The sequence below is a fragment of the Panthera pardus genome, unplaced genomic scaffold, assembly GCF_024362965.1.
Source record: "Panthera pardus isolate Hobbes unplaced genomic scaffold, ASM2436296v1 HiC_scaffold_16, whole genome shotgun sequence".
In the NCBI taxonomy this organism is placed as follows: Eukaryota; Metazoa; Chordata; class Mammalia; order Carnivora; family Felidae; genus Panthera; species Panthera pardus.
Window position 1 is genome coordinate 80,817,089 of NW_026526721.1, and position 571,045 is coordinate 81,388,133.

Below are 571,045 nucleotides of genomic sequence, written 5' to 3' on the forward strand. Positions count from 1 at the left end.
GTAAAATGAAACAAATAAACCTAACTCTATATTGAATGAACAGGATAAACACAGAACTATGAATTATTTCAAATGGGTTTAAAACTCTATTTTGTGTGTTCTTGGTGGGATATACCTTACAAAAAACTGAAAAAAATCTTAAACTGTTTTTGGTAATCATAATGCTTGTGTTAGCGTCAGTACTGTTATCCTAAGACTGGTGTGTGTGTATGCGGGATAAAGCAAAAAAGTGATTATGTTGGTATTCCAGTGTGAGAAAAAAAGGAGAACTGGATTCAGATAGATGAGGTTAAGCCAAAATCCTACGGTCCTGGGACGCCTGGGTGGCTCAGTCGGTTAAGCATCCGACTTCAGCTCAGGTCATGATCTCACAGTCTGTGAGTTCGAGCCCCGCATTGGGCTTTGTGCTGACAGCTCAGAGCCTGGAGCCTGCTTCAGATTCTGTGTCTCCCTCTCTCTGACCCTCCCCCCGTTCATGCTCTGTTTCTCTCTGTCTCAAAAATAAATAAACATTAAAAAGAAATAAAAGAAAAGAAAAGCAAGGGAGGGTATGTTAAAATGACCTAGGAACCAATTTTAAGAGGCATCCATTGCCCCCATATGGGACATTTGCTCAGTTGCCCAAATGTCCACAAGAATAATAAATTGGAGGCAGGGGGTGGGGAATGCCTGGCTGGCTCAGTTGGTAGAGCATGTGACTTGTGATCTCAGGGTTGTGAGCTCAAGCCTGCTTAAAAAAAAAAAAAAAGAAAGAAGGGGCACCTGGGTGGCTCAGTTGGTTAAGCATCCAACTTTGGCTCAGGTCATGATCTCACAGTTCATGAGTTCAAGCTCTGCGTTGTTCTTTCTGTTGTCAGCACAGAGCCCACTTTAGATCTTCTGTCCTTCCCCTGCTTGCGCAAATGCACTCTCTCAAAAACAAACATTAAAAAAAAAAGAATGGAATTATTTGAAATACTTCAAATATGTTCATGAGTTTGTAATGATCCTTTAAAAAACAACAACAAAACTTATTAGTCACCTTTGGAAGATGCTAGGGAATCAAAATATTCTTTTGAAATCTTGTATTTTATCTTGTTTTTTCCTGTACAAACTGTACCTGAGGGTAAACAAACAGTTGAAGAGAAATTTCTCTTTATATAAATATGGCAGATAATAAGTGAAGAATGAGATGGGGCACCTGGGTGGTTCAGGAGGTTGGGCATCTGACTTCGGCTCAGGTCATGATTTCACAGCCCGTGAGTTCGAGCGTCGTGTCAGGCTCTGTGCTGACAGCTCAGAGCTTGGAGCTTGCTTTGGATTCTGTGTCTCCCTCTCTCTCTCTGCCCCTCCCCTGCTCATGCTCTGTCTCTGTCTCAAAAATAAATAAAAACATTAAAAAAAATAAGTGAAGAATGAGATAACATTGCCATTTCGCAAATAATAATGAAATGATGGGTCTTGGTATTGATTGTCAGTGATTACTAGTATCACATAAAGAGATGACGAGACATTATATACCTCCTGATAGAAAAATACACCTATTTATATCTTGCCTCCCACCCCCAAAACTGAACCTCAATCTGATGAAGCCTGCAGATCTAATTACCAATTTACAGGAAATAAATTGGACAGAGGACCATGGTAAGCAATACTACAGGGACACAATCAGCAAAATCCAAAATCCAGACTATGGAAAACTCTGCAGGATAAGTGAATTGCTAGGAAAAAAAGAAAAGAAACAAAGGAGAGCTATTGGATAGGGTTCAATCAGGAAAGAACCACTTTCGGTGATATAAAGGATTTATTATAAGACTTATACCCAACATAATTGGGAACTAGTTGGGTAAGCAGTCAGTGTCAATCAGTTACCCCTGCATCTGGTGCTGGGCCTGAAGTCAGGGAGGCTGACAGGAGGAGCAAGAACAAGCTGGGAACCCTATCTGTCTCTCATTAGAACCTGTGTTGGTCTCTCACCAACGTTAAGCTTCCAACTTTGATGATGTGGATGATCTACAGAAACACTAGTGTAATTCTTAATAGAGCTGCACATAATGCTGGACCATTAACAATTATGTTCACCAGTTAAACTTGAACGTGCCTCTATTTTTCACTTCATCATTTTTTACTATTAAACAATAAATTTTATTCTTTAAATAATCAATTTTAAAGCATTTGGTACAAGTTCAGTTAAAATGCTACAATCATTACAAACTCAATATATTGCATTGATAATAATGCCTTTTCTGAAAAACACAAAGTTCTTATCTAAAATCCATTAGAAAGTATCAATAATTCTGCCAACAGCAAATAAAATCATACTAAACTTTGCTTCAAACTTAGCTGCAACTATACAACATTAACCCTTCCATTCTGATAGTCAAATTTATCACAATATACCAGGGAACAAAAGATCAAATGACCCAGTGCTAATGAGCTCATGAATTCATCACATCCCTCTCTCTAACCCCATTCATTGCAATTGGTGCAATATGGCATTTTTGCTAAGCAACCTTATGATGAAACTCTAGTGTTTTCTTTAAAAAAATGTTTTTTAAATGTTCTGGTTTTTCTGAGAGAGATAGAGTGTGAGCAGGTGAGGAGCAGAGAGAGAGAGAGAGAGACAGACAGACAGACAGAGTGCAGGTCGGGGAGGGGCAGAGAGAGAGGGAGACACAGAATCAGAAGCAGGCTCCAGGCTCTGAGCTGTCAGCACAGAGCCCGATACAGGGCTTGAACTCCTGAACCACGAGATCATGACCTGAGCTGAAGTCAGATGCTTAACTGACTGAACCACCCAGGCACCCCTGATGTTTTCTATTCCATTATGTTATAATATATTATATTTAATTTAAAAATAAAAAAGCTGGTCAAGAGCTACTAACTTGATTTCATGACCTACTAATGGACTGTGCCCTTGGCTGGGTTATATCTACAATATTAAAATTCCCCTTCTGTTAATGTTTAAATTCACTTAACTCTTTTGAGTCTCTGTATCTTTATTTTTATTCTCCACGTATGTGCTTTTTGATTTCCACTGTTCTTACTGTGATCTTTACAAGTCAGGGATATGATAGAAATTCTGAATGTGGGTGATTTTGTAAGTCATGCCATGGTTTCTTTCTGCCTTCAAACAGAAAAGTCAAACTTACTATACAATAACTCAGTTTTCTTAGATTTCTTCTTATCCAACATCGCAAGGACAGGTCTTAAAGTCACTCTTATCATAGGTTCCTAAAAGTTATTTCTCAGTTTCTATTTGCAACTCACAAAATTCTATCTTTTTAAAAAAATTTTAAACACCTGACAAAGAGGTATCTTGAAAAGGAATGAATGGATATTTTTCTGATTATTCTATTGCTATGTGACAGATCACCCCACACTTGATGGTGTAAAACTGTAATCATTTTATTATGCACAGCATTCTGTGGGTAAGTAATCCAGGGAGGGCACAGCAGAATGGGCTTATCTCTTCTCCACATGTCTGGGGCCTCATTGAGACTAATGGTTTCTTCACTCATATGTCTGGTGGCCTACCTGGGATGCCTTGAGGCTGGGCTCTGTGGAGTCTGTCGACTGGAGCTCTTACTGTGGCCTCTCCCTCTAATGTGGGTTTGTTTTGCATCTTTTCGTATACATGCCCTGAGATTTAGGTTTCTGGGTTGGTGTGGATTCATCACTTACTTGTTCAGTGATATCTATTCAGATTTGTATTACTTTGCTTGATGTCTTTGGCTCATTTATTCACCCCCAAAATATTATGGGTCTGGTTGTTTCAGGCACAGTGCTGAGCACACAGATGCAGAGCTTAGACACAGCTTTTCCTTCAAGCACAAATGCACTTTAATGAATGAGCATAGACTCCAATATCAGGCAAACTGCACCTAGAATCACAGCTTCATCACTAACTAGTTGGAACCTTGCTTGAAAAATTACATAGGCCCTTGTCCTCTTTTTCCTCCTGAGGATTACTCGTTTAACTAAGACAGTGCCTGGAACTTGGTGGAAACTTAATATGTTTATTCCCTTTAAAAAAAAGAACTCAGTGGAAAATTACTAATTATATCCACACATTCACAACAGCATGAAAGGGTTAATATAAAGGTGTATATATAAGATAATCTGTGTACAGGAAAGCGCCACCTAGCTTAGGCTGACATCTTGAGAAATTTCCCATAGAATAGTAATTCCCATCTGGTGTGGGTCGGAGGAAGGAGTATGGAAGCTGATGGGGAATCTTTGCATTGAAGGGCAAAGGCTCAAAAAAATGCATTCAATATTAACATTATTTGATAAATGAGGAAGTGAAAAAGTATGGTTCTGACAAGACAGACTACATAAATACAAAATCACTCCAGATGATAGATATTCAGATGTAGAGGATATATTCTGCATATCAGCAATTCTCAAAGAGGAATAATCAGAGTCTCAGGGGAAGGCTGGTATGAAATGCAGACATACATACACATACATATATCAGCTAAGGGTATGGTTTAAATTTTTTTTTAACGTTTATTTATTTTTGAGAGAGAGAGAGAGAGAGCACATGAGCAGGGCTCCACCCAGGCTCCCCAAGGGTATGTTTTTTTTAAAGATTAAGAAACTTCAGTAAAAAACATAGTGACTAAGCCTTGAATAGCGAGTAGGAATTAGCTGGGTGGAAAAGAGAAGAAAAGAAAATTCAGGGTAATAGGACCAGCCTTCACAAGTGGTCTGGGGTGTGACAGAGCTGGGCTAGTGGGAGGACTGCAGGTGGTGTTACATGGCTGTGAGTGAGGGGTAGATGAGCATAGAAAGGTCGGCAGAGACCAAATCTTGAATCACTCGTATGCTCTACTGAGGGAATACTGAAGGCAGTTGGGAGTCACTGAAGGATTCAGAGGGAGAAAGTAACAAAGGCAGATTTGCTTTTCTAATAGTACCCATAAATTTCCTTCTGCAGTCATGATTTCTTCTTTGAGCTCTCAGAAAGTAGTAAGTACAAGTTTATTGACCCCAGCCTTATTCTTAGCTGGGAATGCTGCTTCTGCCCTGGTAGATGTCCTCTTTTTTGTGCTTTCTCTTTCTGTCAGAGATTTCAATCCTTATGGATTGCACAGGTGGGCACAGACAGGTGTGCTGTTTTGAAGCGGATCTAACTAAATTGCTACTTTGAACTGTCACCATTTTGGTTTTTATTGTCTATTTTTAAAAAATTTTTGTTGAGTTTATCTAGGAAGTTTCCAGTGCCGAGTTTACTGGGAGATAGCAGGAGGAGGTGAAAAACATAGTAGGCTTATAGTTCAAGTACCTTGCCCTGCATGACTTTGAGTAAGTCACAACCTCTCTGAGCTTCAGTTTCTTCACTTGAAACATAGAATAATCATCTTGTAAAACTGGGGTGGGGATTGGAGACAATGTTCACCAAGTGCCTGAATCATAGGTGTTCAATGACAGTAACTTTTGCAGATGTTGTCAGTGCCCGCTCCCTGCCCTTAGCACTCATTGTTCCCATATAACCAACAGCTACTCACTTCAAGCACCTGTGACTGCCTGCAGGCTTTCTCTAGCCACAGAAGTGCGATCAGCCCTAGCTTGGGGTAGGCTACAAATGCCAAGGAATTAATGCCCCCAGAAGCAGCCCTTTCAACCAATGGGAGTCTTTAGATTAAAACTCCTTCTTTCTTGTTCTCTGAGTGAAACAAAGCGAAGCCAATTCTACATATTGTCCCAGAGGTCTCCAATGGATTGTTAGTCAATAGTCACCAGTCATACTTCTCATTAAAGAGCACTGTACTGGCTTCTTTCCCTTCCCAGTCTCACTTCTCTATGCCCTACCAGTGATCACCTCCCAAATATATTACTTGCACTCAAATCCTTGTCGCATGGTCTGCTTCTGGGGAAGCCAGCTGAGGACAATAACTATTGCTCATTCATTCAATAGTTATTTTAGTACAGACAATGTGTCAGGCACTGTTTTTTTTACTACTACTCCATCCTCCTGTACAACCTTACATCTGGGATTTCTGGTTTCTTACATTAAAAAAATTATATTATTAAAAAACTAAAGGAAAAATGTAAGGAAAAATCTTCTCCATAATCTCAGCAACTTAACACAAAAGCTACTTCTATGTCTTCCTATTCCCTTCTATTCTTTATCCATGCATGCACATATTTCACAGTTGCAGTTGTAGGTACAATCCAGTATTCCGTGGTTTTTTTTTTCCACTTAGTTTCCTACCATGTTCATTTTCCCTAGCCTTTACAATTAGCACTTTAAGGCCTGTGTTATATTCTATTACCCTACTGTAGGACATTGGGATGGTTAATTTTATGTGTCAACTTGACTGAGCCATGGAATACCCAGGTAATATTTGGTCAAACATTATTCTGAATGTTAATGTGCTTAGATGAGATTAACATTTCAATTGATACAATAAGTAAAGCAGACTGCCCTTTCTAGTGTGGGTGGGCCTCATCTAATCTGTTGAAGGACTGATAGAAAAAGGCTGACTGTACCCTAAGTAAGAAAATTCTGTCTGTCCACTTTTGAATTAGGACATCAGCTTTTTATTTCCTTAGACTCAAACTAAAATCAGTTCTTCCTGAGTCTCCAGCATGTCAAGTCACTGTGCAGATCTTAGGACTTAGGCCAGTCTCCATAACTGCATGAGCCAATTCCTTATAATAAATCTTTTTATACACATATACACACTATTGGCTTTGTTTCTCTGGAAAATCCTAATACAGACATGCAGGTTGTTTTTTATTTATTCCAATTATGGCTAGCACTACACATAAAATCTTTACATTCACAATCTACTTGTTTTTAATTTTATTTATTTTTATTTTTTTAAATGTTTATTTTTGAGAGAGACAGAGCATGAGTGGGGGAGGGGCAGAGAGCGAGGGAGACACAGAATCCAAAGCAGGCTCCAGGCTCTGAGAGCCTGACACAGGGCTCGAACTCATGAACCATGAGATCATGACCTGAGTCAAAGTCAGACACTTAACTGACTGAGCCACCCAGGTGCCTCAAGTCTTATTTATCTTAAAATAGCAGTACATGAACACTGTACAAATTGAAAATATTTTCCTTCCTCCACAATGAACTCACTATTACAAATTTCTTGTACATCCTTCAGGAAGTAGACTATACCTGTATCACACAACTGACAGTATGCTACTCATATCATCCTGTGCTTTTTCTATTCAATGATTCAACTTGGTTATCTTTCATGCCAACATGCACTGCCTCAGTGCTTCTGACAGGCTTGTTCCCTCAGCTCCCCTTGCTGCTATTTTTTGTGACAGTACCTCCTCAGCATAGGGACTCCCTCTTAGGCAGAAAAATCACTATCCACCTTCTCTACTAATTCATTTAATCACTCTTTTAGTCACTTGACAAATGTTTACTGAATATTTACTATGAGCTGAGCACTTTGCAGGCCATGGCACAGAATGGTGAGCAGAAGAGGCCATACATATCCCTGCCCTTGTGAAGTTCAGTTTAGGGACACAGAATAATGAGCCAGAAATTTCAGAGAATCCAGGTGAGTGAAGTGATGAAGGGTGTGTGTGTGTGTGTGTGTGTGTGTGTGTGTGTGCGTGTGCGTGTGTGTGTGTGTGTGTGTGTGTGGCGGGGGGTGGGGGGGGTGGGGGGGGGTGGCAATGGATGACACAGAAAGGAAAACCTGGCCCAGAAGGGCTTTCTGAAATAAGTGTCACCTTGCTGAGGCCTGAAGAATGAAGAGTAAGCCAAGGGAAAGGACTGTGGGAAAGATGTCCCTTGCAGGAGATGATAAGAGAGGAAGAAGACAGGAGACGGAGAATGGGGGGAAGTAGAGACAACTTAATATGGGGAATGCTTAGTGGGCCAGAGAGATGAGGCCAGAAAAGTTGGCAGGAGCCAGGCCATGGAAGCCTCATGGACTTTGTCCTAGAGGCACTGAAGGGTCTGCTTTTTGTTAATTCCTTCAGTTTGATGTTTTCTGTCCTTTAAATATTTAAATACTTTTAACCTATTAATTTTTTCACTACATACTCTGCATTATTGTTCAGTGCTGTTCTAGGGTTTACAGTAGGCATCCTTAACATATGCAGCTTAATTTAGAGTTTATATTGTATCCCTTTATGTAAAAGGAAGAACCTTAAAACTACATGGGTCCATTTACTTACCCACTCCCATCATCCTTTAGGCAACACTTGCCATTTGTATTGTTTCTGTGTACCTTATAAATCCCACAAAATTGTTAAATTTTGTATTAAACAGTCTTATCTTTAAACAATTAAAAGGGAGAAAATAGTCTTCTATATTTATCTAGATATTTACCATTTTTATGTTTTTCATTCCTTCCTAAAGATGAATGTTCTTCATTCCTTCCTTCCATCTTAGGATCATTTCCCTTTTGTCTGAAAACTTCATTTAGCATTTCTTATTGGAGAGCCCCAGTAAAAAAATTAACTGATTTTTAATGTGCAAAAAGTATCTTTTAATTTGCATTGTTGAAAGATATTTTTGCTGGGAATATAATTCTGGGTTGACAATATTCTCTAGCATTTAAAAAATGTTGTTACTGTGAGCAATTATACATCAACAAATTGGATAACCAAAAAGAAATGGATAAATTCCTAGACACATACAATCTTCCAAAAGTGAATCAGAAAGAAAGAAAATCTCAACAGACCAATTAATAGTAATGAAACTGAATCAGTAATCAAAAAATCCCCAACAAACAAAAGTCCAGGACCAGAGAGATTCATAGATGAATTCTACCAAACATTTAAAGAAGAGATAATATCTATTCTCCTCAAAGGATTCCAAAAAATAGAAGATGAAAGAAAGCTCCCAAATACATTCTATGAGGCTAGCATTACCCTGATACCAAAACCAGTCAAAGACACTACAAATAAAGGAAACTACAGGCCAGTATCCCTGATGAACATACAAACAAAAATACTCAAAAAAATATCAGCAAATCACATTCAACAATACATTAAAAAGATCATTCACCACAATCAAGTGGGATTTATCCCTGGGGTGCAAGTATGATTCAACATTCATAAATCATTCACTGTGATGATATACCACCTAACAAAATGAAAGGTTAAAATCATATGATCATCTCAACGGATGCAGAAAAAGCATTTGACAACATTCAACATCTGTTTATGACAAAACCTCTCAACAAAGTGAGTATACAGGGAACATACCTCACCATAATAAAGGGCATATATAACAAGCCCACAGCTAACATCTACTCAATGGTGGAAAACTGAAAACTCTTTCTGTAAGATCAGGAACAAAACAAGGATGTCCATTCTCACCATTTTCATTCAAGATAGTACTGGAGGTCGTAGCCACAGCAATTAGGCAAGAAAAAGAAATAAAAGTCATCTAAATTGGCAAGGAAGAAGTAAAATTTCCTATTTGCAGACGACATAATTCTATATATAGAAAACCCTAAAGATCCCACCCAAAACTGTTAGAATAAGTGGATTCAGCAAAGTTGCAGAATATAAAATCAATATACAAAAATACATTTCACTTCTATCAGAAAGAGAATTTTAAAAATCTGAATTACAGCTGGATCAAAAAGAATAAAATATCCAGAAATAAATATAATGAATAGGTGAAAACTGAAAAAATACATATCTATATTTCAGCATACTGAAAACTATAAGACACTGAAGAAAGAAATTGAAGACACAAATAAATGGAAAGATATTATGTGCTCATGGATTACAAGAACATTGTTAAAATGTACATAATATCCAAAGCAATTCCAATGGTACTTTTCACAAAAATAGAACAAACAATCCTAAAGTTTATAGGGGACAAAAAAGACCAAGAATAGCCATGGCAATCTTAAGAAAGAAGAACATAACTTGAATCATCACATTCAAATTATATTTCAAATTATATTACAACTCTGTAGTAATCAAAACAGTATGGTATTGGCATAAAAACAGACACATATATCAGTGGAACAGAAGAGACTCAGATCTATACATATATGATCAATTAATTTATCACAAAGGCACCAAGAATATACAATGGGGAAAGGATAGTCTTCTCAGTAAAAGGTGTTGGAAAACCTGGACAGCCACATGCAAAACAGTGAAACTGAACCCTTATTTTACATCATATTCAAAAATCAACTAAAATGGATTAATTACACATAACACCTGAAAACACAAAACTAGAAGAAAACATGGGGGTAAACTCCTTAACAATGGTCTTGGTGATGATTTTTACAATTTGACACTAAAAGCAAATGCAACAAAGCAAAAAATAAACAAGTGGGACTATATCAAATTGAAAAGCTTCTGTAAAGATCAACAAAATGAAAGACAACCTACAGAATAGGAGAAACCATTTGCAAATCATATCTTTGATAAGGGGTCACTATCCAAAATATAGTTAAAAACTCATACAACTCAATAACAACTGCTGTACAACAAAAGATATGGAGACCATGCAGAGAACAGGCAAAAGTGATGAAAGCATGGTAAGGAAGGGAACTTCCCCCACCCCATCATGCTACGAACTGCAGAGGGGAGGGAGAGTATAGGGAGAACATGAGCAGATTCATCTGCCCTGGGGCATGGAAGAAAAGATGCAGTTTATTATTTATTATTTTATTTTATTTTGGAGAGAGAAAAAGTATGTGAGTGGGGAGAGGGGTGGAGGGAGAGAGAGCTAGAATCTCAAGCAGGCTCCGCACTGAGCGTAGAGCCCAACGTAGGGCTCGATACCACGACCCTGGGATTATGACCTGAGCAGAAATTGAGTTGGTTGCTCAACTGGCTGACACCCCCTAGTTGCCCTTTTAAACTGCCGCTGTTCTGGGATGCCTGGGTGGCTCATTCTGTTGAATGTCTGACTCTTGATTTCAGCTCAGGTCATGATCCCAGTGTTGTGGGATCAAGCCCCATGTTTGACCCCGTGTTGAATGTTGAGCCTGCTTGCGATTCTCTCCCTCTCTCTCTCTCTCTCTCTCTCCTCTGCTCCTCTCCCCCACTCATGCTGTCTCCCTCAAATTAAAAAAAAAAAGGCAACTAGAATATAAAGGAAGCCCTAGAACCCTGTAAAACAGCAAGGAAGCTGCTGGAACTCTCTCCAGGTCAGAGGTGCTGGTGAATGCCACAGTTTAGGCTCCCCCTCCACCATGATAGCACAGATGGAGAACTGTGCAGGTGCCATAGCATGCCTGTTGCCTCAGTGAGCACTGGGCCTATAGTTCACACCAGCCCTGGATGCTCTGGGGCACAGAAAAAAAAAAAAAAGCTGTGGGGAAAAAAAAAACTGGAATATAAAAGATCCAGCTCTGGGGCGCCTGGGTGGCTCAGTCGGTTAAGCGTACGACTTCAGCTCAGGTCACAATCTCATGGTCCGTGAGTTCGAGCCCCGCGTCGGGCTCTGGGCTGATGGCTCAGAGCCTGGAGCCTGCTTCCGATTCTGTGTCTCCCTCTCTCTCTGCCCCTCCCCCGTTCATGCTCTGTCTCTCTCTGTCTCAAAAATAAATAAACGTTAAAAAAAAAAAATAAATAAATAATAAAAGATCCAGCCCTAGAACCCTGCGAAGTGATGGGAAAGCTGCTGGAACTCTCTCAGGGTCAGAAGGGATGGCTAATGCCACAGTTGTGTTCCTTTTCCACTTAGATAGTATGGACAGGAGCAGGGTCCAGGTATCCCAGCCAGCATCTCATCTCAGCGAGTCCTGGGTCCCTGGCCAAAACTAGCCCCAGCCATCCCACTGAGGCCACCCCAGCATACAGCACACTGGGATACCTCCTGTTAGCTTTCACTACCGCCATCGTGACACAATGACACAGGCACAAATCACTTCAGAACACTCTAGGCCCATACAACTTTGACTTCAGATGGCTTGCTAGGGCACCCCTGGCACAGAGTGCTCTGAAAACCCTGGCTGATTCCTGCCTAGGCTCCAACTACCCCACCAGGGCACCCTTTGTGCAGAGAGTCCTGGGAAGCCCTCACTTGTATCTACTTCAGCTTCAGCTGTCCTCCCAGGGCATCCTCTGTATAGAGCACCCTGGGACCTCCTGGCCTATGTCCCACTTTGACTCTAGCCACCCCATCAGGGAACCCCCCCCACCACACACACACATGGAGAGCCTCAGGACACCCTGGCTTGCCCCCATTTTAGCTTTAGCTGTCCTGCCAGAGTAACCTTTGCATAGAGAGCCAAGGGACTGCACCAGCCCACACCTACTTCAGCCTTAGCTGTCCTGCTAGGGTGCCCTCTGTAGGGAGAACCTCAGGACCTCCTGACTTGCACCACTTCAGCTTCAGCTGTCCTGCCAAGGTACCCTCTGCACAGAGAGCCCTGGGACTGTCCCAGCCTATATCCACATCAGCTCTGGCCTTCCCACTAGGGCAGCCTCAGCATGGAGCACCCAAAGACTCCAGACAGACAGCTAGAATCACCAGGCATACATAGTCTACAGAGGGGACGACCATACTTCAAATTTAGGAGAAAGAGCTATTCCTTCAAGTTTAGGAAAAGCAGCTATTCTGCCTAATTCATAGAAACAAACATAAGAAAATCAAGCAAAATGAGACACTTTCCTTCAAGTTAGGAAAAGCAGCTATTCTACCTAATTCATAGAAACAAACAGAAAGTCAAGCAAAATGATACAGAGGAATATGCTCCAAACAAAAGAGCAAGACAAAAACCTCAGAAAAATAACTAAATAAAACAGAGAAAAGTAATATGTCTGAATAAAGAGTTTAAAGTAATAATCATAAAGATGCTCACTGAACTATAGAGAAGAGTGGAAGAGCTCAGTGAGAACGTCAACAAAGAGAGAGAAAACATAAAAAAGAACCTATCAGGGTTGAAGAATACAATAATTGAAATGAAAAACCCACTAGAAGGAATCAACAGTACATTAGCGATACAGAAGAATGGACCAGAGATCTGAAAGATAGGGTAATGGAAAGCATCCACATTGAACAATAAAAGAAGAAATAACTTTAAACAATTATCTGTCAGACAACATCAAATGAACAAATATTTGCACTATAGGGGTCTCACAAGGAGGCGGGGGGAGCAGAAAACTTATTTAAAGAAATAATAGTTAACAAGTTCCCTAACCTGAGGAAGGAAATAGTAATCCTTGTTCAAGAAGCAAAGAGAATTGCAAACAAGATAAACCCAAAGATGTTAACACCATAACACATAATGATTAAAATATCAAAGGTTAAGGATAAAGAGAATTTTAAAGATAGTAAAAGAGAAGAAGTTACATACAAGGGAAACCCCATAAGGCTATCAGCTAATTTTTCAGCAGAAACTTGATAGGCCAAAAGGGAATGGCATGATATATTCAAAGTACTGAAAGAAAAAAAAATCTACAACCAAAAATACTCTACTTGGCAGAGTCATCATTCAGAATTGAAGGATAGATAAAGAGTTTTCCAGACAAACAAATTTAAAGAAGCTCATCACCACTAATAAGAAGCGTTCTTTCAGTGGAAAAGAAAAGGCCATAATTAGAAATAAAGAAGTCGTGAACAAAAAGATGTAAAATATGACGACATATAAGTAAGACATGGTGGACAGGGGAGTAAAAAAGCAGTTCTTTCAGAATGTGTTAAAACTTAAGTGACCACCAACATAATATAGACTGCTATATACTTAAAATGTTATATATGGATCTCATGGCAACCACAAGCCCAAAACCTACCACAGATACACACAAGATAAGGAGAAAGAAAAGCAAGCATAATACTACAGAAAGCCATCAATCACAAGGAAAGAGAGCAAGAAGGAACAAAGAACTATAAAAACAAACAGAAAGTAACAAAATGGCAATAAGTACATTCCTATCAATAATTACTTTAAATATAAATGGTCTAAATGCTCTAATCAAAAGACATGGGGGTGGTGGAATGGATTAAAAAAACAATAATCTATATGCTTCCTACAAGAGACTCATTTCAGAGGTCACAGCTGTGAGCCCTCCTCTGCTTGTGCTACCCCCACCACTATTGCTGGGAGGTCTGAGTGCCTGAGCTGCAAACCATGGCCTACTGCTGGCAGGAAGGGAAGGATCTAATTATATTTGTGACCAAAGAAGACCATGAAACTCCAGCAAAGCAGAGCTGGTGGCTGATGACCCCAATGATCCGTATGAAGAGCATGGATTGATCCTGCCAAATGGAGACATTAATTGGAACTGCCCATGTCTTCGGGGAATGGCCAGTGGCCCCTATGAGGAACAGTTCAAGTCAGCCTTTTCCTGCTTCTACCATAGCACAGAGGATGTCAAGGGGTCAGACTGTGTAGACCAGTTCTGGGTCATGCAGGAATGTATGCAGAAATACCTGACCTCTATTCCCAGGAGGATGAGGAGGAGGTGGAGGAGGAAGAGGAAAAGTCAGCAGAACGTTTAGAAGAGACAGCTCCCACTGAGGCCACTGCAACCAAAGAAGAGGAGGGGTCAAACTAATAAAAGGACATAAGGCACTGGGCTCCAGTCCTTCTGCCTAGGAGTGATATGAACCTTTTGCAAAATGCCTTTTGGTCATTCTCTGAGAAACTGTCCTTCCCTCTGTTGTTCTGTGCATTATAATGTACAAAATAACTTATTTTGATGATCTTGATGGTCTTGGTCTTTTGACATATACACTGGAAAAACATGTATGTGTGTCTCACATAAACCTATCAGCAAATGTAGCTGTCACTTTTGAATTCTTTTCTCAGATTATCCTGAATTTTGTCACTTTGAAATAATGTGCTATGATCAGCACATTATCTGGGAGTATCTTGTGAGTGAGCTGATTTATTCTTACTGATTATATTAGATTTCATACCCCTTTAGGAAGTGAAATAGAAACAAGAACATCTTTCTTTAAAAATGCTGGAGTGGGGCCATTCCTAATACAAGAGGCCAAATGATCAGATACTTCTTTCTCGAAAACCATCCTGACCTTGAATATATGAGGGAATACTATATTTCATTTCTGATGCATTTTGGTTTCCATTTTTACCTCGACTCCCAGTGTTTTCTGTGTTTGGAAACTGGAGCTTTGGACCCTCTGATTCACAATCCCTTCCTAGGTGAAAAGAAAGGCTATTTTTGTCTTCGTTGTTATTCCAAAAGCCCTAGTTTGGGGACTGTGTTCACAATGGCTCTGTGTCAGCCTGCTGGGAAACAATGTTCTTGAGAGGTGGGGACCTAATTGTTACCAAAATAACAGCCAAGAGAAGAAACAATGTGAATTAAGTAGTCAATTAAAAGGAAAACATGAAAAAAAAAAAAAAGAAAAGAGAGAGAGATACTCACTTCAGATGTGAAGACACCTATAGACCGAAAGTGAAGAATAAAAAAAGATACTCCATGTAAATGGAAGCAAAAAAAGAGCCAGGTAGCAATACTACATCTGACAAAATAGACTTTAAAACAAAGACTGTATCAAGAGACAAAGAATGTCATTACATAATAATGGGATCAATCCAACAAGAGAATACAATTGTAAATATCTATGCACCCAAAAGGGGAACACCTAAATACATAAAGCAAACATTAATAAACATAAAGGGAGAAACTGATGCTAATACACTAATAATAGGGAAGTTTAACATCCCACCTACATCAATGAATAGGTCATACAGGCAGAAAATGAAGAAACAGTATCTTTGAACAACACATTAGACCAGATGGACTTTATAGATATACACAGAACATTCCATCCAAAAACAACAGAATGCACATTCTTTTCGAGTGCACATAAAACATTCTCCAGGATAGATAACATTAGGCCACAAAACAAGTCTCAGTAAATTTAAGAAGACTGAAATTATATCATGAATCTTTCCCAACCACAACAATATGAAATTAGAAATCAATCATAGGAAAAAAAATTTAAAAACACAAACATGTGATGGCTAACCAGCATGCTACTAAACAACTAATGGGTAAATGAAGAATCAGAAGGAAATTTTAAAAATTCATGGAGACAAATGAGAATGAGAATGAAAACACAGTGGTCCAAAATCTTTGAAACACTGTGAAAGTTGTTCTAAGAGAGAAATTTATGGTGATAAAGGCCTACTCCAAGAGACAAGAAAAATCTCAGATAAACACTCCAACTTTACACCTAAAGGAACTAGAAAAAAAATGAACAAAATCCATGGTTAGTAGAAGGGGAGAAAAAGATTAGAGCAGAAATAAATGAAAGAGAGACTAACAAAATAGAAAAGATCAATGAAACCAAGAGCCAGTTCTTTGAAAAGGTAAACAAAATGAATACACTTTTAGCCAGATTTATCAAGAAAAAAAAGAGGGAAGACCCAAATAAATAAAATCATAAATGAACAAGAAGACATAATAACCAACACTACAGAAATACAAAGGACTATAAGAGACCGCTATGAAAAACAATATGCCAACAAACTGGGCAACCTAGAAAAAAATGGACAAATTCCTAGAAACATACAATTCTTCCAAAACTGAATCAAAAAGAAAGAGAAAATCTGAACAGACCAATTACTAGTAATGAAATTGAATCAGTAATAAAAACATTCCCAACAAACAAAAGTCCAGGACCAGATGGATTCACAGATGAATTCCAGCAAACATTTAAAGAAAAGCTAATATCTATTCTCCTCAAAGGATTCCAAAAAATAGATGAAAGAAAGCTCCCAAAATACATTCTATGAGGCTAGCATTACCCTGATACCGAAACCAAAGACATTACAATAAAAGGAAACTACAGGCCAATATCCCTATGAATATAGATATAAGAATCTTCAACAAAGTATTAGCAAATCACATTCAACAATACATGAAAAGGATAATTTACCATGATCAAGTAGGATTTATTTCAGAGATGCAAGGATGGTTCAATATTTACAGATCAATGAATATGATACATTGCATCAATAAAATGAAAAATAAAAATCATATGACCATCTCAATAGATGAAGAAAAAGCACTAGACACAATTCAACATCTGCATGATAAAAACTCTCAACAAAGTGGGTTTAGATGGAACATATCTCAACATAATAAAGGCCACAACTAATATCATACTCAGTGGTGAAAAACTGAGAGTTTTTCTTCTAAGATCAGGAAGAAGGCAAAGGTGTTGACTTTCCCAACTTTTATTTAATATAGTACTAGAAGTCCTAGCCACAGCAATCAGACAAGAAACAAAATGCATCCAAATTGTAAAGAAAAAGTAAAACTGTCCCTATTTGCAAATGACATGATATATGTTGAAAACCCTTAGACCACACACACACACACACACACAACCTATTAGAATAAATGAATTCAGTAAAGTTGCAGGATAAAAAATATCAAAATCAGTTGCATTTCTATACACTACTAATGAAGTAGCAGAAAGGAAAATTAAAAAAACAATCTCACTTAAAATTGTACTGAAAAGAATAAAATCTGTAGGAAAAACCTTAACTGAGGAGGTGAAAACTCTGAAAACTCTAAGATACTGATGAAAGAAACTGAAGACAACAATAAGAAATGGAAAGATATTCCATGCTCATGGACTGGAAGAATATTGTTAATAAGTTGGAGGTATCACATTCCCAGATGTCAAGATATACTACAAAGCTGTAGTAATCAAAACAGTACAGTGCTGACACAAAAAGAGAGACACAGATCAATAGAACAAAACAGCACAGAAATAAACCCATGCTTGTGTGATCAATTAACCTATGTCACAGGAGGCAAGAATGAAAAAGACAGTGCGGGAATGGGCAAAATGGGTGAAGGGGAGTGGGATATATAGGCTTCCAGTTATGGAATAAGTCATGGGGATAAAAGGTAAAACATAAGTAATATAGTCAATGATATTATAATAGTGTTGTATGGTGACAGATGAAAGCTACACTTGCGGTGAGTATAGCATAATGTATAGACTACTTGAATCAATATGCTGTATACCTGAAACTGATGTAACATTGTGTATCAACTATACTTCAATAAAAAAGTAAAAGTTCCAAAACTAAATAAAAAAACAGGCAGAGGACCAAATAAAATCACTAATGAAAGAAGAGAAATAAGGGTGCTTGGGTGACTCAGTCGGTTGGGTGTCCAGCTTTGGCACAGGTCATGATCTCACGGTTTGTAGGTTCAAGCCCCGTGTCAGGCTCTGTGCTAACAGCTAAAAGCCTGGATCCTGCTTCAGATTCTGTGACTCCTCTCTCTGCCCCTCCCCAGTTTGCGCTGTCTCTATCTCTCAAAAATAAATAAAAATGTTAAAAAAAAAAGAGGAGAAATAACAACTAATAACACAGACAATTACAGCAGAATGTTATGAAAACCTACATGCCAGCAATTGGACAACTTAGAAGAAATGGATAAATTTCTGGAAACCTATAACTTACCAAAACTAAAGCAGGAAGAAATAGAACATTTGAACAGACTAATTATCAGCAATGAAACTGAATTAGTAATCAAAAAACTTCCCAACAGACAAAAGTCCAGGATAAAACAGCCACACAGATAAATTCTACAACATTTAAAGAAGAGTAAATACCTACTTTTCTCAAACTATTCCAAAACATAGAAGAAGGAAAGCTTCTAAATTCATTGTATGAGGCCAGTATCACCCTGATACCAAAACCAGAGTAAAACTACAAAAAAAGAACTACAGGGCAAGATTTCTCATGAATATAGATGCAAAAATCCTCAACAAAATATCAGCAATATGAATCTAACAATATGTTAAAAAAAGAATTTACCATGATCAAGTGGGACTTTATTCCTGGAGATGTAAGAGTGGTTCAACATTTGCAAAACAATCAAGGTAACACATCACATCAGTAAGAGAAAGGATAAAAGCCATATGATCACTTCAATAGATGCAGAAAAAGCATTCAACAAAGTACAACATCCATTCATGATAAAAACTCTCAACAAAGTAGGTTTAGAGGGAACATACTCAAGATAATAAAGTCGTTATGTGAAAAACACACAGCCAACATCATACTCAAAAACTGAGAGCTTATCCCCTAATGTTTGGAGCAAGAGAAAGATGTCCACTCTCACCACTTTTATTCAACACAGTACTGGAAGTCCTAGCCACAACAATTAGACAACACAAAGAAATAAAAAGGCATCCAGACTGGTAAGGAAGAAGTAAAATTCTATTTGCAGATGACATAATACCATATATAGAAAATCCTAAATACTCTACCAAAAAACTATTGGAACTGATAAATGAATTCACTAAAGTCACAGGATACAAAATCTATATACAGAAATCTGTTGCGTTCCTATATACTAATAATGAAGCAGCAGAAAGTGAAATTAAGAAAACAATCACAGGAGTGCTCAGTGGCTCAGTCAGTTGAGCCTCCGACTTTGGCTTAGGTCATGATCTCGTGGTTGACCAGTTTGAGCCCTGCATCGGGCTCTGTGCTGACAGCTCAGAGCCTGAAGCCAGCTTCGGATTCTGTGTCTCCCTCTCTCTCTGCCCCTCCCCCGCTCATGCTCTGTCTCTCTCTGTCTCAAAAATAAATAAACATTAAAAAAATTTTTTTAAAAAAGGAAAACAGTCACATTTACAATTGCACCCAAAACAATAAAATATCTAGGAATAAACTCAACCAAAGAGGTAAAAGACTCGTACCCTGAAAACTATAAAACATGGATGAAAGAAATTCAAGACAATACAAATAAATGCTCATGGGTTGAAAGAACAAATATTGTTAAAATGTCGATACTATCCTGGGCACCTGGCTAACTCAGTGGAGTATGCAAGCAACTCTTGATCTCAGAGTTTTAAGTTCAAGCCCCACATTGGCTGTAGAGATCACTTCAAAATACAATCTTTAAAAATAAAATAAAATGTCTATATTACCCAAAGCAATCTACAGATTTAATGCAATCGCTATAAAAATACCAACATCATTTTTCATAGAACCAGAACAATCCTAAAATTTGTATGGAACCACAAAGGACCTCAAATAGCCAAAGCAATCTTGAAAAAAAAAAACAAAACAAAAAAGGAGGTACCACAATTTCAGACTTCAAGTTATATTACAAAGCAGTACTTAAAACAGTATGGTACTGGCACAAAAATCCACACATAGATCAATGGAATAGGATAGAAAGCCCAGAAATAAACCCATAATTATATGGTCAATTAGTCTTCGACAAAGGAGAAATGAATATACCATGGGATAAAGACAGTCTCTTGAACAAATCATATTGAGAAAACTGGACAGCTACATGCAAAAGAATGAAACTGAACCACTTTCTTTCACAATACACAAAAATAACCCCAAAATAGATTAAAGACCTAAATGTGAGACCTGAAACCATAAAAACCTTTCAAGAGAGCACAAACAATAATTTCTTTGACATTGGCCATAGCAACATTTTTTCTAAATATGTCTCCTGAGGCAAGGGAAATAAAAGCAAAAATAAACTATTGGGTCTACATCAAAATAAAGTTTCTGTACAATGAAGAAAACAAATGAGCAAAGGAAAAAAACCCAGAAAGACAAAGCAAGAAACAGACTCTTAACTGTAGAGAACAAACTGATAGTTACTAGATGGGAAATGGGTGGTGGGATGGCCGAAATATGTGGTAGGGATTAAAGAGTACACTTACTATGATGGGGAAAAATAAAAGAGGAACTGAATAGACATTTTTCCAAAGAAGACATTAAATGGCCAACAGGTACATGAAAAGGTGCTCAGTATCACTAATCATGAGGGAAATGTAAATCAAAACCACAATGAGATATATCACACCTGTTATAATGACTGTTATCAAAAAAAAAAAAAAACAAGAAATAACAAGTGTTGACAAGGATATGGAGAAAAGGTAACCCTTGAGTACTATCGGTGGGGCTGTAAATTGGTGCACGTATTATGGAAAACAGTATGGAGGCCCTTCAAAAAATTAAAAATAGAGCTACCATATGATCTAGCAATTCCACTACTGGGTTTTTATGTAAAGTAAAAGAAAACACTATCTCAAAATGTATCTACACCCCTATGCTCACTGCAGCATTATTTACAATAACCAAAATATGGAAGTAACCTATGTCCATTGATGGATACAAAAAACGTGATGTCTATATCTATATCTATGCGTGTGTATAAAAAAGAAGGAAATCTTGCTGTTTGCTATAACATGGATAGACCTTAAGGGCATTATGCTAAGTGAAATGAGTCAGACAGAGTAAGAAAATTACTGCATGATCTCACTCTTACGTGGAATTAAAAACAAAAAAACCCACAAGCTCACAGATGCAAAGAATATTGGTGGTTGCCAGAGGCAGAGGGTGGAAGGTGGGCAAAAGGGTGAGTGATCAAAAGGTACAAAAAAAAATGTTTTACTGTCTCCATGTTTTCACTAAAAGTCAGCAGTTAACTGAAGCATTGTTCCTCTGCATGCAATGTTTTCATGATTTTTCCCTTTATCATTTTTCAGCAGTTTGCCTATAGTGTTTGTAAGCATGGTTTCTTTATATTTCCCCTGCCTGGATTTCACTGACTTTAATTGGTAAATTCTACCTCTTACCAAATACAGGAAAATGTTATCTATTATTTACTAAAGTTTTTTTTTTCTTAACCTCACTCTGACTTTCCTTTGATAACACATATCCTGAATTTTTTATATTGTCCCACAAGTCTTGCAGGCTTTTTCTTTCTTTTTCCACCTTTTTTCTCTGTTATTCAGATTGCATTATTTCAAGTTCACTGGATCTTTCCTCTGCCATCCAAAACCTGCTGCTAAATTCAGCCAGTTAATTTTTCATTTCAGATATTGTGTGCTTCAGTTTTAGAATTTCCACTTAGTACTTTTTTTTATAGTTTGGATGCATCTCCTTATGTTTTCCTTCATCAGGAGCACATTTTTTCTTTACTCCTTTGAACATGGTTATAACAACTTTTTGTTGTTGTTATAGTAACTTTTAAATCTTTATCTGCTAATTTCAGCATTTGAGTCCTCTCACCATTGGTCTCTGCTGATTATCTTTTCTTTTGAGAATGGGTCACATTTTCCTGTATCTGCAAATATATCTTGGATCTCGTAAATGCTATGTTGTAGAAATTCCAGATTTTGCTATACTTCTCCAAAGGATTTTTTAATCAACTAGCAGTTTTCTTGGACTTAAGCTGTAAACTCTACCTTTTGGAAGGCAGCTCAAATGTCAATTCAGTTCTTCTTAAACTCAAGTATCTCCAAGGCATATGTGGTTCAGGGGTCAACCAGAGATTTGGATAGCTTATACACAGAATTTAGGGGCTTCTCTCCATGACTCTCCCCTTTCTGAGATTCTACCTTCCCCTTTCCAGTACCTGGGATTTCCCTGAACTTTGTCCTGTGATGCTTTAGATCAGAAAGACAGAAAGAGTTCTGTTTTAGTCAGATCAGACAGAGCTGACTGTGGCTTGTCTTTAGGCAAAAAGCTCCAAAAGTGGGTAATTTTCTACGACATTCTTTCTCTGAGTATTTCCAGAATCTGCTTCCTTTTGATTACTCTCCAATATCCTCAGGTTTTGTGCTTTTGTATTTTGTCCAATTTATAGTAGTGTGTGGGAAGACTGAGTCTGCCAGAAGCCACTAAGCCAAAAAACCAATGGTGTACTCTCGTTTTGAATCATATGCTTAGGATATATTTTCAGGATGGGGCGCCTGGGTGGCTCAGTTGGTTAAGTGTCCAACTTTGGCTCAGGTCATGATCTCACACCTCATGGGTTTGAGCACTGCGTCAGGCTCTGTGCTGACAGCTCAGAGCCTGGAGCCTGCTTTGGATTCTGTGTCTCCTTCTCTGCCCTTCCTCCACTCACGGTCCTTCTCTCTCTCTCTCTCTCAAAAATAAAAAAAAAAAAAATTAAAAAAATTTTTAAGTGATATATTTTCAGGAGTGGGATTTGCAAAAAAAAGGTATAAAATCTTATGTTTTATAATTTGCTTACTCATAGATATTTCTTATTAAATAATACTAAACATTTAGAGAAACTCTTAGATTTATTTTGTTTTCATTGAAATGTTTAAAAAAATGTGAATAGGGACCATAAATGTGGGACGAGTGATTAGACTTAAAGATTCACAGACTGAATCACAGTTCTCTAAAACTCACATAAGATGCCCACAGTGACTTGGTTTCAGGATCTTCCAACTCCAACCTCAAAGGCTACTGAACCTAGAACCTTATATCCTTCAGATTCATACACTTGCTGTGGCCTCATGAGCAGTATGTATTTCCATGACCTAAAAGAAAAGGACTTCCTGATGAACTCTGGAAACCAGCTTATTTCTTCTCTTTTTCTTACTGTTCATCCTTACTCTGGGCCTGGCCCACAACAACTGGCTTTCCCTACCCTAGAACTTGAGAGATTTGAGGTTTGTGCTCCTTTTCTCTCGAATGCCATGCATTTCTATGTGAATTTTTCCCTCCTCACTGGAAACTAGCTCTCATACCAAGTAATGAAGCAGTCTGCATTAAATAAAAGGCCTTGCTATCCCTTTCCCAGATGGTAAGAACTTGTAGACCTTACATTTGTATGACCAAATTTGGACTTGTATTGCCATATCAAGAGATTCAGTTTTATTGCTTAATACGAACATCTTTATGATTCACATCTGCCATAATAATTCTATATAAAATATAACAATCCATAGCTAACTTAAAGCTATAATCATTTATTTTTTACTAAGTATCTTCAAGGGCACCTGGGTGGCTCAGTCAGTTAAGCGTCCGATTTCAGCTCAGGCCATGATTTCATGGTTTGTCAGTTTGAGCCCTGCATCGGGTCTGCTGTCAGCACAGATCCCACTTTGAATCCTGTCTCCCTCTTTCTCTGCCTCTTCCTCGCTGTCTCTCTCAAAAATAAATATTTAAAAAAATATTAAAAAACAAAACTGTGTACCTTCAGACTAGCTGGGATTTAAGCTTTATGCTGCAGCCTGAGTCTATGTTTGCTCCATGTATTTCTCACTCCCTTTAGATCAGAGGTTGCTTGATTGTTCTCATGGCAAAAGGCAGGAGTACAAGAAATAAGGCTCAAATGTGCTAGTCCATTTGAAGCCTTCCTTTGCATTACTTCATCCTTAACCCCCTGGCCAAAGCAAGTCACTTGGTCAAGCCTCATATCAAAATACATAGAATCCATTCTATCCATCATGAGGCCACAACAAGGGTATGAATGTAAAACACTCTTACAGGGCAGTGAGTAATTGGGACTAATAATTCAATCTACCACACTTATGGTATCACAGTTGTATTTATTTTCCACATTTTAAAAATGTTTATTTTGAGATAGAGGGAGATTGAGAATCCTGAGCAGACTCCATGCAGTTGGCACAGAGCCCATGCTCACCAACTGTGAGATGACTACCTGAGCCAAGAGCAAAAGTCAGAGGCTTAATTGACTGAGCTACCCAGGCACCCCTTCCACGTGGTTTTTAATTTTTTTTAAGTTTATTTATTTTGAGAGAGAGAGGAGGGGAGTGGGGCAGAGAAAGAGGGAAAGAGAATCCCAAGAAGGCTCCACGCTGTCAGCGCTGAGCTGGATGCAAGGCTCGACACCACAAACTGTGAGATCATGACCTGAGCTGAAATCAAGAGTTGGATGCTTAACCGACTGAGCCATCCAGGTGCCCCTCCACATGGTTTTTTAATTTAAGGAACATTCAGCAGATGTTAGAGCATGGACTTTATAGTCAGGTAGACTTGGGTTTGAATCTTTACTCCAGCATTTTGCTACCGATGAGAACTTGGGCAAATACCCTCACTTCTCTGAACCATGATTCTATTAATTTAAACCCTATAAATATTTTGGCATGTTTATTTTTTCTATGCATATATTAATTTCCCCCACAAATATGTAATAATACAATATATTTAAAAATTTTTTAACTTCAAAATAGCATTTCCCCAGACAGTAAAAATGTTGGGAAAAAACGATTTTTTCTTCTGCTCTGCTCCCCAATTCTTATCAGAGTTAAGGTCCTAGTGGTGAGGGTGGGGGTGTGTCTCAGGCTGTGCTCATGACAGAATTATATGGAAACCTCCATAAAAATATGGACTCTGAAGGCCCCCAGACTTGCAAAGACAGAACTCCTGGAACTGGGCTTCAGTTCCCCACTCCCACCTTTAGGATGGTCTGATTTTCATAGTCAGTGGAGGAAATTAAATTCCTAAAGGGACCCAAGCCACTCTTTTCCTTCCTGAAAATCCTGGATACTCTGAATGGTTATCCACATATTTTAAACTGCCTGCCAGGTTCATGGAAAAGCATAGTTTTTAACTGCCGCATAATTTTTATCATATGGATGTAAATTTATTTTCCTTTTGCTGGGCATTTGGGTTGCTTCCAATCTGTCCCTATCTCAAGTGAATTATGTTGCAATAAACATATTATACATAATTCTTTGACCATATTTCTGATTATTTCCAGTGGAAAGATTCCTAGAAGTGTGATCACTGAACCAAAGGGTATAAACATTTTGAAGGCTCTTGTTAAGCACTATTTTGCCAAACTGCTTGACAAAAAGGTTATACCAATTCACTCTTCACACTAGCATAATCTTTACATAGTGTTGTTAGTGCTTTAAGATGGAACTCTAAAGGGATTATTTTCACTTAGGGTGAGAATGTGAAACTGTCACAGAACAGAATCAAATGTGGCACATTTAAATATAAATTTCTTTTAACAACTGAAGTTGGAAGCAATAAAATCTGTGGATATAAAAATCTGAATGACAAATGGAAGAGAGGAGTAGGAAATAAACCAGAACCTCTGTCAATACACTTCTAAGAAAAAGAGGAAAAGAAACAAAACAACAAAATGAGGTCCAGCTAGAAAATAACTTCAGGACAACAGAGGGGGCTCAGAAACATGCTGAAGAGGAAAATGATGTAACGGGAAAACACCTTATGTTCTAATCAAATTACTGGTACACAGAGGTGACCAGAGGAATTCACACTGATGTGAGAAGACGGAAAACACTGAAGATGAAGCCGGTAGTAGTATTTGGAGCGCAGCCTGCAGATTCCACATCATTAGGGCAATCCAAAGGTTCGCTGGGCTCTGCTCATGTCTAGATCAGGTGGGCCGGGGCCCCACTGTGCCCACCCAAGGTCCACAGCCCCACCAAGCCTTCTGCTGATTCACAAAGGTATATATTTTGGAGGGCCCCTCTCCTCCCAGCTCTGGTTCTTCTGAGACCATCTCTGTTCTCCAACATGTCCATATGGTTCCCTGCTCCTCTTTCAGCAAGCTGCCACTCTCACAGAACATTAGTGTGTTTAAGTTTATGAAGACATGGAGGGTTTGGGGGAAGGGTCACGCTGCCCATTATGCCACAAAGCACTTAAAATGACATTTCAGGCTGTCTGGTTCATAAACGTCCTTTTGATCATTCCCTACTGGTTTCTCCCTAGCTTTTACTGCATGCAGGGCCCTTATTCCCACACTATCCAACTCCTCCCCTCTCTTCATTCTCCCATCCTGTAGGGAGCACCTTCTCCTCACCCTGACCCCCAAGAAAAATTAATTTCCTGCTTCTGTAAGTGCAGCCTTCTGGCCCTTTTTGGTTGCCTGAGCCCTAGCCAGCCCTTACGCCCTAGGGGCTTATCATGGTATTTCCTGAAACTAAGACAGCTACTTTCCCAAGAATTCTGCTAATAGATCTTACCGCTGAAGGACACTCCCAGAAGATGATTAGAGTCAGCACTCTGCCTTCTGCAGGTAACTGAGACTCAGATTAAATGAACTGTCCCAAATTCCTAAGAGTGAAGTGGTGAGGACTAGACTCCAGGTTTTCTGTTTCTAAAGCTGTGTCTTTTCCATGTCAAATTTATGTTTATCACGTGACGGTGGCCACTGTTTGGCTTCTGAGTTTAGTAAGTGTACTCTAAGAGCTTTAATCTCTCATCAAAAGCATCATCCCTGCCATCAATCTTTGTGCCTTTTGTTTCTGGCAGGAGTAACTGAGTTGGACAATTCAAAATTCTTTACTGCTGGATTCAAAAAGTCTGACAACTGCTAAGTTGAATACGATCATAAAGCTTGTAGATACAGTAATCATCCACTTGTACCTCAACCTCTTCCCTTCTCTCTGAAAAGCCAGCCAGACCAGATGAAAAGCTTAGAGTTGGGCATAATGCTAGTTTTGAAATTTAATCATATTTCCCGCTGACTTCCATTATCAATTTGATGATGCCTTATCACAGAAAAAAATGTTTTGCGTGTAAGAAAAACAATACTTAAGACTACAGTAAGATTTAATAAACTATTCTTTTAAAAAACAATCAAAGAGAACCACAATGCATAGTCAGTGGACTGAACCAAAAGCAAATCGATATTTTATAAAGTTGCAGAAACCCTCCTTCCTCTGACTGGAGCGCAGTGAAAAGATGCTCACTGGTGTCTTGACTGACTTTTACATTTAGTCTTTCAGTCTAGGGCGAGCCCAGGATACATTTCCTTAGAGGCAGGGGTTAGAGATTTGTTTATTGCACTGACCTGGTGAGGGCTGCTAATAGGTCTATGTTAGGTGTTCTTTTTAATTTAGCAACAACCATAAAAAAAATTGCCTATAAGCAGCTGCATGTGTGTTATTTAAAACTGTCCATATAAGCAATATTAAACTTCTGACAAAAACAACAATTTTCATTTTGGCATAGTACTTAGCTATTCTTTTTGCTGGTATTAGCTAATCAGATCATCTGCTCCTGAAGATCACTTCTGGGGTGATTGCTAAAAATGTCTTTCATATAAAGAAGGACTTTTTTTTTTTTTTAAGTTACCCAGGAGGGTATATATCCAATTTGTCTAAAATGGGAAAAAGTTTCAAAATAAATGTTTAAAACTTGAGTTACCTGGGATATAAAAATAGATACCTCCCGGGGCGCCTGGGTAGCTCAGTCGGTTAAGCATCCGACTTCGGCTCAGGTCATGATCTCACGGTCCGTGAGTTCGAGCCCCGCGTCGGGCTCTGTGCTGACAGCTCAGAGCCTGGAGGCTGTTTCAGATTCTGTGTCTCCCTCTCTCTCTGACCCTCTCCCGTTCATACTCTGTCTCTCTCTGTCTCAAAAATAAATAAACATTAAAAAAAATAAAAAAAAAATAGATACCTCCCATTAAAACTAGAATTTAGGGGCACCTGGGTAGCTCAGGTCATGATCCCTAGAGTCGTGAGATCGCACTCTGCATCAGGTGCAAAGCCTGCTTGGGATTCCCTCTCTCCCTCTCTGTCTCTCCCTCTCCCCTGCTTGTGCTCTCTCTCTCTCTCTGTCTCAAAATAGATAAACTTAAAAAAAAAAAACAAAACTAGAGGGGTGCCTGGGTGTCTCAGTCAGTTAAGCATCTGACTTCGGCTCAGGTCATGATCTCACACTTGGTGAGTTCAAGCCAGCTTCGGCTTCTCTGTGGTCAGCACAGAGCCCGCTTGGGATTCTCTCTCTCTCCCTCTCTCTCTCTCTCTCTCTCTCTCTCTGTCCCTCCCTGCACATGCACATACATGTACTCTTCCCCTCTCACTCTCAAAAATATAGAAACATTTTAAAAAATTAAAAAAAAAACCTAGAATTTAGTCTACCCATTCTAATATCAATGGTCATTGGGTTTTAATATTTAGAAAAGAAAATCTCAAAAACCAATTATGAAACATGGTATGGAGGATTATTCAGTTGAATACAGTAATACATCCAGCCATGCTTCCTCCTTCCTCTTCTTAGAAACACTGAGAACCAGAGATAATTTCCCTGGCTTTGAACAAAATTATACCAGACAGTACCATATTGTGTCTTCTCTATCAACATTACCAGAAAATGCCAACAATGCTGGACTTCTAGAAATTTTGTTTAGGTTTATTCTATTTTTTTTTTTTTTTTAGAGAGAGTAAGCAAGCGAGGGGGGAGAGAGAAAGAATCCCAAGCAGTTTTCATGCTCAGCATGGAGCCTAACTCAGGGCTTGATCCCACGACCGTGGGATCATGACCTGACCCAAAATCAAGAGCTGGATGCTCAACCGACTGAGCCACCCAGGCGCCCCGCTTATGTTTATATTTAAAAAAATTTTTAACACTTATTTCTTTATTTTTGGGAGTCAGAGAGAGACAGCAGGAGCAGGGTAGGGGCAGAGAGAGAGGAAGACACAGAATCTGAAGCAGGTTCCAGGCTCTGAGCTATCAGCACAGAGCCCAATGCAGGGGTCAAACCCACGAACTGTGAGATCATGACCTGAGCCGAAGTCAGATGCTTAACTGACTGAGCCGATCAGGCGCCCCTGCTTAGGTTTATTTTAAAGTCATGTATAAGTCCAATACTTCATTTGGGCAAAACTGCTAATTAACAACTGTGGTTTGGGGACAAGTCTATTTCTTCCTTTGACATGTTCCCCTGTTTCCAACCCCCTTTCTTTTTAGGTGTATTTGTTAGAGAAAAAGCTAAAATTAAATCTATATTCACAAAAATTGCTGAGCACCGTCTCTAACCTGGCACAGATGTTCCAAAAACACACAATATAAATTGTAAGTGTCCGGTGAGGAGGGCCATAGCCAAGAGGGTTATGAATAATGGCAACCAATCCTATTGCCATAGGTTACCTGCTGGTTTTGTTTAGTTCAAGTTCTTGCCTTTCTAGGTCTAATGGCCATCCCTTGTCCCAGATCTGACTCACAGATAGTCTCATTTCACCCTGCTGAAGCCAGATCACAGTAAGAATCAGGTTCAGTTCTAGGCATCACAGAATTGCATATGCAATGGTGGGTGATAGAGTGAAGAACAGACCCTCATTCATGTGGGGGAAATTGAAGGATGGGGTATTTGAAAGAACTGGAGGCTATGATGACTGATAACACTACAAGGCCTGGAGGAAGCTGTTCTTTGTAGCTCCACAAAGAACAATGCCTTGCCTCACCTCCCTAAGTCTCGGATTCTTCCTTTCTAACATAAGCCAGTGGGCTGGAAGATCTTGCTCTAAATGGCTTTGAGTCTATAATTGGCTGGGAAACTGATTTCAGCCCAACTCAAGGAAAATCTTTCTTCCAATCAACCAATCTTCCAGTAACAGGCAGCTCCAGGACATGGTGTGCTTCTAGTTCGTATGGGCCGAGTTGGGACACTCATCTATCAGAAAGCCTATGTCAGGATCTCCTGCATCCTCTGGGAAGATGGACTAGGTTACTGTTAAAATCCTTGGGACACCTGGGTGGCTCAGTCGGTTGAGCGGCCGACTTCGGCTCAGGTCATGATCTCGCGGTCCGTGAGTTCGAGTCCCGCGTCGGGCTCTGTGCTGGCAGCTCAGAAGCCTGGAGCCTGTTTCGGATTCTGTGTCTCCCTCTCTCTGACCCTCCCCCATTCATGCTCTGTCTCTCTCTGTCTCAAATAAACGTTAAAAAAAAAATTAAAAAAAAAAAATAAAATAAAATCCTTTCCAACTTTGTCTAGAAACTTTTCCTGTTTCAAATAGTTGCCAGGAGAGAAACTCCCATTGTAGTGATGCTAAGGTGCTCAAAGTCAAGAACGTCAGGAGGAAGAGGGAAAGCAAAACAGTCTGTGTAGTAAGACCGCAATATCCTCATCTGAGTGACAGGCCTGGTGCCAGACACTTGATAAATAGTAGTTCCATAGGTAGGTATTGTTCTCCTTTTACAAAATGGAATTGAGGCTCAGAGAGGCTACACAACTTTATTAAGGTCACACAGCTAGTAAGTGGAAGTTAGGGAATTCAATTCTAGGTCTACTGACTTTAAATTCAGCACTTTCCACAATGTTTCCCTATCTCGAAGGAGCAGTGTACAGTGGGAGGAGGCAGAGAACATAGAGAAGGCGTAGAATACCAAGGAGGCCAAATGCAGTATAAATAAGAAACCATGAACTACAGACTAAACTTCCATGGCCTGTAGGCAGGGAGAGGGTGTTTACTTACATGCTGAGTTTGAAAGGCCACTGTACCAATAATGAACATCCAATTATAAAACAAGAGGCTCCTGGTGTTTCTGCTGACATGACTGTTTTGGACTGAATGTTTGTCTCCCTTCCAGAAAATCTGCCAGATTCCCTCACTGGGACTATCCCCAATCTCTTCAGGCATTTACCATTTTTCTACCTTTATTATCATTACTTGACTCATGTTCCTTTAGACCATAGATTCATTGACTAAAGTTGCTTTGTTTTTTGTTATTTTATCATTTTATTATATGCTGTACATCTATACACTTAAATGCATTATACCACTGCTCGGATAGCTTCCATGTGCCCCTCCAAATCCACTCCTCACACTTCCTTGCCCTATTATGTGCTGGAAGCTGCCTCTTACAAATGGCACTAATGGGATCCCTTGCACTCTGCCTTCTGCTTTGGTTCAGCCATTAGGGGGCACAGGCAGGAGTAGGAGAAGAGTAAGACGATACTTATTCCCTCAGCTTCCAACTTGTCAAGCTGCAGTGAGCAGTGACCATGTTCTACGCAAGTCTGAGGTTTCTACTAGGTAGTCTGCCTCTCCTGCAAATCTCTTGATTCCACCAAATTGTCCCTCCCTCCCATCATGCTTGAGGCTAACCTTCCAGTTGCTGCTTGAGCAGGGCAGTTTTACTGGCCCTTGTTTATACCACCTAACCCCACCCAACACTTATAAATAGTGCTTTATCAGATTTTCAATCACTTGAGAGTGTCATGTTTCTTACCAGGATCCTAACTAACACATGTACCAAAAGTCTCAGGAAGGAAGGAAGGAAGGAAGGAAGGAAGGAAGGAAGGAAGGAAAAGAGAAAGGACTCTCACTCTCATAGTTCTTACCTTTGGTAATTATCTATGTATTTGGAACTAATTTGCTTATGTCCTTCCTTGATTTATCAATTTTGGCCATTATCTATCTATTAGATGGATTTCCCATTGAGGTCAATGACACTTAACCCTTCCACATCTCCCTCTTTACAACACAGTTAGAAAGCAAGGTCTTTTGTTAGATGAGACTGGTGAATGAAAAGACAGCTTCTGTTCTTAGATAGGATGATTCAACATCAAAAAGACGTCTGTTATCCTTAAGTTAATTTATAACGCAATGCAATCTCAAAAAATACCAACTTTTTATGGAGCTTGACAAGCTAGCACTAAACTTCAAATAGAAAAAGAAACATGCAGGGGTGGGCTGGCTGGCTCAGTTGGGCACGTGACTGTTAATCTTAGGGTTGTGAGTTCAAGCCCTACATTGGGCACGGAGCCTACTTAAAATAAAAAGTAATAATTACAAAAAAAAAGAAAAAAGAAAAACATGCATGCAAAAGTAGCAGGAATATACTTAAAAACATTTTTTTATTTAAAAATTTTTTTTAATGTTTACTTATTTTTGAGAGAGAGAGCAAGCGAGCAGGGGAGGGGCGGAGAGAGAAGGGGACACAGAATCTGAAGCAGGCTCCAGACTCCAGAGCTGTCGGCACAAGGCCTGACGTGGGGCTCAAACTCATGAACCACGAGATCATGACCTAAGCCAGAGTTGGGCGCTCAACTGACTGAGCCACCCAGGCGCCCCAGGAAAATAGTTTTAAAAAGAAAAACAAATGAACAAAAGAACAAAACAAAAGAAAAAGCCACAAGGAGGATTAGGTACACTGGACATGAAAACGTACTATAATGCCTTTCTAACTAAACAGTGTGGTATGGGCAAATGAACAGACCAGTAGAAAAGAAGATCCAGACAAAGAACCAAGTATCTATGAAACTCTAGTATGTGATAAAGTTGGCATCTAAGAATACCCAGCTAAAAGGAATACCCAGCTAAAAGGGTTTTTTAATACATAGTACTGGAATAGCTAGTTAGTTATTTGGAAAAAAGGGTAAACTTAGATCCATACCTTATACCATACACAAGAACAAATTCTAAATGGATCTGAATATACAAATGAAGCCGCATAAATTTTATTTTAAAAAACGAGTGAATTCCTCTTAACCTGGGTGTAGAAGAAAATTCTGTAACTATAACTCAAAATCAAATGGAATGAAAGAAAAGATTGATAGACTCCATAAAAGCAAAAAATTGTACATGGCAAAAAACACCATCAACAAAGTCAAAGAATCTGGGAGAAAATATTACAACATGTATCACAGATAAAGGGCTGCCATTTCTCACATTTAAGGAACTCATAAAAATTGAGGAGAGGGGCACCTGGGTGGCTCAGTTAAACATCTGACTCTTGATTGCAGCTCAGGTCATGATCTCCCTGTTTGTGGGATTGAGCCCTGAATCAGGCTCTGCGTTGACAGTGCAGAGTCTGCTTGGGATTCTCTCTCTGTCCCTACCCCACTGGCTCTCTCTCTTTCTCTCAAAAATAAAATAAACATTAAATTAAAAAAAAAAAGAAAAAAATTGAGGAGAAACATAGATCAAAACCTAACAGAAGAATGGACAAAAGACATGAACAGAAAATATGCCCCCAAAAAGGAAATAAAGGTGATTCTTAAAACATATGAAAAGAAGTTCCTTCTCACTCATAATAAGAGAAATACAAATTAAAACTACACTGAGATACCATTTCTCACCTATTAGACTGGCAAAAATTAAAACGTATAATCACACACCTTGTTGGCAGGCTGTAGGGGAGTGGGCACTTTTATACACTGCTGATGAGAATGCATATTGGTATAACCTTTATAGAGGGGAATTTTCACAACATATGTTTAAAACACTCATATGCATATCATTTTTTGACCTAGTAATCCCACTAAGAATTTACCCTGAAGATAAACATCCAACAACACAAAAATGTAAAGGTTATTATTCATAGCATCAATGTTTGTAAAATTAAAAAATACTGGAAACCACTGACATGCACATATATATGGCATACAAGTACTAAGCAGGTATTAAATAAAAAAGAACGAGAAAGATCTCTATGAACTCATATGGAGTGACTTCCAGGATAAATTAAGTGAAGAAATCAAAGTGCAAACCAGTATCTGCAGTACGCGATCTTTTTTATGGGAAAAAAAGGGAATAAAATAACCATACATGCGTATGTTCATTTGTGCAAAAAAAACCACAGGAAAGACAATCCAGAGGTATTAAGATTGGTTCTTCTCAAGAAACAAGACTCTTAACTATAGAGATCTGATGGTTACCAGTAGGGGGTGGGTGAAGGGTTAAATAGGTGATGGGGGATTAAGGAGTGCACTTGTTATGCGGAGCACCAGATGATATACAGAATTGAGTCACTATATTGTATACCCGAAACTAAAATTTTTTAAATATTAAAAAAAAAAAAAAGACTGGTTACTGTCAGGGGCTGGGTAGGAATGGGTTGGGTAGAATAGACGTAATGAAAATCATCTAATTATACCTTCTGTGTTGTGGAACCATGTTAATGTTTTATATACTCAAAGCAACAACAAAGAAAAAAAGAAAAAGAAAATTAACAATGATGGGGAGGGCAACTAAAATGTGCAAAACAAATGAACCAACCAAATTTCAAATGAATAAAATAGCCTACGCTGAAGGGGGAAATAAAACACAAGTAACTTCTGAACACTATAATTGGACTGTATACTCTCAGACTAAACACAAAAGAATTCTAAACTAATATTAGATAACAGGAAATCAGTTAATAGACTTTCTTTTTTCATGAAGGCATTGGTTAGCAATTCCATGTATTTAAGGATGAAGCAAGTAAGTAAATATATTGTGGATAACGGGAGCCAGTTTTCTCATCGTTGAGAGTTACAAATATGAAGCGGGAGAGAACAGAATGAACCTTATAGTGTTTCACTAGAATCAGAAGTATCAATATGAACACATGATTTTTAAAATAGCAATAAATTGGTCAGTATAGACAGGCATACATAGATCTGCATGTGTGTATATTTACATAATCTATCTCTTAGACTTTTTGGTTGAGAGGGTCTAGAATCAACAATATTCCAGAAGCAATGAGCATATCCAACATGCAGATCTTTGTTTCTAAATACTGTTCACTGCTAAAGAAGCACCAGGGCTCCCCAGGTAAATAGCTGATTATACAGGACTGAGGCAGAGAAAGTACAAACTGGGAACAAAGTCAGAAGTTTACACGAGTCAGCTTGAAGGGGTTCTTACTAGCTAAAAGCAGGACAATCTGAGAATACTTAACGACAGTAAAAGTTTATAACACTTTGAATAACATATGAATCCATACTGATGTATTAAATGGGGGACAAGGGAAACCTCTTCCTTTCAGTAGAAAGCCAACTAATACAAAAGGAATGATGAAATTAGCATCACCATTTGGCAACCATAATAATAATTTGTCTAGGCAAGAATCAATAATAGATACTAAAACTAGTGGTTGAAATTATGAGGAATAACAGAGTACCTCCCCAAGAGTAACTTTATAATAGAGAAACCTGGTGCACACCACTGTCAGCAAATGAGCAAAATTTTATCACCAAAGTTAGTAATGGGACAGATCAGTGTCCTAAGCCTACTGATACAACGTACAATAATCACTTCTGTGGTATTCCTGCAAGGAAATCTAGAACTAAAATCTAACCATGAGGAAACATCAGACAAACCCAAATTGAGGGGCATTACAAATAAGTAAGCTTTTTTAAAATCAGTAATGTGAAAGTCTTGAAAAACAAAGGACTAAGGAACTGTCCAGATGAAGGAAATAGACAAAAGAGTGAAATGTAACAAATGATTTGGAATTTTCTTTTCTTCTAACAAATATGATTGGCACAATTGGTGAAGTCTGAATAAGGTTTGTAGATTAGATAATAGTATTGTTTATTTCTTGTTTGTTTTTAACAATTATAATGGGGTTATGTAAAGACTGCTTTTTTAAAGCAGATATAAACTGAAGTATTTAAGCATAAAGGGACATTCTGTCTGCAGTTTACTCTCAAATGTTTCAGAGAAAAGGATAAAACAAATGTGATAAAATGTTGACATCTGGGCAATCTGGGTAAACGGTACATAGGACATCTCTGTACTATTTTTGCCACCTTCCTGCAAGTCCAACATTACATATATACGTTATGTATGCTTATAAATTTACATATGTGTATACATAAACATATCAAGTTTTTATATATGTTTAAACTAAAACAACTTTTGGTTTTTAAAAAATGTAGATTCCTGGGCCCCATCTCTGAAATTTTGGGTTCAGGAGTTCTAGTGGTAGGTGTTGGGAATCTGTATGTCTAAAGTTTTTCTAGTGGTTATGATGTTTAATCTGGTTTAAGAATCATCCCCTGCCAGACAGTAATAAAAATTTTACTACTGAAGAGGTAAAAAAGAGCACCCATTTATCTGCCATCCAGCTTTCAAAACAAAAACAAAACCCAGTCACAATGGAAATTCCATGTATACCTTGCCATCTACTCATTTTTTTTCCCTCCTAGAGGTAATCATCCCAAATTTGAAGTTTGTCATTCCTATGCATGTTTTCATACATTTATACCATATAAATATGTTCATATCAGCAATAGAATTGTTTTGCATGTTTTCAGACTTTATAAGTGGTTCATAACAAACACTTCTTCCTACAATATAACTTTTCATTCAGCAAGATATATTTTGGTATTTAACATTGATACAGGTAGTCTATTACATTGATTTCATCCAGAAGAGAGGGAAAAACTAAGGATTCCAGAAAAAATGAACATGCACATTCTTTGATCTGATGTAAAATATTCAATTTATGACTATACCACAATTTAAAAAAAATCCATTTTCTTGATGACGGATCTGGGTTCCATTTCTTCATTAATCCTCATGCAAAAATGAACCTCGTATATATTTGTGCACATGTAGAATTTCTTTAGAGGAGAAATTGATAGGTCAAAGGGGGTGCATGTTTATTCATTTTCTCTGGAGTCATCAGTTTTTTCCCCCTTTTTTGGATCATGCATGGTTGTCCACAGCAATAGGAGAGAAGGCAGTGTCTACGGGCACAGATGCAGGTATGTGGGCTGATAAATTTGTTGAAGCGTTCTCATTGCTTCTATTTTCTTGGTGAAACAGAGAGCAAGGTTATCAGTTGAGACCTAGGGTGGATGAAGAGCAATTGGAGGGTAGAGGATGTGGAGAGAGGTGAGATACATAAAGGTGATCTAGGAGAATAGGAGATTGCCAGGGAGTGCTATGGGCCTAGGTCTTCGGTCCTACTATTGACAAACTGTTCTTCAGAGGAATTATACCAACGTACACTCTTACCAGCAGTGGATGGAAGTTTCTGATGCTGTACATCTTCACCAATCCCTGTATTCAGAATTTCATAATTTTTGCCAAGTTAATGTTTGTGAATAGTTTTAATTTCCTCAATTTCTCAAGAGTTGAGCTTATTGTCCATTTGTTTCATTTTCTGTGAATTAGTTAATTCATGTTTTTCCCATTTTTCTAACAGTTGTCTTTTTCTAATTTGTAGGTTCTCTTTATGCAGTTTGGATAATATACCAGTGTTTACATTATGACTATACAAATATTTTCACTGTTGAGCCTATGACCATTGCTCCTTTCTTCTATGACTATGTGTTTTTCCTAGAGTTAATGATTTCCTTTTCCATCTGCCTAGTTTTCCATATACCTATGATTTTTTCCCCAAATGCTCCAACATGCTTGGCATCCTATTAGAAACAATTACTATGTGTTCATACAGAAGTTCCATCTTTTCGTTCCTTGAGGTCCTCTCTTACTTAGCCGCCTATCCTCTTGTTCCAATCTGTGTTGGTTGCTCTTTGGAAAACTGCATTGGTGGCATTCTGGATCTTCTATTCATCATCTCCTGGGTTGGATTCCAGATTTCCCAAACCTCGTATCTTCTTCTTCCATGGTTTGGCTGGCACTTATTCTCTGGTAGCTTCCCTCAAAATGAGGATATATCTGAATCCTTGAATGTCTTTTTTTCCCAAGTAAACTCTATGCCCAGGGTGGGGTCAAACTCAGGACCCCAAGATCAACAGTTGCATGCTCTTCCAACTGAGCCAGCCAGGTGACCGGCTCTGATCTTTTTTGCTGTGCTTTCAATAAACCCTCTCAATCTGAAGAACTAGGTCTTTAATTCTGGAAACTGTTTTTGTTGTTGTTGTTTTGGTGGGAGGCATTATTTTCTGTTCTCTTTTTCTCAAAGTTGTTTCTGAGTCAACATTTGAATCTGATTTTAGGTGTGGAGCAGATGCTTTATTATGTCTCTATGTTTTTGCATTTGTTATTCCTTCTGCCCAGCATGCAGACTCCTTCTCCTGTCCTAGCAAATCCCTGCTTATCTTTCAAAACCCATTTCTGATATCAGTTCTTCCATGACGATCCCCTCCCTGACCCTAGACTGAATGAGATGATCTTTCCTCTATGCTCAAAGTCTTTTATGGCATCTCTAATGCCATTCTATAAAGTGTTTATATATCTGCCTCTGCCCCTTTCCCCCCACCCCCCACTGATCCTAAATGCTTTGATAGGACAATGTTTATCCATTTCTGTATCCTCAGTGCCTAACAGTGTGTAATGGCATGAATAAATGAATGGATTCAATGAGGGGAGAAAAGTGAACATTTCCTCCCACTACATGGTAAGCATTGCACAAGATAGGTACAATCTCATATGCCTTCATTTAATCCTTTGAGCAAATCTCGAAGGATGTATAAGCAAATTGCTTATACAATAAATATTACCTGAACTTCTATTATGTGCAAGGTTTGATACTGGCCAAAGGATGAAAAAAAAAAAAACAAGAAAATTTCATTTCTCTAGAAATTCACCATATAGAAGACTTCTTTTTCCTCACATAATTTTTAAAAATTGACAATTCACATACCAAAAATTCACATTTAAAACACACACTTCAATGGCTTTTAGTATATTCACAACGTCATGCAACGATCACCACTAGACAAGATATTTCTTATCTGTATGAAGTGCTGTGTGTATTCTGGGGTCAAGTCAAGGGAGGAGGCAGTCTACCAGGGGAACAAACATTCCAGAGAAAGGAGATGTGCAAAGAAGTAGAGCCGAGACAGCCCAGTATTTGAAAAAAATATGAAAAATACAGAGAAGCTGGAGTTTATGTTAAAGTAGTAGGTTAGACTATTTTACAAATGAGGAATCTGAAACTCAGAGAGGTGAATTAACTCAAATAAGGTCAAACAATTTTTCTTCTACTAACTCAAGAAAAGCTGCTAAAAGACCTTACCCTACCACTACATCATTCCCAATGAGCAAACAGGTGCTAATGCCACCAAATACTGAATTGGCTCCAAATATTGCTTTCCCCCCAGCCTTCTGGCAAGCAGGCTTCATTTTCCCACCCAACTCTGTGCATTACCTAGCACCATTGGCCGTTCAGACCACCATCATTAGTTGAGCAAAAACATTTCTGGTGTGTTTTTGTAGATTCAGAAGGTTAAGGTGACCACAGTGATGCTATCAGAAGGTGCTCTGTCGATAGACAGAAATATTTTGGTCATGAAAGTCCAAGGGGTGCCTGGCTGGCTCAGCAGGTGGAACATGTGACTCCTGATCTCGGGGTTGTGAGTTCGAGCTCCATGTTGGGTGAAGAGATCATCAAAAAAAAAAACTTTAAAAAGTCCAAAAGGAAGACTTAACACTTCACAGACTCTGTTTAGCTAAAATATGCTTTCCAGTCCTGTTTCAATCTCTCTGTATGACCAGGAAGAAATTTTACTTTTCTGGACCTCAGTTCTCCTACCTGCAGAGTGACATTAGGAAATCTTGTCCCAGCTACCCCACTGCAAGCTTGCCCAAAGGAATCACTGAAAAAACACAAGGATCTGTACTGCCTTCAACATTCTTGAGGAAAAGGTTAATATGCCTAATATAAAAATGTCTCCAAATTTTTGACCTCAGTTAAACATTCATAAAAATCTTGGCTTATTAGGCTTAAATTCAGTCTAGACTCATCTCCATTTCAACTCTCTAGGAGGGGATAAGTTAGGGAAACTCAGGAGAAAACAGGAGAAAATAAAGTTTTGTCAGGCAGGGGCAATGACTTCTGGATTTCTGGTTTTCCAAGTTGAGGCTGTCCTGTTCTCTACCATGTGAAAGAGCAACCCTCATTCTAGGATATGAAACTGTGGGTGCTACAAATCAGAGGGATGGTGGAAACATGTCCTCCTTACAAAATGCTGGCATGACAGAAGACACAAAGTACAGCAGTGAACAGTTACTTCTCAGAAACAATTTTCAAAGTGACCAGGTGAAACATGCTAAGAGAGTTCACCAGAAGCCACCTTGGCTAAGAATCTTTAGATGCTTGCTGCCCGCTACAGAATCCATGCTAAAACGTTTGTGGTTTTGCAGTAGGACCAAGGAATTGATATGCCTGAAAAAATTACACAAAAAGCTTTACTAACCTTTCAGAGAAGAGCAAGATTAAGTACCCCTGCCACTCTCATTTCTCTTAGAAGATGCAAATTTGAATTACTGGAAATAAATACCAATTAGGGGCATCTGTGTAAATAATCTGAAGATCATTACCTCTTGGTCTGCATAGGTTTATATACACACAGTTTTCATTTATGATTCTCCAGTACATTTTGGTAGGAAAGCATCTACACTCAGTTTATCCCACTCCAGGAGCAGTAAAATCCAATCCTTTTTTAGAGAGAGGAAATTTGAGAATATTTGAGAGCAAAGCCAGAATTCAAATAACTGCAATATCTAGGTAAAAATGTATCCATTCTTTCTCCTCTGGACAACGAATTATTTAAGGAGATCTCCCTCTCCAAAAGAAAATATTTTAAAGCTCATCAGCTCCTAAGAAAAGCATTAAATGTGTTGCCACTGTCTCAACACCCTACTCAATTATCTTTCATATGGACTTCAAAACAGCCCTTCAAGATTTGGTTGTTTTCTTCTCTTTTCTTTCTTTCTTCCTTCCTTCCTACTGATGAAGAAACTTAGGCTCACAGATGCTGGAACGTTCTAAGCCACACAGCTGGGGGCAGAAAGGAGGAAGGTCTGAGTTCTAAGCCTATAGGCCTTCCACCTGCCAGGGCGTCCCAAACAAGAATTACCTGGGAGTACTTAAGGAAAATACAAACTCCAGGCTCACAGTCAGTCTTCAAAGAAAGGGGCCTGGAAACATGCTTTTAAAAAGACAAACAAACAAACAAAACAAACAAACAAGCCGTGCTCCCTCCTACCCCTTGGTTAATAGAAAAGCTTAGGAAAGACAGTACATCACGACCCAGCCAAGAGATCTGAAGCTGTTCCATTTTCATCAAGAGACCCCCAACGTCCCCAAGAACTCTTATTTCTCTCGTCAAGCCATCACCCCCACTAAAGCCCCCACAAGTCCAGATCTTGGAATCATCTTCTGCCCTTTCTTCACAACTGAAACCTGCCAATTTTCTTCTTCCCTGCAGAATTTTATTTCCTGGCTGGGACTAGGCTCTAACCACCAGACTTCCAGCCGGGCCCAGGAACTCCCAACCGCCTCCAGCCCTTCTGGCTCCTTCCCTAGCCCCTCGGCTCGGGCTGCTATCAACGCAACCCTGCCTCTTCCGTCGGTCACGTTGTTTCCTCCGCTTGGAAGGACCTCTTTCCTCTCCGGGCCCTTCCCAGCGGTTGGGGAACTCCTACACAGCCCAAGCGCCTCCGCTTCCAGCCACCCTCGCCTCCCACCACCCCTGCTCTGGGACCGAACCCGGCCTCGAAATCCAGCAGCAAGCGTCCATCCTCCTGGCCGCAGACCCTGCCCCCTCCCCGCTGGCCTCCCCACCCGCCACCTGGCTTCGCAGCGGCCGTTCGGGAAGCCCTCGGCACTTCCCAGAATAGAGAGCAGCTGCCAACGTCAGGCTGCCGCCCGCCGCGGGGTTCCGGGCGCACGGGGTGCGGGCGGAGGGGACGTGACTACGCTCTGGCCTTCCGTCTCCCCCAACGGGCCGGGAAACTGAGGCCCAGGGCTGGCGGCAACTTCTCCAGTGTGCACAGTCCCGGGCCCCAGGCGTCCCGACCCCCGTCCGCGATCCCTCGACCACACGCGCCGCCCGGTCGCCCCGGAGAGCCGGGCGAGGAGCGGGTCTCCGAGCGAGCGCTCCGCCCGGGACCGCGCAGGGCGCCAGACGCGGCCAACTCGCCGCGAAAGTTGTTGTCTCCCAGCCTGCCCTCGCCTCTCACCTCCGAGACACACCTTCCCGCGGGCCCTGGCAGCCGCACTCTCACATCCGGTCCACCTTGCGCACACCCCTCTCCACGCTCTCTCACGGCCCCTCTCCCTCCCACGCCTGCAGCGGGCGGCCGCTCCCCCGCGCCCCCTCGTGCACTCCCACCCGCGGCCGGGGCGCGCCTTCCCCGCCCCGCCGCACGCCTGGCCTCCGCGCCGCGCCCGCCCGGGCTTCTGGAGCCCGGGAGCCCCAGCCCCGGGCCGCGACCCGCTTCCGCCCGCCCGGCGGGCGGCAGAAGCCAGGGTAGCCGCGCGGGGGGCGAGGGGCTCGGCTGCGCGGGGCGGGGAGGGGGCGCTCGCTCGCTCACTCTCGGCTGCGCACACGCCCGTACAAACTCTCACACAGACACACGCGGGGTGCGCTGCCGCCGCCCGCCGCTGCTCCTCCTCCCGCCACCGCCTTGAGAGGGAGAGAGAGGGAGGCAGAGAGAGCGCTTTGTCCGCGCGCCGCCGCCCGGCCCGGGACTCTGCCCCGAGGAGGCAGCCGCGCCGAGTCCCCGCCTCCGCCTCTGCCCCCGGGCGGGCCGGGCCGGCCGCGGTGGGGGGAGCCAGGCTGAGGGTGGGGGTGGGTGGCGGGCGGGCGGAGGGCGGGGAGGGGGGGCGGAGGAGGAGGAGGAGAGACGAGGGCAGCGGAGGAGGCGAGGAGCGCCGGGTACCGGGCCGGGGGAGCCGCGGGCTCTCGGGGAAGAGACGGATGATGAACAAGCTTTACATCGGGAACCTGAGCCCCGCCGTCACCGCCGACGACCTCCGGCAGCTCTTCGGGGACAGGAAGCTGCCCCTGGCGGGACAGGTCCTGCTCAAGTCCGGCTACGCCTTCGTGGACTACCCCGACCAGAACTGGGCCATCCGCGCCATCGAGACCCTCTCGGGTGAGCAGTCGCCGCTGCCCCCTCCCCCCGCCTCGCCCAGCTCAGGCCGGGACGGCGCCCGGAGGGAGGCCGAGCCGGCGGGCGGCGCCCGGCGGGGGCTCCCGCGCCCGCACACTCACTTCCACGCACCAGACCCTCAACTCTCGCCGCCGGCCCGCTCCCGGGACGGCCCGCTCCCCTCCCCCCACCGCTCCGGATTCCCCCCTTGCCCTCCCAGCCGCAGCCCTGGGGCGACCCCCGTGCGGCTCCGAGGGTGCCTGGGGCTCGCTCGCTCTCTGGGGGCACCCCTCCTTCCCTATGCTCCCGGGCTGCTCTCCAGAGTTTCCCCACCCCCATCTTCAGAGAACCCCCGTTCCCTCTCTTCCCTGACCTTCGCGTCACCCCCTTTGTCAGGGACCCCCTTCCAATCCTGCATCTCTTTCTCTCTTGACCGGACCTTACCCCTATCCTTGCCTCGTGCCCGGGACCTCTCGCCCTCTGGCGTCCCCTGAGCCGCACTCTCCTTTGGAGCCCCCTCCCCACCTCGCCTCGCGGTCCCCCACTTTCGGCACCCCCTCGGCGCCACCCCGATGATCCCCTCCAAGGTTTCGGGACTCCCCCAACCCCAATCCCTGCACGACGGCACATCTCTCTCGGTCCTCTCCCGAACCTTAGTCCCCTCTCGCTCGTCTCTCAAGCGCTCCTATTTTTCTCTGAATTTTTTGTCCGATTTTATTGAGAAGAACTCGGGGCTGGGGGCTTTCCGCCGCCTGTCCCCCCGCCTCCCGCTCGGCCAGAAGCACCTTTTTACGAGGTGCCCTGTCTCAACTCGGTGGGGGCCCGGGCTGAGAACCGGGAAAGAGGCGACCGGGGGGCCCGCGAGAGCGCTGGAGCCCAGACGGGAGACGGAGAGCGACACACACACACTCGCGCGCGCGCGCACTCACCAACTCTCCCTCTCGCACACGCACCGCTCGGAGCCGCGCTCGCCCCAAGGCCGGGAGCCTGTGCCCCCCGAGCCCCGGCCCGGCGGAAGACCCTTCCCCACGGGTGCGCGGGGTGGGGGCGGGGCGGCGGCGAGGCCAAGGTGACACCCTGGAGCCGGCCGGGACTGGGCTCTCGCAGCTGCGGCCCCGGGGTGGGGGGAGGTGGGTGGGGGGCTTCGGTGCGTCTTCTCCGGGCCACCGGGTGGAGAAGTCAGGGAGGGGAGCGCAGCGGAGCCCTCGGGGCCCGGGTTAGCGGAATGGAGAGGTGGGGGCCGGGAGAGGAGCGGGGCCGCGCCAGCCCTGCAGCTTGAGTTTCAAATGAGCTCATCCTTTCAAATTGGCGCCGCTCTTTATTAAATTTGTTTTTCCGGTAATGCCACCCACAGCTATACCTGGGGTCGGATCCGGGCTCGCGCCCTTCCCACCTCGTCCCGAGACACGGGGCGCCCACCTTGCTTCCCACTGGCAACCAAGTTTGCCCAGCTCGAGCCCGGTAGGAGACCCCTTGAGGGCGCCCGAAGGCGGAGCCCGAGCGTGGAGTTCTGTGCGTGCCCCTCCTAGACCCCCGCCGGTTTGATCTAAGGAAGGTTCTGAGTGCTTTAATTTCTGTTTTAAAGGTAAAGTGGAATTGCATGGGAAAATCATGGAAGTTGATTACTCAGTCTCTAAAAAGCTCAGGTAAATATATTTTGCTTAGTTATTTTGTGATAGGGCTTAACGTATAAATACCACAGTACACTCAGTTTTTTTAAAATGTGCTTTTATAGTTAAAAAACTGCTTTTGTTTGTTTTGTTGGTGGAGATAACGCAGTTTAGAAAGTTAGATTTTTTACTTTCATTATATAAGGTGTTTACTGTACTTGGAAAATATCTGGTGCCTTATTGGGGGGTGGGGGGTGGCGAACTCTAGCTGTGTGAAATTCGCTGGGACCGTTAAACTTGTTTATCAAAACTTGCCTCCCACCCCTCACTCCCACCCCTACCCCCAGCACAGTGGCTACAAATGCTTGTCAAGACTTCCTGTGAGATGTTAAGAGTAAATATTTACTTTGTCAACTAAATTGCTTAACTAAACTTCGCGATTAATTAGTTTTCTTTTTTAGATAGCTTAATGTTGAATAATAAAATAATTCAGTAAGAGGTCAGTATTTTGCATAGCACTGTAAAGAAGTGGGTTGTTTGGAATGGGTGGCAGTTAAAAAGCCAGACTTTTTTAGTCCCTGAGACTACTGAATATTGCTTCTGAGCGTTTTGTTGTTGTTGTTGTTGTTGTTGTTGCTTTTGAGATATGTTTGAAGCTAAACAAGTATCTCTATGAGTTCTGTAGCTACATTTAAGGGCACTGTTGTTAATGAAGGAGTAAAGAATTTTGTGGAAGTTGGATTTCTCCACAGTGATTTGCCTGCAAGAGAAATATCTCTGTGAGGAGAGAATGAGGGAGAACATCTTTGTTTAAAGCTTATTGTGGACTTTAAATTGGGCCCCTTTATTACTCATTCTAGATTTTTTTTTTTTTCTTCTCCCATGTGTTGTAACTTAGTTTATATCCCGTTCACATACATTTCTTCACCATTAGTCATTAAGTAGCTGGATTGAAAACTCTTAAGTCTTTGATTTGCCACCTTTACATTTTCTGATACTCAATAGTGCAACCACTTACTTGATTTTTGCCAGGATTGAATAGATTCTAAAACAAACCATAATAATTTTATAAATACTTAGATGTTTTGTTGAAGAGGTTTTAAAGAACTGTGGGCTCATTTTCAGATACTTTTATTTTAACTAAGCAACAGAATATCTTCTTTGCAAATGATTGTGGCGTATCAGAAAGCTTATGCCTTTAAAAAAAGGCAAAAGTTATGATTTGCAGTTTCAAATGAAATATAAAGCTAGTTTTTCTCTCTAGGAACAGATGTAATGTGTAGCTGATTGGTTTTTCAGTTAACTCTTCTAAATTTGTATACTTCTATATATATATGTGTGTGTACTTTTTTTTACCTGAGAAATCCAAGTTGAAGCTTTCTGATGTATTAAGTATTTATTAAGAAATTTAAATCACTCATCTTTTACAACACTTGAAAATTTGATGAAAATATTGAACAAGGTTTGAAAGAACCACCTAAAACATTTGAAGGGCTATTATTCTATAAATGCCTAATTCTATTGGCTGTATAGCTGTTCTGAGTCCTTTTTTGGGTTATAATTAATAAAAAAAATCACTAGAATTTTAACTTTGGTGAGTTGGTGTCTCATTTCATGTTATGAAGTGCATTATCTCATGTTGCAATGTAAGTAAAATACTAATTTAAAGTTACTAACATCTCCTAAGACTTCTCACAAGTATACTTCTTCTAAACTTTTTCTTTCAAAATGCAGGAGTTATTTGCTGTTAGCCAGAGTGTCATTTAACTAATTTTGTTGTGTTTATGTAAGAGTTCAGAATTAAAAGCATGTCCCCAATTTTTAGTATTAGTTAAATAAAGAACAAACTAGGACTTAAACAGCCTTATTAGTACAAGATTTCTTTGAACATGTGGGCAATATAAAATACCTAGGAGGTAGATTAAAATGCGCTGTGTATGATTCACTACACTGAGGACGTCTGACATACCAAATGTATGCATAAGCTGCTGTTTTAGAGGGTTGCATCATTTCTGATTGGATGGCTTTACTCTTTTTTTTTCCCCCTTTACTTTATTGGTTTAAAATGCAGGAATTAGTTACTTGTTCTGCAGGCTAAGGGAGAGATGTCTAATGACTGGTGTTGTGTACTGAGCTCAGACCCCTGGGATGAAGCAGCTGTATGTTCTCATGTACAGGGCACTACCACGGTGCTGGCTTTCAAAAAGCAGGGTACTGTGACATTTGAAACCAAAGCTTTTATGTTATATGGTGACTATTTTGGTGTTCCTTTGTTGCATTTCCATGAAATTTAACAAGTTAGAAGCAAATTTGTCAGCGTTAAGTCAGTTCTATATGTGGTTTTTGTGTTAGTTGAAGTGAAAATGTGAAGAAAACAATTCATCCTCATTGCTTGCTTACTTAAAAATCATTCAACAACTGAGTGCTCATTTTCTTTATATTGTTCTGATTTCTTTCTGCTCTCAGGAATGAGTTTTAATATTTACATTCCAAATAGACTTTTTAAAGCTAATGATAATTTGGGAGGAGATGTTTTTATCTTAAGTTATGAAATTATTGGCATGCCATTTGCTTACCAATTGGGTCTTTTGTTAAATGTCATTCTAGCATCATTTTATATGTGCTATTATAGTAGACAGACTATATAACCATTATATTCTCAGGGTCATCAGAAGTAGAAGACTCTTGTTTTTTTTTTCTTTTTGGCACATGTGTTTCATTCTTATTAGATGCAAATTATTTTAATGTAAATCATAGACACACCACCTATTTTTTACTTTCTAAGTTGGTTTCAGGCTCTGCTGAATAAAAATCTTTGGATCTTTTTTCTCTATTCATATTTCTTGGTAGTGTATATGAATCAAAGATTGCTTAAAGAGGAAGAAACTGGAAATTGGTTTAAAAATCTGTTAAAAGTTGTGGGAAATGCCTTGACAGAAATTTCATTTTTCATGTTGACTTTTTAGTTGGAAAAAAATATATATGTACATGTCTGTATATGTACCTACACACTTGCACACGCATACACACACACACACACACGTGCACCCACATCACATATATTGTTTGGAGCTAGAACGTACGCTAACCTGAATGTGCTTTGTAACTAAAGTTGAATGATTCTGTGAGAAACAAAACTTTCAAAAATGTGATTTCTGCCCACTGCTAGGAAGTAACCAAGTGGTGTAGACATGCTTTCACTGAGATGGTGTGAATACTATGAGATAGTGTAGGAAAAAGCTATGAATTTGTCTTTCATGAGTTAAAAATCAGTAATTGTGTTGTCTCCAATGCAAATGAATTCAGTCTCCTATAGGAATGTTAAAGAAAACAGTATCTCAATTGTATTTTGCTTGTATGTACTACATTGTGTATAGTTGAATTAAATACCAAAAAGAAAAAAAAAAACAAAACAAAAACAAAAAAAACCCATCCAACCTCAATCCCTTCCTGCAACAAAGGCTTTTGCTGCATCAATTTTTAATTTTGAAAAGATTTTTTTTAGGTTAAAATTATATGGTAGGCTTCTATTTAAAGAATTTGTTGAATTAAAAATTGATGCCTGAATTTAATTAAATAGATTCCATGTGTGGATATAATGTATATTAATATAAAATACATGTCAAACTGTAAGATAACTTTAATTTGGCTTTGAGTTGGACATTACATTTCCCATTTTAAAAAAAGCTAATAATTTTTTCATATGGTTCTAGGCTATGCCATAAACAATTACACATTTTTGTAACCTTTAAGAGATAAGTATTAGAATTAAAATAGAAGCAATAAAAAAAACAGTTGATAATTCAGGTGGTAGTGTAGGTTTAAAATTCAAGCTTACAAATATTAAAAAACTGGTCATTTGATGTTTTTACCTTATTTAGTTAAATATTAAAAGCCACTGAAATCTACAAATCAAAATAGTTTTTATGTACTGCTTGATTTTCCAATTTGTCAAATTCATCTCCATTTTAAATTTGTATTGTAGCAATCTATGAAAGTTTTAAATGGCTACATAAACATTAATTCTAAAAGGTGATTTGGTGATATGTGATGCATTTGTCAAATTGTTTTTTAAAATAATATTTCCTTGTAATTATGGCTGGGTATAAGATGACCAGTAAGGGATGGTCTCAAAGTTTTATTTTTTATTATTTCAACCTGAGATTACATAAAGATGAGAGAAGATTAGTAATATTTGTGTAGCACCTTTTATACGTAATGATATAATGTATTTTCTTTAAGAAGAGTTTTTATAAAGGACATTAGGCAGTTTGGAACTAATTGCATATCAAAATCAACATTTCACTATTTTGAGTAAATGTTTTTATTTTATGGAGGTTGATCCAGTTTTTCAAGTGGGGGGGTATGTAAATGATGTTGAAATGTGCATAAAAGGATAGGAATTTGGGCACATTTATTAAAAGTCAAAACTATGAAACTCAGATTTCTACAGGAACTATTTACACATATTTGATACTTCTCAGCTTTCTAAATATTTGCTGTCTATCGCTGAATCACTCTTCCAAGTCTTCTAATGGAATTCTCAAAAGTAGATGAGCAATTGGTCAGTTGTGAGAGGATATTATTTGAGCTAAGTGTGTCATCTCTGTGATTCAGTGGGGTGTGTGCACATGGGTGTCTGTGTGCGTGTGTGCTTTGTGGGGGACACTAGTTTCAGACAGATGGTATCAGGAGGGAAGAGAAGGAAATCTTTAACTGAGCAACGATTGCTCTGGATTTCAGTCTTGACAGGGCAAATGAAAATTGCTAGGTGTTTGAACTTTGTGACAAAGGGAATCAGTATTTGCTTTGAGTGATGCATGACTCTTATAGGTGCTTAACCTTGTGGAAGCCAGGGCTCAGGTACCTGTGTGGCTTCTTCAGTGAGCTTGCTGCTGGGAGGACCATCCAATGCACAATCTATTCTTCCTTTCTTTTGCTTGGATATCCCTTCTCACTAGTAGAGTTAGTTAGCTCAGTGACTCTGTGAAGGCTCTGATGATCTATAAGCCATTTTTATAAATGCTAGAAAATTAAAGATTTGAGTATGCATTTTCACTTAGGAATTCTATACTGTGGAAGACAGTAGATTATTTTACATAACAAGTACTCTGACGGAATCAATTTCATTAGAAGCATAGTATTAGACTGGTTTCTTTGGAGACTTAAAAAAGTTGAACTATAGGTTTCAAAATATATTTTTAAAAATTCCACTTAGATGCCACCAACGTGTCTTCATTGTTCTTTTCTGCGTTGAAGAACAGAGTAGTGTGACTTGGCTGAGCCAGTTTTTTAAACCAGTTTCCTAAATCTTTTAGTCAAAAGCATCATGTCTCAAAAGTTATGATTGACTTCTTAATTTGAAGGATGGGATAGTTCTGTTGAACAAAACATGCCCGAATAGTTTATTAGTCAAAGTTTATCCTTTTTACACTGAAATTCAAGTCCAATTACTTTGGGTAGTCATTCAAAACACTATCACTGAAGAAAAACATAGTAGCAAATAAACAACAAACACCTACTAGTAAAGATAACAGTGCTTCCTCCCAGTTATTATCATTAAAATATTTTAAAAAATCTTTTACTTTATAATTTAACTTCATGCTTACAAAGTTATAATTTTCATTTGGTGGCATGGACTCTATGGGTTCTATTTTGGGCAGCAAAATTGCAGAGTGCTCAAAGCATTATTTTTAAGGTTTTTCTTTTCCTGTTTTGATCATGTACTTTGGTCTTTCCATAAAATAGTGAAGAAAAATTATTTTCTTTTATAGAAAAATTCAGATTCTGTTGTGATTTGGCTTCTAAAGATGAGGGAGAATATAGTAATTATTTCTTTAATTTGGTGTAAAGTTTGGTGGCATATGGAGGTAAAGATTAAGTAGACCAGAGAAAATGGATGCTTTTGCACTCATAGCAGGCAGTCAAATCTAAAAGCTAACCCAGCTAACCCATCATTTAATAGATACATGTCTCCTTCCCAAGCCTCTATTTCTCACTGCATAATAAGGTTGCATTTTTGAGATACATTTTGTTCATTTATTCCTGGATTTCCTTGCTATTTATCTGTTCTATACTTTATTCTGAAGATGTGAACATTAGTTAGAATTGTTTACTCTCAAGAACATTTCATAAAAGAGGTGTTTTAATAAGTCCAATAAATGAAAAGAGTTCTGATGCATATTTTAGACTTTCTGATATTTACCTATATCATAAGAAATGTTGTTACCTAATGACCAGGAAAATATGCATAGGACCATTGCAGTGAGAATAGTATTTTCAGTTTTTCTCATTATCATATAATTAATGTGTGCCTTAGGGGGAAGCTTCGATTTTTAATTTTTGTTTTAAATGTGCTCAGAAAGGTGGTTTCATGATTCCATGCGTTGATATGTGAATAATGCTATTGTTATCTCAGAGAGATACACATATTTTTTATGGGCCTGCATCTTATATTCATATAATACTGATGATGTCCCAGGCTCTTCACATTATTTCATTTATTCCAAATAATTATGGGAAGAAGATGGGACAATTAATATCATCCCCTTTTTCAGATGAGGAAACTTAGTTTCAGAGAAATTTAATAATTTGCTTGAGGACACATACCCATTAAATAGTAAAGCTAGGGCTAGATCCTAGTCTTCTGATCCTCAGTCCACAGTGCTGAGACTTTTTTTTCTTCACTTGTTTAAATTAAAAAAGTCAATCTAAGTGTTGTATGGCTCAAAAGGTGCCATTCAAGAGTAATGGAAATAACTGAAAATAGATTTGTTTGTGAATGACCCTTTGCAACAATCTTACTCTTACATCATTCTAAATGATCTGTACTTTGTTATTTTTTTTAGGAAAAAAATAATTAGAACAGTCAATTTAAACATTAACAGCAGCATTACCTCCTTTTATCACCATGTTTGCCCATAGACAGAAATGGGGTTGGATTTTACTGTTGTTGTTACATTGCTTTTTTCAGTGGCTGCATTCCTTGTGTTAAGAAATAGAACACTGCCAGGGAAGATGTATCTCTCGACATCTTGAGCTGCACGCATTAGGCAGTGAGCTGTAGCCCTGGTTAAGACTAGAAGCCATGTGGAAAAGGAAAGTCTAGCTCAGGGAATTGCTTGGGTGGGTTTTTCCCAGGTTTTAACCAACCCATTGCTGGAGATCAGGACTGTGTTCTGGTTTGTTTTCCTGGTAACTGTCAGATCTTTCCCTAGATTTGGTGTTTCTCTGCTTCAGTTTCTGTACAGAATCTGGCCTTTGGCTTCTCCGTGGGGATGGAATGAGTATTAGTAGGACAGCATCCATGAGGTTTTCAGAGTTCCTCATTAATGACATAATCACTCAAAAACATATACTAAATAAGCATGTTAGGTACAGTCCATTTCCCCTTAATTGTAAACTTTTCCTGTATTTATCCTCTTGTTTCCTTTAACTGTTTTGTGCTATCATATTTATATGGTGGTGGAGGGAGGAAGGCATGATCAAGAAAACAATAGGTGAAAAGATTATTTTCAACCCCCCCCCCCATTTCTTTAAGTTAGTATAGTCTGGTGTAGGGTGTTGCATGTTCTGTGCACTTCTGACTTGGAAAATGGGCGAAGGAAGGTAACTAGTAGTTAAAAAGCAGCTCGAAGGGTGGGTGATGTGTATTGAGGAGGGCACCTTTTGGGATGAGCACTAGGTGTTGTATGGAAACCAATCTGACAATAAATTTCATATATTGAAAAAAATAAAATAAAATAAAAAGCAGCTCTTGTCTTAGGTGCTACACCAGGCCTTCTGTGTATCTTATTTTATCCTCACCACAGCCGGGGAAGATCTGTACCTCATCCCTTTTACAGATAGGGCTGTGAAGCTTCTGACTCAAAAGCAGCCCCTCCTTTCACCTGACAAAACCTGCTTGCTTCAAAGAAGCAGTGGCCCTATTACCTTTCCTGCCTCCTAATTGGAACATAGTAACAGCACTACTCCTCCAGCAGGAGCTGTGATAATGTTTGCATAGGTCACAGGGTAACTTTTTTCCCAATGCAGAACAAAAAAATCTACATGTATACAACAGATATGCTGAGGAAGATAAGAGGCTGAAGTCCACTATATATTTAATTTAATATAATTGAGAAACAACTGAAAGTGTTAGTCATAATTGGAGGGCACTTTCTGAAGTAGTCTTACTGTAGGGGCATTAGTAATTATAAAAGATAGATGTTTTAAAAAATCATTGTGGCTGAAAATGAAGTGTAAAAAAAACCAAGACATAATGTGTATGCATTGTGGGGAGAGGTCTGTATTCATGCCTTTGGCTTAAGTATATTTTCTTAAATCCTGAAAAATACAGCCTTTTTTGTCTAGGACCTAGAATGTTGCACAAAGTTTGGCATGCTTTCATTTTTATCTGTACATAAAAATGGCTTAGAGAAGGAAAATGGGGGATTCTCACAAATTCCTTTTCATAAGATGATTCATCTTATTAACATTAGAAAATTTTAAACCTTTTTGACACATGAAAACAGTGAAAGCACAAGGAGTAGGAAGATCTATATGTTCTTTTTGATACAATACTGAAACCTACTATACAGTACATTGGTGACTTTGTTTTAGGTAAACAAGGTGGAAGTTACAATCATACTGTCAATGAAATAGATATGCAAGAGTTGTGCATCTAGATATAGATGTTATTTTTTTGATAACATAACTTTATGAACTTAATTATAATTAAAAATAAAAATAATGACTTTTCTCAGTCAAGAACCTCTAATAGAGCTTAAAATGTTATCAGAGAAGACCTTTCTATTAACTTGCTACCTCTTCTCTTTACTCTTTCTTTGCCTTCAAAAAGCACACCAAAAAAAAAAAAAAAAAAAAAAAAAGTAACTGAACGGGGATTCTGTGGACAGGTTAACCTCAAGCCAATTCACAAAATAGAAGATACTTTGAAAAAGCTCATGTGAGGACAGGCTGTAACTAACTGTGTTATATGGAGACCTTTTACTTGAGTCCCTCCTGATCTTTGTGATTTTAACAATGCATATTTGAGAAATGAATGTTTTCCTTGTCATTGTGTGGATAAGATTTTGGAGTAAAATGTGCATCTTTGAGAGAGTAGGAGATAGAAGATTAGACAGTTTAACACTGAAAAAAAAATGCACTTTAACCTCTTCAGTTAGAAAGAAAGAAAGGAGGAGGGAGGAAAGGAAGGAGGACAGGAGATAGGCAGCCATAGGAACACAGGTGACTGAGTGGACAGTGTCATGTAGCTTGTTCATTCTCTAATTCCAGAGCATGGGGAAAGACTGGTACTCACTGATAGTGTGTACAAGACAGTAAGTGATTCCAGCGGTGACAGCAGGACTGGAAATCTCATGCAATTTGTTCTTTTCTTTGACATTTAAAAACTCTAGGAGTATGTGGCTGGCTTGCCCCACAAAAGGTTTTGCATTTCTTTCTATGAGGCCCTGTACTGGCCACTTCCTCTCTCTCTCTCATTCTCCTTCCTCTTTGCATTTCTGTGAGGATGGCTGGGCAGGGCTGGAAGGTGCTTGGTTTGTAGGCCTGCCTCCAGCTGAGTGCCCCCTAGGTGGCTGGGTTTGGGGAAGCCAGGAAGGCATGTGTGCGCTTGCTCAATGTGTTGGAATGTATGGGTTCTGTGGCATATGCTTACCCGGAAAGTGCAGCAGGCAGGCAGGCAGACAGACAGACAGACAGGCGCACACACACACACACACACACACACACACCACACACACACACACACACACACACACACACCCCACACACACCCCACACACACCCCACACACACATTCCTCAGTGGTAGTGGGGGTCAAATGTTGGCTTTTTGTGAGGAGTTGAAAGTTTGGGAAGGAATTTCCCAGTGTTGAAAGTTTGGGCTACTTTCCCGCCCCACTAAAGTGCGATTGTATTTATTCTTTGTAAAGGGAAAACATCTTGGGGTGCCTGGGTGGCTCAATTGGTTGGGCGTCCAACTTCGGCTCAGATTGTGATCTCGTGGTTTGTGGGTTTGAACCCCGCATGGAGCTCTGCACTAACAGCTCAGAGCCTGGAGCCTGCTTTGGATTCTGTGTCTCCCTCTCTGCCCCTTCCCCGCTCACACTGTGTATCTCTCTCTCTCTCTCTCTCTCTCTCTCTCAAATAAATAAACATTAAAAAAAATAAAGGGAAACCTTTTTTGTTGTTTTTTATTTTTTGAATACTGTTGAAGGATAGAAAAAAAATTTGTGGATGCATAAATAATCTGGCCCTTCTCCTAGATCTAGCTGTACTCTTTCCTCCTTTCTCTTCATACTAATAGTAATGTCTTTGAATAAAGGACACTGAATTTTTAAAATAAGCTTTTGAAAACTTTGAGTTGTGCTGCTGCTAAAGATGATAAAATCAAGGATCTTTAGAAACCAAGTTTTAAGCTCAGAAACGTAGGATTTAGTCTCCCTCTGAAGGAGTAGATACTCCTCAACCGAAATACTAGTTGGTGAATATTATTTTTATTTGTTTGCCCTTAATATTTTTTTTTAAAATTTTTTAACGTTTATTTATTTTTGAGACAGAGGGAGACAGAGCATGAACAGGGGAGGGTCAGAGAGAGGGAGACACAGAATCCGAAACAGGCTCCAGGCTCTGAGCTGTCAGCACAGAGCCTGACGCGGGGCTCGAACTCACGGACCGCGAGATCATGACCTGAGCCGAAGTCAGCCGCTTAACCGACTGAGCCACCCAGGCGCCCCTGCCCCTTAATATTTTTAAAAACTTACATTCGTTTTTTTATTCACAAAAAGTTTGAGATGACAGAAGTGCTGGTTACTCAATTATTTTAAATAAAGGAGGTAGGGATTTAATTTTATGAAGTAGGTAAGTAAACCAACATTTTGTTTTAAGGGTTCTAAAAGATTGGGAACAGGTGGTTTGTTCTAATATAATTCTTTTTACATCTTAGGAGATTTGCCAGGGAAGAGTTAGCTCTTTGGCTCATTGATTTTTGTATTAATGGTTTGCTGTGCATGTCTGTTTCAATAATGATTTCAAAACAACAATTTTGATATTGAAAATTTGTGGCTTTAGTTCAAATGTAATGATTATGGTGAAGATGTTAACACTACAGCCTTAAAAATTTCCAAGCCAAAGTGCTTTTATTCCTTATGGCAGTACTTTTAACAGTATGTTCCACAAAGCCTTAGGATTCTGAGGAGATGTCAAATTTATGGGAAGGAAGGAGTGGACAATGTACCTGGGAGACCCTGGCTTCTTAACTACTTTCAATCAGAACACAGCTACATTCATTGCTGTTTTATATATTGGAGTTCAGTCTAGAATTGGGTTCAGAAAATGGATTTGCCACTTTGAGAAATAGTTTGAAAGTTATCTGTCATATAGTATATAATTTTGGGCCTTGAATCCATTCCTTGTTCAGGCATTCCCGAAGATCCAAAGCTCTTTCTTGAGGAAAGTTTAGACCCTACCTTTGCTACTTCTGAATCTACTTTCTGTGGAATGGCCTGTCACTTTTGCTTTAGTAACAAATGTTTGTTTTGCCAACTGCATGCCAGACTACTAAATCTTTGGATTTTTCTATAATCAATAGCATAGAATGTTTGCCTGTCAGGAACTTTCTAGGGAACTCCTTGGCCAGTGGTTGCACTCCGGTTCTCAACAGAGCCATTAGCGTCAACTGACTTTGTTGAGTGATGGGTCTAGTAACATGGGATCCACTCACTCATCAACAACAAGTTTTTGCTTCAGGAGGTCCAAGCAGGTTGGCCCACCTGCCTCTTCTTCAAGCAGAGCATCCCTACGTGATATGGTATCAAGCAAGGTATATGGTGTGGTTCTAGGTATGAAGCAGTGATCTTCAAAATATTTTCGACTGGTGTGAATGGACTCCTAAGAAGTCAGAAAGGACATAAACCATTATACTCTAATACATCCTTGCACAGTATCAGTTCTGCATGCATGAGTCTTGTTCAAAAACAGGATGTTACTTCAAACAATATATATTATTCTCTCAGTGATTTCTTAACCTGTGATCAAGGACTCTTGGGGGCAGTCCTTAAAGTCCTTGGACTTTGCTTTCTGTGTTATTTAAAGAGCCTCTTAGATGGTTTTCATGCTGAGAGAGAGAGAGAGAGAGAGTGAGTGTGAGAGAGAGACAGACAGACAGACATGCACATGGAGGCTTTCCCCTCTGAGCTCTGCTCTTTGCCCTGTACTCCATTGTTCCAGCTTCCTGAAAACTGGTCTTCGAAGATTGCTGATGTCACATCATATATCCAAGTTTTGTTGTAAGACTGTTACAAGAAACCACCATATATTTACCGGGATCCACACTCAAATACTGGCAGGTGATATAAGGGGTAGTGAGGGGAGGGGTTTCTATGAAGTACAGGATGGCTATCTCTTCAGTGGGCTTCAGCCAGCTACTACCATGTGGAAATGTAAGGCCAGTGTTCTCAAACCTGGTTTTTCAAAAGAAGCTGGAAGTCAGAGTTCTTATGTTAAATATTGGCAACAATTCAAACATTTTTGTAGATACTGTGAGGGTCAAAAAGATGATAACTTGTGGGTTGAAGCTGGCCCATGGCTTGCTGGTTTGCAGTCTCTGCCCATGAAAATCTGCAGCTTCTGTAAAATACTGTTGAAGACTCTCTCCATTATGTTTAGTATCTCCTACCCTTAAGGCTTGTCTGGGAGTGAGAGGGAAAAGTTCTTCTCTTCATAAACTGGTTAAACTTGTATGTCTTATCTAATGATGATGATAGCTCTTTGGGAGCTCATTTGCAGCAACCATCCTTAGTCTAGTTAGTTTTCTGGAATAATTTTTTTCCATTATAAAGTACCTTATACTTTTGGGGCGCCTGGGTGGCTCAGTCGGTTAAGCGTCTGACTTTGGCTCAGGTCATGATCTCACGGTCCGTGAGTTTGAGCCCCGCATCGGGCTCTGTGCTGACCGCTCAGAGCCTGGAGCCTGTTTCAGATTCTGTGTCTCCCTCTCTCTCTGACCCTCCCCCGTTCATGCTCTGTCTCTCTCTGTCTCAAAAATAAATGTTAAAAAAATTTTTTTAAATAAAAAAATAAAGTACCTTATACTTTTAATTTTATGTAATAATTTATTGTGTTTCTGTTATATTAAATCATCTGAAATCCTTTTTTTTTTTTTAATGTTCATTTTTGAGAGAAAGAGAGAGACAGCACTAGCAGGGGAGGGGCAGAGAGAGAGGGAGACACAGAATCCGAAGCAGGCTTCAGGCTCCGAGCTGTCAGTAGGTCACAGGGCTCGAACCCACGAACCGTGAGATCACGACCTGAGCCGAAGTCAGGCGCTCAACCAACTGAACCACTCAGGCACCCCTGAAATCCTTTTGTAAATTTAGAATGTATGTATGCTGAATATGTGACAATCTTAGTTTAATGTATATGCTATTTCATGATGCCTGTTCATGAGAAAAAATTAGTCCCTGTTTTCCTATAATTGGAGGAACATATTTCCACATAAGTTTCAATTATACACTCTCCAGTTAAACACTGGGCCAACTATAGGTAATGTTTTAAACCACTTTCTAAGAAAATATGATTCTCATATGTCTGGCAAACATTTTTTTAAGTAAGAACTTGAGTTCTGCCTCCAAGTGAACATCTAGGATAAGGCAGGTAGTTTTAAAGCATAGAGTGTACTTGGCAGGAAAATTCAGTGGTGAAAAGTAGGGCTTTTAAATATTTTGAAAAATGTTTTGGTTACTCTTGCACTTTCTTGTATTTAAGTTGACAAAATTGAAAGCCATATAGATGCTGCTTCTAGGTCCGGGGTGCAGTAAATACTCATTAAGGCCAAAGTAAATGAAAACTACCAGTTACCTAAGGGACCTTACCAAAAAAAGCCAAAAAACAGACAAAACCACCACAAAACAAAACTGCTAGGACAGTTGGATTAGCATTTTAAAAATGTGTCTTTTTATTCTAAAACTTACATGAATGAAATAGCTCATTAGCAGTCACTATAATGGTGAGGTAAGTATATGTCTTGGAGAATGTGAGTTCTCAGTTCATCTATGGTAAGGCACAATAGAGTGACATGTAGGTGTCTGGGAATTCAGGATTTCATTTGGCTTCCTTCATTTGTAAAGGATCGAATGGTCATCGGTTCCATTAAAATAGCCAACTCTGTTTTTTGGACTGGTCTTTTGAACCTTACCATTTTGAAGTTCCATGAGATCTTGCTCTTGTCTTATTTTTTAATTCCACTGCTGCAGCTTGAATGCCTTGAAAAGTGGAATGAGCTGCTCATTAAATATCTTTCAAGTTTTAAAAATTAAAGCCATAATGTATCATTAATAATTTGCTTTTATTTCTTCTTTTTATTTTCAAATTGAGGGCAGGGAGAAATAGCAGTTCAAAGTTTTTACTCTTGTGAATGGGTTTTTCAGTCTTTGTACTGAATCTTTGGCTTAAGTGGAATGAAATCTTCATGGGCATTTTACGTACAAAGGCCCTTTAAAACATGAGGTATGTGGGGAGCCTGGGTGGCTCAGTTGGTTGAGCGTCTGACTTTGGCTCAGGTCATGATCTCACGGTCCGTGAGTTCGAGCCCCGCATCGGGCTCTGTGCTGACAGCTTGGAGCCTGGAGCCTGCTTCGGATTCTGTGTCTCCCTCTCTCTCTGACCCTCCCCCGTTCATGCTCTGTCTCTCTCTGTCTCAAAAATAAATAAACACTAAAAAAATAATTTAAAAAAAAAACCCAAAACATGAGGTATGCTGCAAAGAACAGTTGTACAGGGCTGCAAAATGAGTATTGGAAAGCAGAACTTTAGATTTGGTGTAACCAGAATAAGTTTTGCAAATCAGTCTTTTTAAAAAAATTAAGGGTGGGTTGATCTTAGTATTAGACTCAATGTGATTACACAAAAATACAACTTCCTCTCTAGGTATTTCTTTCTCCAACCCAAATTACATTAAAAATCTGCTGGGAGGGGTGCCTGGTGGCTCAGTCGGTTAAGTGTCTGACTGTTGATCTCGGCTTGGGTCTGGATCTTGGAGTCGTGAGTTCAAGCCCCGTGTTGGGTGTGAAACCTACTTAAAAAAAAAAATAATAGAAGAAAAATCTATGTATATTTTTTAAGAAACAAAAACAAACCAAAACACAGAAATAGCAGTCCTCTTATTTCAAGATAGTAGGAAGATACAAGCAAGTTAAGTTGTGTTTTTATGTAGTAACTCAAAGATGATCAAGTTAAGCAGACAGTATCTGAAGTTGTTGTGGGAAAAAATAGACAAGTGCAAAAAATGGCAGAATTTACCAATGGCTGAGATAATTCACCCAAGGAAATGAATGATCTTAAATGTTAATTGCAAAACAAGATACTGTCAGCTGTTCTGTATTAGTAATCTATTGATGCATACAGATTACCCCAAAACTTAGCAATTTAAAGCAGCAAACATTTATTCTCTCTCACATTTTCTGAGGGTCAGGAATATGGCAGCAGTTTAGCTGGGTGGTTCTAGCTCAGCATCCTTCATGAGGTTGCCATCAAGCCCGCTCATGTGGTTGTTGAAAGGCCTCAGTTTCTCTGTGGCTGTTGGCTAGAGCTTTCAGCTCTTCACAACACGGGCCTCTCCTGAGGTCTGCTCACAGCATGGCAGCAAGAGTAACCCAAGAGAGCTGACCCCACACTGCCTTGTACCACCTAATCAGTGAGTTGCACATCAGCACTTCTGCCTTATTTTGTTTGTCAGACATGAGACACTAGTCTACCCCATGCTCAGTGGGAAGGAGTTACTCAAAAAGAGAATACCAAGAGGTGGGAATCATTGGGGGGAGCATCTAGGATTTAACTAAGTCAATCAGGAAAAGTCAACAAATCAAAGAGAGACTTGCTTAGTCTGGGGCGTATACTGAGGAGAATAATCTTCTATTAATACTCAGCCCCTTTTGGAATAAAATGAATTCCTTATAAAACACCAGTAATAACAATTGTGGATTACTGAATCCTTTTATAATTCTTATTTAATTTTTCTCAACACCTTCTAGGGTGAGGAAGACACTACTGTCCTTATTTCGCAGATTAGGGAACTGAGGCCCAGACTGTTCACATTACTTAGACGGGATCGTATATTTAACATTCAACCCGAAGTGTCCCCCCCCCCCCACCTTTTTGACTCTTTCTTTTCTCTCCTCTAAAGAGTGAGTTACTTTCTCTTTTATAAAACGCAACTTAATTTTTTCCTTTCAGATTCATCTGAAAGAGCTGAGTTTTTAAATGTTTAATTGAAAAGTTGAAAACCCTGTTCTTGTATCAATAAAGATGTTAGCTGCTTTTCTGCCAGCAGTAAAATAGCCTTTTTGCTATTTTTGTAATGGGTGAGGTCTGATTTCTCCAAAATTGTGCCATACTGTGGTTAGCCATAGTCTACAAGAGGAAAATATATTTACCCTTCTTTAAAATCATTGGTTTTCTAAGAAATATGCTATTTACCACACCAAATCTGAGTAAATCTTTCTGAGACAAAATGCAATGGTCACTTTGATACCAGACAAGGCCAATTCTCTCCCCCACTAAAAATGCAGAACATCAGGCCTTCAGATCTTTGGTATCTACCTTTATTATACATTTATCTCTTGAGGAAATTTGATAGTGTTTTTGGTGTTAGTCATATCCATGTTGGTGCTGAAGGGTTCACTCTGTAGCAGTGTCTTGCTAAACTCATGCAATCCTATCAACATTGCCTGTAGAATGTCCTATGACTTCAGTCAAATATAGTATTTTAATAGGCCCATCTTTAAATTTTCATTGAATCTTGGTGCTTACTTTACTTGCATTGCGTATTCCCATAACCCATTTAACCTTTTCTCCTAAAGGTCCTGATAACATGATAGTGTGGAGTGAGGAGTTATTTTGGTTCTTTCCTTCTGAATTTGTGTAGACCGAGGTTTATGGAGTGTTAGGGTCCTTTAGGAGTTACTGCTCTCTAGGAAAGATAGATACTTTTTATGTTGTTAAAAAAAAAAAACCTTTGGGGTAAATACTGAATTTTTTACACACTGTATATTCTAGTTAAACAAAGTTTATTCTGAGTTATCCTTTTTGAGAGAGGATTGCCCCTGAGTGGGTTCTTGACCCCTCCTTAGTTTAAAATCTTGATGTATTTTTTTTTCACAAAACAATCAAATGATTACATTAAAAAATTTTTTTTCTCCAGAGATTTTAGAGAGACCCCCCCCCCCAACTGCTTCAGTGGAAGGACCAAGTTTAAGATTTATTTCAGATTTTTGTCATCTTCAAGAGTTAGGAGTTTAAAGGTGAGCATGAACAATTCTGGGAGCTCAGAGGACCAATGTGATATGTAACTCTACACCTTTTTTATTATTTCTGTAATGTTTAAATGCCAGTAGATATTTGCCCAAAGAAGTGTATTTTTTCTTATTCTTCCTCAGTGACTTATCCTCTTGTTATAATCCTAGCCTGGGGAAGAGGGAGGAGGGAAACAGTCAGAAGCCATCTAGTGGGCTGAAGTGCCTCAGATGACCTGCTTGGATCTCATATAATCTCAGTTATTCCTCCTCAAATTGCCTCTCCAGTTGGTTTGTTTTCCAAGTCTTAGAAAAGCAGAATTGCAGGTAAAAGAGAATATTTCCTGCTTGGTCACGTGATGGAGCCTGGTTCCTCACAGAGCCATGTGGGTGTCTCTACCTGCAAAACACCTCAACATAAGAGCTGTCCATATAGTTCCAGTTAGGACATCATTCCTCTGAATGTCCCTGGGTATGTGTAGTGGCCCTTGTGTATGGTTGTGTGTTTTTTGGAGACTTACATGTCCTGGTTTTTCAAAAGTGCTTCTGGGCTAATTCAGTTGTTATCTGACCCTCAGACATTCACTATTGTGTCTAACAGCCTAGGGACCACATAATGTAGAATGAATGTTGTTGGGCATTTTTCATCATCAGATGCATCGGGTCCTCTCTGAAAACAGAAGTATCAATTTTTCTGAATTTGGTTGATGCTGTTCAATTCTCAACCTGAGTTTATGGTTTGAATTAAATACATTGAAGCTTCATTGATGCAGGTTAGGGAAGATCAGTGATAATTCATCAAATGTCTGAATGGGCAGATTTTTTTAAAATTTATATTATCTTCAATTAAGTATTGCAACCTGTGTAACAAAATTTTGCTAAAGAGCAGTCCTATCAGACCTTTTTATTGGATATAAAAAATGATTTCTATTCATCATATCAGTTATATGTAAATACTTCTGAAATGTATTTAAATAGCTTATACTCTTGAGTACTTTAAATTTCCCTCTTATGATCTTGTTTGTATTGATTCTTTGGTTGAATAAGCACCCCTTCCCCTCTTTTTAAGAAAAAGGTAGAGGGGCGCCTGGGTGGCGCAGTCGGTTAAGCGTCCGACTTCAACCAGGTCACGATCTCGCGGTCCGTGAGTTCGAGCCCCGCGTCAGGCTCTGGGCTGCTGGCTCGGAGCCTGGAGCCTGTTTCCGATTCTGTGTCTCCTTCTCTCTCTCTGCCCCTCCCCCGTTCATGCTCCGTCTCTCTCTGTCCCAAAAATAAATAAAAAAAAAACGTTGAAAAAAAAAATTTAAAAAAAAAAAAAGAAAAAGGTAGAGTAGATTCCAGTTTTGTGCTATAACAATTAGAATTCATGACATTTCACTCTTCAGTGGGTTATAATATAATCTCAGTTTTTTGTAGGTTTCCAGTGCCCTTGAGATGCAAACAATTTAATATCTGAGTATTATCCTGTCCTAGAAGAATTTAGGATGATGCCTTTGTAATTTTCGCATGACAAAAAGCGGTTAAAAAAATCCATCCATTCAGAAGAGAGTTCAATTCAAATCATGGCAGTCCTGTGTCACTTAATTGCCAGAAAATGAAGGTAATTTTGATCAGAGTAATTACACCTTAATAAAATGGAAATACCTCTTTCAGTACTTTTATTTGGTTAATATTCATCAAGAGGAATCTAATAACCCAATAGAACTTTAATTTGGGGGCTGTTGTGATATTAAAAAAAAATTTAACATTCATTTTTGAGAGAGACAGAGTGAGTCGGGGAGGGGCAGAGAGCGAGGGAGACACAGAATCTGAAGCAGGCTCCGGGCTCTGAGCTGTCAGTGCAGAGCCTGATGTGGGGCTGGAACCCACAAACATTGAGATCATGACCTGAGCTAAAGTCGGACGCTTAACTGAGTCACCCAGGCGCCCCTAATTTGGAGGCTGTTTAAAGTATCCAATAGAACTTTAGTTTGGGGGCTATTTTATTCTTTTTAATTTTTTTTTAAATTTATTTTGAGAGAGAGTGTGCACACACACATTCAAGCTGGAGGAGGGGCAGAGAGCGAGAGAGGGAGGAAGGGAGGGAGGGGGGTGGAGAATCCCAGGCAGGCTCCTCAGTTTTAGCACAGAGCCAGAACGGGGCAGTGGGGAGGGTGAGGGTGAGGGGGTGCTGGCTGGATCCCATGAACTGAACTGTGAGATGATGACCTGAGCCAAAATCAAGAGTTGGATGGAGCCTAATCGACTGAGCCACCCAGGTGCCCCTGGGGGCTGTATTAATATTTGATCATTTGACATTTGATTCTGTACTACCTTTACAGGTAAAATTTAAATACATTTTAGTTTTGAAGGAAATACTGTGGGTAACTTCTAAGATTGAGCCTAGCAAGCTACATTTTTAGAGATAGGATGATAACCTTCAATATCCAGCTGTTAAGTAGAAGAGGCTGCCTGGGAGTTGTGTTCTAGTGGGAGGTATAGAGCCTGTGGTCTCCTAACCCCTACTACATCAACACTCCAAAGGGTACTTCCGGTGTTTAACTTCTACATTCATTTCAGTTCTTCTAGCAACGAAAAAGTGTTTGTGGGTGTTTTCATCTTGAGAAAAGCTTTTACTTCTGGATTATTTTCTCTGTCAGGGGTCTTTAGAGACCTAAGCTTTGTTGATAGTGCTTCAATCTTGCTGGTGGTTAAGAGTTCCATACCTAGTTGGTGATGTTGCATTTGGTTTTGAAATTCACTGCCTGCCAGCTCTCAATACCTCAGGTGAATGTCACATAATGTCCCAATAATTTAAAAAATGTTTTTGAAACTCAGTAAGGAATTCAAGTTATTTCAACTCAGAAGAGCATTACTTGAGCACCTACTGTGTGTTTAGCCAGAGTGCAGGGCACAGTATATAGGATGCAGAAGAAGCCAGCCCTCAGTCTCCACATTAATGAGCTAGGTTTGGAGGAGTCTTACTCTTTCCAAACTCACAGAAGCAAACCACGAGGAAACTGCTGCTTTTCGCCCTTACTGTCCCTGTACCAGCTTAACGGGTTACCATATTTCTGGTTAGTCAAGAATACTTCTCAGATGTCTGTGGTGTGTTAAGTTTGGAAGAGAGCAAGACTCTCAACCTGAAATTGAACCTACCCCCACCTTCCCCACCCCACCTGTATGCATCCCTGGGTGCGTTAGGTTTCCCTTTCAGATTACATTTTTTCATCACTTACTCCCAGGTATTCATCCACACTTATGTGTGAGGCATTATGTGTTAGGCAATTATTGTTGTAAAAAGTACAAAGGTAGATAAACCATAGAATCTGCCTTCAGGCTGGTAGTAAAATTAGCCTGTAGTTCCTGATCACACCTCTAATGCCCAGGGACAAAGTCCAGGTGCACCCTCGTGGGGCAGGAAGTACACTGCACTGCTATTGTTAAATTTGTTTGGGCAGTGGAAAACTGGCAACTGGGCGATCCCCTTGAAGATACAGGTGTAAGGTCCTCTCCTGTGTAAAGATCCCCCAGCTCCTTCTGAAATGTTCCTCTCAGGTTCTCACTATTTCCTCAGCCGTCACCAGCCTGACAGTGTAGTTATCTGTGTGCACAGCAGGCCTGTCTGATAGTCTCCTCACTGCTCTAGGAAATAATGATTTACTCACGGTGTGTGCCCAGCCATCACATAGCTGGTGCTTGCTAATGGTAGAAGTGAATTGTCCGATTTTTATCCTGGTTTAACTTTAGTAACTCAAATGCTTAGGGAATGGTACATTCTGATAAACTAAGTCATCTGTGGTAACTGATGATTAAGCAGAAAATCCTTTCTTTGGCTTGCACTGTTGAAAGCCTTTCTAAAATCTTAGATCTCACCGTATGGAGGAGTGGTCTAATATATTAATCATCAAATTAATTTAGAATAAAATTAATTTAGAATATTGTTCAGCTAGAGAAACTTTAAGGCAGTCCTTTTGTGTGGTCTTTTGACCATCAGTATCACCTGGAACTTGGTAGAAATGCAGATTTTCCACCATAGCCCAGGCCTCCTGAATCAGAAATTCCTAGGTGGGTCCAATAATCTGTGTTTTAACAAGGCCTTTACGTGATTCTGATACACTGAGTTTAAGAGCCACTGGTATAGGTCAATTGTTCTGAATCCTGGATTCGTATTGTAACTACTTGGGGAGCTTTATTTGAAAAATGAAGTCCCTGAATTCATCTCCAGAAATTCTGATTTATTTGGCCTGGATAGGCCTAACATACCTATTTTTTAAGTGCCCCCAGGTGATTCTGATGTCCAGCTAGAGTTGAGAACCAGTGATGTAGGGGTGGAACAGAAATTTGGAACTTACTCCACATTATCCTCTGCAGCTCTCTTAAAAAATAAATCCGGGGCACCTGGCTGGCTCAGTTGGAGGAGCATGTGACTCTTGATCTTGGGGTTGTGAGTTCGAGCCCCACACTGGGTGTAGAAATTACTAAAAAATAATAATAATAAACTTAAAAAATAAATCAAAATAATTCTTCTTTCACCTAAAGAAAAATTTACATTTATATTTTGCTTATCAGGGTCTCATTGAACAAGCAGTCCCTATTTTTCATGTCACTGCCTTAATAAAAAAGCAAGTGTTTTTATGCCAGTGGTATTTTCCCACAGGAATAATGTCATATTTGGGTGTTAACTTCCTGATCAAGGCCTTGGCATCAAATAAATCATAGATGGGACCAATAATATATCATAAAATCAATGATACAATAATTATAAACCTCTATGGTCATTTAAAATCATAATATTATGCTCCACGTCCAATAAAATCATCATAAATGTGGTGTGCAACCTAGGATTGCCCCAGATGTCTCAGGGCCATAGAAAAATGCATGTGGTTGTGGTAAACACAGTTTCCTGAATCTATTATGTAATAAATATTTATTAACACTATTTGTATGTACTCTTAGAATTTGGAGAGGAAAGATTCACATAGGCTAGGTCTCTAAAAATGTCCAAGGAAGTCTTGGATGGATGCCTTTTCTACCAGTAGACTGATCAGGAGTAAGCTTGAGGGTAGATAAAAATACTGGGGTCCAATCACCGTCTGCTGTTGGTGGAGGTAGTTAATGTGGGTGTTTCTATCCCTGAAAAGCTCTTCTTTTTTTTTTTTTTTTTTTTTTAAATTTTTTTTTCAACGTTTTTTATTTATTTTTGGGACAGAGAGAGACAGAGCATGAACGGGGGAGGGGCAGAGAGAGAGGGAGACACAGAATCGGAAACAGGCTCCAGGCTCTGAGCCAGCAGCCCAGAGCCTGACGCGGGGCTCGAACTCACGGACCGCGAGATCGTGACCTGGCTGAAGTCGGACGCTTAACCGACTGCGCCACCCAGGCGCCCCCCTGAAAAGCTCTTCTTAACGAAAGGGCTGATCTAAGATTTCTCCTCTTGGCCTTAGTTCCTTCAAAGTTCTGCCTCTCAGCCAAAATAAAGGTAAGAGAAGAAATGATGTGATCAGTACACTTGACATTTGACTGAAAAGCCGTAAGTTGTTAAATTGTTAAGGCCTGCTTTTTGAGGGAGAGACTTCAGATATTCTCTTCAGGGTGGTCCAGTTGGCATAGCGAGGTGAGAGTATGGGGGAATGGTGTGGTGGAAGGATCCCTGGACTTGGGGCCTGAACACCCAGTTCAATCTGGCTGCGCTCCTTAGCACCTGTGTGACTTTTTTTTTTTTTTTTAACATTTGTTTTTGAGAGACAGGGAGGGGGAGGGGAGAGGAAGAGAGAGAGGGAGACATAGAATCTGAAGCAGGCTCGAAGCTGCGTCAGCACAGAGCCCAACATAGGGCTCAAACTCAAACCGCGAGATCATGGCCTGAGCTGAAGTCGGATGCCCAACCGACTGAGTCACCAGGTGCCCCTTGTGTGGCTCTTGATAGAACACCTCTCTGAGCCTCTCTCTTTTTTCCTGTAATGTGAGCAAGAACACACCTTACTCCCAGAATTGTAAGGATTGAATAGGTTAATATAAGTAATTGTACCCAGCAAGGGAAGCTTTCCATAAAAGTTACTTTAAGTAGTTGAAATATTGACTGGGGAAATAGATGAGGAATTCTGTCTGTATCATGCCGCTCTTGACCCTGGAGTAGAAAGCCTGCTTCCTGATGGGTACTCAAGCAGATAGAGTTCTGGGAAGCTAGGGAAAACAAGGTGCAAATCCTTCCTGAGAAAGACAATAATAACGTCCATAGCTTGGGTCTTGGAAAGGCCCAGGAATGCCTGGAGTTTGAGTGTGTTGTCATACTTGTAGCCAGGTCTGCATGTTGACTCTGAGCGCATTGTCAGTTAGGGATCTTGGTGACTGTCTGTTGCTCAGTAACTAAAGTGTTGTTTGGACCAAACTGTTGTTTCAAACTTTTCATGGCAGGTATTCCCTGTTGATTCTGAGCTCAGTGGTGTGCATTGATATCAACTACTATAAAATAACCACAAATTCATAGTGACTTAAATGAATCCACAGTGACTCAGTATACAGGTACTACGTTCTAGAAAATTCTAAAGCAATTATCCAATGTACTGCTAGGGAAGATTATTGCCTGTTATATTAGTCTCAATGATTTTTTTTCTAGCTCAAGTGTTCTCCTTGCCCTTGGACTCTTGTTTCAAGAATACATTAAGTTTTTTAACTAGAAACAGTTCTTTAATTTTTAATATGCTGCTTATTCAAACAGAAGTAAAGGAAAGTAAAAAATGATGAAGGAACATAGTACTTCTCCAAGGTTTTCCATAGATTCCTGGAACCCAAAGAATCCATAGACCTTAGGGATTACCTAGACCGCTCTCTCCTCCTACTGTCTCTCCTTAATGCCCAGAGAGGTAAAAAAAAAAAATGTTACATTGGACATTAATACAAAGTCATTCTCCTCATTGTCATTGCGATGCTTTTTCTTCTACCTCACACAGCCTTTAAATGAGTTCTCACAAAATTTGTTTTTTTTTTTTAATGAATATAATTTATTGTAAAATTGGCTTACATACAACACCCAGTGCTCATCCCAACAAGTGCCCTCCTCAATGTCCATCACCCATCTTCCCTCTCCCCCACCCTCCCATCCACCCTTAGTTTGTTGTCTGTAGTAGTCTCTTGTGGTTTGCCTCCTTCCCTCTCTGTTTGTATCCATTTTTTTCCCTTCCCTTCCTCCATGGTCTTCTGTTCAGTTTCTCAAAATCCACATATGAGTGAAAACATGTGGTATGTGTCCTTTGACTGACTTATTTCACTCAGCATAATGCCTTCCAGCTCCATCTACATTGCTGCAAATGGCATGATTTCATTCTTTCTCATTGCCAAGTAGTATTCCATTGAATATGTAAACCACATCTTCTTTATCCATTCATCAGTTGATGGACATTTAGGCTCTTTCCATAATTTGGCTATTATTGAAAGCACTGCTATAAACATTGGGGTACACATGCCCCTATGCATCATCACAGAATGGGAAAAATTTGTTTTTAAGTAAAGCTAAGTTCAGGAACAAAACAGTATTTTTCATTTTCTTGAAGAATTCATCAACCAAGATGATTTAGTTTTTTTTGTTTCCTTTGAGATACATTTCAGAATAGCACTGGTATACCATACGATCCAGCAATTCCGTTTCTGGGTATTTACCCAAAATAATTAAAAGCAAGAACTTGAACAGTTGTTTGTATACCTATGTTAATAGCAGCATTATTCACAATAGCCAAAATGTGAGAGCAGCTTATATTGACAGGGGCGCCTGGGTGGCTCAGTTGGTTGAGCATCTGACTCTTGATTTCTGCTCAGGTCATGATCACAGGGTCATGGGATCAAGCCCTGTGTCAGGCTGAGAGTGGAGCCTGCTTAAGATTCTCTCTCTCTCTTTCTCTCCCTTCCTCCCTCCCTCCCTTTCTCTCCTTCTGCCCCCTCTCCAGCTTGCTTTATCTCTCTCTCTTAAAAAACAAAAAAAGTCCATTGACAGATGAATGGATAAACAAGATGTGGTATATACATGCAATGGAACATTTTTCAGCCTTAAAGAGGAAAGAAATTCTGACACATGCTATAACATAATTGAACCTTGAAGATATTATGCTAGGTGAAATAAGCCAGACACAAAAAATAAAATACTGTATGATTCCACTTGTGAGGTGCCCAGCGTATTCATGTTCAGGGAGACAAAGGAGAATGGTAGTTGCCAGGAGCTGGGGGAAAGGGGAGAATGGGGAGTTACTATTTAGTAGGTACAGAGTTTCAGTTGAGGAAGATGAAAAATTCCTGTAGATGGATGGTGGTCATGGATACACCAGACTACCACTGTATTTAATACTGTTGAACTATACATACTTAAAAATGGTTTACAGAGCGTCTGGTGGGCTCAATCAAAAGAACATTTGACTCTTGATCTTGGGGTCATGAGTTCAAGCCCCACATGGGGTATAGAGATTACTTCAGTTGTTTTTTTTTAAATGGTGTAAATGGTAAATTTTATGTTCTGTATATTTTGTCACAATAAAAAAATGTTGGGGGAGAAAAAGAGGTGATCTTCCAAATAAAGTCAAGACTCTGAAAGACTTAAAAAAAAAAAAAAAAAACACAAGGAAGGGAACTAACTGGCTGAATGAGATGATAAAGTCTGGTGGAAGGAATGCTGGTCTAGGCTCTAATTCTGGTTCTGTCTTTAACCAGCTCTGTGACCTACCCATTTGGCCATTACTTTTGTCACTTTGTCATCAAAAGTGAGGTTGTCGGCTAGGTCACGTCCAACCTTCCTGCCTGCTCTAGAATTCTGTGAGTCTATAAGTCCTTTGCAAAGAAATACTTTTTTAGGAACAACTACTCGTGTGAAGGTTAGGAGCCAGACACATCTGTGAAATGAGGGCAGCTCAGTTCTCTAGGATTTGTTCTGACCAACCCTTGACTCAGGTATGTTTGAAAATATAGTAATCTTTGTAATCTGTCCTTCCTGCCACGCTGCTCGGAGGCAGGACCAAAACTCCAGAGTTGTCAGATTCTAGAGCTGTATTTTAATGTACCTGCTTTGATACCAGGCCCAGAGAAAGGACTGTTTCTCCCAGTGTTTTTGGCAGAGTGTGGCATCAGAAATCAGTTTCTGGGGGCACCTGGGTGGCTCAGTTGGTTAAGTGTCTGACTTCAGCTCAGGGCATGATCTCATGGTTCATGGGTTCGAGCCCCACATCGAGCTCTGCGCTGACAGTGCAGAGCCTGCTTTGGGTACCCTGTCCCCGCCCCCCTCTGCCCCTCACCTGAGCGTGCTCTCGTTTTCTCGCTCTCTCCCCAAAATAAATAAACATTAAAAAAAAATAGTTTCTGCCTTCAAAGATAGAGCTATTCCTCCTAAGTTGTCTTTATTTTCACTAATTGATGGAAAAGGGTTCTCTCTTACCTGGGCTAGTGTATCAGTTATGTAAAAGTTGTTTCTTTAGGCTTTGGAGCATATAGTTTTGTATGAAGTTAATTCTTCCTCTTAGGTTTCACGCAGACTTGTGTTAGCAGAGCTTTGCTTTTATTAACCATACACAAGCTGATTGGCAGGCTGAAGCTTACCTTTAGCACACTGTGAGTGCCATGTGTGGGCAGCATGTGGATATGTTGGGTGAGAAGAGGTACAGACAGCCTGGCGTGAAAAATAGAGGCCATTGACTGTGCTGGTTGTTTATATGGATTATCTCCCATCTCTCGATAGCACTGTGAGCCATGGTGGCAACTTTATTCCTCAGAAGAGAAGATAGAGAGGTTCAGGAGGATTGCCACTCTCCCAAGGCCACCAGCAAGAAAGGTGACAGACCTTAGATCTGAACTTCTGTCTGATTGCAAAGCCTGTGTAGTCTTTCTGCTATATGACACTTTCTAATATAGGAAGACATGTAGCCATGCTATTTGATAATGTAGAACTGAAAGATTATTCCAATTCAAGAAGGCAGTAATAGAATCACTAACTAGTTTCTGTTTTTAATTTTTATCCCCATAAGGCTGAGATCTGAATAATCTGTGACTGGTGAGCCATGTTTGTGATAGCTGTGACAAAAAGCAGAACTATTCTTCCATGCCCTTGTATCTTAGGACAATAGAATATTCTATTCCTCTATAGAGTGGAGGAGCAAGTGCTGTAGGCTGCTTAGGAGAGGGTCTCAGGTGGTTCAGAGCTATCCTAGGAGTCTAATGCTGGTAGTTCTTCATAAGTCTATTTATGGTGTCTTTTAGGAATGCTTATGGTGTGACCAGATACTCTTCTCATTTTTTTGCACCTGTGTATTTCTAAGTAATAGTGACTCTTATTCCATCTATTTTTAACTTCTCCTCTAACAGTGCAATTTATTATAGCATAGGACTTGGAATTTATCTTCCCTTCCTATTCCACTCATTAGTCATTCATATAGACTCTAACAAGTCAAGAGAAATAGAAAGAATGCTATTTGATATTACTAGTTGAGGTTGTGTCCCCTTTGTGTGTTCCTCCATCCCCCACCCCCCAGTATTTTTTCTTAAGGCTAATGTGGTATCTGACAAATAATTTGTGTTCCATGGATGAATTTGATGAATAGGTGAAGGAGCTTGCAGTTTTATAGAGAATCACTGTTTACGTCTTTGATAACACCTATGCTAAATGAATGTATATGTAATCTCTGTCTCTGTCTTTGTCTCTCTCTCTCTTTACTTTTGGTATTGGGGGAAAAGGGCAGATACCCAATTCCAGAATTAGTTAGACTTCTATTCTGTAAATCTGTGTTTGGAGTGGTCATAATTTGATGGTGTTTGAAACCAATAAAATAACGAGCTGCTTTTTAACAGGATTCGCTATGATTTGATGAGTGATTTGTCTATGATCATGCATTCAAGCTGTTGGCAATAATAGTAATATCTTTACTAAAATGGAATTCAGTATGAGAAGATGAATCTGAGTTTAATGAAGTTCAAACTTAAAGGTATAGCCACTCCCATCTTCAAATACTCAAATAGTCCATATATATAGAAATATCACACCCACCCCCATCTTTCCTTCTCATATTTTCCCACCGTAGGAGACCCCCATTGTCAAAGATGCCCTTTGTTTCTGGAGCAAAGCTTCAGAGGAGGAGAGAAGAGAAATTGGGAATTTTGAGGGCCTGTTCCTGGAACTATATAGCCTCCCTGTTAAAAATTTTTTTAGAACATATTTCTCTGTAGAAGCAGTATTATGGGAATAATTGGTTATATGATACTGTGAGCTCTTAATGGCTACTTAGGATACTTAGGTGGGTTTACAAATCACCATTCTATTAAGTTTTCCATGCCCTTCTCTCCCTCTTCCCACTTTTACAGTCCTACCTAGGATGAACCTCCTGGTGAGCTGCTAGGTCCTATGAAAGCTGGGCCTCCAGCTGATGTCAGCCCATTCTGATGTGCACATTAGGCGTAGGGGCTCTGTCATCTTTATCTGTGTGTCTCTAGCTCCTAATTTGGTGCCTGGCACAGAGGACATGCTACCCAATGCTTGCTGAATTAGGTTAAATTTAAGGAAGAAAAACATTTACATTCTCTATTTTCATCCTCATCAGTTTCTCAAGAACTTTCTTATCTAGAACTTGTCAGCACGAGAAGTAGAATATGGAGTGGGTTTATTCACTGATCCCTTTATTTACTTACTCAGCAAACCTTTATTGGTCATCAGGCACTACTAGGCTCTAAAAACATGGCAGTGGACCAGTATGGTTCTATTGCCTGCTCTCTTGGAGCTTATAGTTTGGTGGCGGGAAAGAAGTGCCATCATCAAGAAGGCATTCACTGGGTCGGGTGGGACCGTTACTGGAAATACATAAAATGGCTATTTAAAAAATACAGGGACTGGCTTTGAATTAGCCTGTGTGTCTGATGGCAAAATGTCTTTTCTTCTTTTTTTTTTAATGTTTATTTTTGAGAGAGAGAGAGAGGTGGAGAGGCAGAGAGGCAGAGAGAGGGAGACACAGAATCTGAAGTAGGCTCCGGACTCTGAGCTGTCAGCAGAGTCTGACACAGGCTTGAACTCACGAACCGCTAGATTGTGACCTGAGCTGAAGTCGGATGCTTAACCGACTGAGACACCCAGTCTCCCCACTTTTCTTTTTTTAAGTTTATTTATTCATTTTTGAGAGAGACATAGCACAAGAAGGGGAGAGGCAAAGAGATAGTGAAAGAGAGAGAATCCCAAGCAGGCTTCATGCTGCCAGTGCAGAGCCTGATGAAGGGCTTGAGCTCACGAAGCTGTGAGATCATGACCTGAGCCGAAACCAAGAGTCATACGCTTAACTGACTGAACCACCCAGATGCCCCCAAAATCTCTTTTCTTAAATATCAGTGATGAAAAAGTGACTTTTACAATTATTTAGAATTGTCCTTAAAAATAAACTAATGAAAGATGTGATGTGGGCAGTCTGTTTTTACATTTTGTTTGGTTACAGAGTAATGCCCATTTACTTTCTTTTTAAATAAAGTCTTAAAGTCGTAATCTGCAATATTAAAAAATAAACTTTTTCAAATATTCTGCTAGTAAATTATTAATTCTTTGAGTTTTCTATTAAGGCAAGCTATCAGTTTTCCTTGCGCCTGGTGACTAATTCAGTTGCTTATTATTTCTATTCATAGTTCCCCAATCTTAGGTAAAACTGAGAGGATTTAATGTGAATAGCTTCATCAGTTTCATACAGGTAAAAAAAAATCATGAAAAAGAAAGTTAAGAAAATCATAATATAAAACCAGCAAGATAAAGGGTGATTAGGCTGGTGCCTGGGTTCAAAGAAAGTGAAATTTTTTCTTGATATTCTCTCTGTGATGCAAGATTTCTTTCCATAGACTAGTAAATTTACATGAGCTGTTTGAGGAGATTACATTCTTACAGTTCCCTTAAAGCTCTTTATTACGTACAGCCTGAAGCCCAGTCACTTCTTCACACTTGTTTCTGTGAGTAAATGCTTTATTAAATGTAAAGGGACTTTCAAGATAAAAATAATTCTGTTTGTGGATTTTTGGGGAGCTTCTTTCTAAGACAAATGTGGGTAAACAGTACCTCCTGTCAAATCGGCCTATGTAAGGGATTCAAGCACACCTGGTAGCAAAGAGGTTTAACCTAGTTTCTCAGATAAAAACTTGAGGCGGAGGAAGGATGAGGAACCATCCAGGTGAGCTGAAGAGCTGTCACCTTGAGCCCACTTTCCCTGTGATGGAGAACTTTATCCTCAGGTCAGTTAGCCTCCTCAGCCCATCTATTAAGGTTCTTGGTCGCAAGGAACAGAAACTCACCTCATCTAGCTTAAGCAAAAGGGAGGATTTTTTTGCTTACTTAGCCACCTTGCAAAATGAGCTGGGATGACATAGGTCTTAAGGACCTTCAGAATGAGGGACTTGAACACAGCTGTAGGTCTCTGTTTGGCTCCTTCCCTCTTTGTTACCACCTTTTGTCTCTGCCTATCTGTTAGTGTCATCATTTTTCTCTTACCTCAGATGGGCTTTCTTTACATGGAAGGTGGTGCCACATTCAGTGTCAGCCTGTGGATGTTTTAAAGCCTGTGATCTGGGAGAAAACAGCTTGTGTTCTCTACAGTTTAAGTTTGAAAAATCTCAGTGAAGAATTCTGATTGGCCTGGCCTAGGTCATGTGCCTGTGACAGTTTGTACAGCCAAAGGGATGAGATATATGATAGGCTTGGCTTGTATCCCACACCCAGGGAGGTCACACAGACATTGCCCTGAGGGAATTGTTAAAAACAGCCAGAGCAGTTTCTTGCTTTTTTAGTCCATATAGGACCTAGTTCAAACAACTAGTTAAGATTCTTTCTCTAATTCATTGAAAATCATTTAAAGTATTTTGCTGTTGTTGTTTTTGTCAGATTATGGACTTTACACCCAACTAACCTGTGGTTCCTCTTTGATTTTACTCTGTTTTTTCACAAGAGCACAGACTAGCACTCTGTGCTGTAGTGTGTTCTTGAGAATTATGGTTGATTTGACTAAATGAATACCACCGGAGTAAGTAGTAAAACCTTGGTTTGCGAGCATAATTTATTCCAGAAATGTGCTTGTAATCCAAAGCACTCATATATCAAAGCGCATTTCAAGAACCATTGGCTCAGTTGTGATCATGTGGCATTCAGCATCTCATACCACTCTTATTGCAACACATCGCTCATTTATCAAGTTGAAATTTATTAGAAATGTTTACTCATCTTGTGGAACATATGCAGAACAACTTACTTGCAATCCAAGGTTTTACCGTATATGGAGGCATAGAATCATAAAACTTGAGTGGTGAAAGAGATACTAGATTCCATCTGCCTTTAATAGTTTCACATATATTATGGGGTCTCCAAAACACAAAAGACCCAGAGATAAGAGAGGGTGGGTACTTACAAATGTAGGCCCTATTCTGGGAACTGAGGATAGTGATATGAAACAGATAAATGTCCTTGCCCTCGTGACAGTAAATTTTTTCTTTCAATATTTTATTTATTTTTGAGAGAGAAAGAGACAGAGTACAAGTGGGGTGGGCAGAGAGAGAGAGAGGGGGAGACACAGAATCAGAAGTAGGCTCCAGGCTCCTAGCTGTCAGCACAGAGCCCGACATGGGGCTCAAACCCACAAACTGCGAGATCATGACCTGATCTGAAGCTGGATGCTTAACCGGCTGAGCCCCCCAGGCAGCCCCCAGGCGCCGCCCCCCCCCTTATATTTACCTAAAGAAAAATATTTATGTATTTATTTTTTTTTACCTTAAGAAAAATCTTGACAGGCTAACTAAGGATGCCAAATTTCTTTGATATTTGGCTGAAATCATACCAGGTTAGAACTTCTCTTTTAAGAGTGGGCTGACCCAAGGGCGCCTTGGTGGCTCAGTCGGTTAAGCTTCCGATTCTTGGTTTTGGCTGAAGTCATGATCTCAGTGTTGTGAGTTCGAGCCCTGCATCAGGCTCTGTGCTGGTGACGTGGAGCCTGCTTGAAATTCTGTCTCTCCCTCTCTCTGCCAATCCCCCACTCACACTGTCTCTCTCTCTCTCTCTCTCTCTCTCTCTCAAATAAAATAAACCTTAAAAAAAAGAATGGGCCGACCCAGGAACAGAACTGAAGCTCTGATTGTCAATATGTATCTTTGAATAATTGTTTAAGAAGCCAAACAAATTATTAGAGAATGATGTTTGTTTAGCAGATAAAATCTTTTGAGGTATGGTGTCTGTTGGAGAAAATAAATAAAAAGAGGTCTTGGTGGTGAGAATGACTAAGAGCTCAGTCTTTGAAACTGACAGACTAGGACTCCAATCTGAGCGCTCTGCTTGCTGATTTGGTAATTCAGGCAAGTTGCTAAATCTCTTCTAGCCTCACATTCCTCAGCTGTAAAATGAAGATATCTGTTTCTTTATGGCTTCTTGGTGAGTGTTAAGTGAAAGTTAAACAGTTACTTTTTTTTAATATTTTTTTTTATTGTGGTAAAATGCACATAGTATAAAATTTACAGTTTTAACCGTTTTTAACTATACAGTTCAGTGGCATTAAGTACATTCATATTATTATGCAACCATCACCACCATCTATCTCCAGAATTCTTTCATCCTGCAAAACTGAAACTCTATACCCATTAAACACTAACTCCTCATTCCCCTCTCCACTCAGCCCTGGCAACCACCATTCTACAAATAGTTACTTTTTTATAAATGGTAAGATCTCAAGAAATGTTAGCTGTTATCCCTCTAGATCAGGAGTCAGCAAACTCCAGCCCACAGGCCAAGTTTGGCCAGCAGCCTGTTTTGGTAGGGTCCTTGAGCTAAGAAAGGTTTTTTATATTTCTAAAGGGTTGTAAAAACAAAGCAAAAACAAAATAAGAAGAATATGCCACAGAGTATGTAGCCCACAAAACCTAAAATATTTACTATCTGGTCCTTTATAGGACAGAAGCTGTTCTAGATTTAATGTATGTATATATTTTATCATGGGGTTCTTTATGAATCTGATTAAAAATGAGTGTGTATGTGTACATACTCTTCCACGTATCTTATGGGGGTTATATGAACCTTTACCCTAGACCATGAATTCTTAGTGGGGCCATGTTGCCCCAAGGGAATGAAATTGGTTCTTGAAGGATAAGAAATGTTAGATATTATAAGGATTTGCGGCCTTCCAAAGAACCACAGTATGTAAACAGATATATAGTGTACCTCTGGTATTAAAATTTCTTGGGGAGAGGGGCTGGGGTGATTAGAACAAATGTCTAGTTAGGTGGTTAGGCTTGTTAGGGGAGTGATAATGATAAAAAGTTTTAGAAACACTGCCCAAGACTGAATTCTGGAAAGAAAGACATGCATCTCTTTTAGTCTCTGAATATACCAGCATTTAACAGCAGATCTAGAATATTTTCTTTGATCTGTTAAATTCGTTGTAGCATAGTTGAGTGAATGAAGCCTCTGATCTAGCTCAGTGATCCTTTCTGTCTAGAAGTTGCTTTCATAGCAAACTGTATAGCACTAGAAATTAAGTTCTTTTTAACCTTAAATAAGTTAGTGAAATGATTAATCTTTCTGATATAACAGATGGTTCTTGCTTACTAGAATAGCATTTTTATTCTTATTTTTTCTTAGACTTGTTTTTTACGCAATAAAATGAGTGTAGGTGTAAAGACCTCTAACCTTATATCTCTCTGTAACAGTTATATCAACTCTAAGTTGAAAAGAAAACACAGATATATCATTATTTTACCTGAAAAAATTAAGTCGGACTTAGAATATACAGATTTTGATAGCAGGCCACTGAAATGTCAGGAACTTAAGTGATCCTGATCTTGCCTCACAGGCAAAGACTGTCTTAGGTATCTCTGTATCCCGAGAGCCTAGGACATGGCAGGTGATTGGTGAGTGTGTTTCTGGTACTGACTATCCTGGTGATATTTCTGTACGTGCTTCATGGTATCCTGGGGTTGTTTCTACCAGCAGGTTACATTCCTGTAGATACAGTTCTACCTGTCTCACTTGGGTCCCCAGGACCAGTTGGTCTTTCCGCCTCTGTCAATAGAGTTTGAGGATGATGAACAGCAGGGCATTGTTCAAACAGCAGTCATTGCACAGAGAAAGTTTTGATGGTATAACAAATGCTAATGTAGTAGTGCCCAGCTCTGTGGTTGACTGAAGAGTGTGGTGTGGTGAATGGTACCGAAAAAGGCAGAGCCAAGGCTTCATGCCCCGTCTGGGTTGGGAGCTGGAAGTGGTGTCTGGAGAGGGGGACCTTCCATTCCAGCCTGAGTCTCTGAGGGAACAGCCTACAAGACCCAACAGGCCATTACTCAAATAGCTCTACTAATGTTTCCCTTGGGAATCAGGAGCTATCTACCAAGAAGACCTTTATGAACATAAAACTTGTCTCCTGGTACATATTCTTTTTAACATTTCTATGTGTCTACCATATATGTATCTGCTTTCATATAAAAATATCAAAAAACATTATAAAACTTCATAGGGAATTAATATTCCAGAAGAATTAACATTCATTCATATCCTGAGCCCACTATTTAATGAATCCCTGGGAAGACTTACATTATAGATGGAGAAGCATAGTTAGGCTATTGATTGGGCATTAGCCACTTGGGCCAGTCAGATCTTGGAAGTTGAAGTGTTGTCACATAAAATTATAAAAACCAAGAACTAGCTGCAGAGGCAGTGGCCTATGGTTAGAATGACAAAGTGATAGCCCTCTTTGGGTCTCCTTGGTTTATGTCCCAGAGTTTGTAATCAACTGCTGGAGTGGAGTCTCTGGGAACCCTTTGTCCTGCTCTCAAAGATGAGAACTCTGGTGACCGTGGCAGTCCCAGTGGCCCTGGGGCTCCCCGTCACCTGAAGTCCTTCTGCACCTCTGCAGAGCTCCATGCAGCCCCAAGGGGCCCACCACTATTCTTGCTGAGGGCCAGGGTGGAATTAGGCCTTCTCAGAGTAGAGGCAACAATCTCTTTTCAGTAAGAGTCCAAATGTTCAGACACCTATATATGTGAGGGGCACACTTACTTGTATTACTGTTCATGGGTCCGTTGTTGGTTTGCAAGTATTTCACATGTCTCAAATTTGAATCAAATGTATGATAACCTCCAATCTTACAATTATCCTTTTCTATAAACCTTAAATGGCCTAGTTTCACTATGACATTTTAGTGGAATTAAACTTGAACTAAAAATTATGTAATTAATTACAACTACTAATTGAATCTAGCCTGTAACTTGATAACACAAGGCCCCCAGCTGACAGGTGGTTAATCCCTACTGCATAACTTCTTCATATGTGTTCCTTAAGATAGGATTTAAAACAAGACTTTTGGTAAAAATCTCAAGTGAGTGTTATTTGGTGACCAGGCTGGAAAACCAGTGACTTCCACCTCCCAAGCCCTCAGCCTGAGGTCCTGGTCTACCTTCATGGAGACTTCCCTCTATGAAAGTCTCGCAACCCATGAGGCTTGCACGTTTACATATTCTAGTTACTGTGTGGACACAGTTAGTCATGGAGCTATTTTCAGACAAGATCAGTGTAGCCGTGCCCATTCATTTACATTCTGAGCTTCTGGGGATGGACTGAAATTACTAGGAATAACCGTTGTTTGATGACTACCTTGTAAGTGCCATGGTGTAGTGAAAAGGCTTCTTTCTCAAAATGAGTGTGTAATAATATAATTTTCAATATAAATGAATGTGAACTTTTAAAACATGCTACATTGGAGGGGCGCCTGGATGGCTCAGTCAGTTGACCGTCCGACTTAGGCTCAGGTCATGATCTCATGGTTTGTGGGTTTGAGCCCTGCATCAGGTTCTGTGCTGACAGTTCAGAGCCTGGAACCTGCTTCAGAGTCTATGTCTCCCTCTCTCCCTGCCCCTCCCCCAATCACACTCTGTCTCTCTGTCTCAAAAATAAACAAATATTAAAAAATTTTTTTCAACATGCTACATTGAATAAAGCCATGGTCAAAAGATGAATGCCAAGCAGAGATGGTGTGCAAAACTTATTTCCAGACTATCTGAAGCAAACATATGGTGCCACTGGTCTAGTTGAGTGTCACTGTGGTGGAGAGGAAAGGCGGTAGGTTTTGGAGTCAAATAGACCAACGTTGGAAATTAGCTGTGTTCCTAAGCAGGTTGGTCTTCAACCAGTTTTTACTCATTCAAAAGAAAGAGGGGGAAGGCTAATAATTCTCTACATCATCAAAAAGTTCCTGGCACATGAAGTTCCTGGCACATAGAGGGTGTTTTTAGCAGTCTTCTCTGTTGGGGCGATCTCTTTCACTCTTCTCTCCCCAAAAGAAGAAGGAATGACTTGTCTTACTCTACTGAGTCAGGGTTTAAATTTAGTAAGATCCCAGAGTCAGTACATATATGTTTTAAATGGTTATGTGAAATGTGCCTAATATTTGAAATGAGCCGTACATGATTCATGTTTTTAGCAATCTATATATTCTGCCCAATTCTAAAAAAAATTTTTTTATAAGACAGTTAATTCATTTCTTAGTCACACTATGAACTCCCAGGACCTTATCCCACGAATGCAGTCCTGGTTAGAGCTCTTCATAGAGCCTTGAATGTTTCAAACCCACTAACCTCATTTTGTACATTTCCCAAAAGCAAGCACACACACACACACACACACACGCACGCACGCACGCACATACATACATACATGCAATTTATGATCCAACTTTTGGGAACAATGTTAAAACAAACAAACAAAATTCTTAGAAAGTTGTGAGGTGCCTAAAATAGTTTGATTTTTAAATGGTTTAGGAACTTTTCCCATAAGACATGGTGCTTGCTGCTATAAATAGAGGCATGCATGTGTGTCCAGAGTATTCTCTGTAGTCCCAGTGCTTAAGAGGATCAAGAAGTCAGTTGTATTATCTTGATATCCAAAGTCCATTGTGAGCTTTTAACCCTGTTAACTCTAAACTTAAAAAAAAAAATTATTTTAACTTCACAAAACCTCCCAATTGAGAACATTTCACATGAGAAGTTTTCAGATATCTTGTCACTTTCCTTTTTTTTTAATTAATTTATTTATTTTGAAAAAGAGAGCATGCAGGGGAGGGGCAGAGAGAGAGAGAGAGAGAGAGAGGGAATGAATGAATCCCAAGCAGGCTCCACACTGTCAGCACAGAGCCTGATGTGGGGCTCCAACCCATGAACCATGAGTTCATGGCCTGAACTGAAAACAAGAGTTGGCTGCTTAACTGACTGAGCCACCAAGGCACCCCCTTTCCTTTATTAAGGGCAAAACAACTAGTCCCCTACCCCCTTCACCATTTGCATCGCCACTAGGATTTTCTAATGGGCTTTGATAATTGTTAAAGCTGGGAGTTGGGTACATGGTAGCTACCTACTTTCATATTTTTTTCTATATAAATTAGAGCAGATGCATTTTTAATAACTCAGACTAGCCAGAATTCACCTTTTTTTTTTTTTTTTAAATCTATGACTGGAGTAAGGTGGTGGTATTATTTTCTTCAGTCTCCTTGGGTTGTTCAAGGTAAGGTATTGGAAAAGAAAAGAAACTAAAAATAATTAGGTATGAGATCCCTAAAGTGTACATACTATTTTAAGATTTCTCCAATATCAGTTCTCTAATAAGCTGAGAGTTTCCAGTCTGAAGCTACCTAAAAACTTCTGGAAAATGTGGGTAAGAACCATATTTAAGTATGGCAAGATGACCACTGTAGTGTAATTGAAGGGCAGAGGACTTGGAATCACACGTGAGAGCCAAGGCCTGGCTTTGCCACTTACTAGCTAAAGGGTCCTTGGGCATACCACCCAACCTTTCTAAGCCTGTTTCTTCAGCTATAAATTGAAGACAGTATGTGTTCTACCCCTTAGGAGTTTCTTTTTAGCTATTACTATTATACAGAGGCTGGTGAGTTACCCATTTATCTAATGTGCACCATCATCTGTTGAACCTAGAAACTGGGAATATGTAGCAATAAAAGCAATCACATAGGTAATTTATTCTCAGGTAGCTCATAGACAAATGAAGGGAATACAAAAATACACAGAAAAACAAATACCACTTTTGAAGATATTTTTAAATAGTGCAAAATATGCCCAGTACCAGCTGAATGCATGTATTGAAGAAAACAAACAAAAATGGTCCACCATATATGCAAACAAAACTAATTTCTAAATATCTTCAGTTTGTCAAAGGTCTTTAAACTTCCTATCCATCTATAGCCTTACCTTGATCATATTTTCTCTAGATAAACTCACTTGGTGTAAGAAGCTGTATAGCTACTTAAAAAATATTGTCCTACAAGAGGTACATGAATGCATTCTCCTTTCCACAGAAGAGCAAATAGATGCCCCTTCAACTCCCCATCCCTACTCTTAGTCCCCTTCATCCCTTCCCAAGTATAATCACTCTTTCCTTTTGGTATCTGCCCTTCCATACCTTTTCTCTTTCTTTACACATGCATATATGTATCCAGAGAAAATACATAGTGAAGCATCTGTTTTTCTTTTGTTTTAAACAAGTGTTGTTACACTAAGTGGAACATCCTGCAACTTGCTTTTTTCACCCAACAACATGTCCAGGAGAACTTTCCATGATCTGGCTCATTCATTTTAACCTCTCTGTGTCCTCTTCTGTACTGGTTTGTTTCACCATTTGTCTACTGATGGACAGTTAGGTTGTTTCCAGATCCAGACCATGCTGTCTACACATGTTTGTAATATCCTATTGAAGCATCTATGTAAATTCTTCATGTGTTCTTTAGGGTAGGTATCGAGAAGTAGAATTGCTGTGTTATAAGCTATATACTCTAAACTTTGACTAGTTAATGGCAAATGGCCCTTCCAAGTAAAATGAACACTATTTTTCACACTTCAGTTTTTGGCCCACCTCCTCTGAGCCACTTAAATAGTGAAAGATTTGCAGAGTATAGTGATGGTGGTCTAGAGTAGAGCAGCGCTTTTTAAATTTAATATGCAGACTGATTACCTGGGGGTTTTGTTACAATTCAGATTATGATGTAGTTTGAAAAGGGGCCCACGATGCTTCATGACTTAAAAGCTCTCAGGGAACACAGACACTGCCGATCAGGGACCACACTTGGAGTAGCAGGAATTTAGAGAATAGATCTCACTCCAGCTTGTTTCTCTGTATTGCCGAAAGTTACAGTTTTTATGGGCGTGTATGTCTGTGCCTTGACATGTGGACACGAGCTGTGTCCAGAGGAGGCTCTGTTTTGTCAGAGTATTTAAGCTCTGGCCCTAGAGGTCTAGATCTTAAAGCCCTGTGAACATGTATAGTAAAATGTTGACGGTTGTTGAAACTGGGTGATGGGTACATATAGGTTCCTTGTACTGTTGTCTGTACTTTTGTGCAGAGCATTTTGTAGAGATGTTCATAATATAAACTTTAAAACAAAAGAAAGATCCTTTGAAAACTGAGTTGCTCCTAAGAATTTTCAGCTTGGTACATGCTGTTATGCTTTTCCTAGATTTCCTCTGGTAGATGATGTGAAAGTATTTTATGTTAAAAATAAGTGCAAAAAGAACTTTGTTCTGTATCTACCTACCTTAGCAGCTGCAGTCAGATTCCCCCTTCACTATTCAGAGAGGATGCCTTCCTCATTCAGAGAGGATGCCGCGAAATATGACGGATACCACGATCACAGCATGGTAGTGTGTGCGTGTGATAGCATGATAGCTCTGGAGGTACTTTGAGAGCCTCAGGGGTCAGAATGTGCATGTGCTAGTTGACTGGTGGTTATTTGGAACACTATTGGCAGGATTCTGAGGTCTTCTCAGGATTCAGCAGGGAAAAAAAAAACTCTTATGATTCATTATTAGCAACGTCTGTCAGGTGTGCTGGATTAGAGAATGATAACACAAAGGCTGTCTGTGGTTGGTTGACTGTAACTCAGTGAAAGCACTTGTTTTATAGTTGAGAAAACAAGACTCAAAGAATTTCATTGATCTGCTGTGGGTTCGCGGTTAGCGGAAGAACTAAGCCTCCGGATTCCTAGTCCGGTTTCTTCCCGCCGTTCCATTTTGATAATGGAGATCCAGTTAATGCTGAAGGGAACTTGCATATTGAAGCCGTTCGGTAGAGTAGAAGGAGCCGTTTGTCTTTTAACTGGGTGATCTTGGGCAAATGGCTTAATCGTAAGGAAGAGTATAGTCTGATCTTACAGAGGTAATTGCTTTCTTTTTACTTGAACAGCTAGGAAGCTCAGAGCCGAACTTGCACCTTTGCAGTAGCCACTCTCTAGTCCCCCTTGGCCTGCATAATTGTATTCTAATCCTCTTTTCTCTTCCAGCCGGCCTCTGCCTTCATTTCCTAATCTGATTCCATATTTTGTAGCTCTGATGTATTTGTTTCATTTTTATTTCTGTTTTATTGTATGTCTTTACCATAAGCTGCCTCAAATATTTGTGAAACAGATGGTATATGAATAAAGAACATTGGAATGTTTGAAAGAGTTGTTATTGACAAGACTGATGGGGATGAAAATAGTGTCCTAGTTTCGAGAAAATGTTGGTGTCTGGGGTATCCGCTCTTTTTTACTCCCTGGTCCTTAATGGACCCATCTTGCTCACTTCCACCCCCTTTCTCTCACTGTGGCTTTGCACCCCGAGCAGTGATGGCTTCATCTCCACCCTCACCTGAATTTACAGATACACGTCCATATTTCTGACTTCCCTCTTACCAGATGGCTCCATCTGAATATCCCACAGGTACCTCAGCTCAGCATGTTCCAAATGAAGCCCTCATCTCCAAAAACGAAGCATCCTTTCCCCAAAACGCCCTGTGCCTGGATTCCAGTGGCACCACCATCCACCTCGTTGCTACAGTCAGTGACCTGTGCTCACTTTTTACTTTTTACATTCTATAATCCACTACATCTAATCAGCATCTAAGACCTGCGACTTTCACTTCTGCACAGTTTTGGGGCCTATTCGCTCTTCTCCATCCTTTCTGTAAGACCCTTTGGGGTTTTCATTATTATAGTAATGAACACTCAGTCTCCTTCCTGTTTTGTTCCCCCATTCCAGCCCATCCTATGTCCTGAAGTCAAAGGTCTGCATTTCTCTTCAGGCTGAGGTTCAAGTTACTTAGGCCTTTCATACACTTGGCTTTGCTAAGCTTATTAGTCTTATGTTTTGCTGTTCCCCAGTCTTGCCCAGAATGACCTTCTCTTTCCTTGTCCTTTGATGCACTCCAGTCTGCCTTTTTAGACTTGGCTCATCTCTCTTTCTCGGACTTCTTCAAGCTTCTTGCTTCTCAAGATCCTGTACACATCTCTATTGTAGATCTTACTGCTCTGCGACACATTCTGGCATTTGATTGGATGCTGTTTGAGGGTCTGGATTGTGGCTTTTGAGTCTGTACCTCTTGTGTTTAGCACTGTATGGATGACACATATGGTAAGTGCTCATTAAAATGTTTGCTGAATGAAGGCATTACATTCTTGGAACTCTTTTAGGAAACAACACTAGTAATAGTAGTCACATCAACAGCTATTACTACCATTATTTATTGAGCTCTTACATGCCAGATACTCTTCCAAACGCACAATCCTTTGTGGTTAGAAATTAAGCTAGCCTTATTTTACAAATAAGGAAACTGAGACACAGAGTTAAGTAACTTGTCAGAGTTTACCCAGACATAAGTGGTGGAGTCAAGATTTGAACCTAGGTTCCCTCTTGACTGTCACATATGTTGTCTATGAGACCTTATCTGTGAGAAGGCAGGACTTCACCCAGTAGTTACTTTTTGAAGTCACTTCTATCAGTGTGTGATTTTGCTGTATAGGAAAACAAGAGGATATTGGAAACCTAGTGAATGTCACTGATGCCATGTGAGCCCTATATAACAGGCTCTTTGCTTCACTCCCTTCTATTCCGGACTCTTCACTCTCCTCAGCTGTGTGGATTGGAATAAGGCTGCTGCCACAATTCTTTGCTTTTCTAGAAAGCACACGTTCTGGAGCTCCTCCAGAAAACTGTGTTCAGCACTGTATTAAGGAGAGGTGGAGAGTGGCAGGCTGCCCTCACCCCAGCGTATCAAAAGAGATTTGTTTCTCCCCTTAATCATCAAAGTCAGGACTTCCTGGAAGGGAGGGCCAGAAGTGAGAAGTCTGAGATAGTGAATGGAGCTGGACGAGTATTTGCCTTTGTCAGATCACTTACGCAAGTGTGCTCGACACGTTACAAGTATGACAAAGGGCTTCCAGAGCACTTGTTTTTTAGAGTACTCAGACTGCAAGGAATTACGATTGAGCTGATGCATTGCCATGATATGAAAAAAAATTATTTAAGCCTAAGGAGTTACATTAAGAAATTAAAACAAGAAAGAGAATGTGGCATGAAAATGAAATGATAAAAGGAATTGTAAGAAATTGTAGGGATAAGGCCAGTTGCTCATTTATCCATTTGTGATGATGTTTCTTTCTGCTGTATAAATAAGCCCCTCTTTGATTTCGCGGACTTGGTTTTTATGTTGGGAATTTAAACTTACCTAAAGTCTGTTGTTGTTGTTGTTGTTGTTGTTGTTTTTAACTAATTGATTTTAGATGTTAAACACTACATTTTAAAACTATATATTTGGAAAATTTTCTACTTAAAATCTTAACCTTTTTCTTCATTATGTTTCCGTTTGAATGTGTAATCTGGACTTGAACTTTATATAGGAGCAATTTATGTTTCTTTAGCACTTCTGCTTTTTAAATTACTTACAAATCTAATAGATCATTTTATCTTAGCCAGACATTTAAGTTGTTTTTTTTTTTAATGTTTGTTTATTTTTGAGACAGAGAGAGACAGAGCATGAACGGGGGAGGATCAGAGAGAGGGAGACACAGAATCTGAAACAGGCTCCAGGCTCTGAGCTGTCAGCACAGAGCCCGACGTGGGGCTTGAACTCACGGACCGCGAGATCATGACCTGAGCCAAAGTCGGCCGCTCAACCGACTGAGCCACCCAGGCACCCCCATTTAAGTTTTATAGTCTGGGTGTTATCATAGTGATTGTTCCTTCTTAATGATATACAGAAATGGGACTGATCTGTTTTACTAATCAGCACACAGAGCAGTTAAATGGCTCAGTTATAGGAGCGGGTCAGTATCTAGGAGGTGTAAAGATTTGGCCAGCTGTCTTTTTGCAGTTTGCATGCTCCCCACCTCAGTGAAGGGATTTACAGGTGTATTGACCGGTTTGGCCTACCGGGTGGCAATCACATGATTCGCAGTTTTTGAGAATCTGATTGAAACTGTAACAGAGTCAGCAGGGCTCCCCCAAGCACCTCCTTGTTCCCTGGCTGATATTATTTAAATTCTGGAAGTTGTGAAGCAGGAACAAGGTCTTCTGCCCATTTGTTAATAGATGGCCTGGCCAGTGACATTATTGAGAGCAGGCATTTGGAAGGATAAAAGAGAAGGAAAGAAAGGGAAATGTAGGGATTATCTTATTGTGATGATAATTGTGATGATAATAGTACAGTGCACTGTATACAACAGACGTAGTACTAAAGTACTTATCCTTAAAGGGAAGAGGAGAATCTTTCACAGAATCACAGGGAACAGATACTTGCAAAAGGGTGAATTTGAAATCTTTCAGATACCGTGTGCAAGCATGGTAAAGACCAAACTCTGCAGGGGCTGGGCCTTCTTCCTTCCACAAATGGAATGTATACACTGAATAAAACTTACTAATGGGGAAAACTAAGGCTCACAATATTCGTTATTTAGCAAACATTTTTGAGTATCTCCTATTGGACAGGCATTGTGTGGGCACTTGTGATATAACTTGTGAATGAACAAAACATAAAAATCTCTACCCTTGAAGAGCAAACATTTTAGGGAAGTAGAAAATAAATACATAAAATCTATGACTTAGAACCTTTTGGTTCTGTGGTAGAAACAGAATTAAGCTGGTTTAAGCAAAATGAATTGCTGCAGGGATGTTTCTGATAAGCCATCTTTGGGACAGAGGTCTACTCCAGATCAATCAGATATGGACCCAGAGACAGGGTTCCAGGACATAAACATAGCCTCTAAGAGCCCATTCCTGAGATGAAGAGGCAGTTCTTGAGAGTGTGGGGAGCAGTACACTACTGAGAGGCTCAAAAATGTGTCTGTTAGAGGCTTTCTATTTTTCCAGTTCTGTTGCTTTCTTTCATTACCAAGGATGAGTCTTGCAATGCAAATAAGCTGATAGGATTTGAAATGTACTGTCTTAAAAACTCCCAAGTTTGTGGGGCGCTTGGGTGGCCTAGTCAGTCAAGTGTCTGACTCTTGATTTGGGCTTAAGTCATGATCTCATGGCTGTGAGATCAAGCCCCGTGTCGGGCCCCATGTTGTCCCCCACCCCTCACCCCCACACTGAGCGTGGAGCCTGCTTAAGATTCTGTCTTGCCCTCTGCCCCTCCCTTGCTCGCTCGCGCTCTCTCTCTCTAAAAAAAAAAAAAAGGCTTAAAAACTCCCGAGTTCAAGACTGCTTACTAAAGCTGTAGGTAAATAGGGAAAACAAGAACATAGGAAGCAGAGAAAAGGATTGAAATTGCTGAGAAGAGAACCTAAGTTATCTGGAAGGTTTTGCAAAGTTTACCTCCTTGAGCAAATGTTTTAGTAGTTTTGGGTAGTAGTCTTTCTAACATGAATTTCTCACTTTCCTACTTCTTAATAATGAACATATTTTAACTGTAATACATTGATTACTAAGGTTCTTTTCAAGTTTTGTAGACCTGTTTTTCCCTATTCTAAATGGTCTCAGACTTCTTGCTTTTTAATTTCTGCAGCTGTTCCTTGGGTTTTGAAATGTCTTTCCACCATGTCATTTGCTACCAGTCCTTCTCAGTTGCTCTGTGACTGCCTATGGGAGTTCCTTCTCTCCTCCCATAATGTATAGTTGCTGCTAATTAAGCCACTTCCCACTTGGGTGTCACAGGTGCTGTGGCAAATGCAGTAGACCTCAGGGTGAGTCTTGAGAGTCCGCTAACTCGCCAGGATATGCAAACAAACCATTTAAGCTTCTCAGAGTCTTCTCTTCCTAATTTATGATGTTGGAATACAGGTACTTTCTCTATAGGATCGTAACCAAAGGAGCAAATGAAATATTTGCCAAAGTACTGTTAAATGTGTTAAAAAAAAAAAAAATCTACAAATAGAAGCTACTGCTACTGCTGTCACCAATATGATGGTCTCTGTTCTCTGGTTTTGCTTATCCTGCCACATCCCATTTCCCCGAGAGAACTAGAGAGTTTCTGGTAAATCACTAGACGTGTTCCCTAGGTTTGTCCAGTCATACTTGACCAGTCCTGAATCCTACTCTGTGGTTGTATTCCTGCAGACCAAAGATGTAGACTTCATTTTCTGATGTCAATTATACACCCACCCACCACATCCCTTCTTATGAGACATGGGTTTTCTTGGCATTTGAGCTGAAGAGGGAGACAGTCTTCCTATTCTACTTATTGAGGGATGTGGAGAAGGGAGTTGTTTCTCTTCCGGGGGTAGCTGGACTTTGCCTGGTTTGTGTGGGCCTCTAGTCTACAACAGCTGAATTGTGGAAAAAAAATATATAGTGGCTGCTGCTATAGGCAGTTACCACTTTGTTAGAGATAAAATATGAAAAGATGGTTCATTCATCCTTATTTTGTGGTTTTTGCCTAATAGATAGTAAGCATGGCAGAGACATAGTCCTCTTGGTTCATGTGGTTTTGTGACTGAGATGAAATCATTTCTAATCTTTGAGGCTGTGGTTTGTCTGTAAAATGGACTTGAGAGCAAATCAAGGAATGGCCTTAAAACTGAATACCCTTGTTTGATCATGGCTTTACCATTTAAGAGTTACAGGTTCTTAGTAATGTTTGCCATGTCTCCATAACTTTGTTTTTGTGGCTTCAACCTTTTAAAGATACTTATTGATCTCTCAAAAGCCTCAAAGTGAAAGTGTGATGCTCCACCACTAGAGGGCAGTGCTGCCTTAGTCACATGATCTCAACCTGCAAATAGCTGAATTTGAAGCTCCTCCCTTGAGTCTTCCACTTAAAATTTCTATTAGTTCTTTATATATGTTAAATATATATAATAAATACAAAATACAATAAATGTACAGAATACAATAAATAACTGTATGTAAGTAATATGAAATGATCTTTTTTTTTAAGTTTATGTATTTGTTTTGAGAAAGACAGCATGAGCGGTGGAGAGGCAGAGAGAGAAGGAGAGAGAGAATCCCAAGCAGCCTCCATGAGGTCAGTGTGCAGAGCCTAATGTGGGACTTGAACTCACAAAACCGTGAGATTATGACCTGAGCCAAAATCAAGAGTTGGATACTTAATCAGCTGAGCCACCCAGGTGCCCCAATATGAAATGATCTTTTAAAAAATACTTAACTTTAAAAAATAAATATTTAGCATATAGCTCTTTGTCATGGTCTTCACCAACTTGACCTGAATCCTAGAGTAAACCACCTGTCCCATAGTTTTGTGGTTTATCGTCAGCCTTTAGAGGAGCTTAGGATCATAGCACCTCTAACTACATTATCTACATCACCTAGGTTTCTTCTCCCTGCTTCATTTATGGAGATGCGCTGTGTCTGGACTAGGATGCTTACATTAATGGAGATATTCTTGGGAAAGTTTTCAACTTTCCTTGTTCCTTTTTATGCAGAAGTTAAAGAGCTGAATAAACATTTATATAGTGCCCTAATGCTACTAAGAATATAGAAGCACCTTTTTCTCTTTTCCCTGCATCATAAGGAGGTCCTTTCTCTATCACCTGATTGGAAAGATGAAGTGTAGCCCCTCTTTGTGTTTTTCTCAAGTCAGAGTGTATTGTTTTCTTTTTCATAGACTGACAAAGGTATCATAAGAACTGAGGATCTGGGGCGCCTGGGTGGCTCAGTCGGTTAAGCGTCCAACTTCGGCTCAGGTCATGATCTCACAGTCCGTGAGTTTGAGCCCCGCATCAGGCTCTGTGCTGACAGCTCAGAGCCTGGAGCCTGCTTCAGATTCTGTGTCTCCCTCTCTCTCTGACCCTCCCCCGTTCCTGCTCTGTCTCTCTCTGTCTCAAAAATAAACAAACATTAAAAAAAATTAAAAAAAAAAAGAAGAACTGAGGATCTGACATTTGCCCACATTTCATATTGTCTTTTTTAAGATAAATTTCTAGAAGTGGAATTAATGAGTCAAAAATCATAAGTATTAGGACACCTGCTAATTATTGCTAAATTGCTTTCCAAAAAGGTTGTACTGATATATATCCCTCCAGCAATCTATGAACGTATTTTTTCATTGTACCACACTCCAGAATTGGGTTCCTCTTTCTACAGCCTTCTTTTAAAAAATATTTTAAAACTGTAAACATTTGTTTCTATAAACATTCAAATACTGGTGATCAGTATTTCCAAAAATGTATTACTAAGTTAATGAGAAATTAAAAAATTGTTCAGTGGTCCAATAAATTTTTTAAATGTTGCATACTTGCTCATTTTTGAAGATTTATGAAGCACACATGCATGTTAAGGCTCTGAGAAGTCATGTAGTAAAGAAATCTATTTAACTCGGTGTTTCCCAATATTATTTATCTAATTACAGAGTCTTCTTTTAAGAATAACATCTGATAATATCTTATGAAAACAGGATTGTATTTTGGAAAGTGGTGATAGCTCTTCCTGAGGCATTTAGGAACCATTATCGTATTATAAGGATTTCTTCTCAAGTTGTATTCATCTCTGATCTTCATTCTGGAGAACAGAACCCAGAGCAGCTTGATCAAGTAGAAGATAATTTATTAAGATATATAGATAGAGCACGAGATGGTTGGGCTGACTGAAGAAACAGACTCTGGGTTGAGCTACCAGGAATTCCACAGAACTGGCCGGCCAGGGGAGCTGCTGCCTTTGCTACCATCAGGAAGCTTCCGCCAGAGCTGTCTCTGCCAAGATGGGAAACCACTGAGTCCACATTTGTGTGTCTCTGCTCAAGCAAAAAGAGGGGTTGGGGGTGTGGTGTTTGGGATCCTATTTTAGGGAGGAGGGATTTTACGCTATGGTGAACTATCAAATATGGAGAGAATGTTTAAAAGACTTTTGGCAGCCGCTGTTGGAAGACATCCAAGAGGACTAGTTGTGTAATGTGAACACCTCTGGATGTAGGTCAGAAAATTGGAGTCTAACTCTAGCCACTTAGCAGCAAAATGACCTTGGGCAAATCCATTTCAAACCTGTGTGTTCTCATCTCTTCCGAGGGGATAATAATTTCTGCCTATCCAACTTAGTCTTGGAGTAAAGGTAAAATAAGAGTAACAAGTGTGAATGTACCTGGAAAAACTATAAAGTATGAAATAAGTGAAAGGTATTTTTTCACACCCCAGATATGTCTCTGGACCAGGGGTTGGCAAACTTTTTATGTAAAGGGCCAGATAGTCTTTGCAGGCCATATAGTCTCTTTCTTACCTACTTAGCTTTACAAAAGGAGCCGTAGACAATATGTAAGTGAATGAGTGTGGCTGTGTTCCAATAAAATGTTATTTATGGACACTGAAATTTGAATTTCATGTAATTTTCACTTGTTGTGGAATAGTATTCTTCCTTTGATTTCTTTCACCCATTTTTAAAAAGTGAAAAACATTCTTAGATTGCAGACTGTACAAAAACAGGTGGCTTGGTGGCCTATGGTCCATACTTTGCTGACTCCTGTTTCAGAACATCATACTGAAAATACTTTAAAACGTAGAGTTATTTTGCCTTATTGTAGTTAGCAGATAAATTTGTGGCTTTTTCTGATATCGTCTAAACAAAGAGTGTGCTGTCTTCATTGCTGTCTAGATTGGACTTGATAGTAGCTGCCTCTTTGATAGTAGAATTAAGTTAATTTAGTTGGCATGTATGGAGACGGGGGTACATTGAGGTGAGAATATTCTGTGCAAGTTGAGTTTCCTACCCAGCCATTAAGTTCTTAGGACCTCCACATTTTCTCTCTTATCTTTTTCTGTGCCTTTGTTTTGGGAAAGGGATGAGCAATCAGGTACTTGTTTTAGGGAAAATGCTAAAGTCACATTTGGTGCCATTCCCTTTCCATGCCCACAGTTCATGCCCCCATTCCTTCTTCTAGAATGTTCTGTATTTGGAGAAGAAGTTTTCCCCCAAAGTCTTATTTTATTAGTCTTTGTAGTCTCATTATCCTTATTGGAAAACCAGAACCAGAATGTTTCCCTCCGTGGTCCTTAAGTCCTAAAGAAGTTCCTTCAGTCAACAGAAGCCCACGATCAGTTTTAAATAAATCAACTAAGGTAAAAAAAAAAAAAAAAAAAAGCAATCCTGTAGAGCAGTTTTGGTGGCATGCTTCTGAACTAGCTTGGTTTAGAGTTTGTCACCTAAGTACTTCTCTGTGCTTCCTTTCATTTAAATGTACCTTTTTCAGTTTTTCTCTTTTCCTTCTAGGTGGAGGCAGAGAGTTGAGGGTGGTGTAGCTATATTGAAATCTAGAAGTGGAAAGCAGAGACATGGGGGTGGCAGTGAAGGTGGGGGGTGGGGAGACGTGGGAGCAAGAAGGGAAAGGGGCAGTCGGAGATTAAGATGGGGGGAAGACGTGCTTGCCTTCCTGGTTGTACTGCCACTTGGTGAAGCATGGGAGGGTAGAGGCTACCTTTGGAGAAGGGCAGTGCATCTTATGAGTATATGTGTGTTCATATGAGCTTCACTTTCTTAGCTGCTGCCATATAGACTAACTGTGGGATTCACTGATTCAAAGAAACTATATTTAATTTTGCTTTGCCTGTATCCCTTTTATTTGGGCTTTACTAAATATAGCTGGATGGAAGGGAGGGAAGGAGAAAACAGTGTGTAGAGCAGAAGTTAAAACACGCCAGAGCTTTGGCAGCTTTGGGACAGAAAAATAAAACTTTAAACCTGCTTTCTATTTTGAGGCCATCACAAGATGTTTTGTGCTTACGTTCATTCCTAAGTCATAAACAGGGGTAGGAGGGGCTGGGGGATTAAGTAAGTTATCTCTTGAAAAATATTAATTTGAAATTGAGTTAAAATTAGCAAAGGGAAGAAAGGGGAGGAATAAAACATTGGACTCAGCCTATTTGGAAGCAAAATAATAAACACCTCATGGGGGTAGAAGAGGCATGCAAATTTCCTTCCAGTCTTTGGCCTCTGCTCCTGCACAGAGCCCCATTGTCTCTGAGTAGGGGGCAAGACTGAGTGCTGGGAGAGCTGACTTGGCAAGTAAGGCCTGTCAGTGAATTTTGACACAGGTCAACCTCTTCTCCTTAAGGCTGGGATCTTAGAGTCAATATGATTTCCGATTAATAGGCACTAGCTCTCATACCATGAACCAGTTCATTGTAATATAATTATCACATACTAGATGTGGTAATTGCCTATTTTTAGGCATTTCTGTACTGGGAATCCTGCGTGGTGAGGATGGTCTCTAGCAAAGCATTCTCTAGTCCTATGAAACAAGGCCCCTTCTGGAGAGGAGACTTCCCTTCCTAGAAACCTACTGGTGCTTTGCAGATAAGTCTTTCCACTCTTGCCAGGGCCTTTCAGCTTTGCTGAAGGTAGGAGTGCTTACATAGGCTTTGGTTTTGGGTTTCCCCTTCAGGTGCCACTTGCCCCTTAGGATATATTTGTGGGTCTGCCCTAAGTAGCCAACGCTCTCCTTACTTGCACAGGTGCAGAAACATAAGCAGGAGAAGCTGTGAACGAAACATGTATGCGAAAGCCTCAGCCAGCTACCTCCAGACCCAGAGAGTCTACTTTGTACTTAGACCGTCTTGTAGTTGACCTTCCTAAAGCATAGCCCTAGTGATGTCACACTCCTGCTCAAAAAATCTTCCGTAACTATACACTAGAGAAAAGGCTGGAAGGGAATGTGCCAAACACATTAATAATGGCTTTCTGCTTGTGATGAGCTTCTTGTGATAACTTTTATTTACTTTATGATTTTTAGTCTTTTCCAGTTATTTTCACAAAAAAATATATAATAGTGTTTTTTGGGAAAACAATTTTGTGATGATTAAAAAGCACCATTTAAAAACCTTTAGTGGCTCCCAGTTGCTGATCATAAAACTCCCCACCCAGCATTGAAGGCCTTTGCAATACTGCTCCAGTCTGTCCAACGTTTCCTCCTCCTCTCTTGGTCCCACCTTCCAGGTTACAGTAAAACAGAGCTACTCATGTTGCCAAGTACATTTGGTGCCTTGTCTTTGCTTGTGTTCCTCCCTACGTGTCAATTTTCCATTCTTCAAACTGATTTCAACTTCTTTAGAGAGTATTTTTATCATGTGCTCCTTGTAAAAGACTTGGAAATAGAAAAATACACTTGATCTTGGCCAAGAGGCCGAGAAGTGATGGAAATAGAAATATACAAATAACAAAATCCTTAATCCCACTTCCTACAGATGCACTCTGTTAACATTTTGATATATGTCTTTGAGAAATATTTTTGAGCTCTGTAGCTAAGAGTGGTCTAGCACCTCTTAGATGTCTGCTACAGACTTCATGTGCCAACTTGTGCTGTTATTCTTACCTGTCTTACATCCATTCAGGATTTGAAGTTCCTTGACTGTAAGTATAGCTACAGGAGTGATTTTTCATCTTTACAACCTCCACAGGCTTTGAGCACAGTGATTTTCACATAATAAACAGTCTCAAATCATCTAATAAATCATATGAGAGTGATATCACAAGCATGTAGGTTCAGCACAAGGCGTGGTAACAAACACAGACAAAATGGTTACATTATGAATATGATGCTGAATATATTCATAAATAGTCACAGGAAAAATACAAAAACCATAATATTGGAGGTGTATCTGGAATTGTTAAATGACTAGGGTCCTACTGAGTTAGGACCATTTGGGTACATTGCATGAAGGAGATTCATCTTTGAAGGAAGGAAACACTTACTTGAGGCATCTGTATAGACCATTGACTCTCAACCCTGGCCCACATTGGAATCATTGGGGAGTTTTTTTAAAATATCCGTGCCTAGGCTGAATCCCGGGCTATTCAGTTAGAGTCTTGGGTGGTGGAGGAGGGGGCTTAGCTGTTTGAGAAAGCTGTCCAGGTGATTCTAGTGTGCATCAGTGATTGAGAAGCACAGTCAAGGCAGAGAAATCTTCCTTCAAAAAAAAAAAGTAAACGTCTTGCTGTGACATTGTTAGAGAAACGAGGAGGTGGTCATCTTGACGATGGGAGAGCTCTGGTGTTGGTAAGAAGAGCTGGTGCAGATCATTCTGTGCTCTGTGTACTTGAAAGCATTTGGATAAAATTCATCTGTTAGCTTTTATTAAGATAATAGCCTTGGGGTGCCTAGGTGGCTCATTTGGGTAAGTGTCCAACTCTTGATTTCGGCTCAAATCATGGTCTCACGGTTTGTGGGTTGAAGCCCCATGTTGGGCTCTGTGCTGGCAGCGTGGAGCCACCTTGGGATTCTCTGTCTCTCTGTCAAAAATAAATAAACTAAAAAAAATACATAATAGCCTTTATGCATTTCATTTTACCCAGACTTCCCCCTCACCTTCCAAATGCTGCTTTGTTCTAAAGCATTAACTGAAATAGAATACAGCTCATCCAAGTTATGTTATCATGTTTACCTCTATTATATCAGAGGTTCTTCCAAGGATTTGGCCCCTATTCAAAAACTATCAAAATCATGTTTACTCTCAGTTATGATTTTTCCCACTTTTGTGTCTTTTTTTTCACATATTAAAACCTAACACTGCCTGCCCCCCAATAAAATAAAACAAGAGACCGCCAAGTGAATTTTTCTTCAAGCTTTTCTAAAACCACAAAGCATGGTGGAATACCTACTGCAGTTTATCACGGGGAAAAGGAGACCTCAGTCCCTTGCTCCAGCTGTCAAGTAGCCACACACCCTAGAATAACACTTTCCACTGTGTGCCCCCTTGGATTTAATAGAGGAAATGTTATTTTCCTGAGTTGTACTTTCATGTTCTGAAACATGTTTGCCTGTTGTCATACAGTAGTGTTTAAATCCAAACCAAAGTGATTTTGTTGCAATGGAAATATTTCAATTAATGTTTATAGTTGGAACATATAAACAAAACTTGAGTTGAAATTAGTTGATTAATCATTGCATTCCTGGGTGCGGGGAGAGTTTTGTTGAACTCTATCAAGGGAGGGATTACTGTGTTCTGTCTGTGAGGTCCTTCCATGAAACTTTTCCTTGGGAAAGCCTGGGTTTTAGTGCTGCGTGGTACAGGATATTTTTCTTTTGGCAAAAGCAGAACAACCAATACCACTAAGTAAAATATGCCAGCACTTGGAACAGGGATGAATACGTCACACCTCTATCAGTAAAGGTGCAGTTCTTACCCTGAAATTCACACACACACATCCTTCCCAGTAAATGCAGGAGTCAGTTATTGAGACACCAGCTCAGCGGCCCAGAGTGATACCTGCCATGTCTCCTTCCTTCTTTTTCTTTATGTCCTCTGACCATCACCTCGGTCATGTTTAGTTCTTTAAACCATTGAATCACCCAACTTTTCCTTCACAGATTCTTGCCGTATGCATACACCTCTTCTTTGCGAGTACAGGAATAAACTGAACATATTCTCACTCAAGTCACCTTTTATGCATTCATCCTAGGACCATATTTTTGGGAATGCCAGCCTAAGTATGCATCATCAAAAGGAAATAATTACGGCCATACAGGAGAAATTTTCCTAGGCTTTTAAGGTATGGTAGGATAGTACCAAAATGTCTGGAGAAAAATTTTATGCATTCAAATCTTGTTCCAAAAAAGTATTAAACATAAATACAGAAATTCTTGAAATATAAGCAAAAAAACAAATGAAGAAAACAAAAGGAAAATTAAGGTAGTATACTCAAGTGAAGACAGAGGGAGAGTTTGGTCCGAGAAATGTATATGACAACATGCTACATGGTTATAAAAGTTGGGCCGCAAATTCAACTCTGAACTTTCTAATAGGAAAGCAAAAAGAAATGGCTGATTTTTCGCTCCCAAACTAGGGGGGAGGGGGAGCCCCTTACTGGGCCATCTTGCTGCCATGACGAATGTCAGGTACCCCAAATACCCTCCAAGGATGACGGTTCCTGCCTTGGTTGGGGGATGGGTGAGCAAACACCTAAACAATTTTAAAATAGTGTGAGAGTAAAGTAAGAATCTCCAGAAAAGGCAAAATCCACAGAGACAGAAAGCAGATTGGTAGTTTCCAGGGGCTAGAGAAGGGAGAGTGGGGCATGACTGCAGATGGGTACTGGGGTTTCTTTTGGGGGGCAGTGAAAGTGTTCTAAAGTTAGATAGTGGTAATGTTGCATAACCTAGTGGGTGCACTAAAAATCCCTTTAAATGGATGAATTTTATGGTATGTGAATTATATCTTTTTAAAAAAAAATTTTTTTTTAACGTTTATTTATTTTTGAGACAGAGAGAGACAGAGCATGAACGGGGGAGGGGCAGAGAGAGGGAGACACAGAATCAGAAGCAGGCTCCAGGCTCTGAGCTATCAGCACAGAGCCCGACGCGGGGATCGAACTCACGGACCATGAGATCGTGACCTGAGCTGAAGTCGGACGCTCAACCGACTGAGCCACCCAGGCGCCCCTAAATTATATCTTAGTAAAGCTATTATTTTTAAAAAGTTGAACATTGCAATTATAAAAGTAAAATAACAGGAGGAAAATCAGCTCATGAGTCCAAGATTCACATCTTCTACAAGATGCACACTTCTAAGGGACAGTGTCACTGCTTTAAGGAGGTTTGGGTCTATTGGGTAGAAATTAGACTGTGCCGCATCTCTAAATTTCTTTCCATTGTGAACATTCAGTGTTTGACTAACTGTAAACTTTAAGTTTATTTATTCTGAGAGAGAAAGAACAAGCGGGGGAGGGCCAGAGAGAGAAGGGGAGACAGGATCCGAAGTGGGCTCTGTGCTGACAGCAGAGAGCCTGATGCAGGGCTTGAACTCATGAACCATGAAATTATGACCCAAGCCGAAGTCAGACACTTAACTGACTGAGCCACTTTTGACTAAACTGTAAAAAAAAAAAAAAAAAACTATTAGGTTAGGAGACAATTGGGACATATTTGAACACTGGTGACATACTTAATAATATAAAGGGATTATATACTCTTCATTGTTAGTACATGATAATGGCATGGTGGTGAGTTGTTAAAAGTCTTCGAGAGATGCATACTGAAGTATTTCTAAATAGATGCTGGGATATCAGGGTTCAGCTTGAAAATGATCCTGTGGACAGAGTATAGATGAAACAAGGTTGGTCATATATTGATAACTGTCCAGGCTGGGTCCTTTATGCTATCTCTCAACTTGTGTGTGAGTTTGAAAATTTTCACAGTAAAATGTTGAGACCGATTTTATCATTCTCTGTGAAATACAGAAAAATCTAACAACATAGCCGGGTTTCTTGCTCATGAGAAATTATGCTGTTTGCAGCACCTGCCTCATTTGCTGATTTATGGGTGACTTCTGAGAGATTGGAAGCCTGGGTGCTGGCTCTAGGTCACACATGGAAGTAACCATGAAATTCTAGTAAGGTCATCCACAGCTTTTTCAACCTTCCCTGTGCTTCTCAGATAGTGCTGCATGGGCTGTGGAAGGAATAGTTGCTGCTCTTCAGAAAGGCAGAGGGGAACACTTGTATCTCTTAAGGGTTGTTTTTCTCTTTAGGTTTCCTTGACTCCCTTTTCTCCCTGCTTTTCTGTGGAATTTGAGTGCTAACGTACTCAAATTTAATATCTTCTTGGGAGGGGAGTTAAGAGAATAGCATTTATCTTTGACCTCCTCTATGAACTTGAAACCCATGCAACTAAAACCATGCCCACACCCCTAAGACTGGAAAAAACAGGGTCATGTTGACAGTGGCACATGATTGCAAGTGAATGCCAGCTTCTCTTGTAGTAATTTTTTCAGGTACTTTTTGTTCTCAGGAGAGATTGAAGCTGGCCATTTACATTTCCTTCTGTGATTCTAAAGATTGGAATTGTTAGAGAAACATTTATTACATTGATATCCCAGGTGTTACATTAGACTGGGTGTACAGGGTTCTGTACATGTACTGAAACTCGTTTTTATGTTCCACAAACATTTGTCTACTGTATGCTAGGTGTGTCCTCTTTACAGTGGCTTCCATGGGAGCTGAATTCTTATACTGGTTTTGGATTCCCTCATTAGCTTCTCTAAAGAACCAGCTTTGGGTTTGGGAACAACACTGGCTTTCTGGTAGTTTACAAGCTATATTTAACTAAAGGTAAAATAAATGGAAGTGCTTTGAAGTACAGGCAAGTGTTCTACCACTGACCTGTATTCCCCAAAGCGGTTTGAATTGTTGAAGGTGCCAAGCGACTGTCATGTCACCGTAGTTGGAGATGAGTGTTTTGCTTCATAATAGTTAGGGATAATATCGCTTGTGATGTCATTGAAACGTCTGAATCTCTACATGACTTGGACTTGAATGACAGAGTTCCAAGGCCTAAGATAGTTTTATATCTGTCCATCTTAGTTCTCTAAGCCAGGTTTTCCCTCGAGCTTGTCTTGTTGGCAGTGCTAATTGGCAGCAATGCTAATGAAGCGCAGTCCCCGGCACTGTGAACACCTCTGCTGCTTGCTATTCTTCTCCTCCAACTGTAGCAACAACTTCCCATCTCCTGAATGGATACCTGTGCCAAGTTCTTTGCATGCACTACCTCATTTAATCCTCAAAGCAGCCTTGTGAGGTTGGTGGCCCTCTCCTTGTTTTCCAGAAAGGGAAGTCAAAGCTAAGCAAGGTCAGATGTCTTTCCACACCACTGGTTAGTGTTACATCTAGGAATCAACCCAGGTTTTCTTACTTTTAAAGTCCATACTCTGTTCTATAAAGTGAGTTCCCTCCTCTTGGTGTTTGGTAAATATTTGCTGAATTGATTCGTATTCTGGATGTTGGACAGAGCTTTTGCATATCTCCTAAATTTATATGAGATGAAATGGTTAGGAGTCTATAAGAAATATTGAAGGCATTACATGAATGCCGGGAATCTCTGACCAAACCCATGCCTAGACATACGAAGGCCAACCCACCATACTGTCTTCTGTTGCCATTCAGAAGTGTGCCTTCTGCTGCTGCATCAGGGTTTCACAAAGTGGTCTCAGTGCCTAAGGCAAACTACTCACATTTTCTGTGGGAAGGAAAATTATTGTTCTTGGGGGAGGTGGCCAGTTAGCCTAGTTGGTTTTGGAGCATCGTGTTACTGAAGGTTTGTCTCTTCAGATATGAGCCAGTTAGCTTGGATGCATAAATAGCTTCTGTCACAGGCAGGTCAGGGTGTGTGTGGGTGAATAGATTGGCTCTATAAGCGCTAATCAAAAATCAATCAACGAACATTTACTGACCATTTGCCACATGCCTGGCACTATGCTAGGAGTGCTGAAGGATTAAGGAAAAAAAATGTGTGAGATACAGCCTCTCAAAGGTTTACACCCAATTGGTGCAAATGTGACTCACACAGAGAGAAAAATATGAACACGGGAACCATATCTGTGTGGTTTTTTTCATCTTCTCATACTCAGCAACCAGCTTAGTGCCTGGCACATCATTAGAATGTGATATTTTTTAAATGAAAGTGCAGAGGAGAAAGATTAGTAGCTTTTTTGATGGCTTTGTAGAAGTTGGATTTTAGCTGGACATTTAAATATGGATACAATTTAAGGAAGAGGAGAGGGGTGGGAAAGTGGGAAGGATATTCTAATTCCAGGAGACATTGTCAACGAGTACTCTGGAAAAACAGGAGTGCATGTACAAATGTGCCCAGAAAGAGAAGATACCAGTTTTGCTGGGCCAGAGATATCACTGGAACCCTGGAGTATCTTTAGTATTGGATGAAGACATTCAGATTTTATTCTGTAGCTATCTGAATTTCTGATCAGTGGAAAGATATGATCAAAACTGATGGCCACGGATGGAATGGACTGATGGGTGGGGAGGCCAGTTAAGAAGCTACAGTTACATTTAGGTGTTTGGGTAATAAAGACCTGAACTAGGATATTGACAGAAGAAGCTGAAAGAAAGAGACAGATGGAAGAGTTATTGTGAAGAGAGAAGAAACAGTGCTTGGTGAGTAGTGACTGGCTATGTGAGTCTAGAGAAGGCTAGGAAGAAGAATAATCAGAGATGGTCCAGTGATGCTGAACCAGGGATCTTGGGAGAAGGGCGATGGTACTGTTTTATTAAGTGTAACATGGAAATCAGAAGAGGGAGGTGGGTTTGAGGAAATAAAGTTTTAAATTCAAGGCACTGGGACACATTTGCTTAGTAGTAGGAGAGGATAGCTGTGCCCTGCTGGTGTCTTTGGACTGGGCAGTTGCCTTATCTAGGCATGGCAGGATGGCAGATCCGTGGGTCCCCCAGGGATGACTTGTTACCAGAAGTGATAAATTATTTATAAATAAGGGATATTTGAAGTGATTCTATTAGATAATAGATATAATGTTTTTTGCATCTTTCCTAGTAATATTGGTCCTCCCAAAATGGGAAGGAAGACGTATGCTTTGAAGCAATTAGTGAGAAATGAGACTTGGAGGGGTTGGGTGGAGGGGGCAAAAGGCCCCTGTCAAGCATAGTGCATCCCTGTAGGTGCTTGAAGTGATATCCGTTGTGGATGTGGAGGCCATGCCTGTACGTGCTTCCTGAGAAGAATGTTGTGTTGCAATGATGATTCCTGTGCTCAGGATCATCGAGTTTTATGAGAGTGTTTTTGATAGGTACAGCATAAACAGGAAGAGTTGGATTTTTCTTCACATGGAGTCTTTGATTCTTTAACAACATCAATTAATTAAAATGTGTAGTGTTAAGACTTCGATTTGTCTCTCCCCAACCACTCTGCATTATCCCTGTAGTGAATACAGAACTGAAGCATAGTAAATAACTTTCATAAGTCTTCATTCTTTCTCTTTTTTATTAAAAAAATGTTTTAAATGCTCTTCTTCTCGGGGTGCCTGGGTGGCTCAATCAGTTCAGCATCTGACTCTTGGCTTCAGCTCAGGTCGTGATCTCGTAGTTCATGAGTTCAAGCCCTGTGTCGGGCTCCGCGCAGAGCCTGCTTGGGGTTCTCTCTCTCCCCCTTTCTCTCTGCCCCTCCCCCACTCACGCTTGTTCCCCTCTCTCTCTCAAAATAAACAAACTTAAAACAAAAATGCTCTTATTCTCTTTAGACCCTGAGGGATGTATGTAAAGTATATTCTGATTTAATTTCATTGACAAAATGAAATTTCTCATTAAAACAAAAGTGAGGAAAAAAATGTTCCACCTCCATTGGAGTATAAGTTTGTGATTACCTGCTCTCCAATATTAGAATATATAGAAACAAATAGAAGTGTTCTTAATGAATTCACGTTTTCCTCTGATTTAAGAACGTCAGTCCACAAGTTCATTAGTTAATAATTTTTTTAGCTTTATCAATCCAACAGTTCTATTCTTTTTAATTTTTTTTAATGTTTGTTTATTTTTGAGAGAGAGAGACAGAGTGTGAGTGGGGGAGGAGCAGAGAGAGAGGGAGACGCAGAATCCGAAGCAGGCTCCAGGCTCTGAACTGTCAGCACAGAGCCTGACTCCAGGCTCTAACTCATGAACCGCGAGATCATGACCTGAGCCGAAGTTGGACGCTTACCAACTGAACCATCCAGGTACCCCCCAACAGTTCTATTCTTACACATGGCTCAGTGATGGAGAGCAAGAAGAGTAAATACAATATTTATTCTGCTGGGTCCTAAATGTACAGAGCAGCATATGTGAGAGAAAAGGTTCCAAAGGGTTAAATAGGTTGTTGCCAAACCATGCCATGAAATCCTTTGCAGCCATTAAAATTAATGGTGTAGAAGAATATTTAAGGACCTGTACAATATACTACGTGGAAAAGATTGCAGAACAGAAATTGTATGATCCCATTTTCTTTTTTTTTTTTTTAATTTTTTTTTTCAACGTTTTTTATTTATTTTTGGGACAGAGAGAGACAGAGCATGAACGGGGGAGGGGCAGAGAGAGAGGGAGACACAGAATCGGAAACAGGCTCCAGGCTCCGAGCCATCAGCCCAGAGCCTGACGCGGGGCTCGAACTCACGGACCGCGAGATCGTGACCTGGCTGAAGTCGGTCGCTTAACCGACTGCGCCACCCAGGCGCCCCTTATCCCATTTTCATAAACACGTACACAACTGTAATAATTAACAGTGGTTATCTTGTGATAGAATCACTAGTGGTCTTAATTTTCTAATTTCTGTATTTATCACTTTTCTAATAAAAATGTTACAAAACTGAAACATTTTTTAAAAGTATGGAATGTGAGGGGCGCCTGGGTGGCGCAGTCGGTTAAGCGTCCGACATCAGCCAGGTCACGATCTCACGGTCCGTGAGTTCGAGCCCCGCGTCAGGCTCTGGGCTGATGGCTCGGAGCCTGGAGCCTGTTTCCGATTCTGTGTCTCCCTCTCTCTCTGCCCCTCCCCCGTTCATGCTCTGTCTCTCTCTGTCCCAAAAAAAAAAAAAAAAAAAAAAAAAAAGTATGGAATGTGCACTGAATTACATAAATTTCAAAGGAAATGGCATGCTTTCAGGTGGTGTGATGGTTTGCTTATCTTCGGATGACTGAATTAATAATGGCCCACACCCTTCTTCCCTTTTTTCAGAAAGATGATGTTTTGAACAGTGTTGACAGAATATAGGATGCCTGGAAGAGTTAGGGCAAGTAGCCCAGGGAGAGATCTCATACATTAGCATATATAGAGGGTCTGGATTGGAGCAGAGGTACAAGGATGGCAGGAGGACAGGAGATCCAAGGGGACTGGTAATGATGTTTTCTCAGGAGATGCTCTTTCCCATCTTGGCATCTTGTTGCAGTCTGGGTAGGTGGGAGTCGTCAGCGGAGGAAGAGATCCTGGATTACAAATGTGAAAATTCCTAGAAATCTTCAGCAAGGAGTAGGCATGATAGCATCAACCCTTACTGAGTTTTCTACGAGTTAGACCTTGGGCTAAGAGCTGTGGATATACAGTTGACCCTTGAACAACATGGGTTTGAATTGCATGGGTCCACTTATGCAGTTTTTTTGTACTACGGTATTGTAAACATATTTTCTTTATGATTTTTAACATTTTCTTTTCTTGGCTTACTTTATTATAAGAATACAGTATAGAACTCATATACAAAATATGTATTAACTAACTGTTTATGTTATCAGTAAGGTTTCCAGTCAACAGTAGGCTATTACTAGTCAAGTTTTTGGGGAGTCAAAAGTTGTACCTGAATTTCTGACTGCATGTGGTGGCGGGGCAGGGGGGTCAGCGTGCCTAATCCCTGCATTGGTAAAACGTCAGCTGTGTTATTATTTCATTGAATTTTCACAACTATACCGTGATTTATAGGTATTATTATGAGTTGCATTTTACAGATGAGGAAACAGTGGCTCAGAGATGAAATACCTTACCCAAGGGCTCACCATTTGATAAGAAAAAGAGTCAAGATTTGAATTCAAGTCCATCTCACTCTAAGAATTTATAGGGGACGAGATGCATGTTGTTCCAGGTGAGATGATTCCTAGGCTGAGGGAATTGCTCTCTTTTGCTTTGGAAGGTCTCACAGTCATCCAGAGAGGTTTATAATACATAGATTAAAGATCAACAGATAATAAATTCTCAGTGTCAGAGTGTGGGCCTATGTGGGCATTTCCTGGAGGATCCTTCACCTTTCAGCTTTCCAGTGCTGTTGAGGGAATGTTCCCCACAGAAAAGTGTCCTCTCATGTTTATACACCCCATGGAGCGTAGAAGCCAGGATAGTGATTCTGAAAGTGTGGTCCCCTCACCATCAACTGGGAATTTTGTTGGAAATGCAGGTTTTAGGCCTCACCCCAGATCTGTTGTACCAGAAACTCTGGAGCTAGGTCCTGCAACATGTATGTTAAGTCCTCCAAGAGATTCTGATGCAGGCTGGTTTGAGACAATTGAGCTAGGATATAGCCCCACTTTTAAAGAGTTTATAGTCACATATTAAATCAGCGAGAGGGATAAAAGCCAAAATGCCAGTGTGGTTTTGGTGTACTTTTAATTTTTGTTGAAGATGTGTACATGCCTGATTTATCTCAGGAACAGGCTCTTTTCTCCCTGAGCCAAGCTAATTCATGTTCTTGGCTTGGTGTCAGGGACCCTTTTAACACACCGCAACTTTGCTAATTGTAATAATGCCTTTGTCTTTCAGTGAGAGATCATATCCTGGCTAATTCCAAGTCCGATTATAAGCCCTAATTCCGCCCCCCCCCCCCCCCAGCCTCTCCACACTGGTTAATGAAAGAACTTGAACTTTTCTCTCAGAATTACCCAGAGGAAGAAGTGATGGTCATAAAACAACAACAGCAACAGCAACACCTTGCATTCCAGAATATTATTAGTTTCCAGAGTTTTTAAATATGTACCTGGAAGGAAGTGGCATGGGAGTTACCATAGAGATTCCAGGATAGATGGTCACAAAGACTTCATGAGGAAGAGGCCAGTCTCCATTCAGAAAAGCAATTCGCCTGTTCATTTCATTGTTTACACTTCCTGTATCAACCTTAGTTACTTGTTTGCACTATGGACTCCAGCATAAATTATAATCATTAGTGTCTAATCAGTTGATTATATGTCCTGATATCTCTGAGTTGAATCTTCAAATGAAGACCCCCACTTCTTGTTTTTTTTTTTTTTTTTTTTTTTTTTTTTTTTTTTTTCCCGCTCTTGAGATGTTAAGGCCAGGAGTCTAATAAATAAACTACAAGGTAATTATATCATTTATAGCACAGCCTTGGCATGTACATGTTTAGGTTAAATTACCATTTTCAATACAACCAAGCAGGAAAAGGGAGAAATTCTTGAATTACTCTACATATTTTTAAATAATTTGGATGGCTGGTGAGAGGTAAAAGCACCTTATGGAATTTGTGAGGTTATCAATGACTTTGGTGTTCCTTGTGTCAACAACTTGGGGAACAGGTTTCTCAAAATGTGATTTATCAGACTGATTTTTAAATTGTGTGGGGATAGCCAGACCTGCTGGAACAGGGTTGCCAGACATGAGGCTGTGTGGGTAGGCTTAGGTGGGGTGACAGTTGGTATATTCTAAACCAAGACTTGGGGAATTCAGCCTCTAATAATTGTTACATAATATGCTCTACCGCTTCCTACTGCTGGCCTAGAATTTGCTGGTTGGGAATTTTTAGAAATAAAACAAATTCTACAACTTGGAAGAGAGCTTCTGTATAACCTATTGCTGGGGGCAGGGGGATTGATATTTGAAATTGTTGCCATTTGACTTTCCACCATAGTAACGGCCACAGGCTTTGTGGTGTATTTTTCTGTTTGCTAGTTGCTGCTTCTGGTGTTAAGGCACAAGGTACTTATTTACTGACACACTGAGCACAGGTAGGCAGTACATCACATATCTGATGGTGTGTCCATTATGCCAATCCATTAGTCCTTCCTTTGACTTTTTTGCTGGTGCTGAGGGAAAGCTGAATAGGACTGCTTAAAAAAGTGATAGGAAGGAAACTTTTATAATTTATGTTTATGATACTCTCAACCTGTTAAAGAAACTAGTTGTCCATATGTATTTTTTTAACGTTTATTTATTATTGAGAGACAGAGACAGAGCATGAGCATGGGAGGGCCCGAGAGAGGAGGAGACACAGAATCCAAAGCAGGCTCCAGGCTCTGAGCTGTCAGCACAGAGTCCAGCGTGGGTCTTGAACTCACAAACTGTGAGGTCGTGACCTGAGCTGAAGTCGGACGCTTAACCGACTGAGCCACCCAGGCACCCCTATATGTATTTTTTTACTGTTTATTTTGAGAGAGAGGGTGTGCATGCGGGGGAGGGGTAGAGAGAGAGGGAGAGAGAGAATCCCAAGCAGGCTCCATGCTGTCAGCGCAGAGACCCACACAGGGCTCATTCCCACAAGCCATGAGATCATGACCTGTGCTGAAATCAAGAGATGCTTAACTGGGGCGCCTGGGTGGCGCAGTCGGTTAAGCGTCCGACTTCAGCCAGGTCACGATCTCGCGGTCCGTGAGTTCGAGCCCCGCGTCAGGCTCTGGGCTGATGGCTCGGAGCCTGGAGCCTGTTTCCGATTCTGTGTCTCCCTCTCTCTCTGCCCCTCCCCCGTTCATGCTCTGTCTCTCTCTGTCCCAAAAATAAATTAAAAATGTTGAAAAAAAAATTAAAAAAAAAAAAAAGAGATGCTTAACTGACTGAGCCACCCAGGTGCCCCAGTCCATATGTATTTTTTTAAATCCTGTAAGAACAGAGCACCTAGACCATAAATACCGAAGACCATCTCCAAGCCCAGGGATGGTGTCTGTACCAAAACATAAGGATAGTAAAAAGAAGTGATTTCACAGTATTACTAGCTTTCAGAGCCTTTAAACATGTTAACATCTTAAAATCAAAATTTCTTCAGAGCAGTAAAAGTGTACTTGTTTATACTTTGTATGTCTGAAGCTACAAATAAGCAGATAATTAATGTTGAAAGCATAAGAATCCTAGAAAATTAAAATGTAGTAATTTCATTGGTACTTGCTAGATAATTGATAATTCCATGGGTAAATTGTCCTTAACTGCTAGTGACTTGAAAATGATTTATTTTGGAGTTTTCTGTGTCTCTGACTTATTTCTGTGTTTTACCTGGTTTTGCTTTTGTTTTTTATTTTGCTTTGTGCTCAATCACCCTTCCGAAAGAAGGCAGGTCCAGGATGAAAAAGAGCCCACACTCAACTTTAGCACAGCCACCTTTGGGTACCCAGATCTTTACAGATCAACTTTTCAACTTGAAGCATCAAAGAGATCCTTTTTTTGTCCTGCTTCCAGACATTAGGGCATTTTCTCTTCTCCCATAAAATATTTTGGGTAATTTCTATAGGAATCTTTAGCTCTAGAATCTATCATTTAAATTTTTTTTTAATGCTTATTTGTTTTCAAGACAGAGGGAGACAGAGCACGAGTGGGGCAGGGGCAGAGAGAGAGAGGGAGACACAGAATCTGAAACAGGCTCCAGGCTCTGAGCTGTCAGCACAGAGCCCAGTGCGGGGCTCGAACCCATGAACTGTGAGATCATGACCTGAGCTGAGGTCGGATGCTTAACCGACTGAGCCAGCCAGGTGCCCCTCTAGAAATTACCATTTAAGTGGAAATCTAAAGCTGGGCGCCTGGGTGGCTCTGTGGGTTAAGCGTTGACTTCGGCTCAGGTCTGATCTCACTGTTCGTGGGTTCAAGCCCTGCATCGGGCTCTGTGCTGACTGCTAAGAGCCTGGAGCCTGCTTTGGATTCTATGTCTCCCTCCCTCTCTGACACTCTGCTGCTCATATTCTGTGTGTCTCTCTCTCAGAAATAAATAAACATTAAAAAAAATTTAATGGAAATCTAAATAATAGCTATATTATTATATTATATCTATAAATAGCTATCGTGCATAACGTGGTATATGTTCTTATTAGCTTTATCCCCACTTCTGTTCCACTCCTATATAGTCTTCCTCCTAGAGGCTCACAAAGCGTATAAATCCAATGATGCTTCATACCCATGTGAGACCTGCCTTTTTTGATCCAGAAGGGAGACATTCAGTTTAAGCTAGGGGTCCAGTGCTGGAAAGACTAGTAAGGCTAGGAAAGCTTTTGAATTATATCCTACCCTGGCTGGCCTCCCCAGTGCTGCTCAGGAAGATAATTAATCACCATCAAGTAGATCAATACTATTGTTACCGGGGGGATGCAGAGTTGCCCGCATGAGAAGCAGCTCCATGGCAGAGCAGTACCTGCCACTGAAAGCCCCTGCCCTTCGAATGCTGACGTTTGGAACCAGGATATTTTATGTCCACAGTTACTATGAACAGTCAGGTACACCTGGCCCTAGTAGCTCTGAAAGATGGCTTTCTGTACCATCGAATGCCCCCCACTAACTCCGGATGTCCCCAGGCAAAATGTGTCATGCCACATACACTGTCTTTTATATTCTATGGAAAACAGGCTTTGTTTCAGAATGGGACGAGCTTAGTATTGACTCAGGGGCAGAAAGGGGTGGCTTTCCCAGCAAACCATAGCTGAACATTTTGATGTTTTCAGGTAGGTTTTGGAATCACTGTCTCTGGGGTCCTTAGATGATAGAGTAGATTCTCTAAAGTCTGGAGTGGTTTAGCTGTGGTACCACCTGAAGGAAGGTCATCTTCCCAGACCTAGGTTCTTGGCTCTTCAGTTAGCAAGGAGTGTAAAGGAACGGACATGGCCTTGCCAAAAAGAGAACTTTCAGACCACCCACCAAACCAGAGGTAGGCTAGGACTTTTTTTGTATGTACAGCCTTCCACAGCTCATGATTTTTATTGCCACCCAGTGGCATTTGCAGTATAAAATGGTGCCAGTGATATTTCAACCTGTTAGGAAACAGCTAAACTGTGTATTGCAACCAGAGCTATTTGTTTGGTCAGCTACTCCAGGCTCTCATTTTTGTGGCCAGTGTTTTGTTTATGAGTGTCCTCTCCTCTATGGTTTCCGGCTTCAGCGACCAGGGGTGGGAGTTGTGGGGGTTCGGGGGAGAGGACAGACAGAAGATGGTTGGGCTCATTTCATTTCCTGAATCATGTTAGGCGTTCTTGCATTTCTTGGTTCCATCTTGGCTGGGCAGCATTTCCCACTAGTTTGTCAGACCAGCTTTCCCAGCCACCTCCGGGGGCGGGAAGGAAACCCACACCTTGCTCTGTGTCACCAGTTAACAGGCAGAGTTTTGTTCAGTAAATATTTATAGAACCTCCCTACTAACCTCGAACCCTGCGAACCTTGTACCTTTGAAAAGTTTATTCTCCCTCCCCGGCCTCCCAAGTAACTGTTTGGACCTGGGCAGTACATCTCAGAAGGACAGTGATAGTGCCCTTTATCTCAGGCTGGGCACCACAGAAACACATCCTTCCTGATCTTAACCCTGAACTTGGTGTACTGTGCCCTTTTTTTTAGGGTGAGAGAGCATTCATGGGAAAGGGGCAGGGGTAGATTGTCTCTCACGATTTCCCCCTTTGATTTGTCAAGTTAAAACCTGTGTGATCAAAGGAAGTGCAGAGCAGTGTATGGAAAGGAATAAGCCTACAAAAACCCAGTGAACTACAGGCTGTCCTGGCCCCGTACATAGCAACAATAAGATTACCAACCTCCAAGAGCTGTTAACTTGTCCGTGAGAGAGAAAGAAATTAGATACAACCTGAATATCCAACAATAGGGAATTGGTTAATAAACTAGATTTTATCTTTAAGAAATACCACATTGAATCTTCAATGCTGTATAAAAATGTGATATGTGGGAGAGAAATGGAAAGCATGATTCCAGTTTTATAAAAACAAAGAAGGGAAAGCATCAAGTTGTTAATAGTTTCCTTTGGGAATATGAGAGATTTTTAACCTTCTTTTCCGATTTCCTGCAGTGAACATTTGTTACCTTTTGTTCTTTTTGTTGCAGACTTGTATGCAAAAGTACATAAAACACATAGATGATGTTTAATGAATGAGTCTAAAGTGAATACCTGTGTAACCACTACCCAGGTCAAGAATGTTAAAAACGGCATTACTTTTATCATTGGAATACTGATAATAAAAATTTTATTAAAAATTACATTTCTGGAGGCCCTCACATGGCTATGGGAGGAATAAAATAAGACTGTATGTGAAAGTGCTTATGCTTATTAAGTCCTAAAACATCCATCACACATAAGCAGTCATCTCTCTCCTCTGAGGTGCCAAATAGGACAGGTGCACATGAGCAATAAGTCATTGCTGAAGTCTAAGGCTGCTTGTGTCATACAGAGATTTACACTGAAAATGTATCAGTGATACCACTTGTCCTTATCTGCGTGTTTCTTCCCTCACAGGGAAGTTCTGCTGCACAGTCTTGGACACCAGGAGAGGTATTTGTGATGGACTGGATGTAAAAACCTTTTCCCTTCATTTTAGACTGGATACCCTTGGTTTTCTTTTGATTCTTTGGGTGATTGCATATGGTGGAAGAAGGGTGTGTGTGTGTGTATTAGTTGATTTCACCAAAGTCAGAATTCCAAGCAGTATTTTTTTTTTTTTTTGCTTTATTGAATTATCTAGTCTCTCACCTCTTGATTTGAAGTTTGATTGGAAACAGGCAATGAAATCGCTCATAATTTAATCCCTTCATCTGTTATTGTTGTCAAGACTGCTCTGCAATTTGTTGGGCCACGTGCAGAATGAAAATAGGAGGACCTTTTTTCAAAAACATGGGAAAAGTGTTGTTAAAGGTACTAAAATATAAAGCTTTTCCCTTTCTTCCATGGTCTCTTTCTTGACTTGTCATAGTGTATTTTATTTGCTATTCAATGTCATTCTACATAAGAGAATTTTATGGGGTGCCTGGGTGGCTCAGTTGGTTATGCGTCCGACTCTGGTTCAGGTCATGATCTCATGGTTTGTGGGTTCGAGCCCTGTGTTGGGCTCTGTGCTGTCAGCTCAGAGCCTGAAGCCTGCTTAGGATTCTGTGTCTCCCTCTCTCTCTGTTCCTCCCCTGCTCACATTCTGTCTCTCTGTCTCCCAAAAATGAATAAACCTTAAAAAAAATTTAAAGAGAAATTAAAAATTTTTAATTATTATGAATTTTAGTGTTTACCTTTATTTAATACGATGCCAATTTATTTTATTTTTATTACGTTTTAAATTTTAATTCCAGTGTAGTTAACATACAGTTATATTACTTTCAGTTGTACAATATAGTGATTCAACAATTCTGTGCAATACTCAGTGTTCATCATGATTAAGTATAGTCTTAATCCCCTCCACCTATTTCCCCCATCCTCCACCCTACCCCCCTCTGGTAGCCATCTGTTTGTTCTCTATAGTTCAGTGTCTGTTTTTTGGATTATCTCTTTTCCCCCCTTTGTTCATTTGTTTCTTAAATCCCACATATGAGTTTAAAATGCAAATCTGAGCATTTAATTCATATGCAGAATCACCAAAATTATAAAATTTTTATTTCATAGCTCATACATAGCTCTTACTAGAACAGTGGAAATACTGCACCAAACTAACTTGGCTGTTTTTATTTCACTTAATATGTGCATGTTCTAGCAACACTACCTTTGGCTTACTGATAAAGGAGTGCCCTATGTTTTCCTTTCTTTTACATCAAACATCATTTTCAGTGTAAGGGGTAGCTAATGTGGGAAAGTAAAATGAGTGAAAAAGGATATTATAGGGTTCCTTGGTCATTCATGTTTCTTAGGATGGTATTGCCTTCTTTCCACCTTCAAAACAAGCTCTGGTGCCAATGGAAAGCATGCTTTCTTAGGTCTGCACCTCCACTTACTCAGTCATAGACATTGCATGCTTACCTTGAACTTGCTCTGAGTCTGGCTGAAATTGTACATGTGGTGGGTCCACTAGAATGCTGTGTTCATAGGACGTCATGAGTGCTGTATGCAAATGGAATGACAAGGTATGGCAATATGCAACATTGCATGTATCTCCTCTGCTTGCACACCTGCTTCTGTTGGACTTCACTTACAAAGCCCAGATTCAAAGACAAAATTATTAAGAATTCCTGTGTAGTACCAGGAGAGCATTAAACCAAGCACAGGCCCTTTAGAGTTCAGGGCCCTGAGTGACTGTACAGGTCGCCATGCCCAGGAAGCTGGCCCTGACTATTGTTATTTTTGTAATCCTAATGACTGGTTCTTGTTTCACCCTTCCCATGGTTTTCTATTCTGGGTTTTGAGTCCTCCTTATCTGTGATCCTGTTGGGCCCAGAATTCTGTTCGTGGTGAATTCTAGGTTTTTTGACAAAGATAAATAGCAGTTACTCGTAGTACAAGGTACACTTGCTGTTAATACCAGTTCATTTTTCATTATGTGTTTATCAGTCAGACACATTAGCCCAGGGATTCTGAATAGGAAAGAAAGAAAGCTGTGTATAAAAGGTCAAGCTCTTAGAATTTAACAAGTTTAATAATAATCAACATTTATAACTAGCAGCTTCAAAATTATACTTTTGCTGGTAGCAGGGTATTCTCCCCGTGTTACTGTTGGGTTTATAAAATCGTTGGTGGACTGGTAAGATGTTTGCAAACCAGTAACTTTCTGAGCTTATCTCTGAGACGTTTTTGGAGTATTTTGCCCCTGTACCTTGGATAGAAGATTCCTCAGAAAATATTCAAAAATTCTTTACATTTGTAACTAATCTTGATAGTCTGTTGAGTAAGTGGAGGCCACAAGCCTGGTTGTTAAGAGCACAAATTCTAGGGGCGCCTGGGTGGCTCAGTCAGTTGAGCGTCTGACTCCTGCTCAGGTGATGATCTCATGGCTCTCGAGTTTGAGCCCCACGTTGGGCTCTGAGCTGTCAGCACTGTAAGAATCTGGAGCCTGCTTTGGATTCCTTGTCTCCCTCTTTCTCTGCCTCTCCCCAACTCGTGCTCGCTCTCTCTCTCTCTCTCTCTCTCTCTCTCTTTCTCACAAAAATGAATAAACGTTAAAAAATTTTAAAAAGCAAGCACAAATTCTGGTTGGACAGACCCTAGTTCACATCCTGGCTCTACCTCTTATGAGGTATATAACTTTGGGCAGGTCACCTATGGTTCTGAGTGTGGGTCCCTCACTTATGAAGAGGCAATAATAGAGTAGCTTAGGTCAAAGGATTTTGCTTGATAATATACAGAAAATGGGTTAGTTTGATATTTGACACAGAATGGGCATTCACTTCTGACTATTATGCTTAGTAGTATATACTGGAAAAAAAAAAGACTACAAATGACTGTAAAGTTAGAAGGCGAATAATATAATTATTTTCAGATTAACATATGGTCTGGTTTTGTCAGAAACCCAGCAGGTAGACATGAAGCACAAAGGAGGAAATGGTATTGTCTGTATGAAACAGAGTGTTTGAGAACAGAAGTTGTGAACTGTTCGTTTCAGTATCCTCAGCCCAGCACAGTGTCTAGCACATAGTAGGTGCTTAATTAAATGATGAATGAATAAATAGGTAAATATTTTATTTTTCACCTTGTATGACATCTGTCCTTCTAAATTTACAAATAAACCAAGAGATAGATATACTTTGGTTTTCTGTGTGTTTTTTGCGTTTTGATGACAGAAAAAAAAAAGAAAAAACACAAAACCTGGTGGCATCTTTACTTTTAATAAAGACAGGATAACTGATAATTTCCCATATCTGAATACAGGTTTGATCTCTGAATCCTGGGCTCAGTGGCAGATGGTCTGAGCCTCCACTAGGATCTGGGCTGCACTGTGGGCCTGGACAGAAACTGAAGCTCCATGTGGTTGCTTACCTGGGCTCTGGAGTCAGCCTTCCCTAGAGCTCCCGGGCCGGGCCAGAGAAGCTGTCCCCATCATGCATGCAGCGTCAGAGATGTTAAGTGTGTGCTCCCAGCCAAGCCCAGCTGCATTCCGGCAGGTGGTGGTGATTCCTAGGGAGACAGGAGAAAGCCAGGCTGTCATTTAGATTGAGGGAAGGTCTGTTTGCCTTTTGATAACAAAGCCTTTAGGAAGATAGTTGAGCCATAGGGTGCAATTTGAAGGACTTAAATTTAAATGAAAATAATTGACAAAGTAATTCAAAAGCCATGTTCTAATAATTTATAGACCAGAGAGGCCCTTTTGTATGTGATTTTCTGCCAATTCTATTTAAATCCTCTGCACTTTAAACATCAGAGGATTAGTGACCTGGAGAGGTGTTTTCAGCTTTGAAAATTATGGAATAAGTGAGAGGCTTTTGACTTAGTACAGTTGCAGTTGCCCCTCAACCCCAGTTTACAAATGTGCTACAGAAATTCATGTTCTGCAAAAGTATGTTTTTCAGAACAGTTAAATCTCAGACACGGGTATTTATATTTGCCACTAATGACATGTGAAAACATATAAAAGGGTAGCTTTTACGGATATTTTTATTATTTGAAAGTGATATGATGCCAAAATAGATTTTTATATTATTTCTGAACTGGGTTTTGTGTAGATCCAATTGACACATTTTTTTAGGAGTAGAAGGGAGCTTTTAATCTCGTTTATATTCCCTCCTACCTTATTGAGAAAACTATTTTTGTTGTTGTTGTTTAAATTCCAGTTAACACAGTGTTATATTAGTTTCAGGTGTACAATGTAGTGATTCACCACTTCCATACATCACCCTGTGCTCATCCCAAGTGCCCTCCTTAATCCCCATCACCTATTTAACCTCTCCCCTCCCCTCCAGTAACCATCAGTTCTCTGTAATCAACAGTGTGTTTTTTGCTCTCTTTCTCTCTTTCTCATTTTTTCCCTTTGCTTGTTTGTTTTTTTTGAATGAGGAAACTAAGGGTCATTAAGGATTAAATATCCTCTTAAAGCTTGACAATCTAATTTTTAAAGATTATATTCAACAAAATGACTTCCTATTCATTTTTTGTGCAACAGTGTTCTCTGTGAAGGAAGCAGGAGAAATCTTGCACCCTTAGTTGGTGAATGAAGTACCAGGAAGATTTGCTGATTGCTTTTCCATGGACAGAAATGCAACTGCAAATGATAGAGATGAATGATAACAATAGAACTACCCATGAGTCTTGAATCTGGGTTGCTAAGACTTTATGTAATAAAACATATTCATGGGGAGAATTATAGCAGCTGCACAAACCGGCAACTGGTTCCTGTGCCTGGATTACTCTCCTTTTTCCTTCCTTTTCTGGTCATGACCTGCTCACCCTTCAAAATGCAACTCGGATGTCACCACTTCCTTGAAGCCTCCCTGACTGCTCTGGGCCGCTTCTTTGCGTTGCTTTTGTACATTAGATGTACTTCTCAAGGAAGGAGCACTTTCCACAGTGTTCTCCCATTATTGGTGTTTATCTTTTGTATTGGATTTATGAGCCCTATGAGGGCAGAGTAACCTTTGTGGTCTAACCCCCAGTATATTGCCTGGAAAGTAATAAGCACTCAAAGCTTCTGTTGAACATTCAACTACCAGAAGGCAACACCGAAATAGGTACCAGGTGGGAATATTTTGTGTTGGTAGAAATGAATTTATTTTAGATTTTCTCCTGTTTTTATTTATGATTTCTAAAAGCAATCCATTAGATGAGAAAAAAAGATAATACTCAACATGGGCAATAGCGTAGTAAGAGATACTCATACATTGATGATGAGGGTATAAATTGGCACACTCCCTTTCTGGGAAACTATTTGGAAATTTGAGGCTTAAATATGGGCATAACCTTTGACCTAGTAATTCTGTTTCATACAATTTGATTCTAAAATAATAAGTCAATCCAGTGTTTTAAAGCATAATCAAAGGAACAACAGTTATATGTCAGTTATACCTCAATAAAGAAAATTATTTTTAAAGTCCAGCAGCAACAGCTTTCTGATATTATGTGATCCACTGCACGTATGTAGTGAGTTCCTAAGAACTTGAGGTGATGATGATTAACTTCTTAAAGTCCTTCTTTTATGTTCACCGTATCATCCAGCCCATTGCCTTGCATATAGTAGAGTTGAATAAATACTTTTAGTGAGTAAATAAATAATTCCATACATTGAAATAAAAAGCGTCAAAGCCTTAGAATAATGTAACCATTACTCCTGACACCGCCACTGGGTTTAATAACCATTAATTGACACACTTGTTTCCAATCTTATTTTTCTTTGTTTCTTTGTTTTTTTCTTTGTTTACAGTGATACAACTAATACGTGCACATTCTTCACACATAGTGCTGTATAGTCTGCAGAATGATTTTGTATTTTATCTTTTCGTAAGCAAGTCAGAAGTATCACCCCCATTTTATAGAAGGGACAAATGAGGTTTAGAGCTGAGCCAGGATTAGAACTATCACTTCTGACTCCTGGCTCAGTATTCTTTTTACTATAGGAGTCTTTGGGAAACTCTTAGCAAACTGGGAGTACCTAGAATGTTTATTAAGGGAGGGTGTGCATCAGTTCCAGAAAGATGTTGACAGATTAGAAGGAATTTAAAGAGGAGCCAACACTGCTGGAAGGAAGGACATAGGAGAGATGAAAGGAGCTAAATATGTATAGCTTGGCCAAAGGATGATTAAAGGGGATATGATAACAGTCCCTAAGAATGTGAAGGATGTAAACATCATGGAAAGAGAAAAATGTATTTAGAACCAATCAAAGCAGTGTATAGAAAGAAATAAAAGTTAATGCTAAACATCAAGAAAAGCTGTTTCATGGAGAGACTTGCTAGCTGGTAAATTGGAATCCCAAGAGAAGTATCAGAAGCCCCATATATAGGAGGCATTTACGACTGAGCTTTCCTGCCTACATTTGGGGAGGGCTTTCTAGTTCTAATTTTGATGACTGAGATCATGGCCCTTCCTAGAATGGATTTGCCACCCAGTTTCTGATTGCACAGTTTTGCATATCAGGGTCAAAAGAAAGAGTCTTGTTACACTCTTGTAGAAGCCAAACTCAGGCACGTCCCCAGCGTCATGCAGTCCAACCTTGCTGACTGTCCATGAAGCCTAAATTGAAACCCTAAGAGTGTAGCTGTTTTAACTCTGCCATCAGAAGTTGAGTGATTTCCTCCCTCCATGGTGCCCCCTGCTGGGCATTTCGGGTTGTGTGCAAGAGGAACCTCCTTACTAGAAAATGAACAGCCACATTGGGGAAGCAAGTAGAAACCTTCTGAGAGAGCCTGGGAGGCACTGCAGTCCTTCTCCTTTGAACGCAGTAAGACACTAACATTGCATGGGTAGGGAGTGATCTTGCACATATTGTGTGTGTGAAGTCATGTCCCCAGGAGAGGCACCAGAACCCATGGGGACATGAAATAAAATCTGAGGCTGAAGCTGTAAAAGGTATTCACCATTCAGGGGCGCCTGGGTGGTGCAGTTGGTTAAGCGTCCGACTTCAGCTCAGGTCATGATCTCATAGTTTGTGAGGTTGAGCCCCATGTTGGGCTCACTGCTGGCAGCACAGAGCCTGCTTCAGATCCTGTTCCTCTCTCTCTCTCTGACCCCACCCCTCACTCTCTCTGTCTCTCTCTCAAAAATAAATACATATTAAAAAAAATTTTTTTAAAGACATTCACCATTCATTGGGATGTAGCCACAGAATTATCTCTACCCACAGGAGTCATGCGAGAGAGATGTCTAAACTAAACAAGAATTTAGAGGACACTCTTAAAAGGAGGAGAGTGATATTTAGAATGGGAAAAGATCAGAGGTCTGTGGGGGGCCCTTGGAAGGAGCTGGAAGGGACTGAGACCTGCAAGAGTGGGCCACCCTACCTCTGAGTCCACCTGAGGCTGGGCTCAGTGCCATCTTAGACCAAAAGATCAAAAGGTGCCAATGTAGCTTCAAGCTCCTGGTGCAGGAGCACCCAGCCTTAGTGGTGTGGTGAATTTGATCTAGAAAATTGAATAGGACTGAGAATGGCAATCTGGAGTCTCTTTGGGGCCTGTAACAATAACACTAAGAAAACGTCCTGTGAGGGAGGGAAGATTCTTAGAAATCAGACCCAGCAACCTGGCCAGGCAGAACTGATTTAGGACTGGAGTTAACAAGCGTATGCTTGTTGTTGGTAAACTACCCTTTTCTTCTGCCCTTGCAGCCTTCTTCAATGCTACTATTCCTTCCCGTTTATTCACTCACTTAAACTCAGTCAGCCCCACTTCACAGCCAGCGAGGAACTCAAGGGTGAGGATCAGGGGGACACTGGGTAGTGGCAGAGCTGTGAGTATAAGCCAGGTCTTTAGGTTTCTAGGGCAAGGAGCTTCCCCTCTGCTGCATAAAGCTTATTATCTCCTCCCAGGGGAACTCTGTCATTTAGTTTTTCTTTCCTGAGGACTTGGCATCAAATCAGCCACAGATAAGACAAACAGTGTCATAAGCAAGGTAGGAAAGCTATATACTCCTTAGCAATTTATATTTATACTCTGAATCCTTTAAGATAGAATTTGCTGTGCACATAGGTTATTAAGGAATTTCAATATATTTTCACATGTACACATTGTCATAAAATGCAGTTCTGTGACATAAAGCACATTAAGTTGTTTTCTTGAGCAGTCACTGCGGTTCAGAATTCTGTCTGTCCTTTTAGAATAAGGACTGCCTTTTGTGGCTTGAGAGCTTGCTGTGTGCTCTTTCATGGATGGGTGGTATTAGGGTCTTCACTGTACCCTGTGAGGGAGGAGCAGCTCCTCTCTCCATTCTGCAGCGGGAGACTGAGATATGCTGGAGTTGAGTGATTGGCCAAGGTCACAGGGTAAGTGGCAAAATCCGGATCTGAACTCAGCCATCTGGCTGCCAAGACCTTAACCATTGTACTGTGCTGTCTCTCACAAGAGAAGGCCTTTGGAGTTACGTTTTAGCCTGAATCTCCTAAGATCTGTCCAAGAAATCTGAGTTTTGAGTTAACTTCCCTGTCCTAAGCAACACTTAACATTATTCTAGTTCACGTTAATGCTGCCATAGAACACTGTAGACAAGTGTCAGCACACTTGTCACCTCATTGGAAACCCATAAAAGTAATTGCCAGGTGTTAACACACACTTAAAAAACAAAACAAAACAAAAAAAACACCTTTAACACTGCAAAGGCGAGCATAGTCTCCTAGATCTACCCAGTGTATAATTCTTTGCTGAAAGTAAATGGAAGGGATGGGTAGAGGCACTGAACCATTGAGGTATGGGTTTTGATTATGCTCTTAAAGGGAAAGGAAAATACATATAGGATTTGGAAATCAGAAGACATTAATTTGAATTTGGACTCTCTTGTTACTCTGTCTTTACCCCTGGGCCAGTCACTTTACCTCTGAGTGTGTTTCCTCATCTTTAAAATAAGATTGGTAATTTTCACCCTACCCACCCTCACAGAGTTATTGTTAGAATTACGTGAGATAATATATGCAAAAAGGGTTTAACCTGCATAACTGTGCAGATACTCATTATCTTGAGGCTCAGAAGTCCGGGAGAAGAGGTGCTTGAGCAGAGGTGGGAATTTAAGTTTCTCTTGGCTACTGTGTTAATAAGGAAGTGTGCACCCTCTTGTGGTGAAGTGTGGGGTGAAGGGAACCTTCTGAAAAATACTGGAATATTGCTATTGGAGTCTTTAAAATTTGTCACCAGAAATCCTTTCCCAGTAACGAATATACACACTCTTTCTAAACAGATCCTTCAATTTCAGTGTGAATAAATTGGTTTGTCTTTACTCAGTTTTGTTTGCAAGTGAGAGATAACTACATTTTTTTCTCCAATCAGAATAAATGTTAGGTTTTCCTCCATTTCTTTCCTGTTCCATTCATAGAGTCTTGCTGGTTTTTTTTTTTTAATTTTCCTAGACTACTATATTTTATTTTGGTTTCCATTGTCTGTTTGCATTTACTTTTTTTTTTTTTTGCTCTGATTTATTATCTGTTACATTTTTAGTGTATAGTTAGAGTATATTATGCCTGCTTGTGCTAACAAGGGCCTCTGGCACCCACCGTATAGTAGATACTCAATAAATGGTCTTGAAGGGATACTGACAATCTTCTTAAGCTTTTCCTCAGTTCCTTTCCCTTTTTTACCTGTGGGTATCCCATTTTCCTTGACATCAGTTTTCTTGGAATATACAGAGATAAATTAAGAAGTGTGGCATTGCACTCACTCACCATTATTTTTCTCCGTTCCCTTGCTAGTAAAATGAGGGTGTGAGAATAGGTGATTTCCAAGGTTCATATTCTGTAGGAGTAAGGAAATAAGATGACATTCCTTGGCAGGACCTACGGAGGTTGTGAATGTCTTATTGTGCTTGTCAGCTTTATTATATCCTCCCTCGGTTCCGAGGCAAAAAAAAAGGGAGGGGGCATCAGAACAAGGTATAGTGAGTGGAAGGAAGGGAAGGGGTGGGTTGAGCAACAAGATAAGAGAACATTGTGTGTTGGGGTGGGGGTGGGGATTAACAGGACAGTAGCAGCATTCCAGAAAGAAGCTGTAACATCCTGAGCTATGTGAAAATTTTTCATAACTTATGCACATTGTATTGTCTGTGATGCTCACTGGGGATTATCTGACTCAACATCCTTTATTCCCACACATTGCTTACATTAAATTTAGGGGAAAAAAATCTTTCTCTAATTGACTTATAAAGAGCCTGATCATGTAGCAGTTCAGACTACAGCAATGCTTTTTAATTGGCTTTATATGCTCTTCATTTTACTAAAAATTTCTTCTTCAAACCTGATTCTTTGAAAGCATTTCATTGGTTTTAGAGGACTTAGTACGCAGGTATCGCAGATAGAGGCCAGTGTCCTTACAGGGAGGGACCTTGTAGTGTGGGGAGGGCGCAGGGGAAGCCTGCCTTGAATTTGGTCTCCGTTTTACAATTTCAAGATTCATCCCAATCTAATAAAAGACTTGATAGTCAAAGTGTCAGTTGAGTGACATGCTGAGAAGCACTGTAGCCCTGCACTGTTACTCTTGGCTAGCCGATAGTCTCTCCCCCTGGAGAGGTCAGGTTGCCGCTACAAGATTGCTTGGTGCATGGTGGGCAGTTAATTAGTTTCATTAATTGAACAGATCTTTTTTGAGTTTCACTCTGTGTGCCCAGTACTGAGCAAAATGCTGGATTTAAGACAAAATCCTACCTTTCAAGGCCTTATACTTCCAACAGTGAGCCACATAAGCAAATATTATAGCCACGTATGCTTGGTGCTGCAGAAAAGGGACGTACATGGTGCTTGGAGGCAGAAGGAAGAGATGAGCATGTACTGTGCCAGAAGTCTCCTTCAAGGAGAGTAAGAGTTTCTCAGAACAAGACAGAGAATGTGTACTCTCTGGGAATTGCAAAGAGTTGAGAATGATCTTTAACACTTACTGTCATTAAGCCATAAAACCTGATGAGAAATGGAGCCCTTGAAACTTACTAGCTGAGAAATCTGTGAAATGCATGGTGGCTAGTTAATGTATGCTCTCACCTGGAAAATGATGCAGCTGTACCATCTGCTCTTTGGGCTTCTCTTCTAGGTTCCATGCTGTACAGCAGCAGTTTTCAAACTTCTGGTGTCTGGACTTTATGCTCCCACAAATTATTGAGGACTCCAAAGAACTTTTGATATTCACCATATGTGAAGTTAAAACTAAGAAAGTTTGAAGATATGTATTAATTCACTTAAAAACAATAGGGGGCGCCTGGGTGGTGCAATCGGTTAAGCGTCTGACGCTTCATTTCGGCTCAGGTCATGATCTCACAGTTTGTGAGTTTGAGTCCTGCGTCAGACTCTGCCTTGACGCTGACGGTGTGGAACCCGCTTGGGATTCTCTCCTTCTCTTTCTGCCCCTCCCCCGCTCTTTCTCAAAATAAATAAAAATGAACTTAAAAAAAATAACAATAGTAAAACAATTACATGTTAATATAAATAATGCTTTCTTAAAAATAGCTATATTTTATAAGGCCAGAAAATTGAGAATATTGGCTTTGCTTTTGCAAATCTCCTTAATGCCTTGCCTAAGAGAAGGCATATACATTTGCATATCTGCTTCTGCCTTCAGTCTGATATATTATTTTGGTTGAAATACATGAAGAAATCTGGGCTCATCCAGATATACAGTTGGAAAGAGTCTTTCAAAAGCCTTTTCAGATAATTGTGGATATTCTTCTTTGATACTACATCAAAAGTTGATTTTTTCTTCAAGGTTAGTTGCCATAGAGTATCTGAAACCATACCAATGAACTTTAATATTCTGTTACATTAGAATCTTTTACTAATGCAGAAATTTGTAATATCATACCTTAGTTGGTTAGAAAATATTGGTTCACTGGGTTATTCAGATCTTCCACATGTTGACGTGTTATATTTTACAATATCAAAAACTCACAGTCGTTGGTATCATGACCAATCTTATCTCCGAAGTCTTTTTTCTATTATTTTTTTAATGTGTATTTATTTTTGAGAGAGAGAGAGAGAGAGACAGAGATAGTGTGCAAGCAGGGGAGGGGCAGAGAGAGAGGGAGACACAGGATCCAAAGCAGGCTCCAGGCTCCGAGCTGTCAGCATGGGAGCCTAATGGGGGGCCCAAACTCATGAACAATGAGATCATGACCCAAGCCAAAGTCGGATGCCCAACCGACTGACCCACCCAGCTGCCCCAGATTCTTTAAATGTTGGTAAGCTGCAAGCTCATGATGGTAAAATACAATTTTCCCCAAATCCCGCTTTTTGCTGGAAAGGTCATATTCTCATCATTAGCAGCATGAATACTGTCAGTTGTCTTCTGTGAAGTAGCAGTTCCCCTTCATTTATTTTCAAGAGCATGTCAGGTACCCAGTTCTGAATAGTTTTCAATTCTGAATAGCTGTGGCTGCCTGTGAGGCGTGTTTTGTTTTGTTTTGTTTTGTTTTGTTTTGTTTTGTTTTGTTTTGTTTTGTTTTTTCAGATAGAAATGGTATTCCGTGAAGAAAGTGGCTATTGCAGCTCACAGGTCAGTCACACAAGTTCTTTTCCTTGAGACACCATCTTACTTCAGTCTGCAAAAGCGCTTTATGTGTCCTTTCCATTTGAGCACGCAATATTTTGGAAGACCAGTGCTCCAGGGTCAGGATTTTTAAAAATTAGTAATTTTTGACCAGCGGATCAAGGGCTCTCTTAGGGAATACAGAACAGTGAGAATGCAATGGCTGTTGGTACATTTTGGTGCCATTGCCTTTATTCATGCTAAAGTTTCAGCAGGTGTACCTATGAATGCTTTTGCACCATATGTGCAAATGCCAACACAGTGAAAAAGGCAACATTTTGGTATTATTAGGAAAATAGTTTTAGCCTTTTGCAACTGCTGAGTCTCAGGGATCCCAAAGGTCTGCAAATCACACGTCAAGAACTATGTGGGGGTAGTGGTTAAGAGCATGAGGTCTAGATTGCCTGTGCTTAATGCCTTTCTGCTACTGATTAGCTGTGTGACTTTGGGAGGATATTGAACCTCTGTGTGGCTGTTTCCTCTCTGTAAAATGGGTGTAATAATAGTACCTACCTCATTAAATCAGTTAATCAGCTTAATAGTTAACCCATCAGTAGGTAATGATAAAACTTTATTACCTAGTTGATTGATTATCTAAGGAAATGCTGAGTTGCCCAGAAACTGCCTCTTATGTTAGTCTTCCACAATGCTGGAGATGTCCACCATTATAATTAGTTTTTGGTACCCTTATGGTGGTAAAATACTATTAACTGAGTTAAAACCCACATCCTAGTGAGGATAATGTATCAGCTAACAATTTAGCAGGGGGTTGGTTTATCTAATTAACTCAACACTCTTGCCAACGGAGTCAAGACTGAGGGAATGGAGAAGAACAGTGCTTGATGAAGGGATGGGGATGAGAAAATCCACCCCCAGGAGCAGTGAGGGGTCCATTGGACACCTAGCTCTCTGGGGAGGGGATGAATGCCTCCCATTCATTGGGATTGGTCCTGATCACGTCTTTGTCCTTCGTGAGTTGCACACATAGTTCAGGCATATGTAATGTAAATGCCCCTCCCTGTGCATTCTCCAGTTCCGTCCAAGACACAATCATCTCTGGGCGGTACAATAAACTCATTAGTTCAGACCTGACTAATGTTGAACTTGTGACTATTGGGAGGTAGGTGGTGCAATGCACAGAAAAGAACATGAGCTTTGCAATGAGGCATGTCAGGACTCAAATCCTGGCCCTCTTGTAAACTAGCTGTATGGCCTTGGGCAAGGGGTGAACCTTTCTAGGCCTCGGTTTTATCTCTGTGAAATGGGGCTGCCATTACCACCAGAGGGGGTTGCAAATATTAAATGAGATAGCTGATGGTAGGTATTCAGTAAATGCCTATGACCTTCTCCATGCCATCTTCATTTATCTCCAGCTCCACCACTGGTAATTTATATTAAGGCTCTAACTACTGGTCAGTGTCATCATTGCTTTTTTCACTTTTATTAAGAAATTGAGTTTTTGGAAAAAGGTTGATACTGTCCTGGAAGGATTATAATGTGGCTTCTTCTCCAGGGATTTCCAGTAAATATTTCACAAAACCATGAGCTGTCTTCTTCACTGTTTCTGGGGACCCCGGAGGTGCTCTGATCCAGAACCCCTTGGCTCCAAGGGTCTGCCCTTTTGTTCACCAGCTCAGCCTGGAAGTAGCCCCGTTATTGTTGAGTTCATCCCAGCCACTTTCATGCTAGCTGCCCAAAGTGAAGAAGCAGAAGGAAGCCATGTGTGGGACAGCTGGCACACAGCCACCTCTCCAAAGTCCGTCCCCAGCCGCCTGTTCCCTCCTGATTGCCACCCACACTGATTCTTCCCCAGTGCCTTGTCTCTCTGGCTGTTCTTAGAATCCTCATTGTTCCTGGAATGTCTTTTATTGTTTCTAGACTCTGGGTGGCTGCACCTTTTTTTCCATATCACCCTTGGTGAGTTTCAGAAAACCTTATGGTCATTAACGAATCTATTTTCACCGCCTCCCCAGAAACAAGCCTCTTCCGTGTTACAGATCAAAGAACCTATTACTGACACAAAAGGAATCTAGCCAACTGGCCTTCCCCGCCACGGGAGGCAGGCCCCATTCTAATCTTGCCTTGGCTTTTGACTTGCTGTGTGGCCTTTGTTTCCTCATCCAATGATAATATCTACCTCACAGGAATGTTGTGGAGTTCAACAAATCCTAAGAACTGTTCCTCTTCAAGGCTGAAAGATCAGTATCTCATCTACTACAATGCCAGAGAACTCAAAGCACTTCGTAGGAGTCTAATCTGTCCCTTATCTTGGTAAGGTAGATTAGTGGCAGGTGTTGTGCCCACTTTGTACCCTTACAGACATGCCTTTCACCATCCAAACTCACAGGAAATTGTCTATCTGAATGGATACTAAAGACTGAGGTACTAAGCAGGCTTTGTGCCATTTCACTCTTCTGTTTGTATGTCTGATTCCACTTTAGGTCAGGGGTGGAGATGGTCTCCATTGACCGTGGTCCTTTCCTGGTCTCCTTTTTGGTTTCAGTCCCTTTTTCTCAATACTTTATCTCTTTGACCTCTTGGCAGCATTTGGCACTAATAATGATCACTTTTTCCAAAACTTGTTTGTGATGTTATACCCTCAGGATTCTGCCTCTGTGACTTACCAAACCTGGTCCCTCTCACCTGTTGTTCGTCTAAGTAAAGGCTGAGGTTAAAACCTTTCCTCAGCATAATCTCAGAGGTAGTCTCATCCATTTGCAAGGTTTTAACCAAAACCAGTGTTCCACTTCTAGTCTTAATTTTTTTCTTGCTTGACACTTGTTAGATTATCTGTATATCATGCAGATTCAATATGTTTAGAATGGAATTTACTTTCTTCTACCCACCAGAAAAAAAAAAATAAGTCCCTCTTCTGGACGAACTTAATTCTGTCATGGCCTCCACCATTAATTCAAACATTGGAGTCATTTACGCTCTCTTTTTCTCAGCCCCCACATCTAACCTGTCCCCTGTAAACATCCTCCCCACCCCAGTGTTCAGGCTTGCATCATATAAAACATGCCATATTGTATCACTGGTTCCCTACTGGGTCCCTCTACCACCATTGCCAGTCCACTGCATTCAGGTTAGCCATCTGGTGAAAAGTACTTTCAGACCTTTCTATTGCCTTAAAGCAATTGTAATGATTAACTGTTGCTATGTAACAAACCCAAACTAAGTGGCATAAAACAGCCACCATTTTTTTAGACTCAGAAATTGTCTGGGTCAGGAATTTGAAAAGGACACGGCGGGTTGGCTTGTCTTTGCTCTATGATGTCTGGGCCCTCTGGTGGGAAGATTCAGAGGCTGGGGTGTGACTTGACATCTGAGGGTTTACTTACTCACATGTTGGGCGATTTGATGCTGGCTGTTGGCTGGGTCCTCAGCTGGAGCTGTCATCCAGAACACTGGTCTCTCCATGTGGTTGCTTGTGCTTCCTCACAGCATGGTGACTGGGTTCCAAGAGCAAACATTGATAAGAGAGGCAGGATACAATCTAGCTTCAGAAGCCATATACTGTCACTTTTGCTGTGGTCACAGGCCTGCTGGATTCAAGGGAGGGAACATAGAACGCCATCTTTCAATGGAAGAAGTATTCAAGTCACATCGTAAGAACATGTGGATGGTTTTGTTGCTGTCGTCGTGGAAAATACAATCTGCCTTTAAGTTAAGACTGCCGAATTAATGGGAATGCTTTTAATTATGGCCCAGCTTACCTTTTAAACAGAACACGAGAGTTTCTACCACACATGAGCACTTCTCATGTGCCACGCACTGTGTTGAATGCACTGTGTGCATTCTCACCTAATCTAACAATTCTGAAAGTCTAGATGAGAGAACTGAGGTTAAAGAAGCTTTGTCAAGGGTCATCCAATTAGTACATAGCTGGGTAGGGTTTGAATGTAGAACCTTTGACTCCAGTCAACCTCCACGGTGTCTCCACTTATCAGGCAAAAAGCCCAAGTACAGAAAGAGATGGGGAAAATGATAGCCGTTATAAAAGCTTACTAGGAATTAGTTTTAATTTAGACACTGACCTCCCCACTTGGCCAGTTGTAGTCCTGCAAGGTTCTCAACTCAAGGGAAGGAAGACTCTTGTTGGCTGATAGTTCAGGCCAGCTTAGTCCCTGGACTGCACTGGCCCCTGTGGATGGGAGCCCAGGGAATGATCTCAGTGACTGTCTCTGTGTCTGCCCTTTCAGGCCTCAGCCAAACTGTTCCACTCATGTGCTCTCTGGGAAGCTTGCTTTCTCTTCTGTTCTCTCCCATCTGTTCATTCCTTCCTGGTCCCGGTGCCCATTTAGGCCTCCCTGCCCCTACCGTGTGTTCACTTTGACCTCATCCTCATTGCAGCCCCATTGAGAATTAGAGATTTGTCTCTGCAAGGTTTGGCTTCTCACTGGATTTGGCTCCTCTGGCTTCCCTCGGTTTGCCCAGCCTGAACCTGCTTTCCTGGGGTTTACTCTCAACCTTGCTCCTGCTGTTTTCCCTGCAGGATAAATGTCCTTTGCTCCCCTCCCCACTTTTTTTTTTTTTTTTTTTTTTTTTTTACCTGGATGATGCCTACTCTTTCTTCAAGGTTCAGCTCAGGTTTCTACTCCTCTCACTCATGGCTGGTTGTGGCCACTCCTCAGAGCTCCCAGAGTTTCCTGTACATTCTTGTAGAATGGTTTCCCCTCCATTCTGTACTTACCTGTTGTTTCGTTCCATGTGACCCTTACTAGCTTGGGAGTTCCAGCAGGGAAGAAACTGCCATTCATCTTGGAGCCCTCAGTGCCTGTTAAGAGTTGAGCGTATCAGAGACACTCAAATCCTCCTGGGGTGGTTGGTGCCGTGCCTGGAACACCAGCGCTTGCTCGTGTCTGTTAATGGATTGACTGAGGGGGGTGCTACCGACAGAGGTATTGGGGTGGGAAGAAGCTTCAAGGATCTTGAGACTCAGAAGATGTGGCTTCTTATCTACAAAACTGTTGTGTGTCTTTGGACAGATCACTTCTCTGGGATGCAGTCTTTGAGATGAAAGGGTTTCCTCTAAGGACCTTCCCAGCCTTAATACTCTATGAAGATAACTTTATCTGATAAGCTTTTGACTATCTATACAGTACCATGGAGCTAAGTAGTGAGTTCTAAGTATTGGAAATACGATCCAATATCATTATTTCCTAAGGATAGGATTTAGTTACTTGCACAATTTTGTTTTTTTTTTAATTTTTTAAAAATGGTTGTTTATTTTTGAGAGAGAGAGAGAGAGAGTGTACACGAGTGGGGGAGGGGCAGGAAGAGAGGAAGACACAGAATCTGAAGTAGGCTCCAGGCTCTGAACTGTCAGCACAGAGCCCGACACGGGGCTTGAACCCACAGACAGTGAGATCATGACCTGAACTGAAGTCGGATATTTAACTGACTGAGCCACCCGGGCACCCCACTTGCACAATTTTGATTGTGCCCTTGGTGGGGGACTGTGGCTGACTGGATTTGATAGAATCATAAACACATCCACAGTCCATAAACCCTTTTCCTTTCCCACATAAACCTCAATGGATCCTAAATCTCATAACTTACAAGTCTCCATTGAGTTTTATTGTCTTCTCTCCAGGTTAGCCAGTAAGAAACATTTAGCAATTTTTAACTCTTAATTATCAAAGCAAGACAAAAGGACATACCCTTTGGAAAAAAGACAAAAACAGTGTTTTTATGGCTAACAGTTTTATAATGAAGTCTTGTCTTGAAAGCATGCCAACATAGTAGGTTCTTATGACTCAATTATGTACATATATAAGATGTACATAATTCTGTGTACATTACTATCCATTTACTGTATGATTACGGTATGTGTGTATGCACGTGTATTGTGTGCATGTGTGTGTTGGGTGCACACGTACAGTCGATCCTTTAACAATGCAGTTTGATCTGCACAGGCCTACTTAAATGCTTACATGCACATTTTTTGTATTGTAAATGTACTTTCTCTTCCTTGAGATTTTCTTAGTATTTTTTCCCTATCTTAATTTATTATAAGACTATGGTATATAATACATAGAACATACAAAGTATGTGTTAATCAGCTGCTTATGTTGTCCTTAAGGCTTCCAACCAACAGTAGGCTATTAGTAGTTACAATTTTGGTGGGCCAAAAATTATGTGCAGGTTTTTGACTGTGTGAGGTGGAGGGTCAACACCCTTAATCCATGCGGTGTTCAGGGGTCAGCTGAATTTACACAATTACACAGCATCAGGCCTGAATTCTCCACCCACCAGCCCTGATGTAAAGAGGCCACAGAATTTTCCAGTGAGCTTACATGTGAGTACAGCTGAGGGTCATTTCCTGGAGCTTCTTGTAGAGCCTCCATCATACTGATCATTCTTAGCTTGATTATCCCAGTCTGGATCTCACAAGCCTCTTACTTTACTTTTCTGTCTCCACCCTCCCACTATATCACCTGTTTCCAAGCTCACTCTCCCTCCTCCAGAAAGCACAGAATTGGCATAAAATTGAAAACTTAATAAATCTGTCAGGGTTGCCCCTCATTAGAGTTTCATTTCACAGTTGAAGTGTGAAGGAAGGCAAATACTGTATGAGGTTCTTGTTACAATCCCTTCTTCAGTTTTTGAAAATAACCCACGAAGCTGAATTACTCTTATCTTGTATCTTGCTCCTGTGGCATGTCTTGACAGTGATTTCCTCTTCTTGTGCCTCAGTTTCGCCCCCTACAGAATGGGGATAAACAAACACCGCCACCTGGAAGTTCCTAAGGGCCGCCAAGGAGGCTGGTTAGTGGTGAGTGAGTGGTTGGTAAATAGAAGGCATTATCTGCCACCCAGAAGAAAAGTGCCTCACAGACAGACCCAAAGGCTGCCCTGACTTGCCAGAGGAGCATTCTTTGTAAGCAGGAAGAGTCCGGAAGGAAGCTAACTTGGTGAATTTTCCCCAGGGTCTGTTGGTCCTGATGACAGGGAACTCACAAGGTGGGTGTTCCTGTCTTTTCAGATGAAGGTGAAGGGAGTGGTGGTCAGAACGGGAGGAGGAACACAGGTACCTGAGAGACATACTTGAGGTTTTGACTGATAAACAGCATTTTATTAGTCTGAAGGAAACCAGTGTGAAGTACAGTTTTTGGAGGAAGAATTGATTTCCAATAAAATCTATAGTTCATTTGCTGAGATGAGCAGGTAACAAAATTCAAAGTTTTAACCATAAAAATAAAATGAAGAGACAGGAAAAAAAAACCCACCTGGAAGAAGAAGAGAGTATGAACCTATCCTTTCACATGTGATTTTACCTGGTTAAAATTTACACACTAACTTTTTGTTATTTCGAATAAGATCCTTGGAGTGTTTTGCTCTATTGACAGTACTTAGGAAGTGGCACTTGAGAATGCTTTGTGACATCTACCCACTTAACATATGCGCGCGCGCGCGCGCGCACACACACACACACACACACACACACACACACACACACACACAGCTTCTAGGTGTCCTCAATGAACTTTCTTTTCTTTAACCAGGCTACCCATGGAGTACTCTGCCAGGTCTGTATTAACTGCACTTGGATGTGGCCTGTTTGTAGCCCACCTTCTCACTCTAGAGGTACTCCCTTTTTGGTTTCAGAATTTGTTTCTGATCGTGCAGAGCATGTTCCCAGCCCTGCCACATAGTCCAGCATGAGCGGTTCTGTAGCTCTGAGCCTGTTTCCTTATCTGAAGAGTGAAGTTATTCTGAGATTTGGAAGCAAGCTTCTTCATAAACCTTTGGAGAATGTGCCCTGAAAGATTTCAGGCTCAACAACTGTGGGTGAAGTAGCTTCAGCAGCATGACCTCATGCCCTGTGTCCTCTCACGTCATCTAGGTAAGAGCTGACGTAGGCAACGTGCTGAGTGTCTTGCTGGTTTGCTGGAGAAGGCTCGCTCTGCTCAGCGGAGTTAGGTGCATCCCTGTCCAGCTTCCACTTGGTGATGTCATGTTAGTGGCTTTAAATTAGCAGTGCTAAGAGTATTTACACCACGGAAAATGGCGGAACTACAAATTGCTGCCCTTCCCACCGGGTTTATGTGTCAGTCAGTGGCCCTTGGGTCCAGTACAGTTTGCCTCTCTCATTTGAAGTCGTCTTTGACAAGGCCCACTTATTTGCAATCCATCCTTTACTCCCCAGTCAACATTCCTGGTCACTTCAGAGTCATCACTGTCTTGTTTCTGTTTCACTCCTAGAAATGTCCATGCAAATGAGATGAGGCACATGAAAGAAGAGGTGGCCTTGGTGTCTTGAGCCTGTGGTGGCAGCAGATTCCCACACTCCAGTGATAGACATCGTCATTCTAGCAAACCCAGTCCATTTTGGGTTTTACATTATTGTTACCCAAAGATAGGTGGTATTTCCCCGTCTTGTTGAGCTTTGTCATGCCCCACTATCTGCCTCACAAATAACTGGAATTGCAGATTACTGCCCAGCTCAAATGCCTGCAATGATCTCCCATAGCCTTCTGTATTAGTGCAACGCCTCACCCAATAAGATAAGGCCTCTGCAGTTGTCCCAGCCTAGTGTTCATCTGTCTCCTCATTGGGTGTACCCATTGGCCCTTGCTTAAATGCAATCTATTATTTCTTCTCCGTACCCAACCTCACGTGTGACCATCACAATCCTATCTTGGTTCATGCAGAATATCACCTGGCAAGGCATGACTGGGGGCCTGGTTTCCCAAGGATGGGGCTCCTTTAAGCTGCAAATGGCAGCAACTTGGGAAGGTCTGGGAAGCCCAGAATAGCCCATAACAAAGGAAGTTCTTGACACCAAAAGATGCAAAACCATTATCTCTGGTGTTACCTTGCCCCTTGTTCATCTTTCTTGCTTCTCAGGTTTCGATCATGGCTTTGCTCTTCCCCTCTTCCTGCTTCAGTTTTCCATTTAGATTTCTTACCTATCTACCAGTTCCGGGGCGGGAGGGGGGGGCAGTTTCTGACTTAATTTCTGGCAGAGTTATTGCTTTGGCCCTTGAACTACACTCAGCATTCTTCCTTGGCTCTAATATACAACACCTGGCCTCCTGGGTGCAAGGGTCAGTTTTTTTGTTTGGTTTTGGGTTTTTTTTTTTTGGTAAAGAGCTAGGTAGTAAATGTATTGGGCTTTGTGGCACATGGTCTCCATCACAACTACTCAGTGCTGCCATCGTAGTGGCAATATATGTGTAAACAGCATGTTTACAAGGCATACAGAAATGGGAGTTTCAGTAAAACTTTATTTACAAAAATAGGCTTTGAGCTAGGTGTAGCTTGCCAGCCATAACTTTCTGGCCTTACTCTAGTCAAACACTTGTTAATATCCACTTCTTACACTTGTTCATGTAACTGTTTGCCAGCCTGGATACATGATGTTCGTTCCTGTAGCCCATGCAAGGGATCATGTCCAGGACATGTCAGCTGGGAATCCTGCAGCCTCGGACTTGAGAGTTCTAGAGAACATTACTTGTCTCATTTAATCTACTCGCGAAGGAGTACTAATTCAGAACTGGTGAGAAGCCAGAGTACTTCAGTACTACCGAAATGAAAGTACTGGTGACTTGGACATCAGATCTATGTTCAGATTCCTGGCTTGTATTCTGAGGCCTAGTGTGACGTAGAGTAACATTTCCCAAATTTCAGCCATCAATGTTTTCTGCTATATCTCCACCACCTGCATATTAACTAGTTTATTTTCCTTTAAAAGTGATCCCCCCCCTTTAAAAACCTTAACGTAGGGGTACCTGGCTAAGCTCAGGGGTACCTGGCTGGTTCAGTCTGTAGAACATGTGACTGTTGATATTGGGGTCATGAGTTCAAACCCCACATTGGGTGTAGAGCTTACTTAAACAAAAAGCTTAAGGTAAGTTTACTTTTAAAAGAAACTTTATATTATTTATCTAAATGGAAAATCAGCCCCATTTGCAATAAATAAAAAGTAACCATAAAAAATAAAATACACTGTGAATAAAAGTGTAGCTACAAGAAATCTAGCTACTGTTACTTGTTGAAAGGTTCTGAACCTGACATCATCTGCTTTTTTAAAGAGAGAGGAGCATTAGTATTGGAGAGGTATTAAAAACCGTCCAGCTGCAGCCTCAGACTTTTTCCTTGATGTACAGAGAAATATTAGAAAATAAGGCAAATGTGATATGTTGTTTTTTATTGCTGGATCTGCTCACCTCCTGCAGTTACTGCGTGGAACCATTGGTCTCATGTTCTACCTAAAAATACTACCAGAATGAAAGGACTAATGACTTGGGCATCAGATCTATGTTCAGACTCCTGGCTTCACCTTGGATTCCCCAAGTGCAAAGTGAAAGCAGTTAATACTTATTTCACCTTCATGCATGCAGCAGATAGGAGCCACATAATGACAGGGCCAGGCTGAGCAGCAGTGTGGGGCTCTTTTAGGCACCTCACTTAGTGTTCATAGGATACCCACCACAATGCCAGTCCCTCCCATGGGCACTGTTGTCCTTGGAACCCTGTGACTTCAAAATGTCTTGTGCAGTTCTTACGGTTTCATCTGTGAAATTTCTATAATCGGCCCCATCACATCACAGCTGAGGGACCTTGGGCAAGTTACTTTCATTCCCTGCCAGCACGCTGGCCTGTGTGAGAATTAAACAAGACGGCTGTGGGGCACCTGGGTGGCTTGGATAAGTGTCCGACTCTTGATTTCAGCTCAGGTCACAATCTCACTGTTGGTGAGTTTGAGCCGCACGTCAGGCTGTGCTGCACTGGTTTTATCCTTGGTGGTACCTTGGATGATAGGTTTTGGTGTCCGGTCTCTTCCTCGCCTCCTGGACTGCGTTCCTGGAAGGCAGAGAGTAGGACAGGAGTCTTTCGTCTACATCACCACCCCTTTGCATTTACAGCCTGTGCACACCTGTCAGTGAAGGGAATGGGAAATGTAATTCCTGTTCATTTTGACTTCCTTCTCTACCTCCCGAGGCCGGAGCCTTGGCCTTACAAACTCTAATGGATCTCAGTAGCCCGTGTGGAAAATACTAGTATGGTAGACGAAGCTATGCCCATTGGTGCAGGCCTGGGATGAAACTGTGTCTGCTTGTCCTCTGCTGGCTGCGGGTGCTGGAGGATTTGTATGTGTCACCTCCCGCAGTCCCATTCTGCACCATTGGCCCTTAAGCCAGTTAATTCTCTGCCATTTCAAAGCTCACTCCCCACCTCCTGTGATCCTGCTGATTCACAGTCTTTCCTTTAGAACTTTTGTTTGTTACAGATGTTTTTACAAGTTCTTAGCCATGGGGTTCTTTTCTTCTAGCTTTACAAACCATTTTTCTTGGCTCACAGATTAAAGTCTGTCTATCTGTGTCATTGAATGAAGATTTCTAAGACTTCTCTGAGTCTTATTCTCAGGATAAACCACTCACAGCATAGAAATTCTTCCTTCAAAGGTTTTCTTCTCTTTTCTTTTCTTTTCTTTCCTTTTCTTTTCTTTTCTTTTCTCTTGCCTGGACGACTTAGTTCTAGTAGATTTCTATGGGAGGAAGAGACATCTGTGTGTTCTTGAGGGAAGACAGCAGGCAGGACTGGAGAATTCTTGACACAGAGGAGGTTCGTAGAAGAGGCCATCTGGCCCCAAGAAATTAAGTAGCCTGCCATAGTCGTATATCTGGGTGGTGACCCCATGCTCAACAGTCCCGGTGCCTCACCACTCTGCCTGTGACCTCCCAATAAACTGGGGTCTAAAGGCATCAGGAAATGAGCTTTCTATCAGAGCTCTCTATCCATCAGAGTGCTGCAAGGAACGTGGCCAGAGATGGAGTGGCCTCTTCACATTCAAATGACCTGTCCTGCCCAACGTGGGTTGAATTGAGAGGTCCAATTATGTGGGTTTACAGGGCAGCTCCTTCTGATACCTGTTCATTTGTTTATAGTCATCCCTTGAGGATGGAAAGTGCTGGGTAATGAGGTGTGGAAATCACAGGGAGCAGAGTCTGGCTGGGCAGAAAAGATGTAAACAGCGGGTGGAGATAAATGCAACAAAGAAGGCAGAGCTAAGGGCTGGGAGCACTGACCTTGCCAGGATAGGCAGCCTCCCCCCAGTTAAGGTAAAATTTTAATGCTGGCACCTACTGTTAACCAGATGATACCTGGAAATGAAGAACGTCCCCTGCCCTCATTCTGATGATCAGCCAACTCCGATGGGGTTGGTTTCCCCATGTACCAGCCTGGCCCTGAGTAAATACCTCCGTAACCAGATCAGGGAGCTCAAGACAGCCAAGGGTGTGCTCCCTGGTGCTGCTCCTCTACACCCTCCCTGAAAGAAGGTAGGAGCTGAATCCCCTATGAGGATAGGTTGGTGACATGGATATGGTGGCCAGCCCAGCAGTCCTGGCATCTAAGGAGGGCTGCAAAGTAAGCCAGCCTACTCTCCAGAGTTCGGTTCTGTGTGCTGTTAGCAGAGGCGTTAAGGAGAGACCTCTGAGTTTTGTTTTGTTTCTGTTGAATATAGAAGGAGGAAGATAAAGGAAAAGAGGCATATCCATTTTCAGCACCCAGCATATTTTAAGATTGCACTACAGACCAAACGTAGATCAGTGTTTGTTAGATAGCTGCTGAAGAAAATATCAATTAACCCAAAACACGGGGCACCTGGATGGCTCAGGCAGTTGAGCATCCAACTTCAGCTCAGGTCACGACGTCATTCATGGTTTGTGGGTTTGAGCCCATTGTCAGGCTCTGTGCTGACAGCTAGGGGCCTAGAGCCTTCTTTGGGTTTTGTTTCTCCATCTCTCTCTGTCCTTCCCCCGGTTGCATCCTCTCTCTCTCTCTCTCTCAAAACAAAATAAACATTTAAAAAAATATTTTAAAAAATCCAAAAATATGTTGGGAAGAGGAATCCTTATTGGGATAAGTAAATAGTCTTCTAAGGGCATTACTTTGATGGAGGCATTATTTATGTGGATTAAAAAAAAAAAGTGCTAGTGCATTTGTTTAAAAAAATCAATTGTAGGGGCACCTGGGTGGCTCAGTCAGTGGAGCGTCCGGCTTCAGCTCAGGTCATTACCACCTGGTTCATGAGTTCAAGCCCCGCATCAGGCTCTGTGCTGACAGCTCAGAGCCTGGAACCTGCTTCTGATCCTCTCTCTCTCTCTCTCTCTTTCTCTCTCTCTCTCTCTCTCTCTCTCTCTCTCTCTCTCTCTGCCCCTCCCCAGCTCATACTCTGTCTCTTTCTCAAAAATAAATATTAAAAAAAATTTTTTAATCATGTTATTTAATCCTACCTTTCACTAGCCTAAAACATAAAACAGTCTTACTATTTTTAATAGATTTATCTATTGTAATCTCAATAGGTATGGTAAATACCTGCTAGGAACAGAGAAGTGTATTATAATGGTAGCTGGTGGCACTTCATTTGTTGGTTAAATATGCCTGGCAGCCCCATGTCAAGGAGAAGTGAGGAAGGGTCAGCAGATTTCCCCAGTGGTGGTGTGCACACGGCCGCAAGAAAGGGTATAATTAATGCTCATACCCAGATTTTCAGAGCCTCAAGGCTCTTTTCTCTGAGGAAGGAAACCAGCAAGAAGAAAGAAAGCAACAGCTTCTGAAAAGAAAGTTAATGCTGATGGCTGTGTTTATGTGTCTCCAGTGTTTCACCCTGGTGGTCACCAATCCTGCAAAGGGCCTGATGTTTCTTTTCTGGGTCTTGGTGGAAGGTTTATCATTTTCTTGTTTCAACTCAGGAAATAGTTCCTGCCAGCATCTCTAGCCTGCTCTCTTGACCTTCCTTGGAAGCATTCTTTGCTCCTCTCAAACAATGTGACCTGGCCACCGTGCCTATGTATACCTCATTGCCTTGACTAGGAAGGCGTTTCTGGACCTTTCTCTACTTGTGACCTTGCTTCTAGACCCCTTTACACTCCCAACCCTTACCTTTGTTCACGTGGCCCACTCTGTCTCCTACTGCTCAGGACTTGGCTGAGGTGCCTCTGGGGGCCCTTGCTGGGTTCCCCTCCTGCCTGTCTGAGCACCCTGGCACCCTCCAGCATTACGCAGGCCTGTCTTGTAGCAGCGTGGCTGAGAGCGCACTGGCTTCTTGAGTGGCGGTCTTCCCAACCAGACTGTTGGTGCTTCATGGTAGAGGACTGGCTCTTCATCGGTCTGATGTCTAGCATAAATGCTCAGCAAGTATTTGTCAGGTAACTGAAATGAGTGGGGTTACTCAAATCCAGAAGTCACCTTCTAGAATCCTGAAGTAAAGGAAGAATTCTATCAAGTTCCCCAGTGAAGTGAGGGAGGTTCTTCAACATACAAAGAACGATCGACCTCATAAGTAATTAAAATGCAGGTAAGATAGTACTTTTCATCTCTGAATAGGCAGAAATAAAAAAAAATGATAAATGTGTTTTCACATATGTGAAGAAACATCACTGCATTTGTATTTTAACATTATGTGACCCAGTAATTCTACTCCCAGGGGCTCATCTTCCAAGATACAGTCACACATGTGCAAGATTAGTAGCTGGCCAGATAGATACTAATGACAGAGTTTAGGTTTTTGTTTTTGTTTATTTGTTTTGAAATAGAAGAATAGAAACATTATATGTCCGTCAGGAGACCAGTTAATTATGGTACTTTCATAAAATTGACTATTCTACAGTCATCAAAAAAGAATAATACAATTTTATGTGTTTTAGTATGAAACAGTCTCCAAGTGAAAAAAAGTGTATACAGAGCACTAACATTTTTATTTTGGGGAAAAAAGAATATATACATATCTGTTTACATATAGAATATTCTGGAATTATTTTTTAAAAATTGGTATCAAGAACCAGAGGGTGGAAGAATAGGTACAGAAGGGAGAATTGTTCTACTATACCCTTGGGTATCTGCTGAACTTTGTGCGTAGAATATCTTCCTTCCTTCCGTCCTTCTTTCTCCCTCCCTCTCTCTCTGTCTCTCTGTCTCTGTCTCTCTCTACTATTTTAGAGGGGGAGAGAGAGAGTGCAAGCCAGGGAGAGGGGCAGAGGGAGACAGAATCTTAAGCAGGTTCCATATTCAGCTTGGAGCCCAACACAGGGCTTGATCCCACAACCTGGGGTCATGACCTGAGCTGAAATCAAGAGTCAGGCACTCAACTGACTCAGCCACCAGGCACCCCTGTAGTATTTGTTTCTAAAAAGTACATTTGTTTTGAAAGAAACCTGTTGAGCAGTAGGTGTAAGTGTTCAGATTTGCTGAAATCTGCAGAATCGCTTTAAAAGTCACCGGGAAGAACTCTGTAATACAAACACTTTTCCTCCTGATGTTCCCGCACACCCTCCCACCCTCTAGCCCCTGCCTTTGAAGTCTCTCTTACTTACCTGTTTCCTAGTCCCTTGTTCTAGAAGAACCTTGGACCATTCTCTACTGGTGTCTGCATTAAATCAAGCTGAACATGGCTGCTTTTCCAATAAATGTGCAATGCCTTAAGTTTCTCTCACCTGCTGTTAAAGCATGTTGCTTTAAAAATATGAATGTGGGGGGCGCCTGGGTGGCTCTATTGGTTAAGGTTTCAAATCCTAGTTTTGGCTCATGGTTCCATGAGTTCGAGCCCCGAATGCAGCTCCATGCTGATAGCACGGAGCCTGCTTGGGATCCTCTGTCTCCCTCTCTGTCTGCCCCTCTTTCCCTCTCAAAATAAATAAACAAACTTGAAAAAATTAAAATATGAATGTGGGCTCTTCAGAACTATTTAGATCAAAGTTGAAATAACAAGTAGAGTATCACTACTATACTAATTAACCGACATCTGAATTATGGGCCAGAACTCTGTTTCTGTGTAGTGGAAATACAGGCTTTGATCTGGTGGTTTTGACATCAGTGGAATTCCTTGGAAGCAATTATAGTCTCCTCATTCACAGTCCCATGCCAAGACCAACATACACCTATAGGAAATGGGCAAGCTCCTACTTAGCTGTGCGATACCCTCCATTCCTAGTAAATATCATGAACTAACATCACACATTCAAAATCCAGATACCAGAGATTGTGCAAGAGTAATGCTGACAGTAGTGAAAGTGTGAACATAACACTTCTGTAATAAGGTAGAAAAGGGAATAAATGGGGTAAATTGTGGCTGTTGGAGTAGGCTATGATACAAGTACTGTCAAAACCCCTCCTTTGGGATCGCAAGCCATCCAGTTATAAAACACTGTGGACTCTGGGGACACCTGGGTGGCTTAGTCGGTTGAGCCTGCCAACTCCTGATTTCAGCTCAGGTCACGATCCCAGGATCGTGGGACTGAGCCCCTCATCAGGCTGTGCGCTGACAAACAAATAAATAAATAAAATGACATACTATAGACTCTGTCATCTAACTTATTTATTGATTTGTTAAAAATTGTGATGGCAAACAGGGGTGCCTGGGTGGCTCAGTCGGTTAAGCATCCAACTTCGGCTCAGGTCATGATCTCACAGTTCATGAGTTTGAGTCCCGCGTTGGGCTCTGTGCTGACAGCTCAGAGCCTGGAGCCTCCTTCAGATTCTGTGTTTCCCTCTCTTTCTGCCCCTCCCACTCATGCTCTGTCTCTCTCTCTCTCTCTCAAAAATAAAAAAAAACATTAAAAAAAGTTTTTTTTAAATGTGGCCCAAACAAAATGCAAGCTTTGCTGAATTGTTTGGTTTGTGGGTTTTTTTTCCCCATTTCCATTTGTAGCTTAGATTCATGAGATATCTCTTCTGTTTCTTACCTTTTCTTTGTGACAGTTTTGTTTTGCTGCTAAAACGGAGTGAATTTTAGTTTGGAAAAGCATTTGGTCTATTATCTTGTCTAACTGTCTCATGTCTGAGGCATTAACCAGAGAGGTTAAAGGACTGGTCCAACATCTGTCTGATAATGTGTCGGAAAGGGAGCGGGATTCAAACTCAGCTGGGTGCACCTTCCACTCTGCTTCTCTCTTGTGCTGCAATAATGGCAGTCTCTGGTAACAGAATGTTTTATTAGGGATGGGGAGAATGATTGAGTTAGAAAATCCAGGGAACATATTTAAATTTATATTTTTTTCTCAAATCATTATTTCCCTAAGAAATCAGGTCCTTTTGCTTCTAGACATTACTATATAAAGTGTTTGCATTTCCACAAGTTTCTAAGGAATTCTACAAGTTTTGTATTTTCTACCCAGGAACAAAATTGCTCTCACCAAAACACAATAATCAGGGTGCTCTTAGTTTGCCAGTTGTACTCCTCAGCTTCTAAAATTATCCTGAAATGGACTTTTTAGCCTGACTTCTAAGGTGACTCTGTGTAACTTCAGTAGCTTCTGTCCTGGCTCACTGCTAGTGACATAGTTGTGACTCACCAGATGAAGTCAGATTCATTGACATTTCCTAGGAAAACCAGCTCTCCTGGGCACATCAGAACCAAAGCTGGGAATGAGAGAATGTTGGAGGCTGTTGTGCATCTCTCACAATAGCCCTACTGCCCACTTCATAGTGTGCACGCAGTTCACGGAATGCTTTTTCATAATTCCTAGGGGTGGGGCAAGGGACACATTAAGAGGGGAGGGCAGTTGCTCATCACAACACTAAGGAGACTGGGACTCTGTGAACAGCGGAGGGGAGGGCACTCACTTATCTCTCTTCCCTACTCCAGTCCTGTTGCTGAGGACCTGACCCCAGGCAAAGGAAGAAGCAGGGTCCTGGGGTTGGGGGGCAATGCTGGGCTGCATCCAGGGAAGGGGAAAGAAATGGGGAAAGGAATTTGAAGCTGTGGTCACAGGACCTCCTATGGCCACCTTCCGAGCCAGGTAGGTTGTTCACCTTTATTCAAGTCAGGTGTTGAAGCCTCTGTGCCACTTCCCACTGATGGATCCTGCTGGGGCCCACCCAGCCAATGGTGCTGGCTTAAGAGGAAGTGATGAAAAGTCAGGAACCAACCGAGACAGATGCTCTGTTTACAGTCTTTGTAAAACAGGGAACTCAGAAGAGAGTGAATCAGCAGCTGGAAAGAGTTCTGTGTTTAAGTGCCAGAGACGTTAACCCTGTCATGCACATTCATTTGTTCATTCATTAAGTTTACGGAACGACTCCTGTACAGGCCACCAGGCTAGAAGCTGTGGCTGTGCAGGGGTAGTGATAGGGTGCGCATAGTTGAGGAAGGATACAGTTCACGAATCTTGCGTTTCTATTAGTACTCCTGGGAAAAGTTCTCTGTGCAAAAATCTAGCCTCTCAAAATTGGTTATAAATCAAATTTGTGTATTTGAAGTTTTCTCCCTGCTCATTTGTTTCATTTCAGAATTGATGTAAGGTGATCACAAAATGAATCCTTTTTAAAATAAGAGCAATTTATACACTCTTTCCCTAGTTTCATTCATATATTTTTATTTTTTTTTAAAGCTCTGCATTTTCTTTTCTTTTTTTCTTTAATGTTTATTTTTGAGAGAGAGAAAGACAGCATGAATGGGGGAGGGACAGAGAGAAAGGAAGACACAGAATCCGAAGCAGGCTCCAGGCTCTGAGCTGTCAGCACAGAGCCCAATGCAGTGCTCGAACTCACAGACTGTGAGATCATGACCTGAGCTGAAGTCAGATGCTCAACCGCCTGAGCTACCCAGGGTCCCCTCATTCATATGTGTTAAAGTTGACTATTAGAGGATTTAAAAAGCAAATTGCATTCTATTCAAATCATGTAATTTTAAGAGCTAGTGATTTTCCTTTCTTTTTTCATCAGTACTTTATGAGATACCAGTTGGTCACTGATTTTTTTTTTTCCTTTGTATCCTGTGAACTGTGTTTGTCTTTTTATTGACATGTGTGAAAAGTTGGTTTTCTTACTTCTCTCCCAATTTTGATACAAACTTTTCCCATGACCTTTTTTTATCTTCTCCAGAGCATCCTTTTGTATAGCAGAGAAAACTTTAGTGGGTCCAGTGCCACGGGGACTGCAGGTACAGCTGCAATGAAGAATACTGTGCAGAAATAGGTGCTTAAAAATACTTGGTTACTTCTAGCTAAACCCTAAAAAATTTAAGTTAGCAAAAAGCAGAATTAGCCTTTTTCCTTAATTGTTTTAGATCAAGGTACCAGCTTTAAAGTGCTTTCTTGTTTTGTTGAAATTAAGTTGAGAGTCCTAAGGCTTGCTGGGGTCAGTGTTGTCTCCTTTTTACTCTCTAGAACCTAAGCATCATGAGGATATTGGTTGTTGTTGTTTGCTAATATAATGCAGAACCTAAGACAAATGCTTGGCATACAACAGGTGTTCAGTGAACGTTTGCTAAATGACTTTGGAAAACTTTTAACTTTAATCTTAGAAATTACCCTGTTCTCCAAAATTGGATAAGATGTCCTCTATTTAATCTCCTGTCAGAACATTGGGTAGGGGTGGTTTGGATTGCTCACACCATCCCATCTCCCAATATAGGTGAGAGGTTACTCTTTTTTTTTTTTTAATATTTTTTTTTAAGTTTATTTTTAAGAGAGAGTGTGTGTGAGCAGGGCAGGGGCAGAGAGAGAGGGGGACAGAGGATCCAAAGCAGGCTCTGTGCTGACAGCAGAGAGCCGTATGTGGAGCTCGAACTCACAGACTATGAGATCATGACCCGAGCCGGAGGCAGACACTTTACCAACTGAGCCACCCAGGCTCCCCGTGAGATGTTACTCTTGTGTGAGATGGTGAATCCTACTTGCTTTGCAAGGCAGGGGGAGGGAATTCCTTTGTGAGGGAGGCATATGTGACTTGGCTGACCCTTTCCTGCCTTTCTCTGCTTATTGGGATTTAGGGCTATAGTGGAGATGAATTTAATTTTTCTTAATCATCATCATGACTATAATGAAATGATCAAAGTCTTTTATAACTGCTGGGAATAATTCCTTCTTTTCAGAAGTAAAATGTTGGTTTATCACTCATTCCCAGACTTTGAGGACTCAGAACTTCTGGCTTGAATTTTTGTGTTAATTGTGAAACTGTTTCTTCGGTAAGTCAAGGCATGCTGACGCATTTCTTGTCTTGAGGGTAAAAACACCACCTCTATGTGAGTCATTACATCTAATCACGGGAAATGTATGTAGTGGCTACTGTGTTAGGAAATATCTTGTCCTATATTTTTCGGTCCGCAGCCTATTGCATTGAGTCGATGAGCATAAACTGGAGTGGAAAAAAAAAACCAAGTGGCTTGGTTGAAGACCAGTCTGTGTCTTCAGTAAGCACATATTCCTCTTATAGTTGGAAGTTAGAATATGGGATGGAGTGAGCCAGGAAAAAGAAGCCAGCTGTCAGCAACAAATGCTTCTGGTGAATTTGCTGATTGCTGAGCACCTGCTTTGCTCCAGATGTTGCTTTGGCTGTGGAGGGGAGAAAAAACGAAAAAGGACCAGGTAGGAAGGAAGGAAGGAGCGGGACAGATTTGTGTGCTGTTTGGAAAACTAACGAAAGCAGTTATTGAAAATGGGTTGAAGAGTTGCTGGAAGGATGTCACAGTTGTGGGTGACGAAGCATGTGGCTCCCTTTGCCTTTACAAAGATGATTTTGTGTTTACCATGCACCACACAAGGCAAACATTTATATACTCAGATTATAACTTGTGTTGCATCGTGTTTATGTATATCATTTATCTTGGCTCAAATTATGATGTGTAAATATGTGTTTTTACCCTGGTTAGTCTTAATTACAGATAATGAGTTTGAGGGTCTTGTAAAGAGTAACTAATCACTTCTGTAGAAACACAGTTTGGTTTTGTTAACTGGAATCTCCATCACAGCCGAATGAAAATATTAAGGAAAATCCTTACTCTGTTTAGATCTTGAAAAGCTGGAAGTTGGTGTGCAGAGTTTTAGTTCACAAACACTCAGCCTTACCCTCTCAAAATCTCACCTTCCTGAATTCAAATTCATGTTTGTACTCTGGCACACATAAATGTTCTAGCCTTCTGAGGACCTCGTCTCCCTGTCTGGGATCCACTCTGCCTTTCCCCATACAGCCATCTGTATTTGGGAGAGGGTTCTCAAGCTTTATCATGCCTCATGAGGTTCAGCACAGCCCTGGATTTGCCCAGTGTTACTAAGCAAAACTATGAGGCAAATCTTTCCTATACTTAGTCCCACCCTCAGGCCTTTACAAAGAGGTATGTATGGCTCCCAGCCATGGGCCAAGAGACCCTGACTGTCAACCAGGAGTCAGCTGACCTGGTGAAGGAGTTTACTAGGTAATGCCTTTGTTACCTTTTCTAAAAGGCATTTGTATGTAAGTAAATTCTTTTGAGGAGCAAAGAGTGAGCAGCTTTGGTGAAGTTTTCAAAATAACCCTTCCTAGAGGAGGTGTTTTTGGTCAGAGTCCATAGCGAGGTTGACACTGAATGGGAAAGGCTAGATAGAAGTCCAATCCTAAAACCCATTTTCCTAGAATTTGCCTGAAAAGGCATATCTTGTCCAAAATTCATTGCTGTGTGTGTGTGTGTGTGTGTATGTATATGTGTGTGTGTGTGTGTATATATACATGTGTATATACACGTGTTATATACACACACACACATACACATATACATACATATACATAAAGTGTAAATTTTGTTACTGGTGAATCAACAATTCCAAAGCGATGTTTTAGGAACAAAGATTTAAACTTGCAGAGCACAAGTCAAAAATATCACTCCCTACCTGTGAGATGTAGACAGGGCACTCATCAACTCCTCAGTTTACTTATCTGAAAAATGGGGATAGCAATGCGTACTTCATGTAGGGGGTGGTAAGGCTTAAATGAGACACTTATTAGAATCCATTAAGGTAAGTAGTAGTGGTTTGAGGATAGCTTCCTGCTGAAAATACTGTGATGAGTGTTTCCGGTGTACCTCTGAACCTTTATTAGACTTCCTTAAATAAAATAACTTGTATGAGGAAGAAATAGTGTTCAGTGAATCACATGGAGAAGTTCTGGTAAAACTAGAGCTAAATCTATTTTTTTTTTCTCTGTCATGTCACAAAATGAATTAAGGAGGGAGATGGTAGATGGGAAAGGTGGCATTATCTGTAGGAAATTGTACACAAACCTTGATAAGAGTGGGTCACAATTTTCCTGTGTTTTTTTTTTTTGTTTTCATTTTATTTTAATTTCCTAAAGAAGTTTTTGGCAAAGAAAAATATTAGTTTTTCCCCAAATAATTGTTTAGATTTTTTTCTCTTTCTTTAGTTCAAATTGTTCTACTCTTTGCCACCATTCCAGTAAAAGGACCCCCTTTGCCAAAAAGTGAATATGAATCAAAAAAGAGAAAGTTTTAGGTATTGACTTCTTTTTTTTTTTTTTTAAGTTTATCTATTTACTTTGAGAGAAAGCAGGAGGGGCAGAGAGAGAGGGAAAGAGAATCCCAAGCAGACTCCGTGCTGTCAGTGCATAGCCGGATGCAGGGCTCGAATTCATGAACCATGAGATCATGACCTGATCCTAAACCAAGAGTCTCAGACACTTAACCAACTAGGCCACCCAGGCACCCCTTGACTTCCTTTTTACAAAGCTAAAATATCGAATTTCTGAGAAATCTGGTTGTCTGCTTTACTAGAACAGTATATGGTCATTACAGCGTACATAGTAAATCCTGCTGATTCCTTTTTTTTTTTTTTTAAGATTTGATTTTTAAGTAATCTGTACACCCGACACAGGGCACAAACCCACAACCTCAAGATCAAGAGTTGCATGTTCCACTGACTGATGGAGCCAGCCAGGTCCCCCATACTGATTCCTTTTAACAGGAGATTATTTTAACCTTACAATTTCCAGAGCATTTGTAGAATCCTGCAATTGAAATGAAACTTAATGATCTTTTAATGCAAATTACACTCACTGTACCCCTTCCCAGTAGGGGAATTACTTCACCATCTTGCCCAGGAATAGCAGTCTGGCCAGTCTTCTCATGAACATCTAATCATCATAAATCATCCCATTCACTCTTCTCTTTCCCCTTCTCCCTGTTTCAGCAACAAGTAAGAATCCCCAGTGTTTTCCTCAAACGGGAAATCTGGAATTGTGTTAGCAACTTCTTAAAAAGTCAAGGCCTTTCTATAAGCTAGTAGACTGGTTAGGAGGGTGTAGGAGATTAAGTGAGTTACAAAGTCTTGGGCTACTGCTTACCATATTCACTGACTTTTGTCCTGTTCAGACAGTGGACTTTTCATGAGCTCCTGCCTCTGAATGTCAGGAAGCATGAGTATGTTGGGGCCGCTTGGGGATTTATGGTTTTGTGGACTTGAGTTTATAGAGGAAAGGAAGTTGTCAGCTTTATAACTGCAGTTCTTCTGGCTCAAAACCCTTTGTAGTAGGTCACCACAATAATACCTGATTTAATCTTTTTATGATTTGGCCCATAACACTGTTAATATTCACAAACACTTTGATCACATAATTTTTCTTCCTAAAAAATCCCTAAACTTTTTTTTTTCACTTTTTAGCAGTTTATATATTGAAAGCATCGTTTTCTGATAACTATTATAATACATTTATTTTAGATCCCATAGAGGCAAAGGCAATTGTTCTTAATAATTTTGTAACAAAGTGACTAAACAATTTGTTTAATTGACTTTTTAATCATTCCCTGTCCCCTGCCTGTGTGTGTGTGTGTGTGTGTGTGTGTGTGTGTGAGAGAGAGAGAGAGAGAGAGAGAGAGAGAGAGAGAGAGACAGACAGACAGACAAAGACAGAGACAAAGAGGGGGATTTAAGTGACAGTTGGGTAGAGGATTGGACTTGGCTATCTCTGGTGATTCATTTGCTTCCCTGAGCAGCCCTAGGTCGTAGTTCAGTTTAGCACAGAATATCCCTTGTACAGACTGTCCAGAAGTTCTGAGTTTAAGGTTTAAACACATACTAAGGAGTGCATGGGATACAGGACTATACTGACTATAGCACTATATGCTGGGGGAGGGCAACAGGAGAATCATGGTGGGTTTAGTCTTAGCTCTCGCACAGTCCTTGGAGTTGGTTAGCATACTTGCCACTCCATAGGTAATCCATGGTGCTCTAATTTCCCTCCAAGGTGAGGACTGTGTGTCATCTGATGGCACCCAGAATGGCTATGGAAACAGATGGGACCTAGTTAGGTAGAATTCTTCATTGAACCCCACAGAACTCTTTCATAGGACTCTACTTTCTATGTTGCCTCTTTTGTCCACAGTTTACCTGGGGATTCTCTAGTCCCTAGATGACCTAATTTTCAAATGGAACCTGAGATCTTATAAGCTGGGTTCTCACATTTGTGTTAACTTTGTTCTCCACTCAAGTCCCCATCATGGTTAAGGCTTGGGTTAGAGTTCCCAAGGTGGCTGATCAGACTTGTGGCTCATTACCATATACCATTATCCTCTGCACATGCAAGCATGTGTTTTACCCCCAATATAGGTAAAATGGTTAAACTTTTTTTACCCCCCAAATATAGGTAAAATGGTTCTTCATAATCACAGAAATTCCATGACAATTAAATATGATTGTATTTCCCAAATGCTTGGCCACTTATTTTTAAGCTACAAATTCTACCACACAAAATAATTTCTGCCAGGCTATTGAAATTTATAACACTGGACATCTAGTTTATCTGAAATTCACTCAAGTTGGAACTTTCTATTTCCTCTGGGCATCTACACTACAAAGATAATAACATTTATAAAAAGTATTCTGAGGCACTTAGATGTTGAAAAGCTCTATATACCATCAACCAGGTCGGTTAGAATTAGATGAGCTGGGGTTAAGTGTATTTTGTTTTGTAGTTAAGATTTTATAGTCTGTGCGTGTATACTGCAATCACTGATTAACCAGAATATAGAATTAGAGTAGCCAAGTTCCCCAGTCCATCCCCAAGATGGCTGGAGGGCTGTATTACCCCTTTCCTGGTAGTGTGGAGGCCGAGCTTGTTTCCTTTTCTCATCCTAAGTGCTTGCTTGAATTATGAGAGTGGGAAATTCTAAATTCCTAAATCCCAAAGCCACTAGGGAAGACCCTGTTTGTCTACATTAAAGAGTACCCTCTGCTTGACTATGGGTCTTGCTCTGCTTTTCATTAAAATGAAAAAGAAAAAAGTCAAAACCGTGCTCCTTACTGCCCTCTTTACTCTTGTTCCCCTGTCCCCCTTGGTTTTTGGATCTCTTTATTCTCTTTTAATCTAGAGCAATGTTTGGATTTTTTATGACATTGACATTTTGAAGAGTCCAGACTAGTTGTCCCCTAGAAGATTTCATATTGTTTCCTTTGCATTGCTCTTTTTTTGTATAGTACTTTTTTTACGGTGGTAAAACATACATAACAAAATTTGCTCTTTTAGCCATTTTTAAGTGTACAGTTCAGCAGCATTAAGAACACTGATGGTGGTGTTGTACAACCATCGCCACTATTTTCAGAACTTTTTCATCATCCCAAGCAGGAACTCTGTACCAGTAAATACTAACTATCTGTTCCCTCTTCCCCCAACCCACTGATCTAGATCTAATTAACTTAGCCAGTATAAAAGTCTGGGTGGATTGTCTTAAAATTGGTAAAAATCCAAAACATTCCTTCATGTGAAAAAAAAGTTAAAAGGAAATAAATAGAAGACCTTAACAGATGGGGCACCTGGGTAGCTCAGTCGGTTGAGTGGCTGACTCTTGACTTAGGCTCAGATCATGATCTCATGGTCATGAGATCGAGTCCTGCTTCAGGCTCCGCACTGGGCATGGAGCCTGTTTAAAATTCTCTCTTTCCTTCTGCCTTTGCCCTGCTTGTCTCCTCTCTCTGTCTCTCTCTCTCTCCCCCTCCCTCCCTCTCAAAAAACAAAACAAAACAAAACAGACCCTAACAGATTAACTTTAGTGTATGTATTGCTGAAGCGGCCACACTAACAGATTAACTTTAAAAAGCAGTGCATTGGGGCGCCTGGGTGGCTCAGTCGGTTGAGTGTCCGACTTCAGCTCAGGTCACGATCTCGCGGTCCGTGAGTTCGAGCCCCGCGTTGGGCTCTGGGCTGATGGCTCAGAGCCTGGAGCCTGCTTCCGATTCTGTGTCTCCCTCTATCTCTGACCCTCCCCCATTCATTCTCTGTCTCTCTCTGTCTCAAAAAAATAAATAAATAAATAAAAATAAAAAGCAGTGCATAGAATACAGTTTTGATACGTGCTACAACATGGATGAACCTTGAAAACATTATGTGAACTGTCATAAGCCAAACTCAAGAGGACAAATACTGTATGATTCCACTTACTGAGATATCTAGAATAGACAAATTCTTTAGTCCTGTTTTTAAGGTAGACTGAAGGCGTCAAAAGCATGCATATAAACTGCCGGTGTAACATACTACTTTTGATGAAGGGAGAAATGCATAAAGTTTGGGCAGTTTGGCAACATAAAGAGATGGGGAAGGAGACAGTAACTGGGTCGTGAAAGGGAATTTGGATGTGGTGACAGGGAGTCAAAAACGGCAAGAGTAACCAGTCATATTTGTGCTTTAGAAAGTCACTGACAGGGACACCTGGGTGGCTCAGTCGGTTAAGCATCTGACTCTTGATTTCAGCTCAGGTCATGATCTAGTGGTTTGTGAGCTCGAGCCCCACTCGGGCTCTGTGTTGATGGCGTGGAGCCTGCTTGGGATTCTCTCTCTCTTCCTGTCTCTCTGCTCCTCCCCTACTCACTCTTTCTCTGTCTCTCAAAAATAAATAAACTTAAAAAAAGAAAAAGAAAAAGTCAGTCGGTCACTGGCAGCCCAGGAGGGCTGGCTGGGAGAGGAAGGAGTGCAGTACTGGAAGACAGGCCAGCTAGGAAGCTGCTGTAATGCTTCTGGGCAGTGAAGATGAGAAACATCATTATGTGTGTTTAGGGAAGGTTGATTTCTTTTTTAAAATAAAGGAACTGTGAGATTATTCCTTTTTTTTTTAAGAAACAAAATTATTTTCTTAAAACCAATAATTTTCCTGAGTTATTGTGTATGTTTGGCTTCTTTAAGCAGGGCATACTTTTATGGATTTCAAAAGGGAAAGAGGGTAAAGAACCATTCCCTCTTCTCTTGACTACCTGGCACAGGAGAAATAAACAGTTGGCCTTCCGGGGTGGGGTCAGGGGGATCCACATCATAGGCATGCTACAGCCAGCATTAGGAGTGCTTTTCCCAGCCCTGGGGTGCCATGTTCTGCTTTTACACTAGACACTTGGCCCTGTGCTGGACAGAAGACTAGTAAATAAAGAGCTTGTCCTTGAGGAAATTACCATCAAGCAGAAGGTTGGTGGGGGAACATGACAGCCCCAGCAGAAAAATAATTACAGCAGAGAGTGAGCTGTTATAAAAGCTGAAGAGTGCAGAGGAGACAGTTCTGCCTGGAGACGCCCTGGAAGCCTCTGCACATGTGAGTGGGGTTTGAAGGACATGTGGAAGTCCCTCCCTGGGGGCTGAAGGGGACAAGCATCCCTGGCCCCTGAGTAGGAGGCATAGCATCCAGATCACGCTGTGGAAGTTAGCAGAACTCACAGGTCCTGCCCACTCCTGATCCTGAAAGATAATAGCTCAGGATAATCTTCCCAGTTACCTAAGGATCAGTGTAATTGGTTCTCCTATAGTGATCTCCAGTTCCTTTTTCAGTTCTCAGTTCTTTTTCTTTCTTTCCATCAAGACCTAAGATTAGAGATGCCACACACTAGCTTTTTTAGGGATTATTTCTCCTGGAATCGTGATTAATGAACATTCCAGTTCCTGAACTGATTGCCTGATGTGCATTCTTTACATGAGGCATTACAGGGAAACATTATTGTTTCAGACCCAGTTAGTTAGGATTTGCAGTAATCTGGATCAGAGTTTGATGGCTTATACATTAGGAACAGAGTTTGCTAAATAAATTAGTATTCTGTTAAATACGATTTCAAGAATACCTAACCTAGTTATGGAAAAAGTGAGGTGTTTGGTTTTTGTTCTTTCCTTTTTTTAATTTAGTAGGTTCTAGTATACTTTTCAAAAATAAATCTTGTATATTCATTAAAGCAGACTTAGTAGGAGTTTTAATTGTTAATTTTTTTAAAGCAAGTAAGGCATGAGTACATTCTCGTTTTTTAAAACAAATGACAGAAGTAGCTAAAATTAAAAGTATATGTCCCCTTTCACCAACTGCCTGTACCTTCCTTTTTTTATGCGTTTACAAGCACACACATTTAATAGCATGTTGTATGTTTTGTGCACTTAAAAAACATGATCTGCCTTGGGCACCTGGGTGGTTCAGCCAGTTAAGCGCCCAACTTCAGCTCACATAATGATCTCACAGGTTCGTGAGTTTGAGCCCCACATCAGGCTCTCTGCTGTTAGCACAGAACCTACTTCAGATCCTCTGTCCCCTCTCTCTCTGCCCCTCCCCTGCTTACACTGTCTCTCAAAAATAAACATTAAAAACATTAAAAAAAAACAAGATCTTCCTAATCTATAATTAGCTCTTTTCTTACAACGGCATGCAGTGGATGGTTCCTTATGACCGTGCCTATATGTCGACCCCATTTTTTTTTTTAAGTAATCTGTACACCCAACATGAGGCTTGAACTCAAGACCCAGAGATCAAGAGTTGGATGCTCTACTGACTGAGCCAGCCAGGCACCCCTGCTTCATTCTTTTTATTTATTTATTTTTTTAACATTTATTTATTTTTGAGACAGAGAGAGACAGAGCATGAACAGGGGAGGGGCAGAGAGAGAGGGAGACACAGAATCAGAAGCAGGCTCCAGGCTCTGAGCCATCAGCCCAGAGCCCGACGCGGGGCTCGAACTCACGAACCGTGAGATCGTGACCTGAGCTGAAGTCGGACGCTCAACCGACTGAGCCACCCAGGCGCCCCACTTCATTCTTTTTAAAAGGTGTATAATGTTCCATCTTGTGGCTGTCCTGTGATTCATTTACTCATTTCCCTGTTGGTCAGTATTTAGATTGTTTGCCATCTTTGCCGTCACAAACAATGCTATGGTTGTCTTTTTTCAAATCTTTGTGTTCATGAATTTCTTCCAGTAAGACTTATATACTAGTAAATTCTTGGTTAGTATTTAGAGTTGATGTTTATATTTGGAGATTAAAAAAAATAGTTTTCTTTAGAAATATTCAATTTCTTAAAGATATTTATGAATGACATATCGGATAAAGGGCTAGCATCCAAAATCTATAAAGAACTCCCCAAACTCCACACCCTAAAAGCAAATAATCCAGTGAAGAAATGGGCAGAAGACATGAATAGACACACTTTTCCAAAGAAGACATCCAGATGGCCAACAAACACATGAAACGATGGACAACGTCACTCATCGTTAGGGAAATACAAATCAAAGACGCACTGAGATACCACCTCACACCGGTCAGAGTGGCTAAAATGAACAAATTAGGAAACTATGGATGCTGGCGAGGATGTGGAGAAACGGGAACACTCTTGCACCGTTGGTGGGAATGCAAACTGGTGCAGCTGCTCTGGAAAACACTGTGGAGGTTCTTCAAAAAAATAAAAGTAGAATTACCCTATGACCCAGCAATAGCACTGCTAGGAATTTACCCAAGGGATACAGGAGTGCTGATGCATAGGGGCATATGTACCCCAGTGTTTACAGCAGCACTTTTCAACAATAGCCAAATTGTGGAAAGAGCCTAAATGTCCATCAACTGACGAATGGATAAAGAAGATGTGATTTATATATACAATGGAATACTACTTGGCAATGAGAAAGAATGAAATCCTGCCATCTGCAGCAACGTGGATGAAACCTGGAGGGTATTATGCTACGTGAAATAAGTCAGAGAAAGACAGATATACGTTTTCACTCATATGTGGATCTTGAGAAACTTAACAGAAGTCCATGGAGGAGGGGAAGGGGGGAAAATAGTTACAGAGAGGAAGGGAGGCAAACCATAAGAGATTCTTAAATACTGAGAACAAACTGAGGGTAGAAGGGGAGTGGGGGAGAGGGGAAATGGGTGATGGACATTAAGGAGGGCACTTGTTGGGATGAACACTGGGTTTTGTATGTAAGCCAATTTGACAATAAATTATATTTAAAAGAAGTATTCAATTTCTTGCAAATTCTGATGTCTTTTCTGTAAATAGACTTGTGACATCTTCTGTGGAGCATTCCGTTGAGCCACTACATGGGATAGTGTCAGCAGTTTTATTGTGAACTATTGCCAAAGGCAGTGTCAGGAAAGGGACTTCATAGCGTAGAGGTAGAAATTAGTTCTTGGTTCATCTTCCTCCTTCCTATCCTGATACCAGATTAGAGGTTCCATAGACTGGCTTGCCCTGTGGTAAAGCATGAATGCACTCTCATTTTTTTAAAAATTAGAAGTACTGTGTAGGATCTAGAACATAGAAGTGCCCCACCTTTGCATTCAATAAAAACCATGAGAAAACCGGAGCCCCTGATTTACTTGATTGTTTGTTTTCATGTTTCCTCTGTGTACCTCTCTTTCTTTTCCTCTCTGCATGAATTGTTAGCATTTCTTTCTGGGGCTATTGCCCAGATTAAAGCCATGGAAAAACTTGTGGCTGTGTGTAGTTCCTCTTTGGTACCTCTGACACCAGAAAAAAAGAAAAAGTAATGGCAGGTACACTTTTGCCATTACATCCCTTTTCTTACAATGCCCCAAAATGGATTTTTAGGGGAATCAGATGTCAAGTCCTTCCATTAAAATATACCTCTCTATTATTTAAATGCTGATTTGTGTTTTCTTTCTAGGATCTGACATATTCTTAAAAGATAGAAAAATTCTTATGCTTCCATTTCTTTCCTTTTCCTATGTAATTTTAATGTTTACTTAAGAAACAATCTAAATCACTTAGTTATCAGACCAGCAGGATGTCCCAGAAAAACAGAAAAATCCTCTGACTAAAAAGGTGAAAGAAGGCCCAAGGGGGATGGGTTGAATGCACTTTGGTACCTCCAGATAATATAAAATAGAATGAAGGCTCTGTCAGCATGGGAAGATCTCCAGGATTATACTGTTCAGGTGAAAAAATCATGCAGAGAGTTTGTAGAATATGTAAATATTTCTGTAAGAGGGGGGGAGAAATAAGAATTTATATTTGCATTTGCTGTTATTTGCATAAAGAAACTGAAGAGTACACGAGTGATAAGTAAAAGTGTTTATTTCTGGTAAAGGAAGGGAGTGGGTGGGAGTAAGACTTTTTCTAGCACACCTTTTTATAGTGTTCTAATTTTTAAATTATTACTCTATTACTTATTCAAAGAATAAAGTAATTTTCGAAAGGAAGTTTTACATTATTAGGTAAAGGGTGAACTAAATCTGACCTCATTTAAGTCCACTATTTATGTGACCTCACCTGTCACATTTGAGCCTTAGTACCCACTGGGGTCGGGTCAGTTGCAGGACCATCTATTTGGGGGAGGAAGGTACTAAATTCTATAATTAGAATCTGTATGGTAATTTAGGTTCTAACTGCTTTGGCAAGAAATTGAAAAGGCACATCTGTATTTAAGCTGTTTCACTTAGCGTATTCACTCTTGTTGGGTTTATTCTTTTTTTCCCCAAAGTAATTGAAAACCTTAAAACATGATGCTCATGAGTCACAGCTGGAATCTCTTGCCGATGCCTCAGTAAACAGTGAGAAAGTGAACTCAAGCTATGGTCTTGAGACATTTTGTTATTTGCTGAAGTCTGTGTCCTAGAGAAAGTGTTATAGTCTGAGCTGTCATTTTTACAGGAGCAGGAAAATTCAGATCCGAAACATCCCTCCTCACCTGCAGTGGGAGGTAAGCCAGTGTCACCTGTGTGTTTACCGTCTTCCTGCCCTCCATCCTCATCTTCCTTTTTAATAGGTCAGCAAAACCGCTCTCCCTCTGTGAGTTCCCTGGGGAATTAGAGGTCCTCATACCTCTCCACAAAGCTCCTGCGTGCTCTGTCTTCCTTTTTCAGTATCCTAATGTACGTGATCTGTCACAACTTTAGGGTTGTGTTCGTCTTTTTTGTTGTGCAAGATGTGTGCTTTGAGCCCTCCTGTTCTGTCTTCTCAGGCACCAAGCACTGACAAACTATGAAACAAAATGTATACCTGGTTTGTGATTTTTCGGTCATGATTTTGTAAAAGACTTTTTACCTTTCCAAATTCTGATTTTGGAAAAATAAGATCAGTGGAAACCCAATAAAAATAGAAGATTGTTAGTTTGAGTAGGTTTTTTGTTGATTGTGAATGAGTTGCTATGAGTAATAGTGAAGATATAGTTTCAGAGTTGTAAAACTTCTTATAAGATTGCTACCTTAAAATTCAAGAAGACAGAATGTGAGGAGTGGCCTCATTGCATTATTTAAAAACAAACTGCCCCAATGTTTATTTCCAACCCAAACAAAATCAAAACAGCCTTAAAGGAAATAGAATGTTTTGTCTGACATTTTTATTACTTAAAGAAATCCTTTATTATGGAAAATTTCAAAGTAAAAAAAAATGTATATCCCACTGCTTTGTAAAATAAGGAGATCCCTAGAGAAAAACAGAAGGAAGAATGGTTAAAACTTGTAAGAAGGACAAGTAAACCTTGTCCTTTATTCTGCTTGTCCTAAAGCATTGTGCCCCAACCATCACGATGGATGTGGTTATTAACAGTAAGACTCTGAAATTCTGCTGTGTCACCTTAGTGGACAGATTACTTGAGAGCTAATAACCAAGTGCAAGTCCCATATATTTATTCATTTTTAACTGTTTTGATGGAAGACCTGAAATATCAATTTAATTAGATTATTCCTGTAACTGGCCTTGTTTTGTTTTAGTTCATTTGCTGGGAGATATCACTATACTATTTTTGTGTGTGTGAGTACAATCTTATCTTCCTGTTCTGACATGGGATCTCTCTTTTTCAGGTGCTGGATGGACTTTTGGCTCAGTATGGGACAGTGGAGAATGTAGAACAAGGTATTAAGTGAGCAAATTAGCCTATTGAATTTTGAGTGGGATTGTTATCTGTTATAGGCTGGGTCAACTCCAAAGACAAATAGTAAATTCAAATTCTTTTGAAACAAGCTTTCTCTGTTAGAGATATTCAGATCTTTTTATCCATATCTATATAATTTATTGTTTCAAAGAATATGACTTTCAGGTTTGGTTTATATATAAAGTATATATATATTCTGTTAATGTGCTCTCAAACACTGTCAGGCTGGGGTAAGCTTAATTCACTTGGAAGTAATTGAATTTATGCTGTCACAGTTTTCCTTTTCCTGGCTAAGAACAACAGATCACTAGTGTCTTAGACTGAGTGTTTCTCAAGGAGTAGGACTCCTATACCAGAATATCCCACAGTGCTTATGAAAATGCACATTCCTGGGGTTCACCATAAACTGACAAAGTAAGACTCTTTGGGGCAAGAGTTGATGAATCTGTATTTTAAACAAGCACTCCCAACTGATTTTTGTGTGTACTCAAGTTTGAGAGCCACAGGCTTAGGACATCAGTGTTGGACATCCACAGAAAATATATACCCTTCTTTCTGCTGCTCTCGCTTATATCATCTAAAACATGAAATGCTATGATTTTAAACAGTAAAAAGTTTTTCTTTAAAAAGTTTATCTTTTTAAAGAAATTGATACCTCACATAGCTCTTTAAGAGTCCCCGAAAAGTAGATTCCAAGCTCCTGATGTGGCAAGCAGTAACATGTGATAAAGATTTTTTTCTTTTGGCCTAAAAAGCAGAATGTGAATGCAATTATTTACTGACTGTGAAGCCCTGGGAAAAGTCACTTAACCCTCACTGACTCAGTTTCCACATGTATAAAATGGGGAGAATAAATTCTATCCCTTCTATATTCCTGAGTAGTTGTGGCATCCAAAGTGAACCTGTATAAAAATTTGTAGGCAACAGAGTCCTATATAATCTCAAGGGATTGTTAGGATTCACTTGGGAATGAATAATCACAGAGAACCAATTGTCTGATATGCAATCTGTTCTATCTGCCAGTATAATTAAAGTAATCATTTTAAAGTAGTAATTATTCAGCTGTTCTCCACTCCATGAATATTAAAAATATTATTATTCAATTTCATGCTGCTGACTGCCCATGCCCAAAGGTGAAGGGAAAGAGCTCAGAAAGAAGACATGATTTACAAGGATTCTGTTTCTCAGTTCTTGTTATTTCCCTCAACATGGAGAAGAAGACATTCTAATAAGGATTGGATGTAGTAGGCAAGATGGCCTCACAGACATGAGCCTGTAAAAGTTACTAGCTAAGACAATCTTATAAATTCAGGACACTGCCATGCAAGGAGGAAATACTGCAGGTCCCTGGGGCAGTGACAGCTCCTAGTGCACCTGTGCCCTGGAGACCATCCAGTTTCCAGCCGCCTCACAACTACAGGATAGAAGTGTTGGGCTTTTGTTTTGTTTTGTTTCATAGGTGATTCCTGATTCAGCAGGAAAATATTTTCAGTAGAGTTTTAAGAAACTTTTTAGAGCTTTTATGTCCAGCGAAATAAATTATTCGAATGGAGCTCAGTTCTTTCCAGAATCACAGAACTGTCTGATTTCCTGAAGACAAAGGTCTTTGAATAACAGAATATGACTAAGAAGTGAGAACAAAATCTGAGAATCTGAGAATCCTAGTGGATAGATTTATTCAGGAGGTTCAAAGCCATCCCTTTCTCCCTTTCTGGGAGTCGACAGCCTCATCTGGAGCACTAGAAAGCAGCAAATAGGAACCCTCTGGTACATTCTGTGTGTCAGCACTGAGAGAGGACGGTTGTGGGCTACTCATCCCCTGTTTTGCACTGTGAGAACTTCTCTGGGTAAGTGTGAATTAGAGGCAGCAAGAACACTCCTGGGCAGAGCCGGGCTGGGCTCAGCATTTATGACGTGTAAATCTCAATATCACCTCTTTCCTGAAGACTGTGCATCCCTTCCCTTTGAAGGTTGCAGCTGTTTTGAAGTTACTGAATAAACAATATTTTTGACTGTGGTCTTTAACCTCTTTGAGAGTCTTATGGAGATTATAAACCAGAAAAATTCATACATCCATCCACACATTTGAATCTTTGGTTGTGGTGGAGGTGGGGGGAGGAGGAGGTGTTCGTGATGGTGGTGGTGGTGGTGGTGTGAGGTTATAAAATTTCTGAAGCTCTAACATGGATCCAAATTAGGAATCCCTATACTACAAGGTTTTATTATTACTTTGGAAAGCAGCTTTATCATGGTTTTCTTGAATTAACTCTATCATTAACTTAATATGGTTAACTCCAAGTCTCCCAGGAGCTTAAATATTTTTTTAAAAAAATTTTAGTATTTATTTTTGAGAGAGAGAGAGAGCAGGGAAGGGTCAGAGAGAGAGGGAGACACAGATTCTGAAACAGGCTCCAGGCTCTGAGCTGTCAGCACAGAGCCCAATGCAGGGCTTGAACTTGTGAATGTTGGGATCATGACCTGAGCCAGAGTCAGACACTTAACCAATTGAGCCACTCAGGTGCCCCATAGCTTAAGTGTTTTTTAAAGGGAGGATCTGACTTAGTCATAGCTACTTGTTTTGGGGAAAAACAGAATTTTTGGTTTAAGTTTACTGGCTTAGATTGAGAAAGTTTTATCTTGACTTCTGAATTTATTTTTAACTTCTGATTTTGGAAGAAGAGGCAATTATGAACCAAGATAAGCCAGCTCACAAGAGTTTAATATTAGCCACTCTTAGAGTTTGTGTTCTCTCCTTCAACCAAATGACTTGCAACTTTTCTTTATTTATTATACAGTTACTAATTTAACTCAGAGTCATGGAGCTCGGTCAAAGGGAAACAAAAATATTAATAATTCTACTTTAGGAATAAATGAAGAATTAAAATACTTTCTTATTTTATATGTATATCCAGTTATTTAAAGATAAATGCAAACATAACAGACTTCTACCTTGATGGTGGTACAATAAATTGACATAAACTTTTAGGAAAGTAATCTAAAAATATGCATTAAGAAGCATTATGTTCCATTACCCAGTTATTTTTCTTCATGATTTAGCCTAAAAGAGTAATTCAGAAGAGAACACAATTCAAATGATATTTGCAGTAAAGCTGATTTTTAGCAACACGACTTAGAATAGCAAATATTGGGAATAACTCATTTGTCAACAATTGAGGAATGGCTTGTCAAAAATCATGGCACAATTACTAAAATTTTGTGTAGACATTAGAAATGGAAAATACAAACATAATGAGCATATACATATGCACATGCAGTGGTATTATAAGTAAAAATACAGCTTTGAGCTGTATATACAGTTGATTACAGATATGTATATACAATTGATTACTATTTATGAATGCACATGAATAAAGATAGAGATTCAGATATTGTGGAGTTAGGGTGATGAGTTTTTTGTGCATTCTTCTCTAAAGTTAGTCTGTTTACATTGAGCCAGAGGGTGACAGCTTTTTTTTTCTATGACAGTATAGTTTTTGCTTCTTTCCTAGTCAACACAGACACAGAAACTGCTGTTGTCAACGTCACATATGCAACAAGAGAAGAAGCAAAAATGTAAGTGGATTTGGGCTTCTTTCCTTTTAAATTTTTGGAGGGTTGTCTTTGAATTCCAAAAAGATGCCTACCTTTGACCTGCCTGAGGAGCCTCAGGGCATCTGTGCATGCCTTTGACAAGTCAGTGGAGCTTAGGGCATTTATAATGGGATGGCTGTTTGTTGGTTGTACAGAGACTTTATCGTGAAAAATGTTGAGCCTTGGCATCAAAACTGAGGTGGGACCTGTGTCTGGACATGGTCACGAATAGAGGCACCAGCTCTGTGACATTCTGTCCCTGGTCCCTGTTGACCACAGAGCTTTTACCTGGAGCTTCCTCCATGCACTATGAGGAAGAAGCACACGCCTATTTCTGTCCACACTTGGTGAAGAGATCATGAAACACCCATTTTTCCTCTGTGTAATATTAAAAAGGGGACCCGTCCCCATGACATCAGCAACAGGGGGAATTGTCTGGGAGTGGTTAGTCAAAGATCACCTGGCTTGGGTTCTCATTCCTAACCTCCATTTACTTCCTAGTCCCCATGCATGAGTACCTTGTTTCAATGATGGTTAATTTTGAGGTTGGCAATTAATGGGCATGGGATTGAGTTTTTAAAACAACTACAAGAAAACACGTTCCTTTTTGTAGGAGGTCCTTAAAATGAAATGCCTGTCAGGTCATTGTAACTACAGTTATGGTCACACATGTTTCATGCATATGGCATAACCTTGGTTCTACATCCCAGAATTATAGTTTTATTTATTTTTCAAGGTTTCAGCACACATGAAGACATATTTAACCCATCCTCATACCACTAGTCTTTAAAAAGTTAATTTTGCATTGAAAAAGGCAATAGATCATTTGCTGTTGACTTTAGCCACACACATATAAGCAAGATATATGCCAGGAACTCACCTTTAGAGTTTGTATCCAGCTGCCACTTAGGTAGGACCTCCCATAGGTGATATTACTTTGTTGCTTTTATTGAATTCAAAGGTGCTGCTTTGTAATAAATTCACAAACACTAAACATTAATATAGTAGAATAGCATTGTTGTTTTCACATATTGCCAGAAAGCTTATGAAAAAAATGTTCTACTTCCTATATAATTTTAAAAATTCAATAGTGGGATATCATTTATTCCCTATCAAATTGATAAATAATTTTAAATAATACTCCAGTTTTGAAGACTCAAGAAACAAATGCTGTCTTAACTGCTATGGGATAGTAAGTGTTGAAACCTTTACAGAAGCACACTGAGGGGTACTTAATAATATTGGAATTCTGCGTTCTTTCTGACCCAGCAATTCCACTAGGAATTTGTCCTGTGTGCAGCTGTAGTTGCAAAACTGCCCACGACACTTAATAATAGATAAATAAAAATTTTTATTATGACATAATAAAAGATTGGATATAGATATATATCTAACGATAGGGAATGAGTTGCAAAAACTATGATAAATCAATAGTGTTAAACAGCCAGTAAAAATTAAATTGCAGGACATTTAGTGACTTGGAAAATGTTTAGAGTGCTAACTCTTTTTTAAAGATTAGAAAATAGTATATGTAATATTAATCCATGTTTATAAATGATAATTATATTTAAGAAAATAAAGATACAGGATGGACTAAGATTTTTTTCTAATCTGTACTTAACCATTTCTGAATTTTCAATGATAAATATGTATTATGATCAAGCTGAGAAAAAAAGTGAGTCATAATTTTATACTAGTATTTACAAAGAGTTTTTGATGAGGAGGATACAGCCTCAGGCAGTGGAAAAAAAGCAGAATGCATAGTTGTGTATCAAGTCTGACCAGGCCTATATTTTGTGATAATTTAACTGTTAACCATCAGCTCTGAGGGAGCAAAGCAGGCACCTGCCTTGCTCACCAGGCTCTCCTCAAGGGGTAGTGCTGCTCAGGTAGGCAACTAGGAAAGCAGACTGATTGACCCCGTCCACTGGCCTGAGGGTCTTCTTTGACATCAGGGTCTAACAAGGCTCACTTGCTGCTGCTGCGTTTCAGAGCCATCGAGAAGCTAAGCGGGCATCAGTTTGAGAACTACTCCTTCAAGATTTCCTACATCCCGGATGAAGAGGTGAGCTCCCCTTCGCCCCCACAGCGAGCCCAGCGTGGGGACCACTCTTCCCGGGAGCAAGGCCACGCCCCTGGGGGCTCTTCTCAGGCCAGACAGATTGATTTCCCGCTGCGGATCCTGGTCCCCACCCAGTTTGTTGGTGCCATCATCGGAAAGGAGGGCTTGACCATAAAGAACATCACTAAGCAGACCCAGTCCCGGTACGTGCCTCCGGGGCTTCCTTTGCTTCCTTCTGACAGGCCCCCTGAGTGCTGGTGGGCCCCAATCATCCTAGGTGGCTATCGCTTGCATCAGCAGGGGGGCTGTGCTAAATGGGATGGTGGCTTCTCAGAACTACTAACAGACTAACAAAGCTGGGGACTTCACGTGCTTTCATGCCAATAGCCTAAAGGTCATACCCTGAATTACTAAAGGTTCTTAAAGCGGCAGAGAATTATTCTCATAAGCTTACTAGTGCTTGTGAATATATCACTTTCTAAAACAGCAGAGGTATGGGGCTGAACTCTGTGGGATCCCAGAAAGCAGTTACCTTAGTTCTTACATCCTCTCTTGAGTTGGAGCCCTGGATGGTAGTCATTCTTTGAGATCACTTAGGTGATCCCATAAATAGCTACATAAAAGGAGTAAGCGAGTCTGCTGTATTGAGTGAGAAATGAAGTATATTAGCCTCTGTTTAGTCATCTAAGGAGATGGAACTGGTAGTAGGAGTTGTAGTGGTTTGTTGGTTTTGTATATTCTTAAGAACACAGCCTGATGTAACAAAGTACAGGATGCAAAGACCCCTGTTCAAGATTTACCACTAAATGTATAATCTTGGGGAAAAAATTAACTTCTCCGAGCATTAATGTCTTGTTCTGTAAGCCAGGATTATTGTTAGAATTAGGACAGCCAGGCAGATTGAATGAAATAATTGCTATGAAAGCATTTAAATTGCAAAACACCAAGTTACTGGCGAACATGAGTTCCTTACACGGCCTAGTGCACTTTATTCATGTCATTCAATGAGTATCTTGTAACCCGAAAGAGAAAAAACACTGTTTTCTTCAAAGTGTCTGAGTTACTGCCAACTAATGGACACTTACAGGTATGAGTCTCAAGTTCATGATCATAGCAGTGAAATGATGACCTAGTAGAAAGAAGTACTGTCTGCTGTTCCATTTATTTTAAATTCAGCCCTTTCTTCCCCTGCAAGTTTGCTTCACTGCAAAAGTAATTTTTAGTTGTATGTCTTTTTGTTCCAAAAATTTCTTAAAGTGGCTTTAAAAGTGCAAAAAGTTTAAGTAGAAGTGTAACACGTTAGTTCTCAAAGTATGTGCCCATTTTTTTTACACGTAGGTCAAAGACTTGGATCTGGGCTTTCTAACAGCCAAAATAAGAAGGGATATGATCAATTATGTGATTTTCAGAGTCAACAAAAACAAGTAGGGCCACAACAACCCCACGGAGTCTGATAAAGTCATCAAGCTTTTGAGTCATTAGTTTTAAGAGCCTGGAAGAAGGCAGGCTGCCAGGGGCAAGGAAACCAAAAACTTAGGCAGAGAGAGGGCATGCCTCTGTTTTTAATCCACACTCAAATATACAAAGCTTGCTTGAATTTGGTGTTTGGATTTGGATTAACATGTGGCTTTTAAAAGCTACAATCAGTGCAGAGACTGGCACCATGCCAGCATGCAGCGTTACCCTACTCCCTTTACCCTTTGCTTCTATGATCATTTGAAAGACTACACAAAATACTTCATTTACCAAACTGGCTTCATTACCAACTGGGCTCAGTGCCTTTGTCCCACAGCACTCCTGCAAGGAATACTCCCTTCTAAATGAAACTGCAAAGTATTCAAGTTTGGCACAAGACCTCCTGCACTGCTTGCCACCTTATTGAAGAATGGCATTGGTTGCAAACGTGCTAATGACACTTCATGGTCTCTGTCCTTTTGCTGTACGTTGGCCCGTGCGACGCTTTCTCAAGACTAGGATCCTGTCCCAGATGACATTGTATTATGGCTTCTGATTCTTTCCCTACAGGGTAGACATCCATAGAAAGGAGAACTCTGGGGCTGCAGAGAAGCCCGTGACCATCCATGCCACCCCAGAGGGGACCTCTGAAGCCTGCCGCATGATTCTTGAAATCATGCAGAAAGAGGCTGATGAGACCAAATTGTAAGTTTGCATGTAATGCCCAGATCACTTAACAGAGAATAAGAGTAAGTTCTCAGCCTTTTAAGACAAGAAATTTTTTAAAAGCTGTAATTCTGTTATTTAGTAAAGGGACCAGAGGACAGATTATTTTTAAGAAATTTGTTCCCGGGGCGCCTGGGTGGCTCAGTTGGTTAAGCGTCCGACTTTGGCTCAGGTCATGATCTCGCGGTCCGTGGGTTCGAGCCCCGCGTCGGGCTCTGTGCTGACAGCTCAGAGCCTGGAGCCTGTTTCAGATTCTGTGTCTCCCTCTTTCTCTGACCCTCCCCTGTTCATGCTTTCTCTCTCTCTCTCTCTCTCTGTCTCTGTCTCAAAAATAAATAAAAACGTTAAAAAAAAAAAAGAAATTTGTTCCCAAGAAGGATACAGTAGGAAATAGATGTTTTATGTTTATAATATGGCTGTTTCTCCACTTACATGTTTCTTTTGGTGACCTGAAGCTTCCATCACCCATTACTAACATCTGTTTGTAGAAACATATAGATGCGTGCTAATGTTGTGCAGTGACAGAAATGCTGTATATTTGCACTGTTCAATGTGATAGCCGTAGCTGCATGTTGCTACTGAGTGTTTGAAATGTGGCTAGTGCAATGGAAAAGCTGAATACTTATTTTAATTCATTCAAATTAAATAGTCACATTCATGGCTAATGGCTGTCATACTGGACCGTGCAGGTATGTATGGAATGTACCTTGTCATCAAAACCCATCAGTTACTGTTCCGGAAAATGTTTTTACCACCATGTTGCACTCGTGTAAATTTTCCTTAAGTAATAGAAACTGGTATCCAAGTAACTACTCTTCTTCCATCTACTTCCTTCCTTTTCCATTTTTTACAAAATACTTCTTAGGATTTCTGAGTGTCATACCAATCTGAATGGCAGGTATGGTTCTTACTAAACCCGTTGACTTTGTATTGTAAACGAATTAATGTTAATGGAATAGACAGCATAACGAAAAAAGTTGTCATTTTGGCAAAAATCCATTTATGGGTAGTTTGACAGAGAAGCAGTGAGGGATGAATCAAATATAAAATTAATTTAGCAAATACAGTAATCTCAAATAAGAGTGTTTTAAAACCAAGAAGATGGAAGTAGTCCTTAAAAGGAAAACATTGCAAATCTCTTCTCGGATTTCATAAGGGACTCTAACATAGGAATTATTACTTATGAATTATTTACTCTGGGGCTTTCGAAACCCCCCAGATACCATGGCTTAATTTGAATAAGCCCCTCCCTCAACCAGGGTATTGAAAACTTTTAAAAATAGCACCCTTTTTGGTCCCTCAACCTCTGTACAAGCAACTTAGAATATTCTAATTAATCAAAAAGACTGAGTTATAAATTAGATTTTTAAGTTTTTGTGTAGAGCCGACATAGAGTTGGAACATCTTTGAAATTAATGTTTTTGAGTGCCACAGTGTGGTAAGCCCTGTGCCTGGAGATGAGGCTGTAACCATAAGCAAGACCCAGTTCTTGCTTTCATGGAGCTTACAGTCCAGTGGGAGAGTCCATTTGCTAAATGGATAGTTATAGGTAATTAAGTACAGCCACAAGAAGTGTGAGAGTAGAAGGTGGTTGCCTGTAGTTGAGACCTAATCAGGGTTTTCAGAGAACAGGAAGAGATTTTGGGGGCTTCAGAGAAGACCTCCCTGGGTAAGGACATTTAAGCTGAGCCCTGAGAGGGATGAGCAGAAGGTACAGGATGTAGAAGAGGGATCCTAAATTTTCTTTTTATTCATTTATCAAGTGTTTGTTGAGCATCTACTATGTGCCGGCACTGTTCTGTGCGCCAGTGAACAAAGCCAACAAAAATCCTGCCCTCTGAATACATTCTGGTGGAGTTTCTTTTTTACTGTTCATAGTAGCAATGCATCTGGTACATGCCTTTGGTCCTAACTAGCAAAAAAAACATAACAAGTGACTTTGAAATTAAGAAACAATATTGTTCTGTAACATAATGAGAAGTCCAAAGATGGGTGGCTCCAGGGTCAGTTGAATCATGGACTCAGAGACCCACAACCTTTCTTTCTACTTTATCTTCCTCAGAGGTATCTGATGCTCCCGTGGTGATGACAGGATGGGTATAGTAATTTCAGACCTTGTGTCCCCACAAAAAAAATAGTCAAAAGTTGAAAGAGAGGGCATCCTTGTTCCTTCTGTTTTGAACATTTTTTGGTTCAAAAACACATAAAATTTATCATCTTAACCATTTTTTAATTGGGGTATAATTGATAGATAACACTATATTTCAGTTATCCAACATAATTATTGAGTATTTGTATATATTGTGAAATGATCACCACAATAAGTCTAGTTAACCTGTGTCATCATACATAATTATAATTTTACAATTTTTTTCTTGTGATGATAACTTTTAAGATTTGCTCCCTTAGGAACTTTGAAATATTCAATACAGTATTATCTATAATCACCATGCTGTACATTATATCCCATGACTTATTTATTTTATAACTGGAAGTTTGTAACTTTTGACTCCCTTCACTCATTTTGCCCACCCCTCATCCCCTACCTCTGGCAACCACTAATCTGTTCTGTGTACATATGAGCTTGTGTTTTGTTTTAGATTCCACATGTAAATGAGATTATGCAGTATTTGGTTTTCTCTGATTTATTTCACTTAACCATTTGTAAGTGTACAGTCCAGTAATGTTTTATATATTCACATTATTGTGAAACAGATCTCCAGAACTGTTTCATCTTGCAAAACTGAAATTGTACCCATTGAACAACTCCCCTTTTCCCTCTCCCTCTAGCCTCTGGTAACTACCATTTTACTTTCTGTTTCTATGAATTTGACTACTTTAGAGACCACATATAACTGGAATCATGCAGTATTTGTCTTTTTGTGACTGGCTTATTTCACTTAGCACAATGTCTTCAAGATTCATCCATGTTGTAGCATGCGAAAGGATTTTCTTCCTTTTTAAGGCTGAATAATATTCCATTGTATGCATACATCACATTTTATTTATTCATCCATGGATAGACTTTGGGTTGCTTTCACCTTCTGGCTATTGGGAATAGTGCTGTTATGAACATGAGTGTGCAAATATCTCTTTAAAATCCTACCTTCAATTCTTTTGAATTGAGAAGTGAGATTGCTAGATCATATGGTAGTTCTATTTTTAATTTTTGGAGGAACCTCCATACTGTTTTCCATAGCAATTACATCATTTTATAATACCAGTAATGCACAAGGGATTCAATTTCTCCATATCCTCACCAGCACTTGTTATTTTCTGTTATTTGGATGGTAGCCAAAAGAACGGGTGTGAAATAATATTTTGTGTTCACAGTATCTCTTTGGTTTTTACTTGCATTTCTCTGATGATTGGTGAGATTGAGCATTTTTCATATGCTTATTGGCCATTTGTATACATTTTTGGAGAATGTCTGTTCAAGTCTTTTGCCCATTTTTAAAATCGGTCATTTGAGGGGGTTGCCTGGGTGGCTCAGTCAGTTAAGCATCCAACTCTTGGTTTTGGTCAGGTTGTGATCTAACAGTTTCGTGAGTTTGAGCCCTACATAGGGCTTCTTGCTGAAGTTCAGAGCCTGCTTGGGATTCTGTCTCCCCCTTGCCCCCCCCCCAACATATGCTATCTCATTCTCTCTCAAAATAAATAAATACACTTTAAAATTTTATAAAAATAAACAAAATGGGTCATTTGATTCTTTTGTTGTTGAGTTGTAGGAGTTCTTAATATATTCTGGATTTAATCCCTTATCAGATATGTGATTTGCAGATATTTACTGCTTTTCCCTAGGTTGCCTTTTCACTCTGTTGATTGTGTCCTTTGATGCACAAAAGTTTTTAAATTTGATGTTGGATTTTTCTATTTTGATGTTTGTTGTCTGTGCTTTTGTGGTCTCATGTCTAAGAAATTGTTGCTAAGTCTAATGTCATGAAGCTTTCTCCTGTGTTTCTTCTAGGAATATTATAGTTTTACATTTACATTTATTCCATTTTGAGTTAATTTTTGTGTATGGAGTAAGATAAAGGTGTAGCTTCATTCTTTTTCATGTGGATATCCTGCTTTCCCAGCACCATTTGTCCTTTTCCCCACTGTGTTATCTTGGCACCCTTATCAAAGATCATTTGATCATATATGCAAGGGTTTATTTCTGGGTTCTGAGTTCTGTTCCATTGATTTCTTTGTCTGTCTTATTTAATTGTAGAGAGAGAGAAAGCACATGAGCAAGGAAGAGGGGCAGAGGGAGAGAAAGAGAGAATCTCAAACAGGCTCCACACTCAGTGCAGAGCCCAACACGGGACTCGATCGCACGACCCTGGAATCATGACCCAAGCCGAAATCAAGAGTTGGATACGCAACTGACTGAGTCATGCAGTTACCCCTATTTGTCTATGTTGATGCCACTACCATGCTCTTTTAATTACTGTAGCCTTGTAATATGTTTTGAAATCAGGAAGTGTGAGTTCTCCAACTTTGTTCTTCTTTTTCAAAATTGTTTTGACTGTTCAGGGTCCCTTGCAATTCCAAATGAATATTTCTGCAAAAAATTCCATTGGGATTTTGGTAAGGGATTGCACTGAAACTGTAGATCACTTTGGGTAGTGTGGACATTTAAACAATATTAAATCTTCCAATTCACGAACATAGGATGTCTTTACATTTATTTTTGTCTTCTTTACTTTCTTTCACCAGTGTTATATAGTTTTCAGTGTATAAATATATTACCTCCCTGGTTAGGTTTATTCCTAAGTATTTTATTCTTTATGATACTATTGTAAATGAAATTATTTTCTTAATTTTCTTTTCAGGTTGTTCATTGTTAGTGTATAGAAACACAATTGATTTTTGTATGTTGATTTTATATCCTGCAACTTTGCTGAATGAGTTTATTCTAACAGTTTTTGTTTTGTTTTGTTTTGTTGGAAATTCAGAGTTCTCTTTATATAAGATTATATTATCTGCAAACAGAGTCTTTAGATTTTCAATTTGGAATTGAATCAATTTCAATTTTTATTTCTTTTTCTTACCTAATTGCTCTAGCTAGCACTTCCAATACTAAGTTGAATACAAGTGGTGAAAGTGAGTATCCTTCTCTAATTCCTGATCTTAGAGGAAAGCTTGCAGTCTTTCAGCATTGAATATGATATTCACTGTGGGCTTTTCACAAATGGCCTTTGTTAAGGTAGTTTCCTTCCATTCCTAGATTGTTAAGTGTTTTTATCATGAAAGGGTGTTAATTTTTTGTCAAATGCTTTTTCTACATCAAGTGAGATGATCATGTGGTTTTTGACCTTCATTGTATTAATGTGGTGTATTACATTGATTTTTATATATTGAACCCACCCTGCATTCCAGAAATATGTCCTACTTGGTCATAATGTATCATCCTTTTATGGTGTAATGCTTTTGGATTCTGTTTACTTGTATTTTGTTAAGGACTTTTGTATCAAAGGATACATCAGGGATATTGGCCTGTAGTTTTCTTTCCTTGAAATGTCTTTGTCTAGCTTTGGTATTAGAGTAAAGCTGGCCTCATAGAATCAGTTTGGAAATGTTCCCTCTTCTTCAGTTTTTTGGATGAGTTGGAGAAGGATTGGTGTTAATTCTTTTTTTTTTTTTTTTTTTTTTTTTTCATTTTTTTAATGTTTGTTTTTTTGAGAGAGAGACAGAGCACAAGCTGGGGAGGGGCAGAGAGAGGGAGACACAGAATCTGAAGCAGGCTCCAGGCTCTGGAGCTGTCATCACAGAGCCTGATGTGGGGCTCCAAACCCCCCAAAGCACAAGATCATGACCCAAGCTGAAGTCAGAGGCCTAACTGACTGAGCCACCCAGGTGCCCCTGTTGGGAGGTTTTTAATTACGATTCAGTCTCCTTACTCATTATTGATCTGTTCAGATTTTCTATTCAAGGTTCAGTTTTAGTAGGGTTTGTGTTTCTGGGAACATCCATTTCTTCTAGGTTATCTATTTTGTTGATGTACAACTATAAATAATATTCTCTTGTAATGATTTTTATTTCTATGACATGAGTTACACTGTCTTCTCTTTCATTTCTGATTTTAGATATTTGAGTGTTCTTTCTTTTCTTAGTTAATCTAGATAATGTTTGTCAGTTTTGTTGATCTTTTCAGAACAGTTCTCAGTTTTTCCTTTTTTCTCTCTTTTGCTTATCTTTGCTCTAATCTTTATCATTTCCATCCTTAAATTAGCTTTGGGTTTAGTTTATTCTCTTCCTAATTCCTTGAAGTTATTGATTTGAAACCTTTCATTCTGTTTCTTTGTGTTTTTTTTTTCTTTTTTTTTTAAATCCATTCAGCCAATCCATGTCTTTAGATTGGGAGGTTTAATTATTTTACATTTAAAGTAATTACTCATCAGAAAGACTTACTATTGCCATTTTGTTGTCTGTAAGTCTCATAGCTTTACTGTCCCTCATTTTCTCTCTTACTGCTTTCTTTTGTGTGTTTTTTTTCTTTGTTCTTTGCTTTTTGGGTGTTTTTAGTTATACTTTGAGTCCCTTCTCATTTCCTTTTATGTGTATATCCTATAGACATTTTCTATGTGGTTACCATTGCAATTACATAAAACATCTTAAAGTTATAGGATTCTATTTTAAACTGATAGCAACTTAACTTTAATAATATTCAAAAACTCTGCTCTTTTACAGCTCTATCCCTCCACTTTGTTATTGATGTCACATATTACTCTTTATGTATTTTATACCCACTAACAGATTTATCTTTTTTGAAATGTTATTTAAATTCTATGCATCAGAATTCTTATAGTACAGGTTATATTCTATTTGTGTGTTTACTTTTACTAGAGAACCTGATATTTTCATATGGCTTTGTGTTGCTGTCTACTGTCCTTTTTTTCCATTAAAGGACTCCTTTTAGCATTTCTTATAGAGCAAGTGTAACAATAATGAACTCCCTTAGCTTTTGTTTATCTGGGAAAGTCTTATTTCTCCTTCATTTTCAAAGGACACTTTTGCCAGTTACAGTATTCCTGGTTGATGTGTTTTTCTTTAAGCATTTTGAATATATCATCCCACTCCCTTCTGTCTTGCAAAGTTTCTGTTGAGAAAACTGCTAATAATCTTATGGAAACTCCCTTGTATGTGACTAATCACTTTTCTCTTGCTGCTTTCAGGATTCTCTCTTTGACTTTGGACACTTGAATTATAATATGTCTCAGTGTGGTTCTCTTGGGTTTTGTCCCAGTTAGAGTTCTTTGAGCTTCTTGAATCTTTGTGTCCATTTCTTTCCTGACATTTGGAAAGTTTTCTGCCATCTTCAAATGAGCTCTCTGCCTTCTTTCCTCCTTCTGGGATTCACATGAGTATCCGTTAGCATGGCCCATAAGTCCCTTAGCCTTTCTTTGTGCTTTTTGGGGTCTTTTTTCATTCTTTTTTCTTTTTCCTCCTTTAACTTCCTGATTTCAAATGACCAGTCTTCAAGTTTGATCAGTCTTTCTTCTGCCTGTCAAGTCTGCTTGTTGAACCTCTTTAATGAGTTTTTTTGATTTGGTTATTATATTTTTTAGTTCCATTATTTGTTTTTATAGTTTTTATCTTTGTTGATATTCTAATGTTTTCATGCATAGTTTTCCTGATTTTGTTTAGTTGTCTGTCTGTGTTCTCATTGAGTATCTTTCTGACAGTTATATAAATTCTTTGTCAGGTAGCTCATAGATCTGCATTTCTTCAGGGTTGTTTTCTGGAGTTAAATTTTGATCCTTTGATTAGGCCATGTTTCCCTGTTTCTTTGTATGTCCTTTAATATTTTGCTGGAATTTGAACATTTGAAAAAACAACCATCTCTCAGTCTTTGTGTACTGGTTTCATTCAGGGGAAGACCTTCACTTACCAGCCCTGCTTATGGTCTTAGGGATTCTCAAACCTTTTCTCATCTCTTTCTTCCCCTGGTTTCTGACTGTAGAACTGCAGCTCTAACATACTGCTCACTTCTGTTTTCAGTGCCTTCCAAAACTCTAGCACCAGTCTCCTAAGTGCTCCAAGTCAGCAAGACAGAAACCGACCCCTTGGTGGCTCCTAGATAAGACATATGTTGAATATATGGTCAAGTCTTTGGTTTCCATCCCATGGGAGGATTCCTGATAAGGGATATTTCCTCCCATTTGCTCCTAGCTATGCTGCATAGAGGAAGGAGCATGTACAGGCACACCAAATGCTGTAAATTTTCCTACTCCTTTTGCTAGAATCCTTTCTTGGCTTTACAGTGGCCAAGGTGCTATAGCTTCTCAGCTGATCTCTAGAATTCTCACAGAGGTGTTCTAGTCTCTCTGTTGTTAACTTGATGTCTCTGTGGGGTTAGGAGAACCTGTGGCTTCCTACTCTGCCATCTGGCTGGTGTTCTTCCTTGTGTTTTTTAAGAGCAAGGAAACCTTCCTAAAGTCCTGTAACAGACTTCTCCTCTTACTTCCTTGGCTAGATTTGCCTCATGGCACCCACTTCCAATCAGTCTCAACAAGGGAATATATTATTATGATTTGGCTTATGTTAATCAGAACTCATGTACTCTGGATCACCATTTGATACCTAAACAAAATGGCTCCCATTTGTAAAGGGAACAAAAGTGGTTTAATAGCTATTAGGAGACGACCAATGTGCCCACCATAAGTGTTAAATTGTTGTTTGTCTCTTTTAGAGCCGAAGAGATTCCTCTGAAGATCTTGGCCCACAATGGCTTAGTTGGAAGACTTATTGGAAAAGAAGGCAGAAATTTGAAGAAAATTGAACATGAGACAGGGACCAAGATAACAATCTCATCGTAAGCCACCCATTCAGATTAATTGTGCCCAAAATGGAAAACTTGAGCATTTTGATATGCCCAACTCCTTCATCTACTTTTCCTTAAAATGGGAACATAATTATAAACGATGTAAATATATCTAACACCATCAAAACAAATACATAAATAGTTACAGTCAGACATTTTCTACTATGGATATGAGCTAAGTCACCTCTAAGACGCGAGATCAGATGGCAAGTATTTGATAACGACAGTGTGTGGTGAGGGAATCCAGTTTTCTCCCCACGTCCTCCACCAAGACTTGTTTGTGATCCTTCTGGGATTTTATTTTTCCTTTTGAAAAAAGGAAATCTCTCTTTTTTCCCGGTGGCCAGCTTGCAGGATTTGAGCATATACAACCCTGAAAGAACCATCACTGTGAAGGGCACAGTCGAGGCCTGTGCCAATGCAGAGGTAGAGATTATGAAGAAGCTCCGTGAGGCCTTTGAAAATGATATGCTGGCTGTTAATGTAAGTGCCAATGCTTTCTTCTCTACTGGTTTTCACATGTGTTTTCAGGCAGGACACAAGCCTCTCTAAGAATAGTTGTCATTCAGCTGGTGAGGAAGTGCCTTAGAATAGATCTGCAGAGTTATTCCTGCCTTCCTGGGACAAGAGCATTAAAACAAGCAGGAAACCAACTAGTAAATTATGATAAATGCACTGGACAAAATAGTGTGAAGCTATTAAAATCTTAACTTTGAGGATTATAAAATGACGAATTGCTTACGATATTCATTAAGAAAAGAGCAGATAGAAGTGTATTTAACTAGGGTTACAGTTATGTAAAATAGTATGGAGCAAAATGGAAGGCTACCTACAAAAATAAAAACAGCTGGTATATTAGGAAAGTGGGATTTTTTTCTACTTTACAAACTTTCTGTCATGTTGTCCTGTTACTTTTTAAATTTAAAAATGCTTCAAAAGTAAACTCTGATTTTCATCCCTGTCTTACTGATGTGCACTTCTGGATCACCCGGGAAATGTCAATCACCTTGGCTGTCCCTGATTGTTCCGGCAGACGTCTGGATTTGGGCTTGTCCTTCCTGTTACTGCTAACTGATTCTCACTTTACAATGGGGAGACACCAGTCTGACCTTCAGAAATCTTAAAAATCTCGTCTGTCAGCAAAGCCCAAGCCCAACTCAGAGGAGTCATTTGTTTCATTGTTTTTTATTATAATGATGTTCTGACATAAAAGAGGAAAGGATACTGCAATAAGTCATTATATGCCTATAGTCCATCTTCAGCGGTTATCAACTCATGGCCTGCTTTGTTTCACCTAAGCCTCCATGTGCTTTCCCAGCCTCCCTGAATGACCTGGAAGCAAATCCCAGACCTGGTGATGTTTCATAGAGGAGTAAATGTTGACAAAGAGTTACGTAGGCTAAAGCCAGTGCCATCAGTGCACCTCTTTCTAAGGACCCTCCTGCTCAGGTCAGAACACTATCCCCTCCTCGCCCCAGCACCCCCTTAGCAGCCCACGTCACATATGGGACATGATGAGTACAAGATCACATTGTCACCTTCTCCCCGTTTGTGTGTATTTGTCTGTGGAAATATCCTCAGATGGCATCACTGTCTTCTTTTGGACTCTTGACATCATATGATGTCATCCAGAAAAGCTACAAAAGGGTCTGGGTGCTCTAAGTATCTCCACTTAGCGTATCGTTTAGATTCATTCATATCTGTACCAAAGTCACGCGTTGACAGATGATTAACAGAATTACTGGATCTTATATATCAAATGGGGTAAAGGTTAAAGAACCCATCTCTCCTATTCCAAACATCCTAAAAGAAGGCAAGTTAATGGGTGACCCTAGTCACAGATAAGAAAACAGAAAATGTTAGAGAACTGCTTAGTGTTCAGGGAGATGAAGGTAGGGGCAGGGTGGACACAGCCCAGATGACTGCATCCCTGTGCAGTTAATACCCACCCCCTGCCTAGGTGAGCATCCCCATGTTGAAATGTGAAATAAGTAAGCAAGTGAGATAATCACAACACTCGCAACTAAATGGTGAAAAATTCAAAGTTGTGAACCATCCTGAACCTGAGAATGGAGTTTACATGTGTTATGGTATCCTAGTGAAAGATCTGATCTTTCTCTGGATAGAGTTGGAAAAACATATTAACCCAATATTTTTTAAACATATTCATTCCACAAGTATTTATTGAGTACTTACTATGTACCAGGCACTGAGCACACAACACTGAGGAATATAGTCTCTGTCCATGAGGAAGTTATGATCTAAAAGGGAAAGGGCAACTATACAGGCAAGTCAAATACCATGTGATGAGATTTCAAATATTATTTGAAGGAAACACAGGAATGTTGGTGGGGGCACACAGAAAGGTCACTGGAGTGGAGACCTTTGGAGTGAGGAGACACCTAAGCTCAGGTGAAACCCACATGGCAAGTAGGACTTAGGTCAGGAGGAAGAGAAGCAGTTTCCCTGCATGATGGATAATGTGTGCAGAGGCCCAGAGGGGAGAGAGGAGTGGGACTGGGCATGGTGGGGATGAGTGGTTAGCAGGAGAGAAGATATGGTGGCCTGGGTCCCCCAGAGGAGCGTTGTTGGCTGTGTTAAGATGTGTAGACACTCTCAGAGAAGCTTTGAAGGTCAGCTTGAGGTTTGGAGAGCCCACCCCAGCAGCAAGGGGGTCCGTGAGGCCAGGGCAGAGCTGATTAGGAGACCGGACAAAAGATGGAGGTTGACTCAGGCAAGCTGGGCCTCTCTGGTCTCCTCCCCTCATCTTTTTCTCCATTTCTGTTCCCAGCAACAAGCCAATCTGATCCCGGGGTTGAACCTCAGCGCACTTGGCATCTTTTCAACAGGACTGTCCGTGCTGCCTCCACCAACAGGGCCCCGAGGAGCTCCCCCCGCTCCCCCTTACCACCCTTTCGCTGTAAGTAGCTCAGCACCCAGAGGTTTGCTCATGTTCTGGGCACCCCCAGGCAGCAGCGTTACTCTGCTATGTTGAATCAGTGAGCTAAAGCTTTAATTTGGAGGCTGTGCTCATAAGTGATTGTAGGATAAATCCAACATTTCTTAGGACTTCTTCCTAATGGACAGATAAATATTATTAAAAATCCTCTAAATACGTGCTCTGAAACATAGTATATGTCATACCTAGGAAAGAAACTACAGTGCTAGCAAATTCACTAACTAGAAGCCTATTATAAAAAAGGAAATTTGAATTTCTTAATTCAAATAAGAATCATGAGTATTGTTCATTTATTAAAATAATAGGGTACCTGGATGACTCTTGAATATATATATATATGTACATATATATATACACACATATATATATTACATATATTTCTCGCCTATGTCTACAACTCAAATGCATCATATTTTATTAATAGACATTTTTTAAAAGAAAATAATACACAATATTTGTTTCTAAACAGCACAATGCCTGGCATTTAGTAGGTTCTCAATAAGTATTTACTGAGTCCTAATTAACAACAAAAGAAGAAATGTGAATGTTCACAAGTTTTCTAATTGTTGCTTCCATTTACAAGCATTATAGATCAATACATTATCAAATTGGGGTTCAGGATACTTGACAGCTTTTTTTTTTCACTCCTAATTCTTCTGTATACGTATTGCTTATTTTTTAAGCAAACTTTCTTTCCTCCAACGTTCATACTTTGTAGTGGGAAGAATTAGGTTGATGAACGCTACCTTGGCCACTCTTTTCTTTTGAGAGGTGGTCTCTAGTGTAGGCATTGCAGTGTGAGCATTCCTAGTAGCTCTTTGGATTATTTGTAGAGAGACTGAAACCACTGTGCTCTTCTGCCAAGAATATACAGACATGAACTGGCACCCACATTTTTAGTCACAAGAATGTACACATTCTGCAGTCTTGTTTATGTACAGATCTTCTGAGCCATTTCTAAATCTTCATACCATTTCTTTGGAGTTATATCCATTTTCTCTTAAACTAAAGGATGGGGCCCAGTATTGAGCCATGTGTGTGGAGATGAGAGCCGGGATAAGTGGGATCTGGGATGTGACAAGAAGGATTGTGGCAGCTGTGACAATCATGTGTCTGCTCCAGGGACTTAGAACAGTGATGACAGGTGCCTGTCCCCAAGTCTTTGCTGTGAGATTTAACAATGACCAAGCTTGGGACATTTCAGTGATGTTGAGACACATCTCCTTTTCTTAGGAGAAAGGCTGTGTCTACTGCCTACAGAAGATAACCTCAGAACTTGAGATAAACAGTGGGGGAAAGGTATGTTAAAACAGGCCACTTCTAAAATTGGTAATCTGAGGGGGTAAGCAAACCCTTACTCTGAGATTTGGCACAAGGGCCAGACTCCCCCACCACTTATTTTTGTAAATAAAAAAAATTTTTTTAATGTTTTATTTACTTTTGAGAGAGAGAGAGCACACACAGGGTAGGGGCAGAGAGAAGGGGGGACAGAGGATCCAAAGCGGGCTCTGCACTGACAGCAGTGAGCCCAGTGCAGGTCTTGAACTCATGAACCGTGAGACTGTGAGCTGAACCAAAGTTGGACACTCAACCCACTGAGCCACCCAGGCACCCCTGTAAATAAAATTTTATTGGAATATAGTCATGACCCTTTGTTTATATATTGTCTATTTGTTTTTTTTGCTATGATGGTGGAGTTGAGTAGATGCAGTTAGAAACCTTGTGCCCTGCAGAGCCTAAAATATATATTTGGCCCTTTACAGAAAGAGTTCACAGACCCTTGAAATAAAACCAGGGGAGAAGCTCTCATGTGATAGCAGGATATTTTCTAAACTTGAAAATAAGGTTTGCCAGTTGGAAAGCTCCTTTTCATCTGAGATTTTCACTAAAACAGTACAATAACCATTTTACTAAATAAAATACATAGTTCCTGTTCTTCATCAAATAGATTTTACTTTCTTTATGAAGCTAAAAGCCATGTGGTTCTGATCTTGATCACATAGATCAAGATTCAATTCTAACCACAGCACATAGTTGCCCCAACTCTCTGTGACTCTCCTTTCCTGGGGCAGCTGTTGAAGTGCAGAGCCAGGGAATGGAGGTGGCCATCACTGCCTACCTGTGCAGGACCTAGGACAGGTCCCCAAAGCCACACCTGCAGTGTGTGCATTGCAGGTTGATGGGCCCAGGCATCCTGAGGACAGAGTGGGGTGGGAGCGATAGGCATGTTTTAAATACTTCTATTATTTTCTTGTCATGTAGGCTTTCAGATTTTCAGAAACCTTGGGTATTTCTTTCCTTTTATGTATCACAAAACACCAGTACTTTTGCTCTTGGGATCCAAAGGTCAGGAAGTCTCTGTACCTCTATACATGGAGCTTACACATGCCAAGGTTGGTCTCTAACCTCTTCAATTTTGAAAGCATATGTGTATGTATGAAAACTTACTATTCTCTGGTTATAAAAGTAATATGTACATAGCATTTAAGAAGCAAATAATACAGGGGTGCCTGGGTGGCTCAGTCGGTTAAGCGTCCGACTTCGGCTCAGGTCATGATCTCGCGGTTTGTGAGTTCGAGCCCTGTGTCGGGCTCTGTGCTGACAGCTCAGAGCCTGGAGCCTGCTTTGGATTCTGTGTCTCCCCCTCTCTGCCCCTCTCCTGCTCATGCTCTCTCTCTGTCTCTCAAAAATAAATAAATGTTAAAATAAATTTAAAATAAAAAAGAAATAATACAGAAATGTAGAAAGTGCAAGTTTTTTCTCAATGTAGAAATAACCAGTGTTTGCACATATGAGTGTGTGTACATATAATTTCTAAATGTTAAATACATGCTACATGTACCTAAAATATATATATTCAAGGCATTCACTCTGCTGTGGAAATCCTTGTACGTTGGCTCTTTTATCCAGTTATTTCCTCAGAATAAATTCCTTGAAATAGAATTGCTGAGCCAAAGAATATATAAATTTTCTACATGATATGTAATTATAAAATACATAAATGTTGATACATAATACATAAATTTCAATACATGGAGGATGTATACTACTTTTCCCTCCCACCAATGTGTGATACAGATTTTTTCTCCCATACTCTCATAACCCATGTGATTATCCCTTGCAGTCTGATACTTCATACATTTCTTTTGTTATTATGAGGCTCAACAGTTTTTACTGGCCATTTTTTCCCCTCTAATGAATTGTCTTTCTATATCCTTCGCCCATCAGTCTTTTGAAAGGCAGTATAGGTTCTGGAGCCAGACCACTTGCATTTTAATCTGTCTACTATCACTTGCTGTTTTTAACCTCGGACAAATGCCTTAACCTCTTTGCATCTCAGTGTCCCTGTCTATAAGATGGGGGTGGTAATTGTATATATCATGGTGTTGTTGTAAGGGTTTTTGCGTAAGTTAAAACCTGCACATAATTCTTTCTGTGTAAAATTAGTGCTATTGTCATCATCTTTATTTTCCATCTTTTTGTTACTGATTTGTAACAGCAATTACATATTAAGGCCATTATCCCCTTGTCATACTGTAAGTATTTTTCACCAGCTTGTTATTTCTCTTTGCTTTATTTGTCGTGTCTTGTGCCATAATAATTTTAAATATATTTTGGACAAACTGTTGTATGAAGTAAATTGTAAACATGTCCCGTGGCCTGCCTTCTCTTACCCAAATTTTACCCAATAACCACTCCCCCAAAGTATAGCACCTTTATGTTTCCATTTTTCAAAAATGTTTTCTAAGCATATATACAATCATATTATTCAAAACTATAAGTGGAATCATGTCATACACACAGAATTACAAGGGTTTTGTTTTTGTTTCACTTATTATGGGCATCTTTTCACAATTAAACCTAATTCTCTTTAATGTCTACCTAGTATACCATTGTATGAATTTACTATAATTTTTCTAACCAGCACACTATTTTTAGACATTTGAATTGTTTCCAGGTTTTCTCTACTACACGTAGGGTCAAAATGAATATTCCTTTTCATAAGTCTTTGCACAATGTGTGAGTATTATCCAAAAGTAAATTATCTAAGACTAGAATTATTGCATCAAAAGGTATATGCAATTTAAATTCTCACAGATTTCTCTTCACCAGAATTCATGTAGAAATTTTAAGAAGTAAAGTAGTTAAATCAGTGACGTTTTGTATTTTGGCCTTTGGTGTCATGCTAAAGAAAACATGTCCCATCCAACACTGTAAAGGTATTCTCCCATGTTTTCTTATAATAATTTTTAATTGTTGGATTTTGAGGATTGTTATTTGTATCTGTAATTCATAGGGAATTTATCTTGACTTAAACTTTGACAAAAAGATCTTTTTTTTTTTTTTTTTTTCCAAATGGATAGCCAGTTTTCCCCAAATCACTTCTTGAATAATATACCATTTAATCACTTAGTTTGAAATTCCAGGTGTCTCATACACTAAATTCCCACTTAGTTGTCTTCCTGGACTCTGCTCCATTCATCTCTTTGTCTATGCTATAATTACTGTAGTTGTATACTCTCTTCGACAGCTTTAACAGCAGGATTATTTTTTTCCCTAAAAGAATGAATTGGAGAGATGACCGACTTTTAATATGCTTGGGAAAATTAAAGAATATGTAACTTTTCTGTTCCTTGAAGATTTTATCCATAAAACATCTGGGCCTACCACCTTTTGGAGACAAATCATTTATAAACTTTTCATTTTATTATAAATTATTAACTTGGTTTTATTGGTTTTTATTTGTCCATAAAAGTATTTGTTTCATCTAGCTTTCACATGTGTTGGCATAACATTGTACAAAGTGGACTATTGCCTTTTAAGTCTCCCAACTTGTGTATTACTCTTTTGTAATTCCTAGCATCATATATTTGTGTTTTCTTTTTTTCCTTGACCACATTTGCCAGGGCTTTGTTTGTTTTTAATTTCTAAGTAGTTGATGGGTTCTTTTTTGTTATCTTGCAGTTCTTTTCTATACTTGGTATTCAGACAGTGTTATGGCAGCGTTTCTGATTTTTGTGACCTTACTCATGCATGGTCAGTATTTTAATTCGTGGGCATTTGGAAGGATGCACCTTCTCTGATGGGCTCGAAGTTGTGTTTATAGCTATAAAAGCAAGCTTCTGATTGGTGGCTCATATCCTCTATCTGATTATTTTTATCTGTATGACTTATTATGGGAGGAGTTTGCTCTTCTCCCACCATGATTATGGTTTTGTCAGATTCTTCTAATAAGTTTTATTTCATGTATTTTGGTCATAGCACTCTAGAAATAATCTGGAATTTTATTCCAAACTGTTCAGCTTCTTTTCCTAATGAATACACAGTCTCATAACCTGTGGTTTAGAATTAACTAAACTGTAACTGGTTACTTTGTCCACTGCAGATGGTTTCTTGTGCTCCATATCCTCTCATTTTTGAGTTATTTGGGGGCTTTTTTGTTTGTTTGTCAGGAATGCTTCCTTATACAACTTTTTTCAGCAATTGCCCTTATGTAATATAAATTCTAAACCTTTCTAGATCTGAAAATGCCCTTCTTTTCTTTTCCCTTCACATGAATGAAAGTTCAACTGGGTGTCTAGAATTTCTAGAGTAATAGTTCCTCTACAACTCTGAAAACATTACTTTTAGTATTTTTTTTTTCCAGATAAATGTGCTACCAGCCTGATTTATTTCGTAGATGGCTTTTTTTCCCTTCTGTCTGTAAGAGTTTTTTTGGTTTGTTTGTTTTGTTTTGTTTTTGCCTTTTTTTAGTATTTTGCCTTTACACTTGAGTTCAGAAATGTGAGTCTCTGCCCTTTGATCTGAAGATTCAGGTTTTTCTTTGCTTCAGGAAAATCTTTTGCTTCTGTACTTCATGTTAGTATTACTTCTCCCTCCCTCCCTCCCCCCACTTCATTTTGTCCTTCTGAAATTCCCACTTTATGGATTGTAGCTCTTCTTCTCCATTCTCATATCCAGTTCCTTCTTTTTGTTTTGCATGGGTTAATCTTCTGATGCACTGATGGACTTTTTAGGAGTGTCTTTTCTGCTATTTATACAGCCTTTGTGGAGTTTTTCCTTTCCAAATCCATCTAGGTCTCTCATTGATCTTTTCTCATAGCAGTATACTTACAGATGAATGAAGTCAAATCAAATTTTTTTTAAAAGTTCTGTTTTCTGAATGAATTCACTTGGGTCATTTGTTTGCCTTGCTCGGCTTTGCTCCCTTCTTCCATGCTCCTGATTCTTAATACACATCTAATAATTTTAATTGTCCATTCGTATACTTAAATAAACTCAACAGAAGGCATATTGGAATCCTTAGGGGAGTTTTTTCATAACATGCCATGGGCCCCACCTGAACCAGTGAATTCAGAATGTTCCAGGTGGGGCAGTATTGGGGGTAGTAGTTGAGATCTTGGGCTACAGAGTCAGATACAGATCTGTGCTCAAGTCTTGGCTTTGCCTCTTGCTAACTTAACAGTTTCTAGTTTTCCTCAGCTCCTGAGGTTGTCCCTTGAGAACACACAGAGGTGGATAAGCAGCCATTGTGGAGAGGCCCTTTGACAAGCTGGCGTAGAATGGTGTACCTTCTGAATCTTGGAGAGGCTCTGCCCATGACACTGACCCCTCTGGCCGAGTCCACTCCATCCCCCCAGGCCCATGCCCACATTCCTGGTTCCTAGGGAGAGCATCCACCGTCTTTGCAATGTGGCATCAGTCTTTCTTCACAGTACAGCTGTTTCAGTATTTGAAATTTGTATGCCTGACACTTGCTCTGTCCACTGCTCATTTCCCAGCCCTCACTCTTCCCACCCCTCACTCTTCCCACCCCGTGATTTCTTCATGCTTCAGTTTGTCACCTAAATCATACATCATGATTATGGTCATACATAGCAGCTTGGGACTAAAGACTCTGCAGTTCTTCCAGGAAAAGCAGGTCCAACTGTTTATAATTGCTTTTTTAATTTTTACTAATGCATTTGATATATACTCCTCTACCTACCCCCCCCCCCCCTCGGAAGAGTGAAGCATAAAGGAAGAGCAGACACCAGTTTCCCTCAAACTGAGAATATAACACAAACCGGTGGATAATAATGACCACCCACCTTGCAGCCTCTGTTGGCAGGGGGTGGGGACACACTTGGCAGGGTCACCTTTACTGTAACACCCCTCCCCCACTCCCTAGTGTCATAATGCTTCTTAAATTCTTAAAGATAGAGGAGCTTTTTCACCACCCCCTCATCTCTCTGGCATTGGAATTCTTATCTTGGGATTCACCCTAAGACCAAAAACAGCTCATGTGGTTCCTGGTGGCTTCTAAACCTTCAGATGGAGGGTCTGTGGGAGCAATACATGGGGAAGGAGGCGTCTAAAAAAATAGTAATTAAAAATAATAAATAAAAGAGCTTCTCCTTTGTAAAATAACTAGGGACTCTCAAACTGGGACAGTGAGACCGACTGCCGTGTTGGGTTGGGTGGGCTTCCTTGCCGACCTCCCCCTCCTTGGGCTCTTGGTTCATCAGATGGCTGCAACCTGTTTTCCCAGTAAAGAGAACATTTATTCAAGTCATCAGCGGGTGATTTCTCTGATGGTTGTGATGAAGCGTGTTTTGAAACCTTCCTCCAGTTGAGATTGTAGACTCCATCCATAGAAGGTTGGGAAATCGCGTGCTTTAAGCATACATTTCATTATAAATAAGTACTCTTTTAACACTAACAATTCAGTACTACAGTACCCAATGATAGATCCTTCCACTCCTGTGACCCCACTCAGTGCCACATAACGTCCTTCAGGGGCATCCATGGTACTTCATAGGGTCAGATCCAAGTTCAGACCAAGGCCCACAAGCCCTGTGTGATCTCAGACTGCCTGCCCCCCATCGTTTGCAGCTTTTACCCTACCAGCCCCTTTTCTGTTTTTCCAAAGGCCAACCCCTGTCCTAGCTCAGCATCTCTAAGAATCTTGCTTACAATGTTTCCTTCCCCAGTGCCTTGTGTGCAGTTCCTTCTCCTCCATGGAGCCCAACTCAGAGGTCACCTCCTCAGAGAGTCTTCCTGGGCCGCTCCAGCTATATTTGGCATCCCAACCCTAATCTCCACAGCTTTGCTTCCTCACGTCGTCCTGTTCGTTTCTTTCACAATACTTGTCTGTCTCCCCAATAGGACGTAAGTCCCATGGTAGCAGGGATCTTTTCTGTCTTAATAGCTGTGTCCTCAGCACCTAGAACAGTGCTTTGTATATGATAGGTGCTCAGATATCTTTTTCATAAATGAATGAACGATTGAAGGAACCCTCACAACATATTAGAAGATCTAATTTCTAAAAGATCTAGATATTTTATTTTCTAGATCTAGACATGATATTTTAACCCATTTGTGGATGAGGCTCAGAAGAGTTGAATAAATTATTCCAGCTTGTATGGAGCTGATGATTCAGACTCAGGTCTTATGAGTATTCTGATTCTGAAAACCAACTTACGTACATAAAGCCAGCACCTCTGCTAGAAATGAGCTCCTGACTGCCAAGTTTGGGATTCTTTCCCCACAAGTTTTCCCACTGTAGTAGCTCGTGAACACAAGGAGGAATGGGGAATTAGTCCTTTTAATACTTTTATAGCTAATTCTCTCTCCTAACCCAAGTGGTAGGTCTAAATTTGATACAGTGTTTATGTTGGGAGTATTCAAACCCAGAATAGGAGTCACACTGTGGCTGGTCTATTCTTGGTCTCATGTGAGTTTGTGGAGGAAAAGGCAAGTCACAATTCAAAAGAATTATTGCTGCCCTGAGGCCTGAAAGAAAGGATGTCCTGCAAGAGGAAATGGAGGGGGAGCAAGGGGAAGCATCCTTTCCCCAAGGTAGAGCTTTGAGCAGAAAGCCACAGAAATTCTCCCTTCACCCTCCATGGCTCAGGACAGGGACCTGCAGGAAGGGTCTGGAGCTGAATGCCCTTCAAGGAAGAAGCAGGACCGGGTAAGCCCTCTTCGCTCAGCTTCCAGTCAGAAGTGGAAAGTGCCAAGGCAATGCTGGTCTCATAGCACCCTCTTGTGGGTGTGAGGTGTCACTACAGCTTCCTTCCAAAACCTGAGAGCAAAGGCTTGCGTCTACACAATAGTTCCTAAGCACAGCCCTGTGATCACCTAGGCCCACAGTGGGGGAAGCCCCTCCTGCAGTGCCCATGTCTCCTCTTTCCCGAGGCCAGAAGTCCACTCTCCAAGCTCAGAAAGGGAAACCCTTTCATTTGGTCCCTAGTGTTATAAGATGAAGTTGTGATATGGAACTCAAAGTCCATCTGGAGATCTGGGAGACTGAGAACACAACGGGATTTGTTCAAGGGCCCTCCAACAAACACTAGACCCCTGTAAGAAGCCTAGGAGGTCATCTTGCAGGGCGGGTCCACAGACATTGACCCCGTGGTGCTCTGAGCCATTCACCTCCTTTCCTGTAACAGGTGTGCCAGCATTTATGTGGCCTTATGCAAAGTGCAGTTAACTAGACTGTGGATTCTGTCAGTGTCCTGTCTGTACAAATGTATGATATCAGACCTATTTCTGTCTTGCAGGCCTGTTATGAGGATGAAGAGTTTGTGAATAAATTACCTACCACAGTGCCTTGTATATTAGATATTCAACAAAAAGCAGCTACTTTTTTTTTAAGTTCATTTATTTTTATTTTTTTATTTTTTAAATTTTTTTAACATTTATTTTTGAGACAGAGACAGAGTGTGAGTGGGGGAGGGATAGAGAGAGAGGGAGACACAGAATCTGAGGCAGGCTCCAGCCTCCATGCTGTCAGCATAGAGCCCGACACGGGGCTCGAACCCACAAACCATGAGATCATGACCTGAGCTGAAGTCGGGCACTTAACCGACTGAGCCACCCAGGCACCCCATAAGTTTATTTATTTTTGAAAGAGAGAGCAGGGGAGGGGCAGAGAGAGGGAGAGAGAGAGAATTTCAAGCAGTCTCTGCATGGTCAGCGTGGAGCTCGACGTAGGGCTCGAACGTACAAACCATGAGATCATGACATAAGCTGTGATCAAGAGTCAGATGCTTAACCGACTGAGCCACCCAGGTGTCCCAAAAGCAGCTGCTTTTTAAATGTTATTGTAATAGCTCTTTTGTTTTCTATCCACATTTGTCTTCCTGTTCCCTCCCGGCCCTCCCTCACACTCACACATGATGCTATTTATTCACTCATTATCACTCCTCTCTCAGCCTCATTTTCAATCCCTCCATTCTCAATCTCTCCATTCCTTTCAAAACTCTCTGAGGGAGCTCACAGACCTGGCTTCCCAGGAGCACATTTGCTGGCCGTGAATAACTCTAGATTTTGTCCTACTGTCTCTGTGCCTTTTAATCCACAGTCCGTGGCTTCCCAGAAAATAGAAGCCACTGGGCCTGCCTGTCTGAGGGAGGGCAGGTTCCTAAGAGTTACTCCCGTGGTGGTAAGTTCCCAGGGGCCTAAAGCATGGTGCAGCTTAACCGTGATAAACATTCAGCCAGGCATTCAGTGCTGCGGTGGGAGAAGTGGAGCAGAGATCTGAGCTGCCAGGGACCAGGTGGAGCCAGGTGACGGTACGCTGAGCCTGTGCTGTGTGCGGGAATCTTGCCTCCCTGAGTTTGGAGAATGTCCCTGTAGGCAGCCACTGACTGACCGACTATTTCTTTCATGCTGCAGACTCACTCCGGATACTTCTCCAGCTTGTACCCCCCTCACCAGTTTGGGCCGTTCCCGCATCACCACTCCGTAAGTGCCCCTCGGTTCAGCCCGTCGGCCACTTTTCCCTCTCCTTTGGCGGGTACCACATAGGCTGTGGTGGACTGACCAGTGAATGTCCTGGCGTGAGTGCTGGGTCCTATGTGTCCAGGGCTTCTTGTGAGTGACACCAAACTACCCCAACAGTCAGCACTCCTGCCAATGCTTACAAATCCACAGGTGGCAGGAAATGGGTACATACGAATGATCAAGAGATAAAATTAGGAGATAGTATTTAGCAAAGAAGAGCATTTCTAAAGGTCTTTGAACAAATGGGGTCATGTCATTCCCACAGACCCCTATGGGGACGACCCCTGTTCTCTTTCGGCTGTCACCATGTGGCATGGTCACGGCAGGTTTACTTATCTTCTTTCGAACCTGATGTCACTCTGGTGAAGATACCAGTCATGGCTACAAGGTGTGCAGAGTTGTTTCCTGTTCTTCTAACAAAGTGCCTCAGGGCCCTGTCCTCAGGCCAGGTATATTTAATAACAGTATTGATTTCTTGGATAAAGACACAGGAGCGAGCAGTACTTATCACATTTGCATATGACAGAAAGCCTGTGAACAGCTTTCTGAATCCAGGAAATTCAGAGCTGCTCAAGAGGAGTTCCCATTTCGATTGTCATGTAGTGCTCCCTGTGCCCAGGTTTGTTCCTTAGGCCTCACACCTGCAGCTCCTAGGCCACAGGAGCATCCCATGCACCATTTTGACCATTTCCTTAGGTATTAGGGCTCCCACAGCACACAGCTCATCGTAGATGCTAGGTACCTGCTGAGTGCCTGATGGAACAACCCAGTGGGAATGATGTCTTGTCTTGTGCTGCCCTTCCAGTACCCAGAGCAGGAGATTGTGAATCTCTTCATCCCGACCCAGGCTGTAGGTGCCATCATTGGGAAGAAGGGGGCGCACATTAAACAGCTGGCTCGATTCGCTGGGGCCTCTATCAAGGTAAAGCTGCTCTCCACAGCCACCTGTTTCCCGCCTTCTTCCATCACCACCTTCCCACCCCATGTGCCTTGTTCCTTCTGCTAGTCCTGAGCAACGCTGACTCCTTCTGGGGACAGACTCCCACAGGATCTGGCAAATTGGCCCCCAAGATTAATCCTATCTGCTCTCATCTTTACCTCTCTCATTCCTTTCTTGCTCAACTAACAACTGAATTAGAAAAATTTCTAGTAACAGACAAGCCAACCCAGTCCTGTTTGGGCTACCATAGTCTTCTTCTTAAGAAGATAAAGCAAAAAAAAAAAAAAAAAAAAAAAAGAAGGGAGGAAGGGAGGGAGGGAGGAAAGAAAAAGGCTGAGGGTTTTTTCCCCAACCTAAGGGAGCGGACTTCAGCAGAGCATCATTTTCACTTCGCTGTGCTTTGACGCTTTAATTAGTCTCTCTGCTTCACAAATTCTCAAGAAAGTAGTTGGGATGAAAAACTCTTTGGAAAGTGATAAAATTGTAGGTAAACAAAAGCTGGTATCACAGCCGGACAGGCAGTCCTGGGACTGCACAGAGCGGCTCAGGAAGGAAGGCCCCTTGATTTATGGAAATGGTGGTGAGTGTAGTTACAGACCCACATCCTGCCCCTTCGAGCGCCATGTGAAGAAGCGCCCGAGAAGCTGAAAGGGAAGGATTATTCGACCCTGGTCCTGCTCCAAGCCCAGCTATCGGCTCTGACTCACAGGCAGAATGCTGAGCACGTCCCAAGCCTCATGAAACTCTTTTGAAAACAGAGTTTCCGTTGTTACGTAAAATAATTTGCTACCATGGGACAACCCGGAATTCCGAGCGAGAAGTCTCATGACTTGGAGAGAAAGAATGCTTGCGCTTTCTCCACAAGAAGAGCTGGAATTTCTCCCACAGCAAGTGTGCTGAAGAAAAAGCAAAAACAAAACATTCTGAGTAGTACAGCACAAGAATTGCAGCGAGACCATCAAAGAGTATTATTTGGGCAAATCATTTCCCGTCTCAGGCCTCAGCTCTGTTACCTGCCAAGCGCAGAGTCTAGGCGGGAGCCCTGAGGTGCGGGCGGACTGCAGTGCAGCACACGGGGGGCCATGGCTTCTAACAGGCTTGTTGCAGCTAAGACCCCAGCCCACATGCCGGCAGCCGTGGCAGGACAGGTACAGCGTGGAGGACCACTGGGCCGGCTGCCCCCAAGGGCCTTTCCCTGTGTCCAGTCATGTGGCCTGAGATACCGTGCAGGAGACAGAATGAGATGATTTCAACTCAAAGGGGCTCAAGGGATTATGACATGAAATCCTCTCTTTTTCCCTGGGAAAAGTGGGACTTAGAGAGGCCCAGGGACCAGGCCAAAGCACGCAAGTGGCAGGACTGGCCCTGACCTCATCGGTTGTGCTGCCCTATAGTGTGCTAAACACCACTGGGACTGGCTGGAGCACTCCCTTCCCACTTACTGTTGCCCGTGAGGAACAGGGCCCAGAGGGTTTCACTGAGTGTTGAAGGTCACGAAGGTAAAGAATACAAGAGCCGACATTTGACCAGGTGATGTGATCTCTGGTCCAGTGTTTTTTCCACCTCAGCAACCTGAGTGCTATACCAGAGTCACTCCCCGCTGGCCTTCAGGAAACTAAGAGAGAGGGCAATCCCTTGGGCTCCACTCCACAGCGTCCCCACCATCCTTCTATGTCCCAGCAAGGTTGAGCAGTGGTGTATCACCTGACTCATGGCCTCTGATGGGCAGACACAGCAGGGCAGGACCAAGGGAACAGAACGGGCTCTGCAGGCTGGCAGTACCCCATCACCCTTTATGCTGCACACAACATCCTGCTTCTCCAGCCGCTGCCTTCTTTCCCGATCCCTGCCTGTCTCCATAGCAGTAAAGGAGAGAAAACCACAGAAGCCAAGTATTGGTGAGACAAGCTTTCTACTTTTAAAAATCAGACCTGGCTTTGTTATTTTCAACAGGACTGAAGAAAGCATTTTCTCTAAAGCAAAATGGATAATCTCACTCTAAAGAACCCTCCATTCCTGCTTTGCCTGTCTTCAGGGACCACAGCTACAGGCACAGGGAGATGCTCCCAGGGCAGGGAGAGAGCTGTACACTTATATGTGGGAGCTGAGTGCTGGCAGGGGCTGGGTTGAGGTGAGGTCGGGAAGATAACACCCCAAGATGCCTGGGTCACAGACAACAGCTGGGCTCCCGTCACTCTGCCCTGCAGAGCATCCGGCAGGCTTCAGAATGCCACACAAATCTCCTGAGCCTTACTCCAGCCTGTGCTCACCCTGGGATCTCGGCAGTCACCTCCCCTCCGGGTCCTGTTTGTTTCAGTGATAAAACAGGGTTCTCCTTCCTGGTGCTCTCGAGGGAGTTTGCCGGTGGAATGTCATTCCAAAGCTGCAGGAGCATACGAGTAGCTCTTGGACTGCTGGTCTTGGCTGGTGAATGTCAGACAGTTGTACTAACCTCACACTTGACTCATTCCTAAATGGTGTACCCTTAACTCATTTTAAATTAACTTTGGTTTTGCTACACCGTTTTCATTTTCAAAGCTACCTTAATGATTTTCAGAATAAGGCAGGGTATGCAGAAAAGAATATAAAATGAGTCTAACGACAACAACAAAAAAAACCATGCTTGCTTGGTCTGTCATTGAGTTGTGTTACAAGAGAACTCAGAATCACAAATAGAGCAGATAGACTCACAAATAGAAGGCAGCATTGAGCTTGCCAGATTTCACCTCCAAATTTCACAGATGAGGACATGGAGGCCGGGGAGGGGAGGGATTTGCAGAGCAGACACTGGGACCAGGGTGACCTCATCCTTGCTCTGGTGCTGTCACACTTGGTTCCTGTGCCGTGGAGGAGCTGGTCCTGGCCACTCATGCTGTAGCTCAACTCTCCCTTGCAGCCAATTGCCTCTGTGAGCTGAGAACTAGAACCAGGGGCACCTTTCCTGCAAGTTGGCTCCACAGTAATGCCTCTGTGGACTTAGCCCTTACCCCCTCGGGGCCCTGGGTTGGGCTGGCTGAGCCTACACCTCCTTCTTCCTCCTAGAGCTCTTGACTCCCTTGGCTCGGTAAAAGGAGGCCAGTCATTGCAGGTGCTCGGGGCAGGGACGGGCAGGAACTCCTTGCACTGCTTCCAAGTCTGCCTGGATGGTCAAAGACCCAAATTTGATACTGGACACTATGGTGGTATCTTCCTAAGACCCAGAGTGAAAGCAGCAGTTGCAAAGGCAGAAACCACACCATAATCCCTTGCTAGTATGTGAGAGGGGACTGGGGACCACAGCCCGGCAGCAGCATTTTCCTCTTGCCTTGTAAACTGCAGATTGCCCCGGCGGAAGGCCCAGATGTCAGCGAAAGAATGGTCATCATCACCGGCCCACCTGAAGCCCAGTTCAAGGTCAGTGCCAGGGGCCACCTCAGCCCTGCAGTAGCTAAGGGCCTTTAGCAGGTGGCGGCCATCTCAGAGGCATGTTCAAGACTTCTTTGAGAGGCCCAGCCTCGATTTTTCTTCCTGCTGCTGCTCACTAGTCTCAGACTCATGCTGTCTTGCCTACCTCCAGGTTGTTCCCTGGAGCTCTGCTTCCTGGAGCACTCCTTCCCTTCTCTCTCATGGAAATGTAGATTGTCAGTGCCTAGTTCAAATGACACTCCTCTGGGCTATCTCTGACCCCTTAGCCACAGTTTTGAGGATAAGTGTCTCAGACTCCTTTAGTATTTTATACCCTTCAAGCTGTGGGGGCATAACCATAGGGTGTAAGGGGAAAGACCAGTAGCTTGTTGGGAGTTTGGTCGGATGCATTTTGTTTTTGCCCTTTTTTCTCCCCTGGGAAAATTATAAATTGAGTTTTCTAAAAGAAACATATTTATAAAAGTATAGTCCTATTAAAAATACTGAAAATTTGAGAAAACATTAACACATGTGAAAACATTTAATAGCCCTTCAGCTCATGAGTGGATAAACAAAATGTGATCTATGCACTCAGTAGGAAATTAGCCATAAAAAGGAGCAAAATTCTGATGCATGCTACAGCATGGATAAACCTAGAAAACACTGCATGAAGTGAAAGCAGACACAAAAGGCCGCATATTATGAGAGTCCCTTTATACGAAATGTCCAGCAAAGGTAAATCCAGAGACAGAAAGTAGGGGTTGGGGAAGGGACGAATGGGGACTGCCTGCTAGGTATGGAGTTTTGCTCCGGGGGACTGGGATGGAGATGTCCTGAATAGTGGTACTGGCTGCTTAGTGTAGTGAATACACAGAAAACTCCTGGACTGTATACTTCAAAATGATGAATTTTAGGCTGTAAGAATTATATCTCAATTGTTAAAGTTTTTTTGCTTTTTTTTGTCTTAAACCGTAACGTCTCAGCTTCCCTGGCTGGAGTTAAGACATCAGAAAGCATCCCCAGTCACCACCTACCTCGCCTCCATCCTTTTGTAACCCGGGGTCTAAACATACCATGATGGGAGGAAGTTAAGAGTCCCCTGGACAGGTTCATTCAGCCAGGCGTTTGTAGGTGCTGTAGATGAGGGAACTAAGACCTAGTTCTGCCCCATCACCACCACCCCCGGCCCCACACGCAAGCTTCCAAGAGGCAGCGGTCAGGTACGTTCCTTGAGTGTGGCAGGAACAGCCAGGTCTCTGAAGGAGGGAAGCAGGGTACGCAGCTCCCCCGTGGTGGCCCCAGTGAATTCGGGGCTGGGGGTGTGCAGGCCTGGGCTCCCCGGCCGGTTCTGGCAGCAGCACGGCGAAGCGGTCACGCCTTGCTCTCTCAGGCCCAGGGGCGGATCTTTGGGAAACTGAAGGAAGAAAACTTCTTTAACCCCAAAGAAGAGGTGAAGCTGGAAGCGCACATCAGAGTGCCCTCTTCTACAGCTGGCCGGGTGATCGGCAAGGGCGGCAAAACCGTAAGTTTGCTCTGAGCTGGCTTCATCTCCTGGGCCCATTCCCTGCCCCAGCCTGACCCGATTTCCTTGAGACCCCCACTGGCTCTGGAAGGACATTCTTCCAGAGCCGGGGGCCCCGAATCCGTGGTACTGGGCCAGGCCACCAAAAACACCAGGGTTCTGTGCCTAGAAATAGGACATCTCAGCTACATGCTGGGAAGTGAAGGTCCTCCCTGAAGAGGAGGCGGCTGCCTCCTGCCCCCTTTAAACCCACACAGAACAGCAGGAAAACACTAGGGAATAGAGCTCCACCCAGTGTATACCTACTTAGCAGACTGTCATCTTCTCTAAATTCACGTTCAGAGGCCTGCAGGGTCTGGAGTCCTACACTCTCCCCTCACTTTTCAAACTTTCCATCCTGCAGATTCTGTCTTCTGGCTCTTTCCCAAACCTGCCCACCTGTTACAAGGGAGCTAGGTTAGCAACCGCGTGGTGGGTAAAAAAAGGAAATACTTTAAAACAAAAAACAAAAAGCAATGAAGGTTTTCAACATGAAGGTGGCAGCAACACAAAGTAATTTGAAAAGTGCCAGAGGATCAATTCTGAAGCCTGTAGGAATGAGCAGATAGTTCTGTCAGACACAGAAGTGATCTGGAACATGACTTACGTGGTGGGGATATGACATCCCCCTTACGTGCATAGGGGATATGAGCCTATGCACACTAGCAAGGTGACAGTGTTGAGTGGCAGGAATTTGAGGGATCTCTAGAGTCGTATGTGTGTGCACGTGCACACGCCTGCTATTTGCTTTACACAGAAATTCTTACTAAGGACTCAAAGCTAAGTTCTACATACAGTGAGTCACCTTTATACAAAAGAAGAAAGTTGAATGGTTTGTGGATTACTCCCCACATCCAGGAATGTGACCAGTATCAGAGGGCACACACCGGCTCTAGGCCACTTGGGATGCCCTAGGCAAGAGAGAGCAAATGGCCCATGGGGGATTAGACTCCTGAGCCCTTTGATCTCCTATTTGGTCGTTTTAGAACCTGTCCGTGAATTCTGTTCATCAAGCCAACACTGCCCCCCAGAGACTGTGAGCTGTCCACCGGGCCTTGCAGACCCCACCTGTGTGTTCAGCACCCTGCCAGGGCCTGGGGTGAACCCCGGGCAGTGTTGGCTTGTTGAGGCTGGTGAGGAGGAGCACCGGAGTGCAGGAGGTGGGCTGCAGGTGAGGGAGAGCAGCACGGGCTGGCCACTTCCCGCAGGTGACCGGCACGGAACTGGAGTGGCAGGGAGAAAAGGTAACAATCCAGCGGCTGAAGCAGCATAAGTAGGACTCGGAGTCAGGGATGAAAATGAAGAGCAAGCATCAGAGCAAGGTCTGATTAGAAAGGAAACTTTACTTTGGTGATTTTCCTTCCTTGGTGCTGGGAGAGCCTGGGTCACTGCGAGCGTGTGCACTCCAGAATAAGAATTCAGCCCCAAAAGGAGCTCCAGGCAGTCGGAGGCTGGACCCTCCCTGGGCCTCCCATTGATCCCATGTGATCAGGGACTGGGAAGCCCCCAGACATGTTCTGGACTGAAGGAAAGGAGAATAGCCTCTAGCTGCCTTGCCCTCCAGCACGCCCCTCTCCCACTGCCTCCTGACCCCACTTTTCTCCCTTCACAGGTGAACGAACTGCAGAACTTAACCAGTGCAGAAGTCATCGTGCCTCGTGACCAAACGCCGGATGAAAATGAGGAAGTGATCGTCAGAATTATCGGGCACTTCTTTGCTAGCCAGGTACCTGTGCTGTGAGGGTCTGGTGTCTCGTGCCGGTCTCTTTTCAGTTCTGAGCTACTGGTGGCCTGTTGGGTTGGCCGTGCCCTGCACACACACCCCACGACAGATGGAACCTCTACCTGGCTCTACAGGGCAGGGGAAATTGTTCCACACCTTCTCAGCCCTGCTCTCCCCCAGGCATGCTAGGGGAGCTTGAGGAAGAGGCTAGCACTTTGAAGTCAAGCCAAGCACATCTCAAGCCCCCTGAAATGCTAAAGCATGAAGTCTCCCCTTCCTCTGCCGTCTCCTCAGGCCTCAGTCACCACGTTCCCCTGGCGGGAACTACATACCAGGCAAGGACCCTGCCTCAGGGTGCCCCAGTCAGGCTTTGAGTGCCAGAATTCCACTGTTAAGAGTTAAACATGCTCATTGCTGGAGACCTTCATTTCTCTGCTGTCCTTCTCCATCTCACCATGACCTGCCCCATCAGAGCACAGGGCCACTTCGGTTTCATTCAGAAGGACCAGTGACCTCCTGGTTCACTGGCATCATGTACTCCTGGTTATTTTTGACGCCTTTATATACATACATTTATATACATACGTATTATATACATAACATACATTTATTTATTGAGAGAGAGAGAGAATCCATGTGTGGGGGGGGGGGGGGAGAGGCAGAGAGAGGGAATCCCAAGCAGGCTCCACACCATTGGCGCAGAGCCCAACAAAGGGCTTGAACTCAAGAACCAAGAGATCATGACCTTGAGCTGAAAGTAAGAGTCAGATGCTTAATTGACTGAGCCACCCAGGCGCCCCTCTTTTTGATGCTTTTTGTTGTTTGGGTATGGAGATAGAGCAGTCCCAGTCCTTGCCCTAAACCAGTGAGGGGGGTCAAAGCTTACACTAAAGCCTTGTCTGAGTGCTCCACTTGCTCTCCCAAAGCCATGCCAGGGGACCTGTGTGGGCAAGGCACTTGCACACAGCTGCTCTCCCGTGCCCCTTCCTCCAGCCAGAGCCCCAGCCACACCTCCCTCTTCTGCCGTTGTGTCCCAGCTCCTCAGGTGCCCTGGGAATGTGTGTTAACTGCCAGGTTCTCACAGGCGTGCAGCCTCAGGGTTCTCCCTGTACTGGAGTACTGGGGTGGGGTGAGGGGTCAGGTTTGGGCTCACATGTTTTCTCTAGTGCAGGATAGAGTGTCTGGGCCAGTTTCTCACTTCTTCCTCATCCCATTTCTTGTCCGTCTTTCCCAGCATCACACTCGTGTTCTTCCTAGTGACTCCAGAAAGGTGGGGGTGGGGGGGAGGGAAGGGTTAAAGCTGCCATGTGTATAGTGGGAGGGGGATTGCTGTCTGACCTCCATGAGGCCCCCTCCTCACTGGTTCCCTGGCTCTGCTGCTTGGCTTATCTGTCCATCAGCCATTTGGAAGCTTCTGGGCTCCCATCTCCTTATTCCACACCCAGCTGCCTTGAAGTAGGGGTGGGGGGAACCCCGCCACTTTAGGCAGAAAAAGCCCCCGGAGTGAGGGCCTCAGCGGGTAGACAACAGTTTTCTGAGCTTCCCACTTCCTTTCCCCAAGTCCCAACCCCACCCTCCCACCCCCCGACCCCCACTGCTTGTCCTCAGAACCGGGTTCCTTTTTCTCCCCTGTCCCCTCCTCTCCCTTGCTGCAGACTGCACAGCGCAAGATCAGGGAAATTGTACAACAGGTGAAGCAGCAGGAGCAGAAATATCCTCAGGGAGTCGCCTCACAGCGCAGCAAGTGAGGCTCCCACAGGCACCAGCAAAACAACGGATGAATGTAGCCCTTCCAACACCTGACAGAATGAGACCAAACACAGCCAGCCAGCTCGGGAGCAAACCAAAGACCATCCTGAGGAATGAGAAGTCTGCGGAGGCACCGGGGACTCTGCAGAGGCCCTGAGAATCCCAGGGGCCAGGAGGATGGTGGGAGGTCAGACCGGGTCCCTGCCCGGCCTCCTGCCTCCCCCAGGGCCTCTGCAGGCTTCCCAGCCATCCACTGCACCATCCACTCGGATCTCTCCTTACCTCCTACAACGCTATCCCTTTTAGTTGAACTAACATAGGTGAACGTGTTCAAAGCAAAGCAAAATTCACACCCTTTTCTTTTTGTGGAAATTGTCTCTGTACATGTGTGTACATATTAGAAGGGAAAAGATGTTAAGATATGTGGCCTGTGGGTTACACAGGGTGCCTGCAGCGTTAATATATTTTAGAAATAATATATCAAATAACTCAACTAACTCCAAGTTTTAATCAATTATTAATTTTTTTTTTTCTTTTTAAAGAGAAAGCAGGCTTTTCTAGACTTTAAAGAATCAAGTCGTTCTTTGGGAGGTCTAATGGTTTAGTAAGGAGCTTCGAGACCACCCACAACAAATTCACCCGAGGGGAATCTCGGAAGGACACTCACAGCAGTTCTGGACCACCTGTGTATGTCAACAGAAGGGATACCGTCTCTCTGAAGAGGAAACTCTGTCTCTCTTCATCCCTGTCTAGCTCACACACCCATTTCTCTTTGCTTCACAGGTTTTAAACTGGTTTTTTGCATACTGCTATATAATTCTCTGTCTCTCTCTGTTTATCTCTCCCCTACCTTCTCTCCCTCCCCTTCTTTTCCATCCCCATTCTTTTTAATTCCCTCATCCCTCTTTCTCAATTCCCAGTATCTACGCACCCCCCCAGGCAAAGCAGTGCTCTGAGTATCACATCACACAAAAGGAACAAAAGCGAAACACACAAACCAGCCTCAACTTACACTTGGTTACTCAAAAGAACAAGAGTCAATGGTACTTGTCCTAGCATTTTGGAAGAAGAAAACAGGAACCCATCAAACCAACCAACCAAACAAAGAAAAATTCCACAAAGAAAGAATGTATTTTGTCTTTTTACATTTTGGTGTATAAGCCATCAATATTCAGCGAAATGATTTCTTTCTTTAAAAAAAAAAAAAAAATGGAGGAAAATAGCAATTTACACGAGGTCGTTGGCCCAGGGCGTTAAATTTACAGATTTTTTTAAACGAGAAAAACACACAAAAAAAGCTACCTCAGGTGTTTTTTACCTCAGCACCTTGCTCTTGTGTTTCCCTTAGAGATTTTGTAAAACTGATAGTTGGAGCATTTTTTTATTTTTTTAATAAAAATGAGTTGGAAAAAAAATAAGATATCAACTGCCAGCCTGGAGAAGGTGACAGTCCAAGTGTGCAACAGCTGTTCTGAATTGTCTTCCGCTAGCCAAGAACCTATATGGCCTTCTTTTGGACAAACCTTGAAAATGTTTATTAGAAAACAAAAAAACAAACAAAAAAAAAAGATGACAAAGAAAAACAGAGAGAGAAAATATTGGAGATGTCCTGAATTTCAATAGGGTACGCGCCATTAGGGCTTTTTGCGCTAAAGGATGAACATGTACTGGTTTATGTGAACAAGCCATTTTACCACCAGACTGCAATGCCAGTTTCCTCTACTGCAAACAGTGTTCTGTGACAAAAACAAAAAACAAAAACAAACAAACAAAAAAAAAAAATGAAATATATCCAGCTAACAAGATCCTGGTGTCTTGGTCTCTTATTTTACTAAGCATTGCCTGTCCCGAAGTGTCAGCAGAATTCCAGCTCTGAAGGACTTAGGGGAATGGGCAGCCATACTGAGGAGGCAGGCTTCTCCAGGACACTTTCTGGAAGAAGCTAAACTAAGTCAGTGGTGCTTAAAGTGTGGCCCCCAACTGGCAACATCAGTATCACCTGGGAACTTGCTGGAAATGCAGATTCTTGGGGTCCACCTTGAATCAGGAATTCGGAGGGGCCCCTCAGTCTGCTTCAGCAAGCCCTCTGGGTGATTCCTGTGTATGCTAGAGGTTGACAGCCATGGAACTGGAGGGACGGACTGGCTGCAAGGTAGGTAAGGCCAGCCCCTAGCTTTAGGGAACTGTAAACCTGGCCAGCACGGAGTTGATTTTTATGTGGGGGAGTGCAAGAGCATAAAGTGGCTGACAATTCAAGGGAGGAGGTAGTCATCCCTCCCCGGAAGCCTAAGTTGTAAATATTCCAGGAGATCAGACAGGCAGGTGTAACGTTGGATTGGAGGGCGGGGGGTGCGCTGTACTGGATACATGAATGTATTGTGAAAAGGTTGGAGGGAACGTCCCTGCTCCATTTATGAGCCTTCGTTCCTAGACCTGTGGGGTCTACTAGAAATGGATGCTAGCAGTCCAAGCAATCTTAGGAATTGCGGTGAAACTTGACTGCCAGTGGGGGTCAGTCAGGCTTTTGGAGGTGATCAGGGCACAGCAAGGACAGGTGGAGGGGAGCTGATGGGACTGCAGAATAGCCACGTCCCCCTTGCAACAAACTTCGAGGGCTCTCGAATCACTTAAAATTTGTTCCTCACTGATGTCCTGTCCCCATACCCCACTGTCTCAGAATTCCAATTTCTGTGATGCTGTTTGTACTTTTAAAGTTTCTGGCACAACGATGCCAGCTGATCCTCTCCCTGCTATGGCTGACACGCATACAGGCAGGAACAGACTGTCCATTCCTGTGGCTCCACCATCCCTCCTCCTCCATTTCAGACTCCAGCCCATTGCCCTCTCAGGGGGAGAAATCAACCACAGGTTGACGGTGCGAGAGAAGCCACAGGGTTATTTCTGAAAGCTGTGCCCTGGGTTGAGGGGTCTTTCTTAGATGAACAGAGAAACAGCACATTTAAAGGGCTTTAAATATAGGACCATGGGCCTGGTAACCATTCCATCAAGATGAGAAATCAGGGTGAGAGAAGACACAGGAACCTCCAAAATGCACTCTTAGCTCTACTTCTCTGGTTGCATTCCTTGGCCTTTAAAATTGCAGGTGGCACAATCTGAGTTTTAACTCTAGTTCCTAAACTACCCGTTTGCACAATCGTCCCCGAACACGTGAGAGAAAGACAGGGAAAGGAGTCCTGAGGTGATGCCTGCCCTGCCCCGGTACAAAGCACCCAGAAGTTGTCCTGGGGTTACAGAAATGAAGGGGAGGTCACATGGAGAGGAAGGAGACAGCTGGCCTGGTTCCTAAGCAAAAATGTGCTCCCCACAACCCATTTTCTGAGAACCTCAGTGCTGGATGAAATGCTGTCCCACCTTCCTGTAAATAACAGCTTTGCGGGTATGTACTGGACCCTGATGAAGTAAATGCTCGCCAAATGGGCGTGAGCTCAGACTGTTGCAAACTTTGTATCCATTTCTTTGAATCCCAGACTTCCTGTCTTGACAAGACGTCCTGACATCCCAGAAAGTCCTAATTGCATGATTTTATGCAAAATAAAGGACAGTTGTTAAATGGAGACTTAGTCAATAACAGAGGGGTTTCTTCATTAGCCTGCACTCGAAAAGCACCCCCCCACTCCATTGCCTTGAATCGAACCTCTTTAAAACCCATGACCCATGGTGGTTTTGAAGGTGCTAGCATCTCCCTAGACTGGGTGAGTAGCCTTGAACATCCCTTCTGAACATCCCTTGAACATTTCCCTCTAACTAGGCTTCTAGGTGTTCTTGTTTCTTCCAGCATGGAGCTCTGGAAAAGGATGACAGAGATTGGTTGCAAATTAGCAGAGGGGTCCGGCATGGAGGGGGAGCTTAAAAACAGGAAAAGAAGAACCCAAAGAAAAGTTTGGAGGGGTTTTGACAAAGAATCAAAGGAAGTGATTAGCCTAGGACAGAAGGAAGGCATCCTGACAAGAGGTGAGGAGGGGAGAAAACACGGACTTCTAAGGGAATAACCTGGCACCAAGTGAGGATGTGAGCGACTCAGTGACTCAGCACTGACTGGTGGGATGAGGACGCGAAGAGTATGAAAAAGAATTGGGCCTCATCTTATTCCTACACCTCTGGGGAAAGATGCGGGCAACAGCGGTGGGCCCAGGCTAACAATTAATGAAGCCCACAGTGTATATTTTTAGAGACTAGCCCAGCCTGGTGTACGCGCATCCAGATGTCTGTCTTAAAGCCTCCGGAGGTTTCTTTGGCCTGCTAAGCACACGCGTCTAGTAACACTATTAGCATATCCCCCAGTCAATTGTCACTGCTGCCTTTTATTTCCTTTCTACATTCCCCTTAAGGTGCTGCTGAATCGGAATTTAAAACTTTCCCCATATGCAGGTTAATTTTCTATTCTAGCTCCCATCAGCCACAGAGTCACTGTCTTTCTAGAAGCCGGGATTGCTCTTAATAACTCTTCCTCTCTCAGAAACAGCAGGCAAGAGCAGGATACCTCGTAGAACAAAATTATATTCTACCTTGATCTCAGTACCCTCTGTAGTCTTTTGTAAAAGCAGTGATTCAGTGATACATCCCCAGGCACTTGGTTTGTTTCCATTTTAGGGCACTGCCTCTCATCTCAGATACAGCTGACCATAAAGTGAAGAATATATTCATTTGTCCCCAATAACCTCTAGTGACCAAACTATGAATGAAAAACTAAACAGTCTGATCCCTATCAGTTTATCTGTAATTTCAACAGTTTCCGATATGAAAGATTCAGTGACTTCTATGACTCATGAATGTCCCTGCTTCTCCCATAGTTACGAAACTGCTTCCAGTCACCCTCTGTGAAGTCAGTAAAACCTATCCTTTAACCCTGGATTCACAGAACAGTAGTTATGGCAAAGGACCTTAGAGATCACTCAGTCCTCTTGACTAATGTAGAACATGAGTCATAGAAAATCCTCAAATCTCTCTAATAGCTGAAGGCACCATGGGGGAGGGGGCGGCAGGCAGGTCTGCCCTCGCTCGGCCCCTCACGACTCTTCCTTCCATGATCAGAAATCTCTCCCAGCAACCACCCACACACAGTGCCTGCTCTGCCTTCCTGAAAACAACCTTCCTACTGTCTGCAGACAACTGCCTGGGCCTCCCTTCTCCCAGCTCCTCCAGGCCTCATCTCTAGGACTTGCTTTCTCTCAGCTCTTCAACACCATCTTGTGGAGAAATACAACCGGCCCCTGCATCATCCACCTTCAAGTGCTACATAACTGGTGGTAGGCATGGGAGGCCTTGCTCAAGAAACAGCAAGAGGCTGTGGAGGGAGCGGGACAGAGCAGAGCTCAGCGTCACCAAGGGCTGTCCTGAAGGGGGGGGGACTGGGACTCTCCTACCATAGCTCCCTTTACTGGGGTCTCACTGCTTCATCAGAGAAAGCTCAGGCCCAGAAATTTTCTCCCTGCTTGCCTGTACTCTAGCGGTATAACCTTGGAGACCTGTCTCCTTATATATAAAATAAAAGTTTAGGGGCACCTGGGCGGCTCAGTTCGTTAAGTATCCAACTCTTGGTTTCAGCTCAGAGGTCATGATCTTATGGTTCATGGGTTGAGCCCTGTGTTGGGCTCTGTGCTGCCAGTGTGGAGCCTGCTTCAGATTCTCTCCCTCTCTCTCTCTCTCTCTCCTGCTCTCTGTCCCTCCCCCTCTTACACACACACTCTCTCTCCCTCTCTCAAAATAAATAAACTTTAAAAGTTTAAGCATAACAAAGTCCTTCCAAGTAAAAAATGGCTTCTGGTGGGGCACCTGGGTGCCTGAGTCGGTCAAGCATCCAACTTCGGCCCAGGTCATGATCTCACCTTGAGTTTGAGCTCTGCATCAGGCTCGGCTGACAGTTCAGAGCCTGGAGCCTGCTTCGGATTCGGTGTCTCCTTCTCTCTCTGCTCCTCCCCATCACACTCTGTCTCTCTTTCTCTCTCTCAAAAATAAACATTAAAAAAAAAAAAAAAAAGCCTACTGGTTACCAGCGATCAATGTTTCTTCTCATGGTTTCTTGTTAAATATTGAACAAAATGATCGGGTGCCTGGGTGGCTCCATCGGTTAAATATCAAAAATGATGAAAAGAGCACCAAAAACAGAAAACCAACTAAACAAAAAGCAAAGGGAAACTGACAATAATTATAAGCTCTACAGAACTATAGTGGTTCCGTATAGCTTATACGTACAACCTTCAATGCATGCCATGGTCTGGTTTTCATGGAACCACTTTCTTAAAAGAGAAAAACAATGCATACCTGCCATCTCCAGGATGTACCCACCACTTCCCACTTCCCGTGGGGCGGAATGCAGATGTGGAGGTGAGAGCAGGGATGGAGTAGGAAAGGCCACCTTAAAATGCAAAGTGGCAGCCAAGTGTGAAGGAAAGCTCTTGACATTATGATGCTGCTACATCAGACTGGAGGGCTTAGGCTCAAATCGGTACCTGAGAGAGAAAACTGGTTTTTAAGTCACTGCTATTTTATGATCTTTGTTATAGCAACAAAGCAGTATCTTTATACAACCAGACAAAGAGATTTGGACCTAGATAGATTCTGGCATATATTTTTGGATAGTACTAAAATTCTAATAGGATACAGACCCCAAAAGAATGATTTACAAAACAAAATAACAAGCAAAAATGAAGCTAGTTTCAGCTCTCTCTGCTCCACTACAGAGTGCCAGAAAGCACGTTTTGAGAAGAAAAAGGGCCGTGACTCGAGAATTTGAATACCCAGTCATCTTTCAAGTGTGAAAACTTCAAAAAAGTTCTGTTTGCAGGGGCTCAGATAATATTCCTATGTCTTTAAAAATATGTGAAAAGGTTTCCAACTAAAGCCAAATAAAACCCATGTTTAAAAAAGACTAAAAGCATCGAAACCAATTAAACTAGAAATGCTTAAATTGTTGCAAATCTACAATTATAACTAAGTTTAAAGCAATTTCAGTATCAACATTACCCTTGAAGAGGCAGCAAAATACAGTAATAATAAAATCCCAAAACTTACGTTAACAAAGACCAAAAATGTATGAAATATATATATGAGGAAAGGGTGCGGGGGGGGGGGGGGGGCGTCAAAGTGTCATAAACAGGACAAAATTGATAACTGTGACAAGGTGCTGGCTGCAGAACCAAAATCCATGGTTTCCTCTTTGTAGACACCCAACCCCACTGTCTCCTAGTCACCCTTCCCTGGCAGACCGTGTGGACACATGACTGAGCACGAGATCTGGGCCACTGCTACCCTGGCCCATTGAAAACTACCTCCACGACCTCCCCCCATGGGCTCTCTGCTGGCTGGCCAGACCTTAAGGATTGCAATAAGGGGGTTGGCAACCCTTTTTTGTAAATAGTAAATATTTGAGGCTTTGTAGATAAGACTATGAGGTGACACACACGATGCTACCTATCCCTGAGAAGGGAAATTTGGCAAATTACATATGCTAGGTATTTGACCCAGAAATTCCACTTCTAGGAATCTATCCCAAAGAGAGGTCAGCTAAAACAGAAAGTGACAGGCACAAGGCACCTGCACTGCAGCATTATTTGTACCAAAAAAAGATTGATAGCCTAAACATCCATCATGAGGGGACTGGTAATGAGGCACAGCCTCCTGAAACAATGGGTTATTTTGAAGCTATAAAAAAACTGAAGAATGAGGGGTAACTTATTTTGTAAAATAGAAGTTTTTTGAAAAATCAAGCATGTGGTTATTTTTTAATGTTTTATTGGTTTTGAGAGAGAGTGAGAGACCGTGCTAGCAGGGGAAGGGCAGAGAGAGGTAGGGGAGAGAGAATCCTAAGCAGGATCCGTGCTGTCAGTGCAGAGCCTGCTGTGGGGCTCAAACTCATGGGAACTGTGAGCCAAAATCAAGAATTGGACGCTTAACCACCCCAAGCATAAGTATTTTTAACGTGGTATTTTTACTAGTGTAAAAAAGAATTATGAATGCATATATGTCTAGCTATATTTTCAAAAACACGAAGATTAAGAGATGACAGGTTATCTAAAGGCACCTGGGTGGCTCAGTCAATTAAGCATCTGACTCTTGATCTCAGCTCAGATCTTGATCTCAGGGTCATGAGTTCAAGCCCCATGTTGGGCTCTGTGCTGGGCATGAGGCCTACTTAAAGAAAAGAAAGCTAACGAGTTATCTCGACAAGGAAAGTGAACAGGTGAGGCAAGTAAACTGTGAATGTATCTTATATAGTTTTGCTCTTGGACTAATGTTTGTTTTACATAATTAAAAAAACAAAGCAAAAAGCAATCTCTCAACACCAAGAACGAATTAATCCAACTGTGTATCAAGTTGATGGCATAATTACTGGGAGAAAAAAGTAAGTGACTTTAAGAGGGTATTTTCACTGTGAATCTCTAGTGAGACATGGCCTAAAAATAAAAGAATTGCAAAGAAATCTTAAGCTGTATTTAGTGGCCTAGTTAGTTGTTATGCTGGTATTGATATTTTGAAATTATTTAAGTATACTACGGGGTAAAACAATTATGTTGATGTTGTTAGCAACCAAGATTTTCAAGATTACAATATAAAATCAAGAAAAATCTGATACTCTTACCTTGGAATTGGAAATCAGTAGAACACTTTTTCCCTTTGAAGAAAAAGTAAAGGCCTAGAAACACAAGTTAACCCAGTAGTAATCAGCATTAATAGTGCCCAAATTCTGGTCTCTAACATTTCTCACTAAAAGAAATCCTTCAATAAATGGCCAATTCCAGGTCTGGAGCAGGAGATGTGTAAGATGAGCCTTTATCATACCAGTTAAGCAAGAAAGCCATCACAATCAGACTTGTGGGATTCTGTCACAAGGACACGGAAACCTAAAATAAGGCAATTTGAACATCAAAGAGTAATAATGAGTCAAAACATACATTCTTTCCTGTATGAAATGCATCTCAGGGTAACCAAATAGTTAATAAGTTTCTTTTACAGAAGAATTCAAGAATTCGGTAAACACAGAGGCAATGATAGAATTTGTAAAGTACCATTTTGGGCCTCTTCAAGAAATAATGGGTCGGCAATTAAATTTAAAACCAAGACGAGAAAGACGGATAGGAACCCTTACAGCCCGACCTCACAGCTCACAATCTTAGCACCGCTAAACACCAGACATTTTGTGCCACAAGATTCAGTACAACAGGACACTAATGAAGTGTCCTTATCCAATTCAACCTGAATCCAATCAGGCCTCTAGATTAAACTTAACCAGTTTATATGAAATACAAGTGCTTGGTGGAAATTGTCAAACACTACCAAGCAGCTATAAGCCAAATCTGGAATGTGGGATCTTCCACAGGAAAACCCAGTTTCTCAAATAATAGTACAAGGAGGGAGACTATTGCTGAATAAGAGTCTCAAGAGCTACCATAATCAAAGACAATGTATACATCTTATCTGGAACCTTCATTAGATTTCTGATACCACTGTAACTACCCCAAATTTATTCTCTCACAGTTCTGGGGCCAGAAGTCCAAAAGCTAGGTGTCAGCAGGGCATTGTTCTGTGGAAGGCTCTTCCAGCTTTGGTGGCTCCAGGCTTCCTTGGCTTGTGGTAGCATCACCTCAGTCTCTAGAGGCTTCTGTAGTCTTATTGCCTCTTTTTTTCCCCTTAAACTCCAAAAACAGGTTTACAAAGTAGAAACTAACAGCCTATCCAGACCACCATTATTAACACTTGGTATCTTTTTCCAGATTTTGTTTCAGAGATGTGTAAACAGAATTTTTTTCCACAAAAGTGGGCATAAAATATAAACACTGCCTAGGCCCATTTTAATACCTCCTCTTCTTCTGTCTCAAAACTCAGTCTCTTGCGGCGCCTGGGTGGTTTAATTGGTTAAGCATCTGACTTCAGCTCAGGTCATGATCTCTTGTGAGTTCGAGCCCCGCGTCAGGCTCTTTGCTGACAGCTCAGAGCCTGGAGCCTGCTTCAGATTCTGTGTCTCCCTCTCTCTGCTCCTCCCCTGCTTGTGTTCTCTCTCTCAAAAATAAACATTCAAAAATCAAAAAACAAAAAACTCAATCTCTTATAAGCCCTCTGATTGCACTTAGGACCCACCCAGATAATCCAAGATAAATTCCTTTTCTCAAGTCCTTTAACTTAGTCATCTTTTGACACAGAAGGTAATATTCACAGGTTCCAAGGATTAGGATATGGGCCTATCATTTGGGGGAACACCATTCAGCCCACTGTATATCCTCATTAGAAAAACATAATAAAACATTTGTTAAAGGATCAGGAAAATTTGAATATGAACTATTAGATGATATTAGCAAATCCTTATTTTGTTAGATGTGAAAATGACAGTTTTTTGTTTTTGTTTTTTTTTTAATTATTAGGGAGACATCCTTAAGTGGTTAGGTAGAATGAGATGTTAGGGTTTTGCTTTAAAATACTCCAGACTCTTCCCTCCCCTATGAAAAAGTAAATCAAGATTAGTCATATTTTAATAATTGCTGAAAAGGGGGTGATGACTGTGTAGGTCTTAGGATTCCGGTAGTAAAAAGTTTTTTGTAAAGTAGTTGGAAAAAACGTAAAATTGTCCACTAAAATTAGACAGTAAATGTCTCAGAATGAACTTATCCAGAAGATCTACACATGAAAAATATTACAAGACTTAAATCAGTGGAGGGGCAACTGGGTGACTCAGTCTGTTAAGCCTTTGATTCTTGATTTCAGCTCAGGTCATGATCTCATGGTTTGTGGGATCGAGCCCTATTTTGGGCTCTGTGCTGACAATGTGAAGCCTGCTTGCAATTCTCTCTCTCTCCCTCTCTCTCCGCCCCTGCCCTGCTCGCTCTTTCAAAATAAACTTAAAAAAAAAAAAAATCAGTGGAGACACAGATCATCATCTTGTGCAAGCAGAAATAAGTCAAAACACCAACAGGTGACTTTTTAAAATACACCTAACCTTAACTCCAAAATTTTAATTAGGAATTTCTCCTAAGAGAATAACCCACACATGGTGCCAGATGGTGCAACAATACTGGATAAAGTAAATTATGTTATAGCCATATTCTAGAACACTATGCAGCAACTAAATGATGTCAATATTTATTGACCTGAAAATATGTTCAAGATAAATTAAGTAGAAAAGGAGTTATATAGCCATATAGAGTATGATTCCATTATTTGTTAATAAAATATACGTGTGAACAGGTACAACTCACACCTTTATTTACACATATCAGAAGGGGCAGTATACCAAAGGCCAGGATATATACCAAAATGTTAATATTCAGTTATTAACTCTGAATGGTGAGTTTGCAGAATTCTTATTCTTTACCTTTTATCAGCATTTCATTTTTCTACTATGAACACCTATTACTGATACAATTAAAGAAAAATAAAAGTGTGGCTACAGACTTTATGATCACCATATGCCCTAAAGAGGCAGTGGGGGGTGGGGGAGACAGTGCTTCCCTTGCCAATGTATTGTTGAAAGTTCTAAGAACTTTATATTACTTCTCCTGACACTTTCCAAAATGTGTTCCATAGAACAGTTCCACAGGTGTCACACAAAGAAGGGTTCAATGTCCAAGTTTTCAGAAATGTGAGGTTAAGACATTAATCTGTTGTTTGCTAGGCATTCCAGGAGGAAAAGACATGGGTCACACACATTCTTTGGGCCACAGAACCTCTTCTTTTACATCCTACATAGTAGTAATAGGACTTGTATTTAACGTATTTTAGGAAATGCCAACATATAAACCTGAAGAAAAAGGACTATTTCCATACTTACATTGAGAATCTAAAAGCTTCTGGCCCATTTTTCCTAGACTTAGATTGATTCATCTCAAAATAGTCCCAAACTTATTATATTTTTGTGGTCTCAAGCTTTATAGTTTTAAATATAATTTGCATCCTGCCGTCAGGTGATTTAGAGCCATGTTTTTTAAACTGGATTTCTACCAGGTGTTGAGAAATCAGCGTGGTGGTCACAAAGTACACTTTTTTAAAAACTGAAATAAAACTCAAGAGTTTAGTAAGGGTAATGTCTTTGTGAGACTTTTGTGTCCACATATAATCACATAAAAAAATATATATATATAATCACATAAATATATATATATATAATCACATACACACACACACACACACACACACACACACACACACACACACACTGTGTACTGGTCACAATAAAAAATGCCAAAAAAATTTTTGCCTTAAAAAAAATTGAAAGCCACTGAACTAAAGACATGAATTTATTGGTAAATGAGTTAAAATCAACACCTACTGATTTGATAAAATACCTATTCATCTATTGGTAAATAGATAAAATCAATACCTATTTCAATACACCCAAACATTTCCTTGTATATGTTAGGTGAATTAAAAGAAAAAGAAGTTATCAAAGCAGTATAGCCAGCTAGATCTCAGACTTACAAACAAGTACCAAGTGTTTGAATATTAGGTGCTTAGAGTTTTTCCTCAAAGTAACTAGAGATCAGGTTTCCAATTAGTTCACAAAAGCCAATTTAAACTATGTAGCTTAACTATAGTACTAAGGTTATCACAGACTTAAATTGATCTTATTTGTATCTGAGGTTCAATAGATCTCTAGGGACACATTCTCTTACACCCACACCACGGTCCCAGCACCCAGCAACTCCTTACAGTGCAGGCAAACATCCACCACTCGACGTGCACTCCCCAAGTTGTGCTTAGGATTTCAGGAGAGGAAAGGATCAGAAGTTCTAACAGTCTTAGGCAACTGAGGTAGACTATGGGGGTCTCCAGAACATCTTCCAAATGCCCCAGCTCCGTGTCCCTCCCACCACATCCCAGCTCTGGAATAAGCTCAAACATGAAAGACGCTTACCAATGGTTTTTGTGTGTGTTTTTCCCATCTTTACGAATCTTTAGGAGAGACTGCCTACTAAAAACGAACGGTGGTCCATTCTACCTTTTTTTCAGATCCCCAAACTACTGCAGTTTAAAATATATACATCTCACTGGCTTTATGTTGATAATTTGCTACCAGTAAGATCAGCTGTTGATTTTATCACCTGACTGCTTTTCTCATAAGCTGTCTAGATATAAAAATTCTATTACCAACAGGTTTCTCTGCACCAAGAGAGACAGGTCAGTGCCTAGAGAAGCACGGCCTGTGGGATCTCCTATTAAATCCAGGAACTCAGGGTAAACTAGAATGCTATTCTCTAGCTTAACGCTCTGCTCTTCCTGATTTCATGATGTCCTGGGAGATTAAGAGCCATCCTGAAGAGTACACATCAGTGGAAAGCTCAGTGAAAGCTGCTCAAAGAAGCCCCTGGGATACTCGTGTAACACGACTGCGTCACTCACCGGGACAGAATACAAACCGCCACTCCTCACAGGATGTACCCAACACAGAACGGATCTTAACAAAGGTGCTCAATTCTCAGGTGAAACCTAAGACAGCCAAGCGGGCACCAGGTTTTTAGTATAAGGCTGACCCAGTCAATCTCTCGGCTTTTTGGCTGTGTCAGCCGCCTGATCCCAAGACTCACCGGTACAGCTCCAGCAGCCTCAGGAAAGGGCTCTGTGCAGCCTAAGCTTGAGGCACGAGCAGCTCACTCTTTTCATCACCATCAAACACACGGCCTCTGGTGTGCCTGTCAAGTAGGCACATCAAGTTCAATGCAGCCCCGGGTCCCATACCAAGACTTCCCCTCAAGGGAAACCGGCTACCGGACCCTGCCTCCGCCACCAGCGGCCGCGCCCTCCGGATGGCAGACACATGGATTCACGAACACGTGGCCAATATTCCCGGTTTTACACCCCCTTGCTTTTGTGCACCAGGGCAAGTGTGGGAGGTTTAAGTAAGGGAAGGGTTAGAAATCATCTCAGCATATCCTTTTCAGGTTCTGCCAGACAACCTTTATTACATCGGAAAAAGCAACACTAGGCACTAGATCTTGCAAAATATGTTCTGACCAACTCTAAACTTTCTGAAATTAAAAATGCGTAACCACTGTAAAGTTTTTAATGAACAAAAAAGTTAAATACAAACTTTCATATGCAAAATAGATTATTGTATAACTGGCAGCCTCACAGCCAAGTACTAAATTTTCTTCCAAATTTCCATGGGGGTGGAATGGGGGGGATGTAAATCCTAATGAGTACAAAACTTAATTTCGGCTTTATATATAGAAAAAAAAACAAACTTTGAGGAAAAATAGCTTTTACATTGAATAGTATCTCTTGAAATAAACAGCCCAGGCCAGCCCTTACAATTCTGAGGTTTATACTCAACCAGATCTGGGATGAAAATTAAGCTTTAGGGTTTATAGTTACTTCAAATCCAGTTTCAAGAGTAGCCAAGTCAGCTCATTCCCAGAAAGAGCAGTCTCTTTAGGATGACCACCACTCTTCTGAAGACTCCTGGATCGCCAGAGTTCCTAGGCCACCGTTCCACTTTTCCACGCCCCCAGGCCAAGGCCGTGGTGTCCGACGTCCTCTGAAAGGCAATGAGAGCCCTACCCAAGGAGAAGGCGTTTCTCCTCTCCGGCACTTCCAAGCCTCAAGAATGAGAGCTCCAGCTTCAAGTTGGCAGTTTCTGCTCCAGCCTTCGGGAAGTTAATTAACACTTCCTTCCTCCCCCCACTGATTCCCCTCCTGATCTTCAGCTGGGAGTGGAGCTTGATTAACATTCCTTTCAAAAATAAATAGTTCAAACAGGTAATTCAGAGTTAACTGTGGAGCAGCAGCAAACAGCCACTGCCATTATGTTTGTAAATGAGTGAGCGAATGAACACACGTGAACAAACACACAAAAAACAAATCATAGAATAAATCCTGCATTTCCCACATTCATAGGGAAAAAAAAAAATCTTAAAAAAAAAAAGTATTAATTAGCGTTTGTTCTTGTGTGGGTTGAATAGTCCAGGGCTCTGAGCAGGCACAGGCTCACACACAGGGTCCACGCACCAAGGCGGGCCCAGGGTGCAGGGAGAGGCCTGCGTGCGCGTCCTACAGCCCAGTACCTGTGAGCCAGCAGGGGCGATGCGGGGACTGTTGAACCCACGATGCATGAGGTATATGGAAACATCCGTCCTCCGTGAAAGAACCACCAGCAGCTAGAGGGACCGGGCGGGGCATTCTCACAGCAACTGCTGATGAAGGATTTCCCACACCATCTTCTTCCGGAAGAGAGGCATCTGGTGCTGCAGAGGACCCACAAACGACACGTATGTTACACATTACCGTGCACAGCGTCAACCTGCAAGTGTAATCAAGTAAATAACCCATGTCCTTTCTATAGCCTTGACTCTCTCATGTCATGGTTCAGACTTACAAAGCCAAAAAAAATGAGGCTATAATGTTATTATATTGCATGTATCATAAGCATCTGTACATGCTAAGGAAAATCTGAGCAGGATACAGAATTACACATAGACTCCAACAACTACCTCATAACACAAAAACATGTGCCAAAATGGAAACACCCAAGTGGTGGCATAATACCAAACTTTTCTACTTACGTACATTTTCAGAACATTCTAAAATGAGTATCTTCTGCTTTTTTGAGAAACAACATGAACTTTATTTAAATAAAGGAAAAAACATTAAAAATTTTCTGTTCTACCAAATGTTGTACACTGTCAATTCTGTTCAAATGGCAACTTCAGCCCTTCAGACCTCACGTCAGCAGGTTCAGACAGCAAATAACTCCTTGTATTCAGAAGCATCAAAGAACAGAATGCCTTAATATTCTGCTTTAAGATCATCACTGCAGGAGCCAATTTTCAAAAGCAGCAGCACGCAAGACAAATCCAAATCACCTGTAATTCGACTAGTCCTCTTTTTAGTGAAATCAGAAGTTCACACCCTTGAGGTACTCCTGATGTCTCATTATAATAAGATGAATACACCACTTTATTATAAACTAGGGCTTTCCTACCTGGAGGGGCCTAACACATCTTAACACATGGATGCGTAAGTTATTTTAAATAGCTTGAAACCTGTAGCAAAAAATTACACATTTATTCTTAGTAAAACTAAAACTAACCAATTAATAAGTGCCTTTATTTTAGACTAGAGTTGTCTTAATTCAGCATGGGAGCCCTAGAAGCATGAAATAGGGTTATTAGTCCTATTCAATAAGTACAGTTTGGTAGACAACATTTATCAAAATGAGGTCTCTTTAGGAAAGATGTGTCTTACAGGGGGTTGTCTTCAGTTACACAAAGGTCGAGAATCCACTATTACAAATTAATTCTCAAGAGTTCCCAACACACTCTAATAATCCCTGCCCAAATGGAGAACCCCAAAGAACCAGCACAGAAGGGAAAAGCAGTATTTGTAGTCACAGCTTACACCTGTGGCTTAAATTCTCTCGAGGCCTGATTTTCCAGAGGGAAAAATCTTACATGCCTCCTCCTTTGGCTAGAAATATCAGTAATACTCAGGAGTTAGAGAGCTCCAGAGTCCAGACATATGCAAATTGTCTCACTGGTCACCAAAGACTAAACATAAGAGCAGTGGCAGTGACAAACCCTGATACCAGCAAGAGCAGGGCCATGGCCAAGGGTTACGGCAGTAACAACAGTGGCACAGCCACCGTTATTAAGACCTTAATGTGACCCAGGCACTGGTAACATGCTCTAAGTTTATCTGGTTTAGAAACAAGTAAGTAGGTGAGGAGGGATCTTCACTCACCTGAGTAAATGTGATAGGTTTGTCCCTAGAGATATAATCTGCATATTTACAAGTAAACATTCCACAATCACTCCCATTTAACTGTTGAGGAATCTCCTAAAATTACAAAAAAAAAAAAAAAAAAAGGGGGGGGAGAAAAAGGCATAAAATTTCATCACACACAAACTCTTTTGACTTCTTACAAATATTCCCGTGGATAAACAATATTATAAAGGTGTACGTTAAAGGTACTACACAAACACAGTCTTTATGTTGTATAAAAACCCTAACCATGACATGAAGTATGTGACCCACACAGAAAATATTTTTTTGGAAAGAAAAAAAAAAGCAAAGTGAGAATTCCTTCTCTCAGCTCTCATATCAAGAAACCAAACTGAAAGAAAGTTTACTACTAGGAACAGGAATTCTAGTCAGAATGGTTTCAGAAGCACTTTATAACTTTTGAAAAGGGCTAAACGAAGGAGCACCTGGGTAGCTCAGTCGGTTAAGCTTCCGACTTTGGCTCAGGTCATGACCTCACAGTCTGTGGGTTTGAGCCCCGTGTCGGGCTCTGTGCTGGCAGCTTGGGGCCTGGAGTCTGCTTTGCATTCTGTGTGTGTCTCTCTCTGTCCTCCCCGCCACTCACACTTGGTCTCTCCCTCTCTCAAAAATAAATAAACATTAAAAAGTTTTTTTTCTGAAAAGGGCTAAATGTGGCACAATCAGAAACACATACAACACAATGAACCTACTTGAAGACTGCACGGTTTAGCTTCGCTGGCCAAGAAAATAGGATGAAAACTTTCAACCCCCACAACTACAAGCAGGAGAAAGAAAAAAGCTTCTTGATAGGCTTTAACTAACCAAGATCCTGGTCTGATGGCTCAATTTTGTCCTAAGCAAGAGCCCAGCTTCCTGCAAGTAGTGCTAAAGGCATCATAAACCGACCTAAGTGAGGTAAATTCACACACTGCCCAGGCCTCTGCTGCCCTGATCTTGGCCAGACCCTACACACTTTGGCTGCCGGCTCAGCGGAGCACAAGACAATAATAAGAGAGAGTCTGAACCCCTGCTGGAAAACATTCTAGATGACAACAGCTAATTTTTATTCAAAGAAATACAGAGGATTATTGTGAAAAAAGAAGACTGTTTGAACATGTGTGACACCCACGCACATGGTAGGTAGCTCGTGCTTTTCTCCTGAGCACAGCAGCTCTCACAGAGTGGAGAACTATGGACACCGATACACAAAGGAAGAGAAGTTGTTTTCTTTATCACGTTCCCCACACGAACGTGGCATTCGTCCTAACAGACTCTCCTTATATCTCTCCTCAGGAAATTTCAAGGCTCAACCTTTAAATCATTCAACTTAGAAAGGAAAATCCTGTGGGACAGGTGAGCCATTATACACAGCTCAGTGAGGGCTAACATTGAATTCATGTGGCTTACTTTTAAAAGAAGCCATTAGGACTCAACATGTATGCAATCTCCAACCCCGAATGAGATTCAAATCTGGCAAGTATAATACAAAGCGTATTCACAAACAGCGCACTTGACTCTTTTGAGAACCTGTGGCACGGGACCCTTAAGATCTAAATAAACAAAATTCTCAGAGAAGTAACAAGAACTTTAAACCTTCATTAGCACCAAACAAGAAACGTGGCTGACTTTAACCTATTCGCTTTTCTGAGAAACATGCTAGCATGCAGTTAACGTTTACAACTTAAACAAGAAATAAAGGCTAAGAAGCAGACATCTTAGTAAAATCTTGCCTTTCTAAAGATTTAGAAGTAGGTAATAATTCTTAAGAGTACACTTCAGGAGAATGCATCCCTAAGGGTATGAGTGAGTGAGGGGAGGGAGGAAGCCAAGTCTACTAACAGGCCTCTGTCACTAAATGCAAGAAAGCACTTCAGATACAGACGGATCATTACTTACATGTGGCTTCATGCTGTAGTGGGTCCACTCTAAAAGATTTAGATCAATATTTCTTTTGGTCTTACTTTCATCCTGTAAATACTGACTAAAAAAACAACAAAGAAGGAATATATTGATGAATGCCTGTGGAGACTTACCATTCTGATTACAAAGGACATTACAAACGATGTTAACAGACATGCTATTCACAAATCCATCTCCATTAGCTTTTTTAAAAATGTGATTGCTTCCGGTTTTTAAATTGAAGTTTTTCCTTATAAAAACTGTACATGCTTTAGAAAATTAAAACCTGTAAAATGTCATATGCAAAAGACCTTATAATAGCCACTCCAGAAGTAATTACTATTAATAGTTTGCTGTGTATTCTTCTAGCTCTCCACCCCTAACACACAATGTAAAAACATACACTTTATCCTATTTTTATAAGGACTTCATTTTACAACTCGCTTTTTCTCACTTAACAATAGACATAAAATGTGGTGGGGGATGGGTGAAGCAGGTGAAGGGGATTAAGAGGACACGTATTGTGATGTGCACAAATAATGTTCTATAATTGTCAAATCACTTAGGTTGGCTGTAGTGCACACCTGAAACTAATAAAACACTGTATGTTACCTATATGCTGGAAGTTAAACAGAAAGATAAAACAGAAGGTACCTATATACTTGTGGTAAGCACAGCATAGCTATAGAGATGTCAAATCACTAAGCTATACACCTAAAACTAATGTACCATTATGTGTCAACTGTACTTCAATTATAAATAAATAGATTAAAAACAACGGGCCTAGACTCAAAACAAAAAGAAAAACAAAAAGAAAAAAACAAAAAAAAAAATGTCATTGCCATGAAAAACAAAAAAAGGAAGACTATTTTAAATTAGACTAAAAAGACATTAAGTCCATATGTGAACCTGACTGGCTTCCTGGATTTGGAAAAAACTATAAAACATACCTGAAGAAACCAGAACATGAACCATATGTTACATATGACTGATTGCTAATGTTCTTAAGTGTGATAATGACATTGTGATTATGTAAGGAAACTTCCTTGTTCCTAAGAGATATATACTTAAGTATTAAGAGTGATTTAAGGGGCACCTGGGTGGCATAGTTGGTTAAGCATCTGATTCCTGATCTCAACTCAGGTCATGACCTTGTGGTTTGGGGGTTCAAGCCCCACATCAGGCTCTGCGCTAATGGTGCAGAGCCTGACTGAGATTCTGTCTCTCCTTCTCTGCTCCTCCCCTTCTTGCGTGCACGTGTGCACTCTCTCTCTCAAAATAAACAAAAAAAAAAACCTATTTACAAAAAAAAAAAAAAAAAAAAGAGTGATTTAATTTTATCCAGATCTCCCAAGGGTCATCAAATTCAACCCAGGCATCTGGGTTCTCACCCTAAGCTGCATGAAAAGTAAACCAGCATGGGTTTGCTAGGGCATGCACTCTCAGTGGGAGCATTACCAGCCCCAAGCTATAGAAATTGGTTCTGGGAAGGCAAAAATCTTACATATTTCAATGGTTTGTAGCCCTCTAAACCCAACAAAACAAAAAGTCTTATTCCTTAGCACTATTTTGTCTTGCCATGGAGGAATTAAATTTTTCTCTGGGCAGGGGAACTAATAATACAAAAAAAGTTCAGAAAAGCTGAACCAGGAGCATCAGGAAAGGGAGAGGAACTCGGATACCCACAGGAGGTGGGGGGTGGGGGGGTGCAGAGAAAGAAGAAGAGTGAATGTAACAGAAGTATGATTTTTTTGTAACTTTTTTGTAACTGTAACAGCAGCTTACTTTGCTGTATGATTTCAGTGAGAACATTTCTATGTATGTGATATTACACATGTGTATGTGCACATGTACGTATGTGTGCACATTTTATATACATCCTAAACAAAACAGACTAGGAGGAAATAACTGCTTTATAAACAATTTGGTGTATCTTCTGATTTTTTTAAATCTTTTTTCTCTTCTGTTTAAACTTTCTATTCAAGATAAATACCTATAAATAAAGGATCTTTTACACTAAAATAATATTGAAAAAGAGAGAATTGAACTGTTGTTAATAACAAATTTCCTTGTCGTTCATTTAAAAGGCTCCTTACTTAAGTATCCTTATGAAAATTATCCAAGTATCTGTACTAAAATTACAAACAAGAACCCCCATTTGTGTCTGGTGAGCCAAAGGGGTTCCAAATAGACTGCTCTTAGTGAACTACTTCCTCACTGTGAAAATCATGTCAGCACGTTACACAGCTAATAAGTGGCTATGGTTTAAAGGCAGGTTTCTAGCAATTACTGTTTGAAATAGTTGCCTACAACTATTTGTACTACAACTACAACTATCCATATGCTTGAATTTAAAAGTTACCTCTTGGTTATGAGATGAACCCAACCATCATGGAAAGCAGGGACATGACTGGGTTTAAGAATCAGAGAAATAAGACTCTCTAGCTAAGGGTGCCTGGGTGGCTCAGTCAGCTGAGTGTCTGACTCTTGATTCCAGCTCAGGTCATGGTCCCAAGGTCATGGGATCAAGTCCCCATTGGGCTCCAAGCTGAGCATGGAGCCTGCTTAAGACTCTCTCTCTTTCTCCCTCTGCCCCTCTCCCTCACTCGTGCTCTCTCTCTCTAAAATAAAAAATAATAATAATAAAAAAAAAGACTCCCTAGCTAACAGTTCTTTAGAACATTCAGAAGAATGTATCAATCCCAAAGAAACCTAATTCAAATCACAGGATTCTAATAAGATATATTTTATATTATAACACATGATAAACTTGTTTCTAATGATGCTACTAAATAAAACTTCTCAGTTAAGATCAGATATTAGGTTCTTTTTCGACAAGAAGATGAATTCAAGTCAATTCCTGAATAACCGAGAAGATAGCCTTCACTTAACATTAGACCATCACCCAACAGAGCCTCCTAGGATTGGATAGAAGATAGACCACCTAACAAGAGCATAATGACCCAACAGTGAAGTTTTTTAGCCTTTACTTACAGGAGAATCTCACAGATCCTGTGGCCCTTTTGTCCCATAGAATCCAGATATTTGAGACACCTTTTTCGTAGGTCTATCACCTATAATGGAAAATTACAACATCCAGAAACATCTTAACCACAACAGGAGAATTTTATTTCTAAAAATAAAGCCTCTTTTAAAAAGTCAATACACATTCAACATAAGTGGATGTCTAAGACACATTTTTTATAAAATATCACAGATGATATGAGCTTCATTTCTATAAAGTTATATATTTCAATTCCTGGAGAAAAGCCTAGAAATTTACCAAAACATTAGTGGTCTTCTCAAAGTGAAGAGATTTTTTTTTTTTTTTTTTTTGCTTTTTGCTTTATATCTGTACTTTTCTATAATAAATCTGTACCTTCTTATAAACAAAAGTAAGGAAATCAAATAAAGAGCACATATGTGTTACTAAAACCCTTTCCTGTCTTCCTGTATGCCATCTAGTTTTCTAAGCTGTTCAACTCAAGAACAAAAAAGGACTCTACAGAGTACACTTTATATGTACTACTGGACTTTAACTGGACAGAAAAGGGTAGATTTCATTATCCAAGAAAACAGCTATTACAGAGGTGCCTGGGTGGCTCAATCAGTTAAGCGTCTGACTCTCGGTTTCAGCTCAGGTCAAGATCTCATGGTTTGTGGGTTCCAGCCCCACATCAGGCTCTGTGCTGACAGCATGGAGCCTCTTGGGATTCTCTCTCTCAAAAATAAGTAAATAAACATTTATTATTTATTTATTTTTTGTTTTAAAGTTTATTTCAAGAAAGGTAGTGGGAGTGGGAGTGGGGGGCAGAGAGACAGGGAGAGACAGAATGCCAAGCAAGCTCCGCACTATCAGCACAGAGCCTGACATGGGGCTCAGTCATGACCTGAGCCCAAATCAAGAGTGGAACGCTTGATCAACTGAACCATCCAGGCACACCAATATATAAACATTTACAAGAAGAGAGGAGGGGAGGGAAGGGGAAGGAAGGGGAGGGAAGGGAACACAGCCATTATATAAACTCCAACAATTACCCCTCTCAACTTACCACCAGGCTCCAATGTACCTTCCGATGAATAGGCACCAGAATAAGTTCCTGTTCAAAGAGATTGACCCCTTTGGTCCATCTTTTCACTGCTTGGTAACCACCAGACTTTAATTTGGGATAGAAAAAAGTACTGAATGCATGAAGTGCTGGATACCCTTGTTTTTTGTTTCTTTCCACCAGAAGATTCATGTAAAAATTAATGACCTGTAATACCAAGGGAGTAAACATCAGAACACAGCAAGTACATTACCCAAACTACATTTCTACCTAACTGAATTAGGATGAATTGGAGATAAGAAGCTCCAAGAAAAGAAGGTACTAGAGATGGGGATGAAAGGGCTGTTTACTGCAGAAAATGGAAAATAAAAGATAATCAGGGCAAAATGGGAGGGACTAAGAAGGAGTGAAATTGTACTTTTGAACCATGAGCCATGGGAAGGAACTCAAGGAGAAAGTCTGCAATAATGAAAAGGTGTATGTAACTATATCACACACAATAATATGCAAAATATGAAACAGAACTGAATTTTACTATTCATAAATTTTACTATATATAAAAATATTAACAGGAAGAAAATATACCTAAACATTAACATTTTGTTTATCTTTGGTGGCACTTTTGAATATTTTTCTTTTACCTTTCCTGTATTTTCCCCACGTTCTATAATAAACATATAACATTTATAATGTAAAACAAAAATTCTAGTTTTACAAGAATGTGTTTATGGATCATTAGTCATTGGGGGAGAGAGAAGGCAGGCAAAGGGGGAAAATGCAGGGACTTTGGGGAGTTAGGGAAAGGAAAGCTAGAAAACATGCAAGAAGTAAGAACTCATTTTAGCTAAGTATGTAAGGATACAAGACGACAATTAGGCAAATCTTTGCAGTTATCGCACAAATAAAGAAAAAAGACATTTTACATATACATTTATGTACAATGGTCAATCTATTTATTATTGAAAAGATAAAATGGCTCTAATAAGAATTCATCTAAAATGAAATATCACTTGCTGCTTCCTTCAACTCATCAGCTACACCCAAGGTTTATCAAAATGTCACTGAACAGGCACCTGGCTGGCTTAGTCTATAGAGCATGTTGACTCTTGATCTCAGGGTTGTGAGTTAAACACCATGTTGGTCATAGAGTTTACTTAAAAACAAATAAATCAATCTGTAAAAAAAAAAAAAAATGTACTGAAAACTACCAGTAAATGAAGTGGTGGATGAAACAAAGCACCGATGCAGAAGAGGAAACCATTATTAATTAAAGGCAACAAATAATCAGAATTGACTACCATTTTAAGGTTTGAAATGTTTCTGGTTTGTTTTTTATTTTTATTTTTTTTTTATTGTTTTGAGAGGAGGAGAGGGGCAGAGAGAGACAGACAGACAGAGAGAATCACAAGCAGGCTCCACACTGTCAGCACACAGCCTGATGTGCTGATGTGGGGCTCAAACTCACAAACTGTGAGATCATGACAAGGTGCCCATTTTGTTTTGTTTTAATGTTTATTTATTTTTGAGGGAGAAAGATAGACAGAGCATGAGCAGGGAAGGGGCAGAGACAGAGAGGGAGACACAGAATCTGAAGCAGGCTCCAGGCTCTGAGCTGTCAGCACAGAGCCCAAGGCGGGGCTCGAAACCACAAACTGTGAGATCATGACCAGAGCCGAAGTAGGACACTTAACCAACTGAGCCACCCAGGCACCCCATGAAGTGTTTCTGTTTTAAATGAAACTAAAAGTGTGTTATTATAATTGGGTAGAAATCACTTTGGCTGTGGACAGTAACGGTTAAGCATAATGACAGAACAGGGAGGGGAGGGAGAGACAACTTACTTCATCATTGAGCCAATGATAGTTCTTCAAGGTCTGTATATCTCCTCGAGTGATTCGCAACTTGAAAGCGCTACTTAGGATCTCATCCTGTGGGCCATGACCTAGGGCATTACTGATCTCCTTTTCCATGTCCTGAATTAGAAAGTCCAGAAGTTATATTTTAAATAGAACCAACAGTCAGATTTCAAAAGTCTGAAATTTAAAAAAGCTTTTCATCTCTGTAATACAAAGTAGATTTACTAATGGTTATAAAAACTGTTAGTTCAATTACTAGCTTCTGGAAACAATAATTTGGTAATAACATTTATATTTATAATTTCAATTATCTCACTACCATTTACTGAGCACTCTGAGCCAAACATGGTACCAGATGCTGAAGCACATCATTAATCCCTGCTTGTGGGGAAAGTATTATCACCATTTTACATAAGAAGTAAAGCTCAGAGGACTTAGGTTACATGTTCACAGTTATTAAGACCCCAGCCTGGAACCCAGGGGTGTCTAACTTACTAGTCTTTGCTCCTTTCACAATACTCTTAAAGTATTTTGACACTTTCCTTATTTATCTACTAGATTTTTATTTAAACATAGCAAAGTAATAAAATTAGGACCCGTAAGAGATGATACTATGCAGTTTGGAAATGAAGGAAATAAGCAAACAGGGAGAAACTGGAAAACAAGGCACTGGTCCAGCAACTGAGTCCTCACTGAATAGATGGCTTCTTTACTCTGAAGAATTACACAGATAAACGCATATTCAAGCTACTGAGACTGAATCTATAAACCGAATAGAAATTATTTTCATTCCAGTATTTTAAATCCTGCTTCTCCCACTACACACAATTGTGCTATTTTATGGATCTCTCCACTTGCATGTCCAATATACAGTAGGTGCTCAACAGGTACTCACTGCTTAGGACTGACTACCACCTACCAATACAACATTGGAAAATAAGCCACAATGTGGGCTCACCTTTAAAATGAGAATTTACAACTATTTTCATTTCCTTAGTTTTTCACTAATCACTTTTAAAAAATACAATGAACTCATTTCTAATGCTAAAGTCATACTATATAACCCAAAATATTTGAAGGTTAGGAAAAAAAATTTACAAAGAACCCATTATATTCTGAGATACGTGACACATATGTCTGCTCACATTTGCTGAACATTAATCTGATCCTTTAGGTCACCTTCACAGATCACTAATGATCAATGTAACCAGTGACTGGACAGCCCTTAGGCCTGATTTGTTTCATACACTCATCCCTAGCCTGGAGAAATGCCTCAAAACAAAACATTTGTTCAAGTCTTGAATAACTGGGGCTACTTAAAAACACACCTCTTACTCTGATCAACACAAGAAATAATACCTCTGTAAGTTCAAGAAGATCATCCATCCTTTTATCCCTCTCTTTGCCCGAGCAATGTTTTTCTTTTGTCTCAAGTATTGACATTTTCCTCCTGAGTAAGCCATTGCTCCCATTGCCCAGGCGGAGTCGGGCCGACACCTCTTCGGATAGGTCAGGTTCCAGTTGGTGTCCCCTCCTCTGATCAAAAAAGTTTCTATATTCTATTGACATGTTTGATATTTACACATATAAATATACATAACATATGAAACATAAAACAGTGCCATTATCCTGAAAGAAGAGAGAAAGCAAATCTCCCAAATAAGTAAAGGAGATTTTGTGTATCTATCTCTGCAAGATGAAACAAAAAAATGTTCAAGACCTAAGGTTCACAGGACACCTCAATTACAAACCATGAAACAGAACACTCATCACTTTCCCTGGAGGCAGCAAGGAAAGTATTTTCAGCTCTCTTATGCCAGTGGAAAAATAAGACGGTTATAGGACATTCTGAAATGTTTAAAAAAAGCAAAAAAAAAAAAAAAAGACCCATAATCCCATCACTCAGAATAAAGCATTATGATCATAAAAAGTAAACTTGTTCTATTTCATCTTTTAAGAAAAATAATTACTCATATAGAAAAATGTACATTTATGTACCACTTAATTTTTTGTAAAATTAACACCTATGTAAGCACCATTTGGGTCAACAAATAGAACTCTGCCAACATTCCAGAAACTCTGACAATATCCTTCCATATTGTGACCCTATGTAATGTTTAATATTAAATTTCAGTTATCTAGTAGACCAACTTTTAAAATTAAGAAACTGAGTTACAAATAGAGCTTCAGACTAGGACCACACTAGTCTCAGCATGCTTAGCCTGTACTCTTCACTCTAGCTGACTGCCAGGTATACTGGTCCTAGGAAACTAGCAGCTGCTGGCCCCTCCCCACATTCCTGGGCAGCAAAGCCTTCAGGTTCAGCAAGAATAGAAGCAAGAGATAGTTGGGTTCTTTTGTTTGTTTTGTTTTGTTTTGTTTTTAATGTTTATTTATTTTTGAGAGAAAGAGAGAGACAGAGTGTGAGCCAGGGAGGGGCAGAGAGAGAGGGAGACACAGAATCCAAAACAGGCTCCAGGCTCAGAGGTGTCCGCACAGAGCCCAATGAGGGACTCGAACCTATGGACCACCAGATCATGACCCGAGCTGAAGTTGGATGCTTAAGTGACTGAGCCACCCAGGCGCCCCAGCAGGACATAGTTTTTAGCCAGGTTCCAAATATGCTCCCTCTCTTTCCTCTCTCAGGCTTAGTTCCTCTCTTCTTTCAGTTTGTGCTCCATAGGTGATAAATGCTAACTCAATACAAAAGGCTTCGCTCCAAATTACTGGGGATGGGGAAGTTCTGAGACCTAAAACTTAACGAATGACTTAGCCTTCATACTAATTCTTACAAAAAAGTCTAATGGGAGAAGAAAAACTTGATTAAACTGGTACTTCACATAAATCAGTGTCCCAAACTCTGGCATTTCCATGTATCCAAAATGTGAAGTAATCTAAAACTTCAAGCTCGCATTTAATTTAGTAATGTATTTCTTTTGGATACAGAGTGTTTAGCAAAGCGCTCTACTACTATTGTTTAAAATGTTAGTGTTGGTATGGGGATCACTGGAACACTTTTTGTTCCAATACTTACATAGAAAAACATTAAATCCAATTAAGCCTAAGACTGCTAATATTTTCAAATAAATCTGAGATCTTGACTCTGAAAAGAAATCCTGAACCTATTTTTCCTAGACACATACGGTTTTTAAAAATTCTCCAAAAGAAGCCAGGCAACACAGATAAGGGTTGGGATGGAGGCAACTACCATACAGAGGTAAAACCCCAGGAATTCAGAAGGAAGCCAGAAGTTGTGTATCTTCAATGCCTGCTGCTTTTTCAAAGAAAACAACAAAATTAGAAATCAAAGTAATATTTTTCATCTTTCTTACTTGTCATGAGCACCAAAACTTTAACTTGAATCAGCTGAAAGAGTAAAATGATATAAAATTGAACTAGGGTTTCCACTTACACCTTCATTTTCAAGTCTGAGTCCAACTGTCCTCTCTGTATCAGAAATTTTCCCCTTTGAACAACACCTGAGGAAAAAAATTGGGAGAGTGTAGACTGGATATATACTTTTTAATGTTTATTCATTTATTTTGAAAGAGAGAGAGAGAGAGAGAGAGTATAAGTGGGGAAGGGGCAGAGGAAGAGGGAGAGGGAGAATCCCAAGCAGGTTCCATGCTGTCAGCGCAGAGCACGACACTGGGCTCAAACCCACAAACCATGAGATCATGACCTAAGCCGAAATCAAGAGTCGGACACTTAGCCGACTGAGCCACCCAAGCACCTCTAGACTGGATTAATTTTAACCTGTAAATGATACACTAGTTTTAGAAATAAGACTTAATAATTTGTAAATAAAAACTGCCTTGAGTTTATATAGTCCTCTAAGCCAACAGTCAGCAAAGTTTCTGAAAAAGGATCAGATAGTAAATATTTTAGGCTTTGCAAGTCTTGTGGGTTTTTTAAGTAATCTCTATGTCCACCATGGGGCTCAAACTCACGACTCTGAGGACCCCAAGATCAAGAGCCACATGCTTTACCACTGAGCCAGCCAGGTGCCCCAAGTCTTAGAATTTTTGTCACATTTTCTCAACTTCCATCATAGCTTAAAAGCAGCCAGACAACATGTAAATGAATTAGCATGAATGTATTCCAATAAAACTTTACTTAAAAAAATAGGCAGGTGGACCAGATTTGGACAATGGCCCATAGTCTACCCCAAACTCTGTTATCACGGAACTATCATCCAAAATACTAAGGGCACACAGAACTGCCTTCACTGTTCTTATACTAGAGGTGCTAATGCCTAAAGATGCCTACCACAACCACACTCCTATCCAAGTGGTACCTGCCTGCATCTCCCAACCCCTAAAGCCCAGAAGAGAAGAGCACCCTCTGAGCTAGGGTGGGCATTAGACACAATAGCTACCCGTGTACCCATATACGCTAACCAGCTACCAGAGCTGAGTAGAGTTCCTAAGTCTTTAGACATATTTATTCATAAAAATAGCTTACAAAGAAAATAATCCATCAAAAGAAAACTTAGAATGAACTGAACCATGTACCTCTTCTCACTTCTCACTGAGCATAGAGGTCCCCTTGTTTCAACAACTCTATCTGTGAAGATGACAAAGAAAAGATTGAATGTTTCCTTTAACCAACCATATAGCTAGAATTTCAACTTACGCAGTTTCCAAAGTATCAAGACATTCACTTATCATTTAGTGCCGTTAGTGAACAGCCAGTGGAGAAATATGAAGAAATTAACAAAATAAATATTAAGAAACTAACTCTAGGCTCACAAAATACTTGCTATGTAGAAGCTAAGAATAACAATCAAGAGGTATTTTATGAATCTACTTCATCTTGAAATCGCTTTTTTACTAAAGTACTTGTACTGAATAAGACCAAGTCAATGCCCTGGGTCAGACAATGTTTTAAAGTTTGGTACACCATCTTTCACTAGCACATCATTTCTCAATTTTGTATGCACATGAACTAAGGTCAATACATGGAGATAGGGCTAAATCTGGGAACTCACACTGTTTTGGAACAAACTGAGTTGTTTTGACTCCGTGACTTTGCTCTTCCCCCCAGCCTTTGGTCTTTAATGTGTCCATGTGACTTCTTTGAGAGCTTAGAAACATAAAAAGTGAAGAAGGTCAAATACAAAAGGAAAGTCCATCATAAATATTCATGATCTCTGACTGACAAGCTTCTCGAAATAGGAGTTATTGATTACCCTGTAACTTCAAAATTATGAGAGGATGCAACATAGTAACATCTGGGACTTGGGATACAAGGAGTGTAATCCTGATTCTAATACCTCAGCCAAGTTACCTAACCTCCAGTTTCTCTGTAAAATTGGATGTTCTCAATCCCCAGCACCACCCTGACTAAAAAAATCTCAGTGTGGTAAAACTCAGGTTAAAAGATGAAAAATTTTAAATGATATAATGAAATGGACCCTGAAACCAAAAGCAGGGCTGTAAACGGCAAAATAGTTTGAGGATTTTGCCAACATGACAAAAGCAAAAGCTCAGGAAGCATACTGCTGCTTCCAACAGTGGCTAATCAAAACGGAGAAAATATTAACACTCTGCCTAAGAGAATTAAAAAAAAAAATCTCACAGCAAAAGTTAAAATTCCTAGACAAATAATCTTCTGCTATTTGTACATTCAACAAGCTAGACAGTCCTGTGACTTTTTCACCTTCAACTTGCCGTTACATAATTTCCAGGATCTTCCACACCCCCACCGTGTATTCTCACACCACTTGTTAGAATTATCACCTGTGCCTCAATCCTGAGCTCATATATTTTTTGTCCCTTTTTTACAGGCTAATATAAGGCCAGACATCAGCTCCTTCTGCCACTGTCATCTACTTGCCCAAAGCACTAGAATATTTAATTAACAAACAAGAAGCCTTATAAGGAAAACTTTCTATGACCTGGGGTGACTTGAATCTTGTCTCTGAAGTGGAGGACTTCCAATTGTGCAAAAATGCATTCACTAACATGCCACTGGGACTGTGTGTATATCTGACAGAGAAGCTGGGGTGGGAGGGAGAACTGGGCTGAAAAGGGGAAGGAGGGAGAAAGGGACAGAGAAAGACAAGAGATTGTGGGAAATGTGTGTGCTGGAGTGTTCGAAAAACCTCTCTGCTCAGTAAGAACCTGACTTCAACCTGTAATTCTACTTTTCTATATCAGAGTTTCAAGAGTTCATGTGAACAAAAGAATCTAAAGCTGACAGAAAATTCTGTTTTGCAAAACCACTGCTGTGTGTCTCATTACTAGATACAACGTTCAGGCATAGAACAAGGCTAATTCTCTCAAAGCTAACCTCTTTTTTCAACAAAGCCCTTCTCACCAATCCCCTCTCCAAAAATAAGGAAAAAGATGTCTGGCAAAGCATTTATTTTGTTAGCTCATTTCTACCTGTGATAAGTTGAAGTTACAGAAGGAACAGAGTTTCCATGACCACCTTCTTTAAGTCGCTCCAATAACCTTCGGTATTTCTCCCTTTCCTCTTTCTGAACACCCTAAGTAAAAGAAAGCATGTTAGTTAAGTACTGTAACATTAAACCTATCATTAAATCCTAAACAGAAACTAAGAGGTCAAATGCCGCCCACAAACGTGTTTTATTTGTCAGCATTTTAAAAATTTCTTTGAGTTCCCAACTTTATAAATCTGAAAAGAAAAATCCAAACATCTGGCCTGTTTCAAAAAACTGAATCAGCAATGTGGAGCTGTGTAGGGCTATTCTCCTTAGATGGGCCATTCACTCCAGCCCACTTCACTCATTTGTGTTACCTGCTTAACTCAGATGGCATCTAGGTTTTTGACAGCAGTTTTTTGTCAAGCACAAAAAACTCAACGGAAATAATCCAACCTGCATATTTAGAACATTCAGCTTCCACAGTGAATATGGTCTCACTAAGTCACCAATGACTTCCATGGCCAGACCCAGCATACACTTCTTCAGCCCTCATGTTACTCGACCACTGTCTCTGGCATCTTACCCTGCTGACCTCACCTTGCCTTCCTAGACTATACACTCCTGATTTCTTCTTATCTTCTTAGTCTCCACTGCCAATTATTTCTCCTTCTGCCTGCCCTCAAATACAGGCAGTCTGCCTGTCATCTCTTTTCACACTACATTCTCTCCCTGAGTCATCTCTCCCTTGATTTATTGAACACCGATACACGGAAGATACAGAAATGTGTCTCTAACCCTGCCTTCTTCTTATAACTCCCATCACCTATATCCAAGAGTCTACAAGAGTGCAGTTTCACAGGCACTTTAAACAATGTCCCAAAACTGAAGTCATCAACTTCCCCCTACACACACTGGGTATCTTGGTCAGTGACCAAGACTGAAATCTGAGACTCAGGCTCTTCTCTCTAGCTTTGTATTACACTTAACCAATGAAAATGTCCTTGCTAATATTACCTTCTAATATTTCTAGAATATATCCTGTGTGCACCTGATATATATTTGCTCAGTCTCATCTCTGACTTCTCACCTAAGAGGTACTGAAGCCTACTTCCATCCCTTCCTCCCTCTGCTTGCCTCTGTTGATTCACCTAGTTAGGCACAAGCTCCGAGAGGATGGGGGCTACATTTTATTCAATTTTTGAATTGAACTGAATTGAATTTGAATTGAATTGCTGACAACTAGCACAACACCTGAGCCTCAAATAAGTAATTCTTAGACAAATTGAACTAAGTGGCTCAGAAAACCATCCAGCGAAATGCACTAGGTGATGGTCCTGAGAAATGCCATGGATACACGAATAATTCTAAATTTTCCTAGAATAAGCAAAGATTTCAAGAGGGAAGTAAAAAGAAGACTGTTGATGAAGACATCATGCTAAGTACCCTGAAAAGGGAAGGAAAAAGCAGACGTGTTCACCATTTACTTCTCTTAATTAGCCACAGTTATTACACCTTATGAAAGAAACAAGTTAAAATAATTCAAACAGCAAAAAGGAATACAATCTCCTCTCTTTCTAGCATGATTCCTTTTTCTGTCCCACAGTGAAAAAGAATCTGAAAACTGACTAACTTATATACGTATAGAAGCCTCCAGAAGTATCAGTGGTTACTTGTTTAGCATCAGACATGGTGGTGGGGCCGCGCACTAAAAGGGAGACTGGGAAATTTACAGTGTACATCCTTTTCGTACCTTTTGAATTTTGTACTCCAGTACACATACTATTTATTCCCCTAAAAATTCATAAAATATTTTTTAAAAGAGATCAGGCTAAAACGGCTTACCTCCTCCACAGTACAGTGGGGACGCCTCAGACCCTTGCCAGCCTCTTCAGAAATCATCTCTGTTACAACCTGTTCCTGAGGCTTCCAGGTTAAAGAACTTTCTGAAGGGCCTTTGCTGTGGCGACGGCCACCGGGTCTTCTACTATACCCTTCTGAGTTCAAAGTAAAACTGCGAGACAGAAAAAAAGAAAAAGTTATCGCCAAACTGCTTAAATTGCCATCATTTAATCTCCCAAACCATCCTGTGATTAAGCTGTCTGTCCTAGGTTGAGCCTGCTCCTGGCAAACCAGAAAACTACCACTCACAACAGTTAAATCTGTCTCTAAAGTGGAGGGCACCCCAGCATTCCGCCCTGGAATGTCTGTTTGCAGCCAACAGGGCTGCCACACGGAAGCCTCTGCCTTCTTCCTCATGCTCACATGTCCAACCACAACTCTGGATTTAGCTGTGTTATTACACATACCCTCCTCAGACACTACACTCTCACTTTAGTCACCTGCACCAGTGGCATTACTGATTCGTGTGACTCCCTGTTTACTGTGTCTATCCCACACTAAACTTCAAATTCCATGAAAACAGAGATGACATCCTTTCACCACTGTACCCTAGTACAGGACCTAAGCCAAAAGGCACTCAGTAAATATCCACTGAATGCTGAATTAATGAATGCTAAAGAAATGGAAGCCATGAAGCCCCCACCCAGTCCTTGTTGCTGGTGACAGAGCCTGCTTCTCCTGATGTCATCAGTAATGCGTCAAACTGGTATCATACCCCTCTTGATGAGATATTTTAAAGAAGATAAACCACTGATGTAGTATTTTTACAAAATGAAAAAAAACAAACAAAAAAACACTGCATAATCTTGAACAAACAATAAGTAAACATCAGACAAAATTAAAGAACGTTCTACAAAAGAAATGCCTTCTACTCTGTAAAAATATCCATGCCATCAAGGACAAAGAAAGGCTAAGGAATTGTTCCAGATTAAAGGAGATCAAAAAGACATGAAAATTAAATGTAATACATGATCCTGCACTGAATCCTTGACCAGAAAAAAAATAATCTCTATAATGGAAAAATTTTAATGAGATTATAGAATAGTATTGTACCAATGTTAAATTTTCTGATTTTGTTAATCTGTGCTTATATAAGTGAATGTCCTCACTCTTAAGAAATAAACACGCTCATGAGCTTATGATTAAAGGAGCATGAGCCTAAGACTTACTCTCAAAAGCTTCAGAAAAAAATATTAGGTATATATGACAGAGCATGATGAAGCAAATGAGGCAAAATGGTAATAACTGGTGCAAGAGGTGGAGGGGCAGAGAGAGAGGGAGAGAATCTCAAGCAGGCTCTATGATGTCAGCACAGAGCCTGACACAGGACTCAATCTCATAAACCATGAGATCATGACCTGAGCCAAAATCAAGAGTCAGATGCTCAACTGACTGAGCCACCCAGATGCCCCTATAGAGTTTTAAAATACATAAAGACAAAATACATGAAGCAAAAACTGACATAACTAGATGGAAAAATAGACACATCCATAATTATAGTAGAAAACATCAACACTCCTCGGTCATCAATCCATAAAAAGGTAGGTACAAAATCAGTAAGACCCCGGTTGATGCTTATGGTAATTCTCTACAACAACAGTGTAGACTATATGCACATAATGGTAATTTTAGAGTGGAAACATATCAATCACAATTTGTACATATAATTTTGGAAGACATAGTGTGCCATACAATGTCTCCTAGGAATGTGTTTACTCTGCAAGGAAATTAAATGTTGTTCAACAATAAATGTTAGCGAATATAAAAAGAAGAAGAAGAAGAAGAAGAAGAAGAAGAAGAAGAAGAAGAAGAAGAAGAAAGAAAATCAGTAAGACTGTAAAACATTATCAGTCAACTTGACCTAACTGGCAATCTAGAACATTCCACCTAAAAATAACAGAATACATATTCTTTTCAAGTGCACATTGAACATCATCCAGGCAGACCATATTCAGGTCATAAAACAAATGTTAACAAATTTTAAAGAACTGGAATTATACTACAGTATATCTCTGACAGTAACGGAATTAAATGAGAAATAACAAAATGATATTTATACTTTCTCTCTTAACCCTACAATCAGCTATTTATTCAACAAAGTGAGAACACAGAAAGGAGAAGAAAATTACTAATAAAAACATTTCATAAAACTGATGTGTTTAGTATACGGAAACTTATCATGGTTTCTGCACTTTCTATATGTATATTATGCTTCCAAAATAAAGTTTAGGGAAAAAATTAAGTTTAGGGGAGGTGGGGGGGGGATGGGTGAAATAGGTGATGGGGATTAAAGAGTACACTTATGACGGGGAATTGAGCAATGTGTAGAAATGTTGACTCACTCCATGGTACAGCTAAAACTAACATTAACACTGTATGTTAACTATACTAGAATTAAAATAAAAAACTTAATAAAAAAATAAAGTTTAGAAGTGAGCAACAAATCCTTTTAAAAGGTTTTCAACATCAGATGCTATAAGCATATGATGATATAGAAAGAGTAACACACACCTGAGTTCAAATCTCTCAACAGCTATATGATATCTGGCAAATTACTAAACTCGGAGTACTTCTTAACAAGATTACATAAAAGAATAAGTTTCCATTTACAGGAAGGCAGAATTTAACACTTACCCAAAGGAAGGCAGGACTCTACGAGGCTGATCTCGGGTTACTGTCACTCTGATCTTTGGATAGTCACTTATTCCATTAGGAGATTTATTACCTATTTTAAAAATGCATTTGTAATTGTAAAAAAAAAACAAAAAACAACAACCCAACCCAAAAACCTGTGAACAGTCTGCATTAGAAAATCTGTGAGCAGACTACATTGTAGAACTAAATACCCTATTCTTTCAAATTCTATTACTATATAGCACAGAGATCCAGTACAAATTGTAAAAAGTTGAAGGAAAAGCAATAGTGCTCAGTTTGCCTTGGACCTCAGACCGTAAAAATTCACAGGCAAGCTCTTCAAGTTTCACTTGCATCCTGGGACCATCAAGAAGCATGGGGAACTCAGTGATTACAGACTCCCTGTAATCTAATCAAATTGAGTGAGTTGTTCAAATCATTTCTTCTTCCCAAGAAAACAGAAGTTATTATTATTATTTTTAAACAGAAGTTATTTTTAAATGAAAACTTGCTATAGGCTACTACAGTTCACTGGAAGCTTCCAACACTTATGAGATGGTTACTATACCTCAAAAACAAGTAACCACACTTTCATCAGCCCCATTCACTGCTGGAGCTACTATAGAGGTGTAGAGTCTCTGAGGACTCCAAAATGTAAAGAGATTTAAAACTGAAAGTTTTTTCATTTAAGTCTGTAGCAGCAAAACTTAAACTGACCTGAATTCATTTGTTTGCAAAATCTGATTTGAACCACTGTTCAATCCTAATGGATTGTTAACAATATTCAATAAACACAACATATCTAAAATATGAAAGATTCTAATTCCCAAGCCCATCTTCAAGGGTTTCAGATAAGAGACTGTACAAGAAAGGTGCCCTAGGAATACCTGTGTTTCTCTGACTAGGCTACACAAATACACAGAAACATAGTGTTGGTACCTCAGGCACAAGACAAAGGTATCATCCCTTCCATATGTCCAACTTAATAATAAATAACTTTTTTAATAGTTTTTTTTTTAATGTTTATTTTATTTTTGAGAGAGAGAGCATAAGGTGGTGGGGAGTGGGGGGAGCAGGGGATCTGAAGCAGGCTCCAGGCTCTGTGTTGACAACAGAGAGCCCAATATGGGGCTCAAACTCATGAACTGTGAGATTCTGACCTGAGCTGAAGTAGGATGCTTAACTGACTGAGACACCCAGATGCCCCAAAGATAAATAACTTTTAATATTTATATATTCAAATGATACGAATAGATTATAAAATCTAATTTGTATTGCCTCTAAAATGAAAGACTGCAAAAAAAAGTATCATCTTTGTTCCAGGTCTTTTGGAACTAGATTCTCAGACTCAGGGGTATGCATTTACTCCCCTTTGCTCTTCTCTTCTACCAGAGATACGTTACTAAAAAAGTTTGAGTAGCACTACTGTAAGGTTTTTGTCATTTCCTCAATTTCTTCTATTTTTGATCTCTGAACCCACAACTTTTCTAAAAGCTTTTTTCTCTTTCTCTCAAACTTCATATGCTGTGTGACAGAGATCACAGCCATTTTCAGGAGTCTGGATTCTTCCTATTCTTCCCCATGATAGAATTTTATACAGTATGTACAATAATTACAATTCAACTTTGGGCTCCAACAATAATATGGAGATTCGTAATCCATAAAAATATGAGAACTGGAAACTTAAAGTTGCTTCCCAATCAGATGATGTTCCTCAAAGGCAGGGTTTAATTATTTTGTTATTTGTTTTATATTTTGTTATGAAAAGTTTTAATTATTGTTTTGTTATTTTGTTATTTTTTTTTATGAATGAACCTTGAACTAAGTCACATTAAAGACACTGATAATACAAATAGAAAACACAACCAGTAAATTCAATGACAATTCTAAAAGAAAGCTACTTCATTTTTAGAATGGTAGAGACAATATGTCTATGTTCTTATCCCAACCCAAATCAGTGTTTTCCTTTCAGATTCTCAAAACTCAGAAAACAGAGGCAGAAGGAGGTAGAGGAAAGCAGAAAGATTTTTGACCACCTCACCCAGTTTCAGCATGTTGTTCCAGGATCCAGAACCTGTCAGTTCACAAGATGAAGAATTCGAAAATACCTTAAAATCAAATAGAACCACCTCTGTAGTATCTAAATTTTAGAATTTAAGTAAGTTCTTAATATAAAAAAAATCACTCTATTGGTGATTATTTTGCTAGCTCACAGAAGAGACATCATTAGTGAGACCAAAGGTTTAACTGGTGAAGACTCACAAAATTATGTACAAAATAAGAATTCTAGGTTCTTTACATATAGTACTTAAATAAGAAAAGCAGATGTATTAGTAGCTGGGCTCTTTATAAATATTTTTTAACTGCATAATTTCTTAACTTTTAAATTCTTGGCCTTTATATCAACATTAATAAAGAATGGTTCTGGGGGAAAAAAAAAAAAGAATGTTTTTGGAATCAATGTTTCTGGGAAAAAGTCATTCTACTCATTAATTCCTAAAAAGAGAATATTTCTTTTTTTTTAATAAAATGTTATTTATTTAAGTAATCTCTGTATCTAACGTGGGGCTTGAACACACGACCCCAAGATCAAGAGTTGCATGCTCTCTGACTGAGCCAGCCAAACATCCCATAAAAAGAGATTATTTCTAAAATTTAACTTTAATGATGAAGTACAAAAATCAGTAGCCCCAGTGGAACCCTATCCCCACTGACCTCTCCTGAAGGGGCCACATTCCGTGTTCCATTACAAGCAGAAGTTACCATGGGCTTTGTGGTCAGCTGGAATGGGAATCCAAATAAGCTGGCAGCATTGTAGAGACTGGTTTTCACTTGGTGAATGAAATAATCTAGAAAATATAGTATAGATTACATACACATATAGAGTAAAACACTTCTAGCAAAAAATTAAGAGTATGTCTTAGAAAGGCCTCTCTCAATCTTTATTAGAAGTCCTACTTTCAATCACTGAGATAAGATGGTAACTGTAAAAGTAATTTTTCTCCTATCTGAATAACTGAAATTCCAGCATTCCAGCATTTGGAGGTTTTTTTGTTTTGTTTTTTGAGTTGCTTTTTGGGTTTTTTTTTTTTTTAAAGTAAGCTCTAGGCCCAACATGGGACTTGAACTCACAATCCCAAGTTCAAGTTCAAGAGTCGCATGCTCTATTAACTGAGCCAGCCAGGTGCCCCATAATTTTTGTTTTTCAATAAAATATCTCTTCTGGGATGCTATACAAACATGAAATTATCACTTCAGCAAATCACATACTAATTCATAAAAAAAGTCCTAAAATGACAACTTTTTAAAAATGTTTATTTAGAGACAGAGAGAGAGCATGCACAAGTGGGAGGGGGCACAAAAGAGGGAGAGAGAATCCCAAGTAGGCTCTGCGCTGTCAGCAGAGCCCTACACGGGAGCTCAATCTCAAGAACCATAAGATCATGACCTGAGCCAAATCGAGAGTTAGACACTTAACAAACTGAGCCACCCAGGCACCCATTGAAATGACCACTTTTAAGCAATGAGTTCTTCAGAATATATAAAATAAATAAGCCAGAGAGATAGGGGCATAACTTAACCTGCAGCATATAGACACTAAACATGGCAGAATCCAACAGGAAGCACTATAATTTACTCACTGGTTTGTTTTTACTTCCTGGGAAGGTAACAATACACTCCTAAATAACTACTTACTAAGTGCCTATTATACATTGGCTACTTCCAAGGTGGAAATTAGTGAAGTATAAAACATGTAGCTCTTAAACATCTCTGATGAAATAAGACTATTCCTCTACTGGAGAAGACATGTTAGATCTGATGCCCCTCCCTGCCACCAAAAATAAAGATTACAAAATAAGTAAGTAAACAAATAAGGGGGAAGGGTAAATTTCAGTACTTGCCCCACTTCCTCTTTTTAGGACACTACCCCTTTCTCATTTCCTACACTGTTGATTGGTTGTCTACAATTTCCTTTCTATTTCCCAGTTAAAGTATTTTAAACCACTAGCTTGAGAGAGAAAGAGACCATCAATTTAGCCACACTCTGCTAAATTTTTTTAGAGGAAAAAAAAGCCTGAAACTGAAATGGTGGCTCTTAAACAACAAGCACTCCAGAACATATAAAATATAAAACTGAAATAGAAAGATAGGGGAATAACTTAAACAACAGGGAGATGCGGCACCTGGATGGCTCAGTCAGTTAAGCATTCGACTTCTGCTCAGGTCATGATCTCACGGGTTCCTGGGTTCGAGCCTCAAGCAGTGCTGAGCCTGCTTGAGATTCTCTCTCTCTCCTTTGCTCTCTGCCCCTGCCCCACTTGTGAGTGCACACATGCTCTCTCTGTCAAAATAAATAAATAAACTTAAAAAAAAATTCCAGATTATCCCTCTAGTAATGTATCTTATATTCTGCTGTGGTTTTTTTTTTTTTAATGTTCATTGATATTTGAGAGAGAGAGAACACACGCGTGGGAGGGGCAGAGAGAGAGAGAGGAGGACAGAGGATCCAAAGAGGGCTCTGTATTGACAGCAGAGAGCCCAATGCAGGGCTCAAACTCACAAACCATGAGATCATGGCCTAAGCTGAAGTCGGATGCTTAACCGACTGAGCCACCCAGGTGCCCCTCTGCTGTGTTTTCTTAAGTGAAAGAGTAAGAGTTTTAGAGATTTATGCTTAACCACTAGACTGTCATTCAGGCCCCAGAGGGCATAGTATACTTGTAATAAGTAACATAGTTAAATAATGGATGCTAAAAAGCATTGTAATACTTATTTTCCTACAAATTTGTCAGAATCTGAGTATTCCTTTTTTTTTTTAATGTTTATGCATTTTTGAGAGAGAGAGAGAGAGAGAGAGAGCATGAGCTGGGAGGCGCAGAGAGAGAGGGAGACACAGAATCTGAAGCAGGCTCTAGGCTCTGAGCTGTCAGCACAGAGCCCGACGTGGAGCTCAAACCCAGGAACCATGAGATCATGACCTGAGCTGAAGTCAGATGCTTTGACCTCGACTGAGCTACCCAGGCACCTCAAAATCTGAGTATTCCTAGAGACTAGGCCAAAAAAATCTAAATGACTCAAAAAAGAAAGGGGAGGGGGGAGAAAGGAGGACAGGAGAGGAGAAGGAGGAGGAGGAGAGGAAGAAGGTAGACGGCCTATAAAATGGGGATAAGACCACCTTACTTTCTTCACACTAGACTAGGTTAGATCTCTTAAAACCCCTCTGATCTGTAAGATCATAAGTCTGAGATTCTAAGGTTCCCCTTTTCTTTTACCCTCCTTTCTTCCTCTCTCAAAAGCAACCAAGAGAGTTGTATTATCCAACACAGTTGCCAGTGGCCACATGTAGTTACCTAAGTTTATATTTAGTTAAAATTAAATTCAGTTCCTCAGGCACACTGGCCCCATTTCAAGTGTTCAACAGACATCATCACAGAGAGGTCTATTGGATGCAGTGCTGTAGACCTTTACAAACTCTTCCAATAAGTATTATATCCTCTACCCACTGCTTCCCCCTTGGTTCCCATCTATAATTTCAATTCAGAAATTATAATACATATTTCATGGAATCATGGAGGGAGAGATCTTTAACATGGAAGTCCATGAAATAGATGATTACCCTTATTATTTAAGGAACCTTCTATAATATCGTCAAAGTTCTTTTGTTTTTCTTGTTTTGTTGAAGTATAGTTGACACACAATGTTTTGTTGGTTTCAGGTGTAACCACTGTCAAAGTTTTTTATTTATATAAATAACTTACTTACTTATATTTTTGTTTAAAATTGATTCATGTTTTTTGCTAAATAAATGTATTTGAAAGGTAATTTTATACCACTACTCTAAATGTAAAGAAACATTCTTTGCCTTATAAAGAAATGAAAACATAAAAATGTTAAGTTCTAGCTGGGCCTATTAAAAGAAGGGAGAGTCACATGTAATAGCAAGTAATAAAAACATACTAGCATTAAATCAGGATATTCTGCTTGAAATAATCAGAAAATTAAAAACAACTGAAAAGGATACAACATTTTACTATGTAACATAATTCACATGTTATTTAATGCTATGAAATGCTGTATCCCCTAAAATCCTTTCCTAAACTGATACCCATCTTGTGCTTTGAGAAACACTGTCCCAGTGAATTTAATATAAATTCCTCGCACTCAAAGTCCTCTTTAATTTGACATACTTCTCTTTAGCCAACTTCTCCCCTGAATTCTATTCACTATTTCCTAAATTGCACAACTCTTCCATACTGTTCCCTCTGCTTAGAATGCTTTTCCTTCCTATTGCTCTGCTGATATCCCATCCACCCTTTAAGATCCATCTTACACACTAGCTCTTTCATCAAATATTTACTGAGACTTTTAATCAGCTGAAAATTGGACACTATTTTGTTACTATCTTTCTTATTTCATTTATCACATCCCTACTGACATTAGTAATAATTTATATGCTTGCCTTATACCCTCTACTATACAATTATATACCTCCACAATTGTAAGGTCCTTAAAAATAGAGACCCTGTCTTACTCATTTTTCTATTTCCTGTAGAACCTAACACATTGCTTAGCAGTAAGACATGCTTAATAATTGCTCATTGGATTTAAATGAAATCTTTTTTTTTTTTTTTAAGTTTTCTTTATTTATTTTGAGAGACAGCAAGAGAACCAGCAGGGAAAGGGGCAGAGAGAAAGAGAGAAAGAATCCCAAGCAGGCTCTGTGCTGTCAACACAAAGCCTGATGTGGAGCTCGAACTCATGACCATGAGATCATACCTGAATCCAAATCAAGAGTTGGACGCTCAACAGACTGAGCCATCCAGGTGCCCTGGATGTAAATGAAATCTTAACAGACATTTCTACTCTTAACTACCACATCTGGAGGAGATCAAAATTCACATTCATTTTTGAGACAGAGGAAATATTATTATTGTACTCCATTTTGCCTTTTTTCCTTTAATCTAGTTTTATTCTCTTCTATCAAGCTATGTCTAGCCCTCTGGATCCAGAGAAGTAAACAATTTGGGGCAACACATTAGATTGATTCACTCAGCTATTTGAACTAGATGACTCAATTTGAAGTAGTTTTTACAGTGTTTTTTCCTCAAAAATAAAAAGCACCTTTTTTTATAGGAAGATTCAGAATTTTAAAATACACATTCAACACACAGGCTTATCTATCTGGAAGGATACTTAAGACCCTGATTACAGTCCCTAGAAAGGATAACTGAGTAGAAAAGGGACAGGAAAGAGACTTACTTTTCACAGCATAAACTTTTTACCTTTTGAATTTTGTTCCATGCATATACTTTTCCTACTAAAAAAACCTAATTTTTAAAATTCATATTCAATACCTAATCTTGGTCTTTTGGCTGGTATTTCATCAGTGTCCACTGTAGAAAACAAAGTGCTGAAAAGAAAAAGAGAAAAAAATATATATATTTACATATACACACACATATCCATTTCTATAAGTAAACCTAATATGCATACAACACACCCCCTCCATCCACGTTGTCAAAAAATGAGACTCAACTGATGTTTGAAGAGAAAACACTCCTCTGTAGTAGGCCTTTACCATTTGAGGACTTAACACTCTTGTTTAAACTATTTGAAAGAGAGCCAAAACTCCCTATCAAATGATAATCTGTAATCTGGCTAAAGTACAAACTTGAAATTGGCCAGAAATCATTTGGCTAGTAAATGAACATAGGTGACAGCCTAGGACTGGTCTATCCTTTTTCTCTCCAGCAATGATTTTAAAACAACAAATAACTTCCTTTTGAAAGATGACAACATCTCCCCACCCTCACAAGAAAAGCCATCTTCTACTTTACTAGAAGCAGACAATATAAGAAGCCTTAAAATATAGTTCTTAGCCATAAAAGGTGTTACATTTAACTGCATTTTTATCATGGAAACTATATTACAGTGGTAATAAAAAATTGGGGAATTCAGGAAAGTTTTTGGGCCTATATATACCTCAAGAATGTTAAAAGCTTACGGTATATTATAATCATCTTTCTAAAGATAATTATAATTGATCATTTTTCCAAAAAAAAATTAACAGAATAAATCCCAGGAGAATACCATTCAGTTAATAACTTTGAACATCCCAGTAAGACCTCCTGGCTTCATTTTGACTGAAACATGGCTTACATTGTGAAGAATTGTTTTAGATAAAGGATGTGTGGTGAAGAACAGGGTTTTGATCTCCAAACCATTGTTTCACTCACTGGCAGGGATTCACAGCAGAAAGAAAGGACAAGGAGAGGAAATTAATATTCTCTTATTCAATAAATATGTACCAAGTACCTATCATGCACCAGCCTCAGCACAAGGCCGCTGAGGTAGAATAAACAAATACCACCCTTATAATATATTAAGCATCATTTAAGGCACTTTACAACATGCTCCCAAATGATCCTCTTATCAACCTCACAAAAAGGTAGAAAAGACTAAGTTGAAACCTTGGTTTCTCTAGAACACATGATGGAATGTAGCCAACAGCCTATTTCATCAATGATCTGCATTTTCAGACTCATGTATTAAATCATCTTGCTCTCTCAAGCTCCAAGAAACTATCCTTCAATAATCCTGGGCTTAATAAAAAATGAAATTAACACTTGGTCACTAAAAGTTGATGGGGGAGTAGAGAATTGGTATGGTCTTTTATTCTCTAGATTAATTCTCAAGCAAGGGGTACACACTATGAAATGAGACAAACCAAGGGGCAGATACTGAGTAAGAACAGTTTTAGTTTCCCCCCAAAATTTTTAAGCACAAACTAGTGATCTTTTTAAAGAAATGAGACACCTAATTTCCCCCCCTCATATACTAACTCTAAAGCACAGAACCATCATCCCTCCCTCCCTCGCAAAACACACACACACAGTTTGACAGCTGTTTCAGAACAAAACAGCTGCTGTTCTTTGGTGCTAAGAGAACAATTCTTGTAGTCAAAACGGCTTTGGTCAAGCTATGAATCTCACTTCCTTTAGCTGCACTTATTGCCTACATATGACACTTGGGAGTGTGCTGTGTAAACAGTGAACCACAACACAGACACTATTCCTTCAATTGTTACTTTTCAACTAACGAAAGAGTAGCAAGATACAATAAAACCCCATTTGACAGCAATCAGCTCGGACTCTGACAAGAACATCAAAGATCCTAACCATCACGGTGCACTCCAAAGACAACTAGCTCGTTCCATCAGCAGCAGCCGCATCGCACAGTGTGGAGGGAGCGACTACGTCACCAGGATACCCGCGACTCACACCTCCACCGCCTTGGCCTGGCCAACTGTTTCGGCAGAGCAGGGCCTGCCTGGCTGGATCAGCGCTCTCGGGGCCGAGCCCCGGGTGGGGGAGGGAGTACAGCCAGGCTGGCGCTCGGCCCCCTCTCCTCTCACCTGTTCGAGCGCCGCCTCTTCAGGAGGGCCCGGGCAGGGGGCACCGGCCGGTCACAGAAACGGAAAATGGTGCCGAGAATCCTAACCAGCCATTTGTACATACCAGGCCCAAGCAGCAGCGGCGGCCGACACACCCCGAGAAGCAAACCCCAGAGCTGTCGCCGCCGCTGCCGCCTTCGCCGCCTCGGCCACCACCGCCAAGGCTCAGTCGCCGACTTATGACGCGATTGGAGGGCCCACAGATAAAACGTCCTGAGGGCTATAGGAGGCCCCCGCCTGCCACCACTCCTGACGTCACCTCCTCCCGCCGGACCGGAAAGCATCTTCGTCCTCAATCTGCGCACGCGCAGCTTCACCCCGTACCACATCCCGAACCTAGCAACCAGAATGCGTGCGAAACTGTCTCGGTCCAATCGTTGGCGAGATCGAAAGGGCTGTGGGCGGGGCTTTCTGTTTGGCGTAGCCAGTCGTGAGACGGCCCGCCGGACAAGGCCCACAGGCCACAACAAGTGAGGCTTCCTCACCTGGGAGCCAGCGCTCCGGAGGCCTGAAATATACTGTAGGTACTCAGTAAATGTTTGTTGAGGGCACAAAATAAAGGTAGGTCAGAACAAATGTTTACCCTGCTAAGTGCCCTTTGGTTTGCATATACCTAAGGTCTAGTACTTTACGACGTACTGTCATGTTCGTTTCTCCCAGCAACCTCAGGCGATGGTGAGGAGTCTTATGCCCATTTTTAATAAATCAGGAAATCAAGTACAGAGCGATTAAGTAATTTGCCTAAAGTCACAAAGCTAACTAGTGGCGTAGCAGGATTGGAACCGGGATCTGAGAACCAGCGCCAGTCCCTCGCCTGTGAGGCGAATTTACTGGAAGAAACATGATTAAAAATTACAAGATAATTGTGTGCAAAATGCAGTAGGAGCCAGAGAAAGGAAAACTACACCTTGGAGAGGGATAGGGAAGGGCATAATTCAAAAAAGGCTTCACAGAAACTTAAAGACAAGAGGTACCTGTGGCCTAGTACCTGCTAGTCTCCACCCCTGGGCTGGCAGGGAGTGCAAATTAACTCTCCCTGTTATCTAGAGGTCATACTTCTGGTTAATTATCAATAAGAGAAAAAAGTCCCACCCTATTTAGGGACAAGAATATCCAGTCCCCTCCCCCAAACATTGCTGGAATCCTTTTCTGGCCCCACAAATCCATCCCTGACTACACTTGACCTTTACCTCTGATTTAGTTAAGGCCAGACTTCAGGCTTCCTTGAACTTAACACAGGCACTCCCCATTACAGCCTCATCCTGTACTCAATAAAGTGTTCTGGAATTCTGGTGCAAGATACCACCTAGAGCTCCAGAACCACCTGTGGCTATCACCACTCTGGCTTGGGCATATGGGAGGCAGTTCCTAGAGAGTGGAACCAAATCCTAAATGTGGACATAGGCCCCTTCCTTAATTCTCCAAAACACAGTTAACACCAGACTGGGTTTTTTTTTTAATTTTTTTTTAAGGTTTATTTATTTCTTGAGAGAGACAGAGACAGAATGTGAGTGGGTTAGGGGCAGAGAGAGAGGGAGACACAGAATCCGAAGCAGGCCCCAGGCTCTGAGCCATCAGCACAGAGCCCGACGCGGGGCTAGAACCCACGAGCTGTGAGATCATGACCTGAGCCGAAGTCGGACGCTCAACCGACTGAGCCACCCAGGCACCCCAACACCAGACTGTTAATGAAAGTTTGAGAATAGAAAGACCAGAAGTTTTGTGGGTTTTTTTTTTTTTTAAGAAACTGTTTCATTTCCATCAACCCTATTCCGTTTTGTTTGCCGTTGTAGAAAAGCAGCTTAAGACCACTCGGTGTTGTTCCTATCCATTCAGTGGTCTAAGCAGTGGGAGCTCCAGAACAGTCTTCACTGGCAGGCTGAGCACTCCGGTCTTCAGTAGAGGACTGCTGAATAGGCATAGAGGGCACCTGCACACCTTCAGTTCAGTCTGCAACTTCAGGTTGAGTAGCAGTGAACTCAGGAAGCTGCTCTTCCTTTTCAATCTCTTCAAGATCTCTGTAGAAGAAGAGACAGGTAGGACCTGATGGTGCCACAGATGTGCAGAACTTCCCAGGCCAGCATCCACCACATCAGACCCACTGAGTGAGCTCTCTTGTTGTAAGCGATAGCAATGTCTATATAGCACATAGGAGAGTTTGTGTTACATGAGCGACGGTAGCCAGGTTAACATAAGATGCCTCTGTGAGAGGCTAGTGGTCAGCCCTGGGATCTGTAACCACCAGAAGTCTCGGTTCCAGGAAGGCTGCCTGGATCTACTTAGTGAAGTTTCCAGGGGTGAAGCAGCCAGCAGCAGGGAGTGGCTCCAGTAGCAGCAGCAAACTTCAGCACAGCTCTCTGGCCAGTGTTCCCAGATGATATGACACTGACATCAGCTGGGTTTTCAAGGCTCCAATGGCACAAGCTGCCAGCAGAAGCTTCTCTCAGGTTCTCTTCAGATTTATGATGTAGATCCCATCACGTTTCCTTTTGTAGGTGTACTGTTCCATTTGGAAGTCAAGGTTAGTGCCACTTAAGTGGGTTCCTGCTGCAAGGAATTTGAGGACATCCTCCTTCTTCATTTGCAGGCCATCATGGGCTCCGAACATTGTGAAAGTTTGCTTTAAGCTATGATGGGAATGTAGAACAAGACCGCTGTGTGGCCCCTCTCTGGGTAATTTGGAAAGCAAAGACCAGAAGATTTAGAAGTGGCTATTATCATCCGTAGTCCATTGCTCATTGCCTCCCAGAAGGACTTTACTCCCCTCAAGGTCATCTCTCCACTCTTTTACAAGCCACCAACAGAAGAGAATTTTCTCTCCACCTCTACTCCAACCTATTTCAGGCTGGACTCCCGGTTAACTTAAAAAATAGTCTACCATGGCATTATTATGCACAGCACTTGAGCTGTGTCCCATGTGTCCATTCCACTATAAAAGATGGCCTTTGCCTTCACTGAACCAAAAAGAACACTCAAGCATTGCAAAGGGATTTTCCGAGACAAAAGAGCAGTCTCTGTTCAAAACATAAATGGGAAAACTGCAAGGTGCTTTAGAATAGCAGCGTATCTCAGGTTTGGGCCACCAAGATTTAAGAAACATTGACACCAAGTCTCAGGCCACTCCAGTACAACACATTTTTTTTTCCTCCCTCACTAATAGCACCTGCACATACCCAATGCTGAAATGTTAGACCCCCTCTATGAAAAGTGGAGGGCTTTGGAATTACCTCAGTCGAATCTCTGGGCCTCATCAGGAAGCAATAACTCTCGAGTGTAGCAACTGCCAGCCACCGCCTGCACCTGACATTTTGCCACTTGGTGAGCTTGCTGTCCTATCATCCCCAGGAGAGGCATGGGCCGATGCCCATACAGTGGTCAAGGAGTGGGACCACGCTTACTCCAAACCCACCACTGTTGCACCCATTCCTGGACTCAGGAACTCTTCACCAGAGGGCTAGAGGAGAAAACCAAAGCCATATGGAGAAATAAAGACATTGAGGTTTGGATAACTTGCACCCGTGTACTGTTGGAGGGGCACATCCTCATTGCTTAAGTTTTCATTAGGCTATCCTAAACGATTGCCCAATTTTCTGAAAAACAAAATGACAACAAAAACTTTGTTGACAAAAAACAACAAAAAACTTCTCCTCTTCCCTCTTCCCCTCCCCTCCTCCTCCTCCTCTTCCACTTGCTGAGATCCTCTCCTTCAAGCCTTTCCAGGACCCATCCCAATTTTCCTCAAAACCTACCTCTCCTCCACAGAACAATAAAGACCCAGCCCTCCAATTCATTGCTCAGTCTTGAACATTTTCCCTTTACCAGCATTCTCAGAGTATTAAAAGATTTATTGTCAGCTTTGGTTTTGCTGACCCCTGCCCGAACTCTGGTCCATTTGATAGAAGTAGATTGAAGCCCATAGGTGAGATGCTGTTGGTTTGGGCTTAATGTACCTAAAATCCAACATAGCTCATCACCCTAAATATTAATTTCCTTCTGGGGACCAACTCTGGTATTCAAGAAAAACGTATCCTCCTAATAATGAGGACTTTGATCTTATTCAGTCTAATAATAACCTTGGCCTTATTATCCCAAAGCAAGTGTAGTTCCTTGTCCTAGATTTTATTAGAAAAGTTGCTCACATTAACTTCAGGTTTGGCCTGCCTTGTGAAGAAGTATCTGAGCCTATTTTCTAATCTATAAAACACAGTTAATCAAATCTGCCTCTCAGATCTGTGGGCCAGTTAAATGTGCTTACGTATGTGAAGGACTGACTTCAGTATCCAGCATGGCTAAGTGCTTAATGTTTCTCTTCCCTCTTCTTCCTTCAGTTATCTAATAAGCCATTTAATTTGTCAGTTCCACAATCCTACACTTTCCTGCGTTCTCCATGGATCCGCCTTTTCTCCTCTCCAAACCCATCAAACGTACTATCATTCAAGGCCTGATCACTTCTCAGGCCTTCCCAAAAGCCACCTCCTCTTGTATTCTGTCCCTTTTCTATCTATTTGCAGGGTGATCTCTCTTGTGTTGTCTTTTGTTGTTGTTTTGTTTTCTGCTGTGGCTGTTGTTGCTAAGGAAGGTAAATTTATAGTGTTCTTATTTATTAAGGAAAGTAAATGTATAAATTAAATTTGTGGTTTTCTGTTACCATATCCTAAAAGTGGTTGGGTTGATTTTAATCAAATTCCAGATGTTTGGAGTGATCTGACTTCAACTATGGGTACAAGACTCTCATGACCAGTGCTTGGGAAGCCAGCTAAGTAAACATAAAAACAGAAATCTGGTTCTAATAATAATAATATTTTAGATTCAAATAAATCTAAAATATGTGGTACCAGCGTTCCTGAGTCGCTCAGTCAGTTAAGGGTCTGACCTCGGCTCAGGTCATGATCTCACGGTTCGTGAGTTTGCGCCCCATGTCGGGCTCTGTGCTAATAGCTCAGAGCCTGGAGCCTGCTTCTGTGTCTCCTGCTCTCTGCCCCTCCCCAGCTTGCACTCTGTTGCTCTCTCAAAGATAAATAAACATTAAAAAAAAATTTTTTTTAATAATAAAATAAAATACGTGGTACCAACGGATGTTCAATATTGGCACTACCCCCAAATTTTTTATTTTTTGAAATGAATTTTTAACTAATAAAAGCATTTGCCTCTGTCTTGCCAGTGTGCATACAGGCCTTGCTAGAGCCTTCTATCCTTGAAATGCTCTGGGCAGCACTCTGCAAACAAGCAGTTATTGAAAGCGCTGGATTTGCATTTATTTTGATACATTGTTTGTAAGGAAATCATGGTTTCTTTCTTTCTTTCTTTCTTTTTTTTTTTTTGACATTTATTTATTTTTTGAAAGACAGAGAGAGACAGAGCGCCAGCAGGAGAGGGGCAGAGAGAGAGGGAGACACAAACTCCAAAGCAGGCTCCAGGCTCTGAGCTGTCAGCACAGAGCCGGAAGCAGGGCTCCAACCCAGGAACTGTTAGATCATGACCTGAACTGAAGTCGGAAGCTTAACTGACTGAGCCACCCAGGTGCCCCAGGAAGTCATGGTTTCTAAAACAAGGTAGCTCTATTCCATGAAGAATACTCCTTAGGCCAGGAAAGTAGTATACAGACATTTTCCCTCCTGTTTTGTAATAAACTACAAAAAAAAAAGTTAATAAGCCAACCTAAATGTGTTATTCTCTCTCTATATTATTTCTTACATTTGTTATATATTATTGTGGCATATATTATTTATTATGTTTATTTGTATTACATGATACTAATATATTAACATACAAAGAAGTGAACAGGAAAAGAAACTTACGTTCTTGCTGCCTTGAAGATAAAATCCACTATCTTAAGCATGGCATGCAGAGTGCCTCCTACCCTGACTTCCAGTTAGTTTATCATTTCCCTATGCATATCCATCCAAACTGGCAATCCACACTTCTTTTATAACTCCAAGTTTGTTCCCTCTGCCTGAATTGCTTTTCCTCTACTTTCTTCACCTCACAGGCTCCTACCTAGTCTTTAGAATCCAGCTCAAAAAGGATGTCCTGTGTGAAGCTTTTTCCACGGCCCCTCCCTGTGGGATTCCCAGCAACTTACTGCTTCCTCCTTGGTTCTATGGAAGGTGTATCCGTAACTCTATATCAGTATTACTAGTATCATTAATATGTCTGTCTCCTTGTGAGAAGGAGCCATCCCCTATTTTTTCCTCATTATTTTTTTTAAATAGAAGCTTGAGAAATGTTCAATAAATGAAGGAATGAAGACATGAAACAAATACATGGATTAGGGGAAAGTTACCCTGATCTCCTTGTAGAAAACGAATCAAGGAAACATTTATTTCTCCAAACGTGGACAGCTAGTGAGATTGTGGGGTCACTGAAGCAGATGAAAGGACAAAATTCTATGTGATAGTGAGTCATATACCAGCTTAGAGCATTAAACCAGGGTGAGAGAGGACATAGGTCACCTTTCCTGACAGCTGAAGCCAATGAGAGTTATAAAAACACCTCCCTTCAGTTCATTACACTTCCATACCTGTTTTTCCTGTCCACGCATTTGGAAGCTTGCCTGCCCCCTTTCTAATCTGCTCTCTGTAGCAAGCGATTTCTAGGTTAAGAAGAAGAAAAAAAGCCAATACATAATACTAAATTGGAAATGAGGCAAACTGTGTTATTCTTGAGTTGTGATCATTTTTCAGAATCATCGTATGAAGAAAATTGATTGATGATGATGATGAGAAATAAAGACATGGTTTTCCTCAGGATACCTTTGAGTAAATGTTAACATTCAAATAGTTATGAGTTACCCCATCTTTTGGAACTTTGAAAAACTTTTAGTTACTTTTTAAATGTTCATTTATCTGAGAGAGAGAGATAGAGAGTGAGCAGGGGAGGAGCAGAGAGTGAGAGAGACAGAGAATCCCAAGCAGGCTCTGTGATGTCACCAAACCCTGAGATCATGACCTGAACTGAAACCAAGAGTAGGACAGTTAACCAACGGAGCCACGGAGGCACCCCTAAAAACTTTTATTTTGAAACAATTATAGATTCACGGAAAGCTGCAAAAATAGTACAGGGATGTCCCATGGACCCCCAGTCAGTTTCCCCCAATTGTAACATCTTACATAACTAGAATGCACTATGAAAGCCAATAAATTGACATTAGTACAATCTACAGATCTTATTTACATTTTACCAGTTTTACATGCACGTGTGTGTGCGCGTGCGCGCGCGCACGGTTCTATGCAATCTTATCACCTGTGTAGATTGCTGTAACCCCCACCACAAGCAGGCGACAGAACGAATTCACCTCTCAAAGATTCCCTATTCTCCAATTCTCCCTCGCTTTCCTCTCCCTCCATCTTTTGAAATGCTTTCTGTTTTTTCATATTTGATATTTCTAACTCTCTCTTCTTGAGAGGATGGGTCCTCCCATTGATACCTTGTGTTATTTTGAACACTGGAAGTAGAAAAGCACAGACAGCTAGGAAGTTGTAGGAAAACTTGTGTGCCTACTGGCAGGAAAATCAATACTAACACAAAAAGCCCTCCCAACAGAAATTATTCTTATTCCCATAATTGGCTGGTTTCCAGGAAAATGTACATTGGCTCTGTCTAGATAAAGACTTGGCATGGTACTAAACTGATAGGAGCTCAACAAATATTTATCAGACAAGTACACTGACCCAACAGTGCATTCCACAACAGGTTCCTAAGAGAATGTGGAACAATTCTCCATTTGTTCCAGAGGGCAGTTGTTACCAAACCAGTAAAGCTTACTGCAAATGGAAAACTAATAAAGCTAGCAGGCCACCTATTTGTTTTTCCTATTTATGTATCCCTAAGTTATTTCTCCAGCAGGAGACAAAAAAAAAAAAAAAAATACACTACAGTACTGACTAAAGTCATTTACCTGAAACATCACTATCAGGTGCCCTCCATTCCTAAAATCCACCTGACCCCTCTTCTCAGCACTGTGCAGACTGCCTTCTGACAGAAGGGAAAGGTGTAGACTGTGTAACCACTTAAGTAACATAGTTACCAAGTGCTGAGTGAGCTTACCTTGGTAGCAGACTGTAACGCTAAGAACTTTACTCATATTAGCTCATTTAATCCGAATAACAGCCCTGTGAGATACCTGCTTTTGTTTTCCTCATTTCACAGTTGAGAAAAGTTAAGAATGGAAATGTTTTGCTTCAAGCCACACAACTAGTGAGTGGAAGATGTGGGATTTGAACCACTGCTAGCGGGTCTTGGCCTTCATTAGGTCTGAGGTGTGACACAGAATCCATATGCAATACTCTGAAAAGCACCCCCCCCCCCTCCCCCCCACGCGCCAAGCAGGGGAAATCTGATTGTACTGATTCTTTGGAAGCACTGCTGGAATCTACTTCCCGCAAGGAATCCCCTGCTATTCGAATGGGATGCAGACACAGAAAACCGATAAACTTCTATGAGAGATAATTTTGCTTCATAAATGTGTATTTCAGGTAGACAATGCTAAATGACTAGTGGCTTTTGCCTGATGCCCTGGGTAACAATGTATTATTTTTTTTTAATTTTTTTTTAACATTTATTTATTTTGAGACAGAGAAAGAGCATGAACAGGGGAGGGTCAGAGAAAGAGGGAGACACAGAATCTGAACAGGCTCCAGGCTCTGAGCTGTCAGCACAGAGCCCGACACGGGGCTTGAACCCACGGACCACGAGATCATGACCTGAGCCGAAGTCGGCCGCTTAACCGACTGAGCCACCCCAGGCGCCCCCACAATGTATTCTTTAAATTGTTTGTGTCTTTCTTTATAAATGCATGTTTCAGCTCATCAGACCACCGCCCCCCCCGCCCCCCCCCCCCGCCCCCCCCCCCCCCCCCCCCCCCCCCGCCCCATAAGCCTGAGTGACTGCTACAAGCCCTTCACCAGAAAGGTAATTAAATTACCTCATAGCCAGGAGAACACAAGTTCAGTTACTTCCAACACTGAAGTGGATGCATTCTGGCAGAACTCTCTATTTAAAGCTTTTGCATTTAATTTTCCTTTAGAAAGTAGGAGGCAAGGGTGAGGGAGAGATAGGCTCTGGATAGGAAGAAATAAAAATATGTATAATGCCATAAAAATGTTCCTTTAATCTGAAGCGTATCTGGACAAATACAGGTATATGAATGGACTTAATGAATGTTCTTAACAAAATATAAAGACTGCCTGATGAGGAATGTGTGTGTGAATTAACATAAAAACTAGTTTTGTGGACACAGACCAACAGAATACTCATTGATTTGTTTCACTCACAAGAACAGGGAGGCAAATATCTCAGATCACACTTGATTTCAACATACCAAGCCAAGCCACTAATAAACCGCCCACAAAGAATGAAACTATTTGAACTCGTCATTCTACAAATACACATTATAATATTAAGATATGCATAAAATTAAAAAAAAAAAGATGTGCATAAAATTGTGTAAGGTAGAAAGTACTCGACCTTCCACTGAAAAGAGGAGGAGTCAAATATCCTGAAAGGGTTGGGACCCGCCTGCAGTCCCTGGGAACTTCCTGTTGTCACCACACCTCTGGTGTAGTTATCTGAGCTCCCTCTGAGCAAAGCCCTCAGTGGAAACTCAAGGCTCTGCAAAGGAAAATTATTCTTGTGAATGTGACACACACTCTCTCCAGTTTCCATATGCTGAGATTATCCTTCTTCTTCAGTTTGATCTGCTTGGTGAAAAACAGGTAGGTCATTTAATGAATGGTTTACTTAATTATTTAAAAAATATTATTTTATATTGTCACTTTGCATTTATCAGCCCACTCCCTTCAGTGGACTTTTTGAATCTTATTTAGTCATTGTGAAGGAAAGAAGATACGGATTAAATGAACTTTCTAACCCTGAACATTTTTTTTTCAGTAATGAAAGAAATTATTATTCCTTTGAATTAACTTCTTCTGATGTATGAAAAATAAATGTGTTGGGAAATCTAAAGGTTATTTTCTTTCATAGTTAAGTTTTCTGTGCCTTTCCACCTCTATGAAATAAAATCATTTATGTTGTAGAAATTTAAGTTTTGTTTTATTGTAATATCTAATACATAGAGGATAGGTTTTTTATAAGCTTTCATACACTGAGGGTTTATTTAAATTATCTTTTAGGAAAACATAGTTTTTATTATGTAAACCCCTTGGAATTGTGTCTAGCATATTGATAACTTAAAAATTTTAATGATAATGAATAAAAATTAAAACAGTGATGTACAGGGGCATCTGGCTGGCTCAGTTGGAAGGGCATGCAACTCTTGATCTCTGGGTCATGAGTTTGAGCCCCACGTTTAGTGTAGAGATTACTAAATAAATAAAACTAATTTACACAGCAAGATAACAAAAATAAAGTGAAATGCTGTTTTATTTTTATTTTAATTAATTAATTAATTAATTTTGAGAGAGAGAGAGAGCACGAGAGGGGAGAGAGCTGCAGAGCAGAGGGGGAGAGAGAGAGAGAGAGAGAGATTGAGAATCCCAAGCAGGCTTCACGACCCTGGGATCATGACCTGAGCCGAAATCAAGAGTGGGAAGCTCACCTGACTGAAACCCCCAGGAGTCCCTGAAGTGAAATACTTTTTAAAAGAAACTCAACACTTCTCAGCCTTCTTAGGAATCCAGTTCTTTTTCACATAGTTTATGGTAAAAATTGGTACAGTTTTTTTGAAGGGAAATGTGTTACATACAGTATCCGTAAAAATGTTTATGCCATTTGAACTACTAAAACCATTGCTGAGAATTCATTCTAAAGAAATAACTTTTGAAAGGAAAAAAACTTGGGGCGCCTGTCTGGCTCAGCAGGAAGACCACGTGACTCTTGATCTTGGGGTTGAGACTGCAAGCTCTACACTGAATGTAGAGATTACTTAAATAAATAAAACTTAAAAAAAATAAGAAAATAAAAGAAAAAAACTCATCTAGGAAGATGATTCTAACTATGTTATTTATAATAACTTGAAACTAGATATAGCAGAAATGTTTCTACACACAGTAATGGATAAAGTATCAACTTTTTAAAAAATGTAGCCTTTAAGATTCTGAAGCTATGAAGAAATGTGCAAACATGTTTATAAAATAATGCAAGTAGACAAAACAATTCACATTTATAAGTCAACAAAGATAACAGCTATGTTTAAAATCACGTATGTATGTCTGTAGATAAAGTTTAGGAGGGAAATGGAAAAATTAGCTGTATTAGGATTTCAGGCTTATAAACAAATTTTTCTCAATTTGTGCTTTTGAAGCTGATTTAATAGTAAATTAAAATTATGCTAATGATGATATTTTTCACCGAGAAGTCAACCTTTTAAGAAGTGTGTGTTTATAATAATTTTTAAATTTAGAAAATGAACATAAATTTAGAGATAGTTTTAGGAGAGTGGAACTAACCCTGACACAAAAGCCTGATGATAATTTGTGGGTACTTTCTTTGAATCTCGCATTATGGATCTCTATACATAAAGTTGGAACTTAATGTTTTTGTGATCTGCCTTTTTACTTAACATCTCATCAGCAAGGTCTTTTTTAAATGATTCTAGAAGACTTACTGCTGAATGACAGAATCTAAGGAGAGACACAGCACAATAAACTTCTGTAGCTAGAAGGAAAAAACATAATTATAGCTGTAAACTAAATTTAGATTTCTCAGCATCTGCAAAACCATGAACTTGCAACTTCCAGGAGAGAGGGTTTGAATAATAGGCACCTGATAGTGGAAATTATTCATCACAAGTACATCGACTTTTTGTGTTTCCCCTTCTTTAGCTTGCCGTCCAAAAATCAACAACTATTAAGATGTGATTCTGAAATGCAGAGAATATAGGTCATTCACTTTTGGAAATCTTTGTTTTGCTCTAACCTTTGTGATATCATGGCAGGAATATTTGCCGTAATTTTACCAGTGAATAAAGCAATCGCTAGCAAGCTCTAGTGTGCACCAGAATCGCCCGGGGATTTGTTTAAAATGCAGACCACCCTCAGAGATCCAGACTCGGTGGGTCTGGGGCGAGAGCTTAAAATCTGCATTTCTTCTAACAGACCCTCTGGTTTTTCAGCTGCAGGTGGTCCAAGGAAAAAAGTTGATAACTATTTTTCTAATTAAGGCTGTTGTCATAAATATATTTTAAAGTTATTCTTCTGTCAATATTTTGGCTTATGGCAAATTTGTATAAAACTATGTAGATATTTGCCTAGGACAAATAGCTTAGTGCCAAAAAAACAGAATTATTTCCTCAGATTTGAAATCCTCTACAGATAATTTATAACTCCATTTTTGGTGTGTGTGTGTGAGAGAGAGAGAGACACAGAGAGACAGAGAGACAGAGAAAGAGACAGAGACAGAGAGAGACTCCTCTGACAAGGAGACAAAGGTGAGTAAGGGGGTGGAGTGTGAATGTGCATATTTATGTACATGATTAAGAGAAGAGAGTGAGGAAATCTAGTATCTCTTTTGTTTTCTCAGTTGTATTCTTAAAAAATGCTGGTGGTTCGAAGCAGATATGTCCAACCAAGAGAGCATTTTGCCCATATACTTTTTGCCTATAGTTATTGGGGTAAAAAATAAACAAGAGGGGCGCCTGGGTGGCTCAGTCGGCTAAGCGTCCAACTCTGGCTCAGGTCACGACCTCACAGTTTGTGAGTCCGAAAGCCCCCACGTCAGGCTCTGTGCTGACAGCTCAGAGCCTGGAGGCTGCTTCAGATTCTGTGTCTCCTCCTCTCTGCCCCTCCCCAGCTCAGCTCACGTCTGTCTCTCTCTCTCTCTCTCTCTCTCTCTCAAAAATAAATAAACATTTAAAAAACAAACAAACAAGAGATACTCCACCAGGTTTGGCCCTAGTCAACTGTGAATGTTTCTGTTGGGGAGCAAGAATTTCCTGTCCCCTTCAAAGTGCTTCTAGCAGGTCTAAGAATCAAATCGACAGGAGACAGATTAATAGGAGAAAATCAAATTCCACACAGACATGGAAATTCCAAAGACAGGCAAGATGAAGCATATCTATCATTCTCAGCTAAGGAGAAGGTAGGGGTCTAGGAATGAATTCACAAGAAATGAATTCACAGGAAAATGAAAAAGAGTTAAGTGTTTGGTAAACATGTTTGCTGGACCAGTCAGAAACAATGCGACACAGAGAATTTTTATTATTTTATTTTATTTTATTTTGTTTTGTTTTGTTTTATTTTATTTTTTTTATTTTAGAGAGGGAGTGTGAGGGAGAGGAAAAAAGAATCTTTAGCAGGTTTCATACCCGAGTTCAGAGCTGAAAGCAGAGCTCCATCTCACGACCGTGCGATTGTGAGATCCTGACCCGAGCCAAAATCAAGAGTTTCACACTTAACCTACTGAGCTACCCAGGACATACAGAACTTTGATCAAAGAGGCCTTGCTAGGTTACTCCCCATCTACCACACCTAGTTCATAACAGAAGGGTTACCTATGGTGATAGCTCTCTTCCTGGAGTAGGTCTTCTATCTAAATCCTTTTAGGGCGTTGAGGGGGAGGTAAAGAGCTTTTTCAGAATCTGCTGGGTTTTGATTGTTTTGTACCTGAAGATAATCTTCATGCCAACGTGGCCTGTTTGGAGGCAGCCTGCCCTTGGCCCCTACACTTCACCATCTGGCTCAGAACAGGTTTTTGTGTTTTTGTTTTTAATTAAAGTTCATTTATTTTATGTATCTATATCTATCTATCTATAGAGAGAGAGTGTTAATTTCCAGATTTAAAAAATGTGATAGAATTTCATGGTAGGTAGATATTACTCCCCTCCCTCCCTTCTACTTCTGTTAAAAATAGGAGTCCAACTCATATTCTGATCTCTCCAAGGCAGTTTCTGGCCTAAAGGGATTTTCATTTCTGGGACTTTGGGAAATTACTTCAGAACATTGTTTTCAGGCAAGCATTAAAATGTGCTCTAGTGTGGGTTGCTGGAAACATGCTGGCTTCACCAATTAACATGTGGTGAGCTGTGTCCCAGACATTGACTAGTACCCGTTGCCCAGAATGTAGAATCCTCAACAGTGTATCCCTTAACCTTGGACTCAGTAAATATTTCAGGAAACATCAAGTCAGTATGCCTGACTGTGGACCTCAGTTCTAAAGAAGGTATGAGCACATCTGTGTCATGCTGGGGGGTAAAAGAAATGATTGCTTGAGCAAGCCCCGGAACCCAAAACTTGAAATAAAAGAAGTGTGAGTCAGGGCCACACTTGTTTCACTTCCTGACTACATACCATGCATCAAGATTAAATTAGGTGGAATTTCACGCCCGTCGCTTGGGTTTGGTCACTGGACTACAATTCCCCAACCATAAATCTAAGAGAAACTGATACTTTTCTTTCTAATCAGTTGACCCAGCCACATTGAGAGGCTTAATAGGAAACGACCTGTGCTTATTGATTCTCATAGAATCTCAGAACTTTCTCTCCCCTTGCCCACACGTACAATTGCTTCATCAGTGGGTTATTTCTGTCTACAGTTCCATCTTCTCTTTTCACTGACAACTCTTTGGATCTGAGTCAGGAGCCTCTGCCTTTTTTTTTTTTTTTTTTTTTTTTTTTTTTAGCCTCTGCTTTTTGTAGAAGTTTTCCCCAGGCAGAAATGTGGGAAATGAAATCCATCCCCAAAGCAGGTAGAAACTAAAAAGCTAGAAAACTGTGTGTGACACCAGAACAGCATGCTCCAGGGCAGTAGGCCTTCTGAAGATAAAGCAGAAGTATCCCTTGGAAGCTTCATCAGAAAAGGAGTGGGGTTGTCAGTGATCAATCCGAGGGAATCACACTTTCGTCTCCAACTGGGACTCAGATGAAACAGGTCAATCCACGGAAACAAATGTCTGTTTAGTCTCTTGTATCCTAAATAAATACAGCCAGTGGTTAAAGGTTGGAGATGTCCTTCCAATCAAGAGGGCGTTTTGTCTATCCAGTACAGTTTTCTCTGGCAAAGATAAAACAAGATAACAGCTATAAGTAGTTCCTAAGCCTGAGAATAAGAGTAGTTTATTTTGCACAGGAACAGCCACAAACCCTCCTCAGAAAGGCTGACTGAAATGGGAGTTTTATTTAACCTCCAGTGGTACGAAATGGAGGTCCATCGGAGAAAGAAAATGAAGCTTGTTTTGATATTGACACAAAAAGAGAAACTTCTGCCCAGTTACCTCCAAAAGACTTTTCATCTTTTCACTCTGAAAAGTTGGAAATTATAGGAACCATTTCTTAAAACAGTTGTATTGAGATATAATTCACATACATGTAATTCACCCATTTAAAGTGTACAATTCAGTATTTTTACTACATACACAGATATATGCAACTCTCACCAGTCAATTTTAGAACATTTTCATGACCTCCAAGAGGAACCTGATACCCTTTAGTTATTGCACCCCTGTGTCCCCATCTCCCTTCATCCTCCAGCCCCTAGCAACCACTGATCTACCTTCTGTCTCTGTAGATTTCCCTATTCTGGATATTTCATGGGAATGGAATAGTATGATTTGTGGCCTTTGGTGACTAGCTTCTTTCACTTATAATGTTTTCAAGATTCATCCTCATTGTAGCATATTGTTGCAGGATTTTTTTACCTCAATACCCGGGGTTCATTGAATAGCTGCTTCGAAGAAGGAACAGGAGGACACAAAATGAGCAGCAGGAAAAAGTTTATTAGAATATAATATCAGAAAGGATATTCGAAAGTGAATGCCCACAGCTATAGGCAAGGGTCCTTGTTTTATAAGGTTCTGGTCAGCCCTCCCATCCCTACCCACTTGTTCCTTCTTAGGCCCTACCCTTATTGGCTTGATAGCTCTAGGTGCTGGGTTGTCCATCCTGATTGGCTCGATTCTGTCGTATGAAGGGTGCTCTATGGCCATATCATTCCTGTGGGTCATAAGTTTTATGATCTACTACTTATTTTTAGTCAGGTCTTTTGTCAAATTCCAGAGGGGAACCTGAGGGGGAGTAGGTGGGTCTGTTACATTCTTAAGAGGAACCTTATGCCTGAGGGAGTTTGCTGTGGTCAGATACTCCCAGCATTGTTCCATAATATGTGTTTTTCCCCACCCAGGGACCTCAGGTTCTAATTTTTCCCCCTCTGCCTAATGAATCCTACCTATCTTTTCTTATCATAATATGGAACTATGAATATTAACTAAAGGATATTTAATAAGCCAAAAAAACCCGCTTAACATAAAGGTGACAAAACATCTATTTGGTCAACATTTTAATTCCAAGAGTAAAGTATGATTATGTTCAGATCTTTTAAATAAAATTAAAAGAAAATTTTAATTTCTTGCTACATTAATTTTTTGAGATTTGGGTTGTCTTTGGTCAGTAAGACTCCCCTGGAAATTTGTTTTCCTAAATAGAAGCCTCATGTCCTTTCAAACCAGCTAGCTTGCAGATCTTAGAATTTTGTGTCCAAAAGGAATGCAAGAGATTAGCTAAATCTCTAAGGAATGAGGAACCAATCTCTCAGTGTGAGAAAAGGGATGGCCCAAATAATTTATTTGTTTTGTCTTGTTAATGACAGAGCCGGAACCAAACCATGTTCTCTGACCAGGTAGAGCACTGTTACTAATATGCTTCCCTTTTCCAAAATCCTTCCAAAATGATGGAAGGAAAGTAATTGGTACTTACTGAGCACTTGCTTTATAGCAAATCCCACGCTAAGCAATTTACTTATTTTATTTAGCCTTCACAACAACCCTTTAAGATCAGTACTATGTTGGGGAGCAAGAATTTCTTGTACCCTTCAAGGTGCTTCTAGCCAGACCAAGAATCAAAATGACATGAGACAAAAGAAAATCAAATTTAGGGGCGCTTGGGTGACTCAGTCCATTAAGTGCCTAACTTGTGATTTTGGCTCAGGTCATGATTTCAGGGTTTCATGGGTTGGAGCCCCGTCTAGGACTCTGAGCACTGGCCTCAGGGAGCCTGCTTGGGATTCTCCCTGTTTCCCTCTCTCTCTGCCTCTCCCTGACTCATATTCTGTCTCAAAATAAATACATAAACTTAAAAAAAAAAAAAAAAAGGAAAATCAAACTTAATTTAGTACCTATGGAGAATCCACACAGACATGGAAATTCCAAAGGACAGTCAGGCAAAATGTGGTATATATGTCATTCTAAACAGAGGAGAAGCAGGTATGGGTCTAGGACCTCAAAAGGAAGAAATGAATTCACAGGAAAATGAAAAAGTAAATATTTGGTCATCGTGTTTGCTGGGCCACTCAGAAACAATGGGGTAGAAAGAATTTTGGTCAAAGATGTCTTACTAGGTTCCTCCCTGTCTACAGTACCTACTTTATAACATAAGGTAGTCATCTATGGTGATAGCTATCTTCCTGGAACAGGTCCTCTATCTAAATTCTTTTTAGGCAGTTGAGGGGGAGGTAAAGAGGTTTTCCTGAATCTGCTTTTTGATTGCTTTTTAACTCAAAATAATCTTCATGCCAAGTAGCTCATGTTGGAGTGGACTGCCCTTGGCCCCTGCAACTATTAACCCAACTCATCTTCCACATCATCAACAACTATTAATTTTTAAGCATTTACTGTGCACCAGTGAATGCTTGCCTTATTAATTAATTAATTAATTAATTAATTTATTTAATTATTTTCTTTCTTTCTTTCTTCTTCTTCTTCTTCTTTTTTTTTTTTTTTAATTGAGAGAGAGAGGCAGAGAGAGAGAGAATCCCAAGCAGGCTCCAGGCCCAGCTAGGAGCCTGACCCAGAGCTCAATCTCATGACCTGACAGAAATCAACAGTTGGACGCTTAACTGACTGACCCACCAAGGCACCCTGCAGCTAATGCTTTAGATACTTCATAGACATTATGTCTATTTCTCACAACAATCCTGACAGCAGGGCTAGGATCAGGGTAAAGTCAGTGAGGCACTCACCAGGTGCAAAATTTAAGGGGATAAGGGACACCTAAACTCAATAATCAAGATAAATTATATTTATGATTTTAAAGCAATAAAAATTTTATCTTTCACGATATTTTAATGCAATGTGCAAATGCTATTTTAATATTTAAGTGATACTTTACTGCAAATAATACTATGAATATCATTAATAATGCATTCTCACAATGCATAACAAATGATTTGGATAAGTGATACTTTTTTGGCATAAGTGATATTTTAGTGTAATGTCTTTGAGAGATGAAAATCCATGCAAATAAGTCAATGATGAAAAAAATCAAAATTTTAATAAAGATAGACTGTTTTACAACTCTGTGTTATTGTATAATGGAAAAGGTCATTGCCAATCAGCCAGCCATTCCTGGGTCTGTGCCATGTTCCTTTCCTTGCTAGGTGGTTTGGTTTATGAGAGTTAACAATGATATATAAACAGACTGAATAACAAAGGGCTATATCTATGATCATGGCTTTAAGTTTACTTATTTATTTTGAGAGAGACAGAGAGAAAGAACGAGCTGGGGAGGGGCAGAGGGAGAGGGGGACAGAGGATCCACATCGGGCTCTGTGCTTACAGTAGAGAGCCTGAAGCAGGGCTCAAACTCATGAACGTTGAGATCAAGACTTGAGCCAAAGTTGGACGCTTAACCAACTGAGCCACTCAGCTACCCCTATGGTCCTATGTTTTGACTGACTGTAGAGCTTTTACAAACTTTTCCCACTGGTTCAAAATCTGGGAGGATATTTTGATAAGTATATATATAGTTTTTTCTCTTTTGCCTAAGGCTCAATATGGCTCAGCAGAGCACTGCCTGACAGACTGGCATTACTATGGTCATTTTACACATGTGAAACTGAGGCTCAGAGAGGTTAGATAATTAATTACCTGAGGTCACATAGCTAGGAGGCAATGGAGTTGACTTCAAGTCTAGATCTGACTCTAAAATCCGTGCTTCCAAATCGGATTTGGGTATTATGTTTATGCCATTAGACCAGGTTGGCAAACTTTTTCCATGAAGAGCCAGATAGTAAATATTTTCAGCTTTGTGGGTCATTGGTCACTTTTACAATCACTCAACTTTGCCTTTCCTTATAACAGGAAAGCAGCCATAGACAATACATAAATGGTCACGGCCAACTTGGCCTGTGGGCGACCATGCATTAGATCATAACAAAATACCTCAGGCACAAATATGTTATTTCTGAAGATGTTCTATCCAGATTTCTTTGACATCCTATCCTACTCTACTCTTATCTCTGGCTGCTCTCCATAGGAGTCTGAATTCCTCATTGGATAGGAGATATCACCCATCCGATTGTTATTTTCCAATTGTTAACAGGAACTGGCACTTCAGAGTAATTGAATTTCAAAATAAGCTGAAGAGGAAAGGCCATGTTTTTCCGGCTTCCAATAAACTCTAATAGAAGAGGTTAAGCTTTAGAAACCAGTTTAACATGCTCTGGGTTACTTGGTTAAAGGCTCTATTAATACTACTTCTGAGTAAACTTGACTTTGTACCAAAACAACACAATAACCAAAAGGAGGTTTGCTTTCTGAATTATTTTAGAAATATAAACTAGAAATTAAATATGAATAAAAAGAACTATATTTATGAGGGTAAAGCAATTTAACAAATTTGCTATTCACAAATATCAGGTCCTTGCATGCCCTCCAAATTGTCTGAGAATTTGGGACCCAACAAGTCAAGTTCCTGCTCTAGGTGCTGGGGCACAATAGTAGACAAAAAACAACACAGCGTTTACCCTCAAGGAACTTAAACTAACTTGTAACATGTCCAAAATAAACTTAAACTAATTTGGAACATAATTCCAAATTAAGATAAATTTATGTCCAAAATAAGATAAATTTAATATTTTCCTTTAAAATGTTACTAATTCTTGAGGGGAAAATAATGAATAACCTTAGGTAGTTTTAAGCAGAGAACATCAGAAATGGAATGCATAACCCATTTTTGTTTGCGTATTATTTTGCAGAGCTTATCACCTGCAGACATATTTTTTACATAGTTTCAGTCATAATGCATGTGTCACTTCATACTCCATTTATGTTATAAACATGACATCATACACTATTTGCAGCGTTCAGATGGATCATTCTGAATGACTGAATAATGTGTTAACAGGTTGATATTCGCTTCTTCATGCAACGTTTATTGGTGCCAACTCTAAGCCAGACTCTGTTGTTGGCACAGGGTATATACAACAATGGATAAACAGATCAGTTATCTTGGAGCATCTACACGAGCAGCGGAAATTATTTCAGAACAAAGAAAGAATGCTTCAGGAGTGTGGTAGGAAAAAAGCAAGTAGCATATAAGGGACAAAGTTCTCTAGAGTGGAATTCAATATAAGAAGAAAGTAGAATAAATAATAAATCCTGGGGGAAAGAATACTGTTCGAAGCCAGGTCGTCATTTAGGCCTAGGAATTCATTTATGGATATGAATAAACTTAGGAACTATATTACCCATTAACCCTTCTTGAAAAGGCAGTAATATTTAAAAATAAATATTTAAGACTCTACGTATTGATGTACCCACAGAAACAGAGAGTTTCTGTTCTATTTACTCAGAGTATCTATTCTACCTCCTCATTTTCTACCAAGAAAGGCAAGAAAGTTTAACACACATTCCCTTTCACACCTTCTCTGTTCCCTCCTTCAGAACATACACACACATTTTTAAAAAATGTTTATTATTTATTCTGAGAGAGAGGGAGGGAGAGAAGCAAGTGGTGGGTGAGTGGGGTGGGGGGGAGGCGGGGGCTCAGATAGGAAGAGAGAGAATCCCAAGCAGATTCCACACTGTCAGTGCAGAGCCTGTCACGGGGCTTGATCTCACAGACCATGACATCATGACCTGAGCCGAAATCGAGAGTAGGACACTTAACCCACTTAAGACACTTAAGCCACCAGGTGCTGCTTAAATATTTATTCTGAAACTCAAAAAGGAATCACTAGATGAACTAAAAAGAATTTTGGAACTAGTGAAAAGCAGGAGGTAGACACTGGATCAGTAGAGAGAAGTACTGAGTGTGCTGATACCATCATCATTTTTTTTATTTAAAAAATTATTTATTTTTTTAACGTTTATTTTTATTTTTTGAGACAGAGACAGAGCATGAGTGAAGGAGGGGCAGAGAGAGAGGGAGACACAGAATCCAAAGCAGACTCCAGGCTCTGAGCTGTCAGCATAGAGCCCGACGTGGGGCTCGCACTCAGAAACCATGAGATCATGACCTGAACTGAAGTCGGATGTTTAACCGACTGAGCCACCCAAGTATCCCTTAGACACTGTCTGTCACTAACTCAAGGACTAGACCAGAGTAAGGGAAGACAACTGTTTTGACCAAGGACAGCAGCAGGAAACATGGCAGAAGTTAGAAACGTGCTCCCCAGTAGTCTGAAATACAGCTTCCAGATCCCCAAGAATTCTTGCTAGGGGTTCACACCGGTGGATAATGAAGTCTGAATAAATATACCCATGTTTGGAATCTGGAGCAGCTCTGTATGTAGTCTGCTTCTGGCCTACAGTCCACACATTTACATCCCATGAACAAAGATGTGGGTATTTCATATCAAGTTATAAAGGTAAACACCAGAAAAATTAAAGCAGGCAATAATCTTCCCAGTATGAGAAAGAATACGTAAATGAGAACAACAGAGTGAGACAACAGGGCAATCCATATGGCAACAGATGGTAAAGCAAGAATGCACTAAAATCAGAAAACATAGCATTACAGTATTAAGTCCATGCGTGTCAGCTGGGGTCCTCCCAGAAGCAGACACCGTCACGGGGCTGGACACACGAGCGATCTACCTGAGGAACTGTGTGGGAAGGACAAAGGAGGTGGGGGCAAGCAGAGAGAGCCTTTCCCCAACAATGCACATCTGACATGCAGGAAAGTGGGGGCGAGGAAGGATTGCACAGGAAGAGCTCAGCACAGTTGTGAGGATCCTTCAGCCAGGCTGATGGGGTGTGTCTGAGCCAGTTATTGGAATCTCACGTGAGGCAGGAGGAGCCTGCCTGGCCTGGCTCTAGTACCCCACTGTGGGTACTCAGTCACTGGCTGGGAGTGGCCTGAGGGAGCCACGGCTTCATGTGAACACTGTGGAGTGGCCGGAGGCACAGGTGACTCAGCCGTGCTCCCTGCAGCAGGGTCTAGTGAAGGCAGATCTGAGACAGGCACTTCTATGGCCTCCACACCAATTATGTCTGTTAGGCCAATAAACGTGAACTCACCTATTTTGTTTAACATTTTTTATTATTTTTTTTATATTTGAGAGAGAGAAAGAGACAGAGTGCGAGCAGGGGAGGGGCAGAGAGACGGAGACAGAATCTGAAGCAGGCTCCAGGCCCTGAGCTGTGAGCACAGAGCCCAACGTGGGGCTCGAACACCCAAGCAGTGAAATCATGACCTGAGCCGAAGTCGGATGCTTACCTGACTGAGCCACTCAGGTGCCCCTCATGTATTTTGTTGGAAAGCGTTCTCAGATTGGGCCATAAAATAAAACCCAGCTAGATGCTATATGAAAGATCCCTTAAAACACAGGGATTCAAAGGTTACAAAGGATAAAAACACGGTAGGCAAATGCTAACAAAAAGACGGTCTAGTTATAGCTTGTAATATTATTTGGTGGAATTCAAGGCAAATAAAGCACATAAAAATGAAGAAGGATATAATACCTGAAATATTAAGTCTAGGTAATAAAAGTAAAAATCTATGAAAATAAAACTTAATAGTTTGGGAACTTGAATTTGTCCTTCAGTGTAATGATGTTATACTTTGCTAAAGGGATCTTCCATTCTTAGTATTTAAATACATTATTTCACGATGATGTAAAAGAAGATTCTTGATTCCCAGACCAGGTGAAACTCCCCGTTTAATCCTCATTTTATACCATATTTCTTTTAACATGGCATATATCACAAGTTGCAATTTCATACTTGTTTGTGTGTTTTACTTCATTAATGCCTGACTCTCCCTCTAAAATGCCGCCTGACCCAGAATCTAGGAGAAAGTAGACTCTTGTTGGATGAATTGCACATTTCTTCCGAGGATGAGAGAAAATATATATAAAGCTGTTATAATATTTTGTACTGAGAGAAAGGAACGAGGAAATCCATTTTTCACTCAGTACTTACAATGGGCTTTTCCAGAGCCCAATGCATGCATTGAAAAATACATGAAGTCAGAGTGGTTCTAGCAAATGAAAAATAAATATCAACTTGTTCCGGAGGCTCCTGGGTGGCTCAGTCGGTTAAGCATCCAATTTCAGCTCAGGTCATGATCTCACAGTTTGTGAGTTCAAGCCCCACTTTGGGCTCTTTGCTGTCAGCACAGAGCCTGCTTTGGATCCTCTGTCCCCCTCCCTCTCTGTCTCTCTCTCTCTCTGAAAAATAAATCTTAAAAAAATCCACTTGTTCTGTCCTTTTTGCCTTTCAGTAACTGTCCGTTGTAAAGGGTCTGGTAAAGGCTCAGCAAGTCAAGGAGGTTGGCTGAGCTGTTCCATAGACATGAAAGGTGTGGCGGATGTGCTGAGAAATAGCTCTGGCCCAAACTTTACGACTCTTACCTGAGCCTTCCAATGACTCAGATATGTGACTTCTGACACACTGGCCTAATATTGCTCAAAACAAACAGATCTCTTCTTTGGAAGGGGATCTCTCCCTTCTCCAGTATGACCTCATTTGTGATTAATCTGAAAGCATTCCTTTCTGGGGCAGGTAGGTGGCAAGTGAAAGATGGCATGATTTCCCCAGGCCACCTGGTGAGTCAGTTACACAACAAGGAACAAAGCCCAGTTTTACTGATGGCTAAGACCAAGAGGCTCAGCCCTACCTCATGACACCTCCTGTTCAGTAAAATGACTAATTAAACAGTCAATTATGTGCTCTGGGTCTTGCTCTACAAGCACCAGACAAGTTTCAGTCCACGTTCTCCAGGAGCATGCAATCTACAGGAAGAGAAAAATGAAAGAGGCCAAGAGATGGAGAAAATATTTACATAGGTGAGTGAGTAATTCTGGCATTTAAGGCACAACATAGTGACTGTAGTTAATTATACAGTACTGTATACTTGAAATTTGCTAAGAGAGTAGATCTAAAATGTTCTTGCCACATACACAAAAATATGTAACTATGTGGGCGCATTAACCTTATTGTGGAAATCATTTTATAATGTACGCATATATCAACTCATCATGTTTTACCCTTTAAACTTACTCCAATGTTACTTGTTGACTATATCTCAATTAAGCTGTGGGGGGGGGGGAGGACAGACAATTGTAAGCATGCCTCACTGTATATACTACTTGCCAGTGTAGAGCAAAAGGAGGAATATGTGAGTTTGGGGCTCAATTTTTAACCAGTATTTTCTAGGGTGAGGGATTTCAAAGCCTCAATTTTTAACCCTCTATTTGAGCTTCTTCTGCCTCTTCTATTTTGGCACTTCATTCATTGCTGAGTATCCAGAGCCTCTGCAAGAAGTTTTAAATAAAAGAATACATAGGGGAGCCCGGGTGGCTCAGTTAAGCGTCTGACTTTGGCTCAGGTCATGATATCATGGTTCTTGAATTGGAGCCCCACGTCTGGCTCTGTGCTGACAGCTCAGAGCCTGGAGCCTGCTTCAGATTCTGTGTCTCCCTTTCTCTCTGCCCCTCCCTACCCCCCCCCCCCTTAAAAATAAATAAACATAAAAAAAAGCATACACAAATGGACTCAGGTTATTAAGAAAGGGTAGAGGGGCGCCAGAGTGGCTCAGTCAGTTAAGTGTCCAACTTCAGCTAAGATCATGATCTCACAGTTTGTGAATTAGAGCCCCGCATCGGGCTCTGTGCTGACAGCTCAGAGCCTAAAGCCTGCTTTGGATTTCTGTCTCCCTCTCTCTCTGCCCCTCTCCTGGTCTCTCTCTCTCTCTCTCTCTCTCTCTCTCTCTCTCTCTGTCTCTCTCTCAAAAATAAGCATTAAAAAAAAAAAAAAAGAAAGAAAGAAAGGGCAGAGATGCCAGGATGAAGTCTGTTCTGAGGCTCAGAATGAGGGAAGAGCAATTCCTGGGTATGTAAGTATAGATTGAGTGAGAATAAGGGCCCAGGACAAATGGTTCTTAAATTTCTACTGGAGGAAGACACAGCAGGTGTTTCCCAAGGTACTCCTGTCTCCTTTTGGCCAGTCGCAAGTCAACAGTCTTCTTCTTCTATGCCCTCCCACGAAGAATGGTCATCCATAGGACCTTGCCCCCTCTACTGAATAGCTAAAGGACCATCTCCAACTTGTACCTAGGGACTGTTTGTTGTTCCACTTCACCTCCTTCTGGACTCTTCTCTCTCAGCCAAGTAGGATGTAGGAGAGTGTGCCCTAATAGTTTTAAATCGTTTTTGTAATTAAAAAAAAAAAAGTTTTCTCAAACATCATATTGTTGGGTCTGCATGCCAATGTTGACCTGAGCTTTCATTTGATTGAGATTCATGATCACGGCCTTATACAATGTTGCAAAAGTAACACTTTATTTCAGTACTCAAGGACCCCAAAGCCCTCCTTCCTTCCTAACTCCTCTTTCAAGTTGCATCTTGATCTTTAGTTTATTTCCAACTTCCTGTTCCCTTTCAAGCAGATTTAAGCATTCTTGCCTACCTTCATTTTCTGATATCAGAACTTGCAACCTCCCTCCTGCTTTGCATGCTACTGATACGGCTCTTGCCCTTTCTTTTTCCCTTTTATTTAAGCTTTTCTTTGAAAATAATTTTAAACTTGCAGAAAAGCTATAAGAACTCTTTAAAAATACACAGAACACCAATAATCCTTTACATGGACTCAACTACTGCTAACATTTTGCTACAAATGCTTTATCATTTACTGTCTCTCTTTGCCTCTAATTTTTTTTTTCTGAGCCATTTGAGAATAAGTTGGCCATTTAGTTATAGATAAACACTTTAGTTGTATTTCCTAAGAATTCAGATTTTCTCCTACAAAACCACTATATAGTTATCAACCTCAATTAATGTAACGCCAATACCATAATTTTATCTGATTTAGTGTTCATAGCCCAATTTTGTCAATTGACCCAATAATTTCTTGTATAGCAATTTTTTTCTTCCATGGCAGGATCCAGTCTAAGACCAGATAACTGCACTTATTCATCATCCTACCTCTTCAGTCTCCTTTAATCTAGAGCATTTCCACAGTCTTTCTTTGTCATTTATGACATTGATGTTTTTTAAGAATAGAGGCCTTTTTTATTTTTAATTTTTAAAACTTTTTTTCTTGAAAAAAAATTTTTTTTTTTGGTGCCATAAGCCCCCTTCCCTGGCAGCCTGGCCACAGCTACATCACACCCAGCTCCTACAGGTCCTTTAAAAAAAAAAAAAAAAAAAAAAGAATATTCCTCGTTTTGTGTTTGTCTGGTTTTTCCCCCATAATTAGGTTCAGGTTAATACATTCCCCACTGGAATACGACAGCAAGAGGCACATGTGTCCATCTGCCCCTCAATGGTAATGTTTAGTTTGACAACCTAGTCAAGGTGTTGTTCCATTTCTCCATTGCACAGTTACTACTTTCCCCTTACTCATTAGCAGTCTGTGGGAGGAAGTCTGAGGAAATACACATGTGCTCCTTCTCAAAATAACCACCTCCTCAGTTTAATTCTTGCATAACCAATTTATTATGATGGCTGCCAAATGATGAGTTTCAACCCCAGTGTTCACTCCACATTTACCAGCTGGCATTCAGCACTACACCTTAAGAGTCCTCCTCTCTCTTCCATTTATTTGTTTCTTTGCTTGTTTATCTTGTTTCTTTGCTTGTTTATCCTGTTTCTTTGCTTGTTACAGAATCGTAGATCTGTTGTTTCCCTAAAGGTCTATAGTTCATTACTGTCCTTAATTATTTTGTGCTCAAATTATCCCAGATCTGGCCAGCAGAAGCCCCTTCAAGCTGGCTTTCTAGGTCCTTGTGACATGTTTTTAAACACTCGCTTACACTCTGCCACGGCAAGATGTTCCAGCTTCATCATTTGCTTTTCTCCACCTCATCCCCAACCTTTCTCCTAAAGCCATCCTTAGAGCTTACTCAGCAGGATGAATGCTAGGTTGCTTGAGGAACAAAGAAGGATAGGGTCCAAGAAGGCACCGTGGTTCAACTGTTTCAGATGCTACTGAAAGGGTCAGGGCAAGGCACATCACGTTCTCCACTGTTGTCCCAGGCAGGTGCTCTAGACAAGGAAAGAGGTATTTGGACCATGCAGATGCAGTTACTGAGACCTCTACTAGGTGCTGGGCACTGTGAGGGATACATGGATTACAAAACACCATTCCAAGGAAGTGGGCCAGCAAGATAGACACACATGTACGTAAATATCCATCATGCACCCCTGAAAGTGTTTTCATTTTGCTGTCAATGAGACATACACAAGGTTTTGGGGAGTTCTGGGATGAAAGAGTATTAGGGCTGGGAGAGTTGGAGGAGGCTTCATTGGGGTGACTTTTGGATTAGACCTTGAAGGACAGTAAGACTTGGAAAAATGGTTTTCCTGCTGAAGAAGTCACTACTTATGTGTGCTGAATAACGTATGACTTTGCAACTTCATTCAACTAGATCCAGCCTCCTGCTGGGTGCTGTAAAGCACAGAAGGAACTCCAGTGAATGTAGGGCAGCACTCTTGTTTGACGCCCAGCTAAGGAAAGAATTGTCATGCCATCTAATTTTTATTTTCAGACACAGATGAAACATGTCCTTCATTCACCAAACTGAGCTTTCACAGTGCAGTGGTCGGTACAGGACTAAATGTGAAGTTGATGCTCTACACCAGAAAAAATCTGACCTGTGCACAAGTCATCAACTCCACAATTTTGGGGAACTTGAATGTGACCAAGAAAACCACCTTTATTGTCCATGGATTCCGACCTACAGGCTCCCCTCCAGTTTGGATGGAGGACTTGGTACAGAGTTTGCTCTCCGTAGAAGACATGAATGTGATTGTTGTTGATTGGAATCGAGGAGCTACAACTGTGATATATAACCACGCCTCTAGTAAGACCAGAAAAGTAGCAGAAGTCTTGAAGAAATTTATCGACCAGGTGTTGGTAAGAGAGCATTCTCTGACATCATTCAGGGGCAAATTGAAGCTGGCCCATTATCTGGAGATTTAAAACCAAGAGATAGCTGCAGTGAACAGAGGGACTATTTTAAAAACCTGAATAAGCCCCAGGGAAGCTAGACTGAACGCCTAGAGGGAAGGCCCATAGATATGGTTGTGCAAGTTGTGCACTGCACATCTAAGGGAGCACAGCTGTCATTGTACATGTCACAGATCTATATATTTATTATGATATTGTCCCACCAATAACAGTAAAGTGTCCTCAGGAAGGGACATCTTTTCCTAATTCACATAAAGGTGTCTTACGGGTCAGAGAGATTTTTGTCTAGGGGTTTTCTGGCTTCACTGTAGAGAGATTGCTCATCTTCTATAAGTATTCCTTTTCCTAGAAAAGCCTAAGATTTACTGACCAGATTATCCAAAAACCAAAACTGATGAACATGGTCTGATGAGAGATTTGTGTGTGTGTGTATGATTTATATTTTTAGAAGACTCACAAAGATTAAATAGATCTTGAATTTTATTTAGTGATCTATCTCATGAATTGCCCCCCTTTATAAAAACAACAACAAAAAGTTACTTTATATCAGGACTATTTCAGAGAGAATTAGGTCAGGTGGCCACTGTGGCCAGAGGGAGCAGAAGTTTCACAAAGCTTTCCACTAAAGACACAGCCCTGGGAAAGTGAATATTAAAATGACTCATGACAGGCTGTCCCAGCAGACTGTGGTCAGTGTCGTCCCCCACCCCCACCCCTTCCTTTCCTTCCTTCTCTCTCCATGGAGAATTCATTAACTGAGCCAGCCTGAAGATAAAGGAGGTTATCAAAATGTTTCTTTGCCCTTCTCCTCAACTGGGAGGGATTTAAAGATGTCTCAGCTTGGTTTCTAGCAGAAGCATGAATAGAGACACCATGGCATAAAGGTTAAGGCACAGGCGTCGAGTTGAACAGACTGGTTTGACTCCTGCTCTGCCCCTCCCCAATTGCCTGATATTGGGCAGGTTACTTTGACGCTGGGCCTCAGTTTCCGCATCTGTATAATCAAAGAAGAATGTTTACTTTGTTGTTGTGACATTTAAATGAGCTCATAGGTATAAGTTGCTTAGAAATGTTTCTCCAAAGAAGTGTCTTCAAAGTCAAGTTTAGGCAATTTCTCCAAATGTTGTCAACTCCATGGCCCCTCACAATTTATAACGATGGACCTCTTAAAATTCCAGGTAGAAGGAGCTTCTCTTGACAACATTTATATGATTGGAGTAAGTCTAGGAGCCCACATATCCGGGTTTGTTGGAAAGATGTACAATGGGCAGCTGGGAAGAATTACAGGTAAGGCTTCCTGTGAATGGACATGGGGTAGTTGGCCTGGGCAGGATGTTCACTGGGAGATCATGATACAGACAATTCAAGTCTTTGGGTTCAAAGCCAGCTCTTCCAATTATTTAACCTCTCTGAGTGTGTGTCCTTTTGTGCAAAGGTGAAGCCATGATAATACTGACCTCAGGTTATTATTTAATAAAATATGTGCAAAACACTCAGTAAGTTGTATATGCCATAGAAAACGTTGGTGGTAACTTTATTTCTCTTATGGTTAGGAATAACAGCTATGTCCCATGGGGATTTGATCTGTGCTGTCCAAACAGCGATCTTCCTTTCATTTAATCTAATATAGCCTGAACTACATACGTAATATGTTTCCATCCCCAGGCACAGCTGGAATCTCATGATAGGAAAATGAGACGGGAATTTTGATAGAGGGGTTTACTCTCTGAATATCAGCTTTCAGGACAAAGCTAAATGAAAACTCAGAAACAGCAGGTGAAATCCCAAACAAAGGTTCCTTTGCTGGGTTCTCTTGCCTACTGCTCCAGTAACTTTCCACAGCTACAGAGGATGGGATGAGGGAGGCTTTCTGTTTCAGAGATTCAAGTCTTCTCCCCCCATTCATACCCTTCCCAGAATCCATTCTTACACACAGAGAACTATTTTCAATCTAGGAAATCCGGAGGGTAGTAGACAATGAGGAAGAAGAGATTCAAACCAACTATACTTGTGAGGTAAACTTTTAGGGCCACTGTTTCTAAATGTGCTTCCTGGTACCCCTGGGCAAGTCATTCTCTCTCTCTCTCTGTGTCACATGTGCGCGTGCACACACACACACACACACGCGCGCTGCGCGCGGTCACGCGCATCATGGATGTCTCCTTTAGCCCTGCTATTTGAGGTCACATTGTTCTGTTTTTCCTGGATATTTTCTCTCACTTTCACACCAGGGGCCAAGGCCTCCCTCATCTTATTTACCTGCTTTCCTCGGGAGGCAGAGCGCTTTTTTACATTTTTCACATTATTATTATTTTTGTTTTAGACTGCAACATGTCCTTTTAAAAAATTTCATTTCCCTTATGGGATCAAAGGACAGGTAGCTTGAATCTGCTTGTGTCCCTTATCTGTTGGAAACTCTTCTTCTGATGGGTGGGACTCTCCCTGAGAGTGTGTTAAGAACCTGAACAGCTCTCCAAAAAAAAAAAAAAAAAAAAAAAAAAGTCCTGATTTTTAGTGTCTGCTGATCTCCATGGTCTGAATACTCTCACCACTGCTGATTTCAAGCTACCAGTCTGACATTAATAACCACAAAGTTTGGGAAGAGGTGAGCAAAATCTGCCCTCCAGTCCTGGGCCTGGAGGGCTCCAGCCCACCACTACTTCATTCAGTCTCACCCCCAGCTTGGTTCCCAGCAAACCTGCTCCCATGACTATTGTGAATGTGAGTGCAGTGTAACCTGCTTTCTGACCGTGGAAATTCCCCAAGCCAGTCTGCCTTCCACTCTGGGCCCACGTGGCCCGGACTCAGCTAATGGTCCACAGCTCAATTTTCTGTGGCCCCTGACTTTCCCATGTCCTCCGGATTCCTCATCCTCTCTGATCCCCAAAGTCAAATCTCAGCTGTTCTCCAGAGCGGCTTCAGGGGTGAAGTGTTCCCCTTCTCTGCTCACCTTCCACCACCTTTTCTGACTGGGTTCACCAGATTGTAGAGTGGGAACTTAGTCTGTTGCCTAAGGATGAAATTCATACCCAACTCCCCCAATTGGATGGTTCTGCTTTTAATTATCTGGCCTGTAATGGTGGCTTTTTTCTTCCATTTCTCTTTCTTCTGACATTTTGTTTTTTCTCTCCAGGCATATCTCCTGGTTTCTCAGTAACTTCTTAGTTTTTCTTTTTCTTTTTTAATTTTAAGTAGGCTCCCTGCCCAGTGTGGGGCTTGAACTCATGACCTTGAGATTAAGTCTCATGCTCTACCAACTGAGCCAGCCAGGCACCACTATTTCTCTTTAGCTTCTTTAGCACAAGATGGCAGAGCATAAGTGGATTTTAAAATATTCCAAGTACCTACATCACTTGATAATATATTACATTTGCTTCTCAAACTTAAGGGTGTAAAAAAATCTCCTTAGGGGTGCTGGTTACAATGCCAACTTGCTGAATCAGCACTCTGGGGGTGGGGTCCAGAAGTCTACTTAAAAAAAATTTTTTTTAATGTTTATTTATTTTTGAGACAGAGAGAGACAGAGCATGAATGGGGGAGGGTCAGAGAGAGAGAGAGGGACACACAGAATCTGAAGCAGGCTCCAGGCTCTGAGCTGTCAGCACAGAGCCTGATGTAGGGCTCAAACTCACAGACCGTGAGATCATGACCTGAGCCGAAGTTGGAAGCTCAACAGACTGAGCCACTCAGGTGCCCTTAGAAGTCTACTTTTTTTAAATTTTTTAACATTTATTTATTTTTGAGACAGAGAGAGACAGAGCATGAATGGGGGAGGGTCAGAGAGAGAGGGAGACACAGAATCTGAAACGGGCTCCAGGCTCTGAGCAGTCAGCACAGAGCCCGATGCGGGGCTCGAACTCACATACCGCGAGATCGTGACCTGAGCCGAAGTCGGACGCTTAACCAACTGAGCCACCCAGGCGCCCCTAGAAGTCTACTTTTAACCAGACAATGCAGGTGGTCTGAACACCATACTTTGAGAAATGACCATAGAGCTATGCTGTCCAATATAGTAGCCACTAACTAACTACATGTAGCCACTGAGCACTTGAAATGTGGCTAATGCAAACTGAGATGTTCTGTAAGTGCAAGATACACACTGGATTTCAAAGACTAAGTAAAAAGAAAAGGATATTAAAAATCTCAATTTTTGTATATGGAGTATATGTTGAAATGATAATATTTTAGATATGCGAGGTTAAATAAAATGGGTTAGATACAATGTATTATTGAAATTAATTCTCCTCTGGGTGCCTGGGTGGCTCAGTTGGTTGAGTGTCCAACTGATTTTGGCTCAGGTCATGATCGCAGTGTCATCGGATTGAGTCCCGAGTCAGGCCCTGTGCTGAACATGGAGCCTGCTTAAGATTCTCTCTCTCCCTCTGCCTCTCTCCCTTGCTCACAGGCTCTCTCTCTCTCTCAAATCAATAAATAAAATTTAAAAAAATAAAAAAATTAATTCTCCTTAATTCTATTTACTTTTTTAAAATTGGCTTCTAGAAATTTTAAAATTATATACGTAGCTCACATTATTGGACAGTGGTGCCTTAGAGAGTTCATGGTGAGGTTGGGGATGGGAATATGAGGCCCCTGAAACTGCATGCAAAATGTCAGCTGTCTGTCCTGGGGAGAGGTATATTTTGGATGTCCAGGGAGAGGTCTAGGACTTTCATCAAATTCTCTAACTGGTTAATACTGTAATAAAAGCCAATGAGGGGCACCTGGGTGGCTCAGTCGGTTGGGCATCCGACTTCAGCTCAGGTCATGATCTCACAGTTCATGAGTTTGAGCCCCATGTCAGTCTCTGTGCTGACAGCTTGGAGCCTGGAGCCTGGAGCCTGCTTCAGATTCTGTGTCTCCCTCTCTGTCTGCCCCTCCCCCACTCATGCGCGCGCTCTCTCTCTCTCTCTCAAAAGTAAATAAACATTAAAAAAAATTAAAAAATAAAAGCCAATGAGCACTATCTAGACACTTTCTTGGTGATCTTTAGGCAATAAGAAAGAGCTCCATTTTCCCATTTTGTTTCTAGTCTATAATAATCTCAAAATGTTCTGGATTCAGATCTAGGAGTCCTTTTATATGTCTTCTGAGGTAGCCATTGATTCCACCTCCATTTTGCAGATTAAAAAAAACTGAGGCTCAGAGAAGTAAAGTGACCTGCCTAAGGTCATACAGCTGGTTGGTGCTAGGTTTGGGGCCCCACGTCACATCTGTCTGACTCCAATGGTCTCTGTCCACACAAAATATATTGCTTATTGGGCACTTTAACTGTGATTTTTGGCTGACATTGTAAGCTGATTATTTGCTACGAATTGTCACTAAGGTGATCATATATCCAAGCTCACTATCCCTGTCTCCATTTGTGCCTTCTGTCCTGACATAATTGTCAATAGTGCCCTCATCACTCTCAAATTTGCCCTGGTTTGAATGTTATATAGTAAACCAATTTATCTGCTATAGATCCAGAGGTTGCTACAAACTGGGGCTCTGACTGTTCCTTAGACCAGAAGGGCTTCCTGACCAAACTCTTTCCAAGATTATGAGTTTCTCACGCTGTGTTGAGGATGTCCTGCCGACTTGGGTGTCTGGGTGTTCATCCATCTCACATCAGTTTCAGTTGAGAACCGACCAAGGAAGAAGAAAAGCTGGAGGGGTGGGGAAGAGAAAGATAAGGAAAGGAGGCAGATAAAGACAAGCCTCAAGGAAGCAAAGTGTTGGCAGAGGAGAAATAGAAAGATTGAGGCTAGAACCAGGGAAGTCGAGGCAAGAATGCTACCTCTTGGATTTTATATCTAACCCCAGGGGATGGAAGATGCTATTTAAAATGTCTTTCACAGGGGGCGCCTGGGTGGCACAGTTAAGTGTCCGACTTTGGCTCAGGTCACGGTTCGTGGGTTCAAGTCCTGCATTGGGCTCTGTGCTGACAGCTCAGAGCCCCGGAGCCTGTTTCAGATTCTCTCTCTGCCCCTCCCCCACTCACGCTCTGTCTCCCTCTGTCTCAAAAATAAAAAAAAACATTAAAAACAAAATTTAAAATGTCTTTCATAGGTTAAAAATTTTGTTAAAAATTTTTTAAATATTTATTTATTTTTGAGACAGAGACAGAGCGTGAAGAGGGGAGGGGCAGAGAAAGAGGGAGACACAGAATCTGAAGCAGCTCCAGGCTCTGAGCTGTCAGCACAGAGCCCGACGCGGGGCTCGAACTCACGAACTGTGAGATTATGACCTGAGCTGAAGTCGGACGCTTTACCGACTGAGCCACCCAGGTGCTCCGATAGGTTAAAAATTTTGAAACATCCTTGAAACATTCTTCACTCCAGGTAGGTTTCTAGTAAGCAGGGTTTTGAGTATCTCTGGTGTTTTCCTGTTATTGTTTTAAAGTTGTTAGCTGTGGTTAGAACCTGGCAGGAGCTGCACTCTTGTTTTTCCAGCTGATGGTTAGGAATGCCCAGCTAACAGTGACCAAGGGCAAGAAATCAGCTCAGGCATTTATGGAGTGGGTTAATTCTGCAGGAACTGACACCCATTTTTTATCCCTCTTTGATATCTGGCCTGACCAGTGAGTTTCATACTTTCCCACTGAGCTTGCCAAACCCAGTGCAATGAAACCAAGAGCTCCATAGAGAGAGTTCGTTGCATTGTGAGGCTGCTACTCTGGTTAAAATACTTCAACTCCCCGAACCTCAGTTCATGCATCTGTAAAATGGGAATAATATCTACCCTGCCTCCCTAACAGGCTTGTGATGTGGATCATATGACTTAGGATATATGAATAAAAATTGAAACTGTACAGGAGTTTTATTAATAATAAGAAGGAAAGGTTGAGTGGGGTTTCTGGATCACTTAAAATAGAATCAGGATTAAGTATAGCATCTGCTTTTTATATGCACCTTCAGGTGCTTTTTCCCAAGGAACCAGTTTATCCCCATGTCCCTGGTCCCCACGTCTGTGTGCTCCCTGCTATTGAGCCCTGCACAAGATATAGCTCCTAATGGGGTCTGGATGCCATTCTCAGAGGGCACCACCTCTGCTGTGGGAAAAGGCTACGGGGCTGTAGAAAGGAGGCTGACAAAGCAGGAAGGGAATGCGAGTGCTGGCCCACACGAGCGTGCCCTGCAGCCTACTTGCCATCCTCATGGAGAGGGATCAAAAGCCTGGCTGCAGGTGACTCATGGCGTGGGGCTACCAAGCTGACTCCGTTTTCTTTCCAGGTCTCGACCCTGCGGGCCCTTTATTCAACGGGAGACCTCCCGAGGACAGATTAGATCCCGGTGATGCACAGTTTGTTGACGTCATCCACTCCGACATTGATGGTAACATTCCTGTCCTTGTGGGTCAGTGAGCACCCGGCTCCCAGACTCCTAAAGAGTCTCCCCCTGAGGGGATCCTCATGCAGGGGTGGATCAGGTTCTTCCAGATTCCCTCTTTTCCTGCGGGGCAGGGTTCCAAATCCACCCAGGTATTGAAGGGACACTGGTTTAATGCAGGGATGCAGGATGTCTTGCTGGAGTGGAGGTTTCCCATCAACTTTTCTTATTTTTAAAGTGACCATCTTGACCAATCAAGGACAGGGTGATTTTCACACTGTGTGGACAAATGTTTCCACATATGCAGCAGGGTTTGGATGCATGATTTCCATTTTTTGGGTTTTTCTTGGGTCTTTCTCGTTTTCTTAAGCTGAAAGATAAGTTCCAGTGTTGTGTCTCTCTCTGGAGAGCGATTCTGAGCCATGTTTAGCTCTCCAACTTTCTCTGGATCTTCCTGGCCATTTCCATCTTTTATGGTGCTGATTTCATAGCTGGGATTTGGTATAGGATATAGGGTTTGGGTGATGTTAAAGGTGAGTCTTTATATACAGACGTCTAGGACAAGAACTAGAGTAGGGACCTTGGAAGGCTGAGGGGACAGAGCAGAGTAGTCTTTAATAATACACCCTCTTTGTGATACAGCCACCTGAAAAACCCTTGATCACCTATCATGGGCTCTCTGATGTGGTATTCAGCAATTGTTGGCCTTAAAGGAAACAGCTGCATTCTTACGACGCAGTTTGCAAAGCGTTACCTTACTTAAGTGCAGTACCTCGATGCCATTTTAATGCTTGATGGAATAGAGTAATTTATTTTTTATTCCTGGAGAGAAAGTGAATTTTGAGGAAAGAATAAGCTTTGCAGTCAGGCAGGGGTGGACTCAGATCCCAGGTTTTGTCCTTTCTAGCGGGATCATTTCATTCTGTAAGTCCTCTGATCCTCAGTGTCTTCATCTGTAACTTACTTCACCTGAATTTACCAATGGCCACTTTTTGGACAGTGTGAATGTTAGAGGAAAGGTGTATAAAAGGTATAAAAACCCCCACAGACACATGTAGGTTCTCCATATATAACAGGTATTATTATTATTGCAATGGTACACTATGTATACATGTATAAAGTCTTTTAATTCAAGCATTTGACCGATTAGTTTGTAGTTATAAGGTTAAAAAGAATAAGCAATTATTAAATCAATCTATATTTTTCCTGGTCCCCGTTTTCTAGAAGAGTTTCCACTTAAAAAATTTTTTTTCTTACAAAGTAAAAGTTCATTTTTTCCTGTTTCTTTCTTTTTTTTCTTCATTTTTCCCCCCATTTTTTATTCATTAAAGTCTGGCACAAATGCAGTTAGAGACCCAGGAAGCACTGGCAATTAGAAGGTTCCAGCCAAATATAAAGAAGAAACATACAGTTTTATCAGTCTTGCTGTGAATGACTGACCAAAACTCCCTTACATCTTGAGAAATATTGGAAATAGGTTCCCCTACTGTCTTTATAATCTCCTAGTTGGAAATCCCTGCTTCTTAACTAACTAGCTGGGTAGGTTTGAGCAAAATATTTAAATATGTAGAACAACAACAACACAAATGCCTGCCTATATCCTTCAGGCAAATGAGCTACATGATGTGAAAAGTTCAAAAATAAAACCATAATATATTTTCCTTTAGCACTGGGCTACAAGGAGCCATTAGGAAACATAGACTTCTACCCAAATGGAGGATTGGATCAACCTGGTTGCCCCAAAACAATATTGGGAGGTAAGGGCAAATACTTTATATATTGTATAATAGTGGTTTTTAAAAAGGCATATTTCAAAAATCTGATATCATTCTATGGGTAATAGTTTTTAATAGAAAACAAATCATCTGAGAAGATAGAGAGAGTATAAATATAAATGAAAAATGAAAAATTATTACTCAAATATACTACTTAAAAAAAACAAAACATTGCAGCATTATTGGCAATAATGAAGATACGGAAGCAACCCAAGTATCCATCGATAGATGAATGGATAAAGAAGATGTGGTATATTTACACAATGGAATATTGCTCAGCTATAAAAGGGAATCAATCAAATCATTTGCCACAACATGGATGAATCCACAGGCTATTATGCTAAGTGAAATTAGAGAAAGACAAAGGGGAGATGGGTGAAATGGGTGAAGGAAATTAGGAGTACATTTACCATGATGAGCACTGAATAACGTACAGAATTGCTGAACCATTATATTGTACATCTGAAACTAATATAACAGCGTATGTTAGTTATGCTTCACTTAAAAACATTTTTTTAATGTTTTTTATTCATTGTTTTTGAGACAGAGAGAGACAGAGCATGAACGGGGGAGGGTCAGAGAGAGAGGGAGACACAGAATCTGAAGCAGGCTCCAGGTTCTGAGCTGTCAGCACAGAGCCCGATGCGGGGCTTGAACTCACAGACTGTGAGATCATGACCTGAGCTGAAGTCGGACGCTTGGCCGACTGAGCCACCCAGGTGCCCCAATTATGCTTCATTTAAAAAATAAATTTAAAAAATAAGTAACCATAACCATATGATTAAGAGCTATTATGAATTATTGCTCTCTCATGAAAAGGTGTGTCTTTGACCTAGAAATTCCATATCTGGAAATCTCTCCTAGAGAAATAATGGAAAATGTAAACAAAAATCAAAGTGTAAAAATATCTGACATAGTATTATTTATAGTAGCTGCATTTTAAGAAATAATCTAAATATCCAACATGGAAAATTGTTAAATAACTATGATATGCCCACACAAAGGAATATAATTGCCAAAAAGTCATATTTTCAGATTAATGAAAATGCTTACAATGGGATGTTAAGTGAAAATGACACAAAACTATACAGTATCATCCCAATTTGTTTTTTAAATGTGTATTTGTACATGTGTAAGTATAGAAAAAAAGACCAAGCATAAATGCTGCAAATAATTATTAGGGGTGAACTGTGGATATTGGACTTCTGGGTGATTTTTGCATCATTATTTCCCATTATTTTGTATTTTCTAAATCAACATGTATTATTTTATAATAAGAAAAACTTCACAAAGCAAAAAAAAAAAAAACGGTAGATGGCAACATAAAATAGTAGTATTTTATTCCGATAAAAAACCCATCCCTAGGTGCTCTTAATCTGTATTTCATCATTGCCAGAGAAAGTTAAACAATCATGGATATGATTCTAGAAAAAGGTAATCTTGTTACAAAACGGTAGCTGTATATGGCCCCATGGGGACGTGGTGTTTGAAAATGATCCAGATGAAATGGCATAAGTAGGGTCAACCATATTTCACCATAAATGGTGTGTGTTCAAATCCTGTCCTGTAGGATGTAGGGTAAATACCTCTGAGGAGCCAAGATAATGTGATTTGCTTATAAAGGCCATTCTCTGTATTGTTATCAACATCATTGTTTTGGCAAGTGAAAGTTCCAGGAACAATAAGTAAATATTGACTTGTCAGATTTGTTCCTGTCTGGCTTGGTCCCATGCCAACCCAAGTTTCTCCTCTCTTGCCCTAGTTTATTTCTGTCCTTCACTGAGCTCCTCTATGGGCATACATAAGTGGACTGTGCGGAAAGAAGAAACATTGTTCTGACTCAAGCAACAGTGCTTCTCCAAACCACTAGCTCACAATCATAACTCCTTTCTTATTTGGTTCACTGTTTCCTACTCAGATCCTCACCTCCTCTGATTACCCATCTTTGGGACCCAGTTCCCCTTCATCATCTGACCCATCAACCTTCCAACTACCTCTCAGTTTTGTGTGCTGCATTGCTTCATCATGTCCAACTCTCCTGACGCCGTCTCCATGCCTTGCTGGCCTCCTGTCTCACCACTGCATCACCTGGCACCCGCCAGGAATTAACTAGAGGCTTGCCTCTCGCCTCTTGTTGCCCATTCATGGCTTCTGGTGCCACCTCCTATTGTTCAGTTCTTCTCATTCCACCCTTCACTCTGTAGCAGAAACAGAGCCCCTGCCACTGGGCTTCTCTCATGAATGTAATCCCATTAGAGACCCCCTTAGGTCTCTGCCATGTCAGCCACCACCTTGGCTTGAGAACATTCCGGAGCTGTCACGGAGCCTGGTTAATTGAGTACAAGGTCCAGGAAAACTTGGTTACTTCTCCATGGCCCTCAATAACGTCACAGAATCCTCATGTTTATCTCTTGCCAACTCCCTACAATCATTCCTCATGCTTGTATCCTGAAAATCTCCCCACCTATAAACCCTCACCTCTTAGAGGTGATCTAGATTTGCCTTTTTACCTAGATTAAAGATCTCACCTGAGGGAGCCATTCTATGTATCCTCATTTTAGTTTACAAGGTCAGTCTTTACATTCTTGTTTCCTTCTGCCCCCAAGGTGGAGGCATCCCCCATCCTTTTTCAAAGCTGTCTCCTGTGCCTGCCCTCCTTGGGGATCTTCCTCTAACAATTACTCCTCAATGGCCCCTTTCTCTGATGTCTTTACTAGTTTAATGTGCTCTGCTGAAAATCTCTGGGGAAACTCTGACTACCATTGAATCTTTGTTGTTATTTTCACTGACAAAGGAAGGACATAGGTTGAATCCTGATTCAACCACATAACAGTCGTGTGACCTTGGTCAAGTCATTTAAGCTGAGTCTCAATGTGCTACTAGGTAAAATGGGGATGATCACGCCTATCTTCTTTTATCCTGCCACGTGCCAGTATGAATGCTGATCTATAGGTTTTTGTAAGGGTTAAATGGAAGCTGTTAGCACAGTGCTTGGCCTATAGCAGACAGATGGTGAACTGTGTGTGCCTATAATGTGTGACATATTATTGTTAAATGCTACGACTGCTCTACTCTTTCATCGTTCCCTTTATGATCAAGGATTGCAATATTTTAAGTGTGACCATCAGAGGTCCGTGTACCTGTACCTTTCTTCTCTGAGAGAGAACTGTGCTATCACTGCATATCCCTGTGACTCCTACCGGGACTATAGGAATGGCAAATGTGTCAACTGTGGCATGCCACAAAAGGAGTCCTGTCCCCTGCTGGGTAAGTCCAACAAGCAATTTTACCCTCTGATTAACAAATAGTTCATTTTGGGTAGAATCTGAGCACCACTTTACTATCTAAAAATGGGCCTGAAAATTGTGTGCTTAAAAAAGAATTTACTTAGCTTTTTCTAGCTAATTTGTTCTGTGAAATACTCTTGAATGTCCTAATCAGAAACCGTGTTAGAAAAGCCATTTATATACAATTTCAGCTAGAGGGCAGTACAACCTCCCTGGACACTCTAGCATAAAAAAGAAGGTTCCAAAGAGTTTCCAAGCCCACCCAGGGCAAAGTCACCTTATATAGCCTGCTCCCATGGGGACAGAACCTCTTCACGTACACAACCTCTCTGCTGGGGGAAGGTCACAGTGAGCTCTGACTCTCCTGTCAAATGAGCCTTGCAGAATGATCCCTTCCAACAAGCCTTGTCTGTAGATGCCCTCACGCCGCACCCTGGTTTCTATGTGCACATTCAGGGCGGGGTAACAGATACTGCGGAGGCTGCTTGGGTATTTGCTAAGGGTTGGTAGAAATATTCCAGATGGTGAGGACTAGAAACGGGATGATGATGAAAATTTTCTGATTGTTCTAAGGAAAAATCCAAGTTAACATTAGAGCATGCTACAGACAAGGGGTTCTCAACCTTGGTTGTGCAGAAATTAATTGGAAAGCTCTAGGGAGCTTTTAAAAATTACCAATGTTTCCATTCCAGATCAATTAGTCAGCATGCAAAGGCCATTCTCTAGGGGTGGGGACAGAAGAGAGAGAGAGAGACACCTCACTGATGTGACTCAGCTTCATTCCTGCAGGCACAGAAGTGAAGAAGAGTCCCCTGCTGGTTGACATAGTCACTTAGCAAGCTCAGGTTCTGTGGGATTTAGGGGCCTAATTGTAGTTCTTCAGGAAAGCACAATGCTTTGCAAGAGTGATGCTATTTTAGGTATAAACCTGAAACTGCTTTAATCTATAAAATGAATGTATTACTGAAAAATGTCAGCGCTATTCTTAGCCTACCCAGTGTGTGAGAGAACCAGCACGCTACTGAGAACTAGGGTGATGTAATGTCAGGGAAAGGCAGGAGGAGCCACTGTAGTGTCATGTTGCCTGTCCCAGCTCTGAGGGACAGGGCAGCGAGCAAGATATGGTGGATGCAGGGGAGGCAGGCCCTGGTGGCCCTGCAGGTCCACCCCCACAGGGGTGGGTACGAGGGAGATTGTCTTGGTGGTGTGGGGGCTCAAACTCACTGCTCTCACTGCCACCCCAGCTGCTTTTACATTTATAGAATGCATGCTAATGTTACATTTTTTCCAACTTGCTTTACAGGCTATTATGCTGATAATTGGAAAGAGTATTTAAAGCAGAAAAAGCCTCCTATGACTAAAGCATTCTTTGACACAGCCGAGGAGAAACCATTCTGCAGTGAGTGGTGGATGTGGTTGTTTGCTTTTGCCCAACCCCCCCCCCTTTTTTTAAGTTTATTTATTTTGAGAGAGACAGAGACAGTGTAAGTGGGGGAGGGGCCGAGAGGGAGGGAGAGAGAGAATCTCAAACAGGCTCCGTGGTGTCAGCGCACAGCCTGATGTGGGGCTTGAAGCCACGAAACCGTGAGATCATGACCTGAACCAAAACCAAGAGTCAGACACTCAACTGACTGAACCACCCAGGCACCCCCCAAACCCCTTCTTTTTAAAAAATGGCTGAGTCTCAGCTTCCTGGCTACCTCTTGGCAAATGAAGGGCAAGTTAAAGTGTGGATTTTGGAACTGGGAAGACTTCGGTTGAATCCTGACTCTATCACATAATAGCTGTGTGACCTTGGTGAAGTCATTTAAACTCTTTGAGTCTCATTGTCCCGCTAGGTAATAATGCCTATCTTCTGGGTTAAGGATTAAATCTCAACAAATCGTAATTATTAGCTTCATTGGATGGCTATTCGTTTTACTTTTTTAATTAAAAAAATTTTTTTAAAGTATACTCTATGCCACACACAGGGCTTGAACTCATGACCCTGGGACCAAGAGTGGCATGCTCTACTGACTGAGCCAGCCGTGCACCCCTTAGATGGCCATTTTACTCACTAAGATCTTCCAGAAAATTTGCTTGCCCCCCGAAAGACATGACATTTCAGCTAGGTAAAATCAGGTGTCAGCTACATCCGTAGGTCAGTTTCAGCTCCAAAGCAACCATGATGACCTTCTACAGACATTGAGAGCTTGGGTATTCCAGATGGGGGCTAAGTGGGGCAGCAGATGATGAGATGTCCTGGGAAGTAGGAATTTTCTTGGGCAGATGGATGTCTTACAATCTTGTCCCCCTTTTCACTTTTCTTAGGAGCAACTCTTATAAAAGAGGGTGCAGATCAGTGGGGTTCCTTCCTCCTTTGGAGCCATGTGTGGCAGCCCAGGGATTGCTGTCTGCCTGGTCCAAGTGAGGCAAGTGCCTGAGTAATAGTGGGCCATGAAATGGCAACTCCAGGGTGGATCTTATTCCTTTGTGGGCCCAACATCTCCTGAGCTTCCTTCCCTTCCTATATTTCTCAGGCAATATTTGTATACATGTACCCATATATTTACCACTTTTTTGATTATCATTTTTTTCATGTATTTCGTAGATACAGGTAAGTGTGCTAATGATGGGAGAACACCAGAGCATGAGAAGAACTCAAAGAGGCAAACCTGACTTAGTCTAAGGGTCAGTGAAGGTCTCCTGGAGGAAGGGACTAAGCCAAAACCTGAAGGATGAGTTGGCAAAGGGGGCAAAGTAAGAGTGTTCGAGTGGGGAGAAGGCCCAGGAGCAAGAGGCAGCCTGGCAGTGCAGGCGACACACATGGTGTGGCATGACTGGGGAAGAGATGATGGCGGCTGGTGGACATAGCCCAGATTGCAGACAACCTTGTCAGCCGTGGAGGTTCTCTACATGGCCACCTGCTTGGTTTATTTTAAAAGGCAGGGAATGCAGTGAACCAATCATACTCAGCAGTAGTCCACCTTATCCTCAGTGAATAAGGTGGAATACCAATCCAACTGTGATGCCCAAACATGACAACTGGAGACCATTGGATTCTGCCATCATGAAGGCCATCTTTACCAAAAAGAATGGAAAGGAATTTTAGAAAATTCTGCCCAGATCTTTGCAGAGAAACTAGAGAGGAAGAGAACAAGAAACTCAAGTTATGAAGGAGGTTGGGTTTTTAGGAATTGACCTATCAGGAGAGCAGTTGGGAGTCTCTCTCTCTCTTACTGTGCTCTCTCCTTGTTTTGCAGTATATCATTACTTTGTGGACATTATAACTTGGAACAAGAACATAAGAAGAGGATCCATTACAATCAGATTGACAGACAGAGCTGGAAACACCACAGAATCCAAAATCAATCAGTAAGTTGGGCTGGGGTAGTTCACAGTTTGCTATTTCCTTTTCTGACTGGAGAAATTAAATCTCAAATATATCTACTTTCTTACTTATAGGTCTGTACTTATCTTTGTTCTACAAAAACATAAGGGGGCATTTTTCTTAGTTGCTTCTCATGGTTCTTGATCTTCTAGGCTCTGTACAAATGGAATTGGTACAGGGATTTACTTTCTTTCCTTCCTTCCTTTCTTTCTTCCTTCCCACCTCTCTCCCTCTCCCTCCCTCCTCTCTCCTTCCCTTCCTTCCTCTCCTCCTTCCTTCGTTTAAACATTTAATTACCAAAGTCATCCTTGCTTGCTGTGAAGGATTTATACAGTAAAGAAATATGTAACATAAAAGTGCAAATACTTGCCCCAGCCCAACAATCCCACATCTAAAGGCACTCACCCCCACACACATTTCAATCTTTTTATGCGCTCATAATATACATATATATAAACATGTAAATGTATGCTTCTCAAACTCAGAAAATGTGATGTGCAATAATAGAAAATTGGAAACACACTAAAAATCTAACAATGGGAAAATGGTTACTTAAATATTCCCATATAATAAAATACTATTCATAGGTTAATTTTTGCAACATATTGAATGAAATGCTTATAATATGCTAAATGAAAAATCCAGGATATTAAATTATATAAAGTACAAAATTAGTTCAACAATGTAAAAAAAAATGAAAAAGAAATATGCCTAACATGTTAGCTGGCCTTTGGGTGGTAGGAATATGAGTGCTTTATTCAGCTTCTCTTTACTTTTCAATTTTATATGATATTGTATATATAGAGTTTAAAAATAGTTAATCATTTTCATCAATTAATTTTATAATCAGGAAAAAGGGGGGAAATAATTCAAAGAAATTTGAGGTTCATTTTATTCATTTACTCAGGAAACATTTTTGGGGGGTCCTGTTATCTACTAGGCACTTGGGTTGTCTGTTGGCTTCACTCATAGAGGACCAACTAGAATGTCATCTGAAACTGGCAATTGCCTATAGGTTCACCATGTAGATGAATAGAGAAGGAGTGTGTTGGTGGCCTGGAGGTGACTTTTTTTTTTTAACATATCCTTGGATAATAATAACAACAGCCTTTCTTTATTGAACTAAACACATTACCCATGCTGGCTAATGCAATTCACACTAAAACCCTGTGAGGTGGTATTATAATCTGTATTATATACATAAGAACACAGGCTTAGAGAGGCCAAGTGATTGGCCAATATCACATGCCTTTCAGCACCAATGTCCCCAAACCCAGTGGTGCTACATTTTCAGGGAGGGCACGGCTAGGGGGCGCATCTTGAACAACCAGCGTCAGGTAGTTTATGGGCTGTGATCTTCAGTAAGGAAGCTGGGCAGAGACCTCATCTGGAGACTCTAAGAAATAGCAAGGGAAATTGTGCAGTTCTATGAGAAGTAGTGACCTACAAAATTTGGTTATTCATGCCAGTAACTGATTACATATTGGCTTTACATGTCTTAGCAATTTTAATTTTATGTAGTGAATTTCTCCCAACTAGGACTTCCTAACTGCAGAGGGGTTTTTTTCTCGATTAAGATAGAGACCTTAACCTCTCTATTTTATTCATGTTTAGTTGTTCTTATTTTAGTCATGCTTGTGAAAAGTCATCACCAATCAGAGAATATATGGAAAAAAAGGAAATGGTTACTCTATTACGTGGTGAGATTATCTCTACCCTTCTATTTTTTGCAAGGTAAACTATTAGATTTAGTGTTTAGTATTTTTACAATTTAAGAAAAGGAAAATAATATCAGAGTATGTGCCCTAAGTTTATTTGGTCTTACCAGACTATGGGTACAAATATAGTCACATTCAAGAATATTACCTTCCTGGTGACTCTCCCTGTATCCATGTTTTGGATGTATTTCTTTTTTACTTTATAACCTTTTTTTTTTTAATTGAGATATAATTCACACACCATCAAACTCACAGTTTTAAAGTTTACATTTCAGTGGTTTTGAGGATATTAACAAAATGTGCAAACGTCATTACCATCTAATTCCAGAACATTTTTTTAAAGTTTATGTATTTATTTTGAGAGAGAGAGAGAGAGCATAAGCAGGGGAGGGGCAGAGAGAGAGGAAGAGAGAATCATAAGCAGGCTCCGCACTGCTTATGAACCACAAGATCATGACCTGAGCTGAAATCAAGAGTCTGATGCTTAACCAACTGAGCCACCCAGGCGCCCCTCCGGAACATTTTTATCAATTCAAAAAGAAACCCTATACCTGTTAGTAATTCCTCATTCCTCCTTCCTCCCCACCCCCTGTCAACCACTAATCTGCTTTCTGTCTCTATAGATTTACCTATTTTGGGAATGTCATATAAATGGAATAATATAATATGTGGTCTTTTTGTGTCTGACTTTTTTTTGCTTAATGTTTTCAGGATACTATAGCAATACTTCATTTTTTTTATGGTCAAATAATATTCCATGGTATGGATATGTCCCATTTTATTTCAATCCACTGACCTCTGGGTTATGAGCCCAGCTCACTCCCACTGTGCCATTCTGCTCACACATACCACATTTTATTTATTCTTTCGTCAGTTGATGGACATTCGGGTTATTTCCACTTTGGGGGCTATTATGAATAATGTTGCTATGAAAATGTGTCTCCATTTCCACGTAGACATACATTTTCATTTCTCTCGGGTATATACCTAGGAGTGGAATTGCTGGGTCATATGATAACTCCATTTCACATTTGTAGGAAATGCCAAAGCAGCTACAACATTTTACATTCCCACCAGCCATGTGTAAGAGTTTCAATTTCTCCACATCCTCGCCAACACTGTTATTATCTGTCTTTAAATTTTGTTCTTTTTAATTGTGATTGAAAAATGCAACATAAAATTTATCATCTTAATCATTTTTTGAGTGTACAATTTAGTAGTGTAAAGTATATTCACATTGTTGTGAAACATTTCCAGAACTTCTTCATCTTGCAAAACTCAAGCTCTATACCCATTAAATAACAACTCCCCCATTTCCCTCTCCCCCTAGCAACTACCATTCTAGTGTCCCTATGAATTTGACTACTTTAGATACCTCATATAAGTGGAATCCTACAATATTTATCTTTTTGTGATTGGCTTATTTTACCTAACATAGTATCTTCAAGGGTCATCCGTGTTATACCTTGTGACAGGATTTCTCTTGTTTTTTAAAGGCAGAGTAATATTTTGTATGTATATGTCACATTTTGTATGTCTTTATCACAGACATATCCATCTTCTTTATTGTAGCCATTCTAGTGGGCATTATGGTATATCTCATGATTTTGTTTCGCAATTCCCTAATGATTAATAACATTGAGGCTTTCATGTGCTTAATGGACATTTCTAGATATTTTTTTGGGAAATGTCTATTCAGGTCCTTTATTCATTTTTCCCCCTTTTATTTATTTTTGAGAGGTCGGGGGAAGGGCACAGAGAGAGGGGAACAGAAGGTCCAAAGTGGGCTCCCCTGAGGGAGACCAATTCGGGGCTCGAACTTACAAACGATGAACTGTGAACTAGGAGATCACGACCTGAGCCGAAGTTGGATGTCCAACCGACTAAGCTACCGAGTGCCCTCATTTTTTTCCCTTTTAAATAGACTTCATTTTTTAGAGCAGTTTTAGATTCACAGCAAAATTAAACAGGAAGTGCAGAGATTTCCCATATACCCTCTTGCCCACATACACACAGCCTCCCCGCTATCAAAACCTGATAATAGGGTGGCATACACACTTACAGCTGAAGCATCTACATTGACACATCATTACCCAAAGTCCATAGCCTACATTAGGGTTCACTGGTGGTGGTGTACATTCTATGGGTTTTGACAAACGTGTAAGAACATATACCAACCATTATAGGATCATGGAGTTGTTTCACTGCCCTAAAAATCCTCTATGTTCTGCCTATAATATCCTTCTCTTCCCTAACCTTTGGCAGGGAATGGTCTTTTTACTGTCTCCATAGTTTTGCCTTTTCCAGAATGTCATGTAATTGGAGTCATACAGTATGTAATCTTCAGAGTGGCTTCTTTCACTTAATAATAGAATTTAAACTTCTTCATTTTTTTTTCATAGCTTGCTAGTTCATTTCCTTTTAGCACTGAATAATATTCCACTGTCTGAACGTACTACAGTTTATTAATCCATTTTCCTGATGAAGGACATTTTGGCTATTTGATAATTCTGAATAAAGCTGCTATAAACATCCGGGTATAGGTTTTTTGTGTGTGTGTGCCTTAGTCACTTTATTTTTATTTTTAAAAACAGGCATTTATTATTTTATTTTTATTTTTATAGTTTTTGAGGGGGGGGGCACAAGTGAGCAAGAGACAGAGAGAGAGAGAGAATCCCAGGAGGGGGAGAGAGAGAAGTGGGGCTCATCCGAAGCAGGGCTCGAGCTCACAAACCATGAGATCATGACCTGAGCCGAAGTCAGATGTTTAATGACTGAGCCACCCAGGGGCCCCTCACTCACTTTAAAATTGAGTTATCTTTTTATTGTTGATTTGCAAGAATTTTTTTTGTACTCTGGACACAAATCCTTGATAGTTTTAGGTCTCACTTAGGTCTTTGATCCATTTTGAGTTCACTTTTGCATATAAATGATGTAGGATGTCCTACTTCATTCTTTTGCCTTTGAACATCCAGTTGTCACAGCACTATTTATTGAAAAAACTATTCTTTTTCTGTGAATGTCTTGACATCCTTGCCTAAGTCAGGTGACAGTGAATGGGAGGGCTTCTTTCTGGACTCTCAATTCTATTCCATTGATCTATACATCTATCCTTATGCAAGTACCACATTGTCATGTAGCTTATAGCATTACTGTGGCTTTCTAACAAATTTTGAAATCAGGAAGTGTGAATCCCCGAAGTTGGGTCTTTTTCAAAGTTGTTTTGACTATTCTGGGTCTCTTGAATTTCCATATGCATTTTAAAATTAGTTTGACAATTTCTGCAAAAAAAGAAAAAAGAAAAAAGAAAAAAGAAAAAAAGGCAGCTGGGATTTTGATAGGGATTGTTTCTGTCCCCTTAGGTGGTAGGAAGTTTTACTTGGAAATCATTTTTAGTTCACCCCTCCCCAGAGAGTCTCCTATTCAACTCCCCTCCATGACTGGCTTTGTTTCATGTCTGATTGCACTGCACTGAAAAAGACAACTCATTACTAACTTTGAAAAAAGGCCAACAAAAGTGGATTTCAGTATTTCTGCCCTCACATATTTTTAAGGTTCCTCAGTATTCTTTACTTTCCTCTTAGTTCAGTGTGATTCAAAAGGGTTTTAGTTTTGTTTTTGCTTTAATTGTATCCACCATTAGGAGTTTCCAGGGTGGTTAGTGTACCTACTACCAGACACAAACATCTGGCTCCTATTATAGGTTCGCTGGCTCTTGTTCCCTTTATTCTTATATGAACTCAATACCTTGGTTTGTGCCTCCCCATGTATTTCTGGACATCCCTCCAGGTAGAAGAGGGGGTCCTACCTGTACTCAGAGACAAACTTCACCAGCTCCAAGAGGTCTTTTCCCTCTCCTGCCTTCCATCTACCCCCACGGGGTTTTGCCATCTGCAGGGTGCCATCACCCTCTCCTGAGTCTCTGCACTCTTGTGGTTCCACAGCTGCTCCTGGAGAGGGATCCAATTCAGGATCACTGACTGAGGTTGGTTATCCTGTCTCTTTAGTCTTCACATAGGAATAGTTCGTCCATCTTTCCTCGACTTTCCTGACTTTACAGGTCAGTTATTTTCAGAATGTCTTCCATTTGGGTTTGTCTGATGCTTCCTCATGATGACATTCAGATCATGCATCTCTGGCAAAAACTGCATATAAGTGACGTTATGTTTGGCTCCGTGTGTCCTATTAGGAGGCCCACACTTTGGTTCATTTCATTAACTTGGATCAGTTTATTACGGTGTTTTTTTCCCCCCAGTTTCTCCACTATGCAGTTACTGTTTTTCCTTGGTATTAGTAAGTATGTTGCAGGGAGGTACTTTGAGACCCATTATTCCTAAAATGTCCCATTATTCCTGAAACTTTTACCCAATAGTTTTGATGTTTTGTGGTTGGATTGTTACTATGATGGTTGAATGGTGATTTTTCAAATTCATCATTTAGGAAAAGCTTTCTTTTCCTCCCATTTATTTATTCATTTATTTGGTTATATCAATATGGACTCGTGGATTTTTATTTTATTTTAAATGTTTATTTATTTTTGAGAGAGTGGGAGAGAGAGACGGAGACAGAGTTCTGAAGTGGCTCTGTGCTGACAGCAGAGAGCCCAACGCCGGGCTTGAACTCACGAACCATGAGATCATGACCTGAGCCAAAGTTGGACGCTTAATTGACTGAGACATCCAGGCGCCCTGGATTTTTATTTTATTAATGGAGACTTATAATTAGTTACTACCATTATTTATTTATTTTGATATTTAAATTGTCTCAAATCTGGCCATTAGAAGCTCTTCAAACTGGGTCTGCACGCTTTTTTTAAAATGCATTTTTTATTGTGATGGAAACATATAATGTAAAATTTATCATCTTAATCATTTATAAGATGTTCAGTAGTGTTAAGTGTTCAGTAAGTGTTAAGTAAGTTCAGTAGTGTTAAGAATATTCACATTATTGTGAAATAAATCTCCAGAACTTTTCACCTTGCAAACTGAAATTCTATACCCATTGAACAACAACTCCCTTTTCTCTCTCCCTCCAGCCTCTGATAACTACCATTCTACTTTGTTTCTATGAATTTGATTACTTTAGACACCTTATATAAATGGAGTCAAACAATATATATCTTTTTGTGATTGGCTTATTTAGCGGAATGTCCTCAATGTTTATCCATGTTGTAGCATGTGACAGAATTTCCTTCATTTTAAAGGCTGAATAATATTCATTGTATGTATCACATGTTGATAATCCATTATCCACTGATGGGCATTTGGGTTGCTTCTACCTCTTGGCTCTTATGAATGACGCTGCTATGAACATGGGTGTGCAAATATCTCTTGGAGACCTTGCTTTCATTTCTTTGGGGCACATACCCGGAAGTAGAATTGCTGGATCATATGGCAATTCTATTTTTAATTCTTTGAAGAGACCCCATACCATTTGCCATTGTGGTCGTACCATTTTACATTCCTAGCAACAGTGCACAAGAGTTCCAATTTCTCCGTATCCTCATCAACACTTCTTCGCCATCCTAATTCACGTGAAGTGATTCTGTATTCTTTTGAACATTTCCACCATTCTGTGAGCATTCCTTACTTTCTGGCATACGGCTTGTTGCAGGATCACTTTGCACTTTCCCTGACCTAGCCCTGGAATCAACCATTTCTCCTGGAAGCCTCCTACCCATTCCTTTTAGCGAGGATGGTATTTAGAAACTAAAATCTGGGCACCTTTCAGATTAGTTTTACTTGTGGCACTTTTGCTCCTCCCAGGACTCAACACATGATTCTAGTGAGGCTGGGGTGACACACACCCCCTCACCCTAATCCCCACCTCCAAACTGATGATTCATTTCTAGAGCAAGTCTCCCATTTCTGAACCAGGGGGCTCGCCATGGTCTACTTCTCCAGGTCCCTAGAGGGACACTGACCCAGTGAACCTCCCCAGTGGATATTCCGTAGGCTCAATTTGAGATTCCAACTGTAGGAAGCATCACATACATAGGAAAAAGTATTGGAACTTAGGATTTAGCTATTTTATTTGAGAGGCATGACTGAAAAAAATATTTGCTTAAGTATAACTTCTAAATTAGTATCTAGTTGGGCTAAACATATACATATGCATCTAGCAATGCAGTTTAATGGAAAGATTATAACTTTGAACTCTGAACTGAGTTTGAATCCCTGCACTGATTCTGATAAGCACTGTGACCTGGGTGAGTTTAAGCTCTGCAAGCATCTGTTTCCTTGTCTATAAAATGAAGATAATAATAGTCATCTTGAAGAATTTTTCAGGGGAATGGAGACATGTGTCAAGAAATGAGGATGCTATCCGGTATATAGTAGGCAGAGCATGCCTCTCTTATGCCATAATATTTCATCATTCCTGGGGCCAGCAGCTTCACTTATGCAATCCTCTGAAATCCAGCAGACTGTGGGGTCAAGGGACCACCTGCTTATGAGTGATTTGTAGCTTTTGAAACTGTTTTCTTTCGTTAGCAATCTATATCCACTTACTTCATTTCTTCTCTCCAGTGAACCTGCAACTTTTCAGAAATACCACCAAGTGAGTCTGCTTGCAAGATTTAATCAAGACTTGGATAAAGTTGCAGCCATTTCCTTGGTGTTCTCTACAGGGTCTACAATAGGCCCGAAGTATAAGCTCAGGATTCTCCGAATGAAGTTGAGGTCGCTTGCCCATCCAGAGAGGTGAGCCATCAGCAGCGTTTGACAAGCTCTGGTTTTCCAAAGATGCTGTTGGTTTCTGTCCAATCTCCTTGGTCTGGTGTTTTAGTAGGACCTCATCAATTACAATGAAGGAAGTGGAGGGTTTTCAAAAAATAGGCTTGATAAAGATGAGTAGCCCCATAATTCAAGACAATTTTACTGGTAGGAGCTTAAAGATAAATGGCCCAATTAATCCAAAAAAAATAATATTGCTACATGCTTACAGTTATATAATTCTTCCCTAATCACTCCACCCACACTGCTTGCAAGCTGGTATATGTTGTGGAAAAGAAAGCCTCATATAATCTGGCAAATGCACAGCCTAGTATAAAAAAAGGTACAGAATAATTGGAATATTTTATTCCATGGATACAGTATGAAAGTACTACTCCAGGTTGAATTTGATAACTGCCCTGAGAATGTGCTTGTTCTTAGGAAATACACACTGAAGTATTACGGGGTAAACAACCTATCTTCATTTGTTCCAAAAAAATAAGCAACAGAGTGTTGTGTGTGTGTGTGTGTGTGTGTGTGCACGTGTGTATGTACAGGGAGGACAGAGTCAAAGGGGGAGAAAGAGCAAAGCTGTGGTGGCATGTACATTTTGTGACTAATGCCACTCCAATGTATAGTCCTAGCATACAATGTATGGACAAGACAGAAAATGCTGTGAGCATTCAGCACTTTATGCTTATTGAATTCTTTTTAAATTTTAATGTTTATTTATTTATTTTGAGAGAGAGATTGTAAGCAGGGGTGGGGCAGAGACAGAGGGGGAGAAAGAGAAAGAATCCCAAGCAGGCTCCATGCTGCCAGTACAGAGCCCGATGCCAGGCTTGAACCCACAAACCCTGAGATCATGACCTGAGCTGAAAACAAGAGTCAGAGGCTTAACCTACTGAGCCACCCAGGTGACCCTGGATTCCTTTTTCCTGAAGGCAAACATTTAATAATGCAAGTTTCTTCTAAGAGGACAGTCATTACATCTTAAAACCATGAGACTTTTCAATACTTTTTTTTTCCGGACTACCAAAGGAATACATGTTGATTTTATAAAATCTGGAAAGTGCAAAAAGTGTTAAGAAGCAGAAAAATACCATCCATAATGTTATTATTCAGGGGCAACAACTGTTATTTCTTTCTAACCTCCTTTCTATCATTGCTTTAAACCTGGAAATAGGTGGTAAATAAAATTGTATACCTCATTGTTGTTGATGTGGGCTATGCTTATTTACCATAAGCACTTTCCTGTAATGTTAGAAATAATTGCTCCACAATTTTATAACCTAAGGATATAATACAATTTATTTTTCTACAATGGGATATTTTTACTACTTGATTGGCAAGGATATCCTGTCTTATTTTTACAGGCCCCAGTTGTGTCGGTATGATCTTGTTCTGATGGAAAACACCGAAACAGTCTTCCAACCTATTCTGTGCCCAAAGTTGCAGATGTAACATGTCGGGACACATGGGCACCAGTGACATCAAGAAAGCTACAACTACAGGCTTTTTTAAAGCGTCACCTCACCTTTTCCTCAAGGCACATGGACGTATGAATAAGCAGGGTTTTTTCCAGCAGCGTCCCATGGATGTCACATTGCAAAATGTCAAACGACCTTGGATTATGGAACAGTCCTGGGAAGGGAGCCCCTAAGTAGGGCAAATCAGAAATAGCCAGGCTCCCAACAGCCCAGTGCCTTGTCTGGCTGCGTCCTGGGGCCTCGTTTGTTCTGGCCTGTCAGTTCTGCTGCCAGTCACTCAGGCAGCTCTGCTCATCAAGCATCTTAAAGGGAAGGTCTAACAGGAGACCTCACTCTGGACTCGACCCCACATGCCCTGTGCCAAACTCCTCCAGGTCCCTGCATGCAGAAAGGAATGGAGACTGACCTACCTCACAGGGCTGCTGTGTGGGTTCGGGAGGCAAGTCTGTGAAGGGTTCTTTGAAATCCCATGGGGGCCACATCTGTGAGTGGTTTGATAAATGTGAATATGCTTTTATTTATTTTGCTTTGGCTTAGCTAATATGCAATAAGAGAGCTCCTCCTTATTGACAACAGCCTGTCTCTTGGGCTGTTTGCTCTGGGAAGGCAGGAAAGCCACACCCCAGCTTCCCATCTCCTCTAAAGTGGGTTGGTGCTGGAGGAAGTGGGGACAGAGAGACAGCAAAGGGGGCAGCTGCTGGGACTAAGATAGTAAGTGGATAAGGGAAGAAGGGCAGATGAAGAGAGTGACAGCCTTGCTTACAGTGACAGTGGATGGAGAGATAGGAGAGAAACAAATGGAGCTTGTTTTTCAGTTGAAGTGAAGAAGGGTCACTTTACAGGCCAATTCTCATTTTAAGCAATCCTTAAGAAATGTTTATCTTTTGGGGCACCTGGGTGGATCAGGTGGTTAAGCAGCCAACTCTTGATCTCAGCTCAGGTCATGATCTCACGGTTCATGAGTTCGGGCCCTATGGTGGGCTCTGTACTGACAGGATGGAACCTGCTTGGGATTCTCTCCACCCCCCCCAACCCCTCCCCCACTCTGGCTCTCTCAAACTAAACTAAAAAAAAAAAAAAAGAAATGTTTATTTTTCTTTGTTACTGATGGAATCTGTGGTTATTTGAAGGAAATTTAGAAAATACACAGATGCAAAAAGAAAATATGCTATCTACAATCCACCTGTTGGGGATAATTAAGGCAAACCTTTTGGAATGATGCTAACTTGTGTTGCTAACAGGTGAATTCAAAGCATACACTGGTTTGCTCTTGGAGCACCGGAGGCCTCCAGTTTGAGAAATTCTTAGGCTTCCCCAGGAGTAGGTATGATCAGTGAATGTAAATTGACAACAGCAGCTAAAACAAGAGACGTTGGAGGGCCAAGGCCAGAACAAGGGACGACCATCCCAGGACCAGGGTGCCCAATGCAGGCAGTCACAGGGGCGGGCACCACCCAGCCCATGACTGTGGCCACTGCAGGCGGGTTCCTGAGATTCCTGAGAGTCACAGGCTCTATAACCTCCTCCTTATCCAAGTGACTGTTCTACAGCTTTCTGTGAGAATACCCCTTTTAAAAGAAATGGACTCTTCATTTTATAAACTATAGAGCTCTGTAAATATATTCCTGTGTGGCACATCATTTACAGATTTCTACGTGTATCACATACACTCTTCACCTCGATGAAGGGTGCCTAAAGTGAATGCCTGATCTTGGAAAGGAATGAGGCTTCGAGAAGCTTCTGTCCACTTGGATATCATCTCACCCTTCATCCCACTTCCCACATTTCTTCAGCAATTTGTGCACAGACAGATCAATGTGCTGATAGGCCCTGATTTCTTTTTAAGGTTCTACTGGTCCCAAAATTTGATTAGTATAGCCATTTCTTTGTCCTTTCCCTTCCTTGTAGGAAGGGGGCCAAAACAACAGTAGGAAAACATTACGAATAGCATTTCTATCATTTATAAACTTCTCAGGCTGGAGGGTCTCTCTCAGCTTTTTTTTTTTTTTTTTTTTTAATGTTTATTTTGAGAGAGAGTGCAGGAGAGAGGCAGAGAGAGAATCCCAAGCAGGCTCTGCACTGTCAGGCAGAGCCCGATGCGGGCTCAGTCTCATAAACCATGAGATCAGTACCTGAGCTGAGATCAAGAGTCAGATGCTTAACTGACTGAGCCACACAGGCGTCCCTTTCAGCTTCTTCCCTAGTGTCTCCTAGCATAGTACCTGGCTTACTGGGGAATGGGTGGATGGATGGACAAATGGATGAATGAATAAAGGAAGGAAGTTTGTTCCCTGGATGGAGATGAATTTCAATGAGTCTCACGTGATTTGGAGAAATGAAAGCAGTTACAGGTGTGGCCACTCCCTTTGTAGATTCTCCCAAGGCCCCTGAACTTCCCGCTCTCCCTTGTCATCTTTGTTTCTCTTCCCCTCTCTTTGTCAGAGTGTCTGTCTGAATCCCAAATCCAAGATGCAATTAAATTGTAGTCTACCCACTTCCCTCCATCTTCACCAGTTGTCTTCTACTGAGTTTTGTTTTGTTTTTTTTTTACATTTATTTGTGTGATTATTTGATTAATGTCTGTCTTCTCCACTTGACTGCTCTGCAAGGCAGGGGCCATGTGCCCACTGTGGCACCTACGATGTAGACTGTGCCCAGGAAATATTAAATGAACACTCGCCATTATCTTCGGAGCCCTTAAACCGTGTCCAGTTCCCTCTACTCCCAGCCATTGCTCATTCCTGAGATGCCCACCCTTCTCTGCCTTAGCCTTCTCTCCCAGCACCTTTTTTATTATTGTTTCTGTTCTCTCTGGCGACCCATGCTCCATTTCCCAGAGTCCCTGGGAAAAAAAAGAGAGGTTGGCTCTTTCTTCACTCATCTTAGAACCTTCCAGATGGTCCTGACACCATTCTTCAGCAAGCCCACCTGTGCTGAATGCAAAGAGATTTTGCTCTCTCCCACTTTCCTGTTTCAGTGCCTCAGCCAAAACCCTCCAGGTCCTTCCAGAATTCCTGGATGACTCCAAGCTGTGGTCTGAAGTCCCCCTTGCTTTCCACAACTCCCTTCTGCCACCTGCTTTGCCGTTGACTTTGTATGTGCATCGTCATTGCTTTTATTATGTTATATTGTAATATATTTCTGTGTCTGTACCCACTCTGAAACTGTGAGCACAAGAGCAGCTGCGGGTTATTTGCTGCCCTAGTACCCAGCACAGTGCCAGGTACAAAGCAAGTGCCCAATAAATGTCTGCCAAACAAAATGGAATGGATTCATCTTTACAATTTGAGGGAGGGAGTCACAGCCACTCAGATTTAGACATCAACACTTAACTGTGGTGCTTCCCAAACCCTAAACTTCTAACTTCTCATCCTTGGATCCCTGCTCCATGCTCTCAGTCCTGCAAAACCCTATCTTTGCCAAGGAGACCTTGGATAACACTAACAGAAATCTACTCATACTAACCCAAATTTTACTAGAGAGGACTTGTGGAAACCCGAGAGCTGAACCATCAGCCTTCAAGAAGAGCAGGGATGGGGGCAGCTGAAACCCTTTAGCAAGAGTTCATGGACCTTTATTAACCCTGTGCTCTGCCATGAGTCTCTCTGACTCAGCTCGGTTCCCTCACAGGGCAGCTGTGGACCACTGCAGTCATTAGTACCATTGTGTCCCCAGCTATTCAATCACTAGGTGGCCCAATTCCAAAGTCCAGGGAGAGGAGCCAACCCTTAGATCCTCCTCTTGGGGAAGGTGTCCATCCTGTTCCAATCAGTTATGGTTGGAATGGGGATAGGGAAGCTAAATCATGTGGTCCTCGAGCTACTCCTTTCAATTGCTCTGTGCAGATCCAATTAAGCCAGTAAAGGAAGTTGAGCACTATTGACAAAGAGCCTCGGTGAGTGCCTGGCTAATTCACTCTCACTGGAACCTCTTGCCTTTTCTTCCCTCCCGCTTCCCTGAGCCATTGGCACCTACCTGCTTGTCCAGCATGTGTCCTTGGTAGGGGGTCACCGTTGTCCTTTGTCAGGCTGCCTGGGCATGTGCTGTAAATGAATGGTCTCAACGGAGGCTGGTGTAGCTTGCAGGTGGTGCGCCAGTGGGTTAGAGTTAGGTCTGCAGGTGCTGGGTCAGGAAGACAGATCAGCGTGGAGGTGGGTTGGGAGTGAGAAGCGCAGTCCAAGCCTTCTTCCCTAAGCAGACAGGTTGAGCAGGAGAAATCAGAATAGGAATCCGGGAGAGTGGGGCAGGTCAGGCAGCAAGCAGAGGCTTGGGTAGTGAGCCTGAGGAAGTTAGGTTTCCATCTCCCAAAAGAGTTCTGTTAAAGGTCTCTTACCAACGCGGGTCAGTGGAATCCCACAACCTTCATGTCTCTTTGCTGGGTTTTTCCATGGACTTGGACTCTGTACACTGGTTCCTTTTCTAACAGGGTTCCTTGGACTCTCAGGACACTTGTCCCCCCTCATCAACATCCCTAAATAAACCATCTTGTTCTCTGGTTCCATGATTTCCTTACCAGGCTTCTGATCTCAGTCCTCTCTCTCAAGAAGGTAGCATAAGGTAAGAGGTTAGGTTCTGGTGTGTGACTTCTGTTGACTTAACTCTTCCTAAGGTCCCCTTTCCTGGACTGTAAAGTGGGACTATTAAGAGTCCCTGCTTCACAAGGGGTGTTATGTGGCATAAATACATTTATGCATGCATGTAAAATGCTTACCGTGGAGTCTGGAGTGTACTAAGTTCTCAATAACTATCAGCTGCCGTTACTTTCCAAAGTCTCGGTGTCTCCCTAGGAGATCTTCTCATCTCCCGTTTCAACTCTCTAGACAGATGACTCCCAGATCTGAATGCAGTTAGAGCTCTGGATTTTCACCTGCTTGTTGAGAGGCAACAGGGCAGAGGAAAGAGCACGGGCTCAGGAGGGGCAGACAGGGGCTTGAGTCCTGTTCAGCATTCACAACTGTGGCCCTCAGCAGCATTCACAAGAGTGCCTTCCTCTGAACACCTGCTCATCCACTCATCATCAGTGGATTAATGATACTTGCTTCTCTGGAATTGAATAAGCTGAATAAGTCACGTCCATTTCCCTCATAGCACCTATTATACTCTATAATTATAACTCTCACTGGAGCCTCTTGCTGTCCCCCGACCAAAGGGAAAGTCAAGTCCTTGACAGTAGAAGCCTTGCCTTCTTGTTCACTACTGTTCCTTGTCCCAGTACACTCCTGGCATAGGCTCAATAATGTTAATTTTTCATTTACTTTCTCTCCTCCTATATTCCTTTGACTTCTCAAAATCCATATGTACCAATCCAAACAACTAATCATTTCTTCACTAGACCTGACCCACTAATTTAACAAACATTTGTTAAATGCCAATTTTAAGCCAAACACAGGGCTAAGAGTTGGGACAACAGACAGATGAGACATTTATTTATAGAAATGTTTACTGTAGGGGCGCCTGGGTGGCTCAGTTGGTTAAGCGTACGACTTCGGCTCAGGTCATGATCTCGCGGTTTGTGAGTTTGAGCCCCATGTCGGGCTCTGTGCAGACAGCTCAGAGCCTGGAGCCTGCTTCAGATTCTGTGTCTCCCCTCTCTCTGCCCCTCTCATGCTCTGTCTCTCTCAATAATAAATAAACGTTAAAAAAATTTTTAAAAAATGTTTACTGTCTACTGGGGAGGTGAATAATGACATAGTATTTGCAATAATAGTAATACACTCACAGGGAACCCCCCACACAGAGAAGGAACAATCTGACTGTAGGAGCTGGATAAGGCTTTTCAGAGGGGGTGACAATTGTCCTGGGTGGTCATGAAAGAGTAGCAATTTTTCTGACAGAGATTGCCAGACAGAGGGAAGAGTGTCTTTAGAGACATGAACTAACATGGTGCATAAGCTCAGCTGGAATGGAGGGCTTGAGGGAAGAAAATGAGAATGAAATTGATAATTTCCCCACATTTTTAAAGTGGAAAATTTCCAACATATACAGAAATAGAATAAACGGCCTAAAGATCTACCTGCATGTGCCCATGATCCAGTTTGAACAATTATCAATTCAATGGCCAATCTTGTTTCATTTACATCCCTACCCACTAAACTCCCATCCCATTGTTTTGATGCAAATCCCAGACATTGAATCATTTCATTCATAAATACCTCAGTAAAGCATTTCAGTAAAGCATACCCCCCTTTTTTTCCCTTTTTACAGATGTGTCGTAGTACAGATATACTCTATCTATCAATGCGACTTGTTTGTTCGATGTTCATCCCTGATATGTCTATGGTGACTGCACTATATCAGGATATACAGACTTGGCTCCCTCTTTTAGGAAGCTACTTAGTGTTCCTTTTGTGACTATTTCACAATTAACGTCACCAGTCCCCAACTGATGGGCATTTAAGTTGTTCCCAACCTCTTAATAACAAAACAAAGCTGGGAGAATACCCTTGAACCCACACCTTTGTCTGCGGGCGTATCTGTAGGTTAAATTCCTGGACGTGGAATTGCTAGGACCTGGTACACTTCGAATTCTGACAGGCACTCCCTATTTGGCCGAAGAGGTGCTTTGAATGATATGGTGAGGGTGCTTACTCTCTGTTGTCTAGGCTCGTGGCATTTTGGGGTCCTCTCTGCCTCTTCTCCATGTAATCAGTCATATGTCCTACCAGCTCAGCTCCTCCTTGTGTGTCCATCCTCTTCCCTTCATTCCCACTGCTGTGGTCCTGGCTCAGCCTGCATCCTTTTTTTTAACCAGGACAGTTGCAACTACCAATTCAGAATGTATTTTAATCATCTGCCAGAGCAAATATCCAAAAACGGGAACTAAATCATTCCCTTTGGTGTCTCACCGTGTACCATATTGAAAAATCCACCTCCTGAGGCCGCTTCCCAGTGTTTTCCAGTTTGTCTCCAACTTCTCGCTCATTTCTCATACAGTTTAGGCTTCACAAAACTGGACTCTGGTGCCTTACTTGGGCCCCCAGCTCACCTTCTCCCTCCTTTCTCTGTTGTGGAAGTCCTGCTCATCTTTAAGCTACACTCAAACCATGCCTCCTCCATGAATCCACACAGTGTAGGACCACTAATTTTGGACGCAGGTTGACCTGGATTCTAATCCTAACACACAAACTGTCTCTTTTAACATCTGGAGTCCTCTGCTCACGAGAGGAATACGTTTTCATTTGTGAATAGGATTACCAGCTTTGGGCTTATGAATGTCTTAATAGTTGAAGGCCTCAGAGATACATGTTTTCTAGGATACCTAAGACCCCTTTTTACTGTTCTTAAAATGATTACAGCTGCTACCCTTAAACCTCACTTAACAATGTCAAGAGCCTTATCAATAACAGAAAGTTATCCACATAAGGACCCTTCTAAATATAAAAACAAGAGCTGTGGTCATAGCCAAGGCTGCCATCTTCCTGAGGAATATTCCAGAGATCAGTTTAGCTGATAATTTAGAATCATAGGTTCATGGCTTGAATCAGGCACAGCAGACCTAGAAATTATGATGAGAAATCTTACCAGAAACCTTAACAAAATAAGCTGACTCTGCCGCCGGAGCTATCAGAGACTAGCAAAGATCTTGAGATGCCCTAGCTCAGGTGGTCCTAGACAACAGTAATCAGGGCTTTCTTCTGGGGGGATGTCACTTAATCTGAGGCTCAGATTTTTCAGTTAAATAAAGACAGGGCGCCTGGGTGGCTCAGTCAGTTACATGTCCGCCGCTTGGTTTCGGCTCAGGTCATGATCTCACAGTAACGGGTTCGAGCCCTGCATCTGACTCTGTGCTGACAGCGCAGAGCCTGCTTGGGATTCTCTCTCTCCCTGTCTCTCTTTCTCTTTCTCTCTCTCTCTCTGCCCCTCCCCTGCTTGCTTTCTCTCTCTCTTAAAATTTTTTTTTAAAATAAAGACAAAAATACCAACCTTGTGGGATAATGGGCATATAGTAGGCGCTGAATAAAAAGTAATTTTCATCATTTTGTGGTGACTATGACCCTCCCACCGCACTTGATTGGAGCACTGGCTGTATTTGCTTTGTATCACAGCTGGTTGTGGACAAGAGTATCTTGAGCACTAGACTGCAAGCCCGCTGTGGGCAGGGCGCGTGAATCACCCCTGATCTCCCAGCGCCTGGCAAAGAGCCTGCAAATAAGCAAAGAAAGAGTCAAAGGTAAACGTGTAAAAAGATGAGCGGATGGGAGGTCAGACGCACCCGTGGAGCTGCCCGAAGACAGGGTTTCTCTGGAATCTCGACCGGCAGGCACAACTTGCGCAGCGCAGGCCGGAGGCGGGGCCTGGATTCGGGGGCGGGGCTTGGTGCGGACCCCGCCCCGGTCCGTCCGTGAATACGCTCCGGAGGCATAGGCCAACGCGCAGCCTCGCCCGGCGCTGCCTGCAGGCTCCTCTGTGGCCCGGCGGGTCCGGTCGCCGGCGCCGAGATGCGCCCCCTGCTTGGCTTCCTGCTGGTCTTCGTCTGCTGCACCTTCGCCCTGTACTTGCTGTCGACGCGACTGCCCCGCGGGCGGACGCTGGGCCCGGACGAGGAGACTGGAGGCAGGTGCGTGGCGCGGGTGGCGAGGGCCGCGGTTCGGGTCCGAGGAAGGGAGACAGATACGAGGATGGGGTCTTCGAATCGGAGATTGGGTTCCAGGATCGGAGGCGTCGGGGGCCGGGGTTCAGGTCTGGGACTGGAGATCAGGGTCGGTGTCCTGGCCGCGTCTGTCCGGTCTCGGGCGGGCGGGGTGGATGGGAGTTGTGGTCCGCCCGGACTGAACCTGCGCTGTGCTGGTTGCGCGGAGTGCAGTTTCGGCGCGCTATCCGTGGCTTTGCACGCAGGGCGGTGATTTGCCGAGGGAAACGCGGCGCCTCATGCCGGCGGCACCGGTTCGCGCACCTCTGTCTGCGCCGTGGCATCACCACGGGAGCCGGGTGCCGATCGCCTTCCCGGCCCAGCCCTGACCCGCATTTTCAGCCGACCCTCGCCCTTGTGTGGTCCCGCAGCCTCACCTCTACGACCGCTTTCGGCCTCCCTCCGTCGTTCTTCCCACCCCATCTCACTTCCGTCAGCCCTGCCCTTGGGACTCTACGGCATTCGGTCTGCAGAAGTGTTGCAAGGACCTCTTTAAATATTCACGAATTAATTATCGGAGCCGCCCCTCTTCCTGAATATCTCTACTTTCCCCCTTCTCATGACCGTCTGGGTGGGGCTGGAGGCGGTGCAATTCCTACCGGGCTGGTTTGCCGTCAGTGTTGCATACTGTTCAAAAAGTTTATGGAAATGTGCCTGCCACAGCATGGCGTTCACAAGAATGTTACTGATATTTGAATATGAGGGTAACTTTTCGGTTACCCTAGTTGGGAGGTTGGGAAGGCTCTGCTGTGTGTGTCAGACACACTAAGAGAAACATTCTGATGAGAACTAGGAGGGTGTGTTCATAATTGATCATTGATAGATTCAAGGGTTATTCTTATGTCAGAGGCAAGGTAGCCCTTACACTGTCACCCTTGTATAGGGTTCAGAATGCACTAAGGGCCAGATAAAGAGCGGGGTGAACAAGCAGCCTCTTTGAAAGGATTAGTTCAAGCTTGACATATTATCAAGAAGGTTATGTTTGTGGTGTGGGACAGATATACTTTCCAAGAGAATCTTTAATTGGCTTGTTAGTGACTGATAAAACAGTCTTTTACCTAGTAACTCAGGAGCAGTGTGAAGTTTTAATTGTCCTTGGCCTGAAGTTTGTGGGGGAGGGGGTGTTCCAGGAAGGGAAGGCAGTTTAGGACATTTAGTTCTTGCCTGAAAATTAATCCATTTGTCTCTTAAGAATAGATCCTAAAACCTGAGAACTAAAAGGAAACTTAACACTCATTTTTTCTATAAGGACCCCGAGGCCCAGGGACTAGCCTGAGATCACACTACTGGACAGTAGCAGAGTTGAGATGTTAACCCAGGTCTCTTGCTTCCAAAAGCGGGGCTCTTATGTCTGTGTCTTTGGAAAGAGGACACAAAGGACTTTTCTAGGTGCTAGGCTGATCTGGTCTCATGTTTCCATCTGCTTTTCCAAATCCCCAGGTCACTGTGGTTCCCCTCAGACTTGGCCGAGCTGCGGGAACTTTCTGAGGTCCTTCGAGAGTACCGGAAGGAGCACCAGGCCTACGTGTTCCTGCTGTTCTGCAGTGCCTACCTCTACAAACAGGGCTTTGCCATCCCTGGCTCCAGCTTCCTGGTCAGTGCCTTGCCCTCCTTCTGTGTGTGCTAGAAAGCTACCTTCTGTCTTATTTATTTATTTATTTATTTATTTATTTATTTATTTTTATTTTGGAGAGAGAGAGAGCCTGTGCACAAGCAGGGGAGGGGCAGAAAGAAGGAGACACAAAATCAGAAGCATGCTCCAGGCTCTGAGCTGTCAGCACAAAACCCATCGTGGGCTTGACCCCACAAACTGAGAGATCGTGACCTGATCTGGAGTCGGATGCTTATCCGACTGAGCCACCCAGTGCCCCCCCCCCTTTTTCCCAATATTTATTTATTTTTGAGAACACAAGGTGGGGAGGGGCAGAGAGAGGGGGCCAGATGATCCAAAGCGGGCTCTGTGCTGACAGCAATGAACCTTATGTAGGGCTTGAACTTAAAAACCGTAAGATCATGACCTGAGCTGAAGTCAGATGCTCAACCAACTGAGCCACCCAGGTGCTCTGCCACCTTCTGTCTTTGTAGAGTCCGCCTCAGGCTGCAAATCATATGGTCCAGAGCTAGACTACTGTGGCAATGATTTGATGACAGCTTCCCAAGTGTCAGACACTTTCACAGTTGCCTCACTGACCTTAGTTAATTCTCCTAACAGCCTTATAACGTGGGCCTGATTATCACACTTTACAAATAAGGAAACAGGCAGTGAGAAGTAACTGTCCAAGTTGACAGTGAGGAGGGGCAGGGCTGGGGTCTGAGCCCATGTCTGCCCAGCTCCAGAGTCTCAAATGTGCTGTTTTTGTTTCTAAGGCATTGATGGCTGTGTGCTGTCCTGGACACACACACACAATCTGAGCTGGCTCAGCTGTTCCTCCTCAGAGCTTCCATAATGTTCTGATTTTGGCACTGTTTTCTGTTATTTATTTTTTTTAAATCCGTTTTTTCCACCAGTCTTTGAGCTTTTGGCGAACCAGGCCTGTTCCTTACTCTCAGCTTTGTATTTCTTTGCCTGGTATAGGGAAGTGCCTTCACAAATGTTCGATGAACAAATGCAAGTTGTTCATGATGATGCTAGACTGGCGAGGCTGGAAGCTTCTCTGGTGTGGGGAGGAAAAGTTATTTGGAATTCCCAGACGGCCCCCAGCACTCGGAGCCGCAGTGCTGGGCCTAGACATGTGCTCTAGTCGCGGGCTGCTTCTCATCCACCCCCACCTCAGATTCTACAGAAGAACCTTGCTGTGCTCCCTGCAGCGTTTTAAGCTGCTGCATGTAAATATGTGTATATTTTAGGGCTTGGGGTGGGTTTGAATCCCAGCTGTGTAACCATGAGCCAGCCCTTTAACTTCTGCAACCCCATTTCCTCATCTGGAGAACGGGGATACTCACACAACCCCCTAGGACTGTTGCGTGGCGGAACTGAATGGAACGTGGGCATAGAGCAGCTGGCTCAGTGATGGTGCCTGGCATGCAATGGCCTTCAGCATTTGTTGAATGACTAAGAGACTGAGCAGGAAATCCCTGAAAGCTTCCTTCTGTCATGCTTCTTTCTCCTGCCCTGGCATGGAGCCTCCTCACCCCAGGCTCAGCTGGATGCACTTAAGCAATCTCTTTGTTGGAAACTGGAAGAAAAGCAAACATGTCCATGCCGAGAGAGACAGGGGAGGTGTGTGGTCCTGGAAGTCAGGGGCTGGCTTCTTGGGGTTGCCCCTGTACCTGCCCTCCCTCTTGAGCTGATCCCTCTTCAGGGCAAAGAGTCAGATGCTACCGGAGGGTGAATCCTGTCTCTGCCTAGTGTGAGCTTGGGCCTGATACTTAGTCTCTTATCCCCGTAGAATGGTGTAAGGATGGCAGATGACACAGGGTCATCATGAGGATTAAATAAGACATACAGTCAAGCACTTAACATACAGTAGGTGCTCATCAGACCCCCACCTTCTCACTTCTAACTTCCCCTTTTACTTTCTGTCTTGGATCCCATGTTGACAGGGTGATGTCTACTGGCCAAAGTGTGTTTAGGGCATACCGGTTCACTTTCCATTTTTGTTAATCTAAGACTTTGGTGAGTGTCAGCTAGAGCTCTCATCAACATGGAACCCCCAGTGTTGTGTACCACATAGATGTAATTCCAGCAAGAAGCAAAGAAGGAAGACGTTTTATATAGCTTATGTGGTCTTATTGAAGGAGAGAATTCATGGTTTGTGTTCATTTAAGATAGTTAAAATAATGTGTGAGTTCCATTTCTCCCTTCTTGGAGCACCAATGTTTGCAGGACCTACTACAACCCAGGCAGCAGGCTGGGGGCTGTATACACTGTTATCCCATTTAATTATCACCTGCCTTCTGAAGTGTTAATCTTCCCTGTTTAAAAGGTGAAGAGACCAAGGCCAAGATTGGAGTTTCCAGCTCTTCCATCACTTTTTGTTCACACCTTTAAAATGGGAGTTGAGGGGGGCGCCTGGGTGGCTCAGTTGGTTGAATGTCTGACTTCCGCTCAGGTCGTGATCTCGCGGTCCATGAGGTCGAGCCCCGGGTCGGGCTCTGTGCTGACAGCTCAGAGCCTGGATCCTCCTTCAGATTCTGTGTCTTCCTCCCTTTCTGCCTCTCCCCCACTCGCACTGTGTCTCCCTCTCTCTTTCAAAAATAAATAAACACTAAAAAAAAAAAAATAATAAAATAAAATGGGAATTGGGTTTTGGTTGGGAAAATCACTAAAAGAGGGGGGAACCTATGACTCTTGGGCTCCAGTACAAGGTGGCTGGTAGCCACCAGATGTTCTAATGGCTGAGGGTTTTGTTTTGTTTTTGCAGAACATTTTAGCTGGTGCTTTGTTTGGACCATGGCTGGGGCTTCTGCTGTGTTGTGTGTTGACATCAGTGGGCGCCACATGCTGCTATCTGCTCTCTAGTATTTTTGGCAAACAGCTGGTGGTCTCCTACTTCCCTGATAAAGTATGCCTGCTGCAGAGGAAGGTAAGCGGAGGGGCCACAACTGAGTGCCGGGCCCTGGAGTGTCACCTCAGGGCCCTGCGGAGTTTCCCACTGTGCTCCTCCACCCTGCTTTGGAGCTCCCGGGGGTTCCTTTTGATGTGATCAAGAGTCACAGACCTGGGATCAAATTCCAGCCTCATCATTACCAGCTCTGTGATTTGGGGCAAGTTCCTGACTTCTTGGAGCTTCAGGTACTTTCATTTAAAAAATGAGGAAAACATGGGGCTCCTGGGTGGCTCAGTCGGTTGAGCGTCCGACTTCGGCTCAGGTCATGATCTCACGGTCTATGAGTTCGAGCCCCGTGTCGGGCTCTGTGCTGACAACTTAGAGCCTGGAGCCTTCTTTGGATTCTGTGTCTCCTTCTCTCTCTGCCCCTCCCCTGCTCATGCTCCGTCTCTCTCTCTCTCTCTCTCTGTCAAAAATAAACATTAAAAAAAAAAAATTTAAAAGATGAGGAAAACAATCTCTACTCTGGAGGGTTGTTGGAAGATTCAGGAAGAGAATATGTGAAGTATCTAGAAAAGTGCTTGGCACTAACAGATTGTCATGTCTAGAGATTCTTTCTGCTTCTTAATGACCTTGTCTTTTTTGGCTACAGGTGGAAGAGAACAGAAACAGCTTGTTTTTTTTCTTACTGTTTTTGAGACTTTTCCCCATGACACCAAACTGGTTCTTGAACCTCTCAGCTCCGATTCTGAACATCCCGATTGTGCATTTCTTCTTCTCTGTTCTGATTGGTAAGAAGCTGGTGGGTTAAGTCTGTGTCTTCAGCATGGTCATGTTGGGGGCCTGCCCTGGGTTATCAGCCACATGGGCATGTGCCTGGCTCTGGCCTCTGATTAAGATCTGCCTTGAAAAAAAGAGGTGGTGCTAGTGAAGTTCTTTGTTGCCTTTTGACAATTGTATGACCTTCAATAAGCTACTTACCCTCCATGAACCATTTGGCCAGATGAGGGGCTGGGACCAGAGCAGTGTTTCTCAAAGTCTGTGCCTTGGTTCGCCTTTATCAGAGTGGTAATGTGCTAACATCCTGTAAAATCAGTGACTGTTGTTTTCTCCACACTAGAATTAAACCAACCCTACTTTAAGCCTAGGCAAGGATTGCCTCTCTTAAACCTACTTTAGAGCATGGAGGGAAAGACTATTCAGGGCTTCCAGGTGGAACATAACAAATCTGTGGTTGAACAACTGCTGTTGATAGGGAATTCTTGAGAGAAAGTAAGATCTTAAAGCAAAATTGACCACAGCTCATTTTGGTCATTTTGGCTTTCAAACAAAGTGCCTCAGTACCTCAGTTAGCAGCCTGTAATTACCTAGGTGGCAGAAGGCTTGGCAAGACTCTGGAGACCGGGGCTCCAGTCCCCCTTCTGACAAGCTGTGTGACCTTGAGTACTCTATGAACTTGAGGCATCTACTGTAGGGAAGGAACAGGTTGTTAGTCCCAAACCAGTCAGAGTCTCCGGGGTAGAGGTCAGGAAAAGCTATTAGAGTTTCCTGGGTTTTACTCCAGGCCCAGGTAACCAGAATCTCTGTGGGGAGCCCAAGAATGTGTTTTTAACAGCTTCCCCTGGGATTGTTATATAACCAGCCTGTCTGCTACCAGTCAGACTTTTGGGATCCAGTGGATTTGATGATCGCTTAGAGACAGTATAGAACATGAAAGTAGTACTATTTCTAAGAAACGTGTTTTTCTCTTAGCATGCTATAAATCTCATAATACTGGTACCTCTCATTACTTAGGCTGTTGGATGCTCAGAACCCAGTTTGGGGCACTTCTAGCAAATTGGTGAACCTTATACTTTTTGTACTAACTGTATCTCCTGATTAACTTATTCTTGACTTTTCTTTTTCCTATTAAACATTTTTTGTCTTATAGTAGTATATGTGTTTTTATAAATCATCTCAAGCCTGTTTGTTAAACAAGGCAGTTGTTTATGGGAAGTGAGGAAAGGAGGGGAAGGAGTAGAGAGGGAGGGAAAGAGGTAATGTGCTGAGGGGTCAGGAGTTAGGAAAAAAAAAAAAAATTCTGGAGTCTGGGTTGTGAATTCCTGGGGACATTTGTGAAGGGCTATTATTTTTTATTTTGCTGCCCCTAGTAACAGGCTCTTTCCCTTTTCTTCCAGGTTTGGTCCCATACAATTTTATCTGTGTGCAGACAGGCTCCATCCTGTCAACTCTGACCTCTCTGGATGCTCTTTTCTCCTGGGAAACGGTCTTCAAGCTTTTGGCCATTGCTCTGGTGGCCTTAGTTCCTGGAACCCTCATTAAAAAATTTAGTCAAAAGGACCTGCATTTGAATGAAATAAGCAACACTAATCATCTAAATAGTAGAAAGGACACGTGATCTGGGTTTTTGGTTGCCATGTCCTTGGACTTTGTTGTTTATTTGTATAATGGGTGTGGTCCTGTGCAGCCCGTCATTGTTTTTTAATTACCCTCAACAGGTGATTTTGGACACTATATATCTGTGTGCAGTGTTTTTATAAAGGACGTTCTGTTCTAGAAGGTGAACTGTATCAGGTTCTCAAACCAGTCCTGGTTTAGCAGGGTACTCTGTGAAACGGATGGCCTTCTAGAAAATCCTATTTGTATTTTGTTGAAAAACAAGGAACTCAGGATGGTCTGTTGTATTTGTCTCTCAGCAAGCCCCGCGCTGCTTCAGGAGAGGATGCTGATTGTCCTTAATCCAGAGTGCCTCTTCTGCAAAGTGATAGGCTGTTGTGACAGGTGTTCTGTTAAATCCCTAGTGGATGCTACTGGTGTAAATGATGTGAACCCACATCACTGACATTACCTTTTATCCTGTTAGTCTCATGGAGAGTGTTTTCTTCTGTATTTTTTTTTTTTTTTTTTTTTTTTTTGCCAATGACCTACCTCTTCCATAAACCAAGGGGAACTAGCTGACAAACTGCATAGAACTTTCACATACAACTCAAATGCACAGTGATTTCTGTGATGCTTTGTGTTCAGATGCACTGATGTTACCAAACATGTCAAATCTCTTGGTTGCGTGTTCTGACAATTCAGCTGATTGCAAATAGACTATTAAATATGAATGCAGCAAATTCTGCATGTTATGGGTATATTCTGGGGACATTCTTACCTGTCTGAATGGGGCAGGGCCCCTTGACTCACTGGAACCAAATGACCTGTCGGTACATTTTCTAATCTGTCCTTTCTGTGTGGGAATCCTGTCTCTGTCCTGCTAGGAGAATGGATTCAGTACACTCAGCTATCAGCCAGCATAGCCTCTGAATTTTTTTCGTTTTGTCATTTGTCAAGAATAACTGAGGAATAATTCTATTTTATCTTTTAATCCAAGGGGGAGAACTTGGTTTTGGATTACTGTGTTGTGTTGTATTTTTAATGATCTGTAGCTGCTGCTGCTGCTTACAGCTGCAGTACTGAACTGGCACAGACCTGGGTTAATGCTTCCAAGTACAGGAGGACCTTGGCACCTACACTGACCATCTCTGGGATCCTGTACCATACAGGACTAACTCGTCATTTCTTACCAGAACCGTTGCTGTTGGGCATCCTCTGCTGGGTTTTGATTTGGTGCGGCCAAGAATCTTGCCAAGGCTTTCCCTCAAGCCACGTGTTCTGCATGAATTCTTGAGAATACTCCTGTTCAGGAGGAAGAATGAATTCCTAAGCAGTGTTTTTTGGACAAGCTATGATCCAAAAAACACGACAAGGACTTCATTTTTAAAGGCATATTGCTTTAGAAGAAGCATGCTTACAGGAGCGGGGGTGAGGAGAAGGCTGTGTGAAATCTGTGGCTCTTTGTGTTCTGGAGGAGCAGGAGGCAAGGGGAAGCCAGTATGTTTTCTACACGACTGCAAGTGTGTGCCCTTTATCAAGATCCTTATGTTTGTCTCTCTCCCTCTTGCCTCGTGATTTTGCTACACTGTGCCTTACCAGTTGTGAGTTTACAGGCAAAGCAATTTCCCAAATAAATGGATATAAACGTTCTGTATGGGGTGTGTTGTACATGTTGCTCACGTTCAGTTCCCCTTGCCAGCGGGAATCAGGATTGGCTGAAAATCAAACAATCCAAAATGGTGTTTTAGCATCACTCTCAGGAGGCTTCTTACCAGTATGATTCCTTAGAAGCCAGATTTTCATTTTCACCTTTTCCTTCTCTACACTTACTTTATAGTGGAGTCACTAATGAAGAGTAGCTGCAAGATGGGCAGCAGGAAGGCCATGGGAAAAAAGAAGGGCACGTGTCCACCACCAAGAGGAAACTATTAAGAGAGGGATGGTTGTCCCCTCCTTCTGTAGGTGTGTCTGAAACCACAGCCACAGAAACCTTCTCCACACCCGGCTTTCCTGGCTGCAGGCCACCCTGCATGTGAAGTTTTCCTTTCCCTACAGCTCTGACAAGTGCTGAGACCTGTGAAGGCAGCTTTCGGGACACAAACAGAACCTGAGGAAAAGACACGACCAGAAAGGAGTGAAGCACGCTTTTTGTTTAATTCCATGCATTGGTTTGCTTCGATAGTCGCTCTTGTTCCCATCAGTGTACAATTATTCAGTACAAATGGAGCTGGCATCAGAAACCACAGGGAGCAGGGGACTGACGGTACTGGAGGTCCAGGGAGACAGATGAGGAAGCTCATTTTGAGACTTAACCCCAAAAAAGAATTTGCTCCAAGTTGATAGGAACTCAAATTATTGCAATAAAGAATCAGAGTGGGTCTTCCCACTTCCAGAGTCTGAGAAGAGGGCACTGGAGGTGGAAAGCCACCCAGATGATACGGTCAATAAGGGATATCTTCTTGGGGCACCTTGGTGGCTCAGTTAAGCATCTGACTCTGGGCTTCGGCTCAGGTCATGATCTCACAGTTCCTGAGTTTGAGCCCCATATTGGGCTCTGTGCTGACAGTGTGGAGCCTGCTTGGGATTTTCTCCCTCTGTCTCTCCTTCTCTGCCCCTCCCCTGTTCTGTTAAAATAAATAAGGTTAAAAAAAAAAATTGTGGAAAAAAAAAAAGGCTATCTTCCTAAGAGCTTGCACATTCTGGCTGCAGGGTCCCTCTGTGTATGACCATTGGAGGACCCCGTCTGTCAGGTCACTGGGCAACAGCCTGGGGCCAGGAGGCAGCATTCCCGAGTGTGGTGAAGTGGCTCCAGAGAGTAAGCCTGGGGGTCGGGGGTCTGCCGAAAGTTTTCTTACAGTGGCCTTGCATCTGCCTAGGGGCTTGTCTCTACGAAATCCTGCCATCATGTTCTGGTCATGTGACAAGTTAACAAAAGCTTTAGTCCAACTCCTTTGGCGTAACCCTGTTTTTCAGAGCAGTGCTTTCAGAGCTCCCCTCTTGTGCCACCTGTCCCTGAGAAATGCTCCAGGTTCCAGAAGGCTCTTCCACTTGGCAACCTACTTCATTCCAGTTTGAATAGGCTCTTGCAGTACTGGCTGGAACATGCAAACAGACTAATGTAATTCTTACGTGCTAGTCTGTGAGGTTGGTAACATTGGTGATATGAGTATAGTAAGTAGGACATTTATTCTATGAAATCAGCAAAGAAGAAAAATCTTGCTGCCTGGAAAGGCACTAAATTCATACTGACAGTACAAGTCAAAGTCTTAAGAATATCACACTGTTTTGATACATTAGCCTCACAGAGTCTAAGAAAGAAGCAGGTAACTGGGACCTAACTTTAGCTTTCTGTTTATAGAAGGGGAGGGAGGAACATGCCTATTTAACACAATGAAATGACGTAAATGAAGAGACACTTTGGAATTCAATCCATCAGTGACTGGAAATTATTCAGTTGGAATTGTAGTCCAAAAGGGCGGTGGGTGGAAGCAAGTGGCCTTTTTCCTGCCAGTGGTGCTGACCTCCACAGCCACAGGGTGGGCTCCAAAAGGAGAACACTGGTGTGGTCCTGTCATTCTCCCTTCAGGGCTAACTCAAGATCTCAAACCACCTTGTGAAAATTGTGAGGTTCGAGTTGGGATGCTGAAATAGATGTCCCCTTTTCCAATCAAGCTGTCATTGTTTCTCCAAGTGCTGTGTTATGAGAGGTTCTGAGGCTGTGTCCGGGCTGGGTGGGAACGAATATGGCGATCAAGAAATAACATCAGTCTTGGGTGTTAGGGTGGAGGTGGTAGGTGGCGGTATGTGATAGTATATTGGCTTCTGGTTTCGTGGAAAAACAAAACAGCAAACTGTACTGCAGAGCAAGGCAGGAATCCCTTGCATTCCAAGTATGTTCTATCCTAGAGAATTCGGTTCCAGGAAGTTCAAGTAGGAACATTTTACGAAAAGGGGGAACACTTGAGACAAAAAGGCACGGGGATAAAAAAGTAAATTAGGTGATCAGTGAGGATGCATTCACACGGAAAGGATGTGTCAGGGCTTCACAGTAGGGGAGGGCATTTAAAATTGGGTTGGTACCAGGAAAATTCCAAATCATCGTATCTATTACTTAGGATAAGAGGGAAGTTTAGCACAATGAGGCCCTGAAATATATGTCCAGTACCTAGTACGTCCTACAAAAAAATCCTTAATTCTAGAAGGATGGTTTGCTGATACTAAAGTTTTAAATATCTGAACTTCAAGTAGGCTATACCAAATCCTTTTTGAGTAGGAGCTCCCCCAATCTTGCAAACAGGTCTAAACTTCAGTGGCGGTAAGGTCTATTATGATTTCGAAGTGAATGTTGGCTTCTCAGTCCCTCTGCAAAGCAATTTTAATAGGAATTGTTACCAGAGGACATGATCTAGAAATAGATGAAAATCAGAACCAATGTTCATCTGCAACACAAATTAAAACTCGTTATCTTGCAGTCAGTCAAAAACAGATGCTAAATGAATGTGGACACTGATCCCAAGGGGGTTAAGCTTTCCATCAACAATGAAGCTTGAAATCACAGTCTTTTGAGGTTCCTTAAAGCATTGTGGCACAGTCCTCAGGACTGAAGGATCAGCTCTTCAATTTCCTGAGCTCTAAGATTCAGCACTCTTCAGAGGATGTGGAGCTGTTCTCCAAGAAACACACACGGATTCAAAATTGTCCTGGTTAGCTCAAGGCAGGCAGTGAAGGGCAAGGCTGGGATAGAGAAGGCATTTCTCTTTTTAACCTAGACTATTTTTAACCTAGACTTTTCTGAAGCCTCTCGTCACTTCTACTAAAAATAAATAAATAAATAAAAGGGTTCAATGTGGAGCTTTATTCAACTCTCAACAATACAGTGAATGACTCATGATTCAACACTGTCTACTACCCTAACATGCTTATAACAGTTAACCCAGATAGGTATATGGCATTATCATATTTGGGAATTCAAAAAACATCAAAGTTATGAGGTATCAGGTGTGGGTTTTCGAGGAAGACCATCACTGAAAGATGTAAGACAGAAGCTGACCCTCCTGTTTCCTTTTGCCACTACAGGTGGGCAAGAACTGGACGAGCTAAAGTGTGTTTTATGGTGGAGAGAAAGGGGACATAGACTTGTTCCCAGAAGAAATGAACCAGAGAGATTCATAGTTTAGTGTGGTCTGAAGTCTCAAGAGATGAACTCTCAGTTCCCAGAAGAAATGAACCAGAGAGATTCACAGTTGAGTGTGGTCTGAAGTCCAAGGATGGAAAATATGGCCTTTTAAGGTACTTTTCCGGCCCGATCACCCTCTAAGTGAGTAGGCCTCCTTCTAGAATGCCTCTAGTCTTATTACGGGATGACATCATAGCTAGGCATTTTATGTCAATGTCATGATATACATATTCTTTTTGTTTGCTTGTTTCTTTTTATGTTTCCCTGCTACTCCCAGCCAGGAGAAATAAAAAGCTGGTACTATGGGACCTGGAAAGAAGGAGATGACAAACTGTGCTGCCTGCTCTTGAATCTGCCTAACCCATGGGCCCCGGGCAGCAACTCTCAGGTCGGCTCCTCCCAGGGGACTAAATAATTCTCTTTTTGCCTCTAATGTAGTCCCATGATTTTATTTCTTAAGAAACTTGAGAAAGTTTACAGCTTTTGAAGTATTTGTCCATCCACTCAGTCATCTGCCCACCCGGGAGCTTTCAGGATCAAGTCAAAGCCACAGTGCATCCACTGGCCTCCAGGGCAGAACCCGCATCCTCAGATGATTGTTGTTGCACACAGAAAATGAGGGAATACAACTAAGATGAATACCAGGGAGCTCCCAAATGGCAGTTCCATTTTCATTCCTTCATAAAAATCATAAAAACCCATAATTATTCATGGTTAGCAATAAACACAATCATTGTGCTACACTGTAAAGCCACACCTTCTGATCGACAGAAAATGAGAATGATAATTATTATAAAACAAAATAACAGTGATAATAATGCCATAACTTAAGATCTTTCATGTAGTCCAGCTACAGAATTTATACAAAATGGAATAATTTAATGCAAACAATACTGCTCTCTGTATAAGTTAAACATTTTCCTTCATCTTACCTAAGAGCTATAAATTATAGACACTAAATTTTAAATCAACGACTCAACATAAAGTGTAAACACATGGAGGGATCAGACAAGCAAAGGAAGTGCTCTAAATTCCCTCCACCTTTCCTTTTTGGCTGATGCAATCGGCGACCCCCAGCGGAGGGCAACGTTTTCATCTTTGTTGGAAATAGTTTAATACCTGTAATGTGTAAGTCTTTCCTAATGTCCAACGTGATGCAGTGTCAAAGAGTCAAGCCATGTTCTTCAGGTCTTGAGCCTAGAGAGGTTGTTTGACAGTAACCTATCTTGGAGACAGAGATGGAAACTAGGCCAACACCCGTTTTTATATAAAATTCTAGATAAAAATTTCCTTGAAGCTGAGGCATGATGAAATTCCTTGGGATGCTTTTCAAAGACTGTGACCCCAGAGACAAGCCAGGACCTCATGTCTTGGACAATGTAAAATCTCTCTAATTGCTGCTCAGCATCAGTTGTTCTTTCTATAAATTTCCAGATTCAATTATTCTAACTGCATTGATCCAAAGTGCAGTAAAATACACTTTACCAGTTGCATTTAACAAAAATGCTACTGTAATGTGGGAGGGGTTGACTTTTACAAGTTGCTTATGCTGCCTTTATCCTGATAGTGGTAGCCAGGCACTAAAGCTTCCCAGATAGAATGAGTTAATGAATAAATACAAGGGGGTGGTTCGGGATTGGACTTTGGACAGACTCACACACACGCTAGCTGCCTTCAAAGTCTGTTCTGTTTGAATCAATATGACTCTAGTAGACAAGTAACCTGGTTCCACAGAGGGGTGATCTGATCTTCTTCACGTAGCTGAACTGAGACATTGTGAGAATGCGCTTTCACAAATTCCACATTTGCTTTTCTAATACTGTTGTAAATTTCCTTTTTCTCTTTTTGGCACCCCCTGCCTTTTTTCCTAAAGGAAGTGGTCAACAGGTGGAAAGGAAATAGGCTATACGAAAATGGCACTTGAGTCTGAAAAATCAACACATTGGTCAAGGTAACACATTTGTCAAGGTAATGACAATGACAGCATTAAAAAGGGAAGCATTTGTCAAAGACAAGGCTTGATGCTATCTGTAAGTCTCACTACCAAATGCTGCTTCAAGTTCTTAAAATGAAATCAGCTTCCAGATGTGTAGTTGTCTATTTTCCTCCTAGAGGAAGCACATGCCCTCAAGGACCTTGGGTGCAAGTATCTGGTCATCAGTCTCTTCTAGATCATTTCCATCACCCATGTGGGCAAGCTGGTTGAACTTAATGTGGTCTGTTCACAAGTTACCTGGAATTGCTTTTCTTTGTTTTCTAAAATAATCAGTATGTCTTGCTCTGGCTCTTCTTCGTCTCTTATGGCCAAAAGAACTGGTCCCCATTGTTCAAGTAGCAATAATATCTCCTGGCCCCACAAATTCCCAACGATGTTGCTCCTAAATTCCACTTCTTTCTTTTTTTTCTTTCTTCCTTTATCTCTCTCTCTCTTTTTGCAAGAAATTATTGTGTCTGTCTCTATATCATATATAGTTCACTCTTTACAGTACAAAGTGTTAAAATGTCAAACAAAAATAAATATCAATGTTACAGTAGCTAGAATATTCAATAAAATAGATCCCTGCCATTCTTGATTGAAATGTTCAGTGAGACTTAATTTCATTTGGATATTTTTTTCCAAGAGATTTGCGAAGTCTCATGTTCCTGTTATTGCAGCTCATTTCTAGGGGTAAGAAAGAGGGGGCAGCTCTCTTCCCAGACGAAAAAGCAGGGAGAGAGTGGGAAGAGTCTGGGGGTGGGATGGATCTGAAATGCCAGTATAGTCATGAGATCTTCAGGATGGGTTTTCTTTCATTACCAAGTAGCAGAGTTGTAGTGTTTATTGGTCCTGACTGTGGCATCAGAACACTCTCCATCTGAAGAGTCACAGTCCGATTCTTCAAACTGCATAGGATTCTGCAAAGTTGAGACAAAAGAAAACCTTAATTTGTTTGGGAAATCACTTAGTAAACATGTATGGAACACTTCCCAGAGGACAGGCACTGTGCTGGGTTGCTGGCTATGATACATGAGACCAGGTCCTGTCCTTGCAGGGCTTCTGGAGAGACAAGACATATAAACATGACATGGCCTTATATGTGGAATTTAAGAAACAAAACAGATGAACAAGGGGAAGGGAAGGAAAAATAAAATAAGATAAAAACAGAGAGGGAGGCAAACCATAAGAGGCTCTTAACGACAGAGAGCAAACTGAGGGTTGCTGGAGGGAGGTGGGTGAGGGATGGGCCAAATGGGGGATGGGCTCTAAAGAGGGCACTTGTTGGGATGAGCACTGGGTGTTGTATGTAAGAGATGAACCACTAAATTCTACTCCTGAAGTCAATACTAAACTACTATACTATATGTTAACTAACTGGAATTTAAGGAAAATCTTGGAAGAAAAAAAATGATGATGTCGATGATGATAGCAATTATAGCAATACCACCTCAGCCCCATTTACATAGTGTTCACTATGTGCCAGGCACTGCTGTAAGTGGTTTTCATCTAGGGAATTCATTTAATCCTCACAAGCACCCTAGGAGATAAGTGCTGTTAATCACTCCCACTTTACGGATAAGGAAACTGACCTACAGGGAGGTTAGTAGCTTGCCCAATGCTGCGGTCAGTCAGTAAAGAACTCAGGCTGGGACTGGCATCTAGGCAGTCAGATTCCACGTGTAAACTTACAACCACTCTGCTATCCTGCCTTCAAAGGCAGCACTGGACAGGCATTGAAGTGTTCCCTGTACTATGAGAGCATCATCCAGGGGACATGGAGAGGGGAGGCTCATACCCTTAACCACAAGGGAGATGGGGTCAGGAGAAGGAGATGTTTGAGTTAAATCTTAGAAGAAAGGATGCCCGAGCAGTTCGATGTTTGTGCCTCATTTAGGAGAACTGCCTTTATTTCAGGGAGCTCTGTGGATCTCTGCACTTCTACTTACTTCCAGGAGGCAGTTGTTTTATCTTATACCCTAAATGACTTGAGTATGCTCTAAACCCAAAGAGCTACAGTGATCAGAGGAGAAGGGAGGAGAAGCCCCACCTCGTAGCCACGTTCCTCCGCACACAGCTTGCCCAGAGACATCTGCGTCTTCACGCGGCGCACGGCGCACTCCTTGTCAGAGAGCCCATCTGAATGCGAGGATATCTCAATGGGGATCTCTGGCGTCTGGGACAGCAGATCATCTAGCTTCTCCGCCAGGCGGTCTTCCAGTTTATCCGCTAACTCATCAGGACTGTTGGAGTGGTCGCTGGTATTTCCCTCCTCTCCATCAGACACAGAGAAATTCTCAGAGCTAAAGGTTGAATACGACTGGCAGCTGCTGATACAGCGATGGGGCCTAGAACCACAAAAAACCAGAGGACCTTAATCACAGGAACAGCTACTGTTCTTAGACCATAGCCTTGGTGAGAGGTTTTCTAGGTTCCTCCCTGCCCCCGAGGGAGACTCAAAACTCCAGGTGGATAGACACTATTATATTTTATAAGACCAGTGCTCTAACCCCTGAGCTATGGAGCCAACACTATTAAATTTTAAAGCAAACGAGAAGGAAATTTGCATTTCCTGTTCACTTGGTTTGTATGTTTATGTGGCTAAACAGTACACTCCACTGTTGATGGCTACTACTGGTCTTTGAGAAACTCAGCAGCTCTGATCACAGTTGTGTACACGCATGCATGGTATGGAAAAGTTCAAACTGAAATTCAGCTGCTTATACACAGACCTCCCAGATTCTTACAGGTAAACGAGTCTTGAGAGATTCTTTGGTCTAACTCATTTCTCAGGCCATAACACTAGAGCCAGACAAGGAAAGTGACTTGTTCCAGGCCACACCATCAGAGAAGGCAGAGCTGCAGCTTGGGCCGGGTCTACGCATACCCTGCTCAGTGTCATCCTCTACCAGCTGCATTTCCCACTGGGCATGGCGGCTGTGGAAGGCCACGTGTGTCCGTCCTGTCAGCCAACCCCCAGTGCAGATGAGCTTGGAAGGAACGTTCCCTCTGCAGCTATGGCCACTGCCTAGTCAGCTAATGACTGATTCCTGTTAACATGTGGGTTTAGCTCAGATGAGGCAAAATCTGCAGGGGGTGGGGAGCAGAGGGAGAATTTGCAAAAGTTCTTCAGTTTTTCCCCATTGTTTATAAGTAGCCTAGCAAATAAGAATGCTGTTAGTTCACTTTGGTTTCAAAAGAAAACAAATAATAAAAAGAAGACTGACTTTTTCCTCTGTCATTGTCAGATCTTTCTGTATCTCTTAGTACAAAGTGATTTTGATGGCATACGATCTGAGCCTCGCCAATGACAAGGTCAGGTGATAGGCTACAAGGCTGGGGGGATCAAGGACACCTGAAAAGAGCCTGTGGGAGAAGGAAATTAAAGTAGGACTTACACAACATCTCAAGGCTAGGAATCCAGAAAAGAGATAGGGAGCAAAATGTTATAAAAAGGAAAACCATGCAGTAAAAACATACATATAATTTGCATCATGGCCAACAAGAAAGGCGGGAAGCCATTAGGTGGGCTGAGTGTATGGTGTGTCATGGGAACAAAGCTGGGAGTCACGTAATTGTGATGTCGGTAGAGTGAGTTCAGAGAACGAAAAGACATTTTACTCAGATTCAATCTCACTGCATAGGAGAAACCAAGGAGGCAATAAGGCAGCAATAGCAATGTGGCAGGAATAGCTCAGGGGATGAGAACAGATTTCAATTCTTTGTACAGCGTTGGGACCCAGAATACAATTTACCAAAGGAATCCCTTGGTTTGCAGAGAATTCCTGTTTCTGGGCAGGTACACAAACCTTTCTGGCAGATTCTTAGAGCCATATTCTTCAAGAACAGAATGCCTAATTGCAGAAAAGGCTTTCTTGGAGGAAAACTACCTTCCCCACTCCTACATAAGGGCAGCTCTTTTCTAGAAGTAGGGGGATGTAGTACTTCTTTAATTTACAATGACTATTTCTGGCTAAGCACGAAGCTATTTTTAAGGCTGGGTTGAAGGAGGACTCAACCTAATTAATTATACTTAACTTGAGGCATAAAATCCAAGGCATGGAGAGTGCTATGGACTGAACTGTGTTCCCTCCCACCTCCACCCCAATTAGTATATTGAAGCCCTACCCCAGTGTGACTGAATCTGGAGATAGGCTCCTAGGAGATAATTAAGGTTAAATGAGATCATAAGTGCAGGTCCAAAATCCCACGGGACTGTGATCTTATAAGAGGAAGATATTTTCCCTTCCCTTCATTCCCTTCTCCACCTTCTCTGTCCCATACTCCCCCACCTCAACCCTGTAAGGACACAGCAATAAGGCTGCTGTCTGCAAGCTAGGAAGAGAGTCCTCACCAGGAACCTTGATCTGGGACTTCCCAGCCTCCAGAACCGTGAAAGATAAATTCCCATTGTTTAAGCCACCCAGCCTGTGGTATTTTGTTATAGCAGCCCAAGAGACTAATAAAAGGAGGTACACCAGAAACGAATGATATTATCCACAAAACAGCATGGCCATCTCTCATAAAATTCCCACTACATTCTCAAATGCACATTGAATCCATATTTATACTCCTCATCTTGAAGTTCCTAAGAAATGAATTCTGATGAACTAGAATCTGCTGTGCATAGCCATCCGCCAAAATGTGGCAATGGGAAAGGAAGAATTGTGAGTTCAAATCTCCCTACCAGGTGGTTGTTCGAAGGTGATCTGTGACTGAACAGGAGGTATGGCAAACTCAGGATTTTCCCCATTACAATGAAAGCAGTCACAGGTGTTTATTGGTTTTACCTCTGTCTTCGTGGAAATTCAACTTCACTATCTACTTCCCCTTCTTCTTCTTCTGAGGAGTCATCTCCACTCTGAGGAGAACAAGGGGAGAGTTTTACCTCAATCTGTCTCTGTCTCTCTCTCTCTCTCTCTCTCATACACACATACACACACACACTCCATATAAAAGATTTAATTATAATAAAAAGGCATTGAATAGTAGTTTGCTGAATGTCATCTTTAAACATATATAAACATATATTTATTCATTCAGCAACTTTTCCTCAGTGTCCATGATGACTGGGTCTGTGCTCTTTGCTGGAAGACACACAGACCTGAGTAAATGTGAGCCTTGCCCTCAGGTAGCTGAGGACTCCATGAGACTGTCCAAGGTGAGCGATGAGGAGGGGAAACTAGAGACAAGGTCTGGATTTGGCGGCAGCCTTATAATTATTGTTATTCATGGTTCCAGGCCCTGACACAGGGACTCCACCAAGAAGTGATCTTTCAATTCTTCAAAACCTAACAACTACTTTCCCCCTTTTATGTCACCAGTCACCTTTTCACTAATATTATAGTTACTATGCTTGTATCATTTGCACTACTAAGGCATACATTATTTGAGGGTCAGGCCATATCTTGTATTGTATTTCTCATTCCACCATGAATACCACACTGCATACACTGCACTAAACAGGTGCTCAGTACATTATTGAGCCCGCATGTTGGCCAGGATAAAGGAGCTCTGCTTGGGACATCTGAGGCCTTGTGATTGCTAGGGCTCTGAGGTTCATCTGGAAGTCTGGGTAAGTGTCCTGAGAAGATGATCTTCCTTCACAGGAAGAGTCCATTTCTCTTTGAGGACATAAGAACAGTCACACTTAAAATCAGCTGTCCTTACCCACAGAATCATGATGCACTGGATTACTATCACCCCTTGCGAGGTGGGTAACTGGGCCCAAGTAATCGTACCAAAGTTTGAGGATAATTTACTTTTAAAGTCAGGGTTTTTTAAAATTTTTTTAAAAATGTTTTTATTTATTTTGGAGACAGAGAGTGACAGAGCATAAGCGGGGAAGGGGAAGAGAGAGAGGGAGACACAGAATCTGAAGCAGGCTCCAGGCTCTGAGCTGTCAGCACAGAGCCTGATGTGGGGCTCGAACTCACAGACTGTGAGATCATGACCTGAGCTGAAGTCGGACGCTTAACCAACGGAGCCACCCAGGTGCCCCTTAAAGTCAGTTTTAATATCCATCACTCTTACCAATTTGTATTCTGATATGCCTTTTTGAGTAGTAAAGACAGGCATGGGGTTATACTGACTGCCGAGATGAGCATTTACCCTAGGCATACCTCGGAAGTGTATCCCGGTCGAGAGAAGTTGAACTGTCCTGTGGGAGTGCTGTTCCAGGGAGGCCAAATGTATGGGGTGTGTGTTTCCTGGCCCGTGGGCCCAAAGAATGCATCAAAATGGCATCAGAATGGCTCAAAGATACATGTTACTTAGGAGGGGACTGGGGTGACTGCTAAAGGGTGCGGGGTTTGTTTGTGGGATGATGAAAATATTCTAAAATTGGTTGTGGTGGTGACTGCATAGCTATGAATAAAAGCACTGAGTTGTACACTTAATAGGAGAGCTTTATGGTATGTAAATTATATCTCAATAAAGTTGTTACTGAAAAAAATACATGTTACTGGCCATATAGGGAGTAAGAGCACCCAAAACACAACTTAATCTCTGGGAATGCTTAGTCACTCGGGAGAAGCACTCGGGAGAAGAAATACAGTTCTGAGATAGTAGCCCTCAGCTTCAACTTCTTTTTTTAAAAATTGAAGTGTAATTAATTTTTATATAAGTTCCAGGTGTGTAACATAGTGATTCAACAAGTGCATATATTATGCTATGCTTGCCAAAACAAGTATAGTTATCATAGGTCACCTTACAAAGTTATTACAGTATTATTGACTATATTTCCTATGCTTTACTCTTCATCCCTTGTGACCTATTTATTTTATAACTGGAAGTCCGAACCTCTTAAACCCCTTTACCTATTTCACCCATTCCCCCACCCCCACCCCTTTGGCAACCACTAGTTCTCCACATTTATGAATCTATTTCTTCTTTGTTCATTTGTTTTGTTTTTTAGATTCCACACATAAGTGAATGATATGGTATCTGTCTCTTTATGTCTGACTTATTTCACTTAGCATAATACCCTTTAGGTCCATCCATGTTGTCACAAATGGCAAGATTTCATTCTTTTTTTATGTCTGAGTATATCCCATTGTATGTATGTATGAATATATGTATGTATGTAAGTGTGTATGTGTGTGTGTGTGTGTATAAGTGCACACACACACACACACACACACACACACACCATATCTTCTTTATCCATTCATCCATTGATGGACACTCAGGTTATTTCCGTATCTTGGCCATTGTAAACAATACTGCAATAAACACAAGGGTGCACATATTTTTTCTAATTAGTGCTTTCGTTTTCTTTGGGTAAATACCCAGAAGTGAAGTTACTAGGTCATAGGGTGGTTCTATTTTTAATATTTTGAGGAATCTCCATACTGTTTATCATAGTGGCTGCACGAGTTGACATTCCCACCAACACTGCACATGAGTTCCCTTTTTTCCACATCCTCTCCAACTTGTTATTTCTTATCTTCTTGATGCTAGTCATTCTTTTTTTATTTAATGTTTACTTATTTTTGAGAGAGAGACACACACACACACAGAGTGGGCGTGGGGGAGGGGCAGAAAAAAAGGGGATGACAGAATCTGAAGCAGTCTCCAGGCTTCCAGGCTTCATGTTGTCAGCATAGAGCCTGACATGGGGCTCGAACCCACAAACTGTGAGATCATGACCTGAGCTGAAGTCAGATGCTTAACCAACTGAGCCACCCAGGCATCCCTGATTCTAGTCATTCTGAATTATATGTCAACTTCTTTTAAATGTCTAGTTGACCAAAACAAGCTCATTTACATTTTAGACCCTTTCATTCCTTCACCTGAGCTCCTGCTGAATGTTGCTGAAGTGAAGCATTACTGAAGGACTGAGTGGGTATCTGCCCTGTGCTAAATACTTTTCATACATAATCTTATTTTTAACTCATTAGCAAAATGAGCTAACATTTTTGGAAGATTGTTATGTTCCAGGCCCTGTTCAAAATGCTTTATATGTATTAACCCATTTAATCCACATCAGCCAGTGAGGCAGGGGCCAGTATTTGCCCCATTTATAGACAAGGGCAGCATAGAGGTTCTAAATGTAAGAGCCTTGCTTTGAACTCATTTCTCTCTGGCTCCCAGGCTCATGCTGTTAACCACTATGGTAGACTGCCTCCAAGCTAATAAACCCTAGGCATCTAGTGGGTGAGGAGGAGAAGAACAGGTTTGAATGACAAAGAACTCGCTGGGTCATGATGGTTATTAATAAAGGCAGGGCTTTCCAAAATATACTGTTTTTCTTAATATTTTATTTTTTCTTAAGTAGGCTCCACAACTAACGTGGGACTTGAACTCATGACCCTAAGTTCAAGAGTCACATACATGCTCTACCAACTGAGCCAGGCAAACACTCCTCCAAAATATATTATGAAGAAGGCTAGTTCCATGGGATATTAATAGATGTTATTTTTAAAGCCATTATGGCCAACTAGGTGAGGAAAATGCTGGATTAAACAAGGTACAGTATGATTTTTTTTTTTTTTCCAGAGAGAGGGTACAAGTGAATGAGGGGCAGAGAGAGAGGGAGAGAGAAAGAATTCCATGAGGGGCAGAGAGGGAGGAAGAAGAGGGTGAGAGAGAGAAGCAGGGTTCAGCTGATGCAGGGTTCCAGCTTACCCGAAGTGGGACACATGCTCACCCAAAGCGGGGCTGGAGCTCACCGGATGTGGTGTTCAAACAGCTGAACTGTGAGATCATGACCTGAGCTGAAGCCCAATGCTTAACCGACTGAGCCACTCAGACGCCCCTGTATGATTTTTTTAAAGCCTAGGATTTGCTGATGTGCACAAGGAATCTCCAAGAGAGGACAGAGAATACTGTTTTTCAAACTTGTTTTATAATGGGACCCTTCCTTCTTGCAACATCCATCATGACTAGGCTAGGGTAGTTCTAGTTTTGATTACAGATCCCTGGTTATCTATTATCTATTATCTATTATCCCTGGTTATCTATCTATAACTTATATATATTTGAACCAGTCCTCTGGGGTCAGTAGTTCCCAAAGTGTATTCTATCACTTAAGCAGTGTGGCAAGAGAGCATCTAAGCTAAAAAAAACCCTTCTGTTTATGCTTCTGCCATCTCATCCTTTTACAAAACGGACACGTGTTACACATGTTTTCCAATATGCACCACACGACAGGCTCTAACATTCCATGAAGGCCGTGGCACACACTGCTGTTGTCATTACGGCTTACCTTTTGCAGGGGCCTTGTGTTTCGAGGTAGCACTGGGGGGGTGACGTGATGAGGGATGCCAAGGGATGATGCAGACCTACAGCCTTTGAATTCATTTTCTTCCATTTTCTCAGAACCCTGGGCATTTTCCGAGAGGGGATTGTGTGCTGGTGACTTGAAAAGGTCGGGTCTCCTCCCCACTGGCTCAGCAGAGGGTATGTCTAAAGAACCACACCGTTCTGGCCTGCACTGGAGGCAGGGGTCATAAGGGTCAGCCTGACAACAGCCCCAGGGGCCAGCTGGGCCCTCGTCAGGCTCAGAACTTCTCCAGCAATCTGCCGCCATGGCTGTGGAGATGAGGTCAGGGCTAGAGCCAGGCATCTGTCTTTGAGCATGGTTGCTGAGTGGGCTCCGCAGGGCTGCTGCTGGGCCAAAATACCTCAGGTTGTTGGCGCAGGTTGCAATGTCCTGTCCGTGCATGTTGAGTCTGGGATGGTGACTCTGAGGCACGGCAGGAGGGCATTGTTGGTATTGCTGCTGCAGAGGATTATGGTGATGGGAAGAAGGGTACTGGGATTGAGCTTGGTGTACATAAGTGGGATGGGGTGAATTTTCTTGCACTGGCTGGTTTTTCAAGATTGCTGCAAAGTCACTATGGCTGCCTCTGCTATTCCCTCGGCGGTGGCGGGGTTTGCTCCGATATCGGCTCTTGCTGCTTGAGGTGGACATTTTGGGACTTCCAGACAAAGGGGACGCGGCGGGAGCCACCTCCATACTGGGGATACCTTCAGATCTCAACAGATCTGGCCTGGGAGAAAACAAAAGGTTGAGTTTTAAACGTATGAAAATACACATTCAAGTTAGGGGAAATGTAACCCAAACCTTAAGATACACACACACCCTGTGATACAGCAGTCACGTAGGCAGGGATTTATCCAGTGGAGACAACAGATGTGCATGAAGATATGTGTCTGAAGATGTTATGTTATACCATAGTTTAAAACACCAGAAAATTAGAAGCAACTTAGATGTTCACCCATAGAGGATTTCCTTTATTCCTTTTGGATATTATTCTGTGCCTCACTAGCTAAGGTGCTCAATCCCTTTAAATTCTAATTCTACCCTATAGGCTTCTTAATCTCTTCCTTATAATCTCATCTATCAGCCTGGTGTCAATATGCCAAAGCATAGGCATGGGTTTGCCCATGATCAGAAATCTGTCTGATGATGGATCTAGATAGATCCCACAAAAGATCACAAATCACAGGGGTCTGATACAAGAGAAGGAAACCTCAGATTAATTAGGCAAGAGGCTAAGCTTAAGGATCTTGGTTTAGACATGGTCTCCTGGGTCTGGGACTATGTCCATCCATCTCTGTATGGGAGGGGCATTAGCAGGGAGCCCTGCTCACATTCAGTACTCAAAAATGTTTAAGGAAGACTGAGAAAGGGGTGGAGCCAGAGGAAGGGGAAACAGTACGGAGCCTAGGAGGTTGAACAGACCCAGCAAGAGAAGGGCCAGCGAGGAGTGACCTGGCATTGTCCTGGCTCCTTACGGGAGGAGGTCCTCTCACAGTCCTGTTTTCAAGTGCTGTCTGGGCTGGTCATGTAGGTCATGTGCAAGAGGAAGCCAGAGCTTGAAGGTAAACCTCACACACACTGATTCCAGGGTGCACAGGTAAACAATAGCTGGTTTCTGATTGATGAATGGGTATGGGCAGAGACTTGAGGATATCAGGTAGGACCACTACATCCTTCCTTCTTTGGGACCAGATAGACACAAATCAGCAAATTACAGAGCAGGAAGACCCAAACTTTTTTTAAACAACAGAATCTTTTTCTTAAATGAATTATGAAAAATTCAGTATATAAAATAGATATAGTAAGAGAACAGACTGGTGGTTTCCAGATATGGGGAGTAGGAGAAGATGGGTGAAATGGGTGAAGAGCATCCAAAAGGTACAAACTTCTGGTTATAAAATATATAAGTCCTGTGGATGTAATGTACAGCATGGAGACTATAGTTAATGATACAGTTGATCTTTGAATAACAGGCACGGTCAAAAATCCAAGCATAACTTTTGACTCCAGAAAACTTAATAATAGCCTGCTGTTGACCAGATGTCTTACTGATAAGATAAATAGTGGATTCATACATATGTTGTATATTATATGTATTATATACTGTATTTTTAAAGTGAGCTAGGGAAAAGAAAATGTTAAGAAAATCATAAGAGAAAATACATATACCGGACTGTGCTGCAAAACATTCACATATAAGTGCATCTGTTGGAAACCATGTTGTTCAATCGTCAGCTGTTTCAAATATTGCATATTTGAAAGTCTCTAAGAGGTCTTGAAAGTTATTATCACAAGAAAAAAATGTATTTATTTATTTAAAAAAAATTTTTTTTAATGTTTATTTTTGAGAGAGACACACACACACACACAGTGCAAGTGGAGGAGGGGCAGAGAGAGAGGAAGACACAGAATCCGAAGCAGGCTTCAGGCTCTGAGCTGTCAGCACAGAGCCCTACGCGGGACTCGAACCCACAAACTGTGAGATCACGACCCGAGCCGAAGTCAGACACTTAACCGATTGAGTCACTCACGTGCCCCCAAAATGTAATTATTTATGCTGAATTATTTATGCAGATGAATGGATCACATAACTAGAGTTCTGTGATAATTATTTCAAAATATATACATGTTTATTGAATTGTTACATTGTACACTTGAAACTAATATGATGTTTTATGTCAAGTATATCTCCCGCCCCGCCCTACCCCGCCAGATACAGTGGAACAGTTGAAGAGGGGTGGCAGAGTAGAACCCCCTCCCAGGGCTCCCCCTCCTCATCTTCTCTACTTCTGCAGTAATCCCTGACACCTCTATGCGGGCCCAGGGGTGTCTCAGACGTTGCTTGAAAACCACAGATACAGTCCCGTCTTCACCTTATGTGAGGAGGAATCCAAAGCCCAAGTGTCTCATGGTCTCACAGTGCATTACTGGCAAAATCCAGACAAGAAGTTTCTCCTAATTTCCAGTCTGGCTTATCAGAGATTCAGAGGACAAGCTTAAAGGTACCTACAAATCACTTGGGGCTTATTAAAATGGTTGAATAGGTCAGGTCTGGGGCCTAAGAGTCTGCATTTCTAATAATGTGAGCACACGAGCAGGGGAGGGCTGAGAGAGAGAGGCAAAGAGCGAATCCCAAGTAGGCTCTGTGTTGACAGTGCAGAGCATGACACGGGGCTCGATCCATGAACTGTGAGATCATGACCTGAGCTGAGAAATCAGGAGTTGGATGCTCAACCGACTGAGCCACCCAGGCGCCCCAAGAGCTAACACACTCTCAGATGATGCTGAACTGAGGACTGCATTTGAATAGCTAGGGCTCACCGGAAATTAGTAGGTATCAGGTTGTAGGAGATGGGTTTTTCTTCTTTCTCAGGAGGACGGTTCAAGGCTCATCTTAGAACAGAAGTTCCAGGTAACACTGGTATATAATAATGTGGGCAGGGTATTGTGCTGCTATAAGCGTCTTCCTGCCTCAGATTCATGGTTCTGTAGTCACCTGGCCAAATTGTGCCAGAGAAAGTATGTGAATTGAGGAGGTCCTGGGGCTTTTACTGAGGCAAGAGAGCCATCCAAGGCCCAGCTATGGGTATCTACTTACACAGTGATTGGCCAGGGTGGGACCTAAAAGAGAGCTGAGGTAGAAGTGTCCCGGGGCACTGGGTGGCTCAGTTGGTTAGGTGACCAGCTTCGGCTCAGGTCATGATCTCACAGTTTGTGAGTTTGAGCCCCGTGTCGGGCTCTGTGCTAATAGCTCAGAGCCTGGAGCCTGCTTCAGATTCTGTGTCTCCCTCTCTCTCTACCCCTCCCCTGCTCACACTGTGTCTCTCTCTGCCTCTCAATAATAAGTAAACGTTAAAAAAAAATTAATAAGTGTCCTAAGTCAGGTGAAGCCTGCTTTTATTGAACCTAGCAGTACAAACATCACAGAATAACAATGATACAGCACTTCACCATTTACAAAGCACTTTATAATGTATAAGACACTTGTTTCCTATGATTCATTTTCCAATATTCATTTTACAGATAATGGCACTGAGGGATCCTAGAGGTTAATTGGCTTGTATCCATCATAAAATAGGTTAAATGCCAGGACTGATAACTCAAACCCCCGTCTTTTGACACTAAGGAATAGCTCTTCCCCATTCCAAGCTTCTCTTTATTTTGAGGTGTTTGGACTATTGTACTGGATTATACTTACTTGTGATAGGCTTAGTGGATCCATACTTGAACTCTGATTCTCTTCTTTTTAATCCCCAACTGAACCCAGACTGACACACCATAGATGGTGGATGGTTTTTCCTCCCTGATCTCCTCAAGGGTCACTGGGCTTCTAACTTAATCATTGGATTGTCCAAATAATCTGAAACTGAAATCCTCCAGGGGCAAGTAGAACTCTTTGCAGCTCAAATACCTGTTCCAGGTTGCCTTCCTGGATGAGTTCAGTTAGCTTGGAGACTAAGCATCTGCTGATGATGGCAAACTCTTCCAAACATATTCCTCATAGCCAAAATTAAAAGTAAATGTGAGCTCATACTATTTTCTCCTCCAAAGCTCTTAGTTTTATCTGTAGCAGAATGGAGGGAGGAGCCAGAAGGTGAACTCTGTCCCTGATTAATACAGCAAAACAAAGAGGTGTTGGGATCTGCAGAGGTTTTGCCAGGTGCCATCTGCAAACAGTTTCTCAGAACTGACTAGAAGGTGGTCAGGGGTGGTAAGTAAAGGCAAAATTGGAATTAATCCATGTAGTTACTCCTTAGTAGTTTAGATTTCTATTAGTCATGCTATGGTAGAATGGCCACCATTCTTAAAGCCTTAAAATACATTTTTGGTTTTAATTTTGTCCTTACTTTGATCCTTACTGCATTGTTCTCAAGTCTCACCATTGGGACTATACGCCAGGTTTAGGGACATTTCTCTCCTCTACATTACTTGGCTGGAACAGAGTCCACTCTCCATTATTTGGGAGGAATGGAGATCTAGCAGAGCCTGATAATAAAACAACTGACTAGAAGAGCATTCTAAGATTAAACTAATACAAGGAAAATGTGCTGTAATTAGTGGAAAGGGCAATCTTTTAAAAAATTATTCAAAAACTAATTTTTAGTACCTATGGTTTATAATTTTATCTTAAAATTTTTTTTAACATTTATTCATTTTTGAGAAATAGAGTGTGAGTGGGGAGGGGCAGAGAGCAAAGGAGATACAGAATCCAAAGCAAGCTCCAGGCTCTGAGCCGTCAGCACAGAGCCCGACGTGGGGCTCAAACTCACAGACCATGAGATCATGGCCTGAGCCGAAGTAGGACGCTTATCTGACTGAGGTACCCAGGCACTCTTCACATTTATCTTTTTAAACTTCACAGAAGTCCCATGCAGGAGTAGAAATGACCGGACCCACACGGTTTGGTATAGGTAATTATCAAAGCCCCTCCTTTTGTTTTTGGTGGTAGATTTATAGACACTTACTACATTATTAAAAAGAACTCAATGAATAAATAAAAGTGGGACATACATGGACCAATGTTGCATAAAACAAGAATTATGATGAACCCAATTCTGTGTGCTACGGGTCAAAAAAAGAAAAAGAAATCTCATGTGTGATCGTTATACCATTTTACCTATGGGGTTGACAGAGGTCAAGTGACATGACCCACATCATGCAGTTTATCAGAGGCAGAGCTGGGATTTGAATCTAGGTCTGTCTGGCCCCCAGTGCTTTTTCTTTTCACTATTCCATGCTAAGTCAATAAACATCTCTGTCCTCAGACAGTAAAAACTAGACTCCTAGAGTTTGTGACGCATTCTCTCACTTTCCCATCCTGTTTTATCTAGAGCCAAGCGTGCCAATGATGAGCTACGGAGTGGACACACCAACCATGATGTGATAATGTATTTTTAGGGAGATATTTTCCCATTTCTCTGAATACCAGGTTGGGACAGTGTCTCACCGTTTGGTCTGCATCCCTGATTTATGAGGCGCACCTTTCCTCTTCATGAGTTTCTCCATGGCGTTGGGGTGGATTATTGGACGGACGGGGTGTCGTTTGTAAGTTCCAGGGTACTTCTTTTCTACTGCTTGCTCACGCCTGCAGAACGAAAGGAAAAGCCACATCTCAGTCACTGCAGACAGATGGGCAGAATGTTTTCACAGGCTAATTCCACTCACAGATGCCGGGCACACTTAACAGATATATGCTCTTTGAATTACAAGGTTACTATTCAGGTTAAAAAGGGGAGAAAAGATATGAAATTCAACTAATGTGACTTAACTGTGCTCTTCTACTCTCAGGTGGACTCAGGGGCTGACCTTCCCTCCCCCAACACACCTCATGGGAGACACAATGTGATGGTAGATGACCTACTTATTTTCGGTTGCTGTTTTGGTCAGGACCAGCGGGTTTTCTTGCCCTTGTCAAGAATACCTTAAACCACTTTCATCAGCCACCTTACTTCCCTGGGGGGGCAAAAAGCTCCCACTCATCCACACCAAGCTTTTCTAGAAAGGAGGACTCTTTCTTGGGGTCATTCAATAGGGTGAAGTTGCAAATGGCTATCAAGTGCCCATTTCTCTACGACGAGCTCTGCAGCAGCTCCACCCAACTGAAACTTCTTCAGGGGAAGAGACCTGCACACAGCACGTCCCTTAGGGAATGTTGGGTAATTGAATAAAGTATTTGCTATTTTTAGTTTTGAGTAGTAGCAGTGTGGAGGAGCAGTACATTTCTGCTGATTGGTAGACCCAACTCAGTAAGGACAGACAGAAGTCTGGATACATACTTAATGAGCTCCTTCTCCCGCATTTCCAGCTGCAGCATGATGGCACTCAGTTCCATGTATAAATTGTTAGCCCGCTCAAGTTTTCTCTCATAGTGTTCACGAATATCCAAAGCATGCCTATCAAAGAAAATACAGCATCAGCAAAGCTGGCTACCTTGGGGGAGAACAAAGAATCACACTAATGAAATAAGAACCAGGATGGTTTATCTCAAAAACATGGGTGTGGGGCGCCTGAGTGGCTTAGTTGGTTAGGCATCTGACTTCAGCTCAGGTCATGATCTTGCGGTTCACAGGTTCGAGCCCTGTGTTGGGCTCTGCGCTGACAGCTCGGAGTCTGGAGCCTGCTTCAGATTCTGTGTCTCCCTCTCTCTCTGCCCCTTCCTGGCTCGCACTCTGTCTCTCTCTCAAAAATAAACATTAAAAAAAAAAGCATTGGTCTGAGTGTCATCTAAATTTAAGGATGCCCTTTTTGATGTAATGACTCTGACAAGTTGGAGTGGGGGATGGGAAACCCAAGCTTTCACTTGGTTTATCCTTAGGGGTCACATCGAGCTATACAGAATAGCCAGGAGGGCCACAGATAAAATCTGAATGTGATTTGTGTATAATTTGTAGCCTTTGTGCAGTGTTGACGGTATCTTAATAAGAATACTATATGTTAATGGGAATATGCAATCAAGGCTGACCCCATGACCTTGCACTTATCTGTGGTACAGATCTTGCCTAATACAGTGGCTATCTATGATTGTGTCTTGTACCTCTTCATTGATCATAAGCACCTTGAGACCAGGCGCTATGTCTTATAAAGTGCTGCCTTCCAGGTCACCTAGGACAGGCACTGAATGAAGAAAGAGCATTGCTCCAAGAGTGTTTGCTGCAGAGATATAATAAAGGAGGATAACAAGATTGCAGGGAGAAGACAGAACAGCAGTATAAAGGACAGCTAACTTTTAAAGAGAATTAACAGTAAGTAGCACAGGTGAAAGGTGTGTACGAGGCAAAATGGTGATTCACAAGGAGAGTTCCTGCCAGTATCTGAAGATCTAGGGACAAGAAGAGATGGGAAGGACAGAGCGGCAGACCTGAGCTCTTCTCTGCGCCTCCGAATCAGTTCTTCATCTAATCGGTGTATACAGGTTCCCTCACTTTTGATCTTCTCAAAGTGTTTTTTCACCTCTTCTCTCCATTCAGCCTGGGTAGGACAAATTAGACTTTGTTAATAGTCTAGGAGTGTTAATCCCTGATAGAACCATGGGGTCATGTGCAAGATTTTTTTTCCCTGAATGCTTTTACTGAAGAGACTTAACAAATAAATGTTCAATAACTATTAGTTGATTACAGCAAAATACCTCATGCTCTGCTATCTGCACCCCCCACCCCACACACCATGACCTTATTTTCTGTATTTAGTCCAACATGTGATGCTGTCTCTTTTTCCAGTTTTCTTGTAATACTGGCCACCAGAAATATCACAGCTGGCATACTAGCCATCACCCCTGGAATAAGAGCTCAGTTTTAAGTGAAGATGGTGGCTGAGGTGACCTGGTTAGAAAGAAAGGCTCTGATAACCCTCTGTATAAGTATATGCTAGTGAGAATATGATGATGTTTACAATTGGCTCCAGAAGTCCTCTTAGGTTCTGTTTATGAAAATACCTTGAAAAAATATTGGTAGAAGACCCAAGGGGAAGGAACAACAGGAGTTGGGAATAAAAATATAGGAAATTATACAGGAATTTGGGTGTGAGGGAAAGAACAGGAAAGGAGAAAGAGTATGGCTAAACTATTTAATAGTTGGACAAAATTTTTAGAATGGGGATAAATGTCTAATATGTGAGTTCAATTGTTCAAAATGTGAGCCCTTTCCAATTTCCTAAACCGTTAGTAAAGTCTCTGACATTCACCTTGACTTTGGATGAGTGTTTTTGTTTTTTTAGACATCAAGGAAAGGTGCTGAACTTCACGTTTGGGTCAATGACAGGACAAAGATAGAGAAACAACCACAAGATGGCAGGGATGGGGCCCCAAAATTTTAGAAAGGTAGAACCAGAGGGACCAGGAAATTATAAATTTCCCAGGAATTCACAGAAGCGTTAGGACACGGGACTTTCCACAGAGCATGGAATTCCAAGCCCATTTTATCTAAATTTTAGGGAATAGAAAAACCTCTGCTGCAATATAGTCTACAGGCAATTTCTAGAAAAGAGCTAAAAGAGATATTTCCTCAAATTACATATAAACTACAATCCCCAAGAAGCTAATGAGACTAAGATAATTTCCAGTAAAGGCTAGACATATAACTAAATGCCTCTAATTACATATTCTTCCTCTGGAGCTATTCTATTACTTTTAGATTCATGTTTAAAATTATTTCTCTAGATCATGGAAGAAGTTATGCTTAAGTAATTGTGAAATTCCAGAAGGTTTCTCCCCAAATTTGCTATTTCTCATTTAGTTTTTAGAGGAAATCATATCATACGTATTTAAAAAGTGATCATCCTGCTAATCTATTTATAATACGCTAGACCTTCCTGTATCTCTCTATATATGTTGACTGACCATTGGAGAAAGATTTCTGTCAGTCAGCTGACTTTTGGGCACCAAACCTGCCGAACAACGTCATCAGAAAGTCAAGGTCATCAGAAAGTCAGATCCAGAATGCACTGCCCATTGTTTGGTAACAGTCTTTGACAGTATCTAAGCAATAAATGCAGGTTTGGTTGAGCTCCTAAAGTAATGCTGTTCTGTCAATCATCAGATCAAAGTCTGAAGTAAAAAGAATATCTGAGCCTCAAGAAGCCTAAGTGCCTGGGTGGCTCAGTTGGTTAAGCGTCTGACGTCAGGTCAGGTCATGATCTCACGGTTTATGAGTTCGAGCCTCACGTTGGGCTCTGTGCTAACAGCTCTGAGCCTAGAGCCTGCTTTGGATTCTGTGTCTCCCTCTCTCTCTCTGCCCTTCCCCCCACTTGCACTCTGTCTCTCTCTCTCTCTCTCTCTCTCTCTCAAAAATAAACACTAAAAAAAAATTAAAAAAAAAAAAAAAAAAAAAAAGAAGCCTAAGATTGACAATCAAGAGATGTTAGACCAAAAAAGGATAAGGGAGCTGGCCAGGTCTGGGCCTTAAAGTGTCCTCTTTTGTGCAAAAATATATCAGTAGATCCTAGTACAATACCTAAAAAGAAGGGACCAGGAAAAGAAACATCTCCCTCTGGTGGTCAGGAATCAGATGTCACAGAATAGATTTTTTTTTTTTTTTTTTTTCCCATTTCTTGAGGAAATAAACCCTTTTGAAGATTGGAACCTATTAAAAAGGAGATTTCCAAAAAGAAGTACCCCCTTCCCTATGAAGACGGAACAAGATATATGGGAAAACACCAGTACTGATTAATCATATATTTTCCCAGCAGGTATAGTGTTACTGGTAGATGTTAATTTTGGACTTTCACCACATTTGCTTAGAATCTTTACATTATAGGAGTTCCAATTTGCACTTAATCTTCAGTGCAGACATGTCTGGGTATATCTGAAAAAATGGAAGGTGGGTAGGCCTGAAACCAATTTGTAAAGACTGAGGTGCCTTGGAGAGAACATATGGCATGAGAGAAGGAGGAATCCTACATGAACCTGACCTATAACAAAGCCACGATAAGAGTGGAGAAGCATTTCCCATTGTTTCATTAAAATGCCTGTAAAACACTGGGCCATAAACAGCACTGCTCTGTTACCTTTAACAAAGTGTAACTCACCAGAGAAAGGAAGAGGTCATTGTGTAAATAGAACAATATGCAGCTTTGGAATCTTGAGAATTCCAAGCTTCAGTTACAGCAGGAAATGGCAGCACTCAGTGGGTGATGGCAGTGCCTTAAAGATACGGCAGCACCCAATAGATGCCAGCTGGGGACTACGGTCTTGTGGCAGAAAACAATGCTAACCCATAAAGTAATATCTAGCAGATACTAGGCAGGAGACTACTGTGTCTGGCCATTCAGTGGAAAGCAGAGCAGATGTTACAATGTATGAAGTTACTGAGATCCCCACTCTTTACTGGGGATTCCCCCAAAATGCACTGGGGGGGCAGTGAAGGGAGGGAACACGAGGCGCTTCACAAGGTATTCTTGCATAAGCAGGTAAGGGAAAAATCTAGTGACACCTAGGTTATTACCATTAATGGGATCCTTTAAAAAATTTTTTTAATTCTTTTTAAAAAAATGTTTATTTTTGAGAGAGAGAGAGAGTACAAGCAGGGCAAGGGCAGAGAGAGAGGTGGGGTACAGAGAATCCAAAGCAGGCTCTGCTGACAGCAGAGAGCCTGACGTGGGGCTTTGAACTTAAGAACCACAAGACAGTGACCTGAGCTGAAGTTGGATACTTAACCAACTGAGCCACCCAGGCACCCCAACTGGATCCTTTTAATGTCCCGGATAAGGCCTGGGAAAGGTCACAACATTTAAAAGGTTTTTGTCTTCTCCAGCCTTCCAGTTATTCAATCAGTAGATTGAATATGTAAATTCATAGAGACAGAAAGTACAACAGAGATTACCAGGGGCGAGGGGAGGAGGGAATGGGAAGTTATTGCTTAATGGGATGATGAAAACTTTTGGAAATTGTGGTGACAGTTTCACAATGTTGTGAATTTAATGAATGCCACTGAACTGTACACTTCAAAATGGGTAAAGTGGCAATTTTTGTATTATATGTATTTTACCACAGATTTTAAAGAGGAAAAAAAGAAGTTGAGCCAGCTCCAGCCTAGCTGAAGGAAGAGAGAAGCAGGACCGTAGGAGGCTAAGTGGCTGGAAACCATAGATTCTGAGTCAGAAAAGACTTAGAGGTCATCAAGGACAACCCTTTACTGGCACATGAATCCCCTTTACTGCCTTCCCAGGTAAGTAAGTGCCCAGCCTCTGCCCAAGCACCTACTTGCTCATGAAATAGCTCTTTTTTTTTTTTTTTAAGTTTAAAAAATTTATTTAAGTAATCTCTACATTCCATGAGGGGCTCGAACTCATGATCCCAAGATAAAGTATTGTATGCTGTTCCAGCTGAGCCAGCCAGGCACCCCGTGATGAGATTACTCTTGAGGAGCACAGTCTGTCTCTATAATGAGCTTGGTGTATGCAACTCCCAGCCCCTGAATTTGAGTGGTCGCAGTGGTACTCAAGAGGGAACCAGATGGTACAAAAAGCAGAGGGTGGTGGGAGAACTTAGAAGCAGGGCACATGGCCCATCTAGCAGCAGGGATCTGGGACCCCCGATAAAATGTTTCCTAAAGACTGATATCAAATGCAGTTGAATACCAGGAACAATAATTGCCTACTGGGAGGAATGGGTTATTGTCTAGGAACAAGGCAGTGGCTTTGGCAGAATCGAATACTGTACTGAAATTGGTTGCTTCGTTCATCTGTTCTGTGTGTGCTGCATCTTTATACGTGTGTAGGCTGAGCAACAGCTAAAGCAATTTCTCTCAGAAAGAAGTCAGCTGGGCTCTTGCCGGTGCTCTTGCCTGACAGTTTTGGTGGAAAGTGGAGACCTGTGGCTAACCACTGCTGATTGATAACTGATGCTGACAGGGCTTTGTCAGCAGGCAGGAGGAGGGGAAGCCTCAGGTACGAGGGGCACAATCAGCTCTTCCCCTTTGGGATGGCATAAAACCAAGGCACCGTGAAGAGGAGTTCCCCAGCTGCCATCTTATCTGTCTCAGGAGCTCGACAGCATGTAACAACCTGGAGGAAGCTTCATTTCCGTAGCTTTGTGGGCCATGAATAACATCTTAAATCGGATAGTTCTTTAGTTTCCAATACAGTTGCATTTCTGTCTTCTCATTTGATCCTAGCTAAAACTCCATAAGGAAGAGAAAAGATGATTATCTTCATTGTTTAGATGAGTAAGCTGAGGTTTAGAGAAATTTAGCAACTTGTCTAAGATCATAGGACAAGGGCTTAGACTCAAGTCTGTTGCTTTTCTGAGTACTTCAGTACATAAATTCAGTTCATAAATACTTTATCAGTAGCCAGAGATAGTCTGAATTTCAAACCCAGAGACAAATCAGCTTGTAAGTATCTGAAATAATTCTAGGAACTAGCAAGGATAGCAGATTTGGGGCTATTTAAGGAGAGGTAAAATTTCATGTTGGGAGAAAAATGTAGAAGAATTGATGAATATTAAAAGATTTCCAATGTAATGTTTTCCCTTTCCTTTCTTCCCCCACTTCTTCCCTTCAAGAATATGTTTATTTATTTACTTTGAGAGAGACAGAGAGAGAGAGAGAAAGCATGAGCAGAGAAGGGGCAGAGAAAGAGGGAGACAGAGAATCCCAATCAGGGTCTGCACTGTCAGCACAGAGCCCGATGTGGGGCTCGATCTCATGAACTGTGAGATCATGACCTGAGCTGAAATCAAGAGTTGGACCTTAACCGACTGAGCCACCAAGGTGCTCCCCAAAGAAACTTTTCTGAGTTCAATTTTACTCGTAAAAGTGAGTTTGTACAAATAAAGATACCAAATGTGGGTGCTTAGTTGCATGACATTGTACTTTGCATAGGGTGGGTACTCAGAAAATGTGTCACTGGCTTCATAAGTGACGTTCTGGGAGCATTCAGGTAAAATCTGCCTAGAATTTGAAGTTTTCCAAGTATATACAGTTATGCGGTCTCAATGGCTTGTGAGTTAGTACTGTCACCAAAAACTGCTTTTCCAAATTCTGGTATATATACTTTTATGGTAAGGGAAGCAAAGCTGTGATTGAAATCATATCCTAAAGTCTGAAAGACTCCCTAGAAAGTACTTACTATTACTCTCTTTCATTTCACGAAAGGGCCTAAGTCTTTTTCGGAATACTAACACAAAAAGAAATTGGGCAGATTTCTTTTCCAGTGGCCCTTATTTATGTGTATTTGAATAGAGAGGTCATGGTTTTTGAAAGTTCTAAGGGAGTTTATTGGAATGCACATCAAAGGACATAGGAAATGATATGATAAAGTCAACCCCCCTACATCCTTGCGTTTTCTCTGAAACCAAACACTTTGCTTACATAATAATTCCTCAGAAACACTACAGATCTGTGGGGGCAATCCTGACTATTTAAAGACACAGTTGTGAGGAGAGCTATGTTTGTGGACCATAGAGTGTGTGTTGGAACTTGGGGCAACAAGATAAAAGTCTCTGATTTATCAGTCCTTAGGCGGTCCGAGATAAAACAAAACAAAACAAAAAAAACAAACAAAAAAACCCCCACCTTGTATTTTTGTTAAGGTATCCCCTAATGTCTGATGGGCAGTGTCTGCATTTATCAGACATGTGAGAAGCAGGTACTCCAAGCCTCGAGTCGGGCCAGGTCGTAAAGCATACTGGAGGGCTTGTTGAACTCGTAGGGATGATGCCCCTCCCAGTGCGGTACTCTTTTCAACACATACTTTCCTGGTAGGTACCCTCATCACCCACTGGAGATGGGTGGAGATGAGGGGTAGACTGAGATACCAATTGTTAATAAAACGTCTTCTCCGAGAATGACTCTTTTAAGTGATACTGCAAGTGAGTGCAGAGATGAAATCCTTATGACGTTACAGCATTTTTATTCAACAGTCACAAATTGTTCCCCCTCTGCACCCATGCCCTCACAGAGTGCCAGGGCAGATTTCCTCGCCAAGAGGTGAAGTCTGCTTCTCATCCTGGGGTTGGCCTGTGACTTGCTTTGACCAAAGAGACATTAGCACGCATGGTGCACACCTAGGCTTGAAAATCCCTTGTGCCCTGGGTCTTGCTGTCTTACCGAATTTGTGACCCTGATAACAGCTTGTGAACAAGCCCAAGCTAGGCTGCCGAGGGACAAGAGGCCACGTGGAAGAGAACCGAGGTGCTCTTGGTGACAGCCAGCCAATCACCACACTTGTGAATGAAGCTGCCGAGAACCTGCCAGCCTCCCAGGGGACCCAGCAATGGACTACAGATACGTGAGTGAGCCCAGTGGAAGCCGGCAGGAGAACCGCCCACCCAAACTGCGGACCCACAGAACCATAAGCTAAACTAAAGCTTATTGTTTTAAGCCATAAGTCTGGAATGGTCCGTAAGACAGTAAAGGCTAACAGATACATTAAATTACATTTTATCTGGGGCACCTGGGTGGCTCAGTCAGTTGAGCGTCTGACTGGCTCAGGTCATGATCTCACAGTTCTTGGGTTTGAGCCCCGCATCGGGCTCTGTGCTGATAGCTCAGAGCCTGAAGCCTGTTTCAGATTCTGTGTCTTCCTCTCTCTCTGCCCCTCCCCCACTCGCGCTCTGTCTCCCTCTGTCTCAAAAATAAATAAACATTTAAAAAATTACATTTTATCTGGTGCTCGTGGGTGACACATAAAGGTAGAGGAAAGGTTCTCTCTGGGCCTGATTCTATCATGGGCTCTCTCTCTCTGGTATTTCACTTCCCTCCTCTGTACTTTAGCTTTTCCCCTTCAAGGGAAGCAATCTTTTCATGAAGGTCAGCAGTAATTTTTTTTTTTTTAATTTTTTTTTAATGTTTATTTTTGACAGAGAGACAGAGAGAGAGTGACAGAGCATGAGTGGGGGAGGGGCAGAGAGAGAGGGAGACACAGAATCCGAAGCAGGCTCCAGGCTCTGAGCTGTCAGCACAGAGCCCGACGCGGGGCTTGAACCCATAGACCGCGAGATCATGACCTGAGCCGAAGTCGGACACTCAACTGACTGAGCCACCCAGGCGCCCCTGGTCAGCAGTAATTCTAATTCAAATATATTCCTCTTTACTCTTCAACAGTTTCACCACTATGAGGATGACATTCCAATACATGTTCCTTTCAAATGAGATAATGATATATCTTAAGTGTTTAAAAAGCTCCAAAATTTCCTCTGTGTGAGGGATCATAATTACTGCTTCACAATGACTAGGGCTGTATCATTGTTACAAGAATCGGAATGGTTCTGAGTTACTCTTTCTCATCGAGACCTCCCTGTCTGTGTGTTCAGTACACTCGAAGAGAGTTTCCAGACTCACCTGAGACTTGAAGTAGGTTTCTTGTGGGGTGGCAAGAACATCAGCAGAAGCGATGTCTAAATGCATGAGCGTCTGTCGGAAAGAAGGCCGGTTGCGAGGTTTACTCTGCCTACAAGTTAAAAAAAGACAGCTTGTGCACTGCGGAAGTTGGATCCAGGAGGATAAAGATTTTATTCTGCTTTATAAAAAACATTTTTGGCTCCACACCTGGCTATTTCTCAGGCAGTGTTCATGCACTGAGGAGCAAAAGGAAAATGTAATTATGAGAAACCTATAATAATAAAATGGAAATCTGTAGGATCAGTGACCTGTTTGATAATAATAGTCCCTTAGGACAAGTAAAGTAATAATAGTTACCATAGCTATCATTTATTAAGGCCTATTGTAGCAGGATATAACAAATTCATTATTTATAAATAACTCCAAGTCCACCAGTCTTTAACCAGTTGATTTGTTCCAAATCCATATTAGAGACTTCCCTGAAGTTTTAGAGAAATTTTAAATGTGGTTTTGAGGAAGAAGGTAAAAGAGAATATTGGGAGAAATATATTTCTTACCATGTCTGTTTCATAAGGATTTTGAATCCATCAGGGCAAGTGGAAGGAACTGGAAGGTGTAGGCTATTGCTTCCAACACCCCAAATGATGGCTGAAGAGTCCACATCTTTGTAAGGGATCTCTCCTGTCAGCAGCTCCCAAAGCACCACTCCAAAAGACCTACAGTAGTACCAGGAACAGGTACCAAAGACACGGCAGAAAGACTGGTTTGTATTTTTGTTCTCTATTCATTTTTAATCAAAAGTATATCCAGTTTCAAAATTCTAATACTGCCATAAGAAGAACAGAAACAGAAAAACTCTGAAAAACAAATTCAGTAAGGGGTAACCAACGCTGCTAGATATTAAGACATATTATAAGGTTTTTATAATTAACTCTGGCACGTGAATAGACAGCCGGACTCCGTGAATGTAATAAAGATCCATAAATAGGCCAAATACATATGGGATTGAGTATGTGATAGAAGCGACATCCCAAACCAATGAGGGAAAACAGACTACACAATATATGCCATTGGGACAACTGGGGGAAAAATTAAATCTATAGTTCATCTTACACCAAGATAAATTCCCAAAGAATCAAAAATTCAAATGTGAAAAGAAAAAATGAAGCCATAAACATCCTGAAAGAACACATGAGAATTTTTTTTCTTTTTACTAATCTTACAGTGGTGAAGGCTTTCCAGTTATGAAATCCAGAAGCCATAAGGGGAGAGCATTTTCAAAAAAATCTAGCATGGAGAAAGAACACCATAAACAAAATAGCAAAGGTGAAAAGTATCTGTAATTCCTATGCACAAAAGGCTAATCTCCTTAGTGTACAAAATACACTTATAAATTGATAAGAATAAAGATCAGAAAGTTTAGCAAGGGATCAGAATAGTTCACAAATAAGGAATTACAAATGGTTTGTGAACATATGAAAAAATGAACAACCTAACTTATGAGAGGAATGTGCATTAAAGCCACACCCAAGATACCATTTGTTACCTAGACGGTTGGCAAAAATCCAAAAATTTAACACATTTTGGTGGTGAGACTGAGAAAACACTTATACATTTCTGTTGGGAATGTAATCGGTATAATCCCTAAGGAGGATGCGTTGGTAATAATTACCCAAATTACAAATGATCCCACATTTCTACTTTATCTTATTCTGGTGTTACATGTAATTTTAATATATGCTATTATTTTGTTTTTAAGGCTAAAAGTTATTAGTAGCCAATTTTAAGAATGGAAGAAAAGTAACTACAGGGAAATATACTATTAATAGTAAAGATTCATAATCTCAAAGGAAAAACTGGTAAAGATTTTAAAAGGCCAAAAAAAAAAAAAAAAAAAAAGCATAGCTCATAGGGACTGTTTATTAAAAGGGCAAATAGTCCTATTATATACTTTAGATAGCTCTAAAGCACATAAACTGTATTACAGCAAAGTACATCACTGATATATTCAGTGATGGTCTGAGTCACCAAGACTAAGTAAACTTTGTTTAATGTATTTTACTTAAGAAGTTGAGAATTATATAATATATTTCAGAAAGACTTTGATACTAAATGCTTATTTGAAGTAAATTTTCGATTTTCCAGAGAGTTCAGCACATTCTGTGAAAGTCTCCAAAACTGATGATTTACTAAATACATATTCACCCTATTATCTCTCAATCCTTCTTAACACATTCATCGTTACACTGGTTAGTACCTCAGATAAGAGGAGACTGAAATCAGCCAGGAGTGAGGGACACTAAAGAATATTTTGGGAAAGCAGAAGAGTTGAAGGAGGAAAGGTCTAATAGGGTGAAGTGGGAGAGGCTTTCTAGTTGGGACAGATGGCACCACTCACCATATATCGACTTTTTCAGAGACAGGTTCATTGCGTATCACCTCTGGTGCCATCCACGCGACTGTGCCAGCAAAGGACATCTTGGTACTTTTGTCACTGAGTTCCTTAGATGTACCAAAATCTGAAATTTTTACTGCATCTGTGTGAGTCACCAAAACACTTTAAAAAGAAATAGAGAGAACATCCAGATCATTAGTACTAATAAACACCATGACTGTAATTGGCAACTTAGTTTGCTGCCTCCTACTTGTGGAATTCAGCTTGTGAGTTCCAATATTACTGGGGCATCAGCATCACTCAAACATGTGAGGCAGCACAGCATAGTGGGCTTTTTCTACCTGGTTTGAGCCTGCCTCCACCACTTACTGGCTGTGTGACCTCTGCTACCTAATTCTCCGAAGCTGGTTTTCTCATTTGTAAGATGGGGACAATTTGGGTCACAGTATGTTCTCCAGAATTCAAACATGCAGAAAACTCTGAAAATAGTATATAAATATTTTCTCATCTATATCAAGCAAACTCATTTTATTTATCTGTGGCTCATTAGAGAGTGTTGTCCTAGACTTTGCTGGGGGTGTGAGGTAATGCTATCTGATATCCTCTGACTCTAAGAGTTTTGGATACGGAACTATGGGCCTATAATAATGGCCTTCATGGAATTTTCATTTGAATTAAATGAGATTAGATATATAAAACACCCCTCCTCTATAGATATCAGTTTCCATCCTTGCCAGTCTCAGACAAATCACTAAGAAAAACACTTCTTTTAAAACATTGTTTAAATAACGGCCAACTAAAATCATGCATGGAACCATGACACTAAAAGCTAATAAGGAAAAGCTGGGACACATTTAGGCTTAAGCAGATTCCACACAAGTCGTGTTCTCCTTTTCACGGTATTTATCTGAAATGTTACCTGGGGAAAATTGCTCGTTTAGCAGATGAATACAATCTGGTACCAGTTGAATCCAAAATAGTAATATCCTTATACACCAGACTGAATTCACTTGAAATAACCTGTTTATAACTTTAGAATATTCATGAGTTAGGGTTTCAGAGGCTTAATGATATAGAGACCTATTTTTAATAATAAGAAGGCTTGATATTCAGAGTATCAGAATTGAGGTGGCTAGAAAACAGGAAACTTCTCTATCTCCTCCCTTGTCTGAACCAGGGACGTCACATTTGCCCCCCTCTCCATCAGTGTCACATGGCTTTCTATTTACCAGATTTACAACTGCTTTAGAATACCTTCATCCACATCCTACACCTGACTTTGCACCTGATATGTAAAATTTACATAATTTGCACACTTTGATTTAATGGTGTTAGTCTTGGTGAAAATGCATAAGGATTTAAATATTATGGGGTATCTGGCATAACTGCAGAACTGATGGTATCATATACCATGAAAGTCAGAAAAGGCGATAAGCCCCTAGAAAGAAAAATACTAGACGCTTCCTCTTCTGTCTCTTTTGTGCTGCTCACTATGGGATTTCTTGGCATGAGAAGAGGGAATGGACATGGGGACAGACTAAAGAGCACATGAGGTTGGAACTTTTGTCAGGTCTTCTCTGAGACAAAGCTGGGGTCACACAGCCTAAGATTTAATGGCAGGTCATGGAATCTCTCTTTACTACAAGCCAGACTGATCTTTGTCTTCTCAAAGTTAGCCTGGAATGCAAAGAGGCCAAGGCTGCTGGAAGTTCAGGGGAATACTGATAATGGAGGGAAAGGCTCATTGGGTGACTTATTACTCTAATCTCTAAATGAGAGGAGTTAAAGAAAGTAGCATGTGACTTTATATATTCTAAAATTTCCTGACCTCTTCCTCTAAAGTGAATTCTCCAGGAGAACAAGGTGGTTAAGGAGACCATTCAAAGAGGCCTTGGGCAGTATTTTGTGTCCCTTATGTGTATGTAGTGGATGACAAAAGCAACAGGTTGTGTAAGAATGTGAACATATGCAATGAAATAGAGTTCATTTGCAAGTAAAGCAGGAGAAGGTTGTTCAGGGAGCTAGTGACTATGATAAGCACCAATGAGAATCATGGTGACAAATTAGAGCTGCTTTGAAGTTTATAATCGAGGATTGATTGGTGTCTTCCATCGAGAGGATTCACTGAATCCTTCACTTTCACATGATGAGGTAGAATTTAGACTTTTTGGTCTAAAAGTTCTGGGTTCAAGTCCTAGCTCCATGACTTCAGGCTTTTCTAATATAAAATAAGAATAATTATACTTGTTGCAGCTGCCCCACACAATTTTTGCTAAGATCAAAGCAGATGTGATTACAGATATTGAAAAAAATACTGTAGACTATGAAAGTGCTAATTTTGAAAAGAGATTAATTCCTCTCTCCTTCTCTAAACCAAAAATGTGATGAGAAATAATAAAAATAATGTTTAAGTATAGGAGCTACAATGAAATCTATCATTTTATCAGTTCCTTTCTTCCTTTCATGCAGTTTGCGGGAACTGAATTAACACTCCTCTTAAAGTGGTTAGTGATGGCCAAAGAACAGAAATTACTAGAAACAACCTGTTTCTCTTAAATAGCCAGTTTATATTATCTTATGGATACCATGAACCTTGAAACTATGTATTTCCTTCTTTGCTTAGATTCTACGAAGGTCAAAGCCAAATCCATAGTCCACCTCTAACAACTGTACGGAATCCTGTGGCATACATGTTGTGAGCAAGCTTTAGTTCTAATGCTCGTATTTTCTCTTTGCCTCAGTCTCTTATTTATCTGTTTTTATCCTGTTGTATACATCTTTGAAACTTGGTTTCTAAAACTTGGGTCTTTGGGGAAAACACTAGGAAAACGACAAAGCAAGCCATTAGATGGAAACATTTGGCATTAATTATCTGAGATAATGGAAAGTGAATACTTCAGTTAATAAAGAATCTTGTTTCACAGTTGCACAATCAAAATGCAACCAAAAGGAGAAAACTAGTGTCAGGTGCCTAGAGCTATCTGCCATTTAGGTAAGTCAACTGGTCAACAATAATCCAGAAAATATGCAAATAGGGTACCCTCCATGCTGATTTAAACTGAACTGAAAGTATGATGCCTGAAAACTTCAACTATGCTCGATAAAATTCCTTATTTTAAAGCAATACAACAAAACGGATGAAAAACTCACTTAGGTGATTTGAGATCACGGTGAATAATTTTATGGAGGTGCAAATAATTCATTCCACTTGCAATTCCTGTAGACCAGTCCACTAGCAATCGGGGTGTGATCTTCCTGCCAGCTCGCAAAACCTCATAGAGTTGTCCGTGGGCACAGTATTCCATGATGATGCAGTAACATGGGGCCTGAGTACAAACACCCCTTTCAAGAAAACACAAGCACGTTTATAAATACACACATACATACAAACATACATATATCCGTATTTATATTTTAAGAATATTTAATAAATGTACTAATTAAGACCCAGTTCTTTACCTATATAATTTTTAAAAGGCATAATCTTTCCCGATTCATCAATTACCATTAAAACCCCTCTGGTCTACAGGCTTCCCTGTTATGCGCATAGACAATTTTCATTAATTTGATTCACTCCAGATTATCTCTGTTTTGTGCTGTATCTGGTGCTTTTCTGTGGGTCCATTCCATTCTGGAACAAAGAGCACCTTTCCTGAGACATATGTAGGCCAAGGATTATGTTGTTTTAGATCTTTAAGAATAATTTAAATATCTTCCTGTTAAAATTAAATAGAGGGTTTTATATATAGTGTATAGGGAGAATTCAAATAAAACATTGCTATTTTTACTATTAATAATTGAATTTTGAATTTGCCAAATTTAAGATAACTAGACTGAGGACCCCAAAAAGAGTTAATTTTCTGTATTATATAGTCTTTGAAAAACATTTCTGTTTTAAAAATATTTAAAAATATTTTTTAATGTTTATTTATTTATATTTGAGAGAGAGAGCAAGAGGGGATACACAGTGAGAGAGGGAGAGAGAGAATCCCAAACAGACTCTGTGCTGTTTGTGTAGAGCCCGATGTGGGGCTGGATCCCACAAACCATGAGATCATAACCTGAGCCAAAGTCAAGAGTTGGACCTTTGACTGAGCCACCCAGGTGCCCCTAGAATAAAAACAATACTATACAATGTATCACATATCTATGTGGTCTGTGCTTCCATCAATTCCTACATCTTCCACAAAGCCTTTTCTGATTATTCCAGTCCAAGAAGATCTTTCTCTTCTATAAATTCCTATGCTACACAGGAGCCATTAGTTTTTTATATGCAATTTTCCTCTCCCCATACAGACTATAGGCTCCTTGAAGGGAAGGTCTTGGATTCTTTGGATTCTTTTCTTTCTACCATGAGGCCTAGAAGTTCACAGCAAGTCCTTTGCAAATTTTTTATTTTTTTGAGAGAGAGAGAGAGAGAGAGAGAGTGAGCAAGTGGGGTAGGGGAGAGGCAGATGGAGAAAGAGAGAATCTCAAGTAGGCTCGACGCCCAGCATGGAGCCCAACCTGGGCTTGATCTAACAACTGTAAGATCATGACCTGAGCTGAAATCGAGGGTCAGATGCTTAACTGATGGAGCCACCCAGCCACCTAACTTTGCAAATATTTTTTTCTTTTTCTTTCTTTCTTTCTTTCTTTCTTTCTTTCTTTCTTTCTTTCTTTCTGCAAATATATGTTTTTAAGTTTATTTATTTATTTTGAGAGAGACAGAGACAGCACAGTGGGGAAGGGGCAGAGAGAGAGGGAAATAGAGAATCCCAAGCAGGCTCTGCACTGTCAGCACAGAGCCCGATGCGGGGCTTAATCTCACAAACCATGAGATCATGACCTGAGCCCAAACCAAGAACTGGAAGTTTAACTGACTGAGCCACCCAGGTGCCCCATTTTTGCAAATATTTCTTAGCTTCAACTTAACTTTCTCTGCTGATAAAATCCTTCGCAGAGACACGTGCAGATGCAAGGGGTAGGAAGAAAGGAACTAACATGGAAGAACATCTTTTATTTGTCCAGAATATTTCCATGTTTATTTGTCTTATTTAATCTTCCCCAAACCATTGCACAATAAATATGACCTTCCATTTTTACAGGTAAGGCTCAGAGAGGGAAAGTGACTTGCCCTAGATCATAGACCTGTGACAGGGCTGGGATTCAAATCCAGTCTAACTTCAAAGCCCATGCTCTTTCCACTCACCATGTTACAACTGCCTCCCTTTTTTGCTTTTTAACTTCTGTATACATAAGCATATTGGGGATTCCTATATTAATGCTCCCTTAGAAAAGTGGTAATAGTCATATCAGCCCTACGTCACACTTTTGTTCTGAAGATGAGAAAAGAGAAGAAAAATTATCGTATGCAATGATATGATGATGAGAAGATTTAGAGGCCATGGCTTGTGATCATGTGAAAGTCTTATAACAAAGGCAGGTCATGAAGAAGAGTAATTACTCTTCATTTCCCCTGCCTTCATATGCCTGTCAAATGCCACAAAGCTGTTTCTATTACTCTCTTATCATTTTCTAAGCTACCCAGAATTCCCACCCTCATTTCTAACGAAAATTTTTTTCAAGTTCCTGTTACTTTTTAGGAGACCTCAGTGGAGTACAAATATACCACAACCATAAGCAGGCAATTTAATTTTCACTACAGAAAAACAATGAATAGGCAGGAACAATGTAACGTGCTCAAGGATATCAAAATAAATATTTGTCTGAAGCCACTCAGCAGCCTATTCAAGTATGTTTTAACCTGTCACACAAACAGACAGAAAGGGTAACAGTGATATGTTATGTACTTTTCATGTTTCTTGACTAATGAATGAGAAGCAATCATTCCATCAACCCTGTACTATGACAAGGCGTCTTAGTAGCTATAAATAGCAGCTCTATAATCACTTCTAATTGCTACCTTTTCTTCCCTTTGGCACCCGATGCCATTAGGAACAGTCAGGTTGGGTTTTTTCAAAGATTGCTTTCAAAAAACTGGGGAAAAAATACATAATTCTTCGCTTTCACTTCCCCTTCTGTATACAGTTCTTAACTTCAAAGGAAGCTGTAGGCACAGCAATCAGTATCCAGAGAGACATACTGAAATCTAATCATGCCTTCATATCTTCCAGACGGTCCTGAATGATTCATTGGCCAAGCAACACATGGCACAGATGGCTGCGAACATAACACTGCACAATGCCTCAAGAGTGTGGTGTAATGGGCCAGGGACACAGTCTCACTATTGTTTTCCATGTAGAGGTAAAGACTATTCAAGCATCTTTGGCCTATATAATGGGGTACCGGCATGGCAATACTTGCCCAAAATGCTGAAAACTGCAAATGTAGGTAGGAGGGTCAGAGGAGTGAGGTGGGGAAAAGGTTGTGAGGAAAAAGGAAAAAGCAAAAGAAAGGAAGGAAAAATAAAGCTTCTCACACCCAATACTAAAGGTAGGACACATTTCTACCTTTAGTTACTCAGGACATCTTGCTAGAAAGCCTTCATACCTGGGACCTACAGCCCAGCTCACTTCAGGACGCCAAAAAGCCATGCTAATCTATAGAATATTCTGTGTCTCAAACTCAGTATCCTAGTAATCTAAGCTTAAAAGTTTAGTTAAATGGAAGTTAAATGAAAGGCCCTGCCTTCCACTTAGAATGTAGCATACTAGAAGTGATGATTTTCTCAGGGAAGGAAAATGAAGGAAAGAAGTGAGTCTCTGACAGTCTGTCTACAAATAATCCTTCAATTGTCTTTTGAAATTTATCATCTTTGGAAAGATTATAATTCGTCTCTATAGTATTTCATTTTCATCTCATATCCTCCTGCCCTAATAGGACAACAAAAGATTGAATCATTACAACAACTGAAGCTCTCTCCCATGTCCACTGTATTGATGTGCCTTCCACAAGGAAATAAATCCAAGCATTTCAGTTAGTATCCCAGCTGAATGCTTCTCTTCTTTTCACACCTCTTTCCCTTTCCATAAAGGGGTCTTGTTTGGGAATCAAAACTCAACATCAATACTCACTTAAACGCATTCTACAAAACTGGTACCCAAGATTTCTATTCCTTAGTTGAGGGCTGTGATTCCATTGAAATATCATCACATGACCTGTTTACCTTTATAATGAAAGTTTTATCAAGAAAGGATCCCTCTTGGGGGCTGGGAAAAGTTCCTCCTAGTTTAGGGAAGGGGAATTTGTATATTATTCCACTTTTAGCTGTAGCCTCATCAGTCATACTATTTTCCAGGATTGAAATACATATATATATGTATGTATACATACATACATAAAATATATATATTTTACACACACACACACACACACATATAAAATATACCAAGAATCTCTAGTTTCTAAACTTTCCTTCTACCTAAAGGCTAGCTTTCCTATTCTTCATCGTCCTTCCTGTAAAGTCACTCACCATTCATTTGTTGAAGGCTAGGGCAGAATTTGGAGGTTGGCAAGACAGGGAACTCAAGAGAAAGGTACTGGCAGAAGAGATTACACATATTTAGAGTTCAGTACTGCTAAATTTGGGGAATTCAGCAAATTTACCTTTGTGCCTCCCCTTTTTACTAGTGGTTCCTGCTAATATTATGAAAATAACAGTCTGAACTAGAAAGATATATTCATACACTCTTGGAAATGACTACTTTCTGGAATGAGCATAGCATACAACTTACTATGCTTGAAAAGGGATCTAGCAAAACTTGAGGCAAGGAGAAATACTCTGAAGGTGCCTGTTATTACAAGTTAATATTTAATAAGGGAGGCTAATAGAAACTAATAAAAAAAATACCTGTCTGTTGCACAGGGACCAATTGTTCTGTGATCACTTCAGACATTAACTTTGTTTTCTTAAGTGAATTTTAAGATGTACAGGTTATCTTGAAGTGACTTCTGTCATCCCACTAATAAATGGGGTTGATTCATCAGATCTGACTGCTTCGCAAAAATCCACCTTCTCTCTCTCCGTCCCATGTACATCCTTTCTGAGAAGGGTGTACTCTGGCAAAAAGAGCTGCTAGATTGTAAGATCCTTAAACCCATGACTTTCATTGAATCGTTCTTTGGTATCCTCCCCAAACACCTAGCGCAGTATTAAGTCTATAGAGTATTCTTAATATGTCTTTCCAAGCAGGAACTCATATGTAGATACTGGGGCAAAGAAAATCTCTCTATTTCTTTTTTAAAAAAAGCCTTGACCTACTTGAAAGCGATGATGTTAGGGTGCTTCAACTTCCTCAAATGCTTGATATCCGTCTCATTCTGTTCTCTCACTTTCTTGATGGCCACCTCCTCCGCTCGGAACTTGCCCAAGAAGACAGCTCCTTGGGCTCCACTACCCAGCCACTGCAGCTCTGAGATCTCCTCAAATGGCACTTCCCAAGTATCTAGGCACACAAGCGAGAAACAAACTTAGAGGGATCTCAGAATTTGCTCAGGGACCATTCTACAAGGCCGCTCCGGAGGTACCAACTTCAGCATCACCCAGAGTGATCTCTGCACTTTGACTCCTACCTGGTAACTCACCAAAAGATATAACCTTTCTACAGGTCTTGGTACTACAGATCAGATGTTCTCACATATTAGTTTGTATCAGTTTTTAACCAATGGAATCATGCAGATCAGAGATCTCCAATAGACTCTCCTCCAAACGAAACATATTTTGATATTCCCATGGCCCCACCTCACTTCAAGCTTCCATGTTCGATCCACTTATTTTGTCTCTATACCACTATCCCTACTCCATCACCCGTGGTACGTGTTGTTTTATTCCTCTTTGAATTTCGAGGCAGATGTTCAATTAATCCTTGCTGAATGAATTTTCAATGATACTCTCCCAAGGACCTAATTATGCATAATATTTATATTAATATTTACCTTTTATTGAGTACTAGTGTAGTATAGAGCTTTACATCTCATGTGCCTATTCTTTCAACAATCTTATAAATCTGGCCTTATTATGGTTATTTGTAGATGAGAAAACAGAGACAAGGAGATTAAGAACTTACCCAAGGTCATAGAGCTGGTAAGTGGCAGAACTTGGCCCAGAACTCAAAAATTGGCTGATTCCAGGGACAGTGCTTTTTCCACTGTACCACATTGCCTCTCATTAAGTAACTAAGAGGGTCATTAGCCATGATAGATTTACTCATATAGATGCACTATTTTCAAGCTTCTCTCTTTCTTAGATTTCGATTTTTTTGCACCAAAAAAGTAACAGGGGTCATTTCTAAGTGGCAACATTATTGATGATTCATATTATGTTCTTTATCCTTTTCTGTATTCGTTTTTTTTTTACCACGAGCCTGTAATACTTTTATAGTGAATAAAATGCTATTTTAAATAAGGCACTTCAAAAATTCAATCAATATGTGCTTTAATCTCATGGAACTTAAAAAGAAGAATATGATCCATTGATGCTTCTCCTTGCCCCACTTTTTATCAGTGCATTGTCACTACACTGCTAAGAAATAAACATCAAAGTACCCGAAGTCCCATGGAGTGAGGAGAGGATGATGACAATGTCAAAGGTTATGGGAGATTTTCATTAGATCACCAATCACTAAAAGGTCACTGTTGGCAGAACACTGAACGAGGTAGTGTTGAGTCAGCTTTGAAGATATTCTGGTCTTGAAAGCAAATCAACTCACATCTACTATGGTGATGAAGCAGCAGAAAGAAGTCATCAGTACCTAGAAGGGAAATGTATTTCCTTCTTCTCTAACTTTTTCAACCTTAAGAGAAAAGAAATTCTGTAAATTCTTAATAAGATGTGGCTTCTCATTACAGCGGTCAAAACATGACCTTCCATATGATTACATAGAGCTCAACAAATAAAAGGGAGGGTGGTTGATAGCATAGGTATTTAACCCATTTTTCTGCTATGAGCAGATTAAAGGTTTCTGCTCTATTGAAGTTAGATGGATGTTATCTAAAAACAAATTTCTCTAAAACAGAAATAGCTCACAATTATGAAGTCACCACACAAACAAATGATACCAAGTAAGATGTGAAGGGAAAGAGTAACTTAAAGCCTTGACTGCTTCGAGTATCTTGCTGGCTTCGAATGACTGACAGGAGTTAAGTGTCTCACACGGTCTCACTTCCATCCCCAAGGGCTTATCTGTGCAGCACACACAGGACCTGGATATCGATGGCATACTGTCAGAGGGGTTTAGTGGTTAGGTGTCCAGTGAAGAACTAAACACAGTTTCATTTTGGCCATTCAGGGCTCAATAAAGTACTCTTACTGGATTCTGGGACAAGAACATACGGGGCAATATTTTTCTGAGAAACTTCATAAATGCCCAAGTTATCCTAATTTTTAATATAATAACTACTAAAATTAGATATCTTTGGGTGTTTTTCCCCCTATTTACTCAATTTTTATTTACTGTTAAATGCTAGAAACACTAGAAAATATTAGAAAAAACAACAAAAGAAAGTATTTTATCTGCAATCCCATTCTGTATTCAGTTTTCATCTAACCTTTTGGTCTTTGCTTGTATGTATATAGCTGTGTAAAAGTTGTATGTGACATATAACCTTTTCCACTTTTTTCATGTATTGTGTATTTCCCATGTATTTACAGGTTTTATTATAGGCTTTAATAGTTGCTTACTGTACCCTTTTACCTTTTCTTTTTCCATCTTTTTGTTTGCTGATTTAAATTGGATACTTTTTTCTTTCTTTATATTATTTCCTCAAAATCAGTCCTTAGGTTAAAGAGTATAGATTCCTGGCTCTTCGTATACCATTCAAAACTGCCATTCAACAGGATTTCGCTAGTTTTTGCTGACAGTATTAATGTATGAGTGTGTTCCTTTTACTTTAACTTTGCTAGCAATGAATATTGTCAATAGTCTTTTTGGTTCTAATTTATTTAGGTGTAAAGTAGTGTTTTATAAGTTCGCACTACTTTGATTGCCAGTCATATAGAATATTTTCTCCACATCCGTTTAACACTCACATCTGCTGTGCATGAATGGTCATTTTTATCTGTTGTGCATTTATCTGTTGCGGTCTTACAGTTCTCTAAACTGGAGGGAGTTTTCTATTTCTTCGATACATATGAAAAGAATATTTTTAAAAAGACTTTTTCTTTGTATTTTACTATTTTTTGAATGAAATATTTTCATAGATGCATGTCATTTCCCTTGAAATTTCTTCTACTGCCCAATCAATCTTCTAAGAGTGATCTATAGTTGATTTTATTTTGAGTTTAACCTTTATATCCATCTGGAGTTTATTTTGGTGTATGGAGTGAGGACCAAGGCAAGTTCATTTTTTTCATATTGTTATTTAATGATTCCAAACCAATTTGTTAAATAATTCTTTCTTTTCATATCATTTTATACTGTTTATATTATAATTTATTATATTTTTAGTGTATATATGTTTTTAAGCAATCTCTATGCCCAACGTGGGGCTCAAACTCATGACCCCTAGATGAAGAGTTGCATGCTCTACCGACTGAGCCAGCTAGGCACCCCTATGATTTATTATATTCTTATTTTTAATGTTTTTATTTATTCTTGAGAGAGAGAGAGAGAGAGACAGAGCATGAGTTGGGGAGGGGCAGAGAGAGAGGGAGAAACAAAATCCGAGGCAGGCCCAGGCTCCAAGCTGTCAACACAGAGCCCGATGCAGGGCTTGAACCCACAAACTGCAAAATCATGACCTGAGCTGAAGTTGGACGCTTCACCGACTGAGCCACCCAGGCACCCCTAGTATATTTTTAAATAAATAATTCCTATTATTTATTATTTTTATAAAATGAGAAATAAATTAAAATACAAATGATAAATACATTTGACACTCAAATACCAAAAAGGTTGATGATTCAATACTAAAGGATAAAATTTTCCTGTGCTAACAGTAGCTCATGCCTGTGTTATTCAGCTATGTTTAGCCAATTCTCAATTATCCATAGAAAAATAGAGGGGACCACACTGGAAATTCAGGAACCTTCATATACTTCAACCACCTTCCCATCAGTCTGTTTACTGGACAGAAGTATCAGAAGTAAAAGTGATTGATGTGGTTTAATCCTCTTGTCCCATCCCAATGTCCCTGTCAATATCTAGTTGGCAGCCAACGAATAGGAAAATGATAGAAAAAAGAATGTTAATAATGAGGATGTGCAAAATTGGAGGCTCCCGACAGTTGATGAGCGACCAACCTGGCTGTGTTCGGTTCAGGATTAGTCCCAGACTTTCTACTGCTTTTATATCTGTTCATTGGTACTATTCCCCAGCTTTTATCTTATGATTCATCACTATGACTACTATTTTAATTCCAATATCCACTGTGATCCGTAACCACATGCCCCCCCACTTTAAGGCATAAGTTCTCCTTAGTTTGTGTTCAGACTTCACTATGACAATACTTGCTATAAGATTGGGAACTATTTGGCAGTAAAAGATTTCAATTACACATGCTACCTTACTTGGACTTCACTACCAAATACTAAATGAGAGATGAAGATGTCATTAAAATTTTTGAAAAATCAAGTGAAATTTCCTTGTAAGTATACCAAATGCAGAGACACATCTGTTCTGTGGGCTATCCTCTGGTTGACTGTAATCCAGGATTAAAGATTAGCTCCCTGATCCCAGAGCTGACAAGGAAAAAAACTACACCTAGTTTCTGGCTAGTGAATCTCTTTCACGGCCCACAGTAACACCAGCCTGCAGTGGGGTATCCTGTCATCTGCTGAGGAGTTAGGCAGCTATAATCTGCCTTGTAAGCTTAAGCTGACCAGGCCGGTTTCTTATTTACTCTTGAAATAAGCCTTTCTGAAAGTCACATAATCAATTGGAAGACAATTAAATACAAGTTTACAGGATAATTCAAAAGTTTGTAAAGCTCCTGTTGACAGACACATAAGATGTATCCGTTGCTCCTCTTTATGAGCCTGAACCTACATTTGGGTCCTGAGACCTCCAAATTACCACCAAAATAATTATTAGACTGGACAAGTTAAGACCCTAAAAACCAAATGCAGTTCATCACATAAGCAGATATTAGTAGGTTTTATGTCTAAGTAGAGAAGAAGGAACTTTTAAAGTAGTAATAAATTGAGGGCGGTTATCTCTGGGTTGTGGGATGACAAGTGATTTTTATTTTCTTCTTTGTGTTTATCTTTATTCCCAAGTTTTAAAATAATAATACTGTTTAACATAGAAACCCCTAAAGTTTGTGTGACAAGGGACAGCTTTTTAACTTCCTTGAAGGCTTAAGACCATAGCGGGGGAAAGAAAGGTGGAATGTGCAGGGTGAATGGGATGGGAGGATGTATGAAAGACAGAGAGAGAGAGGCAGACAGACACATCCTGGGGACTGACAAAGAATTACTGCATGGAGCAGGAATGGATATTGTGATTGACAAATCCTGGAAAGCACACCTGGGATCGACAGATTTGCCAACAAATCCCAATACACTTATGGGAAAAGGGTATAGAAGGAGAGGCTGGTATTGGTTAAGAGAAGGTATTTCAGAAATATGAGAAAATGAGAAAAGAAAAATGAGACAAGTGGTGACTGATGTCAACTGGCTGTTGTGGAAAAGCCAGCAACAGTCTCGACTGAAAGAGATGAACATATTTTTAAGAGAGTCACAGAGTCCAACATGCAGTTATAAAATAAATAAAACAGTCTCATTTCTGATCTATATTTCCGGTCCTTTCCAAAATGTCTTGATGAGAGAACTGTTAACCAAATCATTTACATGAGGCTACCAAGATACCTATCAAAAGCCTTAAAAAGCCACAAACCCTCTTAACCCAACCACTCCCTCTTCTAAGAACTTATCCTAAGGAAACCAAAGACATGATAAAAATAATCACAGACATAATCAAAGATATGTGTGAAAATTAAATAATAAACAGATGTTCATTGCAGTGTAGCTTATGATCACTAAAAACAGCAAACTGCCAAGCGATTGAGGATTGCTTAAATAAATCTTAGCACATTCATGCAATTTAATATAATGCAAGCATTAAAAATGCTGAGGAAGTATGTTTCATGATATGGGAAATGTTCACAATGTGAAGTGAAAAAGCGTAACTAGTTTAACTCTGTATCTATTAAAGCACACAAACACACACACAATAAGACTAATATATATACCAAAAACATTAATAGTGGAAACTAGGGATCACAGATAAATAGTTTTACTTTTTGGGGGAAACTTACCTGTAAGTTACCAATCTTTCTACATATATTACTTTTGATACAAGGAAGAAAAAAATTCTTTTAAAGAATATAAATGGAGTTATAAAGAACACTAGGGCCATGTGTTCTCTTCAGATGCATAATGCTTGAATCGGTATATATGAATATGTAAATTACACAATGATGAGAGTTAATTTACTTTTCCAAAAGCTGTGAGATCTAGACATAATAATGCTTCTCAAGATTGGTTAGATACTTGTTCTTTCCTCACAATGTGAGCTTTCTGTGACCTGGCTGTAAGAAAATGATTCCTTTTGGGGAGCCTGGGTGGCTCAGTCAGTTGGGCGACTGACTTCAGCTCAAGTCATGATCTCACAGTCTGTTCTGTGGGTTCGAGCCCTGCGTCAGGATCTGTGTTGACAGCTCAGAGCCTGGAACCTGCTTCAGATTCTGTGTCTCCGTCTCTCTCTTCTCCTCCCCCCCTTGTGTTCTATCAAAAATAAACATTAAAAAAAAATAATTTAAAAAAAAAGAAAATGATTCCTTTTTACTACAACCTACGATAGGGCAGCAATTTTCAGGCACAGAACCATGTGGCTTCTGTCTGGCTTAGAATCAACCCAGTGGCCATCAGAATTTTTGACTGAATAAATTTTCAATAAAAAAGTTTCCATAGGCTTCATGCCCAGCGTGGAACCCAACGTGGTGCTAGAACTCACGACCCTGAGATCAAGACCTGAGTTGAGATCACGAGTGGGACGCTTATCCGACTGAGCCACCCAGGTAACCCCTCAACAAAAAATTTTTAAACATGCATTCACTATGTGATTTATTTATAAATTATGTATCTGTACAGCTTTATTCAAATACCAAATATATATGAAAACACGCATGAAAATAGAAATTTAAAATGATGATAGGAGGAACAGGAGCTCTAACATCTTCTTCCTCATAACGCTGTGGATTGTCTTTATGTACCTAACTTGACACCACTTGACTGGACAGCTGCAAAAGATGGGCTTCAAAAAAAAGACCAACCAAATGTGAATCTGTTCCAGTCAGAAGGTTTATAGGAGATTGGTATGGGGTATTCATCTGATACTAGTTTTCTTTTTAATTTATATCAAAGTTAGCTAGCATATAGTGAAACAATGATTTCAGGAGTAGATTCCTTAATGTCCCTTACCCATTTGGCCCATCCCCCTTCCCACAACCCCTCCAGTAACCCTCTGTTTGTTCTCTATATTTAAGAGTCTCTTATGTTTTGTCTTCCTCTCTGTTTTTATATTATTTTTGCTTCCCTTCCCTTATGTTCATCTGTTTTGTATCTTAAAGTCCTCATATGAGTGAAGTCGTATGATATTTGTCTTTCTCTGACTGACTAATTTTGCTTAGCATAATACCCTGTAATTCCATCTACATACTTGCAAATGGCAAGATTTCATTCTTTTTGATTGGCACCAGTTTTTTAAATCAAAGGTTGTCCAGTGAATGGTGGTGGTATGTTTATACAGGAAATGTTTCCCAAATCCACACTCTAACTTACCTTGCTGCTGCAATTTGTAATCAGTGGAATATGCCTTGCCAATGATATTCCATACAGGCCTCAAGCATCCAAATAGTCCTTCCAGAAACCCACCACTGCCGCTACCCGACCTGCTGAACTGAATCTTGATGTCTTCGGTTCCACTTGTGCTCTCTCTGTCCGTGGTGTTGCTGTTCCCCTGAGACACGGCCATTTCCGATTCATCTTGTTCCCTTAGCTGAAGAACGCTGTTCTCAAACTGGTCCCTGGAATCTTCGCTCACACTCGTCAACACTGTTGTGGTGATGGGGCTGTTCATGTTCTCGGTTAGCTCTGCGTGTACTCCCCCCTTTTCCTGCGGGTCCTTAAGAAGCTTGGGTGAAGGGTGGCTCCCCGTAGGTGTGAGCTCATCTTGTAGTCCATTGAAGGTTCTGTTTTCACTCAAGGGTAAGTGTGGGGAAGAGGAGCAGCTCAGGTGCTCCTGAGGGTTGGCCATCGTGCCATGAGTGTGCCCAGGATCCTGAGATGACACTCAGAGGATTAGGAGGACAGAGTTCTGATGCAAGAGAGGGCTCCAAAACCTGGGAAAACAGGAGGAGGACATGAGTTCACCCTTCCTTTCATCACCCACACTACACTTCTGTTTTTAATAACAAGAATATTGAAACAATGGGGATTGGTTAAATAAATACATCCACATGATGGAATACTGTGCAGCAATTAAAAATCATGCTGTAGAAGAGTATTAACTAACCTGAGAAAACGTTCAAGACATGTTAATATAAAAAACAGGTGAGAACAATATGTATAACATAAACCCTTACATTTTTTAAAAATTTGTATTTAAATTCCAGTTAGTTAACATACAGCATAATAGTAGTTTCAGGTGATATAATATGGTGATGCAACACTTCCATACATCACCTGGTGCTCATCACAAGTGCACTCAATCCCCATGATCTGTTTAAACCATCCCCCAACTTTTATTTGAAAAGACACATAAACACATATTTGTGTGTGTGTAAGAAAAAAGACTGGAAGAATACACTCCAAGAATTAACTATTGTTAACTACTAACTTTTGTTAATTCTAGGTGGTTAGATTTGGGAGAGGCTTATGTCGTTGTGTTTCTCAAAATATTCCAAGCATTCTACATTAACGTGTTGCTATAAAGTGAATGTTTGTGTCCCCCTCCTCCAAAATCCGTATGTTGAAACCCAATTCCCAATGTGATAGTATTTGGAAGTGAGGTCTTTGGGATGTGATTAGGTCAGAAAGGTGGAGCCCTCAGAGGATTAGTGCCCTTATAACAGAGATCCCGGAGTGAGGCATCTGGGTGGCTCAGTTGGTTGACTGTCTGACTCTTGATTTCAGCTCAGGTCATGATCTCAGGGTTGTGGGATTGAGCCTGCTTAAAATTCTCTCTCTCTCCTCATTCTCTCTTGCTCAAAAAAAAAAAAAAAAAAAAAAAAAAATACTGGAGAGCTCCCAGTATTTCCTCTTCTGCCATGTGAGGACACAGTGAGAAAACAGCTGTCTCTGAACCAGGAAGGAGGCCCTTACCAGACATATAGAATATGCCAGTGGCTTGATCTTGGATTTCCTAGCCTCTAGAACTGTGAGAAATACATATTTGTTCTTTGAGCCACCTGGTCTATGGTATTTTTGTTATAGCAGCCTAAACAGACTAAGACATATATATTAGGTTTATAATCAGAAAAAAAAGTTTCCCTTCCCAAACAGAAATTAAATATCTTGATACACACACTTTTATTAAAAACTATATCCTGCTCATTTTTTCCCTAATTTCTTTAGTGTTTTATCTATTGGGGCATTGTTTTGCTTTCTAAAGTATTCATTAAGTCATTTAGATAAATGTCTTCTGTATGTGACAAGATAAATTCCTAAGATATAAAATTTGTTTTTACTGTACTAAACCAATTCTGGGGCACAGACTAAGCCCCAGTGCTTTAAACTTATTAATTGCTTTTGATATGTCCATTAGCACCAATTTTCCAGGGAAACCCAACCTCTGAAAAGAAAGACATGGGATTGCTCCAGATTGTCCAGATCATGCAAATTCAATCTTAAATTTATTCAATGTATGTCTATTATCAGAAATTTACTTTCTTTACAAATCCCTATATAATAGTTATTCCTTTCTTCCTTCACTCTGTATTAAACATCTAGAATACATTAGAAGTCAGGGTATGAAGATAATCTCACTTTACAGAGGAAGCAAGAAACAGACCAACAATGACTGACAGCATAGTGCTTATAATGAATCAACCACGTGCTCTAGGGGCACAGAATAGGGAGGGATACTTTCAGAGCTAGCTACCCAAAGGTGGTAACTATTGATCAGTGTTGGAAGTATAGAACCTCATCAGGCATGCAGGAGAGGGTTGAGTGAGAGAAGACGGAGAGGGTGCCACAGGTGTGGGGAAAGTATGAACGAGGGCATGGAGGCATGAAAGACTATGGAGTATATGAGAAATCGAAGTGGATGGAATGCAGGTTATATGTATACATAGAAAGATAAGAATGGAGAGAAAGTCAGGGTCTATGTTATAAGGAGCTTTGTATGCTAGGCTAAAAGACTTGGATTTTATGCTGAAGGTGATGGGGACTCAATAGTATCCTATATTAAGGTTTGTGGATAAAAAGAAATTATCCCTATTTTATTAATTTCTCATCTGCATTACGGAGACCCAAAATTTTTAAAGTTTTTTTATTTATTCATTAGGGGGGAGGAGCAAAGAGAGGGGGAGAAAGAGAATCTCAAGCAGGCTCCCAACTGTCAGCGCAGAGCCTGATGCAGGGCTTGATCCCACAAACTCTGAGATCATGACCTAGGCTGAAATCAAGAGTTGGACACTTAGCCGACTTAGCCACCCAGGCACCCCTCTGAGACCCAAATTTTAAGCCTTGTTTTCATTGCCTATGAGGAGCTTGTGTGAATGAACCAATGAAAATACCATATCCTTTGAAGTCTCATTCATTCATTTAAACATGTATTGAGCTCCTATCACATGCTATACAATGTGTTAGGCATTAATGAATGATACATATGTTTCTACTCTATAGGAACTTAAAATCTAGAGGGAAAGACCAAATGATGAGAAAAGCCATATGGTTAGATATGTAGTACACAGACATGAACAAGGTGCCATGAGGGCTCAGGAAAATAAACACCAAATATGTCTAGAGATGTCATAGAGGAAATGCTGTTTGGGTTGGAGGGTAAACCAGGTAAAAGTGAGACCTGACATTCCAGGAAGTCAAAGTTGGGTGTCCAACTTTGGCTCAGGTCATGATCTCATGGTTTGCAAGTTTGAGCCCCACATTGGGCTTTCTGCTCTCAGCAAAGAGCCCTCTTCGATTCCTGTCTCTCTCTCTCTGCCTTTCCCCTGTTTGTGTGCTCATGCTCTCTCTCTCTAAAAAATAAATAAATGTTAAAAAAAATTAAAAAAAGAGGTAGGACTTGAGATGAATCTTTGAAAAGAGGATGATTTGAGATCCATAGAAGAAAGGAAGTCAGGTTGGCTAAGGGAATTAGCAGAGGCAAGCAGAAACCACCTGGGCATGTGTGAGAAGTTTGGTAACTCAGAAATAATGGAATAGCCAGCTAATGTTGGGGAGCAGTTAAGGTAATGCCTTTCCTTCATATATGGGTTCTGAAAGTTCATAAAATGATGCAGATGATTTTTCCTTTAAATAAATCAGAGAGATGAGGTTGGGTTGGATGAGGTTAGCTTAGAGGTGGACTTAAATTCTAGGGAATGGAGAAATTTGGGAGCTAGGAAGCTGCCTGGGACTATAAGGTTGGGGGGAAAAGTAATAAAAAGAAAAGCTGAAGCCCTCTGTTACAGCAATAGCTGTTTGCAGAATTGACCCTCATTCCTGTCACCCTATCCTCCCCACCCCATTCCTTTTGTGCTGATCTCTCAGCTTTCACATTACTGATCCCTTCGTTTTGTTTTCCTGCTGATTTCTTGCCACAACCTTGAGCTCTCTTGACTTTGCCCTCTCTTACCTTGCTCTGATTGAGGTCTTTTAAGACTGCTGACTCGATACTATCTGCCCTGGCCACTGCCTCAGCAGTTACTTCCAGTCTACCTTTCCCAGTTGGGACTCATGGTTATGCTATACAGCACAGGGTGTACATCGTGCTTTTGGCTCACATCAGACTTCAGGGTAATGCAAATACCCAAATGAATATGTGAATTTCAGCCAAACACCTATTTGTGCAATTTGTTCTTTGAATCAGACTATAGAACTTTATGTTAATTCCTGGTGAATTTCCATTTTTGTCAGTTTGTATTCTGAGTTTCTCCCTAATGACACCACATTGTAATGAGTTCATGCACTAAAAGTTAGAAAAATATGTTTGTTTTGTAACCTTTTCCTACTTCTAAGAGGTTAAGGGTGCACATGAAGCAGACTAGTCCCCCCTGGCACTGGGAATGAGTCTAAGGAAGAGAACTTCAGCATGCTCATCAACTTGGTTTGATTTTTTTTTTTTTTTGAAGTTTATTTATTTTGAGAGAGAGAGAGAGAGCACATCAGGGCAGGGGCAAAGAGAGAGGGAGAGAGAGTCCAGGCAGGGTCCATGCTGTCAATGCAGAGCCTGATGCAGGGCTCAAACACACCAACCGTGAGATCATGACCTGAGTAGAAACCAAGAGTCAGGCACGTAAACTACTGGACCACCCAGGTGCCCCTTGGTTTGACATTTATCAAGGAATGTCTAGCAAGGAATATGGTCCAAACGACTTGCTTTACCTATGAGAATAACATTCATATGTTCAAATTCAAATTCCTATGATATTGCTGACCTGCTCAATGCAACAGCTAATCAGTGGCAGAGCTGGAAATGAATTCTCCTTCCTCATCCTACAGTCTTTCCCTAGTCTGGTTGTTTGTTTATTCAGACAGAGAGATACAAATAGCTGTGGTATCATGATCATTGATGACAAAAACAATAGTAATTCTCACTGTTATTTTAGATGCACTAAAGACACTCTCAAGAAAGCACAAGTATCCACCTAGAGGGATGACTGTACCAGTCAACAGAGCCGCAACAGGCCATCCAGCTACTGGCAACTCAGCAGTGCTCTGGGAGGGGGCACAAGCAAGGGGAACCTCAAGGCGTGTATAAAGATGTGTACAGTCCAAGAGGCTTCCCTCTGTTCACCAAGAATATCAGGACCAATCTCAACCAACAAAGGCAGAGAAATGGAGAGGCACAAGAACAAAGGGAAATAAATCATTCCGTGACTGTCTTAAAATATGAGCAGAGCTGACTACGTTTAAGAAGAGTGTAGGAGGGTAAAGATAGCTAAATTTTACCTGTGTGTATGTGAACACACCCACACACTGCCACTGCACAGTGAAGAAGCTGGTAAGTGCAAACAGGCAACACAGGCAGCCCCACTCTAACTGCTCCTTTGCCATCTCAGTGCCTCTCTCCCTGTCCAGATTTGGCTCAGGCACCCTCATGGCAACTGTTTGGATCTTTTAATTCATGAGAAGTCAAAGCTAGTATTGACCAGAAAATATTAAAAATGAAAACAGAAAAAAAAATGAGGCAAAATCTTTAAACATTGAGAGTCAAATGGAGAAAGATAAGGAAGAGCAGGAGGGTAAAAGGGAAAGGTTGGAATGTCACCTTTCTCAGTAGGAAGCTCTGTGAGCAGGGGGTGCAGGGGAGGTGATGCTGCTGTTACCTTTAAGGGCTTTTGAATCTGCCAGAGGCACAAGGTAGTGCTTCCATATCTGCCCTCCCGGCACATTTCCCTTGCCCTGTGAATTTCTCAGCTCCAAGAGGAGGAAGTGGTTTGTGCAAAATTAGTAGGTAGGGGCTGGAGACGGTAGCAGCTGTGCATTTGCCAGGGCACTGCCAATTTCTGGAAATTACCTTGGCTTTGTGCCAAAATGGATTCGGCACAGAGAAAAGGGAATGGAAGAAGCGATGTGGCCAGATAGCCCTTGAGTTCTTGTGTTCTTCTTATATAATACAAAAATTTCCAAGTTGCTAATAAAGGGTACTTTTATAATAGATTAGGTTTTGAGTTTTATACCATAAATATGAGTATGTCAAAGATTTTGGAAGAATTTGCCCCATAGATAAAGTTTTTGGTATAACTAAAATTGAATAAAATTATAAATTAAGAATTATTGCTGAGATTTCTTGAATGGCATTAAGCTATCCCCAAGCTGTCTTCTCTTTGCTTGGCATTTTCTGGCCTTAAAATAAATCCAACTCTTCCATCTCTACAATTCATATAACAGTATCTAGGGCATAAGAGACATTTCTGCTACTAAGGCATCATTCCCATTTTAAAACTGGGATTAAGCTACTTGTTTGTAGTAATAACATAAAATTGATCTCCCCAGGCTAGAGGTCTGTTAATAAGATCCTGATTTGAACTTAAAGAAAAAAATAGATAGCTTTTTCTAATGGAACATAAAAAATCATAAGTATGTGATTTAAATTAGATCAAAAGAGTGGCCTACACATCCCTACAAAGCAGCTCCAGCCACTTCTCATCCTGCAAGCAGCCCCAGCAGGGACCAGCACCACTGCAAAGTGACTCCTGCCCTGGAGAGGGGAAGGTAACCACACACACCAGTTCCACTACAGCCACAGGAGGCAAACCTTATAACTGACAGCGTGGAGAGTGCCCTGCCAATCAATACATCTGTAGCCCCAACATACAGTCTGGGGGCAGTCATCTGATCCTACTGCTGGCCTTGCCTACCAACAAAAACCTCTCAAAGGCAGCATAGGGAGAGAGCCCTGGAGTTCAGGGTCACTGCAGCCCAGGCAGAGGGATTGGAGGCAGGTATCCAGTTTGTCTGCAGGACTGCCCATCAATGAAAGCTTCTCAGGGGACAATGTGGGGAGAGTGTCCTGCATTTGATTGTGGCCTGGGCAAATGAACTGAGGGCAGGTATCTGGTCTTACTGTTGACACTGACCAAATACAAGCTTACAGCAGCCCCAGACCTGCCCTTTAGCACAGGAACCAAACCTGGCCCACGACAGGCAAAGTGGGCCATTGCAGCTAAATGGACTGAAGGCAAATGAGGCTCAGCCACAACAGTAAGGTGCACACAACCCACATAGGAGATTCCCCTGAAGTGCTGGTTTTGGTGAACAGCGGACACTATGCTACAGGGCACAACAAGACCTCTTCTTCAAAAGGCCACTATTTTTTCAAGATCAGGAGACATAAATGACTTTCCTAACACACAGAAACAGACACAGAGAGATAAAATGAGGAGACAGAGGGATATGTCCTAATGAAGGGACATGACAAAGTCACAGCAAGAGAGCTAAATGAAACAGAGATAAGCAATATGCCTGATAAAGAACTGAAAGTAATGGTCATAAAGATACTCACTCAACTTGAGAAAAGAGTGAAGGATCTCAGTGAGATCTTCAACAAAGAGATAGAAAATATAAAAAAGAACCAATAAGACATGAAGAGCTCAATAACTGAAGTTAAAAACACACTAGAGGGAATGAGGAGCAGATTAGAGGAGCAGAAGAACATATCAGCTACCTGGAGGACAGGGTAATGAAAAGCAATCAAGATGAAAAGCAAAAAGGAAAATGAATAATTAAAAATGAGAATAGGTTAAGGGAACTCAGTGACATCATCATGCATAATAACATTTGCATTATAGGGATCCCAGAAGAAGAGACTGAAAAAGGAGCAAAAAAATTTATTTGAAGAAATAATAGCTAAAAACTTCCCTAATATGGTGAAGTAAACAGAAATCCAGATCCAGGAAGCACAGAGAGTCCCCAAACAAATCAACCCAAAGAGGTCTACACCAAGACACATAATTATTAAAATGGCCAAAAGTAGTGATAGAGAATTTTAAAAGTGTCAAGGGAAAAGAAAATAGGTACATACAAGGGAAACCCCATAAAGCTATCAGCTCATTTTTCAACAGAATCTTTGCAGGCCAGAGGGAGTGGCATGAAATACTCAAAGTCCTGAAAGAAAAAAACCCTGCAACCAAGAATACTCTATCCAGGAAGGCTACCATTTACAATAGAAGAAGAGACAGAGTTTCCCAAACAGAACTTTGAGAATTCAACATCACTAAATCAGCCTTACAAGAAATGTTAAAGGGAGTTCTTCGAGTATAAAGAAAAGCCTATAATCAGAAGAAAGAAAATTATGAAAGGAAAAAATTTCACAGGTAAATAGAAACATAATAAAAGTAGTAGATTAATCACTTATAAAACCAGTACAGAGGTTAAAGCACAAAATAAATAAAATCAATTATAGCTATGAAAATCAGTCAAAAGATTCACAAAATTAAAGAATGTAAAGTATAAGATAATATACATAAAACGTGGGGCGAGAGAATAACAATTTAGTGCTTTTAGAATGAGTTCAAACAGAGGCATCTGGGTGGCTCAGTCGGTTAAGCACCAGACTTCAGCTCAGGTCGTGATCTCACATTTTGTGAGTTCGAGCCCCACGTCAGGCTCTGTGCTAACAGCTCAAAGCCTGGAGCCTGCTTCAGATCCTGTGTCTCCCTCTCTCTCTGCCCCTCCCCTGCTTGTACTCTGTCTGTCTCTCTCTCTCTCAAAACTAAATAAACATTAAAAAGTTTTTTTCTTACAAAAAAGAATGAGTTTAAACTTAAAAAAAGAGTTGTCTACAATTGCACCTTACCTCTAACTTGCTCTCTTAACTGGGAATCGTCTACTGAAACTCCTATTTGAAAGGACAATAACCTCATATCAACCAAATTCACTGACCTACCTCATTCCTCATCTTTATAGTATTTCATTCAACAATCATGCATTCAAAAATATTGCTTCAGTGCCTAAAATTTACATATATTTTTCATTAAGATTATGAATACTTAATAATATTGAAAGTATGCTATAGCCAACAAAATATAACAATTACAAAACGGCAAATTCTCCATGGTAATATTACTTTCTGAATACTAGTACCTATAAATACAATCATGATTAAAGCTAAAATAATTTTTATGTAGGTTTTTTAAATAAAATTTTTAAATGTTTACTTATTTTTGAGATGGAGGGAAGGGCAGAGGGAGAGGGAGACAGAAGATCTGAAGCAGACTCTACCCTGTCACCACAGAGCCCGATGTGGGGCTCTAACTCACAAACCATGAGATCATGACCTGAATCAAAGTCAGACACTTAACCGACTGAGCCTACCAGGCACCCCTATTATTATGTAGGTTTAAAAATGAATAAAGATGCTTTATTTTCAGAGTTGTAGACTATAAATTTATCAAGAAATAGAAACTTGTGAGGCTTCAAATATACCTTAAATGCTAAATGCCTCAAATGCTAAACATATTTCTTGACTAAAGAAATGATTTCCCCATAACTTCATAAGTCTTTAATAAATAGTATGGACTATGGTAAGTACAAATATTCCAGAATAGAATCTACATTTTCTGACCTAAATCTGACTTGTAGTAGCTAGATAAGTTTACTTAAAATGTCTTAAATAGTAAGATATAGACATATATGCCTTTAAATATACAAACATTAATAAATACAAAAATAATTATATATGCATTCCAAGAACATAAGAAAATAGGTTTAAAAGGTCAACAGTGGTTATCACTGTTGTTCTTTTAAATGTTTTATATTTCCCCAAATTTCTAGTATTAGCATGCATTACTCTTTTAGTAAGAAGTTTTCAATCCAAATATCTGTTGCTTTATACACATAGACTAAAAGCTTTACTACTTTTGCATATACGAAAAATCATATGAAATGTTAAGGACGTTGTTGAGAAACCTAACTGTCAGTGTTTGCTAAGGCTTGCAAACAGCTTAAGAATAATTATAAACTGAAAACAAAAGAATAAAAACAGATGACAACGAGGAAACAAAAGTTGACAACTCCTATTTTGTTTTTACCTTTTTGACTAGTAAGGATCATAATCAAGCTGGAGAAGGTAGCATAATCATGACTAAGAGACTGGAAACTCAAGACAGATGAAGAGACAAGGGTGTATCTAAGTGTTGTGATTATTTCCAACTTCTAAGGTCAAGATGAATAACATGCAAAGGCACTAGAACTCTTGCATTTAGGATCACAAAAACGCCCTTTGGTAAAGGATTACCTTTAGGAACTGTGAGCAAAACAGCTATCCGTGGAAAAGTAGAAGATAGAGAAATACCCTAATTAAAAAAAAAAGGAAAAGGAGGCTTACAAAATACGTAGAATTATGAACTTGAATTAGTCCCTGGTAAAAGCTTCCAGTACACAGTAAGCACTCAATGAATGCTAGTCCCTTTTCTTCTTTTCTTTGCCTATTAGTTTATGCCTTCCCCTTCTCTTTTTGGATATCTATGGCTCTAAGATAAATAATTCATCAGACTGGTGGATGCCAGAGGGAGGTGGGGAAATCGGCAAACTGGGTGATAGGGAGTGAGAGGTACAGGCTTCCAGTCATGGAATGAATAAGTCATGGGAATACAGTCAATGGTATTGTAAGAGCGTTATATGGTTAACAGATGGTAGCTACAAGAGTAGTGAGCATAGCGTAGCATATAGAGTTGTTGATCACTATGCTGTGCACGTGAAACTAATGGAACACTGTGTCAACTCTACTATCCTTCAACAAAAACATAACAAAAATAAAATAAAATTTTAAATGACTAATAGCATAAAAAGATAAATAGTTCAGGAGGACAACTGAAATGACAGTGGAAATTAATTTAAAATTATTATTTAAGGGGCGCTTGGGTGGCTCAGTCGGTTGAACGGCCAACTTCGGCTCAGGTCATGATCTCGCGGTCCGTGAGTTCGAGCCCCACGTCGGGCTCTGTGCTGACAGCTCGAAGCCTGGAGCCTGTTTTGGATTCTGTGTCTCCCTCTCTCTGACCCTCCCCCGTTCATGCTCTGTCTCTCCCTGTCTCAAAAATAAATAAAACGCTAAAAAAAATTTTTTTAATTATTATTTAGAATTAAAATTATTTTTAAAAATTTGGGCTATAATGCACACTTTAAAATTATTTCCCAATCAATCAATTCAGAACCTTCTATACACTTCATGATATGGAGAGCAATATTGTGAGGGGATAGGAGGGAAAGCACTGTAGGAAGATAGACCTGGATTCAAATCCTCACCATTAACTTGCGCTGAACTCTCTAAACCTCAATTTCATTATATCCATAACTGGTATAACACCAGATCCCACGCACATAAGAGACTAGAGAATTGCATGAGATCATGTATAGATAACACACCCAATACGCACTGAATCCTCAATACTTGCTAACTATCCAAGTCTTTAACTAGAAAAACTAGAATAAGAAGACATATGTCAATATGCTCAATATATATGTGAAATCAAGGGACATGAGAAAAAGGGAAAATGGAAGGTAAGTTTTTCGTAAGTGGAAAAGTGAGAAAAAGAGGAAAAGAAGGTGGGGAAAGATCAATACACTTAGAAACTGAGACACATTGAGCTTTTTACATTCATATGAAATTATAAATGAAGACACAAAGAATCAATAAACAGAGACATGGGGTCAAAAGGGCAAAAGTAAGATGGAAAACAAGAGGATAATCTCAAGTGTATGCAGCTTCTTTTTCATATTTAATTTCCTTTGTCTGTAATTTAATTATAGCAGTTATTTTTATTTTTTATTTATTTTTTTTACATTCCAGGGTTTAATTAAATTGAAAAAAGAGGGAAGGCTGTATGTAGCTATAGTAATGTTTAGGAGAGTATCAATGCTATGTCATTTCAATATTTGGGAGAAAAAAATTGCCATGTTTCTAAATTGCTATGTTAAATTAGGAGTTAATTTTATTGATTCAAGAAAATATCTCTAGGAAAAGGCTGCTTATACTTTAAACAAAAGGGCAATTAGAACATAAGAGAATCATTGCAGAACCATGGTCCCAAGGGAGATCATGGAATGTTCTTCCCTAGAGATATGGATGGTTTCACACCATGTTAGGTGCTCTGCCTTTCAGGGATTGCCTAACCCCACTCTTGTGTCACCTAACTTTCAGCAATGTTACTACCTTCAGGCAGTTTGCCTTCACTTTCCTAAGGAAGGCTTATGTCCAGGGCAGAGTCTAAAAAGTTTGCTGTAGCTCTAAGCCTAGAGAACTCTGTACAATGGCAACTTCCCACAAACTTAGAAAAATTATAAAAAATAGTCCTTACGTGATAAATTTAATATTGTAGTAAAATGAGTGAGCTCTGGATTCAAACTCTCTGGGTCCTAATGCTGATTCTGTCCATGGGAAAGTTTCTTATCTTTGTGTGCCTCAGTTTCCGTTACCAAAAACCCTCATAGGGTTGTAATGAGGATTAAATAACACTTGCGGAGTGCTTAACATACTACCTGGCACAGAGTAAGCACTCAGTAAAAGTCTCCTATTTATATTTTAAATTAACAAACATTTTATTTTTAAGTAAGAAAGTATATGCTTATTAATAATAACTATATAATTAAAGGAGTAAGATCAAATAAAAACATATATTTTATTTTAAAATTTAATTTAACAGTTAAAAAGGCAAGAAAGACTTTATTTAAAACTATTGCAATAGGGGCGCCTGGGTGGTTCAGTCAGTTGAGCGTCCGACTTCGGCTCAGGTCATGATCTCGCACTCCGTGGGTTCGAGCCCCGAGTCAGGCTCTGTGCTGACAGCTCAGAGCCTGGAGCCTGTTTCGGATTCTGTGTCTCCCTCTCTCTCTGACCCTCCCCCGTTCATGCTTTGTCTCTCCCTGTCTCAAAAATAAATAAAACGTTAAAAAAAAATTAAAAAAAAAAACTATTGCAATAGAGGAGAGGGACAAAAAGCAGGAGGATTTGTAAACATTGGGGTAAGCTAATGAAAAATACTTGGAGGACTGTGAGGTGTGAGAAGTGGGAAGTTTGGTCAACGAGATTAGGCCATCTATGAAAACATATACTTTATTATTATTATTAATTTATCTTTTTAAAACTGAAATAGAGTTGACACAATTCATACAACATAGTGATTCAACAACTCTATATGTTATGCTGTGCTCACCATAAATGTAGTCGCCATCTGTCCCCATATAACGCTAGTACAATACCATTGACTGTATTCCCCATGCTGTACCTTTCATACTCATGATTTATTCACTCCATAACTGAAAGTCTGTATCTCCCACTTCCCCTGACCCATTTTGTCCATCCCTCCTCCTGATTTCTGGCAACCATTAGTTTGTTCTCTGTATTTATGAGTCTGTCTCTGTTTTTTGTTTGTTCATTTGTTTTGTTTTTTAGGTTCCACATATAAGTGAAATCACATGGTATTTGTCTTTCTCTGCCTGACTTATTTCACTTAGAATAATACCCTATAGGGTCCATCCATGTTGTCCCAAATGGCGAGATCTCATCTTTTTTTTATGGCTAAGCAATATTCCTGTGTGTATGTGTGTACACACACATATATACACACCCACACACACATAAATACACACACATACCACATCTTTATCCATTCATCTAATCAATGGACACAAATTGCTTCCACATCTTAGCTATTGAAAATAGTCATGCAATAAACATAGGGGTACATTTATCTTTTTTAATTAGTGTTTTCATTTCCTTTGGGTAAACACACAGTAGCGGAACTAACTACTGGATTGTATGGTATTTCTGTTTTTAATTTTTTGGGGAACCTCTATACTGTTTTCCACAGTGGGTGCACCAATTTACATTCCCACCAACAGTGTGCAAGTGTTCCTCCTTTTCCATATCCTCACCAACACTTTTTATTTCTTGTCTTAAAATTTTTTTTTAATGTTTATGAGAGAGAGAGAGAGAGAGAGAGAGAGAGAGAGAGAGAGAGAGAGAGAATGAGTGGGGGAGGGACAGAGAGAGAGGAAGACACAGAATCCAAAGCAGGCTCCAGGCTCCAAACTGTCAGCACAGAGCCTGACGCAGGGCTTGAACTCACGGACTGCGAGATCATGACCTGAGCCAGAGCTGGATGCTTAACTCAGGCAACTCTATTTCTTGTCTTTTTGCTTCTAGCCATTCTGACAGGTATAAGGTGATATCTCATTGTGGTCTTGATTTGATTTTCCTGATAATAAGTGTGTCTATTGGCCATCTATATGTGTCTATTGGCCACATGTCTATTGGCCATCTATATGTCTTCTTTTGAAAAATGTCTATTCAGGTCCTCTGGCCATTTTTAAATCAGATTGTTTTGTTGGTGTTAAGCTTTATAATTTCTTTACATATTTTGGATAATAACCCTTTATCAGATATTTCATTTGCAAATATCTTCTCCCATTCAGTAGGTTGCCTTTTTGTTTTGTTGATGGTTTCCTTGACTGCACAGAGAATATTAAAACAATTTGTCCTCAGTTACTTCATGGCTATAACTTTGGAAAAAGAAAACCTTAAGGTTGCCCCAAAGGATGGCTATTTCAATTTTATAATAAAAAGAACTTTCCTTTCTTTAGAGAGAACAAGCAAGCGAGCAGGGGAGAGGAGCAGAGTGGGTGGGGGGAGAGAGGGGGAGAGAAAAAGAAAGAGAGAATCTTAAGCAGGCTCCACAGAGCCCAACACAGGGCTCGATCCCATGACCCTGGGAACATGACCTGAGTTGAGATCAAGAATCAGATGCTCAACTGACTGAGCCACCAAGGTGTCCCATAAGACCTCTTATTTCCAAGGGGTTAAGTAGAGCAGCTTAGCCCAGAAATAAGTAATGGCCTAGCCTGCAGGATTTGACATCACTATTCATTGGCCTGAGGCCCTGAGTCTCCTCTGACTATTCTTGTAGTCTCTATGCATTTTCTAGTTTTCAAAGAAAAAAAAATCTTTTTTGGATGTAAGTTGAAGAATTACAGCTGTTGAGACCATAATAATCCCCAAATTAGGAGACAGTATGAGTAGCACAAGTTAGTACTTTGATGTTGAGGATAAACACATAATTAATAATTACTTCTTATAAGTATCAGAGTCTTAGGATACACATTAACTACATTTGTTTACTATGTCACCTGTATCTTCCTTTGTAGATGAGGTATGTTTCTAAAGAACAAAATAAGCAGAATCCAATTAGAGATTAATTCATATTCCAAATGTGCTGGGGACGAAATTGAAGGAAATTTTTTATGTTGTGCATAATCATTTTTCTGACTTAGGATTTTCTGAAGTATGTGTGAATACTGCTTGCATGATGAGCAAGCAGTAGAAGCAGGCACTATCACTGAAGAAGGACCCTATGTTAGCCCAGGCCCTAACAAATGGGGCAAGTGAGAATTTAAAGAGACTGCTTACAAAAGTCAGGACAGAAAAAGCAACAGGGATGGTATTATGCCCCAAAGCTAGTAACAGCCAGTAGGCTTTAACTGGGGAGGGGAAAGAATGCTCACCAGAACCTGGAGAGTGTAGCTATACAAGAAGGTCATCCAACAAGAGCTGTGGCCTTTGGTAGAGGGATGCAACCATGGTGCACTGACCTGATAAGGAGAGAGTCAGTGGAGTTAATATTGAACCACAATTTCACTTTCCTTTTGCTTTCAAAGACCCTGCAGGTGTTTGCCAATGGTTGAACCCAACAGAGAACCAGAGGACGAGAAAGTCCACTGATGCAGTCCAGACAAGTCAACCTCCAGGGACACAGAACAGGGTGATTTGAGCAGGACAGAAAGTGGATCTGATCCTAAGCCCCACACCAGTGGAGATCCTGCTGCTACAGGTAGACACATAATGGTCAAAGCTGGAAATGCAACCCACTGTGCTGAGCCTCAGCTATTAAGAGGTCTACATCTGGCTTCTGAATTTTTTGGTTTGGTGAGAAAATTTGAACTCTGGTATCAGTCATGGGCTCTACAGCAGTTGGGTGTCTGTTGGACAACTATTCCTTCTGCCTGGGCTGAAGTATGGGGGGTATTTTCCCTTCTAAACATGCAAAATTCTATCCATGAGTCTCAATACTATGTAATATGTTCCAAAAAAAAAGTATTTCATCAATAAAAACTAAATGATATATAGATACTGTGATTAAATACTTATAGCGGAGGCCGTCTACTACACATGGGTTCTGAAAAATGGGCATCTTCATAGGACTTATGTGAGTATTAAATGAGATAATAGGCATGAAAGAGCTTTTTAAGCTATGAAGTAGTATTCTGATGCTAGTTGTTCCTATTAAAATATATGCCAACCATAGGGAGGTGAGGGATAGTGTACTGCTTGGTAAGAACTCATTGGCTCTGCAGTCGGGAGCTACTGTTTATGACTCTCAGCAAGTGAGAGAGAAGAGAAAATATTTTTTAATAAAATTGTATTATTAAAGTTCTATTTTCCCATTAAATTTACTGTCATTATTTGGACTATTTAGTTGGATAGTAAAATATAACAGAAGTAGAGATACGAATATAATGCATTCAATACTTGTTTTATGCTTTATAACATTAAACCAAATAATACATTGCCAGCTTGGTATAACAGAGCTATTGGAGAGCATCAGTAAAAGACTTCCAAGGGTATATTTGGAATTTCCCACAAAGCACTAGGTCCTGCATACTGCTCCTGGGCAAGTCCTACATGTACTTGGCAAACAAGAAGTCAACAGGGGTCCTTCTGCCTTCCCTGCATCACTTAGGAATGATAGAACCATAGATTGTTAGAATTGCGGGGAGCAAACGTTAGGTCATGACTCCCATTTTTCAACAGAAGTAACTCATTCTCATTAGTTTGTCAATTCACTAGGAGAATGCAAGTATCATTTATATCTGTACCTCATCCCTCCTCTTTCCCTTCCTTCTAGCTTCAAAATTTAGTTCAGAACCTGATATAATATGATGCAGTTTACTTTTTGGATGGGAGAACTTTACATACACACCAACACACACATTCACACAGAGAGAGCAATATGAAAAACAATATATTAAAATCAATAGCTAACATTTGTTGAGATTATTGCCACCCATTCTTCTGCCCATGTCACCTGTATTAACTTTTTTAATCCTCACATCAACCCTTTGAGAACAGCATTATTACTAACCTGATAAGAACTGATAAGAAAGTGATGCACTGAGAGTTCAAATAATTCACTACAACTACTAAGTGGTAAAGACAGGAGGTGAACCCAGCTCCAGTTCCAGTCCCAAAGCCTGGGCCTGAGCTTTTAGTCCAAGCCCATGGCCCCACTCACAACACTCTACTGTCAATATTCTAATGGGCTTCTATTTAATTAAGAAATGTCTAAGTCAGAAAAATATGGACTCGACTCACGTTTTGCTTCAGGCTGAGGTTCTACATTTAGGATAAAGTTAAAACTTCCTGGTAACAAATAAAGATAAGTGGAGAATTCTAAAATATGCCCATCTTCTGTAGGGTTGACTCCATTATATTTTAACACTAAACCTCTATGCCTGCGCTGTCTAATACTGTAGCTTCCAGTTACATGTGGTTATTTAACTTAAAATCCATTAAAATTAAATTAAAATTCGGTTCCTAAGTTGCTCAGGTCCATTTCAAGTGCTCAGGAGCCACATGTGGCTAGCGGCAACCATACCGGACAGTGCAAAATAGAACATTTCCGTCACCACAGAAGGTTCTTTGTACAGCTGTGCCCTGTGTGTTTTATTCACCTGAATAGATTTGTTTGTTGTGAGAATTAATAAGTATTGTGGCTTCCCTTTGTACATGAGGCTTTGCTAAATGCATAGAACTCGATTACTTCTTTTATTTTATTTTTATTTTTTTTTAACGTTTATTTATTTTTGAGACAGAGAGAGACACAGCATGAACGGGGGAGGGTCAGAGAGAGAGAGAGGGAGACACAGAATCTGAAGCAGGCTCCAGGCTCTGAGCCATCAGCACAGAGCCCGACGCGGGGCTCGAACCCACGGACCTCGAGATCATGCCCTGAGCCGAAGTCGGCCACTTAACCGACTGAGCCACCCAGGCGCCCCACGATTACTTCTTTTAAAATAACAGGTTTGCTCTCATATTTTAGTAATGCCTGTGAATTAAATGCTTTAAATACATCTCATCCCAGTGATGGTTTGCCAGGATTAAATCTGAGATTTTTTTTAAAAAAGATTTTCCAGGAGACCATAACGAGGTGTCCAAAATAATGAAAGGAGCCAAAGGAATAATTTTCTTTTTTTTTTCCACCCAGAGTCCCTTTTATTCCAAGGTAATATTAACATTCAATATCCTTCCAGTACCTTGTCTATACCCATCCAGACATGCACACTCACATACAGACATATGCAAAATCTCATCTTTTGAAAATGAAGTGTATTGTACATATCATTCTGCAACTTGGCCTTCTTGCTTATCACTGCATCATGGACACCTCTCCAAGTTGGCAGATAGCAATAAAATATATTTTTTTAAATAGCTGCACAGTCTTCTCTAGTATGGATGTGGCATAACTAATCTCTCCCTGATGGCAGAAACTGATTTGGTTTCCAGTTTAGAGCACTGGAAGACACTGAGGCAAATGAGCTATAACATGCATCTGATCTCTACCTCCTGATGTTTGCTTTTCAGAGATCCTCTGAAATTGGATGGTTAAGTCAAAGCATATGTATATATATTTTTTATATTGCACAATAACTTTCAAAAATGGTAACAACCGAATATCCAGCCAGCAATGTGTAAGACTGCCCATTTCCTAACATGCTTACTAGTAATGGGTACTTTCTTTTTTTTTCAATATATGAAATTTATTGTCAAATTGGTTTCCATACAACACCCAGTGCTCATCCCAAAAGGTGCCCTCCTCAATACCCATCACCCACCCTCCCCTCCCTCCCACTCCCCCATCAACCCTCAGTTTGTTCTCAGTTTTTAAGAGTCTCTTATGCTTTGGCTCTCTCCCACTCTAACCTCTTTTTTTTTCCCCCTTCCCCTCCCCCATGGGTTTCTGTTAAGTTTCTTAGGATCCACATAAGAGTGAAAACATATGGTATCTGTCTTTCTCTGTATGGCTTATTTCACTTAGCATCGCACTCTCCAGTTCCATCCACGTTGTTACAAAGGGCCATATTTCGTTCTTTCTCATCGCCCTGTAGTACTCCATTGTGTATATAAACCACAATTTCTTTATCCATTCATCAGTTGATGGACATTTAGACTCTTTCCATAATTTGGCTATTGTTGAGAGTGCTGCTATAAACATTGGGGCACAAGTGCCCCTATGCATCAGTACTCCTGTATCCCTTGGGTAAATTCCTAGCAGTGCTATTGCTGGGTCATAGGGTAGGTCTATTTTTAATTTTCTGAGAAACCTTCACACTGTTTTCCAGAGTGGCTGCACCAATTTGCATTCCCACCAACAGTGCAAGAGGGTTCCCGTTTCTCCACATCCTCTCCAGCATCTATAGTCTCCTGATTTGTTCATTTTGGCCACTCTGACTGGCGTGAGGTGATATCTGAGTGTGGTTTTGATTTGTATTTCCCTGATAAGGAGCAACGTTGAGCATCTTTTCATGTGCCTGTTGGCCATCCGGATGTCTTCTTTAGAGAAGTGTCTATTCATGTTTTCTGCCCATTTCTTCACTGGGTTATTTGTTTTTTGGGTGTGGAGTTTGGTGAGCTCTTTATAGATTTTGGATACTAGCCCTTTGTCCGATATGTCATTTGCAAATATCTTTTCCCATTCCGTTGGTTGCCTTTTAGTTTTGTTGGTTGTTTCCTTTGCTGTGCAGAAGCTTTTTATCTTCATAAGGTCCCAGTAATTCATTTTTGCTTTTAATTCCCTTGCCTTTGGGGATGTGTCGAGTAAGAGATTGCTACGGCTGAGGTCAGAGAGGTCTTTTCCTGCTTTCTCCTCTAGGGTTTTGATGGTTTCCTGTCTCACATTAAGGTCCTTTATCCATTTTGAGTTTATTTTTGTGAATGGTGTGAGAAAGTGGTCTAGTTTCAACCTTCTGCATGTTGCTGTCCAGTTCTCCCAGCACCATTTGTTAAAGAGACTGTCTTTTTTCCATTGGATGTTCTTTCCTGATTTGTCAAAGATTAGTTGGCCATACGTTTGTGGGTCTAGTTCTGGGGTTTCAATTCTATTCCATTGGTCTATGTGTCTGTTTTTGTGCCACAAAGGAATAATTTTCAAGTACCTAAGCAGTTTCAACAGTCATTTGTGGAGAATTCAGAGTTGAAATTGTGTCATTGCTATTTTCATAGTTACCCTTCTTTGAACTCTCTAATCACAGGACGAGTGAAGGTAAAAGGCAGAGAAGTAGGAAAAGGCTAATGGAGGGAAGAGTGAACACAACCAGAAGTTGCTACTAAATCACCAACAGCTCTTGTCACTTCTCAGAGATGACTGCATTACAGATAACCAGGATAAAAATTCCAAGAGGAGCAAAGAACTCTAGACTCTGGATCCAAGGTCCAATTCTAACTGAGAAGTAATTAAAATCACAATAAAATCCTATTGCATTAGACTTTTAACATTGTTCTGTTCTCCTCACTTAATACTGTTTTTGCTCACAGAAGCAGTCCTAAGTTTTAATTTTTTAAGATAATGATTCAATCCAGATGATACCCTTCAAAATGTATGATAGAACATTTTGGGCTTTACCAAGAATAGAAATTTGAAATTGGCAAAGATCAATCATTTTCACCTGTCCCATGTCATTGTTTTGGAACGTGAATTTGACTTTATGCTAGAGAGTAATCTAAATCTGTTACTTAATTATTCATTGGGGTAGTTTCCATTTCTATTCCCAATATATAGCTGAAATTTGCAGACTACTAAAGGATCCTTGATAAGTCCCATCTGTTCAAGGTGAGGATGACAAAGAAGAACATCAATAAATATTAAATATTTATTCTAAGTGTTAAAAAATAATAAATGAATAAGACAGTTCTAATGGAAAGAAAAATAAATGTCAAATAATAACTGTGACAGAAACCAGGATGTAGTCCCTCAATACAAAGATTAATATTACATAGGATGGAATTTAAAGATGTATTTCACCGTCTCCTTTCAGAAATTATAATCTGAACTCATTACAAGTGCATGTTTTAAAAATATCTGTCTCTAAAAAGTGGTGCATAAATCATTTTTTTAAAAAAGAAAACATTAAAAAATTCCCAATACAAGTTACTATTTGAAATAATACTGGTAATGGGACGCCTGGGTGGCTCAGTCGGTTAAACGTCCAGCTTCGGCTGAGGTCACGATCTCATGGCTTGTGAGTTTGAGCCCCGCGTCGGGATCTGTGCTGACAGCTCGGAGCCTGGAGCCTGCTTCAGATTCCGTGTCTCCCTCTCTCTGCCCCTAACCCACTCGCATTCTGTCTCTCTCTCTCTCAAAAATAAATAAACATTGAAATAATACCGGTAAATCTATTTACAAAATGGAAAATCCTTTTGAAATCCTAATGATTGCTTTATTATTGTACTTGTTTCATTAATTTGAGTTTTCTTCTGTTTCAGTGTCTGGTTTGAAGCCACTAGTCAACTCAGGAGCCATCGCTTTTCATAGCTCTTGGTAAATCAGCCTGAGTAGTTAGTATATCCTTATAATTTGTCCTGGGCTTAAAACCAGATAACCAAACTTGTTAAAAATATGTGCATAATAATAGCAATTTTTTTAACGTTATTTATTTAGTTTGAGAGAGAGAGAGAGAGCACACCCGAGAGAGAGTGAGCAGGGGAGGGGCCAAGAGAGAAGGAGAGAGAGAATCCCAAGCAGGTTCCACATTCAGCATGGAGCCTGACATGGGGCTGGATTCCACATTGCAAGATCACGACCCGAGCCTCACAACTGAACCAATATCAAGAGTCAGTGGCTTAACCCACTGAGCCACCCAGGCACCGTTAGCAATTGGGTTTTATACGAAGGCTTGAAGAATCTTCTTATAAGTAAACTATAAGGGTTGGTACATGGACTTTATGATGTCTATTCTGGCTATGTGAAAGCATCCTCCCCCTTTTCTGGTTCTCAGTAACTACTGGCATGTTTAGCTGTTCTTAAAATATAGCATGATCTATAGCCACAACACCTTGTAAAGTGAGGACAAGAAGAAACAACTCTACCCAGAGAACGTGCAAAATGCCAGTGGCCCTTTTGGCCTAAAAGGTTGTCTGTGACAATAGCTTTGAAGGGGCTGTAATTATTCTTTTGTGACTACTACTTCCAAAAGGAATAGATACAACATAATCATCATCTGCTTTCCTTCATAATCCATTAAAAAATCTTATTCATGTGTTAAGCTTGTTTTTTATTAAACTTTAAAACCTTTATCTTATCACTAACAATATTATAAATGACCTCTTAAATACGTATGTTTCTTTCTCTAGAAGAGAAGCTTGCTGAGTGTAGGGGCTATCTTATAACCGTTTTCCCCAACACCTAGCATGCAACCCGACATTAATAAAGTTCTTATGAATTAATGAATTGAGGTAAAAATGCCTTCAAAATTTAAAAGTAACACTTTAAAAATTTTGTTCCAAAATGCTTTCATGCTTAAGGTGATGGACGTCTATAATTCAGAATTTATGCACCATGAGTTTGTAAATATCAACCTGTGTTAATTTATACTGATGAGTCTTATAAGTTCCAGCCTACATTCCTAAGGCAGGACACACATACCCCTTGAATCATTTTAACTGATTCTGATCCATCTTCAACTTCACACCATCTTTCCCCAAGATTACCACCCAGAATTATGCTCTAAATGTAACTGCTCCCATGGTTGTGGATTAAGGAGAACATATTGTTTTTTATTTCATTGCTAGACCCTTTCTGACGATGACCAACATGTTACTGGGTCATGAACATACACTGCGTACATCTCATCAGTGAATAACTTGCCATTACTACAAAGTTCCTCTCAGAACTGTAATGAATTAGAGCATAATAAAGACCAATATATTATAAACAGTTGCTTTCCCCATGTCAATTACATTATGCTTATGATGTGTTGTAATAGGAAAGAACGTGGAGTTTCAAGTTGGAAGATCTTATTTGAATCCTAGCTCTGCCATATATTTTTTAAACAAGTTATAGAAATACCTCATTTGTTCATTGGCATTAATAAACTTCTCTTTTAGGGTTGTTGTAGATGCAAATCAAACTAGCAGGTGTGTTTTTAAATTTACAATAGTCAAGACATGGAAGCAATCTAAGTGTCTATCAGTGGATGAATGGATAAAGAAAATGTGATGTGTACACACACACACACACACACACACACATACACTCGAATATTCAGCCATAAAAAAGAATGAACTCTTGCCATTTGCAACAACATGGTTGGACCCTGAGGGCATTATGCTGAGTGAAAGAAGTCAACAGAGAAAGACATACCATATATGACCTCACTTAGACATGATATCTAAAAAATAAGACAAAAAAACCCAAGCTCTTAGGTACAGAGAATAGACTGGTGGTTGCCAGAGGTAGGCGGTAGTGTGGGCAAAATGGGTGAAGGGGGTCAAAAGGCACAAACTTTCAGTTATAAAATAAATAAGTCATGGGGATGTAATGTACAGCATGGTGACTACAGTTAATAATACCATTTTGCATATATGAAAGTTGCTAAAAGAGTAAATGTTAAAAGTTCGCATCACAAGATAAAAAATTTTAGAATGATGCATTAAAATAAATGTTATTTATTGTGATGATCATTTCACCATATATACAGATACCTAATCATGATATCATATATCTGAAACTAATAAAATGTAATATGTCAATTATAACTCAAAAACAAAACAGACATTTTATTGAGTGCTTACTATAAAGACTCTGAAGTCTTTAAAATGGTTTCTTTCTGTCATCTTGGCATTTCTCACCAAGATACGTTTAATTTCAATGGGAAAATAGGAACATTTCATTCTATACTCACACTCTCTGATTTTTAAAAAATCATTAAATAAGAATCCTAGCTAAACCTGGTAAATTGAATACAATCTCTAGTTCTCCCCATCCCCACACCAAACCACACTAACATGAAAGTAAGGCAAAAAACAAAAAAACAAAAAAACCCCAAAAAACAAAAAAACCCAGCAGGCAATAAAGTGGGTGAATCTCAAAAGCACTATGCTAAGGAAAAAAAAAGCCAAACACAAAAGGCTACATACTATGATTTCACTTATGAAATTCATTTATAGCACAGACAAAACCACACGGACAGAAAATACAACAATGGTTATTAACAAGGGCAGGGGAGGGGGACCGACTTGGGTGTTTTCCTCCCTAACTCAAGAACTGAGATCTTCAAAAGGCATTCTGAAAGCAAGGTCCCTGAGCTTCCCTGAGCAATGGCAGAACCACCAGAACACATCGATAGCCTTCCAAAAGGCTCACTGGAAACCATCAGTGTTCTAAATACACTGCTTTTCCTGACACTTTTACCAGAATGCTTTTGATACAGACAAAGTTCATTTTGGTATGTGAATTGTAGCATTCATATTGCTTTACAACTTTCCACGTGTGTATATGTTAGAATTAATTTTTAATTAGAACCCTTTAGCATCCTTTGAGATAGGGGTGCCTCAAGGTGTTTCTAAATGAAAGTGAATAAGCATGAGTCTAGAGAATAAAAGGAGATAAGAATTTAGCCTATCAAGCTTACATGTCTGTAGAATCTAAAAACCACCCCTAGAGTTTTCCAGCTCAGAGTCGGTGTTGAGTTAAAGGTTATGGTAAAGATCCAGGATCTGGTGGCAGAAAATGGTTAAGGAAGGAGACACTGGTTATATCCTGAGGGTTCAGAGACAGACACATAATCAGCCCATGAATCTTTTCCCTCCCTTACTGAGGCAAATCAAAGTGTCCTTCGCATAAAATCTAGGGTTTCTATCATCCTTTTATTATTTTCTTTCCTTTCCAGGCTTGCTTTCAGAATGAATTTTTTTTTTCAACATTTTTTATTTATTTTTGGGACAGAGAGAGACAGAGCATGAACGGGGGAGGGGCAGAGAGAGAGGGAGACACAGAATCGGAAACAGGCTCCAGGCTCCGAGCCATCAGCCCAGAGCCTGACGCGGGGCTCGAACTCACGGACCGCGAGATCGTGACCTGGCTGAAGTCGGATGCTTAGCCAACTGCGCCACTCAGGCGCCCCTGAATTTTTTTTTTTAATTTTTATTTGAGAGAGAGAGAGAGAGAGAGAGAGAGAGAGAGAGAGAGAGCGCGCACATGAGCAGGGGAGAGGCACAGAGGAAGAGAGAGAGAAAATCTTAAGCAGACTCCACACTCAGTGTGGAGCCCAAAGCAGGGCTCTATCCCAGAACCCTGGGTTCATGACCTGAGCCAAAATCAAGAGTCCAACACTCAATTGATGGAGCCACCCAGGTGCCCTTCAGTATGATTTTTTTTTTTTTTTTTTTTTGAGAAAGAGAGAGAGGGCACAAGTGAGCAAGGGGCAGAGAGAGAGAAAAAGAGTCTGGGGAGAGGCAGAGAAAGAGAGAGAGAGTGAGAGAAATGGAACTCACCCAAAGTGGGGCTCATGCTTACCCAATGTGGGACTCGAACTCACGAACTGTGAGATTATGACCTGAGCTGAAGTCAGATGCTTAACAACTGAGCCACCCAGGTGCTCCTCAGTATGAATTTTTAAATTTTATTTTACTGAATAAATTCTGGAACATGCCCCACATCTCTTCTGGGGTGATCCCACCCTCCCTACTCTATAATTTCCAACTTCCATTGCAAGATTTTTCCACAGAGCCCTTTTTCACTTGCCCAGCATAATGAAAGTAGATTCATCGGTGAGAATGGATTTTTGCAATGAAGCATCCTTTCAATCTTACTAGACTAAAATGAATTGAGCACCAAAAATTTAAATATGAAAATAAATCATTAAATTAAGTACCTTTGAGGAACCACAAAGCCCTTATACCTAGTAGACTCAATGGCCTTCTTCTCATAATCATAGAAATAACAATAGGGCCAGGATGTTCTACTAATTATACATAACTTAGAAATTAAGCCACTTACAATGCCTTGGACAATCCAGGTTTGGGGATTAGTGGCTTTTTCCTTCAGCCTACATATGTCTAATCCTGTGGGACAAAATTAAAGGCATGATTGGTTGTGCACACAGAGAAGCTCAAAGAGCCTGATTATTTTTTAACCCCAGTAGATTCAGCTTCTGATTCTGATTTATTCTCTTTTTCTCTCTTTCCTTACTCCCAGTCTAGGCAAAATCAAGAGAAAAGCCAAATTCCACAATAGCTAGGGTTTAGTTTGAGAGTCAAAGGGGTAGAATAAAAATGTATTTAGCATTCTCCTAAATAGGCCTGCCATGTTACTGGCTTTATTTCAAGACCTTTCTTGTTGACATGGCAGTATAATTTAATTAAGGGAAGGTGCTACAAAAAGAGAAGTTGAGAACGAAATTGCTGGCTAGGGATGACTAAATTGAGAGTCAAGTGGTACCCTAGGCTTCCTGTTTTTCTGACTTCAAACTGTTTTCGGTAATTTTCCCTGGGGCCCTCCAGTCTTTTTTTTGCTTTTCTGCTACTGGACTCTCACTGCTTTTTCACCCGTGATCCCTACATTATACAATTCTAGGAGGCCTCATTCCCAATGACAGCCCTGCTTTTATTATTTCTCTCTTCTGCAAATGATTCTCAAAGTTGAAACTATTTCCCACAAGATCCACTGATGTCAACTGGCTGTTTCACTTCGGGGAATTACAACCAAGTGTTTTAAACACACGAGTAACACTGTAAAGGAACTAGAGTAGTCCTTCCAATACCCTTGCTGCAATAATCAGAATATCTGTGTCTCCCCCAAGTTTGTATGTTGAAATCCTAGTCCCTAAAAGTGATGGTATTAGTAGGTGGGGCCTCTGGCAGATGCTGAGGTCATGAGAGTGGAGTCCTTGTGAATGGGATTAGTGCCCTTATAAAAGAGGCTCCAGAGAGATCCCTTGCCCTTCTGCCATGGCAGAACACAGCAAGAAGTCTGCGACCCAGAAGAGGGCCCTCATCCAACCATGCCAGTACTCTGATCTGACTTCCAACCTCTAGAGCTGTGAGCAATAAATTTCTGTTGTTTATAAGCTACCCAGTCTGTGGTGTTTTGTTACAGCAGCCTGAATAGACAAAGACACTCACTTAGTAACCATGCACTGAGAGTGTGCCTGACAATTATGATGCCACGGATGATGGACTAGAGATATATTAGACCATCCTACCCTCGAGGAGCATTCAACCTAGTGTTTCAGATAGGCGAGTAAAGAAGTAACTAGAGTACAGGGCGGAACTAAGTAAGACTTTAAGAGCTGAGATTCAGCTAGAATCTACAGGGCTGTAAAATGCCCAGCACAGTAGATGGCAATAACTAACTGAAATAACTAACATACTGTGTTTTAGTGCAATAACTAAACTGGGGGGTGCAATAACTAACTGAAAATATCAGGGGAAATCTCCATAGAGGAAGAAAAAATGTCATCAACAAAGTGGGGTCATGAAGTAAGAGTCACACCAGCAGAGAAGGGGTGAGGATGGGGGAGCTGTTTGGAGCACACATACGTTCCCATCGAACAGAATTTCATAAAGAAGAGAATGGAGGGTGGAACGGATTCTGTGAGCAATTCAAACAAATAGCAGCACTTACAGACTGAACTAAAAAAAATTAAAAGAAAAAGAATGGAGGGCAAAAAAATAAAAGGCATTTTCCAGGAATAGCAAGCAGTCTGGAATAGTTGGAACATAAGGTGCATGGAGGGCAGTGATCAGCACAGCTATAACTATAGGGTGGTGTTGCATCATGGAAGGTTTAGAATGCTGAGCTAACAACTCTCTTTTCTCTGATCAGATGAACTTGGCTTCATAAAAACCACGACTCATTACTCATGCAATGATCAAAAAAACGTTTGTTCAAGACCACAGTAATTGGAATGAGCAAAATATGCAGTTTCTGAAATCATGCTATTACTCTAAATAACGCTTACATACCTTATTAACAAAATAGTATTGTTTGGGGCATAAAACTGGGGTAGTTGCCTGTAGTACATTCATTGACACAAACCCATTCTTCAAAGCCACTTCTAGAAATCTAATGGTGGCCAGAAAGGAATAAACATGCTGGCCTTTGAGCAAAAAGGAACATGCCGTAGGAAACGTTCAACATACTGAGAGGCACTGCTAGTAAGAACAGCATCTAAGGGCTTCTGACAATTTTATATGTTAACAGGACCAGCTACAAAATTTGCAGGACCACTGCCAAATGAAAATGCTAGACGCTCTGTTCAAGAACTATTAAGAATTTCAAGACAGGGGCGCCTGGGTGGCTCAGTCGGTTGAGCGTCCGACTTCAGCTCAGGTCACGATCTCACGGACCGTGAGTTCGAGCCCCGCGTCAGGCTCTGGGCTGATGGCTCAGAGCCTGGAGCCTGCTTCCAGTTCTGTGTCTCCCTCTCTCTCTGCCCCTCCCCCGTTCATGCTCTGTCTCTCTCTGTCTCAAAAATAAATAAACGTTAAAAAAAAAATTTTTTTTTTAAATAAAAAAAAAAAAAAAAGAATTTCAAGACAAAGATAGCAGAGCATTAAGCCATGTGCGGGGCCCTACGGTTATACACCCATGAAGCTGGTCTGATTGCCAACTGTAACTTTTAATGATAATCCACTTAGTTTACACAGCCTGGGTTGTGTAAAGCAGCTCTCACATTCAAGTGTGAACTTCTGCCACCAATTTACTCCTTAGAATTTAACCCAACCCCATCAGTCTGCTTTCCTCTCAGCCTTTGCCGGCAATGGTGACTACAGAGAGCCTGTCTTAGACAAGCACTAGCTTCCTCACCTATTCTTATAATGCCATTCTTCTGTACGCTGAAAATAGGCCCTCTCTCTTTAATCAATTTTTAAAAAATATTTTAATGTTTATTTTTGAGAGAGAGACAGAGTGCAAGTTGGGGAGGGGCAGAGGAGACACAGAATCCAAAGCAGGCTCCAGGATCTGAGCTGTCAGCACAGAGCCCGACATGGCTGGAACTCACGGACGGTGAGATCATGACCTGAGCCAAAGTTGGGCGCTTAACCAACGGAGCCACATAGGGCCCCTCTCTTTAATATTTTATGTTTAAAATTTTACCTCTTCATAAAGTCTTCACTAATAGGAGGTAAGGTAATAAGTTCTCAACCATATCCAGGACTTAATCTTAAATCGATGCAATATTTAGGCTACTATTTCTGCAGAGTGTAAATAGAGCTACTACCACTACTGCTGATATTGATGAAGGTGGCCAAGCACCTAGGTTCTATGCCGGAAAATTGATCAATGGTGATCCCACTGCTACACGACTTCCTTGTTCTTTATATCTTAGCCCTATTCCTCAGCACGTTGACACTTTCCCCAAAGGAAAGAGGAGAAGAAAAAAAGACTTAGGTCAGCCAATTTTGTTACTTGTTAATAGGGTTGGTAAGAAAAAAACCTGCTAATGACTTAAATAAATTAATTTTTTATTAATTACAGCTCCTGAATTATCTGTGCATTTCATTTATTCTCCCTGACCCTCAATGGATAAACTGACCATTAGGCTCATCTCTGTCAATTAGTTGGTTGTCCTAGGCAATCAAATCATTGAGAAAAGGCATCATGTCTTTTTGAGGTGTATTAGTACATCATATACATAGCGTTAGCTGTCAACAGAAAAAACTGAAACAGATCATTTACTGTAGTTGTGAATTCTTCCAAACTAATATGTGTATTACATAGAGCCTTAGGCTTCCTGCTATATTATCCAAGTGCAAGTTGTCACATTGTTCGTATACTACCATCACTGAAGAACTTCAAACAAGACCCTTCAGAGTGCTAAGTGGGATTAATTTGTTTAGACTTCACCAGTTTCAGAACATCTAAACATCTGAATCAGATATTCTGAACTGATTTGAATTAAACTCTTTGTATTACATTACTACTGTTTGTTTAAGCTACATAGGAATTATTTTGCTCTACGAACAGTTTCCAATGTACTATATATGTAGCTGATGTTTGGCACACAGTTCGTCTTTTTTTTTTTTTTTTTCATTTTGCCTTTCTGTTTTGGATTTGAGAAGACAATATACTACTGTACTGTGAATATGAGAAGAAGGCTTTTTCTTTTTATATGCAGAAGATATATCTAAGTACCTGAGAACATTTTCCCTTCTGAGTCACAGCTTAACAACATTAGCAGACGCAGTTCAGCCAGAGGGGAATTGAATAGCAGCTGAGTACAGTCTAATAATTTACACTGGGGAAAGCCCTTGGAATTCAGAGGCACATTGCCCAGCTGGAGAGACAAATCTAATCTCTGCTAATGATGTTCCTCCTTCTCTTTCCTATCAGGGCTGGGCTTTTTACACATGCGCACATAATTATATATGCACACTCAGAGTCCAGTGAAGCCAAACAACACAGCACCCAGTATTAAATTACACAGTAAGACTTCCAGGCGTCATCTGGCTTCTATATCCTGTCCAATAAAATGCTGCCCATGTTCATGTTGTGGAGCTGTTAAAGGTCTCAAGAGTTCAAAACCATATACAGCTAAATACTAAAATTCAAAAGTGATAATATTATGGTGTTATTTTAGACCGAATATAATAAGTATGACTTCTTAAACTGGCTCAAGTGAACGAATACATATTAAGGAGACGGACACATGGACTTTGTCCTAAAAAAGACGTGAGACTGTTGACAAAAATGCACGCAATACAATAGGGAAATAGATGAAGGGAAAATAAGACTGAAAGGTAAAAAACAAAAAACAAAAAAGCCAAAGTAAAACCAGTGGACAAAGTAATTTGTATGCTAAAAACTGTTAAAGAAGGTACAAATTTGGACCAGAGCTTTCTGTGGATCAAATGAAAGAGAAAGACACAATTAATTATTTGAGTAAGATAAAAACACACCAATTGTCCAGATGAAGCAGTTGCTACTCGTACTAAGACCTGTTAGGCCTTTTTTTCCATTGATCCACACAAAATGAGGAAGATAAAATAGCCTCAACAATATGTTCACAACAAATACAGCAGCATCTTTCCTGGGACAGTTTTCAGGACGCCTCTCCCTACAAGATATTCCAGAAGAGCAATGCTTACAGCAAGATTTTCCAAGCACTTAGAAAATCTGATTTAAACCAGAAGGTCATGGACTACATCTTCTTCAGGAAATCTTCCCTGATCATCATTTATCATTCAAGCTTTCAAAAAAACTGAGTTGCTGGAATGCTAATATTCTGGGTTTACGTGTAAAGGGTAGACCCATAAGTCATAACAATCAACCAAGAAGAAAGAGCTGATATCCTCCAATGAAAATTCAGAAATGTGACCAGAATTAGTGTCTCCAAACCTCATTTCCGTACAGAATTCGACCAAGAAAAATAAGCCTGACCATGTGGTTATAACATTATAATGTATAACGTTCTTTACACTCGGATGAAACTTTATTTTTTTCAATGTTTTTATAGGTATTTTTTTATACAAAGCCCTTTGCAAATACCATCAATTATTTTAAAAAGAATGAAGCAATTGAATAGTTAATACCTCTGCTGCTTTACTGAAGTAAATGGGGAGGGGGAGGGGGGAGGGTCACCATCTGGGGCTATAAATTATAATCCTGCTACATGGTAATGGATGGAGGGCTGATCCATGAAGCTCCCCTAGGAGAATCCATCTATCGGTGCAGCCATCCATAGAAGGCACTAAAGAAAAGGGCGGCTCCAGGTCCAGACAAGGGACTGCTGCAGCAAAAGGATACAGAGCTGGCTGATTTTCAAAAGCAACTCTCAGACATCACCCCCCCTTCACCCACACCCAATTTCTGAATTCAGGAAATTACAGGGAAAATTCTCATACTTTAAATACTGGCAATTAAAGGGAAAGTGAGGATTTGAGAAGTTCTGGGCAAAAAAAATTCTCAAGTGAAAAAGACAAACGATTGATTCAGAGCTGCTTCCCCTATCTTTAATGAACTTCCAAATATGTCTCGAAAAGAAAAAAGTGACATTATTTACCATAGAATGAAAACTACTGAGAGGGGAAACTGGCTGGCTTGTTGGTAGAACATGGAACTCCAACTCTTGATCTTGGAGCAGTGAGTTGGAGCCCCATGTTTGGGTGTAGAGATTACTTAAAAAAAAAAAAAATATATATATATATATAATATACACATTTTATAAAAAATATTTTTATAAAAATATATAGAGAGTTTAAAAAATATTTGAGAGAGAGAGTGCACGCACACATGCAAGCAGGGGAGGGGCAGAGAGGGAGGGAGAGAGACAGAATCCTAAGCAGGCTCCACACTCAGCACAGAGCCCAACATAGGGGCTGGATCTCAAAACGATTAGCTCATGACCTGAGCGGAAATCAAGAGTCAGATGCTTAACTGACTGAGCTACCCAGGCACACCAACCTCCCAAAAATAAAATCTTAAAAAAAAAAAAAAAAAAAAAAAACTTCTGAGAAGTTAGCCTAGCAAAAAGCTTCATGATTTTGCATGCATCTGCCTGTATAAAGTTTTACATCCCAAACAAGGTGCCCTAGTAGCTGGTACTTCTCTTTTGCCTCTTATCTCAGGCTAAGGGATTTGTTGCTTTGGACAATTTCCTCCAAATATGATAATTTCATAAATGATATGAGCAAGTAAGAAAACAAAAGGCAGAAATGATCCTAATAAGAAGGAAAACAGCGCTGAGAATTCAGTTTATAAAAATAATCAGAAAATTACAAGTGGAAAGAAAAACTTACAGTCAAGATACTTTTTGAGGTCTTACACTAAGCCTTAAAGGGCACCTGAGACCATTTTTAGAAAAAGAATCCAAGGGCTTCTGGGGGGTTCAGTTGGTTGAGTGCCAGACTTGTGATTTCTGCTAAGAGCATGATCTCATAGTTTGTGAGTTTGAGCCCCGCATTGGGCTCCTCACTGTCACCAGGGAAGCTGTTTGGGATTCTCTCTCTCTCCCTCTCTCTCTGCCCCTCCCCCGTGTTCTCTCTCTCTCTCTCTCTCTCTCTCTCTCTCTCTCTCAAAATAAATAAATTTTAAAAAGAAAGAAAAGAAAGAGAATACAAATTAGAAGTGCTAAAACAATATGGTTTTTTGGTATGTTGCTTAAATACCTAAAGCTTAAACCTATCACATCTCCTAAGATACTCAAGGACTTTCCCAGCCATTCTCACATCAGCTTTCACCACAGCCATCTGAGAAAGGCATGCATCAGATTTGCCACTGAACTCACAAGACTGCATGGAAAAACTCTCATTTCTGTGAGGAAGGTGACTGCTTATCAGATATTTTCTATTCAGCTCATTCATGATTCAACAAATTCTTTGTTAATCACCTACGGTGCTGGCTCCGTGTCAAGCAACGACGAGGAAGCAAAGATGAACAAGGTGGTGGACTTACTCTGAAGGAGCTGACAATCTATCAGAGGAGAAATAGATAAATAAATTATTGAAAGATGATGCTATTTAAGGGCAGAAAATGGATGGATGGACGCTAAAGTATGGGAAAGGTTACTATGGAGAGACCGGGAAAAATCTGAGAGTTATTTAGAAGATAGGATTGACAGGACACAGTGACTGGCTGGGTGTGATGGTCAAAGAGTTTTCTAGTGAGGAGGACTACATGCTGCCACTAATTGAGGCATAAAATCCTGAACAGGTGACAGCATGGGAACTTCAGTGAGAAGGTAACAAGCTATGGTTTCCACTTTCACATATTCGATCAGGCAAGGCAGCTGTAAATGGAATAAGGAAGTAGCTAAACTGAAACTGGGACAAAGGGCTGCAAACACTGTTGAGACAAACATTAAGAGAAAGGTTTCACATCATTGTTATACTCATATCAGTTATACATTTTATGGACTCACTTTACCCTTAGCTTGGTGACCAGTATTATCTCTCAAGGGTCATTTTATCATTTTCTTTTATCTCTTTCATGATCCTCCCGAATCTACCAAAAAGCTCTTCACCCTCCCCCACACCACACATCATACACACAAATAATCTCCTCCTACTCTTTCCTAAATCCAAGAGTGTTCCTTTCTTCAAATCCCTCTGTCTTCCATGAGCCACTTTCTGGGTCTCTTCAAAAAATCAGTGACGGCTAATGGGTATGACAGTGAACACAGATAATAAGCTACTTTTATCATTTAAGGCCAAGTCCATATTCCCATTTGTTATTTACACCTTTATTGTTTCATTCCTTCATTTAAACTTTGAATAGTGCACTTCTGAAGAGAACACTACTTCTGAGGGCTATGACTGTCAAGAATTAGGACTGTCTGATGTTAGGGCAGCACTGTTCCTAAGGCCTTACAGAGCAGCTCCTATTTCTATGAATATTGGAGTATATTTGCATTGACCCTGAGAGTTTAGGTCCCAGGGAAAATGATTCTGATTCTGCATAAATCTGCAAGGGATAAGAAGCATGACTGCACCAGTACAAGAAAGAAGTTAGCACTGCAATTCAAGAAATGTTTCCTGAGTGCCCGCTGCATGCCAGGTGCGTACGATGCTTCTTAGAAGCTATGCGGGGGTATAAAGGTGTAAAGATGGCATCCTCTTTATCTTTTGGTATCCTCAGATATTTCATGATTAACAACAATGGTCCTTGCTCTCCAGAACTCAAGTCCAGTGGGGGAGATAGCCACAAACATAAATGAGGGCAGGCCATGATAAATGCTTATAACAGAGGTGCGAAGTACAGTGGGATAATAAATAATAGATTCTTCTTTCTGCTTTGGGGAACGAGAGTCTGTTCATCTGTCTTCACAAGGATACGAGACCAACAGTTTGAAATCTGGAGAGGAAAATGTCTTTCTCGTTGATGCATCCAACAAGCCTTAATATTTTTGAATCTACAACAGATAGGGAATTAAGGTTGGACCCCTGGATGGTAGGCCCGAATCTGCTGCCAGGTGCTCCTTCTGAGGTCTTGGTGATTTCTCAGAACAGACAGCATTGCTTGTCACTCTTTACTACAGCACACCATTTCCAACACTCCTTCTCCCACATCTGTGCACGTGCCCCAAACCCCCTTGAGTCTATTGGCTTCTCTCATCATGGCTTCTGTACTGCCTTCCTCTTCACTATCCACCCCACACACAGGAAAAGGGGTGACCCTAGAGCCTCCAGCAAGTAATTTCACAGGACAAAAAGGCTGCAGATTTCCTTTAAATGCAGCCCTTCCAGAAGGCAAGGATAGGCCAGGCAACCTTTCAAAGTCCCCTTGGCATACGGGCAGGCTCTACTCCTGTCTCATGGTCATTGCCACTGACAGGCCTGGGACCAAAGCCCAACAGGAATATAAAAAAGTCCCTGGCTCCAATCCATTCCCCAATCCTCATGTGAAGCAGAAAAATGTGGTTTTGTGTCTTTTTGGCCATATGACTTCTCAGATAGAAGAATCAGACTGATGACTTCCTTTCCCTCCCCTCTAAAAAGGAGAACAAAGAAAAAAAGTCTTGAAGCAGGGAGCTTCTCATGAAGCTTTAAGGAGATATTTATACATAATTAAAAGGAAAGATTTAGATTTTCCTCATCAAAATCAAAATAAGTTTATCTATGTTAAACCTAAATATTTGCCATGCTAAAAGATGTTCCATATTAAAGCATTTTTTTTACTGTATAATAGCATTTGATACTACTCAACATTTATGACTTCAGTAATTTTGCAGTTTAATGATTTGGAAAGAAGCTACCAGGAATCAGGAGTCCCCACTGTGTCATAAATTAGTTGTTTGGCCTTGGGCAAGTCACCTAACCTCTTTGGGCCTCAATCTCCTTATCTGCAAATGGAAGGAACCGGACTAGAATGGTCTCCAAGGTCCCTTTTAACAATTAAAAAAAAAAAAAAAAGAAAAAGAAAAAAGTTCTGCCAATATACAGAATCAGAACAATCAAGAACGGAAAAGGATATCTCACAACTGATTCGCTCTCTCCATCACTGGAAATGCTCAATCTGTTAGAGAATTCTAAGACTCCCAAAGAAGATTGAACCAAATGACCTCTCCTATGTCTTTCAGTCATAAGATTCTGTCAATCGATGGATTACTTCTGAAGATTATAAAGCAATTACAGAAAAAGATTAATTTAATAGTACAGGCGGGGAAGGGGAACACCATCTTCTAGGTAAAATAAATGCTTGCTGTTACGGTAACAGAGCAATGACAGGTATAGCAAGTCACGGTGTAGCTAATAGGGACTGTTTGTCTTGGGCCAGGTTGCTAGGTGGTGTAAATAATTGCAAACACAACACCCAGCAATGAAAAGGTCTAAATGTCTTCAGTCACTCCACTGTGAGTATATAGGGTTTCATCACATAAAGCCTTCTGAGTGCCAGGCAGAAAAACTAAGGAAGGACAGAAGAGGATCACAATTGGGTCTCATTTGTTTGGGAGCATACAGACACTCCCTGCGGTGTGCTCCATTGGTCTATGTTCTTAGGGACATATGTCAAGAGACTGGCAAAAAATAACAATAATCCCTGCATTTTCTTACATTTATATATTGAGTGGAGTTTCCAAGGTAATTCCATATATTTTAATTTCATTTCAGCCCCATAATAGCCATGTAAGGTGAACAGAACAGGTGTTATCGACCCTCCACTGAGGAAAACTGAGGCTTACCAAGATTTAGTAGCATCCCCCTTCCCCAATAATGGGAAACAGATCAAATCCTTATTATATCACTTTCAACTCCCTGAAATGCTTTTGTCACAAGAGGTCTGGCAGGATAGATGTACCTGTTTGTGATTTCAGTGTATTTGCATATTTCAGGAAATAGCTGAGGAATGGAATACTCCCATGGAATTTCAGGAAATTCCTTTTAAAAAGGAAACCAACAACAATCTTCAATCGTAATGGTATTTTAAAACTGAATTAGAAATAGACATTAAATTAGAAATGCCTGTTGAATCTGAAAAATAAAGGGGACCAAAATTCTATAACTAATCAAAACAAATTTAAGTTCTTATATAGCAATGTGATTCTGGAAACATGTAATGTATACTGGGAAGAAAAAAAAGCAAAGCATTTTAAATAGGTGATAGATATATCAAGAAACAAAATCTTTCTACAGGAATTATATTTAAAAAAAAACAAATTTAGATTGGATAAGTATTAAACAAAAGATTTAAGTCTTAAATATAGCCCATGTTAAAATAAAGGCAGATTTTTGTATAAAGTAAGCATGTAAACCACTTTAAGCCTTAGAAGAAAAACATACTAACATCTGTTAAGATAACTATTACACTTCTACTTTTTACATATTTTATTTCATTTAATCTTTTTACCTTCATGAAGGTCAATAGCATCACCATTTATAGATTAAAAACTAAGGCTCTGAGAGGTTAAATAACTTGTCCAAGGTTATAGGACATCCAATTTCAAGCTGGGTCCTTTCAGAAGGTTACCTCTCCTTAGAAAAAGTATATTTAGGGAGCCTGGGAAGCTTAGTCTGTTAAGTGTCTGACTTTTGATTTTAGTTCAGGTCATGATGTCACAGTTGTGGGATCAAGCCCCGCATCAGGCTCCATGCTGAGTACTGAGTGTGGAGCCTCCCTGGGATTCTCTCTCTCCTCTCTGCCCTACCCTGACTCATGCTCTCTCTCTTTCTCAAAATAAATAAAAATAAACAAAAATAAACATTTAAAAAAGTATATCTAAAATTTTCAGTTATATTTAGTTACTAGAAACATAAGAAATTTAAAAATTAAAGTACCTCAGTCATTTGGGCCTCTGACTTCAGCTCAGGTCATGATCTCACCATGCATAAGTTTGAGCCCTGCATCTGGTTCCGTGCTGACAGCTCTGACCCTGGAGCCTGCTTCAGATTCTGTGTCTCCCTCTCTCTCTCTCTGCCCCTCCCCCATTCATGCTCTCTTTGTCTCTCAAAAATAAATAAACATTACAAAAAAAAGAAAATTCTATGAGATTGTAATTTAATTCACTCATCCTAGTGACATGAGTTTTAGAGTCAAAAGAATTGGGTTTGAATCCTAGAATCCTCACGTGAGCAGCCAAATGATCTGAGGTAAGCCCTTAAATTCTACAGGCCACAATCCAATATGTTCGTCTTTCATTCTATATATTTATGAAATGTCATTACTGGATGTTATGCTAGACATTCCAGGGAAAGAAAGATACACAAGACATGGTTCTCTGTACTCAGGGAGTTTATTTGCTTTAAATCTACTTTGTTAAATCAAAATCTCTTTCTACATTATTTTAAACATTAAAAAAATGTTTATTCATTTATTTTGAGGGGTGGGAGGAAGGGGCAGAGAGAGAGGGAGAGAGAGAATTCCAAGCAGACTCGGCCCTGTCAGTGTATAGCCCAATGTGGGGCCCGAGCTCATGAACTGTGAGATCATGACCTGATGCTTAACCAACTGAGCCACCCAGGTGCCTCTGCAGTTGTTGATTATTAATGTTCTGTGGATAGTGACTGGTTTTGCCTCTAACTGCTTATTCATTTTGACATGTCAGCATTCCTTGTTGCTTACATATATATGTGTTCTTTGAATTTTCCTTATAGCATCTTACTCGTTCCCTCATTAATTCCATTCTCTCCATAGCCAGAGGGATTTTCCAACATGTAATTCTGAACATGCTACTTAACATTGTAAAATCTCTGGTTCCTAAAATAAAGTCCAACCCTCTTGGCATGATTTGCTTCTCTCGCCTCATGTTTGATACAGCCCTGCAATTCACCAAATTCTTTTTGTTTCTCTGAATTCACTGCCCTCTCCCCCACTTCTGGGCACTGGTAGTCCCCGTTGCATGCAGTTCACTCAGTACACTCTTCCTGCTCACCTCTTGCTTTTAGGGCTCATGTCTGTTATCAGTTTCTTCCTGGATCACTCAAGTCTGGGTGAGATGCTCCACTTATGTCCTCCTCTAGCAGCCTATACTCATTTACCCCTTCCCCTCCTCCCCCAGTAGCACGTATCTCTATATTACAATGACTCTCTGATGATCTCCCCTACTAGACTATAAGTTCTGTGAGGGCAGGTGCATGACTAGGTTGTTCACTACATCCCCAGTATGCAGCACAGCATCCAGCACAGAGCAGTCATTCAAGAACATATTCTTAAAGCTGCATTACCTGCATGGTCCAAGGATAATAACAGGAGCTTTGTTATACAAATCCTTCTCAAGGACTGTGATCTACCTCACCCACCCTACCCCTCCCCTACAAAAAAAAAGCACAGGCTATACTCAAATAGAATATGTGTACTTCCGTTTTAGGCTTCTATTTTACAGAGTCAGAGTGAAATATTCAACTGATCTGCTTTTTAAAGGGTGAACAGCTCCATAAAATGGCCATTCCTAGGAGAGATGAAAGGTGGTTTTGTTTTACTTTGTCTATGGCAAGGGAAAGGGAATGGGAGCAGAAAAAAGCATGAAGAAGGGAAGAGAAGGGCAGAATCATGAGAAATGGCCAGAGCACACATGCTCAGCCTTTCATTCAACCCTCACTAGGTTCTATAATTACCCTCATTACATCCATGGTGGGGGGGAAACTTACGGGTGTTCAGTAACTTAAAAGGCATAGATAGCTAATAAATGGGACTGCCAGGACTCAACTCTCTGACTTCAGAAGCCAAGCTATCAACCATGTTAAAAGAGTGGAAAATGTAGAAAAATTAGAAAAACTCTGTTTATGCAAGACAAATTATTGACAAAGCTTGGTTTCAGTAGTACCAATTAAGTACCTAGTTTGCCTTTGCTAGGGGTATGTAAGTCTGAATTTCTCTTGAATATGAACATGTGACTTGGAACAATTTTGATTTGGCTTAACAGAGAGAGAATACTTTCTTACACTAATGTCAATAAGGTCTTTTCTAAGAAGGTCAATTCCTTAACCAGAATATATTGCCTCTGTCTCTCAAGGAGGTGAAAAGGTGCTCTCTCTTAGTACTTTATACCTCTGAAAGAACTAGTAAGACACACATTTTAAAAGTGTAACATTATAAAAGCATCTTAATGGTATTACAAAAACTTGAGAAATACAGAAAAGATAATTCTATCACCCTAACTCAAAAAACTGTGGTGTATTTCCATCAATTTTTTACTCGCAGGGCTTGATCTCATGATCAAGCTGTGAGATCATGACCTGAGCCTAAATCAAGAGTTGGATGCTTCACTGACTGAGCCACCCAGGTGCCCCCAAAGAATCTTAAACATAATTCTTGAAACTTTTACTCCTAATTCTTTTCTCTTACCAATACATATACATATTTTCATCTCATTGCACAGATATCACCATCATCTAAAAATGGCAGCATACATTCTATCAATTGGCTATTAACTAAGTTAACTCCATTTTGCTTTGTTCCGTAAAATCACTGCGAACACTGAATTAGTGGATACTGAACCACACTGTTCCTAGGAGAAATACAGGGGTATGGTTTCTGGTCATTTCTTTTTTATTCAGAGAGAGATGGTGCAAGTGATCAAGGGCAGAGAGAGAGAGAGAGAGAGAGAGAGTATCTCATGAGGAGCTAAGAGAGAGAGGGAGAGAGAGAGTATCTCATGAGGAGCAGAGAGAGAGAGGGAGAGAGAGAGAAGTGGGGCTCACCCGAAGCGGGGCTTGAGCTCACCCGGAGCAGGACTTGAACTCATGAACCATGAGATAATGACCTGAGCCTAAGTCAGATGCTTAACCGACTGAGCCACCCGGGCGCCCAGGCTATTTTTCTATTAAAATAATTCTGTGATTAATATCTTTATGCCTAAAACTTCCTCCTCTTTTAGGAGTATTTCCTTAGAAACTACTGATAGTTATAATTTTGGCAAAGCCTGCTTAATGCAGCAGTTCTTGGAATGGATCATACCTAGATTCTTCAAATCCTCACTACTTACAAAGTGTGGGCCTAGGACTAGTGTCATCAGCATCACCTGGGCACTAATTAGAAATGCTGACAAAATCACCTGAAACTAAATGAATTAGAATCTGGTTTTTAACAAAATCCTAGGCAGTTCCTATGCACATGAGAAGTCAGACAAGTTCTATTAACCAAGGATTCTCACATTTTAGTATGCATCAGTGTCACCTGTCAGCTGTTAAGACACAGCTCCCTGGGCACCCTCCACTCCCAGCATTTCAGATTCAGAACATCTGGGGAGTGGCCTGAAAATGTGTATTTTTAACAAGTTCCCAGATGATGCTTGATGGTTCTGCTTCTAGGACCACACTTTGAGAACTGCTGTGTAAGCTGCTTCAGGAGTAGGTCTCTTGCTAGATTTATTTATTCATTATTTTTTATTTTTAGGTAGGCTCCATGCCCAGCATGTAGCCCAACATGGGGCTTGAATTCATGACCCTGAGATCAAGACCTGAGCTAAGATCGAGAATCAGACACTTAACCAACTAAGCCACCCAAGCACCCTGATCTTGTAGGATTTAAACTTGAAGTTTTCAAACTGGTAATACATCTTTTTTTTTTTTTTTTTTTTTTGAGGGGGAAGGTAGGGAAAAATAACTGATGCATTTCAAAAGAAATCCTCACTGAATAGGGCCATGTTTGTGGAAGCGAGCTAGCTAGTCAGGATGGTTAGACCTACTCACGGCTGGTGGGGGGAGGCCAATACGGATGGGTCAACTGAGAAACAGAAATAGAAGGAAAAAATTATTTTTTTTCCTCTTGTTATTTAGGCACACTTTATTAAAAATCTAACATTAAAGTATCTGAAAAAATCTTATTGAATAGTTTTCATTAACTATATTTTATGGACTACATACAAAAATAGAATCTGGAGAATCTGCTTGGTAAAAAGTGTCAAAGAAAATCTTTTCTTTTTCTTTTTACTTTTTCCTGTGATAATATACAGCAATGAAAGGATAGGTCCCCAAACCAGGCCCTCAAGCTTACTTTCTGGGTCTTTGGCAAATCCTTAGCTGCAACCACCCAGGAATAAGCCAGAAGAGATTTCCTTAGAAAATGGAAGTCCTGAGACTACAGTTTCCTCATCCTGAGTCTTCATGTAAATCCCCATGCATAACTCTTCTCCGGCATAAAGACATCTCTGAGTACAAGCCATATGCATCTCAGGTAAATCACAATTGCCATTTCACATTGCTCTTGAGCTTGGCGAAGCTTTAATAAGTACAGTCAGTCTCCTGGATAGGTAACTCCCTTGGAATGACTTCCTTTTCCTTACCCTAGGGACCTTTTTGCTCTGCATTAATAATGAGGTTCTCTTGGTCATTCCTTTTCACTTTCCAGACATGGCCCAAGGCTTTTAGAATCTGCATGGCTAGCTGTTCTTTTGTTTTTAAAACTATTCCATGGGCTTTTAAATAGTTAGCAGGAAAAAGACAAAGGCTATTTATAAGACCATCTGTGGCAAAAACAGTTCTAACTCTAACAAACACCACTATCAAAGGTGTTAAGATTCAGTTAAAGGAAACCCTTATCAATGTAAATAACCTGTGATCAAAGGAGAGCCTGTCAGTGATGGGGACCGTCTACTGTTTCAAAGTGTTATGGCAGAAGCCCTGATTGGAGAAAAGATCGTAATAGAAAATATAAAGGATTATGTGATTGTTTTCTCTTTCTCAAAGAAATCTGCTCTGGTCTCCAGGGCTCTGAGAACACTTAAGGGTTAGATTAGAGCCTAACTTTGATCATTAACATAAGCAGTATAAAGCAAATGTTCAGCTATTTTTGATTAGACAAACAGATGGAAGGGGTTCTGTTCAAAAATGGCCAGAAACAGGAGGAGGAAGATGAGGAGGGGGATGGAGAACCTGGCAAAGGAGTAAAATTTCTTTTCAAATTGGCTCTTGAGCCCTAGCAGCTGTAATATCAGGTGGGTATTTCCCAGGAGTTTCTATGCTTACACAAAGATTCTAAACGAATCTATAATTTCGGTCTAGAAAGTAGTGACTGGAAATATCCAAAGGCATGTTACATCTGTCTCTTTTTGGTGTGCGTATGTATTTGAATTTGTTACGAGGGAGGAAATAATTGGTGAGTAATTAGTAAAATGCTTAATCTCACTTTAATCAAAAGATTATCTTCCCCGGAAAACTCAATCATGGCTTTGTATTTTGGTGGGCTTGATCTCACTGGTCTCAATTATCCATGGTTATCCACGCCTGCAGATAGCCTACTGTGTCCCTTTAGAGGCAGGCAGGACAGCTACCACAAATGCAGGCACAGTGCCTCGGGGGTAATAAGTAGCCTCGGTGGACGTATTTTGCAAATTGAACCCTCTTTAGTAATAGCAACTGTGACAGCCCTCTTTAGGACTCTAAATGAATCTTTTTTTTTCTTCCCCAGTCTGGTTCCCAAATCTACTTGGTTTAAGATGAGAGCTGCCCTCCTAGCTGCCATTTGCCTATGGTGAACCATCAGCCCGGCCAGTCTCCTTGGGCTCTGCCTACCCCCTCCTCCCCCACCCCCCATTCAGTTTTTTCTATCACCTTTCTCCAGTCCTTTGTGTTTGACTATTTCTTAAGTCCTTCACCCTCAATCAACTCATTTTTCCATTTTTCTGGCCTTTTTGGAATCTAGAGTTTCACTGAAATGTCCTCCTTGTACTGTTCAATTCAACTATCACCCCAGCCCAGGAATACAACACAAATTAGCAGATTGAAGACAATTACCATCTATCAGTGGGAAGTCCTACATTGTTTTCCCCTAATTTTTAAACAATTAAAATTGCACAGTTACTACACCTTCCTCTTAGGGTTGCCCTGCAATACACGATTGCTTTTTGCAAGACATAAGTATTCCAACACATGTAAGTATTGTCACTAAATGGATCCCACTATCTGAAGTTATTCCAGCTGTTAGGACTAGACATTGGACATCTCGGCTTGACTACTATACAAATGAAAAAGAATATTTTCTTATATTATTCTAGATCATAGATGATACTATTCTAGATTGATGAAATAAACACAGAAATACATGAAATAAATACAGAAATGGAAAGGATGCTTTCTGTTTTGTAATTTTTACATTTTATCTGTTTCCTTAAAAAAATCCACACTCAAAACACCAATCCACAACCAACTTGTTATTTGAAGAATTCTAGAAAGAATAATTTTCAAAAGCTAGCAACTCTCATACAAAATAACAAAATCTTATTTTTTCACAAAATCTTATTTTTTCAAAGACTGGTTGTACCATTTATGGATTTAGTGGCTTCATTTTCTTAATTAGTGTCGTCTTTCATCATGCTTCAGCCTGATTTAAAGAATGATAGGCGATAGTGAGAGATGGACAGAAAGAACAAATATCATCAATTTTGCTTCTTAAGAACACTTACAAAAGTCAGATCAGGGAAAAGGCTGTAACACACAACCAAACTCGGTTTATTAGATTATCTGTTGCCATATTCCTTATTAGCCCAGACCACCAAATCACGAGTTTAGTGGAAGCTCTCTCTTGACTGCAAAGAACAATGGCCGAGACAAATAACATTTATAAGGGCATGGTTAAAGATGGCAAGGTCAGATCTCATCAGGCCTTTATTTCCTACTTATGAGAAGTCCATAGGCAGATCTAAGTGATTTAACCTTTCTATGTCTCACCCAGATAGCTCCATCTGAAACATTTCTGACATTTTCCCCTCCTCGTCAGCTACAGCAGTATCCCATGGGGGTTAACACCTCTAGAAAAGTACTATGAATGAACTGGAATAAAGGTAGATTTTAACCAGATGGTCTTAGAAGCTGTCACTTGTCTATTTGATGTTGGTAATAATGAGATTCCAAGAACCTTACAATGTTAGAATTAGAAAAGACATTTGAGATCACTAAAAAAATTCTATCTCATATTTTCAAATGAAAGTTGAAGACAAATTTTAAAAAGCTCAAAGAATTGTCTTGCCAAGCATGACCTGATACTGCTCCCTAGGTCCTTACTGCCACAGCCTGGTTGTTTATCCACCGCATCATTGTGCCTTATAGCAGGCACACAGAAAGCACATTGATTTTATCCATTTTAAGTAATCTTTTAGATAATAAGCCAGGTAAATGGTTGCATTAAAAAAACCCTCATTATTAAAAACTTTACAAGGGTTTGATTCACCCTGTGTGCAAGGTGGTGCATGTAAATCTTCTGCTAAAGTATAATAAGTAAAAGAAATTTAAGCCTACACTGGCAGTTCCTTGCTCGATTCATCTGAATACTAGAACACATCCTCCTCATTGACAATCACTCACCATGAAGTGATTCTCAGTGGTGACATTATGAAAGGACACCCCCCCCCCAACACACACACACACACACACACACACACACACACACACACACATCCACATACATCTATCCTAATAGGGCAGCAAGCAAAATTTGAAAAAGTTTCTCAAGTACCACCCCTGCTCTGGACTCTACCCAGCAGAAAAATCACTAATCCACCCCACCCCACCCCCAAAAACGGTACTCATACAATAAACAAATGTAGACAAAAAAGTGTCTACTCTGTGTCAGGCACACAGGCTGTAAAGTGAATGAATCCTAAATATTCACTTTGAGTCTTAATACTTAGAAGCAGCACTCTTTATATACCCATTGTGCCTGACTTGGTCAACCAATGACCCCTTGGTTTGATGGTTCCTTAATCTCTCTGAATCTATATATGCATATACAGCATACAATGAGAAAGTCCCTTTAAAAATTTTTTTTTTTTACATTTTAATTAAATTATTTTTTTAAGTAGGCTCCACACCCAATGTGGGGATTGAACTCATGACTCTGAGATCAAGAGCCACATGCTCTACTGACTGAACTAGCCAGTTGCCCTGAAAAAAAAGGCCCTTTTTTACTTTACTCCACTCCCAGCACTCTCTATTCCTCTCCCACCTTTACTTTTCTCTTTAACATTTATCACTGCCTAAACATAATTTACTTCATTGTTTGTCTTCCCCAAGAGGGCGAGAATTTTTGTCTGTTTTTTTTTTCACTGCTGTGTGTAGTCAGCACCTAGAACACATACGAAATGCTCAAGAAGTATCTGTTGGTTAAAAGCATGCCAACATTTTGACACCTGCCAGTTCTATTTGATACATCCTCTTTTCCATTATAGCCTCCTGACCATTCCCTTCAATCATTCTCTCATCCCTAGTATATTGCCCCTCTGTCCTTGTAGGATTTTTCCTGCCAGTTATATGTAGGCACAGTATAGCTAGCCTGGGCTCCATGATTAACTGTCACATGATAATCTTCATTTACACACACCTTCTTATCTTTCACTGCACCTGCCATACCAACACTTAGCCCTATGTTACCTCCACCACCCAACTTATCTTACTGTATTGTCCAGTCCAGAGCATTGCAAGAGAAGACCTTAGAGTCATGCTAAGACTGGACCAATGACAAGTCAAGGTAGACCTCAATGTTCAAAATCCATGGTATACAAAAGAAAGAGAATGGGACGAAGATTTAGAGCTGGATTTGAAAACTGTGTATACTGTGCACCACTTGGTATCTTTGGCTGAGTCAGCAACCTTCCTGAGCCTGTTTTCTCATCTATACAATGGGGATAGTAGTACCTACTTCATATCATGAGGATATTTTAAATGAAATAATGTATGTGAAAGGCCTAGCAGATTCCTAGGCATGTAGAAGTTGCTTAATAAGTGTTAGTTTCTTCTCTTCTTTTAATGTATTTCACTAATGTCCGATGAGCCCTATTTGAAAATGACTAATTCTTACTTAGCAAGAAAATCCATGCTTTCTGGTATGAACCTTCTTAATTTTCCTCTCTTACCTCCTTTCCATATAGAATTTTATATCTTCACTCTCTGCTCCTGATTCAGAAGCAGTGTCCTTCTTTTTTTCTACAACTAACCCTCTATCCACACCAGTAGTTTTCAATCCTGGCTGCACATTAGAATCATCAATGGAGATGTCTGGGCCCCACCACAGACCAATTAAATATGATTCTCTGGAGGTGGGAGCATGGTATCAGTATTTTTTTAAGTTCCTGGTAGGGTGCCAAGATAATTCAGTGGGGGAAAGAACAGTCTTTTCAACAAATATTGTTGGAACTGGATATCCTCATTTAAAAGAAAGTAGTTGAACACTTCCTTATACCATGCACAAAAATTAATTAAAACTGGATCATAGACTTAAATGTAAGAGCTAAAACTCTAAAACCCTTTGAAAAAACATAGGGATAAATCTTCATAACCTTGGGGTAGACAAAGTCTTCTTGGATAGGACACTAAGAGCACAAATAACAACAACAAAAGTGAAGAAATTGAATTTCATCAAAATTTAAAATTTTGGTGCTACAAATAATATCACCAAGAAAGGAAAAAGACAACTCACAGAACGAAAAAAAGTATCTGCAAACTGTGTATCTGATAAGGAACTTGTATCTAGACCAAATCAAAGACTCCTTTTTTTAAGTTTATTTATTTGTTTTGAGAGAGAGAGAGAGACAGCGTGAGAGGGAAAGGGACAGAGAGAGAGGCAGAAAGAGAGAATCCCAAGCAGGCTCCACACTGTCAGCACAGAGCCCGACATGGGGCTCAAACTCAGGAACCGTGAGATTATGACCTGAGTCAAAATCAAGAGTTGGACGCTTAACCAACTGAGCCACCAGGCATCCCAGAACATATCAAAGACTCTTAAAGTCAATTATAAAAAGAGAAATAACTTAACTTTTTAGATGGGCAAAGGATCTGAATAGACATTTCTCCAAAGAAGAAATACAGAGAGCCAATAAGCACAGAAAAAAATGCTCAACATCATTAACCATTAGGGACATGTATACAAAAACACGGAGATAGCATTTCAAATCCACTAAGATCACTTTTATCAAAACTATAGATAGTAAGAAGTGTTGACAAGATTGTGGAAAGATCGAAAGCCTCACATACTGCTGGAGGGAATATAAAATGGTACAGCTGCTTCGGGAAACATTTTGGCAGTTCCTGAAAATGTGAAACAGAGTTATCATGTGATCTAGCAATTCCACTCCTAGGTATATACCCGAGAGAAATGAAAACATATGTTCACACAAGAACTTGTATGCAGATTTTCATAGCAGCATTATACATAACAGCCAAAAAGTAGAAACAGCCCAAATGTCCATCGACTGATGGATGGATAAGTAAAATATGGTGTATCTGTACAGTGGAATATTATTCCACAATGAAAGGAATGAAGTACTGATGTATGTTAAAACATGGAGAACTCTGAAAACCTTATTTAAGTGAAAGAAGCTAGTCACAAAAGCCTGTATAGTATATGATTTCATTAATACGAAATGATCAAAATAGGCAAATCTATGTATAGAGAAAGTGGATTAGTGGTTGCCTAGAGCTGGGGGGTTGAGAGGAGATAAGGAGTGACTGCTAATGCGTATGAGTTTTTGTTTTATTTTACATTGATGAAAATATTCTAAAAGTGATTGCGGTGATGGTTGAAGAACCCTATGAACATACTAAAAACTACTGAAAAGGAAACAGAGAGAGACAGAAAGTTCCCCAGTTAATTCCAATCTTCACAATACTGTATGTGAATGGTATCTTACCTTCTAGATTCCTTGGGAGGAAATATGGCATCTTCTAAATCTTTCTCTCACCCATAGCCTTAAGAAATAATAACCAACACAGGAGGGTGATATCTTTTGAATGACTTTTTTTTTAAATAAAGGAGTTTTGTTGGTGAATGCTTTTATTTTAATCAAAATTGCAAGAGTCAGGCTGTCACCTGGCAGCATTGGTCATCTTGGCTATCTTGATTCATTTGAGCTCCCCAAGTAGTTAATTCAGCTGTAGCACATAAAGAGAGGGTAGGTAGACAGTGTAAACCAAACTGACCAGTTCTGCCATCCAAAGTACTGTAGTTCCCTCATATACCAGTAGATGTGGCCTCTGGCCCTTAGGAACCATTCTTTTGACAGTTCCCCAGGACATGGCTCTGGTTTGACTGACTTTGTTTACTAAATAAATTAATTCCTACTTCTGGAGTAGCTTCAATTTTGAAACAGAAAGCCATCTATTGACAGTCACTGATACACAGGATTTTATTGTTTGATATTAAACAATTAAGAGTTATTGTTTTTCCCCCCACAAGTACATTATACAGGAAAATAAATATAATCTAGAATACAGCCACTAGGAGTGGAGAGAGAGGGAGATTCTATATCTACTCTGTGTCTTAAAGGGATAGTTTTACTTTAATAAATGCAAAGGGCAGACTGCATCTCCCTCATGGAAATAAAGCTCTCTCAACAAAATGTATAGAAAGACAGTATCTGATGAACATTCCTTGAGTTTGATTTATATAAATACACTTTTTCAAAAAAAATCCTAAGAATTTAGTCTTTTGATCCAGCTGGGGTCTAGACTTCAATAATTTGAAACAACTTTGCAATTGCTACTTCCAACAAAGTCTGAAGGTACGCAAAAGAAGAAAATGATAAAATGAGTCTAGATGTTTGCAAACACAGGGGAAGTGTGTCATTTGTTCAACTCAGCAAATAAAAGATGGCAAAATATGAAGCCATAGTTGTCTGAGTACAGGACAAAGATCTGATTTAGAATCAGGCAGAAGTTTTCCCTTCTATAGCTCTAGGGAGTTCAGATGGACTCAGAAAAACCATCTGATCGAGGGCAATGTCAAGATGAGAAAAGAAAATTCCAAGCCCTTATATGATTTTGAATGAGTTAACAGTTGGAAGACTCACTAGTAATTCCAAATATATCGTTACGGTCCTAGCTTAGAAGCCCTATTTCATGAGAAAAGATTATAATATGAAAATCTCAGAACTAATTGATTATACGAGGTAAACATGACAAGCCTGGATGATAAGAAATTAACGGACATTTTGCTTTCCCTCTCACTGAAAAGAGTGGCCAGGTACATGCTGCCCACTAGAATACAATTTGCTCAAAGTGAGGGAGTTAGAAAATGCTATTAGGTTATCTGGGTTGAGGAGCTGACCCGGGGCCGAGCATGGGGCCGAGCATGTCACCGTATCACATCCCTCTTCTTTACCATCACTACTTTCACCAGAATAATCCAGAACCTTGGAGAATAAATTAAATCACAAATGCTAACTTTTTGCCAAAACTCCAAGCAAAGTATCAAACCAACTTAATACATTGGAACCTAGCAGAACTTTTCCACGTTTGCCAAACACAGCCGAATGAACTATTTTCAGCTCGGAGTTCATCTTCAGAAAAGATGTGCATTTCTGTGCAATATAATGATGGAATACATTGAGAAACCACTTCTTAATTTTCATCGAGGGGTCTCTTAAAAATCAGAATTTAAGGATAATTCCCCTTTTGTCTCTGGTGCCGGCTTTCAGGTTTTTAAAAATATGAAATGCACAGCGTGACATAAAGAGCTGCAAATATGTATAAATACACCACGGTAGCTCCCATAATAAAAGCTTATTGGGGGGAAAAATGGTCGGGCAAGTATTCCTCTTCCCCCAATTGCAATCTCAAGTCCCAGACCGGTACGCAATTACGAAACAAAGGGGAGGTGAAGGGTGAGAAACAACAGAAAAGGCAGCAGAAAGGAAGACAAGTACTCAGCAAGCCTGAGGCTGCTTGGTCTGGCTGGCCCGGCTGGCCCCAGCACCTTTCTGGGACCAGTTCCGGGCTTTTCCTCTAACATAACCCACATCATCTTCTCAGAGAAATAAATCTGCCTTTAAGGGAAGCCAAGCTAGCATTCAGAGGTAACGTGCAGAACCGTAAATGAAAAATGTCCACGTCTAGCAGGCAGACAAGCCAAGGAAAACCAGCTGTCAGTTTCGGTGGCTCCTAGCTCTAACGGGGTTTCAGGTTACTCTTTGCCTCTGTCTCTCTTTCTCACCCTGTCTCCCTCAGTAATATCAGCTTTCTAATCAACTCAAATCTCAAATACCTTCTCCAGCTGTCCTTGGGAAATAAATGCTGATGAAACAGAAAAAAGAGTAAGATACTCACAACAATGAAGAATTCCTACACATGCCGGTCCATTTTCTTGCTTTAGAAAGATGGAAGGTTAATTTAAAAAGCCTTGCAGAATTAGAAAAATAAGGGGGAGGGGGATTCCACCCACACAATCCTCCAGCCCACCGCAAAGAAGCCCAAAGGCTTGCTGACGTCACGGATTCATGAATGGATGTAAATCGGGCTGGTTTAGGATTCCGCACAGACTTCGCTGTGGTGTGTGCCATGAAAAAGAAAGGGAGGGTCCAGAGCAGACCCGACCAATAGGCTTCAGGCACTCATGGCCTGCCTTCTTTTAGAAGGAATCTGGTCACAGAATAAACAGAGCCCGCCAATCAGGCGTCTGCCACTGCCATAAGACAGACTGGCAGCTCACGGTGGGGGTGTGGAGGGGGGGAGGAGGGCGCTCGTGTGCGTGTGTGTGTGCGTGTGCGCGCGCGCGCGCGCGTGTGTGTGTGTGTGTGTGTGTGTGTATGTGTATGTAGCTGTGATAGTCATGAAAACATTATTATTGCTATTGAATGAAGGAATCAAAATAGAAATTCAGTGGAATCAGTGCTACTAAAAATCCATATAGAAGAAATCACAATCTTTTATTTATTAGAGCTATTTTCTTTAATTCCTTTCTTGCTGTTGGGCAATGTGCCTGATCTGATGGGATAAAAACAAATTAGAGTCAGGGAAACAGTCTCTAAAACTAGTGACCAGTAAGAAATGTATACCCTGCACATCAAGGCTTGTAAAAGCAAAATAGTAAGGAAATGATAATGGGAATAACCTAAGGATTAAGATACAGAAATATATAAGGCAATATTATGTAACTGTAATTAATTTTTAGAACAATATCATCTTTGTAATGTATCAAAAGTGGGTGTGGAAGAGTGATTGCCTGCTACATTTAAATAAGGTAGGTAAATATTTCCTCATTAAGATACAGCTCCAAAAGAGCTCTTCATGATTCTTAGAGCAAATTTTGGTTTTAATAAGGTACCTTATTATTAACAGCAAAATCAGCTATATTAAATCCTCCTAGGAGCCCATGACATTTAAAAAATTGTTTAATTAAAAAAATCTTACCAGCTTTACTGAGGTATAAATGATATACAAAGAACTGCACATACTTAATGTGTACAATTTGGTGAGCTTAGAATTATGCAAACACCCATGATATCATTACCACAGTCAAACAGTAGACATATCACAGGGTTTCCTTGTGTTCCTTTGGAGGTTTTTTGGTTTGTCTTTATGGTAAGAATACTTAACATGAGACCTACCCTCTTAGCAAATTTTGAAGTGTACAATATAATACTGCATTGTTAACTATAGGCACTATGTTATAGAGCAGATCTCTAAGAACTTACTCATCTAGCATAACTGAAACGTTATATCCATCGAATAACAATTCGTATTTCCCTCTCCACCCACCCCCGCCCCCCATCCCTGACAACCACTATTGTATTCTCTGCTTCTAGGAGTTTGACTATTTTAGATATCTCATTTAAGTGGAATCATACAGTATTTGTCTTTTTGTGACTGGCTTATTTTACATGGCATAATGTCCTTCGGGCTCATCCATGTTGTTGCAAGTGGCAGAATTTCTTTTTTTTAAGTTTTTTTTTAATATCCCCCTGTATGTATACACCAGATTTTCTTTATCCATTCATCTGCCTATGGACACTTGGATTGTTACCATATGTTACCTATTGTGAATAGTGCTACAATGAACATGGGACTGCAGATATCTCTTGGAGATCTTGACTTCAGTTATTTTGGACATATCCAGACGTGGGATTGCTGAATCATATGATAGTTCTATTTTTAATTTTATGAGGAATCTCCATACTGTTTTCCATAGCCACTACACCATTTTACATACCCACCAACAGCGTACAAGGGTTCTAATTTCTCCAAACCTTGCCAACACGTGCTATCTTTTTCTAAATAATAGCTATCCTATGAGGTGTGAGGTGATACCTCACTGTGATTTTGCTTTGCATTTCTCTGATAATTAATGATACTGTGCACCTTTTCATATACCTATTGGTCATCTGTATGTGTGTCTTCTTTGAAGAAATGTCTATTCAAGTCCTTTGCCCATTCTTGACACTGGTTTTGGCAATAATTTCTTGAAATAACATCAAAAGAACAGGCAACAAAAGCAAAAATAGACAAGTGGGACTACATCGAACTAAAAAGCTTTAATCAACAGAATGAAAAAGGCAACCTACAGACTAGGAGAAACATTTGCACAACACGTATCTGATAAAAGATTAATTTCCAAAATATAAGGAACTCATAAAACACAACAGCAAAATAAAGAAGTCATAACATTTCTTTACTCTTTATTTTAAAATTGTTAGAAGTTACACAAAAGTGGAAATTAACATAATTCCCTAGACCCCATCATTTCACTTCGCGATTACCAATACTTTACTAACACTGATCACAAGTTTTTTTTTAACTTGGGAAGCCCTTGAAACTTGAACAATAGTGGTTAATATGAAGCCTTGGTTATGAGGTGTCCAGTGGCCAAGAACATTCTGAACAGAGATCTTACTCTATCTCTTAATCAGACTATTTGTACAGCTGAGAGAAGGAGAGCAGTTGCCTGTTTCTGCGTGGCTATGGAGGCTTCAAGCCTGACACTAGTATTACACACTGCTTAGCTCATTTGGAAAAACAAAATGAAACAAAACTTTCCAGGACTATTTTATACACAGCAAAGATGTTCAGGGCACTGTTCTGTATACTCCAGCAATTGACCATCACTGGCAGACAACATACTTAACAAATTTCTCTAAAGGAGCTTATTGTGGAATAGGACTAAGGAAAATATAGACCAAAGAAGTTTACCCCTGTTTACAGGTGTGCTCAAGACAAATGCAGTACTGGTACATTCCTAGTAGGCCTGAGTGCAACACATTGGCTTATATCAATATGTACGGGTACTAGGATTATTTTAGAATGCATGAGTGTAAAGGAGATGAAGAATATACATCTCTGGCTCTTTTAACAGCAATCAAAACCAACCAGGATACACTAAAAGAATCAGATTTATAAAAAATTGTTTTTCTTCCAAAATAACCCAGACTAATAGAAGGAGGCAATCTCTTTGTGGAACATGTCAACAAGATGACCAATTCTGCTCTAGAAGCTAACACATTTGCTGTAAGGTTTGACAACAACATCATTACTCAACAAGTCTACCAGGGATCAGGGTAGTCTCTGATGCAATTCAGAAGAAAACAGTCTATAAATTGTTCTAAACACAGCCACCTAAGAAGTTGGCTCAATATGTAATCTGGAAAATAAAAACTAGCTGTCTCTATGAACTTGCCATTTTAGTAGATGAATTTGATCTAGGTTAGCGCTTCCCTGTACCACAGAAATATCAACTGAGCCAACAATTTCTCCATGTTGAGTATCATGGGAAATCATCTGGAAGATAAGTTATCTCCCCAAATTACAGAAACTATAGAGCCCATTCTTGGAGGAAGTTATTGTTGTTTTTGGAACAGAAGGAAGGCAGGGAGAGGGAGCCATGAAAATGTCCATTCTAGAGCAGCACTGCCTAAGAACTTTCTGTGATGATGGAAACGTTCTATAATTTGCACGAATACAGTAGCCACATGTGGCTGTTCGGCATTTAAGATGTGACTAATGTGACTGAGGAGTTGAATTTTAAATTATATTTCAGTTAATTTAAACTTTAAATAAAATAGTCACATGTGACTGGCTGGTACCTACTGTATGGGACACTGCAACTCTAGAGATATCAAGCCAAGTCCCATCATCAAAAGTGACTTTTTATTTCAGTGTGTGGGCATGCCAAGTGTAGAGGACTACAAAGCCATCATCAAGGTAAGTAAGCACTTTTAAGAGCCAAATGAACCTCAGGGTGCCTGGGTGGCTCAGTTGTTTAGTTGTCTGACTCTTGATTTCAGCTCAGGTCATGATCTCATGGTGTGTAAGTTTGAGCCCTGCATTGGGCTCCATGCTGACAGTGTGGAGCATGCTTGGGATTCTCTCTTCCCCACTCTCTCTCTCTCTCTGCCCCTCCCTCATGCTCTTTTCAAATCTCAATAATGACTGGAGGATAACTCTGGTCTTGTTTCCCAATAAGATATTCAAATCTCATTACTAGAAAATGACCTAAGAATAGAAGTTAAGGTACAATTATTCTGCTATAAAAATATAAGCTCTTCTACGGATGGTTTTTTTTGAGAAAAATGGTCTTTTATAAAGGAAAATGACTCATTTAAGCCACAATCTAAGAGAAGTTCAAAGTGTAACCCAGTGACAATTTTTGTCAGAAACACCATGAAAAAGAATGAGGATAATGACCTCAAGGCTAATGCATGAAGATTCGTATTTCTTCCACAGGCACCAGTGTGTAGTAGTTAACAGCTAGTAAAGAGATCTGGGTTCAAATCCTGACTCTGTCACTTGTTAATTATGTAAGTTCAGGTAAACGGGAGGTTCAATTTTCTCATTAAAATGGAGGTAATAATAGGTCATGTCTATCATGTGAAAGCTAAATAAAATAATATATGAGAAGATTAGCATAGAACATGTAATATAGAAGATATTCAGCAAGCAATACTAATAGTTTATTAGTATAGAATACTAATGCGTATTCTTATTTTACTGTTGTTATTCAAATACCATGGGACTTTCTATTCTCACAAGGGAAATTTCAACAACTCTGCAGATCCAGGGATAAACGCCACAGAGAAAAACACATGTTTATTTTGCTTAGAATAAGCTTGAACAGCTCTTTGTAGGAAATTCTTAAAAATATGTACCGGTGACACATCTTCCAAGGAAAAGCTCTTCCAAATCATTTTCCTTTGGAAGATTGCAGGATAGTTGCTGAGGTTCTGAAGCTGAGAGGGGTAAAACCCTCTGGAAGTTAAGCCAGGTGACCAGCAACTCTCTTTATCACAAAACAAACACAAAACAATGCTAAATTTTTCTAAATAAAACTGCGGTTTATATACAACAGTTTGAACTAATATGGGAAATAATCTGTCTACTAGGTGACAATACTGGTCAAAATTCTTTACTTTCATATAAGAATGTAAATTCTAACTTTGCCTATTTTCAAAGCATATGGTTTGATAGCATGGACAGCAATGTCAATATGCAAGATTCAAATTTCAATATTCAAAGACTTCCGCGAACTGTTAATTCAATTTTGTTGTTATTGTTGCCGTCTGGTTCCCATTAGATGCCTAGCTGAGAAAGTGATTTTTAAGAAACATCTAAAGAATTCTTTTAAGTAGCACTAAAATTTATCCTTGTATCAAGTGAGATAGATCATCAGAAAGCTACATGTTACCTAAATATCATTAGCTTAGTGCCTCTTAGCAGAATCACTGTCACCGAGTTCTATCACTTTCATGTTATGGCCTTGCTTTTAACAAGAATTATTATAAGGAACAGCAATATTGATTATCTTGCACGATGTCTCCTATGCAAGGAATTCACACACTTGTTTTAGAACTTAATACCAGGGAAAAGCTGAAGAATTATTAGGCATCCACATTTTCAATAATAACAATGTAATCTACTGAATTTCCATTTTTCTGTCCTTCTGGTGGGGAGCTCAAAGTTAACTTTATACTCAAATCTGTCTATCATTCAATCTGTATATCTATATCTAATTTATTTTAGCTTTTGTGGTTAGCATATTTGCCTTCTCTTTCTTGTTTTGGGTTTAATTTCCCTTTTATTAACCGTATTGTATATATACTTCATGATAGGGACTTCAAATCCTTTTTGAAACAGACTATAAATAAAAATGTATACTAAACACACATCTATTAACTTTAAAAAATATGGAAGTCTCATGTCTATAAATTCTACAGTCAACTTTATGATAAAAGAAAACCCTAAAGATACACATAATTATGGCAAGCTTTGAAAAATATTCTGAGTTAAATGGATTTGAAGTCTTTAATATTTTTTATCAAAGTATAATAAAACATCTAGTTAGCTGGAGAAGAGCAATTGCTTAGAGATTTTATATGCTATAAAATAAATCTTTATAATAAATCTTAACAGCTTAATGAAGTTTTAATGTATTATCCTTGTCAAAAGGATGACTACAAAGGATGTAAGAATTCTTCTCTGATCAATAATGAGAGTGCACCGAAATAAATCAAAAGCAAATGGATTTCTCGATTAATAAAATATTTAGCATCCCTGAAATACACCATTCCATAATATACAAATTCTGGCAAGGTACCACAAACCTAACCTTTGTGAGACTAAAAATACTATCTTGAGTTTATAAAGGCATTTCCATATTGCAAAAGGAAAAGGAAAATTTCTGCATTACTTTACTCATCCACATAGAATTCATACTGCTTCTGAGAGGCCATGTAAACCATCTAACTTCTGTTCTTCTGAACCTGTTTTAATTTCCCCCCTTCTTTAGCTAGATACAAGTTGGCATTTCCATTTTAGCTTCATAGTGCAAGCAACAGAACTGAAGAGCCAAACATAGGAAGAGTGAACATCTGCCATTTTGTTTTTAGTTTGCTCCTGCATCTTCTGCATTTGAGAGCACAGTCTCTCCACCACATTCAGTCCAAGTGGTTCAGAGGGAGCTGAAGCCACCAGAAGCTAGGGCTCCAAGAGCGAACACATGGCACAAGGCTGGCATTGCCTTTTGTACTAAACTATCTTCCTTACATAAGTGTGTTCTTTTACAGTATGGGATATCTAAATTCCAGAAATAATGATCGGGAACAAATCTGGTCGTTAGACATTCTTTGTAAACAATCCTGCACTTAGCTTTATGCTTTACAAAGTACTTTAAAATAGGGAAGATATTAGTCCTATTTTATATGTGAGAAAACTAAGGTTCAGGGAGATCTAATTTAGCTCTATCTAAACTCTGTAACCTATTGCCTCTACTTTTAAATTCTATCCATTACCCCTTGTCCCTCCCCCATTAAAGACCTGTCTACATTCAATGACTAAAAATTAAAAGTGAACTAAAAAAGCGGCAAAGCAAAGATTAAAAAAGCCATCTCTTGATATCAAGGAGCTTTGGTGAGATGACCAACTACACAAAATGGTGAAGGTGCTAAATCAGTGGGGCAGAAAGGGATGTTTTACTTGAGGATGGAGAATAGCACTAGAAGGAAGTTAACTGACATTTGGGGGTGAGAATATTCTTGCTTGCATGGGACTTTCCGACATAATGCAAAATGTTTAGCGCCCGTCCAGACCTGTAATAGCACCAGGCTTTGTCATAGTTAAAGAAGTCCCCCATGTGTGTCTCCGTAGGCACGAGGGGATTGGGACTGACTGCCCTACTTTGAGACCTACAGGTTAGGCTATAGAGTGGTGCTCTCTGCTGCTCTCTGGTGACATACAGAGATAAGATAAAAGCCCCTAGCAGAAAAACAGGCCCCATCCTTTGGAGAAAAATGTCCCAAGAGCAAAGAAACACCAAAGCTGCCTGATGTTAAGGCTTAGCAAGAGCTTTGGAAATGTGGGGTGAGGCTGAATAAAGGCTGGGAGCCCTCCTCCCGGTCCAGACCATAGCTAGTACTTGCCGTTTGCTTGTCTTTGGCAAATTGGCATGTTTGTAAAGGGAATAAAGGCTTGTCCTTAAGCAAACACACATTGTCCTTATGCTGCAGTTTGCCCAGGGCTTGAAGTAGGTCTTCTCTCTCTGATACAATGATTATTTGGGACTGGGTGGTTACAGTCAGTTATAATAAGGAAGAAAACTGGAACTGGACCTCAAAGAGGAAGGATTTGGGGAAACAGGATACGAGAGAACAAGGACAGCTGTTCCAAGGTAGCTTATATCAAAGGTAAAGCTGGTAAGGCACACGCTAGTGCTTTTCATGCCAATACAGGATCAGCGTGTACAAGTGCAGTAGATAAGGAACTGGAAGTCAGAGTGGATAATACATTAACACTGAGTCAGTAAACCATGAACTGTTTTTAAAATGAGCCTTACACAACTATCCGTGAATAGGCTCACACTATACAGATTCACACTTGATACGACAGTCAGTACCTTATTATTAACACTACTGAAGGGAGCAGAGAAGATAAAACCCAAGGATATGTCAGGGAAGTATCTGTTTTCAAGTTTACTCATAAATATAATTATATGTGATGTCTTAAAGCCAAATGAGGAAGCCACACTGGGAAAACTCTTGGTTTTCTATTACCAATGATTACATGCTACCCCCCAAATAAGGTAATACTATCTTTACTGCGAGCAGTAAAAGACAGCAGCTGCTGCTAGCAGCAACCTGCTCCCAATCAATCTACCTGTCTTTATATAATATATATTTTAAAAATGTTACTACTTCATAGGTTCTTATCTAGTCTGCTTGAGATTGAGAATTAGGGTTTGACATGTAACATTCACTAAACAAGCAACAAATAGAGCAGGGTGTTGGTGGGGGGAGGTATGAACATAGTGCTTACTTAGATGTCCTGAAAAAATCAATGCATAAATTAAATACACACATTTTTATTGAATGCCATCTATGTTTGAGATAGCTTGACACGCACTGTGGGGTGTATATGTAGGGATAAATCACAGATCCTGATCTCAGCCTATTTCATTAAATAAGAAGCACAATAAGCAGCAAAATAAAAAAACTGTTATTGTGGCTTAAAATAACAAAGCAGATGAGGCGCCTGGGTGGCTCAGTTGGTTAAGCATCTTACTCTTGATTTCGGCTTAGGTCACGATATCACGGTTCGTGAGTTCCAGCCCCACTCGGGGCACTGGCAGTGCAGATCCTGCTTAGGATTTTCTCCTTCTCCTCTCTTTCTGCCCCTCCCCTGCTCTCTCTCTCTCAAAATAAATAAATAAATAAACTTAAAATAACAGAAAATAGAATCTGTCCCCCAGTATTCAATCTCTTCTCTTTCCTTTTAGGTATACAACGCTTACCCCACCCCCACTCTTAAAGTTTTAGGTGAGTACATGCTATGCTCCTGAAGACTTTATTCTACTGACTATGGATGTGACCACATGACTAAGTTCTAGCCCATGGGAAGTCAGTAGAAGTGAGGTCTGCAACTTCCAGGTCTTCTTATCCATGAGGCTAAGCTGCTGGTCCTGGAGTGTCTTCCTTCCCGTGCTGAGTCAGCTTCTACCATGCACATGATGAAACCACCCACAGGCAATAGCAGAGGAACAAAACAATGAACTTTGGGCTTTGATGTTCTAGTGAATCAGAGTTGTTTATCTGTACCACAACACCTGCCTACTTTGGGATTGTTAATGAAGGCTGAAATAACAGCCTTTCTTTTTTGAGCCACCAAATTTTGTTGAGACCCTTACTGCTGTTTAGCCTTATAGCCCAACTAATGTCTCTTGTTACAAGGTGTTATATGGTTATTTCCTCAACGAAACAGAGAAGAAATAATTGTTCCAAACATCTTGAGAAGAAATGCTGACTCAGAGGATCAAGGACCTACCTGAAAGAAACCTTAAAGGTCAAATCTACTCTGTCTTTTTTTACATATGAAGAAATTGAGGTTGAGATTTGTCCATCGTGTTTGAATTTGTGACAGAGCCAGGAATTGATCCCAGGTCTCCTGAGTGTTTTTGTAGTACACTATCCTGTCTATAAAATAACAGTGACCACTAATGGTACCTCTTTCTTTTCCTGACACAGTTAAGATTCACTCAGTACCCCTGGGACATGGAAGGCTATCCCCAGTTCTAAAGGAAAGCCAACAAGAATTTTTTAAAGTCACATTTTTTTGTCTCAAAGGCATCTGAAATCTAACACAAGAGAAAATTCTAGAATAGCTATATGGTACTACTAAAACAAGGATGAAGAAACAAAAACATAGACCTAAACAATTAGCGATCCAGCAACCTATAAGTGGAAATGGTCATACAAGAATTATACAAGCAGTTTATCTCCTGATAACAAATCCTCTGAAATTTAGAAAATATGATTGGAAAATACTTGAATCAATTCTTAATTGCTCTATTAAAACCTAATTAAACATGCCAGGGCCTGAAAATACATTTTCCATTCTTACAAAATTCCTTTTACTCTTAGCCCAGAAAGTTGTAATGCTTTAAGTTTTTAAAAACCACCCCCAAAAGCCACAGCCTAGGCATCTCTTCTGTGTTGGCTAGTTAACAACAGCCATCCTTTACCAGAAACCTCTTTGGTAAGCTATGCTGTTGCTGAGGAGGAAGAGTTATGCATACGCCATTGTAAGTGCACAGTCCTCCACAGAGCGCTGAAGTGAGCAGTTTTAGGGAGATACGAAAGGCAAGAATGCAAGGAGAGGGTTGGTCCCAGTTCAGAACAATCTGGTCTCTCTGCCATCAAAACTATCATTAGCTTTCAATAGGCCATAGTAGCAAAACCCACAACTGCAGGGCCTACTTTATAGTCTCCCTCCTGGCTATGAAACATAATATCTACCTGTCACTGTAGTTTGGAAACAAACACAGTTGTATTTCCAAATCCCCTGTTGTAGTGTTGGTCGTCCCTGTCATGAAAGGATCACAGACAATGCTTATTCAACTTCAGGGGGAGTATTAAGATCTATAGAAAATTATTACAAATACTCTTGGCCCTGAATTTTAAAGTTAGCAAAATGAAGCCCCGCTGAAGACCACCCATAAAGAAGCAGTGGCCTCAAAAGGCCACATTATCTTAGCATGTATTTTTAGTGTATTAAATTAATCAAAATTCTTTCTGTACTAAATAGTCATCGTTCAAAAGGCCACTCCTTGGGGCACCTGGGTGGCTCAGTCAATTAAGCGTTGGACTTCAGCTCAGGTCATGATCTCGTGGTTTGTGAGTTCGAGCCCTGCATTGGGCTCTGCACTGACAACTCAGAGTCTGGAGCCAGAGTCTGGATTCTGTGTCTTCCTCTCTCTGCCCCTCCCCCACTCACACTGTGTGTGTGTGTGTGTGTGTGTGTGTGTGTGTGTGTGTGTCTCAAAAATAAAGAAACATTAAAAAAGAAATTTTTTTAAAAAAAAGACAATAGGTCACTCTTCTGCAAAAGAGGCTGGTGTCTTGAAGTTGCTTTCACTATAAATCTAAAAAGATGTGTGTGAGGGGAGAATAAGATTCTAGAAAAAAAAGTAAAACATACTCTAATTAGTAAATATTTGAAAAACAAAATGCGTTTTCCGAGGAAGAGTATTTGTTGGAGTTTACTTCTTAGCTGGACTATGAAATACTCACAAATTTCATGCTGAATGTCCATTTCTGAGTAGCTTTCATCACAAAGCTCTTCACATTTAGGGCTAGTTTCCTTATACTGTCCCCTATAAATGCCTGGTTACATTTTGAAGCAAATGAAGTAATGCTTTCTGCTGCTGCCACCTAGTGCAAACTTGAAAAATATGCCTGAAAATTTTTATTTTTTATTTTTTATTTATTTTTTAATTTTTTTAATGTTTATTTATTTTTGAGACAGAGAGAGACAGAGCATGAATGGGGGAGGGTCAGAGAGAGGGACACACAGAATCTGAAACAGGCTCCAGGCTCTGAGCTGTCAGCACAGAACCTGACGCGGGGCTTGAACTCGCGGACCGCAAGATCATGACCTGAGCCGAAGTCGGACGCTTAACCAACTGAGCCACCCAGGCGCCCCGCCTGAAAATTTTTAAAGACAAAATGCAGTATATTACTGAAGAATAATTTATAAGTAGACTGAGATCAATGGTATCATGTTAATTAAGCTACTGATTATTCCAGAAACTTGAATGAAGATCAATAAGTTAGTGTTGCATAAAGAGGGTAAATAAGCTAAGAATAGTATTAGGTGGCTTTGTCAAAGCCACAGCTTGACAGATACGTTTTCTCTAATCGATCGTATATACAAAACATAGTCTATTCTTTGGTTGAGAAAAACCCGACTCAGAGCTACCAGAAAAATGAAGAAGAAAATATACTTTTACAAATTTGAACAACTTTGAGTTCAAAAATTACCAGGGTAGATAAACAAACAAATACAGTAGGGGGAGGAGGAAAACGTTCATGAACAGGCAATTCACAAAAAGAGAGATGCAAAGACCAATGAGAAAAAATGTGTAACTTCGGTATCAAAGAATGGCAAATTAAAACAAAATGAGATACCAGATTCTCCTTGCAAAGTGGCTAATATTGTTTTTTTACATGTGGTAATATGCCACTTTGGAAAGGATGTGGGAAAACTCTTTCTTTCTTTCTTTTTTTTTAGTATAGTTGACACACAACGTTACATTGTTTCAGGTGTACCACACTTTGATTGGACAGCTCTGTAAGTTATGCCACGTTCACCAACAGTGTAGCTACCATCAAACAGACACTCTCACACACCTCTGATGGTTAAATAATTGTTACAACTTTTTTGGAGTACAATTACTTGGCAAAAGGTATCAGTAGACTTCAGGTGTAAATACCCTTTGGTCCAAAATTCACCTTTAAGGAATTTATTCTAAACGAGTAATCAGGAACTTGTAAAAATGGTCTAGCTATAAATATTTCATTACATAATCATTTAAAACAAAAATAATTTGGAACATTAGAATACCCCTAAAGAGAAGATTTGTTAAATGTATTATGGGAAAACTATACAATAGAATATTTAAAACCTTTACAAATTATATACTAAAATATATAAAAGTATTCATGACAAAGTGTGAAAAAAGGAAGGTAACATGATAATAGGTACTATGTGACCCAATATCTATCTATATATGTATGTATGTATGTGTATATATACACATACATACACACACATATACATATATATATACACATACACACACATCTAGAAGAATATATATAATATTAACCATGGTTATCTCCATATGTAGGGAGAGGGATAATTTTATTTTTTTCTCCTTTAATCTAGATTTCTCAATTATCTATGAAGTACAAATGTATTACTTTTGGAAAAAAATAAAAATTTTAAAGTCGCTAATTTTTTTTCTTCTAAGATTTTATTTAAATTGAAGTTAGTGAACATATAGTGTACTATAGGTTTCAGGAGTAAAATTTTTAGTGATTCATCACTTACATATAACACCCAATGCTCATTACAGTTGCTAATTTAATAATTCTCAATGTTGTTAAGTCAGACACTCAACCAACTGAGCCACCCAGGCACTCCCTCCCCCTGTAATTTTAAAGGAGATATCAAATTTCAAGACACAGATGGCATGGAAACAATTTTGTAATATACCATGCTGTAGTAGGTGATATGTCTTTTCACTAGAATGAGGAATGGATAAAGAAGATGTGGTGTATACACACACACACACACACACACACACACACACACACACACACACACAATGGAATATTACCTGGTGAGCAAAATGAATGAAATCTTGCCATTTGCAACAATGTGGATAGAACTAGAATGCACTATGCTCAGTGAAATAAATCAGAGAAAGATAAATATCATGATTTCATTCACATGTGGAATTTAAGAAACAAAACAGATGAACATGGAGAAGGGAAAGAAAAATAAAATTAGATAAAAACAGAGAGGGAGGCAAACCATAAGAGACTCTTAAACACAGAGAACAAACTGAGGGTTGCTGGAAGGGTGTTGGGTGGGGAGATAGGCTAATTGGGTGATGGGTATTGAGGGCACTTGTTGGGATGAGCACTGGGTGTTATATGTAAACGATGAAACACTAAATTCTACTCCTGAAACCATTATTACACTATATGTTAACTAACTTGGATTTAAATAAATGTTTTAAAAAAGAATGAGAGATGGTCACAGTTGGCATAAGCTTTGTGGAGGTGGGAGAATTTGGGACTAAAAAAGCCCTACTGAGAAGGTGTGTGTGTGTGTGTGTGTGTGTGTGTGTGTGTGTGTGTGTGTGTGTGTGTGTGTGTGTGTTGACTTACTTTGTTTTGCAAGAAAATAGAAAAGTGAGGATGGCAACAGAGATTATGAGATGAGTAGAAAGGAAGTGGGAAGCCCCAAAAAGGGGCACAGTCACCTGGTGAAAGAGAATGACAGCTGGAATCACAGAGAACACAAGAGGTTTAGAGAGCTACTGTGGGAAATGCAAATAGATACCAATTAAAGGTCACCAACCAACAGTAAGGAACCTAACTGAGGATGAAAGTAATCAACATGGCAGCAGAAAAAAATGATTAGGGAAGTACTCTGGGTTGGGCCCCAAGAAGGAAGAGCCAAAGATTGACAAGGGGTAGAGGAAGTGATTGTTGAAACAGCTAATGATGTTCCAAGCTGGATGAGGCATAAAGGGAAAGGGATCGGGGATGTATTCAGTTTGGCTACCATGGTGTCTACTACATGTATGACACATGGCAGAACAGTATATGTTTAAGAAAATAAAAAATGAGGAGAGACTGTAGAAAGAGAGAGGTAAGACAACTGATATAACTGAGTACCTACTATCAGATTCTTTGGGCACAGATAAATCTATCATCTTCCGTCTCTTTTGCCTTCTCCCTTGCCATATCCATGTCTCTCCCTTTCAAAAATTTCCTATGACTTACCTACTCACTTTCTTGTCCTTTGTCACCAAACTTCTTGTAAGAACACTATCTGCCAGGGCTGGCAGAACGAGCCCTATGGGCCTCTACTCCTCCTTCCACACCCATGGCAGATGTAGCCAGTAGATGATGGCACTTTTTCCATTGCCACAGACCATAAACATATGTAAAACTGAACAGCACTAGCAAAGGGCCTTGTATATGGTAAGCATTCAGTAAAAATTCACTGAGTGAATGAATGAAGGCATGTCACACGTTAAGGTGGATTTGGGATCTATCACATCTATTAGTTGCCCTTCTTATTCTAAGGTCTTACTAAAACTTGAATACAACCTATGTAGGTATGATTGAAAAGGAACAAATAATAGAACTTTTTATACTGTATCTGTGACCTTGTGAAAATGGGCTCCCTTTGTGCTACTGGCAACGGCACCTTAGGCTCCCCATATACAGGAAGCCTTTGCTCAAGGTCAGTTTACCTAGCTGTATGTCAAGTTGTTTCCAGCTACAGTATTTTCCAGCCTGAAGGTGTGTTTGGGATTAGGTATATCTTTTATCTTCCTTGCTTTTTGCTTTCCCATATTTATTCATTTTTCCTCCATTCTTCTAATTCAATACCCTCCTTGGTGTCATCCATTTGTAGCACAGAGGATAAAAACAAACAAAACAAAACAAAAAACTCTGAAACAAAAAACAATGGACCACATTCTTTTTTTTAGGTACAGAAATTATCTTTGGTGAGGCATTTAGTCCACCTTGCAGATAGTATTTGCATGATCACCATGTCCATTGAGATAGACATATTCTTTAAAAAATTTTTTTCTAATGTTTTTTTATTTGAGAGACAGAGTATGTGTGGGGGGAGGGGCTCTCATGACCTCTGCTTCCTAATGTTCACACCTTTGTGTGATCCCTTACCTTAAGTGTGAATGAGACTTACTTCCAATCAATAGAATACTGAAAAGGTGCTGGGATGTATGTGATTACATGCACATAATTATGTGATGATGCTGTATAAAACCCAAAATGCCTGTCTTGCTGAAATGTCTCTCTGGCTAGCCATGAGGAAGCAAGTGGCCATGTTGGGAAACCCCACATGTAAAGGAAGTATGATGGCTTCTATAAGCTGATAGCACCCTCTGGCCAACAGGTAATAACAACCAAAGGGGAAAAAAATCCCAAAACAAATTCTCAGTCCTAACCCACAAGGAATTGAATGCAGTCAACAATCACAGGAGTACTCCAGTTGAATCCAGCCCTGGCCAAACCTTGATTGAAGCCTTGTAAGACCATAAGCAGAAGGCCCAACAAGGCCATGTTCAGAGCCCTCTTCCACAGAAATTGGGGCAATAAATGTGTATTGTTCTAAGCCACTAAGTTTGTGATAATACTGTTATCAGCAATAGAAAACTAACATACTCACAGAACTCAGCACCATCCCAACTAGAGACAACTTGGTTTATACTTACAGAAAGCAACTAAAACCCTCAAGGCACACTTAATAAAGATTGTAATGGCATACCCTAATACTCCTTTTAAAATATATAATAGCGAGTAACATAACAGAGCAAACATCCTACCTGATGACTCAAATAAACATGGTTGCAAACCTAATATTTTGTTAGCGACAGTCAAAATCAGTAGCAATGATCACAGTGCTATGTTGGTTAATAAGGAGAATTATGAAAAATATGGGAGATACAGCCCTTGCCTTCCACTATACTTTGTTTCCTAAAGTCTTATCTATGTTATCTGAGAGTTTCCTTATAAAAAGGTTTCATTCTCCAGTGTGTTTCTAAAATAGCAAAGTCTGTGGCGTAGATAAGACACGCAGAACAGCTTACGGCCTGCATTCAAAACTGTACAAGGAGCGGATGAGTGGACTGGTTATGTACTGCAGCATAACAAATTGCCCTGAAACTCAGCAGCTTAAAAAAAACAAACATGTATTATCTCACACAGTTTCTAAAGGTCAGGAATCTGGGAGCAGCTTAGATGGGTGGTTCTGGCTCAGGGTCTCAGGAAGTTTCAGTCAAGCTGTTGACCAGGGATGCAGTTCACTTACATGGCTGTTTGCAGGAGGCCCCAGGTCCTTGCCATGTGGACCTTTCACCAGGGCTGTCGTCTGGGTGTCCTCGTGACAAGGCAGCTGGCTTTCCCCAGAGCAAGTTATCAAGAGCAAGCAAAAAGCTGCAGTGCTTTTTATGACCTAGTTTGGGGATTGGCAAACTTTTTCTTAAAGGGCTAGACAGTAAATATTTTAGGTTTGCATGCCATGTGGTCTCTACTGTAACTACTCACCTCAGTTGTTTTAGAGCAAAAACAACCATATATAATACATAAACAAATGGGCCTGGTACAATCCAATACAACTTTACAAAAATTGGCGGCCGGCCTACGGACCGTAGTTTGCCAAGCCCTGCTCTGGTCTTCAAACATGTATTCCCTCATTTTCCCTTTCTTCATTAGAGGCAAGTCATTAGGTCCAGTCCACCGTCAAGAGGAGAGGAATCAGGCTCTGCCTCTTGAAAAAAATACAAACATTTGTGCACATATCTTATAACTATGACAATGAACTGAACACATAACAAGCAGAATGTGGGTTAAACATTGCAAAAGTTTCCTAAGGCTATTGTAACAAGTTATGCAAACTGAGTAGCTCCCAGTTCTTGAGACTAGATGTGTGAAACCATGGTGTGTCAGCAGGGCCATGCTCCCCCTGAAGGCTCTAAGGAAGAATCCTTTGCCTCTTCACAACATGTGGTGGCTCCCAGCAATCCGTGCCATTCCTTGCCTTGTAGCTGCTTTGCTCCAATCTCTCCCTCTGTCTTCACATGGCCCTTTCCTCTATGTGTATCTCTCTGTGTTCTCTCCTCTTTTTGTAATTTAACCCACCACAACACACAATAGTGTTTCCCTCCACATTCACATTCATCTAGAACTTCAGATATGACCTTCTTAGGAAATAGAGTCTTTGCAGATGTAATTATTTAAGTTAATATGAGGTCATACTAGATCGAGTGGGCCTTAAAATCCAATGACCAGTATCCTTATAAGAGGAGGAAAGGATATACATGTAAGCCCTAAAATATGTAAGGGAAGTTCCTCAAAATCCTCAGGATAAAGTACTAAGTCCTTAACTTGGCACATGAAGCCATTTTTAAAGCAATCCTACCAACTTGTCTGTCCTCACTTCCTGCCTCTCCTAGTTCTAGGCTCCAGCCAAAGTGAACTGCTTATTCTCCTAACCTACAGGCTCCATGACCTTCCTGTTGCCTCTGCCTAGAGGCACCTGTCAGCCCTTCCTTGCTGCTACTATTCTCTAAGGATTTGTTCAAATATCCCTTCCTTCAGAAACCCTTGATGACCTTTTTGGATCTGTTGGAGGTCCTTCCTCGGTTTCCACAGCACCCTATGCATATATAACACATTTCTATTGTAATGGCTGGTGTAGAAGTTTCTATTCTGTACCAAACCCTAAGAGTCTTAAAGTCTGTAACCGTGTCATTTTCATTCCTGTGTCCTCAGCATTTAGAAGAATACTTAAACAGAAGGTGTTTAAGAAACATTTGTTGGTTGAATAAAGTTACAGATTTTTCTTCTTATAAATTCTTTTTTTAAGTTTATTTATTTAGTTTGAGAGAGAGAACAAGAGAGCAAGTGGGGGATGGGCAGACGGAGAGGGGGAGAGAGAATCCCAATCTCCGCACTGAGAGCCCTGCCATAGGGCTGGATCCCACAAAATGTGAGATCATGACTTGACCCAAGGTCAAGAGCTGGATGTTTAACCAACTGAGCCAACCAGGCACCCCTGTTCTTATAAATTCTAAATCACAGGATAAAATCTCTTTGGGCTGGGATACTTTTAACCCAACTTGCATGAAAACAGCAAGTTGGATTTGATATTCCAATAGCTACTTTTATGACAGTCCTTTTAGGCCTGGGCATGGCAATGAAGACCTATTGATGCACAACTGGCCTGCATCTAGCACATATAAGTGCAGGTATGCTGATAGATACGGTTCGTTTTTAAAAAAAAATTTTTTAAGTTTATTTATTTATTTATTTATTTATTTATTTATTTTATTTTATTTTATTTTTTTTTAAGTTTATTTATTTTTGAGAGAGACAGCACTAGCAGGGGAGGGGAAGAGAGAGAGAGAGAGAAGGAGAGAGACACAGAATCTGAAACAGGTTCCAGGATCTGAGCTGTCAGCACAGAGCCTGATGTGGGGCTTGAACTCATGAGCTGTGAGACCGTGACCTGAGCAGAAGTCAGAGACTTAACCAACTGAGCCACCCAGGCACCCCTGATTAATATGGTTCTTAATCCCTTCTACCACTCTCTACCAACCAGGTAATAGGAACTGTGAAGTAGTGCTGAATAGTCTACTTTTAGAATATATAAATCAAAGTAGAAATGTGCTTTGTCTGACTTTTTTCTTTCTTGATACTTGAAGGCCCCTTACTTTAAGCAATGGAATTCAGATATAGCAAGAACATTTTTTATTTTTATTGAGATAATAGCAGATTCGCATATAGTTATAAGAAATAATATGGACAGATCCCTTGTAAATGCTGTCCAGTTTTCCCCAGTGGTAACATTTTGCACTATAATAAAATATATATCGCAAGCAGGATAGTGACATTGATATGATCTGCTGGCCTTATTTATATTTCTCCAGTTTTACTTAGATTCAGGTGTGTGTGTGTGTATTACAGTCTATGCAATTTTATCATCTGTATAAGTTCATTTATCCACTTCCACAGTTAAGAAACTGAAGAGTTTCAAAAAAAAAAAAAAAAAGAAACTGAAGAGTTTCAACACTGCAAGTATCCCTCATGTTATGCTAATATATGCATATATGCTAATATAGTATAATTCTACCACATCCGATGGGATGTGTTTTGTGTTCTTGTCATATGTTTTCTATTTGCAGTTTTTACATTTTATAAGAAATGACATAATGTTAATAAGTAGACTATGATAATTTAAGGATACTTAGGAAAATCTCTGGAGCAAATACTAAAAATATTTGAAAGCTATAGCTCAACAGTCATTAGATGAATTGACATGAATACTACAAAATATCTGATAATCAGTGAGTGAATCAAAGAAGGAAATGGGGCACAAATTCCAGATAGGATAAATAGAAAACAAAGGAAAGGCACACGTAAGTGCAACCAGATCAATAAATACATAAAATATAGATGGACTAGAAGGTAGAGACCGTGAGACTGGATTAAAAAAGCAAGACTCAACCATATGCTATTTATAAAAAAGACACCTCAAATATAAAACCACAGACAAGATGGGAGTGGGGAAGGGGAGACGTACCATGGAAATACTAAACATAAAAAAGCTGGTGTGACTGTATATTATCAGACAAAGTAGATTTCAAGGCAAAGAGTATTAGCAGAGATAAAGGGGGAGATTTAATAATAATAAAAGCAACTTAATCAAGAAGACCTAAGAACCCTAAATATGGTTGTACTTAACAACAGAGCTCCAAGTACAAAACTGACAGAACTAAAGAGAGAAATAGGTAAGACCACAATCATACAGATTTTAAAACACCTTTTTAAATCAAAACCACACTCAGATATCACCTCACGCCAGTCAGAGTGGCCAAAATGAACAAATCAGGAGACTATAGACGCTGGAGAGGATGTGGAGAAACGGGAACCCTCTTGCACTGTTGGTGGGAATGCAAACTGGCGCAGCCACTCTGGAAAACAGTGTGGAGGTTCCTTAAAAAATTAAAAATAGACCTACCCTATGACCCAGCAATAGCACTGCTAGGAATTTACCCAAGGGATACAGGAGTACTGATGCATAGGGGCACTTGTACCCCAATGTTTATAGCAGCACTCTCAACAATAGCCAAATTATGGAAAGAGCCTAAATGTCCATCAACTGATGAATGGATAAAGAAATTGTGGTTTATATACACAATGGAGTACTACGTGGCAATGAGAATGAAATATGGCCCTTTGCAGCAACGTGGATGGAACTGGAGAGTGTTATGCTAAGTGAAATAAGCCATACAGAGAAAGACAGATACCACATGTGTTCACTCTTATGTGGATCCTGAGAAACTTAAGAGGAACCCATGGGGGAGGGGAAGGAAAAACAAACAAAAAAAAGAGGTTAGAGTGGGAGAGAGCCAAAGCATAAGAGACTCTTAAAAACTGAGAACAAACTGTGAGGGTTGATGGAGGGTGGGAGGGAGGGGCGGGTGGGTGATGGGTATTGAGGAGGGCACCTGTTGGGATGAGCACTGGGTGTTGTATGGAAACCAATTTGACAATAAATTTCATGTATTTAAAAAAAAATGAAAAAAAACCCCACCTTTTTTAGTAACAGTACTACACCAAAAAAAAAAAAAAAAAACAAAAACAAAAACAAAAACAAAAAACAATCAGTAAGCAGATAGATTTAAACAATACTCTCAACCATCTTGACGTAATTGACACTTAGAGAACACTGCACTCTGTGCAGAGAAGTCTCACCCACATAGATCTTACTCTAGGTCTTAACATGGATCTCAAATTTTCAAAAGACTGAAGTCTTTTTATCTGTTTTTTGTATATCAATATCTTTCTAAAAAATCACTGTAATATTTGGATACTAAACAACACACATCTCATGACCCATGGATGAGAAACAAATCACCAGGAAAATAAGATTTCAAACTAAATGAAAATGAAGAAAGCGTATCAGAATGTGTGAGATACAACTAAACCAGTGCTTAGAGGAAATTTTATAGCTTTAAATGTGTAGTTTAGAGAAGGACTTAAAAGCAATGATTTGCTTCCACCAAAAAAGACTGGAAAAATTAACTAAACAAACTATTAAAAAATAAACTAAGCCCAAAGAAAGAAGAAGAAATAATAAAGAACAGAAACCAATGAAATTTAAAAACACAGAAATTTAATAAATTTTCTATAGCTAATTTTTTTTACAATATTAATGAAACTGTCAATACCTTAGCAAGACAGATGGGGAAAAAAGGAAATAAAAAACAAACTGTGTTAAGTGAAAGGAGTCAATCTAAGAAAGCCACCTACTGTATGATTCCAGCTATATGGCATTCTGGAAAAGGCAAAACTATGGAGACGGTAAAAAGATCAGTGGTTGCCAGAGGTTTGTGGTAGGGAGGAAGGATGAAGAGGTGGAACACAGGGGATTTTTATGGCAGTGAAACTGTTCTGTATGATACAATGCAAAGAACGAGCCCTAATGTAAACTATGGACTTTAATTAATAAAAATGTATTGTTATTGGTTCATCAATCCTACAAATGTACCATGCTACTCCCAGATATTAATAATAGGGAAAACTGAGTATAGGGGTGAGGAAGGATATGGAAACTCTTTGTGCTTTTTGCTCATTCTCAGATAAACCTAAAACAGCAAAGAAGAGTCTATTGATTTAAAAAAGACAAAAGTAAAAAATTGCCATTAGGAATGAAAGAAGGGATATCATGTCAAATACTGAAGACACTAAGAACAATACAAATGTTATGAATGTTTTGCCAGTATATGCAACAATTTAGATAATATGGACAAATCTTGAAAAATGTAAATTACTTAAACTGACTTAAAAAGAATTAGAAAAATCTAAGTCTCCCCATATCTATTAAAATAATCCATAATGAATCAAATTCATAATAAAAATCTTCTCTCAAAAAAAGCCTCCAGGCCCACATGGCTTCACCAGGGAATAAAAGATCAAACATTTACTATCATCACTATCACGACCCACTACTGCCCATAAAAAATAACATGAATTCTACACAAACTCAGAAAACGGGAAGAGTAAAACACTTATTAATTCATTCTAGAATGTCAGCATAACCCTGATACAAAAACATAACCAAGACATCATTAAGAAAAACAAAGTGACAGACCAATATCCTTCACAGATACTGATATTCCTCATTGCATCCCACATAGATGCAAAAATGTTCTTCCAAGCACCAGTAAATTGAATCTAGCGATTTTTTTAAGACACATAGCACAACATGACTGAAATGGCAGTTCTCCCAAGAATGCAAAGTTGGTTTATTGTCAGAAAACCCAAACAATGTAATATATAACATTAAGAGAATAAAAGAGAATAATGATACAGCCATCTCAATAGATGCAGCAAAAGCATCTGACAGAACTCAACACTGCTTCCTAATAAAAATTCTCATAAAACTAGGAACAGAAGAGAAGCTCCTCAAACTGATAAAACGTATCTACAAAAAAACCTACAGCAATACCATACTCATGATGAAACATGAAATGAGTTTCCTCTAAGATTGGGAACAAGGCAAGGATGCCCACCCTCACCACTGCAATTCAACATATATATGAAGCGCTCAGGACAAGACCTGACACGTAGGTGTTCCGTAAATGTTATTAACTTCTGGGTCGTATGAGGTGTATGCTCAGCTTTAATAGATATTACCAAACAGTTTTCCAAAGAGGTTGGTGTGGACCTTTTTTATAATGATGATCTTTTTCTGTTTTTAAAAATTAAAATATTAAAAGGAGTCCACCACAATAACCATTGATCATGTTTTTTGCACATTACCTTTCAGGCTTTTTATTGCCTGTTTATCAGTGAGCTAGGAATGTGGTTTTTATGCAGTTTTGTATCTCACTTTTTAAACTTAACATTAAGGGGCACCTGGGTGGCTCAGTCGGTTGGGCGTCCGACTTCGGCTCAGGTCATGATCTCACGGTTCATGGGTTCGAGCCCCGCATCGGGCTCTGTGCTGACAGCTCAGAGCCTGGAGCCTGCTTCAAATTCTGTGTGTGTCTCTCTCTCTGACCCTCCCCCGTTCATGCTCTGTCTCTCTCTGTCTCAAAAATAAATAAACATAAAAAAATTAAAAAGAAATAAACTTAACATTAAAACATAAACATTTTGGGGCACCTGGGTGGTTCAGTTGGGTCGGTTGAGCGACCAACTTCAGCTCAGGTCATGATCTCACAGTTCGTGGGTTCTAGCCCCGCATTGGGCTCTGACAGCTCAGAGCCTGGACCCTGCTTCTGATTCTGTCTCCCCCTCTCCCTACCCTTCCCCAGCTTGCACTCTCTCTCAAAAATAAATAAACATTAAAAAAAAAATAAAAACAAAAAAACATAAACATCTTCCCATGTTTCAAAAAGCTTAAAGACTTATTACACATGTGTGATTTGAGTAAGTTAGGAAACTTACTTTGTTCTTATTCACAAATTCTGAAAAAATATTTTGTAGTCCATTGAATATTTTTGAACATCATTTATAATGTTAAATAAATCACATCTTGTTATGAAATTAATAGCCTCTTTTTCTTTTTAAAACTTGCCTCCTGTTTTATTGAGATATAATTGCAAAAATTATATATATTTAGAGTGTACATGTGATGGTGATGGTTTGATACACATGTTCATTGTGAAAGGATTACCACAACACATCCATCATCTCACATAGTTACCATTTGTGTGTGTGTATATAGTGAGAACATTTAAGATACACTTTCTTCGAAAATTTCAAGTACTCAGTACAGTATTACTAACTATAGTTGCTATGCTGTACATTGTATCTCCAGAATTTATTCATCTTACAACTAAAAGTCCGCACCCTTTAACCAATGTCTTCCATCTTTCCTACCTCACAGTCCCTGGTAACCACAGTTCTACTCTGAGTCTCATGTTTTTAGATTCCACACATAAGTAAGATAATACAGTATTTATCTTTCTGAGTTATTTTACTTAATATCCTCTGGGCTCATCTGTGTTGTCCCAAGGGTTTCCCTTTTTTATGGCTGAATATTCCATTGTATATATACACCCCACATTTTCTTTCTCCACTCATCCATCGATGGACATATAGGTTGCTTCCATATGTTGACTATTGTGAACAATGCTGCAATGAACATGGGAGAACAGATCATCTCAAGATCTTGATTTTATTTCCTTTGGATATATAACCTCTAGTGGGCTTGCTGAGTTGAATTGTAGTTCTATTTTTGATTTTTTAAGGAACCTCTACACCATTTCCCATAATGGTTGTACCAGTCTTTCTTTTTCTGATATTGAGCTACTTTTTACCGTTAGGTAAAATTCTAGCTTTCATCAGTGAGTTTATGTTCATTAGAGGTATGGAATGATAATTTGCTTGATAGTGCCTATTTTTAATTAACTAATTTGAGGACCACTGTTATAAATGTTATAAATGATTTGAGCCTGGGTGGCTCAGTCGGTTAAGCATCCAACTTTGGCTCAGGTCATGATCTCATGGTTCATGACTTTGAGGCCTGCATCAGTCTCTGCTGACGGCTTGGAGCCTGGAACCTGCTTTGGATTCTGTGTCTCCCTCTCTCTCTGCCCTTGTCCCGCTCATGCTCTCTCTCTCTCGAAAATAAACATCAAAAAAAATTTTTTTTAAGTCAAAAAAATCATTTGAAAATATTATTGGACAATATTTTGTTTTTGTTTAATGTTGTTTTAAATTTATTTTTGAGAAGGAGAGAAAGAGAGCGCATGCGAGTGGGGTAAGGGCAGAGAGAGAAGGATACAGAGGATCCGAAGGAGGCTCCGCTGTGAGAGGACAGCCGGTTGTGGGGTTCCAACTCATGAACTGTGAGCTCATGACGTGAGCCAAACATGGATGCTTAACTGACTGAGCCACCCAGGCACCCCTTGGGTAATGTTTTTTGAATTATATTTTTAAAATATTAAAATGTATCTTTGTCATAAATACAAATTTTTTTTTTGAGGAACTTAATGCAATATAACTTTCTTTAAGCAGCGCTTTAGAATCTTTTCACATGATATTAATCTCTGGTTTATAATATTTCTGACCATTATTTATGCAAGTATTTTTCCAGTTTATGAAAAAAATATTGATTCCTTTTAATGAAACTGAAATATGATTTTAATTTTCTATGTTTTTTTCTTATGTATACTAATAAACTTAATACTTAGTACTAAAGATTTTGGGGGGAAATTAATAGAGTCAGAAATATACTTATGTGAAATCTTATTTAATTGTTCCCTTGAAGATGTGGCACAGATTGTGTGTTCCAAGGGTTTTATTTGAATCAAGTATTTCTTTTGATTTTACAATTTGCTTGACTTTTCTAAATTTTGTTATGAAATTAGCCTTGCATTATTTTCTCTCTTATTGTGTTAGCGTTTTTGGAAATAAATTATCTTAAGAATTCCCATACCTCATTACTGAGAAACTGTACATTATAAACCATGGCTCTACCCCTTTCAAGCTATGTAACCTTGGGCATGTTACATTGAATCATCTGTAAAATGGAGACAGGACAGTGGTGGTGGTGATAATTAGAATACCTACCTACATGGTCATTATAAAGGTTAAACAAGATAAGGCATGGCAGCCCAAAGCACAATGCCTGGCTCACAAATGTTTCCTAATATTTTAATCTAGTCAGTCACTAAACCCAACTGATTCTAAATATCATTCAAGTTTATGCCCTACTCTTGGTTCTCACAGCCTTTGCCTTAGGTACTTTTCATGTGTCACCTGAACTGTTAACAATACCCCCTTTATCTCCCTACTTCTAATCTCTTTACCCTTCAATTCACACAAGAGTGATCTTTGTAGAACACAGTCTGATTATTTCACTTCTCTCATGAAAATCTTTTGATGACTCTCCATCACATAGAACAAAGTTTCCCAAATTTTATTCACTCCCGTACTTCTTCCCAAGTGTTGCAAATGGTTTCTTTACCTGGACTGTTTTCCCCATCTTTCTCCTAAAGAATTTATTCCTCATAATTTATCTTATTTTATCTGCAAGAAGGATGTTGCCTAATGTAAAGTGAAGATTTTATTTCAGACCCTTTTTACTTAAAAAAAATTTTGTTTACCTGTAATTTACACACATGAAATGCACAGATCTCAAGCGTTCAATTTAATAAGTGTTGACAATTCTATACATCCATGTAACTACCAACAAAATCAAGATTTAGAACATTTCCAGAACTCTTGAAAGTTCTCTGATGACACTTTCCAGTAAATAAAATATCCTCCTCTTCCCTTCCCAACAAAAATGTTCTGACAAAAAAAATTTCTTAGGGTCACCGAACCATAATTCTTCTCATTGATATTAAAAGTGCTTTGCATTACAACTTGCATGATCATTTTTATGGTCCCATATTACCGTGCAAAGTTAGGATGATCTGTATTTTTAAGTATTTCATTTTACTTCTTTTTTGGCATTGTAGCTCTGTGTATGTGTATGTGTGCACGTACCTGTATGTGTTAATGGATACCCTAAAGCAGAAGTCAGCAAACTACAGCACATGGGCCAAATCCAAATGGCCTGTTTTTATAAATAACACTTCATTAGAATCCAACCCTAATTCATTTATATATTGTCTATGTCTGTTTTTGTGCTACAAAGGCAGAGTTAGTTGCTACAAAGACCATTTTGCCCACAAAGCCTAAAATATTTATTATTTGGTCCTTTACCGAAAAAATTATCTAACCATTGCCCTAAAGCATTGATTCTTAAATTCTAGTGTATATCAGAATCACAGAGAGATTATTGTGCCACATCCCCAGAGTTTTTAATTCAGTTAGGTCTATGGTGGAACCAAGAGAATTTGATTTCTAACAAGATCCCAGGTGATCCTGATGCTGTTGGTCTGCCAACCACACTTTGGGAACCACTATTTGAGAGATTACCTTATATAATTTTAATGTATTACAGTCTACCTCCTATTATACTACCTCATTTCCACCCTTTGTACTCTTGTTGTCACATATTTTGTTTCTTTATATGCTCTTTACTGTACGTTATTATTTTTGCTTTGAACAGGCCATAACTTTTTTTTGTAAATTAATGCACAGTAAAATGGACTTTTATGGTGTACAGTTCCTACAGCTTTTAACTTATGTATGGACTCTTGTCACTGCTACCACAATAACTTCCTCTGTTAAGGGACCTAGTAGAAAAGAAGAGCATCAAAGTATTAAAAAAAAAAAAAAAAAAAAAAAAAAAAAGAATCAAAAAGAAATGCTAGAAATAAAAAATACCAAAATGGAAAAACTCATTTGATAGATGTAAGGGTCATGCTATTGAGTGAAGGTAACTTCTGTACCAGGTTGTAAAATTTTCATGTTTTCTATCTTTTTCTTGATTCAGTGAACCAGCACTATTAACATCTACCTACATGTAGTGATTTCCAATTTGTTATTTATTGCTGCTAATGTGTATCTTGAATGATTTCTTAAGTGTATTGTCTGAACACTTTATTTAAACTTTCCAGTTGGAAAAAATTTCAACTTTCACTTTTTTTTTTTTTTTTTTTTGAGAGAGAGACAGCGCAAGTGGGAGAGGGGCAGAGAGAGAGGGAAACACAGAACCCAAAGCAGGCTCCAGGCTCTGAGCTGTCAGCACAGAGCCCAATGTGGGGCTCGAACCCATGAACCATGAGATCATGACCTAAGCCAGAGTTGGACACATAACCAATTGAGCCACCCTATTTTTTTTTTTTTTTTACTCTCACACTTTCTCAGAGCAGCCATATAAGCCATCTTATTTTTCATGTCTGTTTCTATGGACCCTATTATCTAATAATTTTCTAGATAATAGATTATACAAGCATCCTTTTTCAATTTTTTATTAAGATTTTATTTTTAAGTAATGTCTACACCCAACATGGGGGCTCGAACTCACAGCCCCAAGATCAAGAGTTAAATGCTCCACAGACTGAGCCAGCCAGGTGCCCTTCAATTTTTAAATTAGTAACTTTTTATAGTCTTCTTTTGATAAATTTGTTTACTAGTGTATGACCCCCTGGTTCTTTTAGGGAACTTCAGTGAGAAAAGCTTATAGTTTCTTAAATACTTGGTAGCCATTGTGCCTCCACCCCCACCATCTTATTAAATTCTGAAAGCTATAAGGACAATGGAAAGACAGCCTACAGGTGGGTTCAGTAGCTCTGAAATCTTCCATTCTGATTATAATAAAGGATCAGGCTGATAGAAAAGAGATCAAGTTTCTTTCAGCTCCCAGGTCCAGGTTAATAAGCAGTAGAGTTCAATAAGCATCCATCCATTTGACCCCCACAGCCCCAGATGCCTTCTGTAGTACTTCTTATCTGTTTATCCTACCTTAATATAGGCTAAAAATTGGTTTTCAATTTTTAATGTAAAATTCTTTTTATTGTCATTTACACTGTTATCTTGCCTCTACCTATTTGCCTAAGTATCTCTCTCTCCTGTTTTTCTTTGATGAGTTGTGTCATAAAATACTGTGAGGGCTGTGTTTACTTTGTGTTGCATTTATCGAGAAGTACAAAAAAAGGTTGTTCCTTACTTTCCAGGTGTTCCATAATTGTCTTTGATGTGTATAAAACATCTTGTGACAATCATTCTTAAGTTTGTATTGCAAATACATTTTAAATGAATTTTACCAGCATCCAGCACACCATTTTGCTGGTATACATCTCACAATATGACATTCAAGATTTATTCCTTAAATTCCAGAATAATGCTCAAAGGAATCTATTATCTGGTGATCATTCCACTTGTTGTCCTGGGAAGAAGGCAGAGTAAGATATTATTATCTCATTTTCCAGATGAGGAAGTGGAGGCATAGAGATGATTAAATAGGACATCACATGTAAAAGTATCTGTGACAGAGCCTGGTATATATGTCGTTGTGTGTGTGTGTATACATATACATACAGACACACACATACATCTTTTGCAATGAGGTGAAGGGTATATTTTTTCCTCTTTACAATAATATATTTACTTACCATCAAAAAGCAAATTGGTGGCAGGTCTGAAATTAAAGCTACTTAACTTCTAGTCTAGTCTTTCTAGTAAGCTCTATTCGGATGACACAGATGATATTTCCATATCTGGCTAATAGCTTTCCATAATCAGGACAAACTAACATCTATTACTGTAGTTCAATTTTAGAAATATAATCCAGAAAAAGAAGATGTGGTATATATACACAATGGAATATTACTTAGCAATCAAAAAGAATGAAATCTTACCATTTGCAACAATGTGGATGAACTAGAGTGTATTATGCTAAGCGAAATAAGACAAATTTGTCAGAGAAAGACATATCATATGGTTTTACTCATATGTGGAATTTAAGGAACAAAACAGATGAACATAGGGGAAGGGAAGCAAAACTAAGATGAAAACAGAGAGGCAGACAAACCATAGAGACTCTTACATACAGAAAACAAACTGAAGGCTGCTGGCAGGGTGTTGGGTGGGGGATGGGCTAAATGAGTGATGGGCATTAAGGAGGGCACTTGGGATGAGCACTGGGCGTTACATGTAAGTGATGAATCACTAAGTTCTACACCTGAAATCATTATTACACTTTATGTTAACTAACTTGGATTTAAGTTTTAAAAATCTTTTTTTTTTTTTAATGTTTATTTATTTTTGAGAGAGACAGAGACAGAATGTGAGTGCGTTGGGGGCAGAGAGAGAGGGAGACACAGAATCTGAAGCAGGCTCCAGGCTCTAAGCTGTCAGCACAGAGCCAAAGTGGGGCTCGAACTCACAAGCTGTGAGATCATGACCTGAGTCAAAGTCGGATGCTCAACCGACTGAACCACCCAGGCGCCCCTAAATTTTAAAAATCTTTAAAAATGTATCTATACGAATCTATCTAGAGATATAATCCATAGATATCATAGGCACACTTCCTTAAACTTTGTTCTTTATACATTTCTTTTTTAATTTTTTTTAACATTTATTTATTGCTGAGAGACAGAGACAGAGCATGAGCAGGGGAGGGGCAGAGAGGGAGGGAGACACAGAATCTGAAGCAGGCTCCAGGCTCTGAGCTGTTAGCACAGAACCCCATGCGGGGGTCAAACCCACGAACTGCGAGATCATGACCTGAGCCAAAGTTGGACGCTTAACCGACTGAGCCACCCAGGCGCCCTGTTCTTTATACATTTCTACTGGCATTACATATCATTTCGACTTCTTGAGATCTCTTTCCTTGAACAGAGAGAGCCTTGGGCCAAATTTTGGTTTAGGTGAAGTTTGGCTTTGTTTTCCTTCTACCTTCTTTTCTGGTTCTTCTATTTCTTATGTGACAACTCATATTCCATGAAAATCAGTTCATGGGCAGCAACAGCAGGCAGAGGAATATAATTAGGACAGGGAACCATGAGTCAGAAACTAGAAATGCCACAGAAAAGCATCTCCAGCAATTAGGAACTGGGAGGAGTGAGGGCAATCTGAGTGAAGTAAAGGGTTAACAATTTGGAGTTAGACAGTGAGGAAGCAGGGCAGAGCAGACCAGCAGAGTACAATGCTTTGCACCTTCAATCACCCATTATTTCTTTTACTATGGTGAATTCCAATCTAATATGACATTGACTTAGAATCCTACTAGTAGTAATAATTCCAACAGTTGGCTGGCTGACCAGTCATTTGGAGTGAAGTGTGATCACAGTTCTTTGGCAGAGGGTTTTCTTTATTCTGGTTGTTGAAATAGATGCAATTATATTAACTCACACTAAAGAGGGAGAAACTGATCGTTAATTTATTGCACGTCTCAAAAATAGTATGTTTTGAGGAAAGAACCAAAGCAACAACTTCTCCAAGTATATTCTATGGCATACTGACTCCTGCGGTTTAGCTGAATGCTCCAGAGGAAAACAAGGATTCTGTGGTCAAAAACTTAGGGAAATGTTACATGACCTTCTTACTAGAAACATCAACATATTAAAGATCCTGAGAAGCCTTGTAGTAAATATATAAACTCATTCAATTTTATTTACTTTTGTGGTTAGTGCTTTTAGTGTCCTGTTCAAGAAATCTTTGCATACCCCAAGACTGCAAAGATATTTTCCATTGTTTTTTTCTATCTTTCTGGTTCTGGGTTTTATGTTTAGATCTATAATCAATGTCTATTTAATTTTTGTGTATGGAACGATAAAGACATGACAGTTCTTTTCTTTCTGTCCTATAGGAAAATCCATTTGGTCCAGCAACATGTTTAAAAAGACTCCCTTTGTCATTGAACTGATGTGCCACCTTGATCAAATATCAATTGACCTTATATGTGTAGGTCTATTTCTGGACATTCTATTCTGCTCCCTTGATATATTCATCTATTCTTAGAGCAATAATTGTTGATAACAGTATAACAATATATAACAATAATAACAGTTGATAGCTTTTTTAATTTTTTAAATGTTTATTTTAGAGAGACAGAGCACAAACAGGGGAGGGCCAGAGAGAGAGGGAGACACAGAATGGAAGCAAGCTCCACGCTCTGAGCTGTCGGTACAGAACCCGAAGTGGGACTCGAACCCATGAACCGTGAGATCATGACCTAAGCCAAAGTCGGCTGCTCAACCGACTGAGCCACCCAGGAGTCCCAATAGTTGATAACTTTATAGTTAAGTCTTAAAAGCACATATTATAAATCATCCAACTTGTTCTTTTTCAAGATTTTGGCTATTCAATATCCATTACATTACCAGATAAATTTTAGAATCAGCTTGACAATTTCTTCAAAAACACCTGCTGGAATTTTGATAGGAATTGCACTGGCTCTATAAATTTATTTAAGGAGAACTGGCATCTTAACAATTTTGAGTTTTATAATCCATGATCATGTTTTTTTGTTTGTTTTTGTTTTTTAAGATTGTTGATTGGTTGATTTTATAGTAGGCTCCATGCCCAATGTGGGGCTTGAACTCAGGACCCTGAGAGTAAGAGTTGCATGCTCTACCAACTAAGCCAGCCCAGTGCCCCAGTGGTATTTTTATTGAGCTTTTTAATTGTCATCTTTCATTTTTCTCAGTAATGTTTTGTATTTTTCAGTATAAAGGTCCTTGTGCTCTTTTTAAAGATTCATTGCTATGTATTTGATATTTTTAATGGTGATATTTTCATCTATTTTCTAATTGTTTTATCTGTCCTAATTATTTCCAATATAAGTTTTTATATTGACTAACTGGTGACCTTGCAAAATTCATTAATTAGTTCAAATAGCTTTTTATAGATTCTACAGGGGTTTCTGTATACACAATCATACGATATGTAAATAATGATAACTTTTGCTTCCTTTCTGGACTTTGGCCTTTTATTTCTTTTTCTTGCCTTATCATACTGGTTCTATATTAAGCACCTAATATACATCATCTCATTTAATCTTTACAACAATTCATTGTTATTGCTATTTACATAAGGCAAGAAAACTGAGACTCAGAAATGTTCAGTAACTTGCCCACTCAAGATTGCACAACTATTAACAGATCTAGAATTCAACCCCAGGCACTTTTACTCCAAACATGTACCAGTGACCCCTAGCTTATGAGTTTGGAAAACTGAGAGGCACAAAAGCCAAAAAAAATATTATCAAATTAATAATGGAAAAAAATCCCATCAAAGGCAAAGGATATGAACAATTCACAGAAAAAAAAGCAGGTTTCTTTTAAATATGAAAAGATGCTCAACCCCGCTCATAAGGAGAGATACACACATTAAAACAATGCTAAAATGATGCAGCCTCTATGGACAGAAGTATGTAATTATTGAAAAATTGAAAAATATAACTACCATGTGATTCAACAATCTCACTTCTGGGTATATATCCAAAAAAACTGAAAGCAGGATGACCTCAAAATGTTACCTGCACACCCATATTCATAGCAGCATTATTCACAACAGCCAAGAAGCAGAAATAATCCAAGTGTCCATCAATGGACAAATGGATAAACAAACTGTGGTATACAATGGAATGTTATTCAACCTTAAAAGGGAAGGAAATCCTGTGATTTGCTATAACACAGGTGAAACTTGAGGACTTTACACAAAGTGAAATAAGCCAATCACAAAAAGACAAAAACGGTGTGATTCCACTTATATGAGGTATGTAAAGTAATCAAACTCATAGAGATAGAAAGTAGAGTGGTGGTTGCCAGGGGCTGGAGGGAGGGGGAAATGGGGAGTTGTTATTTAGTGGGTATAGAGTTTCAGTTTGGCAAGGTGAAAAAGTTCTGGAGATCTGTTTCACAACAATGTTAATATACTTATTACTGTTGAACTGAACACTTAAAAATGGTTAAGATGGTAAATTTTATATTCTGTGTTTCTCATCACAATTTAAATTTAAAAATTATTTTTAAAAACTTTAACAAATTTTATTATGAATTCTAAAAAAAGCTATGCTGAAACCATTTTTTAACCTATCAGATGGGCAAAAATCCAAAAGTCTGATAACAATCTCTTAGTTGGCAAGGATATGAGAAACAGTATTTTTTATTCACTGCTGGTAGAGTACAAATTGGTACAAACCCTGTGAAAGGCGACTAAGCAATATTTATGGCACCTTTTGTTACAGCTATTATACTGTGATAAATTTAATCTTGGAGATATATTGTATGCATGTATGAAATGATATATGCATGGGTTATGAACTTCAGCATTATTTACAATGGGAAGATACTGGAAACAACCAAAATGCCCATCACTAAGTGACTAGTTGGATAAATTACAATACATCCATACAATGGAATACTATACAGCTATTTAAAAGTGAAGACATTAAAAAAAAAATAAAAATAAATAAAATTGAAGACATTCAACATATATTACAAATTAAAAAATTAATAACAGTATGTGTAACAGTATTTGTAAAAAGGAGAAAAGAATCTGTGTATAGTTTTATATTTCCCGGCATGTACATCAAGAAACTCTGGAAGGATACATGGAATAGTAATAATAATAGCAGTTTGGGGCCCTGAATGGAAACTGAATGGATAGAGGACTGGTAAGGAAGGAAGACTTTTCAATGCACAGTTTTCTGTAAATTTTGGTTTGGGAGTCATGTGAATATATCACCTATTCAAAAAATTAACTAAAAAACTTCTATGCTTAAAAATAAATTTTAATGGCACTGACATTAATATATTCATAAAATGAGTATTTACGAGGTGTCTACTATATGTCAAGTAGGTACTATCTTGGACACTGGCGATATAGCACTGAACAAGACAAGTTTCTTATATTCTAGTGGGAAAGAATGTATATGTTGATTTTATTTAAAAAAATATACACACACATATAATTCTGAATATTATATATATTCATTCATATATAGCATGTACATTTGACTATATGTCGTATGTGTGTATACATATATATTTTTTCGATAAAATGAATAAATAATAAATTTTTCGATAAATGAATTCATTTTTCGATAAAATGAATAAATAAAAAATAAATAAACGTTAAAAAAATTAAAAAAAAATAGTGCTAGGTAGCTATTTTTTTTTAACTTTTTAAAATTTATTTTGGAGACAGGGAGAGACAGAGCATGAACAGGGGAGGGTGAGAGAGAGGGAGACACAGAATCTGAAACAGGCTCCAGGCTCCGAGCTGTCAGCACAGAGCCCGACGCGGGGCTCGAACTCACGGACCGCGAGATCATGACCTGAGCGAAGTCGGCGAGATCATGACCTGAGCGAAGTCGGACGCTTAACCGACTGAGCCACTCAGGCGCCCCGGCTATTGTTAAAAGTCAATTAAGGTAAAGGAAAAAAGGGCAATGTGGCAGAAGTTGGGCAGTAGTGCCTCAGAAGAGGAGGTATTTGAGTAGAGATCTGAATGAAAAGAAGGAAGAAACAATACAGGGAAGAGCTTTCCAGGCAGCAAAGACCCTGAGGCATGAACAAGTTTGCTGTGTTCCAGAAGCAGTAAAAACACTTACTTAGCTGGAGCAAACTGTGTGAAGGGAACAATGGTAGATAATGATGTTAAACAGATGGTCAGAAGGTAGATCATGTGGGCTTTGTAGGGCAGGAGCAAGGGTTTGGATGTTAGAGGCTCTTACAGAAGGTTTTTAAAAATATCTGAAAGGAGCCCAAAGGCTAGGAAGAAGGTCGAGTAGGAGGACCCTGAGCTCACCTTGTCCCATGGATGCAACCAGATAACATTCACATCAGTGTAAGTAACCCAGAAAATGACCCGAAGACTGGCAGAGCAAACTCTACAACTAAATGTAAAGAAGAGGCCACATCAAAGAGGATAGGAAGGTCAGAGACGCAGTGGGAAAGCTAAATGGACCCACAGGACTGTCTGCCGGAGGGAGGGACGAGTGAACTCAGAGAAGGGAAGAAATAGATGTCACAGTGTCCCGGTGTCATAACCTGGAAGCCCACAAGGGGAAGATGAATCCCCATAACATTTGGCTTTGAAAACTAGAGGGGCTGGATTTTGCAAGTACTTACAACCAGTGGGACTTAAAGCCTGGAATTTTAAAAATCAGTGAGCTCAGTTCTGGGGGAGCTTTGGAGAGTGATAGGAAACTGCGCTCTTACCCTTAGAGAGACAGCACAATGAACAGCTCAGGAAGATACAACATGGAAGCAGTAGTTTGAAAATGCCTGGGGCATATGGGAAGGAGAGGTATTTACTCATCTTAGAGCCTGTCCTGGAAAGTTAGGGATTATAGGGAGACTCCTGCAGGAACAAAGGAGCTGGCAGGTGCTATTTCCCTCACCTGCCCCCCGGCATAAACACACAGTCACCTGCACAGCACCAACATTCCCTACCTAGCTTGCTTACACCAAGCCCTGGCCCCCGTTAGCCAAGCTTGCCTCAGTCCAGGTGCTGCAGGTCCCCTCCCCAAGACACCTGAGCAAACCTTGCAAACACCAGGTCTTCTGACCCATGTACTTTATGGAGCCTCAATCCTGACAGCAGGAGCAGTGGATCCCCTTTCATAGAGGCCCTGCACACACCTTGTTAAAATTGCATGCACCACGTCCATGTATTTTATGGATTAGCCCAGCCAGTCCTGTTCCCAGCAGCAGAGGCACGTCCCTTCTTCCCATGTCCAAATCTTGCAGGCACTACAGCCTTGCCCCGAAGCATGTTGCAGATCTACCCCCTCCAATAGACTTTCTTTTTTTTTTTTTAATGTTTTATTTATTCTTGAGAGAGAGACAGAGACAGAGAGAGACAGAGCAGAGCATGAGTGAGGGAGAGTCAGAGAGAGGGACACAGAATCCGAAGCAGACTTCAGGTTCTGAGCTGTCAACACAGAGCACAACATGGGGCTCAAACTCACTAGCTGTGAGATCATGACTTGAGCCGAAGTCGGATGCTCAACCGACTGAGCCACCCAGGCGCCCCTAGCCCCTCCAACAGACTATCAGTTAGAGTCCACTCAAACCAGGGCCACAAGCCTGGCAGTGTGCAAGCAGCCCCGACAGGGGCCAGCACCAATCCAAAGAGACTCCTGCCCTGGGGACAGGGAAAGATACACACACAAATCAGACTATGGCCCCACAAATGTGCTGGGGCAGACAGCTGGTCTGATTGCAGGCCTCCTCCAACAACAAAAACTTCTTAGGGGACAAACAGGGAAAGCACCCTGCAGTTTGGTGCTACTACATCTCTGGCAAATGCCTGGTCTGACTAAACTCAAGCCAAAGGCAGCCCCAGATCGGCCCACTAACAACATAGGTACCAAACCCTGCCCACAACAGGCAAAGAGAGCCATTGGAGATGACTGGACTGTGGGAAAAAGCAGCTCAGTCACAACAGCCAAAAAGTAGCATGCAACACACATATGAGACACCCCTGCAGTGCCAGGTTCTAGAGAGGACACTGCATTGTGGAGCACTACAGGATCTCTTCTTCATAAGGCCAATGCTTTCAAGGTCAGGAGACATAGCTGACTTTTCTAACACACAGAAACAGACATAGAGAGTTAGACAAAATGAGAAAAGAGAGGAATATGTCCCAAATGAAAGAACAGGATAAAATCACAGCACGAGAACGAAATGAAATGGAGATAGGTAATATGCCGGTAAAAAATTTCAAGTAACAGTCACAAAGATACTCACTGGACTTGAGAAAAAAGTGGAGGACATCAATGAGACTGTTAACAAACAGATAAAAAAGAACCAATCAGAGATGAAATAATAAATGAAAATAAAAATCCAGTAGATGGAATAAATAGCAGACTAGAGGAAGCATAAGAATGAATCATCAATCTGGAGGAAAGAGTAATGAAAAAGCTGAGCAGGTGACAGAACAAAATTATGCAAAATGAGAATAGACTTAGGGAACTCAGTGACTCCATCAAGCATAATAACATTCATATTATAGGGATCCTAGAAGAAGAAAGAGAAAAGGGGGCAGAAAATTTATCTGAAGAAAAAATAGCTGAAAACATCCCAAATCAAGGGAAGGAAACAGAAATTCAGATCCAAAAGGCACAGAGATCCCCCAACAAAATCAACCCAAACAGGTCCAAACCAAGACATATAGTAATTAAAATGGCAAAAAAGTAGTGATAAAGAGAGAATTTTAAAAGAAGCAAGAGAAAAAAAAGACCCTTGCATACAAGGGAAACCTTGTAAGGCTGTTAGCAGAAATTCTGCAGGCCAGAAAGGAGTGGCATGATATATTTAATGTGCTGAAAGGAAAAAAATCTGTAGCCAAGAACACTCCATCCAGCAAGACTATCATTCAGAATAGAAGGAGAAATAGAGTTTCCCAGACAAACAAAAGTGAAAGAAATTCATGACCATTTAACCAGCCCTACAAGAAATGTATGCTTTGAGTGGAAAGGAAAGACCATAAGTATGAGTAAGAAAAGTAGGAAGCACAAAAGCAGTAAAGTATATCTGTATTAATCAGTCACAGGACTCACACACACAAAAAAGGATGTAATGTATGACACTATATACCTAAAACGTTGAGAGGAGGAGGAATAAAGAATGGGTTCAGACTTAAGCAACCATCAACTTAATATTGACTTCTATATGCAGAAGATGTTTTATATACAGACCTAATGGTAACCACAAATCAAAAACCAGTAATAGATATGCAAAGAATAAAGAGCAATGAATCCAAGTATATCACTAAAGAAAGCCAACTTATCATGAGAGAAGAGAGCAAGAGAAGGTACAGAAAAGAATATGCTGCCTACAGGAGACTCATTTCAGACCTATAGACACATGCAGATTGAAAGTGAGGTCATGGAGAAACAGTTATCATGCAAACTTATGTGAAAAGAAAGCCAGGGTAGCAATGCTTAAAGCAAACAAAATAGACTAAACAAAGACTGTAACAAGAGACAGAGAAGAACACTATATAATCATAAAAGGGGACAATCCAACAAGAAGACATAACAATTGTAAATATTTATGCACCCAACATGGAAGATCCTATATACATAAAACAGTTAGTAACAAATATAAAGGAACTTATCAATAGTAATACAATAATAGTAGGGGATTCTAACACTCCACTTACAACATCAGACAGATCATCCAAACAGAAATCAATAAGGAAACAGTGGCTTTGAATGATACATTGAATCAGATGGCTCTAACAGATATATTCAGAACATTCCATCCTAAAAAAGCAGAATACACATTCTTTTCAAGTGCACACAGAACATTCTCCAGAATAGATCATATATTAGGCCACAAAACAAGACTCAACAAATGCACAAAGATTCAAGTCATAACATGCATTTTTCAGACCACAACACCATTAAACTAGAAATCAACCACAAGAAAAAAATCTCAAAGGCCACAAATACATACAGATTAAATTACATGGAGACAAATGAAAATGAAAATGAAAATACAATGGTCTAAAACAAAAGCGGTTTTGTTTTTATTTTAATTAACAAAAGTGGTTCTAAGAGGGTAGTTTATAACAATACAGGCCTACCTCAAGAAGCAAGAAAACAACTCAACCTAACCTTACACCTAAAGGACTTAGAAAAGAACAACAAACAAAACTCAAAACCAGCACCAGCTGAAAGAAGGAAATAAAGATTAGACCAGAAATAAATGATACAGAAATGAAAAAACAGAAACAATAGAACAGATCAATGAAACCAGGAACTGGTTCTTTGAAAAAAATCAACAAAATGGATAAACCTCTAGCCAGATTTATAAAAAGAGAGAGGGAGGACTCAAGTAAACAAAATCAGAAAGAGGGGAAATAACCACCAATACCACAAAAACACAAGGAGAATATTATGAGGGGCGCCTGGGTGGCTCAGTCGGTTAAGCGTCCGACTTCAGCTCGGGTCATGATCTCGCGGTCCGTGAGTTCGAGCCCCGCGTGGGGCTCTGTGCTGCCAGCTCAGAGCCTGGAGCCTGCTTCCGATTCTGTGTCTCCCTCTCTCTCTGCCCCTCCCCTCCTCATGCTCGGTCTCTCTCTGTCTCAAAGATAAATAAAAACATTAAAAAAAAATTTAAAAAAAAATTATATGACAACAAATTGGATGATCTAGAAGAACTGGATGAATTCCTAGAAACACATAAACTACCAAAAATGAAGAAGAAATAGAAAATTTTAACAAACCAATTACCAGTACTGAAATTGAATCAATAATCAAAAAACTCACAACAAACGAAAGTCCAGGACCAGATGCCTACACAGCTGAATTCTACCAAACACTTAAAGAAGAGCTAATACCTATTCTTCCTAAACTTTTCCAAAAAATAGAAGAGGAAGGAAAGCTTCCAAATTCATTCTATGAGGCCAACGTTACCCTGACACGGAAACCAGATTAAGACATCACCAAATAAAAGAACTACAGGCCAATATCTCTGATGAACATAGATCAAAAACCTTCAACAAAATATTAGCAACCTGAACCCAACAATACACTAAAAAAAATCATTCACCATGATCAAGTGGGATTTATTCCTGGGATGCAAGACTGGTTCAATATTCACAAATCAATCAACATGATACATCACATCAACAAGAGAAAGGATAAGAACCATATGATAATTTCAATAGATTCAGAAGGAGCATTTGACAAACTACAACACCCATTCATGATAAAAACCTTCAATGAAGATTAGAGGGAACATACCTCAACATATTAAAGGCCTCATATGAAAAACCCACAGCTAACATCATACTTGATGGGGAAAAACTGAGAGCTTTTCCCCTAAGTTCAATAACAAGACAAGGATGTCCACTCTCATCACTTTTATTCAACATAGTACTGGAAATCCTAGCCATAGCAATCAGATAAGAAAAAGCTGGTAAGGAAAAAGTAAAACTTTCGCTATTTGCAGATGATATGATACTTTATGTAGAAAATCTGAGATACTCCGCCAAACAACTACTAGAATTGATAAATGAATTCAGTAAGGTCTCAGAATATAAAAATCAATGTACAGAAATCCATTGCATTTTTAAAGTTTATTTATTTTAAGAGAGCAAGAGAGCAAGCATGGGTGTCAGAGATACAGAGAGGGAGAGAGAATACCCTAAGTTCATACTCACGAACAATGAGATCATCACCTGCACTGAAATCAAGAGTCTGATGCTGAACTTACTGAGCCACCCAGGTGCCCCTAATCCACTGCATTTCTATATACTAATAATGAAGCAGCAGAAAGAGAAATTTAAAAAACTACCCCATTTCAACTGCACCAAAAATAATACCTAGGAATAAACTTAACCAATGAGGTGAAAGACCTGTACTCTGAAAAGTATAAAACATGGATGAAAGAAATTGAAGATGACACAAAGAAATATAAAGACATTTCATGCTCATTAATTGGAAGATCAAATATTGTTAAAATGTCCATACTACCCCAAGTAATCTACACATTTAATGCAATCCCTATCAAAATACCACCAGCATTTTTTACAGAACTAGAACAAACAATCCTAAAATTTGTATAGAACCACAAAGACTCTGAGTAGCCAAAGCAATCTTGAAAAACACAACAAAACAGGAGATATTACAATTTCAGACTTAAGTTATATTACAAAGCTGTAGTAATCAAAACGGTATGGTACTGGCACAAAAACAGAAACATAGATCAATAGAACAGAATAAAAGGCCTAGAATAAACCTATATTATATGGTCAATTAGTCTTCAACAAAGCAGGAAAGAATATCCAATGGGAAAAAGTCGCTTCAACAAATGGTGTTGGAAAAACTGGACAGGTACATACAAAAGAATGAAACTGGACCACTTTTTTACACCATACACAAAAATAAACTCAAAGTGGATCAAAGACCTAAATGTGAGGCCTGAAACCATAAAAATCCTAAAGAGAGCCAAGGCAGTAATTTTTCTGACATTGGCCATAACAACAAAGCAGAATACACATTCTTTTCAAGTGTACACAGAACATTCTCCAGAACAGATCACATATTAGGCCACAAAACAAGTCTCAAAAAATGCAAAAAGATTTAAGTCATAACATGCATTTTTTTCAGACCAAAGATATGTCTCCTGAAGAAAGATAAACAAAAGCAAAAATAAACTACTGAGACATCAAAATAAAAAGCTTCTGTACAGCAAAGGAAATAATCAACAAAACTAAAAGACAACTTACTGAATGGGAGAAGATATTTGCAAATGACATATCCAATTAAAGGTCAGTATGCAAAATATATGAAGGACTTATACAAGTCAACACCAAAAAAAAAAAAAAAAAAAAATTCAATTAAAATATGGGCAGAAGACACGAACAGGTATTTCTCCAAAGAAGACATACAGATGGCCAACAGACATAAAAAAATGCTCAACATGACTCATCATCAGGGAAATGCAAATCAAAAGCCCAATGAGATATCACCTCGCACCTGTCAGAATGGCTAAAATAAAAAACTCAAGAAACAACAAGTACTGGTGAGGATGTAGAGAAAAAGGAACCCTCGTGCATTGTGGGTGGCAATACAAACTGGTGTAGCTACAGTGTAAGACAGTATGGAGGTTCCTCATTAAAAATAGAGCTACCTTGGGGCGCCTGAGTGGCTCAGTCAGTTAAGTGTCTGACTCTTGATCTCAGCTCAGGTCATGATCTCAAGGTTTGTGAGTTCAAGCCCCACATGAGGCTCTGTGCTTACATCGCAGAGCCTGCTTGGGATTCTGTCTCTCCTTCTCTCTGCCCCTCCCTTGCTGTGCTGTCTCTCTCAAAATAAATTAACTAAAAAGTTTTTAATTAAAAAAAAAAAAAATAGAGCTACCATATGCTCCAGCAATTGCACTACTGGGTATTTACACAAAGAATACAAAAACACTAATTCAAAGGGTTACATGCACCCCTATGTTTATTGCAGCATAATTTACAACAGTCAAATTATAGAAGCAGCCCAAGTGTCCATTAATAGATGAATAAAGAAGATGTGGTGTGTGTGTGTGTATGGATGGATCTAGAAAGTATAATGCTAAGTGAAATAAGCCAGTCAGAAAGAGAAATACCATATGATTTCACACATATGTGGAATGTAAGAAACAAAACAGGACCTCCTGGTTGGCTCATTTGGTTGAGCGTCTGACTCTTGATTTCAGCTCAGATTCATGATCCCAGGGTCCAGCATGGATCAACCCCCACATTGGGGCTCCAACATCAGGGCTCCAACAGAGCCTGCTTGGGATTCTCTCTCTCTCTCTCTCTCTCTCTCTCTCTCTCTCTCTCTCTCTCTCTCTCCTTCTGCCCCTCTCTCCCCTGCTTGTGAGCTCTCTCTCTAAAAAAAAAGAAACAAATATACAAAGAAAAGGTAGACAAACCAAAAGCCAGTCTCTTAACTATGGAGATCAAACAGAGCAGTATGGGGGGGGGGGGGATGGGTGAAATAGGTGAAGGAAATTAAGAGTACACTTAGCATGATGAGAACTGAGTAATGTATAGAATTGTTGAATCACTATATTGTACAAGTGAAACTAATATAACACTGTACATTAAGTACATTGGAATTTAAAAAAAAAGAAAAAGGGCACCCTTCCTACTCAGCTCCCATGAAGGGAGGGGGGCATGACTTAGCAGACACCTGGGGATGAAGAGAACATCACCATCCTGTGGTTCAGGGTTTGTGTGAGGTCCCAAATCCCTTCCATCCAGGAGCAGTGAACCAAAGTTTCATCTGTGGCCTTGTGTCCTTTCCTAGCACCAAAGAGGCTTCCAACCAGACCTCAGGCTTAGACAGAACCCTAACTATAAAAATGTCAATTAAAAATAGAAAAACAAATGAAAAAATATCCAAAATGTTCTTACGATTCAGCTGGTACACCCTTGTATGGCCTTCCAGGTTGTTAAAAGATTGAAAGAGCTTCTTCCCTGGCAATAGAGCCACCTGCCATGCTGACTCCCTTCCTAGGACCTTTCCACCACTGCCCACCAACAACCAACAACTATAAGTAACCTGGCCCAGGAGAGGCTATTGAGTGGGAGGAATGAATCAGCTCAGGAACCAAGAATCATGGAGATTCAGCAAGCTAAAGGGTGAGTAAATGTTTCACTTTATTACAGTCCTAGAACCTGCTTAGGACAGTGTGTCTTGGGCTTCTATTCCACCCATGGTCAGTTGGGGCCAATTACCATCATCTGGGCTTCCGCTCAGTCCTGCAGAAATATGAGGCAGTCTAGAGAAACAGACTGGATGTCCCTGAGATCTGAGATAAAGACAGAGGAAAGGGGAAACCTTGTGTACTTACTTCTACATAAACAATGTGTATCCTCAGCACTCCTTGATTGATTTGAAAGGCTACTGGCTAACAGGTGGCATTTATAACTTTTATATATTAATGACATCAAACTTTGTTTCTATATTAAAAGTCATAAAATTGTCCTGTACCAGGAGTGTTTTTTTTAAAATACATGTGGCAAAACAGAAAAAGAAAATATCAACTTCTCCAACACCAAATGCAAACTTAACATTCTTAGAGCCGCACTCAATAAAGTCAATGTTTGTGTAACGATGTGTGTAGTTCCTGGAATCTTTATCAACGTTGAACTGCAACAGCTGAAATACAACAATTCCAATTTAATATATGAAATTTTATTGTACTGGGAATTTAGACTGGGAAATTAGTATGCATGTCAAAATCTTAAAACAGATTTCTACAAAGTTGCATGAAATTCCTAAAGCTGCTTGCCATTTCCCTCTATTTCACCAAGTCCCTCCCCTTTGAAAACACTTTATACTGTTCTTAAATCTAGGCTCTCAACAGCTTATTACATTGTATTAAGTTCTACTTTATTTTCATTCATTTCATTTCTTTGGATCACAAAACCCCCAGTTTATCTGAAAGACTATTAAATATTTGCTAACATAAACTTGTAACATGAACCTGAACTAAAGGAAAAGCCGCTGGAAAGAGCACAGGGGAGAAATCTAAGCACTACCTAAGATTATTTCTAGGTATTATTTTCTGGCCGCAAACATCTTCACTCAGCCAAAGACAAGACATTAAAAGCCATCTTATGCAAGCAGGACCCGTTTTAGCAGAACACCTGCTGAAAAATTTCATGGTGTTCCTCTTCATTTTTTAAAATGCTGAAGCTTTCTTTTAACTAAGTGTAGTTACACAAGATTTACACCAGGCAAGACCTTATTTTAATCTAAGATGGAAATTATTCCCACCATCTTTCTACATTGGAATGTATTTTAAAAAAAAATTACTTACACCACACAGCAAAGTGAAATCTGGACAGACAGCATGAAACTACCGGCAGCCACCTATTTCCTCACAGACTAAACTTTGTTCCCTTCCTGGCTGTTTCTGGATCAGGTTCACACTGATACACGTTTACTGTGGCCTTGGAAGCTACCACCCAGTGGAGCGAGGTGGGAGGGTTTGTTAATTTAACTACTGCTTGACCACTATTTATCAGCAGCTTCTTTAAGGTCGAGTTCAACGTGTTTAAAGAGACAAACGCAAGGAAGATCATAAGGTGAGCCTGAAAAATCTCTTAATCTCTGATAGTTGGGCTTTGGTTTCTGAGGACGTTCCTTTCCCATATGTTCCTGGGGGAAAAACTAATGTAGTCGTTCCTCTGAGCTTCAAAAGCCGTGTTTTCTTTTAATAAAAGTTTTCTCTTGTCCTTAGAATCTATACATTGTGCAATCATGGCAAAAAAGAGACCAGAAAGTTGCTTCTCCCCCACCTTCATTCCCTCTCTTTCACTAGTTAGGGGAATAATGCAGAGTTCTTGTTAAACTTAGTTCTTTCTGACATTGAAACCACCTGCTTACCTAAGAGTAAAAGTGGATCCCGAATTCTGTTCTTGGCAAGATAAAATGTTATGCTGCTTCATCTTCTTCCACATCCCCAAGCTTCTTTCTCTTCTGAGCTACTGTATTTCTGTAATTTGTAGCATTAGCTGTTGAAGCAGAAACCATTTATTATGTACTTACTGCACTAATCACTTTATAAACATTATCTCATTCTCTCCTAGGCAACATATTTGGGGATCATCTTCAATTCTTCTTAGTCTGCTTCTCTATCCAATTAGCCCCTTCTCTATCCTGGTGATCTTCTGCAGTTAGAACTGTGGTAGGCAGAATAATGGTCCCCCACAAAGATGTCCATTCTCTTATCACCAGAAGCTGTGAATATGTTACTTTACATGGCACAAGGGACTTTGGCAATGTGGTTAAGGTTAAGGACTTTTAGATGGGGGAGATCATCCAGATGGGGCCAATCTGACCACACGAATCCTTTAAAAGCAGTGAGCCTTTCTCAGCTGTGGTCAGTGAGGACTGGACTTGCTTCTGCTGGCTTTGAAGGGGAAGGAAGGGAACCACTAGAAGCTAGAAAAGGCAGGAAAACAGATTCTCTTCTAGATCCTCCAGAAAGAGATGCAGCCCTGATGATACCACAGTTTTAGCCTATTGAGATCCGTGTTGGATTTTTTTTTCCTAATGTTTATTTATTTTGAGAGAGAACACGTGTGCAAGTGGGGGAGGGGCAGAGAGAGAGAGAGAAAATCCCAAGCAGACTCCACCTTTCTAGGGCAGAGCCCACCTCGGGGCTAGATCCCATGAACGGTGAGATCATGACCTGAGCCAAGATCAAGAGTCAGGGGGCTAACGAAGCCACCCAGGCACCCCTTTGTGTTGGATTTCTCACCTACAGAACTGTAAGATAATAAACATGCATTGCTTTAGTCCGCTAAGTTTGTGATAATTCATCATGACCGCAATAGAAACATAATACAGGTACTTTAATTTCAAAATTAATTTCCTTTGAAAATTTAATACCAAAACTGAATAGTATACTCCAAATGAAGTCTGATAAAGAAAAAACTAATTGTGGAACTACTAAGTTCCTTATTCTGATGCCACACTTGGTGGACTCCTTATCACACCAGGTGCCTGACTCTACCCTCATTCTTTCTTTCAACTAATTTTGGAGATGAAATGCAGAGCTTTATGTTCAATTGAAATTTCACCTTATTTGTTTTAGCCCATCCTTCCCAACGATTAAGATTATGTTTAATCATGCCTCTGTACTGTCATAGGAAGTACCTTTTTAAGCCTAACTGCATTTACTTAATTCTCATGTATCCATCAAGTTATTAGTAAATAAACATTGACCAATCAAGATCAAAAACAGAGTTCTGAAATGGAGGACAAATTTTTGTTATTAGAGATCTTCAGTTTGACACTGATCATGAAACAAAACTCTTTGGGAGGCGCCTGGATGCTCAGTTGGTTAAGCATCCTACCCTTGACTTTAGCTCAGGTTATGATCTCATGGTTGGTGAGATCAAGCCCCACATCAGGCTCTGAGCTAACAGCATGGAGCCTGCTTGGGATTCTCTCTCTCCCTCTCTCTCTGTCTTTCCCCAGTGCACGCTCACTCTCACACAATATATACATAAACATAAAAAAGGAAACTTCTTTGGGTACACAAGTTTGATCAGCTACAAACCACCTACTCTCATACAGCTTACTTTTTTTTTTAATTTCTCACACATATCAAGAGAATAAAATGCCTTAATAAATAAAGATGTGTCCACAGCATACTGGAAATGGAGATGTGGTTAGGTTGATATGAGCAGTTTTTGTTTTTTAATAGTTTGGTGCTGTCTCAATGATTATCATTTTCTTTGTTAAGAGTTTACAAACTATCAGGGTGCCTGGATGGTTCAGTCAGTTAAGTGTCTGACTCTTGATCTTGGTTCAGATCATGATCTCATGGTTTGAGAGATTGAGCCCTGCCTTGGACTCTATGCTGACAAAGCAGTGCCTGCTTGGGTTTCTCTCTCTCCCTCCCTCTCTGCCCCTCCCCAACTGGCACTGTCTTTCTCTTTCTTTCCCAATAATTAAATAAATAAATAAGCAAACAAACTTAAAAAAAAAGTTTACAAACTATCAGTTAATTATTCTTTCTAGAAGTCTACTTGAAATTAAAAGAAAGTTTATCCAATTGAAGGAAGTGATAACTAATTCTGTCTCAAAAGAGGATATGTGAATGGAGAGGGGGATAGGGGAAACACTATGAAAGAAGGCATGGTGGAAGGAATGAGCACAGGGCACCCTTGGGAGAGTATAAAAACCCAGCTGGTTAGAGCGATAGTGGTTATTGGAAGGTAGTGTGAACTGGGGTTGAAACATATGATGTAGTCTTAAAAGGGGGACTAGGACTTCAACTTAACACAGGAGAAAATAGAAAGAAGTAAAAGATTATTTTTTAAAGTTTATTTTTGAGAGAGAGAGCATGAGCGTGTGTGCCCAAGTAGGGGAGGGGCAGAGAGAGGGAAAGAGAGAATCCTAAGCAGGCTGCATGCTGACAGCATCAGTGGGGAGGGGGTGCTCAATTCCACGGACCTCGAGATCATGACCTGAGCTGAAATCAAAAGCCAGGTGCTCAACCGACTGAGCCACCCAGATGCCCCAAGAATTAAAGGATTTTAAAGCAAGAAAATGAAATAATAACAGTAGTGCTTTAATAGCCTAATTGAAAAATGGGAAAGTATATGAAGAGTTCACAGAAGAAAATGTAAATGGCTCTTAAATACATGTAAAGACACTCCACCTCATTTTTAATAAGAGAAATATAAATTGAAGGTACAATGACATAATTTTAAGCTATATTTTAACCTATCAAATTGGCAAAATTCAAAGTCTCATAAGACACAATTTTGGTGAGGCTATAGGGAAATAATAGAGGATAAAATGGTGGAAACTCTAAAATGCAAATTGGCAATCAAATTATGAATGTGCATTCCCTTTTACCTAGTAGTAACTAAAAACATACACATGTAAAATGATGTATGTTGGTGGATATTCAACAGAGAGAATTGTTTGCAAAGGTAAAAGGGGTCAATCAGTAGGGAACTGGCAAATCAAATTACAGTACAGATATCCAATAAGACACTAGAATTTAAAAAAAAAAAAAGCAACTTTGTGTTATTGATTAAAATAATGAAACTATAACAAATTTTAAAAAAGATAGACCAGCATATTTTGAATGCAACTATTTGTGTATGTATGAAAGAGTATGTGTGTGTATGTATATGAGTTATGTATTCAGAGAATCTCTTAGGAAGAATATCCAAGAAACCAGAAACAATGGGTCGTCTTTAAGGAAGAGACAGGATAGTTATAGTTCAGAGGTATGAAGGAAACTTCTATATCCTTTTGTCTGTTTTGAATTCTCACCAAAGTTGATATTACCTATTTAAAAATTGATAGGTGTGCTAAATAGCAATGTTGTATTCTGGAATAGAAAAAAGTATAGTAGTGGGGTGCCTGGGTGGCTCAGTCAGTTGAGCAGTCCAACTCTTGATTTTGGCTCAGATCAAGATTCCAGGGTCATGGGATCGAGCCCTGCATCGGGCTCTGTGCTGAGCATGGAGCCTGCTTAAGATTCTCACTCTCTCTCTCTCTCTCTCTCTTCCCCTCTCCCTTACTGTCTCCCTCTTTCTCTAAAATAAAAGAAAAAGTACAGTAGGAAAAAGTCTGGTGAAAACTTACAGTCTGGATTTTAGTTGTCATGCACCAATGTTAATTTCTTAATTTTGAAATTAAGCCAAAGCCAAACAAGCCAAAGTTATGAGAGGTGTTAACATCAGGAGAAACTGAGTGAAGGTACCATTTTTGCAACTTTTTATAAACCTAAAATTATCTCAAAAATAAAAAATTTCATAAACCAATAAATAAATATTAAACACTTATTAGGGCAGTTGCAGGGGCAATGGCTTGGAGAGAAGAGGGATTAGAATCAAAGAGGCCAGATGGGAAACTGGGAGTAATCTTGACATGAGGTGCATTAGGGTAATAGTTATGAAAATACAATGAAACGAGCTAATGTGGAGATGAGATTCATTTCAAAAGAAAAAAAATCAACAAAATACTTGCAATAGCAGAAAGCAGAGATAAGATCAGTGATGCCAGTGACAAAAGATGGAACTGAGAGGAGGAAGCTTATTTAAAAGGGAATGAAGTTCATTCATTCATTCATTCATTCATCCATTCATAAGTATTTGCTGGTACCCTCATGCCAGGCTCTATGCAAGGCACTGGGGATATGAATAAGTTTATAAATGCCAAGTAAGAAGTGACCCTAAAATGTCCAAGCTCAATTGTCCAAAAGGCATTTGGACATTACAGGGTGACAGTCCTGGTAAGGGCACAGAACTGGGGTAGCTGAGAAAGATGACAGAGACTGAGGACGAAGAAGCGAAAACTGAGCCATGGGACAGAAACACAATTAGGGGGAGAGAGGAGTAGCAAAGGAGACAGGGAAGGAATGGTCAAAGGGGATAGAAAATAAGTAGGACATGGCAATTTCCTGGAAACCAAGATAAAAGAAAGATTAAAGAAGAAGGGTTCCATCAAATGCACTGTTCAAAAAATGAGGGTAGACAAAAGTCCATAAGACAGTTAACAAGAGAAATAGCTGATGGCAAAGGAGGTCACTCAAGAGAACTTTTTCACCTTCAGTAAAGCCTAAATGGAACCCAAATTACCCAAATTACAGAAGTCAAAATTTTCTTACAAGAAAGCACTTCTAATTTAAAGGCCTTTGGGAAATGAGATCCCATCTATTATCATGCTTCTCAAACTGAGATACTTGAAAACACAAAATAGATCTGTATGCAACATCAATTTTGTTTGGAAGAAAATATATTGAAACAGAGGAATGCAAACTATGCATGAGCTCTGAAGACAAATCCTGAAATTTCAAGCATAGAATGTCTTATAGGAGGTCCCCTTCCAAATTCTAGGGCTACAAATTCATTCTCTGCTTCTTTAAAAGGGTTCTTGGGCAGAGATCTGAGAAGCACTGATGTAATGGCCAGCTATACTGAAATGTACCCTTTCTACTGAAATTCAGGATACCTAGAACTTAAAAAATAACTTTATGGGTGGCTCAGTCAGTTAAACATTTAACTTGATTTGGGTTCAGGTCGTGATCTCATGGTTCGTGAGTTCAAGCCCTGTGTCAAGCTCTGTGCTGACAGCTCAGAGCCTGGAGCCTACTTCAGATTCTGTGTCTCCCTCTCTCTCTACCTTTCTCCCTCTCTCTCTCTCTCTCAAAAATGAACATTAAAAAAAAAGAAAATGTCATGGAAAAACTATCTAGGGTTAGTGATTTTTGTAAAATCAATGGTCTACTCTGATGTCATGTGAATGGAGAAATTATCATCATTTCTTATCCTAGTGCAATTCTGATACTTAAGAGATTTTTACTGTTTAAAAGAAAATCAACTTTAAGAATGGTTAAAATAAACCAGCTTCTTTTCTAAGTGTTTGGGTTTTTAAACTAAAAGCTATATAGCAAACACCTCTCATATTCCATCTTATATACACTCCCTTACATTTCAAGGCTAAGAAAAAAAAAAAAAAAGCTAATGCAACGCTAAACCTAGAATATAGAATGACAGCTCTCACAAGTATTTCATTCAGCCCAGGCTGTTGGCTCTCATGATTAAAAACAACTAACAACTATGGGGGCGCGTTATCACTTCTTAACACCACCCATGGCCTATAACTCTCTGCGGTCTCATTTTAAAGGAATTTTGACATTATCATATTTCGAGAAAGCAAATCTGAATTGGTAACCTAGGGAATAAACAATACATTATTTTCTTTTCCCCCCTGACCTTCATAATCATGAGATTGGTAGAATTCTCAATGATTCCCTTTTCGTCTTAAATATATATTCATGGATGTGAATTGAATACATGCACTTTGAATGTCAGGTAAGTGGAATTATTAATACCACCATGCAATTTGGTATTTCCTGAAAGAAATGAAGCATGTTTCTACAACCAGCAATTCAACTCTCAGGCACACCCCCTAGCAGAGCTTCTCAACTGCCGTGCCATGGTGCCCAGGTAGGCAACAAACAGGTTACAGGTGTGCCCAGATATGGCTCTCCTCAGCTCTCCAGCCAAGCAGAAGCTCCCAGGCCAGAGACACGGCTTTGTTCTTTTAAGGCAGCATGTGAAACAAACACTACCTATCATTTCCTATGTGTGCCATGACATGCAAAAGGTTGAGAAACATTGACAGAGAAGTTCTTGAACATGTATACCAGATACGTATACAGGAATATATGTATATATAGGAACAATGTTTGTAGTATCTAAAAACTGGTGCATCTCAAATGTCTATTGATCAATTCATCTGCTAATAAATTCTGGAGTACTTGTACAATGCAATATTATACAGCAGTGAAAACTAATGAGCAATAGCTATGTGCATTGACACAGATAAATACAAAAATATAATTCTGAGTAAAAAAAAAAAAATTCCCAGAAAAACACGCATGATAGGATTCCATTTTTATGAAGTTCCAAAACATGTTAAACTAATCAATATACCATTTGGGGGTACACAGTGCGTGATAAAAACCACTGAAAAAAGAAAATTAACAAAAAAAAAATTCAGAACTTTAGTTACCTCTGAGGGAGCAAGAGAAGTTTGGGAGAAGAGAGGAATATATATGGTATATTGGAGGTAAAGGTAACAGAGCTTTTTTAAAACTGGGCTATAGGGAAATGTAATATGTTTTCTACATAGTTATTCGATAAACCCTACAGATATTTTATAAACATTGTGTATCTACTCAATATTTAATAAGCATATTTTATAAGAGCCCTACTTTGTCCAAAAGTAGATAGTGAATGCATGTGCTGTCCCTGTAATAGTATGAAGTACATGGAATGGTAGGGAACAGAAAGCATGAAATTCTACAGAACACTGCAGGTCAGGCCCTGAATCTTTCACAAAGGCCCTACAGACTCACACATGAGTGCAACAATAAGAGATTTGAAAGCTAGACAGTAATTAAAATTAAAACAAAATTTAATATGCTATCATTTTATGAGGCACCATATACACAAATTTTAACATTAACTAAAATATGGATTTAAAGAATCAGGACCGAATAAACTGCCAGCCTGTGGATGAATAACTCCTCTTGCTATTTTCTAAACAGTCAACATTTCATTGTGTATTTAGACCACACAAAAGACATTTACAGAATCACAATACTTTAATTCATCATGTATATCCAGCAAATGTTTGCTTAGTCAAATGCCTGTCTGTTTGTCAATGTCATTTAAGGGCAGGTTTATAAAGCTTCAAGAGCAAGAACTGGGTCTGTTTCAACTGATATGACTCCCAAGGAAAGCACAATGAAAACATTTTAAGAATTCTGTCTGTCCTCTGTCTCCTTTTATTTTAAGGACTAGACAGTGAAAAGCCATTTTTCTAAGCAGTGGATATTTTGCCAATATAAAAGTGATATAAGCACTTAACCTCCAATAGATACACTTAACCTCCAAATTAATTAAATTTATTATTTTTTATTTGAAATATAAAAGAAATCCAGTTTGAACTCTCCCTTAAAAAAAAAAAAAAACAACTAGCAGCAGATAGGTTAATGTTTACACAAAGCCAATTTTTTTCTCTTTGTTTTTTTTTTTTTCCTTTAAAGTTTAATGGGTGAATGACCTTGCTGGAATTCCCCGTCAGTTCTGGAGTATCTGTTTGGAAATTTCAAATAGAAACTACTTTCACATGATACATTCGAATGGTATGCCAAGTGGTATCTGTCTCTGCACCTTCAACCTGGACGTTATATAACAGATGAATCAATAAACTTTACACAAAATGAAAGGCTTCTTTTTCTCCTTATGCTATTTAAGAAAAGATCACTTAAACGTGTTTGGCGTTATATATTTATAGAGCCAGTTACACATAGAAAACCTTCACATATTTACCCTGTTCAAGAAAATTGCCCTTGATACAGCTTCAAGTTATCTAAGACAGACCAGTTTTTAAGCATGTCAAACACTGAACATTTCAGGCTGAAATGAGAATCTGAGCCAAGAATTAATTCCTGTTAACTAGTAAACATTAGTTATACAAGTAGAATATCTTAAAATCTAGATAATATAAGTCATTTTTATTTTGCTTTATTTTGGAATTTCTTAAAATACTTACTTTCACTGAGAGGGAGTTATCTCAGATTTATTGTGTAAGGCTTTGGACACGCTGCCTTTTCCAGTGTGTGGCAATTATGAAACTAACTCGAAACCACCAATAATCAATAGGGTCATAAGTAACAGTGGGGATGATTTAGAACAGAAACAAAAGACTTCCCCAACAAAAATTTTCCCCACACCTCTTAGTTTCACCCTTGGCTCTTCTCTCTCTCATTTTCAGAAGATGAAAGTACATTAAATGTTGCCTAGGATTTTAGCCCAGTCATCTATCCTGCTGTCAAAAATTGGTTCAGGATAGATAAAAATGAAACATTTCACAATCTGAGTTTCTATAGAACTTGTCAGTGTCTCAGAAGTCGAGATGAAGGGTAGAGTGAATGGGGAAAGACTATCAGGGAAAGTTCAGGAGAGGAATCACTGCATTTGAACATTGTCCCTAGACTATTTCTCTACCATTTTATAATAGTGCCTGGAATCTTCTCATTACAGGTTTCTTAAAGAATTTTAATCCATTAGTATGACATCACAATAGTTACAGGATAGAATGAGAAGCCATTGAATTGTTCCTCTTGCCCAAGCTCACAATGTTTCCTGTCCCTACCTACGTCTAGTTAGGAAGAACAATGAATGGGATAGTAATTCAATGTCTAACTGTGGCCCTGATTTTTCAGAGGAAGTTGGAATAAAAATGTGATGGCGAGAGGCAGGGAAGAAAGAAAACTTAATCAAATTTAATGCTCTCAAGCATTCCCCCTTCCATCTCCACGTCCCTATTCCCATCTAGTTAGCAAAAACGAAAAAAAAAAAACAAAAACTTTTGCTATTAGTTTAGAAATATTAGTTATGTAACATAAACAATTCATAATTATTTCCTAACCTTTACATTCCAAAATGCTTTCTTTAAAAGTGGTGCAGGGGCGCCTGGGTGGCTCAGTCGGTTAAGCGGCCGACTTCAGCTCAGGTCATGACCTCTCGGTCCGTGAGTTCAAGCCCTGCGTCGGGCTCTGTGCTGACAGCTCAGAGCCTGGAGCCTGTTTCAGATTCTGTGTCTCCCTCTCTCTGATCCTCCCCTGTTCATGCTCTGTCTCTCCCTGTCTCAAAAATAAATAAAACTTAAAAAAAAAAAAAAAAAGTGGTGCAGTATAGGGACACCTGGGTGGCTCAGTCGGCTAAGTATCTGACTCTAATTTCAGCTCAGGTCATGATCTCACAGTTGTGAGGTTGGGCTCTGCACTGGGCGTGAAGCCTGCTTAAGATTCTCTCTTTCTCCCTCTCCCTCTGCTCCTCTCCACTCATGCTCTCTTTCTTTCTCAAAATAAAAATAAAAAATAAAATAAATAAAAGACGCAATGCAATATGGACAGATGTCTTAAAGCATATTAGTAAAAACAACGCATCTCAGGCAAGGGAGGGGATTTTAAGAACACCTTTTATGATTTTTAATATATTTGGGCACACATATATTTATAACCAAAAAGATTCCAATAAGGTTATTTTCATTTTGGAAAATAAAAAATATAAGCCATTCAATGCAAAGATTTTTATGTGATGTTACCTACCAAACAGTAAACTCTTAAATGTAAAAACAAGTGTTTTGGCTTCTAGGATATAGTTTCATTTTCACAAATTATGGAAAGTATATTCAGAGCCCTTTGTTGTCGTTGTTGTTGTTCAGAGCTTTCTCTTCTTGACCTCCTTTGTCCTAATGACTCCCATATTGATGTATTCTGCTCAGACCTCTTTTTTCTTCTATGGTTAGTCTTGAAATTTCTTAATCAAAAACAGTAATAGCTAATGTATATTAAGCCAGACATTGTTCTGAACACTTTACCTAATCAATTTAATCTTTACAACAACCCTGGGAGATACTTCCAGTTTAAAAACATACTGTTATCCCCACTTTACAGATTAGCATCTGGAAACAGAGGTGGTTAATACCCCATTTGCAACAGGGCAGAGTAGCAAAATTTGTGTTTTAAATAATTTGCTTGTCTTTTCCTTTTCCTTTGTTGTTGTTGTTTTTTTTAAATCTCTTTAGGAAGTATTCCCAAAGGAATGATACATGGAGAAAAAGGGTATGTGATTTTGTTATTTTCATTATGTATCTCCATGTTTTTTTCCCAGGATTTTTCTAATGCAGTGATTCTCAACTTATTGTCTCTGGACCAGCAGCATCACCATTACATGGGAACTTGTTAGAAATGCAAATTATCTATCAGGTCCCATCCATCCCTACTAAATCAGAAACTCTAGGGTAAGGCCTACCAATATGTTTTTGTTTACACACACACGCACCTAATTTTTGTTAAATTACTCCTCTGGAGTGATTCTGATGCATATTAAAGTTTGAGAACCATTGTTCTAAAGGGTAATATAGCCATCGGTTATGCAAAAGATCCCATTTGGCCACATATTTAATGTACTGAGGTGTAACTGCCTATCTTTTACTAACTTTATTGCATCTCTTGGAAAGGGGCACTCATTTCCACAAATATTTATTAAGCATCTACTATGTGCTTGAGAATGAGTGCTTGAAGAGCTAACCGTCTAGTTGGACAAGGAGAAATGTATTTTTTATTATTTTTTTAAATGTTTATTTATTTTTGCGAGAGACAGTGTAAGTAAGGGGAAGGACAGAGAGAAAGGGGGACAGAGGATCCAAAACAGGCTTTGCATTGATAGCAGCAAGCCTGATGCAGGGCTCAAACCCATGAACCGTGAGATCATGACCTGAGCTAGAGTTGGAGGCTCAAGTGACTGAGCCACCCAGGCGCCCCTACAGGGAGAAATTTAATAATTACAATGCCAGGTAGTAATTCAGTGACAGAGATGCACTGATGCTGAGGGGAAGTAAACTGTAGTAGGTTATGTCTTGATCTCTTAGGAATTGCTGTACTCTACCGCGCCATTTGAGAAACGTTATTTTATGCCAGTATATCCTACCCCTCACCCAGGGCCCATGCCCCAAATCAGGGCATTACCATAGCAGCACTCACTGTTATACAGTGATTAACAAACTCAGCAAGGTAGTTCCTCCGTGGTTAGAATCCAGAGCCTGTGTAGAGAAAGGAGCCAGTGTCTAGAGTTCCTAAGAGTCTAAAGAGCTTTCCTATTCTACTCCACAGGTAACTTGACAATAATTCACCCTTTTCCCACCACTATCTCATGTTTTTCATGATTGTGTCAGATAGTTTCCAAAATATAAAAACTTTCAAATACCCTCTGTACCCTTCCAAGTTCACATTCTCCTCCATAATACTTTAATCACTATTCTGAATCTAGTGTTTATCAACCCCCCCAAAGTACTATTTTTCATCTTTATGAAAATGTATAAGGTGCTTTTGAAACTTATTTTACTTAACATTCCTTTTTGAGATTGATCCCTGTTGAGGTAAGAAGCTCTATAATGCATTGGTGAATTTATGCCATTGAATGAATAGCCCAGCAAAGTTTATTCATCCATTTTCCTCTTGATAGATGTTTGGGCTATTTCTTTTTTTCTTTCTCTTTTAAAATAGTGATGCAATAAGGGCATCTGGGTGGCACAGTCTATTAAGCGTCCGACTTCAGCTCAGGTCATGATCTCATGATCTCATGGTAAAGGGGTTTGAGCCCCATGTTGGGCTCTGCACTGACAGCATGGAGCCTGCTGGGGATTCTCTGTCTCCAGCCTCCCTCTGCCCCTCCCCTGCTTGCACACATGCATGTGCTCTCTCCCAGAAATAAATAAGCATTTAAAAAATAAAACAGTGATGCAATGAACATTTTAATAGATCACTTCAGCAAATATGAAGGGCCACCACATTTTTAAAAAATGTGTCTGAATCTTCTTTCCCCTTTTTTATAGTTTATATTTCTCTGCTAAAATTCTTCATCTGTTCATGCATATGTCCTGCCTTTTCCACTAGATTCTTTAACGTACTAGTCACAATTAAAGTTCCTGTCTGATAGTTCCAACATGAATCATCTCTGGTGCTGGGTCTGTCTGTTGCTTTGTATCTTAAAAATACATATATTTTAAATATATTTCATATATTTTTAAATTTTTGATTTAATGCCACACACTGACTACAGAATAACCATACAAACTAGGGAAAAGAATAGTAACTCTTGGAAAAATGTGCATGCTTATTCTTCTGTCCTGCAACCAGGTAAACTGAAATTCCAAAGAGACATAATCTAGTCAGTAGGTGAGCTGGTTTTATTGTTGCTATAGTTACTTTCTGTGCCTCTTCCTCCAGCAGTGGGCAACAGCTACTTTGTGCTTAGTGTGGACCCCAGGATACTCACGTTTTATTCAGTGTTCCTGCTCCACACTCAGCTTTCAGTGGTCACTGCATGTCTGTGCCACAGAAGGGGTTCTTTCTCTGCATCCTTGCCCCTTCTGAAGAGATAGACTGCTGTTGTTTGTTACTCATTGTTAAGTGTATTCGTTCTCTTGGTCTGGACTCAGTCTTAGGCAGGCCCTATACGTCTATGCCTCAGGTATAGACACCCCCAACCCCCCGTGGCAGTGAAACTCTGCCTTGTATCTATAAGGGAACACTGCAAAAACCCCTCCAGCACGCCAGACCCCATACTAACCACAAGTAGTAGCAGCAGCTAATGGTGGAGAGTTTCCTGTACCTCCCAGTGCAGAAAGCTTTTGCTTCTACCTTACCCTCAGAAGCAATGAATCTTTGCCTGGACCCTGAAAAACAAAGTTTCCTGTCCCTTCCCCAGTGGCTTAAGATTTTTGCTTCACACAAGAAAATTATTGGTGGGGCACCTGGGTGACTCAGTCGGTTAAGCATCTGACTTTGGCTCAGGTCATGATCTTGTGTGAGTTCAAGCCCTGGATCGGGCTCTGTGCTGACAGGGTAAGATGGCTAAATAGGAAGCCCCAGATCTAGTTGTCCCAATGAGACACTAACTTAACAATATATGGTCTAAAAGGCCTGTATGTGGCCTCCAAAAACCAGTTAAGAAGTTGTAGTACCCCGGAAAAACTCAAACCCAAGAACAGCCACATTGAATGGGTAAGAAAGCCATTTCATTTCACCTGTTGTAGCCCTTCCCCCAAGGTGGTACACTTCTGTGTGATCAGAAGTAAACACCCAATCCACAGCAACTCCATCAGAATGAGAAGAACAGAACATTCCAAATATTCGAAAGACTGCCTGAGAGACTGGTTTGTCTCATCTGACTTGGAACGCTGAGGCATACTTTGGATGGATGCCTTGGGGTCACTGGAAATGGGAGAACACAGAGTTGAGCTCTTGCACCAGAAAGCCTACAATACCACAGATGAACATCAGAGCGAACAAAAGATTACCAACTCCTGAAAAAGCAACTGGAGAACCTTTCTAACTGGCACGCAAACAAGCCCAGAGAAGATGCATACCCATGCCAAGTTTGAGAAGTCTCCAGAATCTTTAGTTGGCTGACTGATGAAAGTCTCCCTGTGTATGAAGCCAGTCCATAGAACCGAGAGAGGTAGCTGTTTTTTCAAATGCACAAATCCCAGCAAAATTCCCTGAAAAAACAGAAACGTGGCCCAAAGTCAAGGGAACAAAATAAATCTTCAGAAACTGATCCTGAAGGGATGGAAGTGCATGAATTACCTGACAAAAAATGCAAAACAATCATCTTAAAGATGTTCACTGTGCTAAAAGAGAGCATGGTCAAATAAAAGAAATTAGGAAAATGATGCATGAACAAAATGAGAACACCAACAAAGACAGAAACAGAAATTCTAGAGCAGAAGAAAACGAATGGGAAAATCCCCAAATATGTGGAAATTAAACAACACACTCTTAACCACGGTCAAAGAAAAAAAATCACATAAGAAATTAGAAAACACTTTGAGACAAATGAAAACAGAAACACAACATACCAAAATTTATAGGGGGCAACAAAAGCAGTATTAAGAATGGAGCTTATAGCAGTAAATGCCTACATTTAAGAAGAAAAAAGAAAGAAAGAAAGAAAGGAAGGAAGAAAGAAATAAAGAAAGATTAAAAGTTAAAAAAAATAAAGAAGAAAAAAGATCTCAAATCAATAACCTAACTTAAAGAACTAGAAAAAGAACAAACTAAACCCAATTAGCAGAAGGAAGGAAATAATAAAAATTAGTGCAGTAATAAACAAAATTTGGAAAAAATTTAAAAATCAACAAAATGAAAGGCTGATTTTTAAAAAGATCAACAAAATTGACAAGTCTTAGCTTCATGAAGAAAAATAAAAAAAGAGAAAATTCAAACAAAAATCCAAAGTGGAAGAGGAAATACTACAACTGATACTGCAGAAATAAAAAAATCAGAGAGTACTATGAGCAACTATCAACTGTGTACCAACATGTCTCCTCATATTCTTTTTTTTTTTTTTGAGAAACATGGAACATAAATGAGTTTTCAAAAATACACATTTTCATTATTTCTCTAAGTCTAATGTTGGTTCAGTTCTCCTCTTTCAATCCTGAAAAGCAGGGCAGAACAGAAGATTTTATTTCAAAAAGTACTGTTTATGTCCAGGTCAAAGATAGAAAGGAGAAAGGTAAAAAAGAAGAAAAAATCAAATAAGAGCACATTTTGCCAGTGGAACCCCACCTAGCTAAATATTCTCATCTTTTGCTTCAAAATACCAGCCTTGTTTAACAAAGTACTGCAGTTAACTGAAAGGCTTGCAGTCTACACTCACACACATCCCCTGTTTATCTCTGACCTACAGTGATCTCCACAATTCTCAGACTCAGTTTTAAATGGCAAAAAGACAAAACAGAATTGGGAAAGTATACATCACATGAACACAAAGGCATGTACTCTATGATGTCCCATTTAACTTCACACACACACAAATACACACACACATGCACGCACATACACACCAGGTAACTTTCATTTTGGTTACTATATCGGTGAAAGATTTCTTGAAGTCTAATTCATCTGCTTTACTCCCAATCCTTCACCTCAATTCAATTGTTAATTATATAAAAGTCTATTTCTTTTTTTCAAGTTTTATTGATATAATTAACATACATAACCTTGCATTGGTTAAAGTGTAGGGCAATCATTTGATACATGTATATACTGCAGAATGAAAACTCTTTTTTTTTTTTTTAAGTTTATTTATTTTGAGAGAGAAAGAGTGTGAGTGGGGGAGGGGCAGGGAGAGGAGGAGACAGAATTCCAAGCAGGCTCTGCATTGTCAGGGCAGAGCCCTACACAGGGCTCCAACCCACAAACTGCGAGATCATGACCTGAGCTGAAGTCGGACTTTTAACCGACTGAGCCACCCAGGCGCCCATGAAAAATCAATTTCTAAGTTGCCAATTCTCTACCTCAAGAGGAAGGAGGCCATAACCACTGGAATCTCATACTATCTCATGATTAGAGTCAGAGAAACTAGAATAATTAATGTCCTGGTAGGTTTCTTTGACAGTGGACTTTCAAAATTATTCCATTACTAAGTTTGAATCAACCTTGGAAATGTCCTGCACACAATATAAGCATGGTGGCCATGACTGTCATCTCTCAGATGTAGCAGAGGCTTTATTATGGATAGACTGTTCATGTTTTATACCAGTGGAGAATTTCCTAATACAGATAGCAAGTTCTTTCTAGGAGAGTAATTTCATGGGAGCACCTGGGTGGCTCAGTCAGGTAAGCATCTGGCTCTTGATTTTGGCTCAGGCCAAGATCTCATAGTCAAGCCCCGAGTTTGGCTCTTCACTGACAGCATGGAGCCTACTTGGGATTCTCTCTCCCTCTCTCTGCCCCTCCTGGATTCATGTGTGTGTTCTCTCTCTCTCTCTCTCTCAAAATAAATAAATAATACATTTTTAAAAGAAGAGTAATTTCATGACTTCCTATTGTTAAATCAAGTAGGTTTTCTGGGTTTCTATGTATGACCCCAATGTCTGTGACCTGTGCCACAGAACAAAGTTCATTATTCCAGTCCAATGATCATTTCTGATCAAGTTAAATTCTTTAATAAGCCAAATTTACAACTTGCCTCTTGTTCTGGGTGCTGGGGAGAAACAATGCTGAATAGTGTGTCAGTCAGAGGTAAGTACCATGGAGAAAAATAAAGCAGGGAAGGGGAAGAGAAATGTCATGGGGTGGTGATGAGTTTACAATTTTAAATAAGACGGTCAGAGAGGGACTTATTGAGGGGACAAACCGTGACGTGAAGGAACTGAAGATGAGAGATTAAACCCACAAAGATATCTAAGGCAAGAGCATTTCAGGCACAGGGAATATCAAGTACCAAGTTCCCAAGGCAGAACAGAGATTTGTGTTTCTGAGGGTCAGCTAGGAGACCAGAGTGGCTGGGGCTGACCATCAGATGATCGAGAGATAAGGGGAGAGCAAAGGCAGCTCAGGTAAGGCCCTGGAGACCATCATAAAGACTCTGGCTTATAAATGGAATGAGATGAGAAGCAACTGGAAGGTTCTGAAGAGAAGAAATTACATAAATTAGAAGAATGTACAGTATCTGAAATATCTAAATGAAAAGAGTGGTAGCTGTGGGAAGCATTAGTCTGCAAATATTTACTGAATCCATACTATTTACTAGGATTTTCCTAGGCACAGAGCCCAACACAGGGCTTGAACCCACAAATCTTGAGATTATGATGTGAGTCAAAGTCAGATGCTTAACCGACTGAGCCACCCAGGTACCCCTAGAGTTGTGTTTTTTGAAGATGACTCAAAAGAAATTAGAGTTGTATTTTTAGAAGATGACTCTAGGGGCACCTGGGCGGCTCAGTCGGTTGAGCCTCCGACTTCGGCTCAGGTCATGATCTCTCAGTTCGTGAGTTCGAGCCCCGCGTCCGACTCTGTGCTGACAGCTCAGAGCCTGGAGCCTGCTTCGGATTCTGTGACTCCCTCTCTCTCTGCCCCTCCCCTGCTTGTGCTCTGTCCCTCTCTCTCAAAAATGAATAAACGTAAAAAAAATTTTTTTTTAAAGATGACTCTAAAAGCAATGAGATTAGAGGAGTAAGGAGTGTGTACAGCAGGCCAATCAGCTATTAAAGAAGTGAGGGCAAAGATAATGGAGGTGTAAATAAGTGTAGTGGATGTGGGAACAGAAAGATGTGGAGAGTTTGAAAGACACTTAGGAGGGAGAAAAGACAGAATATGATGATGGATTAAATTCCTGAGAGTTGAGGAAGAAAGTCAAGAATGGCTGAGGTTGCCTACTTTTCTTGACTTTTTGTGTAGATAGATCCTATCTCCTTCACAGAGAGAATATAGATACCGATGTGATTCCTTCTGCAGAGGAGGAATAAGAAAAAGCTGATCATATATGCTAATAAGCCTATATGCCATTGCTGCCAATTGTTATACACAAATTGCACAAGTTATGCAATTTGTTGTTTCCACTGATGTATGAAACTTGGCTATGACTGTTCAGCAAAATAAAGCAGCTGGATTCTACATCTTAAATCTTCTGATAAATATTCATGTTGCTAGTATTATATAGATTTATATAATACAAATTATATACATGATTTAAGCACATTTACATTATACATGCTTACAAAGCAGGAACATCAATGTTTTCTACAGCATTCCATCAAAGCTTAAGTAAATAATCCCAAGGCACCAAATATAAATTTTCAGTACACTATAGCACTAAAGACTTAGTTCTTTAAAAGTCACCTTATTCCTACCAATGCTGTCACCAAAAAAGTGGATTATCTGTTTTTAGGAAAAGTTGAATAATACTGGTGACTTACTTAAGTCATTAAAGATAAATTTAGTCACTCAAAGAAAGACAACTTGACATTTTCTCTTTTAGAGACCATCAAACTCCTAGTCGTGCTAACTATATTCTCTATAGCCTGTCTGCCTGGAGTCCTCAAACAATTTTAACCTAAATAGGAGCTTTTTGTTTTCCATTAGGCCAAGAAGACAAAAGCAAAAGATTTTTAAAAGAAAATACATTTGATACAATCTTTCTACTAGTATGAGGTTGAACCAACCTTAAATGTTTTTAACATTTAAGAGTTGATGTGTCAGAGTTGATGGTATTAGAATATTAAATAAAATACCCAGAAGGCCTAGAGGCTTTCTTTGTGCTCTGAAATGAAAAAAAATCTCATTAATTAGGCTAAAAATCAGAGTGATATTAATCGTCAATTCCTTTGTCACAAATAGCAGTAGTATGAAGTAAAAAAGAAACGGTGTCCTAAGAATCCAAATGGGTAGAAAAGCATTAATGCTAAAATAAGACACCTGGATCAGCGACTACAACTCATAGGAAAAAAATGCATTTTATTTACGACGAAGTACACAAATACAAATACACACACATTCACACATACATATTACTGTACTCTTACTGTGTGGGATGCAGGGTGAAATTTTTTGCTCTACGTTCCTTCACTTAACAAAAATGCTGGTCACAACTTAGTAGGCAAATGCTGTGAGCTACGAATGTATTACAACACATAACTGCTCTAGAGGAATATAAATGCTAACTTACAATTTTAGGGAAATTTACAGTTTTCTTCCTTCTTAGAATTAGCCTGCAAGAGTACTCTGAGTACTCAGTGAAAACAAAAATTAACATAGCCTTGTTCCCATGTATGTATCCTGGATGTGATGTCCACTTTCAATGTGCTTAAATCATCTACATTCCCAGGCCCAAGACCTGAGGGAATGACTTGTAACAGGACTCTATGCCCATACTGCACATTTATATAAAAGTCCTTTTTATATACATTATTTCATTTGACCCTCACAACAACCCTGGAAGGTAGGCAGGGAAGATATTATCAGATTTACTTTACAGATGAAATTAAGGTTGAGAGGGTATGTGACTTTCCCAGTTACAAAATATCTAGTAAGAGGCAGAGAATAAGCATCATTAACTTTTAGGTCAAGGGCTCTTCTCTCTAAGCCACTGACAATATAATCTGACCTCAAATATTTTTACCACTTCACTCTCACTGCTTTTTGTTGATTCAGGTTTTTATAGGCTACAACAAAAGACCTGATTCTAAACTTATCATGCCCAGTTTATGCTTCTCTACTGATGAAAACTATGGCCACTGGACATATATTCCTTTGGAAGGCACTGTTCCTTGGCTCCAATCTGAAGGAACATAAGCAATATGAAAGACCGTAAAGGCCAAGGAAATTGAAGAGAAATCAGAGGAAAGGATATAAAATGGAATGCTTTGGTGGATTTTAGTCCCTGTAAGCTTTTACTTTTGTAAGAGGATTCAATGAAGAGCTTTAATGCAGATGAAACTTGAGGCTTTTGAAGAGGATCTAAGTCTTGATGAAGTTATTCAAACTCAAATCTTGAATGCATAATGATGGAGGGCCCCACGGTCTTCAAAAATGTGTACTTGATGTTTAAAACACACACACACACACACACACACACACACACACACACACACACACACACAAATTCTACTAGCAAGCCTAATCAATTTTTTTAAGGGTTCTGAAAAGCTTTAACTCTTTGGCCAATAATTAGACTACCAGATACCATGCTGAAAGAATAGAAAGAGAAAACCCCAGTGAAATAAAGAAAAAGAAAAGGAAACAAAGATTTTAAGAGATATAGTATACAGAATGGCTAAATATGCTCACTGGTTTATCTAATTAATATTCTTCAAATTGCAGAAATCAAACTTCTTATAGAACCAACCGGGGCTGTAGTCAGATAAACTGACTTAATGATAATTTCCTGAATCTCTCTGATCACTAGCCATGGTATTCGATAGTCTAAAACAGCTTTTGATCTTTGAAAGCATGGCCAAAATATTTGTTGGAAGAGACAGCATAAAATAAGGTTGCTTTTGTGGGGTACAGAAAGAAACTGAACTAGGAATATTATGGTTTGAAAATATTTAACAAGGGAGAAAAGACAACACCATACAGTGGAAAAATTCAGACCAGTTTGCAGGTTTTAATGAAAAACATATAGTAAATCTCACGGACTACCTTAGTGCTCATTGTTTCTTTTTATTTTATGTCCTCCTATAAACCTGCCTTTTTTCCAAGAAAACTTTTAAGCTTTTAAAAATTAACAATAATAATAGCAACTAATATATACTGATTCTATACTTTGTGCTGGGCACTACTCTAAGAATTTTATGTAGATTAATTTATTTAACCCTCACAACAATCTTATGAATTTGATAATTGTGTTATCCTCAATTTACAAAGGAAGAAACTGAGGCACACAAAAATTAAGAAAATCTGGTAGTTTACCTGGCTGATAAATAGTGGAATTAGGATTCAAACTCAGGCCCTCTGTCTCAAGACTATCAACCTATACCCACTAATATAAAATTGGTTTCAGTGCAACAAAATCGACCAAGACTAAGGCTTTCTTCAAATCAGCATTCTGCCATGTCACAATCTTTCACTGCATGTTCTGATTAGAAAGGATAGTGACTAATTTCAGTTTCCAAACAGGAGTAATGTAGAATCAGTTTCAGCAGTCACTACTCCAAAGTGACATTCTGCAGGAATGTCAAAGGACTTTAAAAATAACATACCACTAAAATATTAATAATGGTAGGGGATTATAGGTGATTATTTCTCTTTTGGTGATATATAAATATAAATATATATATATATGTGTATATTTATATCACCCCAAAATGTATTTCTGTATTCTAGTTTTTGTCAAGTGGACATGGGTCACTTGTATAATAAAATAAAGGCTGTTACACATGTCATCACCATTATTAGCATGGATATATATTGAACTTACAATAGCACTTGGCCCACTCACAATTTGCTGCTTCTAGCATACTGTGGGGTAAGATACCAGTTAATTAAGCCTATTAGAACTATCTTCTAAAAAAAAAGTCAATAAACTGACTAAGGACCTAAGAAAAAGCCTATGGGTTTTGCATCTTAAAATTTGGCAAGTCAGGTAATTTTTAAATTTACTTCCTGGTTTAGGTAAGTTGAGATTAGTGGATAAGTGATCGGTGGATAAGTTAGCTATCAGTATTTAATGACAGGGATGATACGGGCACCTGGGTGGCTCAGTTGGTTAAGCGTCCGACTTTGGCTCAGGTCATGATCTCGCCGTTCCTGAGTTCAAGCCCTGCATTGGGCTCTGTGCTGACAGCTTGCAGCCTGGAGCCTATTTCAGATTCTGTGTCTCCCTCTCTCTCTCTGCCCTTGCCCTGCTTGCGCTCTGTCTCTCTGTCTCTCTCTCAAAAATAAATAAATATTTAAAAAAACTTTAAAGACAGGGATGATAGAATGTATACTCATACTGTGATAAATACTTCATTGCAGTATAAAAAGAAATTGTTAGGATTTGAAAGGAACCTTTATAATAATCTAGTACAATCTCCCATACAATGAGAATCCCCTATACAACAGTCCTGATGTTCAATGTTCAATCTCTGCTTAAGCAGCCCTAATGACCTCAAGTTCACTGCCTCTAGACACAATCTGCTCCCCTGCTGACTAGTTTCCTACCTTTATTTGGCCTCAAACAACAGACAAGTATGCTTCCTAGCCTACAGTTTCTCCAACTCTTCCAAAGTCTTCTATTTTCTGAACAAAATGGTCCAGTCCCCTCCATCTAGATCACCACAGTTATCCTTTTACATAATCACAAAACTGATTAAAAACAATTCTTGTGTTCTTCAAGGTATAAATAACAATGAAATCAGGTTCTGTAGAATAATGTCTTGTTAGTTAGTGGATCTAGTTCATCCATCTTGGTCATACACAATTGGAAAGGTAGTAAAGACTTATGGTCCGAGCTCAAATTCAGATTGAACAGCCATATATTTTTGAGTGCTCCTTTCTTTTCTCTTCCCCAAAACAATACCACAGAACAGAATCTTAAGACATACCTTCATCCATAATCTTACATGTAGCTAGATTTTAATTTTCTCTCAGGCTTCTATCTACCTTGCCATCACTTGAACTTGTGAATGATCTTAAAACATCCCAAATTCTTTAAGTTGCTCTCATAATCATGAATTAGCCCACGACAGGCCCAGCTCTGAGGTCTTAAAATTCTGACTTTTTCTCCTGTGCTAACTGGGTATCTTTCTATCCAGAACTTCTGGTTTTACAGAAAATTGTATATACATTATATACATTATTATTGTATATATTATACATTTATATACATTTTATATACATTATGTGTAAAATAAAATATATATGCATTTTATAAATCCATATCTATATGCATAGACAAACACATATACATGTATCTTCCCCAATTCTATGTTATCTACATGTAACTTTCCTGTTCACGTGCTCCTTTCTTTCTATGTGTTACCTTTACCATATCCATCTTGACTCTGGAAAACACAGTCTACCCTTGGATTCAATTCATTGCAAGAAAAGGAGTCCAACTCTAGGCATCCTGCCCAATGATTTCCACTTTGTGGCTTGTAGTGATTAATCTCATTGACCTCAAGAAGCAAAGCATCATTTAACTTAAAGGATTATATGCAAAATACTCTGCCAAAGTATGTATAAAACACCTAACATACCATAATCTGTTCTATTGCATTAATCATGACTCAGTCCCCCTGATAAGTGGCCTTCATTTTGATTTCATGAAATACACAATCAGTGGTATCATAGAGGTATGTATCTTACAAAGCCTATTCTTAAGCAAGTTTCAAATAAAATCCCTTTACTAATGAAATGAAGATTATTATATCTTTAAATTTCTTGTATTCACCTATTACTATTCCAAATTTCCCACAATGAAACTGTGGAAAGACAAAGATGGCTAGAGAAGTAAATGTCACGAGAAATTTTTGCTGAGTCCCATGACAAATAATCAGTCACTTCAAACTATTCTTTGTGGTTTACTGATTGTGCTAACAGAGAGAATAAGCCATTCTTTGAAATGTTTTAAACCAGCTCTAAACATCAAGACAAAGTAAAAGAATAACTAAGATTTGTTTAAAGAGTAGAGTCCTTCAATTGCAATTCAAATAAAACAAAGTCCATCACATTCAGTAATACTGAGAGGCTCAGAAGAACCATGCCTATATAATGCAAACCTAGCTTGCAAACAAAGGTAACATCCATATTACCTAGTGAGGTCAGCAACATGCTATAAATTCTATGTGAGTATAAATTCAAGATTAAAAGCCTATAATAATATCATCAAACCTTCCATGCAGCTCTGACAAAATGTTACCTCACTTAGGCAACCCTACTCCCTCTGAATGATGCAAATAATTATAAGGACAAAAGTCATAGGAATAGTTGTTGGCTCCCATAATTCTTAAATTAGGCTGAAGCCTTGTCATTTGTTTGTTCTTTAGTATTATAAAAACATGTTCATAATTGAAAATTCAATCCACCAAAAAGAGTACACAGAAAAAAATATGTCATCTTCCTACTGTAAACCTATAGTCCCATTTACCAGGAGTACCTGTCAATAGTTTCTCACATAGATTTAAAGAAATTTTACATGTATATGTATAAATGTATGCTTTTAAAAACACAAAGTGAAAACATACTATACAAAGAGTTCTATATCGTTTTTTTCTCAGTTAACAATATATCTTAGAGGTTTTGCCATATCTCTGCCTATGAATTTGCTTCGTTCATTCTAAGAGCTACAAAGTACTACGTTGCATGAAGGCATTTATTTAACCAGACCTCTGCTGAGGGATGTTTAGGTTATTCCTACTTTGCTTTTTTAATTTTAAATAATATGGTAATGATACCTTTATATACAAATTTTTGTATGCAAGCACAAATATATATGAAAGATGAACTCCTAGAAGTACTGGCTGGTTTTGGAATTGAGCAAATTCTAAAAAAGCAGTCAGTGTGTCTACAAAGGAGACCAGGAAAAACTATAAGTTTAATGCTTAGTGATTAAAAGATGCTGAACATGATCACAAAGTTAGAAGTTAAGGATTTGAAAGTTAAACTCCTAAGCTAGGAAAGGTGAAATAGGAAAAAAAACAGAAAGCTGACCCCTGGGACAGAAAGATAAAAGGCCTGTAGAATGAATCATGTAAGAGATTTTTTTTTTAAAGGAAAAAAAAATAGCATAAATAAAGCAGGATAAAGGGTGAAAAAAAAGAACTTTTTTTTTTTTTTTTTTACTTTTCTCGCTTTAACCTAACATATAAAGTAAAATTGGCCAAAAGATTTGGTACATATATTATTACAGAGCCAAACTTGGATGTGAGATGATTTAAATGACTATCTGAGGCCCTATTGCTACAGGGTATCCCCAGGTTGATATATTCTATCAGGCCCTAATGTGCTGAGGGATCTCCCAAAAAAAAAGAGGGTAGAGCAGTAATCTTCCAGGAATAATATAACTTGCCAATCTCTTTAATTTCTGATCAATTTTATAGGGAATGGTAATAATTGCCTCATATATACAGAACAAACTTCTCTCTGGAAGGTCTAGATTAAAACATAATTTGAAGAGACTCATTCTACATTTTCCAAACACAATCCTACAATTACCTAGACCGATCCAAGGCTGTTCTATTTCTCACCTAACATAAAACATAGTCAACAACTTACCTTTCCCAAAGTGCTAGGATTTGAATGCCACAATACAAATTGATTCATGTTTTTGTCCAATAATGGTCGGTGGATTTCTTTAAATGAAGTCCATGTTAGAGTCCATTGATATCAGTGTTCTGCAAAACTGAAACCTCAAGAACGTCAATGCACATACTTAAGTTACCACTTGGACACTAACTTACTATGAATAATAGTTGTGATAGTTATTATTATGAATATAGACATTTAGATATGCAAAATCAGTGAATATGACCTTGGACAGCAGAGTGAGGTGGCAAAACTATATTTTCAAGTAAGACATTACTATTAACAAAATCTAGAGGATCTCAAAACAGTGCTTTGTACCAAATTTATATGTATTCTAAAGGTGGCACCATAGTGAGAACATGTAAAGATGGTAATGATTTGGATACCAACACTTTCCAGAAATTGGGAAAACAAGTTTTAAAGGCAGGCAAACTTTTTAAATTTAAATGACTATAAAAATGTATTTACATGTCTACTTTCTAGGTTTTTTCAACCTATTTTTAAAAATATCTTGAATTTCTTTTTTACGATTTTATTTTTAAGTAATCTCTACATCTAACACAGGGCTCAAACCCACAACCCTGAGATCAAGTCACATGCTCCACTGACCGAGGCAGCCAGGTGCCCCTTGGATTTTTAAATCTAAAAATGCTTACTAGTTTCTTCTCTGTAAAAACAAACAAAGGCATACATTCAGGTTTTCCTATTCCATTATATCCAGTCTAAAAAGATTCTAGAACCTCTTAGGAGCTACATTAGACAGCACAAAGCCCATAAACACAATCACTGCATCCAGATAATGATTCATGCCCAGATCCCATTACACTGCCTGATGTGTCCGTCCTCCACACTTTTTCTCATTTGACAATCGAAACCAATCTGGTTACAGCATCTGTTCTTTAGGTCTGTGCCCATTCTTCATCACATTTAAGACACCTAAACAAATATTTTATAGAGAAGACAATTTAATCTCCTGGGAGTCATTCTTTTGGATGCCTCCTACAACTGTGTGTAAGGAGTTGATGTTATGTGAACACACCAGGTGAAATCTCTGACTGGACTTTTATAAATTAATATTTTCATCTTTGTTATGAAATAATTCTTATTTACCTCTCAAATGTAAGAAGTACCCCAATATAAGAAAGAAAACATGGAAAAAACAGAAAGTAAGTTACATTGCTGAAAAGAAAGCACTTATATCACTAATTAAAAGCTCCGTGCTACACCTGCAGCTTACCGTTTGATGGCCACCTCCCCCACCTACCCCATTACCTGGAAGTTCTTCCCAGAAAAGTAAAAGAATCTGAAAGAAGCTAAATTAGTCGCCTTATCCTCCACTCCCACCATCGAAAATATTAAGACAAATATTTCTAAATTGCAATAACCCCACAAAACAACAATCGTGTTCTGAATACTCCTTCAGCATCCTCGTAACTCACAGGCTAGCAAACTAAATTGGAGTCACTTCCACACTCAGGTAGAGATCCTGAAGTTCGGGAGAAGTTCTCCCTTCTCAGTGAGAATCTGGTTCGTGCGTTCATATTAAATTATTCATTCATCCAACAACATCTAAAGAATGCCCAATAGTGGCAAGGCATTGTCCTGGATTAAGAGGTGAAGTACCTGTCCCCTATTAACAGAACGGAGGCGGGGGTCGGAGTGAGTAAGAAATGAACTCTAGATCTGCTCATCTCAATGCCCAGGCTCCACCTCTAACCCCAGAGCGCCAAGGCTCAGGAGCTCATGAACCCCCGGCGATGACCAATTCCTGAAGTCTCAACCTGTATTTCCTCGACGACCTGGGTCCTCACAACCCGGTTCCCAAAGTTCCTCGCACCCCTGTCTCCCCGGGCAGTCCCACGGCAAGGAGCTTTTCTTCCAGCCTAACGCAAGCCACCTCTCCCTGCCCAAACTGGGGCCTGCAGCAAGCTAGGCCGCCAACCTCAACTTCCACCCCTGACCCCGTCCAAGTTTGGCCCGCAGGTTACCTGCCCCGGATCCAAGGTTCCAGGATGACCACAGACGCTCCGCCCCTCCCATCGCGACGCCCTCCACCACCAGGGACCGCCTCCAGGGCGTAACTTCCTGTGCATCACTTCCGCCCGAAATTCCGCTAGGCCAGGTAGTCCCGCTCAGCGCCCAACCTCGCTAGATGTCACTTCCGATTTCTTCCTCGGTTTCCCCCGGATCCCAAAGCGCTCCTGATCCTATTTATCGGGTTCTCTTGCGGCCAGCTTTTTTAAACGGTTGTATAATCCAGCTCGGAGAAGTTCATTTTTTGTTTTTCAGACTTCTTTGCCAGCTTCTGCAGGCTTCTGAAGTTTCTTATGCTCCCTCTGTGTCTTGAACACAGATTGTTGTGATTTTTCCGATTTCTCTGCGCCGTGGAGTGCTTGGGAGTGTGGGCAGCTGTGCTGCCAAGTTCCGAATGCTGCCTCTCACTTGTAAGAGTGTTAACCTTGGCAAGTCACTTAACCTTTCTGTGCCCGTTTTTTTGTGAAACAGAGATGATCCTCGTACCTGGAACATGGAGGGGGTGTATTTCTTGAGATTATACATGTAAAACTCTGGCTCAATGAAGGCTTAACCATTAGAAGCACTCTCTTGTTTCCTGTTGGAACATGTAAGTAGTTAGGAAAGCTGGAACCGATTTTCCTGTTATCTGTTGTATCCTCAGCATGTAATCAAGTGATTAATGATACTTGGTACCTTCCTCTGAACTGTGAGCTCCTCCAAAGGTGGAATTTTGTATAGGAACATACTTCAGCCCTATTTGAAATCACCTACCTGCTTGGTTATTATGCTAGATACTGGGAGAAAGGTGAATAAAACCCAGGTTCTTCCCTCAAAAATATGGAGATAATAAATTGTGGAAGAAAGAAAGTTAACCTAGGAAAAAACTGGAGATCAGTTGAGGTGAGAATTTATCCTCACAACAAAAACCTCACAGAATGTTAGAAGTGAAAAGAACTTTAATTTAGTTGACCTCTTGATGTTACAAGTAAGGAAAACTGGATCCAAAGAAGCAACTGACTAAGAGTCACACAATTAATGGCAGGGCTAGGACTAGAAGTGGAGTCTCAAAATCCTCACTACCTTCCTCCATTTCCCAAATCTGCCTCAAGGTGTTAATTAGGTAAAAGCAGGTTCACTTTCAAGACCTTCACTCTTAAGTGAAAAGGACTAGGAAAATCCCAGTCCAGGAGAGACAGGAGCAATGTAACCTAGCAGATGTCACATGATTCTGAAGGAGCAATGTAACCTAGCAGATATCACATGGTTCTGATGATCATCTATCTGAATGTTCTGGTCTGGCACTGCTGAGTTCATTTCAAACACAGTCCCCTCTCGCCTGGCATATTTCTTATATTTACCCAGAACTGAGGGATGAAGCATCCACTCCTGTGAGTTCTATCTTGTTTTAATTGGCTGGATAAGAATAAGTAACTGATCCAAGCAGTAACCAAAGGTTAACAGAAAGATTGTGAATGCATTGCCAATGATTTAACAAAATTTTATTTAGACTTCTTTATTGCTAGGAATTTCTCTTAAATATTTAATCTTTGTTCTAGGAATATTGACAAAGCTAGCATGGTATTATTATTGAAATGTCAGTAATAAGTCTATGTTCCAAATAATCAGGTAATTCCATAGACCCATAGAATAATGTAATTGGTGTGGATGAAATTTAAAGTTTTTTCCAACTCAATCACTTAAAAAAGTCAATGACATTTTTAGTGTATCCATGGACCATAGGTATTAAATAATCTACTGAAAATCACAGTTAGCCAGTGGCAGTCAATAGAGAACTGATCAGAATCTAGAATGACTAGTTCTGACTAGAATCTAGAACTGACTAGTTCTAGAATCTAAGCCTCTTGATTCCATTCATTCATTTATTCATTCATTCAGGAGAGACACCATGCCAGGCATTGGGATACAAATATGAATAAAATAATCTGCCTTCAAGGAACTTCCTATCTGGTGTGGGAGGCAGAACTTATTTTTCTTAAGATTTTATTTTTTTTAATATAATTTATTGTCAAATTGGCTTCCATATAACACCCAGTGCTCATCCCAACAAGTGCCCTCCATTAAGTAATCGCTACATCCAACATGGAGCTCGAACTTACAACTTTGAAATCAAAAGCCACATGGTCTACTGACTGAGTCATCTGGGCACCCCAGAGAGGCAGAACTTTTAATGGAAAAAATAATTCAGTGTTAATATTATCATAGGTTCATCTAGTTCCTTCTTTCAATCAAAATAATTTTGCCCTTTTGCTACCAAAATACTATAACTTGATAAAAATAAATGCAAAAAAAATATGTTTTAATTATATTTAAAATCTTTCAAAGCACATTTTTAAGAGTTTGAAACAATCACAATTCACATTGGTCTTAGAGTCAACATTTGGGTTCTAAGCCTACATCTGCTATTAACTAGCCACGTGAACTTAGACAAATCACTTCATTTCTCTGGGCCTCAAATTCCTCTTTAAGGTCCTTCCTGGAGTAAACATTTTCTTGTTTTGTGTAGTAGAAAACAATGTGTATTTCCCACTGTGACTACTAGGTGAGATGCTTTCTCTTCCTCCTTCCCTCCCTCCCTCTTCCTTTCATTCCTTCCTTTCTCTCTCTCCCACCTTCCCTCTGTCCATCTCTCTCTCTCTTCCTTTCTCTCTCTATCTCTTCCTCTCTTCCTTCCTTCCTTCCTTCCTTCCTTCCTTCCTTCCTTCCTTCCTTCATCTGATGAAGACATCGTTACACTGCCTATCTGAACAACCATGTATATGGGTAACAACTGAATATCCCAAGACTTTGGGAGATAACAGGCCTTTAAATGTTTGTTGAATGAGTGAAAGAATGAATAGATTTTAGGATTATTTCTGGGCCCTTTATCCCTACTATTACCGCCTTTTCTTCTATTAAAATACTCTTTTGAAAGATGTGGTGGTAGAAAGAGGAAGAAAAGAGACAATTGATAGGAGTTGGGTTGGACCCTGCATTGCATCTCAAAGCAAACATCAGTGTGCCGTGGTATTTATAGATGAAATCCTGTAGTGTCTGAGATGTATTTTAAAACAATATTGGAAGGGTTCATATGATAAAGATTAGTCATATATTGATATTTTTGAAGTTGGGTATATTGGGTTTCATTATATTCTTTCTATATTTTGTATATGCTTGAAAATTTCCACAACACAAAGTTAAAAATAAAATCATGAGTGCATTTCCCTTCCTCTAGTCAAGACCAAGTTCAAACTATCCCATGGGATCTCAGTTTGGATGCTTTAGGCTGATGTTACAGGAAACTTGTCACAGACTGTTTTTGAGTAGACACTGATATGAAGATGGGGATTTTTATTAGGAAAGGGCAGGAGCAGGGTTTGTCTGAGGAAGATGTTGAACTGCTATTCAGGTCAAAGGAATCTTCAGCCTACTTGGGAGAGAGCTGTAGAGTGAGTGATGCCCATCAGAGTATCCTGTGGCAGGTTGAAATGGCCCTTTGTATTGGATGCTGTCTGCCTCAGGAAGGGTATAATTTCAAGCAAGGCAGCTCTCTGCAGCTGAGATAGACCCCAGAGAATCTGAAAGCTGGGGCCTGCCTGCTGGCCATACTCCCTGGAACTGTGCAGCAAGTCCTTCCTTGAAAGGGAATCTGGGCAGCACATCTTTGAGGCTTACACAAAACATAGCAAAACATTGCTTAAACATAGGGGATGTGTTGACTTCTGTCAGTGGATTGTCATGGCAGTCATCAGGGTTAGTTGTTCCAGCAACTCAGTGATATCATTCAGGACCCATCCTTCTTCCCCTCTCTACTCTGCCTTCAGTAGCATCTGCTTCAGCTTAAGACCAGCTTCTCTCGACATGGCAAAATGACTATAGCAGCTCATCTCACATCTACATATTGCACACACTCTCAGAGGGGATGGATATGCATTCAGTAATTCCAAGGTGATTCTCAGGCTAGAAAAGAGCAAAAATATACATTCATTTCTAGACTTGACACTCTACAATACTTATCTTTTCAACTGTAGAGCTTTACACTACTCACCATTAAATGTCATGCTGTTACAAACTCACCCTAGAATTCTGTATCAGGATAGGCAGGGTACTGCTGCAGGAAATAAACAATATCTTTAAACAACGCAAATTAATTTCTTAAATATGCTAAAGGATTAGTCTGGGTTTGCAGAGGGACTCAGCTCATTGTAGTCACTGGCAAACCTAGACCAGTTGAACAACCACTGTTGAATGTTGCCAGTAGCAAAGCCGAAGGAAAAAAGAGTCTGGTGAAGCACTATTGACTTAATGCTTCACGTTTTATTGGCTACAGTAATGTCACATGACCTCACTTCAAGTGGGCAGGGAAGTGCACTCCTACCATGGGTAGCAAGGGGTGAAAACTAGACTGTTTCTGAACAGCAGTGATGACCAGTACAAAGCCAGCTCTGTATTTTACATCTCACTGACACGAACTCATCTAGAATCCAACTCTGATAATTTGTGAATAAAATATAAAGCAGTAGGAAAATTCCTCAACAGTTTCTTTCATTTAATTCTATTTAATTCTATTTTAATGTGAGCAATTATAGATGTATATATGAAATTATTCTGACATTATTAGTTGCTCAGTTTGGAAAGTGGTTCAAGGTAGACTCAAGTCAAGAACAGTGCAGGGGCACCTGGGTGGCTCAGTTGGTTAAGTGTCTGACTCTTGGTTTCAGCTCAGCTCATGATCTCATGATTGAACCCTGAGCTGGGCTCCATGCTGACAGTGCAGAGTCTGCTTGAAATTCTCTCTCTCCCTTTTTCTCTGTCCTTCCCCTGCTTGTGCATGCACTCCCTCTCAAAATAAATAAATAAATTTTAAGAAAAAAAGCTTCCCAGAGAATTTTAATGCACATCCTTGGTTAAGAAAGTCTCATGAGGGAAATTTATGGTAGTCCACTGCACCGTTCTTTTTTCTTTTTAATTTTAATATTTATTTATTTATTTTGAGAGAGAGAGAAAGAGAGAGAATCCCAAGCAGACAGCATGGAACTTGGTGTGGGGGCTCCAATTCACAAACCATGAGATCATGTCCTGAGCAGAGATCAAGAGTGAGCAGAGATCAAGAATCAGACGCGTAACCAACTGAGTCAACCAGGAACCCCTCTCTTTTTTAAACTATTGGGTCTGCCCAGAATCAGAACCTCCCAGAGTGAGTGCCAGATGTGTGTATTTTCTAGGTGAAGGAGATTAAAAGTTCAATTATCTTTTTTTTTAAGTTTATTTATTCATTTTGAGAGAGAGAGCACTCACATGCAAGTAGGGGAGGGGGAGAGAGAGAGAGAGAGAGAGAGAGAGAGAGAGAGAGAGAGAGAATCCCAAGCAGGCTCCGCACTGACAGCCCCAGTGTGGGGCTCTAACTCATAAACCAGGAGAGCATGACCTGGGCTAAAGTTGAATGCTTAAACTGACTGAGCCACCCAGATGCCCCCAAAAGTTCACTTATCTTGATGAGCACTGAGTAATATATGGAACTGGTAAGTCACTATATTGTGTACCTGAAATGAATATAACACTGTATGTTAACTACACTGGAATTTAAAATTTTTAAAATATTTTTAAAAGGCCATATGTTTAGAACAACAAAACAAAACTGGGAAAGGATATTTTCCCACGTGTCCACAGTGTTATTTCTCATTGATAAAATTACAGATGATTTTCTTCTTTTTGTCAGCCTACATTTTCTACAGTATTTTCAAAATGCTAGCTTCCTCCTCCCCCTTCCTGAGTTAAGATCTACTGTCCCATAATACTATGAAGAAAGCAGTATGAAGACAGGTACCATATCTGTTTTTGCTCACATTGCATTAGCAGTGCCTTGTTTGTATAACTGGTCAATAAAATTATGATTGGTTAGATATTCATAAAACATAGTTACACACAACCCACAGCATGTCCACAAGGATTCCATTTTCTCACCTTGTTCAATTTCTCTAGGAATTTCAAAACAACATTTCTCTGACCCTCTGATATATCAATCCTTACAAAACTGAAAGAAAATTAATTTGGCATATCTTGTTCTGAGTGAACATTATATATTTTTGATAATCACCACTTCCTTTTCACAAACTATTTCCTTAATGAATTCTTCTGAAATTTCATAAGGTATTAATTTAGAGCTCACCAATCTGCAACATCTTTTATCTTCTTGCCTATTCAAAAATTGAAACGTTTGCCCTCCATTAGTTTTCTGCTCCCTTTCATTTTCCTTGAGATTTCTCAAGGCTATAATCATGTGGCTTAACATCGAGGCACTTTGACAGGAAACCTGGAAATACATAACAGTTGCTAGACATTTGATAATTCTATTAATGGAGGTATGAGTTATGACAACCTGTTTTATTTTGACCTTAAAAATTCATGTTATATTAATTTGCAAACTGTTATTCAAAGCAGATGAGAATAAAATCCTAGAGGAAAGACACAATTTAATCCATCTCAAAAGAACATAATACTAATAATGGCTAATAATATGACTATTTTTCCTAAGTGATTTCCATAAGCCAGGCAGATTCTATTTAGAATTCACTCAGAAAGGAAGAAGGCCATGTTTGGTGACAAAGAAAGCACAATATAACTCATGAACAAAAAAATAATAAAAAATAGACAACAAGAACTGGCACGGATTTGGAGAAATTGGAAACTCACATATTGCTGGCCGAAGTGTCAAGTGGTACAGCTGCTTTGGAAAACAGTTTGACAGTTCCTTAAAAAAGACATATACAACCCAAGTGTCCATTGGCAGATGAATGGATAAAGAAGAGGTATACACACACACACACACACACACACACACACACTGAAATATTATTAAGCCATACAAAAGAATGAATGTTGGAGTGCCTGGGTGATTCAGTTGGTTGAGCGTCTGACTTGATTTCTGTTCAAGTCATGATCCAGGGTCAGGAAATCAAGCCCCATGTTGGGCTCCGTGCTGAGCATCGAGCCTGCTTAAGATTCTCTCTCTCCTTCTGCCCCTCTCCCCGGCTTAGGCACTGTCTCTCTCCCTCTCTCTCTGTCTCTCAAAGATAAATTTTAAAAATTAGAAAAAAAAAAGAATGTTGCCATTTGCAAACACATGGAAGGAGCTGGAGAGTTTAATGCTAAGTGAAACAAGTCAAACAGAAAAAGACAAATACCATATGATTTCACCCATATGCAAATATACAAAGCAAATATACAAAGGACAAACTGGTGATTGCCACAGGGGAGGTGTGTACAGGGGTTAGGGAAAATAGATAAAAGAGATTAAGTGTACATTTGTAATGAGCACTGAGTAATGTATAGAGATGTTTAACCTTTATATTGTACACCTGAAACCAATATAGCACTGTATGTTAATTATAGTTCAATAAAGAAAATTTTGTTTTTAATAGTTAAACATAGAATTACCATATGACCCAGCAATTCTACTAGGTATATACCAAAGAGAATTAAAATCCTAGTTTATGCAAAAACTTGTACATGAAGTGTTCATAGCAGCATTATTCACTGTCGTAGACTCTGGCTCTAAAGTTCTCTCTTGTCTAGCAAGAGAGTGGGACACAGGAACAAAAGCGAGAGATGGCTAATGTCTGGGAAAAGACAAGAGCCCCGAATAAGGGCTCTTGCCCTGTGTTTATTCAGATCAGAAGGCTTACAAACGTGATAGGCGTGTACAAAGAGACAAAGAAACTGGGAATATTAACTTGGGGATGTGAGGAAAAAGGGGGTTTTTGAAGATATACAGTGTTTGGGGGTTTGGGTCAATATAAAACAAAATCCTGGCGCCAGGCAGATGGGTAGATGGTTTTTAACGGCACACAGGAGGTGCCGTGTCTGTTTAACTTAGCTAGCCTAGGGGATGAGACAGATAGGGGAAATAACCTCAGGGTTGACAAGGCACCTTTTTCTTGTTGTTGACTGTCTCTGCCCTGGGCTGCTTTGCCTGCAGCACAGAGGTGCATAGTCCAAGTCCCCAATTTACCTAACCTGGCCCTATCCTCCTGTGAAAGCAGCTTTTCTGCTATAGTACTAAATTGGGGGTGCTTCTACCCTGAATATCTTATCTTGTTTATTTCATATACCTATGTATTGGGCACCTTTGCGCCTGTTCCTGTTTAGGCCTTTGCCTCTCCCTCTCAATTCTGGGGGCTCTGCACCCCTTCTCTATTTTGGGGTGCATTTGCACCTTCATATTCCTGGCACCTTTGTACCCCCCTATTCTTGAGCTGCCAATATGGTTTACCTAAACTTGGGTGTGAGCATTTTGTGGCTTTGTATTTCCTTATGCCTTGTTAACCCACTGGTGTAAGCCGGGGGATTCCTAAGCTTATCCTCCACAATTCACAATAGCCAAAAAGTGGAAATAACCCAAATATCCATAAATTGATGACTAGATAAATAAAATGTGGTATATACATACAGTGAACTATTATTCAGCCATAAAAAGAGATGGAGTACTGATACATGCCACAACATGGATGAATCTTAAAAGCATGCCAACACAGGCTCCAGAACCAGACTTTCTGGGTCCACACTTCCATTCCACTTCTTAGTAGCAAAGTGGCCTTAGGCAAGATAGCTCTCTGTGCCTCTTCTATAAAATGGTGATTAACAATGATGCCTTATCCATAGGGTTGTGGTGAGGACTAAGTGTATTAATACATGCAAAGCATTTAGGGCAAAGCATGGCACATGGAGAGAATGAAATATTAGTTATTTTATTTTGTATTATTGTGTTTATTATCCTAAATGTACTTAGCTGGAGAAACCACTTGAATCACAATATGGTGTTAGAATTGAAGACAATGTTCTATAGAACATCTAAATGAGAAAAAAAAAACTTTTCTACCTGCCTATTTCAAAGGAGAAAACTTGCACAATTTTAAGTGTTAAGCCTTTTCTTATGAAACATCAAAAGCTCATTTTTCAAAATGTCCTTTATTACTTTGGTTTGCATCCTATCAACTTAAAGGGCTTTGTCCACCCTCCCCCAGAAAAATAATGTCAGGTGGAGGCTGCATCTTTTCTGTTTATTTTAATTTATAAAATATCCAGTAACCTTTAGGTGTAGCTATTAATGCCCAAATCTTTCTTCTCATGATAATTCATATGGAAGAGCTGGCTTGGGTGGTTTTTTTTTAAGCATTAACATTTCTCCATTCTGGACAGTTTTGCTTACTTTTTAGGAAAAAAAGAATCAAATGTGACCTAACGTAAACTATGAATTATGATTCAGAAGAGTGGAAGTCATTGCCATTTCTGTGGCTTCAAATACCAAGATTGCCTGGCTGCCTGTGGTACTCAGGCTGACTTTTGTTGCTCTGCCCCATAAAAGGGCGTCTACTGCAGTGACTGCATGGGGCTGTTATGGGTTGAACTGTGTTCCTCAAAAAGCTGTAAAGTCCATGAGACACCTGGGTGATCATCAGACTCTTGGTTTTGGCCTAGGCCACAATCTCATGGTTTGTGGGTGTGATACCCATGTTGGGCTCTGTGCTGTCAGTGCAGGGCCAGCTTGGGATTCTCTCTCTACCCACCCCCCACCTCCACTCGCACACTCTTGTGCTCACTCTCTCTCTTTCTCAAAATAAAGAAATAAAGTTAAAAAAATAAAAAAGATGTGACGTCCTAACGAGCAAAACCTGTGAATGTGACCTGATTTGGAAATAGGGTCTTTGTGGATGATCAAATTAAGATGGGGTCATTTAATATCCTTATAAAAAGGGGAAATTTGGACTCAGAGATACACCCACACAGAGAAAACACCACTGAAGGTTGCAGTTATGTTGTCACAAAGCCAGGGAACTACCAAAAGCTAGGAGAGAGGCCTGGAACCAACCCTTCCCTGAAACAAATGAAAACATTATGCTATAATGAAAGAAACCAGGCATAGAGGCCACATATTGTGTGATTCCATTTATATGAAATATGTGGAGTAGGCAAATGTGCTTAATGGATACAGGGTTCATTTGGGGGTGATTACAATGTCCTGGAATTTGGGAGTGGTGATGGTGTCCACCTTGTGAATATACTAAAAATCACTGAATTGTACACTTTAAAAGGATAAATTGCATAGTGTGTGAGTTATATCTCAATTTAAAAAGGAGTAAACACAAGTTTGGGAAATATGAATATGATCTGATTGACGCCAGGCCATAAGCAGCCCTCACCAAAAAGCTGAGATTGTAATGTGGGAGACAGCAGTGAATAGATTCTCAGTTCAGTTTTTGGCTACATTCAGTTCAGATTTGGTTGCAGTGTATGTGCAAGAGCTTTAAATCTGCACAATAATACATCATTGATCTTTGGCATTTCAACCAGTCAAGATAATTGACAAGACTGAGTCTTTTTTTTTTTTTTTTTTTTGCCGCAGTTAGGACTTCTTTAGGAATCTTGAGTGTGTGTGTGTGTGTGTGTGTGTGTGTGTGTGTGTTATATCTCCAAGTCTCAAAACTTGAGCAAGCCACTTGAAATTATTGAAATTGTCATTACTAATATTATTGGTACCATGAAGAAACTATTTATATCCCATCTCTTATTTCAAGTACTTATGTGAGCAGCTTTTCTCCTCAACTGTCAGCCAACTTCACTGTGGAAGAGTATACTCACCGCCCATTTCTTCTCTGTATTAGTTAGGACAGGTTAGAATTCTTTAACAAACAGACCCACACTTCCTTCTCATGCTGGTTCTAGTCAGCAGGCAGCTCTCCTCCACAAAATCATTTGGAAAGTCAGGCTTCTTCTGTCTATGGCTCTATCCTTCTCTGAGGCCTAGTGCCCATTTATATCCCACAGTGAAAGAGGAAAAGACTTGGAAGAGAACATGTGAAAGATTGTATCACTCCAGCTGGAAAGCAATATTTTCTGTTGTGACAGAAAAATCTGATTAGCTTTCCGGAGAATGCTCTGGCTTCATGGCACTATTGAATAAAGTTTCACAGCACAACACCAAGTTTACACAGTCATCTCTGTTCCTACTGTGAGTACACATAGGCGTGATCTAGCACATGAACTTCTACATTTACATTCTTTTGTCTTTCTTAAAAACCTCTTCCGCTCAGCCAGTAGAGCATGTGACACTCGATCAAACACACACAAAACCTCTTCTGATTAACTGATCTATTTTCCTAAGTTGCAACACAACAATGAAAATGACATAATAAGCAAAGCACATGCAAAATGAAGGAAGTGCCTTAGCCAAGAGGAATGACATGCTATTAAGTAGCACTTAATGAGACAAAGTAAATGAGAAGGCAACTTCAGAATATAACAATTCATCGCAATGATCAAGAGACTGTCAAACGGTCACACAGTCTGTCAGCAGCAGCATGGTGGCACTTGCTGGCTTGCCACATTCCCATAGATTTGGTCTATAAGGAGACCAAATAGATTTAGATAATTTATTATTTACACAGATAGTAAGAGAAAGATCAGCATGGTATCAGCTCCCTGCATCCCTAATTCCACAGGATGACACCGAACAGGAGGGGCTAGACGACAGATCCCAGGAACTGCTGTGGAGGAGCGGCGCAGGGTAGGCACTTGTAGGACACTGACAGTGAGTGCCCTCTTAAATTTTGCCCAGTGGGTGTGTCACTGGCTTACCTTGGTCCCTGCCCTGTTGAGGAGCCTACTCTAAACTATTATTAAGCAGTTCAGTAGATTTACAAAGAAGTTTGTAGCCATACCAAAGGGGTTGGGGAGCACAGGCAGAAAGTTTGGCATTCAACCAAAACCAGGGAAATAGATGAGAAATGACCAATAGCTAACACCTCCAAGATAGAGATGAGAACCTGCCTCAAAACAGCTCCACACCATGCTCCTCTCCCCTTGATCCAGGAAGAATTTAAGGCCATTCAGAACTGTTAAGTCTTGCCTACAACAGCCTTTGTGGAGACATTCCAAATTGCTAGGATGCCTCTGTGGAGTTGTTCCCCCAGAGGCCAATATCGGAATTGAGAAGACAAAGCTGAATTTATTGCTTCTTATAATGAGGGAAAGCTATGTTCCTCATGCAGTTTCTCCAAGCAGAGCAGACTGTTGATCTTACATCATTTTTGAGCAAGGTGGAATTCAGGGACTGGCAAATTTTAAGGGGCATTAGAGAGTGATGTCACCTGTAGGAGCTGATTGTTGTTGAAGGCTGACAGAGGCATTTGCACTGGGTTGTTTGTAAATGGCCGGCTATTGGAAGGGAAGGCTGTCCTTACTATGCTGTCCTTGATGGGTGGATACCTTCAGACTGCTGCCTGTTTCCAGGGCTTCAAGGCAATCCTACTTTCCTAGGAGTTGGAACCTGTTTTTATTTCCAAGAGGCAAAAGAATATGAAAATAGTCCCAGTGAACAAAGATATTCCATTGTGTTCTTTTCCTCTGAAACTTCCAGACTGCTTTCTGACCACTTGATGGACTGTGGAGACCACCAGAGGCCAATGGAATCTAGAAAAACCTTGTTTCAGTGGTGAACTTTTGGAGGGAAGGGGCTGGGCCTCATTTGTCTTTAATCTCCTGCCTAGTCCTAGCATATAACAGGTGTGCAATTCACAATGAATGAAGTACTAGAAATCACATTCCTTAGAAATGACAGAAAAAGAAAAGAGAGGTGTTTTTCTTTTGTCTATGTTTGTATCTATATGAGATTAGATGTTAACTAAACTTACTGTGGCAATCATTTCATGAGCTATGTGAGTCAAATCATTAGGTTGTACACCTTTAACTTACATAGTGAAGTAGTCAAGTATATCTCAAGAAAACTGGGGGAACTGTTTTAAAAAGAAAAGAAAGAGAAGGTTTGGTTATCAGACAAGATACCCATGCATTTCACTAGGTTGCCCCGTTACAGTAAGACAGGTAACATTAATGGTTATGTCCGCGGTTGGTACCATACAGATTTAGGTGAAACGCACGGTGCGTGTATTTTATGTGCCAAGTGGTTGTGTCATGTCACGTAATTGTCAAGACCCCAGGTATCTATTCCTGTTAAGAAGGATCATGAAGATGAAAACTGATGAGGACAGCTCTACCAACTTAGTGAACCCTGAAGTTATCCAGAGAAGGCAGCCTCTTTGGGCCAGTGTTGTAAACTCCGACTTGCTGGCAACTGCACCCATTTTCCACCGTCCTCTCTGACCTAGGTTGTGATGGGAACCACTCCGGAGAAAGAGAGCACAAGTGTCTGCAGAGCGCGGGACTGGGTCCCGGGAGGAGGAGGAGCGGGTGGGAGGATGCGCAGCGTGAGGTGGCGCCGGGCTCCGGCTCTCATTGGCCCAGCGGGCGCCCCTCCTCGCGGGGCCGGCTCCGCGGCGGCTGGAAAAGCGGCAGTGCCCAGGCGTGAGCGGCGCAAGCGACCTCCGTGACCGCGCAGACATGGCCGAGTACACGCGGCCGCGGAACTGGCTGGCGCTGATCCGCCTTCGAAACCCGCCGGTCAACGCCATCAGGTAATGGGCTGGGTTGCCTCCAGCCCGGGCACGGAGGGCCCTTCGCCGCCTGCCTGCTCCGAGGCTTTGACTTTCCCCTGCTGGATTAAAAGCAGAGAGACGCCAACACAGACAACCGCGGCGTATGCCAGGGCCTTGTGCATAGGTTAGCTTGGTTATAGGTTAGCTTGGTTGACGTTCGCAGCGAACTCCTACCGGTGTTTCACTGGTGAGGAAACTGAGGCTCAGAGGCAGGCAGATGGCCTCTAAGTGGGCGAGCTGGACTCCAACACGGGCCATACGTGCCAGTTTCCTGCTCTTCTACTTGCTGGCAGCTTTGACTTCTCATGTGTACATTCTGTTCTTAAAGGTACAATGCCCGCTAGCCCTTGACCTCTCACTTCCCAATCTCGAATATAGGCTGCCCTAATAAAGTGTAACTCATAAGATATAGAAATCTGATGATAAAGTGGCTTCACATTTAAAAAAAATAAAGTTTCCTATTAATGCCAAGGCAGTGAGTAAAGGTGAATTGTGGCCTGGACAGAAATGCAAAGTTCTTTCTCCTGATTTGTTCTAAACTTAAAGGCTTTAGTGCTATAGTGGAGGATCCATTTGGAGTAAGCCTAGTTAAGTAGCCTATGGAGTAGACTGTGCAGTTTATCTTTTTTGATTTCCTCATGGAGCACCTTCGCCCCTTTTATTTATTTTTTTTTCTTTAAAAAAATTTTTTTTTAAGGTTTATTTATTTTTGAGACAGAGAGAGACAGAGTATGAACCGGGGAGGGTCAGAGAGAGAGGGAGACACAGAATCTGAAACAGGCTCCAGGCTCTGAGCCATCAGCACAGATGCCTGACGCGGGGCTTGAACTCATGAACCGCGAGGTCATGACCTGAGCTGAAGTCGGACGCTTAACCAACTGGGCCACCCAGGCGCCCCACCTTTGCCTATTTTAAATTCTCCCACCTACGTGTGCAATGCGCTTACGGCATTGCTTTCAAAACTGAGATTAATGCTAGTTGTTTTTGTTTTTGTTTTAATTAATGAGGTTGTTAGATAGGTTTGGTCTTCCATATCTTTGGAAAAAGGATAGTGATCCATCAGCCCAGGATAGAGCCGTCCATCCTCGGAGAGTAGGATTAGCCAAAATTAAAATTTACAATGAATATATAAAACAGGGTGAAAGACCTTTGGTCAACATTCTTAGCACATACCGCTGGAACAAAAGAGAGACTGGATTGAGGAGACCTGCTAATTTTACCTGAATTTTTATCTTGGTGTCATCAGATTTGATTTTACCATATTAATATTATAATTTTTATTTTTCAGATGAGTTATTGCATTTAGTCATGCAAAAAAAAGTGCAGCAATAAAAATCATACAAGGATGATATGTCCACTTTCTTGCCATTCTCAGAAAAAAAAGCAAAATAACTTATTTTGGTTTTGATGAAGAAAAACATAATATAATTACATATCCATTTTGGACTTGTCTGTATTTTAATTTTTTTTTTTTAACGTTTATTTTTGAGACAGAGAGAGACAGAGCATGAACGGGGGAGGGGCAGAGAGAGAGGGAGACACAGAATCGGAAGCAGGCTCCAGGCTCTGAGCCATCGGCCCAGAGCCCGACGCAGGGCTCAAACTCACGGAGTGTGAGATCGTGACTGGAGCTGAAGTCGGACGCTTAACCGACTGAGCCACCCAGGTGCCCCAACTTGTCTGTATTTTAGTTAGAATTACTAAATATTAGGACTCTGCCTCAGCCTCTGCTCATAAGAGGAAACCATGCCCATCAAGAACTTGGGGGAAACGTTTCACAGTCTAACACCCATAACTAGAAATATTTTCTCATAGCTATTTTAAACGTTTCTAGTCGTTAGCCTGCCCCTTCCCCTCTTGTAAGAGAAACGTTTGTATCTACCTCATAAAGTTGTGGTGAAGTTTACATATGCTGGAAGTCATAAACTGGCATGGAACATGTGTTGCCTGCCATCATTGCAAGGCCCTCCAGCAGGCCCTGCTGCCTGGGGTTCATTTCAGCTTCCTCAAGTTTTCTCTACTTGGGGATACTTTCCTGCCCTTTCTTCTGTCTTCTTCTGAAGTTATATATGTGGATATTTTCTTCTCTCTCTTTTTGTCAGCTTCATCATTTTCCATAATTTTATCTTCTTTTCCACTTAATATCCCCTCTGCCTCCATCCTTGCTGTCACTGCATCTAGTTTATTTTGCACCTCATTTATAGCATTTCTTAATTCACTGTGACTATTTCATAGTTCCTTGATCTCTGCAGCAATAGATTCTCTGCTCTCTTCTATGCTCTTTTCAATCCCAGTTCTTAATCTTATGACCGTTATTCTAAATTCTTTCTCAGTTACATTGTTTATAACTGTTTTGAGCAGTTCTCTGGCTGTCATTTCTTCCTGGAATTTCTTTTGAGGAGAATTCTTCCGTTTCGTCATATTGGCTAGTTTTCTGTCCCTTATGTATTTTAATAGCTTGTTATGTCCAGGGCCTGGCCGTTCAGAAGGTGTTTTTGGAGTGTGTTTTGTGCTCTCTGTTGAGACTCTGGTTGCTTTGTCTCCCTACTCGTAGTGGTGGTTTGGAACTTCTACCACGTGTGCTATGATTTGTTCCTTGAAGTATCCCTGGAGAAAAATTTTAAAAGGGGGGGTTGTGGTGAAAAAGGCCTTATCCTATACAAGGAGAGAAATGACAGGGTGGGGAAAAGTAAAAGAAAAAAAATTGCCCAGGAAGACAATCAGAGAAACTATATGGCCAGTCCAGAAAGAGAGAGAGGAAAATAAAAAAGGAGATACAGAAGAGGTGTTAAAAGTATAGATTAAAAAAAAAATGTCTGTTTAAACAAACCAACAGCCAGAATAACCCGACTAGAGAAAGGAAGAAATAAGAGGAAGAAAAGAAAAAAATATGTATCTACATATACACAGAAAATAAGAATTGACCATGAATCAAATCAGAGAATGTAAATCCCCTAGACCAATATCTGACAGTGCCTTGGAACTAGTGTCTGCGCTGGTCTGGAGGGGCTGTCTGGTTGGTCAGTGTCAATCTTGCCCTGTCAGATGGCCAAGTTACTAGGCATGGAGGGGCGTGGTTTGGTGTAGGCAGGTCCCGCCTCCACTGCCGGCCCTGATCCCTGAAACCCCACCTTGTTGGTGATGGAGAGAAAAATGGCGACACCCCAGTCTCTCCTTCCTGGACTGGGTGTCCCAAACCACTCTGTTTAGGCCCTCCTCACAGTGCCACGTGGGTGTGAGTGGGCCACTGTGTCCTGTTCCACTGTCTCCTACACCTCCCTGGTGCTTGGCTGGGATTCAAACCCTTATGTCATAAAGGAACTGGGTGCCCCGGTTCTGGGGTAGTGTCACCACCCACCCAGCCGACAAAGGGCCTCTAGCTGGTGGGCGCCTGCAGGGTCTTTTGTCCTTGGAATGGCTATTTGCCTTCTTCCCACAGCATTCAAGGGAGAGGATTGCTCTCTCCCACTGCTCCTGGGAGCTAGCTACCTAGCCTGGGGCTGACTCCCCTCCTCTCTAGGTGCAGGAACAGGGCAGAGAAAGCCCCACGGTTAGAAACTGGTTCTTTCTCCATTTTTTCCATTCCCTCATCTGTGGTTTTTCTGTTGTCCAAATACAATCCTACTTCCACAGCCTCTCTTTCTCTTCCTTTTCTCCACAGAAGGGGATCCCTCCCCTCCGCGCCTACACCACCCATTTTATCTCTACCAGTTCGTAATCATGCACCTATGGCTCACCATGTTGTCCCTGTGGGCCCCTGGAGATGTTTCTGTCACTCCGTAGCCCGGATTCCTGGAATTCCATGTCTTCTGGCCTCAATACTGCTGTGTTTGAGGGGTGAGGGAACTTCGGGTCCCCCTACTTCTCCACCACGTTGACTCCTCTCTCCCCAACTGCTCTTTAAAATTCTCCCACTTCTTAAATGAGAGTGCATCCAGAGGATTTACACTCAACTCTTTTTGCCTTTGGCTGACTCATTCAATCTTGACTATAGCTCTCTTTTATAGATGACTCCCTCATCAACTGAAACTTAGCAAAATCTACTTACTGCGTGCCCTTTTTTTCCCAGATCTTGCCTCTGCCTCCTAAATTAGTTAGTTTTAGCTTTGGCTGTCAGTGACAGAAAACTCAAAAGAGTAGTGGATTAAACAAAATAAGGTTGATTTCTTTCATAGCAGTGTCTTAGAATGATATGATTGTTCCACAATCATCAGGGTTCCCAATTCTGTTTATCTTTTGCTCTGCCATCCTCATTTCAGGTCTTCCACCTCTTGGTCCATGATGGCTACTTATGATCTAGCCATCACATCCCCATTCCTGCCAGAAAAGGAAAAGAGAAAAGCATACCCAATCCTTTAAGAACTCTTCCCAAAGTTGGATATACCAAATCTGCTTCCATCCTATTGACCACAACTTAATGCCTTAGGCTGACTTTACTGCATAACAAGCTGGAAAATGCAACCTTTATTTTGGGCAGTCATGTATCCAGCTAAAAACTAGATGCTTAATATTTTGAAGGAAGTGGGGAAGGTTGGATATTTGGGGTAATTTGAAGCCCCTGACACATCTCTTGGGTTGTTTCTTTTAGACTATTTCAGTTTTCTTATATTTTGCCAATATGACAAATTGAAAGTAATTTCTTCTCACTGTGAATGTCCACATCACTTTATTTGTATTTTCATTACAGCACTCATCTTAGTGTGACATTTTGTCGTTTCCTAGGATGTTATAAGCTCCTTTCAGTATACATAGAAGATGTACAATGATATTTTTAAATTGATTAGTGCTGCTTCTAAGTGGCCAAAGTTACAGCAAACTGTAGGAAAATACTATTTTTTAAAAATTTTAGGGGCGCCTGGGTGGCTCAGTCGGTTGAGTATCTGACTTTGGCTCAGGTCATGATCTCGCAGTCTGTGAGTTCGAGCCCCGCGTCAGGCTCTGTGCTGACAGCTCGGAGCATGGAGCCTGTTTCAGATTCTGTGTCTCTTTCTCTCTCTGACCCTCCCCCATTCATGCTCTGTCTCTCTCTGTCCCAAAAATGAATAAACTTTAAAATAATTTTTTTTATTCATTTGGAGCACCTGGGCACCTCAGTCAATTAAGCATCTGAATTCAGCACAGGTCACGATCTCATGGTTCATGAGTTTGAGCCCTACATTGGGCTCTGCGCTGACAGTACAGAGTCTGCTTGGGATTCTCTCTGTCCCGCCCTGACTCGCTTGCTCTCTCTCAAATAAATAAATAAAAACAAGAAAAAGCTTATTCATTTATTTAGTCCAGTGCTTAATTCACAGTTGACATGTTTATTATTAGTTGATCAAATTAGTGAAAACTGAATAGTGAGTAACTAGGGTTTTTATACATTGCGTGTGTGTTTCAGTTTTCATTATTAGGAAAGGGAAAAAGTCTGAGATAGTATAAATTTAATTCTAATGCCTCGTGTAATTTTTTTTTTCTTTTAGTACATCTGTACTCCATGGAATAAAAGAGGGACTGCAGAAAGCTATAACAGACCATACAGTAAAAGCCATTGTGATTTGTGGAGCAGATGGCAAATTCTCTGCAGGTAACCAGTCTCTAACTCTTTCTCATTATCTTTGGAATCCACAGCCTGAGACTGATGCTGCCTTAGCCGTCCCTGTGGGTAATACCGTAGGGTGGGTAATGGATATGGGAGACTTGAATGGGAATGGGAAACATTGCAGAGAGACAAAAGTCACAGAAAGACCCAGAGAAGACTTTGACCTTGCTCTCTTTTGTATTGGATGAGCCTTTGGAGGACACCCAGGCTTGATGGGTGGTATACCTGCTAATATACACCTGTTGGTACATACCTGCTCTGCATATATCTCCACCCTATGGGAGCTTGGACGAATCCCTGTAATCTCCTGAACTCTTCAATTTCTCTGTTTAGAAAGTGGATAGTAGTATCTATCTTAATAGGTTTTTGTGAGGTTACATGAGATATATCTGAAAGTCCCTAGTGCAGTGCCTGCACCAGAAGATGTTCAATAAATGTAATTTTTTATTTCTTTCTGACAGAGACTTGAAATTGAATTCATTTTTCTTCTTTAAAAAAATTTTTTTAACGTATATTTATTTTTGAGACAGAAAGAGACAGAGCACGAGCAGGGGCGGAACAGAGAGAGAGGGAGACACAGAATCTGAAGCAGGCTCCAGGCTCTGAGCTGTCAGCACAGAGTCTGATGTGGGGCTTGAAACCACAAACCACGAGATCATGACCTGAGCCGAAGTCAGACACTTAACTGGCTGAGCCACCCAGGCACCCCTGAGTTCATTTTTCTTCTAATAGTCACCCATCTCAGTGACCATGACTCTCTTTATTGGGTTATTCTATGAAGATGCAAAAATACTGAAAACATATGGCAAAAGAATCTGAAATGGTGATTCAGTGGTATTTGTAGTAGCTTTTCTTCTTTTCCCAAATGAATATATTATGCCTTTTGTCCTATATGAAGGCCTGTGTAATGTTACTGTAGCCAATGGAATTTAATGTATGTTAATTGCAGCCTGAGAAGAAATAGATATTGGAATCATGACAGTAAAGAAATGTAAAAATGATAATCATTATAAAATTACCATTTATCTTGCCTGCTATGTGCCAGTACTATATGGGTTATTTATTTATTAATAATGAAAACAGTAGTATTTTTACACATACTTTAATCCTCAGTAAATCCTACAGTCTCCATTTACAGATGATAAGGATCAGCCTGAGAGAGATTAAAATAATGTGCCAAACATTAATCAGTTATGAAATGGCTTACTTGTTGTTTTGAAACTTCAGGTCAGAAGCCCAAGATAGTGACTTTGCACCATGGAGAGAGGGATCCCAATTATGGAAAACTCAATATTTCTTTGTAAGAAAGAAGGTAGAAAAGGGAGAATGTAGTTAGAACTCAGGGATAGAAAAAAAAAATTCTCCTAGAAAAGCATTAGAGGTGGTTAGACTTAATGGGTTTACATAGAACAATTGGAAAATATACATTCTTCTCAAATTTGCAACATTTACAGATTTGACCAGATACTGGACCACAAGAACTTGTCTTAATAAATTTTACTTAGAATATGTTCTCTGACAGCAATGCAATTAAACTAGAAATCAATAACAAAAATATAACTAAAAATACTCATATGTTTAGAAATTAAATTCATTTCTTAATAATCCCTGAGTCAAAGTGAAATCATAATAGAATTTCGAAAATATTTAGAACTGAATGATAGTGAAAATGCAACATATATAACTGAAGGATACAGCTAACGCAAAACTTAGCAGGAGATTTATAACCTTAAAGGTATTTATCAGAAAAGAAAACAGACTGAAACATAACGAGTTAAGCATCTATATCAAGGAACTAACCAATGAACTACTAGACCCAATGAAGTAGAAGAAAGGGAATAATGAAGAGGAGAAATTAATGTGATAGAAACAAATGTGATTCAAGACTGTCAAAAGTTAGTTCTTTGAAAGACTAATGAAATCTACAAACCTCTGGAGAGATTGATCAAGAGAAAAAGGGAAGGCACAATGTATATAGGGAATGGCAAATGGGATATCACTGCAGATACTGTAGCCATTAAAAAAGATAATGAAAATATTATGGCTTCCCAATATGACTCAAGTGGAAATAAAAAACCATTAAAGAAATCGAATCAGTAATCAAAAATCTCACAGAGTAAATTCCAGCCCCAAATGACTTTATTGGCAAGCTCTAACTGGAAAGTCAAGGAAAATATTATTTGAATTTCACATAAATGTTTTAGGGAATAAAAGAAGAGGGAACACTTCCCATATTAGTTTCCTTGGGCTGCCATAACCGATGACTTGTGGAGGGTAGAAGTTCAAACTCAAGGTATCTGTATGGTCATTCTTACTCCAGAGGCTCTAGGGAAGACTCTTTGCTTGCCTCCTCTAGCTTCTGTGGTTGCAGGCAATCCTTGGTGTTCCTTGGCTTATTGCTTTATCACTCCTGTCTCTTTCCATGGCCTTCTCGCCTGCGTCCAGATTTCCCTGATCTTATATAGACCCACCCAAATCCAGTATGACCTCATCTTTACTCAGTTATATCTGCAAAGACCCTATTTCCAAATAAGGTAAGTTTCACAGGTTCTGTGTGGGCACCATTCAATCCAGTACTCTTTCTAACTCATTTCATGACGCTAGCATAATCTTGATACCAACACCTATCAAGGCCAGTATGAAAAAGCAAAATTTACAAATGAAATTTGCAATGAAAGGAAAGCAAAATGAAAGGCAAGCTTCATTCATAAACATAAGTATAAAAATCTTAAACAATATATCATAAAATTGAATCTAACAATATATAAAAAGTGGAAGGTATCACATTTCTCCCGGAAATTCCAGATTGGTTGAACATTATAAGATTAATGTAGTTCATTCTATTAAAAGATTAAAAGAGAAAAATCATATGAATTTTTTAAGAACTGCAGAAAAAACATTTGATATCATTTGACATGCATTAAAAATAAAAATTTTTAGTAAACTAGGTATAGAAAGAAAATGTCTTAATCCATTTTTGAAAACCTATAGAAAACATCAGATAAAATGGTAAGTTGAAAGCCTTCCTGGGGCACCTGGCTGGCTCAATCAGTAAAGCATGAGACTCTTGATCTTGGGGTTTTGTGCTCAAGCCCCACGTTGGGTATAAAGATTACTTAAAAATGAAAAAATCAAAACAAAACAAAACAAAGCTTTCCTTCTGAGATAGGAGCAAGACGAGGCTAGCTACTCTCCCCATTTCTGTTTGACATTGTGTTTTAGGCCCTGGCCAGTCCAGTAAGGCTAGAGAGACAAATGAAAGGTATTGGGATTGGAAAGGAAGAAGCAAAACTTCATTATCCAGAAGATATGATAGAGTTTGCAGAAAAATCAAAATAATCTATTAGAAAGGTATTATAATTAATAACTTAGTAATTTTGCTAGATATAAAATCAATATCCAAAACTTTATTGCATTTCTATATGCCAGAAATAAACAGTTAAAAAGTGAAATTACTGTACTCTTGTTTGTGCCTTGGTTTCTGTAAAATTGGGATACTAGTACTAACCTTATGCTGCAAGTAGAAAAATGTAGTAATAACGTTTAAGAATGTGGGCTCCGTAGTTAAACTGAGTTCAAATCCTTATTCTACCAGTAATTAACTGGTCATATGTTTGAACTAGTCACTTAACATCTCAGAGCCTTAGCTTCCTGACCTGTGAAATGGAGATTGTTATACTACTTAACCTACATATTAAGAAAATCAAATAAGAGAGTATATGAAACTACTTAGCACGGTGCCTGATGTAAAGTATTTATCCAATACGCACTAATTGCTATTATGACATGAAAAATCATTTAAATCTAAACTTACAGGATTGATAGGCCTGAGATATCTGGTTTTTCTTGAGCCAAAAAGGAATAGAAATAATAACTAATAACACTAGATGCGAGTGTGACTGTGATGGATCGGTGAGCAAAAAAGTCATAATCTTGGATTGATGCTGGGTAAGGTACAGGTAGAAATGAAAAGTTAAATAGGTTGATATGAAAGAATTACTTTAACTTTTTAACTCCTGCCAAGCTTAATGTTTTCAAAGAACAGATAATTCTATGGGGAAGAGTTCAGTATAATGTTATGTGAAAAAAGGAAAATATGAAAAATGATGTTATAGAATGCTTTCAATAATGTTAAATATATATGATAGCAAACTTTCATTTAATTCTCTCCTAAGTCACTGAAGATAGGTGTTATGATAAAAAAGTTGCATAACTTACTGAAGGTCACAAAGCCATTTACATATATGCATTGGGAAACAATTAAGAATTCACAAAAATATTACACTGTTATCTCTGTGTGGTGATTTTGGGGTGATCCTTATGTTCTTTATTATTTTGTGTATTTTTCAAATTTTCTATAATGCATGTGTTATTTTTATAATTAGGAAAAGAAATAAATGTTGCTTTTATTGATCATAAAAACAATCTATTACAAAAACATAAAACATATAACTCACAAATATGTATGTGTTTTATGCTGAGGTTTTATGTTGTAATGATTTATGCTCTTAACAAACATATAATAAGGTTGGTGAGCAATACTATACAAAAAAAAGAAGGGGAGGGAGGGCTGGTTCAACTTCTGAATCTCTATTCCCCCTTCTCTGAGGCTTTTAATTTTTTACAGATAGAGTTACTACCTATCATATGGAAGACAGATTTTAGATTACAGGATTCCTGATCAAGGTTTGAGGATTTTCTCTTGTAATGTTCTACATTTTCCAGGTTATTTTTCCTTCACTGTGTGTCCAGCCAAAGAATTAAATGTTTTGTGGTCCCAAAAAGGTCTGAAATTCCTTGAGAGTTATCTGATACCTTATTGTCTATAACAAAGTCCAAGACTCTCCACCTCTCCTTTTCCTTGTCTGTGTCCTTAGGTGCTGATATCCACGGCTTCACTGCTCCTAGAAAGCCCGCCATTGTACTGGGACACGTAGTAGATGAAATACAGAGAAATGAGAAGCCCGTGGTGGCAGCTATTCAAGGCATGGCTTTAGGAGGGGGACTAGAGCTGGCCCTGGGCTCTCACTATAGGATTGCCCATGCAGAGGTAACCGCTAAAGCTCCATATGGGGCTCGGTGTGGGGGGCTTTTCTTTAAGGCGATGTCTAAATGTTGTATAAGCCTCAGTGGTGATCATCTTGAAAAGCTAGCTTCCTGGTTGACAACTCTTATGTATTTTTAGCACTGGTTTTTCAGCTGCTATGCATCAGCACAGTGGTAGTAGTTGTTGACATGTTGAAAAATGTCCATTCCATGAGTAAATAGCTGTTACCCTGAGCCCCATGACTGTCCCTTTGCTTCCCTAGCCCTAGCCCTTGGGTCTCCCCATAAAACACAAACCAAAGGGGAACTACTGGGTCGGTACAGGGCCCCCACAACTCTGCTCCAGTAGTATGACCTACGTCACGTTCCGCTGAGCCATGCTTATGCAGCATGAGGTATAAAATATTTTGACTCTCATCCCTGAGTATGCATACTTATTTAAATTTTTATTTCCTCAAAGGTTTTGGTTTTGTGGTCCCCTGTCATTATTAGTACCTTAGAAGACAATTTCCTATTTGAAAATAGCACAAAATTGTAAATCCATTTGTTTCTGGAAATAGATTTAATTTGGGCTATTAAGTATGTAGATGAGGTCTGTGATACCAGTCTCAGAATGGTAACATTTTGTAAGTAACATATTTTTCTAATGATAAAGATAATGTTGATCATTGTGATAGACTAAAAAATACAGGAAAGTATAAAGATGTAAACTAAAATCCCCATAAACTCACAGTTCAGAAATAACCACTATTAATATTCTATTTTATTTTCTTTTGGTCTTCTTCCTATGTAATACATTTTTCTTATAGCGTTTTTAAAATTTATTTTTCTTTGCTGTCTTTAAAAAAAAACACCTACAGGGACGCCTTGTTGGCTCAGTTGGTTAAGTGTCTGACTCTTGGTTTTCATTCAGGTCATGATCTCATGGTTCCATCTGTGGGATCAAGCCCCAAGTAGGGCTCCATGCTGTTAGTGTTGGATCCTCTCTCTCCCTTCTCTCTGCCCCTCCCACATGCTCTCTCTCAAAATAAATGAACTAAACACACACACACACACACACACACACACACACACACACAAAAACACAAAAAAACACCTACCTTTGGAATTATATTGTATTTCATTTGTACTCCATTTTTATACTAATATCATATTTAACCTATTTGTTTATGCATTCTGCCAATCTGTTTTAGAGAGTTTAATCTATTTACATGTAACATAATTACTAATAAGGAAGTACTTACTTCTGCCATTTTGCTATTTTTTTTCTTTGTCTTATATCTTTTTTGTTTCTCAATTATTCCATTAATGCTTTCATTTGTATTAAATAGATATTTTCTATTACCCTTTTCATTTTCTTGTTCCTTCTCTTACTATGTATTTTTGAGTTATTTTCTTACTGGTGGTAAGAAAGTCCTGGTGATTACAATTAACGTCTTAATTTAAAACAATCTAGTTCAGATTAATGCCAACTTAATTTCAATAGTATACAAAAAAGTTTGCTTCTATATGGTTCCGTTACCCACTACTTTAATGCTGTTATTGTCACAAATTGTATCATTGCACATTTGTATGCCCATTAACACATTTTTTTTAAATATGAAATTTATTGTCAAATTGGTTTCCATACAACACCTAGTGCTCATCCCAACAGGCGCCCTCCTCAATGCCCATCACCCACTTTCCCCTCCCCTCCCCCCCATCAACCCTCAGTTTATTCTCAGTTTTTAAAATTCTCTTATGGTTTGCCTCCTTCCCTCTCTGTAACTTTCCCCCCCCCTCCCCCATGGTCTTCTGTTAAGTTTCTCAGGATCCACATAAGAGTGAAAACATATAGATTTTTTATTATTGCTTAATGTAGGGGTCTTTTAAATCAGATAGGAAAGAAGAATTATACAGAAAAGTTTATATTAATTTGTCCTTTATATTTACCTAAATAGTGATCCTTTATCATTGTTTTTTATTCCTTCACATGGATTTGAGTTCCTGTCTAGTGTCCTTTCATTTCACTGTGAAGGATTTCTTGTAGGGCAGATGTGCTGGCAACAAATCCAATTTTTGTTTTTACCTCAGAATGCTTTAATTTGCCTTCATTTTGATTTTTCTAAAGTTTATTTATTTACTTTGAGAGAGAGAGAGAGAGAGAGAGAGAGAATGGGGGAGGGGCAGAGAGAAGGAGAGAGAGAATCCCAAGCAGGATTGGGAGTGTGGAGCCTGACATGGGCCTCGAACCCATGAACCATGAGATCATGACCTGAGCCAAAATCTAGAGTTGGATGTTTAACCAACTAACCCACCCAGGTGCCCCTTGTTTTCATTTTCAAAAGCTAGTTTTGCTGGATATAGAATTTTTGTTTGACATGTTTTTCTTTTAGTGCTTTGAATATGTCAACCTACTGCCTTTTGGTCTCCATGGTTTCTGACAAGAAACCTGCTGTTAATCTTATTGTAAATAGTCTTTAAACATATCATTTTAAATGGCTGTATAATTTTGTCTTATAGATATACCATAATTTATTTAACATTTCCTTGTAGCATTAAATTTTTTTAATGTTTATTTATTTATTTTGAGAGAGAGAGCAGGGGAGGGCAGGGAGAGAGGGAAAGAGAAAATCCCAAGCAGGCTCTGCATTGTCAGCACAGAGCCAGACATGGGGCTCAAGCCCATGAACCCTGAGATCATAAAATGAGCTGAAATCAAGAATTGGACACTCAGTCAACTGAGCCACCCAGGCACCCCAGCATTTTAATTTTTATAAGGGTTTATGAATAGAGATATATATCCTAAGTGCTCCTTTTTCTGTGTCCCTCTTACCATGCCTTCTGCACACTGAGTGTAGATGTAAGTTATAAGCAATGATAAGTCAGGGGATGGGGATGAACAGTGGTGGAAAAATTCTTGACTGACTGTTAGGAATACCTTGTGTGAGAAACTCTTAAATATTCCAGGTATTCTGGAGCTCTTGGAATCACAATGTGGGTAAATGACAGTCTGCATTAAAGCACCTTCCTCCTCCCATCCTGTACCTGTAACAAAACTAACAGAACTTTAGCCACTTTTAAGTAGCCAAGAGAGGCATGTGGTAAAGGGCTTGAACTCATTCTCTTGCTTGGACTGAGGTTGCTGTCTAATTTTTTTTCTGTAAGAGCTTTATTGAGATATAACTCAAAAACCATATAATACATTCATTTAAAGTGTACAATTGAGGATGCCTGGCTGGCTCAGTCAGTTAAGTGTCTGACTTTGGCTCTGGTCATGATCTCATTGTTCCTGGGTTCAAGCCCTGCATCAGGATCAGCACTGACAGCTCAGAGCCTGCTTTGGATTCTCTGTCTCCCTCACTCTCTCTGCCCCTCCCCTGCTCATGCTCCCTCTCTCTCAAAAATAAATAAATAAATAACAAAAAAAAAAACCATTTAAGGGGCACCTGGGTGACTCAGTCAGTTGAGCATCCAACTTCAGCTCAGGTCACGATTTCGCAGTTGGTGGGTTCGAGCCCCACGGTAGGCTCTGTGCTGACAGCTCAGAGCCTGGAGCCTGTTTCTGATTCTGTGTCTCCATCTCTCTTTGTCCCTCCCCTGCCTTTGCTGTCTCTCTCTCAAAAATAAACATTTTTAAAAATTAAAAAAAACATTTAAAAATAAAATGTACAATTGAGGGGTGCCTGGGTGGCTCAGTTGGTTATCTGACTCTTGATTGGTCTTGATCTCGGGGTTGTGAGTTCAAGCCCTGCACTGGGCTTCATGCTGGACGTGGAGCCTACTTAAAAAAATGAAAATAAAGTGTACAACTGAATGGTATATTAGCATATTCACAGGGCTGTGTAACCCTTACCACAGTGGATTTTAGAGCATTTATTATACCAAAAAGAAAATTCATACCCTTTAGGAGTAACCCACCATCTCCCCTCTCCCCCAGTCCTAGGCAACCACTAATCTACTCTCTGTCTCTATGGGTTTGCCTATTCTAGACATTTCATATACACAGAATCATACAACATGTTGTCTTTTATGACTGGCTTTTATCACTTAACATAATGTTGTCATCATTCACCCATGTTGTAGCTTGTCAGTACTTCATTCCTTTCTATGGCCAAATAATATTTCCTTGTATGGATATACCACATTTTCTTTATCCATTCATCAGTTGATGAACATGTGAATTGTTTCTATTTTCTTGGCTTTTACGAACAATGATGCTAGGAAAATTTGTGTAACATTGTGTGTGTTGTGTGTGTGTGTGTTTATTATAGTCATCCTATTGGATGTGAAATAGTATCTTGTGGTTTTGATTTGCATTTTCCTGATGGGCTAATGATATTGAACATCTCTTCATGTGCTTATTGGCTATTTTGTATCTCTTCTTTAGAGAAATGTCTATTCAGATCCTTTGCCAATTTTTTAAATGTTTTTTATTTACTTTTGAGAGAGAGAGAGAGAGAGAGAGAGATTGAGATTGAGTGGGGGAGGAGCAGAGAGTGAGGGATACCCGGAATCCGAAGCAGGCTCCGGGCTCTGAGCTGTCAGCACAGAGCCCAATGCAGGGCTCAAACCCACGAGCTGTGAAATCATGACCTGAGCTGAAGTCGGAGGCTTAACCAACTAAGCCACTCAGGCGCCCCTCCTTTGCCCATTTTAATTGGATTGTCTTTTTATTACTGAATTGTAAAAAGTTCTTTATATATTCTACATACATGATTAGCAAATATTCTCTCCTATTCTGTGAGTTTTCCTTTTAATTTCTCGGCTTCCTGGCTCTTTTAGGGCTCCATAAAGCTGTTTCTGGACAATATAACTTTTGTTGGCTGAAACATCACAATGGAGTCAGAGAAAAAAATATGTAAGAAGTTAGAGATGTATTTCAACATGAAGACTTAGGGACAGCACAGCTCTGTTTATGTTGTTAACCTAAGTAGGGGGTGTGCACTAATTTGCCCTGTAAAAACTTTTTTTTTTTAATTTATTTAAAGTGTCAGGGTGCCTGGGTGGCTCAGTCAGTTAAGCGTCTGACTTCTGCTCAGGCCATGATTTCAATGGTTGAGGCTCTATGCTGATGGCTCAGAGCCTGGAGCCTGCCCCTCCCCCACTAGTGCTTTGTCTTTCTCTCTTTTTCTCAAAAATGAATAAACATTAAACACTTTTTAATTTATTTAAAGTGTCTTATTTATTTTGAGAGTAGGGGGAGGGGCAGAGAGAGGGAGAGAGAGAATCCCAAGCAGGCTCCACACTGTCAGGGCAGAGCCGGATGCAGGGCTTGATCTCAGGAACCTTGAGATCAGGACCTGAGCCAAAATCAAGAGTCGGACGCTTAACCAACTGAGCCACCCAGGCACTCTCGCTTTTTGTTATGTATTTATTTTAAAAGAGAGAGTGTGTGTGCATTGCTCTGCAGAAACTCCTGAAACAGTGTTTTTGAAAGTGTGGGAAATCCAGAGGAATCCTCCCCTTTACTCTACATGCTGTCTCATTCTAATGACCTTTATGCCTTCAAACTTTAATAGGCTCAAATTGGCTTCCCAGAAGTCAGACTAGGACTCCTTCCTGGTGCAAGAGGAACCCAGCTTCTCCCCAGACTCATTGGAGTTCCTGCTGCACTTGATTTAATTACCTCAGGTCAGTACAAACCCTGACAACAGCTGTCTAGAGCAATGCAAGGAACTGATTTAAGATTTAGAGAAATTCTGGATTGACCATTACCCACTCAAGTAATCTTAAGAGGATACTTTAATTTCTTTGACTATCAATTTTCTCATCTGTAAAATGGAAGGAGTACTTTCCCTGAGAGCTTTTCAGACATTACCATGAAGATCACATGTAAGTGCCTCCCCCAAAAAATTCCTTTAATGTTTATTCATTTTTGAGAGACAGAGACAGAGCATGAGCGGGGGAGGGGCAGAGAGCGAGGGAGACACAGCATCTGAAGCAGGCTCCAGGCTCTGAGCTGTCAGCACAGAGCCCGTCGTGGGCTCAAACCCACAAACCACAAGATCATGACCTGAGCTGAACTTGGTCGCTTAACCAGCCGAGCCACCCAGGCACCCCATGTGCCTTCTAAATGAAAGTGTTTACAGAGCACTAATTATAAGTAAGATTTTATTATAGCTCACGTGTCCATGCATAAACACTTGTATTCACATAGGGTGTATTATATGCAGACTCAATTTAGAAATTATAATGTACATGAGAATTAAAACCAGAATTGTCATGGAAAGGTTTGAAGTTATAGTGTGGAAATGACTGAATTTTTCATTTCCCAAGTATTAAGATATTAGCTACAAATGAAAGTTCTCTTTCCATAGGGAAAGTGAACAATGCAACAATAGAAAACATTTAGAGATCCTGGATTTACGAAATCCTGTAAGACTTATAAAGAGATTTCCAGTTGAAGTAAGGTTGGAAGAAAGAGTCATGTTTTGATTGACAGTGTTTCTTCTCTCTATATTTCTGTGGGTCGGGAATTTGGCACCAGCTTAGTTGGACTCTAAGCTCAGGGTTTCTCATGAAGTTGTAATCAAGACATTGATTAGAGCTGTAGTTGTCTGAAAACTTGAGTGGGGCTGAAGGATCTACTTCCAAGATAGCTTCCTCACATGGATGGCTAGTTGGTGCTGACTGTTGGCATTTCTTCTCCACATAGACCTCTCCCTAAAGCTGCCTGAGTGTCTTCACAATATGGAAGCTGACTACCTCTGGACTGAGAGATCCAAGAGACAGCAAGGCAATAGCTGCGATATCTTTTAGGACCTAGCTTTGGAGTTATGCACCATCTTTTCTGATTATGTATTTTTATATATATATATGAAATTATTTATACAGGTCTTCCCTATTCAACATGGGAGGGGGCTTGAACACCAAGAGGTGAAACTCACTGGAGCCATTTTGGAGGCTAGTTACTTCAACTTTATACTCACACATATGCCTATCTATTATGTATATATATGTATATATATATGTATATAATATGTATATACATACATAGTAAGTTAGATATATATGTAAGTTACATATTACTGTGTATAGACATAGTAAGTTAGAAGGAGATAACTTGATTTAATTGAGGAAGGAGAAAACAAAACAAAGTGGGAATATAAATTGTCCCTAATATAAATTTAATCAAATTAAATTGATTTAATTGAGGAAGGAGAAAACAAAACAAAGTGGGAATATAAAATGTTAGAGATGGAGGGGTATATATGTATATACATACATAGTAAGTTAGATATATATGTAAGTTACATATTACTGTGTATAGAATATAAAATGTTAGAGATGGAGGGGTATATATGTATATACATACATAGTAAGTTAGATATATATGTAAGTTACATATTACTGTGTATAGACATAGTAAGTTAGAAGGAGATAACTTGATTTAATTGAGGAAGGAGAAAACAAAACAAAGTGGGAATATAAATTGTCCCTAATATAAATTTAATCAAATTAAATTGATTTAATTGAGGAAGGAGAAAACAAAACAAAGTGGGAATATAAAATGTTAGAGATGGAGGGGTAGGTAATATTTTAATATAAAATGTTAGGGATGGAGGGATTAAAAAGGCTTTCCTACTAAATGACATCTGAGTAAAGACCTGAAAGAGATGAGGAGGCTTATTATGCCAATATCTGGAGAAATGCATTCCACCTGGATAAATAGCAAATGCAAAGGTTGGAAGTTTCAAAGAAAAGCGAGAAGGTGGATACAGCTGGAGTGAAGTGAGGAAGGGAAAGAGAAGTAGGGGATGAAGTCACATCGTGTAAGGCTTTGAAGAGTATACAAAGACCTTTGGCTTTTCTTCTCAAATGAGGTAGAAAGGCATTGGAGTGTTCTGAGCAGAGTCACATGCTCTCATTTGTTTTTTAAAGGATCACCCTGGCTGTTGAAAATACATTAATTAGAGGTAAGGCAGACACAGGAAGGCTGATTAGAAACCTGCTACAGTCATCCAAGGGACAGATGATGAGAGCTGGGACCTGAGCGGTAACAATGTAAATGGTGAATCATGGTCAAATTCAGCATATATTATGAGGGTAGAGCCAGCAGGATTTTGTGATTTATCAAAAAAGTGAAATGTGCAAGGAAGAGCAGAGCGAAGGATGATTCTAATGACCTGCGCAGCTGGAAAGATGGTGCCATTTTTGAGATGGAGATTGCTACTGGCAGAGTAGGATGTAGGGAGGAATCACAAGCGCTTAGCTGGGGGCATGTTACGTTTGAGAGGTCTGTTAGACATCCAAGTGGAGACGCCAAGTAGACAGTTGGACAGACTGGCCTGGAGTTTAGGAGAGAGGTCTTCTGATCTCTCAGACTCCATTTTCTCAACAGAAAACAACTACATGGTTGCCTTGAGGAATAATGAAATGACATAACATGCTTCTGGTACAGTACCTGACACATAGAAGACATTTTATAAATGGTAACTGTGGTAGGCAGAATAATGCCTCCCACCCCACCAAAGTTGTCTGTGTCCTAATCCCCAGGACTTGTGACTATGATGCCTCACATTCAAAAGTGACTTTGCAGGTGTGATTAAATTAAGGATCTTAAGATGGTAGATTACTTTGGATTTTCCAGGTTGGTCCAGTTCATCACAAGGGTACTTAGAAGAGGAGGGCAGGAGGTTAGAGAGGAGACAAGATGCTACCAGCTGGCTCTGAAGATGGAGGAAGTGGCCACAAGCTGAGCAACGCAGGCAGCCTCTAGAGGCGGGCAAAGACGATGCAACAGATTCTCCCTTAGAGCCTCCAGAGGGAACACAATTTTGCCGACCTATTTTAGACTTCTGATATCCTAAACTAAGATAATAAATGTATGTTGTTTTAAGCTGCTCTGTTTGTGGGCATTTGCATAAGAAACTAATACAGTAGCTATTAATAATGATGCTATTACGACTGTTGCTGTTCGGTTTGGAAGGTTGTTTTTTTTTTCCCCTAACCGACTATGCTAAAAAAATTGTTATTGAAAGTTGAAGATCCCCTACTGATGTTAATGCTGTAAAAACACCGGCTTTGTAGGCACTGTCCCCGTAGGAAGTTAATAAGTAAACAGATTTAAATGAAATTAATAAGTAAGTAGCTAACCTTTTCTGATCTGAAAACCATTAGAGAGGTAATTCTGGAAAGTGGAGCAATTATAGCAGCCACCGTTGCTTTTCCACAGTTGCCTGAAAATGCTACCCAGAAACAGCTGAATCTTTAGCAGTAACCACAAAAGATTTGCTAGAGCACCTTGCAATTCATTCCCTGATGTTCTCTGTCCGATCAAGTGACAAGAACTACAGTTCCCTGCTCTTGCTTCTGCTTCATTTTTTATGGCTCGTCCTCATTGTTCACTGAACAGCACACAAAATCCCTGCTCTGTTCTCACAGAGCTTTGCTCTAGCCCATGAATTTCTTTATGGTCATTCCCAGGACAAGGATACATTCAGGCTCTAGACGCTGAGGGGATGCCTCTTACCATCTACAATAGTGGGGGAGAAGTTGTGAGTGGCATCTTTATCCTACCTGCCTTTCAGGTGGGTTAAGTCCAGGTGAGTTTTCTCTATATTTGAGCAAGAGGTTGAGGGTGAATTTTACTAGCCGGGGCTCCCAGGCAGTGATAATATATATCAGCAAGTATCATTCTGTGACTAAAACAAACAAAAAAACCTTAACACTAAACCCAAAACCTATAAAGATATTCTGTGGCTTTAAAAGAGTGAAACAAGCACTGGGTGTTGTATGGAAACCAATTTGACAATAAATTTCATATATTAAAAAAAAAAGAGTGAAACATTCATATGAAACAGATTAAAGAAAATGACAATTTTAGAAAATATTCTAAATTAGAAAAGAACATCTATTATTTGTTAAATAAGAACACACTATCTGGAAGCAAAACATTTGCCTAAATAACTTCTTTTAGAAGCAATAAAAAGAAGATATGATCAAACAGACAACTCAGTCAGCAACATGGAGGATAAACAGAGGCACATTTATGGAATTCGGTGAAGTCAGAAGAATTTAACAAAAAGATACATAAAATGTAAAGGAAAGCAGCAGATATGGAAGGTATATAATCAGAGTCTCTGCTATGAATAATAAGAGCTCTCAAAACATGAAGCAAAGATGTGAGAAGCAGTAACCAAAAGAAAAAATAGAAGAAACTCTTCAGATATGAAATGGAATCAGAGATCATGTTTCAACAGGCTCACCATTTTCCTGGAAAAACTGATGTGGAGATATCAATTCCCTGATGTATTTTGGTAAAGATTTTGAACTTCCACGAAATGGATCCTGCAAGCTTCCAAAGGATAAAACAAAGCAAAAGATAACTTTCAAAATAACTAAAATCACTCAGCCACAAATAAATGCTAAATGTATGGAACATTCATATACGATCCTAGTACCCACGCTCCAACGCAGCAATAACATATATCAGATTAGATAATACACGACCCTAGTACATGAATGTGTCATACATTTGTCATATATTATCATCATTTTATTTTTTTTTTTCAACGTTTTTTTTTTAATTTTTTTTATTTTTGGGACAGAGAGAGACAGAGCATGAACGGGGGAGGGGCAGAGAGAGAGGGAGACACAGAATCGGAAGCAGGCTCCAGGCTCCGAGCCATCAGCCCAGAGCCTGACGCGGGGCTCGAACTCACAGATCGCGAGATCGTGACCTGGCTGAAGTCGGACGCTTAACCGACTGCGCCACCCAGGCGCCCCTATTATCATCATTTTAAAGACTGTGAATTCTATTCTAGGATTCTATACAGTCTTTAAAATGATAATCTAAATCAGAAGTTCTTATAGTGTGGTCCAGGGACTCCTGGGTATGCCTAAGATCCTTCGGGGCGGTTCATAAAGTCAGAGCTACTTTCCTAACAATAGGACATTATTTGCCTTTCCACTCATTCTCTCACACATGTATACTAGAATTTTCCAGAGGTTGTTGTATGCCACATGATGTCAGAACAGATAGAATGAAGAAGCAGATAATGAGAATCCATCTGTCTTCTACTAAGCCAGATTTGAAAGAAATTTATAAAAATGTAAACTAATGACACTCTCTAAGCTTTTAAAATTTTGAAAATAGTTATTTTGCATAAAAATTTATGCATGTTAACATCAATGTTAACATTTATCATTGTTATTTTAAAGTAATACAATAAACATTTTAAAGTTCTCAGTTTTAACTTAAAAAAATTTTTTTTCGTGTTTATTTTTGAGAGAGTGAAAGAGCATGAATAGGGGAGGGGCAGAGAGGGAGATACAGAATCCGAATCCAGGCTCCAGGCTCCAAGCTGTCAGCACAGAGCCCGTCGCGGGGCTCGAACTCACAAATCGTGAGATCATGACCTGAGCCGAAGTTGGACGCTTAACCAGCAGAGCCGCCCAGGCACCCCAGTTTTCCTTTCTAATACAGTAAATACGGATAGAAATAATCTACATAGGGGCACCTGGGTGACTTTATGTTTAAATAAACATTTTTAAAAATTAAAAAAAAAAGAAATAATCCACAGAAAAGCTTTTTAGAGTCCTCCATTATTTTTTATTTATTTATTTATAGGTTTGTGTTTTTTTAATGTTTATTCTTGAGAGAGAGAGAGAGACAGAGCATGAGCGGGGGAGGGGCAGAGAGAGGGGAGACACAGAATCCCAAGCAGGCTCCAGGCTCTGAGCTATCAGCACAGAGCCTGACGTGGTGCTCAAACTCACAAGCCGTGAGATCATGACCTGAGCCGAAGTCGGACACTCAACCAACTGAGCCACTCAGGTGCCCCTGGAGTCCTCCATTATTTTTAAGAGTGCAAAGGGATCCTAAGATTAAAAAGTTTGAGAATTGCTAATTGAGATCTCTTTTCTTAGACACAGAAACCACAATACAAAACTGTGTATATGTGGTCCAAATTAGAAAATAACATGAGTCTATGTGTGTAAAAAAGGCTTATTTTTTCTTTCAAATCATGGGGGGGGGGGTGTTCTAAATCTTATGAAAGGGTAGTTAGAAAAACTAAATATACTAAACTTCTTGTCTTTAATAAATTAAAGTAGAAATTGTTTTAATTTACAATGTTATGATAAGTACACTTTTAAGAAATGTACAGTATGTTAAGTATCTAAATGTAAAATTCCTAAGATGATGCTTATCCAACAGACTACAGAAATTCAAAGCACAGAAGACAGTTCATTCTGCAAAAGATAAAATAGAAAGGAAGCAAAGCAGAAGAAAATATAGGGGAAATTATAATAGTGTGAAATGAGTCTGTAAAGCCTAAGGTTTACAAAAATTGAAGCATGTGGGGGAATATTGAGGAATTTTGTGTCTCTGTTTTTATCATTAAATCTGGAAGGCAAGTGTATCTTGGGGGAAATCAGGAAGAAATCTGGCTGCTTTGACAAAAAGAAATGAAGTGAACTAGGATTGCCTTTTCCAAAGCACTGCTGCTTATAGAAATATCACTATTTTTAACTTGATGAAGAGAAGAAGTAAAAACTAAGAATATGATGGATTTTGATTTGCATAGAAAAGGTCACAGTGAGTTAGAAGAAAACTAACAGAATCATACACCTATCTTTTTACGTTGTCTGTACAATTTTAGGGGGACTTTAAAATGACATCTGGAAAGGATTCTATGTAGGCAAAAATGTTCTAAAGGTTGAAAAAGAAGCCGTGAAAAACATTGGAAAAAATTGAGATTACCCACTTTGAAGAAGAGAAGTCTGAACTTTGGTTACCCTGGGTCTCCTTATAGTAGCTCTAGTCAGGGGTCTTATTAAAGTCCATTGGACAGTGGTTGTTGTCTACACTGAAGTAGAAAGAGAAAAAGCAAGCTTAAATCTGAGCCTGAAGATTTGGGTTGTATATACAGAGCTGCATCTTTAGGCCCTTGAGACAATAAAAGTACCTAGAATCTCACTAAGAACAGTAGTGATACACCTGCACTTTTGTGAAATCCAGGCCAGAAGAGACCATCACAGCTGAAGGAATTTTCAGTGCATCTTTTGGGTAGCTCACATTTCCTACTAGTTTCCCCAAACACCCTTTTAGTACTCAGGTTTCCATTTTCCATTTTGTCTGCAGGCTGCAGGCTGGGCACTCACCCCTCACCCAAGTGATCTTCTACACAGGAGATGTGACCCCCGCAGCCACTCATCCACTCTTCACCGCCTTCCTCACCCCAGGAGGAAATCTGGGAGCCTGTTTTCAAAGGCACTTCCAGAAAACTAACCAAATAATGTTGTTGCAGAGTGACTCCTGCCAAAAATCATTGAACTGTCTCTCTAATCAAGAAAACCCATTTCTAACTCTCTGAAGCGCTACTAAGAACCAGGAATGGAGGGTTTGTCTCAAAGATGGCATCCACTAACACTGTAAGAGCAGCAAGGACTGTGGAATTATCACCACCAAGACTGATCTGATGATCACTTTCACAAGGCAAGATGTTACTGGCAAGCAAGCAAGCAAGCCAGGTGTTATTGTTTCCTTTCTTCTTGACCCTGTGATAAGGGATGCTTATATCCCTTAACCCTCTACTTCAGAATATTCAGATTAATTTACATATTTACACCTGGTGAAGAACTCAGGAGTGATGCTCATCAAACTTTTTTTTTTAATTTTTTTTAATGTTTATTTCTTTTTGAGAGACAGAGACAGAGCATGAGTGGGGGAGGGTCAGAGAGAGAGGGAGACAGAATCTGAAGCAGGCTCCAGGCTCTGAGTTGTCAGCACAAAACCCAACATGGGGCTCAAACCCACGAACTGGGGGATCATGACCTGAGCTGAAGTCAGACGTTCAACTGACTGAGCCACCTAGGCGCCCCTCATCAAATTTCTTAACACCCTAAAGCTGCCATTCTATACTTGGAGGCTGCCAGTGCCACCACCCGACGCTAGATGTCGCTAGTTGCCGCTTAGTGTCATTACCCCAGGCTAAAAACCCTCTATGGAGCACTCCTCTCACCAAACTTGGGGTCATGGGCCACACCCTAACTGCGTGGACCTGAAGGAACAATTGTCTGATCACTTCTGCTTCCCTTTTAGCTTCTGCAATAAAAGGCAGGGTCCAAAGCTCACACAATAGCAATTCCACAAACTTAGGGTGGGGTTGAGATGCTGGGTTGGCAAAAAATGACAGAAGTCCACCCATTTGTCCTGTGTAATTTTGATAACTTACATAATGTCAACTTAATCATTAATTTCCCCCTGTTTCCCAACTCTATTTCTGTTTTAGGACTGTGTTTATTTGTTTTTTTTTGTTTTTTGTTTTTTGCAATCAGTGTTGGTATGTATGTTGGTGTAAGATAGATACTGCTACTGCTCTACTGTTACTACCTCTATTATTATTAGCAAAAAACCAATCATCACTTTTATAGAGACTTATAGTTAACAAAGTGCTTCTATAGAGATTTACAGAATATAAAGAAAATGTATTATTCTCAGTTGATACTCAGAATTACCAAGGTAAGCATAATTTTTCCCATTTACCTAGGAGGAAGGTGTGGTCTCTCTACAATTCTTCATCATCACACAAAGAGTAGAAGGTAGAGCTGAAGCTTGAACTAAGTTTTCTGGTTACCTCTGCAGTGACCTGTCTACTACTTTCTACCGTGCTACTTACTTATTTCATTTAGGAATAGATGTTTGTATCCAGGAAAGATAACCTTCCTTACCAGAGAAAGTAATGCTTTTGCTTTAATCTCACACAGTTCTCTGGGTTTGTTTTATTTTGTTTTGTTCTAGGAAGACACATTTTGGCAGACGAAGCACTCAAGCTGGGCATTCTAGATGAAATTGTGAACTCAGACCCGGTTGAAGAAGCAATCAAATTCGCCGAGAGAATTTCTGGTAAGAAGATAATAATGAAAATAGCGCAAGTTTGGGAGCAAGCTAAACTTTCGTTTTAATAAGGAATTCCTTAAATATCTTATGGTAGATCCATGTGATAGAATATGATACAACTTTAAAATGAATGACAAACTACATATTGATTTGGTATGAATGCTATGATTTAACCTACTCTTAAGTGAAAAGCGTCACTGTGAACAGTGATTCACCATTTGTGCAAAAAGGAAAGGGGGATGGGACTGAATGTCTATATGGAGAGAATGTGTATTGTAACTGTTCTTCTACATATAAGATATTTATGTAAAGATTCACAAGAAATGGTTCATGGTTGCCTCTGAGAATGGGGCTGGTCAGCCAGGGAAGCCATTGGAAGAAGACTTTTCATTGTTTACCGTTTAGTACCTTTTGATTTTGTTTTGAAATAATGAATTTTCTGTAAGAAATAATTAAAATGAAAACAAGCAAACATTTCAGCAACTAGAAACAAGCCTCTCTAATTTACCGCAATAAAACCATAGTTTTGTCTCAGTGAGCTTGTATTTTCTTTCTGTCACTGGTTTCTCATTTTGTGGGTTCATGGCATCCCTTTAAAAGTTCTCTGGAGTGGCACTATTCCTTTTCAATTTATGGAGAGCAGCAGCAAGATGGAGAGGGTTAAAGAGTGCCAGAAAAAATAATTGGGAGCAGTGTTGGGTCACAGATAGAGCAGCATGTTCATCTTTCTGCTTGGTGGTAGGCAATGGCTCAGTGTCACTCAAAGGCATTCCTTTGAAAAAGCCATTCTTTTGTTGACCCCAGCAGGGACCAAACACTTCCCTGAAATAATCTTTCTTTTTGTGGCTCTAGCCAGTTGCTGTTTCAATGCAATAGGAAAAGCTTGAACTGGAGAGTCCAGGACCGTGGAGAGAAAATCCTGGTGACTCATAAAGAGAATCAGCAAGTCTTTGCCCAAAAGGGAATGAGTTTCCTGGTGTCTTTCTCTGCCTTCCAGTCTTCACCAACTTTTCATCACTGATTTCATTGTGCCTCCTGGCAGAGCTTATAGTTTCGTTAGAAGTCACCCGGCTGACAACAAAGGCTATTTGCATTTGGAAATCCATTCGTGATTTTTTGGCTTGAGGCTTATGATAGACCCATGTCTAACAGTTACACCTGTGGCTTTAGGTTGTAAAGAACTAGGTTTCCACAGGAAGTTCTTGTCCTTAACTGAATTCCCTAGATTGAGATTTGAGAGTTAAGTAACTAAAAGAGATAGATGAGGATCATGGTCTTTTTACAGTAAACTGTAAAATGCTCCGTTTTAATTTTTGTAATTTATTTAACTTTTAAAATAAATTTTAAATTAGAAAACTAAGCATTAAATTACTGTTTATAAAATGTATAAAATGGTCTTTTCAATCTCAGTAACATTGCACAGTTTTTCCACTTGGTGGCGTCCAAATATTGAGAAGGAACCGTGCTTTATTTTATTTTATTTTTCTTTATTCTTTCTTTTTTTAGGAATCATCTGCTTTAAAATTTAGCAATTCACCTGTTAACAGTAGGGAAATGGTTTGGGGCTTTGGGAAATTATGTATAACTATTTTAAATTATAATTATGAAAACTATACCGAAATATGTAACATTGTGGATAAAAATGTCCAAAATATAAATTTACATATATTCTATAATTATAGCTACATAGAGTATGAATATAGCCCCAAAAGTAAAGGAAATATGCAAAAATTACAATAATTTAATTTCTCTCAAAATATTTCATAAGTAATCTTTGCTTCTGTGTTTATTTTTTCCAGCTTCATTGAGGTATACTTTACACACATTAAAATCTACCCATTTAAAGTATAGAGTTTGAAGAATTTTTATAATTGTTTGTAGCTGTGTAACTACTATCACAATCAGTATGTAGTTCTATTACCCTAAAAAAAAAAAGTATTTTTATGCCTCTTTTCAGTAGATTCTCTTCCCTGCCCCTTGGCCACAGATAATCAATGACCTACTTTCTGTTACTATAGTTTTTGTTTTTTAGAATTTCATATAAAGTTGGAATCACAATATAGCATGTAGTCTGTCATGTCTGACTCCTTTCACGTAACATAATGTCTTTGGTATTCATCCAAGTTGTTTCATGTAATAATATTTCATTTTTTTTAATTACCTAATAGCATTCATTCCACAGTATGGATGTCCCGCACATTGCTTATCCCATTTATTAGTTGATGGACATTTAGGTTGTTTTCACTTTGGACCTACACAAGTCTTTGTAGACATATTTACCTTTCTCTTGGGTAAATACCTAAGAATAATGCTACTGAGTTGTATAGTAAGTATATATTTGGTTCTTAAATGCTTTTTAAACTTGATGGGTAATGAAAAATTCACTAGTGAACTGGAAGATACTAATTTTTGCCAAGCAAATTGGAAAAGAAAAATAATATGGTGAGATTGAGCTTAGACAAGCTCTTATTGTACTGCTTGTAATACATCTCCCCTAAAGGCAATTTGGCAGTTAGGTACTGAGACTTGCTCACATCTTTTGACTTAGTATTTCTATTCTTAGGAAGTTATAAAGAAATAATCACAGAAGTATACGAAGATTTGTGTACAGTGATACCCACTGAAGTTTATCATCGTAAAATACTGGAAACAACTCAAAAACCTAATTTAATTTTAGGGGATTAGTTACATAAAAGATGATAGATCTCAATGAAGCAAACTAATCAGCCATTAAAACTTCCATTTTTTAAGGAATTTGAAGAACTTGGGAAAATGCTTACGTGTAATGCTAAATAGAAAACAGCCAGGTAGGAAATTACACAAATGTGTGTGTTTATGTCTTCATGTGCATATTTGCATGAGGAAATAAACCAAGAAATTTTTATCACTGGTTGTGATAGGTAATGAATTTTTATCACTGGGTAGTAGGTAACGAAGACTTCTGATTTTTTTTTTTTTAAAGGCTTATCTTTTCCTAATATCTGAGTCATTAAATTTACCCAGAGGAAAAATGGATGCCTGGCCAGTGTGGAGGAGATGCAGGAAGAGGTGCATTTCTCTGTAGAGAAATGAGCTCAGGACAGGAAGTCAGGAGACCTGGATGATATAGTCTCAATCTTCTATCGATTTTACTAAATTAGCTTTTTGGGCTTTATCAATAAAAGGAAAAGATTCAATAAAATTAGCTGGTTTCAGATCCTGTTCTGAGACCTCCCAGGCTCCAATGGTTGAGCTCCAGTTTTTGGTTCTTGCTACAACCTGGGCAGCTCCACTGTGTGTCTTTTGGGGATTAAGGCTTAGAATCCCATGGAAAACTCTGGGAATTTTACTATTTGTTGCTGTTGTTTTTAGAATGAGTTCCACTGTTTGGAAGCCTATGATTCCTTGCTGCTGCTGTAATAGGTAAATGCCAGAGATACAAGGTAGAGAAATAGTGCAAATCAACAAAGGACTACTTGAAAGAATTGTATGTACATTTGCCATTCATTATCTTACAAAATGCATAGCTTAGAGAGGCTTATTTATTTTGCCTTTCACTTTCATTTAAGGTCTTGTGTTTTTCCTTTCTTTTTGTTCCAGGCTTTCCCCTCCTCCTCCTCCTCCTCCTCTTCTTTTTCTTCTTTTGGGTCTTTGTTTGCTTTTAAATATAGCTATTAGTATGTTGTTATTTGCCAGAGCAAAAATGGTGGATTGACTTGAAAGAGAGGCTCCACAAAAATTTTTTATAAACATATATTTATATTTTATAATAGGTATTTGTGAGTATGAGAAAAACCACTGAAGTGTAAACTTTAAAATGGTGACTTTTATGGTATGTGATTTATACCTCAATTTTTGAAATACATGTAAAATGATTGAGTTCTCCTTTCCCATTTGTAAAACTATTTCACTAATACAGCTTATTCCCATTCCATCCTGGCAACTCACACCCCACGCTCCCACCCTCACCCCACCCCCACTTCCCCTGGTGAAACGTTGATTTAAAAATAATAACATGGAAACCATTAAGGAATTTCTTTAGTTTCAATTTCCAATGGTCAACGTTACAATCAGCAGTTTGGAACCAGTTATGGGTGGGAGGGGAATATAGGAGGTTAGCATATATCTAAAAATATGATTTGGGAAGTAGCTGCAAATTTCTCTGCAAACTTAACATGCATCCTGGAGAGTTGACTGTGAAAGTTAATTAGCTTCAGGCATCTTAATGCTCTTGTTATATGAAGCTTCTCAGACTACTGCAGTGCAGTGCAATGGATTTAGCAGAGCAATTCCAAATTACTTGGCCAAACCAGATTGCTTTGCTAAACTGGGGAAGAGAGGGTCCTGTAAAATGCTATTTATTTGCACTTGCATTTGGCCAACAGCCTGCTTATTTCCAGACTAAGAATTCCCTGCTCCCATGTGCATGCTTCTGGTGTGAAGCTGAAAGTGTGTGCTGTTATTCAAAGATGAGCACAGGGGACATCCAGCTGGGGGCCTCAACCCAGGAACCTAATGCTGTTTTTGTCCCTGTAATGAATCCTGGTTCTGTTACTGTTACTGCACCGTGTTAGCCATTTTTAGTGATTCTAATTCTGCCTAAAGACTTTGGTCTGTTTATTCATTTCAATTTTGTGACTTTAAACAAATCTTACCTGGTTTCATCGCCTTTTTCTCCATTTTATCTTCTGCTTTTTGTAATTTTTTTTGCTTTCTGTGAACATTTATATACACATGTCTCACAAGAGCAGAGTGACCCTGCCTCACATAGACGGCTGAAGCACATGTCTAAATGGAGCTTCCTTTTTCTGTGATACCCAAGTTCTGAGGGTGACCTCCTGTAAGACTGGAAAAGTGCAGTGGTTCTGTCTGTCCTTTGCAGAGCTTCTGTGACAAACACAGCTTACTGTTTGTCAGAATTGGAGGAGTCAGTCCTTTATGTCTTAGGTAACCATTTCTGTAAATTGCATGTTGTGTCTCTCTTTAAACTAGGCAGAGAATATCTTTCTGTCAGTTTCCCGGAAAGAAAAGAGAGAAAATAATCACTTCTTTATTTTTCCTTTAGGAGGGTGATTTGCTTTTTTTTTTTTTTTTTTTTTAATCACAACTTGAATATTCTTCTGCCTTAGAATACCTCAAAGAATTAAGGGAAAAAATGTGAATGGGTCAAGGAAATAATTCAATTATAAGCATATTTGAATCACTAATTAGTTCCTCCCCTCCCATTTTCCTGGGCAGCAAATGCTGGTGCTGTCCTGCCCATACTTGCCTCTCTTACTATGTAGGCACAGCTGAGTGAGTTTAAAACTACCAGGATTTTCAAACAACCAGGTGTACAGAAACACACACTGAAAACACCACACCTGTAGACCCAAAGGGGAAATTCTGAAGATATTTTGTTCTAATAGAACAAATTTGTAAGATAATAGCTTCCTTTATAGTTACAGCAAGAAAGAGAGAGGAAATTGAGCAGGGAAAAAGCATCTATATTTGCGCCCTGATCCAAAACTCTTCAGTGGATGTGCTCAGCTTGGCCCTAGACTGGTCTGGACAAGTGCCATGGTAGTTCCCAGAATGCCCATCTGCAGTCTGAGAGATTCTGAGTATCCCCAGGATAACAGCATTATGCTGATCAGCAATAATTACTGCAGTAATTACTGCACACCACTAAGCAGGCTTTTCTTTTTTCTTCTCTCTCCCTCTTTTTTCTTTCTTTCCTTTTCAGTTTCTGGCCCGGGGCAAAGTTTGCCAGCAGCTGCAGCCATCCTGGATACGCAGTGGCTGACCTAATGCTCTACTCCTGGACTTTCCAGAGGCTACACCTCAAAATCAAGTGTTGAATTTTTAAAAATATTCATGTGTAGGCCCCACCCTTAAATATTCTTTTTTTTTTCAAAAAATTTTTAATGTTTATTTTTTGAGAGAGAGATAGAATGTGAGCAGGGGAGGGACAGAGAGAGAGGGAGACACAGAATCCGAAGCAGGCTCCAAGTTCTGAGCTGTCGGCACAGAGCCTGACGCGGGGCTCGAACTCATGAACTGTGAGACCGTGACCTGAGCTGAAGTCGGATGCTTAACTGACTGAGCCACCCAGGCACCCCCCACCCTTAAATATTCTTAACTGAGCCTGCAGTGGGGTATGGGCATCTGAACTTCTTAAATTTCTTGGATAACTCTGATGAGTACTATGGTGTTGGAGTCAGTCCTAATGAGACGGGAACACTGGTAGGGTCACAAGGACAGAGATCCAGTGCTCAGACTATGTAGGTACATCTAAGTGAATTTAAAATTACCAAGACTTTAAAACTACCAAGTGTATAAGAAACACACTCTGAAAATATCGTACCTGTCCCTGGCACAGACTGCCCCAGCTGCCTGTTTGTGCTATAACACTGACAGCTCAGCCCCCTTTCCTCCTACACTTGTCCTCCACATACTTGGCCCTTCTCCCTCCTCTCCCCACTGACCATTCCTGTCTTCCTTTTGGGCCATCGGGAATTAAATCAACTGTAGGCCCTGGAAAGGTCTCCATCCTTCTCTGCTAAGCTTGCCTTCCTATAAGTTGAGGATCAGACTAATACATTGCATAATTGAGCAAATAATTGGAAACCTGTTGGGTAGAGTTCATGTCCTTCCAACAATAGCAGGGCAAACAGGGACCATATGCTATCCACTGTCTTCCCCTCCTTTCTTGAATCCTGTTATTAGCATCATATGGGAAAGCATTAATTTAAAAATCCATTATTTTCAATTCTACTTAGTAATCATGCATTAAAGAAGTATTGTTGCCTCCTAGGTTAAAAAATTTTTTTTGAGATTATACAATGCCTCACAGATAAATTTACATGTGTACATGGTTAAATCCAAACCTTACTCACTCTCCCCTGCACACATAATAACACACCAATGCCAGACAGGTTCACGTTCATATACCTTTTTATGGTGAAACTGCTTTATAAGGCCTGGTAGGTTTTCTGTCTAATTAACTGAAGTGTACCTTCTTGATATAATGGTGTATCCTTGAAGAGATGGTAGCACTTTTTAAAAAAAACAGTCTCTGGTATAGTGGTTTAGACAACAGTTTTCGTAATATGTTACACGTTTATTCTTTTTATTTCAAGATCTGATAATGTGTTTCTTATAATGCAGTTGACAAGAGAGTTTATTATATTGCAGGTGACAAGAGAATTTGGTTATTTCTGTGACATACATCTTAAAATTATGACTGATAACATTATAACAGGACATAACAGGTTTTTAGGAATTTTATGTAAGTATATTCTAATATATAACATATAATGTAATGTTTTCATACACATTGATTCTTTTATGCAAACTTTAGAATCATTCTGTTGAGTTTTTTTAAATTTTTTTTTTTTTTTAGCATTTATTCATTTTAGAGAGGCAGAGAGAGACAGAGTGTGAGTGGGGGAGGGGCAGGGAAAGGGGGAGACATGGAATCCAAAGCAGGCTCCAGGCACTGAGCTGTGAGAACAGAGCCTGACTTGGGGCTCGAACTCACAGAGAGATCATGACCTGAGTTGAAGTCAGATGCTTAACCAACTGAGCCACCCAGGCGCCCCAAATTTTTTTTATTTTTATTAATATTATTATTTCAAGTAGGCGCCATGACCCCCGTGGGGCTCAGACTTATGATCCTGAGAGCAAGAGTTACATGCTCTACTGGCTAGCTAGCCAGGTGCCCCCGTTGAGTTATTATTTTTTTTAATACAGAACCACAAGGGTTCTAATGAGAAATTCATATATAATATATATGGAAAATATTTATATTTTCATGCTATTAAATGTTTATATCCAGAAACATGAGTCTGTCTTTATTAAGGTCTTATTATATGTTCTTCAATAAAATGGTATAGTTACATTCTTAAAGGTCTTGTATATTTCTTGATAAATTCATTTCTAGGCATTTTTAAAAACAGCTTTAGTGATGCATAATTCACTTTATAGAGTTGCACAACCATCACCATGTATCAGTTTTAGGACTTGTCATTACCCCCAAAATTTCCCTCAAGTCTTTTTGCAGCTTACCCCCCTCCTACCCCTGGCCTTAGGCAACCACTGATCTTTCTGTCTCTATAGATTTGCCTTTTTGGACATTTACTGTGAATGGCATCATATGATATGTAATTTTTTGTATCTGGCTTCCTTCAGTTTGCATAATGTTTTGAGGCTCATTTGAATTGTAGCATGTATCAGTAGTTTGCTGATAGTATTTTGATTGCTGAATAGTATTCGAATGTATAGCTATACCACATCATTTTTTTTATCCATTCATCAGTCGATGAGCTATTATGAATAATACTATTATGGACATTTATATACAAGTTTTATGTGGAAATATGTTTTCATTTTTCTTAGGTAGATTCCTAGGAGTGAAGTTGCTCAGTTGAACAATAAGCTTATATTTTTAAAAAATTACGAGACTTTTTAAAGTAGGTATACTGTTTTAGATTTTCACAAGTAATGTCTGAGGATTTCAGTTACTCCACGTCATCACCGACATTTGGTAGTGATGTCTTTTTGATAGTAGTCATTCTAGTGGGTCTATATTAGTTCTCTCTAGCTACATAACACATTACCCCCAAATGTAACTGCTTAAAATCAAACATTTATTATTTGGCAGTTTCTGTGGGTCAGGAATGTAGATGTGGTTAGCTTGGTCCTCTGGTTTAGGGTTTCACAAAAGATTGCATTCAAGGTACTGCCTCTGGCTCTTTTCACCTCAAGGCTTGAATGGGGGAGAATCTGCTTCCAAATTCATTCAAGTAGTTGTTAGTAAGATTCAGTCCCATAGGGTGTGTTGGCCCTGTTCCTCCTTGGCTGTTGGCTGAGGGTCTCCTTCAGTTCTTTGCCACATGAGCTTCCCCAAAGGGCAGTTCACATATGGCAGCTGGCTTCCATTAGAATGAACAGGTGAGAGAGCAAGAGAGGGTGAATGAGACTGAAGCCAGTCTTTTTGTAACTTAATCTCAAAAATGACATTACTTAGAGACTACCTACCACATTCACTATGGTTTGTTTGTTTGTTATCACTGTGGTTTGAATTTGCATTTCCTTAATGACTGATGATATTGAATACCTCTTCAATATGTATTAGCCATTCATATATCCTCTTTGGTGAAATATCCCTCAAAATTTTGCCCATTTAGAAAATTGAGTTGTTTGCCTTCTTACTATTGAGAGACAAGAATTCTTTAAATACTCTGGATACAAATACTTCATTAGATATTTGATTTGTAAATCATACTAGTCTTCTGTTGATAACAATTACTGCAAGTTTCGCAGTTTAAACAACACCAATTTTTATTATCTTACAGATCTATAGGTCAGAAGTGTGGTGGGAGGTTTTCACTGGCCTAAAATCCAGTGTCTGCAGCTGTACTCCTTTCTGGAAGCTTTAGGGGAAAATCTGTTTCCTGCTCAGTCAGGTTGTTGGCACAATTCAGTGTCTTGTGTTATAGGACCAATATCTCCAAGTTCTTGCTGGTTGTAAGTTGAAATGAATGGCTTAGAGGCCACTGAGTTCCCTGATTCTTGGCCTCTTACCTCCACCTTCAAAGCCACTTCATCACCAACAGGTCAAATCTTCCCCATGCTGTGTCTCTCTTACCTTTCCTCCTCACCAGTGTCTCTCTCAACATAGCTGGGAAAGGGTCTCCTCTTTTAAGGACTCATGTGATTAAGTTGGGAACATCTAGACAATAAAGGATAATCTCCACATCTCAAGTTCTTTAACATTCATCATATCTGTAGAGTCCCTTTGCCATGTAAGGTTACATACTCATAGGTTCTAGGGATTAGGAAGTAGACATGGGGAGGGGGGCATTACTCTGCCTGCCATACAAATATTTTCTCCCAGTCTATGGCTTATCATTTCTTTTTCTTTTTCTTTTTTAATGTTTATTTATTTTTGAGACAGAGAGAGACAGAGCATAAGCGGAGGAGGGGTAGAGAAAGAGGGAGACCCAGAATCCGAAGCAGGCTCCAGGCTCTGAGCTGTCGGCACAGAGCCCGACGCAGAACTCGAACTCACAAGCTGTGAGATCATGACCCGAGCCCAAGTCTGGATGCTCAACCGACCGAGCCACCCAAGCACCCAAGCATTTCTTTTTCTTTATGGTGTTCTTTGAAGTGCAATGTCTTTAATTTTGATGAAGTTCAGTTTATTGATTTTTTTCTTTCATGGATTATGCTAAGAATACTTTGCCTAACCCAAGGTCCTGAAGCTTTTCTGTTTTCTTCTAGGAATTTTTATAGTTTTAGCTCTTCAATGTAGATTTATGATCCACTGTGAGTTAATTTTTATATATGGTTCTAGGTAAGGATCCATTTATTTTTTATTTTTTTAATTTTTTTGCATGTAGCTATCCAGTTATTTCAGCACCATTTATCGAAAAAACTCTCCTTACTTCACTTGAATTGTTTTGGCACCTGTGTTGAAAATCAGTTGGCTCTCATTGTCAGGATTAAATTTTGAACACTCAGTTCTCTTCCACTGATTTGTATGTCTCTCCTTGCACCAATACAGCACTGCCTTCTTTTCTAGGTGTTTTTAAATTTTTGTTACTGTTAGGAACAGAGTTAAGATTATTTTGGATTTAAAATATTCTTAACTCAGAAATATTTTCCTGAAACCTACGGAGAGTTTAATATTTCATCTACTATAACACTGTCTTGGTTTTGGAACAGAAGGAAAATGCAATTTTTATGCCGAAATTAGGTAACTTGAAAATTACTTTGAATCTGTTGAATTCTATCTTGCAGGACTAAGGTTCAAAGATAACAGATATTTTGATATTAGTGTTATGTTAAGTATTTTGATGAATAGCATTTAATTTTGTATTTTGAATTCGAATATAGGTTATATTATTATTATTACTGTTATTATTTGCTCATATTCCCTTGGTACAAGTAACATTTCCGAAGATGTGATTATCTTTCTTATTTCTGGAAGGTCAATCTCTAGAATCCCGTAGACTCTGCAACAAGCCAATTCAGAGCTTGCCCAACATGGACGAAATTTTCAGCGAAGCCCTTTTGAAGATGCGGAAGCAGCATCCTGGGTGCCTTTCTCAGGAGACTTGTGTCCGTGCAGTCCAGGCTGCTGTACAGTATCCCTATGAGGTGGGCATCAAGAAGGAAGAGGAGCTGTTTATGTACCTTCAGAAATCAGGGCAGGCTCAAGCCCTGCAATATGCTTTCTTTGCTGAGAGGAAGGCAAATAAGTGGTCAGCTCCCTCTGGAGCATCCTGGAAAACGGCGTCAGCGCGGCCCATCTCCTCAGTTGGTGTTGTCGGTAAGAACGTAGTGTGGTTAAAGTCATTTTCCAAATCTGCACATATAAAGTGATACCATTTGCTTAGGGCCACTGGGTATCAGACTCTATGCTAAACACGTTACTTGTGTAGCTAACTTATTTTGCACCCCAGCCCATGAATTATCTTCATTTTACATGTGAGGCCTAGAGACACCAACCTTCTCAACAGTAAGCTAAACACAGGCGGTGTAAGGGTCTACATTCGGTCTGTCTGACTCCAGACTCTGGGCATTTTTTACTCATCCCCTCCTCTTCCTTGCATGAATCTCTCACTCCTGGGTTTCCCAACAATGGTTATTACTTCTGCCACATTTCAAGGTATGGTCTGTCACTCTTATAGCTAGGTATTTGGAATGAAGGCTCTGCCTTTCTGGTCCCTGGGTCCATTCACTTCTCGTCATTCAACATCACTCTCCTCAAATCTCTCTGCACCCTGAAACAGTGACCTTAATTTTTCCCTCAGCGATTTTCCCAAACAAAACGTCTTCTTTCCTCAGAAGCCAGCCCTCTGATTAGCTTCTTTGTGCCACTTTCCTAATCTTCCTTTGCTCTTAGTCTTGACCCAAGAATGGTCTTTGGTGGATTTTATTATTATTTTTTTAAATATAATTTATTGTCAAGTTAGCTAGCATACAGTGTATACAGTGTGCTCTTGGCTTCGGGAGTAGATTCCCATGATTGATTGTTTATATACAACACCAGAGCTCATCCCAGCAAATGCCTCATCCCTCAATGCCCATCATCCATTTTCCCCTCTCTCCTGCACCGCCCCCATCAACCCTCAGTTTGTTCTCTGTATTTAAGAGTCTCATATGGTTTGCCTCCCTCTCTCTTTGAAACTATTTTTTCCCCTTCCCGTCCCCCATGGTCTGTTAAGGTTCTCAAATTCCACATATGAGTGAAAACATAGGATATCTCTCTTTCTCTGACTGACTTATTTCACTTAGCATAATACCCTCAAGTTTCATCCACCTTGTTGCAAATGGCAGATTTCATTCTTTCTCATTGTCAAGTAGTATTCCATGATATAGATAAACCACATCTTCTTTATCCATTCATCAGTTGATGGACATTTGGGCTCTTTCCATAATTTGGCTATTGTTGAAAGTGCTGCTACAAACAGTGGGGTACATGTGTCCCTATGAATCAATACTTCTATATCCTTTGGATAAACTTTTAGTAGTGCTATTGCTGGGTCATAGGGTAATTCTATTTTTAATTTTTTGAGGAACCTCCACACTGTTTTCCAGAGTGGCTGCACCAGTTTGCATTCCCACCAAAAGTGTAAGAGGCTTCCCGTTTCTCCACATCCTCGCCAACATCTCTTGTTGCCTGAGTTGTTAATTTTAGCTACTCTAACTGGTGTGAGGTGGTGTTGCAAGGTGGTTTTGATTTGTATTTCCCTGATGATGAGCAATGTTGAGCATCTTTTCATGTGTCTGTTGGCCATCTGGATGTCTTCTTTGGGGAAGTGTCTATTCATGTCTTCTGCCCATTTCTTCACTGGATTATTTGTTTTTTCAGGTGTTGAGTTTGGTAAGTTCTTTATAGATTTTGGACACTAACCCTTTATCCAATATGTCATTTGCAAATACCTTTTCCTATTCCATCACAAAAATTAACTGTTGGGACTTCATCAAGATAAAAAGCTTCTGCACTGCAAAGGAAACAACCAACTAAAAGGCAACTGATGGAATAGGAGAAGATATTTGCAAATGACATATTGGATAAAGGGTCTCTGGTGGATTTTAAACCTACCCGGAAATGGTAAGCAAAATGTTATATGTGTCAGCTTATGTACAGTCTTCTGGTGGAGGAAGTCCATAGTTTACTGAAAGTGTCAGCTTTCTTAACTCTCACCCAGCTCTCCAGCACCAACCCAGTTTGGAGGAAAAGACCCCGCTCAACATCTTCTCGCCCTATTGTATCAGTCACACTGTGCTCCTTCCAGTCTGGACTCTGCTCACTTTTGACTTTTTTTAATGCTTATTTATTTATTTTGAGAAAGAGAGCAAGAAGCACATGTTCACAGTAGGGGAGGGGCAGAGAGAGAGGGAGAGAGAGAATCCCAAGCAGGCTCCATGCTGTCAGCACAGGACCTAACCTGGGACTCAATCCCATGAACCATAAGATCCTGACCTGGGCTGAAATCAAGAGTTGGACGCTTAACTGACTGAGCTACCCAGACACCCCCCACTTACAGTTTTTAAACAAGGTGGATAGAGAGAGTGAGACAGAGAATTATGAATGTTCCTTTTTTTGTGTGCTTTTTCAGCAGCACCAATATTTATTCCTAGTTGATGTGCACTTAACCTGTTTCTTCTTCTCTATATTCCTTCACGCCAAGAATAATTAATGCAATACAATTGCAAAGGTGAAATAATATATCAGTATTGTGTTGGTCAATCATTGTTTGAGAGTTTCCCTAGTTCCTTGTTGTGAGCCTTTATAAAAAGATTCTAAATTCATGTCTGACATGAAATGTCTAAAAGTCTGAAGTTGTTTTGCTTCTGTTTTTGTTTTTGAGTTTGTTTATTTATTTTGAGTCAGAGAGAGGGGGAAAGAGCTGGGGAAGGGCAGAGAGAGAGGGAGAGAGAGAATCCTAAGCAGGCTCTGCGCTATGAGTGGAGAGCCCAATGCAGGGCTCAATCTCATAGTTTGTGAGTGAGCTCAATCTCACAAACTGTGAGATCATGATTTGAGCCAAAATAAAGAGTTGAGTGCTTAACTGACTGAGCCACCTAGGTGCCTCTGAAGTTGTTTTTTTTAAGTGTACCCCATATTGTTCAGAAAAATATTTGTAAAAGCATTTAAGGGGCACTTGCGTGGCTCAGTTCGTTGAATGTCTGACTTCGGCTGTGCTCCTGATCTCAACAGTTTGTGAATTCAAGCCCCATGTTGGACTCTCTGCTGAAAGCTCAGAGCCTAGAGCCTGTTTCAGATTCTGTGTCTCCCTCTCTTTCTACCTCTCACCTGCTTGCACTCTCTCTCTCTCTTAAAAATAAATAAACATTAAAAAAATTTTTTGAAGAAAAAGCATTTAAAATACATAGATGATAACTTGGATACAAATAAAGTGAGAGTTTGGTCATCTCCCCCTTCTTCATGCCTGTCCCCATACTGCCCTGTACTTGTTCATTGTGACTCAGCCTCCCACTGTACCCAGTGCCCTCTGGAACGCTCCTACAGCCTCTTCTGCTTCACTAATGACTCCTTGTCTGTCTCCTGCCTGAAACCTTGCTTACTCTGGGCACCTCTCTCAGGAGAATGCTACTGCTTCTTTCACGGCCCAGGAGTCCCAGTGGCACTTCCCAGTTCCCTTCTCAGACCATTATCTCTTTCAAGACACTCCTCTGTAGCTCTGCCATCTGCTCTTATCGTTCTGTCCCTCCTCATTACTGTATTGCGCCCCCCACCCCCACCTCCACTTGGCTGAAAATTCTGGTACCTGGCTCACAGTTATCCACTTTCCCCCAAATCCAGCTGCCATCCTGATTGTCTTCATCATCCGTGTGGACAATGCATCCAGTCCTGTTCCTTCCAGGTGCCTTTGCCTCCTCAGATCCAGTAATGTTCATATACTTCAATTCCATGACCCCTACTCATGCCTTTACCATGGGTCTTGTCTTTACCCTGAATATTTCTCCACCTCTGAAATTCCAAATCCAACCTTTACCCCACAACCTTGTATCTTCCCACATCTTTTAGTTGGTTATTCCAACTGCATCCGTTACTTGATCAGCTCCCCTTATGTTGACTTTCTTATCCATTCAGATTTCATTTCCAGGGTCATCATGTCAGCCACACTCTTGTCAGTGACTTCAAACACTCCATGACTTACCGCCCTTTCACTCTGCCGTCTGGCAAAACCCCAACTGTGTACTTCCACGAGCCCATTTCCAGGCTTCTCAGAACAGGGCTGGGCGCTCTCAAAGCCATCAAAAGGGGAGGAGACTGCAGTGGACTAGAACTGCAGAACCAGTAGTGAAAGCAGCCCTTATTCTTTATTTACTTCTGTCAAAAGAAGAGGTTCTTGACCAGATTTAATTCCATGGCAGTTAAAGACAATAGGTTGTTAGGGAAGCAGGACTCCTTGCTGCTGTCTATATGTGTTTAATGAGGAAAAATTAGGAAACTAAAGTCAATATCAATATAATATGTACCTTTGAAAAGGTAATTCCCAACAGTGAAAAGCTTGGCTTTTCAGCCCTTTGTTTGTGAGATCTTGGAGACACAAGTTTGTGAAAAGAAAAATTAGGAGCTAAGAACTTTTTAAAAGAAATACATATTGTGTTTTCATGTATGTTTTGGTTTCAGTGATTAAATGATCTGTGTCAGTTTATCATCAAGCTAAAGAGAATCTAAAATTATGGCTAGGACACTTACAAAAAGCATTTATGGTTTGGATTATGAGTGGATTTGTAGCCAAAGGTCATTTAGCAGATCTCTAAGAGATGAGCTCTGAAGAACTGAACTCTATTGGGGCACCTGGGTGGCTCAGTTGGTTAAGCATCCGACTTTGCATTAGTCCATGATCTTCTGGTGTGTGAGTTGGGCTCTGCACTGATGGCTTGGAGCCCGGAGCCTGCTTCTGATTCTCTGTCTCCTTCTCTCTCTCTGCCCCTCCCCCACCCAAGTGCTCACTCTCTCTCCCTCACAAATAAATAAATAAAACATTAGGAAAAAAAAGAAGAACTATACCTTCAGAAGTTGCCTTTCCTTCCCTGCTCTGTTGTCAGTTCTGAGATATCACTTACCTTACGCTACACTTTACAAATTGCTTTCACACTACATTTTGTTAGTCCTTGTTGTCTCTGTGAGATTATAATTTCTATAATGGTAGAAATGTTATGTGGAGCTTGAGACTGAGAGCCGGGAGGCCAGGGTTTTGAACTCCATGCTCTACCTCTTATTTACCCAGGCTAAAGTTTAGGATACAAGTTGCCATAGCAGTGAGAGCTATCCAGCCTTCTTGCTACTGAGTGAAATGCAGATGTTTATTAATTTTGGAAAACTAAACGTTTTCAAATAATGTAATATATTTGTTATATTAAGTAAGTTAATACAATTTGAAAATTAAATATATCCCAGAGAAACAATGATTTCTGATGACTGATAGCATTCTGTATTCAAAACCAATCCCAAAGCTGGTCAGTGGGTTTCATCCACAATGGGTTTCATCAACAAAATGGTTTCATCCACAATGGGTTGGTTAGGTAACAGATAACCTGCTGCTGTAATAGATAATACTGGTTTAACACAAAGATTTATTTCCTGCTTGCTCCATATGGTCATCTAAGACCAGTTTTTTTTGTTTTCTGGTTTTTTTTTTTGTTTGTTTGTTTGTTTTCCAACTAATGGCTCTGCCATTCTCCTTTGGAGAGAGTCAGTAAACTTTTTTTGTTAAGGGCCAGATAATAAATATTTTAGGCTTTCTGGGCCATATCATCTCTTTAACAACTGCTCAACTCTGCACACAAAAACAGCCATAGATAACATGGAGTCAAATTAGTGTGGTTGTGTTCCAATAAAACTTTATTTATGGGACTGAAATTTGAATTTGATATAATTCGCATGTGTCAGAAAATATTATTCTTTTTTGTTGTTGTTGTTTTCAACTATTTGAAATGCAAAACCATTCTTAGCTCACCGGCAGTACTAAAATAGGCAGTGGGATGGATTTGGCCCTCAGACCATAGTTTGCCAGCACCTGCTCGACAGTCTCCTCCAAGGCCTTACAGTTGTTCTCTGCATCTTCTACATCCTGGTAGTAATGAGGGATCTTGTGTGAATTGTTAGAGTTCTTTACATATTTTGATGCAAGTCCTTTACTAGATATATGATTCCATGGTTCTTGTTATTTTCTTTATGGCATCCTTTGAAGCACAAAAATTTTTAATTTTGATGGTGTCTAATTTATCTATTTTTTTCTTTTGTTGCTTATGCTTTTGGTATCATGTCTAAGAAACCATTGCCTTATCCAAGGTCATGGAGATTTACTCATAAGAGTTTTATAGTTTTAACTCTTCAGGCTGTGATCCAATTTGAATTAATTTTTGTAAATGATGTGAGGTAGGAGTTCAACATCATTCTTTTGCATATGGATATCCTGTTGTCCCAGCATAATTTGTTGAAAAGACTGTCCTTTCCCCCATTGAATTACCTTGGCACCCTTATCAAAAATTGATTGGCCATAAGTTATGAGATTATTTCAGAACTCTCAATTATATTTCATTGCTCTATTATGTCTATCCTTACACCACACTGTCTTGAATACCATAGCTTTGTCATAAATTTTTAAATTGGGAAGAGTGAATCCTCCAACTTTGTTCTTCCTCTTCAATATTATTTTGGTTATTCTAGATTCCTTGTATTTCTATATGAGTTTTAGGGATATCATGTTAATTTCTGCAAAAAGCCAGTTGGATTTTTGATAGGGATTACATTGGATCTGCAGATCAATTTGGGTAGTGTTGCCATTTTAACAATATTAAGTCTTCTGCTATGAACATGGGTTGTCTTTCTATTTATTTAGGTCTTCTTTAATTTATTTCAACAATGTTTTCTGTTTTTTAGGGTACAAGTCTTACAATTCTTTCTTAAATTTATTGTGAAGTATTTTATTCTTTTTAATGCTATTGTAAGCAGATTTGTTTTCTTAATTTCATATTCAGATTGTTCATTGCTAGTATATAGAAATAAAATTGATTTTTGTATATAGATCTTGTATAATGCAACCTTGCTGAACTTGTTTATTAATTCTAATAGTGTGTGTGTGTGTGTGTGTGTGTGTGTGTGTGAATATTACTGAATGTCCCATCCTCTGGAGCACTTAACACAGTGCCTAATCTTAACTAATATTCAATCCATTTGTATTTCTTGAGAGCTTGTTTGGAGGTTCTAGCAGCTACTCATATACCCTTGACCAAAGAACAGTCCTTCTGTATCAGGGAAGGTTGTCCTCTTCAACCAAGAATGCGGCTTCTATTTGTATTCCTTGAATTGATCTCTTTAAATGCCCCATTGCCACAGAAGCCTCTCATTTACTGAGTATTTTCCAGTTCCCAACATCACTGAATCATTCTTTCTCTGCTTCACTCTTATCTGCAGGCTTGGGAACAATGGGCCGAGGCATTGTCATTTCTTTTGCAAAGGCCAAGATCCCTGTGATTGCTGTAGAATTGGACAAGAAGCAGCTAGAGACTGCCGATGGGATAATAACCTCCGCTTTGGAAAAGGAAGCATCCAAAATGCAGCATAGCAGCCACCATTGGTCAGGACCAAAACCCAGGTTAACTACGTCTATGAAAGAGCTTGGTGGTGTAGATTTAGTCATTGAAGCAGTATTTGAGGAAATTAACTTGAAGAAGCAAGTCTTTGCTGAATTGTCAGCTGTGTGCAAGCCAGAAACTTTTTTGTGCACCAATACTTCAGCCCTGGACATTGATAAGATTGCTTCTTCCACTGATCGCCCTCACTTGGTCATTGGCACTCACTTCTTCTCACCAGCTCATATCATGAGGTTGTTAGAGATTATTCCCAGTCAATACTCTTCCCCTACTACTATTGCCACAGTTATGAATTTATCAAAAAAGATTAAAAAAATTGGAGTAGTTGTAGGTAACTGTAAGGGATTTGTTGGCAATCGAATGTTAAAGCATTATTACAATCAGTCATATTTCTTGTTAGAAGAAGGCAGTAAGCCAGAAGAGATAGACCAGGTGCTAGAAGAGTTTGGTTTCAAATTAGGACCTTTTAGAGTGTCAGATCTTTCTGGATTGGATGTGGGTTGGAAATGTCGACAAGGGCAAGGCCTTACTGGACCTACGTTGCCTCCAGGAACTCCTGCCCGAAAGCGGGGCAATGAGAGATATTGCCCAATTCCCGATATGCTCTGTGAATTAAGACGATTTGGCCAGAAGACAGGTAAGGGTTGGTACCAATATGATAAGCCATTGGGTAGGATTCACAAACCTGATCCCTGGCTTTCTGAATTTCTGTCACAGTACAGAGAAACCTATCACATTGAACCACGCATCATTAGCCAGGATGAGATCCTTGAGCGCTGCTTATATTCACTCATCAATGAAGCATTCCGTATCTTGGGAGAAGGGATAGCTGCTACTCCAGAGCACATTGATGTTGTCTATTTACATGGGTATGGATGGCCAAGGCACGTGGGTGGGCCCATGTTCTATGCCTCCACAGTTGGGTTGCCGACGGTGCTAGAGAAGTTGCAGAAATATTATAGGCAGAATCTTGATATTCCACAACTAGAGCCCTGTGACTATCTGAAAAAATTGGCTTCCTTAGGAAACCCTCCTCTGAAAGAATGGCAAAGCTTGGCAGGACCCCCTAGCAGTAAATTGTGATTCAGCCTTCCAGGTTGTGCCTCACATGCTGACATCAGGTGATGCTCACTGAATTTCACTGAAATTAAATCTGAAAATCCAAAGTAAGATTGCTCTGAAATACAAAGCAAAAGAAATAATTGGTTAGATAAACCTTCTCTTTGGGTCTTCTGTCTGATTATTCTAATGGGTCAAATCTTTAGGAGTGTGCTTCCTATGCCTCTGAATCTGTCCCTATCGAGTAAATTATTTCAATCCCACTGAATAAACTGTGTTAATACCAAAATAGCTAAGGAAAGAGACTCATGAATAAGTTGAGGCTTCCAAGTGCTTTGATCATTGGAGAAGGGTGTCATCAATTAATGACTGAAAAATGCAACTAAGCCACAAATTCATTTTATCCCTTTAAAACTCACACACATGGCACTGGTAGGAAATCTTATGGATCTGTCATTCAACAAACATCCATTGTGCACCTCCTGAGCATCTTGCACAGCATGTGGCAAACCTGGAGTCCAGAGGGGCATTAATCCAGCATGGAAAGCTGTGATGAAGTTTAGTCCATAGTCTGCGAGGTGGAGTGGAGATAGTTGGCAGGGTTGAATCAACAATGAGGGTCTTTGTGAGTGAGAATGGAAAGTTGCTCAAGGAGAGGCAGAAGTAATTACCAGAAAGAGAGGAAGAGTGTCAAAAGCATAACAGTATTAAAGTGGGCAAAACACAGTTGAGAAATAGTGAGGGAGTCAAGTACTTCACACTAGAGTGGGGAACTCAGAGTAGCTTGGCAAGTCATACTTGGTGTATTACTTCCATCTACAGCCCAGGTACATGTGCACAGTTGTGCTTGCTGCTTGTAAGGCGCTCAGTAATGTTTGTTGATAATTTCCGCAGGACCAGGAGATGTCTACAACCTATCTTTCTTTTCTGTGCATGGAGACGAAACAGAAAGTAATCATTATTGATTTAATGTAAGAAGGGATCTTAGAAAACATCTAATCTCCTCTGATTCTATGATAAAGTAATGATGCCAATTTCCCGGTCATGATGAGCTTTGTGATGCCGGATATGCAAATTGTTGAATCTTGAAAAGTCTGACATGACTGCAAAATAAATTCTGTATAGTTTTGTTATAATTATAAGAGTTCTCTTTATACTTTTAATGGGCTGGTCAATGCAAAAACTTGTACACAAGTGTTTATAGTAATGTTCTTCATAGGAGCCCCAAGTTGGAAACAACCGAAATCTCCATCAACTGGTGAATAGATGAACAAAGTATAGTATAGCTATATATAATAGAATGTTTGGCCATAGAAAGAAATAAAGTACTGATATTTACTACAACATGATGAACCTTCAAAATGTCATGCTAAATGAAAAAAGCCAATCACAGAAGGCCACATATTGTATAGACATTTATATGAAATTTCCAAAGTAGGCAAACCTGTAGGGAAAGAAAGCAGATCGTAGGATGCCTAAGACTGGAATAATTAGGGGCTAGGGAATGGGGAGTGACTGCTAATGGGGACAGGGTTTCTTTTTGGGTTGACGAAAACGTTCTGAAATTATTGTGGTGATGGTTACATTACTCTGTGAATCTACTAAAAACCACTGAGTTGTGTAGTTTTAAATGAGTGAATTGTATGGTATGTGAATTATTCCTCAGAATTGTCAGTAAATAAGTAAATAAACAAATGGGCTCAAGTTGTCTTTTAGTGTGATATAAATGAACTTTCATAGTATTTTCACCTATGAACCCAAATAAAATTATCAAACGTTCTCATAGAGAAATATGGAATGAATATGTTTTCTGTTATCAAAAACAAAAACAAACAAAAACCCTAGAGTGTGCCTTGAATTGTAGTTTAATTTAGAATAATTTTTAAATTGTATGTTGCTGGATTTTTATATAAATTGGTCCTTGAAATTAAAGATAACAATAGAAAAGGGGCGCCTGGCTGGCTCAATCAGTAGAGCATGCAACTCTTGATTTGGGGTTGTGAGTTTGAGCCCCATATTGGGTGCAGAGATTACTTAAAAATAAAATCTTTAGGAGTGCCTGGGTGGCTCGGTCAGTTAAGTCTGACTTCACCTCGGGTCATGATCCTGCTATTCATGAGTTTGAGCCCCATGTAGGGCTCTGTGCTGACAGCTCAGAGCCTGGAACCTGCTTTGGATTCTATGTCTCCTTCTCTCTCTGCCCTTCCCCACTTGCATTCTGTCTGTCTGTCTGTCTCTCAAAAATAAATAAACATTAAAAAAATTAAAATAAAATAAAAAATAAAATCTTAAAAAAAAGACAACAATGGAAAAGATTTCTGGGGACACTTGGTGGGGGGCTCAGTCGGTTAAGCGTCCGACTTCGGCTCAGGTCATGATCTCACGGTTTGTGGATTGGGGTCTCACGTTGGGCTCTGCGCTGACAGTTCAGAGACTGGAGACTGCTTCAGATTCTGTCTCTCTCTCTGTCTCTCTCTCTGCACCCCTTTCCCACTCACACTCTCTCTCTCCCTGTCTCTCAAAAATAAACGTTAAAAAAAAGAAAATATTTCTGTAATTTCTTGCAGCTTGGTCTGCAAGGTGACTTATTTTCAAATTAATGTTAAAGTGCATGCACACACATACACACTTTTTCTTCTTTAGACACTGAGTGGATTTTATTCTTTTTTTCTCTTTTAATATTTATTTTTGAGAGAGAGAGAGAGAGCGCGAGGAGGAGAGGGGCAGAGAGAGAGGGAGACACAGAATCTGAAAGAGGCTCCAGGCTCTGAGCTGTCAGCACAGAGCCCGACGTGGGGCTCGAACTCACGGACCGCGAGATCATGACCTGAGCCGAAGTCGGCCGCTTAACCGACTGAGCCACCCAGGCGTCCCTGAGTGGATTTTATTCTGAGTTCTTAAAACTACACTACCCTCTAGATTGGGGCTTTGAAACTAAAGTGTCTATGAGTAGATTTTATGAGTCAATAATCCCTAAAAATTTACACTAATGTTTGTGTATATGTATCTGAGTGTCTTTCTTAGAAGACATACCCTATCTTACATCATATTCTCAAAGTGTCTGTGACCCAGTAAAAGTTAAGGACTAACATTCTCTATATAATGTGGAAAGAAGAAATGGGAGTTCATTTTTTCTTATTTTATATGAAACCTCATTTAAATTTGTTGGGTCCTACATACAACAGTGGTTAATATGATGAAACCTGTCCAGGATATTCTATTTCATCCTTGAAAATGCACTTGCTTAAAAGGCTTATTTTGTTGTTGTTGTTGTTGTTGTTAACTTTAAAACTGCCTATCTTAAAAAAAAAAAAAAAAAACAGCTTCTGAATGACATTTTAAAAATGTGTCCTAATGGCAATTGACTCTGAAAAGAACTATATATTAGAAGCACCCTTGAAGCTTTGCCATAATACTCCAGCTTTAAAGATGAGACTAATGATGTTCCTTAAATCAGTAAAGCCACTGTGCAGCTGCAGTTGCTATCTACTTATTCATTTCTAGCAAGAACAGGTGTGTGTGAGAGATAAGGTGTGGAATCCTAAACTCCCTTGATTAATGATGTTTCGGAAGTGTGTATGCAAATCATACTCCACAGCACGGTAGGAACCTGAAATTCCTAGGGTCTAACATTTGTCTTTCAAACAGACACCCAGTTGGGGCACCTGGGTGGCTCAGTCGGTTAAGCATCTGACTTTGGCTCAGGTCGTGATCTCACGGTTGCAGAGTTCAAACTCCACGTTGGGCTCTGTGCTGACAGCTCAGAGCTTGGAGCCTGCTTCGGATTCTGTGTCTCCTTCTCTCTCTTCCCCTCCCCCACTCATGCTCTCTCTCCCTCTCTCTCAAAAATAAATAAACATTAATATTTAAAAATAAAAATAAAGGGGCGCCTGGGTGGCTCAGTCGGTTGAGCGTCTGACTTCGGCTCAGGTCATGATCTCGCGGTCCGTGAGTTCGAGCCCCGCGTCGGGCTCTGTGCTGACAGCTCAGAGCCTGGAGCGTGTTCCAGGTTCTGTGTCTCCCTCTCTTTGACCATCCCCCATTCATGCTCTGTCTCTCTCTGTCTCAAAAATAAATAAACGTTAAAAAAAAATTTAAAAAAAAATAAAATAAAATAGGCACCTAGGAATCAGAAATACTGTAGGCTTACTTAGATTGGCTGGACCTTCTTGGTAGCCACTGATGAGATGAATAGAAACTAAGTTCTCTGGACTATGTTAAATAATAGCTTTCTGCGAGAACAAAATAGACTTTGATTATTGGGACTATCAATGCCATCTACTTATCTTGCCACCTTATAATTTTGAGATTAATAGACAAGTTACGCTGCTTCCTAGCAGGACAGCAACATTATACAACTGTGAGGACACCATTCATACTGTGTTCCAAGGGGTTGCCATTCACCTAGAAATACTGTGAATAGCATCCCCTGGAGTTGGGCAACACCCTGTATTGTTTCCAGGGTACTCTGTAGAGATTTCAAGTCAAAAACTCTTCTGTTTATCGCTCTAAATATTTTCTTTTTAATTTTTTTAATGTTTATTTATTTTTGAGAGAGAGAGACAAACAGAATATGAGCGGGGAGGGGCAGAGAGAGAGGGAGACGCAGAATCCAAAGCAGGCTCCAGGCTCTGAGCTGTCAGCACAGAGCCCGACATGGGGTTTGAACGCATGAACTGCAAGATCATGACCTGAGCTGAAGTCTGATGCTCAACTGACTGAGCCACCCAGGTGCCCTGCTCTAAGTATCTTTCTAAACAAAAGTTAGTTGACAAAAGTAAAGGTAATGTCTCTCTTTAGGTGGGTGTCTCCAATGGAACCAAAGTTTTACAAAGGTTTCGTCTTGTCTGTTCATCTTAGTATTTTTTCTTCTAGCATTCTGACAAAGAGGAACATGAGAGAGATGAGCAGAGCTTTTAATTCTTGTCCAGAGTATTCCAGGGCATTTCAATTGTAATATTTATTTGTCTTTCACCAAACTTGAAATAGCCTAGCAGAATGAGTGCCTGAAAGCATCTAATAAGATGATGTGAGCAGAGCTGATGCAATCTCTCTCGTGCACATCTTTCACTGTAGTTAGGGTTATTCCACCTTCTCTAAGAGGCAACAGTTGCTAATTCTAGCCATAATGTGAAATCCTTCGGATGGGTAGGGCAAAACCTTCTCCAACCCAACCATAGATGCATTTGGATTCCCGAAGCCTGCCAAGGCCTAGAGAGTTGTTTGTTTGTATGTTTTGGCAGACTGTTGGCTGTCCCCCAATGTTTTTCTTCTTCCGTAGTAACGAACTTCTCACTTTTTAGTTGAGCATTTGATAGCTCAAAATACACAATATATTTGTCAGCTTCTCTTGTACCAGTTGTGAACATGTGACTGCGATCTAGACAATGGGATGCAAATGGAAGCATCACATGGCAGCTTTGGGGGACCTCCCTTAAAATTCACATGATGTGCTTCCTTTGCTCATTTCTTTTTTGTCCCCTCTTCCATTTTGCTGCCTGGAACACAGGTTTGACAGCTGGAGTCCAACCACTATGCTAGGCCAGGAGGACAAAGGTCATGCCTTAGGGATAGCAGAATGGAGGGCTGTGAAGAGGTTGGTCCCCAAAGACCTCATGGAGCAGAGCTGCTACTTCGCCTTCCAACAGTCATTTATGTAAGGGAGAAATCAATTCCTATCATGTGTAAATAAGCCAGTGTTATTGCAGGTCTTTCGTTATCACTGGTAGGGCCAAGAATCAGTGGGTCTTTGTTTTTGTTTGTTTGTTTGTTCTTGTTTTTTGCAGTGCCATAGGTAATTCGGATGCACAGGCAGGATTGAGAATCCAGTCTCATTAAACAGGATGTCTTGTTTTAAGGAAAAAAAAATTTCCCAGTGTGATATGACTTTCAACCTGATATTGAATTGTTCATAAATGTTTGTTATGTTTCACTTAGAATTGTTGTAGGCAGTTCATGGAGATGCCCAATAAGAAACTGAGAATAGGGTTTTAAATCAACATTTAGTAGGAAACAGCCTCACAAGCCTACTTGAACCTCAAATGGACTCTACTTAGAGACAAAAACACTCAAAGAAAGTTTGCAATATCAGAAAGAAAGGGGATCGACAATGGCACAAAGGAAAAGAAGAGTAAGTTAAGAAGCAGTATCTCTGTGCACTGACCACAAGGGAGGTGCTAAAACTGGAGAACACAAACCTTCTGCTCAGTAGGTCAGAGACCTCCAAATGGAGTGCCCCTACCCAAGGAAGTGTAACAGATGACTCGTAGAGGTACAGGCAGAAAGTACTAGAAATAGGATTGTCTAAAAACAAATTAATCATTATTAATATTTCATGCACATGTAGACACCATCAGCCTGCCCAGGTTGCATCTCAGACAGCCCTATGTCAGGAGTGAAGTATCCTGCAGGGAGAGGGTGAGTTCTAACACATATAAAAGGTTCACAGTGGCTTCCTCCTCTTTCATTCGCTGCCAGCATATTAAGAAATACTGCAGAATATGTATGCTGGGTAAGTGGATATTTAGACTTCATTATTTAATCTAACTACACGAAGCCTCACAAAAGATTCCTTGAAAGAAAGCACAATTAAAGATAATGCAACTAATGCAAACAAAGGTAAACAAGAAAACTCCAGAGCTGTTAGGTCTGATACCAGCTTTTTGTCAGGTACATTACAAGGTAGAATTATTTAGTCAGATCTGGCAAGACGTTGATCAAAGAGCTTTGAAATGATCAAAAAAATTATTAGGAATGTTGATTTATAACCTACTATTCATGATGAAGCTTGGCCTAAGTGTGTGTTGTGTCCTATGGTATTAGTTAATAATAGTATGAAACCGTCACCTATAAAACAGGTTTTAACATTATTTCATCATTATCTCATCACTTATAAATTTCTATCTTATCATGTTTTATAATGTGTGCACACATCAATATAGTAACAAAAATATCCAATTTACAAACATCCTACATGTTAGAGATGTATGCTAAGATGTAAGTGATCCTTTACTCAGATCCTCCTTTAGAATGAGAGATTTATTGGGGCGCCTGGGTGGCTCAGTCAGTTAAGCGGCTGACTTCAGCTCAGGTCATGATCTTGAGGTCCGTGGGTTCGAGCTCCGCGTCAGGCTCTAGGCTGACAGCTCAGAGCCTGGAGCCTGTTTCAGATTCTGTGTCTCCCTCTCTCTGACCGTCCCCCGTTCATGCTTTGTCTCTCTCTGTCTCAAAAATAAATAAACGTTAAATAAAAAAAACCTTTTTTTTAAAAAAGAATGAGAGATTTATTTTCCTAGCTGCCAGCAGTGCAGCCAGAAAATGGCCTTCTTTGGGGATTGCCTTGCTCAAATTCACATCTTCTTCCAAAGGGGTCTTGCATCCAATGAGTGCTCAGTGCAGGAGTATAAGTGCCGGGTCCTCTTGTCCTAATTCTGAAGGTCTGACAGCTCTAGAGCTCCCAGTGGCATTGGTCTGAGGCCTTCATCCATACGGCATTGAAGCTCAAGTTCTCCCTCTCCTCATTCCTGCTTCCTCCTCTCTCCTTCACAGGTATGAATCCCAAGAACACTCCCTAAACATTCTGCACACTAATCTCCATGACAGAGTCAGCTTCCCAGGGAATCTAAACTACGACAATGAAGGGGTGTGATCCAAAATGTTTGGAAACCATTGATCCACATGCTACTTGGTATTCATTTAATAGGTTTCTTTTGATCTCACATGTCATCATTTTTTATAAATATTCTGGGTGTGCTAGAAAAGAATGTGCATTCTTTGATAAATACGGGATTCTATTGTAAGCTCAAGGTTTTTAATTAAATTATGTTTGTCAGATTTTCTATTTAACCCTGATGATGTTTTATCTGCAGTGTGCCCCCTCCTGTGATCAGGGTCAATTACCCATGCCACAGTGGTGACTCCTTTCCTTGGCACAAAGAACCAACAGTGACTGAGTGCACATACAGTGTAAAAAGGCTCTTACTCTGTCCCTGGTGGAAGCATTTCCTCTCTAGGAACCAGGACTTCTAGATCTCAGTGTTAGTTGCTGATACAGTAAGCAAAATTCTCCAAGTGGGTCACTGGCAGTGACGGTAGATGGGGCCATATCGGTTTCCACTCTTTGTTTCCTATAACCTTGTATTCTACCTATTAGGAACATAGCACCACATTAATGGTTATTGATTTAGGGTGTGAACTGCATCCGGAGGACCATACCCCATCCTCACAGATTATCATCTCTGAGCTGCTACCTCAACAGTAACTTCAAAGAGATGTTATTCTATTAGGAAGGCTAATAGCTTCTGGGTGTTGTGGTATGTAACCAAAGCAGGGAACCCATGGTCAAATGGCCACTTCCATATCACCTTTGTTTTAAAGCGTGTCCTTTGATGCAATATTACGTGGGCTCTTGTGTCACTGGTTCAGACCCTCTCTAAGTCCTCGGAAAATGAAGCCCTGTAATCAGGAAAGGAAAACACACACGTGGGTGTGTCAGTTTCAGTCAAGATAAATCACTGATCTGCTGACTGAAGAGTTCCAATGTAATTGGGTTAGCACCAAGTGGTTGGTTGGTCTCAAAGGACAGTACAATGTCTGGTGCTAGTTGTACGTTCAGCAGCTAGATTAGCGTTGGTGAGTGGGAGTCCATTCTGATGGGCTCATGAATACCTTCCATCCTGACGGCCAAGCCCACTCTGTTTACAGGCTATTTCTGCCTGAAATAAGGTGGGCAAGGACTGGATCATTAATGACAGCAGGCCTGGCCACTCTACCTACTTGTTTGTTTGATTACTTTTTTGTGGTAGAAGTTTTCTGAATGATATTAACACACAGCTCTTCACGCCTTGTACCCATTCCCAGAGGTCCATCCCTCAGTTCCCCAGTTTTTGCTGTCTCTTATATTCCAATATTTTTCCTTCTAGGCCCTGACCAACCATCTGACCATTTGGCAATTTGCCATTGCCCATACATATTCTTACTTGAAGCCACTTCTCTCGAGTCTTTTGATTCCTTCTTCTTCCACCATCTGCCATGACGGTTCTGGGATTTCTACTTCGCTGAGTATGTGCCATCACATTCTCCAAGCCTCCAAGAGCCTACTTAGCAGTCTATTAGTAATGTGTCCCAGAGTCTTTGCCTAGGCATTAAATTCTCTATCACGGAGAATGCTTCCATATTGATAAGCTCTCTTTACCAACGCTTATGTCTGCCTTCACCTTGATCCGGCACACTCAGGACCCACTCCCAAACATACTCTCCTGGTTTCTGCTGATACGTGTTGGTTAGTCCTATAGATCCTTGGGGTTATAAAACCTTCCCTTAGTCTCAGCACTGCCCTGAATGGGTTATTTTGTGACTTAACTCTAATTATTTTTCTGGTGGCCAGGAAGGAAGATATTTCCTGAGCTGGGCATGTGTCTGGCAGAACAGAAGCCTCTGAATTGTCTTGGAGCAAAGTGTGGGGGTTGCGGAATCACAAGCCTTTAGAAAGGATGGCAGCTCTCTTCCACAGAATTTTATGTTTTCAAATTCATTTATCCAGATGTCCCCATTCCAAGGCACAGGGTCCCTTTTCTTCCCAATGAAGGCCCTAACTTTGGCAAAGCAGAATTGCCGTGAGAATCCAGCCCTCTCTGGAACTCCATTTCCATTGTAATATAGTCCTCGGCTAGATCCTGTTTTTCCTGCACTGCGACTACAGGAGGTGAGTCTCTTACATGCTGCCAGGGGAGGCCTCTGACACTCACTGTTCATCTTACATTGGTAATTAATGACCTTCACACCTTTTATTGTATTTCTCTAGAGCAGCAGTAGCCCCCAGCAACAGCCATCTGACTCCATGTAATTACAACTTCCTATAAACCTCTCAAATGCCTGAGGTATTGCTCTCATTACCTTCTGTGGATATCCCACCTCAACTTCTCCACTGATGAAAATTTTAACTTTTGCACGGCTACAGCATGCTAGAAGCTTTTGATATTCTACTTACCACCAGTGATGACGTTTTCATTGTCAGTTGCCTGGTTTGTAACGCAGCTCCAAAATCCCATTTTAGAGTTTGCTTCCTGGGACCAGTTCTGTTAGCATCTGTCATAGGCCATGATCCCCAGGAAAGAGACTCTGGTGATGAGATTTCCATGCAGAAGGTCTGCTGCTGAGTGCTCTGGGTAACAACATCTGTAAAGGAATGAAGAAAGCAAGACTCAGCTGAAGGAGGAGTTGAACTGCAAGGCAGGTACAGCAAAGCTTCAGCGGGCCTCCTGAATTTGCATGCCTTTACTCGCTTTCAAATGTGGGTTGTCCCCAGTGAGGCATGGCCTTGAACAAGGTATCTATCTACCTTCAGGTCCTCGGCCTCTCCCAGCAGCCAACATCCCTGGGGGCTAAGGGAGTAAGTGCCTTGGTACTAAAAGGAGGGATGTGGGCAGTGTACCACAGCATTCAATACACAGCTTTGCCATGTATGCGTATTACTCTCTTTGTACCTTATCCCTGTTTTGGTCATTTACTGCAGAAAGCCCAAACCCCCAGCCACCTCTCACTTCATCCCTGAACTCTCGGCCCTACGCAGCTCTGTGTATCTCTCTATCTGATGCCTTGTCTTCCTCAACTTTCCAAATCCTTCCCTTGAATCCTCAAGGAACTCAATTCCCAATCAGCAGAATCTTCTCTAGTCTCAAAATATTTTCTGAATATCCCGACATCTCCTTGGCCTAAATTCTTAGGGTCTTCAAGGGGGTCTCCAATGAATGGCTTCACCAGCAAGCTTCCGAATAAATTAAGGAATAAATCAGAAAGTAACTATGGGGGCCTAATATCACCTTGATTAGTGGTACAGTCCAGGCGGAAGGATGTGGGTTTCGGTATGTTAACTCTGCAGATTGGATAGCACTGTACTTGAGAATTAGATCTCCCCAAACAGTGGCTGCAGTACTGGACCACACGTATAGCTTTTTTTTTTTTTTTTTCTGAAGCCCTCAGTTACATAGTTTTAAATAATTCTCTATGGCATGTGAGTTGTCTCAGACCCTTTTGCAAACAGGTGAGGAATAATTGGGAAAAAAAAGAGATAGGACTCTCAAAATCAGATAAACAGTAATAGAATGAAATGTGTCATGGGGAAATGAATAATGTAGAACATTAGTATTGGAATTCAGAGAAGGAGGTGGTCACTAAAAAATTAATGCCACTAACCTCAAGGAAGCTATCCTATTACATTTCCTCATCCATTCATTTCCCCAGTCCTCTGGCTGACTGTTCATACCTCCTATTCTGAATTCCATCACTGCCTTCTCCATCCTCCTTCTCAGTTGATGTCTTTGTTTCCTTCCCAGAGAAAATAGAAGCAATCAGAAGAGAACTTCCACAGGCAGCCATCAACACATATACCCACCTCCCTGCATCTGTGCTCATGTATCCTGTCTTCCCTCCTATTTCTGTGTGAACGAACTATTTGTCAAAACCCAACTCCTCCACTCGGCTCTGGATTCCATCCCCTTTCACCTACTCAGATCCGTTCTCCCAGCAACCCTTCCCTCTTTCTTCTGCCCCAACTTCCCTTTCTCTGTGGCTTCTTACCAATCAGTCTACAAACAAGCTGTAATATTTTCCATTAAAAAATATTTTAAAAAACCTTCTTCCTGTCTTAAAAAATCTTGATCCTGTCTCCCCTTCTAGCTCCCAACACTTTTCTTTCATTCATAGTAAAACTTCCATACTGATTATTCTCCTTGCTTCCCATTGCCTTCCTCTTATTCTCTCTTGAACCTATTCTAATCAGCCTTATATCCCCACCACTCTCCCAATACTGCCTGGTCAAGGTCACCAATGCTCTTCTATTGCTGAGTCCAATGGTCAATCATAGTTTTTATCCTACTTGACTCATCGATCATTCCCTCTTCCTTACAAAGCTTGCTTCACCCCGTTCCAGGATCCGACCCCTCTCTTAATTTCCTCCACCTCACTAGCCTCCTTCTTCGTTTCCACTGCTGGTTCTTTATTTCTCTCACCTCCAAATGTTGGAAGGCCTTGGGGCCCAATCTTTAAAGCTCTTCTTTTGTTTATGTACATCTACTCTCTTGATGATCTCAGCTGCATGACTTTAAATATCATCAACACACTGAAAACTCCTAATTTCACACCTTCAGCCTGGACAACTCCCATTTGTCTTGTCTACTTGAAATATACATTTGGATGTTTAACGGATATCTAAAACTTACAATTTTCAAAACTGAGCTCTTTGATATCTGTCAGCCCCCACTCCCCCATACAGGCTTTACCTAAAGCTTGTCTCATTCTCAGTAAGTAGCAGTCCCATCCGGTCGTTTACTCAGATTATAAACCTTAGTGTCATCTTTGACTCTTCTCTCTATCTCACTCTCCATATCAAATCCACCAGCAAATCTTAGTGGCTGTACCTGCAAATATATTCAGAATATAAGTATTTACCACTGGTTCCTCTGTGGTCACCTGGATCCAAGCTATAATTCCTTACCTAGGGTAAGCGCATCCTCACTGGACTCCTTCCTTCAGCCTTTGTTTTACTATGCCCTTACTGACACAACAGCCAGAGCAACTCTTCTATTCAAAATCCTCCAGTGGTTTCCCATCTCCTTTAGAATAAAAATCAGATTATCTGCAATGCCTCAAGGCCCCATAACTTCCTGGTCTCCTTGGTGTTCTCAGAATATGTCAAGCAAACTCCCACCCCAGGGCCTTTGCACTTCCTATTCTGTCTACCGGAAACTCACTCCCCTCAGCTATCTGCATAGGTTGCTCTCTCTCTCTTCTTTTGCTGTTTCAATGTCACCTTGTGAGATCTTTCTCTGCCTATACCACATACAATAACAACAATTCCCTTCCCCTATTCTTCCCATTTCTTCAATATTGCATTTTTTCCATAGCACAATTACCATCTGAAATATTATATATTTCTTTGCTTATTTTCTCTGCTCCCTCCCCAAATGTAAGCTCCTAGAAGGCAGGCATTTTGGATAGAAACATTGATGATCAATTGTCTGTTTAAAAAGTGTCTAGCACAGCTTAACATAATGTTGTGTAAAAACTAAATTTCCATTGGTCACCTAACTTTTGCCTTGTTTACCCACCCCTGACTTTAGAACACATGATCCAATAAAATGTTTCCTAATTTGTGACTTAAATTTAAGAATGCTCACAAAGAGGGGCACCTGGGTGGCTCAATTGGTTAAGCGTCTGACATCGGCTCAGGTCATGATCTCACGGTTGGTGAGTTCAAGCCCCACGTTGGGCTTTATGCTGACAGCTCAGAGCCTGGAGCCTGCCACAGATTCTGTGTGTCCCTCTCTCTCTGCTCTTCCCCCATTCACACCCTGTGTCTCTCAAAAATGAATAAATGTTAAAAAAATTTTAAGAATGCTTACAAAGAACTAAAAACCAAATTACATTTTGTGGTGTAACTAACAAATTCTCTTTATTTAAGACCATAACATTACATAAAAAGAAATACAAAATTCAAGAATATTTATTAGAATATATGGAAATTTGAAATCTGAAGTGTTGGAGAAAATCTAAGTTTTGCTATACTACTATTTTTTCTATTACCCAAGTAGTCCTTAAGACTATCTCATAATTTAGGCTCTATGTCAGAAAATGGAACAAGCTTTATTAAGTAAAATTTAAATCATTCCAAGAACTGGCTGTATTCAGACTGGGGTTTTTTTTGCACTCCCCACTAGATGGCGCTGCTAAGAAGTTTTCTAAGAAATTCCAATTTAGGGGTTCTCTTTTAACTAAGCAATAGTATATAATTCATATGTTTAAGGATGGTTCTCTAATAACATTTGTTTTTATAACTTTAGACAAAGTATTCTGTGGGCTCCTAGGGCTTGTGTGTGGACGTGATGAGGGTCAGTTTCATAAATAATAGACAATCTGAGTAGGTGGAAATTGGAGATAGAATTTCAGCTGCAACAGCATTTGAAATTATTAAATTCTCAGCGGTCAGCATGTGCTTGGCTTCCAATAACCTTTCCCAGAAGTTTTAGCAGGACTCCTGAATCATAGATTTTGTTAAGTCTATAAGAGTGAGCATTATAATATCATGTCAATTTAAAAACACAGTTACTTATTCTTACATGGTTCATGAAAAGCCAGCTTTATTAACTGTTTAAAATAGGGCAAGAGTTTTTAAAATAGAAATTGAACAGTTGGACCTATGTTTTTTTATATGAATATATTTTGTCTATTAGGCAGAAGATTCAGGATTTTTTTCAGTGTATAATACACCAATGTAACAGTATGAGGTCCTGATAAAATACAGAAATTAGTCCCCTTGACCATTTCCTAAGAATCACTAATTTCAGTGGGAAAACGCAATGGGTATAGGGAGCCAGGTTCTATAATTTGCTACAGATGTGAGGCTTTCATGGAAACTTAAGGATCAAAGACCTCCTTTATTTTATCCTCTGTGGAAATAAATTTTTGCTGTGAAATAGCCATTATGTTTTATTTTCTAGATTAAAATTAGAGCTTCTTTGACGTTTACACGTTGATTCTAGTTCTCATCTTTTAATCCTTTTTTTTTCCAGCTTTATTGAGGTAATAACTGACATATAACATCATATAAGCTTACAACATGATAATCTGATATATGCATATATTACAAATTATTGCTACAATAATGTTAGTTAACATCCATCGCTTCACCTAATTACCTTTGGTTCATGTGTGGTGAGAACATCTAAGATCCACTCTCTCAGCAACTTTCAAATATACAGTACGGTATTGTTAACTATAGTCACCTTGCGGTACATTAGATCCCCAGAAGCTATTCAGCTTATAACTGGAAGTTTGTAACCTTGATCACCTTTGCCCTCCAGCCCCTGACAACCACCAATCAATCTTCTCTCTGTTTCTGTGCGTTTGGTTTTTTAAAAAAATTCCACATGTATAAGTGAAATCATGCAGTATTCGTCTTTCTGTGTCTGACTTATTTCATTTAGCATAATGCCCTCAGGGTTTATCCATGTTTGTCTCGAATGTCAGGACTTAATCACTATTGTTCCTTTCTCCCAGTGTTACCAGAATTGGGATGGAGAAAAGGAAAGGCGTCATTTGCATAATCATTTGCCTAATCATCTACATGTATTTGCATAAGTTATAAATCTATCTGGAGTAAATGAGAGGCAGACCCAATGAGAGAGAGGAGCCTGGAGTGGGGGTTGGGACTTAGCAAGGGTCTTCAGGGATTTTCCTTCAGGAGGAAGGGAATCTGGATGATAGCATCTGGGAAGTGAGGAAAGCCAGACCAGCTGACCTCTTGGCTTGAGGGCGTTGAGGCTTCAGGAGGATACAGACTGTGAAATTGTCCCTGGAAAGAGCAAAAGAGGAAAGAAAAGTCAACAGCATCAGCAAAACTCAATGTACTTCTTTCTCTTTTTCTCTAAAGCTGATGTTGCCACTTCCCGGTGCCTCAGCCTGGAGATGAGGCAAGAGGGATCTCAGGGCAGGGGATCAGCAGCTGTTCTGCCAGGCTGCTGGCAGGGGAGGGGCCCCCGGCACACAGACCCCTTTCTTCTTCCAGGAGGGAGTGGGAAGCTGCAGTAAGTGGAGCCTTGTTATTTGGTCTCTCCACCCCCAGTTTTCAGAGGGAAGCTCTCTGTAGCAGTCTGTTTCCCATTCCTGGGCAGGAGAACAACACAAAGAGAAATAATTCCAGCGTATCAGTGCCTCTTTTAACTCTTGTGTAGTTAGGCAGTTTGGCAGTGCTAGCCCAGATCCCAAAGCTAGAATCTGGCTTAAGCAGGAGGAGGCAGTTTGGGGGGGGGGGGGCGTGTCTTGATCTGCTGCCCCAGATTCATTTGTTTCTCTGCTTCTACAATAGTTAGTTGAATTGTTAGAGCTGTAATTGCCAAACTTTTAAGATCACACCTTTTTTGGTTGAGAGAGAGAGAATGTATCCTTAACATATGCATAATAATCATTGTTTTAATTACAGAAAAAAAAAAACTTCCACAGCACTTACTCTATTGCAGGACACTATTCTTAATATCTTGCATGCGTTAACTCAGTTTTGACAACTCTATGCAGCAGGTATTATTATCTCCATTTTATAGGTGAGGACACTGAAGCACAGAAAATATTCTTTTCCAAGGACATACAAACGCACACCCAACATTTTAACCCAGACAGTTTGACCCCAGAGTCTGTGCTCTTAACTTTTATGTCATGCAATATGCACTTATTTATAATTACAAACGTGTATATACCTTATGAAACATAAACATACATGGATATTTTTAAAGGTAAGGGTAAGAATAAACATAGATAGAATTTCTGATATAGTCTTCCTTTACCCTAACAGACTGTTTTGTGATGTCTCATTTTAGAGACCACTATTTGAGAAGAGTCCCTCCAAACCTTTCCAGCACCAGGATCCCTTTTAAAATAAAAAAGTTCTTGGGGCGCCTGGGTGGCTCAGTCGGTTGAGCATCCGACTTCAGCTCAGGTCACGATCTCACGGCCCGTGAGTTCGAGCCCCGCGTCGGGCTCTGGGCTAATGGCTCAGAGCCTGGAGCCTGCTTCAGATTCTGTGTCTCCCTCTCTCTCTGCCCCTCCCCCGTTCATGCTCTGTCTGTCTCTGTCCCAAAAATAAATAAACGTTAAAAAAAAAATTTTTTTTTAAAGTTCTGCAAGTGCTCATATAAGAGTTGTACTTTTCATATCTCTTTTTTAATTTTTTTTTTTTAACGTTTATTTATTTTTGAGACAGAGAGAGACAGAGCATGAACGGGGGAGGGTCAGAGAGAGAGGGAGACACAGAATCTGAAGCAGGCTCCAGGCTCTGAGCTGTCAGCACAGAGCCCGACGTGGGGCTCGAACTCATGGACCGTGAGATCATGACCTGAGCCGAAGTCGGATGCTTAACCGACTGAGCCACCCAGGCGCCCCTATATCTCTTGATTGAGAAAGGAGACTGCGATTTAGGCTATTAAGTAACACTTGTGCTTTAAAATGATTTCTAACTACAACAGCATCTATATAATGTAGAAAACATTCCATATATATATGCAAGCCACCTTAATTTGTCAACCTGCATACAATACTTGGTGTGCTTATAGATTTGCCTACCTCTTATGATGATCCCAGGCCCCAGGGCATACACAACCTCTGTAGATATTGAGATCTGCTGGTGTGACGGAAAGAGTCTGGGTCCAGAAACCAGCCAGAACTAGATCAAATTCGAGTTCCACATATGTGACTTCCACATATGTGACTTCCACATAAGGAACAAACACTTTTGAACCAGGGATTCCTCCTTTGTAAGATTAGGATAACCCATCCTTGCTTGTTTGTTGTAAAGAGAGCCATAAATGAAAAGTCTCTGGTACAGACTGACACAGTAAATCATAGCTACTAGTCTCAGAAGCAGGTCTGCTCTGAACCTGCTGAAGCTTAAAATTCAGGTTGCGACACTTGCACTGACCCTTCCCCAAACTTTGGGAGGGCCCTAGCAATGTTGTGACTTGTAAATTTGTATTCTTTTTCTTAAAAAGGTCCCTAAAATTGTATATATTTCAGGCTCACATTGGACCCTCCTCATTACTACCATACAACCCTTCTGCTCCAGAGGGAAGGCCCCAAGGGATGAAGTACCGTAATGCCAAATGAAGGGCCCCATCCCCCTCATTAGGAGTAAAGGCGAACCTGTGAATGAGTGAGGCAGCATTCAAAGCCAGCTCCAGGAGACAGGGCTTAAACAGCTAGCCTTCAAGAACATGTGAAAGTGATAACTATAAGCATTCAGCCTGGGGGGGGGGGGTTAAGAGGGGGAGGCCCTGACAGGGAGCTGAGATGCTTCCTGACTTCCCTAATCCCTGCATAGCAACCCTATCAGCAGGGTGCCCTTCCCCATCTGCCCAGTCAGACTCAGAATTTCGATCATCTCTTAGTGTGGCCCTGAAGCTCTGAATTATGTCCTAAATTGATGGTTCTCAATCCTGGCAGCATGGGCAAATCCATCTGGGGAACTTTGAAAAAGTATGGATACTTGGGCCCACCCCCAGAGATTCTGATTTAATTGGCTTTGGGTGGGAACCTGGCCCTGGTATTTTTATAAGCTCTCCAGGAGATTCCCATGTGCATCAGGGCTAAGAACCACTGTCTAAATCGTATGAGCAGCTTCAGTAGGACAAACAGTGATGTCAGACTAGTGGCCAGCAGTGAAATAGACAGCAGCAGATGGCACAAAACCTTCCCCAGGATGAGCGTGGGCCTGCACCGTGCTAGGAACAAGGACGGCCAAGAGCTATGACTGTCTCTGGCCCACAAGAAATTTGCAACCTAGTCAGGGAGAAATGCACAGGTGGGTTGCTATGATGCTTGGAAGAGGGCTTTTGGTTCAGCTAGGATGTGTCAAGGAAGCCTGCCTGGAGGAGTTACCTGAGTCATAAAGGATAAAGTAACTATCCAGATGAAGAAGAGAAAGGGAATAGTCCTAGACAAAGGCTTTGAGGTATGAACTGCGCAGCGAGTCTGTGACGGCTAATTTTTTGTGTGAACTTGACTGGACCACCTGGGGTGCCCAGAGATTTGGTTGAGTATTATTTCTGGGTACATCTGGGAGGGTGTTTTTCGGGTAAGATTAGCATTTGAATTGATACACTTAGTAAAGCAGAATGCCCTTCCCACTGTGGGTGGGCTTCCCCCATGAAGGCCCAAATAGAAGAAAAAAGCAAGTGCACAGAGAATTCTCTCTCTGCCTTATGTCTCAGAACTGGGCTATCGGTCTTCTGCATTCAGGCTTTCCTTGCTTTGAAACTGCACCATTGGTTCTCTTGGGTCTGGGCTCCTCAGCCTTCATAATTGTGTGAGCCAATTCCTTACAAAAAATCTCAGGGCACCTGAGTGGCTCAGTCAGTTGAATGTCTGACTCTTGATTTCGGCTCAGGTCATGACCTCATGGTTCATGGGTTCGCGTTGGGCTCTGGGCTGATAGCATGGGGCCTGCTTGGGATTCTCTGTCTCCCTCTCTCTCTCTGCCCCTCTGCTGCTCGCTCACTCGCTCTCTCAAAATAAATAAACATTTTAAGAAAAATCTCTTCATGTATTGAAGAACCCTGAGTAATACAGAAGGTGTATTGGTCGGGGTGGGGATGTGGGAATGACATACAATTTGGGATTACTAGAGCAAAAAAAAAAAAAAAAAAAAAAAAGGTGAGGCAATGACATTAATTAGGTGGGTGGAGGGGTAAACAGGACACGGATGGGACCATTGAGCAGGCTGGAGGAGGCTGACAGAGGCAGCTGGACTGTCTGGAGGTGGGCCGGATGAGCAGCCTCTGTGGAGAGAGAGAGGGGCTCAGCTGGCAGTGCGAACTGGGAGAACCAGGAACCTGTCCTGCCCACACGAAGCCCCTCTGGACTGCAAGCTGGAGGAGAAGGGACCACAGGGCTCTGGATAAACCTAGCCGAAGGAGGTGTTAGAACAGGGAGGGGGCCACCTTTGCTGGGTTTGAGATCCTTTGGGTTCATGTAAAGAAAGCCCTGGGCACACCCCTCCCCTAGGATAGGGCTTTTTGACAAACAGAGACTTCAGACCATCCTCAAATTTAGTCCAGCACTGACCCCCACACTCCCACCTACCCCCACTACCCTCCCCCCATTACCTTGGCTGGCAACACTCTTTCCAAAGCCACCTCACTTAGGAGCTCAATAATATGTATTTATTCTCAATAATACATTCTGTTTGAAAGTTTTTTTTTAAGTTTTTGTTTGTCCGTCTTGTCTCTGATAATGTTCTTCATGCTTCTATGATCAGAAATTTGTTTCTTCTCCACCACTGGGATAAATGTTTTCCTGTTTACATTTCTGGATCATTTAGCCAGTTTGTTCTAGTTTGTATTTAACGCTCTGATTCAGGATAATATTACTCACTATGTTCCTGGCACTGTGCTAAATGCTTTACATACATTATTAAGTTACTCCTCAAAACTATCTTCAAACATAGGTGTTATAAGTCCTACCATACCAAGAGTAAAAGGAGTCTTAGGAATTTTAAAGACTTGCCATAGTCTGGCAAATGAACTGATTCCAATTTGGTTCTTAAGTACTGCATAAATAAATGATTTTTACACCAATTTCTGGTTGTCTCAGTAGCATTTATTACTGATTCCTTTCCTAACTGTATTACTTTTGATTTGTCATACTCAAACTCTTTGAATGAATCTATTACATCTGTTTTTTCTGATTTAATTATGTTTTCAATGTCATGCCCTATTGCCTTCATGATTATCACTTTATGTTTTAAAATGTACTAACACAAAATATAAAGTAGGATAAGTCTATAATCATTATATTTCTTAAAATAACCCTTCTTTGGATTTTTTCTTGTTATTATACCAGAGGAATTGTACCCTTTGTTTGTTAGGTACGTTAACCTGCTGAGGCTTTGATAAATCTACAGACTAACCTTGAAAATACTATTATATTTACTTTCCTAATTAGGAGCAGGCATAGCACTCAATATGTTACGCTCTCTATAATTTCTCTGAATAATCCTTGCCACAAATTAAGTCAATCCCCATGCATTTAATCTGTTTTTGTTGTAATAGCAACAATAGAAATCCATTTTTATTGTATTCCCTGGTTTTATATCAGCATATATATTGACGTGAACATATAATTCAATGCAATCTATACATAAATATTATATATACATATATACAACATTTTTAGTGTCAGTTCTGTAGCTAAACTCATTACTTTCAGTAATTTTTGGTTGATTTCCTTAGATTTCTAGGTCTGCAATCATGCCATCTGTAAAATAGACACTCTTGTTTCTTCCTTTCCAACATTTATACATAATATTTTCTTCTTGATAGTTACTGACAGCATTTCTAGAACAACAAATCCTGACTGAGAAAACCAATGTGTGTTTCTTTAAGAATAAAATAGACCCTTTCTTTTCCGTGCATACTCCATCATGTTTAGACTGGCAATCCAACATTGCTAACATTGCCTTCATTTCCTGTTTGGAATGGCTGAAGATAAAAATAGTTTGGAGGCAGCTGAAAGAAAAATTAGCAAAAAGGAAAAAAAAGTATATCATTAGGGCATTTGGAAGCAATTGTTCCTATTCCCTTTTCCTGGGCATTGCTAAGTTATTTCCTCCATGTGAGCCTCTTGAATTCATCTCTCCTTGGATCCTGGATCCCTAGTGCCACAGTCTGTAAATATGAGAGTCCCTGCCCTGAGGTGCTAATATTTTTCTTGTTACCAGTCCTCCTTCCTGCACATGCTTTCTCCAGAGTAAAGGATATATTCTCATATAAGAGAAATGGTTTTAAACAATGCTGACCAGAAATCCGCCTTTCTGATGAATTACTAAACTAAATTCCATATGACAAAAAAGCAATCTCTAAATTATTAACACTTGATTTTAAAATTTTTCATCAGGAAGAGATGAGAATTATAGCCAACAACTTATTAAAATCTCTTTGGATAAAACTTATATATCCAACCTCATGTGCTATATTGTTTTTACTTCTTTGTACAAGTTTTGCATTTCTGGAATTAAGCATAGTGACTAGCACATGTAAAATATTTTTCTCTCCTTTTGTTAACATACGATCTTAATGTTTTTGTTTATTAATGAGATTTACCTATAATTTGATTTCAGTTTCCTATTCAAATTTTGAAATCAATCATTTTCACTTTATAAAATAAGTTGGTTAAGCTACAACATACACATGCAAACACTCACACATTTAAAGTTTATGTGACATAGGAATTTTTTTGTTCTTTGAAAGTTTGGAAAATTTTCATGTCCACCAGGATCAGGCATCTTTGTGGGCTAACCGCTTATGTTTCTTTTTGATGCTTTATATTTTTGTAAGCAAGCACACAATCAGAAATATAGTTTGTTCTTATTTCTAATCTTATTAATTCATATTTATCCCCTTGTTTTGATTGAGATAATAATCATTTACACACACACACACACACAAACCACTTTTTACTATTTTTTTGTTTGCTATTTAAATTTATGTATTTATGTATTTATTTATTTATTTATTTTAAGTTTACATCCAAGTTAGTTAGCAGATAGTGCAATAATGATTTCAGGAGTAGATTCTAGTGATTCATCCTCTACATATAACACCCAGGGCTCATCCCAACAAGTGTCTTCCTTAATGCCACTATCCACTTAGCCCATCCCTGTACCCACAGCCCCTCCAGCAACCCTCAGTTTGTTCTCTGTATTTAAGAGTCTCTTATGTTTTGTCCCCCTCCCTGTTTTTATATTATTTTTGCTTCCCTTCCCTTATGTTTATCTGTTTTGTATCTTAAATTCCACATATGAGTGAAGTCATATGATACTTGTCTTTTTCTGACTTATTTTGCTTAGCATAACACTCTCTAGTTCTATCCATGTTGTTGCAAATGGAAATATTTCATTCTTTTTGATTGCCAAGTAATACTCCATTGTGTATGTATACTACATCTTCTTTATCCATTCATCCGTCAATGGATATTTGGGTTCTTTCCATACTTTGGCTATTGTCAATAGTGCTGCTATAAACATTTGTGTGCACATGCCCCATTGAAACAGCACACCTGTATCCCTTGGATAAATACCTAGTAGTGCAATTGCTGGGTCATAGAGTAGTTCTATTTTTCACTTTTTGAGGAACCTCCATACTGTTTTCCAGAGTGGCTGTACCAGTTTGCATTCCCACCAATAGTGCAAAAGAGATCCTCTTTCTCTGCATTCTTGCCAACATCGGTTGTTGCCTAAGTTGTTAATTTTAGCCATTCTGACTGGTGTGAGGTGGTAGTATACTAATTTGTTTTTGTTTTTTTATTTTATTTATATATATTCTTGTTTAATTAAAAAATTTTTTTTGAATGTTTTACTTTATTTTTGAGAGAGAGAGAGACTGAGCACAAGCAGGGGAAGGGCAGAGAGAGAGGGAGACACAGAATCAGAGAAGCAGGCTCCAGGCCCTGAGCTGTCAGCACAGAGTCCTACGTGGGGCCAGAACTTGTGAACTATGAGATCATGACCTGAGCCTAAGTCAGATGCTTAACCGACTGAGCCACCCAGGGACCCCTTGTTTCATTTTTTTCCTACTCCTGACTTGCTACTTTTTCCCCTCACTAAATACTTTATGTAGGGTTTTAGTTTATTGTGTTCATCTTTACTATTAATAAAGGTCTTCTTTATTAATGATCTTTCCTCCTGATAACTGGGTTGTATGAAGTTTCCCTATATCATAATGCAATAGTTAAGAGCGTGGACTCCGGAGTTAGGCTGCCTGTGTTCAAACCTCAGCTTTAGGCCTTATCAGCTGGGCTGCTTTGGGCAAGTTACTGAACATCTCTGTGCTTCCAGCATTCTCATCTGTAAAGGTGGGGTGGTTCCCAGCACCTAGCTCAGAGATTATTTTTGTAAAGATTATTTGAAGATACTGTGGTCATTTAAAATAGTATGTGGCACATAGTAAGCTCTTGATCAATGTTAGTATGATAGTTATTGTTTTTAATTTAAAAATATGAATTACCTAGTCCCTTCTGTAGGAGTACTCAGAGGAAAGAGGCATTTCTTGTGAGGGGTAGGATGAAGGGGAAGACTGGCCTCCAGGGTTGGTCTCTGGGTGAGAGGTAGAGGAGGATCTATGGTCCCCAAGCCAATACTGTGGGTTTACAGCTGGAAAACCATGTAAAATGTTTTCCAGAACTGGGCCGTGGTGAAATGTAACACAGCAATTTCCAGGTAACTATAGCTTCCACTCCTTCTGCTTTTCCTTTCTCCTCTGCCTTATCCTTACCAGCTTCTCAATCCATTGCTTTTCCCCTTTTCCCCCAGTTCAAACCCAAATGAACTTCCATTAAGGTATACATGATTAATAAGATAGAACTTCTATTGTATTTGAATTTAACACTTGGTACAATATCAAGATAAATTAACTTTCCCATGGATTTCTCAGACAGTATGATATAGTGTTAGGTTTTATTTTGTTTTGTTTGGAGGAGGGTTGATGGGGCAAGGGTCCTTCTTGAATATCCACATATCCTCTTACCTATCAACCCAGTGCTATGCATAAGTCAAAACTGGACAGTTTGTTTGAATTTGTTTTCTGGCCAAGGTAAGGGAGTTATGAAGAGATTGAAATAGGAGTCTCTAAATTAATATCTGTAGGAATACGGTGGTGTTTCTGTGAGAAATAAAATTCTAAGCCCTCTTCCCATCTGGGCTTATCTCAGATCACCCTTCTTCCAACTCCCCACTCAGTAAGGAAGAAGTTTTGTTTTTGTTTTTAAGGTTTTATTTTTAAGTAATCTCTACATCCAACGTGGGGCTCAAACTTACAACCCCAAGATCGAGCTGCATGCTCCACTGACTGAGCCAGCCAGATGCTCCAGTAAGGAAGTTTCTAATTTGAATGGTCAGAGCCCAAGACATTGATTGGACCATGTGGCAGATTGTATTTTCCTAAAATGTCTCCTCTCTCATGGTCTTCATACAATGTAACATTAACATGCTTCATCATGAGGCAGGGTCTGTGGAGACCAGGGGGAGCCCTCTGGGTGTAGGCAGACCTCCGTAACTGCCACAACTACACCAATGTCACAGAAATGATGTTGCATGACTTTTGAGGCTGCATCGTAACAGTTAATATGACTTCCTGGTAGCTCTCTCTCAGGACACTTAGCATGTTTGGGGGAAGATACATAGAGAGGCCACATGTGAGTGTCCTGACAGACAGCTAACTACCAGACACGTGAGTAGGCAAATGTTTCTCAGATAGGTCCAGTCCTCAGTCTTTGAGTCTTCCAGTGGAGACTCCAGAAATTGTGCAGCAGAGAAAAGTCATCCTTGCAATGCCTCGTCTGAATTCCCAGCCCACAGAAGTTGTCGGAGATAATAATGATCATTACTGTAAGTCACCAAGTTTTGATTTGTTACACAGCGTCAGGTTACTAATATGGGCTGTATTCACTCAACGGTGTGAACTCCTGTGTTCCTCTCTTGTGTTTCCTGTATCACTTCTAGATGGATCAGGCTTAGCCAGTTTCTTCTCATCTCCTACTTTTCTCCTAATGTGCATTTGGGTGAGCAAATAAGCCAAAGCCTGTTGTGCAAACCTGGCCATACAGTTCCCCTATTTCTTAGGCTTCCTCCTCTTTACGTATGGTCAGAGGGCAGTGATATCCCAAAAAGAAGAAAGCCGCACTTAATATTTTACCAGAGAGCTATACATTGGAGTATGTGTGCCTGGGCCATGTTAATAAAGAGGTATTTTGCTTCACAATCTATGATTATTTATTGTGCTTAGCTTCCTTGGAGCCTGGTGGGAAGAGGAGAGGGAAGTAGGAGGCAAGGCAGGGTTGGGGCATTGCTGGGTCCTTGCCTATAATAACACAGAATCAAAACATCACTCTAATAACGAATAGTGGGTGGAGAACAAACAGGAGTCATCAAAATTTAAATTTTTTTGTGTTTTTATTTTCTTTTTGAGAGAGAGAGAGACAGAGTGCGAGTAGGGGAGAGGCAGATAGAGAGGGAGACACAGAATCTGAAGAAGGCTTCAGACTCTGAGCTGTCAGCACACAGCCCGACACGGGGCTCAAACCCACAAACCGCAAGATCATGAACTGAGCTGAAGTCAGACGCTTAACCGACTGAACCACCCAGGCACCCCAGGAGTAATCAAAATTTAAAATGTGTGAAAGCAGAAGCCAGTTCCTCTTCAAACCTCTAAGGTAGAAGGAAGAGCAGTAGCCTTGGAAACATGAAATATGGTTTCTATTTCTTCTCCACCAGGAATAAATTGCAGAATGAGGAGTTTTATGACCTTGGGCAAGTCACCTCATCACTTTTCTGTGCCTCCACTTCCTGAGTAATAAAAGGGGTGTTTTACTGAACTAATTCTGTCAATCTATGAATCTACACGTTTCTCCTTTCAGTCACTTTCAAAGCTACTCACACCTTCAGCTTCCAAACAGGAACATGTGCGTTTGGATGGACACCCATGGGAGATGCAGGGAGGGCAGGGAAGCCCCAGTTCTGTGCTTTCTGGAAATCACAACAGCTGCCACTGGGGCTTGGCCCTCTCTGTGGGAAGTAGAGGATGAAAATCCTGGGGGACAACAGCTGCCTGGGGAAAGCCAGCTGCCATGAGGACAAAGACTTTCTCCTACCCTTATTTCACCCTAGATGAGCTCTGCTGAGGACTGGAGTAACAGTAATGTCCCAGATTCCACACCCACCCAAGTAGGAATGAGGAGCAGAGAAAGAAAACAAGTCTTATCCTTGCCCTTGACGTTGGAGCAGAGCAGAGGTTCATTTTCCAAATGTCTATATAAAGAACCTAAATGCAGCCACCACAGACATTACACTTGGAGCCAACTGCATTGGTAATTCTTTGCACCTGATGCATTGGCCAAGGGCAAAAAAGCAGGGCTCCTGGAAGAAGCTAACAGTGCTGTCATATTGCATGTCACCTTCTTGTAACTAATTTCCTACTGACTATTTTTGAGATATAATTGACATATAACATTATATTAGTTCCAGATGTATAACCGAATGATTTGTTATTTGTATAAATTGTGAAATGATCACAGTAAGTCTAGTTTACACCTATCACCACACGTAGTTACCATTTTTTTTTTTATGATGAGAATTTTTAAGATTTTCTATCTTAGCAGCTTTCAAATATACAATACCATATTATTTACTGTAGTCACCATGTTGTACCTTACATCTCCAGGACTTATCCCATACCTGGAAGTTTGTACCTTCGACCACCTTCACCCATTTCCCCTACCCCCCACCCCTTCCTGCCTTTGGCAACCACCACTATGTTCTCTCTGTGAGTTCAGGGGTTTTTGTTTGTTTGTTTTAGATGCCATGTATAAGGAAGATCATATAGTATTTGTCTTTCTCTGTTTGGTTTATTTCACTTAGCATAATGCTGTCAAGGTCCATCCATGTTGTTGCAAATGGCAGGATTTCCCTTATTTTTA

General features: G+C 40.2%; 6 protein-coding genes, 1 long non-coding RNA gene and 1 pseudogene across 24 annotated transcripts; 5 read left to right on the forward strand and 3 right to left on the reverse strand.

The window, feature by feature from the left end:
* Positions 1–14,012: 14,012 nt before the first annotated feature.
* Positions 14,013–14,439, forward strand: LOC128777412 (mitochondrial intermembrane space import and assembly protein 40-like; annotated as a pseudogene).
* Positions 14,440–42,679: 28,240 nt separating this feature from the next.
* IGF2BP2 (insulin like growth factor 2 mRNA binding protein 2) lies at positions 42,680–199,012 on the forward strand. Of its 3 annotated transcripts, XM_019463419.2 has the most exons (16): positions 42,680–42,952; positions 44,535–44,595; positions 156,934–156,982; positions 158,085–158,136; positions 161,665–161,728; positions 163,739–164,011; positions 165,834–165,968; positions 174,667–174,789; positions 175,146–175,281; positions 177,590–177,718; positions 188,420–188,488; positions 189,333–189,449; positions 192,786–192,860; positions 194,242–194,373; positions 196,025–196,138; positions 197,791–199,012. In XM_019463419.2, exons 1-16 carry the CDS (start codon positions 42,775–42,777, stop codon positions 197,881–197,883), a joined length of 1,800 nt encoding a protein of 599 aa, XP_019318964.1. In that variant the 5' UTR covers positions 42,680–42,774; the 3' UTR covers positions 197,884–199,012. The 3 variants fall into 3 exon arrangements, with proteins under 3 accessions (XP_019318964.1, XP_019318967.1, XP_019318966.1); XM_019463422.2 differs by lacking the exon at positions 194,242–194,373; XM_019463421.2 differs by lacking the exon at positions 177,590–177,718.
* A 12,751-nt stretch (positions 199,013–211,763) lies between these two features.
* On the reverse strand, positions 211,764–243,010 carry SENP2 (SUMO specific peptidase 2). 4 transcript variants are annotated; one of them, XM_019463414.2, is made up of 17 exons: positions 242,732–243,010; positions 240,672–240,727; positions 236,032–236,165; positions 235,358–235,424; positions 233,317–233,407; positions 230,626–230,794; positions 228,782–228,885; positions 227,383–227,477; positions 226,907–226,958; positions 225,805–225,871; positions 223,752–223,928; positions 222,378–222,509; positions 220,540–220,743; positions 219,482–219,561; positions 216,485–216,569; positions 214,568–214,663; positions 211,764–213,072 (listed from the first exon to the last, which is right to left on the reverse strand). In XM_019463414.2, exons 1-17 carry the CDS (start codon positions 242,830–242,832, stop codon positions 213,010–213,012), a joined length of 1,773 nt encoding a protein of 590 aa, XP_019318959.1. In that variant the 5' UTR covers positions 242,833–243,010; the 3' UTR covers positions 211,764–213,009. The 4 variants fall into 4 exon arrangements, with proteins under 4 accessions (XP_019318959.1, XP_019318962.1, XP_019318961.1 ...); XM_019463417.2 differs by having other exon boundaries at positions 242,835–243,009; XM_019463416.2 differs by lacking the exon at positions 242,732–243,010 and adding an exon at positions 242,496–242,667.
* A 1,212-nt stretch (positions 243,011–244,222) lies between these two features.
* Positions 244,223–304,714, reverse strand: LOC109275251 (uncharacterized). 2 transcript variants are annotated; one of them, XR_002084018.2, is made up of 4 exons: positions 304,432–304,714; positions 300,484–300,698; positions 245,998–246,360; positions 244,223–245,439 (listed from the first exon to the last, which is right to left on the reverse strand). It is a non-coding gene; the product is annotated as an uncharacterized LOC109275251 (long non-coding RNA). The 2 variants fall into 2 exon arrangements; XR_002084017.2 differs by having other exon boundaries at positions 244,223–246,360.
* LIPH (lipase H) lies at positions 266,222–297,544 on the forward strand. Its single transcript, XM_053903566.1, has 10 exons — positions 266,222–266,725; positions 270,427–270,794; positions 272,027–272,135; positions 278,060–278,161; positions 279,823–279,912; positions 283,030–283,197; positions 284,521–284,616; positions 286,460–286,571; positions 294,833–295,006; positions 296,395–297,544. The coding sequence occupies exons 2-10, from the start codon at positions 270,507–270,509 to the stop codon at positions 296,480–296,482; spliced, it is 1,227 nt and encodes a 408-aa protein (XP_053759541.1). The 5' UTR covers positions 266,222–266,725; positions 270,427–270,506; the 3' UTR covers positions 296,483–297,544.
* Positions 304,715–304,827: 113 nt separating the features above from the next.
* TMEM41A (transmembrane protein 41A) lies at positions 304,828–317,490 on the forward strand. Of its 2 annotated transcripts, none has more exons than XM_019463413.2 (5): positions 304,828–305,065; positions 306,578–306,731; positions 309,502–309,663; positions 310,280–310,418; positions 317,083–317,490. In XM_019463413.2, the coding sequence occupies exons 1-5, from the start codon at positions 304,947–304,949 to the stop codon at positions 317,181–317,183; spliced, it is 675 nt and encodes a 224-aa protein (XP_019318958.1). In that variant the 5' UTR covers positions 304,828–304,946; the 3' UTR covers positions 317,184–317,490. The 2 variants fall into 2 exon arrangements, with proteins under 2 accessions (XP_019318958.1, XP_019318957.1); XM_019463412.2 differs by lacking the exon at positions 317,083–317,490 and adding an exon at positions 311,805–313,656 and having other exon boundaries at positions 304,832–305,065.
* Positions 316,352–485,514, reverse strand: MAP3K13 (mitogen-activated protein kinase kinase kinase 13). Of its 11 annotated transcripts, XM_053903562.1 has the most exons (17): positions 485,196–485,381; positions 483,385–483,511; positions 472,266–472,397; positions 458,670–458,797; positions 362,318–362,877; positions 354,800–354,983; positions 349,747–349,938; positions 346,600–346,758; positions 344,759–344,917; positions 344,202–344,310; positions 336,284–336,393; positions 335,202–335,318; positions 334,373–334,510; positions 328,366–329,152; positions 323,948–324,018; positions 321,208–321,505; positions 316,352–320,077 (listed from the first exon to the last, which is right to left on the reverse strand). In XM_053903562.1, exons 5-17 carry the CDS (start codon positions 362,790–362,792, stop codon positions 319,976–319,978), a joined length of 2,901 nt encoding a protein of 966 aa, XP_053759537.1. In that variant the 5' UTR covers positions 362,793–362,877; positions 458,670–458,797; positions 472,266–472,397; positions 483,385–483,511; positions 485,196–485,381; the 3' UTR covers positions 316,352–319,975. The 11 variants fall into 11 exon arrangements, with proteins under 11 accessions (XP_053759537.1, XP_019318944.1, XP_019318945.1 ...); XM_019463399.2 differs by lacking the exons at positions 472,266–472,397; positions 485,196–485,381 and adding an exon at positions 485,403–485,514; XM_019463400.2 differs by lacking the exons at positions 472,266–472,397; positions 485,196–485,381 and adding an exon at positions 485,403–485,496 and having other exon boundaries at positions 483,385–483,518.
* Positions 485,515–498,734: 13,220 nt separating this feature from the next.
* On the forward strand, positions 498,735–545,827 carry EHHADH (enoyl-CoA hydratase and 3-hydroxyacyl CoA dehydrogenase). Its single transcript, XM_019463398.2, has 7 exons — positions 498,735–498,896; positions 504,380–504,483; positions 509,376–509,548; positions 515,046–515,157; positions 524,273–524,377; positions 535,326–535,667; positions 542,799–545,827. Exons 1-7 carry the CDS (start codon positions 498,823–498,825, stop codon positions 544,058–544,060), a joined length of 2,172 nt encoding a protein of 723 aa, XP_019318943.2. The 5' UTR covers positions 498,735–498,822; the 3' UTR covers positions 544,061–545,827.
* Positions 545,828–571,045: the final 25,218 nt, after the last annotated feature.

What these genes read in the sequence shown, in the direction of transcription:
- TMEM41A (XM_019463412.2), top strand. Translation starts at nt 304,947, where the DNA reads ATGCGCCCCCTGCTTGGCTTCCTGCTGGTCTTCGTCTGCTGCACCTTC. An exon ending in GACGAGGAGACTGGAGGCAG is followed by an intron (nt 305,066 to 306,577) that starts GTGCGTGGCGCG and finishes CCAAATCCCCAG; the next exon opens with GTCACTGTGGTTCCCCTCAG. An exon ending in CTTCTTCTCTGTTCTGATTG is followed by an intron (nt 310,419 to 311,804) that starts GTAAGAAGCTGG and finishes CTTTTCTTCCAG; the next exon opens with GTTTGGTCCCATACAATTTT.
- IGF2BP2 (XM_019463419.2), top strand. Translation starts at nt 42,775, where the DNA reads ATGATGAACAAGCTTTACATCGGGAACCTGAGCCCCGCCGTCACCGCC. An exon ending in GAGGCTGATGAGACCAAATT is followed by an intron (nt 165,969 to 174,666) that starts GTAAGTTTGCAT and finishes TGTCTCTTTTAG; the next exon opens with AGCCGAAGAGATTCCTCTGA. An exon ending in TCGCTGGGGCCTCTATCAAG is followed by an intron (nt 189,450 to 192,785) that starts GTAAAGCTGCTC and finishes TGTAAACTGCAG; the next exon opens with ATTGCCCCGGCGGAAGGCCC.
- MAP3K13 (XM_019463399.2), bottom strand. Translation starts at nt 362,792, where the DNA reads ATGGCCAACCCTCAGGAGCACCTGAGCTGCTCCTCTTCCCCACACTTA. An exon ending in CCTAACATCATCGCTTTCAA is followed by an intron (nt 349,939 to 354,799) that starts GTAGGTCAAGGC and finishes TTTTCTTGAAAG; the next exon opens with GGGTGTTTGTACTCAGGCCC. An exon ending in AGGCGCAGAGAAGAGCTCAG is followed by an intron (nt 335,319 to 336,283) that starts GTCTGCCGCTCT and finishes TTTCTTTGATAG; the next exon opens with GCATGCTTTGGATATTCGTG.
- EHHADH (XM_019463398.2), top strand. Translation starts at nt 498,823, where the DNA reads ATGGCCGAGTACACGCGGCCGCGGAACTGGCTGGCGCTGATCCGCCTT. An exon ending in AGATGGCAAATTCTCTGCAG is followed by an intron (nt 504,484 to 509,375) that starts GTAACCAGTCTC and finishes CTGTGTCCTTAG; the next exon opens with GTGCTGATATCCACGGCTTC. An exon ending in ATAGGATTGCCCATGCAGAG is followed by an intron (nt 509,549 to 515,045) that starts GTAACCGCTAAA and finishes AAACTTTAATAG; the next exon opens with GCTCAAATTGGCTTCCCAGA.
- SENP2 (XM_019463414.2), bottom strand. Translation starts at nt 242,832, where the DNA reads ATGTACAAATGGCTGGTTAGGATTCTCGGCACCATTTTCCGTTTCTGT. An exon ending in AGAGTCCTGCCTTCCTTTGG is followed by an intron (nt 230,795 to 233,316) that starts GTAAGTGTTAAA and finishes TCTGTCTCGCAG; the next exon opens with TTTTACTTTGAACTCAGAAG. An exon ending in TCAGACTTGAAAATGAAGGT is followed by an intron (nt 223,929 to 225,804) that starts GTAAGTGGAAAC and finishes TTTTTTGATCAG; the next exon opens with AGGAGGGGACACCAACTGGA.
- LIPH (XM_053903566.1), top strand. Translation starts at nt 270,507, where the DNA reads ATGCTCTACACCAGAAAAAATCTGACCTGTGCACAAGTCATCAACTCC. An exon ending in GGAGTCCTGTCCCCTGCTGG is followed by an intron (nt 283,198 to 284,520) that starts GTAAGTCCAACA and finishes CTTGCTTTACAG; the next exon opens with GCTATTATGCTGATAATTGG. An exon ending in ACAGAATCCAAAATCAATCA is followed by an intron (nt 286,572 to 294,832) that starts GTAAGTTGGGCT and finishes TCTTCTCTCCAG; the next exon opens with TGAACCTGCAACTTTTCAGA.